The sequence below is a fragment of the Acinonyx jubatus genome, chromosome B2 (genome assembly GCF_027475565.1).
Source record: "Acinonyx jubatus isolate Ajub_Pintada_27869175 chromosome B2, VMU_Ajub_asm_v1.0, whole genome shotgun sequence".
Taxonomy (NCBI): Eukaryota; Metazoa; Chordata; class Mammalia; order Carnivora; family Felidae; genus Acinonyx; species Acinonyx jubatus.
In genome coordinates this window covers 95,442,611-95,930,212 of record NC_069385.1, presented here as the reverse complement: position 1 = coordinate 95,930,212, position 487,602 = coordinate 95,442,611, and the positions used below count along the sequence as shown (strand labels likewise).

The following is a 487,602-nucleotide window of genomic DNA, read 5'->3' as shown; positions in this document are numbered from 1 at the left end:
GATTTACCAAATATGGCTACTGAAATGTATGACACTATTGTCCATTATTGGTGCTGTGATAGGTAGATGCATATTACAGTTGCCTCTGGATACAGAAAACACTCTTTACAGTGAGGTAGTGACCAAAGGAGTGTACTTTGAGGAGTGTGTTCATCAAATCATACGGTAGTTCACATTCTGAAAAGATTAAGAACTTCTGTGGTATAGGGATATAACTAGAGAAAGAACTATACTGTATGGAATTTCAAAGAGCATGGCGGTTTACATGAGGAGCAACCCAGGTGGCAGAAGCAAAGGCTCAATAGGATGGAGGAGGGCAGCATTTGACTCCTTGAAGGAGAATTTTTTTACATAGAATTTTTTTTTAAATTTTTTTACATTTATTCATTTTTGACAGAGAGAGACAGAGCACATAGAGAGAGGGAGACACAGAATCTGAAGCAGGTTCCAGGCTCCCAGCTATCAGCACAGAGCCCAACACGGGGCTCAAACTCACAAACCGGGAGATCATGACCTGAGCTGAAGTTGGATGCACAACTGACTGAGCCACCAAGGTGTCCCCAAGATGTGTTTGAATAATTAAAATAGAACTTTAAAAATACCAGAAAAATACTACTGCACTGCCAGTGGCTTAGTTGCTATCAATGTAAAGCATTGTTATTTTTGCAGTAGACCAATTTTTTTAGACTGGACTGAAGATAAAGCTAAGAAAAGTTAAATAAAAACTATGTATAGCTCAGAGTGGCTGTCTTGCACCTAAAATTCTATTTGCGACGGATACCATCTGCCCAGATCGTAAGAGGAGGGGAGGTTGTGGATTGGTGTACATTTGGAGGGAGAAGGAGTTGCAGAGGGCAGCCTCCTTCTGGAAGTCAGAAGCATTGCAGAAAAATATACTGGTATGGTACCACTATCTTTTGTTCATTCTCACCAACCATGAAATTTTATTGCTTGAAACAAAATGTTAACAGTGCCTGTCCCTGGGTGATGGCATAAGTAGATAGCAACATCATAGGTGGGTTTTCTTTTTGACAGTTCCCAAAATTTCTACAGTTTTATTTACTAGGAAAAGTAACTTAAAAATGACTGTTGTCAGTTTTTTTTTGTTTTGTTTTTTTGTGTTTGTTTTTACAAAATTGGGCTCATATGACATACGTGGTTTTATGTATTCTGCTGTGAGTAGTATCTTGAGCATTTTCCCGAGTCAATATTCTTCAAAAACATATATTTTGAATGGTTGTGTAATGTCCCATGACACAACTATATCATTGCTCATTTATTCTTTTTTCTGGGTTTTCACTCTTATAATGATGTAATGAAGTTACTTGGACACAAATTTTTGTGTCCATTTCTGCATAGATTCATATAATTGAAATTATTTGGTCAAACTGTATGAATTCTTTTAGGGCTCATAATACACATTACTATATTGTACTCCAGAATTTTAGCACCAAGATCAATTCCTATGTGAGCTCATTGTACTGGACTTTGTTCAGCACTGGGTATTTCCATTGTAAAATCCTTGCCAATTTGGGGAAAATTTCTTTGCTCTCAATAACAAACATTTTTTCACATTTTATTGGCTATGAGTTATTTGCTGCTGTTCTTTTTCCAGTTTTCAATTTGTGTCAGGATTTTTTCTAATTAATTTACACAAGCTCTTTGCATCTTGATGGTATTAGTTACGGTAAACTTTCCCTCTAGTTTTGATTTTTTTTAGATGCCCAATTTTACATTTTTACAGTGAAATCTTTAGATTTCTTTGTAATTTATTTACCTTCCTTTCCTATCCAGAGATCAGATGAACATTCAAATAAATGTTCTTATCGTCTGTGCTCCAGATTTTTTCAGGCAGCTCTCATGCTTTCAGATACCTTCTTTGTACCAGGTGATGTTAATTATGTTGTCTGATACAGACAGGAAAGCAATAAAGTGAGGCACTGTTGTCATAACACGTAATTAGTGCAGTATGCTGGTTAGCACTGTGGTGTTTGGGGACATTCTCCCTCACTTTGAACGTGGCTCTGTCATCTTTGAGATAACTTCTTTCCCTGTTCTACGGTTTCCTGTAAAATGGGTTAATAATAAGCCTATGTCACAGGGTTATGAGAATAAAATGAATTGATATGGAAATCACTTAGAATGTGTCCTGATACAAAGTCAGTGCTAGCCACATTTTGGTCCATGATAGGTATGTTCTTTGAAATCTGATACCGTTTCAATATATTTTGCATTTCTAGAAACTTGAACATTTCGTTTCAAAGCGCTCTTCACCTGCAATAATTACCTTTACTAGATCTTTCCTCAGCTGCTTTAGTGAGACACGCCTCCTACAGGCCACAGGTGAAGCTTATTTCCAGTTCTTGAAAACCATAGACCTCAGTCGGAGAGCTGTTGTGGCTGACTCACCGCTTCTGTTCGACCCCTACTTCTTCCCTCTGAGTCGAATCTCTTCTAATTTCTGTAGGCTCGGAGCTATTTCTGCGTGTGTGCATTCATTCTAATTCCAGTTTTTTTCGGGGCGCTTACTATGCGCGAGGCGTGGAAGGGGAAGAAATGAAGGTACAATCCGTTTTTACTCGGCTTGACGTCCCATAGAAAAATCAAAATAGGTACTATATATAGGCTAACTAACGTTCATCTTTTAGCTTCTATTTTCTCATCTGTAAAATGGGGGTAATATCTCAAGGTCGCTGAAAGATTAAGGAAGAAAAGAACAGAACCTCTAATACTGAGCAGTTCCGTAAACGCCTATTCCTCCCTTCCACCGCTAGCTCCACAGTCCAGCCTGTGGATTAAAGCGCCACACTCTTGGGAGTCTGGAAATTCTGCCGATAGCCTTCCAGTTCCCCAATTGCAATCGTCAAAAAGCTACCGACTGCACATACAGGCCATGCAGCTTTTAATTTGGAGACACAAACAGTCCTACTTAAAAAACTTTAAGCGGGCAACGTGGATTACACACCCTCAGGAACCGAGGGGCGCCACATTGAGCATGCGCAGGGCGCGCGCTGGGTGGGCGGGAGGTTCGAAGGGCGGGCTTTGTGGTCCAGTCACTTCCGTTTCCGGCCCTATATGAACTCTCCCGCCATCTGACAAAAGCGCCTATCGGCGTTTCTGCATATTGTGTTTGGTGTGGTTGCAGGTAAGAGGATCTTCTGTGGTTTTACCACGGACATTAGTCTTGGTGTTAAGGCTTGCAGGTCGAGAAAGAAGGGAGAGCACTTTGCGAGCCGTGGGAACAGAAGAATGACATCCTGGGGTGGGTGTATTGAGTATTGGTTGGTTGAGGCAGAGACGCAGGTGTCAGCGAGCTGAGGAGAGAACAGCTTCGTCGGAGGAGTGCTCAGGTAGGATTGAGGGGCTTAATTTTTATAGGAGTTTGAGGATGTTTCCTAAAAGGGGTTCGGAAGGACTGGATTAGAAAGACGTGTTCTATTTTCCGGGGTCATAATATAGGAAGTGATGAATTGGACCCGGACCATTAAGTCTCTTCTCCGGAAAGCCAGAATCTACCGCGCTTTCCTCCAAATTTACGATTGCAACGGGTTTAAAATCTCATCTTAACTCTTGGGACTGTAGAGATCTAAGGACGGTGGTACACAGACCTATAGTGAACTGGCAATATCGCTTGACTTTGACTTTGATGTTGCTGGAAGTTATGACTACCACCTGCGTTTCACCGTGCACACCCCCCTCCCTTCCCTACAGAATTGTTACACGTGTGTTGTAGAAAATCTGGAAAATCCAGAAAGACGTATTGCCTCGGGATGACCACTTTAACATTTTATGCATGCCCTTCAGTTTTTTGCTGTGTATGTGGAGTTGTTTTTTGCACTTGTTGTTTGTTGTTTTCAACTCCATTTGCCATCCTTTTAACCCTTTTATGTTTCTTTCCAAGATAATGAGATGCAGTTTTCTGGAGGAAATCGGAGAAGACTGAGGTTGGGAGGTGACCAAAGGAATGCTTGCTATCCTCATAGCCTTCAGTTTTACTTGGAGCCACCTTCTGAAAACATATCTTTGATTGAGTTTGAAAGCTTGGCTATTGATAGAGTTAAATGTGAGTGATATTTGAATTAGAATTTATATATTCTTGAGAACTTCACTTATACTTTGTGGAAATGAATGAGGGTAATTTCCTTCATTCAGTTCATTCTCGAAATACTTATTGAGGATTTGCTATTTACTGTTCAGTGTATATTTATTGAGTGCCACTATATTCTGGGGTGGGGATTTCCAGATGAATAATGTAATTCTCATATTTGTTGAAGCTGTATTCTAGTACGCACATAAAGGCATCCAAAATAATAATCATAATTTAGTATTGTAAGTGCCTTACTAGAGGTAAATAGTAATGCTCTTATTTTTTTTTATTAAAAAAGTTTTTTTTATACATTTATTTATTTTTGATAGACACAGAGCACAAGTGGGGGAGGGGCAGAGAGAAGGAGACCCAGAAACCGAAGCAGGCTCCAGGCTCCGAGCTGTCAGCACAGAGCTGGACGAGGGGCTTGAACTCACAAACCATGAAATCATGACCTGAGCCAAAGGTGGATGCTTAACCGACTGAGCCACCCAGGCACCCCAAATAGTAATGCTCTTAAAACAGAAGTAGGGGTGACTTAGTTTGATTAAGTAAGACTTCTTAGAGAAGTTGAAGTGTAATCTGGACCTTGAAGGATGAGTAGAAATTTCTGAAAAGAGAAGTAGTTAAAGATTTTTTTCAGTCCAAGATAACGAACTGTACTAAGGCTGGGAGGCAAAAGAGAGAATGTTATATCTGAGGGAACAGTGACAAGTTCAGAGCAAATGGAGAAGAATGGATAACCAAGGGCATTTTTTTGCCAAGCTAACAGTGTAATATCAGGGTGTAGGCAGGATGTGGCCTACTTATCCTCTGTGTGCTAGTGGAAGAAAGAAATAAGCTAGGCATGAATTGAAACATAAAAGCAGTGTTTTCTGAGTTTATGTTCCACGATATCCCTGTGGGAAAATCAGAAGGTAAGGTGAGAAACTGTTCATCATTTTTAGAAGAGCAGAGTGACAACTGCTAATACACAGAGGGGGCACTTAGTGCCTGTTGACTGAAAGAGTGAAGACAAGGGAGAAAAGGGTTTTAGGAACCTTAACAGTGTCAGATGCTTCATGGAGATTAAGAGGATGAATGAAGAGTGTCCCTTGGATTTGGCACTTAAGGGGTGAGCTAGTAAGTGCCTGATCTAAGGCAGTGGCAAGTGGCAGTGTGTAGGCAGGGAGAGATTTAAGGGATACTGAGGAGGTATTCCTGACAGAATTTGGGAGTTGTTTGGATGTGAGGAGTGAGGGGGCCAGTGGGGGTGGCTGAAATTCCAGTCTGGACGGTCTGGTTAGAAACTGTGCTAGTGGCTCAGTTGGTTAAGCATCCAGCTTTGGCTCGGGTCATGATGTCATGGTTCATGGGTTCAAGCTCCACGTTAGGCTTTGTGCTGACAGCTCAGAGCCTGGAGCCTGCTTCAGATTCTGTGTCTCCCTCTCTCTCTGCCCCTTCCCTGCTTATGTTCTGTCTCTCCCTCTCTCAAACATAAATAAAAAAAAAACAACAAAAACCTATGCTAGTTGAGATGGGGATAATAGGAAGAGGGGCAGGACTGAGGGGAAGATGATGAGTTTAGTTTGAGATACTGTAATAAGGAGGTACCTGTGGGACATGGATTTATGTTCAGGATTCATTTTTAGTTTTTCATCCTTGAATTACAAAAATGCTTTTTATATCGATGGAAGTAGAATTAATCTGAGAAAGAATTGACAAGGAACCTTTGAACAATATGCATCTAGTCAGGACAATTCACTTGCATCATTGGAGGGCTATGCTTCTTCACTGTTGTGTCTTCTCCTCTACTTCATCAGGAAAGGAAGGGCTGTTTTTTCTGATGATTCTATGCTGAGTAAATGAAACAAACTAACAGTTCCACAGAAGGGATGCAAACAAGGGTACTTAATTTTTTTTTTCATACCGGCACACTTGCATTCCTCGACAATGGTGGCTCAGTACAACGATGATTATTCCCCACCCTTCACTCTCTGAGAATCCTGGTATTAACTTGTGTTATGGGACGTGGATATTTTCTGCACATGGATGGAAATTATCTTCTTATAAATTTATATGATTTATATAATGTACTTGCAGAAAATAAAACTATTACAACTTGTTATCTTTTATTTATTTTTTCAAGTTTGTTTACTTTGAGAGAGAGAGAACACAAGCAGGGGAGGAACAGAGAGAGAAGGAGAGAGAAAATCCCAAGCAAGCTCCTCCCTGTCAGTGCAGAGCCCTGATGCAGGGCTAGAGCTCCTGAACCGTGAGATCATGACCTGAGCTGGAATTAAGAGTTGGATGCTTAACTGACTGAGCCACCCAGGTGCCCCTATAACTTATCTTTTAAAAACAAGTAATTATGGAATTATTCACAGGCTTTGTCTTGGGATTTAGTTTTTAAAAACTATCTTGGGGCTCCTGGATAGCTCAGTCACTTGAGCATCCGACTCTTGATTTCACCTCAAGTCATGATCCCAGGATCGTGGGATTAAGCCCTGCGTTGGGCTCTGTGCTGAGCGCAGAGCCTGTTTAAGATTCTCTCTCCCTGTCCCTCTCCTTGTCCCTCCCCCCTTCCCTTTCCCTCTCTGTCCCTCTTCTCTGCTTGTGTGCGTGCTGTCTTCTAAAAAAAAATTATCTTGCATTCATACATTTTTCTTTCTTCTGTTTTTAAAAAATTTCTAGTGCTAAAAACAGTCGAAAATCTTGGTGTGAGCCATGTGAAAGGAACCGAGCAATACCAGAGTAAGTTGGAGGCTGAGATAAGAAGGCTCAAGTTTTCCTTCAGAGTAAGTAAAAGTGGGAAAGAAATGTTTTTCAGTTTGTATATATTTATATACTTGAGTCTTGGTTGTGGAAAATATCTTGTATTAGGCACAGGGCTTTTAAAAAGACTAAAATAGCATGGACTGTGCCTGAAGGTATATCTGCAGTCCACTAGGAATGATTGCCATATATAGTCAGACGATTATAATACAGCAGGGTTTCTCAGCCTCGGAACTACTGACGTTTGGGCCTGATAATTTCTTGGTGTAGGGACTGTCCTGTGCATTGTAGGGTGCTCAGTAACATCTCTGGCTTCTACCTGGTATATATCTCCAGACATTGCCAGATGTACCCTGTGCACCACAGGATGAGTACTGTTACTAGATATGTGTTCCAGGAACTCCAAGAGCACATAGGATTACCCAGCCCAGCTTGGGGAGGTTTGGGAAGGTGTTAAAGTTCCACGTAGTGCTGGAACTGAAACTTGATAGATGTGATCAGATTTTTATTTTGGGAAGATAGCAGATTGAGAGGGCCATGTCTGTGGGAGGGAAACCAAGTAGCTTGGACATAATGAGAGTGATTCGAATTGGAGAAAAGGATGAGAGTGATTTGAATTGGAGAAGAGGACTAGTATAATGATATTATGAAGGTAGAATCAAAAGATTTTAGTGACATTACAGGGAGAAGGGAAAAAAGAGTTATGAATGACACCTTAGGTTTCTGGTTAGGACAACTATGGATGGTGGTAGTATTTTGAGAGTTAATGTATAGGAGGAGAAGCAAGTCTTAGAAGGAACATGTTGAGTTCTAGACAAGAATTTGAGGTTCTAGTGGAACTGTGTAGTAGATGATTGGATATGCATATAGCTTGGACTTAAGGCTGGAGTTGGGAGTATGGATTTAAGAAGAAGGTTGGAATCATCAGGAGGAGGGAAATATTTGAGTGAGAAGACGATGGAGGACAAGATGTGAAGAATACCAGTACTGAAGGTGAAGTAGAATTGGGGGAGTCTGGGAAGGAGATTGAGAAGAAGCTGCCTGAGAGGTGGGAGATCAGCAGGGATAATAGTGGCATGGTAGCCAAGGAAATTTGGAGTTTCCATAATGATGATTATTATGTAAATACTGATCCCATAGGAATAATAACAGCAAGCATTCATATTATGCTTAGTGTATCCCAGAGTTTGCCCTAAGCACATTACATATATTAATCCATGTAATATAGTTAATAGTCTTATGAAGCAGGTACAGTTGTCATCCCTATTTTATAGATAAAGGTACAGAGTTATTGATAGGCTGAGTAACTGGCCCAGGCTTATGAGATGGTAAATGGTGGGGCCAAGATTAGAACTGGGCATTTTGTCTCAGGTGATACTCTTAACCACATAATTTCAGAAGCTTAGGCTCATGTAAGATGAGTTGTATGGATAGATGAGTTGTAGATAGAGGCAGAAGCCAAAATGAGGACGGTGTTTGGAGGAGAGAGGTGGGTATAGAATATGTACTCTTTTAAGATGGCTAGCTGAAAAGACAGGGGAGAAATAGGTCTGAATATAGAAGAATTTGTAGGGAGAAAGAGAGGACACATAACAGGAGATACTTGAACATGCTTATAAGCTGAGTGAAAAAAATCTAGAAGAGAAAGAAGAGGAGGGGAGCTTAAAGATACTTGGAGAGAGCATTTGATAAATCAAGATCCTTAGGAGCCAAGAGCAGATGGATTCATGGTTCAGTTTTAGGGATGAGCTTATTCAGGAGGAGGGGGAGATCCTTTGTCCATAGAGATGGAAGGGAAAGTAATACAGTGGATGCACAGGCTTGGAGCTGAAGAAGTTGGCCTGGTGGCCTTTATTTTCTGTAAAGTAAGTGAAGTTCTCTGTTGAGAGAGAAGATGGTGTGGTAGGGAGCTTGGGTCAAGTAGTGAAGACTGAAGCAGCTTTTCTAACAGTGAGGGAAGAGATGATTATGTGTCAAATCTCTGTTCTATTGTTTAATAAGCTTTATGACTCTGGAAAAATTTCAGAACATCCCTGTGCCTCAGTTTCCTCCTTAAAAAAATTTTTTTTTTATTTTATATATTTTTGAGAAAGAGACAGTGTGAGCAGGGAGGGGCAGAAAGAGAGAGGGAGACACAGAATCCAAAGCAGGCTCCAGGCTCTGAGCTGTCAGAGCAGAGCCTGATGCATGGCTAAAACTCATGAACTGTGAGATCATGATCTGAGCTGAAGTTGGATGCTTAACTGACTGAGCCACCTAGGCGGTTTCCTCATATTTAAAATAGGGATATAATAGTGCTTACCTCATGAGAGTTTTTTTTTAAAGATTAAATGAGTTAATAGATTAAACATGCTTACAAAGTGCTGTAAGTGTACCTCATAAGTGCTCAAGACATGTTTGCTCTTACTGTGTTGGACTTGAATAAGAATTTCTTGGTGCTTGTAAAAGTCCAGTTCAGGTTAGAGGTTGTGAATTTTTAATATTCCAAATTCTCAATAATTGTGTATTTTTTCCCCCAGAGATTCTTAGTGTTTTGGGAATAGGACTGCAGATTTATTTAGAATCTAGGTTTGGCCAAATGGTTAAATGAAGGTTCATGCCAGAGGTGGTGGAAGAGGGGAGAACCCTGGATGTATGCTGGGTAAGAAAGAAAGTTAAGAGAGGAGTTGATAGGAAGAGAGTCCAAACCCAGGAGGTTTTGTTTGAGATCAGGTCAGATCTTAGTGTCACTTGTTTGCTAACGTAAGTAAAATGATAATTACATATTATGAAATTTGTTTTTGAAACTTTTATTTTAGCATTGGCTTATATTGACTCCATTTTTCTTTATACCTCTTAACATTCTAATGTGTTTATGTTATTCATGTGTCATTATTTTTAAGGAAAATGTAGAAAATGAATATGAACGCCGAAGAAGAGATCATATTTCTCACTTTATTTTACGCCTTGCTTATTGCCAGTCGTGAGTATACGTTTAGACTCTCATAGTCAAAGCTGCTATCTTGGGTTACAAATTGGTACGTGGGAAGCTGACATGTATTGTACTGCACATAGGAAAACTCAGAATAACATCAGAAGCTGGTGATTCATGGGTTGAACACTGTTGTTGCAAGTTGTTTGAAGCCAGTTGTTTACTAAAAATAATTGAAAAAAATTCTATTGTAAAACTTGCCTGTTGAAACACTTAATAGTTTTATGGGAGAGGCTCTTCATTTGGGATTTGCAATTGTGGGGGTGGGGGGATTTCGGTAAGAAAGGACTTTTTGATCCTGTTTTCTCAGAAAAAAAGTGGCACTATTTATAAGAAATAATACCTCAAACATATACTTGAATTTAGTACAGGTGTAAGCTATTTCCCTTTGCTAGTTGGTTTCTTGTAAGTCTACAGTGCCACCCAGAGGGAGAAGGAGTTAGTTGCCTTTTTCTTTTGTTTTTTTTTTTAAACTGTTTTTTTTTTTTTTCCTGTGCTAATTTTGGCTAAATAATATACTTATTGTACGTTTCTTTTCTGTTTCTTTCTGTTAAGAGTCTTATCAAATGAGAATCTTGAATTGTTTAGTATCCCACTTATCCCTGGACAGGTGATCCTATCCACGACCATCTTTGGTTCTGGAGGTTTTCTTTTGTAAAGATGAATGTGCAGTTTATGTAATTTATGCAGTCAATGAATTGCTGACAATCTGTGAAAGTCCCTTTGAGGGGGGGAACTACATCATATTTTATCTATAGTAGTATAATTATTTTGTGACAATAGTAATAACCATTATGTATTTTATGAATTTATATTTGTGTGTTGCTTTTTCAAAAATCAAGATGTAGTTGTGCATATTAAATTTTGTGAAATTATTAACTATAAAGCTGTAAACAGAGTTTACTTTAAGAGTTTATCTGATCATAATCTATTCAGAGATAAAGTGACCTTTAAAAATTTTGGTGTTGGGGCGCCTGGGTGGCTCAGTCAGTTGAGCGTCTGACTTCAGCTCAGGTCATGATCTCCCTGTTTGTGAGTTTGAGCCCCGCGTCGGGCTCTGTGGTGACAGCTCAGAGCCTGGAGCCTGTTTCGGATTCTGTGTCTCCTTCTCTCTCTGACCCTCCACTGCTCATGCTCTGTCTCTCCCTCTCTGTCAAAAATAAATGTTAAAAAAAAAATTTTTGGTGTTGATTTGGCACTGATGAAACCACCTTAGACTGAAGGAATACCCCATTTTCTGATGTAAATGACCGTTTTGCAGTTAAATGCAATGAACTGTTTTCTTTTATATTGTTGGATAATCAGCTAGGCTCAAGGTATTCTGTATTTAATTCTATATTCATAATACCTCTCCCAGTGTTCACATCCTTGAAGATTGTGGTATGTGCTCTGTATACTGTTTATCATAATAGATGACGTGTGCTTTTAACTTCTGTCTGTTGGCATCTTGCTCATATTTGAATTTTATTTCATAAAAATTTCTTGATTTAATAATCCGTGGACTTTTAAAATAATCAGTGGACTTTTCATTTATACTTATCATTTCTCTGTCTTGATTTCAGTGAGGATCTTAGACGCTGGTTCATTCAACAAGAAATGGATCTCCTTCGATTTCGATTCAGTATTTTACCCAAAGACAAGATTCAAAGTTTCTTAAAGGATAGCCATTTGCATTTTGAGGCCGTGAGTATGGTTTTGTAGCCATTTTCAGTTGTTTTCACCATTCATCCCTTCCCATTCACCTTAAGTGCGAGTATTAATGTGAGGTATTTTTTCTGTTTACATTTTCTTAAGTACTTGCCTGAAAGAATAGCTGTTGGCTTTGCACAGCAATGAAACTTTGCCTTTCCGTGACTAGAAGAAAAGGGACTCCTTAGTACTGAAGTTTCACATTTAGTTGCTTTATTAAATATGTGACTTGTGAAAGCACAAGAAGGTTTAATTTATAAGAGTTCATCTTTAATCTTCTAGGCTGAAAATTTAAAGCTAATAATATACATTAAAGAGAATAGAGAGGTGGTAGTATTTACTTCTAATGATGATGTTTAATTTAGACTTTATTTGAAAAGTCAGTTGTCAGTAGAATCTCTGAATAGTTATTCTGCAGATATATTTAATTTACGTATCATAACTATATATTAAAGAAGAAATGTCTGGGATATATTTAGCAGTTATAAGTATTGTGGGTGGAAATAGGATTTATGTCTTTTAGGTGGATCTGTGTTGTAGGGGGAAGGCTGAAAAATTCTGTTCTGGAAGACTTAGACTCAGATGGTAGTAGCATTGGGTGAGTCTTGATTTTGATGTTAGAGTGAGTAACTTAAAGCCAAATAAAGTAGAAGTTGGAGTGAAATACATGGTCCTGTCTGAGAAGTGGAAAATGTACCTACTGTATACAGGAACACTGTTGGTTATTGAAGTTGGTGGAAGGAAATAGCATGAAGGGAAGTAAACATTTGATAGACGTTTAGTGTTTAGCATGTGCTAGGGAAGCACTTTCAAGTTTCTCTGCCTTCTCATAAGAGGTCAGTGAGATTTCTAAATAACATCTATGTGGGCATAGAAGAGTGTCAAGCTCAGATCATCTGACCCAAGCCCCATGCTTTTTTCCCTTTGTTTTAACTTAGATCCTTAGTGAAGTCCATTATTGCTAATTCAATTACAGTTACTTTATCCTTTCATGATAAAAATAGTGTATATTTTCCTGTGGAAATGAATAGAGGAGTGTCTTTGAGAAGATCTATTTTTTATAGATGTGTCTACGGTGTCTCCATGTATTGTCACGTGTAATTTTTTAAAGCAAAAACCATGTTTCTTTTAAAAAACTTTAAAATTTGGGGTGCTTGGCTGACTCAGGCAGTTGAGCATCCGACTCTTGGTTTTGGGTCAGGTCATGATTTCACAGTTCATGAGATTGAGCTCTGCATTGGGCTCTGTGCTGACAGTGTGGAGCCTGTTTGGGAAACTCACTCTCCCTTTCTCTCTGTGCCTCCTTCACATGTGTGCACACGCTCTCTCTCTCCCCCCTCCCCCTCAAAATATTAAAAAAAAAACAACTTTAAAATTTAAGTGTAACACACACAGAAAAGTGCACAGATTGTAATTGTATAGCTCTGTGAAGTATCACAAAGTGAACATTAACAGAGTTAAGAAATAGAATGTTGCTCTCACCTGTGCACCTTATGCGTCCTCCCATTCACTATCTCCTATCTTCCACTGAAAATTAGCCACTCTCTGACTCTTAATATCATAAGTTAATTCTGACTATTTTTTGGACTTTATATAAATGGTATTATATAGTATGTTTTTCTTCGCCAGCTTTATTGAGACCTAATTGACATATAAACTTGTGTAAGTTTCAGGTGTCAGATGTGATGATTTGATACATGTATGCCTTGTGAAATGTTTTACCACAGTAAGGCTAGTTAACACATCCTTCACCTCACATAATTACCATTTTGTTGTGGTTATGGTGAGAACATGTAAAATTTACTCACATAGCAACTTTTCAGTTATATAATACAGTATTGTTAACTATATCCATCATTCTACTGTAAGTTTGTACTCTTTTTTTTATTTAACTTTATTTTTTATTTTTTAAAATTTACATCCAAATTAGTATATAGTGAAGCAATGATTTCAGTAGATTCCTTAATGCCCCTTACCCATTTAGCCCATCCCCCTCCCAGAACCCCTCCAGCAACCCTCAGTTCTCCATATTTATGAGTCTCTTCTGTTTTGTCTCCCTCCCTGTTTTTATATTATTTTTATTTCCCTTCCCTTATGTTCATCTGCTTTGTCTCTTAAAGTCCTCATATGAGTGAAGTCATATGATTTTTGTCGTTCTCTGACTAATTTCACTTAGCATAATACCCTCCAGTTCCATCCACATAGCTGCAGTTGGCAAGATTTCATTCTTTTTGATTGCCGAGTAATACTCCACTGTATGTATGTATGTATGTGTGTGTGTGTGTATATATATATACCACATCTTCTTTATCCATTCATCCATCGATGGACATTTGGGCTCTTTCCATACTTTGGCTATTGTTGATAGTGCTGCTATAAACATTGGGGTGCATGTGTCCCTTTCAAACAGCATATCTGTATCCCTTGGATAAATGCCTAGTAGTACAATTGCTGGGTTGTAGGGTAGTTCTATTTTTAGTTTTCTGAGGAACCTCCATACTGTTTTCCAGAGTGGCTGCACCAGCTTGCAATCCTACCAACAATGCAAAAGAGATCCTCTTTCTCCTCATCCTCACCAACATCTGTTGTTGCCCGAGTTGTTAATGTTAGCCATTCTGACAGGTGTAAGGTGATATCTCATTGTGGTTTTGATTTGTATTTCCCTGATGATGAGTGATGTTGAGCATTTTTTCATGTGTCAGTTGACCATCTGGATGTCTTCTTTGGAGAAGTGTCTCTTCATGTCTTTTGCCCATTTCTTCACTGGATTATTTGTTTTTTGGGTGTTGAGTTTGATCAGTTCTTTATAGATGTTGGATAGTAACCCTTTATCTGATATGTCATTTGTAAATATCTTCTCCCATTCTCACGGTTGCCTTTTAGTTTTACTGATTGTTTCCTTTGCTGTGCAGAAGATTTTTATTTTGATGAGGTCCCAGTAGTTCATTTTTGCTTTTGTTTCCCTTGCCTCCGGAGATGTGTTGAGTAAGAAGTTGCCGTGGCCAAGATCAAAGAGGTTTTGCCTGCTTTCTCCTCGAGGATTTTGATGGCTTCCTGTCTTACATTGAGGTCTTTCATCCATTTTGAGTTTATTTTTGTGTATGGTGTAAGAAAGTGGTCCAGGTTCATTCTTCTGCATGTCGCTGTCCAGTGTTCCAGCACCACTTGCTGAAGAGACTGTCTTTATTCCATTGGATATTCTTTCCTGCTTTGTCAAAGATTAGTTGGCCATACATTTGTGGGTCCATTTCTGGGTTCTCTGTTCCATTGATCTGAGTGTTCATGTGCCAGTACCATACTGTCTTGATGATTACAGCTTTGTAGTATAGCTTGAAGTCTGAGACTGTGATGCCTCCTGCTTTGGTTTTCTTTTTCAAGATTGCTTTGGCTATTTGGGGTCTTTTCTGGTTCCATACAAATTTTAGGATTATTTGTTCTAGCTCTCTGAAGAATGCTGGTAGGGATTGATTGGGATTGCATTGAATATGTAGATTGCCTTGGGTAGTATCGACATTTTAACAATATTTGTTCCTCCTATCCAGGAGCATGGAATCTTTTTCCATTTTTTTGTGTGTTCTTCAGTTTCTTTCATAAGCTTTCTATAGTGTTCAGCGTATCGGTTTTTCACCTCTTCGGTTAGATTTATTCCTAGGTATTTTATGGTTTTTTGTGTAACCATAAATGGGATTGATTCCTTGATTTCTCTTTCTGTTGCTTCATTGTTGGTGTATAGGAATGCATTTTTTTTTTTTTAATGACCGAATAGTTCATTGTATAATATACCACATCTTTTTACCTATTCATCTATGGGTGAACACTGGCATTGCTTTCATATCTTGGGTATTGTGAATAATGGTTTGTTTAGCACAATATTTTAAAGTTTCATCTGTGTTGTAGCCTATATCAGTATTTCATTCCTTTTTATTGTCAAATGATACTTCTCTGTTCAGCAGTTGATGGACATTTGGGTTTCTACATTTTGGCTAATAGGAATGATGCTGTAGTGAGTATTTGTGTACAAGTTTTTTTTTTGTGGATGTCTTTTTTATTTTATGTATATATCTGGGAGTAGAATTACTAGATTGTAGGGTAATTAATTCTGTGCTTAGGCTTTTGAGGAACTGACGGACTTTTTCAAAGTGGCTGCACTATTTTATATCTTAGCGGTATATGATGGTTTCACTTTCTCCACCATTGTCATCCACAGTTGTTTTTAATGTAGCCATCCTAGTGGATGTGAAATGATAACATAACACTGGTTTTGATTTGCATTTCTCTAATGACACATGATGTTGAGCATCTTTTCATGTGCTTATTGGTTATTTGTATATCCTTGGAATGTCTTTTCAGATCCTTTGTACATTTGTTTTTTTTTCCTTTGTACATTTTTTAATTGAGTCCTCTTTTTATTGTTGAGTGTTAATTCTTTACATATTCTGGATACAAGTCCATTATAAGATCTATGATTTACAAATATTTTCTCCTATTCTTAGGATTGTCATTTCATTTTGATGGTTATCTTTTACAACACAAGAGTTATTAATTTATGTGAAGTCTCGTCTGTTTTTTTCTTTTGTACTTTTGATGTCAGATCTAAGAAGGCTTTGTCTAAAGGAAGGTTATGAAGATTTACTCCTCTGGCTTTCTCTATGAGTTTTATAATTTTAGTTTTTATATTTGGGTCTGTGGTCCATTTTGAGTTAATTTTTGTATATGATATGAAGTAGGAGTCCCAACTTCATTTTTTTTGCATGTGGATATCCAGTTGTTCTAGCATCATTTGTTGAAACAGCTGTTCTTTCCTCACCAAATTGTTACTCTTGACTATAAGTTGGTTTATTTCTGGACTCTTAATTTTATTTCTTGGAGCTGTATGCTTATCATTGTGGCAGTACTATTGTGGTCTTGAATGTTGACTACTGTAGCTTTGTAGTAAGATTGGAAATTGAGAAGTAGGAGAATAAAATTAATTTTATTCTTTTTTCAAGATTATTTTAGTTATTCTGGTTCCTTGTATTTTCTTAAGAATTTTAGGATTTACTTACCACTTGCTACAGATAAGTCAGCTAGGATTCAGACTAGGATTGCAGAGAATATGTAGATCAATTTGAGGAGTATTGCCATCTTAATATTAAGTGTTATTCATGAACATGGGATGTTTTTTATTTTATTTTTAAATTATTTTTTAAAATTTTATTATAGAGAGATAGAGTGCAAGTGGGAGAGAGGGGCAGAAGGAGAGAGAGGGAGAATCCCAAGCAGGCACCATGCTCATCACGGAGCCCAATGTGGGGCTCGATTCCATGTCTCTGGGATCATGACCTGAGCTGAAATCAAGTTGGATGCTCAACTAACCGAACCCACCTAGGCACCCCCCGTCCTTTATTTCTTAAGGTTTTCTTTAATTTTTCTCAACAAGATTGAGTACTATATTTGTTAAATTTATACCTAAGTATTTTATTCTTTAATGTGATTGTAAGTGGAGTTATTTTCTTTATTTCATTTTTGGAATGTTTCTTGCTAGTGTATAGAAGTCCAGTTGATTTTTGCATGTTGATCTTATATCCTGCAACCTATGGAACTCTGTTAGTACTAATCGGTTTTAGTGGATTCCTTAGGAGGTTATGTCTCACAAATAGAGATAATCTTACTCCTTACTTTCCAATCTGAAGGCTTTTTATTTCTCCATTTTTGATTAATTTCCCTAGCTAGAATCTCCAATGTAATGTTGAATAGAAGTGGCAGTAGTGGACACCCATCTTGTTCCTCATTTTAGAGGGAAAGCATTCAGTCTTTTAGCATGACCTATGATATTAGATACATGATTTCTGTAGATGCCCTTTATTAGATTGAGAAAATTTCCTTCTAATTGTAATTTGAGTATTCTCATCATGAAAGGGTATTGGATTTTGTCATGTGCTTTTTCTCCACCTGTTGAGATTATCTTAGGGATTTGTCCTTTATTAATATCGTGTGTTGCATTAATTGGTTTTTGGATGTTAAACCAATCTTGCTGGGATATTCGTGGGATAAATCCCCCTTGATTATCCTGTATGATTCTTTTTATATGTTGCTGGATTTGATTTGCTAGTATTTTGTGGAGGATTTTTGTGTTTATCGATAAAGGATGTGGGTTTGTAGTTTTCTTGTGATGTCATTGTCTTATTTTGGTATTACGGTAATATTGGTCTTATATAATGAGTTTGTAAAAGTATTTCCTGCTCTTGTGGTTTTTTTGGACAAGGTTGTCAAGGATTGGTGTTAATTTTTCTTTAAACATTTGGTAGAATTTAACCAGTGAATCTTTCTGGGCTTATGCTTCTCTTTGTGGGGTGCTTTAAAATTACTAATTCACTCTTATTATAAATCTATTCAAATTTTCTATTTCTTCTTGAGTCAGTTTTGGTAATTCGTGTTTTCTAGGAATTTGTCCATTTAAGTTATCTAACGTGTACACTTGTTCATAGTATTTTCTTACAATCCTTTTTTTAAAAAAAATAGAGATATAATTAACATCTGATGTTATATTAGTTTCAGGGATCCTTTTTATTTCTATACGGTTGGTAATGATCTCATTTTTTTATTTAAGTCATTTTTTGTTTTTTTTGTCATTGAATTTGAGGTTTGTCAATTTTGTGGATCTTTTCAAATTACTATCTTTAGGTTTTGTTAATTTTTCTCTACTGTGTTTCTATTCTTGTGTGTTTAATTTTTGTTATTATCACTTATTAATCTTTATTATTTCCTTCCTTCTGTTTGCTTTGGGTTTAGTTTGCTCTTCTAGTTTTGTAAGGTCAAAGTTTAGGTTACTGATTTGAGTTTTTTTTTTTTTTTTCTCATTTTTAATGTAGGCATTTATAGCTAAAACTTCCCTCTGAACACGGCCTTAGATGCATTCCATGAGTTTTGGCTATGTCATGTTTTGTTTTCATTCATTTGAAAGTATTTCCTTGTTTGTTCTTTGACTTACTGGTTATTTTGAGTGTTAATTACTATGTATTTTTGAAGTTTCTAAACTTGCTGCTGTTACTGATTTTTAACTTAATTTCATTTTAGTCTGAGAACATATTTTGTATGACTTCAGTCCTTTTAAAATTATTGAGACTTTTTTTTTTCTTTTGTTGTGGAGGTAATGGAAATAAATATGTTGTGTTTAGCCATAGGCCTTAATGACCTCAATAATTATAGTTTTAAATTTAGGGAACAAAGTTGAAGTTTTTGAATGTTTTATTAATAGTGGTCAATAGTCCAGACTCTGGTGTTGTATTTGTTTAGTTTGAGTTTTCTCTCTGGCACACATCAGTGTTGGGAAAACACCTCCAAGGGTCTCTTCTGATCCTACATATCTTGCTTGGTATGTCATGAAAACATGGTCATGATCACTCTTTACCAGGCCATTTCTCACAGCTGTGATTTTAGTAAGCAGCCTTGAGGTATGAAGAAATATCTTCCTGGTATATAGAGGAGGCTTGCTTACTGCCTGCTACAAAGTTGATTGTTTCTCCGTGTTCCCTCGTAGTGCAAACCTACTCTACTTGACCATTCATCTGGACTATGTCATGTTGCCCCCCAGGAACTTAGGGTTAAGGAGAATGACACATGTTGGCTCTCTTGCTGCTTCTTGTGATAGGAGTAATAAAGTTCTTTGTCTCTAATGCAGGAGTCTGTGTCTTCTGTCAGCATCCATTAAACAGTAGTAGGCTAACTTTTGACTTACAGGTAGCATAAAATTCAATCCCAGACTTGACAATCAGCTATGTGATTTAGAGTAAATTTTCTTTTCTTTTCTTTTCTTTTTTTTTTTTAAATGTTTTATATATTTTTGAGAGAGAGACAGAGACAGAGCATGAGCAGGGGAGGGGCAGAGAGAGAGGAAGACACAGAAACTGAAGCAGGTTCCAGGCTCTGAGCTGTCATGGAGCCTGATGTGGGGCTCAAACCCATGAACCATGAGATCATGACCTGAGCTGAAGTCAGATGCTTAACCAACTGAGCCACCCAGGGGCCCCTTAGAGTAAATTTTCTAATCTGTATTTGTTTCCTCATTAAAAAAATTTTTTTTACGTTTGAGAGACAGACAGAGCATGAGGGGGGAGGGACAGGGAGAGAGGAAGACACAGAATTTGAAGCAGTCTCCAGGCTCTGAGCTGTAAGCACAGAGCCCAACACAGGGCTCGAACTCATGAACCGCAAGATCATAACCTGAGCTGAATTAGACACTTAACCGACTGAGCCACACAGGCGCCCAGGAAAAAAAAAGTTTCCTCTTTTTTAAAATGAAGATAATCTGGAGCGCTTGGGTAGCTCAGTCATTTGAATGTTTGTTGATTTCAGTTTAGGTCATGATCCCAGGGTTCTGGGGTTGAGCCCCTCATGAGGCTCCATGCTGAATGTGGAGCCTACTTAAGATTCTCTCTCTCTTTCCCTCTCCCCCTCTCCCCTACTTTCTCAAAAATAAAAAATAAAATGAAGATAATCCTAATCCTCACCTCACAGATTGGTGAGTTTTAAATGGATTAGAATATGTAGAGTTCTTAGTACTGTGGCTGGCATATATGTTAACTAGTAATACTATGGCAGATACAGAGGCAGCAAATACCTATATGTTGGAGAAGTTTGGGGTTAATTAGATTTAATATACTTTTGCTGCAATTTAAAACAAAATCTATTTTGGAGACTTGAAACCATAAAAATCCTAGCAGAGAATACAGGCAGTGAGTTCTTTGACTTTGATCATAGCAACTTTTTTCTAGATATGTCTTCTGAGGCAAGGGAAACAAAAACAAAACTAAACTCCTGGGACTACATCAAAATAAAAAGCTAATGTACAGCAAAGAAGACAGTCAACAAAGCTAAAAGGCAACCTGTGGAATGGGAGAAGATATTGCAAATGACATGCCTGATAAAGGGTTAGTATCCAAAGTATATAAAGAACTTATAAAACTGAATACCCCCCAAAAATAATTCAGTTAAAAATGGGCAGAAGACATTCTTCTTCTCCAAAGAAGACCTACAAATGGCCAACAGATAGACAAAAAGACGTTCTTCATCACTTATCAGGGAAATGCAAATCAAAACTACAATGAGATATCACCTCCCACCTGTCAGAATGGCTAAAATCAATAACAATAAGTGTTGGCGAGGATGTGGAGATAAAGGAATCCTTGTGCACTGTTGGTGGGAATGCAAATTGGTATAGCCACTGTGGAAAACAATATGGAGGTTCTTCACAGAGTTGAAAATAGAACTACTGTATGACCCGGCAATCCAACTACTGGGTGTTTACCAAAAGAATACAAAAATACACTAATTCATGCACTCTTAGTTTATTACAGCGTTATTTACAACAGCCAAATTATAGAAGCAGTCCAGCTGTCTGTCAGTTGATGAATGGATAAAGAAGATGTGGTATTATTTACAATGGAATGTTATTCAGTTATAAAAAATGAAATCTTGCCATTTGCAATGACGTGAATGGAGCTAGAGTACAATGCTAAGCAAAATGTCAGAGAAAGACAAATACCATATAATTTCACTCATCTGTGGAATTTAAGAAGCAAAACAAGTGAGCAAAGGAAAAAAGACAAATCAATAAACAGACTCTTCACTATAGAGGACAAACTGATGGTTACCAGAAGGGAGGTGGGTGGGGGGATGGATTGAAAAAGGTGTTTGGGATTAAGGAGTGCACTTGTGGTTATGAGCAGTGGGTGATGTGTGGAATTTTGAAATCACTCTATTGTATCCCTGAAACTAATGTGTGTTGGTCATGATTGGTTTTTAATATTGTGGTTGCTTCCAGTGTGTTTGCTATAACTATATTTTATTTCATTCTGCAAGTCATTTGAGGTGCATTATAATAAACCTTCATTAAAGTAAGATGTAGAAATATGGATGATTGGGAAATTGATTGTAGGGAAAATTAATGTTTACATTTGTATGTCACAGGGGGTCCTGTGCAATTTCTAAAAGGAATAGTAACTTTTGGCTTACTAGTGTGACTTTTTTTAGTTCAGTGATTCTCACTTGGGGGATGGGATGTAGGTAGTCCTCCTGGGGGTTTATTAGAATGTTGGTTGAAGGTGTGCAGAGTGTGAAAAACACGTTTTTTGTTTCTGAAATAAACTGTGGAATGTAAAACTTGATCAAGTGTTTGTAGCTGGTGTTTGTAGCTCACTTTCATGGAAAAAGTGAGAACGCATTGCAGGAGCTTGGCAGAAAACCCATTCCTGTGATACATTGTATCACTTTCCTGGCTGAGACTTTTTCCTTCTGGTATACTCTCATGGCAACTGGTACTGGTAATTAAGGCGCTTGAATTCAGGTGCTTTTGATTAGCTCACCCCTAGTTTCCTGTGGCTCTTCCCATTTACCAACTTTTACCATTTCGTTAATAGAAACATGCACAGTTTTCTTCACTTTGATTGGAATATTTGGTTTGCATTTGAAACTGTTGGGCTTAAACAGGTGCTTTTAGACTTAAGGCAAAGCAAGAGTTAGGGAAACGTTATTGGCATTTATTGCATAAGCTGGTCTCTGATGTATAATAGACCCTGCTGCCCAAGTTGAGGCAGAAGGAAACATCGGGGAGTGGAGAGCCACAAGGCTATCTTTGTTTCCATGCTACAGAAGCTGGGTTCCTGGCACACACATCTTAGAGTCTACCTGGACTCTGTGTTTGTGTGTCTTTGTTTATCTTTACAGTTTCATTAAAGCTGCAATGACTTTTTTAAAAAATATTTTATTTTTAAATTTTATTCATTATTTTTTGAGAGAGAGAGGGTGCAAGTGAGGGTGGGGGAAGGGAGAGCGAGAGAGAGAGAGAGAGAGAGAATGCCATGAGGGGCAGGTAGAGAGAGAGAAGCGGGGCTCACCTGAAGTGGGGCTCATGCTTACCCGATACTGGGCTTGAACTAATGAACGATGAGATCATGACCTGGGCAGAAGTCTGATGCTTAACCTGCTGAGCCACCCAGTTGTCCCTAAGGCTGCAGTGACTTCTATGTGGATCTGTTTATGTAAAATAAATATATTTTTATGTTAGGAGATGCAGTGTTCTAACTAAATCGCATTATGTTTGCATAATGGAGAAATATTTACAGAAAAAAGAACACTTTTTTGCATAGTTTTTTTCTTAAATTTTTTTGTTCAGTTTGCCATAGCTGATGTAATTTTATTGGGTAAAAATTTGGGGGAGAGGAATGGGGCCAGTTATCAGATTCAGATTCTTGTGTTTCTCATTCTGGCTGTGTTTTGATAATTTGGCTTTTGTAGTCTGTGTTTGGGTTTCTAGTGCATAGTAGATTCTGATATATAACACAAAATGTTAATGTGAAGTATTCAGAAAGGAAAAACTTTTTTTTCATTCTTGGACTTACATGTAAATAATTTGGATTTTAAATCTGTAATTTCTAGGAAGGATTAGAAATGAGTAAATATTGTCTTTGGAGGCTATTTTGGATCTCATTGATGAGTTGATTGACTTAACCTTGTGTCACAGTAAAGGTGAGTGGGTAAGGTCAAATATGCTCTTAGTGATTTTTTCACTTGGCCAGTTAGGGAAAGGTCAGGTTTTGACACCTGTCAGCCTCGCAGACAAAGGTTCTCTGTGCTGTTGAAGTTCAGAGTCAGATACCTGTTTATAATTTGCCTTGATGTTTAAAAAAAAAAAAAAAAAAAAACCTTCTTGGAACAGTCAGAAAATATTTTTTACCTGATTTGAAATACTAGTGGATTTAATGGTAGGAGGCATTTCATTTATATAGCCCAGAATGGCAGTGAAGATGAGCATCTTAAAAGATGGAGAGTATTCTGTGTGTCACAAATGAGAAGTCCACTGCATATTAAATAGAGTTAGTGTTATTCACTTGGCAAATCTTTTCAGGAAGTGAGGGTTTTTGAGTGAAGGCGATTGTGGATGGTAACATTATGCGTGGCTCACTGAAAACAAGTACATGTAAAACTTTGTATTGCTTATTTTTACCCACTTTAAAATAATTTTCCTTATCCTGAATCTGATATTTGAAATTTGTTTCTTATCCCTTATAGTATGAAAACTTAATTTCTTCTGTCTTAGAAATTATTTCATGTCATTTTTGGCTGATAACTTTTCACTGCACATGAATTAATGTTTAATTTGTCACTTGTTATTGGAAATGTCAGTTGTGTGAATTTATTAGGAACTTGGGGATGCATTTCTCCAGTTAACATTGGAACATTGATTTTACATTTATTTGATAGTTTTATGTGTTGAGTTTTAAAACAGTTTTTGGTGTTCACTTGTGTATTATATTATTTCTTAGGTATTTGCAAGTTGGCCTTCAGGTAGTCAGGGTTTTCTGATCATTTTGGTCCTTATATTGTTTTCATTGTTAGTTGATCTAGTTTGGATTGTTGTAGCTCTTTCGGACTGTGCATTCATCATTGTGGTCAGCTCTTTCTGTTACATAAGGTAGGAAAATGCCATTCATCTGATGTATATGCCTCTGTTTGTAGCTACCCTCTGGGATGTGTTTACAAATTATAATAAGCCTCTTAGTAACTTGTGAACTGATTTTAATATGCCTGCAAAATGGAGAAACGTGTACCTTTAATTCCCTTTGATGCAGACTAAATTTCAGGCAACAACTAAATTTCAGAATCTGATGTTATATAGCTGAGACAGGACATGCAGATGTGAGAATGGAATACACTAGACAACAAATGTGTTTGAGTATGGAAGCTTTTCATAGGGCTTCTGACAAGCCATTGACTATGATATGAGTGGAAAGGGGACCTGGAGAAGAGTGAAATGGGGTGGTAAGACTCATACTGTTAACTTTTGCTGGAAATTCCAGACTTAAAACGAACTAAGGGAAAAAGGATTAATAATCAGATGAAAGGTCAAGTTGGTTTTTATAATGGAGAAGTAAGTTGTTTTATGTTTTATGCCTACTTCTAAGAATTGGAAGTAGGCAAGTTTTTTTTTTTTTTAAATTCTTTTAATCTTTATTTTTGAGAGAGAGAGAGAGAGAGACAGAGATAGAGTGCGAACGGGGGAGGAACAGAGAGAGAGGGAGACACAGAATTTGAAACAGGCTCTAGGCTCCGAGCTGTCAGCACAGAGCCCGACACAGGGCTTGAACTCCTGAACCGTGAGATTATGACCTGAGCTGAAGTCAGACACTTAACCAACTGAGCCACCCAAGCGCCCCTGAAGTAGGCAAGTTTAAGTTGCACTGCTTAACGGATTCAAGCATGATGCTGAGTGTTGAGTAAATGAGTTAACTTTCAGAGAAAATATTAGTTCAATTTGTGTTTCATAAACTCGAGGTAATCTTTAAGATGAGTACAGTAACATGAGATACTTTTCGTTTTTCAGGGTTAAATATCAGGTGATATATGTTATAAATGAAATGACCTTTTTCTGTTGAACTGAATTTGAGGAATTATGCTGGTTAGCAGATTTCAATTTGTTTTGTATTCTGTACAGAACAATTTATGTTTTATGCAGAGCCCTTTATGTGTTTCTGTTACAACTGCATACCCTTAACTTCTTTCCAAATGATTTAAGTGAAGGCATTACCAGGGCTTCCCCTCTGTAAGCACACTACACAAATACAATACTTACATCCTGACAGTGTTTTTTGTTTTTTGTTTTTTTTTTTGATGCCAGATAATTATGGAAGCTAACCTTGTATTAGTTTATATATATATTTTTGGCAGCTCTAGTATTATATTTGGAGAGTGAGGAAAAGATTCATTGAATTTTTTAGTTAATTGAGGCCTCACCATTTATGTATATGATTGTAAAAATACACCATAGCAGATGGTCTTTAGTGGCAATATTTTAGAAGTTCACAGAATTTGGATTTTTCTGATCAAGCTACAAAATTAGATTTTGCTCATTATAAGATAGTTTAAACCTAGAGATGCTATGACTAAATGTGAGACTTCAAGCTGAATTACCCTTCAAGGCTAAAATTAACATATGTAAAAATTTTCAAATTACTTATGAAAGTCATTTTTCTTTTTTAAAGTTTTTGTATAGCTTTTGAATACACAATTCATTGTGTTCTTATTGGTATTGACTTCATGCCTCTAACTTTGCCCTTGAAAAAGTATGACTGTGACCTAGCTGAAGTTTCTCACCTAATCGTTGTATAATGTTATATATATATTTTACTATATAGAACTCAAAAGAATGAAATTAATTTACTTAATAACATCTTTAGTGTTCTCATATTCTCTGAGATGAAGCATTTTTATTTATTTATTTATTTATTTATTCATTCATTCATTCATTTATTTATTTATTGAGAGTGCGCTCATGCTTGTGAGTGTGTGCAGTAGAGGGGCAGAGGGAGAGGGAGAGGGAGAATAGCAAGCAGGCTCTAGGACTTGATCTCATGACTGTGAGTTCATGATCTGAGCTGAAGTCAAGAGTTGCTTAACTGACTGAACCATCCAGGTGCCTCAGTGGTTAAACATTCACATTGTAAAGTGTTACTCATGTTTTCTGAAAGTGTTCCAAAAAAAGATACTGGAGTTTTAAACATATACTTTATTTTTTCATTCTATAATCTTCCTCACTTTTTGTTTCCCTCCACTCCCAACTTCTACCAACTCCCTGAAAATTTAATCCTTTTTTAGTTGAAGTTGTATTGTGGATTAGTTCTGAGCCTAGCTCAGAGTGCCTATCCTAGGTCTTTGGGATGAGAATAGGAACAAGGCTGATGGAGTTGCAGAAAGAAAATCATTTTGTGTTCTCAGTCATATTGAATGGCTAAATCTCAGTTATAAAGGCAGGAGGAAGTAGTTGCATAACTACGGTTAGCCTAGGCTCAATCACTAGATCTGTCCTGCTACTCCCCACCCTTCTGAAGGCATAGAGATAAAGCAGTTAAAATTTTTATTCTGTACTTCCTTTTCTCTGTTTACTTCCTAACAGATTGCTGTTTGATTGCCACTGATTGCTAATCTCCTTGGCTTTCAGATTCCTGGTGCCATATTCTCACTATTGATACCTGTCAGCTGTCTGGCTTTTTCACCTGTTCATATCTGGTCAAAGTGTTCTTCCAAATCCAGTGTCTCATGAAGGTTTTGGGCAAGAGAATCCTTCTGTTGACTATATTGGAGTCTAATAGCCAAATATATTTTAGTTTCTTTTAGTTGGTCCAGGGAGTTGACATCCCTGTATGAATGCTAGAAAATGCAGAGGACTGTTTTGGAGCTTGTATGGGGTTCTTGTTCCCCAAGGAAGGAATACTTGTTGGTGAATAAATGAGCAGTGGACTTAATGAAGTTTTGGGTCTTTACAGTGCTCTAAGGAGACAGAAGTTAGTCACTAAATAGCTAACATTTGTGATGTGCTTACTAACTGCCAGGCACTAAGCTAAATGCTTTCTATGGATTGTATAATTTACTCCTTGTAGTAGTGCTTTGGGGAAAGCTTAGAGAGGTGAAGTAACCTCCCCAGAGTTAAATGATAGAACTGGAACTCAAAAGTCCAACCTCTAGATTTTTTGAAATGCGTAAATCACAAAGTATGCTACTAAAATTATGAGCACATTTCTTCCCAGCTAGTTCTTGTCTAGCACTGAAATCAAGTGGAATAGATGCTGACATTTAAGGTGACAGTGCCCATCAAAAGGGATATGCAAACACAGGTGTGAGATTAGAGATTTACATTAATGTAGGAAATTAAAGCATTAACTGTAATTTTACTAAGGTGTTTTATTTTAGCTGACAGTTCTTGGCAGAAATGGAAACAAAGTATATTAAATATGCCATAAGTTTTCCCAGTGTACTATGTGTGCTACCTCTAGGGAAAACATTATATATTTTCACATCTTAGTTGTTGAAGGTCTCATTATCTAGCCCATGGCTTTTCTATACCCTATGTTGCTGTTCTTCTTTGGTGCCTTTTTTTTTTTTTTTTGAAATTTTCTTTGGTCACATTGTATGTTTTAGTTCATGTTCAGTAATAGACTCGTGTAACATAGAAGGGTCATTGGAGACAAATTGAAGAGATTTTATGCTTGAGATAAGAAGAATTTAACAGGCCACTAATAAAAGATTATGGGCTCAATTTGGTTTTGTTCTTGCCTTCCAAGGAAGGAGGAGGACCTTTTTAGAGGGAGGTCCACTGGTTGTTACAGACTGGGCCTTCTATGGGTTCTGGACTCCAGGAGCTACTCCCCTACTGGATACTTTGGACATCTTTATGGTGTTTCTGGTGGCTGTTACAGTGACTGGTGGGTGCTACAAGCATTTCATAGAAGGGAGATGGGGGATGCTGGAGTGTCTACAATGCGCTGGATAATTCTCTACAGTGAATCTTCCCATGTCCTTGATTTTTTTTTTTTTTTTTTTGAGAGAGAGCAGGGGAGAGGGGCAGAGGGAGGGAGGGAGGGAGGGAGAGAGAGAGAGAGAGAGAGAGAGAGAATCCCAAGCCAACTCCACGCTCAGTGTGGATCTCAACATGGGGCTTGATCTCACAACCCTGGGATCATGATCCAAGCTGAAATAGTCAGATGCTCAACCCACTGAGCTACCCAGGTGTTCCCCTTCTTGATTTTTAAGGTTCCTTTAAAAAACTTATGTGCAGGGACACCTGGGTGGCTCAGTTGGTTAAGCGTCTGACTTCGGCTCATGTCATGATCTCCCAGTTCATGGGTTCGAGCCCTGCGTTGGGCTCTGTGCTAACAGCTCAGAGCCTGGAGCCTGCTTCAGATTCTGTCTCTCTCTCTCTCTCTCTCTCTCTCTCTCTCTCTGCCCCTCCCCCTCTCACTCTTCTCTCTCTCTCTCTCTTTCTCTCTCTCTCTCTCTCTCAAAAAGAAACATTAAAAATAATTAAAAAAATAAAAAACTTATGTGGAGTAAAAGAAAAAAACCTGTTCCTAATGATCTGAATCTAGAACCAAACACTGTTCTATAAATATAAAATATTTCCCCTTGGTTTTTGTGTATCCTGATAATTCCTGGAATGCAACTACTTTGTGAATTGATGGGAGATTATACTTTGTTTGGTTCCATATGTTTCTGTAAGTTCACCTTCTTGGAAAAGCACTTCACTGATATGGCGTTTGAGGCACCACACACTCACTATACCAGTCTGCGTTGGTGGGTGTTGCATTCGCAGTGTTTCTAGGAGTGGGTACAGTACCTAACTACTTGATTATGGCATTTAATGCACTGTATGTGATTATTTATGTATGTCAAAATTATTTTATTCTGGATTGCTTTTATGTTTCTTTATATTTTAGTTATGGAGTTACCCCTATTTAAAAAACAGATTATGTCACTAACACTAAAGTAGCTGTCACCTCAGACACATTGTTTCCATAACTAAGGTTAGATCTGGATGTCTTCTGATTATTTGTGAAAAACAATCTTCTTGGGGTTCCTGGGTGGCTCAGTCAGTTGAGCATCTCATGGTTGTTTTTGGCTTAGGTCATGATCCAAGGGTCATGGGATATAGCCCTGCAATGGGCTTTGCACTGAGCATGGAGCCTGCTTAAGATTCCTTCTCTTGGGCACCTGGGTGGCTCAGTGGGTTAAGCATCCGATTTCAGCTCAGGTCATGATCTCATGGTTTGTGAGTTCCAGTCCCACATGGGGTGAGCTTGAGCTGCGCTTCAGGTGAGCGTGAGTCCCACTTGGGGTGAGCTTGTGCCCCACTTAGGGTTAGCACGAGCCCTGCTTCGGGTCATCCCCGCTTCTCTCTCTCTCTCTCTCTCTCTCTCTCTCTCTCTCTCTCCCCCCCCCTCCCTCCCTCCCTCTCTCTCCCTGTCCCTGTCCCTGTCCCTCTCCCCCTCCCCTTCTCTCTCTCTCTCTGCCCCTCCTTGGATTCTCTCTCTCTCTGTCCCTTGCTCACTTGTGCCTGCTCTCTCTCACCAAAAAAAAAAAAAAAAAAAAAAAATCTCTTTCTCCCTCTGTCCCCTCCCGTGCTCGTGTTCTCTCTAAAAACAAAACAAAACTTCTTAAACCCTCAATATTGCCTACTTCTAGTATGCACAATAACCGTGAACATAGCAGATGAAGGAAACAGCTAAAAGTAGCATCAAAATAATACTTCTTTGTAGTCCCATTCATAAACAGTTCAAAAGTCTTCATGCATTGTGAATACAGAACTTCCCAGTATCCTAGTGGAATAGGGCAAGCAGACTTTACAGATGGGGAGAATTAAGACTGGTTGTTTGGGGTGCCTGATTGGCTCAGTTGGTTAAGCCTCCAACTTTGGCTCAGGTCATGATCTTGCAATTCGTGAGTTAGAGCCCTGCATCGGGTTCTGTGCTGACAGCTCAGATTCTGTCTCCTTCTCTTTCTGCTCTTCCCCCACTCAAGCTTGCTCACTTGCTCTCTCTCTCAAAAATTAAATAAGCATTAAAAAATTAAAAAACAAAACAAAAAAACCTGGTTGCTCACAGATCACCTGGTGGGCCTGGGGTGGGACATTGAGTTCTTTCTGTTCTCCTTGGACATGTCTTTGTAGAACATAGACTCAAGGTGCTTTTTTATTTAGATTGTGGTGTTCATATAGTGAGGTGTCTGGTCTTTGGGTCACTTTTGTATAGAAGTAATTCCTAAAAATTATATGTTTATGACAATGACTTAAAATAGTCTTGAGTATTAATCACAAAAACTCTAAATTTCAAAAAAATTATTTATATTTTAATGCATGATGATGATGTGTATAAACAATTGAGGAATTTAAAGCATCAAACTATTGAGATAACTTTGCCCTTGGACCTAGGGACCTCTGAAATTTCTTTAACTTGTAACATGTAACGGCTTACAGGTCCTGAACATAAACTTGAGGGATGGAATTGGATGGGTTAAGGTGATCTCTTTCTTGTGCTTCTTTGTGGGGGCTTAGTGGCTGATGGAGCTCTGTTCCGAGGACTGGTTGGTGATAGAGGGCCTTGGACCCTTCTTTTCTCTTTTTCCTAGCAACAGCAGCCTGTTCTTCCTTAATGTAGTGTGTTACTCTTTCTTCTTTCCAGCTTGAACATGTATAGTTCCATAATCGTATTTTTCCTAACCACAGCATCACCCCTACTGTGAGATCTCCTAGATATCATATACTCTGTTCATTTAGTGTTATTTTAATGATTTCTTCCCCTTTTTTATTTCAAGGAAGTACATTCATGTATTGCCCACATTAATCTTGGTTTTGGTTGTACGTTTTTATGACGACGAAGTTTGTTGTTAGATTATGGGGGCGAGTGGAAGATGAGGCTAGTGAGATAGAATAAAGACAGGAGGGAATTGTTGAAACTTTTTGAGGAGTGGACTGACATGTTTGAATCTAGTATGATAAAAGATAATGGCAGTAGCTGAATGAATAAGGAAGTGCAGAGTTGAGACCCAAATCGAGATTCAGGATTGTCAGGTAATATTAGACATCATTTCATGTATCTTTTAGTGGACCTGTCTACTAGCTGAATGTGAGAATGAGTCTACTAAAGCCTCAATGAGATTAATTAGCCCTAAGAACCTCAGAGTAAAAATAATTCCTTTCAATTGTAGTTGTTGCATCTATCTACAGATGTGAGGAAATGGCATGGAACTGTCCACATGCACTGTACCAACGTCATTCGTCCTGATTTGGATATTGTACTGTAGTTTTATGTAAGATGTAACCATGGAGGGACCCTTGGTGAAGGGTACACAGGAACTCTCTAGTATTTTTGCAGTGTAACTTCTTGTGAGTCTATAATTATTTTAAACTTAAAAGCTCAAAGAAAAAAGATCTCAAGTGAAAGAATGTTGAGACTTAGGGCAGATTTCTGTTAGGATGTTTCCAATTTCTGTGTTAACAAGGAGAAATTTGTTGAGTAAATGTCCAAATGAAGGACTGAATGAGGGTCTGAATTATAGCAATGGCTGTGGCAGTGGAAAGAAGGAGGCAGATATGGTCGACATGGAAGTAGCCTGAAGATTTGATGACTAATGGAATGTGAAATGAAGATGACTCCAAGCTATTTGGTATATAGGGTACAAAATAGTGTGTTAGTGATGGTAGGGAATATAAAAATAGGAGTATGGTTTTGGGATAAGATGGTACATTTGCTTGTGAACATCCTGCTTGTGAGTGCTGGTGGGCCAATGGAGATAGGCAGTGGGTAATTCAGAGTATTAGGCTGTGTTCAAGAAGTTATGTTTGAAAATGTGTAATAAAAATGCTATGTAACATTAGTGTTTGAAACTGTGGGATAGATCATTGCTAGGGAGAGTGTATGAGTGAGAACTGGGAAAATTAATCTCATAATGGATTATTTATGACCCTGGGTAAGTTACCTAACCTTTTGATGCCTCATTTTCTTCTACAATAAGATAGAGAACATCATAGTATATTCCTCATAGAATTATTGTGAAATTGAATGAAATTATCTATGTATATTGCATAGTACTTGGCATATTATAAACTTACAAAGGTTGGCTATTTTATTATTTAGTAATAAGCACTTTGATAATGCATACGAAAACAACTGACTAACTCTAGAAGTTGTAATGTATGTTTAAAATTAAACAAGTGACCTTATTAGCAGTGGTATTTTTTTATTTTTCAAATTAGAACTTTTTGGTTTTTGAAAGTCTGGTCAGTTGTGATCTCGGAACTAATCTTTGTGGTTAATTACTTTAAGGAATTTTTATAGAAAGCTGTCACTTTTCTTGACTATTAATACTTCAGTGATGCAAACTTTGGCACAGTACCTTTTCTCTTCTCTTCTCTTCTCTTCTCTTCTCTTCTCTTCTCTTCTCTTCTCTTCTAAGTAATCTCTACACCTAGTGTGGGGCTCTATCTCACAACCTGAGATCAGGAGTCTCAGGTTTTTCTGACTGAGCCAGCCAGGAGCTCTTGGTACAATACTTTGACTTTCACTTTTCTCCTCTTTTCTTAATTATATAATCCATTCTCCTTTTGGCACTTGGAGACAAACTCTTGATTGAATATATAATATTTTTCTTTGATTAGGTTGAGAGTGGAGTAAACCAGTGATGATATTAAAACTGAATTTAGTACTGGCCAGGTTTCTTCTGATGAAAATGATACAAGGAACCCAGCTGTATTTGGCTTGTTTCATTTCTCTGTGACAGGGTTATTATGCTCTAGACGTGTCATTTGGGGGAGCCAAAGCACTGTACTTAAACTTCCAATCGTCCATTCTGTGTGGAAGGGAAGAGTAGTGAAATGAATTGAAGTTCATGGTTTGCAGGTGTTTTTATGTTTCTTCCTTCTGCTTTAATAGTAAATGGCTGCTGGGGTTTGTTAAATAGCAAATGAATAAGGCTAAATGTTGGGCATTTGTATTCCTAAAGTTTAACTTTTCACTTTTGCATGTTAGGTGTCCTGTTGATATTTCAGTGGTTAAGAGAAATAAGTATTTTCAGCTGGATATGTGTCCTATCACTTCAGAGCTGTAGTTGTTCCAAATTAGGCTGCCGATTCTTCCTTTGAGACCTACTATGAAATACCAGAATACTGCGTTTGGAATGTAGACTTGATTTTTCCAGTCATTGAACCGACTAATTTTCTGAGTGTCTGTAGATGCAAAACACTGAATTATATTACAAATATTGCCACTTGATTAAGTCTTTAAAGAAAAAATTTGGTACTGTTGATTAGTGTCTATCAGAGCTATTGTTTGTTGATTAGTGTATATCAGAGGTGTTGTTTGTACTGTCTCTAGATCCAGGTTGTTCGGGGATGCAGTAGAATCTGCATACAGATAGATTGAAATTTGGATTTGGGAAAGATAGCTTCTTGCTTATTCTGTGTCAGTTTTCATTTGGTTTGTTGTATATCCTTTCAAATGAATTAGAATTCATTTCAGTTCCCTTTTTATTTTATTTTTTAATAAAAAAAATTTTTTAATGTTTATTTATTTTTGAGAGAGAGTGAGTGAGCGTGCACACACACACACAGGCTCGCACAAGTGGGGGAGGGGCAGAGAGAGAGGGAGACACAGAATCTGAAGCTCCCAGGTGTCAACACAGAGCCCACAAAGGGGCTCAAACTCACCAGCTGTGGTATCATGACCTGAGCCGAAGTTGGACACTTAATCGACTGAGCCACCCAGGAGCCCCTTAGTGTCCCTTTTTAACATAAGCTTAATATGATTATTTTTCTTATTATTTACCACTCCCTTTGACACACAGGCACATAGGCACATGCACACACCATGAAGAGTTACATTTTGGGTAGTATTTATAGAAGGATAAAGATAATTTGAAAGTTTTTAGTAGGTTGATGTCTGTAGTCATGAGAAAAGTCTACTTTTGAATTTCACGGCCTCTTTTTGGTAAGAGGATTAATTCTAGAACAGAGGGGCTATTTCCAAGACCACATCTTTATCAGAAGCTGGGGTTTAATATATGTTAGAAATGATATATGCTTCCTCTACCATCTCTTAAGCTTTTGTTATTTATTACTTGTTTATCAAATCCTGGAAATTGGTACTTTTGTTAGCTAATAGGGTGTTTTGGTCCTTTAAGAGAGGAGATAATTGAAAAAAAAAAACATCACTCTGTGTGTGAGAGAATGTAGTGCCTGTGGATAAAAGTAATGGCTTATCTTAGTTTCTTGTGATGAGCTTTGCTACTTTATATTGTCCTATGGTCTCTTGTCTAACAAAGAAAATTGACAGGTTACTTACCTTTTTATGAGTGCATTTCTTTAAAACTGTATGATTGAATGCTTAGTGAAATTAGCCTTGGCTCCTGTGGTACTGAATGACAGAAGTGGAGAGAAGCGTGCTCCTTCCTTCCTTTTTTCCTTAAAAAATGCTGTTTGAATCAAGTTTGAATAAAGTTGACCTCCTGGGTAGTTGATGGAGGATAATTGAAATGAAATATTTTTCTTTTCTTCTGAGTATTATGTTACTTTGCTCTGAATGACATAATTAGCTTAAATGTTGTGAAGTGTTAGATTTTAGCAAACTGAGTTTAATTTGGGTTTCTTTATTTTTACTGTATATATGTAAAATTTGATAATTAATAAAGATTTAAAGGAATATCTAACTGATAAATTCGCCCTGTTTCACCTTCTTAAACCTAAGAAGCATAATTTGGCTAAATTATGCAAAATGCTAATTAAAGGGTTTAATTTGCTAATCATCTCAGTTTGATTAGAGGCAGATGCTGATTATCTGCACAAGTCTAAATGGACCTTTCAGAGATGGCTTTCATTATTTAAAATCAACTTGTCAAACTAATTAAGATATAAATTTAAGGAATAACAAATACCAGTAGTTATCTATAGACTTTCAGTGTAATGCAAGGCGAGATAATTCACAAATGCTTTACACCAAAGACTTGGTGTATGCAGTGTCATTATGAATTTCAGTACTCTCAAAGTTTAAGAGCTGAACTTGGGCTTTTTTACTGAGCTCATTAGATTGTCTAGTCGTACCTTTGTTGGTCGTTTGGGTCTCTGACATTTTTTTCTGCCTCTTTTTTCCCTTTCCTATAAAGGAAAACAACGTTGCGGGGGAGCCAAGACAATCCTGTGCGTGTACATTTAAACCATACATAGGTATATAGGCAGGTGTATCTCAAATAGGTATACTAAATTCCTCAGAGGAAAGACAGAAAACTGTTTACAGTTCAGTCAAGTGTCTGTGGCTGATTTAGGGTTAAGAGTAGAGAAACCAAGGCAGAGACTGCATAATTCCTAATCTGAGTTAGATACAAACAGCCCAGTAACAGAAAATGTTTGGGGTTTTTCATTGCAGACTTAGGGTGTTGGGATACAAGATTTGAGGTATATAAATATGGTCCTACTTTGATCTGCACCAAGGTCGAGGGTAGTAGGATGAGGCAGCATGATGTCTAAGTGGGGATAATCTGTATGTCATATGGCCTAGGGGTGGAGAGCACAGGTTCTGGTGCCTTACTACCCGGGGTTGAATACTGGAGCTGCCTCTTAATGGTGGTTATATTTTTTTCTCCAATTTGGTTTTCTCGTCTGAAAAATAGAAAATATAATAATACTGTCTCATAAGGTTAGGAAGCTTTAATAAAGTTAATACATGTAAAGTGCTTAGAGCAGTGTTTGGCAGATAGTAAGCACATAATAAAAGGTAACTATAACTTATTTGTTACTTTCTAGTTTCTTTGTGAGATTTGCAAAAGATGGTGTACATAGAGAACATTGGGTTCTTTCCCCAAATATCCCTTTGAGTGATTTAAAAATGATTGCTACAAATATGTGTATAATAACAAAAAAATATGTAAGAACTCGAGTTGTATGAGATAAGCTAATAGAATTTGGAATACTAGAATTTTATTACAATGAGTAAGTGCAGATTTTAATTTTAGTCCAGTTCTTTTTATGTCAGTTTAGCAGTATGTATAGATAGTTGCTAGACTGACAACTGGATGGTTCCTGATCATGAGTAGTTTTTACATCTGGATTCAAAGGGTGGAATGGGAGGTGCTTTTGAAATTCAGTTATTTTCTAGCTCTCAGAAGACTAAAAGGTTACTATGTAATAGGATAAAAAGTGTAAAGGGTAAAGAATGCCATGGGTTTTGTAAATACTTAGACCAGTAGAATTTGGTGGAAGTGACACTGTACCAGTTTTTGAGTGCAGACCTTAAGAAACTGGCAGCTTCTACTTCCTGTATCTGGCATACTTTCTTTGGGAATCCTGAGATGTCATGAAGAAGTCTAGCTAGACTTGCTCAGATCTGCTTGGTGGAGAGGTCTTTTCTGAAGCCTGGCATAAACTAGCAACTGCCATACTGGAGAGGCCATGTCTTGGCATTTCTCGACAGTCCCAGCGGAGCTCAGCCTTTTAGCCATCTCTGCCAAGGTGCCAGACGTGAGTGAAGCCATCTTGGGCTCTTCAGTCTATTTATTCATCATTTCAAGACCTCAGGTGACCTCATTTGATGCCATATGGAACAGATGAATTGCTGACTGTATCCTTTCTGAATTTCTGACCAACAAAATTGGGAGAAAATAAAACTGTTGTTGCTTTAAGCTGCTAAGTTTTAGGGGTAATTTATTATGCGGTAACATGTAACTGGAATCCATAGGTAAGCTAGAGCTTCTGGCTTCTTAAATTTAAGCAGAAACCCAAGCAGTGTAAACTAGATACCCTCAACTCTACCATGATTTGGAAAGACTTTGAAACATAGTGAAAATTTTATAACTCAGAACTATAGTTAATAGTATGGAAAATGAAATTCTGGTAATTAGATGAGTAGAGAAGATAATCTGAGCTCCCTCAGATTACTCAGAAGGGACAGAAATAGGAACATTCTTGATGAATGCTTTCCACTTTTCACAAGTTTGATTGGTGAGGCTGCTTAAAAAGAGTTAGCTGAGAAGTTGATGCCTTTTTAATTTTGAAGAACAGAAGCTTGCTACATTTCTGAGATCTGCCAGGAGTTTGAAAATCTTTTGAGGTCTTCTTTATTTTCAGAGATACCTTTTTATGTTTCAGGACCTGAGGAAGAGAGGTAATAAGGTATAAGGTAGTTGATGTTTTCAGTGTTCTTACCCTCTCAGAGTTTGCCAAAATTTAGAGTAGACCAAAAATCAGCTAAGAGATGGTGAACTAAGAGATATGGTTAGGGCCTTATGTAGGTGCTGTGGGGGATTTAAAGCACTTAAAAAAACATTTTTTTTAAACTTTATTTTAGAGAGAAAGAGACTGTAAGCTGGGGAGAGGGGCAGAGTGAGAGAGAAAGAGAGAGAGAGGGGCTCTCAAGCAGGCTCCAAGCTCAGCATAGAGACTGACGCAGGGCTTGATCCCACGACTGCCAAGATCATGACCGGAACAGAAATCAAGAGTCAGACACTTAACCAAGTGAGCTACCCAGGCGCCCCCTAAAGCACTTTATTACATAGAAAGGTTATAAATAAGTGAGTAAAAGCACTCATAAGTTACTATAGACACCATTACTGTATAGGCTCCTTGATTTTTGTGTGCTGTTTTGAAATGGTTGCAGATTTTTCTTTTTAAATTAACATGTTTTTCTTTTATTCTTTTAAATATTTATTTTGAGAGAGAGAGTGAGAGGTACCTAGATTAACACACAGTTTATAAAAAGTGTGCTTGCTGGGGTGCCTGGGTGGCTCAGTTGGTTAAACATCTGACTTCTGCTCAGGTCATAATCTCATAGTTTGTGAGTTTGAACCCCACATCAGGCTGTATGATGTCAGCATAGAGCTTACTTTGGATCATCTGTCCCTTCTCACACTTCTCCTCTCCCATTTACATGTGTGTTCTCTTTCTCTCTCAAAAATAAATGAACATTAAAAAAATAAAAAGTGTGCTTGCTCTTCTGATATATCTTTAATCTAAGTCCCTAACTGCCAAAATTCTCTGAAGCACATGCTACATAGAAAATCTCGAGCTACTGGGGTCCTTCATAGTACTTCATAGCTAATACTTAATAAATGCTGTATGTATATCCAGCATTATGTTTGGTGTCACAGAGGATTTATATTTTTTTAGTTTGAGAGAGTAGAGACTGTTTTCATGAAACAAAGTGCAAAATAATAACCTGCCAGAATGTTTGATACAGTCTCTAAGAGTTATGAAAAAGTAAGGGGGATATTGCTACAGACTGTATTCAACTAGGAAGGCATCATTGAGCTGACAGTGTTTGAACTGAATTTCAAAAGATAAGAGATAAAGGAGGTACAGGTATTCTGATGGGTGGGATATTGTGCCAACTGCACCCTCAAATATTTGAATAATTTTCTGAGGAACTAAAAATATTGAATTGGGTCAACAAAATGGGAAACCTTTGTCAAAGCCATAAAACTGCTTTCTAATATTTTCATTTGCAAATATATTTGAGCATCTCTTGGAATAAGTACCTACTTTCCCTTTACCCCAGACACAAAAAAATAGCTAGTGTTCTATCCGCTTGAATTTCAGATAATAATGATGAAAATGTAAATTTAATAATAAATAAGATTTGATTTCCCATGGCTTATACGAAAAAATTGTAACAAGTCAGTTTCTTTTTCGTACCTTATTTTTCCCTGCTTTTATTTCATTCTCCATGTGTTTGAATAAACATAGCTGCACCATTGGTCCATATTGACTCTTGAGTTTCAACCTTTCCTCCCCAGCTAAGTAAAGCCATATTTTGATAATCTGCTGTAGGCTCCTTAACTTCAAAAGCTTCAGTCCTTAACCATATCTTTCATGAATCAGTTTGGCTCCCCTTCTTCCATTCATCTTGAAAATGTCCACAATGCTATATAGTTTAAAAACTTAGAACCGAGTAAAGTTGAACGATTTTCTACTGGGCTACATTGTAAAAATGGGAAAGGAAAATTACTTTTTTTTGTTTTGTTTTGTTTTTTATTTGGAGGACATTTGCCAGTTGGAACCTCAACAAAGATTGAGTTTGGGAGGCCTTTAATTGTGCACCAAAAGGTTATTGCAGAAGAAAACATAAGGGAGATGTCATAAAGAAGAAAATTTGAAGTTCAGTAATAGAAAGCTGTGTGAAGAAATAGGCATTCTGCCAATTAGCTGGGTGCTTGAAATAAATAGTTTGGAATTAAAGAAACAGATGCAAATTTCAAAGACTGGGTTAACTTAGTTCATAAAGAAACTTGGGGAGTGGAGAACAAACTTCAGGTTATGGGAGTTGTAAAGCATATTTACTATTCTTTATAGTTTTGCTCCAAAATACTCGGTTTTTATAATGTTAAATGTAAAATCAGAATTGTTAATTTAGTATTTTATGTTAAACCATTGAAATAAAATTCTAGGTATATTTAGGTGAAATGAATTATGATCATAGGAGTTCAGTCTTGAACTGTTGACTGTCCTAGCAGTCAGTAAATAATTCCCATACTGGGCATAGTGTGGTTATGAGTTTGTAGGAAGGCTATCCAACAAAGCATATAAATGGTGTCTAACCCTTGGTCTCCTTATCTGTTGAATAGTCGTGACACAATTGTATAAGTAACCAATTAATAAAAGAAAACATTTGTATGTATTAAGGAGATGTGCAGGAAAACATTAAATGTTCTTCTTTCTATAAATGTCTGGCTATTCTTATGTTGCATTAGTTTGAAGTGAAGTAGGGTTCTTTAAGGTTTATTACTATACTTCTTTTATCTTTTAGACATTGTCACCCAAACCAAAAAAAGCAAGAAAGGAGATTGCGTTCTTTATTGAAAGATATTTTTGCTGGATGTAGAATTTTAGGTTGGCAGATACTTTTTTTTTAAGATTTTATTTTTAAATAATCTCTACACCCAATATGGGGCTCAAACTTAAAACTCCAAAATCAAGAGTCTAATGCTCTACTGACAGCCAGCCAGACCTCCCCTGTGTTTTTTTATTTATTTTATTTATTTTTAAAGAGATTTTTAGACAGGTACTTTCTTTTAACACATTTAAGATACATAATTCTCCTGTGTTTTGGCTCCCATTTTTGCTATTGAGAAGTCAACTGATAGTCTAACTGTAGCTCCTTTGAGGGTAAGATAGCCACTGTGCTATTGTGATGGCCCCCATGTCAGGATATAGATCGATATGGGGGTCAGGATTGCTATGAGGACTGAAGCAGTAGAGACTATGATAACAGGATAGGCAGTAGTAGGAGAGCATTTGGTAGTGGGTACTGTAGGGATGATGACTATAGAGGAGGCTGGGACTGCTATGAAGACAGGTATGACACATGAGATGATGGGTCATGGAGCTCCAGAGATGTTTACTCTTGGGATAATCATAAGCATGATGGTAGAGTTTCCCTACCCCACCCCCAAGACCCAAAGTGAATCTAAATCCTCGAAGTACTCCTAACGAAGAAGATTCCTCTGCTAGCAGAGGTTCTGGTTCATTGAGCAGCCTCTGTCTTTGGAGGGTCAAAGCTTGTTAACACAGCGGCTAGAGACCAAGAAGTAGAATAGCAGCTACGGAAGGAATGGGAGAAACTGTGACACCAGCTACATGAGCCAAAACTAGAACAACAGCCTCAGGAGACAACACGCAAGCTGGCGAAGCGAAGAAACTCACGAACAGAACAGTCCAGGACAGGAATTGAGTCATCACAGACTGGGACCTCAGCCCCATCTGGCAGAAATGCACGAAGGAGAGTGAAAGTTTCTAGAAAGTGAAACACTCAATAAAGAGGAAGACTGTTACTCTCCCAACTTCTAAGCCTCCCAAACCTGAACAGCCTTTAAAAGTAATGCCAGCCCCTCCACCAAAGGAGAATGCTCAAATGAAGCCAAGTTCTAACCCTCCTGCTCCATCTTAGACCTCAGATACAGAGCAGCAATCCCCTACCAGTGGGGGGAAAATAGTTCAGGCTTAACCATCTGGGGAAGGACCAGCAAGGAAAGATGAAAATAAAGTAAATGAGGTGAGTGTCCCAAAGGGCCAAAGTGGGAACTCCAGCCGTGGTCCGGAAGATGGAGGGAACAAAGACCACCTAAAGGAGACAGATAGGAAAGATGGCAAAAAGGATCAAGACTCCCAATCTGCACCTGAGTCAAAGAAACCTAAAGAAAATCCAACTTCCAAGTTGGGTTCGGCAAGCAAGTATTCTGCTTGCTCTGTTGGTGAAGATGGGAATGAGGGAGAAGATTATACTGAATGGACCTCTGCATCTTGTGCTTTCTTCTAGTCTCACTAGGAACATTCGAGAGCAAATCAAACCTCTATCCAGACAGGACTGTAAAACCCACCATCTCCTGGAGACCTTTCTTTAAAAACAGAAATAAAAAATTCTTTTGCATGCTGCTGCAGCCTTTACAGTATTGAATTAACTGGAGAATCACCAGTGTAGTCCGAGAAAGAGATGTACAACTTTGAAGGGAAAAGTTGTACAGTTTTACGACATATGCAGTTGGCCTGTGTGATTAGTGCCTGGGGGTCTCCACTTAGCAAAATGGCAAGTGATAGTGATGCTGTGTTTGGATCTGGTTGGGCAGTTGGGCAGGTATAAGGAAGAGTGTGGGATTTCTACCTTTTCATTCTTATCCTATTGTGGCATGTATGAATTCTCAAACATCTGAATAAATTTTCTGTCCTTGGAAAAGTAGGTTTAGTCTCTGAAGTTGTTTTAGTCTCTAGGAGGCTGCTAGCCCCTCCTCTTATTTAATTCTGAGTTACTGGGGCCAGCCTAAGGGGAATTTCTTCATTTTTATACCTCTTCACCTCCAGGGGAGTAGTTAAGGAGTGAATCTATTGGCCACTAAAGAATAAGAATAGGATTGCCTGGTGACCAAAATAAGTGAGAAAATTGTGGTTTGAAAGGAAGCTGTGGTGAGGCAACGAATTACTTTGCACAATTAATGGGGGGAAATGGTATGACCTCCAGTAAACACTGGAGCAGGAAGCACTTAGGGGTTGTGGGAATTCCCAACTCTTATATATCCTGCTTTTGCCTTTTCTTAAACAGTGAGTGTCCTTTCTGAAAGTTCTGAAACCCTGAACTGTTGAAATCTTGAAGCTTTAAAAATTTAGGCTATTGTCCTGGTCTTAGTTCCTCATGCTACTTTTTTTTTTCATTCATCTAAATTTTATTTTTTATTTTATTTTTAACGAAATTTATTGTCAAATTGGTTTCCATATAACACCCAGTGCTCATCCCAACAGGTGTCCTCCTTAGTGCCCATCACCCACTATCCCCTCCCCTCACCCCCCCATCAACCCTCAGTTTGTTCTCAGTATTTAAGAGTCTCTTATGGTTTGCCTCCTTCCCTGTCTGTAACATTTTTCCCCCAATTCCCCTCCCTGCCCCGGTCTTCTGTTGAATTTCTCAGGATCCACATATGAGTGAAAACATATGGTGTCTGTCTGTCTCTACCCGACTTATTTCACTTAGCATAACACTCTCCACTTCCATCCACGTTGCTACAAATGGCCAGATTTCATTCTTAACCATTGCCAAGTAGTATTCCATTGTTATAAACCACATCTTCTTTACCTGTTTGTCTGTTGATGGACATTTAGCCTCTTTCCATAATTTGGCTGTGTTGAAAGTGCTGCTATAAACCTTGGGGTACAAGTGCCCCTATGCATCAGCACTCCTGTATCCCTTGAGGAAATTCCTAGCAGTGCTATTTTGCTGGGTCATAGGGTAGATCTATTTTTAGTTTTTTGAGGAACTTCCACACTGTTTTCCAGAGTGGCTGTACCAGTTTGCATTCCCACCAACAGTGCAAGAGGGTTCCTGTTTCTCCATATCCTCGCCAGCATCTATAGTCTCCTCATTTGTTCATTTTAGCCACTCTGACTGCCATGAGGTGGTATCGGTGTGGTTTTGATTTGTATTTCCCCGATGAGGAGTGACGTTAAGCATCTTTTCATGTGCCTGTTGGCCACGTGGATGTCTTTAGAAAAGTGTCTATTCATGTCTTCTGCCCATTTCGTCACTGGATTATTTGTTTTTCGGGTGTGGAGTTTGGTGAGTTCTTTATGGATTTTGGATACTAGCCCTTATCTGATAGGTCATTTGCAAATATCTTTTCCTATTCATTTGGTTGCCATTTAGTTTTGTTGATTGTTTCCTTTTTTATCTCTGAGGTCAGAGAGGTTTTTTCCTATTTTCTCCTCTAGAGTTTGATGGTTTCCTGTCTCACATTCAGGTCCTTCATCCATTTTGAGTTTATTTTTGTGAATGATGTAAGAAAGTGGTCTAGTTTCGTTCTTCTGCGTGTTGCTGTCCAGTTCTCCCAGCACCATTTGTTAAAGAGACTGTCTTTTTTTAATTGGATATTCTTTCCTGCTTTGTCAAAGATTAGTTGGCCATACTTTTGTGGGTCCAATTCTGGAGTCTCTATTCCATTGGTCTATGTGCCTGTTTTTGTGCCAATACCATGCTGTCTTGATGATTACAGTTTTGTTGTAGAGGCTAAAGTCTGAGATTGTGATTCCTCCCGCTTTGGTTTTCTTCTTCACTATTACTTTGGCTATTCGTGGTCTTTTGTGGGTCCACACATATTTTAGGATTGCTTATTCTAGCTTCGAGAAGAATGCTGGTGCAATTTTGATTGGGATTGCATTGAATGTGTAGATAGCTTTGGGTAGTATTGACATTTTAACAATATTTATTATTCTAATCCATGAGCACGGAATGTTTTTTTCCATTTCTTTGTATCTTCTTCAATTTCCTTCATAAGCTTTCTGTGGTTTTCAGCATACAGATCTTTTACATCTTTGGTTAGGTTTATTCCTAGGTATTTTATGCTTCTTGGTGCAATTGTGAATGGGATCAGTTTCTTTATTTGTCTTTCTGTTGCTTCATTATTAGTGTATAAGAATGCAACTGATTTCTGTACATTTATTTTGTATCCTGCGACTTTGCTGAATTCATGTATCAGTTCTAGCAAACTTGTGGTGGAGTCTGTCAGGTTTTCCATGTATAGTATCATGTCGTCTGCATAAAGTGAAAGCTTGACTTCATCTTTGCCAATTTTGATGCCTTTGATTTCCTTTTGTTGTTTGATTGCTGATGCTGGCACTTCCAACACTATGTTAAACAACAGCGGTGAGAGTGGACATCCCTGTTGTATTCCCGATCTCAGGGGGAAGCTCTCAGTTTTTCCCCACTGAGGATATTAGCTGTGGGCTTTTCATAAATGGCTTTTATGATGTTTAAGTATGTTCCTTCCATCCCGACTTTCTCAAGAGTTTTTATTAAGGATGCTGAATTTTGTCAAATGCTTTTTCTGCATCGACTGACAGGATCATATGGTTCTTATCTTTTCTTTTATTAATGTGATGTATCATGTTGATTGATTTGCGAATATTGAACCAGCCCTGCAGCCCAGGAATGAATCCCACTTGATCGTGCTGTTGATTGATTTGCTAGTTATCTTGTTGAGAATTTTTGCATCCATATTCATCAGGTATCTTGGCCTGTAGTTCTCTTTTTTTTTGGGTCTCTGTCTGGTTTGGGAATCAAAGTAATTCTGGCTTCATAGAATGAGTCTGGAAGTTTTCCTTCCCTTTCTATTTTTTAGAACAGCTTGGGAAGGATAGGTATTATCTCTGCTTTAAATGTCTGGTAGAATTCCCCAGGGAAGCCATCTGGTCCTGGACTCTTCTTTGTTGGGAGATTTTTGATAACTGATTCAATTTTTTCACTGGTTATGGGTCGGTTCAAATTTTCTGTTTCTTCCTGTTTGAGTTTTGTAAGTGTGTGGGTGCTTAGGAATTTTTCCATTTCTTCCTGGTTGTCCATTTTGTTGGCATATAATTTTTCACAGTATTCCCTGATAATTGCTTGTATCTCTGAGGGATTGGTTGTATTAATTCCATTTTCATTCATGATTTTATCTATTTGGGTCATCTCCCTTTTCTTTTTGAGAAGCCTGGCTAGAGGTTTGTCAATTTTGTTTATTTTTTCAAAAAACCAACTCTTGGTTTCATTGATCTGCTCTACTGTTTGTTTATATTCTATATTGTTTATTTCTGCTCTGATCTTTATTATTTCTCTTCTTCTGCTGGGTTTGGGGTGTCTTTGCTGTTCTGCTTCTATTTCCTTTAGGCGTGCTGTTAGATTTTGTATTTGGGATTTTTCTTGTTTCTTGAGATAGGCCTGGATGGCAATGTATTTTCCTCTCAGGACTGCCTTCACTGCATCCCAAAGCGTTTGGATTGTTGTATTTTCATTTTCGTTTGTTTCCATATATTTTTAAATTTTTTCTCTAATTGCCTGGTTGACCCATTCATTCTTTAGTAGGGTGTTCTTTAACCTCCATGCTTTTGGAGCGTTTCCAGACTTTTTCCTGTGGTTGATTTCAAGTTTCCTAGCATTGTGGTCTGAGAGTGTGCATGGTATGATTTCAATTCTTGTATACTTATGAAGGGCTGTTTTGTGACCCAGTATGTGATCTATCTTGGAGAATGTTCCATGTGCACTCGAGAAGAAAGTATATTCTGTTGCTTTGGGATGCAGTGTTCTAAATATATCTGTCAGGTCCATCTGATCCAATGTATCATTCAGGGCCCTTGTTTCTTTATTGACCATGTGTCTAGATGATCTATCCATTGTTGTGAGTGGGGTGTTAAAGTCCCTTGCAGTTACCACGTTCTTATCAATAAGGTTGCTTATATTTGTGATTAATTGTTTTATATATTTGGGGGCGTCTGTATTCAGTGCGTAGACATTTGTAATTGTTAGCTCTTCCTGATAGATAGACCCTGTAATCATTATATAACACCCTTCTTCATTTCTTGTTATAGCCTTTAATTTAAAGTCTAGTTTGTCTGATATAAATATCACTACTCCAGCTTTCTTTTGACTTCCAGTAGCATGATAGATAGTTCTCCATCCCCTCACTTTCAATCTGAAGATATCATCAGGTCTAAAATGAGTCTCTTGTAGACAGCAAATAGATGGGTTTTGTTTTTTTTTATCCATTCTGATACCCTATGTCTTTGGGTTGGAGCATTTAGTCCATTTACATTCAGTATTATTATTGAGAGATATGGGTTTAGAGTCACTGTGATGTCTGTTACAGTTTCATGCTTGTAGTGGTGTCTCTGGTACTTTGTGGTCCTTGCAACATTTCACTCACAGAGTCCCCCTTAGGATCTGTTGTAGGGCTGTTTTAGTGGTGATGAATTCCTTCAGTTTTTGTTTGTTTGGGAAAACCTTTATCTCTTCTTCTATTCTGAATGACAGACTTGCTGGGTAAAGGATTCTTGGCTGCATAATTTTTCTGTTCATTACATTGAAGAGAAATGACAGGAGTGGGGTGGGGGGGAGAAAAAGTAAGCATTGATTAGGCAGAGAAACTAAAAGGCTTAATCCAGAGAGAGAGAGAGAGAAAGGAAAATAAAGAAGGAGGTGGGGAAAACGAAACGAAGATAATGTTACCGAGACAGAGAAACTATATGGCTTGATTATTCCAGAGAGAGAAAGGAGTGTAAAGACGGAGGTGTAGAACATGTATCAAGAGAATGGATTCAATATGCCTGTTTAGACAGACCAATAACCAGAGTAACCAGCCTAGGGGAGGGAAGAGATAAGAAGGAGAAAAGGGGGGAGGGAGAATATATCTATTTATGCAGAATTGACCTAGAGTTAATCCAGGCAATGCTGCATCGCTTGTCTGCAGGAGCTGTCTGCCGGGTCTGTGCCACTCTGGTGGATATGCAGTTACCCAGTGCAAAAGTGTGTGGTTTGGGATTTTCTGGACCGTCCTCCACTATGGGCCCCGGGAGTGATCCCTGAGGCCCTGCCTTGATGGTTGGGTGGTGGGGGTGCGGTGGGAATGGTGATTTCCCAGTCTCTTCTCCATGGAGCTGGACCCAGTGGACTCAGTTGGAGTCGTCCTCACTATGCCACGGGTGCAGACAGGGCGGACCCTTCTCTCTCCGCCAATTCCCCTGACCCTGCGCTTGGCTGGGATTCAAAGTCCTGCTCCCTGTGCTCTGGCACTGGGGAAGCGCCTCTCCATGCCATGGGATATGTGGTCCCGGCTGGCTTTGTGCTGCCGCATTTCAGGGAGGACAGCCTTCTACTGTGGACTGAGAGCTGCTGCCCTAGCCACCTCGAGCCCCCGGGGTGGCGGATGCAGGCAGGCTTTGTCTTTTCCCACAGTACTTCAGGGAAAGGGCAGGCTTTTCCTCTTGCAGACTGAGCCCACAGCCCAGCCACTGTCCCCGGTGGCAAACCAGACGCAGGCAGGTTCCGTGCTATCACGCAGCCCTCCAGGGAGGGAATCACTTTCTCCAGCTGCGGAATGAGCCCCTGACCTACCACTGCACCCAAGGCTGGCTCCTCTCCTCCCCAAATGCGCGAACAGGGAGCCGGGTCCAGTCCGAAGAAAGCCCCACAGTTAGAGATCAGATCCCTCTCAGTCTCAGTCTGAGGTCTTTCTCCTGTCCAGCTATGGGCCTGCATCTCCCTAGCCGTTCTTTCTCTTCCCTTTGCCTCTCTGCAGAAGGGGGTTCCTCCCCTCCATGCCCGCGAGGCCTTTTTTTTTTTTTTTAATCTCCCCCAGTTCGCAGTTACCCACTCATCTTTTTTCCAACTTTCCCATTTTCTTCGTAGTAGATTCAGTCTCTTTTCCTCCCAGGCTTTGGTGTTCAAAGTCCTTTGGCTTCTACAGTTAAGTGAGGATTCCCCCTACTTCTCAGCCATGTTGGCTGAAATATCTCCCTCATGCTACTCTTTACTGTTACCTACCACAAAGCAGCCTCTGTCTGTCTGTCTTTCTTTCTTTCTTTCTTTCTTTCTTTCTTTCTTTCTTTCTTTCTTTCTTTCTTTCTTTCTATCTATCTATCTATCTATCTATCTATCTATCTATCTATCTATATATGAGAGAGCATGAGAGGGGAAGAGGCTGAGAGAGAGGGAAAGAGAATCCCAAGCAGGCTCCACACTGTCAGCACCGAGCCTGATGGGGGGCTTGATTTCACAAACTGTGAGATAATGACCTGAGCTGAAATGAAGAGTTGGACTCTTAACTGATTGAGCCATCCAGGCACCTTGAGGAGCTTCTATTTAAATCACATATTTGATCTGGGCATTCTCTATCAGCCCCGGGGAGCAGAAGCAAATGAGGAATCACTGTTTCTCTCAAGCACATCTTGGTGTTTTTCATGTCTTTTGACTCTGATTCCTTCCCTCTGTTTCGACCCCTTTTATACCTTGAGAACTCTAGAATTAATGGTCTTAGGTGGTGAGTGAGGGTGGATAAAGAGGGACAGTTACAATGCGAGCCATTCTTGGGATGCCTGGGTAGCTGAGTCGGTTGAGCGTCCTATTCCTGATTTCAGCTCAGGTCATGATCCCAGGGTCACGGGATTGGAACTGGCTCTGCACTGAGCATGGGAGCCTGTTTGAAATTCTCTGTCTCTCTCCCTCTGCCCCTCACCCCTGCTTGTTCTCTCTCTCTCTCTGTCTCTCTCTCAAAATTAAAAAAAAATAAGTAAATAAAAAATTTTGTGAGCCAATTTTACGACCACGACTGGGTCTTTTGTTTATGTTTTTACAAGATTTCTTCTTGCTACTGAAATCCTACACCAATGTTTGGATTTATAATGGGGCCTCAACCAGTGTGTGTGTGTGTGTGTGTGTGTGTGTGTGTGTGTGTGTGTTTTAGCTTTTTTTTAATTCTTATTTTAAGCTTTTTAAAGCTTTTTTTTTTTAACTTTAGAGAATAAATGATAATGGAGAGAGCAGTTTAACAAGGTGTTGGTTTCTCCTGCAACACAGTAGCTTAGGTTGCCTGCTTTTATGTGCACCTTTGTATTGTCAGCCCAGTAGATGTATCCTTATGGGTGATAGTGGTACCAGCAGAGAAGTGACACCTTGGTCTCCTTATTTGCAAGCCCTTTCATCAGTCCTAGGTTAGACCCTGTGTGGCCATGTAGACATGTTGGTTTATGAATGCTGCAGTGGTGGGAATAATGAATCGTGTACTAGTGAATTACCTTTAAATAATTGGCTTGGATTGGCCAGTAGCCAGGAAGTGAGTTTTAGACAGAGATACCCAAGGCTGAAAGGGATTAAAACAGTTTTTCTTTCTTTATTTTTTAAAGTTAAAAAATGCTTTTTATTTATTTTTGAGAGAGAGAAAGGGACAGAAAGTGGGGAAGGGGCAGGAGAGAGGGGGACAGAGGATCTGAAGCGGGCTCTGCACTGACAGCAACAATCCCGATTTGGGGCTTGAACTCATGAACCATGAGATCATAACCTAAGCCTAAGTAGACGCTCAACTGACTGAGCCATCCAGGTGCCTCTGAAAGGCTTTTTTTTTTTTTTTCCTTAAAAAAAACTTTTGCTGTAGATGATAAAAAGGTAGGGCCCTCTTTAGGTCTATTCCTTCCAAATAGTTACATCCAATAAAAGCTGTTTTTTTTTCCTACTCACCTCTCCTATTCCCCTGTTAAAACAGAAACAAGGATTATGTCCTTTCTGCTCCTTAATAGTTATAAAATCTATACTAATTATCTTCTATGAAAATGATTTATAATCTGTAGATTTAATACCTGTGAGATTGTCTTGAAATGTAAAATCCTATGCTTTGAGTTGTGGGTTTTTTTGGTTCGTTTTCTCCAAATCCAATCTTTGAAGTTAAAAAAAAAAAAAAAAAGCCATACTGCTAGTTGTCTCCTTTTAAAATACATTGGTTCCCAGGGAGCCTGAAGTGGCTCAGTTGGTTAGGTGTCCGATTCTTGGTTTCTGCTCAGGTCATGATTTCACAGTTTCATGAGTTTGAGCCCCTCATTGGGCACTGTGCTGGTAACTCGGAGCCTGCTGTGGATTCTCTTTCCCTGTCTCTCTGCCCCTCCCCATTGACACTGTCTCTGTCTCTCCCAAAAATAAAAAAGATACTTTGGATCACTTCTCTTTTATTTTTAATGTTTATTTTTGAGAGAGAGTAGGGGAGGGGCAGCGAGTAGGGGAGGGGACAGAGGATCTGAAGTGGACTCTGTGCTGACAGTAGAGACTCGCTAACTGTGAGATCATGACCTGAGCCAAAGTTGGATGCTTAGCCTACTGAGCCACCCAGGAGCCCCACCTTCTGCTTGATTTAAACATTCTGTTTGTCTCGTAGTGGGATTATTTAAAAAAATTTTTTTAAGTTTATTTTGAGAGAGAGAGAAAAAGAGAGAGAGAGAGAGAGATTGAGAGATTGAGAAGACGAACAAGCCGGGGAGGGGCAGAGAGAAGGAGAGACAGAATCCCAAGCAGGTTCCACACTATCAGCACAGAGCTGGATGCACACTCACGAACTGTGAGGTGACGACCTGAGCTGAGATCAAGAGTCTGATGCTTAACTGCACCAGTTGGGTACCCCACAGTGGGATTCTTTTTATATGTTGTCTTGAGTTTCATTAGGCTTCTTGAATCTGTACATTGGTTGTCTTGTCCTAATTCTTTCTCCTCTCCTGGAATTCCAAAAGTATTTTAGATCTTTTTAGTCCTTCACATCTTATTCTCAAATCTGTGTTTTCCTTTTTTATTCTTTATCTGTTGATTTGTGGTTTGTTCCTCTTGAACCATTTCCCAGTTTTTTTTTCCTGTCTTCTGTTTTGTCAGTTCTGCTACCATTGGGTTTTAAATTTTGTCTACTATAATTTCTAGAAGTTCTGTTTGGTTCTGTTAGAGATCTGCAATGTTATGGATTTTTGTTCTTTGCACTCAATTTATCTACAGTTGTTTGAGCAAATAGTCTTGGAGGTGGGTTCTGAAATTAGGTTCCTGGGATGGATCATGTTGTCGCATCTTTTCCACTTTAATGAGTGTGCTTGCTTTCACTCTGACCATTTCTAACTCCTGTAGTAAGCAAGGGTAAGTATCAGACCTTGTGGACATTCAGGCCCTCACAGACCTTTTGCTCTTCTTCTGTTGCATCCTGGAAGCCAGGCTTTTTTCCTCTTGTGAGTGGCTGCTGCTTTCAGATTTAATTGTTAGCAGAGTCAACTTCTTTTATAAGGTTATGCTATGGTTAAATAATACAGTTAATATATAAGGTAGCATCTTTTATTTGTGTTATCTCTTGGCACTGTGCCTGGCTCACAGAAGAGGCTGAAGAAATGTTTGTGGGATAGGATAGAATGTGTATCTGATGCATCCTGGCAGGTTGTAAGGTTCTGGTCCTGTCATGCCCAGCTTAGAAATTACTGCTGTTTTGATTTACTTAGGAGACTTTTAAGAACTCTTGTATAAATTACCCAGTTTTTTTGGAGAAAAAAAAAAAAGATTTGTTTTCTTGTAGAAGAGAAGAAATGGGCTTAAGTATAATTAATCTTTTCTCTCTAGTATAAATTTTAGTATATTCAAATGTGCCTATGCCATCCAAAAAAAAAAAAAACAAAACAGTAATAAAGTAACCAGACGATTGATTTTTCCATTGATCAGCTTGGCAGAATTACTGAGACATCAACATACTAATTAGAATCTCAGGATATTAAACTATTGTTTGTTTTCTAACTGAATGTTTTGAATGATTATAAATGGCAAACAATTTGTAAGTGATATACTATGCTATCAATTTTAGTTAATTAACACAGCAGCACAGTGATAATTATTTCCTTTTTTATTTGCTGTTTTTCCTCTTTCCTAAAAACTTACTAATTATTAGCAATTTATTTTTTATTTTTTCCTATTATATGGCTCTCTTCTGTACATTTAAATGTAGAAAATATATTTTAAGAATTGGATTATAGGGTCTCCTGGCTGGCTCAGTCGGAAGAGTGTGTGACTCTTGATTTTGGGGTCTTGAGTTTGAGCCTCACATTGGCTGTAGAGATTCCTAAAAAATAATGTATTAAAAAAAGAATTTGATTGTAAATAGAAAAAAGTGTTTTAAACTATTATTTTAGGTTGAAAATGTTCTGGTTATTTATTACTATGTAACAACTTAAGTCCAAATCTAAGTAACAATTCTAAAATCTGATATCAAAACTGAAAACTAAAACCAAATCTTAAAACTTAAACCATATCTCACAATTCTGATCGTTAGGGATTCATACTGGGCTCTCAACAGGGTGATTTTCCTGCTCCCCATGGTCTCGTTTGAGGTTACTTGGTTGGCAACTAGTCTGGTGTAGGATGTCCAAGATGGCTTCACTTACATGCCCAGTACTGAGGTGAGAATTGCTAGTATGCTGAACTCTGCTGGGATCCTCTCCATGTGATCCTGAAAGCGAGGCAGTTAGACTGCTTTGGTGACCTAGGGCAGAAGCTGTCAGTATTCTCAAGATCAGGCGTGAGAGACTGGCATCACTTGTGCCGTACTGTGTTGGTCAAAGCAGTCACAGTCCAGTCCAGATTAAAAGGAAGACAAATACATCTCAGCTCTTAATGGGTGAAGTGTCAAAAAATTTGCAGCCATTAATCCCCACAGTAATATTAATTAATAGGTCACAGTGCATTTGAGAAACAAAGTGCCCTTTATAGATCACAATACTTAGTACCAATATAGAACTGCATTTATTAGAAACAGTGATAGCAGTATTAAAAATCAGGATATTTGCCTTTGGTATTTGTTTCATCCACAGATTTTTTATTTCCTTGTATAAGAAATGATTTGTAATTGTTTCATTAAGCATTGTATATTTTAAACAGTCTTTTCATTAATAATTGTAGTTTTTAATTTTAGATGTTTTAAAAATTTTTTAATGTTTTCTTTATTTTTGAGAGACAGAGTGCAAGCAAGGGAGGGGCAGAGAGACAGGGAGACACAGAATCTGAAGCAGGCTCCAGGCTCTGAGCTATCAGCATGGAGCCTGATGTGGGGCTGAAGTTCATAAACTGTGAGATCATGACCTGAGCCGAAGTCGGACGCTTAACCAACTGAACCACCCAGGCACCCCTAATTGTAGTTTTAATATTGGAATTTTTGACATGGCTTTTTACCTGCTAGTACACGTATGTTTCATTTTAAGAAAAACTAATACTTTAAATCATTTATTTACATTTATTGATGTCCTGCTCCTTTCCACAAAGGATTTGAGGTGACCTGCAACAAGACATATGACACATCTGTATTGGAGTAAAATATAAGTAACAGTGGATAATGAGGGTCAAGAAAAACCATCAGTAAATGGCATCACCGTCTGCCCAATGGCTAAAGCTCCAAACCTAGGAGGCTTTTTCTTCATCCCCTTCTCTTACAATCCATCCATCTGTGCTACTCCAAAATATATTCCAAATCTATTTGTTTTTTTCTACCTTTCTTCCAGTTCAGTCCCTCTTACCTTACCTTCTCTTTTCAGCACAATAATGGCCTTTTCAAAACCACAGTGTAAACAATCAGATCTTAACTTTCCTCTCCCTAAAACCTCAGTTTAATTTACCATTCATAGTATAAAACTCTATCTCAACCAGGTCTGAGGGTTAGCTGTCTGCCTCTCAACACCCCTGCCTGCCACTGCTCTCCATCAGCCTCTTTCTCTTGCTTCAACCTGCTAGCCCTTTCCCCCCCCTGAAAAAAAGGACCTTTTAGGACCTTTGCACCAGCTCTTTTCTTTGGTTGAGATGCTCTTGCCATAGGTTTTGCGTGACTGCTTTACGTTCAGATTTCCCTTTAAATGTCACTTCTTTAGAGAGACCACACAACACAGAGTATAAATCCATTCCTAGCACTTTTCTTTTGTTTTATTTTCATCCTAGATTGCTGCCTGATAGTTTGTTTATTGTGTATTGTCTGTCTCATTAAAATATAAGCTTCATGAGTGCAGTTCTGTTTTGTTTTGCTGTTTACAGCTGGATCTCATCTTCTGTAAATAGTGCTTGGTACATAGTAGGTCCTCAATGTTTTTAGAAAGAATTATATGTAAAAAATCAAATTTAGAATTGATGGTGATATTTCCAGAATGTGATAAATTTATTTTAGAAAAGAGGATTCTTGGGGTGCCTGGCTGGCTCAGTCTGTGGAGCATGTAATTCTTGATCTTGGGGTTGAAAATTTGATCCCCACATTGGTTGTAGAGATGACTTAAAAATAAAATCTTAGGGGCACCTGGGTGGCTCAGTCAGTTGAGCATCTGACTTTGGCTGGTGTCATGATCTCATGGCTTGTGAGTTTGAGTCCCGCTTTGGGCTCTGTGCTGACAGCTCAGAGTCTGGAGCCTCCTTTGGATTCTGTGTCTTCCTCTCTCTCTGACCCTTCCCCAGCTCACACTATGTCTCTCAAAAATAAAAAAAAATAAAAAAAAAAAGTAAAGTAAAATCTTAAAAAAGAGAATTCTTTCGCTGGGATTTACTCTTTAGACTGGTGATATGTATCAAAATCACTAATGGACCTCTAAAAAAATATATACTTCCGTAGGTCTGGGAGCCACCAGGAATCTGTAATTTTGAAAAGCTCCGCTGCAGATCTAATATACAGCCTTATTTAAGGACCAGGGTCTGAGAGAGAGAAAGCTGTGTGGATTCAAGTAGAAGTCTTCTGACCAAAATTATTTATAAACAGAATTGAATATTGTTGATGTGAAGTTTATAGATGAAATCTCTGGGAAGCCTTATTTATATCTTTACTTAAGAGGCCTTTGTAATAGACTAGTGATTCCAAAGTGATGTGCTAAAGTTGATCATTTGGGAGTGTGGGAAGGAAATAAATAATATGCCTTATATAGTTTGAATTTCCCTTTACAGTTTTGAGGGGATGGAGGCATGTTTTAAGTACATAATACATAGTAATACCTGTATGTAATTTGTAAAAATACACGTAGTGGAAGAAAGTGTGTGCTCAAGATATTTTGTTTGTGAAAATGTGGGATCCAAAGAGCATGGAGATCACTCTGCCAGTCTGGATAGGTTATGCAGTGTTAACAAATGAGCCCTAAATTTCAGTTGACTATCAAAAAGGTTTGTTTCTCATTCATGTTGTATATATTGCGTGGTCCATCTTTAGCCCTGCTCTGTGTCATATAGATGCTGGCACTCAAACTGGTTGAGCAGGCGTTATCTGAAATTTCACCAGTTGCTGTGACAGAGGGAGGAGAGAATTGGGTAAACAATGTGCTTATGAAGTTTCTGCTGGAGTGTGACACATGTCACTTAGATTTCACTGGCCAAAGCAAGTCACATGGCATTGTAGGAGTCCAGCAGGTAGGGGACATACAACCCTCTCTTAGTGCGGGACTCTGCACAGGGTGAATAGCAATACAGTCTACACAGATAGCTTCTAACTTGTTACTCTGTGGAACGTTTGCCTCACCAGAGCTCACTTTTAATCTCTTTTTAGGAGAGCTGGCAGAGTGAAGCTGCTCTCCCAGTTCCTGGTTTGATGGAGAACATCAAAAAGAAAAAGAACATAAAGCCCAAGTACTTAATATTGTTAGTAAAGCAGCATGTAAAGCAATGTAATTGTAACAGTTTAATTATAAAATGTAGAAATACAGCTTTATCAAAACTGTTAAAGCCCAGTAATTTCTGTTTGACAAAAAGATTTATACCATTATACCATATGCCATTTGAAACATTGAGGTGCTATCTGGTGGGTGTGTCTGGATAACAGGGATTGAGATGTGGGGAATTGTGAGTCGTGGTGGAAACAAAAGAACTTCAGAGCTCAAATGTTTAGGGTCTTTGCTAATTGAAAATTAATCAGAGTAAAGGTTGAGCATCTGTAGAATAGTAATGTCAGTTACTATGGAAATGTGATTTCATTTAGAGCAATTTGTTTATATACTTCTTTTCAGGAAGATGTTTATTTTGTGAAGTGTGATACACCTTGATTGTAAGATGTTGCAGTGATCTTTATTAGTTATTTTGAGTACCCCCCAGAGATCAGTCCTATGTTTAATAAAATGACAAGTGTATAGAAACTAGGTTAGTTGCCCCAAACATTTCAATTGATGCCTGGAAAACAGAAACTAATCAAAATGTAATCTGTAAACATTAGTGATATTAATAATAAATATTTACCATGTATTAAGGTCATGCTATTGGCGATGCCTATTTGAGGCACTTTCCATACTTTATTTTACTTAAAAGCTATGTAAAATACGTAGTACTTTCTTAATTTTACTGATGAAGAAACTGAGGTGCAAAGAGGTTAATTAACTTAAGATGTGAACTCAGGGTTCTGCATTTAAAAACTATATACTTTTCACTCTGTTACTCTGCTTTTAATAATTGTTCCACTGTGTCTGTTTTTATTTTGTTACGTGAGATTCTTTGTAGAAGCAGGAAGCCATTTAATCTTGTCTTGATGTTTTAGAGGGTATTTTCTAGGCATGTAGTAGGTAACTTCATTGAGGGAGTCTGAGAATATGAAATATGCTCATATTTTACCTGTAGTTTTTAGACAGAAAACAGAAGAGAATACTCAAAGTTATATTAGATATTTGAAATAATCAAGTCTGTAGCAGTTTATTACTAATTAATGAAGTTTTGTAAAAGCATCCTGTGTTTTCCGATGAGAATTTTCTTACTTTGGCCGTTTATATTTTGGTTATAACTAAATTGATAAATGAAAATATAGAATGTGTGTGACAAATGGATTTAAAAAATGGAACTTTTTAATTCACCAAGGAAAAACAGTATTTACCGAAAGGCTATAACACAAGCAATGACATGAATTTTAGATAGAACATGTGTTATTTAGAATGCACCTGGTTTCTTTGGGTGAATGATTTAGAAACATATTGAATTCCTTAGAATTTTTTCATTATTTCTAAATTTTTTTTTTCAACGTTTATTTATTTTTGGGACAGAGAGAGACAGAGCATGAATGGGGGAGGGGCAGAGAGAGAGGGAGACACAGAATCGGAAACAGGCTCCAGGCTCCGAGCCATCAGCCCAGAGCCTGATGTGGGGCTCGAACTCACGGACCGCGAGATCGTGACCTGGCTGAAGTCGGACGCTTAACCGACTGCGCCACCCAGGCGCCCCTCATTATTTCTAATCTAAGCAAGAGTAGGCATTTTTTCCCCTATCTTTTGGGGAAGGGTAACATTTCAATGAAAGAAAATCTTACTACATTCTTTTTTTTTTTTTTTTTTTTTTTTGATAAGCTTCATACCCAGTGTGGGGCTTGAACTCATGACCCCCGGATCAAAAGTAGCATGTTCTACTGACAGAGCCAGCCAGGCGTCCCTTTAATTACATTCTTTAATACTCTAGTTTTTATTCAGAAATTTTTGAATTAAAAGAATAATTTAGTCTTGACTCTGTTTCTAAGGCAAAAGACTATAGGGGCACCTGGGTGGCTCAGTCAGTTAAGCATCCGACTTTAGCTCAGGTCATGATCTCACAGTCTGTGAGTTCGAGCCCCGCGTCGGGCTCTGTGCTGACAGCTCAGAACCTGGAGCCTGCTTCAGATTCTGTGTCTCCCTCTCTCTCTGCCCCTCCCCTACTCATGCTCTGTCTCTGTCTCTGTCTCAAAAATAAATAAAAACATTAAAAATAATAAAAAAAAAGACTATTTGCACAAGTAAAGTCTTGTAACTTATTATGTTGCATAAGTGATGTGTGCTTTCACTGCTTCCCTGATATTTACTAGGTAAGTAATTAATTGCTTACAAACACCTGTGGTATTGTTAATGAAAATATTTGAGCTGAGTTTAGGGGAAAGGGAGATACTGTATTACCCTGGAGAAGTATTAGCATTATATATTGCTGTCGGATTTGTTTAGTTAGAACCCAAAATATTAGGAGAAACATCTATACGTTCAAAGATACCTATTTCTTTGTAAGTGATCATAAAAGAGCCATTGTGGACTAACTAACATACTTGAACTTCAGTTTTTTAGGCTGATTCATCACACTTTTTGGGGCAAAAAACAGTATACACAGTCAGTTATGATTATCTTCATCAGTAGTGGGGAGAACAGACATGTATATTAGAATTTTATTTAAATTCAAGTAAGTGTTCATTGAGCAAATTCAAAATACATTTTTATTTTATCTTTTTATATTTCCAGTTGGAAATTCACTTAAAAATAATGAAAACTTTCATAAAGACATTAAGATTTCTTCTCCTTTCATTTTATCTCCCTAATCAGTTTCTTACTTTATTAGTTGCTGTGTGAGAATTACAGTTTGACTCTAAAATTGGTCTAAAATATACCTCCCTTTGTCCAAGTGCTCTCTGTAGTTTGTATCTGGTTGCACATTTGAGTTTTGAAGGATTTCCTGTATGGAATGCAAAGGAAAGGTAAATAGTCCATTAAGTTGAGAAGATACTGTCAACAGAGACATAAATAAAACAAATGCTGAAGCAGAATAATTTGGTGTTAGCTCTTAGGAAAATACTTGCTATTGCTAAACCTCAACTTAAAACACTGTAGAATGAGTACTGATTATATACAATTTGTGCTATTAACACCCTTTAAAATTTTTACCTGTAACACTTACCATGACATCTAGTTATATTACATTTTTAGTTTCTGTATTTAAAAAAATTTTTTTTAATGTTTGTTTATATTTGAGAGAGCATGAATGGGGGAGAGGGAGAGGGAAACAGAGAATCTGAAGTGGGCTCCATGTTAACAGCAGAGAGCCCAATGCGGTGCTCGAACCCACGAACTGTGAAATCATGACCCGGTCCGAAGTCGGACGCTTAACCAATTTAACTTAACACTTAACTGAGCCACTCAGGCGCCCCTAGTGTTGGTATTTTTATCCTGTTCATTACGAAAAAGGAATTAAGGTGAAGATTTTAATCAACGACTTTTTCTTGATGTTACATGTTTGTTCAACTCTCTTGCAGAGCATCATCTTGTTTATTTGGAGACTGCTTGCGTGGCCTTGTGAACTTCAGTGTCAGGTTTTAGTTGAAGATCCAATTTGATTTCTATTTCTATTAATTAAATTAAGATAATATCAACCTTGTAGGGTTGTTGATATGATTAAATGAAATAGTGTAAATTAGTGTAACTAGCAGATGGTATGCATGGGCCTCACCCTCCATTGGCTTTTTAATCATCTATGGGTGGACACACCTAAACTGCCTCCTCTGTACTTTATTTCAGCTTTCATATAACAGCTGGTGAGCAGACATTTTAAGCCATTACACGGTGGTGAGATAGTTGTCTAACAGCCAATGATTCTGTTTCAGTTGTAGTGCCAGCATTCTCTTCATGGTATGGTTTGTGCTATTACTTAACTATTTTGTAGAGCTTTTTCTGCCTGTGCTCTATAGAAATGGGCAACGGAAGGGCAGGAATGGAGTGATGGTGGGTTGAATGGGTATGGTTTGGGCCCAGCCTCACTTCAGCTAGAGTGTGTTCTTTTCCTAATTTCTGTAACATAACATTGTTCCAGGTTAAGATTTCCTTTTAAGGTAGCTTTCAGAATATGCTTGATTTTTACCTTTCAGGGAATACAGAGAAAGAAAAGCTTAACTAATATTAGTAGTTAAGCAACATTAGTCTTAGACTCAACAGATTTGGATAAATATGGAAATCATTAGTCATGGCAAAGTGGTGATTCTGTAGTGTCACTCTCATACTTATAGGACTTAAGCTAGTCAACAATTTCTTCCAAAGTAAAAGGATATGTAAGAAAGCATTCAACATTTAGAAATTGAATTAAAAAACACCATTATAATAACATTCATGAAATGGGTAAGGAATAAATTTACTAAAATATGTGCAAGCTTAAGGAGGAAAATAAAAATAATATGTAATCCCTTTATCTAGAGTTAGACAGTTTTACTTTGGTCTAAACTTTCTCCCAACACATAAACTTAGGCACAAATACTGGCATGGAATCTCTTAAAGGTTTGTTTTAATTTGTCCTCACCTAACTGTATTAATTTACTTTCAGCTAACAGTATTTCATGGATATTTTTCTATAACAATAATCATAAATTGTCATAATTTTAAGAAGAATTTTACCAAGTGTAGAATATTTCATTATGGTATAGTTCTGTTTTCCTTTTTAGTATTTTAAAGAGTAGGAAGTTTAACACATATCCAGAAAAATATATATAAAACAAAAAGATACAGTTCAGTAGATTATTATTAAGTTAACACTAGTCTGTCATCCAGGTGAGGAATAAAGCGTTACTCTTACTCTTCATACTTATCCTTGTGTTCCCTCCTGTGTTTTCCTTCAACTAGTTGTCTTCTCTCTCTTAGAGGAAACCACTGAAGTCTGACTTTATGGTAATCATTTCCTTACCTTTTTTTCTCTTGAGTTGACCACCTGAGTGTTCATCCCTAAACAGTATAATTTTTCTTACTAAAACAAAACTTTATGTAAATGGAGCAATGGGCTATGTTTTATATTGTATCTGGGTTATTTTGCTTAATATGTTTTTAAGATTTATGCATAGTGTGTGAAGTTTATTTTTGCTATTGCATAGTCTATACTACAAATATATTACATTTATTTATTCTGCTTTTGATGCATTTTGGGGTTTTAATTTTTGGCTGTTGTAAATAATGTTGCTTTATGATTATATGATAAGTGCTTGTTCATGGGCTGTGGTCTGAGAACTGGAACATTCTCATCACTTGGGAACTTGTTAGATAATTTTTGGGACCTGCCCTAGAGATTATGAATCAAACTGTAGGAGCGGGGTGCAGCAGTTTCTATTTTAACAAACCTTTTAGGTGTTTCTCATTAATAGTACTGCTTGAAATCCATTGCTCTAGGGTGGGGATCAGCAAAATGTGGCCTGTGGGCCAAATCCTGTCTGCTCTTTCTGCGTGGCCTGTGAGTGAAGGTTGGTTTTTACATGTTTAATTAGTTGAAAAAATTAAAAGAGGATTTCTTATTAAAGAAAAATTATTGTATGAAATATAAGTTTCAGAGTACATAAATAGTGTTATTGTAACACAACTGTATCCATTTATTTATACATGGCTGTTTCCTTTCCATAAGGACAAACAGTGTACTTGTGAAAGAGACCTTGTGGCTTACAAAGCCTAAAATTTTAACTATTGGGCCTTTTCTAGAAAAAGTTTGCTTATCTCTGCTCTAGTATATATAGTTAGGAGAAAAATTGCTAGGTTATGGGATATGTTTACCTTCAACTTATGAGATAATGCCAGATTTTCTAAAATGTTTATACAAATTTGTACTGCTGTCACTGGGTTTTGAAGAATTTCATTGCTGTACACATTCATCTGTATTGTCCAACCTAATTTTAGTTCTGGTGAGTAGTAATACCTTCATTGTGTTATTTTGCCCCCCAAATTGTAATGTGAGAAGATTCAAAAATACAGAAAAGTTGAAAGAGTCTTATAGTGAATAGCCATATATACTCACCATCTAGATTCTACAGTTTACATTTTACTGTACTTGTTTATCACTTATTTTCCATTCCTGTATCTATCCATTTCAGAGTAAGTCCATTTCTAAGTTACAGAAATGGTTACAATTCCCACCTGCATATCCTGAAATTCAGTGTTTGTTAACAGTTCTCTTTTTATTTAAGGCAAAGCTTACGTACAATGAAATGCACAAATTTTAAGTGCACCATTCATGAATTCTGACAGATGCATAAACGTGTGCAACTCAAACTTCCCAAGATAACAGAACATAACTGTCAGCCCTAAAAGTTTCTGCATGCAGCCTCCCAGAAAATCCCTGTTCCTGCCCTCCAAAAGGCAAACCACTGTTCACATCTTTTTCTACCACATGAAGTTTTGCCTGTTCTAGAACTTTATATAAGTGGGATTAAATAAGTCTTTTTGTGGTCATATGTTTTCACTTTTCCTGGGTAGATACCTGGGAGTCAGATTTTTGAGTCACAGTGGCAGCTGTCATTAGTTTTATAACCAAGTCGTGGATCTTTTTCCAAGGTGGCTGCACCATTTGTATTTCCACCAACAATCTATGAGAGTTCCAATTCCTCCACACCTTCACCAACATTTTTTTTTTTTTATGTTAACTATTCTAATGGTTGTATAGTGTTAGGTCATGGAGTTTTTCACTGTAGTTTTAATATGTGCTTACCTGATGACCAAGGAGATCGGGCAACTTTTCATAGAACTATTGACCCTTTAAATTTTCTCATTTGTTAAATGCCTATTCATGTTTTTTGCTTATTTTTCCATTGGAGTGGTTATCTTTTTTCGTTTTTTCTGTCTTGGCTATTTTTGGGCCTTTGTGTGTCCATATACATTTCATAATTTTTTTTAATGTTTATTTATTTATTTATTAGAGAAAGGGAGCATGGTGTGCACATGTGCTGGGGAGGGACAGAGAGAGAGGGAGGGAGAGAGGGAATCCTAAACAGGCTTGACACTTAGCATGGAGCCCTGTGTGGGTTTTGATCTCACGACTGTGTGGTCATGACCTAAGCTGGTATCAAGAGTTGGATGCTCAACTAGCTGAGCCACCCAGGGTGCCCCTCCATATACACTTTAGAACCAACTTGTAAATGTTCACACATAGAGATGCAGAAACTGTTCTAATTTTGAGAGTGTTTTGAATTTATAGGTCAATTTGAGGAGAAGTGGTACATTTGCAATATTTGGTCTTCTGGCACAAATGGGATATCTCTCTGTTATTTTTAGTTTTCTCCAATTTCCCTAAGTAAGATCACAGTTTTTTTGTTTTTGTTTTTTTTGTGGGGGCCTTTTACGTCTTTTGTTAGATTTATTCCTAGGTACTTGATAGTTTTAATCCTTTTGTAAATAGTAAGCTTAAAAAGTTCCATTATTGAATTTGGCTGCTGACATATAGAAATACAACTGGTTTTTCTGTATTTGACCTTGTCTCCAGAAATCTTGTTTAATTAGTTCAGTAGGTCTAATTATTTGTGGCTTTTTCTGCGTTTTCTAAGGATACTAATCATACAATCTGTGAATAATGACTATTTTATTCTTTTTCAGTCCTTACCCTCTTTTGGTCTTACCTATCTGGTTCCTGTTCATGGAGTCTTACTTCCTTGTGTACTTTGTTATTTTTGTGTGCTAGAGACTATTTGGGAAGTTATTTGGAGGACCATATTTATTGAGGCCGAGGAGGATTGTCTTTCTTCCAAAGGATTTTCATTTGTTTCTTTCATGGGCTTGTAGGAAGTGCTAGTTCAGGATGATTTTAATTTAAATCCAAAATCTGAAGTCCCTGTCCCACTAGATAATTGGATACTTGGCTGCAACTCCATATGAAGGCTGATAAACTTCTGGTTCATACCCACTTAAGTCCTTCAGTGTGCTAGAGAGTAGGGCATAGTTACCACTTTTGGCAGGGTCTCCATGAAGCTGCTTTCCCAGAATTTAGCAAATATTAAAGCGGGCTTTACATGACAAGGCGTACCTGTTAGTCTGACAGTTCCCAAGTAACCTGTGAGAACTTTGATGCAGATGGATTGGTCTGAATCACCTACCTAGTCCACAATCACTACAACTTGAAGAGGTTTTTTTTATGATTCCACTGAATTTGTATTTCTGTTCCTGAGTTTTTTTTTTTTTCTGTTTCTAGAATCTCTCTCTTTTGCAAATCACTTTTTATAGTTTCCCATTCATAGAGCTATCGTCATATTTGTCTTTTCTTTACACATATTAACATAGTTATTATCTATATACTTTGAGTCTTTTTCTCTTTGCTCATGAAGAGATGTTTTATTGTCAACCTTGTTATAAAAGACAATATGATTGACATTGTATTTGAAGCTGTATTTGCAGGAATCGTTTCAGGCATGCTGGAATGTGTTTCCCTTCAGAGAGGATTTGAGTCTGTTTCTGCCAGGTGTCTGGAGTATTTGAACCAAGGACCACCTTAAAACATATTCAAGGCTTGGGATTTCATTAATGGCATTTAAGTAGGGGGATCTTTTGTTAGATACTCCACTTTCATTTGAATCTGACTTTATATTTGAATATTAACCTGTGCTTTAAAGAAGATGCTGTTAAAAATTTTTATCAGTATTCTTTCTTTGATTTTTGTGAGAGATTGACCTGAATTATAAAGCCTGCTTTACTGAAACATCATGTTCTACTTCTTTAACTAAATACCTGTTGTTGGACATTGAGATTTTTTTTTCTTACTTTATAAATAATATTGTGATGAAAAGAAATTATTCCTTTATTTGTATTTGTCCTGTTAATTTACTTCATACTAATTCTGGAAGTAAAATTGTTAGGGTCTGCTTGTTTTAAGGCTTTTTGATACGTATTGTCAAAGTGCGCTACACAAAGATTGTCCTGACATTGTGTTTTCTAAGTCTTTTTAATTTTTGCCTTTTTAATAGGTATAAATTAATATGACATTATTATTTTAATTGACTCCCCTCCCCATTCTTCCCTGTCCTAAATAGGAATGTTTACCATGGTTTTTCTCTCCCTGTTCTAGTACTGTTTATTAAGTGTGTGTGTGTGTGTGTGTGTGTGTGTGTGCGCACACGCACGTGCAGAGGATAGATACCTTATCTTTGAAATGAGAAGCTTTATCGTTTTCTAATACAGAGACCACCAAGCATCATCCACAGATGCTGAACTTTGAGACTAATGCCATTACTGAACAGAACTTTTAGATTATTTCACTTGTGATAGGATTGAATGTATTTTGTAGCATAAGTTGTGTAAACTGTAAATTAGTGACTGGACGAATGGATTGCAATAATCATTGGTGCTGTTCACCAGTAAATTTGGTTTCCTTCTTTCTGGGCAAGTAGTAGAATTATACTTCCTGCTCCTTTGGACATTGCACACCTGTAAGATTTGCTGTTGTCAATGAAATGTGAGTGGAGTTGACCTGTATAACTTTTAGAAAGAACCAGTTTGCCATTATGCAGGAGATTGGAGCATCCAAAAGCTATCTGATTGCGTGGTGAGAACCACTGGTAGTGAAGTGTTCCTGCTTCCCACTGCCGCCTTCCCACCATCCCTTCACGAACATGCAGAAAAGCAGGAAATACCATTTTTTGTTAATCCATTAAAAATTTCAAATTCTTTAACTGTAGTATAACCTAACCAATCTTAACCAATGTAGATCACTGTAAAAGTGATCAGGAAAGGTACAAAGGCTGATCATCTGGACAATTATAAATGAATGGAATTTTAACTTACTTTTATTTTTGTCACTTATATGATTATTGTTTGTGTTTTGCTTTTAGATTACTGTACTTATGTCCTTACAACCTAGGGGTTTATTGAGAGTAACTTGGATGTTAAATGGTATAAATATTCCCTTCAGTTTGTTGTTTATATTTTATCTCATTTTCAGATCTTTTCTTTTTCTCGAAGTTTGAAATTCTTATCCAGTCAGATCAGTGTTTTCCTTTTTGAAGACATAATGATCTGAGCTAGTAGATCTATAGTTGTTCCTAGGAAAGCTGGTAGTTTAAGTTTGAAGTTGTTGTGTATGGCTAGAAAATTGAGAAATAGGGGCACCTGGCTGACTCCGTCCATAGAGCACCTGGTTCTTTTTTTTTTTTTTTGAAGTTTATTTATTTTGAGAGAAAGAGATAACGAGTAGGGGAGGGGCAGAGAGAGGGGGACAGAGGTTCTGAAGTGGGCTCTGTCCTGACAGCAGAGAGCCTGACATGGGGCTCCAACCTGTGAATGGTGATATCATGACCTGAGCCGAAGTTGGATGCTTAGCTGACTGAGCCACCCAGGCATCCTGAGCACATGATTCTTGATCTTGGGATTGTGAGTTTGAGCCCCATGTTGGGTGTGGAGATTACTTAAGAATAAAATCTTTAGGGGGTGCCTGGGTGGCTTAGTTGGGTAAGCATCCTCTTGATTTCAGCTCAGGTCATGAGATCCCCAGCATTGGGCTCTACACTGACAGCGTGGAGCCTGCTTGGGATTCTCTATCTCTGTCTTTGCCGCTCCGCTGCTTGCATGCATGCTCTGTCTCTCTCAAAATAAATAAACATTAAAAAAACTTAAATTGGTAAAAAAGAAAATTGAGAAATAGTTAAACTGGTGCACCTGGGTGTGTCAGTTGGTTAAGTGTCCAACTTTGGCTCAGGTCATGATCTCATGGTTTATGAGTTTGAGCCTCACATCAGGCTCTGTGTGCACAGCTCTGAGCCTGGAGCTTAGTTCGGATTCTTTGTCTCCCTCTCTCTCTGCCCTTCCTCCCTGGCACTCTGTCTGTCTGTCTCTCTCTCAAAAATAAACATTAAAAAAAACAAAAAAAGAAATAGTTAAACCCCTCTTAAATGCAAATACGCATTTTTTTTTAAATGTATGTTTATTTTGAGAGAGAGCATGTACATGAACGCGAACAGGGGGGAAGCAGAGAGAGAGAGAAGAGAGAGAGAATCCCAAGCAGGTTCTGCACTGTTAACACAGAGCCCTACCCAGGGCTCTATCTTCTCATGAACTGTGAGATCATGACCTGAGCCAAAATTAAGAATCTGATGCTTAATCAGCTGAGTGACCCAGGCACCCCTGCAAATACATAGTTTAAGAAATTAATATAACTCTTGAATTAAGATTATGGTTCTTTTTGGTCTGTATTAGCCTGTGTTTTTATTATAATTTCTTTCCTAGTATAATACTTTTTCTTTTTGCTGTTGTTCCTTTGTGGTATATGTCCTCAGAAGTTGGCACAGTAGAGGTGCCTGGGTGGCTCAGTTGGTTAAGATCTGACTCTTGGTTTTGGCTCAGGTCATGATCTCACTGGTCATGGATTCAAGCCACATGTCAGGCTCCTCCCTGGCAGGGTGGAGCCTGCTTGGGATTCTTTTTCTCTGCCCCTCCCCCTCTCGCATGTACTCTTGGTCTTTCAAAATAAACTTAAAAAAAAAAAAAGAAATTGGCAGAGTAGGAATTTGAAAGTATGTTGAATTTAAAATTTCTTTCATATTTTGACTTCTTAATGATTTAGTACTCATATTAGGAATTATTTGAGATATCAGGATTTTTAAAAAATATTTTGTGAAAGTACAGTATCTTTACTAGAATAGGAAAGTGTTTTATTGAATGAAGGCTTAATTTCTTTTAAAAATTTTAATTTCTTAAACCACATAAAATGTATTTCCTTTTAGATAAGTGATGAAGAGAGGAGTCTCCGAGAACATGAGATTATTGCTTCATCAACCTCTTCGAGTGCGTCTAAGTCGGAGTTGGAGTTGGAGTCAGTTTATAAGGTACATAAACTTTTAAAATACTTCCTGGGTTTTGTTAAATATATCACATTGAGCTTTATGTACGTATTTAATTAATACAGTTGTATAGTCTCTGGTCACTGTAGCTTCTCTCTCTCCTGTGCAGAATTCATTTTCACCCCACTGAGGGTGTGCCAACCCTTCTGTGCTGGGCTGTCCTCCTACATAGCCTACACACCCTTGTAACCTTGTTTGAACTCTGACCCTGCCAAGGCAGACCATTCTCTTCAAGAAATACTCTGCTCACAATGCTTAGGCTTTTACACTTCATGCTGAGCTGCACTGGCAGGAGTACTCTCCCCTCCTTGAAGTCTACTTGACTTCAACACTTCGTTCTGGATCACTGCTATGTGATAGCCTTTTACATCACTCTTGGGCTCTGATGCCATGCTTGGACTGTCTTCCCCACCTGGACTCTTTCTTATTCTGTTTGGGCTATGATGCCATCTGCCTACTTGCTCTCTCATGGCAAGACCTTCTTTAACCTACTCAGATTCTGACATCTTGAACGAGGCCACTTCTGCTGCCTTCTATTCCTCAGCACAGGTACCTACTTTGCTTGCACCCACTGAACAGCTTTTGGACTGAATAATTCAGAAGGGGAAGGGGGAGAGCTGAAAGTGATTTTAAAATCTGACAGTTGTAACACTACAATTTCCTTTGAAAAGGATGTACTGATTATTGTTGGTGAGTGCCAGTAGTTTAAAATCCTGCTTCCATATTAGCTCCCTATTTAGGCTTCCGCCTTCTACTCATTAGGCCACCATTCAGTAAGCTTCCCAAACTTAGAGTATGGGAATCAACATTTATTCCTCCCATACCACACATTTCCCATAACTCTGCCTTCACATCATTTTCTGCTTCTCCTTGGGCATTTTTATTTCCACTGTGACTACCTTAATCTAGAATCATGGAATATTAGAGCTAAAGATCCCCTAAGGGTCATTTATACCATCCCTTTCTCCCCTTCCCCTGTTTTGTAGATTTGGCCACCATGGTTTAGAAGCATTCATTAAATGTGTAGAAATCATAAGTCTGGTCAGTCACAGAACTTGGACTAGAACTCATGTTTCCAAACTATCCCCATCTCTTCCCTGCATCATTGAAATAAACCCTCTAACCTCTTCCTCTAATATGTTCTGTGTAAGTTGTTTGATGCTGTGTCAGACACATACCACCCTGTAGAACTGTTTGACTTCCCATATGTGTCTGTCTTGTTTGCTCAACTATGTGATGAACTTTAGTAACAGATCTGTTAAAAAATAAAAATGTGATTTGCTTATTGGGTGGTGGTATTGGATATATGGAAAAATATTAGGCATATTGATTTAATTGCTCTAAAACTTGGGTGACTAGGCAATTTGGGGATTATTTCTTTCACCTGATTTTTTAACCTCATTTTTAAAAAGAAAAACTATATTGGAGAGAGAGGATGATTTTCAGTTTACTAATACCATATTCTGCTCATATCATAAAATTTTAGGGTAGGTCTTAGGATTTTAAAAAATCCAAGTGGAGTGGTATGTTTTTTTTTAAATGGTATTTACTGGCAAATACTTCAGTAGCAGAAATGAACACTTACTATTTCCATTTCTTGGTATTGAGATTAGCTTTTCCAATATGTTTTTCTGGAGAAAGAATGGAAACAGATGAAGAAATTTGGAATTACTTTAGTAATTTTCAGCACTGAACATATTGTATATAGATAATAGATGCAGAATAAAGTTGTGGAAAATGTCATATGAGGGGAATGCAATGTACTTAGAGGGCTTGAGTTGAGAGTTTAAAATTCTGAGGATTTTAATTTGTAAACTTAGGAGTTAAGAGTAAAATAATGCATACTAAGTTACTTTTCAAATCATCTACTCTGAAATGAGCACATTTTTGACTGTCATCTTTTCCTAATGTTTGTTTTTTAGCTTTAAAGAATATAAATAGATTTTTTTTTTTAATCTGCTGGGACAAATGAATTTCTCGCAGGAAGTATTTTGTTTAGACTTAGTATGTATGAAGACTTAGGAGGATTTCATGACAGGTACCGACTTACTTTCCCTGTTTCACATGAATTCAGATCCCTTTTGCTGATGCTCTGGATTTGTTCCGAGGAAGGAAGGTCTATTTGGAAGATGGCTTTGCTTATGTACCACTTAAAGATATTGTGGCAATTGTCCTGAATGAATTTAGAGCCAAACTGTCCAAGGCTTTGGCAGTAAGTATTTCACTTTATTTCTGTTTTTACTTTATGGCCACATACACATGTTTTAATTATATACCCTTGGTAGTTTTGTTCTGTTCTACACTTCTTGAGAAATAAGTTAATTTAATTTTTATAACAACATTCAAATTGCTTATGATGTACTGGTAATTCTGGAAGCACTAAGTTTTTATTTGTTACTGCCCATAATTAGTTTTCTTATCTTTCTCATAGTAATACTAATAGTGAGCTGATTAATTTTGTGAGAAGCTTCTATGGGTCATGTCTGCAAGGTCATGCCTTTTTTCCTTGGAGATGCATTTCATATAAGGCCCTTCACATTTGTTGTGGCCTGTGGTGTATATAACCTAGATTTCTGTCCTAAATTGGTATTTTGTGTCAGTAGAGGGTAATGTAGAAGAAAGTCTTTATATTAAGTAATAAAAACAGCGATATGCTAGTGCTGCAGTATACAACCTGCTGAATGCAATTGGTGGTAGCTGTTTGAATAAATAACACGATCAGCGCTTTTCAATGGATTTGTTGCAAGTGTTACAATTAAGTGATAACATCTTAAAAAATATACATGTTTTGGTAGGGGCTCTGAACACCCCACTTAAATCACTGAGTTGCTCATCCAGACAGAAAATCAGTAAGAAACAGTGGCTTTGAGTGACACATTGAACCAGATGGATATAACAGATTTGTTCAGAATATTCTATCCCCAAATAGCAGAATGCACATTCTTTTCAAGTGCACATGGAACAGTCTTCAGAATAGATCACATTAGGCCACAAAACAAGTTTCAACAAATTCCAGAAGATTGAAATCATGTCATACATTTTTTGGAGTCACAGTAATATAGAACTAGAAATCATCACAGAAAAACCTCGGAAAGAACACAAATACTTGGAGGTTACATACATGCTACTAAATAATGAATGGGTCGACAAAGAAATAGGAAATCAAAAGATAACATGGAAACAAATGAAAATACAGTGCCCAAACTTAGGGGATGTAGCAAAAGCAGGTATAAGAGGGAGGATAATAACAGTAGTGGTCAAGTCAAGAAGAACAAACAAAGCTGAAAGCCAGTAGAAGAAAGGAAATAATAAAGATTAGAGTGGAAAGAAGTGAAATAGAGACTAAAGAAACAATAGAACAGAACCAGAGCTGGTTCTTTGAAAAGATCAACAAAATTGATAAACTTTTAGCAAGACTCAAGAAAAAAAGAGCAAGGACTCCTATAAAATCAGAAAGGAAAGAAGAAGTAACAACCAACACCACAGAAATATAAAGGATTGTAAGAGAATATTATGAAAAATTATATGCCACCAAATTGAACAACCTAGAAGGAACAGATGAATTCCTAGAAGCATTTAACCTTGCAAAACTGAAACGTGAAGAAATAGAAAATTTGAGCAGACTCATTACTAGCAATTACATTGAGTTGGTAATCAAAAAACTTGCAAAAAACAAAAGTCCAGGGACAGATGGTTTCACAGGCAAATTCTACCAAACATTTAAAGAAGAGTTAATACATATTCTTCTCAAACTATTTCAAAACATAGAGGAGGAAGGAAAGCTTCGTTCATTCTATGAGGTCAGCATTACCCTCATACCAAAAGATACTACAAAAAAGTACTATAGGCCAATATCTCTGATGAACATAGATACAAAAATCTTCAACAAAATATTAGCAAACTGAATCCAACAATCCATTAAAAAAAATCATTCACCAGGATCAAGTTGGATTTCTTCCAGGTATACAAGGGTGGTTTGATATTCACAAATCAATGTGATAAATCACATCAGAAAGAGGTAAAAACCATATGATTGTTTCAGTAGATGTAGAAAAAGCATTTGAGAAGTACAACATCCATTCATCATTAAAACTCAGTAATACAGGTTTAGAGGGAACTTACCTCAACATAATAAAAGCCATATAACAACATCATACTCCGTGGTGAAAAACTGAGAACTTTTCCCTTAAGATCAGGAATGAGACCAGGATGTCCACTGTCCCTCTTTTATTCAGCGTAGTTTTAGAAGTCCTAGCCAGAGCAGTCAGACAAGAAAAAGAAATAAAAGATTTCCAAAGTGGTAAGGAAGAAGTAAAAATTTTACTGTTTGCAGATGACGTGATACTGTTTGTAGAAAATCGGAAAGATTCCGCTAAAAAAACTACTAGAGCTGATAAATGAAATCAGTAAAGTCATAGGATACACAACTCATATACAGAAATAATGCCTTTCTATACACTAATAATAAGTAGCTAAAAGAAAAATTAAGAAAACATTTTGTTTTAATTTTTTTTTTTAATGTTTATTCATTTTTGAGAGACAGAGACAGAGCGTGAGTGGGGAAGGGGCAGAGAGAGAGGAAGACACAGAATCCGAAGCAGGCTCCAGGCTCTGAGCTGTCAGCACAGAGTCTGATGCAGGGCTCGAACTCATGAACTGCAAGATCCTGACCTAAGCTGAAGTTGGATGCTCAACCGTATGAGCCACCCAGGTGCCCCAAGGAAGCATTTCTGTTTATAATCACACCCACATGTTGATATAGCTGAATTATATACATTTAGGTAATCTCAGTCAGTGATAAAAATGATTTATACCAGAAAATATACTTTTTAACTCCAAAGGAAAGGTTGGCCTATACTTCTAACTGTAATTAGTATAGCTTAAAAAGAGCCACATCACGTAACCTTGAAGTTCTGAATCAAGTACCAAAAAAGGTATTTGAAAAAACAAATCAGATAAAGTGTTTAGGAATAAACTGAACAACAGAAGTGAAAGACCTGTACTCTGAAAACTGTAAAACACTGATGAAAGAAACTGAAGATGACATCTACAAAGGGAAAGATATTCCATGTTCATGGATTGGGAGAACTAATACTGTTTAAATGTCCATTCTACCCAAAGAAATCTACAGAACTAATGCAGTCGCTATCAAAATGCCAATAGCATTTTCCGTAGAACTAGAACAAATAACCCTAAAATTTGTTTGGAACTATAAAAGTCCCCGAATAGCCAATCTGAAGAAAGAGCAAAAAAAGAGGTGTCATAATCTCAGATTTCAAGGTAGACTACAAAGCTATAGTAAGCAAAACAGTAATATCCTGGCATAAAAATATAAATACTGATCAATGGAACAGAATAGAGAGTCAGAAATAAACTCATGCTTTGATGATCAATAATCTATGACAAAGGAGGCAAGAATATACAAGAGGAAAGTCTTTTCAGCAAATGTGAAAACTGGATAGCTACATGCAACAGAATGAAACTGGACCATTTTCTTACATGATATATAAAAATCAATTCAAAATGGATGAAGGACCTAAATGTGAGACCTGAAACCATAAAAGTCCTGGAAGAAAACGGGCAGTAATGTCTTGGACATCAGCTGTAGGAACATTTCTCTAGGTAGTTTCCTTTGGCAAAGGAAAGAAAAGCAAAATTAAACTATTGGGACTACACCAAAATAAAAAGCTTTTGCAAAGCAAAGGAAATATTAACAAAACTAAAAGCCTTCCAAATGAGAGAGATTTGCAAATTATGTGTCTGATAAGGAGTTAATGTCCAGATGTATTAAGAACTTAATACAACTCAACACCAAAAAAATAATCTGATAAAAAATGGGCAAAGAATCTCAATAGACATTTTTCCAAAGAAGACATATAGATGGCCAAGAGATACATGAAAAGATGCCCACCATCACTCATCATCAGGAAAATGCAAATTAAAACCACAATGAGATATCACCTCATGCCTGAGAGAATGGCTAAAACCCAAAACACAAGAAACAAGTATTGGCAAGGATGCAGAATAAAAGGAACCCTTGTGCACTGTTGGTAAGAATTCAAAGTTGTGCAGTCACTGTGGAAAACACTATAGAGTTTCCTCAAAAAATTAAAAATAGGATTACCATATGATCCAGCAATTCCACTACTATTTGCCCAAAGAATATGAAAACACTAATTCAAAAAGATATATGCACCGTTACATTTTGCTACATTATTTATAATAGCCAAAACATGGAAGTAACCTAACTGTCCATTGATATATGAATGGGTAAAGAAGATGTACACATACACGAATATTATTCAGCCATGAAGAATGAAATCTTGCCTTTTGCAACAACATGGATGGATATAAAGGGTATAATGCTAAGTGAAATAAGTCAGAGAAAGACAAATACCATATGATTCCACTTAATGTGGACTTGAAGAAATCAAAGGAAAATAGAGACAAGAAGCAGGCTCTGAAATACAGAGAACTAATTGATGGTTACCAGAGGGAGGGTGGGTGGGGGTTATGTGAGATAGGCGAAGGGGATTAAGAGTATACACTAATCAAGATGAACATTGAGCAATATATAGAATTGTTATATCATTATATTGTACACCTGAAATAATATAACACTGTATGTTTATTCAAGTATAATAAACATACAGTGTTATATTATACTTGAATAAAAATACACATTTTGCAGTATTGTTGCCTTTTAAAGGAATCTAGTTTTTAAAAATACTATTTTTGGTACTTGGTGCAGAAGAGAACTTTAAAGTTGTGATGTTACTCTTTTTACCTATACACACAGTAGAATGATAGGCCAACCTTTTCTTTTGAATTAAAAATTGTTATATTTTCTGGCATAAATAATTTTTATTACTGACCGGGGTTACCTAAACATGTATAATTCAGCTATTTCAGCATTTGCGAAGACTAAAATATTACCTCTGGTTTGACTGATAAGGCAGTTAATGAAACCACCTAGTATGATAGGTGTTTACTAACTTAAATCTTCTTTCTCTCTCCCTAATTCTGTATTTTTCATATTTAAAAAATCCTCAGTATAGTTGATGTTTTTAAGTAGTTTCTTTAGTTGTCTGTGACTTATGTTGGACCATCATCTATTTACAGATGAAAATAGTGTCTTTCACTGCTATGAATCTCTGTGGCAAACACTGATGTTTGCCTCCTGGTTGCCCATTCCCCTTGTGTTATTATTACTGGTTTTGTTCACCCATTTTTCTCTCTGCTGACATTTTGGACAGCACTTCTTTGTGTGAAACAGCTGTATACTTTTCAGGATGTTGGGCATCTCTAGCTCTAATTTACTAAATGCTAATAGTGGCCCTCCCCAGTTCCCATGACAACCAAAAATATCATCGTACATTTGCAGAAAGCTTCTAGAGTATTGGTAACATCCCTGTGCTGATTTTGAAAAGTTTTGAAAAGATTTTGAAAAGGAAAGTTTTCTTTTTTTTTTTTTCTTCCAAATTGTTAGTCTGTGTACATAGTATAATGTAATTTGGCTGAAAATTTGAATTGTTTGGGTGCTTCTGAAAGAAAGTTTTTCTTACTAATAAAAAATGGGCACATGCATATTTGCTATTCAGTTTTTTTTTCAGTTTATCTTTCTAATAATTTAATGTAGAAAGGATATGTGCAGGTTTTTGCAAAGTTTATTTTTTTGTTTTGTGCAGAGGATGCAACCTCTAAATATACTGAGGTTAAGGACAAACTTTTTTTTTAGAGTTTGTTTATTTTGAGAGAGAGAGGGAGAGGGGCAGAGAGATAGGGAGAAAGAAATCCTAAGCAGGCTCCACACTGACAGCACAGAGCCTGCTATGGGGCTTTGAACCCAAGAACCATTAGATCGTGACCTGAGCCAAAACCAAGAGTGGGATGCTTAATTCACTTTGCCACCCATGTGTCCCAAGGGCAAACTCTTTAAGTTCTTAAGTTAGTAATATCTTTATTTTTTTCAGCAAATTGCATTTAAGTTTTGTATCTTGTTGGTAAAAAATACAGCATATGGGGGTACCTGTGTGGCTCAGTTGGTTAAGCTTCTGACTCTCGATCTCACGGTTCATGAGTTTGAGCCCTGCATCAGACTTTGCAATGACAGCTCAGAGATTCTCTCTGCTTGGGATTGTTTCTATCTCCCTGTCACTCTGCCCCTCCCTTGATTGCACTCTCTCTTTTTCTCTCTCTCAAAATAAATAAATACACTATACATAACATATGAACTTTGAATTCCTTTCTGTTGCTTCCCTCCCGCTTATTCTTTTATCCCCCCAAAATAACTTTTAAACAAAATCGATAATCTTTTACAATTTTGAAATTGCAATTCAAAAACAGTTGCAAGTAAAAAACTAGCTTTTTGCCACAACCATTTGAGAATAAGTTCCCAACCTGATGTCTCATTACCCCCCAGTACTTTAGGGTGTAATTCTTATAAACAAAGATGTTCTCCTATATAACCACAGTTCACCTTTCAAAATAAGCACATTAGCACCAATACATGACTACCAGCTAATCCTCAGACCCCATTCAAGTTTCACAGTTGTCTCTATCATGTCCTTTATTTCAGAAGGATCCAATCTTCTATTACATGTATTATTTAGTTATGTCTCTTTAGTCTGTCTGGAACAGGTTCTTAGTTTCGACTTTTATGACTTTGTTGCTTTTGAAGAAAATAGGCTAGTTATTTTGTAGAATATTTCTGTTGGGATTTGTTTGATGTTTCTGCATGTTAAGATTCAAGTTATACATCTTGAGCAGGAATATCATAAAACTGGTGATATGCTGTTTTTATTGGATCCTGTTAGGTAATCCACGATTTTGATTCATCTCAATTCTGATTGACTTAGTGTATTTTCTCCTTCTGTTGTTGAGAGACATTTGGTTTCGTTTTCTTTCTTTTCGTTATTACTAATACTGCTGCTCCGAACATTCTAGGACATTTTTGGAAAACACATTTCTGTTGCTATATGCCTAGGATTGGAAATATAGGGTAAATAGGGTATGTCCATGTTCCACTTTAGTGGATTCTGACTTAATTTTAATGAATTTGTCCTATAGATAGTTACTGTAGTCCCATCTTGTACCACCTTCTTGCTCATGACACTCCAGCCATACTGGCCTTTTTTATTCTGCAAAAGTGCCATGATTGTCTCCTGCCTAAAACACATTTTCCTCTGTATTTGTTCAGCTGGCTCCTTCATGTTAGATACAATATTGTTATTGTTTATTTCTTTGGTAATTGTCTATCTCCACTACAAAATAAGCTTTATAAAAAAAAATTTCATCTATCTATCTTGTTAAGTACTGTGTCCCTAGTACCCAAAACAATATGTGGGTAAACAGAAAGTTATTAAAAAAAATAAACTATTAACTGAAAGAACTGGCCAAAGCTTCTAAAATTGTTATGTGAGGCAAAGAAATATATCTTTCCTTCATTCTTTTTCCCCTAACTAGTTATCAATTCATTGTATCTCAGCTCCTAATTCAACCTTTATGCCTCCTCTGTAACCAGACCCTAATATAATTTTTAATATTTGCTCAGTTTAAAAAAATATATAAATCCCTTGATAATACAACTCCTTAAAAAGATACAGTTAGGGACGCCTGGGTGGCTCAGTCCGTTAAGCATCCAACTCTTAATTCAGCTCAGGTCATGATCTCATGGTTGTGAGATTGAGCCCTGTGTCAGGCTCCACACTAAGCTCTCTCCCTCTCTCTCTGCCCTTCTCCCCCACTTGTGCTCTCTCTCTCAAATTAAAAAAAAAATGGTATTAATTTATTATATACTGTTATTAAGCGTTATATAATGTCCAGCTTACAATTTTGTCCATTCAACAAGCATTTTTTAAACATATGTCAGGTTTACTATATAAGTGCCTTGGTAGTAAGGGAGATGGGAAATTTATGAGACAGGGCTTTGACCCTTAAGAACTATCTTATCTAATAGGGGGAGCTAAAGTGTGTAAAGACTCAGTGACTAGGTTGATTGATAATGGGGATTGTCCTGATAGTTTTGTCACCTCAACTCAGGGAATTTTGAGAAAGGATGGAATTGACGTTGGCTTTAGGTGATTTGCTATAGGGAGATGAACAGATTGCAGAGAGCAGTAAAGCTAAATGATTGGGTTGCTGGAATGTCTGGGCTGTGTTTGGGGACTGGTTAGTGGTTTGTTTGCTTAGATTTAATGCCTGTGATGAATAGTAGAAGATACACTGTAGCAGTGCATATCACTAGGCTAAGGAGTTTGAGTTTTAGTCTGTATGCTAATGGTTTCCAGACATTTTTGGTATACTCCTTGTTAAAATATCACACATCTTTAATGTACAGATGTAGATATTAGAAAAGGGTGCTTTTAAAAAAGAATTAGAAGAAAATAGGAATAGATATTTAATAATTTCTTTCCCTATCTCAGTAGGTCATCTTTCATTATCCATTTTGGAAACAATACTGATAAATTGCTGGTGTTACCATTGGAGATGTGTTTTAGCAATAGGAATATAAGAGCTGTTTGAGAGAAAATGATTTTCGTATTGGGTGTGTTGAATTTCTTGGACTAATAGGACATTGTAGTAAATCTGGGTTGAAACTTAGAAGAGTGCTTGGAGACGAAGACATTGATTTGGGAGTCACAACCACACACACATTGGTTGTGAAGTTTTTGAACACGAAATAGTGGGTTCAATTTCTAAAGAGTAAAGAATAAAGAGAGAAGAGGATCAAATACCAAACGATTTCAAGGTTGGGTGTGGGGATCATTCAGGTGCTATGAGTTGGATACCACAAATGAACAAATCAGTCTTGGCTTTTTTCACCAATTGTATTTTACTTTACAAAATGAGACTTTTGGCACCATTCACAGAATAAGATTCAGTAACAGTTATTTTCTTGTCTTAGTGAAATATTCTAGATTTTTGATAGAAAGGTTTTACTTATTGAGGAAAATCAGTAATGTAAATGAAAGTGCTTTTTTTAAAAGTTGCAGAGTGCTGTATATTTTTTAGATATTCATTCGAAGGGTTTAGTTCTTGGGAAGAATAATATTTTAAGAGGTTTTGATTTTTCTTTTTATTTCCCCCAATAGTGCTTAGTGCAGTTTTGCATTTTGTGTTTATGGAAATTATTGGTGGCAAGAATTTTAATGAACCACTTATTTCACGTTTTCTTTGCTTTTTGCCAGGAAATGTTAGTGGTACATATACACAGATTTCTTTAGAGCAGGAAAGGATTTTAGAGCTGTGTGGTAATAATTTGTGCTTTCTTGCCCCGATTCTTGGTGACTAGAAGGCAAACTCTAAGTTTATAGATATCAGTGGGCATGCTTTCTTGTCCTATTATGTATGGTAGTACTTTAGTGCAATGCTTTCTTATTATGAGAGGCTCTCAGTAAATACCAGCAATGTCTCTTCATTTTGCCCGTGAAAGGTTAGCCTCACAAAGGTTGAATGGTTTATCAGAATTCATTCAGCTAATTAGTAAAGGACCCAGGTCTCCCCAAGCTTGTTAAGTCCAGTAGCCTTCCTTTTTGCTACACTTTTTTGCCTCTCCCCGGCCCAGTCAAATACCTCTGCCCTTCTACTGCTTTCTCTCATTTGCCCTCAATAAATATTTTCATTACATGTTTTAAATGTAGAATTCACCAGGGTAGAGATCGAGCCATACTCTACTTCTCCATTGTAGGCATTGTGCTGTATTCAGCTTAATTATCTCTGAAGCCTGTCACAGTGCCTTGTGCAGAAAGGGTCCTCAGGATCTGATGAAGTACCTTGTGAGAACTGCCTGTTTATATTTTCTCTGGCTGTATCGAGGAAGCTAAAGTTAAATGGAGGTTGCACTTTAGTGTACGGTTTATAAAAGAGTGAAATCTTGATAATGTGTTAAGTGCAACTGTTTATAACCTCAAAACACTTCTGAAGAACTCCTTCAGTTGGCTGCAGTAGTTAACTCTTTTGACAGTTTTCCTCTGGAGTATGTAAGATATGAATTTTATATTTTGTTTAGAAACTCTATGATGCAGCATAAACCAGGCTTAAACTCTAGCCACCTTGAGAATAGCAGCTTCATTCTTCATAGTTGGACTAACTCTCTAGAGTAATTCTTAGGTTACTATTTTTGTGGTCACCTCTTGTCCCCTGTGCACCCTACCTACCCCCAGTCACAGAAAAGATCCCTCCTACACTCTTTAATAAATACTCCTGTTTCTCAGGTCATTTATCATATTTAAGAATTATAGTTACCCATTTTAAGGCTGTAGCCTAGATTGGTTAGAAAATGCCATAAATTTATGCCATTATTTATGGTTTACTTATTATTTTTTTGCTCAGCTGCATTGCTTTAACTGATATCTGAGTATACTGAAATACAGATTTTTATCCCTATTACTTACTTGTGATGAGAAAATATCAGCAGATTCAGTTGCTAGGAAACAGCTGAATACTGAAATAGATTTTTTTTGGGGGGGGTACTTGTAAATTCAAATCTTTGACAGTTTTACTCTCTTAGAGCAAAAATTTATTCAGTCACTGCAAGGAAAGACGCATCACCTATTAGTTTTCCAATTTTTAAAAATATGAAGTATTTTTATATTTTATTTATTTTTTAATTTTAATTCCAGTTAGCTGACATATAGCATACAGTGTTATATTTAGTTTTCCAGTTTAAAAAATTTGCACAAGGGAGCTCGGAATATGAAAAATGTTTGAGGATTGATTAGATGTTTAGAGTGTAATTTGTAACAGTGACTGGGCATTGAAAAGTACTGATTAGACAATTTTGAATTTTAGTGTTTTTTTTTAAATGCTTTATTATTTATTTATTTATTTATTATTTTTGTTTATTTATTTTTGAGAGACAGAGAGAGATAGAGGACAAGCAGAGGAGGGGCAGAGAGAGAAGGAGACACAGAATCTGACACAGGTTCCAGGCTCTGTGCTGACAGCCCCGATGTGGGGCTCGAACTCACGGGCCGTGAGATTATCACCTGAGCCGAAGTCAGATTTTTAACCAACTGAGCCAGCCAGGCGCCCCAATGTTTTATTTATTTTTGAGAGAGAGAGAGCATAAACAGGGGAGGTGCAGAGAGAGAGGACAACAGAGGATCTGAAGCGGGCTCTGTGCTGACAGCAGAGAGCCTGATGTGGGGCTTGAACTCAGGAACCATGAGATCATGACCTGAGCCGAAGTCGGATGCTCGATGGACTGAACCACCAAGTTGCTCCTGAATTTTAGTTTTCTTAAAGGTTTGAGTCATCATTAATGAAAGAATGATAATGGGAGGGAAATATATATAAAACATACACAGGACACAGGATTTAACCAAAGTAAAATATTATATTAATTAAGCCAACTTTGGTAGAAGTAGGATTGGCTGCATCCTGTATTTGCTCTTTTACCTATAATACTTAACATATGTGCCAGAGAAAGTAAATATTAAAAAGAAGTATTTATTTATAATCAGGTTGGCTTTCTTTTATAACTAGGTGGCATTTAATTTTGTGATAGTTATGTAATGTTTACAAAAAGATTTTTATTCACATTCAGTATGTTTTCTTGAGTGTTCACCTTTGGCCAGGCAAAAACACAGGTATGATTAAGCTTTAGGGTGCTCAGAAAGTGTGAGAGGGAGCAGCGGTGGGAGAGGGATATAAATGGCCATGCCACACTGTGGTCAGTAAAAGCAGAAGTACAGAGGTTGCATAGAAAAGAGAGGGATGAATTAGTGTGGAGATCTCAGAGAGAGTTTCAAAGAAAATGTCAACTCTGGTCTGGATTTTGCAGAGCTCTTTCTTAGATATGAACAATTCCTTGACCTTGTCTTTTTTGGGGAGTAGAAGTAGGGGATGGTAAATGAGGCTGCTGTTACTTTTCTTCATTTTTTAAGTTCCCTCTTTGTCCATACCCATGGCTGACAACAAACGCTGGCATTTCTCATCCTGCCCACTCCATTCAGGCAGACGAGTACTGTCCATATACAGTTTCTAATTCTGTACCTTCAAATTTCACTGCTTGTCTATTTAGTTGCACACATATATTTGAGGAACTTGTCAGAGTGCAGAATCCATCTTCTGATTTACATGCATTGTGAATCTTCTGCCTCAGAAATAAAAATCTTATTAAGGCTTTACATCTTTAGCTAAGTGACACAGAACCCTGTGAACTCAGGCAGCATATACACTAAAATTGGGGTGGTGTGGAGAATGTTATCTAGAATGTTCTAGGAAGCATCGTGTAAGTTCAGAGCACTTCAGATAAAACATCGTTTTCATATTTGATGTTCAAATAAAAACATCAAATGAAAATTGTTCTAGACTCGTTGATACTAGAAATAATCAAGGAATGATAGAATTGAGAACAACTAAATGCACAGGTTTGGTTTCCCCTACATTTTTAAGGAGGCATTAACAGTAGGAATAAATGTTTTATGAGCCTCTTGCTATTTGTATAAAATCCTTTTTGTTTTTATCATTTTATACTTTTAGGGTACATTTTAAACCATGATTATTACGTGGCTTTGTGTCTTTATACCTACATTTTAAATTATAAACTTAGAATTATGAAACTTGAGTAATATGGAAAGCATTGAAGCTGTGGTTTAAGAGCAGTTATGGCTCTTCTTTATGAAACTATGATTTTGTCCACATACAGTATTTGTTGAGTTGCAAAACAGGTGAGCAGTGTCAGTGAGCTTACTAAATTGAGCTATGAATGAGGTAATGATCTAGAAAATAGAGAACTGAAACTGGAAGAAGGTACAGAAGATGGATTTCTTTGTCATAAATTTGAAAACAGAAGAATAGCAAGCAAGATTGCTAACCAGAATGTTATCTTCTATAGCCATTCCATAAAAAATCTAACAGTTATCACATTGACTATGAAAGGCTAAAATAATGAAAGAAGATGAAATAGTATTCAATCTTTGAGGAAAAAAACAAACTAATACAGTTTTGGATTTTGGCAGGACAAAATCCCCTGTAATCTCAAAGAAAGAGAATAGCAATTTGCATTTATAGTCTATTCTTCCAAGTAGCTTAAAGCTTTGTAAGTACATTTTCATTAGTCCTTCAGACTACTTTTGAGTTTTGTTTAAAATATTAAAAAGGAAATCATCTCTACTTCTTGAGGATGGCTCAAAAAATTGTGTACTGAAGGTCCTAGAAATTACTTCTTTATCTTGATAATTTCAGTGTTTTATGTGTTTCCAATTTGATTTCTTAACACTTTGACTAAGGGATTTATTCTTCAGCAAATATTTATCAATTGCACGCTGTAGGTTGGGCCTACGGCAGGGTACAATATTTTCAAACTGTATTTTCTCCTTGTATGATGTAGTGTGGAATCATTTTTCTTTTCAGAGGTCAAGAGCCTCTGAACTTTACTTACTTCAGCTGGAGAACTGGCTTGCTGGGTTATGTGATTGTCATAGTGGTGATGGAGCCAGGTTTCTAAGTTTTTTAAGCACTTACTCTATACCAGACACTGTTTAATTTGTTATATGTACTACGATTTAATCCTGTCAGTAACATTATGAGGTGGTTATTAATAGCATGGTTTTTGCATATGAGGAGACTGAGGCTTTAAAAGGTTGAATAACCTCTCCAGGACCCCAGTGCTGGTTAGTTGCTGAGCCAGAATTACAGGCCAGTCCACCTGAATCCATAATTTCTCTGCTCGTGATCTTTAATGATATCTTTCTCTGTGGGAAGTGACACTAGTAGGATTCTTTTTTTCCTTTTCCTTCTGGATGAGTGTAGATGAGTATAAAGGTGTCAGTCAGCCCATGACTACAGAGTAATGGCAGAATTGGGAATTTACCAGTTAGAAATACCTTAAGCCAGTTAAATATCTTAAACTCCTCACGTAGGAGTTATTTTTCTTACTCACCTTGAGATAGGTGTTTGCTCACTATACTGCAATGGCTTAACAGTGTCAGGGTGTGCTTTTTAAATCCTCTTAATACTTTTCCTCACGATTATTGTCTTTCAGTTGCAGGATTCATGGCTGCTTAGCTTCGGTTTTCTTGTGTTTGTTAGGAAGATCGGCTACTTCTGCTCCTCTTCATCAGAGGAGCAAGAGGAGCAAATGTTTTCTTAGAATTGTTATCCTTTGCTATTCTTCTCTAGCAAATTCTATTTATTTCTCTAGCCAGAGCTGTGTTTCATGGCCTCTTTTGTTTTGGAGGGCACATGCTTTATTTCTTCAGCCCCTTTTGGTAGAAGCAGGCCAGGGAGTAAGGGATTGATTGAATTAGCCTGCCTACGTGTTTGCCACAAGATCGATCAGTTCTGCTGAATTTAGGCGAGATGAAACAAATTAATATTGGTATAATGGCGAAATGATCATCACAATAAGTCTAGTTACTATATATAGTTACAAGGTTTTTTTCTCTTAGGATGAGAACTTGAAGCTCTCTAGTCTCTTAGGGAAGAGGACCTCATAAATGTGTACCTGGTGGGCATGAACTGTATTCTGCACTGCATGGTGGGTAGTACCAGGAGTTGGTACTGTTGCTGATGAGTAACTGGAACATACTTTTAGGTTTGGGTGAAAGGGCTGGTCATCTTCAGCAAGTTGTGAATAAAGGACAAGGCTTTGGAGGAAGAGGAACTTGGACTTTATTTTTGAGAAAAACTGGATTGAGAGAGAGAAACTAAAATCAAGAATGTGTTGAATTCTTGGGGCGCCTGGGTGGCTCTGTTGGTTAAGTGTTGGACTTCCGCTCATGTCATGATCTCACGGTTGGTGAGTTCAAGCCCCGCATCCGGCTCTGTGCTGACAGCTCAGACCCTGGAGCCTGCTTCAGATTCTGTGCCTCTCTCTCTGCCCCTCACCCATTCATGTGCTGTCTCTCTGTCTCTCTCAAAAATAAATAAACATTAAAAAATAATCTTTTTTTTTAAAAAAGAATGTGTTGAATTCTTGGGTAGTTTGTGTGTTTCTGGGGCTCACTAATAAATTACTAGCCAGTCCTCCCCCCCCCCCCCCGTTTTTAGCAGGTGTTTTTGAAATGAACATGTAGGCCTTATTCGTATCGTTTGAATCACTAAATTCAGACTGATTAGTCTCTTGAGTGATGGAGTGAGGGTAAGTCACACTATCCATTTACTCTTGGGAATGGATAGGTGCTGATCATTTCTGCTGTCATGTCCCCAGTTAACAAGTATGGCTGTAGAAGGTGGACTGGGAAGGAAGAAAAGCGCCCTCTTCGCTCACCAGTGCAAAGGGAAAGTCTGCGGACAGTGAAGGATGTTGCAGCAAATGCAAGATTATTGTCATTCACTTTGTTGGGTCTCGGTGCCTGGCAGGTGACAAGGTAGCCCTTACCTGTATAAGTTTCCCCTCACTTTAAAAAATAAGTTCCTTTCTTTATGGTTCTTTTATGGTAGATTGTTCTTTTGAATGAGGTCCCTTAATTCATTGTTGTTTTAGATTTTAGAACAGGCATTTTGTAGTGTCTTTGTTGTGTGTGTGAGAGAGAAAGAGATGGAGGGAGGGCGAGAGGGGAAGGAGAAGGAGAGAGAAAATACGTATTTTTTATCAGCTTAATCTTGGATACAAAAACTTAAGTAGACATTCCTAATTGTTCAAACCTTCTATCTGAGTTACACTGAGATTCTGACTCCCACTTTCCCTACTCATCCTACAGCGTATCCATCCCATGTCTTACATGCCCTATACTCATTTTTTTATTATCACTTACATACTCCATGAACTTTGAACCTGATGTCTTGTGTCTCTCATTTATATTTTTCCTAGTTTTTTTATTGTAAAATACACATGACATAAAATTTACTGTCTTAACCATTTTTAAGCATACAGTGTAGTGGTATTAAGTGCATACATACTGTTGTACAGCCATCACCACGATCCATCTCTAGAACTTTCTTTATCTTGCAAAACTGAAACTGTACCCATTAAACAGTAACTTCCCATTGCCCCTAGTTCCCAATGCCTGGCAACCACCATTCTACTTTCTCCCCCCCCCCCCGCCCCCCACCTTTTCTCCCCATCCTCAGCCTCTGGTACGCATTATTCTACTCACTGTCACTTGAATTTCGCTTAATTTTTTTTTTTAAAAAGGTTTCACATATAAGTGAGATTATTCAATATTTGCCTCTCTTTTCCTGGCTTATTCATTTAGCATAATGCCTCAGGAGTCATTCATATTGTTACCAATGGCAGGATTCACTTCTTTCTTTAAGGCAGAAAAATATTCCATTGTGTGTGTGTGTGTGTGTGTGTGTGTGTGTGTGTGTGTGTGTACATATATACATACATACACAGAACATTTTCTCTTTCCATTCATTCCATTCATCTGTTAACAGACTTTTACATTGTTTCCATAATTTTGCTATTGTGAATAATGCTGCAGTGAACATGGGAGTGCAGATGTATTTTCAAGATAGTGAGTTTATTTCCTTTTTTGGTTTGAATGTGGTGTTTTTTTTTTTTGTTTTACCTCCAAGTTATTTAAATTCCAGTTAGTTAAGATATAATGTAATATTGGTTTCAGTATAGAGTTTAGTGATTCATTACTTACATATGACACTTGGAGCTTACCACAAGGGTCTTCCTTAATGCCCATCACCTATTTAATCCATCTGCCTGCTCCCCTCCCCTCCAAGTAACCATCAGTTTGTTCTCTATAGTTAAGAGTCTGTGTGTTGGTTTGCCTCTCTTCCCCCCCTCCCACCCCTACGTTCATCTGTTTTGTTTATTGAATTCCACATATGAGTGAAATCATATGGTATTTGTCTTTCTCTGACTGACTTATTTTGCTTAGCATAATACTCTCTAGCTCCATCCATGCCATTGCAAATGGCAAGATTTCAGTCTTCTTGTTGGCGGAGTAATATTCCATATCTATACACACCATATCTTCTTTATCCATTCATTAGTTGACGGACATTTGAGTTCTTTCCATAATTTGGATATTGTTGACCATGCTCCTGTAAACATTGGGGTGCATGTATCCCTTTGAATTAGTACTTTTGTATCCTTTGGGTCAATACTTAGTGCAATTGCTGGATCATAGGGCAGTTCTGTTTTTTGAGGAACTTCTATACTGTTTTCCAGAATGGCTGCACCAATTTTTATTCCAACCAACAGTGTAAGAGGGTTCCCCTTTTGGAATGTGTCTTTGACAGTAGACTACCTGTCATCTTTATAAGATTTTGTAAGAAAACTTATTCTTTTCCCATAATGTGAGTTTAATATATTCTTTGAAAATGCACTTTTCTTTTTTGGTCCCTCTTAACTCTTGAGTCATATTTCTAGTTGTGTGTTTCTTTCCTTTTTCTTGTATCTTAATTATTTTACTTTCTCTCAGTGATAAATAAAGCAAGGCAAGGTGGAAAGTGAGGTGGGGAAGAATTTATTAGTAAATAACACTTAGTCTTTAGTTGAGTAAAATGAAGTATTTATGTTAATATTATTTAATGAAAATGTGAGAAATACAGGAAAAAGTTGTTTAGTGTATTTACTGGAGGGCTTTGTATCTACCATATTTTATTTTGGGATTCTGTTGCATTAATTTGTTTAAATGTTTCCCCTGTATCACACTTTTCCATACTTTATGTCCTTATTGTTTCCTAGTTAGTATTTGGGGTATAGGTTGTACTTGAAACATGTTGACCTGAATATTGCCAATGTTTTCCTCAACTGTTTCTTAAATTTGCCTTGAAAGAAGTATTAATGTATATAGTATATTATATATATTAACTATCAGTAAGGGTTATCTTAATATATAATTATAGAACAATTTATCTCAATAAATATATTGTTAATATTTCTTAAAAGAAATATCAGGGGCACCTGGCTGGCCTGATCACTAGAGCATGCAACTCTTGATCTTGAGGTTGTGACTTTGAGCCCCAAGTTGGATGTAGAGATTATTACTTAAAATCTTAAAAAAAAAGAAATATCAATATAATAAGACCTGCACTGGCAGGAGGAAAGTTATCAGTATGGCACAGTAAAGTATGCTGTTCAGGTAAGATGGTAAATAAGATGCAACTTTGCAGACGAAATTGCATAATAAGTTATATGAGAGAATAAATTAAGGATATGGAGTCAGCTGAGAAGTAGATTTTATTGCACTTTGTAAAGTATAAAGGAAGAAGAAAGTCATAGTTTATAATCTACGATATATTTTAAATTATTGAAGCTGTAATTGACTTTTGAAGATACTGCAGTTTCATCAATGGGGAAATTGTACCTGGTTCTGATTTGTATGGCAGGTAAATGTCCAGTGAGGAAAGCACTTATGTACTCATCTTGCAACTGTGGAAACCCGTGTGGGTTCTTTTTCTGTTTTCCAGTGGTGAACCGTAGTTGTGTTTCTTATTGCTTGGTCACAACTTTTCTTTTTTTATTGTGATTTTGTGGCCCAATATAATTTATGATTCTCCACTTCATGTTGTAATTTCTGCATGTACATTGCTAAAAGTACATAATGCATGAGTGCTGTTTAAAAAAAAAAATAACAACTTATGAATCGTGCTTGTTATTGGACTAGCCAACAATTTGACATTTATTTTGGCGCCAGTACGTTCTCAGCTTCTGAGAATACCATATATTTGAACTCATCATTTTATTTAGAAAGAAGAAATCAGTATTAAATAGAATATTTTTAGTGTCTTTAAAAAAATATGATTATGGGACTTTTAAGGTTTCATATAGTGTCAGACAATTCAGCTACACTCTTGGCTGGTTGTTTATTATGTTATTAGAATACTTCAGCACATTTTAGATTTAATTCATAATTCAGTGTTGGACATTAATATATGGTTCAGTGTGTAAACACGCATGCATTTACATACACTCTCCAATTTTACTTTTTAAACTTTTTCACTCATGACTCTGCTATTATTGTCATAATATTATGGTGAGCAAGATTAACAACTTCTGGGAAAATTCAACCAAGAAGGCAGTAATAGGTAGTTTGCTTTAAAGTACCTTAGGTCTATTGGGCAGAACACCTTCAGTTAAGATATAATAATGTCTTTTGGGGCATCTGGGTGACTCAGTAGGTTAAGTGTCCTACTTCGGCTCAGGTCATGATCTCGCAGTTTGTGGGTTTGAACCCTGCCTCAGCCTTTGTGCTGACAGCTCAGAGCCTGGAGCATGCTTTGGATTCTGTCTCCCTTGCTCTCTGCTCCTCCGCCATTCTCTCTCTCTCTCTCTCTCTCTGTCTCTTTCTCTCTCTCAAAAATAAATAAATAAATAAATAAAACATTAAAAAAAGAGATAACGTCTATTATGTAACTATGTAATTCTTTATTAAAGAAACATCCAAATGTTGATTATATTTTACTTTTGGTAGAGAAGACTTAATTTAAGAATTAGGAGAAAATAGGGAAGCCTGGGTGACTCAGTGTTAAGCATTTGACCCTTGATTTAGGCTCAGGTCATGATCTCGGTTTGTGGGTTTGGGCCCCGCTTCAGGCTCTGTGCTGCCAGTATGGGGCCTACTTGGGATTCTCTCTCTGTCTCTCTCTCTCTGCCCCTCACTTGCTCTCTTTCTCTTTCTCTCAAAATGGGTAAATGAACTTAAAAAAAATTAGGAGAAAGTTGAGTATCATAGTTTAAGTTCTACACCTTTTTTCCTTCTACTGTGAGCTTTGTTAATAGAAAAGTCTTCTGTCCTTTATATGTATTGCAGGCTATTTTCTCTTTCTGGGTCATCCTCTGGAAATTGTTAAAACTCCTATTCCCAGGTGTGTGTGTGTCCCTAAGGGAACAATGTCAGTTATCCTCTTTGCTCTTATTAGTCTGTTTGCTTTAACTGTGCTTAGTAGTTCTCTTTAAGGCCATCCTTGGCCTCTGAGGCATTGAAACTGACATTTTGTTAAGAAATGTCTCACAATGGGGCCTCCTTTTCAGCAGCTGGGCCCCAATTCACTTAAGAATCCCTCACTCTTGGTTTTGTAATCTTGTTCTTTAAGGATCAGATCTACTTTTCCCATGACTATCAAACAGAATGAAGCTATTTGAAATGAGAGTATAGGTTTTTTGACTTGTTAAAGATTTGTAGTGTACTATAGCAAAGACTAGAATTACATATGACCACATTATACCTTAGGTTAGTAATATATGCAGGTTATTTTTTAAATGTTTATGACCCTATTTTTTCTTTTTTAATAATTGTTTCTCGTTTTCTTATGATTGGGACTGTGCTTTTTGTTTGTATTATGTTTGCATTTTTAAACCAACTTTATCGAGGTATACATTATATACATGAAATTTAACTTTAAGTGTACTGTTGGATGACATATTTATGTGGTTGTGTAACCATCATCACAATCAAGATATATAGCATTTTCATCACCCCCCTAAAATTCCTTATTCCCTTTAGCAGTGAATCCCCTTCTTGTACCACTGGCCCTGGGCAAACATTCATCTGTTTTCTATAATGATAATTTTGTCTGGTTAGAATTTCATATAAATTGAATCATACAGAATGTATTTTTTTGTGTTTGGCTTTTGTTTGATCTTGATTATGTTTTTAATAATCATCTGTGTCATTTCATGTATTAGCAATTTATTTTTTTATTGTTGCATAATCCAATTTATGAATGCTCCACAGTTTATCTCATTCCCACTTGATGGACACTTAGATTATTTCTAGTTTTTGGTTATTATGAATAAAACTGCTGTGAACATTTGGATAAATACCTATGAGTGGTATTGCTGGGATGGATGGTAAGTAAGTTTAAGGTTTGTTCAAATTTATGAGAAACTTCTAAACTATTTCCAAAGTTCCTAGACTCTTTTTCATTCCCACCAGTAGTATATGAGTTCCAGTTACTTTAAAACCTTGCCAAAAGTTGGTATTGTAAGAGTTGTAAATTTCAAACATTCTAGAGGGTACATGATGATATCTTACTGTTGTTTTAATTTATCTAGTGATGAATGATGTTGAATATATTTTCAGTCCTTATTTGTGATTCATCAATTTCCTTTGGTAAAATGTCTTGTTCATATTTTTTCCCATTTTATTTATTTAGTTATATATATATATATATATATATATATATATATATATTTTTTTTTTTTTTTTTTTTTTTTTTTTTTTTTTTTTTTTTTTTGAGAGAGAGACAGAGAACGAGTTGGGGAAGGGCAGAGAGAGAGGGAGACAGAATTTGAAGCAGGCTCCAGGCTCTGAGCTGTCAGCACAGAGCCCGACATGGGGCTCGAACTCATGAAGCATGAGATCATGACCTGAGCTGAAGTCAGATGCTCAGCTGACTGAGCCACCCAGGCACCCCTGTTTTCCCATTTTAGAGATTGGGTTGTTTGTTTTGTTATTGGGTTTTTATGAGTTCTTTATATATTCTTTAGATGTTATATGTATATGTGTGTATATATACAATTCTATGTATATAGAATTGTGTGTGTATACATAATTATATGTATATATACATACACATCTATGTATAAATGTATGCATATATATGTGTGTGTGTTTTGGAAATATTTCCTCCTTGTGTGGACTTACCTTTTTATTGCTTTAACAATATCTTCTGAAGAGCAAGTTACAAGTTTTGATAAAGTCCCACTTTTTCAGTTTGTTCTTTTATGGTTCATTTTCCATCCAAGAAATATTTGCCTAACCCAAGGACACAGAATTTGTCCTATATTTTAGGACTTTTATAGTTTTAGCTTTTATTTAGCTCTTTGATCCATTTTGAGTTAATTTTAAAGTATGGTGTAAGGTAAAGGTTAGCATTCACCTTTTTCCATATTGATTTCCAGTTGTTTCAACAGCATTTGTAATCTTTTCTAGATTTAATTACCTAATCTGGTTAGATGACCTTGACACCTTGTTGAAAATCATTAGATCATGTAAGCATGAGTGTATTTCTGTTCTTTATTCTACTCCATTGGTGCATATGTCTGTCTTTATAACAGTACCACTCTGTGTCGATTACCATATCTTTATAACAGTTTTGAAATCAGGTGGTGCATTTCAACTTTGGTCTTTTTTTCAAAATTAATCTATGATGAAGGAGGCAAGAATATAGTGGGGAAAAGATAGTCTCTTCAATAAATTGTGTTGGGAAAACAGGACAGCTAGATGCAAAATAATGAAACTGGACCACTTTCTAACACCACACACAAAGATAAAATCAAAATGGATTAAAGACCTAAACATGAGACTTTGAAACCACAAAAATTCCTAGAAGAGAACACAGGCGGTAATTTCTCTGACATCAACCATAGCAAACGTTTTGGTAGATATGTCTCCTGAGGCAAGGGAAACAAAATTACAAATAAACTATTGGGACTACACCAAAATAAAAAGCTTTTGCACAGCAAAGGAAGCTGTCAACAGAACAAAAAGGCAATTTACTGAATGGGAGGAAATATTTGTAAATGATATATCCAATAAAGGGTTAATATCCAAAATACATCAAGAATTTACACAACTCAACACCATAAAACAATCCGATTAAAAAATGGGCAGAGGACCTGAACAGACATGTTTTCCAAGGAAGACATGCAGATGGCCAAGAGACACATGAAAAGATGCTCAGCATACTCATCATCAGGGAAATGCAAATCGGAATCACAGTAAGATATCACCTTACATCCATCAGAATGGATAGTAACAAAAAGACAAAATAAATGTTGGTGAAATGTGGAGAAAAGAGAACCCTCATGCACTGTTGGGAATGTAAATTGGTGCAGTCACTGTAGAAAACACTATGGAGGTTCCTCAAAAAATTAGAAATAGAAGTACCATATGATCCAGCAATTCCACTATTGGATATTTATTCAAAGAAAACAAAACTGCTAATTCGAAAGGATACATGCACCCATGTGTTCATTACAGCATTATTTACAGAAGCCCAAATTATGGAAGCAAGTGAAGTGTCCATTGTTAGGTGAATAGGTAAAGAAGGTGTGTGTGTGTGTGTGTGTGTGTGTGTGTACACGCACACACAATGGAATATTATTCCGTTTTAAGAAAGAATGAGATTTTGTCATTTGGAACTATGTGGGTGGACCTAGAAGGTATTATTCTAAGTGAAATAAATCCGAGGACAAATACCATATAATTTCATGTCCATGTGGAATCTAAAAAACAAATGATTCTTTTTTTTTTTTTTAAGTTTATTTATTTATTTGAAAGAGCGAGTGTGAGTGAGGAAGGGGCAGAGAGAGGGAGGGAGAGAGAATTCCAAGCAGGCTCCATACTGTCAGCACAGGGCCCAATGTGGGGATTGAACCCACAAGCCATGAGATCGTGACCTGAGCTGAAACCAAGAGGTGGATGCTTGACCGACTGAGCCACCTAGGCACCCCAAAACAAACTAGATTCTTAAATACAGAGAACAAACTTAGTGGTTGTCAGAGGAAAAGGAGAGTGGGTAAAATAAGGGGATCAAGAGGCAGAAACTTTCTGTTAAAAATAAGTCACAGAGATGAGAAGCCCAGCATAGGGAATTTAGTCAGTATCATTGTAGTAATGTTGTATAGTGACTGATGGTGACTGTACTTACTGTGGTGAGGAAAAAAAAAAAACTGTCTTGGCTCATGTAGGGTTTTGAATTTTCCATATACATTTTAGAATTGCTTGTTGATCTCTACAAAGAAGTCTGCCAGAATTTTGATTGGGATTGCATCAAATCTGAGATCAATTTAGAGAGAATTGATATCTTAATGGTATTGAGTCTTTTAATCCACAAACATGGTATGTATCTAATTTGCTAAGGTCTTTGAAATTTTCTCTCAGCAATATTTTATAGTTTTTAGTGTAGAAGTTTTTACATAAATTATTTCTAAGTATTTTGTTTTTGATGCTTTAATAAATAGTATTTTCATTTTCATATTTTGTTGCTAGTATAGAAATAGAATTGATTTTTATTTTTATATATTTTATTTTATTTAAAACATTTTTTTTAATGTTTATTTTTGAGAGAGAGAGTGAGACAGCGCACATGCAGGGGAATGGCAGAGACAGAGGTTGACACAGAATCTGAAGCAGGCTCTAGGCTCTGAACTGTCAGCACATAGCCCGATGCAGGGCTTGAATCCATTAACCATGAGATCATGACCTGAGCTGGAGTTGGACACTGCACCGACCGAGCCACCCAGGTGTCCCCAGAATTGTTTTTTAAATATTTGCTTTGCATCTTAGAATTTTGCTAAACTCACCTATTAATTTTAGTAGCTTCTTGGTAGGTTCTTTAGTATTTGCTATATGGACACCCATATAGTCTGTGCATAAGGACAGTTTCATTTCTTTGCTTCCAATTTGTATGCCTTGTATTTATTTTTCTTGCCTATTATACTGGTTAGGACTTCTAGTACAGTGTTAAATAGAAGTGGTGAGAGTGGGCATCCTTGTCTTGTTCCGGATCTTAGGGGGAACACATTTGGTCTTACAGTATTAAGTATGAGTTTAGCTGTAGGTTTTTCATAGATGTCCTTTTATCAGGTTAAGAAACCTTCCTTCTCTTCCCGCTTTGCTGATTTTGGGGGATAGGGATGGTTATGAATGGTTGTTGAACTTTGTCTTATGGTGTGAGCATTTATTCATTTATTGAGATGATCATGTGGTTTTAAAATGTGTCTAGTCTCTTAATGTGGTTGATTCTTTTTTAAAATATTAAATCAGTCTTGCATTCCTGGACTAAACCTTCTGTGTCCAGGTGTCTTATCTTTTTTATGTATTGCTGAATTTTGCATCATTGCTCCTAAGAGATACTAGTCTAGCTTTTTTTTTTTTTTTTTCCTAATTTAATATCTGTCTGACTTTGGTATCAGGTTAGTGGTGGCCTTATAAAATGAGTTGGGAAATGTTTCCTTAAGTTTATGTAACAGTTTATGTAACAGTATAGTATAAAACATACAATTTAATTATTTTATATGTGGAATTATATAAATTATCTTTAACTTCTCTCTTCTTTTCCCTTAAAATAGACCTTAACTAAGTTTGTGTTATAAGCTGGTTTAATGTTTTATAATTAAAAATTAATATTTTCATAAGTTTCTTAAGAGCATACGGAAAAAGCTCTGTGATTTAAAAAGTAGGTATGCTAATAATCTTAGGACAGTAGGCCTTTTCATAGGAAATTTGGAAAAATTTGGGAAATATAGGAATGTATGACCACAAAAGATTTATATAGTTATATTCTGGGTAATATGGTATTTAACATTTAGAATCCATTGTCTTAACATTATTTCATAAGCATTTTCTAAAAATACTATGTTTATTAACAGCATTTTTAATGACTAGATTATCATGTGAACTTAAGATAATTCTGTTGATAATTGGAATTTTATCCTGTTTCTAATATTTTATGTAGTTTTAATTTTTGATGTTAGCCTTTGTTTATCTTGTATCCTCTTTATTTTTTTTCTTGTATCTTTTTAAAGATTGACTTAGAAAATAAACTATTGGGTCAAAAAATCTATTTTAAAGTTCTTGATACATGTTATGGAACTGTTTTTCTATATGTTACTTCAGTTTGTTCTTCCCCAAGCAATATATAAGGATGTCTGGTTTCAGTCTTCAGTGATACGGGATTTTACAGTTAGAAGTCTTAGCTAATATGATAGGTAAAATGAGAATCTTTTTAATGTTTAATTTTTTTAAATTTTTAATTTTTTTTGAGAGAGAGAACGAGCACGTGAGCACAAATTGGGGAGGGGCAGAGAGAGAGGGAGACAGAGAATCCCAAGCATGCTCCACGATGTCAGTGGAGAGCCTGACATGGGGTTCAATCTCACAAATCATGAGATCATGACCTGAGTTGGATGCCTAACTGACTGAGTGACACAGGTGCCCCATATATCTTAAATTGTGCTTAATTCCATTTCTTTAATTACTTGGGAAATATTTTTAAAAATTTCTTGAAGACTTTTAGACTAGTTCAGAAGAGTTATGCAACAGAAGAATGAAGGGGATATGAATAAATGGGAAGTAAGTTCTTGAAGTAAAAGAAACAAATAGAAAAACAAATGCATAAGGTTATAGACTTTCTTTAACGTAAAGAAAGGGAAAGAGAATTTAGTTTTTATTAAATGACGTTACTAGTTTACTGGGAAATGGGTAGAATATGACATAAGATCCATGAATCTCCTATTCTGATTTCTTTATATTATTCCAACACTTCGTAAACTTAAAGAATCTCAATACTTAGAAAGTTGACTTTTATAGCTTGTGTCACTGATGAAAGTTTTTGCAGAATAGCTACCCATTATCTAAAAATAGGTGTCAAAAGCACAGAGAAGGTGACCACATTCAGCCTTGCAACTATGCTATTGATCCACTCAAAAGTAGTAATTTGAAAAAAGTGAAAGAAAATAGCAGTGAAACTAAAACTGTGTGAAGATATAAGCAGAAAATTTGGTCTTTATAGTAAATTTGATAGACGATACAATTTAAGAACATGGATGACTAACAAAAACTTAGAGGAGAAAGAAAAATGGAGAGGAATAAGTTTGAATTAAAATATGCTTTGGTGGATAAAAGAAAATAGGGACTTTTAAATAAAAATCTGTGTATCTTTTTCATGGTAGGTAAATTAAGTTATAACTTGTTTCAAACATCTGGAGTAGTTAAAAAAAGAAGAAATTAAGAGTTATGATCTGTTCATAAATACTGAGTGTCAATGTGGATGCTGTGGTTGGGTTTCATTTTTAGTTATACTTCTTGAGAATAAAGGCAAAAAAGAAAACTATCATTTACATAAAAAGGGAGGGGCTTTTTATGTAACTTAAGGACTGTGCTGTGCCAGTTAAAAAAATTTTTACTGGAGCATATATGTTTTGTTAGAAAAAAGAATCATCAAAATGGTAAAATCCTTTAGTATATTTCAGACTCTGGTTAAACACTATAGTAGACATATTTGATTTGAACTTTCACGTATCTAACTTGATATTTAGGTATTTATCCCATCTCTCTAGTGTTCATTGAGAAGCTCCTATACACTGAGCATTGTTCCCAGGACTTTGAAAGGAAACAGATACACTCTGGATGGTCCCTGTGTCATGAAAGCTTAAGTTCTAGACAGGAAGGCAAATGAACAACAGGTAACATTTTCGAAAATAATTAAATACAAGCTTAAAGGTACCAGCTATCAATATATTGCTTGTACTATGCGAATTACTTGATTTGGATCTAGAAATATTTGGTTAAGTGGGAAATAAGTTGGGGATAGGAAGAAGTTCTTTTGGAGATGGTGAAGGGCAGCTTGGTTTCATCCTTCTGAATTCAGTTCAGAGCCCACCTAACATTGAAGTGGAGAAGAAGAGACCACTTTTCAGATCTTCTGCAAAGGATGGTCACAAATGGTACCCATTTGAAGGACATGAATTTTTATGACAATTGAGATTGGAAAGAATATGGGGCGCCTGGCTGGCTCAGTCCAACTCTTGATCTCAGGATTGTGCATTCAAGCCCCATGTTGGGTATGGATCCTACTTAAAAAAAAAAAAAAGAAAAGAAAAGAATAGATAGTTCTTTTTCATCTTTGAATCCTCAGTGCTCACCACACTGCTTTGGATATTATAAAGGTTTATTTTATTTTTTAAGTTTATTTTGAGACAGACGAGAGCAAGTGGGGGAGGGGCAGAGAGAGAATGAATGAATGAATGAATGAATGAATGAATGAATTCCAAGCAGGCTCCATGCTGTTAGCTCGGAGGCTGATGCGGGGTTCGATCTCACAAACCCTGACATCGGTGACCTGAGCTGAAACCAAGAGTTGGATGCTTAACCGACTGAGCTGCCCAGGCTCCCCTATAAAGGTTTAATAAATGTTTATTGAATGAATGAAAGGAAGAATGGAAGAGATGTGCTCTATAACAGTTTGTAAGAGAAATAAAGTATTTATCAAGCAAAATTAGAAACTTTTTAAAGAAAGGATTAGGTAATGAGAGCTGTTTATTTTTCTAATTACAGTCACGGGGCAATTTGTCATTTTTTTAAGCATCTAGTTTGTCTTCAGTATTTAAATGAAATAGTACTACTTTATAGGAAGTTGTATGTATGTACTTACAAGATAATCCCATGTATGAAATCATTGGTCACTCAGCTGGTAAAGAAATGACAGATTTTAATAGCTGAATGTAGTAGGTTAGGAAAAATTGCTTTTTAATTATCAAAGTTCTTTGATTGCTAGACTTTATATTTTATATTTCTGACACCTATTTTAGTATTTAACACAGTATTTATGGAATGTGTGAACAAATGTTTCTAAGTGCTTTCTGCATATGAAATGTGGAATACAAGTGGTTTAAGACAGAGTAGTTTATGTGCTCTTTTTACTTGACACAAACAAATAAACATAACAATACAGCAAAATAAAAACATTATTCAACCAGCTTGCCAATTTGGAAAAGGAAAGGAGTCTCAAATTTGTTAAAGACTGTGAAAGCAACACTGATTAATCTTTATTTTTTGATCACTTTTTTTTTACATTTATTTATTTTTGAAAGACAGAGAGAGACAGAGCACAAGTAGGGGAGGGGCAGAGAGAGAAGGAGACAGAATCCAAAGCAGGCTCCAGGCTCTAGGCTCTGAGCTGTTAGCACAGAGGCCGATGCAGGGCTCGAACCCACAAACTGTGAGATCATGACCTGAGCTGAAGTCGGACACTTAAACAACTGAGCCACTCAGGCGCCCCTACACTGATTAATCTTTAAAAGGAAGATAGAAGTTCATTAATTTATTCAACCACTTTTTACTGGCTAAAGAAAGAAAGAAAAGGAACTAGGTCTTCTTTTTCAAGTATGTGTGCAGCCATCTAGATTTTGCTAATCTGTTAGAACACAAAGATTGTAAATCATTATTTTAACAGGAACTTAGCCTCATTGCAAATATGTGAGTATTTATGGCCGGAAGGTTTCTACAATGTAGCTCTGAGGAAAATTGTAGTGTAAAATAAGTGCAAAAAAATGCTTCACCACAGAGGAGAGAGTAGGAGGTATTTACAAATAAGAAGTCTTAAAAATGGCCATATACAAATGCTGTAATAACAAGATTGGAGAAAAGAGCTAGGCAGAAGACTACATTTACATTAGACAAAATGTAGTGGAAATTTTAGGGAGGAAACTCAAGTAGGAAAAGTTTCTATTTGTTGGGAGGGGTTTTTAGAAAAGTTTAAGCCTAAATTAAAAAAGGTAACAGATGAATTTAGAGTGTGGCTAAGAACTAAACTTGAAGGTAGTAATGGGATAAGGTTGTGTTGCCTTACTGTTCGTTTTATTCTTATTCATTAAATATTGCATGGTTGCTCCCAACTCCACAGTCTGCAAAGAGGAACTTAGGAAGTGTTTTTCATATTTTACTTTTGCCTGAGCAGTCAGAAAAGACTGGGGTTATTTGCTTGTTGAATGGGATTTTCTTTCATATCTCTACTCATACTCATGTGTGAAAGTGACAAGGGTGATGACATAGTTGTAGATCTCTTGGTTTCTAGGAATGTACTTTAGGACATTGAGATTCAATTGTTTTGGAGCACATTTTCCACAGTGCTTTCTGTGTTTATACACAGTTTGCTTTTCTAAGATGTTCATTTTCCCAAAGAATTAAATACTTGGCATGAATTTTATATGCATGTGTAATAGTAAAGGTGGTGCAAAGGGAACTTTGGCATAGCAGGATTTGTTAGGACACTGTTGCAGTATTTAGATAAGAAGTTATGACAACCTGGAGTGAAATGGTGACTGTGGGGATAGAAGGGGAGGGGTGAATGGGAGATGTGCCCTGGGATCTTGGTGGTCAGTTGATGGGGAAGGGCTAACCCAGGAGGATGGTTTATTTTAAGTGAAACAGAGTGTGCACACTTGCAAGCAGGGTGGGGCAGAGAGAGAGGGAGGGACGGAATCCCAAGCAGGCTCTGTGCTCTGAGCATAGCGCCTCATGCTGGGCTTGATCTCATGAACCATGAGATCATGACCTGAGCTGAAATCAAGATGTTCAACCAGCTGAGCCACGCAGGTGCCCTGGAAATGCATTGTTAACATTCAGAAAAGGGATTGGAGGTAGAAGTGAGTTACTCAGCTGACTGTTATTTCAAGGCTTTGCTGAACTTGGATGAGAGTGCTAAGGGTAGCAACATGGAATGAAGAGGGAAGAAGGTTGAGGACAGACCCTTGGGGACAGTTAGTAATTGTAGGGAAGCTAGGGGAAGGAGAGAGTGAAGATGCCTGAAAAAGAGTGTTCTGGAAGGATGGAAGAGAGCTGAGGGGTATGCTATTTGGGAAGCTCAAAGAAGGTAGAGTTCCAAGGAGCAGATAAGCAGGAGTATCAAATCATACAGAGGAGACAAAAGCCTGAGAAGAGGCCATTTATATTTTAACTTTGAAGAAAGTCATGGAAAATAGAACTAAACCGTAGCAGAGCAAAGGGCTGAGGTTATATTTGGAGCAAAAGAGGTTAAGTAGACATTCTGGTCAAATTTTGTTAGATTTGGAATCTAAATCATAAAATAAATTCTGAAACCAGAAAACAACCCATATCTTTTTCTTTAACGGATTTTTATCAGTCTAGTTGTTTAGTTTGTCTTTTTGAGTATCTGCCCTGATGTGTCAAATTCTGTTTTAATGAAGCAGCAACTCTAGTGTGGAAAACTTGGGGAAATATTTTGCTTTACAATTACAGTGTTCATTAAGCATTATTATGTAAGCTGTAAATAAATGTTAGAGAATTTAAGTGTTTGTGACATCTGTGTTTTTATGTGAATGTAAGAAGTTCTCTCTTGTATTACAATGATTATTGTTAACAGTTTGACCTTGCTTTACATTTTTGCCAGACTACAAAGTGATACCTACTGCATTCTTTTATTCCAGCTCCCCCCCCCACCCCGCCCCCGTCTTCATAAACAGTGACTTTGTTATTGCTGAATGAGAAAAGCTTGACTACTGTTGTTGGTTAGAGCTGTGCCACACAAGATTTTAATTTTTTTTTTTTATTTGGAAGTGCCGTCTTTTCACATTTTCCTTTTCTATATTGTAAAGAATTCTCTCTTTATGTTTGATATTCTGGTAGAATTATCTGCTCAAAATGAAAGTCTAATGCTCCTTGAATTCTGGCTTCGAAATAATTATCTAGAATAGACAGAAGATACTAGAGTAAGATGAAAGATGCAAAGATGCCATTCTTAATTTGCAAAGGTTTATTATCAACGAGGCTGGATCTTGTGCCAGTTTTAAAAATGTATCTTGCATTATAATTTGAGTTATGGTATTTCATCAAGTATAAAGTTTAAATTCTAGAATCCTGTTTTTTTAACCTTAATTTATATAGTCAAGCAGAAAACATAAAATTCAAAACGTTTCTTAAAATAAATATTTATATCTTTTGTCATTATTTTTATTTTTTGTTAGCATGTGAGCAGGGGAAAGGGGCAGAGGGAGAGAGAGAGAGAGAGAGAGAGAGAGAGAGAGAGGGAGGGAGAGAATCGTAAGCAGGTTCTACGTTCAGCGCAGAGCTTGATGCGGGGCTCTATCCCAGGACCCTGGGATCATGACCTGAGCTGTTAGGATGCTCAACCAACTGAACCACCCAGGTGCCCCTCTTCTGTCATTATTTTTTTGCACAGTGTTTTAAAATTAATTTCAGTTCACTTTCAATTTATAGAAGATGATATGGATGTTATGACATATCATAGAACTTTAAGGGTATTTCAGTGGTCATCTAGTTTAGAATCTATAAATTACTCCTTTATGCATATGAAAGCTTAAAGTATCATTTAGATATTAAGTTTATGACCTAATCCCCAACAGCATACACAGTAAATTAAATCTTATTTAATCCTAGTGGTAGAGAGTTACTTCTGTCCCCATTCCCAAAATGAAGAAAATGAGGTTCAGTGGAGTTGACTTCTACCTGGTGGAGGTCTGTTGAAGAATGGATATTTACTAGAGACTTTGAATTCCTTACTTGATATTTATTTATTAATAAGCTGTTTTGATGGAAGTATTTTTAAGATATTCAGGTAGTCCAAAAAATAAATCTTTTTTCTTTTGGTTTTTTTTTTTTTGCCTGTGGCTATGTTGATTATGTTGATTACTGAAATTTAGAATTTAGAGACCGAATTGCTATAGAAAAAAAACTTTACTTTATTTGAACTCCTGTCAGAATTTCAATGGCAGTGATACCATTTACATTTTTTTCTTGATGGAATTTTTTTTCCCTATGGTGTATTAATAGTATACAAATAACTGTTTTACACTAAACAGGTTTTCTTCCTAGATATAGCAGAACTCTGTTTACACTGTGACCTTTCAGAATAAATTGTCAAGCATGTCAGATGCTGAGAGCTAAGAGTGGTTGAAAAACATAGTATTTTGCAGGTGAATCTTTGGGATGCTCCATTTACTTGAAATTTTAAACAATGAGCTTAAAAGACCATGTTGAAGCATGAATGTTTCAAAATGATGATTAATGAGGAGCTTGTCACTTAGAATTCACTTCAGGTACTGTGTTGGCAGTGTTAGCCCAAAGTAATTCCTTGTAGCACAAATGGATGATTTTTATAATATGCACACGCCAGGTTAGTAAAGTAAGCTAATAATTTAGCAGCACAATAAAAGCCTGGTGTCATTTGCCTTCTTTCACTTTGAAGTTGACTTGTTAGCCTATTAGAAAGGTTGTTTTCCTTTATTCATTAGTATTATACCATGGTATTTTTCTGACAATTTATGGTCTTTTTTTTTTGTTTGGTCTGAGAAGGTCTAGTTTTTAGGAACATATTTAATATACTTTTATGTGCTTTCACATAGTTTAGTTTTCTGTTATTATTCAAGTAACCATGTATGTAACCTTCATTATGGGCCTGTGAGCTGAGAAGTCAACAATATATAGAATTAATAAGGTTCAGTTGATTGTTAATACAAAAGAAATCTGAGGGGGGGGGCAGTGCAAAATATGAGAGAACACAGACTTTACCTTAGATCCTGTTCCCCTGAATGGGTTTGAGGGATGGGAACCTTGATAGCTGGGGTGACATAAGTGCAGTGGATGAGGCTGGGGCAAAGCCAAGAAGCTTGGGGGCAGCAAAATTAGGGTCTAGTAAGATGTCAGTAGTTACTAGGCAGTAGGATTTAAAGGTTTAGGGCCTAAGCTGTAGTCACTCTCAAGTCCTCTGGAGATGATTATGGCAAAGTAGCAAATTAAGAATGGTATGTGCAAAACAAGGGAAAACTTCATGCTGTCCTAATAAATATCTCTGACCAATGTAATTCTGAAGGACCCAACATTTTCTGCTGAGTACAGCCCCTGGAGTAATACTCACTATGGTTATGGATATATATATTAATTCAGTAACTCACCCCCATGAGCCAGTGATTTATCCAGTTAGCGCAGAAGCTGAAGGACTCATATTTGAAGATGGAGTTACACCTTTCAGCTGTATTTGGAACTCCTTCTTCTCTGCCTGCATGTATGGTAGTATGCATGCCTGTGGGTGCACTATGTGTGTATGTGTGTGTGTGTGTGCGCGCGCATGTCCACGCATCTTACACAATTTCAGCTTGATGGAAGCTTTGTCAATATCTGTTCAAGTTATGTTCTGAACATTTTGTTTTTAACACTTTATTTCTTAGGAGTGGCATTCTTGCTCTTTGACTCTGGGCTGACCAGAAATCTTTGTTTGCGAGGCTAGTGGTGGTCGGATTGGTACAGAGGTAGAGATGGAGTGCATTTTAAACAACATGGATTGTGAAAAAATGCATTTATTTCAGTAAATTATAAGAAAAACACAACAAAAAAACTATGGATTTAAGTATCAGGTAACTTCCAGAAAGTAGAGAAATTTTCTCCGTTTATTTCTTCTTTGTTAACTCTCTGGGGTTTAACTAAAAGACCAAGATGAATTAAATTCTTGTTTGTCATCAGCACATCATACAGTGCTTGAAGTAGTGTTAATGTAAAAGTAGTAAAAGTTTAGCCAAAGTGAAGAAAAAGTTCTTAAAGTTGCATTGAGACTAAACGAAAGTGAAGGTCTGGGCAAAGAGAAACAGCCACATTTAAAATATTTAGTTAATTGTGTGAGAACAGATGCCAAAGATAAGAGCAAGTGCCTGACTTCTGAAGATAAGGTAAGAGCTACAAGAAAATAAAATATTTCAACTTGCTGGGTAGTTGGTAAACAGCATATCAAGGATACTGATCTTTGCAATAGCCTTATTAAGAGTCTGTCAAATTTGGGAAATTCTTATATTCAGGAGATTAAATTATCATTAAATCCAAGAAACACTTAAACAATAATACTGGTCTGTAATTTAAGGGTATTGTATTTATATAGAATAATACATTTAAAAACATCAAGTTGGATATTACAAATGGAAGAGATTGGAATGCACATTTCTGATTTCAGTTATTGCACCTGATGCTGGAAATACCTTTTTTGATCAGCAAAGTGTTTACTAAAAAGTAATTATTATTCTTGATGCAATCAGCATAATTTGAGACACCTAAAATTTATTACTAATTATTAAATGAACTAACAAGAATTGCTTTAGATTTTTTAAACATATGCAAATGTATATGTATTAAATGCTATTCAAATAAAATAACTAACCCCCCTGCCCCCTTGATAGGATTCCCTCACATATAAAGTAGAATATTGAATGAAAGAACAGATACACATCAAACATTTTTTTTTTCTTGGTTAAGTATGTGATTATAGAATTATACTTAGGAATGGCTTTGACTTTTCTAACTTTTCTCACTGTGTGCTACGTGTGTCTAGTTTCTTTGATTGTGTATTTAATTCTTTTTATTTCCTCTCCTTTTGGAGTTAATATTTGATTTGGATTCTAAACACTCTTTTATGGAATTTTATATTATTCATAATGTGGTCTAATTTATAATAACATTAGATATTTGAAATCTTGAAGATTAGAAATCTCCTTCATGCATGTGCAACATTTGGTCAGCGTAAGTTTAATGGTCTTTTTATTTTTTTAAACTATTTTCAGTGTTCTTTATTACTTCTCATAGATCTGCATTTCCATTTCGTATCATTTTTTAGCCTGAACACCTCCTTTAGCATTTCTTGTGGTGTGGGTCCTAATGGTCTTTTTAAAGACCAGGTAAGTAATTCTCAGAAGCTGGAAGTCATTAATAGTTTGAGTAACGATGACAGCATTTAGGAATACAACTCCAAGCTACTCTCAGGAGGCCGGGGTTCTGAGGGACAGAGAGTGGCAGACACAGTAGTAAATCATGTTTCTCAAAAATAGTGTACCTTTTTTTAACTCATTTTCTTCCCAATGTTAGTTGAAGTGTTGTAAAGTAGATGGAAATTCAGAATGACAGGGTCTTTTAGTCAGCTAAAACCTGCCTGTGTTCAGAAGGGACCTGAACATAGACCTCAGAGTCAGATGTCAGTTTCCTGTTATGAAGGAGTTTTAAAACTAAAATGTATATGGATAGTTAATGAGTCAGCATTTCTTTTCGCACAAGAAACATTGTAATTCAGATATGATGTTTGAAGATATGTAAAGTAGTTCATGTGGTGTTTACTCAGATATAATTTACATATAATGAACTTCATAGATTTTAAATACATTTCTCTAAATTTTCACATAAGTATACATTCATGTAACCACTATCCCATATATATTTATATTTATATTTATATTTATATTTATATTTATATTTATATTTATATTTATATTTATATTTATATTTATATTTATATTTATATTTGAACTTTTCCATCTTCCCAGAAAGTATCCTTGTATATTCTTATGCCCTTATATTCTTCTCCAACTTTCTGCTCCAGCAACCACTGAATGCTTTTGCATATTATATATTTTGCCTATTTTAGAATTTTATATAAGTGGGATTATGCAGTATCCACCCTTGTATCTGGCTTTTTTTGCTCAGCAAGATGCTTCTGTGGTTCATCATTTGTTGTACTTCTTTTTATTGTTGAGTAATATTTCATTGTGTGACTATCTCAGATTACATATATATAAATGACCTGTAAGTCTGTGAAAATGATGCTCAGCATCATTTGTTATCCAAGGAAATGCATATTAAAGCCAAAGTGAGATATATATCTCCCAGAATGACTAAATTCAAAAAACTGGTAAAACCAAGTGTTGGTGACTAAATTGTATTCTCATGCACTGCTGTTGGAGTTATAAAATAGTACAACCACTTTGTAAAATAACTTGGCAGGTTCTTAAAAACATACACTTACCATATGATGCAACAGTCCTATTCCTAGGTATTTACCCAAAAGAAAGCAAACATACTTGTACATAGACTTGTTCATGAATATTCATAGCAGCTCTATACAGAATAGTTCTAAATTAGAAACAACCCAAATGTCAACCAACAAGAGAATAAACACATTGTAATACAGGTTTTATTTTATTTATTTATTTTTTTTAAAGAGAGAGTGCGAGTGGGGGTAGGGAGAAAGAGAATCTTAAGCAAGCTTCACACTCATGTGGAGCCTGATACATGGCTTGATCCCAGGGCTCTGGGATCATGACCTCAGCTGACATCAAGAGTCAGATGGACACTCAACTGACTGAGCCACCCAGGTGTTGTGATAACAGGTATTACTAACCGATTGAAAGGCATTGGATTTCTGCGTTGTTTATGTGACCTAGAATAAGCCTGTAGAATCTGATTAATTATGTGGCATAGCCATGTTCCTGCCTGACTGAAAATAGCTGCCCACTGAAAACTCTCTTCTCCTGGGTTAGAACTGAATTATCTAGAAAATGAGATGGACTTCTGTATTACCCTGGTACAAATTGACTAAAATAATTGTTTGTTTTGACTCCTTTCAGATTCTTTCAGACTTAGTTTTTGTGTTGTAAGTCTTCTTAATTTCCAAATTTCATAGGTATTTAAGATTTTGAGAATGGGTATGTCAAGAACTGTTAGATTGTCCTTTAAACCAAAAACTTGCAGAATTGTATTTTAACTGTAACATTCAATTCTCAGCCTCATTGAATAGTGAATTTATATCAATGTTGTCTGTGTTGTAGTCATAGTCTCTTTTGGGTATGTGGTTTATTTATAAATGAAATTAAGCTGTACTGTATGAATTCATTAAGGATAAAGAATTAAGGGCCTTATCAGGAATACTTACTGAGAAGGTAGAAAAATCGTAAGATCAGAAGTCAGAAATTCTGAATCCTTAACATATGGTTTGTGCATTGTAATGCTGCTTTCTTTTGAAGTAAGAATACTATAAATTTAAACCTTATTCTTACAAGTAAAATGTTGCAGATTAACTGCAAATATCAAGCTGTTACAAATTAATTTAAATTTGTATGGAATACTCAGTTAGTGATTGTTTCCCTAGGGTACTGTGTGAATCCTGTGGCTACATCTAGACAGGAGAGAAGCTAGATTAAAAATTAACTTGAAAAGGAATGTATTAGGCCTGTGACTTAATTTTAGATAATTAGAATTGATAAATATATTTTATTTTTAAAGTTTATTTTTGGGGGGGAGGGAGGAAGGGGCAGGCAGGCAGAGAGAGGGGGAGAGAAAGAATCCCCAGCAGACTCTGCACTGTCAGCATAGAGCCTGATGTGGGGGTTCATCTCACAAACCTGTGAGATTACTACCTGACCCAACTGACTGAGCCACACAGGCACCCCAGAATTGATATATATCTTAAAGTCAGGGTTGATTTATACCCTGGAAAGTGGTTTTCTTAAAAAAAAATTATATACACAAGAAATGTATGCAACCTATCATTGTCTTATTGCTGAAATGTAATCATTTTTGAGGCAACTCTTTAGTAATTGAATATGACTCAATACTAAGACATAAAGTTGTTTACTTTTCCTTTCTATCTTACTTCATTGTTTCCAAAATTGAATCTGGGGGGAAAATCAATGAACAGAAATTGGTATGAAATTGTTCTTGAAATTCTATAATATGTTTTAAGGTAAATTATTCAAATCCTTACATAAAGATACTTTGAAGAAAGAAATAATACAACCATTGATAATCTCTGCCTAAAACATTGATTCTCAAATATTTTCCACTAGGGCTTTTTATTGAGGTTTTCTTAGCCTTTTGAAAACATACCCATAGTATTGTGGTGGAACTTGGGTGTTTGGGATAAGGGAGTAGCCTGATACCATAATTGTTTCTCTTGGGGTTGGGTGGAGGAAAGACTTTTGTGCCTGGCATTATAGCCATTAGGTATGATTCTCCAGCCTTCCGCAGAGATTCTATGAACTATAAATATATAGTTTTAACTTTTTATTTGGAAATTATTTGACTCACATAGAAATTGCAAAAATAGTGGAGAGTTTCTACTACACTCCTCACTCACCGTTCCCCAAATATAACATCTTACATACCACCGTAGTACTGTCAACTAAACTATAGACCTTTTCCACATTTCACCAGTTTTTATATGTATTCTCCATGTGAGTGTTTTATGAAATTTTACCACACGCATTAACACTTGTAACACCACTACAAACAGGATACAGAACTTCTTCATTATGCCCAAGAGATTTTCTCATGCTGCCCCCAACACTTTCCCTTCAGCTCTGGCAAATACTGACCTATTCTTCACCACTATACTTTTGTCATACTGAGCATGTTATATAAATGGAACCATACTGTTATGGGTTTTATTGAGTTGTATTCATATGTTGAAACGCCAGCACCCAGTATTGGAGTGACTGTGTTTGGAGATACTTCAGATGTAGAGTGTTGCAAGCCTAGAGCAAGGACAGGAAATTGGAATCGAGGATGGCAATAAAGCTCTTTTGGCAGTAGGGGAAGTGGGATACTTTTAAGGGACTGGTGTATTGTTAGCTCAGCCACAGTGAAATAGCTCTTTGAAGTCTGCTGTTCTGGGTTGTGTTGTATTAAGGAAAATCAGTGCTTGAATGAGAAATCCATTTTGCTGGAGACTATTAAAATACATGAATGTTACTCATGAAGGGTAATAGGTGAACTAATTACTACCCCTCTATACATTTGCTCATAGTGTTCTATGGCGTTAGTTACTAACTAGTAAAAACTATGATACTGAGGGTATTGGATTCAAGGCTGAGTCTATAAATAAGTAATGGAAAACAGAAAGCAATTTTATATGAAATGTCCTCTTCTAACACAAATTTCCCAAACCCTGGAAAGCTACTATTGAAAGAAGCAAGCTAGACTAATGGAGTAAGTAATACATATAATTAAATCCCTTAATGTAGGTTTTGAAGATTATTTGTATAATGAATAATTTTTAAACGTATCCTCGATGACTCCAGTCATTTCCTTCAGATAGCTTTTCCTAGTTTTAATGGCAGTAGTTCTCCCAAAACAGAAAAGCTTTTACATGTTTTTGAAGTTACATTATTATTTCAAATCAGACCACTTTCTCACATAGCATTCATAACTGTTGTGGATTTATAGATGTCAATTTTAGGGACGGTTGTAAGAGTGAATGCTCCTACACACACACGTGTGTGTGTGTGTGTGTGTGTGTGTGTGTGTGTGTGTGTTTTAATTATATATTTTGGACCTGAAGAGAGTTTTCTGACCAGTTGTGGCTGAAATGCAGTAAGGCTTAAGCAGTGTTTTTAAATTTGAGTTTTCTGTAGCACTTGGTTTTACCACAGGAATTGTAAGATAATTGTAACACTTATTTTATTCTGTAATATAGTCTATTCTGAGTAATATATTATCACCAACTTAGCTTTTATAGAAGCAAGATGAATGGAGTACTGGTATTTAAGATTTCTTTTTGTGTGTGTGTGAAAAGGAGAGGAAATAAGATTTTTAAATTTGCCAGCTCTTGAACTGACTGAACTTGTAAGTATGAGAAATGAGAAAAGCTTCCATTTTTTTAGGGGGTACGGTCGTTTTCATAAAAGAAATTTGTTTAGGTTCTAGCGAAAGAGACAAAGTTTGAGAATATTTTAAAACGTAGGATTGGCGTGTTAAGATACCAAAAATTGTATTCATGTTTTTTTGTGAATCAGGAAGACTGAAAGGTATTGAATGAGGAATCTGGGAGGCCAGAATTCTGTTCCATGTGTTCTGTGATGGGGACTGTTAAAGCTGAAGAGAGCAGACACTTAATAGCTTTTAGAGAATGAACAAAAGAAAACCTCTTTGCCTTGATTATAGGCAATTCTCAAGTAAAATATTTGCATTAAGAAAACCTCCATAAATAGATTTCTAATGGTACTAAAGTAAAAATTTCATTTTTTGCATTTTACTTTTAAGAGTATGACAGTTAAAAAATAAACTACTGGAAAAAATTAGAATTTATATAAGTCACAGACCTATAACCATATTTTCAGTCTTTTTTTTTTTTCTTTTAAGAACCTTATATTGTATGGCTCACATGACGTTAAGCTTTTATAAAATTGCTGTAGAACTTTGAGGAACTGACTAGTTTTTGGTCATCTATGTAGTAGGCAATCGAATATTTGTTATCTGATTAAAAAAAACTAAATTTCGCTGTGGCTTAGCAGTGTTAGCAGAATGCCAAAGGATAGTCCACACCATAACTTAAACTGGAACATTTACTGAAAGGAGTTAGGAATTTTTTTCTTTTTTAGGAGTTAGGAATTTTAATTGACAAAACAAGCAATCCAGCTTTTCCTAAATTCTTTTGCCAATAGTAGTGTCTCCCAAATCAGATGGTGACACACTAAGACCCCTCAGCTATGAAATAGAATTATGAAATGAGCTTTACCTTTAACCTAGCAGTTACAGAAACCTTAAACAGCCAGAAGTTTTAGCAACAAACCAGTGTCTTTTGAGAAGTTAACAGTTAAGTTATAGAAGACACTTTAAGCAGATGTTTAGATCTATTTTCATATTTTACTTTTATTTTTTTAATGTTTATTTATTTTGACAGAGAGAGAGAGAGAGAGATGGTGAGTGAGCAGGGGAGGGGCAAAAAGAGAGGGAGGCAGAGAATTCCAAGCAAGCTCTGTGCTGTCAGTGCACAGCCCGACGTGGTGCTTGAACTCACAAACTGTGAGATTATGACCTGAGCCAAAATCAGGAGTTGGACGCTTAACCAACTGAGCCACCCAGGTGCCCCATATCTTATTTTGTTGCACCACATTTGTTCTCGAGTTATTTATATTTTGATGTGAAAAATCAATTTTTAATTTTTTCCCTACAGCCTGAATTGAGTCTTTTATGTGGCATATCTAGAGAGACTTGGGTTTGGATTCTGTTTTCTCTATTTACTAGCTGTGGAAGCAAGTAACTTCTCTGTGCCCTAATTTTCATATCTGTAAATGGGGATAACAATAAGGCCTATCTCATAGGGTTGTTGGGCTAATACATGTAAAGCACTTAGTACAGTGCCTTGCATACTGTAAATGCTTAATATAATTAGTATGGCTTGCTTTTATAATACTTTATTGAAGCTCCTCCAGTCACAAGGTAGTAGCCTCTGTTATTGAAAGCAACTGTGCTCAGATGAAGGTTGAAAAAATTTCATGAGAATTTGCCCTGAAACCCCACCTCTTTCTGTAATTAGCAATAGCTTTCAAGTGATGCTGTTCATATGAGATACGAAGGTTGAACCCCAGCCAAGGAGGTACATTTTTCAAGTAACATGCAGGTTTCCCATATAGTACAATTAATTTTAGTTATTGAGTAATAAGTTAATTGAGGCAAATATTCTTTTATTTATTTATTTATCTATTTATTTATTTGTTTGTTTGTTTTAATATATGAAATTTATTGTCAAATTGGTTTCCATACATCACCCAGTGATCATCCCAACAGGTGCCCTCCTCAGTGCCCATCACCCACCCTCCCCTCCCTCCCACCCCCCATCAGCCCTCAGTTTGTTCTCAGTTTTTAAGAGTGTCTTATGCTTTGGCTGTCTCCCACTCTAACCTCTTTAAGGCAAATATTCTTTTAATCCTTTGATTTAATTTTTCTTTTTATTGCTTACCTTCAGGCATTTAAATACTTTTCTCCATCAGCTTGAATTTCTGCAAGTGTGGTGTACTTTTTAAAATACTAGATTCCTGAGTCTCTGCTCTGAACTCACAGAATCAAAACCTCAATGGACAGACCCTTGGTGATTCATAAGCACACTGAAATCTGAGAACCAGATATGGAGAACAAAATAATTTGAAAACCATTGAGTTCTCTGACTTTTTCAATATTTTTGGTAAGAGGCTGGACTGTGGAGGAGATGAAAACTGTTGACAGAGACTGGGTTTCTGTCAGTGTCACAGAATTTGCTGAGGCTTGAATAGGGACTGTGGAGGAAGGACATGATTTCAAAGGTGTGACCATTTGTGCCCTTTTCTTGCTGTCCTTGTTCTGGGACTCCCTTCTGTCACTCGAATTACTCTCTCCCCTTTTAACCTCCAGCCTAAACTGTGCTTACACTGAACTAGCCCTGTTGAGACAGCCTGATAGTTCCAACAGAACTTTGGAAAGTAAGGAGAAAACAAATACTTAAGGGACAAACATTGTAAAAATACACTTCTGAAGTATGGGCTTCTGCTTCCAAGAATCCTATTGAAGAGACTGAAGAACTTTATTGAGCTTCATATCGTTTTTTTTCTAGCACTTAATGAGCTGGTCTGACTTGCTTGGCTGAACTTTTCCTCCAGTTGTTGTCTTTGTCCACCTTCTTATTTATTGCTACATTGAGGCCATCTACCTGCTCATTTTTCTTCACTTCAAGACAGTGCCTACTCCCAGCTTCCTTTTAAAATTTCCAGACTCCATCTATCCTCCCAAGTTCAGTATTTTTTGTAAATAAGGGTGATTAATGCTTAACGAATCTTAATGCTAGATATACTACTCCTTTACTTTGCATCCCATTGACACAACTCCTACAAAATGAGTTTGCCTTTTCCTTTCCTTTATTAAGTCCTCTGTGTAGGAGAGTATAACAATATAACAGTACTTTATCTCCATGTTAATTTGTTGTGTTATTGTCTTCAGAATTAGATACAACAGAGGAAGGGCAAAGTTCTTTTGACGTGAAACTTCCGGTCCCCATTGTTGTGGGGTTGATGTAACATCATTGAGAGTTACTCAGTGACTATCACTGTAAACTGTGTGTCTTTAGTAAATGATGTTATAGGGGTTACGGGGGAATCTGAATGCCAACAGGGGCCCTTTTTTATGTCTTCTGACTATGGAGAGGCCTGCATTTAAACTGTTCTGTTCTTATTTTCAAAAGTGTTTAAGAAAGACAGTTTCACAACCTGTCATGGTAATCTGTTCCAATATTTAGTGAACATCATGGATTGTAATGCATTTCTTCTGTACCACTATCAAGCTGTATTTCACATAAAGTTTCTTTTAAACATTCTTTTAATGCTGATTGATTAAACTTGTGGTCCATTCTGACTCTGAGATCTTTAATTGCTTCCACCTTTGTGTGACTAGACATTGCTTCTATTGTTTCTTGGGTTTTTTTCTTTTAATTCGTCAGCAGGCTTTATTTTTCTTGAGTGTAGTGACTGATCATTTTTAATTTAGAATTCTCTGGAGCTGCTGATTGATTCTTCTTGTCAGCAGTTGGCAATTACATTCAGAGTCTAGGAAAACTATGCCATCCTCTTTTTATTAATAAAATTAGTTCTAAGTTCAGCTTGTTAGTTTTCAGTACTTCTCCCATCTCATTCTTTTGTTCTGTCCCTATCTTCTCTCTACATGTCTTTTCCTTGGATTCACCCCCTCCATTTTCATGTATTACAATGAAGAGGCTAATATTTGATCTCAGAGCCTTTGCTGTGTTTGCCAACAGTGGTATTGACTGGGTTGTAATTTTTAAGAGCTGTGGGGACAGCTTTATTTTGGACAAAGAGGATTTGAATGAGTAAAGGTATGAAAAAACTACATCATATCTTATAAATCCTTATAAGGTCCCTAGGTCTCTTCCAGAGCATAATGTGATTTGTCAGTTGTCGCCCTTTGTGAGCTGCAGATGTCGTTAATCATGAGAGAAAAACTCCTATTTAAATGTTTGATCATTTGTCTTGAGAAAATGTGATTTTCAACTTTTTTAGAATCACAAAACTTATAAGCAATAATGAGTTGGATTCCCGTTGGCAGTGCTGACCGCTGGGGAGTGTTCATGAGTGAAATACAGACTGACTTGTCTTAGATTGGATGCTGCTTACCCAGCCCTTAGGGCCTTTGAGTTGTGCATTAGGCCTGAATGTTGATGTGCAAAGGACCTGTAATGAAATATATTTCTGTGCAGTACATTTCATGTAAAGGTTTAGCCCTTATTTTTTGTTATGATGAACAGATTTACTTTACTATTGGCCAAGAATTTGAGTGAAAGAATAAAATTAGGATATTTTCCCCAGAGATTTTTTTCTTATATTTAATTGAATTTCACAAGTCCTGGGAATCTTGTGGCTCTGTACATTCCTAACAAAAGTTATGGTGTGCACTGGTTTTGAAATTGAAAGTGCTACCAGTTGTTTGCTTTGCTTTTTTCTTTTTTCTTCTTCTCTTCTCGTCAAATTTTGGGATGCTATCATTATATCCCCCCACCTTTATTCACACTTTGTCTTCAGTTACTCTCTTTTCATCTGGTTGACTCTAATGTACTGTTGCTCAAGCTTTCTTTCATACCCTTTGCCTAGCAGAGGTAGAGTGGCATAGGTGATAAAATTTTACGGAGGGGAGGATTAAGACCCAGATTCTGTTTTTATTATAGAATTCTATGAGATATAGTGATTGAAAGAGAGACGATCTATACATTAGCAACTAACAGATCTTGGGAAGAATTTTTAAATATACTCCCTATTTAAGTGGTATTTGTCACTAGAAGAATTCGTTAAATATTTTCCTAATAGCATTTTTAAAATTGATTTTTAAAAGTCTATTTTCAGTTTTAGAATTTTTTAAATGTAGTCTTTTGCCTAAATTGATAAAAGTCCATTAGTTATTTTTCTCAAATATATGATTTACTCTTTAAGATTTTTTCTAAAACCTCAAAAAATGCAAGATTCCCCTTTTAGTAGTGTATCAGTAACTAAAGTTTTTCCCTTTGAAAAGTTAAACTTTACAAGCTTACTGCTTTGAAACAAAATACCCTTCAAGGAAGGGTTATTGTTTGGGCCTGGGTTGCAATACTCTTGAATTATAGGGACTGTTTGAAGGGAAACCAAGAGAAGGAAAATTGTAGTTAAAAATAATATGGGAAGTGTTTTACTGGCTCTTACAACTCCAGTGAAGAGGTGGTGGCCTCTAGAATTACCAAGCAAGACTTGCCTGCTGTTGTAGCTCTCTTTGAGCTTGATGTGTGTGAGCATGTTAAAATTAAGATATTCAGAAATCATACTAATTCTGGGTGTTGGTGCATAGAAGTTGTATTACCTCAAGCATGAAGGAATATGAAATACATTTAAAAGTTCCTTGAGAGATTAGTTTAGAATGATCATTTCTGAAACTTGGAGAATTTTATGGGGTCTGTTTAAAGGCAGTGCTTGTTTATATGAGCAGAAAGCTATACTATTTCCAAGGTAGGGTGGTCCCTGGCTCTTTTAGGTGTATTCCCCATGTTAATGAACTCTGTATCTTGCTTTAGAGCTTTTTAAGGAGATGTTGCATCTTAGGATAGCAATCACTTAGTTGGGGCTCCTGGCTGGCTCAGTCATTGGAACATGAGACTCTTGATCTTGGGGTTGTGAGTTCGAGTCTTATGTTGGATGTGGAGATTAGTTAAAAGCATAAAAAAAGAATCACTTAGGTTGTATTTTTTTTTTTTAAGGGAGTTCAGCAGCCATAACTCAAATTTGTGATATGGTTTACATCAAAGTCTTTTTGTTTTTTTTTTAAAAAAATTAGCTGTGATTACTTTGACTTTAGAGAGATAGGTGTTGAAGGCTTTAGGTACTTTGTCTTTTTTTTTAATATTTAGTATTTTGTCTTTTTAAAAAATATTTATTTATTTTTGAGAGAGAGAGAGTGAGCAAGAGAGCATGTGCAGGAGTGACGGAGGGGCAAAGAGAGAGGGAGACAGAGAGTCCAAAACAGGCTCTGCACTAACAGTGCAGAGCCCATTGCGGGCTCGAACTCGCGAACTGTGAGATCATGACCTGAGCAGAAACCAAGAGTCACACGCTTAACCGACTGAGCTACCCAGGCGCCCCTAGTATTTTTCCTTCTGAGCACAGTTGACAGTATTGTATGGAAAAAATTACATTTTTGTTTTAACTTTTTTTTTTTTTTTTTGTATCTAAACTGGGCAGACTTTTTTTCAGAGAGTCTCCCTATCCTGGTCAGTAGTCTGAACTATTTTATTGCCTTTCTCTTATGTTGACAGGGTTAGTTAGACTGCCATGAAAGTTGAGGACAGAGGCTTTGTTATTTTTGTGAAAATATATAAATTATGTTAATTCATTTGCTTTATTTAGGATTATGTAAAATATGTTTTAAAATAAAAATTTTTAATGCTTTTCTTTTGAGAGAGAGAGAGAGAGAGAGAGAGAGAGAGAGAATGAACATGTAAGCAGAGGAGGGGAAGAGAGAGAGGGAGGGAGACACAAAATCCGAAGCTGGCTCCAGGCTCTGAGCTGTCAGCATAGAGCCTGACATGTGGGGCTCAAGATCATGATATGAGCCAAAGCCAGTCGTTCAACCTACTGTGCCACCCAAGCGCCCTGGATTATGTAAAATATGTTTAATGCAGATGTCAACAATTTAGTTTTCATGTATCAGACAGGGTAGTTGAAATTTTTTGAAGTGTTGTTTTGAAACTAATAATTTGATTATTATTTTAAAATTCAAGATTATTTTCTAAATTAATTTAAAGCAGAAGACTTTTGAATGATCATGGTTCATTTAAAAATATTTGAAATTACATATATATATGCATATGTTTATGTATTTGCCTGTATGCTTTTTCTTATGGCTCGAGTAATACATGTTCCCTTTGGAAATTTAAGAAAATACAGAACAGTGCCAGTAAGAAAATTAAGTAACTTAGAAGTCATCACATAGAAGTAGCCACAATTTACATTCTGGTAAATAGCTTTCCATTACTTTTTCTTGTTTAAATTGTGTTTTATCTTTAGGAGAACCTTCTAAGTCAGACTCCTACAAGGATTGTGTAAAGAGTATTGATTATTTTTTGACAGGAAGAGAGAAATGTAAGAAAAGGAGTTAGAGATTAGTACTTGGTTGGGATCATATTCCCCTTTAATTTTCTCTTTTGAAAAAGCAATTGTAGTTGTTTGTAGACAGCTGATTTACTTTGAAGCATATGCATACAATCCTGCTTGCCCTTGACTCAAGAGCTTTCTCTGGTTGCAGGAAATCCAGTATTCTGACTAATCCACTCTTCATGAAGTCACCTGTCATTCAGAGAATAACTTTGACTTTCGACAGGCAGCACCTTGAATGATTCCATCAACTAACAAGGTTTTACAGTAACTGTATTTCTTGACCAAATTAAATTGCTTCCCAGTAGCTTTATTTGTTCATTCTCTATAAAGCTCCCTCTGTCTAAATCTTTTCCTTCTAGAAATTCCCACAGAAAAATCTTCAAGTAAGACCTTTGTACTTGCCGTTTAACAGCAAAATTCAAATAATACCCTTGTGCAAAATAAATGTAGCAGAACAGAAATCGTGGTGGTTTGGCATAAACAGCATCACAGCCTCTCATTGAGCCTAACTCCAAGAAATGTCTACATCCCAGACTTAGCATCTCTGTGAAAGTGACTGAAATTATAGGCTGCTGTTTATATTGTTTGCTGACGTCAAATGTGTTTTGTCATTTAATAAGAGTCAGTGATATTGTACTGATTGTAGCTGCATACGTCCCACTGCTCATTAACCCATGTGCTTGTAAGGAGTTTTCACATTTCTATGTGCTCTTTCATTCCCAAGCATAATTTGAAGAGAAGCCCAATCCAGAAGAGAACCCCTTGCCAGCTGCCAGAGCTCTGAGGTTTTGATTTTGCCAAACTTAATGGTCAACGTCTTTTTTTTCCCCTTAGCTTTTCTGAGCTTACCAGAGAAATTGTAATGAACCCAACAGGAGAAAATCAACCAGTATATTAATTCTTTTTTTCATACTGAAAATAGTGATTCTTATAAGGGACACAATAATATCTGATAATATGTAAATCATTTTGATTTTCATCAGTATTTTGTTTAATTTAAGCAGTCACTAACAAATGGTGGTTGCGTAAACAGACCCATCATAATTCTGTACAGACTTGGTTTCTGTTTTTATTTGTGTTGAAGGATAATTTTCAAAAAGGTAAAATCATCACTCAGGTAAATATGAAATGAACCTGTGACAAAAATTTAATGTTATTTAACTCCTGAAATGAATAAGGAAATCACTACAATGTTATGTCTGGTTCAAAGAGCATTTGATAAGTTAGGCACATATGAGCAGTTTAACAAAGAAGTGTTTCTGGGTTAGATAGAAAATTGGTTAATGCCTAACCGAGCCATCAATCCAGAGATTTTGCATCTCAGTTGAATAAAAATCTACAAGTTAACAAGTGACATCACTCAGTCTGGGACTTTAATCAAGAGTACACAGTGAGTTGCATTAGGTACCTTTGCCCTCCCCATTTAATGTTAAAAAGATGGGTCTAGATGTTTTCCATGTTTTAGATACTTTTTATGACACGAGGAAAAGGAAAAAACAGAAGGGACATGATGATTGCTTTTACAAAGAGGAAAACGAAGGGAAACAGATTAGGAAAAAAAGAATTGATTAGTAAAAGAACTTTGATAGTGGTTGATGTAAAAAACCAAATACATTTCATGTTATAGGGAACATCTTCTTGTCTCCTCCTGGGCTGTAATGTAGGTGCTTCTCTACAAACTGGTGGAAAAGCTTAGGTATTGTTGAATCATTCATGTTCTAGGGCTTTACATTTGTTTCACAGTTGAGTAGAATGAATCTCTTAGTAGAGCCATGATTCAATTAACATTTGAACAGTTGACTTATTGAGTCATTTTATATTTTGATTCATTTGTGAGATGCAGCTCTGTCATGAGAAATAAAAATTGTTTAGGGGTGCCTGGGTGGCTCAGTTGGTTAAGTGTCTGACTCTTGATTTCGATTTAGGTCATGATCTCTTGATTTGTGAGATTGAGCCCCATGTTAGGCTCTGCGCTGACAGCATGGAGCCTTCTTGGGATTCTCTCTCTCTCTTTCTCTCTCTCTCTGCCCCTCCCCTGCTCACTCGCTCACACTCTCCCTCAAAATACATAAATATTTTTAAAAAATTGTTTTAAAAAGTCTTAAAAATGTAGATTACAGCCATGTAATTCCACTGATAATACTAAGTAAACTTGGTTTTAACTGTGAATAGAGTCTTAGATGCTTGTACCTGAGGACTTTAGAGGTCATCTCTTTATATGGATGAGGAACCTGAGTCCCAGTGAGGTTAAGTGACTCATTGGCTATTGTGGACAGAATGAGAACTAAAATCCATGTTTACTTTTTTTTGATACAGTGCTGTCATCTATGCATAATTGTGAAACATTAGCACTTAGAAAACTAAAATTCTTGTTTAATATTTATTGTATGACCATTATTTTGCTAACTCTGTGCAGGATATTCAAACTACAAAAATTATGGTCCTTACTCTTGAAGGGCTTAAGCTCTAGCTGAAAAGACTGAATATTATTTTTAATTTTTAAAATTAATTTTTAAATTTATAGTTGACACACAGTTTTACATTAGTTTCAGGTGTACAACTTAGTAATTTGACAAGTTTATACATTACTCTGTGTTCACCACAAATATATCTACCCTATCCCATTTCATCACTGTCATAATATTACTGTATTCCTTATGCTCTTTTTATTCCCATGATGTGTTTATTCCATAACTAGAGGCCTGTATCCCCCTCTTCCCTCTTCCTCCCTCCCATTTTGCCCAATTCCCCACTCCTCTTTCCTCTGGCAGCCATCAGTTTTCTGTATTTATAGGTCTGATTCTGCTTTTTGTATATTCATCTTTTTAGATTTCTTTTATGAGCAGGAACCTATAGTATTTGTCTTTCTCCATCTGACTTATTTCACTTAGGAAAATACCCTCTAGGTCCATCCACATTGTCTCAAATGGTGTGAATTTATCCTCTTTTATGGCTGTGTAATATTCCATTGTATAAATATACCACATCTTCTTTATCCATTCGTCTTTTGATGGACACTTAGGTTGCTTCCATGTCTTGACTATTGTAAATAATGCTGCAATAAACATAGAGGTGCCTGTATTTTTTTGAGTTCGTGTTTTCATTTTCCCTAGTAAATACCCAGTAATGGGATTATTAGATTCTGTGTTTTTTTTATTTTTAATTTTTTAAGGAACCCCCATACTGTTTTCTACAGTGGCTGTGCTGAGTATTATTTTTTAAAGAACTCATAACACAGAGAATGTTATACAGAGTATTAAATGAGTGTTTAATAGAGTAAATGCTGTAGGAGTTTAGATGAGAATATGGTCAGAATTGAAGACATTAAGAAGGTAAAAAACTACGAAAAGTAGCACATGTAAATTCCCAGAGAGCCAGAGAATTATGATCAGGAAGCATTGTTTTTCTCTAGGGAGGCAAACTTGGTGTAGTACTTTGCTGATTTTTGTTACCTCTTTTAATTTAAGTGGTGTCGTATTGATTCTGCCATCAGTGTAATGATTTCACTTGCTGGTACTGTTAAAGGTTAATTTAAATTGAATTTGGGTTAATTCATTCATGTATTTAAAAAGTTATTGATATTGTTTGGGAGTAGTGACTATATATAATCCCATCTAATTATATGGTAGGCAAGGACTTAAATGTGTATTTCCTAGAATAATCTAATCACTAAGCAGACTAAGAATTCTGGTGTTATGGGTGTTGAATGTTAAACTTCTTTCTATTACTTGTGGGAGTGGCAACGTTGTAAAAAAAGAGTAGAAGACTCAATAGATGCATGCTCATTTTGCAAGGGCATTTTGCACTTTAGTTTTAACAGAAAAGTTAACAATTTGATTGATGCATTTATCAAGGTTATAAGAAGCAAAAGCTAAAATGAGTATTTCACAGTTCTAATTGCTTTTGCTTGCCTCCTCTCTGCATGCTACGCAGTTTGGTTTTTAAATATTTAAAATTTCATCTCTAGTGTAAAGTGGAAGTGAAATAGAGTGGTAGCCTCTTGTCAGTGATAGTCCTCCCTGCCCCCTTTTTAAAGCAGGGTAATGTTTGTGTTGTGTGTCTTTCTAGCAATGAGAGAAATCATTTGCTGAGGTGACAGTTTCTGTGAGTGCTAACTAACAGCATCTAGAGAGTGATCATTTATGATGTGTGACTTCTTATTGTGTTGTGTGGTAGATGTAATTGAGAATTCTGCTTTCTCCTGTTAGATATATAATTTCTAACTGTCATGATGCATGTCTTTTTGAAGTGGTATTTTTGTTTTGCAGATTGCAGAAAAGTGGGTGTCTTTGTGTTTGCCAACATTTAATGCTGGAAGGGATTCAGGATGACTCTAGGGTATTCCTTTATTTTCGTAACTGAAGAAAATGAGATGTTATCTGGGGACAGAATTAGAAGATACATGCATATATACACACTCCCCTCAGATGTACATATACACACATTATAAATATTTTTATCTCTATCTGTGTGGGTGTGTATAATAAAATCATGGCTATGTAATGATACCTTTAATTCACACCCAGCGTCTTGGAGTTCTTTTTAAAAACTTTCTCTGGCAGTGAGAAACACAGCACCTATTATTCTTGATATATTTTTTTATGTGCTCAATCAAAAATTATTTGCTGTACGTAGATCTCCCAATTGCCTTGCTGTGTTTGTGGCTTACCACCTCTCGGCCACTTCTGCCAGTGCCCTGACTGGTCTGGGCTTCTGCATAGACTCCAACCCCTTCCTCACTGCTGCGTCCTTACTCACCTCAGCCACTGTGCTGACTCTTCCATGCTGGAAACAAAAAGGAGAGCAAGATGGAAAGGAAAGGGCAGGCTGGTCTTGGTTACTATTTTCATAGAACGGAAGCATGAAGAAGATTACCAAGAGGCTTGTGTTCCCTGCAGCCGGGTGCAATCTTCCTTCAGTAGAGAGAACGTGGTTCTGGCAGCAGCCTAATCCCCAACAGTATTGGGTATATGTACTGTCACTGATGGTCTAGAATTTATTTCTAAGGGTGGAGGGTGGCTCAGTCAGTGTCTTTCCAGCTTTTTAGTTCCAGCTTCTTCAGCACGTGCTGACACACAAAGCCATTTCTTGGCATTCACCACCTTAGACCCAGGCACTGGGTCAGAAATTGTAGCTCTAGCCAGCATTGTATCTGAAAATGCCTCTCATAAAACTTCAGCATCCTAATGAGAATAGAAGCCTCCTTTCTGTTCCTAAACCTGTGGTCTTACTCTTTTTCGTGCCTCAGAATGATGAGTGACATTTCTTTTTAGCTTCAGGTGAATGTGTCTGTTCATACAACTAACAAAATTCAGAATCAGGGTGGACTTTAGGCCTGGCAGGTTCTGGCTCCATTTCTTTGTGATTCTCTTGGCTCTGTTCTCTCTGTATCAGCTTTGACTTTGGGTAGCTTCCTTTGTGGCAACAAAATGGCTGCAGTTGTTTCAGGCTTTGCATCCGTATATACCACATGGGCCAGAGGGAAAGAGTATTAACATTTTGGTTTTTTGCTGATTGGAGCAATTCAGGTCATGTATTTATCCCCGAATCAAAGATTGTAGCAAGGGAATGAAATTATGCTGATTGGCTGAGGTTAATTCAGACATACCCTTACAGATGGGGCTGAGATGAATTTCATCTAGAACAGCACAGGCACGACAAGGTAAAGTAATTCTCATGGAATAGTGATTGTAACTTTGGCTTTCATAACATTTAGGGTAATGTGTTTATTCATTAAAAATATCTTTAAGAAAAGAATTTTGTGAGCAGGGAGGGGCAGTGGTGGGGGTATTTAAAAAAGATTTTTCATTCTATTTTTTTAAATGTTTATTATTTATTTTTGAGAGAGAGAGAGAGAGAGACAGACAGACAGACAGACAGAGACATTGCAGGAGGGGCAGAAAGAGAGGGAGACAGGGAATCCCAAGCAGGCTCTGCAGCTGTCAAGGCAGAGCCTGACACGGGGCTCGAACTCAGGAACCGTGAGATCATGACCTGAGCCCAAACCAAGAGTTGGATGCTTAACCGACTGAGCCACCCAGGTGCCCCCAGAGTTTTGTTTTTTAAATGCAAGTATTAAAAAATGTTGAATTATTTATATCGTCTTTCTTTGCCAGTGCTCTTAAGTTTTAAGTTGCAGTGCCAATCTTAATTTTGTAGAGTAGCTCTAACTCATATAAAATGGATAGCAACTATTTAAGCTAGAGGAGAGACGAAATGGAGTTTAAGATAGAGGAAATTTCACTCTTTCACTTATAATACTTTCATGAAAATATGTTTGAAAGTACAATGTCTGAAAGGTAAGTAATAGAACATTGTTAAGTGAATGGTGAAATGTCTCAGTTCCTAGAAACAGAAGAAATAGAATACAGTCTTTTGTTTGGGTTTATAAGGAGGCTGCTTTGTTAGGCACAGGCAATGAAGTGGGCAGGTGAGAACCATCAAGAGTATCTATTCAGGATTAATTAATATCCAGTCCATTATCCTGGAATGGGTCCAGGGTTGTTGATTAAGCAGCCCTTGAACTTTAAATTTCTGCATAGGACTTTGCTAGTTTCCTGGAGTAGATATTGGGAATGGGATCTGTTTACCTTCCTCTTAAGAGGAGTCCAGACTCAGCTGGCCATCTCCATTTCTGTATGTTATCCTGGTTTACCCACCAGTCTACCAATTGCTTGTTCACTAGGCTGCACCTGCTACTGGCTTTACCTACTACAGGTACAGAATGGTTGTTAAGTGTATTGGTTGTTCATTCTCTTGATCATGTGGCTGACTGGAAGCTGCAGTTCGTTGCCACTGCCCAGCATATGAAAGTATCATATCACATATCACTAGCCCAGGAAAAGATAAAATTTCAAAATTCTAAGTATGGTTTCTACTGAATGCTTATCCCTTTTCACAATAAAGTAAAAAAAAATTTAAGTCAAGCCATCATAAGTTTGGGACCATCTATATTAATCACTGAAGAAAAATATTTGGAATGTATAAGCTTTTGTTTTTGACGTTATCCTAATTGACAACAAAAATATTCCCAGGCTTCCAAGGCTAACTTTGGAGATAGTTCATCTTGAAGTGTTTATTTACTATTTGTTTCATTTACTTCTGGAAGGTGCAATAACCAAATCATCATTCAGTTTTCTGAAAGAAATTTGAAAGAATGAAAAAATTCTGTCTTTGTATAGCAACCACTTTTTTTTTTAATGTTTGTTTTTCTGAGAGAGAGGACAGAGGGTAAGCGGGGGAGGGACAGAGAGAGAGAGACAGAGAGAGAGAGAGGGAGAATCTGAAGCAAGCTCCAGGCTCTGAGCTGTCAGCACAGAGCCTGATGCGGGGCTCGAACCCCTGAACCGCAAGATCATGACCTGAGCTGAAGTCGGGTGACTGAGCCACCCAGGCATCCCCCCTTTTTTAAATGTATTTTTTTTAATGTGTAGCAAGCACTTTCTAAGGTGCATACTTCCAAAACTATTTTATTAAGATAATGCTATATAGAAATTTCTATAGAAAAATTTAACACTAACTAAAATGTGTTTGAATCAAAAAATATATTTGAATCAAAATAGATTAACTGGAAATCCGATCACTTTTAAGAGATACCTATATTTTCATATCAACAAGAGTTTCATAATACCATGTAATGATAATAGAATGTTCATTTATAATTTATGGTTTCTTTGAGGCATTAGCATAGTTTTTGAGAGTAAATTCTGATATAGGCTGGGAATTGGATGGGAAGAGGAAGAGTTCAAAGGAATACATTTTTGTCTGACAGTTAACACTTTTGAGGATGTGTTTTATACTTGGGATGATATGAAAAAAATTTAAACCATCTTTAAATCAAATTGAGGTTTATGTTTTCATTTTGATCAACAGGGATTAATTTGGAAAGTAAAAAATAATCGGCTGATATACATGTAAATTTCTATCCAGAGTTGACATTTTAATTTTAGGTGCTGAGTTTGTATCGAAAAACTATGATCAAGAAGCACCTGGGTGGCTCAGTTGTTTGGGTGTCCAACTCTTGATTTCGGCTCAGATCATGATCCCAGGGTCATGGGATCAAGCCCTGAGTGGGGCTCTGCACTGAGCGTAGAGCCTGCTTGATTCATTCTCTCTCTCTCTCTCTCTCTCTCTCTCTCTCTCTCTCTCTCTCTCCCCCTCTCTCCCCCTTCACTCCCTCCCCCCCCCATTCAAGCATGTGTGCTCTCTAAAATTAAAAAAAAAAGAAAATAATTATGATCAAATAATTTCTCATTAAATTGTCAAGCGTTCACATTAAAAAGTCCTCTTGAACAATTAAAGTTACCTTGTTGTTGTTCTTGTGTTTGACTTTAAACTTCAGAAACTAAATCTTCTAATTGAAAGAATAAAATGACAAAATGTGTCAGTTAGGATTATTCAATTATTTTATGTAAATACAAACCCATTTACTTAGGAGAACCATCACACCTTTTAAAATGTGATCAATCAACACCTTTCTTAGAATTGCTTTCATTGAGCTAATGAATAGATATTTTTATTCTTGAAATACTGCATTTTTTATTCTCCTTATTAATGGTCCTCCCTACAAAGGAGTAAATAAATCATGGGGCTGCTAGTGGTTCTAAGTGCTTTTCAGAGAGCATTTAAGTGCTTGTAATCGCTAAGCAAAGGAGTACTATAGATTAAATGTGTTGTAAACCACACATGAAAGCAATGTCTTTTTTTATTATCTGTAACTTTAATGAAAAGAAAATGTTAATTTAGGGTAATGAAATAGACCTCCAAGTATGATCGGTGAATAGACCATTAGGTTAATTAAAATGAGGATATGTATCACTGCTGTGCTGGAACTATCATTGTGAAAGAGACAGATTCATTTAGTGCTTGAATAGTAAAATTCAGAATGTGTCACTCCCAAACTAGATTTACTACACAAAGGAACAAGATTGATGACAAGGGTAATTCGGTTTTGTTTCATTTACTTTTACCTGCCACATTACTTGTCATTTTAGAGAGCCTGTCACTTAAAGGTGAAAATTTATCCAATCTTTTAAAAACCAATTAAGTATAAATTTTGTTGCTTTCCTATCTGTCCATCATCCTAGCTGAATTAAACACAAAAACAAGATTTAAGTAATAGGCAAGCGTACAGATTATAATAGCACTTTCAAAAACTTAGCAACTTGAAATTTATTGATTTGCAAAATGCAGCTGAAACTACCACTACAACTTTTTGGTTATTAGCTCTTTTCATTGTCTAGTTCCCAAACCTGTTGGAAACTTATTTCATGTACTTTGTTGTCCACTTGGCCAATTAACTGTTTGAACTTACTAATAACTTTAGTGCTTCAGTAGATACTATATCATAGTTTATAAAAGATTTTTGAATGATTTTTACTTCTTCCCTTTGAAAAATCTTAGCATTGTGCCACCTGTAAAGTAGGTTTTTAGTAAGTACTTCCTATTTCGATTTAAGAGGCTTGGCTTGTGTTTAAACAAAAATAAAGTTCTGTATACTCTTGAGCTATTCCATTTCACCCATCATATGCCTAATTTAATATATTAATTTCTATTTGGAGTTTAGATCTAAATTACAGCATCTGGCCTGATAGTCAGTCAGTGTGATTATCACCAATAGCTTTTTGTCTGGGATCTGAAGTATGAATGCATGTATTAAATGATTTATAAAGCAATTGCTTTCCCTAATGATTTATGTGATAGTCAACCAAGTGTTTATTGAATTCTAGTTCTGAGCCCAGTATTATAGTAGGTACTTTCATGTGCTTTAAGGCTTTCCTTGGGAAACCTCCTTGGGAGGTTGTACATGATCAACGTGTGTATAAAACAATCTGTTTCTCTTCTTAGCCTGACACATAAAAACAGTTTTTAGGAAGATGAGATCTTCTTTCTGTTTTGTTTTTTAGCCTCTTGATTCTGGGAAAATATTTTCTTATTTTTGCCTTAATTATCTGTTTTTCTGAAATTTATCTGGATGATATTTAGTAGGAGATATTTGATGAGTTTATATAAGTGTTATATATTTAATATCTTTGATTATATGTGAACATTACCTTAAGTAAAATTGATACAGGAAGAAAAAATGTTTATATTAGAAAGTGAATCTTTATTCTGTAATTGGACTTACAATAATTGCATTAGAGCACCTAATAGGTCTTATTTTGTCCCACCCTCTTTTTTTCCCCCACTGAAGACTCCCTTGGGCTCTTTAAGAAAACAGGGGATTGTAATGATTCCTTCATCCTGAATAGGGTCAGAAAGCTATAGTGTTTAAGTCAGCTCTAGAGTTTGGAAACTCTCATCAATATACTAATGAGCCACATGATCTCTTTTTTGTATGACTCTTTCTTTCTTTCTTTGTGTCTGCTCCATTTTTAGAATTCTAAGTGCATACTACCTTCATCATTTATTTGGTTTCTCTTTTTTTGTCTCCCAGCTTCTGCTTACTCATAATTAGTTCTGGCTTGTCATAAAGTATATTAGATTCAACCTTGGCATTTGTTTATTGCTCATCACCTAGGTCTTTCTCTTTGTTATTTTACATTCCTGGAAGAAATAATCTACTTGTATTCCAGCCAAAATAGGCTAATTTATGTTGAGGTAACAGAAATGATTCACATAATTCCTTATTCATGCTATGTGTTCATCATGGATTGGTTGGCAGCTCCCATATTGTCTTCATTCCAGGACCCAAGCCACAGCCGTTTTTTGAAGCACTGTCAGAAAAAAGAGAGGCCAATCATGCACCAGCTTATACCGCTTTCACCCAGAAGTGACATATCACTTTGGCTCATACTTCATTGACCAAGTTACCTCGCCACCCATGACATTAATGGGATGAGAAAGTATAACCCTTCAATGCGCCCTGGAAGAGAACTGCAGTTATCTCAGTGGACGACAACAGTAATGACTATTGCAGTTGGCCCCTCTAGCTACGAGCTATTCACTTTACTTTTCTTCCTACGTGAAATACATTCTCTCTTTTCTTAGGATACAGTTTAAAAATCTTACAGGCATTCATATCCATATCCTTAGCCCTGTGACTTCCAATAACTCTGGTAGCCAAAGTGTACTCTCCCATGTAACTTTTTGGTCAATGGAACATGGGTAGGTATGATGTATCCAACTCTGAGTAGAAGCTTTAAATGTGGTTTGTGTGGTCTGACTTGAATTTTTTCCAGATAGGAAATAGCTCCTTCTGCTGGAATCCCTGTATGAGAAGACATGTAGAGTAGACCTGCAACATGGAGCAGAGCTTGACCCAGTCTTTATCTTTCATTTAACAGGAACAGAAAAATGAATGTTTGATGTGGTAGGTCACTGAGATTTTGGATTTGTTGCTACCACAAAAGCTTACTTTACATAATGTAATTTGGAGTTAAGACAAACTGGGCTTGAGTGTTAACTCTTCTGGTTGTGTGATTTGGGGTAGGTTATTTAAGTTCCCTGAGACTGGGTTTCTTCTCTGTATGATGGAGGTAAATAATAAGGCCTACCTTACAGTTCTGATGTGAGGATTAAATTGGATAACTTGTAAAATATTTAATATAGCACTCAACATATGAGAGAAGGGTTCAGTAAGTGTCATTTCTTTTCCTTTTACCTTCCACCTTGCTTTCCCAGTTAGCAGAGTTGTTTGAATACAGGATTATCTAAAAGAAATAAAGTAATTGGAGTTAATTGTGAGATTAGGGATTGAATACAATGCTTGCCTTCAGTGGACCTTTTTAGCCCAAATTTAAGAGTTTCCTTCTGAGGAGAGTCCAGGGTGCTCTTAGAACTAATCTTTTTTGGGGTGCCTGGGTGGCTCAGTTGCTTAGGTGTCTGACTTCGGCTCAGGTCATGATCTCACGATCTGTGGGTTTGAGCCCCACGTCGGGCTCAGTGCTGACAACTCAGAGTCTGGAGTCTGCTCCTAATTCTCTGTCTCTCTCTGCTCCTCGCTGCTTGTGCTCTCTATCTCTCAAGGATAAATAAACATTAAAAAAATTAAAAAATAAAAAGAACTAATCTTTTTTGCAAATGATGGGTTTCTACGCAGTGATAAGTCAACTAGGTTTTTAACTGAGCTCAATCAGCCCCGCTATAGCATGCCTCCCAAACCTCCAACCCTTCAAAGAAAAACTCTTCTGCCTGTTGAATAGTCAGGTTGCATAAAGGAGCCCCACTATTACCACCACCAGCCTTGTCCATGGAGGTTTACCTGTTACACAGGCACTAAGAAGAGTTAATTTAATAGCTTTTCAGTGACCCATGATTTGCCATAGCTCAAGAAGAAGAGACATCTGTGAATATATATACAATGAACTTGTACCCATGGGGGAAGAGATAAGATGATGCTAATAGTGTGTGTGTTGGCTGCTATTAAAAATGAGATGAAGCATCCAGGTCACAAGTAGTAATGAAAAAGTATGTAGTCTACACATTTAGAGACATGTAGGATAAAAACAGACAAACTAATTCTCAATCTTGACAATAAGGATAAAACTGAGAGAAGAGACTAAGACCAGTTAAAGCTCAGCCTTGTGGCAAGGATCAAATCAAGAATATGGTTTCATGCCTTATGGTGGTTCTAAAATAGGGCTAAAAACTCTTTGATATTGTTCCCTTCAAAAGGTGGAAAGTGGCTATTTACTGGATGGAATGTGGCAGAAGTGATGCATGTGACTTACAAGACTAGTTCGTAATAGGAATTGTGGTATCCTTCATATTCTTGCTCTTGGATTGCTCATGTGACCATGAGAGAAATAAGCTGCCATGTTAGGAGGACACTCACACAGCCCTGTGGAAAGGTACATATATGAAAGAATGCACGCTTTCTGTGACTAGCTAGGAGGAATTGGGGCCACTAGTCAATGTGAATGAACCATCTTGGACACAGATCTCTAGCCCCTTCAGCTCTAGTCAAGTCTTCAGGTGATTGCAGCCCTTGCTACCAACTTGACCATCTAGCTAGGGCACATCTGAATTTCTAACTCTCAGAAACTATGTGAGACAATATATTTTAGAATTATTTATTACACAGCAATGGGTAATTAATGCTTAGTGAAATCTCTGAGTAAAGTATCTTTTCAGTGACATCCAATATATTCTTTCAATATACAGTATGTCCTTTCAGTTGGACAGAATGACTCAAAAAAAGATTTGTGACATTTATAATTTACATTTCGTTTTTTCTCCATTAGAAATGCTTTTTTTTTTTTTTTTAGTTTATTTATTTTGAATGAGAGAGACAGCGTGAGTGGGGGAGGGGCAGAGAATCCCAAGCAGGCTCCACGCTCCCAGTGTAGAGCCCGCCGTGGGACTTCAACTCATGAAATCGTGAGATCACGACCTGAGCCAAAACCAAGAGTCCAGCACTTAACTGAGCCACCCAGGCGCCCCTCAGTTAAAAATGTTTTTAAGGGGCACCTGGGTGGCTTAGTTGGTTAAGCGTCTGACTTTGGCTCAGGTCATGATCTCGCGGCTCTTGGGTTCAAGCCCTGCATCGGGCTTTGGGCTGACAGCACAGAGCCTGCTTTGGATTCTGTGTCTCCCTCTTTCTGCCCCTCCCTGCTCATGTTCTGCCTCAAAAACAAACAATCACTTAAAAAAAGCTTTAAAAAATGTTTTTAATAACACACTTAAAAGGGGTACAGAGATGGAAAAAGCTTAGCCTGTTTTGGAAAAGTATAAAGTATTCTCTTTTATTTTTATCTGACTTTTTTTTTTTTTAAGTTTATTTGAGAAAGAGTGTGTGTGTGAGCACTCAAGTAAGGAAGGGGTAGCAGAGAGAGAGGGGGAGAGAGAGAATCCCAAGCATATTCTGTATTGTCAGCATGGAGCCTGATGAGGGGCTTGAATTCATGAACTGTGAGATCATGACCTGAGCTGAAACCAAGAGTTGGAGCTTAGCTGACTGATCTGCCCAGGCACCCCTCTGAAGACTTTTTCATTGGTGTTTATTTTTTGTTTGATTTTCTACCCCAGTGATTTTCCAAATATTTCCTGAGCCTAATACTTCAAACAGTTTGTACCAGTCTGGGTTCTCTAGAGAAACAGACCCAATAGGAGAGAATATGGAGAGAGACAGAGATTCTCCAGGAAACTTATTTTTGGTCTTAAGGCCTTCAACTGATTGAATGAGGCTCACCCACATTTTCAAGGGTAATCTCCTTTTCATAAAGTCTGCTGATAGTAAATATTAATTTCATCTACAACATACCTTCATTACAATACCTAGATTAGTGTTTGACCATACTGGGCACCATAGCCTAGCCAGGGTGACATGTGAAATTAATCATCCCGCAGATGAAAAGGGCAGAAGATGAGCGTTCCAGACACTCAGAAACCCTCCTTTCTCACCTACTTGTATTGAAGGTTGTTGCAGCCTTGTTCTCCATGCTTTTCTTAGTACCTTTGATGCCATGTGGTGAGGACAGTAATATATAAACCAGTTTGAACAGCTTTGTTTTGGTCTCCAAACTGGGAGCTCTGTTCCTCAAACTTATTTTTAAAGAAAAAGTATATTTTGTTTATTATTAGATCTAAAAGTAGCTTGTTAGATATCAGAGAGAGGATGGGTCTAGAAAAATTGTTTTTGCTGCTGGTCACTTGCTACCAATAGAAAAGTTAGGAGCATGTTAAATGTGTTGGAATGTTGAATTTAGTGATAGTTTTTGATGGGCTTTTGTGGTGCTTTCTAAGGTATTCAGGAATACACCCAAGTCTCAGTAAGCTTCTCCTTTGAGAATTGAACAGTCTGTGCAATTTCACAAATGACAATATACTTCTGAAAACCATCAGGAGGATATTATTCTGTAATGCTTGTCAAGTTCTGTCTTCTTTAGCAGGTTAAATATATCTACTGGATTTTAAACTTCTGTCATTTTAAAGAGTACCTTTTAAGAGTTTACTGATTTAAGTCTTTTGATAGGCCTTGGTTATAGGTGTCAGCTTGATTTTACTTTTTAAAAATGCCTTTAAATTGAACTTTAAGGTTGACTTCTAGGTATAACTTCTGAATCTATAGGTTTGATTTACTGCAAAAGTAATATTATTAATTTTATATTACTGCTTCTAAGCTGTGTTTTCCTTGCTTTTGGATTTTCCCTATGAAGAATGAAGAAGGACTCCTTAACCAAGTTTTATTGGGGTAAGATCAATTTTATGAAGCCTGATGACTTCTTATTCTGAATTTTACCTGAGCAATGTTCCAGCTCAACTGAATGGCTCATAATGTTGAGTGACTCTTTCGTCAGCTACTTTATTGATTAGTGACACAGATAAGAAAAATGTACCTTGTTGCAGTGGGATTAGAATCAAGGAAACTAGAAATCTCTCATTTCATTGTGAGACCATTGAAAGTCTGTATTTAAGGATGATATGATCCATGAAAGAGAAGGAAAAGTCAGGTTTTAGTTAAGCCATGTGGATCAGAGAGAGGAGGAACAGAGAAGGCTCATGCAGCAGTATAGTTTTGAAAATTACTTGTGGGAAGGGGAGGGGGGGTCATCTGGGAAGCCAGCAAAACATTACACAAAACCTTGGTAAGTAAGTGGCTTTGCTGACATAGTAGAAAGATGAGCACTGTTACTGATTGTCTTGTTGTTTAGCTGTCAGAGAAGATTGTGCTGCTTCCTACATCTGCCCTCACATGCTACCTCACCTGCTCCATCTTACTGAGACGGATAAACCTTGTAGTTCAAGACTGTCAAGGGCACTGCAATTAGTACTAAATCATTCTCGCTCTGACAACTTCTGGCAACAGAAGCTTCTGGCAGATGTGCAAGTGCATTTTCAGTGTGTCTGAACGTCTGAGTGGTATAGAAGAGCTTTTAGCATGCTTGGTATCTTAATCCGATGGTGAATTCAGTGTAAGTCAACTTTTAGAAGAGGAGAAATATTAGAAATCATGGTGTGCTGTTGAGTTTTCTCTTTCTTTTCTTCTTTCTTTTCTTTTCTTTCTTTCTTTCTTTCTTTCTTTCTTTCTTTCTTTCTTTCTTTCTTTCTTTCTTTCTTTCTTTCTTTCTCTCTCTCTCTCTCTCTCTCTCTCTCTTTCTTCGTTCCTTCCTTCCTTGCTTCCTTCCTTGCTTCCTCCCTCCCTCCCTTTCTCTCTCTCTCTCTCTCTCTCTCTCTCTCTCTCTTTCAGGTTTATTTTGAGATGGGCAGAGAGAGGGAGAGAGAATCCCAAGCAGGCTCTGTACTGACAGTGTGTGCGGAGTCCTATGCGGGGCTGAAACCCACAAACCGTGAGATCATGACCTGAGCTGAAATTGAGATGCTTAACTGACTGAGCCATTGAGGGGGCCCCTTAAAATTTAAAGAAAAAAAAAAAAAAAAGAAAAAAAATGAGATTAACTAGTGTCTTAGTTACCAGTCTTCAAAACTATAAATTATCTTTTCATATGTCTGGCCCAACACTTGTGTAGGATTTTGTCAGGCAGTGGGCAGGAGTTTACTCTCCTAGTTTTTCATCTGTGACCTGCTGTGGCCCAGACTTTGGCCTCTGCCGGATGCTGTACCTGAAGAGCTCAGTGTTGGAAGGAGTGTGTCCTTTTTCACTTAAAAGAGCCCTACATCCCTGGAGCTGTTATTGTGACCATGACTTTTTCCCTATGATTGAGTTAATGTCAGAGTGTCACCCAGCATGCTGTAGAAGTTTGTATTCCCTTTCATAATTATTTTTAACAACAAAAAAATCTCTGATGTTCTTTGCTTATAATTTGATTTCTCTTGAAAGTGGAGTCTTTAACAAAAAAAGGGGGAAGTTTCCAGTTAATCAGGATTTAACTGCTTTGGAGGAAAAGCTGACAGCTGTTAAACCAATACAGCCTGACATCCCCAGCTATTTGCTACTCTTCAGTTTCTGGTTCGTTATGTTGCGTGTTAGTATTGTTTCTATCAGGGCAAACTTGTGCTCAGTAGTGAGAAATGAGCCAGCTTTTGCAGCATGTTGAGACCGTTCTGGCTTTTGTACAGATTAAAGAGATGGGATTTTCTGAGTGGCAGTCGACTAGCAGGAAGAGCATTGGATTGTAAATCTAGGACTGCGTTTTGGACCTAGTTTTCTTACGACCAGCATGATTTCTTCAACTTAGCAAATGAGGGAGATTAGGTCAGACGATGTCCTTCATGTCGTTAACTTATTCCTTCTTTGAGTCTGTGATTCAAAACACTTTGTGGTTTGTTTGTTTTTTTTGGAGATGGAGGGCAGAAGTGCTAACAAATATCTTTCAAAGCATCTTCATAGATTTCAAACTCTTCACAATGTACATGAAGCATTGGATGTTAACAGTATCTTAAACCCATGTACACCATCTTCCTCACACAGAGGTTCCCACCTTCAGGTGGTGGTGATATTCCAGCAGTCACAGGGTGGGTTAGTTGGCTGATTAAAGAAGAGAAATGTGATGGCTGTTGTCTTAACTCATTGGCCTTGTGATTGGATCAGCATTCGTTATGTGATTTGTACGTCTCTTGTAATGTGGTTCCTGCTTCTTCCTGTCTAGTCACAGTAGCCTTCTTTTAGTTCCTGAAATGCCACGTGCTTCCACCTGACACTGGGTCCACTTTATATTTGCTCTTCTCTCTGCCAGGAATGCTGTAGGACAGCTGACAATACTGACTCCATCTTTAGCCTTCTATCTTGTTCAGGTCACTCACTGAGCCCCTGGGGCTGTGTGTTCCAGGTCCCCTGGAGATTAACAGACAGATGTCCACCAAGGCTGGGATGGGGGGAGCTTGCTTTGGCTCTCTGTAGACTGGTAAAGATAACATAGTCTCTCCCCTTCCCGAAGCATAGCTGGTGCCACAAAATCTAATTAAATGTTAGATGTCAGTCAGGTGCATGCAGATCCTTTGATCTTACTGAAGTGCCCTCCCATGTATCTTCTTGTTCTATAAAATCTGTAGGCTAAGGTCTGACTTCTGCGGAGAATGGCCGTGCAGCATCGATCGTTACCTGATCGATCCCCGCTGTCAGTAAGTTACTCTCAATAAAACTGTAAACTGGATGGAGCTGCCTGCTTCACTTTTTGGTTTCAAAGTACCTTCTCATTTTGGAGGATACTTTACTGTCCCTCCTCCACCTTCTAACAAATGCTCTTTGCTGTTCCGCCTTCCTCAGGGGAATGTTCCTAGCCTTCTCAACCTCTTTTCAGTTAGCCAGCTGCTACTCACTTCTAGGTCTTCCCCTCAAGCATCGCTTAAAAAGAACCATTCTTCTGACCCAGCTGACAAGGTCACTTCTGCTTATACACAGTTACAGTACCATATACCTTTCTTTTGTAGCATTTGCCATTATTATAATGTCATTTATTTGTGTGGTTGATTAGTTCGTTCCTTCTCCTATGTATTGTAAGCTCCACGAGAATGCAGATCATGCCCATTTTTGCTCTCTTTATATTTATTGCTTTCTTTCCTCCAAGTTTTCATTTAAATTCCAGTTCGTTAAGATACTGCAATATTAGTTTCAGGTTTAGAATTTCGTGATTCATCACTTATGTATATCACCCAGTGCTCATCACAAGTGTCCTCCTTAATGCCCATCACCCATCACCCTTAGCCCATCCCCCCAACCACCTCCCCTCCAGTAATCCTCAGTGTGTTCTCTGTAGTTTAAAGAGTCTGTTTTCTGGTTTGCCTCTGTTTTTTTCTCCCTATATTCATCTGTTTTGCTTTTTAAATTCACATATGAGTGAAATCATGGTATTTGTCTTGCTCTGAGGCAGCCTAGAGAGTGGACTCTGGTACGAGATTGGCTGTGTTCACATCTCAGCTCTGCCACTAACTATAACTTTGCTTGGGGAAGTTAATCTCTTGTGGCTCAGTTTCCTCAAATGTAAAGAGGAGAAATAATAGATACATGTCACAGGGTTGTTGTGACGATTAGGTGAGTTGAACTCTTAGAACAGTATCTGGTATATTTATTGTAATGTTTATTAGTATTTTCTATCATTATTTTCTGACCCTCTGGGTATTCTCTGGAAGTATATATCATATATATATATATATACACACACACACACACACACACACACATATATATGTATATATATATATTTCTTTATTTTTATTTTTATTTTTTATTTTTTTGCTTAAATTATCCTTTGGACTATATTGCTTACAACTTAGTGCCCTGACTGATATTTACAACACACACTTGTTGAATGATAACTGTGGGTAGGGTATAGCCATAGTCACAGGTTTCTTTTTCAGAAGGGGTTTATAGAACCATTTCTACATGCATGTCGGGGCCAAAGCTTGTATTATTTTTATTAAAATACTTTCTCTCTAATTTGTTTTGGATTGACTTAGTTCATTCAATATCTCATACTTTGACTTCAGGCTTATTGCAATATTTGTTTGAGCAAAATCTGAAACAGAAATTCTCCCTGAGGGTGAAATGCATCACATGTTAGGATATCTGGCTGGTGTCAGGTAGTGATTTCATTATCTTTACCACTTCAGTTATCTTGGCATACATTTATTGCTGATAATCTGTGAAAAGCCTATTTAACTCACTTCTCATCCTGAGTGAAGGGCCATCCAGAGCCCGAGTTTCCCTCTGGAACCCTTTTTATGTTGCTGAGGAGTACAGTGTCTCCTGGCAGATTAGCTTTCAGCCTGTGAAAGCAGATACTTTCAAATGGGAAAATGTCATACAAGGTGAACTATTGGTATTTTCACAGCAGGCAAATTCTCACCACCCTCAGTATAAAAACACTACTGAATCACATTTATGGTTTTGTCATCATTACAATGAGAACAGATAGTGGCATTTAAACCTAGGAAAATTCAACCCCTGATATTGACTGTTAATGTGAAAAACTTGAAAAAGCAGGTAGAACACTGTGACCTTAGTGATGTGAATTCTCTAATCAGAGCATACAGAGCAGTCAAATATTTGACTTATTGATTTTTTAGAGAACCAAGCTGTTTTGTATGCAAGGTATGAAAATCGTATGAGTTTTGTCCTTGGTTCAGAATAAGCAATGAGAGCCAGGGTTCTATGCAGTAGATTTGAATTTATGTTGAGTAGTATACACTTTTAATATTTTACCATATATTACCAGAAGAGATATTCAATTTTCTCATGTATTTATATTTGTGTGTTTAAAACACAGTAATTAGTATTTACATATTAATTTCTGGTTTGAAAATGGTATTAAGGGGCACTTGGGTGGCTCAGTCAGTTAAGTGTCCAACTGTTGATTTCGGCTCAGGTCATGATCTCATAGTTATGAGAGCGAGCTCTGTGTTGGGCTGTGCACGAAGCATGGAGCCTGCTTAAGATATGCTCGTGCGTGCTTGCCTGCTCTCTCTGTCCCCTCCCCTGTTTGTGCTTTCTCTCTAAAATTAAAATGGTATTAATTTATTAATATATACTGTTTTTAAGAACCTAGTGTAAAAAAAAAAAAAAAAAGGAACCTAGTGTAGTATCTTCAGTTTTAAAAAGACCCAGCCATACAGGGTTATAAACTTCCTCTGCCCACATTTGAACATACTCCTTTTCTACATTCTCAGCCTTCTAAAATTTGTTTTTCTGTAAAACTACCCATCTAGACGTTTATCTTTCAATTTCTAGTCCATTGAAAGCAAAAAATACAGTAAGTTGAGTTACCCTGACTTCTTAAAGAAGCCTTTCCATTTTAATTTAAGTTCACCTTAAGAAACACAGGTTATCTTTTGGACAAACAGTATTCAAAAAATTCTGCTCCCTAAAACAGTAATGCAGGTAGATTTTTATTTGAACAATGCGGCATTTTTATCAGAAATGTTTTTCATTTTCTCTTAATCTTTTCAATCACATCTTACAAATATTTGAAAACACTTTTATTTCTCTGGATAACTCTCTTGTCCATGCTGCCATCTTCTCTTCGTGATGCCCTGTTCTGCTACTGCCTTTTTATTTAAATTCCATCACAAATCAGTTGGCTTGGGTTTTTAGTGTGCTAGTTTCTTTAAGATGAGGGGGCAAAGTTCTCTTTGGGTAATATCTAGCAAAGCTTAAGACTGGAAGGAGCATTGCTGTTTGGTAGAAGAATGTGTAGAGAATAAATAGGAACTGTCATATCTCACAATGACTTTTAGAAACCTTAACTTCCAGAATTCTGCTTTAATTTTTAACTGCCGTTGAGAATTTATTCCAGAAAAGGTATTTATTAAATGATTACACATAACTTTGCTGTTAGCAGATATTAATTCTAGTTTGCTAGGATTAATATACGTTGTCTTCTAAAATCTTACCGGATTTCAGTTACAGCTAAGTTTAGTTATAGCCTATTATCTTGTGCTTTCATTTTAAAGGTACAAATAGTACATGGATTCTAGATTGTCATGAATACCGTGCATTCTTCTTAGAGTTTGGCACTGTGGTTGTTCCACCCCACTAACTATTCTTTCCTCTTAAGAACCTCAGAGATTGAGTGAGGGGAAGCTAGGATGAGTCCCTGTAGCAGCTTCTAGGGTACAGTTATGAAGATGAATAAAACCACCTGTTTAAATTCTGTGAGATCAGAATCTGATTCTCTCTGTTCAATTTTTGAAAAAGCATTTGTGGAAAATCACAATGATGGCAATTGAATTGGCCCCATATGACACAGATTTATAGAGATATTAGAGTTTTGTTTTATTTTTTTTTAATCCAGAGTCTACTTTTTCTTGTCCTTTGGCATTTTAGATCTTGCCTTTCTCTAGGGGGCATCTCATTAGGGAAAAGTACTTGGATAGTGAAATGAGATGTGAGCTTGTGGAAAGAAGACCAGGACAGGGCACTAAACAAATAGTAGAGATAGAGAAATGGCCAAGGCAGAAGTGAGAGCAGGAGAGGCAAGGGGAGGGAAGTAACAGAACAAGAAGATAGACTGTAAGAATGGTGTCTTTCAAATACTTTGTTGTTTTTTTAAGTAGGCTTCACCCCCAGCGCAGAGCCCAACATGGAGCTTGAACTCACAACTCGGAGATCAAGACCTGAGCTGAGATCAAGACACATAACTGACTGAGCCACCCAGGCGCCCCTTTAAAATTCTTCTTGAGTTGTGTTTTTATGTTGGGGCAGTTTTACTTAGTATATCATTCTGTTGATGGAATAGAGGAATTTAGTCAGGGCCAAATCTAGGAATGTTCAAGTCTCAGAATAACTTAATTAAATATATAATAGGCAAATGAGAAAATTTACTATTCTGTTAGATTGAATGTAAAAAGGGCTAGTTACAGAAAAATTATTTTGCTTAAAAGCATATTTTTTAAAGTTTGCTTTAGAGAGCAGAAAGCAGTTGTATTGTAAGAGTGTGTGTAATTATCTGCATTCCTTTCCAGCCTCTTTGGGATCAAATTGGTTTTCTCCCCAAGAAAGGCAATTATATGCAGGAGGCCACTTTTTGTTGAATTACTGTGTGTTGCACGCAGCGCATCCCGCAAACCTGAAATCACAGATGCACTGCTATGATTTATAATACCCATTAATTACAGCTTTGTATTAAAGGCTTTTAGTTTTCTGCTTCAGTAAACCTAAATTCTCCTTTTGAAGAAGAATTGCTTACATTAGGTGTTATGCTAAATAGTGAGTCCTGTCTTTTAGAATCTCATCAAAAGTACTTGGTGCAGTGAGATCTTCTCAGTTGACATTAAGTGCAGCCCAGTCAAGCTGTTTAACTTTGTAGGGTGATGAGCTAACTAGAAGAGCTACTGGTCTTATAATGAGGAGGCCTCCCACAACACGGTTCAAAGGGGAAGACTGCAAAGCATTAATCAGAAAGTATTCATCCACCAGCTGTTGATCATCTTTGTAGTACTGTGCCAGGCTCTGTACCCAGTACACGCTCTTCCTGGACAGCTCAGTGCTTCTCAGCCCCAGCTGTTCTTTAGATCCACCTGGGGGCTTGAATTCCCCCCCCCCCCCCCCCCCCCCCCCCCGCCTCCACTAAATACCAGGTGTGGATGTTTTTTAAAGGGCTCCTTATTGAATATAATGTGTAGCCAAGAATGAAAACACAAGTCTATTCAGTCCTATTTGGTGGCTTTTCACCTGAAAAGTTATATTTCGTCTTTGTTTTTCTGGCTTTGTATTTCCGTATTCCTTCTAGAAGTTGAAAATATGATCAAGCAAAACAAATGAACAAAACCAGATTGCATTGTTTTCTCTTGGGCTTCTGCCATGGTCTAATTCTATTCAGGGACAAACATTTCCCTGGCACCTCCCTTAAATTTTGTAACTTCACTTTCCCCCACCCCCCATGTGACGAGTGTCTAATCTGAGGTTTCTTTGCTAAACTTGGCCATTTTATAGTCTGATCAGGGACCTGCTTTTTAGTGATGTTTTGTCATTTTTTTCTCTGTGAATATTTAAAACTACATTTTAACTTAGAAACATTTTAAAATAAGGATTTACAGTGTTTTACATTACATCTTTCTTACATGTTGTTACTCATTAAACTTCACATACCTGAAGTATGTGTGTAATATGTAAGTAATAAATACCTGAAGTATTTATTATTTCTGGTTATATATATATATTTTATTTACTTATTTATATACATACCTGGAGAATTTTTTTTAATGAGAGGAGCCAAAGTATAAGTACAGATTTATTTTGTGAGGCACCAGGTTGTCCATTTGAAAATGGGGTTAGTGTTCATTGTCTACAAATGCTACTATGCTCTCTTTTGTTTGAATATATTTGGAAGTAGTAATTTAGTTGTGGCAGGTGGTCCTAAATGATGTAAGAAGTTCTGAAGGAAAAATATTAATAAATCTAATAATGGTAGTGGCACCTACAGTTTTTGTGAAAGCTTAGTTGATGTTAAACAGCACTAAGTGCTCCCCAGGCGTGGCCAGTTGAAGCCTCACCTCATCTTATGAGATGTACATACTGTTGTCGTTCCTATTTTATAGCGAAGAAAATGGAAGCCAGTGGGTGGAAGAGCCCAGATTTGCCTGAATCAGCGCCTGACTCTTAACCCATGGTGTTCTGCCTTTTTTCCTACCTATGTGTATCTCAGTGCTGACACATTCTAGCAGAGAGCTCTTGCTTGCATCCCCTTTCCTTCCAGAGGAACTCATTGACTTAATTTGCTTCAGCCTTTTGCTTTCTTCCCTACTTGAATATAGGCAACCATCTGCTTTTGGCATCCTTCTTGCACGTGTAGTAGACTAGGCCTTAATGAATGTAGGCATGCTTTGGGGCTTGGCAGAGTGAAGGGGGCACCAGAAAGCCCTGCGGAGAGTGTTGAATACGTTTCCCTTACAGAAGTCAATATAATTTGATTGGTAACTGTATTCTTTTTTTTCTTGTTAACAGCTTTATTGAGGTATAATTTACATAGCATACAATTCAGTCATTTAAAGTGTACAATTCAGTGGTTTGGGTTGTGTAACCAGCACTGCAGTCAATTTCAGAACATTTTTATCACCCACAAAAGAAACCCTATAATGTTTGGCTTCCTGCCTCAATCTACCCATCTCCTTACTCTATAGATTTGCCTATTTTATGTAAATGGAATCATATGATGTGTGGTCTTTGTGATTGGCTTCTTTCACTTAACATATTGGATTGGATGGATGGATATTTCCATCCATGTGGTAGCATGTATCAACTTAATTTCTCTTTATTATCTAATAATATGTCTTTATGTGGACGTAGTTGCTTGGTGTCTGTGTTCTGGCTTTTACGTCTTACACCCCTGGCTCCCAGCATTGTTTTGACTATTACAGCTTAATAACACACAAGAAAACAGACCCAGCTGCACAGCTTAAGTGGGAGTAAAATGGAACCATCCATTTTTTTTGTGTGTGTTTATTACCTTTTTATTGAGTACCTAGTATATGTACATTACTCTGCTAGATTTTATAGTATATAAAAGATCTGATGGGGTGCCTGAGTGGCTCAGTCAGTTAAGCATATGGTTTTGGCTCTGGTCATGATCTCACAGTTCATGAGTTCGAGCCCTGCATTGGGGCTCTCTGCTGTCAGCACAGAGCCTGCTTCAGATCCTCTGTCTCACTCTCTCTGCCCCTCCCCTGCACACGTGTATGCGCTCTCTCTCTGTCTCTCTGTCTGTCTCTCTCTCTCAAGAATAAATAAGTAAACTAACAACAACAACAACAAAAGATATGATGTAATATGTGACCTATGCTGTACGTGTGTTAGAAGCAAAGCCAGGTTCAGAGTAAGGAAAGAATTCTCTTTGAGATTTGTGGGTGCCAGTTCTTGTGCCCAGCTTGTTGTTTTATTATTGTTTGCTTGTTTATTGTTAAATCATTACCTTTCACTGAAGTGCTTTTAGGTCTCCTAGACACAAGCTAATATTCAGTGAGTTCATCCCTAACCCACCCTCCCATGAATTTAAATGTTAAAATGTGAGTCTGAATCATTCTGGAATTTTTCCACTTTAATAAATATTAAAATTTTATTAGAAACTTGAAGGTCGTGAGTTCTAATGAATCTAAAAACTTAGAGTATTAGTCCAACTTACAGAAATGTTCAGAAATGGTAAAGTATATTCAGCCACCAAAATTGCACAATGATAATATCATACTTAATTCAGTTGGAACTCAAGTTAAAGGCAGGTTTGATGGATGGAAAACCTTATAGCTTCTGCGCACCCTGATAAGCATTGCATCAGTACCAGTTTAGCCACTTGAGTAAACTACGGATCCACAAGAGAAATTCTCTTTAGGATATTTTGAAGTGTCATCCGTGTGCTTCAGTTAGATTTTGTAGACAGCATGTCGCCCTTCCCTGTTGCTTAATGTTACTTAATATTATACCACATGAAAATATTCAGTGTCACCGTCATTGTAATTTGGCACAGTTAGGAATGTTTCACTGTGTACTTATTTTGCTCTTTGCTAAAAACTCTGTAGACTGTCTTGATTCATTGATTTAAATATCCTATAGTGTAAGTAATATGATTATGTGATTTAAAAGTTTGTAATAAACTGAGAAAAGATTCCACTTCCTGATTTGTGAATTATTTAGATTTTAAGAATTTTGTAAAATTTAATTGCTGGTTTTTGAAGATGATATATTAGATATTACTTAAAAATAGTGTTGAATAGTTATAGTTTGAAGTGTATATGTTTAAAAGTAGAATAATGACATCTTGAAAATCAATACCATTTAGTATCAAAAATGTTTCTTTAAGACTTGATATCCAGGAGCACCTCGGTGGCTCAGTTGGTTAAGCATCTGACTTGGGCTCAGGTTGTGATCTCGTGGTTCGTGAGTTTGAGCCCTACATTGGGCCTTGTGCTAACAGCTCAGAGCCTGGACCCTGCTTTGGATTCTGTGTCTCCCTCTTTCTGTGCCCCTCCCCTGCTTGCACTGTGTCTCTATCTCACTCTCTCAAAAATAAACATTTAAAAAATTAAAAAACAAAACAAAAAAGGACTTGATATCCAGAGAAAATTGTTCCACTCTTCAAAGGAAACCAAAATGCCTTTTATTTGTATAAAAATTTTCTGATGAGTGTTTATTTTTATACTGTGTTCACAAGTAATTTTTTCATATTCATATGGCTCCAAGCTGTATATTGCTACTACTGCTACTAATCACAAAATAACAATAGGTATTTTAATTAAGTAGTAAATAGTAGAGACTAGATTTTTAAGGGTAGAATAATAGGAAATTATAGTAGTAAGAGAGACGGGTAATAGGGGATTGGAGACTTGAGTGAGGAAAGACATACTTGGAAGAAGTCAGCATAAAGCAAGTAGTATCTATGGGTGATTATAGAAGGTATTAAAGTAGTATAAACCCTACTTGTGTTGTAAGCTGTTCGTGTCTGAGGTAGCATATTATTCCTTGTTCACAGACATACTAGATATTCAGTGTGTCTGAGAATTCAGAATCATGCACTGTACTAAAACATAGATAATAAATACTAACAGTACTAGTGTCTAGAGTGTATTGTTTACTATAGGCCAGGTAATTGTGTATGTTTCACACTCGTAATCTTGTCAGGTGTAGTGATTTCTTACAGATAAGGAAACTGAGACTCAGAGGTAAAATTACTGGCTAAAGGTCACTTAATTTTGACTAATCCTGTTATCTGTGTTCTTTACCACTGTTCCACTACCTTGTTTTGTTATTTTCTGTTGGATTCTTTTTCTTAAGTGATAAATACTGTGTAATCTTTGTAACAGGTTGAACAAATAAGAGGTATATCATTTCTTGATGTATACAAAACACATATAAGATATATAGAGATTAACACACTCTAATATTGTTTAAGCTTTGCCTTTGTAAGAATGTATCTTCGATGGAAATTTGCAAGCGAACTTTTGTTGGTGAGAGTACTAGAATTTGTATCTACTTGGTGTTATACAGACCTGGGTTTGAAGTTGAGCAATGCCAGTCTCCTAACTGATCCCTTGGGCAAGTTATTTTTAACATCTCTAAGGCTGGGTTTCCTCTTCTGTGAAGTGATTATCATTATTTCTGTGGCTCTGTTAACTGATTGTCCTGGAGAGTGGGGATAATTGCTTAAACTATATTCTAGGTTAAAAACTTATTATAGTCATTGCATATAAATTTTAGAAGCTGGCCAAAAATATAAAGAAATCCTCTGAATTAAGAATAGATCATTGGGGGCGCCTGGGTGGCTCATTTGGTGAAGCATCCGACTCTTGATTTAGGTTCAGGTCATGATCTCACGGTTTGTGAGATCAAGCCCCCCGTGTGTCGGGCTCCATACTGGCAACGTGGCGCCTGTTTGGAATTTTCTTTCTCCCTCTCTCTCTGCCCCTCCCCTGCTGTTTCTCTGTCAAAATAAATAAAACAAACTTAAAAAAATGGATCATTGGAACAGATTTGAATGTTAGTTGATAATTCTGAGCATTAAGTGATGGTCTTTTTTATACAGTAAAATATTTGAAATTGCTTGATTGCCTATGGTTATTTGGTTGATGTGTTTGTGGGTTGCTCAAAAACAAAAGCATCAAAACTTTCCTCCGTTTGCTTAGTTTGCCCAGTGTTCATATCCTACAGACTATATTAATTATCAAAACCAGGAAATTGGCAGTGGTGTAATGTATGTGTATAGTTCTGTGCTATCTTATCACATGGTGGGTTTACGTAACCATCATGGAAGTCAAGACACAGAACTAATCAGTCATCATGAACCTTTCCCTCATTTTACCCTTTACAGTCACACCCATCCCTAATCCCTGATAGTCACTAATCTGCTTTCTGTATAATTATATCATTTCAAGACTATTATGTAAATGGACTCACACAGTATGTGACCTTTAAGATTGACTTTTTTTTTTTTTCCTCAGCATTATGCCCTTGAGATCCATCCAAGTTGTGTCATGTGTCAGTAGTTTGTTCTTTTTATCACTGCATGGTATTTGTTTAACCATTCATCTGTTGAAGGGCATTTGGATTGTTTCCACTTTTGAGCTATTATGAATAAAGCTGCCGTCAATATTTGTGTGCAGGTTTTTGTATGAACATAGATTCTGATTTTCTCTCTGGTAAACACCCAAGGGTGCAATTACTGAATCATATGGTAATTATTCGTTAGTATTTGGTGTTATTGCTATATTTTATTGTTTCTGTTCTTACAGATGTGTAGTGATAACTGTGGTTTTAATTTGCTTTTCCTTAATGGCTAGTGATGTTGAGGTGATTTTTTTTTCCATTAAAGAATTTGAATTAAAAACTGATATATTTAGCTGATACATTTTTCTGGTGTGGATAGGTGAGGAGTGAAATAAGAGAAAGATTAATTTAGAAGCTGTTGAACTAATTTAGGTGGGAAATTCAGAAAGCTTCTTGGGTGGCCAAGGTCAGTGGAGAAGGAATGGTGGGAATGTCTGGACAGGTATGGATGAGGGACAGAAAAAGTAAAATGAAAATTTGGGCATTGATGTTTAGAGTGCTTTTGACAATAAATAAATAATTCAGAATTTTATTTTTAGTTTTAGAAAAATGAAGATTTGGTTTCAGTTTGAGTGCAGATAGATTATTTGGGTGGAGATGTCCGGAAAGTTATACATTGGAGTCTGTAGCTTAGAAAGGTTAGGGCCAGAAGTATTGGAAAAAAATCAAATATGGAGAGATGATAGTTCACATTTTGCTTGCAAAGGGGCAATAGTAAGGAAAAGAAATTTATAAATCAGAGATTTAGAAGAAAACCTGAGGGAATCCATTTAATAGATAATGGTGGCCAATATCTATTGACACGAGTGCCAAATCTGAAGGCATTGTAGTGTGAATGTGAGCAGTAACTATGGAGATTTTTCTTTTTAAGTTTATTTATTTTTGAGAGAAAGAGAGCATAAGTGAGGGAGGGGCAGAGAGAGAGAGGGAGGCACAGAATCCGAAGCAGGCTCCAGGCTCTGAGCTGTCAAAACAGAGCCTGACACGGGGCTCGAACTCACGGAGCGTGAGATCATGACCTGAGCCACCCAGACGCCCCTGGAGATTTCTTTTTTTTTTTTTTTTTTTTTTTAAACACAGGAGAAAGAAGCATGTTTATATGAAGAGGAAAGAGGAACCAATAGGACCATGAAAGATTTAAGATGTATGTGAGGGCAAATCATCTCAAAGCTGCAGGGCAGATGTACTTGGTCAAAGCAAAATGTGATGATAATGTTAGGGAGAGCATCAAGAGACAGGAGCAAACATCATCTTTGTCAAGGAAATTAAATATATCTTGCATGGTACCCAAGGAGGAAGAAAGAGGTGGATGTGCCAAACAGAGATTTTTTTTTTTGAGGAGGTAGACTGAGGAACAGCATCACATTGCCTCCTTGACCCTTTTAGGAACATAGATGGTTTTTTAAATAAGCATTTTAGATGATAACAGATTATTTATTTTTAAAACTATGGCTTTGATTAAAGCCTTAGGATATGAGCACAATACAGTCTTTCATTAAACTGTTTAAACAGCAGCAGCAAAAAGAAATGCCAGCAGCATAAACAATATATCTTATTCTATCAGTGGGCTTGTGTTAAAAAGGATGCACTGCTGTCTTACTGATATATCTGACCAGAAAGAAATTGTCGGGGTTTTTTAATTATTATTTTAACATTTATTTATTTTTGAGAGACAGAGACAGAGTGTGAGTGGGGCAGAATCAGAGAGAGAGAGAGGGAGACACAGAATCCGAAGCAGGCTCCAGGCTCTGAGTTGTCAGCACAGGGCCCAAGTGGGGGCTCAAACCCATGAACTGCAAGCTCATGACATGAGCCAAAGTTGGATGCTTAACTGAGCCCCCCAGGTACCCCTAAGAAATTGTCTTTTCAAACATTTTATGGCTGGGGCATCTGACTTTGGCTCAGATCATGATCTCCTGGTTCGTGGGTTTGAGCCCCCCCCCCGCCCCTTGGGCTCCATGCTTGACAGCTCAGAGCCTAGAGCTGCTTCGGATTCTGCGTGTGCCTCTCCCCCATTCACACTCTGTCTCTCTGTTTCTCTCTCTCAAAAATAAATAAATGTTAAAAAAAATTAAAACAGTTTATGGCTAACTGAAAATACACTAATCACCTATGATTTATAGCTTAAAACATCCAAAGCAAAATTTATAACTCTCTGTCAGAAGCTAGGATTAAAAAAATTTTTTTTTAATCTTTATTTATTTTTGAGAGAGAGACAGAGTGCAAGCGGGGGAAGAACAGAGAGAGAGGGAGAGAGGTAGACAGACACAGAATCCAAAGTAGGCTCCAAGCTGTCAGCATAGAGCCCGACGCAGAGTTTGAACTCTGGGACCGCGAGATCATGACCTGAGCTGAAGTCAGACACTTAAATGACAGCCACCTAGGCACCCCATAAACTAAGGGTTTTTTTTAGTGATACAGGATAGATGAGAGGATTACTGGGCAAGGCATTGTTACTATTGACTCAATGTCGATGATGGCGTTCTGTAGGTCTAGGAAGCAAAAGCAGGAGAAGACTCATTCAGTAGGAGAGTGGGAATATTGAAGGCAAAGCCACTGTTGTGTCGCATCTAGGGTTTTTGATTGGGAGAGGTGGTGTTGGCATTACACCATCATTAATCACTGAGACTTGGTATTTCACCTAACAGAATTACCTTTGTTGTAAGGTGAAATATTTATTTTCTTTGAAATGCAGTTACATAACTTGGAGTGAAATGTGAGCCAGTATTGGTCTGAACTAAAGAAAGGCACCAGAAGATAAATTGTGATGCAGAAGTAGTAAACAAGTAAATGAAGTGGCCTGAGTTTGGTGCTAAAGTGAAAGGTATTTTAGTGGTTCTTTTTTTTTTTTTTTTTTAATGTTTATTTATTTTTGAGAGGGTGAGAGGGAGCCAAAATGACCTGAGCCAAAATCAAGAGTCAGATGCTTAACTGACTGAGCTACCCAGGTGCCCCAAAATATTAAGTAGTTATGATGTCATTAAAATAGTACTGGGCTTTGTATCATTTTATTTTATTTTATTTTATTTTATTTTATTTTATTTTATTTTATTTTATTTTTTTAATTTTATTTACAGTACTTTATGCTATCTCCAATATTTGATTCTATGATCGTTGTTAAAATTGTTAAAATCTACTTCATTTTGCTTGTTCACAAATATTATTTTGACTGCTTGAGCTTTATAGATTTAAAAGCTTTACAACATGGAAAATTAAAATCATGTTCTTCACTTGGATGATTGCACCAAATCTTTTTGTAGCAGATTCTAAAACCTGATGCATGATAGTATTTACACAGATGTTGAGAAAGTAAATAATAGAGGTAGGGATTGTTACCAGGTTATGCTGTCACTAGCTGTTGAACTTGCTGTCTGCTCACCGTCACCCCCCCACCCCCCACAAGAAAGTATAGACATTAGTGTCAACTGGAAACTATTTGGAATGAGAAAAAACTCACCTGGTTTCTTGTCACACTCAGAATAAAAAAAAATCCCAACTCATAACCTGTCTGTTCAGATCAATTTTGTAAAACTGCTATTGCCTTTCTTCCCTAGCTGTACCATTTTTTTTTTTTTTTTTTTTTTTGTTTCAGGGACTTTGTATTTGTTCTCCTTCACCATGGATCACTCTTTTTCCAGTTTTTGTTTGTTTGTTTTTGTTTTTGTTTTATTTTGTGGTCCCTTGAACACTTGAACTTTAGGCCCTTAGCATTTATTTTTCCCTTTTCCTAGAATGTTCCCCCCCCCCCCCCGATATTTATGTGGTTTGTGTTCTCACTTTATTCAGGTCTCTCTCCTCAAATGTCATCTTGTAAGACTTTCTAATAGAAAATTTTCCTTAGAAGAGTCTTACCCCCCAAGTCTTCCTCAGTACTCCCTCTCCCCTTAGATGTCATCTTCAGTCTAGCACTCGTACCTGACGTGGAATTTTGTGTTTGTTTATTGTTCCCATCACTACCGGGCAGGGATTTCCCCTTGCTCATTTTTCCATCTTTAGCATCTTGAGCAGTGACTGTCAGGGAGGAGGGACTAAAGTATTGATGAATAGATGAATACTTGCCTAATTAAGTTGAAAAGACCAGTTACTATGAAGCTGGTATTTTGGAGATAGTATTTGACTATTAGGTTAGCTATATGGGGTGATTAGTAGAGGGATAAATATCCACGGTGGAAGTTCAGATTCTGTGACCATGTGACATAAGCTGGGAGATCATAGTTTCACAGACTTCTGGACGCAGGGGTTAGTTCAGTGCATCTTACCCTAAACTGAGCTGGTGGGCAGAGTACTTGGCTCTATTCTCTGAGGCCCTGCCATTCCTCTGTTTACTGAAGCTCTTTCTTAGACTCTGTGAGCTACTTTACTTCAACCTGGGCTCCTTTTAACAATTGCTATTTTCCTCCTTGGGTGGTTAAAATTTTGTATCTGTTCTTTGCCCCTAAGAGTGCTGCCTAATAAGGGTGGACAGAGACATGTCATGTGAGTTAGTTCAGATGTTTGTAACTGTTACCATTAGATCTGAGTGGGTATTGGTCTGTGGAAAGGTCTGATGAGTGTAGTCCTGTGGTTTTTTTTTGTTTGTTTTGTCTCTACAAGACAGTAGAAGATACGAAAAGAATTAACATCTGTAGTTTGAAAACTCTTAGATTATAGGAAATGTGAGTGTTGGTAGTAGTCCACACCTTATGGCTAGAGAATTTTTCATTCATTCATTTATTCAGTGGGTATTTAATGAATATTTAAAGTGTTTGTAGGACATTTTCTTTTTTTTTTTCAATATATGAAATTTATTGTCAAATTGGTTTCCATACAATGCCCAGTGCTCATCCCAAAAGGTGCCCTCCCCAATACCCAACACGCACCCTCCCCTCCCTCCCACCCCCCATCAACCCTCAGTTTGTTCTCAGTTTTTAAGAGTCTCTTATACTTTGGCTCTCTCCCACTCTAACCTCTTTTTTTTTTTTTCCTTCCCCTCCCCCATGGGTTTCTGTTAAGTTTCTCAGGATCCACATAAGAGTGAAACCATATGGTATCTGTCTTTCTCTGTATGGCTTATTTCACTTAGCATCACACTCTCCAGTTCCATCCACGTTGCTACAAAGGGCCATATTTCATTCTTTGTCATTGCCACGTAGTACTCCATTGTGTATATAAACCACAATTTCTTTATCCATTCATCAGTTGATGGACATGTAGGCTCTTTCCATAATTTGGCTATTGTTGAGAGTGCTGCTATAAACATTGGGGTACAAGTGCCCCTATGCATCAGTACTCCTGTGTCCCTTGGGTAAATTCCTAGCAGTGCTATTGCTGGGTCATAGAGTAGGTCTATTTTTAATTTTTTGAGGAACCTCCACAGTTTTCCAGAGTGGGTGCACTAGTTTGCATTCCCATCAACAGTGCAAGAGGGTTCCCATTTCTCCACATCCTCTCCAGCATCTATAGTCTCCTGATTTGTTCATTTTGGCCACTCTGACTGGCGTGAGGTGATATCTGAGTGTGGTTTTGATTTGTATTTCCCTGATGAGGAGTGATGTTGAGCATCTTTTCATGTGCCTGTTGGCCATCCGGATGTCTTCTTTAGAGAAGTGTCTATTCATGTTTTCTGCCCATTTCTTCACTGGGTTATTTGTTTTTCGGGTGTGGAGTTTGGTGAGCTCTTTATAGATTTTGGATACTAGCCCTTTGTGTAGGACATTTTCCTTACATGCAGAGTTTAACTCATTTGACAGAGTCGTTTATTGAGTGAAAACTATACTGCCTATTTTGGGGGCAGAGATGAATAAACCCTGGCCTCTGCCCTAAAGGAGCTTGCAGTCCAGGAGAGGGAGGGCAGTAAGCAAACAGATGTGTGCATAGCAGTGTAGAGGTGCATGCTGTGGGGACACCAAAGAGGAAGTCGTTAGCTTTAAGGTTAAGGTATGAGACAGATAGCAGAAGTTTCCCAGAAGGTTCTTAAGGAGTGGAGAAGATGAATAGGTATTTGCCAGAGAGGGACATGGGTGTGTATAAGGAGAACTGGAATTCCAAAGAGGAGAGGTATGTAGCTACTGGACCAATGGGAAAAGCTGCATTCTAGAATAACTGGAGCACATAGCCCAAGTGGAAGGAGGGTTAGATGAGAGATGGGGCTGAAGAGGAGGCAGAAAGAGGTCGAACAGTCTAAGTGGATGGGACTGTATTTCGAGGGCAATGAGGAGTCACTTAAAAGATTTATTTCAGGGAATAATAGCAGAGCAGATTTGTGCTTTAGCAGGAACAAAGTAGAGTGAATACAGGCTGGAAGACAAGACAGGAAGACCACAGAAAGGAGAGATATGAATTCTCATGTTCTTAGACACAGAATCATCCTTAGCAAAAGAAGATAATCCAGAGAATTTACCTAGCAGAGGCTTTAGATTCAGCTTCAAGGGGGCACTGGAGGGGTGCCTAGGTGGCTCAGTTGGTTAAGCGTCCAACTCTTGACTTTGGCTTAAGTCATGATCTCACGGTTTGTGGGATCGAGCCCCATGTTGGGCTCTGGCTGAAGCTTGCTGAGTCTGCTTGGCATTCTCTCTCTCTCCCCCCCCCTCTATCTCTCTGCCCTTCCCTGCTTGCACATGCATGCGCTTTCTCTCTCTCTGTCTCTTTCAAAAGTAAATAAACATTAAAAAATACAAGAGGGCACTGGGCACATGGACAGATTCCTGATATGTTTAGTATACATGACATGCTCAACTTCCCTAACAGTTGCACTATCTTCATAACTCAGCCAGTCATATTTCACATTAAATGAGAAATGTAGGAGTCAGAAATGAGGTCTTGGAAAACTGCTAGATGACCAGCATTGACCAATATTTATTGTGAAGTAGCTTGGTCTTGTGACATGGATAGCTGGGGAAAGTGGAGCAAAATTGAGTAGACATTCAATAAATATTTATTTGGTTAATTATTATATAAAAGTTACTGGAGCCACAGTCTCCCCCCCACCCCCCACCATGTATATTCCATAGAATATACATTTGATTTCTTCTAGTGTGAAGCATAAGGATTTTATTCATATTATAAAAATAAAGCAGTTCAGAAAAACTTGTATGCTGCTTGGCAAATACATTTAATGTTTATTTTTGGTGCCTTTTATTTAGCCCTTGAATCTTTACAGTCACTGTTGCATCAGAAAAACAATTTAAAAGATGACAAGTCAAGTTCTGACAATTCCCCTAGAAAGTTACAGCAAAGAAATGTCTTCTAATAAGCTTGTTTAATATTAAATTTTAATTGAAACAAGCACTCAACTTGGTTTTGAATCAGTGTTTTCAAGTCTACCCTCTTCTATGAAATATTCATGTAGTGAAGATGGACAAGAAGGTGTAAGCTAGCATAAAAGAGACCTATATCTAATGTGTGTGTCGGGTGTCTGTATGTGTATTTGTATATATGAATGTATATATGTTGCTTTATAAAGAATTGTCCACTTTTGGGATAATATTGTGGTAAAAATGTAGCAATCTATATCATGTTGGGGGCTGAATTTATTTGATCTTTAAAAATATAAAGTCATTTTTTTCTTATGGTACTAATAATGTATTTAGAGATAATGAGAAACATGTTTACCGACTTGTGGAGGAAACATTTTACTAAAAACTATTTGGTAATAGGTTTTTGTCTTGTTTTGTTTTTTTTAAAGAAGCAGGTTTGGATCCGTTGGAAATTGAAATAATTTGAGAACTCAGTCAGTAAATGTACTCTTAGGGTAATTGCCTCAAGGGTTAACGTATTAATTCTGAGTGAAGCTCAGTCAATTTATGTAAAATCATGGAAGTAGTAGTAATGGTGATGGTGGTAATTTTAGTAGTGGTGAGTTAGCGGCAGCCAGGAGCTCTTAGTGGACAGCCGCATGTATTGCACAGTACATATTTGCTGAATAAATAATTGAAGGCATATTAGGTCTGTAAGTGTCTTTCATTTACTCTGTGTAGTTCTTACAGTAGCCATAAGAACCAGTCCCATCAGTTCACAGATGAAGAAATTGAGGCACTGAGGAACTGAATACTTCAAGGCCATATAACTTATATGGGCTAGGTATTTGAATCTGGACCTGACTTTAAGCTCCAGTTGACATCATTCATTACTGTGTTCTTTATACCAGATTTCTCACCCTGGCTACAGTCAGAGCATACACAGTATTGATTTTATATTTTAGGTGGTTGGAAAGGAGAATCCCAGTAAAATGAATGGCCAGTAATGATGTGATGTTCCTTGGTGGTGTTGGTTGGAATCCCAGTAGATCAGATTTTCCAGGATCATTGTTTCAGCAGCATTTCCTGTGCCCCTCATCATCTGCAGTATAACGTGGGCCAGGAGCAGTAGTCCCGGGAAAACTCCAGAGTTGATACAGTGAGGTTTCGAAGCTGTGCCTTTTTAACATTAGGAACTATGATTAGTTTCAAAGTAGAATGTAATTTAAGTCACTAGGAATTTCATTGAAAAATCTGAGATTCTGAGAATGTTTTTATACTTGTTAAGCAAGTGACACCTGTTACCATCTCCAGGGGAGGAGTCCCACTTTGTGGAGTCTAGCAAAGGGCAAGACCATGCCTGTCACCAGGGACAGCAATCCCAGGATGTCAACCCACTGTGTGGTTTGCGGGTATTGAGGTCACCAAAAAAGCCATGACTCACGCAAACATTGGATAGAGGAACGCTTTATTCACATAGAGAAGAGGCAGAACAAGATCAGCTTCTGTAGTGAACCTTGGCTCTCTCTGGCCAGGAGGTCTTGCTCCACAGCCTGTCTGATGTAGGGAGATGGTCTTTACTCACCTCTCTGTGCTGCACGTGAGGGCACGTGAAGGACACCATTCTCTTGCTGCTGGGAACAGAGATAGCAGTGGAGTTGGCCACGTGCCACATGATACACAGGTTTAAGCAGAACAAACCTGTGTCTGCACATCAGACCCAGAACAGGGAAAGATATTCCCAAACTGAGAAATGTGACCAGCACAGGCTGTGGGAGCTCTTTTTCTCTCTGTAAGGAAGTGTTCCGAGCCCAAGACATTTCTTCTGTAGCTACTCAAGGGCAGCAACCTGCAAGTGACTGCTTTCCTAACGATACTTAGATTGTATCACAAGCACTGTTTAAGAATTATTCTTAGTTGTTGGTGTTAGTCCGACATTTGGATTTGAGGTGTGTTGAGGTGTGTATTTTTACTTTAATTTTTATTTTTTTAAATTTAATTTTTTATTTTTTAAAATTTACATCCAAATTAGTTACCATATAGTGCAACAATGATTTCAGGAGTAGATTCCTTACTGCCCCTTACCCACTAAACCTATCCCCCCTCCCACAACCCCTCCAGTAGCCCTCAGTTTGTTCTCCATATTTATGAGTCTCTTCTGTTTTGTCCCCCTCCCTGTTTTTATATTATTTTTGTTTCCCTTCCCTTATGTTCATCTGTTTTGTCTCTTAACATCCTCATATGAGTGAAGTCATATGATTTTTGTCCTTCTCTGACTAATTTCACTTAGCCTAAAACCCTCCAGTTCCATCTATGTAGTTGCAAATGGCAAGATTTCATTCCTTTTGATTGCTGAGTATACTCCAGTGTGTGTGTGTGTGTGTGTGTGTGTGTGTGTGTGTGTACACCACATCTTTATCCATTCATCCATCGATGGACATTTGGGCTCTTTCCATACTTTGGCTATTGTTGATATTGCTGCTGTAAACATGGGGGTGCATGTGTCCCTTCGAAACAGCACACCTGTGTCCCTTGGAAAAATGCCTGGTAGTACAATTGTTCGGTCGTAGGGTAGTTGTATTTTTAGTTTTTTGAGGAACCTCCATACTGTTTTCCAGAGTGGCTGCACCAGCTTGCATTCCCATTTATTTTTGCTTTTATGTATGGTGCTTTAAAAGTGTTACATTATTCAGAAAACAAAAAAACCCATTGGACTGTTTATATTCATTTACCAATTCATTAATAATCAGTTACTTAAAGTAATCCTATTTTCTAATATTTTATCAGTTTACTGAATCGTAGCTTACTCCTTTGCTGAATTATTTGGGATTCTGTCATGATGGAGTGAATGTGGGCGTTTGTCTCCTTTCCCCAAAACTAACCATGGAGAGATGACAGAAGTAAGAGGAAACCATGGATCTGAGGAAATAACTAAAATCATCAAAAAAACCTAAATCTGTTAGCTTGGGATACAAGCTAGCTTGAGGAATTGAGAGAAAATACATTGTTTTAAGGTTTTTTCTTTTTAAAAAGTTTTGTTTTTGACTTGACTTCTTCCACATGCCTTAAGATGTTAATTGCTTACCCCTCTGCTACAGAAATCCTTATCAGTAGGATCCTGTCAGGGGAGGGCATAAGCCTTGCTGGGGTGAGAAGCTAATGAAAACAGGTATCAACTAACCAGCAAACCCAGAGACAGCACTAGTCCTCCTAGGACTTGCAGATTGTCCCTCCCGAGATTGCCTTCTCCCAGTGTTGCTGCTTTTAAGAGTTTAAAGGCTAATCCCTTCCAAAGGAATTGCCTTGTTGTAGGTAGCAGAAAGAAGTGGTCAAGAGTGATTATTTGGTGCCTATGGCTCATCTTCTTCATCTTTTTCAAATTTACCAAGAGGAATAATAGTAGGTATTGGTTTTTTGGCCATTTTTCACACATGTTTCTAGATCTTCTAACTCCTATCCTTTGGTGAATATGACCTTGTAGGCCAAAATGATTAGATATATGAAGAGCATAGCCACTGCTGGAAACACAAATATAATAATGAAAATGATAGCAATAAATAGAAATAAATATACTCAGCAATAAAAGAGGACAGTACTAGTATTAAGTATAAAAAGAATAAAGTAGAAGTATTAGATATGACAAATATAGTAGTTGAAGTAAAGAACTTAATGAATTAGATAAAGAGCATGAATACAAGTGAAAAATGCTCTGATGAACTTGAAGATCCTGTTGAGGAATTCCTCTGAAGGCAGAGGAAAGCAGAAATTGAAAATATTGAGAAAGCTAAGAAATATGGAGGACAGAAATAGTAATGCCAACATTAAGATCATAGTATTCTCCGAAGGGAGAAAAGATATTGGCGGAGAGAAAAATATTCAAAGAAATGATGATGGTAAATAACTCAGAATTAAGAAAGAACAGAGACTTTCAAGGGTTAATAGGATACCAAAGATGAAAGGTAAGAAAATCCTAAAGATAAAAAAAATCCAGCACATCCTGATAGACTCGTGAAATTTAGGAATATCATAGCCAAAGAAATCTAAACTTCTGGAGCAAAAGAATTGACTATCCACACATTAACATGAATCAGACTAAATTACCTGTTTAGCCCTGAGGTTCTCTGTTATTCTGCGTATTTGAGGTTAGGGAAAATATCTGTGTAATATATAATTGAAAACTTGAAAAGTAAATTCATTAATTCATATTGCATTTGATAAACTGTTTCCCAATGTAATAAGGGACATATTTTCTTTAGAACCTTACTTCTTGAAAACAGATTTAGGGTGGGTGATCAAAATATATAATTTTGTGATTTCGTATAAATATTTGAGAAAAGTTATTTTCATTAAAGAATTCTATCTCTCCTTTTTTTTGGGGGGGGGTATAGTTCTATTTGACCTCATAGTGGGGCAAGAAATGTGTTTTTGTAGCCATAGATGTAAAAGGGATGATTTTCTGTTTCTAGTAATTGAATATGACACAAGTAATTTTCAGTTGCTCTTCTTTGTGCTCTTAGATTTTAATTATTTACATTGTCTGTTATCACTGCTTGTATACCCAAAAGAAGTCATACTCATTTTTGGCTCAGAAATCCTCTGTCCGGTAGAAATATAATGTAAACCACATATGTAATTTAAAAATTTCTGGTATCCACATTAAAAAAGTTTTAAAAGGATGAAAGTAATTATACTGTATTACATACATACAAAATATTATGTCAATATGTAATCAATATACAAACTTTTTTTTTAAGCTTATTTATTTGTGGGGGAAGGGCAGAGAGGGTGGGGAGAGAGAATCCCAAGCAAGCTCCATGCTCAGTGTGGAGCCCAGTGTGGGGCTCGATCTCATGACCCTGGGATCATGACCTGAGCTGAAATCAAGAGTCAATCACTTAACCAACTGACACACCCAGGCTCCCCTTAATGAGATACTGTACCTTCTCTTCTCCATAGTAGGTCTTTGAAATTTGGTGTGTATTTTACAGCATATCTCAATTTAACCACATTTTAAGAACTCAATACCACATAGAGCTAGTAGCTACCATACTGTCAGTGCATCCCTGAAACAAATGATGGTTCAGTGTTCTAATTGTTGGGTGGCGTAAGAGCTTTTTGTAAGACTTCAGTTGCTGTAAGGGATCTTAGAACTGAATGCTCTTGGAGCAAGTGATATTTATATCCATTAATTGTAGCTAGTCATGAAAAGGAACACCAAGACTGCAAGACACTATTTGGTTGCTATAGTTTTCAGGGTAGAAATTATGTTAAAACACAGAAATGTGAAGAATGTTCTGAGTCTGACTGACTGGTTTTATAGTTTTACTTCTTAAGTCCAGATAATTCTGATTGTCCAACAGGCAGTTCAGGTTTAACATGGGCAAAACTGAACCTTGACCTTTCCTTCCAGATTCCTGCTCATATTAGTGAATGGTATTTCTGTTCTTTCCTGGCACAGGGGCCAAAAATTCTTTCTTTGACTTCCAGCTAGAACATTGATGAAAAGTCACAGTCTGCTGTTGCAAATGTCCACTTGGCTTAAATCCTTAGTTCTCCATACTTTTACTATGAAGTGTCTATAATAATAAAAAAAAAAGTCTGCTGAGCACTTTTATGTAATGTTAATGTCACTTAAAAAAAACTCAGTGGAGATTTAGGACAAATATATGTATTTTTCAGTAGTTGACTTTAAAATTCTGTCAGCTGTCTGATAGTTCACATGCCAACACTGTTGAAGCCTCTTGGTAGGACTGATTTAGTTCATGCTGGCATTCATTTACATTTGATTAAAATGAGCAAGCTGAGAGGGCAATATAAGTCAGGCACAGACAGCAGAACAGGAAAAACCAAGCTTTGCATTTGGTATACTGTGCTTTGTACAGGGGATCTTGCGGCCGTTTGTTTAAAGCACTTTATTAGAGAAAGTAAACTTGAAGAAGTGTAAGATGCAGATCTCTATTCCTCTCAATTTTAGAACTGTTGATGATTCTTTAGTTGCAACAAAATGGATTTTTATGTCAAGATTGGCTGCTTTAAAATCATACTGATTTGGGCCTTTTTGTGTGTAGTAAGATCTTTTGGAACTAGTGTTGCCTAGGGGTTTTTGTTCCCTTTCTCTTTCCCTAAGATATGTAATAAAACATGAAGATGTCAGATATAAAGGATGGCTATTGCTCAGACTTGTCCTTTGCTTGTCTGGTTATCCATCAAACACTATCAGCCTGATTGTGCCAGAAAGTATGAAATAATGTCATTTGAAAGCAATCAGTCAAATGATGTCAAGGTCTTTTAAAAGTCTCAACTAGCTGTTCTGATATCACAGGATGTTTTACAAATATGATATACTGAAATGATTACTCTTAGGAAATGTATCTTTAAACATGCTTTCTTTAGCCCTTTCTTGATTTCATACCTTGTGCTTTGATTCAGATGGGATAGGTGCACTTAATAGTATGTCATAGTGGTCTAGAATCCAAACCCTGTATACTATAACTTGCAAGAAATATTAGCTAGGGTCTATTCCATCACTAAAATGTCAGCTTATAGTTTGGGGCAGTCAGAACAATAGGCAATTTTTATAGCCACGTTATTAAAAAACAAAAAAAGAAAACCTTCTCTAGCTAAGCCAGCAGGTAAGGATTCTTTCAGTTTTGAGACCAGCATTTCTTCTTTACCATAGAATCGAGTAATTATCTCGAACCTTAAAAATAATAGAAAAGGTCATAACCTGAAAGGAAATAGGGAATAAGAAAAATACCTGTTTTTCTTAGGAAAATAGAATTTTGCATGCAGTTTAAATTTACTACGTGATTTAAATTAATAATGAAATGGTTCGTTTTTATATACTAAGTAAATTAAATTCAGGAGCTTGGGTCTGTGTTCTTAAAGGGATTGTATATTATTTGAAATGAGAAATGAGAAGACATCAGTGATTCAGGTTGTTACTTGTGATGATGCCTAATTTTGAAAAAAATAAAAGGAAGAAAGACAAGAATAGCATTTGGGGTACCCTGCTGTGTTTGTTGAAGCATTTCAAAATACATTTATTTCATATTCCTACTTACTTCCTTAATCATATTGATGAATTTTGTCTCTAAGTTTATGATAAACCCTTTTGAAAATGCATCTTATCTGATAGAAAACTGAGGTGAGAAGTCCAGTTCCATTGTTTAAATAAATGTCTTTACCACAGTAAAGAGATTATACTTTTCTATTTCCTTCTCATAATTAGAGTTTGTCACTGATTTTTATGTCCTAGCAATGGAAATTATTTTTCCTATTCTGATTTGTTTTCAATATAATCAGAAGTTCTATAATTAATCACAAGACTCTAATTTTGTGTAATTGGAAGCTAGTCAAATATGTCACGAAGCTCATGTCAGAAGGGCCTAAATATACAAATTCTTTATTAGAGGATAGAAATTATATAATAGTTTTATTTTTTTTTAAGTTTATTTGAGAGAGAGAGAGAGAGAAAGCATGAGTCAGAGAGGAGCAGAGACAGAAAGCGGGGGATGGGGGGAGAGAAAGAGAGAATCCCAAGAAGGGCCCATGCAGTCAGCACACAGCCCGATGGGGGCTCGGACCCCTGAACCATGTGATCATGACCTGAGCCAAAGTCGGACACCTAACTGACTGAAGCACCTTTTAGAGGAAAACTGTAGGACTACTTAATGAATCCAAAAATAGTGCAGTATCTCGCTTCAGGTTAGAGAAAGAAGCTATGAATGAGATGTGAAGGAGCACTGGGCTTTTTTACATTTAATTAAAAACACTTGCTATATCTACAAAGTCAGAGTCTCTATCAAGGAAGAAATCAAGGTGTTTTAAGACAGCAAGAAAATTAGGTCATAAAGGCAAGAAAAAGTAGCTGAAGTACTAAACAAATGAATACATTTTGCAGCATCTGTTAACATAAATGTTAGAAATATGTTGTTAGCCATCTGGGGCTACCATGCTTGAACTATACATTTGGATCAGTGATTTGAAGTTCAGCTGTGGAAGGAAATGGAACTCTTAAGTATCCTTGTTGATCAGTTGTTTTTAACAACCCAAGACCCTCCATTTCTTCAAGTGCCTTCCCAAGGACAGTGTTTTGTCACATAATACATCGCTGTTACTGATGCTTTAATAAAAATCCTATCCACTCCCTCTTTTCAAAATTTATTTTATTTTTATTTTTTTATCAATTTAATTTATTTTTTAAATTTACATTCAAGTTAGCATATAGTGGAACGAAGATTTCAGGAGTAGATTCCTTAATGCCCCCTACCCATTTAGGCCACCCCCCCCCCCCCCCCGCCCACAACTCCTCTAGTAATCCTCTGTTTGTTCTCCATATTTAAGAATCTCTTCTGTTTTGTCCCCCTCCCTGTTTTTATATTATTTTTGTTTCCCTTCCCTTATGTTCATCTGTTTTGTCTGTTAACGTCGTCATATGAGTGAAGTCATATATTTGTCTTTCTCTGATTGATTTCACATAGCATAATACCCTGTAGTTCCATCCATGTAGTTCTGAATGGCAAGATTTCATTCTTTTTGATTGCCGAGTATACTCCATTGTGTGTGTGTGTGTGTGTGTGTGTGTGTGTGTGTATATATATATGCTACATCTTCTTTATCCATTCATCCATTGATGGACATTTGAGCTCTTTCCATACTTTGGCTATTGTTGATAGTGCTGCTATAAACATGGGGGGGTGCATGTGTCCCTTCAAAACAGCATACCTGTATCCCTTGGATAAATACCTAATAGTGCAATTGCTGGGTTGTAAGGTAGTTCTATTTCTAGTTTTTTCAGGAACCTCCATACTGTTTTCCAGAGTGGCTGCACCAGTTTGCATTTCCACCAGCAGTGCAAAAGAGATCCTCTTTCTCTGCATCCTTGCCAACACCTGTTGTTGCCTGAGTTGTTAATGTTAGCCATTCGACAGGTGTGAGGCGGTATCTCATTGTCGTTTTGATTTGTATTTCCCTGATGATGAGAGATATTGAGCATTTTTTCATGTGTTAGTTGGCCATCTGATGTCTTCTTTGGAGAAGTGTCTATAAATTCTTCATAGATTTTAGATACTAACCCTTTAACTGATATGCCATTTGCAAATATCTTCTCCCATTCTGTAGGCTACCTGTGCTTTTTATTTTGATGAGGTCCCAGTAGTTCATTTTTACTTTTGTTTCCCTTGCCTCCGGAGACATGTTGAGTAAGAAGTTGCTGCGGCCAAGATCAAAGAGATTTTTGCCTGCTTTCTCCTTAAGGATTTTGATGGCTTCCTGTCTTACATTGGTGTCTTTCATCCATTTTGATTTTATTTTTGTGTATGGTGTAAGAAAGTGGTCCAGGTTCCTTTTCTGCATGTCGCTGTGCAGTTTTCCCAGCACCACTTGCTGAAGAGACTGTCTCTATTCCATTGGATAGTCTTTTCCTGCTTTGTTAAAGATTAGTTGGCCATATGTTTGTGGGTCCATTTCTGGGTTCTCTATTCTGTTTCATTGATCTGAGTGTCTGTTCTTGGGCCAGTACCATACTGTCTTGATGAATACAGCTTTGTAATACAGTTTGAAGTCCGGGATTGTGATGCCTCCTGCTTTGGTTTTCTTTTTCAAGATTAATTTGGCTATTCGGGGTCTTTTCTGGTTCCATACAAATTTTAGGATTGTTTGTTCTAGCTCTGTGAAGAATGCTGGTGCTGTTTTGATAGATACTATCCACCCCCTTTGCTACACTCCCTATTGCTCTATCTCTACTTCCAAGTGTTAGTGAAAGTCCATGTCAACGGAAAAAGAATTCTTGTAGAAAATTAAAATATGTACTTAGACATACATATCTTTTGTGTCTTCACTTTACTAATGAACATAATTGTAGACCCTTTGACATTAGTTTTAGATTATTTAATCAATTTAAGTATGTAAGTGTAGTGCAGAATAGATTATGTTTAATTAAAATTTCCAGTATCAGCAGTGGTACATTGTTTAGTAATATTTAGAATGGAGATAAGTTTGCCAATGTAATGTGTAGCTTATGTCTGCCATTTATACCAGGAAACAGACTCAGCAGGAAGTTAAAGAATTGTGGACTGTACTACTTAAAAAAGATAAATAGCATGCACTATGAAAGCCACTCTTCTGTCTGGGCAGTCTTTTAAACATTTACTAGAAGCCTATAGATGCAGTTGGCAATTTCAGTGCACATAGTACAATTTATGTGCATATTCAGGAAGCTTTATGAAAAACTTCCACATAATATTTTGCCCAAGATTCATGGTTACAAATAACAAACAGAAAAGGAACAGTTTGGTTGTGGAAAACCCAGATAAGTATATTTCTTACTTTAAATGGGAAATTGAGAGATGTAAATTTAACTAAATATGGTATAGATGTTTTGGGAGACAGAAATGATGAATGAAAATGTAATGAATAAGGAACTTTAGAACTTCTGTTACTGCCTCACAAATTTATTAAATGAATGAAAAACCTAGGAATTTAAGTGATTTTTAGAGTCTTTACATATAAAGATTTATGGCTGAACAAATGTCAGTTCTGTCTCTGTGTAATTGTGGTAGTTATACAAAATGAGAGAGAATGTGGCCAGTGAAATCCAGCAGGGGCCAGAATCCTCTCAGCTGACTTGCCTATCGCAAATGTAGCACTGGAGATTTCTTTCAGGGAAGCTGGAAAGAGTATAGATGTGGTATATTATGTTTTCTAAAGCTTTAGGATGGCCAAATATTTATGACTAGATATATTAGGGAATGTAAAAAGTATAGATAGGACAGTAATGGTACTGTTTTACTCAATGGTAAAGTAAACATCTCTATAGTAAAACCAAGAAGGACAGGTTCTAGAATCAAATGCAAATTTTGGATAAGTATGTAAGACAAATACATGAGGCTAAAAAAAATTTGGTGCTTAGGACACAGAGGTCACCTGTTGCCTTTATTTGGGTGTTCCAGGTGTCTTTGGCTGAACAGTTTATGAAGCCCTCATGTGCCTTGGGGATAATATCACTTTTAGGGATATTGTGAGGATAACAGTCTGTATAGAACTTCTAATAAAATGCCCTGCATGTAGTAAAAACATGAGGAGTGCTGGCTGTGTTGCTGTTACCTCCACAAGAGCAGTCCTTTAAGAAGACAAACAGAAGTTTGACAATGCATTATCTCTTGGGTGCCAACATGAAAAACAAAATGTGTCAAATTCCACTTGCCAGATCTTTGTTTGGCTTGTGAGAAGTCTAATTGTGAAACTGCTTGCTATAGTAGCTTGAGAATTTTGAAGCAAAATTATTGGAGTATTTTAGAAGTAAAATGATTTTATGGGTGTTTTACTTTATGGAAGAAAATCCAGTGATCCATGTACATTTATCACTGCATATCTCTTAATACCTTTTTTTCCTTGCTCAAGCAATTGTTTTACATTTCGAAGTGATGTAGAGCATCAGTAAGGTGCTTAGGTTAGCCTCTGAATAACAAGCTTCTTTTCACACCATAGGTTTCATGATCAAAAATCAGCACTGGGATGTCTGCTTGCGTTATTCCCAGGTTTACTCTCTCAGTTCTTCATATCATCCAGACCCCTGAACTGGAAATATCTTGTTAACTCTGCACTGTTTAATATTCTTTGGCAATTAAACTACTTGGGCATGTTTAGAGCTCAAATGAAATCTATGCGTTTTGCTTGACAAGGTTGTTGGTTGATTTTTAGAGCCTACATATTGAAAATCATGTTTGAGGCTACCTGATAGGGAAATTTTCATGTACTGAAGCATTGTACTGATGAAACCAAGTCTGTTTTGAAGATCAAGTAAGATAATGTGTGTGTGAGCCCAGTGAAAACCAGAAAGTACTGTGGGCATCTGAGCACTACAGTGTTAGGATTAGTGATGAACAGCATCTCAGGCAGCCAAAGGGGAACATGAAACTGGGCAACAAACTTGGTTCCAGGAGGAAGGGGGAATATAATGTGGGTTCTCACAGTTTGGGATTTGTAATTGGGATCCATTGCTATTATAAGAAAATGGAGTTCAAAAAGAACAGGATTTTCCATTGGTTAACATCAGTGAAGTTAAAAGAGCAGCTGCTTCTAAAAGTTAATTTTACTTGGCATCTGCCTTGGTCCCAGTAATAAAAGTGATAGTTCTGTTCAGCAACCTGTGCTCTCTAGAGCTATATCTTTTGTTGCTGTAAGGCCTCCATTTAAATAAATTGTTGCCTTTAGATTTCAAAAAAGTTTTTCAACCTATAAATTTTTATCTCTTAGAATTGAGGCATAAGCATAATATATGCATCTTCAATTTAGAAAAGTGTTAGTATTCTAGGTTTTGAGTTGGTATTCTTGGGTGAAGTAAGGTGCAGTGGAAGCCATCTCAAATCTTGTATGAAATGAGACTATGAAGGCATTTTGAAAAGCATTCCCACTTGTTCTTAATTTAAAAACACACCTGTTTAAAACTTGTGTCCACACAAAACCTGCACATGGATGTTTATAGCAGCTGTATTCATAATGGCCAAAAGTTGGAAGCAACCAGACATCCTTCAGGTGGTGAATAGATAAGTAAACCATGGTACATCCAGATGATGGAATGCTAAAAAGAAGTGAGCTATCAAACCATGAAAAGACATGGAAGAATCTTAAAATCATATTGCTAAGTGAAAGAATCCAATCTGAAAAGGCTACATACTCTCTGATTCCAACTATGTGATATTGTTGGGGAGGAAGGATTTCTTTCCCTCTGGGTCCTTCTGATATCAGACAGATTAATGGGGGAAATTCAAGTTAATAGCATATGTATGGGGAATCGATATGGACATGGAAATTCTGAAGACAGCGTGACAACGCACTGCTTGTATAACCTAAGGAGATGGATGTGGTCTGAGGACACATAGGGGAGAAAACCATTAGCAGGAAGGTGAGGAGATGTTTGCAAAACCAAGGTTGCCCTGTTAGGTAGGGAAGTTTCTTAGGTAAAGAGGAATGAATCACTGTTAATAGCTCTCTTTCTAGTATACGCAGGCAGTTGAAGGGGAAGTAAAGAGCTTTTCCTGAATCTGCTGGGTTTTGATTGTTTTGAACTCAACATAATGTTTATGTCCAAGTGGCCCATCTTGGGGTGGTCTGCCTGTGGTCCCTACAGTGTTCTATCAAAGGCAAAACTAAGGAGACAGCAGAGTAGAAAGATAAGTGATTGCCAGGCATTGGGGAGGAGAGGGGAGAGGAAAGGAAGGGATGAATGGGTGAAACACAGAGGATTTTTAGGGCATTGAAACTGTTCTGTTTGACACTAAAGTGGTGATACATGTATTATATATCTGTCCAAAACCATAGAATGTATAGCACGAAGAGTGAACTGTAATGTAAACTATGGACTTTGGGTTTTTCAACATAGATTCGTCAGTTGTAGTAACTGTGCCACTTTCATGGGGGATATTGGTAATGGGGGAGGTTATACAGATGAGTACATGGTAAATCTCTCTTTCTTCCTCTCAGTTTTGCTGTGAACCTAAAATTGCTGTGAAAATAAAGTCTATTTAAAGTAAAAAAGTAAAAAACCAAACCAGAACAGAAAACACTAAATTTGGTGTCTTTGTCATTTGTAGATATATATAAATGCCACTGCCCTAATATCACTGGAAGAGAGAGTAAGTACGATTCTGCCTTTTTGAGCAGAACAAGATTGTATGAAAGGAAAGGTCTAACTCGTGCTGATTACCTATCTTGGAGTTCTTTTAAGGTACAACTTTGATATTAGTGCATATTGTCATTCCTCTTGAGTTTTGTAAGGAAGGTGAAATCAGTGGTAGAGGGTAAAACCCCAGAGAACAAAATTGAGCAATATTTTCCAAGTGAGCATTGTTTTCTTGTCATTTTTATGTGTTTTAATTTAGCCAGTGTTGGGCGAGTCGTTCAGAAAGAAGGGATTTATTATTTTAAAATGAAGCCACCCTTTTGTTCTTCATTTTCAACTGATTGAGTCACCTTTGTTTTTGAAATGTCTATTGACTCTTGAAGAATCATGTACCGTATTTACCTATGTAGTTTAGCTCCTTGTGTATTTTTGCTCCTTCCCTTCATGCCCATCATTTGAAGAAGAAAATCATGATTTCTTTTTCCCCTTTCTACAGGGCCCTTTAAAAATTCTGCTTCAAAATAACAACTGGCTGATAGCACAGTCTCCTTTAACATGTTAAGAGCAGCAGCTTCACAGCTGGAGGCAGAATGCTTTCCTTAGCGAACATTTTCTTTTACAAACTGTAATTCATTTATTCCAGGTGTTTATTGAAAGAGTTAAAGGAGCTGTTAGTTGTATTGTCTTTCTTTCTCTCCCTCTCTCTAGTAAATCTGTAATTTCTTAGAATCAGTGTTATAAACTTTTAGGTCTATTGGCAAAATTCCTTATTTTTCTGATTACTCCCACTAGGGATAGCCCACACCAGGCAGATAACCTCTAATCTCCCATTCCATATCCAGAGCAGATATTGGCAATCAGACCTCTTTCCTGGATGTAGCTTGGAATGAACCCTCCACACTGGGCTCTATAACCTACTCGTGAATAACAGTTGGACATCACTGCTTTATGTGTAATCCCTGGCCTTTTTTTGCCAGCCCATGATTTTACCTGTGACTTACCTGCTGATAACACCTAAATTTATATCTTTAACACCATATCCTCTCCTGGGCTCTAGCTCCACATATTCAGTTGCCACTTGGGTATTCAGAAGCACCTCGAATTCAGCATGCCAAAACACTTGATTGCCTTTCTTCTTCCCAACCTCCTCTTCCTATAGTTACTATGTTGCAGTTAATAGAATAATCTACCTGCCTAGATGTCCTCTATAGCATATGCTTCTGTTTTAGGCATAAAATTATGCGGAGTATACCTCCTTCATACTTCTCACATTCATGTCTTCCTTTCCGCTTCCTTGCCACTGTTTCTATCATAGTTTGATTCTTTATCTTAGATACCTGGATCACTCACCTACAAACAGTTCCTCATACTGCTAGAAAATAACTCAGCCTTACTTTCCTCTCTTGAACTGTTTCAAACACAAATGTATGCAGAATAAATGTATGCATGTACTTACCTCCAGGATCATAATTCTAAAAATTACTCTTTCCATGCTGATCTGATTTGAGTGGAAAGTCTCAGAAGAAAATATTTGTGTGTTTGCCTTACTCTTGAAAAGATAGGAGAGCCAAGCATGCTTTATATCTATGGTTTCCATCCTTGAGTAGATTAATCTTCTAATTGCTATTTGAATTTAAATTTTCTTGCAACTTTGTGTCCTTTTGAGCTGGAAGTGTTGTAAGACTCCTTTCAAAATAACTTCTCTACCAGGAAGTGCATCCCATTTAGTTAACAATAGTATCTTGAAAATTGTTTAACATAGCTCCTTCATTATGTAACAATTTACATAAATGACAAAGGACTTTTTTCTTTTTTTTACATCTAAGTGAGCTGTATTTGAATAGAATCACTTGTACACTGTTCCTGACTCATTTTCTGTAAATTTTTGAAGCGGATGTGTCTTGCCAGGTTATGGTTTTTTAATGGGTGTTCACTGTAGAAGACTTTTAACTTTGATGTATGTTTTAAACTTTCAGTATTGTTGGGAAAATTATATTTTAGTAGACATTTTTGTTTTATTTGTAGCTATTATTGAATGACCAAAACAAAACAAAACAAAAAAACCCACATCAAAAGACATAGATTAGAAGGAAGGAACTATGTCGTGATTACTTTTTAGTATTTAGATTTAGATTACTGTTATAGTAATCCATAATTTGAGTTTTGGACTGTTTTTTTTTTTTTTAATTTTTTAATGTTATTTTTGAGAGAGAAAGAGACACAGAGTGCAAGCAGGGGAGGAGCAGGGAGAGGGAGACACAGAATCTGAAGCAGACTCCAGGCTCTGAGCTGTCAGCACAGAGTCCGATGCGGGGCTGGAACTCACTGACCGCGAAAATATGACCTGAGCGAAGTCGAATGCTTAACCAACTGAGCCACCCAGGTGCCCCTGGACTAGTGTTTTTGGACTACTTGTTTCCTTTGAACTAGGGAGCTATAGTTTCAACTGCATTGAGTGCTTCCCCTCATTGTAAAAGGAGGACTTAAGATACTCCAGTCAGCTAGAAATGAAAAGAGAAATGTGTGTGGTCCCTCTAGTTGATAGGTCATATTTACTTACGAAAACTTGAGAAATGCAACACCAAAAAGGCCAGTGTCTAGGGGAGACTTTTCTAAGCTCATGGTTCCATTGGAAATGTTTGAGCGAGGTGAATCTTTCATCTTCTCTACAGTATTTATTGAGTGCCTACTGTATGCCACACCATATGCCGTTTTAAGCAGTGGGGGAAAAGTGGGGGGCAAGACAGAATAGACAGAGTTTATATTCTTTTGGGAAGAGAAAGACACAAATAAGCAGAGTAATAAGGTGATTTCAGATAGTGATGAATGTTGTGAGATGACTGAATAACAATACCTGCAGAGAGGGTGCTGCTTTACCAGGAGTGATTAGGGAAGGCCTGTAGGCAGAAGTTACATTTGAGCCAAGTTGCAAATAATGCTAAGGAAACTTCAGTGCAAAATTTGGGAATCTTCAAGACTGAAAGTTTATGGGTTGGTGGTTCTTGAAGAGCACTGCCCTGTTCTGAAAAGTGAAGGAAATAAGAGGAGACAGAATCACACTGGGATCAGGCAAGGGCCTTTGACTGCTTTACAGGTGTAGTGTGATTTGCTGGGAATCGTGGAGAGTGCTGTCTACCGTGGGGATGCTGATTTCAGGAGCTAGCACAGGTTCTACGCGAGTGCGGTAGCTAGCTGCTTATGGTCTGAAGAACCCAGTTTCTGGGTCACCTGGGTGGCTCAGTTGGTTAAGCATCCGACTTTGGCTCAGGTCATGATCTCACAGTGTGTGGGTTCGAGCCCCATGCTGGGCTTTGTGCTGATAGCTCAGAACCTGCGGCCTGCTTCGGATTCTGTGCGTTCCTCTCTCTCTGCTCCTCCCCCACTAGTGCTCTGTCTCTGTCTCTCTCTCTCTGTCTCTCTCTCTGTCAAAAATAAATAAACATTAAAAAAACAAAAAAAAGATCCTGGTTTCCTCAGAAGTATAGTGACAAAGTTGGACCACATGCCTGCAGACTTTCTCTTGTGTTTTGTACCTTTGAATCTATGTGGTATTTATTGGCATTAAAAGGAGAATTGTTAGGGGCACCTGAATGGCTCTGTTGTTTAAAAATCTGACTCTGGATTTTGGTTCAAGTCATGATCTCACAGTTTGTTGTATCAAGCCCTGCATTGGGCTCTGTGCTGACAGCACTGAGCCTGCTTGGGATTCTCTCTCTCCCTGTCTCTCACCCCTCCCCCTCCCCCCACTTGCGTGCATGCATGCACACATGCTGTCACTCTCTCTTAAAATAAATAAAACATTTAAAAAAAATTTTAAAAGGAGAGTTATCAGATGGCAGAATCCCTTATTTTTTGTACTTACATATAGTGCAAAATGCTAGATATACTCAGTGATACTGACCGTTAAAATGACATTTTTTAAAGAATCCGTAATCTTGGGGCACCTGGATGGCTCAGTCAGTTAAGCATCTGACTTTGGCTCAGGTCATGAACTCATGGTTTGTGGGTTCGGCCAGCGTTGGGGTCTGCCCTGGCCGTGAAGAGCTTTCTTGGGATTCTCTCTCTGCCCCTCCCCTGCTCCAGCGCTCTCCCTCTTTCAAAATAAATAAATGTTAAAAAAAAAAAAAAAGAATCAGTAATCTGTTATACTTGTCTAAAAACCACACAAGCCTTGCATTAGTTAATTCAGTTTACTAGATGCATTCTTAATAATGAAAGGACATTCTGACAGCTCACCCCAACCTCTCAATAGTAATAAGAAATAAAGTATATGTTATGCCAACTTTTTTTTATGGTTCCCATGAAACATCCCCACCTCAAACAGCCCATTTAGCCATCACAGATATAAACTGTGATAGATCTTCCTTCTCTTTCATTGTTACATGTCAAGGACATTGCTGTATCTTTTAATTAAAAACAAACAAAATGTGCAAACCAAAGCCTATTTAAACTAGACAATTATTCATTTCATGTTATAGAGAAAAGTTTTTAATGTTGAAAATCTTATGATAGTGTATTGCTTTTTTGTAAGGCTGACAGTTGTGATTCATTTTTGATTTAGTTTTGCTCAAAGCATGAATTTGAAAAGCTTTAACCATGAGATGTAGATATGGATATATTTGCATGGAGTTATACACTTGGAAGTTTTTTGATTTGTGACACATTAAAATTTTTTAAATATCTGTTATGCCAGTGCTGGGGATGCAGTGCCCCTCATAGTCCAGGTAATGAACTCATAGCTACTTGGGCTCAGAAAGAAATTTCAGAAGAAATGATGGAGCCAGCAGTCCCTAAAATGAGGTTTATGTTCTGTCAGCAAAAGGTCAGCAGATGGCTTTAAAGAGCTTTGGAAAGAGCTTTATAACCTCATCTGCTTACCATGAAGAGATACATGCTCTTTTTGAAAATGCTAATTGTTTTAAAAGTTGAAAGCAAAAACCTTTGGAAGATTCAAAATCTTCCTTGAAATAATTTTACTCAGAGCATTGACCAGTGATTGAGGAATTATTCTTGTCAGTGATTAAGACGTTTGAAAATAAGTTGTAGGGAATGGGAAGCGGTGAGATGGGAGTCAAATCATTAAGTATATGTGTTCCAGAAACTGGAGCTATGGCAGATTTCTACCTGATATGCTCCCGTTGTGTCTTGTGCAATTGGCAGAAACTGTATACAGGCATATCTTGTTTTATTGTGCTTTGCAGATACTGCGTTGTTGTTTTTTTTTTTATAAATTGAAGGTTTGTGGCAACCTTGCATTGAGCCAGTCTATCGGTGCCATTTTTCAAATTACATTAGCTCACTTTGTCTCTAGGTTACTTTTTGGTAATTCTGCCAATATTTCAAACATTTTCGTTATCATTATATTTGTTATGATGATCTATGATTGGTGATATTTGATGGTACCATTGTAATTGTTTTGGGGCACCACAAGTTGTGCCCACAGAAGATAGTAAACTTAATTGATAAACGTTTTCTGTGTTGTGTTTGACCAACCACCCATTCCCCTGTCTCTCTCTCCCCTTGGACCTTCCTGTTCCCTGAGATGTGTAACAATTTGAAGTTAGGCCAGTTAATAATTCTAAAATGGTCTCTAAGTGTTCGGATGAGACAAGTGTTCACTTGTCTCTCACTTTAAAGAAATAAGCTTTGTGAGGAGGGCATGTTAAAAACTGAGATGGGCCTAAAGCTAGGCCTCTTGTACCAGTCAAGTTGTGAATACAAAGGAAAAGTTCTCAAAGGAAGTTAAAGGTGCTACTCCAGTGAACACATGAATGATAAAAGCAAAACAGCCTTATTGCTGTATGGAGAAAGTTTTTATGATCTGGATAGAAGACTGAATCAGCCATAACATTCCCTTAAGCCAAAGCTAATCCAGAGCAAAGCTCTAACTCTGTTTAATTCTGTGAAGGCTGACAGAGGTGAGGAAGCTGCAGAAGATAAGTTTGAAGCTCCCAGAGGTTGTTTCATAGGGTTCAAGGAACTATGCTGTCTCTATAGCATCAAAGTGCAAAATGAAACAGCAGGTGCTGATGTAGAAGCTGCAGCAAGTTATCCAGAAGATCTAGCCAAGATAACTAATGAAGGTGGCTCCACTAAACAACAGATTTCCGACGTAGATGAAACAGCCTTCTATTGGAAAAAGATGCCATCTAGGACTTTCATAGCTAGAGAGGAGAAGTCAGTGTCAGGCTTCAAAGCTTCCAAGGACAGGCTAACTCTTTTATTAGGCCTTAAGGCGACTGGTGGCTTTAAGGTGAAGCCAATGCTCTTTCTTTATCATTTCGAAAATTCTAGGACTCTTTAGAATTATGCTACATCTACTCTCCTTGTGGTCTGTAAATGGAACAACAAAGCCTGAGTGATGGCTCATTTGTATACAGCATGGTTTACTGAATATTTTAAGTCCACTGTTGAGACCTCCTGCTCAGAAAAAAAGATTCCTTTCAAAATATTGCTGCTCATTGACAATGCTCACCCAAGAGCTCTGACGGAGATATAGAACAAGATTAATGTTTTCATGCCTGCCAATACAATATATAAGGAGTAACTTCAACATTCAAGTCTAAGAAATGTATTTTGTGACATTGTAGCTGCCATATATAGTGATTCCTCTGATGGTTCTGGGAAAGTAAATTGAAAACCCAGACAGGATTCAACATTCTAGATGCCATTAAGAACATTTGTGATTCATGGGAAGAGGTCAGAATATCAACATTAATAGGAATTTGGGAGGAGTTGATTCCAACCCTCATGGATGACTTCAGGGGTTCAAGACTTCAGTGGAGGAAGTAGCTGCAGATGTGTTGGAAATAGCAGGAGAACTAGACTTAGAAGTGGAGCCTGAAGATGCGCTTGAATTGCTGCAAGCTCATGATCAAACTTGAACAAACGAGGAGCTACTTCTTATGGATGAGCACAGAAAGTGGTTTCTTGAAATGGAATGTACTGGTAAAGATGCTGTGAAGATGGTTGAAATGACAGCATAGGATTTAGAACATGACATAAACTTAGTTGAGGAAGCAGCGGCAGGGTTTTAGATGATTGACCCTAGAACTTCTGTGGGTATAATGCTATCAAACAGCATTGTGTGCTACAGAGAAATCATTCCTGAAAGGATGAGTTAATGGTTGTGGCAGACTTCTCTTTTATTTTAAGAAATTGCCACAGCCACCTCATCCTTCAGCAGACACTACCCTGGATCAGGCAGCTGCCATCTACATTAAGGCGAGACCCTCTACCAGCAAAAAGATTATGACTTGCTGAAAGCTCAGAGGACGGTTAGTATTCTTTAGCAGGAAAGTACTTCTAAAGTAAGTACATTTTTTTTAGACGTAATGCCATGCATACTTAATAGGCTACAATATAGTGTAAATATAACTTTTATGTGCACTGGGAAACCAGACAATCTACTTGATTCACTTTTTTTGCAATATTTGCTTTATTATGTTGGTCTGGAATGGAACCTGCAGTATCTCTGATGTGTGCTTGTCGTCAGTCACACTCATCCTGTGCCCAGTGTTTCAGCAGTGTGGCTCAACAGGACCTTGTAGAATGTCTAATGAAAGAGCAGGTGTAATAACTTCAGACTAATGAGGGGAATGGTTAACTTTCATTTTGAAAATTTCAATTTGCCCTTTGGAGAATAAATTAGGGAAGAGGCAAGAGTGGAAGCAGAAACAACAGTGAGTGGAGATGTATTAATAGTTTAGGAAAAAGTAAATGAAGGCTAAGATTATGATAGCATTGAGTTGAGAAATATTCTCTGTATGGAATGAACAATATATTTAAAATATATTGCAGTTACTGGAGTGTTTTTGTTTGCTTTCATTTAGAAAAGACAGTTTGATTAGAAAGCATGCTATGTAGATTGACAGAAGTAACTGAAAAAGCCCAGTCTGTCTTCTCCATCTGTTTTCAGAAAATTCACTTTTGAAATATCTAGATAAATTTTCTTTTTTGAGCATAACTCTGGTTCTGAGCCATGCAATCTCTTAGATGACATTTTATTAAGGGATTTGACACTAGCAGATATTGTGTGTATTAAAGTGTTATGTTTATAAAATTTTGGCTCTTTTTAAGTTAATTTATTTTGAGAGAGAGCGAGTACACACTTGGAGAGGAGCAGAAAAAGAGAATCTCAAGCAGGCTCCACACTCTCAGTGCAGAGCCCAATGTAGGGCTTGAACTCACAAACCGTGAGATCATGACCTGAGCTGAAGTCAAGAATGGGATGCGGGGTGCCTGGGTGGCTTAGTTGGTTAAGCGTTTGATTTCGGCTCTGGTCATAATCTCATGGTTCATGAGTTTGAGCCTTGCCATCAGGCTCTCTACTGTGTTGTTTTAAATGAAAAAACAAAAACAAAAAAAGAGTTGGATACTTAGCTGACTGAGCCATTCAGGTGCCCCAAAAGTGTTTTGTTTATAAAACCTTATAAAACATACAACATTTTATGTCATGAAGTATAGATTTAACATTTCTTAGAGATACTGAGAGTCTTTTGGCTATGCTAAATTTGCAGCAGACTGTCTCACTTTATTTTAAATTAGTTGATGACTGTTGACTTGTGTTAACTCTTGTCCCAAAGTGGGAATGTCTCTCCATTTTATTAATTAGATGATTTACTTAGAATGACTTCACATGTGGCATTTTGGTCAACATTTTTCCTCCACAAGCATAGTATATATTAAATGTTTTAAAAGTGATTTTATTTTACTTGTATAATACTAAAAATTAGGTGTTATGAGTTAAATGTGTTTTGTTTTTAGAACATTTTAATTAATGTATGAAATAATTAGAAAGGATACCCTGTATAAAAGCAAAGGCTATCTTTCAGTTTGTCATTTGCCTTAAGGAAGGTTCTGTTTTGTGAACTGTCAAATAATTCACTGGTACATTTCAAGATCTATTTTGACATAATAGGATCTAGAAGAAATCTTTTACATTTGTTTTGGTGTTTTAGTAAGGTTACTTCAGGCTCTCTGGTTGCTTTGGATGAATGTTTTTACTTTGGGGGAGTTAAATTCTTATAGTATAAGAAGGCTTTCTTTTAAGAACAGAAAAGAATGAGAGATACATAGAGATATAATTAATATTGCAATAAAGTATAGCAGAGGCTCACATTTTCATGATAAACTTTCAACCTGAGGTATAATATTTAACAATAAGGCTTTGAATCTTACATTTTCTTTTCTAGATAAGTTTGGTGTCAGTTGTCAATATTAAATACTTTTGAGTTGCTTTTGTGTGTTTAAAAGATATTCTTGGTTTCTTATAGTAATGTGGTTCTCAGAATGAAGGAGTACATGGTAGAGAGAGAGAAAGAGAGAGAGAGAGAGAGAGAGAGAGAGAGAGTGTGTGTGTGTGTGTGTGTAACCAATTCTGCATGTAACCAATTTCACAGTGGCTTAGCTATAAATGAAAGTTCCTCTCCCCAGTTTCTTCATCATCCCACGATTCAGTGCTACAAAGTTGGTTGCTACAAATTTAGAAGTTTTTCCATTTTTATTTACAAAGATAATGTATGTATATTTTTTAATTTTTTAATGTTTGTTTATTTTTGAGAGAGAGATAGAGCGCAAGTGGGGCAGGGGCAGAGAGAGAGGGAGACACAGAGTCCGAAGCAGGCTGCAGGCTCTGAGCTGTCAGTGCAGAGCCCAATGCAGGGCTCACACTCATGAACCACAAGATCACAACCCGAGCCAAAGTCAGACGCTTAACTGACTGAGTCACCCAGGTGCACCTACAAAGATAATATTTTTATAACTAGAAGTTTTCTCATGAACTCATGAAAAGATGTTCTCAAGATATTCTTCTCTTATTCTTTGCTTTACCTCCTTTTTCTTTACTTCTAAACTCAGTGACCTACCCTGCAAAACTTAGGGCCATGTAGTTAGCTTTACTCACATGTGTCAGCTTTCTGTGCAATTCTTTAATTTAAAAAAGAAAAAAATTGTACTTACATTTTAAGTACTCCCCTCCCCGTTTTGCATTTAGTGTTCAGATGTGTTCCGTAATTGATCTTTGCCGTTTTTACTAACCCTGTTCTCTGCTTTTAGTTAACAGCCAGGTCCTTGCCTGCTGTGCAGTCAGATGAGAGACTTCAGCCTCTGCTTAACCATCTCAGGTAATAAGATGACATAACCCTTCTTATGCTTATGATTGCAAGTGCATCAAAGTGGGCAAAGTGTATTAAAGTGATTAAAACCCCTTCAGTTACTAAAAACTTAACAGTTTTTGTTCCTAGCTTTAATTCTGTGATGCAAGTTGAAGTTCTTAATATATTACACTTGCTACCCTTGACTTTGGGGTCTGTTTGAAGCTTTTTAATTCCATGAAAGTATGTAGAACTAGTTGATAAGTTGAAGTTAAAACAAGCAGAGGTGACTAACTACAGAAAGATCTCAAAGTAATGAGCTATTTACTTGCAAAGTGGAAGCATACTTCTGGGACCCGCACAATTTTATTGGGGATAGATGAAATAGGTAGGATTTGTTTTCTAAATACAAGAATAATATATTCTCATTATTTTTTAAAAAATTAGAAAGTATAGGAAAGGGAAAGGAAAAACCCATCATTACCACTCAGAAGTAATACTTCCTTCTGTGCTGTTTTGGAACCTAGTGTTGAAATTATACTTTACATTTGCTGGGTTTTTTTCATTTTAAAATAAATGCAAGACTTTTCTGTTATTAGCCTCTCTTCAAAAACATTATTTTTAGTGATTGCATGGTATTTTATTGTATGACTGTACTGTAGTCTATTCATCCTTTTGGGGGCATTTAGATCATTTCCAGTTCTTTTCACTAGTGTAAAAAATGCCATATGTTAATCTTTGTATTTTTTATCATTTTCTTAGCATAGGTTCTCAGAAGTGCAATTACTTTGTCAAGGCATAGGAACCATTTTCAAGATTTAAGTATATGTATTTTTCAAAAACCTTATCCTGCTTATATTTTTATATTATACAAGATCGCCCATTTTACTGTACCCTGAAGAAGAGAGGACAACTAAAACCATTGCTAATTTAATAGTTAATCACAGAGGATACTATTGTGACCAAGTACATTTCATTGATTCTTAGTAAGAATGATCCTAAAACATTTTATTATCCATTTTCATTTTGGAGTGGAATTAACTATTTGTATATTTGTTCATGTGTTGTTAGAATCTCCTCATTTTATTTGATCTTACGTATTTTAGATGTAAAGGATAGTAATTCTGAGGTGTATTTGTTACTACATTTTTTTCTTGCAAGTTTTCGAAAATGGTGCATTATCCATCATACCTATGTTTTCAAGTTTTATGTAGGCAAACATCTTATAGTTTCTTTTTATTCTTTTTTTTTTTCTTTTTGAGTGTGTCCAAGGGACCTAAATATAGAGGGACAAAGTTTTTATTAAATGGCTATATATCACTGTGCTATCTTAGATTGTGTGGAATTCACATGTTGACAGCACATGCTTCCCCTTCCCTTCCAACCATAGAAACAAAACATGTCATGAATTACAAAGTAAGTTTGAGGGCCAATTTCCTGTTGCTTTCACTGGTTACCAGAATTGCCAGTTCTCTTCAATTAACCTGTTTTGAGAGAGTTTGGTTCTTGAATTTAATGCCAATAACATATCAACTATGGCTCAGCCCGCTTCTGTTCTAAACAACCTGTTTGTATGTGACTTCTTTCCTCCCTGCCTCCCACACTTCCCAAGTTCATTCAACAACCCTGAATCACCCTAATTTATTCCATTTTGATCTCTGTTTGTCTCTTCACAACCTATTTCTCTTTCAAGATTTTACTCCTCTTTCTGTTGCTTCTAACAGACAAAAGGCAAAATGTTCAAATCAGAAGTAAAGCTTAAGAAGTAAAAGAAAAATAGGAAATGCTTTCAGTAAATCCAAGTAGTACATATTGGTGAATTAAACGCTTGTCCTAATTGACATATTTGTCTTATGTATAAATGTGTATATTAATGTCTTTGGGATTTACCTTTGCACAGAGCTCAGTTAGACAGAATTCATTGAGAATGAAAGGAGATCAGGATCCTGCTGTTGTATCAAACAGCACAAAGTATGGCTTCACAAGATTTCTTTCTCAGTTTTTATGTGTTTTGAATCTCAGTTGCTTATTTGTCAGGGTTTGAAAACTGATATGGTATCCATTAATCACACAACATTCTGGAAAATATGTTTCAAGAAGTCTGTCTGATTGTTGTTTTAAAAAAATACAATTCTATAATTATTTAGTTAGAATTACATTGTTTTCTGCCAAAGGCCAGGGCAAGGGTAGATAAAATGTCATCATAAAAGTAGATGAGAAATGTCAAAAACAGTGGATTTCTGAGCTAAAGAATGAGTAACAATTTGAAAATGATACTGATCCAAGCATTTGCTAATTGTGCCTTTGAATTGTAACATGTAAAGTAGATTTGGCTTTAATATTTTAAGGAGTCAGATCAAACAGAGATATTAATAGTGACCAGAGCAATGTTAATCTGGGCCCCACTTCATATTTTGACTTACCTGATCCTAGGATGGATGTTATTGAGAGTGGGCAACTCAGTAGATAGGATGTAAATAAACTTTGGGCACATGCTTGAAGTTGAGAATGGATAAAAAGGTAGTTATAGAAAATTGGCCCTACCTCCCATCTAATCCCCCCTCCCCACCTTTTTAATCGAAGTATAGTTGAAGCATAATGTTGCCTTAGTTTTAGGTGTACAACATTATGCTTCAACAAGTTTATCTGTTACGCTGTGCTCACCACAAGTGTAGCTACCAACTTTTTATTCTTTTAAAACTTAGAATGTTACTTCTCATTCAGAAACTTAGATGGATATTAATTTCTAGTATCTGTTAGTGCTCTTTATTTTTCTTCACTCCTTTTCACTTCTTTCTCTTTCCCACCTCTCTTACTCTTCTCTCTGGTAACTTTTCCTTCCCAGAGACACGTTTTTTAACCTCTGTATAATTGTTTTGTTGTTGAGGATGGTTCAGACTAACATTTCATTGGATTGACTAGCATGAATATTGTACACAGTTTTTGCATTTCCTAGAGCACTGTTACTGAATCATGTTTGAGTTGCTTCCCCAACCTCCCTCTCCTGCCCATCCAAATCTCTTGATTTTGTCTCCTGAGTATATCTATTGTTGTAGTAACTTCTTCTATATTTTCCTTGTTGCCCTGTTTGCCCTCTAAAATATTTCACACGATTGCCAGAATTATATTATTCCTTGGCTTAAAATCATTCTCTTGTCTCCCCAATTTCACTGCAAAGGAAGTCTGAACTTCTTGAGTAGCAGGTGAGGTCCTTCTAGAAGGGCCTGCTGTGTCTCTTTGGATGCTTTTAGTACTGGTCCCCTAACTTCTAGTGCCACCAAATGCCTGAAGTTCCTCTAATACAGCTTGCTGTTGTCGACCTCTCTGTCCTTGAGAATATCTTTCCATCTGCCTGGAATGTTCTCCCCTTCCTTCCTTTCAGTAACTTAACTAATTTTTGCTTGTCCTTTAAGACTTAGCCCATGTTACCTCATCTGATAAGTTTTCCCTGACTATTTAGTTCCCAGGCCACTCCCCCCAGTTTGAATCTGATGTTTTTTATATGTGTTTTCATAATATCCCCATGGCTACCTGTGTATTACAGAACTTACAATGTGGTAATCATTTGTTTACTTTCTGATGACTCCATTATAGTATGGGCTGCTTGAGAGCTTGTAAGGTGACTTTCAAATTTGTATTTCCAGTGCTGGGACAGTATATGACACCTGATAGGTGTTCATTATGTGTTTCATTGAATGAATGAATGCATATTATAACAGCAATATTCTGTTTGTTTCCTGCATGATGTTTTTGTAATTTGTAAGTCATATTGCCACATTTTTTCGGGTATAAAACCTGGTTCAGAAGATATAAACCTAAATGTCTGAATCTCACCTTTAGTTAATGCTTGATTCTATGCAATAATGATGGGTTCTTCTTCCTCCACCTCAGTATGGTAATTGTCAACTAGAATTTAGATTAACTACTGACACATCTCTTCAAGTCCTTGAAACTTGCACAAACTGTACATTCGTTTAGGCCTTTCATTCTCAGCAGAGTTCATTCAGGACTGGTTGCTAGGCAACGAGGGCTAGATGCTACATGTTATATGCACCAACTGATGTTTCTTTTTTATCATTATTAAATGAAATGGCTTCTCATTTTATTACCATGTCAGAGACGTCTGTATGTAGGGTGGCAGCTGATGTGCATAGTTTGACACTTTCTCTTGTACAAAGAAAGTAACCTTGTGATATGCATTTCAAGCATATTGTCTTTTTTGGGTGTCTAAATGTAATGTTTTTCTTTTTACCTTTCTTTTGCTTAGTTCAAAATAGGAAATAATGCTATTTGATTTGAAAGGTTCTAATGATAATCTTGTTACAAAATAGTAATCATCATTGATTTGCATGAACTGTATAGTTTAGATGTTACCTAGGGGGGATAGACGTTAGGAGGTTGAGATTGAGATCATTATTAGGTCTAATTTTGTTTAGTGCCTCTAATGATCAAAGAAGAATGATGAATTGCATTTTAATTAAATTTGTCAATAAAACTAATTTGGGAGATGATACAAATACCTGTAAAAATTAAAGTAGCACTACAGAGAAATTCTCAAATCCTTTTTACAGGACTTAGACACTCAAAAGAGAATTAGTTTAACACTTTGCCAACCTACTAATCTAGGATATTGCTTAACAATATATATTATTCTGAGGATGTTGAAGTGATGTGTCAATTTTTTTTAGTTTAACCTAGTTCTCTAGTTAAAAGTTAAATTAAGCATAGAGAAACATTTTGCTTCAATGTCTTATGGAAATACAAGCTTATTTTTATTCATTTGTAGTGTCCATCCATTCATCAGCAACTGAGTGCCTGTTATAAGCTTGGAATAAAAACATAAGACCCATTTTCTGTTCGCAAGGAGTTTAAAGTTTTGACTTCATTTGAGAGGCACTTAAACATGGCACAAAATTTGTAAACATCTCTAATAGAATTAAACACAAAATACATAATTTTATTATTTTAACTATGTTTCTCATGGAATTATTTCCTTAAATAGTAGAGTCGTGACTTGTTTTGGATTCTGTACTTCCTGCACAGTAGTGGCTCCCAGTGGGTACTCACATTGGACTGAACTTTACTCTCACTTGAGAGCTGATGTTGTCACTAATGAAGAAGGAGCATAGAGGAAGACAAGGGGATTAGGGAATGAATATGGTTGCTGAGATTATAGGTTTGGTAGTTTAAGACATTTTAAACTTCAGGTGCCTGTGGAGCTCTGGGGCAAATGTTTAGTAAGTGGCTAAATACAGACCACAGTTTAAGAGTGAGGTTTACACCACAGAGAGACTCATTTGCTAATCATCACTGTTTAGGTGGTGGGTAAAATCAGGGCAATGGTTGATATTACTCAGGGAGAGAGTATAAAGTGACAAGGGGACATGGCCCTGGATAAAACTGATATGTAGAACATCAGTGTTTAGGTGACTTGCAATGGGCAGTGATGAAGGTAGGAGGTGAATTAAAAAAGAAACCAGTGAAAAGTAATGAGGAATCTTGAATGAAACAGGAACACAAGGGATAACGGGATCAAAGATGCTAAGGGAAAGATTTCAAAAAGGAATGGTAAACATTGTCAGATGCCATAGAAAAGTCAGTTGAGAATTATATAATGTCAGTTGGATTAGGCATGTGGGAATCACTGGTGGCTTAGCTACAACATTGTAGTGGTGCAGATGTCATTCTGATTCCTGTGAAGAGTCCAGAAGTAAATGAGAAATTATGCTGTGGAAGTACAAGGGAGTGTAGCCTACTCTTGGCAGAGCAAGGAAAAAAGTAGACAATATCCATGAGTTTCATAGTTGGAGAAAGTTGTATTTTTCCTTAAGATTGGAAAGGTGAATATGTACAGGTTAAGGGGGAAATGAAGTCTGTGGAACTAAGAGAAAATAATTGAAGGGGCGAGTTTTTAGAAGAGGTAGGAGGAGATGGGACCAAGAAATCACACTGGCTGTAGTTCACAAAGTACTTTTTATAGTTCTTATTCAGGCCATCTCATCCCATAAGACCAATTCATGACAGATGGTCCTTTATCATTATCCTTTTTTTTTAATTTTTAAGATTTTATTTTTAAGTAATCTCTACACCCAATATAGGGCTCAAACTCACAACCCTGAGATCAAGAGTTGTACACTCCACCAACTGATTCAGCCAGGCGTCCCTCATTATTCCTGTTTGAAAGTTTGGTTGGTGATAGAACCTCAAGATGTTCACTATTAAGGAAACCTGATTTTTCTAATGAAAAGTACTACATTTCCCTTCTCAAAAGAAATGAATGAATGAATGATTTCATAAGACTTTACTATTTTTTCAAAAGTGATACTAAGAACTCCTCAATTGGAAGAAATAAAATTGCTTAGACTTAAAAAAAAGTTAAATTTCCAAATGCCAGAGAGAATTTGCGTAAATTCTCTATCTGTAAAGAACCTATCATTAGATGTGTCATCTAATGGGTCTCATCTCATCGTGACTTTGCTGTCATCCTCACATCGCTGCATTTTCTAGGGTGAATTGTATAATGTACTGATTTTTAAATTTGGAGATATATAAAGGTCTTGGACTATGTTCTTGTGAATGTAGAAGTTTATCGTAAATAAATATCTTTGCTAACCTAATTATATTACCCATGGGATTATACTTATAAAATGGTATTAGATTATCAAGAGCATATATTAAAGATGATTTTTATTATGTCACTTAAAAACAAGTAAGTATGAACAGGTGAGACTAAAGAGGGAAACTTTCAGCTCACGTGAGAACTTTAGTTGTTTGAATTTTTTTTCCTTAGAAATAATGCCTTTCCCCACAGTGTATGTATCCTCTTTTACCCTTCCACCTCAAGACTTGAAATGAATGGGGGCAGATTATAATTATTTTTTTTAACATTTTATTTATTTAAAATTTTTTAATGTTTATTTTTGAGACAGAGACAGAGCATGAGCAGGGAAGGGGCAGAGAGAGAGGGAGTCACAGAATCTGAAGCAGGCTCCAGGCTCTGAGCTGTCAGCACAGAGCCAGATGTGGGGCTCAAACTCACAAGCAGTGATATCATGACCTGAGCTGAAGTCGGACACTTAACTGACTGAGCCCCCCAGGTGCCCCAATAATCTAGGTGCCCTAGATTATTAATTAGTAATCTAATTAATAGATTAATAGCTGCTCTTTAGTAATGCTTTGCCTTTCATTAAAGAACAACTAATTAAAAAACATGTATTTATTATACTGTTTCTCCTAAATTTGTTAGCATATTTGAGCTCAACAATGAAATAGAAATCAAATAAAGGTAAAATAAACCAGCAAAGTAGCATATAGCCTATAGTAAATACTTGGACTGTATCACATGGATTAACTTGTAATGCATCCTGAATTTGTAAACACATGCTTATATTAACCCTTTATTTTAAAATCATTTAAAATAATGAGCATCTTCCTTCAGTTGGTATTATTACAGACTGCTCTTGTAAATTTTTTTTCTAATGCAGTACATTTGGTTAATATGTACACTTTTGTTTTTTTGAGAGAGTGCATGTGTGTGCTCATGGGGGGGAGGGGCAGAGAGGGATAGAGAGAGAATCCCAAGCAGGCTCCACACCCAGCGCAGAACCTGACCTGGGGCTCATCTGTCGACCTTGAGATCATGACTTGAGCGGAAATCAAGAGTCAGACACTTAACTCACTGAGCCACCCAGGTGCCCCAGTATGTACACATTTTTATTTATTTCTCTAAAGCTCTTGCTGTCATAGATTTTATATCAGAAATGCAATCTCTGTAAGAGACTTTTCCCAGTGTACATCATGGTGCAGTTCTTGGTGTTTTCTTTTTGAGTTCATTCTCATTTTGAAATCAGAAAATTGTGTGGGCATTCATGTGCTAGAAAAAGGTTTAGTGGATAGGGACTTCCACCAATTGAGGACTGAAATGAAAGCCTCATTAATGTGGTCCGCATGCTTCAGTTGTTTGTCAACCCTCTCTTATCCCCAGTTCTAGCCTCTAGCAGTGCTTTGAACTATGTATTTCCTTTCCTGCATGCAACAACAACAAGCTTTTACAGCTCAGTGACTATTGTGAGGGTGTTCTAGGTGCCTTGTAAGATACTAATAAATTAAAAACAATGTATTCTTTTCTATTATTTATTGTCCTTGGAATATTTTCATTTCTGTATGGAACATGTTCATGCCTTCTTAGAAATGCACAAAAAGTATTTAAAATCAGCTTGTTGTGTTAAAGGCACTATAAAGGATATTCTGACTATATACAAAGGAACTAATAGATGTGATCCCTTAAAAATCTATATTCTAACAAGGAAAGAAGACCATTTTATGCACACACACACGCCCCTATACAGTGCCTCTCCCCCACACCCCCCCCCCCACCAAAGCTGTACTAGAATAATTGCTACAGCTTAATCAAGTAGAGTAAATAGACATAGGAAATCTTATTTGTGAGAGGTGATATCTTATGTGGATTATGTTACAAGTTTAATGCCGTTTAAATTGTTTCTGATAAAATATAGGGGCCACTGAGGGGCTCAGTCAGTTAAGCATCTGGCTCTTGATTTCGGCTCGCATCATGATCTCTGGGTTCGTGAGATCAAGCCCCACATTGGGCTCTGCGCTGACAGTGTGGAGCCTGCTTGGGATTTTCTCTCTCCCTCTCTCACTGCTCCTCTCCAGTACACACCTGTGTGCTTTCTCTCTCTTTGTCAAAACAAATAAACATTCAAAAAAATTTGTAGGCACAATATATAAAATTTGGCCAAATACAAGAAATGAACCCAGTGTTACTAATAAAACCACTGCCAAGCCTTTGTTGTAATCTCTATGTATAATTTTATGTAATTATAATTAAAGTGGTTAAAGTTAAACATTCTTTCTTATAATATGTCATAACTAAGTATAAAATTTATTTCCATGAGTCTAATTTTAAGTGAGTCTGTAATGCTCAATTGAAGATAGATCTATTTTTACTTAATTGTTCCCATTTTATTGGGTATTTTCTTTTTTTGTTTTGGTTGAATAAATCTGTGAAAAAAAATTTTTTAATGTTAGCAGTTTGGGAGCACTTGGGTCGCTCAGTCACTTAAGTGTCTGACTTCAGCTCAGGTCAAGATCTCATGGTTTGATTTTGAACCCCGTATCAGGCTCTATGTTGACAGTGCGGAGCCTGCTTGGGATTCTCTTTCTCTCCCTCTCCCTCTCTTTACCCCTCCCCTACTCACGTACTCTCTAAAAATAAATAAACTTAAAAAAAATGTTAGCAGTTTTTTTATGGCCAGGTGAAGTAAACTGGGGAGAAGAAATGCCACGATGATTTTATGACGAATGAATTGTAATGTAGATGTTTTCTAGCAGAGGGAGCTAAGAACAAAGAGCAGCAGCAAACTAGGTGGTGTATAGGTTTGAAGATACAAGGAATTCATTATTCTAAAAGTGTCGTGTTGTCCAGGTGAGAAAGTGGCAGAGTTCTTAAGTTAACCACTGACTTGAAAAAGTTCACGAAGCTGAATTTTAAACCTTATGCATCTAGATTGGAACCTTCTGTTGTAGCCATGTCAAATTACCACAAGTTTAGTAGATTAAAACAATACTCATTTACTGTCATACAGTTGTATAGATTGGAAATCCTACATGTGTCTCATTGAACTAAAATCAAGATGTCAGCAAGGCTCCGGTCCTTACTGGAGGCTCTGGGGAAGAATATGCTTCCTTCCGAGGTTCCCGTTTCTTTGTGGGCTGTCACCCAGGGTCCTGTCTTTGCCCGTAGAGGCTGCCCACATTCCTTAGGCTGTGTAGGAGCTCCTGGAGGTCTCTTTCTGGTGCTTGCATGTGGATTTTAACGCAGAGCCAGCAACCACTCATCAAGCCCTTCTTATGCCTTCAGACCTCTCTAATGTCTTCTGCATCTTTCTGCTTCTATCCTGAGAAAGTTTTCTGCTTTTACCACCTCATGTGATTAGATTGGCCTACATAAATACGCAGGATAGTCTCCCCATCTCAAGGTCCTTAACCTAAATTTCATCTGTACGGTCTCTTTTGCCATGTAACCTAACATATTCATGGGTTCCCAGGATTAGAGTGTGAACATCTTTGGAAGGGCATTGATTTGCCTGTTACAATGAGGAAGTTGTTTAGGGGGTTGAAAACAGCTTTTGCATCACCTTTCATCAGTTGTACAAGTAAGCCACCACTCTTAATATATATAGAATACTAAATTTCCCTGGGGTTTTTTAGATAGGTTAATTCACTTTGCTAGCTTAACATGTTTTAAAGTTAACAAATGATTTACAGAAACATGAATATACGTAAAATAAAAATATATTTATGGAAACATAAATTAATTACTGATTTTCTTTTTAAGGATATAGAAAGAAAATAGGAAAATCTTTCCTGTCTTTGACTGGCTATGTAGTCATGCCAAATATGTACCTTTGTAAATATTAGACTTTGTAATCAGGTTGTGCATAGTGGCTGTGACTTGCAGAGGAACTTTGGTGTGAGAGCTGTTTGGTAATAAATGGTTATAAACCTTTTAGCATTCTAGGAGTTTTATTATCATTTATTTAACATATTTTAAGGGAAATATTTTAAGGGAAAGTCTACTCAGCGCAAGACATGGTGCTCAGTTCTAGGGATACATAATTGCATCTGCTCTTATAGGGCTTAATCTTGATCAGAAAATAAAGAATTTTAACTAAAGTAATTACACTAAATCATAATGACTGTTAGCATTGTAGAGGTACATGATTCCATGGGAGTACACAGTGTCATGGAAACACTGAAGCCTTGCGTAGTATTCTTGTAGCTTATCTGTAACTAGAGGTTTAGGTTTCTGTTAGCCTTCTTACTCCAAAGTTTTCTTAGGGATTTCTGGATTGTGGAAGCTGGTAGTCTTCCTGAGAAGCAAAATTTATGATTGCTTATGCTTTTCAAGTAGTTTTATTATCTACATTTATTAAGTTTCCTATTCACTTAGTGGGTGATTATTTAAATTTAAAGATTATTTATTTTTGTTTTCAGAGAGAGAGCTCACCTGTGCAAGTGGGGAGGGGCAGAGAGAGAGAGGGAGAGAGAATCCCAAGCAGTCTCCATGCTGTCAATGTGAAGCCTGACATGGGGCTCGACAGGAACCATGAGATCAGGACCTGAGCCCAAATCAAGAGTTGGACACTTAAGCTACTGAGCCACCCAGGCACCCCTTGCTTAGTGGGTTTCTTTAAAACATTGATTGTCCTCTAGTTAAGTAATAAAGAAAATTAGTTATTTTATACTGTGTTAGGCATAAAGTGCTAACAAAGTATAAAATAATGATGATGCTATATGAAATAGCTTTCTTAAAAAGTCTGAAAAAGCATTGTGGTCGTACCTGTAATACATTAGCAGCTAACAACTAATTTGTTAGGTGCTGATGGAAGTGTTCTGTGCTGTTCCATCCAGTTTTGTTTATAAAACAAAATTTGATAAACTGAGCTGAGGGCAGACAGACTACTGATACTGAGACTCACCAAAGGTTTAATACCCTTTCAGTTGTTTACAACTACTACTGAGAAAGTAATTATATAAAAGATAATACAAAGTGAATTTAAAAAGCCTATTTTTAATTGAGCTACCTTGGTCCTTGACATATTGCTCACAGACAGTCTAAAGGAGGCTACTAAGGACATCCACCAAAGGAGTCTAACAGTGTGTCTTCTCAGATCTTGAGAGGTCTGCCCCTAACCACCCGAATTAAAGCACACCCCTCCATTGCTTTATGATATACCTTATTCCTTTTTCTTCACAGAAATATCACTAGCTGGTGTTTTGTTTGTTTGTTTGTTCATTTGTTTGTTCATTTTGTTTTGTTCATTTGTCTGCAGCATAAGCTCCATGAGAACAAGAAATAATGTTCACCTTGTTTACTGCTATCCTTCTGTTACTTTCAACAGTGGCTGGCAAAATAAGACCTCAGTAAACCCTTGAATGAGTGAATGAATGGGAAAAAACACTTTCAGGTTTTAAAATTTTACTCTCATTTAGTTTTTTAAAGCTACTGTTAAAGAATTCAATGAAATAAATTTTAAAGAACTTACTGGCTTTGTTCAGTGATTCGTGGTTCATGAATCAGGCAGCATCCAATGTAACAGATACAAATGAGCTCCTAGGAACTGTACAGAATGAAAGACCTTTATAGGCAGAAGGGAGTAGGAACAAGGAAATTATACTAGATAAATGAGGCTTGGTTGTTGCAAAGTCACTTTTCTTTAGGGCTTGGCAGGGGTCTGTTGGGTAGATTACCTAACTGGTGCTGATTAGGTGATTCCTGATTGACTGGTTTAAGATTCCATTTCTGGGAGAACTGAAACTGTACTTAAGTCTTAGTGTAAGTGACTCCATTTTGGGCCTCTTGTCTTGTTTTTAACACTACTAAGTGTTGAGACTGAATGAGATAGTAGTTTGGATAGAAAGCTGGTGGCTTTTCTCTCATTTCTAAGTAAAAATTCTGATACTCTACCTTTGCAGAAATTCAGTCCTGGTTTTGTTGTTTGGGAATTTGGGATTCTTTCATAAATCAGGAACTAATCATGGAGGACTGAGAGTGCTTTCTGTTCCTCAATGTGACCTCAGAAGAGAGATCCCTTTTTTCTCCCCATTGAATTCGGATTTTGAAAATGCTCATTTAAAAAGTGAAACAAAAAAGCCTGTTATGTTCCTTGCTGTTTTTATCTATGAAATGACAGCTTTAAACATTATGACCATCATTAATGGCTGTTCAAAACCAAAGGAGTCTATAGGGAAAGTGTGTGACTTCTGGACTGTCACTTTAAGTCCTCATTAGCTGTTGCCTTTATCTTGTCTTTGTCCACTTTCCCCCAGAAACCCCAAAACATTGTGTCCCTGATTCTCTGCTGTTATTAGGGAAAGATGTGAGAGGTAATCCTAGAGTTACATAAATTTGTGATAGCCAATCTCAGAAGCATTCTACACTCTAACTATTTGTGGGGGAATGGAAAGATGTCCATCAATTTAATGTATTAATTCTGCTGGATGTTTGATCTTTACTCCATGGTCCCCCCATCCCTCTGTATTTCATTATCACTCTCTCAGGCAGCTTTTCTTTATTGTAATCATTTGACTACTCTAAGTCAGATCCAATTCAGAACAGCCTCTCTTTATGGGATTATTATACTACCAGAATATACACTAAGAATGTAAAGGAATATGAAAAATTTACTTAGGAAAATAGAGATATTTGTTTGGGGCTTTATTTTTTTTTAACATTTTTATTTATTTTTGAGAGAAAGAGCACATGAGCCAGGTAGGGCCAGAGAGAGAGAGAGAGAGAGAGAGAGAGAGAGAGACAGAGGACCCAAAGCAGGCTCCCCACTGACAGCAGTGAGCCCCATGCAGGGCTTGAATTCATGATTGTGAGATCATGACCTGAGCTGAAGTTGGACACTCAACCGACTGAGCCACCCAGGTGCCCCTGTTGGGGGCTTTAAGTGTGTATATTGAAAATACCTATGTAAGGCTATAGTTTGTATCTTATAAGGATGTATGTGTTTTGCTTTTTAAATCAGTTTTATTGAGGTATAATTTATACACAATGAAATGCACTCATTTTAATGGAATAGTTTAATGACTTTTGACTTTTGTAAAGTAGAGGTGTTTTTGATACAGAAATGAGATGCAGCTTTCATCTCTCTTACAGTTCATTGGATTATTGCAGATTAGAAATTGGAATAAATAGGAAAATATGGAAAGATGCGGCCAACCTAATTAAAGTAGAAGTTGTGCCATTTATGGTTCTTACCCGATGTGACAACCCATATGGTCCTGATATTTATTGGATATGTGAGTCTCCTAGAATCATACAATTTCTCTCAGTTGTAGAGAAATATAGATCATTCCACTGTGTATTGTCTGCTGGTAGTTTTTTGGGGAGTTTTTTAAGTGCAAAATTTGAGTAAACCTCATGCTTGTGGAAAAATCATTTACATTCAATTTATAACAGAATGTTATTGATTGTGTTCTCATTTGGAATAACTGCAGGGAAAATCACCTGGGCTAACAGGAGTTGGATACCATTTACTAGGGACCTAGCTTGTAAAAAGAAACTCATTTCAATTTCTATGGTGACAGCTGTTGAGTGAATTTTCCTGTGATACCCTTCACAGCAGGAAATGATATATTGTAACTTCATCTTCCTTGATATCTTACCCACCCAACAAATCCAAACCGCAGGGACTGTGCTCTCTAAATGTCTGAATAGCCTGGCTTATGTGGGTAGACTATTTTTTTTCAACGTCCAAAGTGGGTAAAATTGTGATTGCAAAAGTGGATATATGGGTGATACACAAAACCTTTGTTTCCTCTTCCTGAAATTGTTTTTCCATTTGTGCCATGATCGCACCTGGCTTTATGTGAAAAGGTTGTATTGGAACTTGGTATATTTTTATAGAATGATGTAGAAGAATATAGTTCATTTTGAAAGATGTATTAGATTACTTTTTAATGGTTCAAATAAATATGTTTCCTTGATAGAGACATCAGTTTTGATTACTTGTGGTGCATTCTTCACTGCTTTTTTATTTTATACCAGTTTTTAAGATATGATAAACTGTAGGCTGCCGGATAGAAGTAAATAGTGTTAACCTCTTCAGGTTCAAGAGGACTGGGAAATGCTTAACAAAGAAAGGAAATATTTTTTATATGCTGCTATTTTATGACCCTCAGAATCTGTTGACAGGGAGGGAGGGCAGAGAGACATTTCCGAGGATGGGAGAGGAATTCTCTCCAGTCTGGCCCAGGGTTTTCCTGTCATCCTATTCATATCCCACCTAGCATGCATGTCTTCTTACAAATGAGAGAATGGACAGTTGTCATTAGGTGTTGAAGTGAGCCAGGCAGCCCCCCAAACTCCCAGATAGAAATGTGTCACAGCTTTGTTTTTTCCCAAGGAAACCTTTCATGCTCCTTCCAAGCTAATCAGGATTCAAGATTGCTTTCCTAATACTATAGGTGGCAACCTGTGGCTAAAATTTAAAAACTTGATTCCCAAGTAAAATGTGAAAGCAAGCATATTTGCAGTAGACTTGAGGCACTTCCTTTAGTGGACCCAATTGCAGTTTATATTTTGCTAATGACCTGCAGAGATGAGTCTTAACTTTGAAGTCAAGGTGAGTCAGTTGGCTATTATATAGGTGTGCCTAGTCCTCAAGAGAATCATTTGATTGCCTAATGTCATTATATCCTCCTCACTCTGTAACAGTCCTGTCCAGTGAAAACATGATTGCCCCAGGAAACAAATGTGAGCTTCATAGATAATTTTAAATTACTTAAGTGAAATTAACTTTAATAATACCTTGTTTAACTCATACCCAAAATATCATTTCAACATGTAATTATATGAAAAAAAGTTGAGTGAAATGTTTTACAGTAATTTTTTCATACTAAGTCTTTGAAACCCAGTGTATACTTTACATGTATTGAACATCTTAATTTAGACTAAGCTGCATTTCAAGTGCTCAGTAGTCACATTTGGTAAATGGCTACTATACTGGACAGTGTTGTAGCTCTACAAGACTGGATTCCATTGAAATGTCCAGTGTTTGACGTTGAATTTTTACACTTTGTAAACTTCCTAAGAGTGTTAGCTTAGACAAAACTTTCCAGATCATGAGATTATTCAGAGACATCTAAATTATTCCACTTGCAAACTAAATATTTTATGTGATAGTATAAAGAAGGTAGGAAAGAAACATTTACTAATATTTAAGAGATGAAGCTGGTGAATTTTAGGAATAGAGAAAATCAATAACCAAAATGTTTAAATGCAATAAATTTAAGCCTGGATGTTCGTGATGATAATGATAACAATTTGAGTGAAAAATGCGATAAACTCTTTGACAGATATCTCATTTGATCCTCACAATAGCCCTTTGAGGAAGGTACTTTTGTCATCCCTTTTATGATGTCTGTTTCCCAGTGAGGAAGCAAAGAATAAATAAAAGGTGTTTACAAAGTCGCACAGATAGTGAGTGTATGCAAACCCATGACTAGTGGATTCTGAAATCTGTCATCTTCATCACTCTACTTTGCTTACTCCCTTATTATTCTGTTCTGCCCACGTGTTTGCCTTGGGCAAACTGGACTTGGAAAATGTATGCAAATGCAGGGAGGGGGGCTGCAGAGAATTCCTGAAGTGTTATAACTATTCCATGACTCCTTGTTTATTCCATCACATTTTCATATAGTCAGAAAGGGAGAAAATGACTGGAGAAGTGATCACCTGTGAAAAGCTGACTTTTGACCTCTCATTTTGTCCATTTTGCCCTGTGGCATTTATGTCACAGTAGCAGAGCTCTTGAATCCACTCTTGGAGCCAAAGGTGCAATGATCCCTCTTCTGCTAACGATAAGCACCACAGCATGAAAAGACCATTTTTTTTTTTGCTTAACCAGCTAATCTTGCAGTGGAGACTCACAGATTCACTTTCATATAATTTCTTCATTTTGTTTCCAGTGCTCAGTTTCAACACTCAAAAACAGTTCCCTGTTGAGTACCTAAGTGCTCATATTGATATTTGTGGTATATTGAACAGGACTTAAATTTCTCATTTTTACAAAGACTAGGAGTAGATCTGCCTTTCACCTATGATTCACAGATCCAATGTGTGCAGATTTATCTTTATGTATATCCACTGTATTTTTTATTCTGTAAAGTAGATGTTGTGTGGTAGTGTTTGGGGGAAAACTCCAGTTCTGTGTTGATATAATTAAATATACCTTCCTGTCTCATTTGTCCCTCCACCACCCCACCCTTGAATGGTTCATTTTGAGTTCAGTTAGGATCATTTTAAGTTTGGTTACATAGATATGTATTCTGGATATTTTGAAAGTCTTTTCAACCTTTCAGGTTTTAATTCATTTGAAACTGTTAGCTTTATAATTTTCTATTTACTGTGATTTTTAGCTATATTGGAAAACTGTGCTTACCTCTTACTGTTTAATGAGCAAGGAAATAGGGGAGGAGAAAGTTCCTCAAATGTGACTGAGTTTTAATTAAGTTGCGTGTAAGTTTATTGAACAAATGATACAGTAATAAAATGCTTTTTTATTTTGTATGCTATTCTCTTATTGTAGAGTTTAGATAATTTAGCACCATCGCCTCAAAACAAAACAAAAAAATACGGACAGTCACTGAATTACTTCAGTGTAATCAAAGGATTTCTTGTATACAATCATAAAATTCTCTTTTCTTAGAAAATACTTAATTTGCATATATTTAGTTCTTTTTCTTTTTTTAAGCTGATTAATTTATTTTGAGAGAGAGCGAGCGCGCACAGGACAGGGACAGAGAGAGAGAAGAGAGTGAGAGAATCCCAAGCAGGCCCCCTGCTGACATTGTGGAGCCTGACTTGAGGGCTTGACTTCATAAACCAGGAGGTCATGACCTGAACTGAAATCAAGAGTCAGACACTTAACCTACTGAGCCACTCAGGCATCTTGACTCTTTAAGTATGTTTAGGTGTTTAAAGGTTTAAACTTGACAAAACCTCAAATTTTCATTAAGATGGTGACTTAGCACTATGTAATTGGAAAAGGAGATAGGATTTAAAGTTTGCTTTTAATTTTAATGGTTTTTGTTTAGAGACGCACTATAGGACCTATCTACCCAATTTCAGTTTGTTTTACCCCCCCCCTCCTTTGCCTCTCCTTGTCTTTTCCACTACATAACCCAACTTCTTCATCTGTAAAGAAATTGATTTAGAAATTTCCATGGTGGGGCGGGCACCTGGGTGGCTCAGTCGGTTAGGCATCCGACTTTGGCTCAGGTCATGGTCTCCTGGTTGGTGAGTTCGAGCCCCTCATCGGGCTCTATGCTGACAGCTCAGAACCTGGAGCCTGCTTCAGATTCGTGTCTCCACCTCTCTCCGCCCCTCCCATGCTCATGCTCTGTCTCTTTCTGTCTTTCAATAATAAATAAATGCTTAAAAAAAAATTTTTTTTTAAAGAAATTTCAATGGCTTGGGGCCCCTGGGTGGCTCAGTTGGTTGAATGACCAACTTCGGCTCAGGTCATGATCTCACAGTTTGAGAGTTCGAGCCCAGAGTCAGGTTCTGTGCTAACAGCTCAGTGCCTGGAGCCTGCTTCAGATTCAGTGTCTCCCTCACTCCCTGCCCCTCCCCCGCTTGCACTTCTCTCTCTCTCTCTCTCTCTCTCTCTCTCTCTCAAAAATAAACATTAAAAAAAAGATTTCCGTGGCTTTGCTTATCTCTTTGTGCTTGTCCCTCTGATAATGTGCCCACCCTCCAGATCCTGAGAAAGACTTTCTTATTAGCCCAGAATCCCACCTCCTTATCACATAGTTACTTTTAAACCCCTCCAGTAACCTTGTTAAATTCCTATGACATCACTTACTTTTATGAACCTGGTTAAAATTTAAGAATATTTTAATGCATATGCATGCAGTTGGTAAACTGCATGCAAATGATGAGTACTAAAATAACCAGGACTTTGCCTTTTCTGTGGTCATGACATCCTAGTTCTAAACCTCTGAGCTCAGATTATTTTCTGACTATAATCTCCTGCTCTTCTGCTTACTCTGCAGTTCCTGATTCTTGCTGAGTGTCCTCCTCTTATCTCATCCTTCTGTACTAGGCTTCAGGTCTGTGTTTCCAACACATATCACTCTGTTCAGTGCCATTTCTTTGCTCAAGAAGCTTTAATGCTGCACATTGGTTATTTCTCCTCACACCCTTCTTTTAAAGAGACCTGTTTTCTGTGGACTCCAGGAGCGTTTGTTTTGAGCATTGTTGTGGCACTCCCCACACTGTGTTTTCTGAATTGTTTCTGGATCCTTCATTACTTTTTGACTCTTCCATGGTCACAGAGATGCTTAAGGAGTGATTGAGTGGCTAAAGGGACTCTTGAAAGTTTTGGGGGATTTTGTTTGCTTTGTGTTTTTGTTTTGTTTTGTTTTCAGTAATTAGAATCTGTTATATCCTGATGAGGACAACAGCTGGGATGTGGGAGAAGTTTGTTAGAGAGTCTGACAGTCTAATGACATTAAAAAAATTAAGCTTTGTCCTTGGGCTTTATGCATTTACATGGTTCTGCTGGGGAGTGAAATTATTTATGATTCAGGTACATTGTACTTAACTGTTATATTTTCGCAACTGTGCTATATCCTTATACAACTGGATGTGTTCAGATACGATTCTAATGTAATTGAATACTCACTGAATCACATCTTTATATTTTCACTACTTTTCTGGCTCTTTGGCAAGTTGAGAAAACTGTAACATTTCACCCTTTGTGTCTTTCATTTGCTACTATAGCAAGTAAGAGATAACGTATGCATGGAAGATGCACCTAAATAAATCACTGTAATTCCTAATCCCTTACCACCAAACATTAAGTCAAACCTTGATTTTTCAAGATTCTGTGATCAAAAGTTCCTCTTCATATTTCACAAAATAGTTATTAGTGACATAATTTGAATTTTGTGGCCCATTAACATGCTTTGGTTTGCTGTATTGAAAAAAGGGTATTTGTGGTACATCTTAATTTATTCTCTAATGAAAGCTTAGAGGCCGGAAAGCTTAGAAGCTTAGAAGTTACCTACTTAATCTCCTTTGTTGAAAATTGTACATAAGTGACAGTGTTTCTCAAAATAAAACTGATTATTTAAAATAGAAAACAGTATTTTCTGGTGAGTTTGCGTGCACACATGTGTGAATGTGTGTGTGTATCTTGAACCAATTTTTTGTTGTTAAAATTTACTATTTCTGTGTTTCCCCAATACAGCGATTTAAAAAATGTTCATAAAATTGATCTGTTTTTTTAAATCGTGAAAATAAGAATGTATCTTGACAGTCCATTTTTTATATTTTTGTTTGTTAGTGTAGCAGCTGCTTTCACTTGGAAGCAGGATGATACAAAGCTGACATGGGCTTTGAATGTGGTACAGAGTGCCTCACCTTTCCTGGGTCCCTGCTATGAATCTCAGTTAGTTACATCCCTTGGCACTTCCAAGTAAAAGCCAAAGAGCCAGTTTCATGTGAATTGTTTCTTAAGGATTTTTATCCATTTATGGTGGCATTATTTGTTTCTTTTTCTTCTTTCATTGCCTTCCTTTTTCCATCGAGTGCCACCACTTTTCTTCAGCCTCTCACCTTTTCTGCCTGTAATATTTCAGTGTTCTTCCAACTGATTTTCTGTTGCCCGGGCACTGCCCTTTTTAGTTCTTTCTCCACATTGCTTTCTTTCTCAAGTATAAACATTTATGTGAATTCTAGCCTAAAATCTTTTCATAGTTTTTTATTGCCTACATAGCGTTGGGTGCAGCACTTCTTGTGATTTGCCTTTTTTGTACTGTATCTGAAAATTCCTGCCACCTCCGTTTCATCCATCCATTACTGGTTCAAACATGTATTAAATAGCCATATGTACCGACTCCCTAACCAAGATATAAGTTACCCCTTCTGATCATGAATGAGTAGAGGAGAAATCTCATTCCTAATTCTGGTGCTTAACATCTTCATTTGTGTCATTTTCCTCCCATGGGTTTCATGCTTGCCCTTATGGGGTTGGCTGGTGGCCACCTTTCTGTCTATTGATAATATTTTTAGAAGTAGGATGTCTCTATACAGTTTCCTTATATTCTGCCTGTGGTTATTTATACTCATTAGTCTTTACATTAATCATTGCTACCAGTCTCTTTTGTTTCCCCCTTGAAATTTAGCTCTTTTGCATAGCCCATTAAACTGTGGAGGATCAAGTATTTTATAGTGCCATTCAGGCAAGAGTGTCCTCTTAAATATCTTCTCTTTGTATTTAGTGTACTGCAATAATCTGGGCTGAGAAAAACTTCTTTGTGGGGTAGTATATCATTTGGTTCTGGATACTCACTAAGTAGTCATGTTTGTGCATCATTTTACCATTTATAGAGGACATTTGTATTTGTTAATCTTTTAAATCTAAATAGTCCTTTTTAAAAAATGTTTATTTTGAGAGAAAGAGAGTGCAAGCAAGGGAGGGGCAGAGAGGGAGAGAGAATCCTAAGCAAGCTCTATGCTCAGCATGGAGCCCAACATAGGGCTCGATCTCACAACGGTGAAATCATGACCTGAGCCGAAATCAAGAGTCAGACACTTAATCAATTACGCCACCCAGGAACCCTAAACAGTATTTGTAGACTGAAAAGCTGAAGCTTGTAAAGGTCAACAGTGTCCCAGTACCTCCTAGCGGGTTGATGGCTCCTCTGTAGGATCATGCTGCCTCCTTTCCCATCCTGTCTTTTTGTGCTTAGTGGTCAAGACTGCAGTTTCTTTGTGTACTAAAATACAATTTACCGATTTTAATTAGCACTTTGAATATATCATTTCATTTCTCCAGTATTTCTGTTAGACAAGCCTGGCATTATTAATTCCGTTTACAAATGAGGATAGTGCAAATCAGGGCAGTTAAATGACTTGCCCCAGTTTGCCAAACTAATGATTAAAAAACAAGAACATATCTCTAGATTCTAGCCTACTGCTATTTCCGTTGCCTCATGCTGCCTCTTTGCTCTACTGTAATATAAGTTGGAAAGTGAAATAGGTTTTTATTTGGGGGATTTCACTGAAACAACTCTCCGTTATACTGTATATTAAAATGTGAAATATTAAAATTAAATGACTACTATTGGCTTAATTTAGCATGAGTTTTGTATGCCATGCTACTACTATGATAAACAGAATGGTTAGAATCCAATGATACATTAATTGTCCAAAATATGTTACTGAAAGGAGAAATAATACCACAGGCAAGAAAATGTGTTTTAGAGATTGGGATCATCCTGTACTACTCATTGGCATTCTGCTCCTGCTCTCAGATTAATTCTGAAATCATTCTTAGCTTATGGAGGCAGAACTCTCGGGATGGGAAATCTACATTTGGAACAGTCTCCTAGGCAGTGGCTGCAGCATCCCAAGATATACTCTGGTTTTGCTTCATAATTCATACCCATTGTTTAATCAGCAGATGGATTGATTGCAAGGATAATAGCCTTTCTACAGAGCATCTCGAGTGTGTGTGTTGTTTAGCAGCAAGAGTCTATACTGAGCAGGTATTAGGTAGAGAGTCTGGAATTCTTTAGGATTGTAGTGCTACTTTACTCCAGAATTTTTCTTTAGTTGTGGAGTCTGCATAAACCTTGGTTTGACTGTGGGTTTCTGTGTAATCTCGCAGCTGTTGTTTGTTGTGTCATTTCTGAATGTCTGCATCTGAATCAGTGTTGGAGTTAGGCATTGTGTCAAGAAGCTGAAAATTTACGAAGTTAGATGGCTTTAGATGATATATACCATGTTGTTTCTTAATTTGTAAATAATGCAACAGGAAAATGAGAATACAGCAACGAAGAGGATGGTGTGGTATAGTCAAGAAACAGGGAATTGAGAAATAAAAGGTTGAATTCCCACTGCACTGTAAACTTGCCTTCTGATCTTACAAGTCTCTAGCTCCTCTGGCCCCCCATTTGTTAAATGTAAAGTTAAAACACTCTCAGGGTTGTGAGGATGTAATTAGAGGATATTGGGGTCCCTGGGTGGCTCAGTCGGTTGAGCGTTGGACTCTTGATTTCTGCTCACATCATGATCTCACAAAATAAATAAATAAAGTTAAAAAGAAAGTAAGGATGAAGGCACCTGGGTGCCTCAGTTGGTTGAGGTCTGACTTTGGTTCAGGTCATGATCTTAGGGTTTGTGAGGTCAAGCCCCATATTGGGCTCTCTGCTGTGAGCTGAGAGCCTGCTTCAGATCCTCTGTCCTCCTCTCTCTGCCCCTCCCCTGCTTGTGCTCACTCAAAAATAAATAAAACATTAAAAAAAACCAAGGGTGTAATTAGAAGATATAGATAAAGACTCTTTGCACATGTGCAAAGTGCTGTTCAGATGTTACTTGTTTTAATAAACAGTGGTTACCATATGTCAGGTCCTTAAAGAGAAGTGACTTCAGTTCAGACCTTCTATCAACCCTGCAAAGCAGGCATTACTATCTCCATTTGACAGATAAGGAACCTGGGGTATAGAGAGTCTGAGTAACTTGCTGAAGGACCCACACTAGTAAGTGATGGTTCCTTATTTAAGCTCCAGTTATCCCTTGCTCTGCTGCCCTGCTGTTAATAAGGGATCAATAGTAGAGACTTGAACTTTAACAATAAATTGCATTATGCTTCTAAGAAATGGAAATGACACTTTAGAAGTCAGGAGATCCAGATGGTCACTATATTTTTGTATTATTTTTGAGTAAGTTACTTAAATGTATTCTGTTAAATACTTTTAAAATACTTGGCTATGTTTCTGCCAACGTTTATATGTAAAATGTCTTATTGTGATTTTAATCTGTATCAGAATAAATTTCCTTTGAAATGATTAAAATATGTTGTAAAAATCCTATTTTAATATTTTCTTCTTTTTAATTTTAGTCATTCTTACACTGGTCAAGATTACAGTACACAGGGAAATGCTGGGAAGATTTCTTTGGATCAGATTGATTCGGTAAGCATCGCATCCTTCTAAACTTGGACCTTTGTCAATGAGGAAGCACAGATTTTCTTCAAAGATTATTCTGGGGTGAGGAGATGGGAGAGAATTTCATTTTATTGCTTGCCAACCATTTTTAAAGGGAGTCCCATGTGCTATACAGGTGAGTTTTTGTAATCATAGGAAAATCAAACTTAATCAGGAAATTATTTGCATTCTGATGAACAGAATTTAATCAGTTTTTCCAAAGGGGTATTCTTTTAGGTGATTATAGCCAAATGGTATTTGTATATTTATATTTAAATACCTTATACCTGCTGGCTTAGTCAGAACATGTGACTCTTGATCTTGGAATCATGAGTTCAAGCCCCATGTGGGGTATAGAGATTACTTAAATATATAAACTTTAAAATAGGGGCATCTTGGTGGCTCAGTCAGTTGAGCACTTCTTGATTTCGGCTCAGGTCATGGTATCCTGGTTCGTGAATTAGAGCCTGTGTGAGACTCTGCACTGACAGTGCGGAACCTGCTCGGATTCTCGCTCTCTGCCCCTCCCCAGCTCTCACTCTCTAAATAAATAAATAAATAAACAAATAAACATTAAAAAAACAAGGATGTAATTAGAGGATATAGGTAAGGACTCTTTGCACATGCAAAGTGCTATTCAGACATTCAGATGTTACTTGTTTTAAATAGTGATTACTTCCCATATGTCAGATTTTGGAACAGAAGTTACTTTAGTTCAAATCTCCTATCAACCCTGAAAAGCAAGCATTATTATCTCCATTTGAAAGATCGGAAACCTGGGGGATAGAGAGTCTGAGTAACTTGCTAAAGCACACACTATCTCTCTCTCTCTCTCTCTCTCTTCTCTCTCTCTCAATAAAGAAATAAACAAACTTAAAAAAGTTTAAAATACATTGAGTGAATTAATGAGTGAGTAAATGAATGCCCCACCCACCCACCTACCTACACACCAACCTTATACATTGAGAAAAAGAGAAATGGAAAATGCTAAGTTTGCTAGGGCTGCCATAACAAAATACTACAGACTGATGATGCCTTAAACAACAGAAATTTATCTTCTCACAGTTCTGGAGGCTAAAATTCTGAGATGAAGGTGTTGGCAAATTTGAGGCCTCTTTCCATGACTGTTAAGTGGCCACTTTCTCCCTGTGTTCTCACGTGGTCTTTCCAGTGTGCTTGTGCATCCCTGGTGTCTCTTCCTCTTCTTAGGACACCAGTCACATTGGATCAGGGTCCCACACGCATGACTTCATTTATATTAATTCCCTCTTTAAAGACCCCAGCTCCAAATACAATCACATTCTGAGGTCTTGGTGGTTAGGACTTCAACATATGAATTTTGGTAGGTTACAGTTGATTTCATTAACACTAAGTATAGGCTCCCATGCTTGTGTTGCTACTAGATTAATGGACAGCTCATTTCAACTTCACTTTGTGGTTCTGTTGTAGAATGAAAGAGTAGTATGCTTTACTATAATTTATAGAGTTTTTCTTTTTAATGCATTGTAGAATTTCTGCTCTACCCCAAAAAGGGAAACTAAACCAGCCATAAATAATCTTTATTTAGACAGTTACCAAATTATTTACAATAAATTAAAAATACATTGACATTTTAATGCTTGGAAATAAGAATAAGGTGAGTAGGGAGAGACCAGGAGTTTTTAGAGACCAGAATGAATAGGTTGTCTTCCTGTTTGGAAAAATTATAATCAAGTACTTGCAGTTAATATGTCTAGAAATAACATAAGGATTGCTCACTTTGTATAGTTGAATTGAAATTTGTTCTCAAGGATGCCCCATCCTTTACTTTCCTCAAACAGTTATTATCTCTAACACTTCCTCTGTGCCATATGATTTGTGTTTATACTATGTGAATGGTTAGAAGTTAATTCTATTCCTGATTCAATCAAGATGTTCTGCCGTTCACAAGCAACTGTGAACTTCACTGGATACTGTGGGAAGACATAGAAATATAATCATTAATTTACTGAATATATATTGAACCCATCAATTATGTACCAGCCACTGTGCTGTGGATACAGAGGTGAATAAAACAGAAAATTCCTCTACCTTCATGGACCTTACATGAGGGAGGTAGACAACATGTAAATAATAAATAATCAATATACTGATAAATTATCTTAAGTGCTATGATGATCATATCTGTGGGTCTATGCTTGAGACCCTGTGCTAAATTGATTAAGTGTATCTTTATCTGTACTTCTTCCTAACTATCTGTACTGCCTCGTCCTTATAACAGCATGTCATTATCACATCCCTTGATATTCTCAGTTTCTTCTTCAAATGTTTTCTTTAGATTTTTCTTCTCATTGAAATCTGGCTCTCTCAATGATGTTGTTTCTCCTGTGCCTCTTGGTCGGTTGGTCGGTCTGTCTGTGTCTCTCTCTCTCTCTCTCTCTCTCTCTCTCTCTGTCACACACACACACACACACACACACACACACACACACACCTTAATTTGGTATGAGATGTATCTTCCTTGGTCCATTTTACCATTTCCAAACCATTTCTCTGCCTTCCTGCCTTCCATTAGCAGAGCTATAGCTCCTTTAAAGCCCTGTAATCCCATTACAGTTCTCCTTGTTGCCTGCGTCCCTGTCTCCTGCTCTTGTTCACGGGTGACTGTAGCATGCTGTCATGGTCTCTTGCACTAGCATTACTCTTGTTACTCTTCTTGGCCTCTGCAACATCCATGTTGATAATTCATCCATGCTCTGGTCTTACAATTCCTTTGTCTGCTCATTATCCATAAGCATTTTTCTGTTCCATTGCTGCCAACCTAGACCGTATGTTTTTCATTTCCATTATTTGGATTACTTCCAGAGTATCTTCCTTGCTTCCGTATATAATCTGTTCACTACACAACAACCAGAGTTCTCTTTGCTTATCACATCATGTCAGTCTTCTGATCTGAACCCTCTATTGAGTTTCTATCACATCTAGACTAAAATCCAAACTTATAACTATGGCCTATAATGAATGCCATGTGTACTCATGATTCCAATTTCATCTTCTCCATTCTGTCCCATTCACACGTTTAGCCACTTGGACCTTATTGCTATCTCTGGAGCACACCATGTTCATTCCTTCTCAAGATCTTTGCTTTTGTTTCCTTTACTTAGAGCAGTATTCCTGGATCTTATTTGACTGGAATCCTGCTTAAAATAGGATCATAGCTGCAATGCCAACTCCTCAGAGAGGCTTTACTGGCCACCTAAAGTACTCCTTTCCTGTTCACACTTGATCCCATTAATCTCTTTTATTTTCAAGGCTTTTGGAATTAGATGTTACCTTTATGTCTGCATTCATTGTCTGTTCTCCCATTTGAATGTAAGTTCTTTGAGGACAGGGTATTTGACTTCTTTGTTCACTGCTAGTTCCCCAAGGCTGCACACAGAGTTGTGTTCAGTAGATATTTAGTGATCGAATGAGTAAACAGTGTTCAAGGAATTGTGCCAAAGGAAGCTGAAGTTGAACTGGGTCTTGACCAATGGCTTGGCTTTGGCTAGATGGCATGGGAAGTAGGAAGGGTTTTACCCCAGGCAGGGCCAGTGGAGTGACAAAAGTGAGAAGGAACATACAAAACATGACCATGTGATCATGGAATAACCCAACTGACTGGAGCAAAGGATTCATATTGGTATGGTAACACACTGGGCTTTTTTACCCTAGTTCCATGGCACTTGATTTATGCCCTTGTTAGAGCACCCATTATATGACTGATTTATGTGAGTTTTAGTTGTATAATAGTGACTGTTTCTTTTTATTTTGTGTAAGTGATTTAAAGGGGAAAATTACATTGTATTCATTTTCTTGTTTCCCAAGCCACCTAATACCTATTTGTTCTGTTGCACGTAATTGAAAAGTAGCTGGTTACAGACATTGACAGAACCTTGAATGTTCATACTAAGGAGGTTAAATACTCATTGGTGTTTTTGGATTAGAAAAATGTTTAAGAAAAATAATTTGGTTAATAGTATGAAGATACAAGAAGGAACACATGAAAACAGTATACCTGACAAGGGAGGATAGAGGCCTGGCTGGACTAGGTTGGGGATGGAAGAATTTCAAAGTTGTTAAGATGAGAGGATAAAGAAACTGGATGGTCGCTAGAGGGAGCAGCAAAGGCAAACACAGTGATACCTGCTTCTGCTTTGGGAGAGTTGAACTTCCGAAAAAATATGTGAGGGCGTGAGAATTAAGTCTTGGGAGAAGGATATTGAGGAAGTCAAAGAGAATGCAATTGAAACCATAAATGAAAAAGGTTTTCTTTTTGTTAAAGTTTATTTATTAGAGAGAGAGAGAGAGAGAGAGGGCAGAAGAGGCAGAGACAGAGGGAGAGAGAGAGAATCCCAAGCAGGCTCCTCACTGTCAGCACAGAGCCTGATAAGGGGCTCAAACCTATGAACCCTGAGATCATGACCCGAGCTGAAACCAGGAGTCAGGTGGGTAACTGACTGAGCTACCCAGGTGCCTCCGTATTATTTTCTTGCAACTGCATGTGAATCTATAATTACCTCAAAAGAAAAATTTAATGAAAAATGAAAAATAAATAAGTGAAATAAATTTTAATAATGTATTTTATTCAATCCAGTATATCCAAAATTTTATCATCTCAACATGTAATCAATCAGTATAAAAATGTTAAGAAAACAGTTCATCTGTAATTGCATTAAAAATGCTTTCTTATAGTTTTTGTTTTTATTCTAATTAGACTAAATTTACAGTTTGCAAACTAGATTGAGTTTGCAACAGCTATTGTGAGGAACCTGGTAAACCTTCCACATAACAAAAACTCTTTTTCTCGTAGCTTTCTACCAAATCCTTCCCACCTTGCATGCGGCAGTTACATAAAGCTTTGCGGGAAAATCACCATCTTCGTCATGGGGGCCGAATGCAGTATGGCCTCTTCCTAAAGGGCATTGGTTTAACACTGGAACAGGCATTGCAATTCTGGAAGCAGGAATTTATCAGAGGAAAGATGGATCCAGACAAGGTAATTTTGAAAACTCACAACAGTAGCTGAAATTTTAATTTGGTTTGAAAACTTAAGGTCTGTTGGTCTATTTTTTAAATATACCTCTGAAATATAGTTGAACATTCTAAAAGATAAATGTGTCTACAATATCATTTTGGTAAAAAACTCCCATATTAATCTAATAGATTCTAAACAAAAGATTGGGAAAGTTTAATTTAATTCAAAGGATGAGATTGAAACAGCAATGTAAGTGGTAAAGTCATGCTTAAGAGTCATTGTCTTTGAAGGTATATTGCCAATAGTCATTATAAGACTGAACTAGGAGATACTGAGGACAAATAAAAACAATTTTAGATGTTTTTAAATTTTTTTCTGCAGAATCTTTCATTGAGCATTTTTAGTTAGACATTAATCACTAGAAACCTGAGAACTGCTTTTCAATCTATTCATAGTACTCAGATCCCCACTCCTATTCCTTATTTCTCTTTAGTAGTACTAGCTAATAACATTTTATTTTGGAAATACAGTTTTTGTCCCTTGTGTGCCATGAATGAAGTTCTTTAATGCTTATTTATTGGTTTGCTTTTTCTTGGAAAAGATAAATTATATAGAACAAAGAATATTTACCAAGTAAATTTCATAATGACACTTTATTAAGTCTTCTGTTAGTTGGCTAGAGCTTCCATAATAAAATCCCACAGCCTGGGTGCCTTAAACAACAAAAAAAATATTTTTTCACAGTTCTGGAAGCTGGAAGTCTAAGATCAAGGTGTTGGCAGATTTGGTTTCTCCTGAAGCCTCTTTTCTTGGCTTCCAGATAGCTCCCTTGTTGCTCTGTCCTCACATGACCCTTTCTCTCTCTCGGTTCACTTCTCTGATGTTTATTCCTCCTCTCATAAGGACATCAATCATACTGGGGTAGAGTCCCACCATTATGACCTTATTTAACTTTAATTAACTTCTTATTTTTATTTTTTTAAGTTTTTATTTAAATTCCAGCTAACATACAGTGTGACTTTAATTTCAGGTATGCAATATAGTGATTCAGCACTTCCATACAGTACCTGGTGCTCATCACAAGTGCACTCCTTAATCCCCATCACCTGTTTAACCCATTCCCCTACCCACCTCCCCTATGGTAACCATCAGTTTGTTCTACATAGTTAAGAGTCTGCTTTTTTAGTTTGCCTGTGTCTCATAATTATCTTTTTAAATGCCATATCTCCAAATATAGTCACATTGGGAGTTAAGACTTCGACACATGAATCTTAGGAAGATACACCTCAGCTTATAACACATCTCTAGCTTTATCTTTTTTAAAAAGTTCAGGTCATTTTATAATATTACAGATTTGTTTTTAAAACTGGCTTTATTGTAAATTTTTCAAAGAATCTTAAACTTATCATTTAATAGCTTTCTTTAAACACAGTTTTGGATAATGTTTCTTAGACCTTTATTATATATTTTTTTATTTTAAAGGTAACATGTTTTGATTATAGGAAATGTGAAAAATACAGAAAAATTTACCTGCCGTTTCTCCATTCAGAAATAACTATTATTACCTTTAGCCTTTCTCTCTAGGGTGTAGATAACTAGCTAGAATATTGTGTTTTAAAAGTTGACATTTTTTTAACGTAATTACCACAGGTTGTTGAATGATTTTTGAAAATATCATTTGGATGAGTTGCATGACAGTTCATCCTTTGAACGTGTTAGAATTTGTTTAATCATTCCCCTATTACTGGGCATTTCGTTGTGTCTTTTTGACTCTGTCATAAATGTTATTGCAACCAATATCCTCAGCACATAAATCTTTGATTATAGCTCTGATTATGTCCTCTGTATATATTCACCAGGGAATAAATTTACCTGGTAAAAAAACTATACACAGCTTTAAAGTTTTGATGCATGTTACACAAAATGACTATTTAAAAGGTTTTAAATTAGACTCTCATCAAGCTTTATGAGAATCTTGCTCTGTCACTGGCATCATTATATATTATTACTTTAAAATATTTTTTGATCTTTTTATTAGGAATTTGATGTATTAAGTGGGCAAGGGTATTAGGGTTCTCCAGAGAAACAGAATCAAAAGAGAAACAGAGGGAGGGAGGGAAGGAGAAAAGATACTTATTATATTGAATGGCTTAGGCAATTTTGGATCCTGACAAGTCCCAAGATCTGCAGTTGGCATCCTGGAGACCCAGGAGAGCTGATAGTATAGTTCCAGTTGGAAGACTGGCAGGTTTGAGACCCAGGCAGAGCCAGTGTTTTAGTTTGAGTCTGAAGGCAGTAAAAACCCATGTCCTAGCTCAAAGCAGTCAGGCAGGAGGAAATTCTGTCTTACTCACTGGAGGGTCGGTCAGCTTTTTTGTTTTATTCAGGACTTCAGAGGATTGGAGGAGACCCACTGACACTGGGGAGGGCAGTCTGCTTTACTCAGCGTACCAGTTCAAAGGTTAATCTAATCCAGAAACACCCTCACAGACACATCCAGGATAATGTCTGACCAAATGTCTGGGCACCCTGTGGTCCAGTTAAATTGATACATAAAATTAACTGTCATAGTAGATAAGTGTTTATGAGCCTTGATTTTGAAAAGAGAGAGAAGTTGAGCTAGCATTTTAGCTTGGTTTGTGCTGTAAACTGAGAGGGGAAAGAAGAAAGGGAGAGAAAGGGAAACTTGCTGCAAGTGCTAGGCCTTTGTCTTGTGCACCTGTTCACTGACCACCTTCTTTTATGTGTGTCTGGGATGGTCTATGTATCCATGTCGTCAGTATTTAATTATTTTAAATCAGTGTTTTTGAAAAACAATTTTAAATGCGACTTTTATTTTGCAGTGTAAAAGTAGTTTCCTCAAAAATTATTGTAAAAGACAATCAAATAATTTTTACCTTTCTAGATAATATATTGCAGTCTGTATTTTCATTTGCTTATTATTGATTACAGAAAATAAATTATTTTGACTGAAGATTTTAAGTTACACTTATAATTTACTGTGTCTGTCTAGTGTTCTGTTGTTAGTCTGTACCTGTAAATAAATGTTCATGCTTTTCTCAATTATATCTTCTCACATATTTTTGCAACGGAATGTCATTTAGTATCCCTGAATTTATTAAAATATTCTCTTCAGTTTGATTACCTATTTATTGTCACATAAAATTAAAAATATTCCTTTTAAGAAGTATAGAAAATTGATGGCTTAAAATACTGTTTACAGAGAATGATTTTGAATGAAGTATATTAGGCTTTTTTTTTTTTTTTTTTTTTTGGTAGTGCTCCAATTAAAGGACCTTGGTGTTAAAGCTAGGAATGATTTGGAACATTCAGTCCTTCTGTTGTATGTTGTGGTGATAGAGTCAGTTTCAACTGAAATTCTTCTATGCTATTGCTTCCCAAAATACCACATATCTGATTTCTTTCTCTTTATGCATATGTCCTCATTGTACATTATTTGAGATACATTGCTTTGGACATTGAGCAGAAATTATGGGGACTTAGCCATTGCTTCTGAGGCAACAGAGAAGTCATTTGTACCTCCAGCACTTTTGAGCCACAGTGCTGTTACCACTGCTTCCTTCCCTCATTGCACTGCCTAGTTCTAAATATTGCTTCTCCCTAATTCCTTTCTAAAAATGAAGTTCTCTTAGTGAATTGACTGCCCAATTCGTATCTGTTTCTTTCTCTCATCTTCCCTTGCTTGTGTTTGTTGCAGACATATATTTAGTTGTTGTTTAATACTTTGAATACTTTTCAATCTAAAGTTATAGTTCATGTTGGAGGGGAATTTGCTGACTGTAAAATAACCTAAAGCTGCATGTATTAGTTTTTGTAACTGTCATCTAGAGTATAAATACTAAAGTAGCAAATCCCGAGATATCTTTTATTAAGGTTTAGCAGTTTTTGTATTACAGTCTACAGTTTCTTGTTTTATCTTATAAACATTTTTAAATAGTACTGATGCAGTTGTGGAAGCAAGTTAAGGTTCTGATGCTCACTGTTATTTTTTATTGGGAATTCAGTGTATCAAGTCAGTGCTTCTATGTATGCAAAACGTAGCCATCTGTTTATAAAATGTTTATTCAGAGTTGTTAGTTTGGATTGGTTATTTCCTGTTTCTTTAAAAATTTTTTCAGACTAGCATACACTCTCCAGCAGATGGTGTTAGTAATGTAGAGGTACCACCTTATATAGCTACCAGTTACTTGCTGATTATACTCTTTAGTTTTGGGCACCTATCACTACTTTATATTTATTGTTTCTTAATTTATTATCTATATCCTACAGTTAGAAGAAAAACTATATAAAAGCAGGTATCTTGTCAGTCTTATTCACTGTTGCATGTCCAAGCACCTAGAACAGTGCCTGACTTACAATAGGCACTCAATAAATGTTTATTGAATGAACTGAAGAATAAGTCTCCATACAAGTAAATCCATGGAAAACTAGAAAATTGCATGTTTTCCCCAAATTCCTTCATATAACTCAGGACACAGTACTTACACAATTGTTTGTTAATGTGCTTTTATTCCATTTATAGTGAACTTGAAGCTGAATTAAACCAAGAATTTTAATAGAACCTGAAATTTGCTATATAAGCTATTTATTTTATAAACTAGAAGAGATATCTCATCATGGGCTTGCCAAAAGTGGTCCATGGTATAAAAAAGGTTAAGAACTTTTAAAGGTTATCATAGCAGAGGATAGGGCTTTTAGTTTATTGTCCTATACTTATTTATTTAGTAATTGCAGTTTTTATTTTTCTCCTGCTATATAGAATATTAGTATTGATCTGTCTTCATTGAACTTTGCACATACCATCTTTAGAACTCTTAACAAATTGTAATATCTTTGTTTGCATGTATGTCTTATGACTAGGTTTTGAGCTACTTGAATAGAGGGACTATGACTTTTCCACTTTTGGTCTCAAGGGCTTAGCACAAGACCTGGAAGCTGTTAGATGTTAGATGTTAGCTGTTGAGCCACAGTGCTGTTATCACTGCACTGTGAATACATGGTAGATTCTGCCTAAGCTTTAAAAAGTGGCTTTGTGTATGAGAAAATACTTTTTTTGTTTCTTTTTTAGGTAGCAGTATATTTCTAACAAGTTATGAAATATTAACAGTTATTTTAGTAGCTAACCAAATTTGTTGTCTTACATGTATTTTTCTAAATCAAAATTATAGGTTGGAAGAATATATAACTACAAAGGAAGTGGTAACCAGTTATCATCACTATTATTTAATGTCCAGAAATATAGTTTCAGTTACAGTTATATACAAAATATAGTAGTCAAATTCTGATTCTCATTAAAAGTACAAAGAAATATGCATATGTGTGTGTGTGTATACACAAACATACTTAATCCATTTACTTTGCATTGATTACTCAACAGATTTTATTTCATCATGGGTAAGTGTTCTGGAGATACTGCAAATAAAGACACAGCCCTTGTTTATGAGGACTTTGTAGCCTCCTGGAAAAAACATAAGTGCAAATATACAAATTCAGTATGATAATTGCCATGGTTGAGATGGTCACAGGATTCTGTAGTAAAACATAGGAAGGGGCTGACAGGAAGGAGAATAGTAACTCAATGTGTTATGCAGTGGAGATGTCATATTTGCCAGGTCAAGTTGCAAGGGAATTCCATGTTGAGTGGATTGTGTTTCAAGAGAAATGTTAGGTAAGAGAGTGTAGCCTCTGCTCTAGGTGGTAGAAATCTGAACTGTAAAAGTAGAATTGTGGCTAGAGATGAAGTCTGTAGATACAGGCTTTTATTTTAACATAATTACTAAAGATGGATGGATTAGTAGGCCAGTAAGAGGTGGTATTGCTAGATAGGTAATTTCTGACTGGGGTTAGGTCATCTTTGTATAGTCAGTTGATAACTGTAGTTTAGTTAGATATACATAATTTCATAAGCTTGAATATTTACTAAAATTGCATAATGAATCTGGGATGTTATGAAGGTTTACTGACAAAGAGAAATAGTTTGAACGAAATTTCCACCTGCATTTCCACTTGGTTCAAATGAATTTGGCTTCTTTAAATAAGGATTTCTGATTATGGGCCAACATTAATTTTTTAAAAATGTTTTTGCTTTAGGATTTCCATTTGCTTGGTAATAAGGTGAGTTGAAAGATAGAAGTAACAAGAAAGCAATTACAAAACATGATTGGTGAAAGGAAAGTATTACTAGAGGAAGTTATTAAAGTGGATCGTGTTAGTGTTTCTTGAACATCAGTCTTGAATTAGGATTTGAAAGAAGTGAATGACATGGATGAATACAGAGGTAGGGAAGGAAAATAATGTACACTGAACAGGAAATGAGGGAAAGGTAGTCAAAGCATTGTTCATGCTTCTATTATTTGTTTTTATTATTTGATAATTATTTCATTATTTACTATTTATTCACTGAGGGCTTTTTTTCTCTGGCCAGCTAATTTGGGAATTGTTGAGATTTGGGGATGTTGTCATTTTTAAATTGCTGTTTTCAGGCTTCTTTTTGGATTTTACCTTGTCAGTATATTTGAATACCATTTTTATTTGGGTGCATATTGTACTACAGGATAAGGGGTTTTTGTATTAAAATATCAACCATTTCCAAGAGGAATATTCTGGTGTTATGAATGACCTTGCAGAGTAATTATTTTAGGGCATACCTGACTCCCAAAATACTAGTTTCATAAGGTAGGGTTTTTATTCTTGGACTTAATTGTATTGAGTATGAATATTTATGATATATTAAAAATTTAAAAATAAAGCCTTTTTTTGAGTATAGTTGACACGTGATGTTACCTTAATTTCAGGTATACAACATAGCAATTCAGCAAACTTAAGCTTATGCCATGCTCACCACAAGTATACTTATAATCTATTATGATATTACTGGCTATATTCCTTGTGCTCTACCTTTTGTTCCCATGATGTACTTCTTCCATAGCTGGAAACCTGTATCTCCCACTCCCATTCACTCATTTTGCTCATTCCAACTCCCCTCTCTTCTGGCAAGAAGCAAATTGTTTTCTCTATTTATAGGTTTGAGTCTGCTTTTCATTTGTTTGTTTATTTGTTTTGATTTTAGATTACACACATAAGTTAAATCATGTGGTATTTGTCTCTGTTTTATTTCACTTAGCATAGTAACCTCTAGGTCCATCCATGCTGTCACAAATGGCAGGATCTCATCCTTTTATGGCTGAGTAATTTTCTATAATGCATGTATACGCACGCGCGCGCACACACACACACACACACACACACACACCACTTTATCTGTTCATCTATCGATGGACACTTGGGCTGCTTCTGTATCTTGGCTATTGTAAATAATATTGCAATAAACATAGGGATATATATATTTAAAAAAATTATTGTTGGCATTTCTTTGGATAAATACCAGAAGTGAAGTAACTGGGTCATAGGGTAATTCTGTTTTTGTTTTTTTTAGGAAACTCCATACTCTTTACCACACTGGCTGTACCAGTTTACATTTCCACCAGCAGTGCACGAGGGATTATTTTTCTTCACATTTTTGTTAACATTTGTTATTTCTCATCATTTTGATACTAGCCATTATTACAGGTGTGAGGTGATATCTTATTGTTTTTGATTTGTATCTTTCTGATGATTAGTGATGTTGAACATCTTTTCATGTGTCTGTTGGCCATCAGTATGTCATCTTTGGAAAAATGTTGATAAGGTTCTCTGCCCTATTTTTAATCGAATTACTTGTTTTGGGGGATGTGGGGTTGTAGAAGTTCTTTCTATATTTTGGATATTAACCCCTTGTTGGATACAACATTTGCAATAGGTTCGATGGGTTGACTTTTTGTTTCGTTGGTGGTTTCCTTTGCTGTGCAAAGCTTTTTATTTTAATGTAGTCCCAGTAGTTTATTTTTGCTTTTGTTCCCTTGCCTTAGGAGATGTTCTAGAAAAATGTTGCCAAGGCCAATGTCAAATTCCTGCTTGTGTTCTCTTCTAGGATTTTTATGGTTTCAGGTTTCACACTTAAGATCTTTACTCCTTTATGAATTTATTTTTGTGCACGGTGTAAGAAAGTGATCCAGTTTCATTCTTTTGCACGTAGATCTCCAATTTTCCCCACACCATTTATTGCAGAGACTATCTTTTCCCCATTGTATATTCTTGCCTCCTTTGTCATAGATTAATTGATCATATAAATGTGGGTGTATTTGTGGGCTCTATTCTGTTCCACTCATCTATATATCTGTTTTTGTGCCAGGGCCATAGTGTTTTGATTACTACAGCTTTGTAGTATATCTTAAAATCTGGGATTGTGATACCTCTAGCTTTGTTGTTTTTCTAAAGATTGCTTTGGTGGTGCAGGGTCTTTTGTGGTTCCATACAAATATTAGGAAAATTTGTTCCACTTCTGTGAAAAATGTTATTGGTATTTTGATAGGGATTTCACTGAATCTGTAGATTGCTTTGGGTAGAATGGGTATTTTAACAATATTAATTCTTCCAGTCCATGAGCATGAAATATCTTTCCATTTGTTGTGTTGGTTTTCATTTCTTTCATCAGTGTTTTACAATTTTCAGAGTATAAGTCTTTCACCTTGTTGGCTATATTTATTCCTAGGTATTTTATTCTGTTTGGTGCATTTGTAAATGCAATTGTTTTCTTAATTTCTCTTTTTGCCACTTGGCTGTTAGTGAATAGAAATGCAGCTGGTTTCTGTGTATTAATTTTGTGTCTTGCAATTTTACTGAATTCATTTATTTTTAAAAAATTTTACTTATTTTTGAGAGAGAGGAAGACAAGAGAATCCCAAGCAGCTCTAAACCGTCAACAGGGAGCCCGATGCAGGGCTCGAACTCATGAACTCTGAGATCATGACCTGAGCTGAAACCGAGAGTTAGACACTCAACCGACAGGACCACACGGGTGCCCCTACTGAATTCGTATATTACCTCCAGTGGTTCTTTGGTGGTGTGTTTAGGGTTTTCTATGTCTAGTATCATGTCATCTGCCAATAGTGATAGTTTAATTTCTTCCTTACATATACGGATGTCTTTTATTTCTTTTTTCTTGTCTGTTTTCTGTGGGTACAACTTCCAGTACTTTGCTGAATAAGAGTCATGAGGGTAGACATCCTTGTCTTGTTTCTGATCCTAGAGGAAAAGCTTTTTTTCACCGTTGAGTATGATGTTAGCTGTGGGTTTTTCACATATAGCCTTTATTATGTTGCGGTACCCCCTCCAAACTTATTTTGTTGAGAAAGTTTTTATCATGATTGGATATTGAATTTAGTCAAATGCATTTTCTGCATGTATTGAATTGGTCATAGCATTTTTATTCTTCATTAATAAGATGTATCACATTGATTTGTAAATGTTGAGACATTTTTGCATCACTGCAATAAATCCCACTTGATCATGGTGAATGATTGCTCTAATGTATTGTTAAGTGCAGCTTGGTAATATTTTGAGGATATTTGCATCTGTGTTTGTCAGAGATATTAGCCTGTAGGTTTATTTTTTTCTAATGGTGTGTTTGGTTTTGGTATCAGGGTAATCCTGGCCTCCTAGACTGCATTTGAAAGCTTTCCTTCCTCTTCTATTTTTTTGGATTAGTTTGAGACTAGGTATTAACTCTAATTTAAATGTTTGATAGAATTCATCTGTGAATCCATCTAGTCCTGGACTTTTACTTACTTATTTTTTTTTGTAGTTTTTTGAGTATTGATTAAGTTTAATTACTAGTAATTGGTCTGTTCATATTTTTTATTTCCTCCGGATTCATTTTTGGGAGAATGTATGTTTGTAGGAATTTTTCTACTTCTTCTAGGTTGTCCAGTTTCTTGGCATATAATTTTTTATAGTAGTCTCTTATAATCCTTTGTATTTCTGTGCTGTTGGTTAGTTGGTTATTATTTCTCCTCTTTTGTTTCTGATTATTTGGGTCCTTTCTCTCTCTCTCTCTCTCTCTCTGTCTCTCTCTCTCTCTCTCTTTCCCTTTTTTGGTAAGACTAGGTCAAGGTTTATTAATTTTGTATTTCTTTTCAAAGAATCAGTTCTTGGTTTCATTGATCTTTTGTATGTTTTTTTTCCTTTTTTTAAGTCTCTGTGACTTTAATTTGTGCTCATATCTTTATGATTTCCTTCTTTCTACCTTAGACTTTGTTCTTTTTTTAGATCCTTTAGGTGTAAGTTTAGATTGTTTGAGCTTTTTCTTATTTCTTGAGGTAGGCTTGTATAGTTATATATTTTCCTCTTAGAACTGCGTTAGCTGCATCCCAAAGATTTTGGATCCTTGTGATTTTACGTTCATCTGTCTCCATGTATTTTATTATTTCTACTTTCATTTCTTTGTTAACCCATTGGTTACTTAGTGTCATGTTTAGTTCCATGTATTTGTGTTTCTTCCAGTTTTTTTCTTGTGATTTCCATTGTCATGTTGTGGTTGTGGTTGGAAAAGATGCATGTTATGCTTTCAGTCTTCTTAGATTTATTGAGATTTGTTATGTGGCCTAACATATCCTGGAGAATGTTCCATGTGCCCTTGAAAAGAATGTGTATTCTGTTGTTTTTGGATCTGTATATGTTATATCCATCTGGTCTAATATGTCATTCAAAGACCCTATTTCCGTATTGATTTTCTGCCTGAAAGATTTACACGGTGATATAAATGAGGTTTTAAAGTTCTTTACTATTATTGCATTACTGTCAATTACTCCCTTTATTTCTGTTAATATTTGTTTTGTATATTTAGGTGCCTAATGTTGAGTGCATAGATATGTACAATTGTTATGTCCTCTTGTTGGATTGATCCCTTTATCATTATGTAATGCCCCTGCTTATATCCTGTTACAGTCTTTGTTTTAATACCTATTTTGTCTGATGTAAGTAGCTACCCTGGTTTTATTTTCTCTTTCATTTTCATGAACTGTCTCTTTCAATCCCATCGCTTTCAGTCTGTATGTGTCTTTAGCTCTGAAGTGAATCTCTTGTAGGTACATTATAGATGGGTCTTGTGGGGTTTTTTGGTTTTGTTTTGTTTTTTAATACTGCCACCTGTATCTTTTGATTGGACTGTTCAGTCCATTTACATTTAAAGTTTTTACTGATACGTATGTATTTATAGTCATTTTGTTCATTTTTTTCTAGTTGTTTCTGTAGTTCTTCTCTTTGCTTTTTTCTTCTCTTGTTCCCTTTCATTGTGGTTGCTGACCACAAGCTACATTTGGCTTTCTCTTTATTTATTAATGTTTATTTGTAATTGTGAGAGGGAGAAAGCACACAAGTGGGGGAGGGACAGAGAGCTGGATATGGAGCATCTTATGCAGACTCTACGCTGACAGCAGAGATCCCAGTGCTGGACTCAGTCTCATGAACCACGAGATCATGACCAGAGCCAAAGTCAGATGCTTACCTGACTGAGCCACCCGGGCGCCCCATGGCTTTCTCTTTATTTTTTGTGTATCTGTTGTAGGTTTTGGTTTTGTGGTTACCATGAAGTTCTGTATAACATCCTAAGTGTATAGCAGTCTATATTAAGTTGATGGTCACTTAAGTTTGAACACATTCAAAAAATTTTTTTTTAAACTCCCTTTTCTTTTCTTTTTTTTTTTAATGAAGTTTATTGTCAAATTGGTTTTCATACAACACCCAGTGCTCATCCCGAAAGGTGCCCTCCTGAATACCCATCACCCACCCTCCCCTCCCTCCCACCCCTCATCAACCCTCAGTTTGTTCTCAGTTTTTAAGTCTCTTATGCTTTGGCTCTCTTCCACTCTAACCTCTTTTTTTTTTTTTCCTTCCCCTCCCCCATAGGTTTCTGTTAAGTTTCTCAGGATCCACATAAGAGTGAAACCATATGGTATCTGTCTTTCTCTGCATGGCTTATTTCACTTAGCATCACACTCTCCAGTTCCATCCACGTTGCTACAAAGGGCCATATTTCGTTCTTTCTCATTGCCACGTAGTACTCCATTGTGTATATAAACCACAATTTTTTTTATCCATTCATCAGTTGATGGACATTTAGGCTCTTTCCATAATTTGGCTATTGTTAGGAGTGCTGCTATAAACATTGGGGTACAAGTGCCCCTATGCATCAGTACTTCTTTATCCCTTGGATAAATTCCTAGCAGTGCTATTGCTGGGTCATAGGGTAGGTCTATTTTTAACATTTTGAGGAACCTCCACACTGTTTTCCAGAGTGGCTGCACCAGTTTGCATTCCCACCAACAGTGCAAGAGGGTTCCCGTTTCTCCACATCGTCTCCAGCATCTATAGTCTCCTGATTTGTTCATTTTGGCCACTCTGACTGGCGTGAGGTGATATCTGAGTGTGGTTTTGATTTGTATTTCCCTGATGAGGAGTGACGTTGAGCATCTTTTCATGTGCCTGTTGGCCATCCGGATGTCTTCTTTAGAGAAGTGTCTATTCATGTTTTCTGCCCATTTCTTCACTGGATTATTTGTTTTTCGGGTGTGGAGTTTGGTGAGCTCTTTATAGATTTTGGATGCTAGCCCTTTGTCCCATATGTCGTTTGCAAATATCTTTTCCCATTTCATTGGTTGCCTTTTAGTTTTGTTGGTTGTTTCCTTTGCTGTGCAGAAGCTTTTTATCTTCATAAGGTCCTAGTGGTTCATTTTTGCTTTTAATTCCCTTGCCTTTGGGGATGTGTCAAGGCAGAAATTGCTATGTCTGAGGTCAGAGGTCTTTTCCTGCTTTCTCCTCTAAGGTTTTGATGGTTTCCTATCTCACATTCAGGTCCTTTATCCATTTAGAGTTTATTTTTGTGAAGGGCGTGAGAAAGTGGTCTAGTTTTATTCTTCTGCATGTTGCTGTCCAGTTCTCCCAGCACCATTTGTGAAAGAGACTGTCTTTTTTCCATTGGATGTTCTTTCCTGCTTTGTCAAAGATTAGTTGGCCATATGTTTGTGGGTCTGGTTCTGGGGTTTCTATTCTATTCCATTGGTCTATGTGTCTGTTTTTTGTGCCAATACCATGCTGTCTTGATGATTACAGCTTTGCAGTAGAGGCTAAAGTCTGGGATTGTGATGCCTCCTGCTTTGGTCTTCTTCTTCAAAATTACTTTGGCTAATCGGGGCCTTTTGTGGTTCCATATGAATTTTAGGATTGCTTGTTCTAGTTTCAAGAAGAATGCTGGTGCAATTTTGATTGGGATTGCATTGAATGTGTAGATAGCTTTGGGTAGTATTGACATTTTGACAGTATTCTTCCAACCCATGAGCACGGAATGTTTTTCAATTTCTTTATATCTTCTTCAATTTCCTTCATAAGCTTTCTACAGTTTTCAGCATACAGATCTTTTACATCTTTGGTTAGATTTATCCCTAGGTATTTTATGCTTCTTGGGGCAATTGTGAATGGGATCAGTTTCTTTATTTGTCTTTCTGTTGCTTCATTATTAGTGTATAAGAATGCAACTGATTTCTGCATATTGATTTTGTATCCTGCAACTTTGTTAAATTCATGTATCAATTCTAGCAGACTTCTGGTGGAGTCTATCGGATTTTCCATGTATAATATCATGTCATCTGCAAAAAGTGAAAACTTAACTTCATCTTTGCCAATTTTGATGCCTTTGATTTCCTTTTGTTGTCTGATTGCTGATGCTAGAACTTCCAACACTATGTTAAACAACAGCGGTGAGAGTGGACATCCCTGTCTTGTTCCTGATCTCAGGGGGAAAGCTCTCAGTTTTTCCCCATTGAGGATGATGTTAGCTGTGGGCTTTTCATCAATGGCTTTTATGATGTTTAAGTATGTTCCTTCTATCCCGACTTTCTCGAGGGTTTTTATTAAGAAAGGATGCTGAATTTTGTCAAAGGCCTTTTCTGCATCAATTGACAGGATCATATGGTTCTTATCTTTTCTTTTATTAATGTGATGTATCACGTTGATTGATTTGCGAATGTTGAACCAGCCCTGCATCCCAGGAATGAATCCCACTTGATCATGGTGAATAATTCTTTTTATATGCTGTTGAATTCGATTTGCTAGTATCTTATTGAGAATTTTTGCATCCATATTCATCAGGGATATTGGCCTGTAGTTCTCTTTTTTTACTGGGTCTCTGTCTGGTTTAGGAATCAAAGTAATACTGGCTTCATAGAATGAGTCTGGAAGTTTTCCTTCCCTTTCTATTTTTTGGAATAGCTTGAGAAGAATAGGTATTATCTCTGCTTTAAACGTCTGGTAGAATTCCCCTGGGAAGCCATCTGGTCCTGGACTCTTATTTGTTGGGAGATTTTTGATGACTGATTCAATTTCTTCACTGGTTATGGGTCTGTTCAAGCTTTCTATTTCCTCCTGATTGAGTTTTGGAAGAGTGTGGGTGTTCAGGAATTTGTCCATTTCTTCCAGGTTGTCCAATTTGTTGGCATATAATTTTTCATAGTATTCCCTGATAATTGCTTGTATCTGAGGGATTGGTTGTAATAATTCCATTTTCATTCATGATTTTATCTGTTTGGGTCATCTCCCTTTTCTTTTTGAGAAGCCTGGCTAGAGGTGTATCAATTTTGTTAATTTTTTCAAAAAACCAACTCTTGGTTTCATTGATCTGCTCTACAGTTTTTTTAGATTCTATATTATTTCTGCTCTGATCTTTATTACTTCTCTTCTTCCGCTGGATTTAGGCTGTCTTTGCTGTTCTGCTTCTATTTCCTTTAGGTGTGCTGTTAGATTTTGTATTTGGGATTTTTCTTGTTTCTTGAGATAGGCCTGGATTGCAATGTATTTTCCTCTCAGGACTGCCTTCGCTGCATCCCAAAGCGTTTGGATTGTTGTATTTTCATTTTCGTTTGTTTCCATATATTTTTTAATTTCTTCTCTAATTGCCTTCTTTAGTAGGGTGTTCTTTAACCTCCATGCTTTTGGAGGTTTTCCAGACTTTTTCCTGTGGTTGATTTCAAGCTTCATAGCATTGTGGTCCGAAAGTATGCATAGTATGATCTCAATTCTTGTATACTTATGAAGGGCTGTTTTGTGACCCAGTATGTGATCTGTCTTGGAGAATGTTCCATGTGCACTCAAGAAGAAAGTATATTCTGTTGCTTTGGGATACAGAGTTCTAAATATATCTGTCAAGTCCATGTGATCCAATGTATCATTAGGGCCCTTGTTTCTTTATTGACCGTGTGTCTAGATGATCTATCCATTGTTGTAAGTGGAGTGTTAAAGTCCCCTGCAATTACCACATTGTTATCAATAAGGTTGCTTATGTGTGTGAGTAATTGTTTTATGTATTTGGGGGCTCCCGTATTCGGCGCATAGACATTTATAATTGTTAGCTCTTCCTGATGGATAGACCCTGTGATTATTATATAATGCCCTTCTTCATCTCTTGTTACAACCTTTAATTTAAAGTCTAGTTTGTCTGATATAAGTATGGCTACTCCAGCTTTCTTTTGGCTTCCAGTAGCATGATAAATAGTTCTCCATCCCCTCACTCTCAATCTGAAGGTGTCCTCAGGTCTAAAATGAGTCTCTTGTAGACAGCAAATAGATGGGTCTTGTTTTTTTATCCATTCTGATACCCTATGTCTTTTGGTTGGCGCATTTAATCCATTTACATTCAGTGTTATTATAGAAAGATATGGGTTTAGAGGCATTTTGATGTCCGTAGGTTTCATGCTTGTAGCGATGTCTCTGGTACTTTATCTCACAGGATCCCCCTTAGGATCTCTGTAGGGCTGGTTTAGTGGTGACGAATTCCTTCAGTTTTTGTTTGTTTGGGAAGACCTTTATCTGTCCTTCTCTTCTAAATGACAGACTTGCTGGATAAAGGATTCTCAGCTGCATATTTTTTCTGTTTAGCACACTGGAGATCTGGTGCCAATTCTTTCTGGCCTGCCAAGTTTCAGTAGAGAGATCGGTTGCGAGTCTTATAGGCCTCCTTTTGTATGTTAGAGCACATTTATCTCTAGCTGCTTTCAGAATTTTCTCTTTATCCTTGTATTTTGCCAGTTTCACTATGATATGTCGTGCAGAAGATTGATTCAAGTTACGTCTGAAGGGAGTTCTCAGTGCCTCTTGGATTTCATTGCCTTTTTCCTTCCCCAGTTCAGGGAGGTTCTCAGCTATTATTTCTTCAAGTACCCCTTCAGCACCTTTCCCTCTCTCTTCCTCCTCCGGAATCCCAATTATGCGTAGATTATTTCTCTTCAGTGCATCACTTAGTTCTCTAATTTTCCCCTCATACTCCTGGATTTTTTTATCTCTCTTTTTCTCAGCTTCCTCTTTTTCCATAACTTTATCTTCTAGTTCACCTATTCTCTCCTCTGCCTCTTCAATCCGAGCCGTGGTGTTTTCCATTTTGTTATGCATTTCGTTTAAAGCGTTTTTCAGCTCCTCGTGACTGTTCCTTAGTCCCTTGATCTCTGTAGCAAGAGATTCTCTGCTGTCCTCTATACTGTTTTCAAGCCCAGCGATTAATTTTATGACTATTATTCTAAATTCACTTTCTGTTATATTATTTAAATCCTTTTTGATCAGCTCATTAGCTGTTGTTATTTCCTGGCGATTCTTCTGAGGGGAATTCTTCTGCTTGGTCATTTTGGATAGTCCCTGGCATGGTGAGGACCTGCAGGGCACTTCCCCTGTGCTGTGGTGTATAACTGGACTTGGTGGGCGGAGCCGCAGTCAGACCTGATGTGTGCCCCCAACCCACCGCTGGGGCCACAGTCAGACTGGTGTGTGCCTTCTCTTCCCCTCTCCTAGGGCGGGATTCACTGTGGGGTGGCGTGGCGTGGCCCGTCTGGGCTACTTGCACACTGCCAGGCTTGTGGTGCTGGGGATCTGGCATATTAGCTGGGGTGGATCGGCGAGGTGCACAGGGGTGGGAGGGGTAGACTCAGCTCGCTTTGCCTTCAGTGGTCCTTTTCGTGAGTGGCCCTGTGGTACCCGGAGGGAGGGAGACCTGTCGGAAGGATGGATCCACAGAAGCACAGCCTTGGGTGTTTGCGCAGAACAAGCAAGTTCCCTGGCAGGAACTGGTTCCCTTTGGGATTTTGGCTGGGGGATGGGTGAGGGAGATGGCGGTGGCAAGCGCCTTTGTTCCCTGACAAGCTGAGCTCTGTCGTCTGGGGCTCAACAACTCTCCCTCCCGTTGTCCTCCAGCCCTCTGGTTCTCTGAGCAGACCTGTTACCTTATAACCTTCCAGATGTCCAGTCCCGCTTGCTGTCGGAACTCACTCCGTCAGCCCCTTCGGCTTTTGCAAGCCAGACTCGGGGGCTCTGCTTGGCCGGCGGGCTGCCCCTCTGCCCCCTCCCGCCAGTCCGTGGAGCGCGCACCACCTCCCCTCCCTTACTACCCTCTTCTGTGGGCCTCTCGTCTGCGCTTAGCTCCGGAGACTCCGTTCTGCTAGTCTTCTGGCAGTTTTCTGGGTTATTTAGGCAGGTGTAGGTGGAATCTAAGTGATCAGAAGGACGCGCGGTGAGCCTAACGTCCTCCTACGCCGCCATCTTCAAACTCCCTTTTCTACCATATATACATAGAGAGAGAGAGAGAGAGAGAGAGAGAGAATCATATTTTAAATGTTTTTATTCACCTATTTTCTATTTATTCATATGTCTAATTATGGCCTCTTCTAAAGTGGTCTCTATAACATTTCTTTCTTTTCTGTTTTTGTTTTTTTTTGTATTAGAGCAACCTTACATTTAGGACATTTTATTTTATTTTTTTTAATATGAAATTTATTGTCAAATTGGTTTCCATACAATACCCAGTGCTCATCCCAACAGGTGCCCTCCTCAGTGCCCATCATCCACTTGCCCCTCCTTTCCACTCCCTATCAACCCTAGTTTATTCTCAGTTTTTTAGAGTCTCTTAAGGTTTGCCTCCCTCCCTAACTTTTTTTTCCCTTCCCCTCCCCCATGGTCTTCTGTTAAAAAAAATATGGAACACTTCACAAATTTACGTGTCATCCTTGCATAGGGGCCATGCTAATCTTCTCCGTATCATTCCAGTTTTAGTATATGTGTTGCCAAAGCGAGCACTCTATAACATTTCTTGTAAGGCCAGTTTAGTGGTGATAAACTCCTTTAACTTTCATTTGGGAAACTTTTTTTTTTTTAACTATTTCTTTTTCATTGCTAATTGATAATCTTGCTGGATAGAGTATTCTTGATCACAGGTTTTTTTACTTTTAGCACTTTCAATAATACATCATGCCATTCCTTTCTGGCCTGCAAAATTTCTGCTGAAAAATCACCTGATTGCTTTATGTGATTTCTCTTGTATGTAACTTATTGTTTCTCTCGCTGCTTTTAAAATTCTCTCTTTATCTTTAACCTTTATATTTTAATTATTATATTTCATGGCATGGGCCTCCATGTGTTCAACTTGTTTGAAACTCTCTGTGGTTCTTGAACCTGGAGGTCTATTTTTTCTTATAGATTAGGGATGTTTTCAGCTATTATTTTTTCATATACGTTTTTTGCCCCCTTCTCTGTCTTCTCCATTGGGGCCCTCTATAATGTGAATGAGCGCTTAATTTTGTCCAAGATATCCCTTAACTTATCCTCATTTTATAAAACTCTTTTTTCTTTTTGCTTTTCAGCCTTGGTACTTTCCATTATCTTGTCTTTCAGATAACAGATCTATTCTTCTACATCCAGTAATCTACTCTGGCCTCCCTCTAGTATATTTTTTTGTTTCAGTTATTGTATTCTTCAAGTCTGATCGGTTCTTTCTTATATTTTCTCTCTTATTGTTGAAGGTCTTACTGAGTTATTCCATACTCCTCTCCATTCCAGTGAATATCATTATGATCATTACTTTAAACTATTTATCAGGAATATTCTTTTTCATTTATTTTTCTGAGGTTTTGTTTTGTGTTTTGGGGGAAGCATATTCCTTCGTCCCTCCAGTTTGCTTTACTCTCTGTGTTTGTTTCTATGAATTAGGTGGGACAGCTGCTTCTGAACTTGAAGAAATGATTTTGTGTATGGTCATTGTTTGTGTGGCCCATGTGTGCCTAGGCTGGGGTTCGTCCTAAGGCTCTCTATGCAAAGGATGCCCTGGCAGGACAGCTGCAGCTGAAGTGGGCACAGGCTGGGGTAGTCCTGGGGCGCTCTGCACAGAGGAAACCCTGCCATTATAGCTAAAGCTGAAGTAGTTATGGGTCACTGTGGTCCCTGGGCCCTCCATGCAAAGGGTACCCTGGCAGGACAGCCAATGCTGGGGTGGGTGCAACCCGGGGATTCTGGGTTTCTCCACACTGAGGGTACCCTGGGAGGATAGCTGAAACTGAAGTGGGTATAAGTCATGGTAACCCAGGCTGCTAAGTGCAGGGAGGGCCCTGCAGGGTAGCTGGAGCAGAGGATGGGTTGAGTGTCCTTTAAAAAAAAAATAATAATAGAAGTTTTTTTTTTTAAGATTTTTTTTTTTAAGTGATCTCTATACCCAGCATGGGGCTCAAGACCACAACCCTGAGATCAAGTCATGTGCTCCACTGACAGAGCCAGCCAGGTGCCCCTGGGTTGGGTGTCCTGGGTGTTCTGCACAGGGTGCACCCTGTCACATGGCTGGAACTGAGGCAGGTGTTGGCTGGGAGGCCCCAGAGTGCTCTGCACTGGATGTGTCCCGGCAAGCTGCCTGAATCTGATGTGGCATGAACCTGGAGTGTTTAGGGGTGTCCATGTGTGCACTGCCCTGGGGCCACCTTGGTGGAATGGCTAGGACTGGTGTAGGCCAGGGTACCAGGGCTCACTGAGGTGGCAGGTCAGTTAGGATGTGCGGACCCTGCCCCCTTTCACATCATCTGGATGAAGGGGGAATATAAACCAAGGCTCTTGCCAGCCACTCTAACCTGGAGAGAGTTCTTTCCCACCATTTGGCCAAGTTCTAGAGCTGGCTTTTTTGTACGCTAGGTGCCCTTTGAAACCACGGTTTCTTTTCTTTTCCCTGGTCCTTCAGGGGCTGATGTGGGCTAGGGACATGGTGCTGGATAAGGCAGCAAGCTGTCTGTTGGGACCAGACCCTGCCCCATTCTGCCCTCTCAAGGTAGAGGGAAAGTGTAAACCATGGTCTTCACCAGTCCCTCAGAGCCACAGAGAGTTCCAGCAGCACCCCTGCCCTTTGGCAGTGTTATAGGGATGGCTCTTTTATATGCTCATTGTTCTTTTAAATTAGGCCTTTTTTTTTTTTTTTTTTCTTTTTCTTGTGTTCCAGGGCAGGTGACCTGCTTCTGGTCCCTCAATGCTTTCCCTCCCCACCGCAGCATTCCAGTTGGGGATTCCCTTTGTTAGTTACCTTGTATCTGCCTCTCTTGCTGTTCTTGCCATTCTCTCCTTTGTTGTGCAGAAGCTGTTTAGTCAGCCCTCCATTCTTTAAGAAGAAGTGTTCTATGAAGAGCTGTGGATTTATGTGTCCATGGAAAAAGTGAGTGTTGGTTCACTTGAAAAACAAAAGCTTTTTCAGTTACCCTTGTCACTGGGGCGTGAGGACATTTTAAAATTGCATTTAGAGGGGTGCCTGGATGGCTCAGTTGGTTAAGCATTCGACTTCAGCTGAGGTCATAATCTTATAGTTCGTGGGTTTGAGCCCCGCATCGGGCTCTGTGCTGACAGCTCAGAGCCTGGAGCCTGCTTCATATTCTGTGTCTCCCTCTGTCTCTGCCCCTTCCCCACTTGGGTTCTGTCTCTCTCTGTCTCTCAAAAACTAAATAAACATTAAAAAAATTTTTAATTGCATTTAGGTTGCCAAATTGGATTCTTTGGATTTGTGAATGATTCTATAAGAGGTATTTGAAGTTTTAAATGTCTTATTCCATAAACAATTTCTTAAATTCATAAAGTAAATGCACCTATGCTTTATGGAAGTAAAATAGATATAATTAATTACAGGATAGTTTTATGCGAGTTGTTCTTACTTGTAATTTTAATTTACATGCCAGTCTACCTGAGAAAAAGCCTCACCCTGTGTGTAAGAGATAGAATTAATCAAACCTCTATTTAAAGCCTGAAAAGAACATACCCCTAAAATACTCTTTCACTTGGAACTTAAATATTAAATTGTATCAGCCACTAGCTTTAAGAATTAAATTGGACTAGACAATTCTTCTAATAAATTAAAAGCAATGTGTCCTCTTAATCAGATTGCTTATAGTATTGTTGTTCTGAATTGCTTTGACCGGGCTCTATTGGATATTAAGCACAATATGTATCTCATGAACATTTTATGTTGCTGAAATTCCTGTCCCTGTTGATTGCATATGTAAGGTCTACTACGTGTTGTTATAATTGGGTCAAGGAACATTTAGCACTGTTTAAAAACCTTACCTTTTGTTCTAGAATCCAGCTTGCATCATGACTTAAAACAGACTTATGTCATCAAAATTTGACTACCAAAGGATTAAATAGTTGGCTGAGGGTGGTGGTGTAAGTATGGGTCATATTTATTGCTTAGGTTTTTGTTTTTAAGACCAGTGGTTTTCCCAAGACCTATCCCAGCAGCATCAGCTTTTTCATCACCTGGGAATTAGTTAGAAATGCACGCTCTCTGAATCAGACTCTGGGGTGGGTCCCACCATTTGTGATTTAACAAGAATTCCGGGAGAAATTGATGCACACTAAAGATTATGAACCAGCGTTATATAAATTGGTTATAAAAATATAGACATTGAAAATCTTCAGCTCTCATTTTTCTCCTGTAGGCAGTTTGAACATAACAATGTTGTCCTTTATCAGTAAGCCACACACGTATATATATTTGAGTCCCTGTTATATGGCAGGTCCTAGTATATACCAAATGAATGAATGTGTACAGCAGAGTTTCTTATCTGGTGTACAGCTAGTGAATTTCCAGTATCCTCCAATGTTGATCCCTTGAACCCTTGATGAAGCTGGGCTAGACCTGGGTTACTCAAAGCTAATTGCCTTCAACTGTGAGCAGTTTCTGCCATTACTGTAGAGTGCTTTACAAATATCATTTTATGTGTGCTTAGTGACATGAAAAATGTTGGAAAGAACTAATATAGGGTACAGATATAGAGGCGGACTGAGTTCAGATTTGGTTCTATTATATACATACCTTTGGAAAATCATATGAATGTGGATGGTAATTTCATATATGTATGTAGATGTATAGTTACATCTCTGTACTTTATTGATTGAGGATTCAGTCAAGGTTTGGTATAGATTCTTACATATTGTAAGTGTGAATCATTCATAGGAAAGAGAGGTTAGATTGACATGGAGTACTCAGTAAAGTTTCTACAGGTAGAATAAAATTTGTGCTGGCTTATTAAAAGGTGTCATGGAGAGGGAATTTAAAGGGAAAGAAGGGAATTAGGGACCAAATTCCAGCAGAGATAATTTGTTTTAGGAAATTTTCAAGGGATATAGATTAATGGAATGTATTTCAGGCTGTGTTCGTGGGAGCTCTTGATTTTAATTAGCAAAAGGGGGCAAAAATTCCTAAGGAGGCTGAGTTCTCTGATTTGTGCCCTGCCCCCCACCTTTAACATATATTTGTATCTTCCTCTACTTTTATGTGTTAGAATTCTGTGTAAGATTTCACTTAAGTGGAGGATTTTGCTACTTAAAAATGTTTTCAAAATACTATTCTGGTTTAATTTAGGAAAATAGTAGGGTGTGAGGAGAGAGAAAAAGAGGAGAAAGAGATAAGTGCTAGAATGCACTTATCATTTAAAGCAATAAGTTGCTTTAAATGAACTTTGGTTTTAGTCAAGAGAAAGTCGTTAGTGAATAAAAAAATTTTTTTTAATGTTTATTTATTTTTGCGAGATAGAGCATGAGTGAGGGAGGGGCAGAGAGAAAGGGAGACACAGAATCCAAAGCAGGCTCTAGGCTCTGAGCTATCAGCACAGAGCCTGACTTGGGGCTCGAACTCATGAACCCTGAGATCATGACCTAAGCCGAAGTCAGATACTTAACAGACTGAGCCACCCAGGCACCCCAGTCGTTAGTGAATTTTAAATAGGGAGGGGAATTATTTTTTTCAGAAGATTAATCTGGAGAAAGTGTACACAGTTAATTAAGTGGGTAGAGAGTAGAAATGGGATAGTTGACCAGATTAGGTCTTATTGTGATAATGATAAGAACAAAGTGGAAAAAGTGAATTTAAGAAACATTTTGAGGAACAGTTTATAGAGAAACATGAGGAAAGAATTAAATTTAACATGGGTGATGGGCATGGAGCTGAATTGTCTGGAATTGGAGTGGATGAGAAATTGATCATGAGTTTCGTTTTAGGTGTAAATTTGAAATGATGTCCAAGTAGAAATTCTTATTGGTTGACTCGTTGGCTTGTTTGTTCCTGATTTCATTCTGTGATTATTTATTCAGTACTTGTATTGTGAAAGGCCTTGTTCTTTGAGAAGAAAAATGGATATGTGGATTTGAGAGTCATTGAAATAAAAATAAGAGAAAAATCCTTTGAGGGTAAATAAGCTATCCGATGGAGAGTATACAGAGAAGTTTAGAGAACAGGGGACTCAACTTTGAAGGAATAATCACTATTTGGAATGGAAATGGAGAAACCTAAAGTGAAAGCAGAATTATCAGTCTGGGATCCTAGGCACTAAGAAAGAGAAGAATCTCAAAAGTAGGGTGTACTTGATACTTTCAGCATGGATGATATTTTTAGGAAGTTACACAGGTTTCTTAGTCTTTATTGATCTTATGTGGAAAGGGAGGCAATGGAAATAGAGTATTTGTTCTAGAAGTTTGAGAAGTTAGGAAGAAGGGCAATAGAACATATTAGCTATAGAGGATGACTGGGCCAAACAAAGATTGTTTTCATGTTGGCGAGGGCAGAATCAGCGAAACTCTTGGAAGTGGAGGATGTGCTGGAATAATTGAGGAAACAAGGCTTGAGGAAAGAGAAAGGGAATTTGTAAGCATCTATCTATAGTGTCAATCTCCCCTCCCATATGATGCTCCCTGAGAGTAGGGACCGTTTCTGCCTTTTTTTTTTTTTTTAACCACCATACTCAGCACTTGGCACAACACCTGAAAAGTGTTCATAGATGTTCAGTAAAATTTGTTGAATGAATGAATGAATTGCATAAAGAGTTGAGTGAGGATCCCTATTTGTCTGAGACCTGAAGAATGTATGAGAGATTTTAAGTTGGTAAAGGAGTGTTTGAAGGAAGAAAAGAGCTGGGGAAGGTCATGCTGACTGGCCATATTTTCAATAAAGTAGGCAGGCAAATTATTTACCAGAAAGATCTGATGCATTTAGGGCTTAAGGAATGTTGAAGAGAGTGTAGAGTAACACTTCCTGGAAGTATGCTAAGGAGTTCACCTGAAATAAATAAAAAAGATTGCTAAGCTACAGAATGATTACAATTTGTCATTTACCAAGTGCCTAGCATATGCCAAGCACTATAATTAATATTTTACATGCACCATCTTATGGAATCCTTAAAACAGTCCTAGGACATAGGTATTTATTTATGTCTTAGTTTACTAATGAGAAAACTGTACTAGGCCATAAATTTGTGATTGGCTAAGTGAGCACTGTTATATTGCTTTCTCTAGCAATGTCTTGTGGCCTTAGAGCAGAAGCAGAAAGGGCAGAAGGTAAAATTTATTCAGGCTTACGAACTGGCAAAACAGGCATGCTGTTATTAAATCCTTCCTATGTTCCTTATTTCATTTAATCTCACAACAACACTGCAAAGTAAATATTACCCTCCTTTTATGGAGAATTTAATGATTTTTCCCCAGGTGGCAGAGGTAGTCAATGATCAGACCCCAGTTAGAACCCAGGTCTATTTTATTCTACAACCTGTGCTTTTACCCAGCACTCTCAAGAAAAACAGATATGTTGTTTACGTTGACATTGGTGTGATCAACCATATAGACATAAGAGGACACAATTAAGAACACAGGTTTTGGGGCACCTGGGTAGCTCAGTCAGTTAAGCGTCTGACTCTTGATTTTGGCTCAGGTCATGATCTCATGGTTTGTGAGTTCGAGCCTTGTGTCGGGCTCTTTGCTGACAGTGCAGGGCCTGTTTGGGATTCTTGATCTTCCTCTCTGCCCCTCCCCTGCTCATGTTCACACACTTTCTCAAAATGAGTAAACCTAAAAAAAATAATCTTGAAAAAAAAACAGAGGTTTTCAGTTTTGTTTAATCATCTGAGCTTCAATTATATTGTAAGTTAAAATGGGGACAGTAGTAATGCCTGCTAAAATGTTGCAAGGAAATATGTATATACATGCAATACTATGTAATTAGTAAAGCATTAAACCAATATTAGTTAATAGTAATTTAGAAATAATAAGTGTATTATTCTACGATCATTCACATGTTTTCTCAGTGTATTTATAAGTCTTTTAACTTGTAGTCTGAAACCTTAATTAGTCTACTAAGTGGTTATGTTAATTATGATAGTTGATTATGTTTTTGTTTTTTCTTTCAAAGCAAACTTTGTTTTGCTTGAATATTCACATTAGTGACATCCTGGGAAAGTAATTTGAATATAATAAAAAGTAGTTTCTTGCAGAAGTAGTCTAATCTTTGTCACTGTTGTTCTTGGGTACAAATTTTAGAGGTAACTTTAGCAGTTACCAAGTCATCTGGAATACATTTTTTAAAGTTTTATGGTGTAAGATTTGTTACATTCTCTCTTCTAAACATTTTAATATATGATAAAGATATGTGCATGTTAAGGGTTTATGTCTTATCTCCATGCCCTTCATTGCATTTGGAATACAAATTTTAGATAACACAGTTATTTAAACATTGACTTGAGCAGTTTAGACTTGATTTCATGAATTGTCATAGCTAGTTAGATCTCAAATTATGTATTGTGTTAAGTCTATCTTTGGAATAAAACAGGTGTTATTATCCCTCCCTCCCAAAACTATTCTGGAAAAATTAGCATTAGTAAATCTAAATGCTTTTGGTGTTCTACTCCAAATGCTTTTTAATTCTTAATTATGAAAATGAGATAAAAAGTAGAAGACTTAAACTTTAATCATTTATTTATAACTGTCTTATCAGTGATACCTTATGGTTTAGGTTGTATTAAAATGATATTTAACATTTTAAAAGGTAGGTTAAAATTTTATTGCTAATATATACGTTGCTTTTAGGAGAGAATGACAATAAGAAGGTACCAGTTTAAGGTTTCACCGACCACGTCTTGGTGGCACATTGTCTCTAGATAAATTGGGGATGAAGAAGTTCTAAAAATGGGTCAGACTTTGGGGTGCCTGGGTGGCTCTGTCAGTTAGGCATCTGACTTTGGCTCAGGTCATGATCTCACAGTCCATGAGTTCCAGCCCCTCGCCAGGCTCTGTGCTGACACCTCAGATCCTGGAGCCTGCTTCAGATTCTGTGTCTCCTCCCTGTCTCTCTGCCCCTCCCTCGCTCATTCTCTCTCGCTCTCTCTCAAAAATAAACATTAAAAATTTTAAGAAAATAATAAAATGGGTCACACTTTGATACTAAAGGATTTTCCCCCTCTTTGGAAGATTTGGAGCCGTTAGGAACTCTTAAGGGCTTGGTGTGTGGAGAGGGTACTGTCTTGGTTTTTTAACCCTTTATGTCTTTATCATTCGTCATGTTCCTATAAATCTTCCTTGATTTACGTTTTTTCTTGTTTTGCTTTAAAAAATGAAATACGGGGCGCCTAGGTGGCTCAGTCAGTTGGCTTTGGCTCAGGTCATGATCTCATGGTGAGTTTGAGCCCCGCATTGGGCTCTGTGCTGACAGCTCAGAGCCCAGAGCCTGCTTCGAATTCTGTGTCTCCCTCTCTTTCTGAACCTCCCCTGCTCGCCCTCTGTCTCTCTCTCTCAAAAATAAAAAAGCATTAAAAAAAAATTAAAAAAAAAAACACTTGGCATCATCTTTCCAATTAGTTTACTTCTATGTAAAGTAGGATTTCATTTTATTTAAAAAATAACCAAATATCTATTTTGTATCTGTCAACCTGCATTTCCTTTTATAGTAAGAGATTATAAGTTTGCGTGGCTCTGGGGACTCTGAGAATGATTGTGCCTTAATGGTGTGATTATGGTGGTATGTGACTTAGTCAGAAAAGTAGGAACCCTAACTAGGTAAGGCATTAGAGGGGTGTTTGCTCAAGAGGAGGTCTAGATGATTCATGTTTTGGACTGGCAAGAATGCCAGCTTTTAAGTGAGAATATAGGTCCACAAAGGATGGGTCCACAAAGGATGGGGCATAGATACTCGGGTTAAAAAATTTGAATGGTTGGGATGATATTGATGAGGCAGCCTAACAAGTAGATTGCTTTTTGACCGAGGGTCTTCAGAATAAGCTTGTTGTTTTCTTTTGTATTATCTCAAGTGTGTCCAGGCTAACCTGTCTTTTCCTAGGTGGCTATGTTAAGACTGGATTTTAGTCATCTATCTAACAAATATTTATTGAGTGTCTCTTAGTTCCAGACACTCTCCTAGATACTAGAGATATACTAGTAAACAGAATAGACAAAAATTTCAGCCCTCTGGAGTTGATACTCTGATGTGAGAGATACAGTAAAGAAAAAAGTAAATTACATATTTTTGGAGAAAAATTTGCAGAGAAGATAGGGAATGTACTTTGAATAGGATAGTCAGGGAAAACTTAAAAGATGCCATTTTAACCACAACTTCAGTTTTGCATAAGATCTCCGGGCCTGGCATTGTCATTTATCATATCTAGCAGAACTGGAATGAGCAAATGTCAGTGTTCACCATTTTACAATGAAGAAAACTTGTGGTGAGAAAACTGTCCAAATGTGCCGAGAAATACCAGACACTGGATTTTAGAACTCTTGGATATTGTGATTTGGGTTTCTGGAAGTTGACCTGCAATGAAGCCAGATTTAGCCAAAAAGTTAGGGATTTGGGAAAGGCCAGCAGGAGACAGTGGAGCACCTTTATAGGTTGAGGCTAACTCCCGATCCTATATAAGACTTCGTAGAAATCAGGTGGGAAGCCATGCCTTGATGGACCTGTGCATATACTGAGACCTGTACTGAGCTCACTGCATCTCAGCTTTCAGACCCTTCATTTTGGAAAGGTTATGGTTTAAATGTACCAGGCTTTGTGATCACTCTAGGACTGATTGGGGCTTTCTCAGGTCTTTGCTCCCTATAGCTTAGTAGGGTGATTAAAGTAACACTCTGTTAATTATACCTGGACCTGAGGATGCTGTGAATTAGTCAAGATCCTAAAGTTTGAGAAAGGGAAATCTCAATTAAAATCTCAAAAGAGCTCCTGGCTTTTTATCCCCACTGGAAAGATACCCCAAAGAGAGATGATTGATGTCTACAATATTGTCCATGAATTTTGAGCTCAATTAGTCCTCTTTAAGCTACTATGTCCTTTAATTTTCCTCCACATCTTGTACCTAAAAACTTTTTATTTCCACCTTTCTTTCTCTTTTTCCTTTGCATTGGTTCAGTCTGTCTCACACTTCCTCAACTGTCCAAATAGATTCTATATCTCATCCTCATTCTCTAAATTTTCACATGGATCTCAAAAAAGTATTCCTTATACACTGAAGTCCTAGCCTTGCCTCTGGCAGATCAGCTTTGTCATCACCATGCAAAAACTCCAGCTTTCTCTCATCTAGCTGTCTTTTCTTCCCCTTCCTTGGACAGTTTTTAGTGAGAACTTCTTTTTATAAATAAACACTTATTTCCCAAATCCTTTTAAAATAAACTTCATGATGAAAATTCATTTCAGATATGCTGCATAGTAATATTAAAAACACTGGAAATAAATTATATCTTATCCTATTAGATTTATTCAGACAGTGCAGTGGAAAACAAAGCATTTGTCAGAATGAGTAAATATTTATGAAACAATACATCACTGTCATTAGCTTAGGTAGTGACTACGTAATATTGTTGAGTTAATGCATATGTAATAGTAAAAACTGACATTTCACTGGAACTGTTCATTAAAGACATTTTTTTTTTTTGGTATAACTATGGTAATTTAGATCTAATGATATATTTTAAACCTACTTAAAGGTGATGTGTACATTTCCCTTTGATGGTTTTAAATTTTATCATAGATGTGATGTTTCTTTACCCACATAGGAAAAAAATGTATATTGATAAATTCTCTTGGATATGAATTTATCATTTTCATTTTTATTTCTACCTTCAGTTTTTAAAGCCATTTGAAAATTCTCTTTGATAATATTTAGGAAAACAAAAATTTAAGACAGTCATTTTTTATCAGTTTATTTGACTGTCATATTCACTAACTAACAAAAATGATTTCACTCAAGATAATTCAGAAAAAGATTAAAGGGGCACCTGGGTGGCTCAGTCAGTTGAGCACCTGAATCTTCATTTCACCTCAGGTCATGGTCCCAGGTTATTGAGATTGAGCCCCACACCAGACTTTGCACTGAGAGCCTGGAGTCTGCTTAAGATTCTCTCTCTCTTCCCCTCTTCCCCTTTTCTCCTGCTCATGCTCACTCGCTCTCTCTCTCTCTCAAATTAAAAAAAAAGAGAGATTATAAAGTATTTTTCCTCATTTTCCAGGAAATGTCCCATTCTTTCTGTCTTTAGTTAGACGTGTTACTTCTTTTTTGCCAATGTTATATGCACTTTGATTGCCCTTTCTTCTTGCTTCCTCATACATCTGTATTAACTTACCATGAAAGTCTTGAGTCTCCTACTTCTTTGATGTTGGTATACTTATTCTTTAGTGATATTGTGACTACAGAAACACTCTAGCCTAATCCTTGGAGTTGCAAGGATGTCATAACACTTAAGCCTACTTTCTGTCCCCTTTATTGTTTCCTTATCCCTTGCAAAGCATTGCCTTGGCCACACATGAATTCATCCAGTATGTTTCTGCAGTTTCTAAATTCTTACTGAAAAGAACTAGAGTCAGGATGATTTCCAAAATGTACCTTATGTAAGACATTCTTCATCTGTTACCATTGTTTTTCAATGTATGAACCTTCTAAGAATAGTGAAAAAAAAATCTGTCTTTAGTAATGGGCTCTTTCTCATAACTCAACACTTAAAGATTATTTTAACATAGTTTTATGTATTTTAATTATTAATTTTGTTGGTTGCACCTTGAGGCCTTTTACATAAAGGACTTAATTTCAATAATACTGTGGCAATCCCATTTAGTCTTTGTTTACAGTTGTATTATGTTTCATTTCAGCCAATAATAATTCCTTTCTTTAAAAAAATTTTTTTAATGTTTATTTATTCTTGAGAGAGAGAGACAGAGACAGAGCATTAGTGGGGGAAGGGTAGAGCGAGAAAGGGTCTCAGAATCTGAAGCAGGCTCCAGGCTCCGAGCTGTCAGCACAGAGCCTGACACAGGGCTGGAACTCATGGACTGTGAGATCATCACCTGAGCCAAAGTCAGATGCTTAACTGCCTGAGCCACCCAGGTGCCCCAATAATATAATAATTCCTTTCTTAGGGACTCCATAGCATGTATGGTTTATATGGTTTACATGTAATATTATTTTATAAGCTATATTTTGTTAGATTTAGATGTTGACACTCAGGGTTACTCAAAATTTTATGTGATTTTTTTAAAAGATAATTTTAGTCTTCCCATCACATGAATATATTTATTATCTAGAAAAAAAGGAGAGCTTGTACTTTCTGATGGAGGAGGGAATTCTGAATAACCAAGCGTTAGCTAGATGAATTAATTTCTGTACTACTGGGAATGACAGATTTAAATAAGATCCAGAGAACCTTCCCGTTTATCATCTAAGGCCCATCCCCTGTGTTGATCTTTTCCTGAATATCTGCACCAGCATGGACTACTCCCTGAATATCCCTTTTAATCTCAACTGCATATTAAGTGTCTAAGTAGCAGAGACTCCATCTATCTCATTGCACTGCATAGAATGCTGTGCACCTAGCCTTTCTGTAACATGTATTTGGTTAAAAATGGTCTTCAGTATGTCAGGCTATTAGTTTTCGTCATTAAAAGTTCCAGAGTGTGTGGGGCACCTGGGTAGCTCAGTTGGTTAAGCATCTGACTTTGGCTCAGGTCATGATTTCACAGTTCGTGGGCTTGAGCCTCATGTCGGGCTCTTTGATGACAGCTCAGAGCCTGGAGCCTGCTTCAGATTCTGTGTCTCCCTCTCTCTTTGCCCCACCCCTGCTTATGCACGTGCATGCTCTCTCTCTCTCTCTCTCTCTCTCTCAAAATTAAATAAACATTTAAAAAAATTTTTTTAAGTTCCAGGTGTGCCACTTTCTTTTTCTTTTCCCTTCACATTTGAATTTAACTGTAGTAATAAAGACATACTTCTCAATTTAAAAGTATAAGGAACATGAAAGATAAAAGATCAGGAACGTGTTGTCATTCTTTCAGGGAACCCCTCCAGCAAGATAATTTACTCTTCTGACTGTTGCTTATAAGGTGGCTCATCCTTAAAGCATGTGGACCCTGAGTGCCAGGGTGAAATGGCTTGTGGTGTTTTCTTTTTATAAAAAATAAGCCAAAATCCAAAAAGAGAATATTTTTAAAATGTTTGTAGGGTTTATCTACAGTGAGGGAAAGAACAGCCATTAATAGGAGATATAATATTTAAGGTTGTTTATAGAGGCAAATGAAGTAAGAAAATGTCATTCTTGGAAACATTTACTATTTTATTTTTTAAGTTTTTATTTTATTTATTTTTTTTGGGGGGGGAGGGCGGGGGGGGCGGGAAGAGAGAGAATCCAGGCAGGCTCTGCAATGTTAGCTCAGAACCTGATGCAGAACTTGAACTGAACAAACCTTGAGATCATGACCTGAACCAAAATCAAGAATCAGATGCTTAACTGGCTGAACCACCCAGCATTCCCATTATTTAAGTGACTCTTAGAAAGATGACTGATTTAGGGTAAGCTTGCTATTCTCTGGCATAGTTAAGCCATTTGGAGTAATTTGTTAGAATGGGCTAGCAATTACTGAGTCCTGTAGTGTGACTGACACTTTATGTAAGTAATTATTTAATCTTCAGGAATTCATCATATGAGAGTAGGTAGTATCATTATTTGAGTTTTACAAAGATACACCTTGAAGCTCAGTGAATTTCCTAGTAAGTGGAAGCTCCAAGGTTCACATAATCTTTCTATTTAGAGTAGGAGAAGTTATATATTCATATTAATTAAACTCTCTATATAAATACTAATGTTTTAAGAGGTGAATGAAAAAATATGCATAAGACATGACTCATAGCCTCTAGGAATATAGTCTATACTAGACTGATATCTTAGTATAATCCAACTACTGAATTACCCAACTATTGAATCCAACTATTGAATTACCCTTTTTGAGGAGTGAAGACTGTTTTTTTTCAGGTTTAAATTCAGGTAACATTTATTGGATACTTGGAAATCTTTCTCATAACATAATAAATAAAACACTAGCCACCTGAGCTAGTTCAGTAGTTCTGGAAGTCAATGTGGTCTGAAGGGAGAATGTATACTTTGGAATGAGATTGGAGCTCAGACCTCATCTGTTAACTTTTAACTGTGTGACTGATATTTCTCAACTTCAATTTTCTCATCCCTCAGATAAAGATACTGATGGCATTGGTATAGGGATTGCATATAATACTCTTAGTATACTGCTTACTAACACACTGTCTAATGTATAGTAGATAATTAATAAAATTTTCCCTTGGTTCTCATTTAATTTGAGATAGAAAGTGATAAGTACACTATGAAGGCAGCTCAAGAGTGAGATATTACATCCACCCAGGGTACTCAGAGAGGGCTTCATGAGGAAATTGATGCTTGAATTGAACCTTGAAAGATGACAGGATTTGGATATACAGAATTGAGACAAATGAGTATTTCGTGATCTATGAAGTATTTATAGGAAGGCTATTGGTAACATAATGGAGGACTTTTTTTAAAAAAAATTTTTTTATCTGGGGCGCCTGGGTGGCTCAGTCGGTTAAGCGTCCGACTTCAGCTCAGGTCACTATCTCGCGGTCCGTGAGTTCGAGCCCCACTTTGGGCTCTGGGCTGATGGCTCGGAGCCTGGAGCCTGTTTCCGATTCTGTGTCTCCCTCTCTCTCTGCCCCTCCCCCGTTCATGCTCTGTCTCTCTCTGTCTCAAAAATAAATAAACGTTAAAAAAAATTAAAAAAATTTTTTTTACCTTACATTTATTTATTTTTGAGAGACAGAGACAGAGCACAAGATCTTTTTTTTTTTTTAATTTTTTTTTCAACGTTTATTTATTTTTGGGACAGAGAGAGACAGAGCATGAACGGGGGAGGGGCAGAGAGAGAGGGAGACACAGAATCGGAAACAGGCTCCAGGCTCTGAGCCATCAGCCCAGAGCCTGACGCGGGGCTCGAACTCACAGACTGCGAGATCGTGACCTGGCTGAAGTCGGACGCTTAACCGACTGCGCCAGCCAGGCGCCCCCACAAGATCTTTTTAAAATGTATACTGATTCCATAGATGAACTCCCCTCCTTTTAAGGCTTCTGAGGTATATCTTCAGCTGAGCCTTCTCCCTGAGCTCTGGGCCTTGATTCCTAAGTGCACTAGATCATACACACGCAGTAATGTTTGAAGCATCTGAAACTTTGAAGTTTCCAAAACTGAGCTCCTGGTCTACCAACCTGCCCCATCCAAGTCCACCTGCAGCCTTTTCTGTCTCAGGTAATGGCAGTTCCATTCTCTCCGTTGCTCAGTGCAAAAACCTTCATGTACACAATCTTTGACTCCTTTCTTTTTCTCATACCTCTGCTGTCATCAAATCCTTTAGGCTCAACCTTGAAAGTTTATCATCTCTGACTATCCCTACTGTCACAACACTGGGCCACACCATCACCATCTCTCATTGGATTATTAACAGTAGCTTTCTAATTGCTTCTTAGCTTCTTTCTCAGAAGATTTAATCAGTGTCAATAGAAGCAAGTGGGTCGGGGGCGGGGGGGAGGATCACTGTTTAGGCCCGTATTTTCCCTAAAAGGAATTTAAAATTCTTTGAAGCCCTTGGACAAAATTTCTGTTAATACCTCCTGTAGTTTCATGCCCTAGATTTGGAGAGAAGTGATTTTTTTCCTCCCTGTGTATTGTTGCCTGTAATGTAAGAGCTTCTCAGTAGGGCCCCTGTGAATGTCTGACTTGAACAGTCTCTTGATGGACAGTTACCTTATGTATCTTAAATATATTACCAGTCTTAAAATAATGAGAATATTATGAAGTGCACTCACTGCTGAAAGTATCTGAACATAATTTCATCTTCTTTTTAATGATTTAGAATGAACTTCAGAATTTGGAACTGCTGCAGGCTGATCATTAGAAACATCAGTTATCATTGCATAGTAAAGGAAGTGGTGGTTAGTAGACATTTCCAGAAAAAGCAGCTTTCTCTCTCCTAAAATTAAAAATAGTTATTAAACATTTCTGGTTATTTCCCCTCTGAAATTTGGGGCATAAGGTAATCTATGGATATTATGGTAGTAGATTTTGTTGTGGACTCACTAGCAGTGATTGTTGACTGGTGGATTTTATAATTATTTAAGAAAGGAAAGGTCAGTAATTGAATTTTGCAGGTATTTTATTTGACTTGAATATTCCTTAACTTTTTATTTTATATTTATTTCCCAACCCTATAGACCTGAGGCTGTTTCTGGTTTAGTGGCAAAGTAAAAGATACTAATGAGAATGTCTTTGGGACATAATTATGTAGATTTAAAGGACTGATGTAGTTTTAATTATGCCCTTTAGCTAGTGTACTTGCATATTAAACTCATTCGTGTCTGAGTGTATTTCCCTCTGAAACTTTGCTTTTCTCAGGCCTTAAATTACTAATCAGCTCATGGGTGTACCCGAAGGTTATGTAAGCTAAGTTGAACACTGCCAAAGAAATGTGTTTAAACTATTAATCCAAAATATACAGAAGTTTATAGTTAGAAACAATGGCCCATGGGTTTATAGTGTTCTTTGCTGGATTCTTAAGAAAGAAATTCCCAGCACTGTGTGTGTATGTGTTTCCTCCCTGTCTCCCTGCCTTCTTCCCTAAACAAAAACACCCTTTGGTTGTAATGTGTTGAAACATGTAATATATTGTTTCCCTCAGGCTCTTTTAGTAAACTGAGGGAACTTGAGGTAAAATAATAATAGATTTTTTTATTTGTATTTTTTTTTTACCTCTGCTTTTTGACTTGTTTACTTTCATTATAAGTTTCTAGATTTAGCAGACTACTCAATCTAATAAGGGTAGCAACTACCCTAAAGCTATGGAATGATTTTATTCACTTATAGGAAAAAGGCATGGGGCTACTTAAACCCTGCTTTGTGGGTGGTTTTGTTTTTATTTGTAAGAAGCTAGAATAGGAAATCCTTGGTAAATTCTAAGGAGAAAGGCTCAGAAAATCTTTGGAGGCCAACTTTACTCCCAAAGAGACAATGAAAATACAGAATTTAGAATGGGAGTAAGTGACCTGTCTTTGAAGGGGGACAAAGTAAATATTTTTGGCTTTGTGGACTATATGGTTTCAGTTGCACTTACTCCGTTGCTGTAGCATGAAAGCAAACATAAGTAATATCTAACTGAATGGATGAGACTGTGTTGTTATTGACAAAAACAGGCAGCTTTCTGAATTTTTCCTATAGGCTGGACCTAGTTTACAGACTCCTAATTTAGAACTTGGATTCCTTAATTTTTTTCTTTGTTTTCCAGACTGACATTCATCACATGCCTGATGTATATTTAGGTCTTTTTATATACTTTTGATCAATGATCATCACAATGACTTATGAGACAGATGGGGAAAATACTTCTTAAAATGTTTACAGTATGAAAAATTTCAAACATATACAAAAACAAATCCCCATATATCCATCATCATATCAAATAGTAGGTAGTATTTTCCCTATTTCATTTGTTTATCCCTTTTTATTCATTTTCTTTCTTTATTATTTTTTTATTCTTTGTATTTTAGCTGAAGTATTTTAAAATAAGTTTTTAAACTTTAAATGTCCTGTGATGCCTATATACCTTACTATGTGTCTCTAGAAAATGTGAGCATTTTCTTATGTAATTGTAATACCACTGTATCTTACCACTTGGCAGAATCAACAATACTTTTTTTTTTAATTTTTAATGTTTATTTATTTTTGAGACGGGGGAGGGGAGGGTGCAGAGAGGGAGACACAGAATCCAAAGAAGGCTCCATGCTCTGAACTGTAAGCACAGAGCCCGATTCGTGGCTTGAACTCACTCACGAACTGCGAGATCATGACCTGAGCCGAAGTCAGGCACTTAACCGACTGAGCCACCCAGGTGCCCCAACAGTACTTTTTTGATAACATCTGTTATCCAGGCCAGGTTCACATTTACCCAATTGCCTTAAAACATATATATTTTTTTAACATCTAATTTGTTTGAACCAGGACCTACATCAAGTCATATATTACATTTGGCTGTTGCCTCATAAGTCTTTTCTAATAATCTTAATCTCCCCTTTTCTTACTTTTCCTTTTTTGTTTGTTTTCAGTCTTTAGCTCCTTGAAGGAATTAGCCAGTTGTTCCTGTTCTGTAGAATGTTTCACATTCTAGATTTGTTTGCTTCCTCTGTTGTATGTTACCATATTTCCCATTTTTTCCTATAAATGAAGTTAGCTGTAAAGACTTATATAAATTTAAGTTCAGCCTTTTTGGCAATAGTCCTTCCTAAGTGGTACTTTGTTTTTCATATTTTGTCATATCAGGAGTCGTATCAGTAGCCTGAACCTTCCCTTGTAAAGTTCCCCTTCAACTTTTCATCTAATGTTTTTATTCATTGAATCATCCTTCCCAAATCAATGATCTTATTTTCATTTCTACATTTACTGGCTGGAATTCTTCTGAAAGAATGTTCCCTAATCATCTTGAGTATTTCGTTATCCCGAAATGCAGTTCATAAGGAAGGCAATATTTTTGAATTTCATGTTATGGATTGGGATTGATTCTCAAAGGTTAAATGAATTGCCTGAAGTTACAAACTTAGTAACCTAACTAGCTCAGAATCAAAACCAACGTTTTTGATACCAATTCTGGTTATCCCAGATAACAGTGGGAGCCAATGGACTAGCATAACAAATTCTTCTTGGTTCAGAAGTTAAAGTCGGAGAAGTAGCATGATTTAGGATGATTCCTCTTTCCTTTCTGTCTCTTCCCGGGTAAGTTAAGGAGAGTAGGTAGTTTTATCTGATAGTTTTCTAGAGCAATTGAATGCTTAGAAGTCAAATTGCTTGGATTCACATTCCTGTTCTTACCACTTAGCAGCTATAATCTGACTTTTGGCACGTTGCTTAACCTTTCCATGATCTAGTTTCCTTGTCTGTAAAATGAGGATCCTAATAGAATCTGTCTCAAAGGGTTGTTGTAACAATTAAATGAAGTCGATACAAGTAAAGGGCTTAGAATAGTGCCTTGCATATAGGAAGCACTCAGTATCATTTAGCTTTTCAGAAATAAAACTGTTCCATAGGTATACTTTTAATTCTACCAGCCATCCAAACACTCAAAATAATACAGTAATTTTTAGGAAAACAGTATTATGTTGTTTGTTGATGCTAAAAGTGGTAAGTCAATATTTGGGTTCTCTTACTTGGCAGCCTAAGAAATGGCATGAATCTAAAGAATGAAAGCTGTAGATGCTACATTTCTGTAATAGTTGTAACTGCAGAGAAACTTGTTTTAAATTTTTAGTTATATACATAGGATTAGTTATCTAGTGAATTGGTGAAATGATACATGTAACCTGAATGTTCTGCATTTTAGATTTTTTGTTTGATATCTTAAAGTGAACAATACTTCTTTTTGGAGTCTTAAAGCTTTTCTCTGAGCACAGTAGGAAAAGCTGTCAAATGTATTGTCATATTTTCAACAGAACATAAAATACTTTATTGTGTAGTATGTGGGAAAAGCAAAATGCACTCTGCCTTTTCCCCCCTTTTCCATTACCTACTTGTTAGTGTGATAGATGGTATCACTATATTTAAGTTGTGTTTATAATCATATCTTTGTCCTATTGGCAGGACTTTTAAAGACTGTAAAGGACCATTTCAGCAGAGTATTTTTCATCATTTTATAAAGTAGTGGAATTCATAATTGTAATTTTCCAGATGTGAAATCTGCTTATAACCTTATCATTTTGCATTATTTTCTTATGGTTGGCATTTTAAGACTGGGTGAAAGTATGTATATATATTTGGTTTGATCATAGACTGTTCCTATTTGTTCCTAGCCATTTCTTCTCCAGTTTGTTACACAGTGTTATGAAAGGTTTTTCACTATTTATTGCCTGAGTTGTCAAGTATCTTTCGAGCTATATTCAAAAGGACAGTTTGCTCTAGGTATGTGTTATACTTCATTTAAGATTTTTCTATTTGAAAATGCTTTGTATTTGGCCATGTGAATCAGAATGGATGCAGCTAGACCAGTCTTTTAGGTGTATATATATAGGTGGACGTGTGTGTCCATGACCGATAATAATGTGATTCGTTATATGACCCAAATGCAGTGAGTAACTTGGCTTTATTACTGTAAGGATTTAACTGTTTTTGTCAGTCTTCTCCCTCATTATTTATGTGAGATTGCATCACCTAGCCAGAAGTAGGAAGCAATACCATGTGCACAACTGCAGGTTTGGAGGCCTGTATTAATATTTTATGAATGAAAACACTGTTTATCCACTGAACCACCTTTTCAGTATTACTTGTTTACTGCCTGCTGTAGAAAATCTGTATTTGCAAATGAAACACTATTGTAGAAAGTTCTGATTGAATAGAATAAAATTAGTAGTAATTGTAGCTTTCTAATTATAGCAGTTTTGATTTTCAAATAAAGAAAAGTGTGTATACATTTCTATTCTTACAAAGACATTAAGGGAATAATAAAAATGGTGAACAACTATGTGGTTAAATTGTGAAGATCAGGGAGCTATCAAAGTCTTCAAGGGGTGTGCCAATCCATGTACTTTGATGCAGATACATGTCTTTTTTTTTTTAATTTTTAACGTTTATTTTATTTATTTATTTATTTATTTATTTATTTATTTATTTATTTATTTTGAGAGACAGAGCGTGAGTGGGGGAGGGGCAGAGAGAGAGGGAGACACAGAATCCGAAGCACGCTCCAGGCTCTGAGCTGTCAGCACAGAGCCCTGCGTGGGGCTTGAACTCATGAACTGTGAGATCATGACCTGAGCTGAAGTCAGACACTTAACCGACTGAGCCACCCAGGCGCCCCTAACGTTTTTTTAGTATTGAGAAACAGACACAGAGCGTGAGCAACGTAGGGGTAGAGAGAGGCGAGACACAGAATCTGAAGTAGGCTCCAGGCTCTGAGCTGTCAGCACAGAGCCCAAAGCGGGGCTTGAAGTCATGAACCGTGAGATCATGACCTGAGCCGAAGTCGGTTGCCTAACCAACTGAGCCACCCAAGCACCCCCCCCCCCACTTTTATTAATGTTTGTTTATTTTTGAGAGAAAGAGACAGAGCATGAGTGGGAGGAGGGGCAGAGAGAGAGAGGGAGACACAGAACCCGAAGCAGTCTCCAGGCTCTGAGCTTCAGCACAGAGCCCAAGGCGGGGCTTGAACTCACGAATCGTGAGATCATGACCTAGGCCAAAGTCAGACACTTAACCAACTGAGCCACCCAGGCACCCCGCAGATATATGTCTTTTTAACTTCTGGTAAGGCCTGAGTGTTGAAAAGAATACTGGACCTGAAGGTTAACAGTCACAGACAAGGCCCTTGTCTCTGCCTTGGGAGCTCTGTAAAACTATTTACCATTTTTGGGCTTCTGAATTATACCTGCTTTTTCTGTGAGGATCAAAGGTTAAGTAAGTTTTCTGGGTGTGAAAATTCTTTCTCAGGTACAGATTACTAGTGCATCAGAGTTAGGATAAGCCATATTGGTTATGAGAGAGAGTACAGTAATAGTTGTTTGGGCCTGTTAAGATTTGCCTAGGTTCATTTTATGATCTTGGTCAAGATCCTACCTTCCCTCAGGTATGTCTATGCCTTCATCTGTATGTGGGGATAATAATCACTGTTTTGCATTAGTTCCTAAAAATGTCTGTCAAGTGCCCAGCACACTGCCAGGCACATGTAGGTGCTCTGTGCCTGGTAGCTGCTGTTGTCACTTGGCTTTTAAAAAATTATTGATGATTAATGAATACTCATTTCAGGCATATTAACATGTAAGAAAGGAACACCCCTTTTGGTAGAAGGAGCAAGTTTTGAATATTAATACTATATGCCATTTGTGGAGAGTGTCAATTTCTAATAATTTTCTTTTTTAACGTACTAGGATTAATTAAAAACCAATGTTGCAAAATTATGCAAACAATATCGATTTTTCTTGAAACCAAAACATTGATAATTAAAATAAGTAAGGAAATTTCTAAGCTTGGATTTAATTTATACTTAAGAGCTTTCCTTTCCCTGAATGCTATCATCTATGTTCATTACTCAGCCTTTTTTTTTTTTTAAAGAATTTGAACATAAAGTTGAAAAAGCAAAAGTATAATTAAATGAGAAATTTATATATTGAAGTTCAGTATCTGCCTATGAATTCTAAGGTGAATTCAAAAGCCTTCAGCTTTCATTTCAGTTCTCAGTCTTTGGTTAACTCTATCAGTTATTCTTGCCCATTATTTCCTTGTGGATGTGGAAATGAATCGTGTGTGCATGAGAAACCATCTTTTAGTTCGTTAACTCATCATGGCAGCTGCTGAGCCATGGCGACATCTTTAAGAAAGGTAATAGAAACACTTGTCTGGGAAAATGTTAGGAATCAAAGCTAACTGATGTGAAAGAGCTGTGTATAAGACTTTTTTTTTTTAATTCTGTTTTATATGGGTTTATAGTAAAGCCAGATGCCTTTGTTTCACCTTTTTGGTTTGATCCCTTGTTTGTATCATAGGGTGGAAAACAGTTCCTTGCCATTTCTTTTGTTGTCATCTAATTAACAAATGTCTTTAATTTCCTTTTAGAATTGATGAACTGGATTGAGTTTTCCCACTCACTATCTGTAATCTTGGTCATCACAGTTCTCTATCCTTTGCGGCTTTTTCTTGGTGCCTATAAACAGCATTGTTATTCTAACATTAAGATAATTTTTCTGATTGTTAAGTACCCAAATAAGTAATGAAAGAGTTATTCTTTTCTAGCAATTCTAGTGAAAAGGTTTTGAGTGGCTTTCTGGCATGTCCTAGATAAACTGTAGAGCTTCTTACCAGCCTTCTGCCTATCAAAATTGCAGTTAATTTAGGGGAAAAATAAACGATGCACTCATGATATTTTCTGTAATTGAATTAATTGCATGATTGGAATTAAAACATTGAGATTTTTGTTTGAAAAATTAAGTATCTTCTCCTATGAGATAATTAAGAGCTAAGGTGTACCACTATGACTGTAGTTTCATATTCTGTAATTCACAGTAGCCACTTCTTGTTCTCAGAATGTCACATTTCATGACGGTTTTTGAAGACTGTTGTAAAAATGTTGTAGATGTTTTCATTAGCAAAAGTGATTCAACCTTTAACTCACATAAAGTAGATCTAATCTTTAAACATAACTTTTGGTATAGTTATTTGTTTTATAGACAGTATATATTTCAAATTGAATAGTATGTTGTAGAAAAAAAATAAGTGACTGTGATGTCTACTTTTCAGTGTGGGGAAAATAGCAATAACTGTACTTTAAAAATATTACTATTCCCTTGTTAAATTTTATATTTCAGATTTATAGCACATTAATCTGATTAAAAAAAACCATTTTCATAGGAGGTGCTTCAAAGTTACCCAGACCTGAGTTCTGATCTCAGTTCCACCACTGACTAGACAACAGCCTTCTTTAAGCAGGTGACTTCATTTCTCTGAGCTTCTATTCTCTTATCTGTAAAATGACACTGAAGCCATTTTGTTGGGCCTTAAGGAAAATAAAAAATATGAAGCTATATTAATGTATGTAAAACAGTACCTAGAACAGGGTAAGTTCTCAATAAAAGATAACTGTTATTGTGGTTAGAAAATCACTTTTCTTTGCCAGAAAGCAGACCACAAATATTAGGATATGAATTCAGGATATTGCTTGAGTTTTGGAATCACTGTTGCATGAGCCATGAGAAGATATAGTTCATTCATATCGGCCATTAGATTTTAGTGAGAGACTTCAGGAAAATGTGTAAGTTTCTTGATCTCTAGGTTATAAAGCTGAGGAGCTTTTTTTTGTTTTTTAATTGAGGTTACTCTCAAACTGGCATCATTCCTATAATTTTTTTGCCCCCAAAATACTCACACTGGCAGTTTACACAATAGAATTTTATTGGAAAAGAAAATCTATTTGATTTACATAATGATAAAATAATAAAGAATGTCATTGTTCCTCTAGTTCTCTTGTATTATGGTATCAAAAACCCAATAAGAAATACAGGAAAAGCATTTTCTCTTTTTTTTTTTTTTTTTTTTTACTTTTCAATCATCTTTTTTTAGAACCTGTCATTTCTGTCAAAAGATTTTTCATAAGCTTAGTTATTATATTATTACTCTGACTTTTAAGATGGCAAAACCAGAAATGACCTATCTTCTTTAAATTATTATGAAAGCTAAAGTTCCTATGTATAAATAAGGCCATGAATATAAATTGTAGGTTATTTTTCCTCTATGATCTCCCTATGCTGACTATTATTATTAAAGCAAATTGCAGTGAATACATTCTCTTCTTAAACACAATGAAAGTCAGGTTCACAAAACCAAAAATTGTTTTTGGAGATTCTAGCAAATTTGGCAAATTACAGTTACTATTAGCTGGGTTGATAGTTTCTAAAGACTTAAGTTTATGGCCCCCATCTCTTGAGGGGATGAGCAGAAATGAGCAATGCACATGAATGAAAGAATGGAGCCATCTTGATTTATGTGTAATCTGTAAAAGGAACCCACAGCCACCCCGGTCCTGCCTCTGTGTCACTCCTGTATGTGTTAAATTCTTAACATCTTTCTTTGTATTTGTTGAAATGTTTCTTTGTATTGATCTTATCATTTATGAATATTTTACATCTGTAACTAGAGTCTTTAAAACCTAGATTTTCTTTAAACCATGCCTTTTATTTTTTGCCTTCTTGCTCCATTGTCCAGTATACTACTCTAAAGTCTCTTTTTTTAAGGCGAAAAAGTTTAGTTAATGAACAAGATGCTGTCAGTGTAGTATAGCAAAAAGAAGAAAAGGCAGATTAAAGCTCCTTTTTATTTTCTTTTGTTCAATCCCCTGTTGAATGGAATAGTGTTGAGCAGCAGCCAAAACCATGGAATTTGAGATTACTTGTTTCAATATTGAATGAAGGCTCAGCTGAGAGTGATGGGTTTTAGTACATTTTTTTTTCCCTTAGTGGAATTAAGGTGACTTTCCTCTTTGCACATTGTGTCACCTCAATTTTAGGAGCTAAACAGCTTGTGCTTGTTGGTCGGGTAGCTTAATTTTGCAGGTTTATGGACATGATGTTTTCATAACAGAAGGGAAGAGTAGATAATAATCCTCTGAACCTTTAAGGAATGGAGATTTCACAGTTCATTATACATTTATATGCAATTTTTGTGTATACCTATAGAATTTAATTTATAAATTTTGAGGATCCTCACTATCAGGGATAGTGGGCAAAAAGCAGAGAGCTTTAAGGAAATAGAAGTCCCTGCTATGACAATTCACTGTCTGGATTGGATTTAATACAGCTAAGAAAGAGAAATCTAAACCACATGATGGGGTGCTCTCATTCATGGCTTAACACAAGTCAGAGCAGCCTGTTCTGTGAAATTTTAGTGTTCTAAAATAAAGCACATTCTTTAGCATTTATATAAATCATCTAATGTAGCTGTTTGGTGAAAGGGTTCTCATTATCTGCTACTACTTAAGTTTCAAAAGTGATATTGTGCTTTGCTTTCTTTAAAAACAAATTAGGTGTATCAACTTGATTTGGGGACTATTAGTATTCAACAAATTACTCTTTAAAACTGCATATCAAAATATTATTATTCCTGTAATTTTATGTGTGTTATGTTTCTCATTATTGTTCTCCTCATTTGTATGCTATATGGGGCTCCAGAGGCAGCTTTTGAATTTTAAAGAAAATTAATCTACATATTAAGTGGCTAGTAGACTTGTGATCCTAGAAGTTGTCATATCAGAGCACCGTGCCTGGATTTTCACAGCAATCCCAGTTTTAGTTTTTGTTGTTACCTTGTCACTTAAGTCATTAATTTTGAATTAATGTACACTGAGACTTACTTCAGAAACAGCTTTTCTTTGTAAAACAGAATGGACAATGATAGTTTCTAGTAAATGCGTAATTTATGACATGATGAAATGAAAAAGAGAGCTACTTAAATTTTTTGTAGCAGTATGATAATTTTTGAAGCATTATTCATACATCTTTTGAATATTATATATGGGTATGTGTGGGTGTTTCACATGATAATTTATCTAGGTAACTACCCAGGTAAATTATCAGCAATGGATTTTTCTTGAAAAGTTTTTAAATGTGACACAGCACAGAAAAAAGTTAAGGGGTGCCTGAGTGGCTCAGTCAGTTGAGCATCCAACTCTTGATTTCGGCTCAGGTCCTGATGATCCCAGTGTCATGGGATCGAGCCCCATGCTGAGCATGGAGCCTGCTTGAGATTCTCTCTCCTTCCCTGTGCCCCTCTCCCCAGCTCCCTCTCTTTCTCTCTCTCTCAAAGACGACAACAACAACAACAACAACAACAGCAACAACAACAAAATTTGAAAAAAGTTAAATGAAGGGGGAAAATCCCTTAATATAATTAAATACCATAGGAACATACCTACATATACACATGTATATTTCTGGGTAGTTGGTAATAGGAATAGGTTATAATGATTTTAGTAGGAAAGTGAACTTGGGGACTTTGAGTTTATTTCTCTATCCTGCTATGACATTAGAGAAATAATGCTCATTACTTGGTTATTTTAGCTATAAAATGGTGATTGTAGTACTGAAAAGGATATTGCAAATATATTCAGTCAACTGCTTATATAATTTACAAGTGGCTATCTTTAATTTTCTAACAATTACTTATAGGAAATAGTAGTTACGGATATCATCACCACCAACAGTAAAGGTTTATTCAGTGCCTGTAATGCACTAGACTGGAAGCAGAAACCTGAGAACCTAGATGACTCAAAATGAGCAAGCACCAACCTTGGTTTCCTCCAGTTATTATACTCTTTCTAAACGACAGTAATTTTTCTAGTCCAGGTCCAGAGGAGAGATTGTGAAATGAAAAATTAAGGTGTATCATTCATTAAGTGTTAGGTGGAACCATATGAAATTACCATTTATGTAGATTAGCAATATGTAGTCATGGCAGTTGCATTTGGTCCCACTTAATATTTACAGAGCCACTGGCAGGTGTCAGGCATTGTTGTAGGAGCTAAAGGCATAGAAGTAAACAAAATAGACATAATCCCTGTCTGCGTGGGGTTTGTGTTCTCATGGGTTCTCCAGCCAGACCTCTCTTGATCCACTAGTATATCCACTGCCTACTCTACACCTCCACCTGGCTGCCATAAAGGCATCCAGACATATTCCAAACCAAGTTCCTAGTGAATGAACAATTCCCCCAGATTTTGCTTGCTTTGTAGATAGAAATCACAGCCAGTAGGATCATGAATGTATGGCCTACCCCTACATCTCTCTTTTTCTGTCTCTATCAAGGGAATAGAGCCAATAAATAAGGCAGTAATTTTTGTAGCACCAAATGGTGATTTTTATCTATTGAATTTTAAAATGTACTCAGACATGAAAATGGAGCCTGGTAGACTGCTAAACACAACTATGATGTATTTGCTCTTCCTAATACATTGCGACAAGCTATTCTGTATCCTTCACTACACATGGTAAATAGCTGAGACGTGTTATGACTCAGTGAATGTGCTCTGGATAGGGAATCTATGGAGCTAGATTGGAGTTTCAGATTTGCTATTGAGGAGCTCCGTTACCCAAGTGTCCATCAGGAAATATAAGTTAACTTTTTACATACTTCAGTGATATGAAAATAAATGAGGATAAAATTACCAAGTGGCTTGAAAATTCACTTTTGAGGGATGAGAATTGTTATAAAAATACAGATAGTCATAGTTTCATATTCATAGTTTAATCTGTGAGGCTTTTGTTTTTGTTGTTTTGTTTTTCTTGATTAAGGTACTACAAAAATCCAAAAAAAACCTTGTTTTGAAATGTATCAAACTATGTGATTTAGTCTTTGCTCAACAGGCAGCTCGAGTCCCAGCAGGGAAGCCAGCTGTTCTTTTGACCGTGCTCATCATAATATAGCATTGATATATTTTTAAATTAAATTCCCATGAATGAATATAAAAGAGGTTTGTTAGGCTATTGAAAGCATCTTTTAACATTTAAAAATATATGCTTTAAATTTTTGTAAGGTGATAAAATTGGGAAAAAAAGCATTTTCCTGGTTTGTTTTATCATCCTTTTTTGTTAACACACCCCTGATGTTTAGTTCATCCAGAAGACTAGCATGGCAAAATAAATTCGTTTCTTAATGAGATACCACATCAAAGTTGAGAAGTAGACCGATAACCTGAAGCTATACAATAAGTTTACATAGCCTTCCCTTGGTAGAGCCATCTTCCTGCATTGCTCAGAACCTAATCCATCAATAATTCAGTTTAGTTACATTAGGTTATAAGAAAGTAGCTGCTTTGCTTTGAGACTTTAATTCTGATTCTTTATCATAATTCACGAGGTAAAGTAACCTATCCTTACAGTGGTGCCTGTGAGTAACATATCAATAAAAGGGGAAAGGGAAAAGTGTTTCTCCTCTGTCATGAATATATTATTATTTCTCAAGTATTTCCCTGGAGTTTGGTATGTTGCTCCTTTGTATTAAATAATATTTATATGTTGATTATGTTTAGGTAAGTGGTATAAATGTTGCAAGGGGAAAAACCTAAGATAAATTCACTTAAGTTTTCTAGATATCTTTGGAAGTTCTTTTTTAAGATTTTATTTTTAAGTAATCTTTACACCCAACACGGGGCTCAAACCTACAACCCTGAGATCAAGAGTTGCATGTCCTACCGACTGAGCCAGCAGAAGCTGCTATAGTATAATCTTTGAATTATATAGGAAAAAGCTATGCCTGTTGATGTCAAATGATCCTTGTAACAAATCAATCTTTTTTATACTTCATGTTGGGAAGCCTAGAAGTGTGCTGTTATTTGTAGAGTTTGACATGACTTGCTAAATGCTACAGTAAATTTAAATGGCTTCACTTAAACAGAGAGTAATTTGCCTTTTGTTATTATGATAAAAAACCTTTTTTGTTTCCCTGATACCTCATATTTTAAGTGAATTGAAAATTACCACTAAGTTCTGAAAATAGCCTTTGCTATTTTTACATGTGTTTATCATAACATGGTAGAGAAAACATGGACTCTGAGCAAGTCATAAAAAAGTTTTCAGTCCTAACACCCTTCACTGTGTACATTTGAACATTTCACTTAATCATTCCAAGTCTCAGTTTTCCAGGCTGTAAAATAGGGATAACCATACTAATTTTTTAGGGTCATTAGGACAATCAAAATCCGTGGTAGGGCTTCCAGGTGGCTCAGTTGGTGAAGTGTCCAACTCTTGATACTGGCTCAGGTCATGATCTTGTGTCTTGAGATCGAGCATTGTGTTGGGCTCGCACTGAGCGCGGAGCCTGCTTGGGATTTGCTTGCTCTGTCTTTCTCAAATAACTAAATAAACCTTTAAAAAAATCAGATTGTTTGTGTTATGCCTAGTGCATTGCCTGGTATATAAATACTTCATTTTGAAAAAATTTCAGAGTTACAGAAAATTGCAAAAATCATACCCAGAGTTTCATAAACATTTCACCCATCTTCCCCTAATCTTCAGGTCTTAACTAACTGTTACATAGTTACCACCATTAATAAGTTAATATTGGTACAATATGAACTAGAGTCTTTATTCAGATTTTACCAGTTTTCTCACAAATGTCCTTTTGCTGCTCCAAGACTCAATCCAGGATTGCACATTGCGTTTACTTGTCATGTCTGTTTAGTATCTTCCAGTGGCTTTTCCCGGCTGTCTTGGTCTTTTATGAATTTGATATTTTTGAAGGATAGTGGTCAATTTTTGGTAGACGGTCTCTCACTTTGGGTTTATTTATTGTTTTCTTAGGATTAGATTGAGGTTATGCATTTTTGGCAAGGATACCATAGGAGATACCTGGGGCATATGATGTCAGCATATCTCCTTACTGGTGATATTAACCTTGATCATTTGGTTAAGTTAGTATCTGCTGGTTTCTCCACTATAAAGTTAAGTGTTTTCTCCTCAAAATGTCTTGGTGGAAATACTTTTAGACTGTGTAAATAACCTGTTTCCCCGCTGAATTTAGCATCCCTCAGTACATCTTGCCTGCAACTCTTATTAGTATGGTGTTCTAATGGTTATTTTCTCTTTCCCTCTCCTTCTACATTTATTAATTGCAATTCTTCTGTAAGGAAAAGCTGTCTCTTCTCCCCCATCTATTTATTTTTTTGGTTATTTTTATCAGTATGTACTCATGCATATCCTTTGAATTATAAATTTCATTTTAGGGGTTATAACTTCATGCTATTATTGCTTACTTTGTTGCTCAGATTGTTCCAGCTTTGGCCACCTTTCAGGTTGGTTCCGGTGCCTGTTGCACATGCCCCTATCCTCTTTCTGAGCACATCTCAGGTACACAAGATGCCCTAGGCTCATGTTGTAATTTCCCTGCCCCAGTCCTAGAATCAACCAGTTCTCCAGAAAGCCTTGTAAATCACTTAAAGAATAATTTTGCCGTTGTCACCCAACATACATTTTTCTAATTCTTGATATATTTTGTATATTTCTCTTTGTCATCTCCTTAAGATGCAGCCTTAGAGAATTTAGTGGGAACTATTGGTTCCTAATCTTTAGAAGAGAGACAAAACACTTCCTACAACAGGAGACAAGAGATTTTCTCTCCTCCCTGAAGTTGTAGAGGAGCAATCTGGCTTGTCACTACTATGCATTAAAACTTTATCTCATGCGGGGCGCCTGGGTGGCGCAGTCGGTTAAGCGTCCGACTTCAGCCAAGTCACGATCTCACGGTCCGTGAGTTCGAGCCCCGCGTCAGGCTCTGGGCTGATGGCTCAGAGCCTGGAGCCTGTTTCCGATTCTGTGTCTCCCTCTCTCTCTGACCCTACCTCCTTCATGCTCTGTCTCTCTCTGTCTCAAAAATAAATAAACGTTGAAAAAAAAAATTAAAAAAAAAAAAAAACTTTATCTCCTGCCATTTGTCATTTCTATCAGTTATTGCTGGCTTTTTAAATCTAATACATTTTGGGGCACCTGGGTGGCTCACTTGGTTAAGCATCTGATTTCAGCCCAGGTCATGATCTCACCATCTGTGAGTTCGAGCCCCACGTTGGGCTCTGTGCTGACAGCTTAGAGCCTGGAGTCTGCTTCAGAGTCTGTGTCTCCCTCTCTCTCAGTCCCTCCCCCACAAAAATAAATAAATGTCTCTGTCTCACAAAAATAAATAAATGTTAAAAAAGTTTTTTTTAATCTGATAAATTTTTTGTTTTGAGCGGGGGAGGGAGGGGGGAGGGGCAGAGAGAGAAGGAGAGGGGGAGGGAGAGAAGGGAGAGGGAGAGGAAGAGGAGGGAGAGGGAGAGGAGGGAGAGGAAGAGGGAGAGGGAGAGGAGGGAGAGGGAGAGGAAGGAGAGGGGAGAGGGAGAGGGGGGAGAGGAGGGGAGAGGGAATCCCAAGCAGGCTCTTTACTGTCAGCATGGAGTCCGACACCGGGTACAGTCTCACAAACCATGATATCATGACTTCAGCTGAAATCAAGAGTTGGATGCTCAACCAATTGAGCCACCCAGGAACCCCTAAAATTTTTTATTTTGGTCACTGGTTATGTAGCCAAACTTAGATGACTAGAAGATGACATGTAATCTAATCAGTGAAATATCTCCTGTATTGTTGTGAATTTGAGAAAATCATTTAATCCTTTTAGCAGTTCATTTTTAAAGTTATTTTGGAGCTGATTTTGTAATTAATGATGTCAGTAAAAGTGTGCTAAAGTCTATTTTGTAGAGAGTGATTCATTTTTGACGTTGATAGAATACATATTTTAATATGCTATGAGTAACCACTAGAGGGTGGTCATAGGTAACCAGTTACCCATTTGCTCTTTATTTGCAACGTTCTGATACTGAAAGATTGACAATAAAGAGGGGGAAGGGAATACCAGCAAGCAGAATCAAAAAACTGAGTGACGGTATTAAAATGTAGTCCAAGGAGAAAAGTATGAAACAGGACACATACATGTTGACAAGAGGCATACACCATCAAGACTATGTGACAATTCTGAACCTTTATCCAGATATATTGAAATATGTCAATATATATAAATATTTAAATGTTTATATAAAATACATATTTCTAAACATTTGTAGCATTTGGGAACTGTATTTTAGTGATTATCTTGGTAGCTCTTTAAAACCTTAGACTTGCTGGGGACCTGGGTGGGTCAGTCAGTTAAGTGCATGACTCCAGTCATGATCCTCACCATTTGGTTCGTGAGTTTGAGCGCCACATCAGGCTCTGTGCTGACAGCATGGAGCCTCCTTGGGATTCTGTTTCTCTCTCTCTCTCTGCCCCTCCCCTGCTTGTGCAAGCTCTCTCTCTCTCAAAAATAAATAAAAATTAAAAAAAAAACAACAACACTCTTAGACTTGTTATATATAACATATATACTAGGCTATGAATAATACTTAAAATGTCTTTTTTAAATTTTATTTATTATTTTAATTTTTTTAATGCTTATTCATTTTTGACAGAGGGAGACAGAGCACGAGTCGGGGAGGGCAGAGAGAGAGAGGGAGACACAGAATCTGAAGCAGGCTGCAGGCTCTGAGCTGTCAGCACAGAGCCCGATGCGGGGCTTGAACTCACAAGCTGTGAGATCATGACCTAGGCCGAAGTTGAACCCTTAACCGACTGAGCTACCCAGGCACCCCTAAATTTTTTTTAATGTTCATTCTTGAGAGAGAGAGACAGAGAAACAGCATGAGTGGGGGAGGGGCAGAGTGAGAGGGAGACACAGAATCTGAATCAGGCTCCAGGTTCCAACTGTCAGCACAGAGCCCAGTACAGGGCTCCAACCCACAAACTGAGATAATGACCTGAGCGGAAGTCGGACACTTAACCAACTGAGCCACCAGCACCCCATAAAATGTCTTTTTAATGATCAGACTAGATCTTTAAAATTCTCTCATAATAGAAATTTAGTTCCAGAAATTACTTGCTTTGGTTTGAAGTTGCCAGATTAAAAAATCTAGAAAAGCAGACTATTCAAAAAAAAATTGACAGAACATCTGAGAAATGAGTAAATAGGATGAAACTAATCTGGTAGAAGTTAAGTAAATTTACATTTAATTTTTACTTCAAAATGTTTGTAAAAATAAATTCCTGCATCTGCGAAGAAGAGGGAGCCTTTCCCTTGGAGATTAGAAGCTCTCATCTGCTAACTTTTGTGTAGTCTTTGATTGCAGGCTTGGATGATGTTTTCAGTTTGCTTCTCTTGTTTTCAGCGAACGAAAAGACCAATTTATTCAAGCTGAGCCAACTCATCTTGGACTAGAGCATTCTACATCAGTCAGCCTGCTCCTGTGGTTTTCTGGTGATAATTTGTTTTATGTTAGCTCTTCCCTACCAGTGAGATAGAAACTAAATTGATCACCTCTTAACGGTTACTAAATTTAGTTTTTTTAGGCTGTAAGAATGTGATTCAGTAAATGCTTTTACTTCAGTGAATGAAGGATTGTCAATGGTTTCTGTCTTCAAATTTTGGAAAATTATATTTGGAATCTTAATAATTTTCGTTCACTTATGTTAGTGGTATTCATACCAGTGAATAAAGTAGACTTTTCTAAAGTAAGCATTCCAAGTGAAATGCTGAAACTTCCATCATTAATCTGCCCCTTTGTTAATATCAGCACACTTGGCTGAACAAATAGCCAGGTGAAATTACTACACAACTTCCCCAGACCATCTCCTCCACGTGGAATTGTTCAGGCCTCTATTGAAATAACATGTTAAGTTACAATGTTTACTGATAGGAATTTGCTAAATCTCTTTTGTCACTGAAAGTTAACATGGTAATAAGTACAAAATTAGCTTTAAGTCCTCTGGTACCCAGGGCCCAGAGAACATTCAGTGCAGGAAAGAATCTTAACTCCAGAGCAGTAAACATTTAGTGAGCAACTGCAATTTGCTGGGCCTTGTGCTAGGCATGAGGCTGACAGGAGTGAATGAGAGGTGCCTGGGATGGGGAATGCAGGGACTAAGGTGCTTTCCCTAACTCCCCTGCAAGTTAAACTGTCATTACTTGCTTCTCTATGTCTAGTAATGCCTGCACTAGATGATGGTTAAAGCCTGTTACTAGCTCTTCCATTTTGATTCTGGTAAGGAAGCTAAATTTGCCAAAGCTCCAAATGAAGTTAAATAAGTTGCCAGTTAAATAAGCAGTGGTGTTGTTCTGCATGCTTTTATGTCCGTTTTCATGCTTTCTTCTCATGGATTTTGTGTTCCAGTTCGTTATTACATCCCCACTTAGATTATAGAAGGAGGAATATCAAGTGTGCCTGGTATTTGAAAGCATGTGGAATATTACCTAGTGTTCTTTCATTTTGTTAATGTTTAACTCTCAGTTTACCATTTTTTTTAAAATTCTAAAATCATGGTAGATTAGAAACCAAGTAAATGATATGTGAGTGGCTCATTGGAGTTAGTATTTCTTTTGAGAGTAGGTACTTTGCTCTGGTTTTCAGTAGAATCAGAAGCATTTTGTTTAACTCTGGTTCAGTGTGACTTTCAGATGGTTCCGAAACAGTTGAGAGCAGGGAAGCAGCCTGCAGCTGAATGTTTGCCGTAGATAACTGAAGTTATACATAATACACATAAATTAATATTTATTTATTAATTGTCTCTGTTTATAATTTTGTCATATTTTCTAGAAAGTAGAAGACTAGGATTTTAATTCCAACTTGTCCACTAAGTAATTGAAATAACTATTCACGTGACCTCTTAAAACCTTAGTTGACTCATGTATAGAGCTACCTAACTTCCATACCTTACAGGTAGTAAAAGGTCTAAGAAGTATCATTGTGTCACTGCTAAAGATTTATAGAAATGTAAACTATTATTATTGAGATATCACTAAGTATTACTTTATTTTTCTGTTGCTGATAACAGCAGTGCATATGTACTGAATTGCACATTAGAAATTTAGAAGTGATGTTCTTTCTTTCTGTCTGAATGAACAGTTAGAGTGATGTAGATTACACAGTCACAGTTGACCCTCAGATCTTGTTTTCTGAGTCACTTGGGTACAGTGAATATGAAGAAGACAAACCCCCTAGCCCACACACCATCCGCATTCCTGAACAGATAGCTTTCCATTTTCGTCTGATGATTATGGCAGGTTTTTTTTTTTTTTAATAGACACAGGTAATCTTTTGATATACTGGCTTTACTGAAAGTGATCTGCTTAATCAATTACTTTATCAGATTATATAGATGTGAAAAGTGAGAGGATTCATTTTCAGAAATACCAAATAAAAGCTGTGCTGTCTATTTAACAGTAGGTTTACAACCTATTGGAAATATGTACGAACCCCTCCCCTGCCCCCACAATGGGCTCCCAAAACCTTAGACACTTCACTTCCTGGTTCTTCTAACCCCTCGCGGTTTCTCAGGCTTGTTTTTCATGGGCTTTGCAATGAGTATGCACTAAAGAACTGCAGTCTCTGCGTCACCTCAAGGAATGTACATTTGTTGTCTTGCATGGGCTTTGGTGACTTCAGGGTAAGGCTGTAGCCTCTCTACTACTCAGCCAATGAGGAATCAGGGGTGGACTTCCTGCTAGGAGATAAATTGCCTGCTGTAACGCCCAGAGTGTGCCTATCCACCACACTCTTGCAAGAATGTTGATTAAAACCTCACATCACTGTGCTCAGAGTCTCCGCGCCCCTTCATTGATGGGGTTAGTGGGCTTATTTCTCACAATAGGATCATTCCATTTCATACTTTTTCTGTGGGTTTGGCATTTCACTTTTTTAAAAAAAATTTTTCTAATAAAATAGCCCATCAAAATTTTAAGATTTTAGCTTGATCTTGCCTCAGGGAAATTTGAAGGAAAGACAATCAGCATGCCCTGGGGTCTAGAACTGCAAGTGTTCTCCATAAATTCAGGGAAGGGGATTAGGGTGTTAAGATGGAAAATGTGGCCCACTTTTTCAGATGAAACTGTAGAGGAGGAAAAAAATCTTTTCTCTTTACCTTTCTTAAGTTCCCCAGCTGGGGCTCATAAATCAGATTGGCATAGAACAGATTTACAAGAAAAAAACAAGTTTATTAACGTATACATAGCGCATACACATGGGAACACCCAGAAATGAGTAACTCAAAGGGGCGTTTTCAACTTGGGCTTTTATGCTGTTTTAGGCTAAACAAAAGAAAGAGGATTGGGGCTTCTGGGCTTTGTGAGATGGGGGGCAAGTTCTGGGGAGTTGATTGGGAAAATAATGCTAAACGAGGGTTATTCAGTAAGCTTTGTTATGTGGTTTTAAGTCAGTGTGTTCTCTAATGTGATTTTCTAACTGGTAGGGAGTGGGAGACCTATTTACTCTTGGTAATTTCCTTTACAAAAAGAAAACTTAGTACCTGTTTTTAGAGCTTGTCCTTCATCTGCTGATTCTCACTGGCTGTTCAAAATAATCCATATGCCAAGGTGGCATATTTTGAGTGGCATATTCTGGCACCCTTCAAAATATAGTATAATGTATGTTCACACTTTTTCATGTGAACTCCCAGGAGTATTCAATGATATACTTGCATATAAAATGGAACTGATTTTTAACATTTCACTTTTCAAACACGGTAAAACAAGTTTATACAATTTTATGCAAATAATTGTAGCGAATAATTATAGTATATACTTGGCATTTTACAGTTTACAGATTTCTTTTACATAGAGTGAAGTATAGGTCTCATTACTACAATATTAAAAATGAAAAAACAGACTGAGGTAATTTATAATTGCCTAACATTATTCAGCTAGGAGTGGCAGAGTTAGAACCAAAATCTGTTATCTCTCTAACACCTTGCTGCCTCATAAGCTTGTGAAAAGTTCTCACCCATGAGAAATGAATTAACTGTTGCAGAGCAGCAGACGAAATATTTAGTACACCATAGGAGGTATTTTACTGAATTATATTAATAGTAGCAATGCCTTCCAGCTGTAGTACAGATTTGAAATTGCTTAACTGATTTTTTTTTAAAGGTTCTATAAAGAGTTAGAGGGAGGAACTAGATTCCAGGTTTTTCTGATGAGGAAGCTGGAGGCAAAACATGTAAGTAATTTAAGTAATATTAAATCACACACCAGATCTGACCCACTTAAGATAGCCTTTTCTGGTTAATAATAAAACTGATTACCTTGGTAATGATAACAGCTCTAAAGTATTGACTCTGTGCTAGATACTATACCAATTGCTTTATGAAAATGAGCTAATTAATCCCCACATCACCCTATCTGTTAAATACTACTCCTTCTGATGAGGGAGCATAAGGCAAGCTGAGGGCAAAGCACAAACTAACAGTCCCTCCCCCAGCCCCAAGTGGGATATGTGTAACATTCCTCAGGCACTCCTGCTGCCCAGGAACAAAGGAAAGAAAACAAATGGTTAACTGATAGAGATCACAGTCTTGCAAGACATGAGTCTCCATTAGTTTACAAATATCCTAGTAAATTACAAGAAAAAGGCAATCTTATCAATAGTTTAATCTCCAGAAACCTATAACCCCAACATCACCCTCCCGTCCATAGTGATGTGGGGAACAAAGGCAAGAATGAAATGGCAGGTAAAATTAAACTTCCTTATACCCTGCAGCCCATTGACAAATTCTTGAGGCAAATACGGAGTATAACATTTCTCCAGGAACTCCCTACTGTCTTAATGTTAATGCTTTGCTAGAGGGAAAAACAACCTTAGCTTGATAATAACTAGGCCTCCAATATCCTGTGAGTCTTCCCTAGCATATGAAAATCCCTTTGGAAACTTCCCCTTGACTTTACCTTCCCCACCTCCCAAGTTTTTTACACCAAAAAACGTCTCAAGAATTCTTTCTTGGCCATCAGCTCCAAACCCCCATCACTTCACAACCCTATCACTTCATGTGAGTGTGTGTGTGTGTGTGTGTGTGTATGTGTGTATACGAACAGTATATATGGGATCTTTACAGATTGGTTAGTAACAGCATGTGGTAAGACAGGATTTAAACTTGGGTATTTGACTTAAAGTCCTGCCTTAGTAGCCTTTTCTTCTTCCCATACTCTGTGGGGCCTCCTAGTCTCCTTCAGTGTGTTTTTGGTTAGGGTATGTGTGATTTTTCAGTGACCTTGAGAGTGAAACTGTGGTTGAAGTTAAGGGTTAAAGAGAAGTATTTAGAATCTGCAGGTAACTGATGACAAAATTAGTTTTATAGGTAATAATTGAGTAGTTTAGTAAGTAGGCATTTAAAAGGGGGTCACAATACATTAAATGCCTGTAGTGTGCATTCTGGTTATTAACATTATAAGTGAAGCTTTAGGGAAATGACACAAGAAGAAGTTATCAACAGGTTAGAAATTGTAGAAGATCGAACAAGAACATGCTGAGAAAAGGCATTGGGATGATTTCATGTTCTTTCCTAGTTGTAGGTCCACTTGTATAACCCTGCTGCTAAGCTGTGAATTCCTGTTGTTGCTTATAGCTAAACTTCCTGGGACCAAAGTAATGATCCTTGATATGCTGAATTGTGGGTATTGAATTAATTCTCTTTGTTGTTTAGCAGACCCTCCCTTAGTGTTTTTTAAATATGTAAATTAGAGCTCCAAATTCTTGTGGGTTGGAAACAAATGTCACTAAGGAAGGATCGAAAATATCCTGTTAAGAAATACTATATCATTACCCTCTTCTCTGCCTTCATACGTGTGGCTGTTTTGCCTCACTTAGGTCAAGAAGATTTTCCTTTTCAAATATAAATGTGTCTCTGAGGGTACTTGCTGTTTACCCAGTCTCACTTCATTGTGCAAGCTGAGCTTGACCATAATGAATGGCAGTTGTTGCTTTGCCAATGGGAATAATAATTGGGCTTGGGGCTTTTCTTGGTAGGAAAGACATTCTTCCAGGGAAACCACACATTGTTCTTCTAGGCAATTGAATGTTTACGCCATGGCCTCTGAATATATATACTCATAGCTTCTGAGTAGATTCTGGTGTAAATACTTTTTAAACCATAATAAGATAAGGTCACTAGATCAGGTGCCTGGTTAGCTCAGTTGGTTAAGTGTCTGACTCTTGATTTTCGCTCAGGTCATAATCTCACAGAGAGTTCAGGCCACACATAGGGCTCCGTGCTGACAATGTGAAGCCTGCTTGGGATTCTCTCTCTCTCTCCCTCTCTGTTTATCCTTTTTCTGCTCATGCGTGCAAGTGCACACTCTCTCAAAATAAATAAATAAACATTTAAAAAAAGGGAAACGCAACTTTGAGAGAGACTTTGAAAGAGACAGGGTAGGAGCAGGATAAAGAAGTGCCTATTGTATAATTTTTCTTGTGTTCCATTGGTAACATAGTGCCCCTGAAAATAGTTTACTGTTGTTTTTGGCAGAAATTGGTGTGTTGCCAAGTGCCATGGCTTGCATGTCAGGACTAATTTGGAAGGTTGAAAACTGCCACTTACCGCCAAAAGACCAGTGTTGATTTTTTGGCATTTCCCATCACTGGACAGAATTGTCTGTCTCCCTATTTCTGTGCCCCTTGCCTGCTCATGTTCACACACCTTCTCTTTCTGTCTCTCAAAATAAATAAATAAAATTAAAAAAAAAAAGGGAGGGGCGCCTGGGTGGCTCAGTCGGTTGGGCGTCCGACTTCGGCTCAGGTCATGATCTCGTAGTTTGTGAGTTTGAGCACCGCGTCAGGCTCTGTGCTGACAGCTAAAAGCCTGGAGCCTGCTTTGGATTCTGTGTCTCCTCCTGTCTCTGCCTCTCCCCCTCCCATGTTCATGCTCTGTCTCTCTCTCTGTCTCTGAATAATAAATAAACATTAAAAAAGTTTAAAAAAAGAAATATTTCTTTGACTTGTAGAGGTGGATACCTAGAAAGTGTTCTCTAAGAAAATGTCAGCAAGCCTTCTTGCTCAACTATAGACCCCAACAGTTATTTCTTACTGCATTTTCTTGAGGCGTTGGCAGTGTTGGAACATTCTAAGTACCAGACCAGAAATAGGAGCAGAATGCCTAGAAGACCACACCTTACTTGTCCCCTTCCCTGCCCGTGATCCCATACTGAACACATACCGCCCCCACCTGTGGTCATGTGCTCTCTCTTTCTGCTCTTTTGCCTATACCTTCCTGACCCTCCCTTTAGAAAACACTAGGTCTCCTTCTTATCAGTGGAGAGGTTGGTTGTTAAAGCTTGAGCTTGCCACCTCCCCCAGCTGCCGGCATCCGAAATAAATCTCTCCCTTTCTCTTTTCCAAACCCACGTCTCCAGTTATTGGCTTCTCTTGCGACAAGTTTTTCTGGAGTTTGTTCGGCTACGGTATTGGCAAACAGAGCCAAGCAGCTATGCTTTTGATTTGCCTAGCCCCCTGGAGATTCCCTAGGATGGAGCAGTTGGCTGCTGTGGTACACCAGGGGTTACCCATTTATTTCCTGAGTTAGCAGCTGTGATAGATCATTTGGTAACGAAAACATCTCCCAATCAGCGTACCTTCTGTACAATATTTCAAGAGTTTGCTAGTCTGAAAACTAGAGAAGACAGTTTGTGTGATAAATACATGAATGGTCTGAAAACTTAATTATAAGGTCCAAATTTTAGACATACATACATACATGGAGGCAGTAAATAAGTTGGAAAGAAAAGGGAGGTGAAAGATACTAGTTTTAGCTTTTCTTCCTTTAGAGAGAGTACCTTGCCATTGTGAGAAGGGAGATGTTTCATTTTCAGAAATACCAAATGAAAGCTGTGCTGTCTAATTAACAATAGGTTTACAACCTATTGGAAATATGTGGGGCTGCCCCCTCAATGGAGCCCCAAACCCTTAGATACTTCACTTCCCGGTTCTTCCCCTCTCCGTTTCATGGGCTTATTTTGGGGGGCTTTGCAATGAGCATGGACCAAAGAAGAAAGGGAGGAGGGGCTCAAAGTCTCTCGTAATCTCAGGGAATGTACATTTGTTCCAGTCAGACTACCTTTTGCCTTACCTGGGCATAGGCGACTTCAGGGAAAGGTTGTAACCTCTGTAGTACTCAGCCAGTGAGGAATCAGGGGAGGGACTTGAATGCTCGGAGATAAGTTGTCTGCTGTAACCGCCCTGAGTGTGCCTGTCCAACAGTCACCTGCTCTTGGAAGAATATTGATTAAAGCCTTATTTCACTGTGCTCCATGTTTCCTGGTCCCTCCTTCGATTGGGTCGATGGGCTTATTTCTAACACTATTACTTGCATAGAATAGCTGACCCAAAGTTTTCTGAAGAACATACAGAAATCTTGTATCTAATTAAATTCACTCCATACCTAAAAGTTTTCACAGAGATTGATTATAGTTAATGTTTATGACTGATGAAACAAACAGAAGGTATTCATTAAAGATGTTAGCTGGAAATTTTTTTTTGCTGGAACTTTCAACATTCTGGTTTTCACCAATGAAATATACTGATTTGAAAGTTTTTCTTCTTTTTTGAAAGTTTTCTTTTAGTTGAAATGCCATTTGTTCTCCTGGTTGTAGTTTTCTAGTGGGCAGATAGGTAGTTATGAAGCCATAAGCTACCAGTTGTTGAAAACTCCAGCAGGCATTTTTTAAATAAAACTTGGTAAGCTGATTCTAAAACTTATATGGAAATTCAAGAACATAGAATAGCCAAGATAATATTGAAAAAGAACACAGCAGTAGGACTTACGTTATCTGAATTTGAGACTTGCTCTAAAGATTACGTAATTAAAACAATGTGGCATTGACAAAAGGACAAACATACAGATTAGTGGAATACTAGACCCACACATTTATGGTCAAATTTGACCAGGGTACCAAAGCAATTTTTATTTTTATTTTTAATTGAGGTATAGGTGACATACAATGTTATATTAGATTCAGGTATACAACGTAGTTATTCAACAATTCTATACATTACAAAACGCTCACCATAGTAAGTGTAGTCTGTCACCTTACAATGTTATTACAATATTATTGACTGTATTCCCTATGCTGTACTTTCTATCCTCGTAACTTGTTTATTTATTTGTAAATTTTTATTTGAGGGAGGGGGAGAGAGAGAAAAAGAGGGAGCGAGCCAGAGAGAATGAGAGTCCCAAGCAGGCTGCACAGAGCTCGACACGGGGTTCCATCCCATAAACTCTGATATTATGACCTGAGCCTAAATCAAAAGCTGGACACTTAACCAACTGAGGCACTCAGGTGCCACCCCTCCCCCATGACTTATTTATTTTATAAGTGGAAGTTTGTACCTCTTAATCTCCTTCATTTATTTCACCTATACCATCACTTCCCTTCCCTCTGGCATCCACTAGTTTTTTCTTTGTATTTATGAGTCTCTTTCTATTCAAAGAAATTTAGTAAGGAAAGAAAAATATTTTCAGCAAATAGTATTGAAGGGTACTAGAATATGCCACCCCAAAATATGTCACTTTGACATAAAAATTATTTTGAGCTAAAGGCAACTGAAAACCAGCAGAAGCCAGAAGAACTTTTTACCTCCTCCTAACTGCCTGAAAATAAAATATAAATTTCCCCTTTTAAAGGAAATTTACATTTGTTAAGATGTCTCTGTATGGGGAAGAGAGCTACTCCAGACAACTCTTATCACCCAAGAGACTCATCTGCAAAACAGTACAACCTTTATTTGCCGTATATTTCCTCCGCTCACCTTCTCAGAACTTGCCTCTCCCACCAAGAATCCCTTTTTCTTGGTTTAGCCTAAAATGGTATATAAGCCTCACTCATCTGGCTACCTCCTTGAGTCCTGTTTCTTTGTTAAGACTGCCATCAGCACACTTTATGTACATATGTAATTAAATGGGTTTTTTTTCTTGTGAATGTCTTTGATCAGTTTGATTCATGAGCCCCAGCCATGAACCATGAACCAGCCATGAAGATCCTTCCTCCCCTAGAGGGGTAGAAAACAACCTGGACTTGTACTTTACCTTACACACAAAAGTTGAGACGAAAAGGACCTGACTTTAGAGATTAAACATCATGGCTTCTAAAGGACAGCATGGGAGAATATCTTTGTAAGCTGACTGGGGACACAGGGAGCATTACCATAAAAAAAAAATTGATAACTTGGGGTTCATGAAAAATAAACACATTTACTTACCAGAAGACAACAACGTTAAGAAAATATATAGACAAGCCACAGATTGTAAGAAAGTATTTCTAACACCTATATCTGACACCAGGGCTATATCCAGAGCTTATCAAGAAGTCCTACAAGAAAACAATCTGTTTTTTTAAATGGGAGAAAGATTTGAACAGACACTTCACAAAATAAGGCATGATGAATGGATAAAGAAGAGTTGGGGTGTGTGTGTGTGTGTGTGTGTGCGCGCGTGCGCGCGTGTATACACACACCCACACACATACATACACATACATACAATGGAATATTACTCAGCCATCATGGGCACCTGGGTGGCTCAGTTGGTTAAGTGTCCAACTTAGGCTCAGGTCATGTATGATCCTGCAGTTCATGAGTTCGAGCCCTGAATCATGCTCTGTGCTGACAGTGCAGAGCCTGCTTCAGATCCTGTCTCCTTCTGTCCCTGCCCTGCTCATGCTCTTATTTCAAAAATAAATAACAAAAACAAAAAAAACACCAAAAACCCACAGAATGAAATCTTGCTATTTGCAATGATGTGGATGGAGCTAGAGGGTATTATGCGAAGCAAAATAAGTCAGTCAGAGTAAGGCAAATACTATATGATAAGAGGGAACCAAACCAAAACAGAGTCTTAACTGGAGAAAAAATTGAAGGTAGATGGAGGGGGGTGAGCAGCAGGATAGGCTAAATGGGATGAGTATTAAGGAGGACACTTGTTGGGATGAGCACTGGGTGTTGTATGTTAAGTGATGAATCACTAAATTCTACTCCTGAAACCAGTACTACACTATATGTTAAGTAACTTGAATTTAAATAAAATCTTGGGAAAAAATATATATGCATATGCACATATACATATATGTGTCTATATATGGTCAGTGATGCAGGAAGTCAATATTGCAAACATGAACATGTTTGAATAAAGGTAAAGATTCAAAGAAACAGACAAAAAACCCAAAGTAAGGCATATGAAAAGAAAGGATATGAAAAAGTGCTCACAAGAATTACTCATCAGGGAAATGCAAAGTGAGATATCACTGCCTACCCTTTAGACTGGCTAAAATGAACAAAATTGAGTCAGCACCAAACTTTGGGGACAGTGTGGAACTCTCATGCATTGTTGGTAGGCTATAAAATAGTATGGTCGGTCACCTTGGAAAACTGTTGGCAGCAATTCTGGCAGCATTTGAGAGAAATGAAAACATAGGCCCACAAAAGTCATCTACAAGAATGTTCATGGTAGCTTTATTGGTAATAGCCCCAAACTGGAAAAATGGCCCAGGTGTCCATCACCAGAGAACTAGATAAACTATCTGGTATATTCATACAATGAAACACTCCTTAGCAATAAAAGGAACAAACTGCTGATAGTGTTAGCAATCAGTCTATCACAGCTGCTAACTCAGGAAGTGAACGGGTAAGCCCCGGCATGCTGCTATGGCCAACTGCCCCATCCTGGGGAATACTGAGAGGGATGGACAAATCGAAAGCATAGTTCCTGGCTGGGTTTGCCTACACTGTTGCCGAACAAACTTGGATAAACTCATCGTGAGAGAAGCTCACGATGAAGGTTTAGAAAAGAGGGAGAAGGTTTAGAGGTTTAGAAGGTTTAGAAAAGAGGGAGAAGGTTTAGAAAAGAGGGAGAAATTTATTTTGGGTGCCAGCAGCCAGGGTGGTGGCAGGCTCAAGTCTTAATATCCAACCTCTTTCATGGCAAGTTGGATTCCTAGAGTTTTATAGACATTCAGGGAGGTACGGGCAAGAAAGCATGCAGAGAACATGTGATCGTGGTTGGGCGTTGGTATGTGTTCAGCACAGGATCATGGGCACAAAATGGGACAGGTGAGGTATGGTCTTCTAGGCATTCTTTGTTATCAAGGCCTTTCTGTCTGGGTGGTTGGAACATTCCAGTCATTGCCAAAACATCTTTGTCAGTGCCTCAAGGAAGTGTGATAAGAAATAAGTGCAGCAGGTTTCAGTTAGAGCATGAATTAGCAATCTTGTCTTTTTTTGGTTTTAACTGTTGGGGTCTATAGTTGAGTAAAAGGGCTTGTTGACAGTATGTGTAATGAATGGCATAAATCTCAAAACATAAAGTCATGAAACAAGTGAGTTATAAAACACTTTATACTGTGTGATTCCATTTATATAAAGTTGTAGAATAGTTAAAACTATGGTGATGAAAATCACATCGGTAGTTTCTTGTACGTATGGAGGGGAGGGAAGAATGTTGACTGGGAAGGGGCACCAGAGAACTCTGGGTGATGGAAACGTTCTGTCTCTTGATAGGAGTATGGATTACATAGGTACAGTGATTTGTCAAAACCAATAAAACAGTAGACTTGAGATCTGTGTATTTCAGGTTGTAACTTGAAATTTAAAAATCTCACCCCCCAAAATAATACAGTATATTACTCTCTTAATCTAGTTCTTTCTTACTTTCCTTGAAGTATTAGCTAAGTCCTACTATTCTGAGCTTTTCAATCAATGTTAGTTCCTGTTTTCTTTCTTTCCCACCCACTTCAAACTCCTTTTTATACTGTTAGCTTGCTTTGTAAACATGGAGTCAGGAATTCCAGATGGGAGGCAATTGCAGTAGTTCATTAATCAAGCATTGGCTTGCATTTCTTCTTGCTTTGCTTCTCTTTTACACATTGCTTCTCTCCTGTAGTGAGAATAGAGAAGAAGGGATTAATTGTGTTATGCATTTCAGAAGTAGCATAGGTAGGATATAGGAATTCAGGGAGTACTAAGATAAGGGGGTTGAGACTAAACTGATATACATTCATTATAAGCTCTGGAATCAAACCAAGAAATGGGTGATTTGATTACTCTCAGGAAAGGATTATCCTCATTGTTAAACATATATACATGTAAACGTTTGCTGTCTTTACCTGAATAATTTGTTTCCTGTAAGTTTTGCACTTTTAAAAAAATGTATTTGTACATGAAGGGCTCGAATGATGTATAGGATATGTACATCTACCTATGAATGCTGAATTTATTTTAGAAAATACCATTTTGTACTGTGATTATAGCTGTCTGTCACTGCTGACACCACTAGATGATATTGACTTACTTTGCCTCTTCTTTTTCCTCCAGTTTGACAAAGGCTACTCTTACAATATCCGTCATAGCTTTGGAAAGGAAGGCAAGAGAACTGACTATACACCTTTCAGTTGCATGAAGATTATTCTAACCAATCCACCAGGCCAAGGGGATTATCATGGTAAGTGCTTCCACTGGATACATGTCTGTGAAGTGTAGAAACCCCACTAGCTCTATAGGAAACAGTGAAGCAGTGTGATTGATGGCTTTTTGTATCACCATATCCCTTGTAGCTTGTGTCAGTCACCACTGTGCTCCTGCACTGTTCTAGAGATCTGTCGTATTACTGAACTAGGTCAGCAAGAGAGTTTATTCAGCTATGCTAAAGATTGTGCTGGACCAGGCTCTTTAGTTCTCAGTGTCCCCCTTTACCTGCCATTTTCTGATTCTCTCATGATTAGGAGACTAATACAGGTTCTTCAAAGGTTTTTGAAATTGAGTACCTTGAATTATAGAATAGTTGATCCATTAATTTTCAAAAGACTACTGAGGAAAGGTGTGTTTTAGTATCATTAATGAATGAGATTGAGTGAGGAATTTAGCGGGTCATGGTATCAAACATCTGTCAATTCACCTGAGTTACTGTAGGTTGAAAAAAAAAAAAGCTAAACTTTTTATTGTAGATTTCTTAGTTCAATTTTTTTCTAAAATAGTTCTCTGCACATACCTTGAAAAGTTCCTCATTTGTCTGGTATGTCAGAGAATGATTTTAATAATCCACATTAGTAAATACTTTAGATAACTAAAGCTTACTGCAGTATGTGTCAGAACTTTTTTCTTTTAGCACTTTTTTTTTTTTAACGTTTACTTATTTATTTTGAGAGACAAAGAGAGCATGCACATGAGCAGGGGAGGGGCAGAGACAGAGGGAGAAGCAGAATCCTAAGCAAGGTCTGTGCTGTCAGCAGAGAGCCTAATGTGTGCTTGATCCCATGACTTGTGAGATCATGACCTGAGCTGAAATCAAGAGTAAAACACTCAATGAGCTGAGCCACCCATGCGCCCTTGGCATTTCTTTTAATGTGTAGAAGGATGTTTGTTAATTACTGTTTCAGCATCTTGAATGTAATTCTTTATTAAAAGATTATGCATTTATAGGCTGTTATGGATCAAGATACAAATAATCACAAACAGAATTTTGAGGAAGATGCTTGACATGTCCAGAGCATTAAAAAAATGCCTTTACTTTCATATTTAATAGATAAAAGGTGGCCGGTACTGGTATTCACAGTGAGTGGTTCTCATCACTTGTGTCAGTTACTTTAAGGTACCTTTTAGAAATGCATATTATCAGGCTCCACCCTCAGACTTATAAAATCAGATTTATTTGCACGTGCCCTGAATAATTGCTTATGTCTTCTACACTTTGATTGACCACATACTTCTATTGAGAAAATACATTACTTTTCTTAGATCATTTAGTTTGGCCTAGTAAAACTCCCAGGGATTCTTTTATCACTTACCAGATCCTAGAACTCCCACTTATGTAGTTGATTTTTATTAGCTCAAATGCAGGATTTTATATTGCTTATTCCTGTTAAACTGAATCTTATTCCAGTCCATTGTTTATTTTATTTTTAATTTAAACTCTATCAGTTAAAAAATAATCTACTTAGCAGACACTCAGTAAGTTCGTATTATTTGTTAGAAACATTGATCTGTCCTTATTTTAATGAGTAAACTTAATTTTTTTAGAGCACTTAGGTTCACAGCAAAATTGAGCAGAAAATACAAAGAGTTCTCACATACTCTCTGCCGCACACTTGCACAACCTGCCACTATCAGCAGCATCCTTCACTAGAGTGGTTTGTTACTTGTGAACTGAGAATGTGTGATCTGCTATTATTGGATATAGCCATTTTATAGATATCAATTATATTAATTGATGGTGCTTTTGAATTCTGATTATTGTTGCTGATTTACTGCCCGCTGGATCTGTCCATTTCCTTTCTTTTTTTTTTTTTTAATGTTTATTTATTTTTGAGAGACAGAGCACAAGCAGGGGAGGGGCAGAGAGAGAGGGAGACAGAATTCGAAGCAGGCTCCAGTCTTTGAGCTGTCAGCACAGAGCCCAACCTGGGGCTCAAACTCACAAACCAGGAGATCATGACCTGAGCCAAAGTCAGACTCTAAACCGACTGAGCCACCTAGGCGCCCCAGGATCAGTCCATTTCTGATGGAGAAGTATTAGAGTCTGTAATAGGGGATACATCAATTTGTCCTTGCAGTTCTACCAGTTTTGCCTCTTGTATTTTGATGATCTATTGCTAGATGGATACACATTAAGGATTGTTATGTCTTCCTGGAGTATGCACTGCTTTATCATTATGTAATATCCTCGATATATTTTCCCACTCTGAAGTTTTTATATTACCTTTACTTACTCTCTGATGTTCTTTTCTTTAGGTAGACCCAAGTTCTGGCCTTTATCATTTTCCTTCTCTTTGAAGAGCTTTTTTAACATTTCTTGCCTTGCTGGTCTACCGGTAACAGATTATGTCAGTTTTTGTTTGTCCAAGAAAGTATTTCTTCTTGTCTTTTGAAGGATAATTTCACAGGGTACAGAATTCTAGGTGTGTGGAGGTTTTTTTCCCCCTCTAAATGCTTTACATATTTCAGTCCAAAAAATAAATAAGTAAATAAATAAATATTTCACTTCACTCTTTTGCTTGCATGGTTTCTGAGGATAAGTTAGATATAATTGTTATATTTGCTTCTCTGTAGGTAAGGTGTCCCCCCGCCAGCTTCTTTCAAGATTTTTTCTTTATTTTTTATTTTCTCAAGTATGAATGTGATATATCTAAGCTATATTTTGGGGGGCATTAATACTGTTTGGTGTTTTTTGGACTTCTTATATCTGTAGTTTGGTGTCTGACATTTATTTGGGGAATATTCTCCATTGCCTCAAATACTGCTTCCATTCCTTCCTTTCTCGCTTCTGGTATTCTCATTACTATCCTTCATAATGCCCCACAGGTGTTACATATTCTGTTCTTATTGTCTTTCTTTAGTCGTTTTGTCTTTGTTTTTCAGTTTTGGAAGTTTCAATTGGCATAACCTCAAACTTGGAGATTCCTCCCTTAGCCGTGTCTATAATAAGCCCATAAAAGACGTTCATTTCCATTAGAGTGTTTAGTTCTCTAGCATTTCTTTTTGATTCTTTCTTAGGATTTCCATCTCTCTGCCTCCATTATCTGTTTTTGCACATTGTCTACTTTTTCCATTAGTGCTCTTAGCATTAACCATAGTTATTTTAAATTCTTGGTCTGATAATTCCACTATCCCTGCCATATCTGACTCTAGTTCTGATGTTTGTTCAGTCTCTTCAAAGCTGTATTGTTTGCCTTTTGATAAGCCTTGTACTTTTTTGTTAAAAAGTAGACATGACATACTGGATGAAAAGAATTCCAATAAATAGACCTTTAGTAATATGGTGGTAAGCAGGGAGGTGGAGAGGTTGGTGTTCTGTAGTCCTCTGCTTAGTCTTTTAGTGAGTCTGTGGCCTTCGGCTATTAACTTCAACAGTGACTCAGTTTTTCTCCCTTAGGTGGGACAGGATGCCTAGAGGAGGCTGGAGTTGGGTATTTCCCTACCCCTGATAGGTTACCTCTGATAAAACCCCATAAGTTTAGGCTCCAGTAAAACAGTTTGTTCTGAGGGCAGGCCTTATTAAGAGTAGATTGTTCTATAGTATTAAAATGGTTACTTTTCCCCTCCCCATGCCAGAAGCTTGAGAAAATTTCTCTCTATTATTCACCGTGAGCACCTGGTAGAGCTCCTGGAAGTTAGGCTTACGAAGTATGGGGCCTCCCTATGACTGGGTCTCCTTGGAGTTTTTGATGCTCAGACTTGTCTAGACTTCAAAAATTTCTCAGTTATAGGTAAGGTTTTTCCTACCCCAGCAATGGTTCCTGCAGAGATTTCTGCTCTGGTATGTTGTGATTTTCTGTATCTGCCACTCTTTCCAATTTTAGGGGACAGTGGTGTGCCCTGTGATCTGATTTCTTTGATGAGTCTAAGCAGAGTTGTTGATTTTTCAGTTCAACTTTTTCCTGGTTAGGATGGAGCAGCGTATAAGCTCTTCACAGGCCAGACTAGAAATCCCTGTCCTTTTAGTTTTACGTTGTTCATAAAAGTGTTTAGTCCCCTGTGTTGGTATCATTTCGTTAACCAGCACTGTTATGAATCTATACATAACTACATTCCAGACTAAGTTTATCTGTCTCTTCTGCAAATGGATGTTGGAAAGTTTTGTCAGATACTTAAGTGGGTGTGCATTCACTTCATTTTTGGTTACCTGGTTCAACCCTGTCCAGTTTTGAAGATAATTTTCTTTGAGGTGGAAGAAGGAAAAAAAATAAACAGGAGTTACTGAGCTTTATTTTCTGTCTGTTATCTGTTAAAATAACACCAGCTTCTCTAAGTAGTAATCGTTTTTTCTGGTTTTTTGCTTATTGTCAGCATAGCTTAATAACACTTTTTTGTGACCTTTAGTACCTTGGCAATCTTCATTTTCTTCTTGGCTTTGCCCTTTATAACTTTTTCCATACAGATACAGTCATTATTTCAAATGTAATTTGGATAATTCAATTAATCTCCTTTTTTTGTGCCCTTTAATAATTCTGGGCTTACCCAAGAATTCCTTGTGCAGCCTCATTTCTTTCTTATTGGTATCTTTTGCAATTTCATTATCAGATTTTTATTTATTTTTATTTTTGAGAATAATAACGACAGCGTATACATGTTGAGTGTTTACTATATGCCAGGAGCATATAAAAGGTTTATATTGTGTTTTCACAAGAGTTCTGTGAGTGAGTATTTCTTTCACTGGACAGAAAGTGAAGCTCAGTCAGCGACAAGATAAGAATTTGCCTGTGGTCTCCCACCTGCTAGGCGGGAAACTGAGATTCAGACCTAGGTGTTACAGCTCCAGACTCTTAGCCACATGTTACACAGCTGCTCATTATGTTTCCTTGTACTACAGGTTTATAGTTTTAATCTGAATGAAGTATAAACTATGAATTTTGTGAATTTTCATTATTTGTAGGAGTCCATAGGGTTAGTGGATGTTTATTATAGTTAAGATTTTTGGTAAACGTGTTTGTTTGGCATCTAGGCCCTTTCCTGTTTTTGCTATAACCCATTTCCCATTGCTCTCGTTAAAAATGCATAATTGTTTCTAATTAACTTATAGATCCATCATCTGTCTACTTAAAAAAAAAAGTAACCTGCCTTCCAAAATTAAATTTTAAAATAAGTATTTTCATTTATATCGCTGTTTCTTATTAAAATATATGAAATTTTCTAGATTTTGTCCTTATAATACAGTTTTTACATTTCATTTCTTCTGCGTTCTTATGCAAATACTTTAGTAGTTCATCATTATTATTGCGTTACTCGTGAAATAATACAGAGATGACGTGTATCTACAAAGGTTATTTTTCTTTGAAACACTTTCTCATTTGTCCATCTCATTCCCATCTGTGGTTCCTATTAAATTTGTATGGATTTTACTTTGTGGGAAATAGACATAAAATTTACACCTGAAAATGATGTGAGATTTTTATATTTTTTGGAGCTTGTTCATTTTTCTTTTTGTTTACATTATCTTCTCATAGTCTTTTAATGTAATTTTTAAAAATAAGAATAAAATGTGAGATTGTATAAAGTTTCTAGATAAACTGTTTTATAGCTACCTTGTGGTTATCTCTACTTGTTAGCAAGTAGCATAATTAAAACTGTTTCCTCTTCCTAGCGAATGGGCAACTTTGCCTGAGAATGCCGTAATGTTTTATGTAACTCTTGAGCCTGTAGTGTCCTGATAACCATACAACTAAATCATCATTTAGATAAAGAGAGGAAAGCAGTTGCACCCATGGGCAATTAACTTTTTTATTAATAAGCTGTTAGACAATTAAGGGGAGCTTAGACAGTCTCTCGAGTGTGGTATTGTACTAAGTCCCGGGTAAATAACCTTGTTGGTGTGCTGGCTTGTTTTTCGTTGTCAGGGTGCCCATTCCGTCACAGTGATCCAGAGCTGCTGAAGCAGAAGTTGCAGTCATACAAGATCTCTCCCGACGGGATAAGCCAGGTAGGTCAGACGCTGCCGCACATCCTCAGTAATGAGGAGTCAGACAGTCGCTGAGTTTCACTTACTGTTCTTGCAGTGGCGCTTTGTACTGCTTGTCAGGGCTCACACCACACATCCTGTCTTCTGCATGAAGTAAGCTAAAGCTTTGACTTGCCTGGCTTAGATTCCTTGGAAATTCTAGTTCTCCTGTCTGCCAGGCTGCAGTCTTATTTTTCTTGGTAAGAAAGGAAGCTGGAAACCTTTTTTCTCTCAATTTGTTTTATTATCTCAATTAGGAGTATTTAAAAAAAAATAAATTTTTAGAGGAATACGTTGAAGGTTATTAACGAAGCTGAAAAGTAATGGCATCATATTTCATTTTGGGAAATTTTCTGTGCTGCTTATAGGTTAAAGCAGATATAATATAGTGGCTAATGTTCTGATTGGCATCAACTCTTACCATGTTAAAGCTATACTTCTAAGGGCGTCTGGGTGACTAAGTCAGTTAAGCTTGACTTCAGCTCAGGTCATGATCTCCTGGTTCGTGAGTTCGAGCCCCACTTTGGGCTCTCTGCTTTCAGCACAGAGCCTGCTTCGGATCCTCTGTTCCCTTCTCTCTCCCTGCCCCTTCCCTGCTCATGTTCTCTGTCTCTCAAAATTAAGTAAACATTAAAAAAAAATCTACACTTCTAATGGTAGTTCATAGGGTTGAATAATCTGTCAAATATACTTTGGTAAATAATTGAAATAAAAAAAGAAATGTTCAAGTGTAAAACCAAATATTTAAGAGTAATTTAGTAAATGTGCTTTAAAAAATATTGTCACATTGCAAAGGCTGCTGTCTCTATGTGCTTTTGAATTGACTTGGGATTTGAAGTTAAAGAGGAGTATCTGCTTCCTTAGTTTAAGAAGAACAATACATGTTTTAGAGCTGTGACATTCAAATCATTATATGTCCTTAATTATTTTTTCTTAAAGTAATTAGTGTACAAAACTCTACTTTTTTTACTATGTCCAAACTTTGAATTTAACTTATTTCAGATCTTGAGAGTTTTGTGGTTCTCTGGCTAAGGCAGTGGTCAAAGTGCTGTTTTGAAATGCAAAGAATCGTATAAATCCTGCTCCTACAGAACCAGAGTCTGAAAGAAAACATGCCAAGTGTTATGAGAGATGTACACATAGAATGTCTTAGATCTTCTGAAGAGGGTGGCCTATATATAACCAAATAGGGGAGGCCAAGGAACACTATCTGGAAGAGATAATCCATTGTTTTTTTCTTTTATTTTTTCCAGTTTTTATTTTAATTCTAGTTAACATAGAGTGTAGTACTAGCTTCAGGTGTACAATATAGTGATTCAGCACTTCCGTACATCACCCTGTGCTCATCAGAACAAGTACACCCCTTAATCCTCATCACTTATTTAATAAACCATTCATCCACCCCTCCCCTCTGGTAACCATGAATTTTTTCTTTGTAATTAAGAGTCTGTTTCTTGCTTTGTCTCTCTTTTTTCTTTGTCCATTTGTTTTGTTTCTTAAATTCCACATATGAGTGAAATCATATGGGATTTGTCTTTCTCTGACTGGCTTATTTCATGTAGCATACTCTCTAGCTCCATCCATGTTGTTGCAAATGGCAAGATTTCATTTTTTTTTATGGTTGAGTAATATTCCATTGTATATGTGTATATACCACATCTTCTTTATCCATTCATCCATCCATTGATGGACACTTTGGCTGCTTCCATATCTTGGCTCTTGTAAATAATGCTTCTATAAACATGGGGGTCCAATTATGCTTTTGACTTCATAGTTTGTATTCTTTGGGTAAATACCCGGTAGTGTGATTGCTGGATCATAAGGTAGATCTTTTTTTTTTCAACATTTTGAGGAACCTCCATACTATTTTCCACAGAGGCTGCACCAGCTTGCATTCCCAACAGCAGTGCACAAGAGTTCCTTTTTCTCCATATCCTTACCAACACATTGTTTCTTTTGTTGTTGATTTTTGCCATTCTGTTGGGTGTGAGGTGATATTGTAGTTTTGATTTGCATTTCCGTGATGGTTAAGTGATGAGGTAAACATCTTTTCATGTGTCTGTTGGCCATCTGTATGTCTTTTTTGGAGCTGTGTCTCTTCAAGTCTTCTGCCCTTTTTTTTTTTTCCATTGTTTAATTTATTTTTGAGAGAGACAGGGCATGAGCAGGGGAGGGGCAGAGAGAGAGGGAGACACAGAATCTGAAACAGGCTCTGAGCTGTCCACACAGAGCCCGACACAGGGCTCAAACTCAGGAATGGTGAGATCATGACCTAGGCCAAAATCAGATGCTTAACCGAGTCACCCAGGCACCCCTGCCCATTTTTAATTGGATTATATGTTCTTTGGGTGTTGAGTTTTATAAGTTCTTCATATATTTTAGATACTAACCCTTTATTGGGTATGTTATTGCAAATATCTATTCCCATTCCATAGTTTGCCTTTAAATTTTATTATTTCCTTCATCATATAGAAAATTTTCATTTTGTTATTATTTATTTTGAGAGAGTGCACGTGTGAGTGTGCATGCAAGTGGGGGAAGGGCAGAGAGAGGGGGAAAGAGAATCCTCAACAGGCTTCATGCCCAGCGCTGAGCCTGATGTAGGGCTTGGTCTCACAACCCTGAGATCATGACTTGAACCAAAATCAAGAGTTGGATGCTTAATTGAGAAACTTTTCATTTTGATTTGGTCCTAGTAGTTATTTTTACTTTTGTTCCCCTTGCCTCAGGAGACATCTAGAAAGAAGTTGCTACAACTGATGTCAAAGAGGTTATTGCCTATGTTCTCTTCTAGGATTTTTATGGTTTCAGGTCTTACATTTAGGTTTTTACTCCACTTTGATTTTTTGTGTGTGTGTGTGTTTGGTGTAAGGAAATGGTCTAGTTTCATTTTTTGCATGTTGCTGTCCGATTTTCCCCAGCACCATTTGTTGAAGAGATTTTCTTTTTCCCTTTGGATATTCTTTCCTGCCTTATCAAAAATTAACTGACCATGTAATTGTAGGTTTTTTGTTTTTTTTTTTCCTGGGCTTCCTATTCTGTTCCATTGATCTATGTGTCTATTTTTATGTGAGTACCATACTGTTTTGATTATTACAGCTCTGTAATATAACTTAAAGTGTGAAAATGTAATGCTGTCAGCTTTGCTTTGCTTTTTCAAGATTGCTTTGGCTATTCAGGGACTTTCGTGGTTCCATACAAATTTTAGGATTGTTCTAGTTCTATGAGAAATGCTGATGGTATTTAGGTAGGGATTGTATTAAATGTGTAGATTGCAGTAAAGATATTTTAACAGTATTTGCTATTCCAGTCCATGAGCATGGCTTGTCTTTCCATGTTTTTGTGTCATTTTCACTTTCTTTCATCAGTGTCTTAGAGCTTTCAGAGTACAGATCTTTCACTTCTTTGGTTTGGTTTATTCCCAAATATCTCATTACTTTTGGTACAATTGTAAAAGATAATTGTTTTCTTAATTTCTGTTTCTGCTGCTTCGTTATTGGTGTGTAGAAATGCAGTAGATTTCTGTACATTGATTTTTTTATCCTGTGATTTTACTTAATTCTTTTATCAATTCTAGGGGTTTTTTGGTGGAGTCTCAAAATTTCTATATTCAGTATCATGTAATCTGCCAATAGTGAAAGTTTTACTCTTTACTCTTCTCCTCCCCATTGTTATATTTTATATTCTATTATTTTGCGAGTTCCTTGACTGATTTTTTATAGAAATACTCATTTGTACTGCTTTTGGGTTTCCTACCTTTATATTGTCACTTCTGGTCTCTCCTTTCCAAAATGTCCCCTTAATATTTCTTGAAGGACTGGTTTAGTGGCCATGAACTACTTTAGGTTTTATTTGTCGGGGAAACTCTTTATCTCTCTTTCTGTTCTGAATGATAGCTTTGCTGGATAGAGTATTTTGGCTGCAGTTTTTCCCATTCATCACTTTGAATATATCATGCCACTCCCCTCTGGCTTGGAAAGGTTCTGTTAAAAATAATCTGCTAGCCTTATGGATTTTCCCTTGGAAGTTATTATCTTCTTTTGTCTTACTGCTTTTAATTTTTTTTTCTTTATCAGTACATTTTGCTATTTCATTACAATATATCTTGGTGTCAGTCTGCTTTTGTTGATTTTGATGAGAGTACTCTTTGACTCTTAGATCTGGATATCTGTTTCCTTCCCCACTTTAGGAAAGTTTTCAGCTATTATCTCTTGAAATAAAGTTTCTGCCCCCTTTCTCTTTCTTCTTCTGGGACTCCTATAATACAAATGTTACTATGTTTGATGGAGTCACTGACTTCCCTACGTCTATTCTTGTTTTGCAGAATTCTTTTTTTTTCCTCTTGTTCATTTTGATTACTTTCCATTACTGTCTTCTAGGTCATTAGTTCATTTCTCTGCTTCTGGCCTGCTGTTCATTAAGCATGTTTCTCATTTTGTGTATCATACCCTTTTTCTCTGCTATGTTATTTCTTATCTTTGTGTGAAGGGTCTCATTCATGTCTTCCACTGAGTATCCTTATTACCATTATTTTAAATTCTCTATGAGTTATGTTACTTATATCTGTTTCACTTAGGTATTTGGGTGTGGCTTTGTCCTTTTACTTCATTTGGGATACATTTCTTTGTCTCCTCATTTTGACTAAGTCTCTGTACCTCTTTCTCTGTGTTTGGAAAGTCAGCTATATCTCCTATTCTTGAGGGTAATGCCCTTATGAAAAAGTGGTCCTGTACTTCCTTGCCTTGTAGTGATCCCTGTTCCCCCCAGCCTGACGCTTCTGGGAGTGTCTCCAGTGTGTACTGCGTGCAATCTGCTGTTTTGTCCTGGCCTAATCTTTCTGGCAAGTTATCTGCAAAGGCTCTCTTTGCCTTTTGTGAGTAGCATTTCATCCCTTTCCTGAAGGTGACATATTTTAGCTAGATGTGTTGTGGTCTGTGTATGAAATGAGACCTACTTCCAATGTCACCAGAACCAAGGCTCTGCAAAACTCCCAAGTGAGGAGACGTGGTGTGAGCAGGTGTTTGGGCTAGTCTTCTGGGAAAGGGGATCTGAGCTCTGAGACTGAGGCAAGGTGAGTGGGAAGGGTGATTCCACCATTGTGTGTGTGGGGGGGGGGGTGGGCAGGGCTTGATATAAGCAAGTTAGGTAGCAAATGTTGGTGCTGCACAGCTTCCCGTAGGTGGCTCTGTGCTTATGCTGAGGGACAGGGGAGGGAAATGGCACCCGCATTTTCTTTTGTTCCCAGAGGGATCTCTCTGTGAACACTGTCTCTCTGGGCTATGCTCTGAAATAAGTAAATAACCTCCCCACTATGTGCTTAGGCACCCTTCAGATCGTTGTTTCCAGGCTGTATGTTCCTAAGCTGTTTTCCCTGCCTTTTTTCCGAGAGCAGTGCCAGTGCCCTCCAAGTTCTCCCAGAGCCAAGCCTGCTGACCTTTAAAACTCTAGGCTTTAAGCCCTACTGGTTGCAAGAATTTATGAAATTCATTCCCTCTCACTTTCCAAGCCAACTGCTTTGGTGATTCCTTTTCCCCTGAGCTGCCTTGTGAAGTAGTCTGTCTCTTGCCCTTCTACGGCAACTGCAGCTCCCTCTCCACTGAAGTGGCCGCTGTTTCTCTACGTTTAGTTGTAGAGTTTGTTCTTTCCATCTTCAGGTCAATTTCTGGGGTATTTAAGATGATTTGATAGTTATCTAGTTATAGTCATGGGACAAGGTGAGCCTAAGGTCCTCCTACTCCGCTGCCACCTTCCAACCTCTGGAAGATCTACTCTTTGAATTATGCCTGGGTCAGGAGTGGAGGATGGGGAGTGGGAATTAAAAGAAGAGAATGCAAGGGCGCTTGGGTGGCTCATTTGGTTAAGAGTCTGACTTCAGCGCAGGTCATGATCTCACGGTATGTGGGTTCAAGCCCCACATTGGGCTCTGTGCTGACAGCTCAGAGCCTGGATCCTGCTTCAGATTCTGTGTCTCCCTCTCTTTGCCCCTCCCCCACTCGTGCTCTGTCTCTCTCTCAAAAATAAATAAACGTTAAAAAATTTTTAAAAAAAGAATGCAAGAATAAAAAGCAGTAAGTATACAGATTATTAGGATTTGACGCTTAAGATAATGGAAGTGCTATTACATAAACATTAATAGACGAGAGAAGTAAATTGGTTTGTGAGATTAGGTTTAGAGGTGGGATATTTAAATGGCAGACAGAATGTAGATTTGTGCTTCATTAGAGAAGTTAAAAGTGGAAATTTGAGGTTCTTCCCAGTTAGAAATGTAGAACTGTAGGGTTTGAGGAGACAATAGGAAGCTATTCACTTTTATAGAGCCACATAGGATGTGACATGCCATGGGTATGCAGCTAATAGGTCAGTGATAGAACCAGATTTAAAGCCAGGCCTTCTGAATCCACGGGTTTTGATTTGTTTTGTTTTTTCCCCTCTCTCAGCGCCAGTTTACTTGAGGGTGATTATCATGAGTTTTGTGTGTTGTGTGTGTGTGTGTGTGTGTGTGGTGGGGGGGAGGTGGGTTGGAGGAGAAAGGGAGAACAAAGTAATGGAGAGAGGGGGTAGAGAGTCAAAAACCATGTCTTAAAATGGAGGCTTGGCTAACACTTCCCTTTTGCAAGCAGAGGGAAGCAGAATCGGAAAGGCTGAACAAAAAAGGGAGAGGAGGGGGAATACATTAGGGAAACGAAGTATCATACAAGTCTCAGAGAATTTTGAGGAGAGGGTCCACAGGTGTCCTTCATAGCAGAGAGAGGGGGACTGAGAAAAGGTGGTGACTGGGTGCGTTGAGTGGGTTACCCAATTTCGATTTGGTGAAAGGTATCATTGTAGTGGTAGAAATCAAAAGCCAGAACACATTTGCTTAGAAGATGAGTGAATGAAAGACAGCACATTGGATTTGTAGATAGTGATATAAGTAGCCTTTTCAAGAAATGTGCTGGAGAAAGGGATGACAGGGTGATACTAGTTTAAACATCTTGTGATGGCTTAGAGGAGATCTGAACCTGTTTGTATCTTGAGGGTAATCTTAATAAAAATACTTTTAAAAAGATAGTCCCTCTTGAATTAAGCAAAATTAACTTTTCTTTCCTTTATGACTATATTGTACATGCCTTCGCTCTTAAACTTATTACACAAGATTATAATTATTTAACCGTTCATCTTCCCCTCTAACTTGTAAGTGTCCTGAAACGAGGATTAGGTTTTTTTTTAACTTTATCTCTCATAGTAATTCAGTGAGTTTGCCCTTGGTAGCTGCTTTAAAAAAAATGTTGGAGAAGTAAGTGGGCGTAGCTTTTGTATGAGTTGGATGCTAGGTTGTGCTTGGAGGGGTGCAGAAAGAGCCACATGGGAATTCAGTGACACAAGTGAAAATCTTATTGAAGAAAGGAGTCTGTATACTTGCACAAAAGGATAGTGACAGAAAAAGGCATATCTTTCTGCCCATTTGGGAATATAGAGAAAAATGTAGAGGTGTGGAACAAAGGGAAATTGGTGGAGTAGATTAAGAGGACTTAACTCTAACTTGCAAAGGAAAAGGTCTGGTTATTAGCTTAGAGTAGAGGTTAAGAATGGTGTTCTGGATGTAGGAAAGGTTGGGAACTGTTGACAGTAAATTTGATAGGGAATCTAGAAAAAGAATTAACTAAAGGCTTTTTTAGCCATCATAAAGAATCGCTTTTTTAAAAATACAGGCAATTACTGTGTCTATTGAGGATATCACTATTTTTATTTAATAGTAATAACTACGTGTTGGAAGGAGGAGGAAGGACAGTAAAATATCCCCCAAACTGAGAAGGCAGTTTGAGACCGAGAAACTAAAGAGGCAACTCCATTCAGTCTACACAGCGTTTTATTCAGGGTAACTTACTGACAGGATTGAACAGGCAGTGACCTGGATAGCTGAACAGCTATTTTCCTTAGAGTCCAGACTTCAGTCCATGATTTTATAGAGTAAGGGGACACTGGAGGGCTCTGTCTTGCAGTCAGAGGATCTACGAACACTTACCTAATTGATAGCTAACATTTAACAGAACTCGTGTGGCCATCTGTGAGTCAGGAAGGGGGAGAAACTATGTTATTTCTAATTGTTACCTAATCAGATTTAGGAAAGACCAGAACAATCCTTCCTGTGTTCTGGTCAGGGAATACTTTAACCTCCAAGGGGCCTGGAATATGTAGCACTTAGTGAGGTCATCATGTGGACATGGACAAGGTGGTGGGCCAAAGATGGAGTCACTATGGTCTGCTCTCCTACACTTGTACATGTTTTGCTTTTGACTCCATTGCATTCCTCCATTTACCCTCAGTCTCTAAGCAGATCCTTTGCTGAGTTGAAGCTGACTAGTAATTTCCACATCAGCCTTTGGACTTGCATGGTAACCTTTTATCTGAGATGAACACAGATGTATAGTGCATGTGGGCAAGCTGTAAATAATATTTTGCTTTCAATTGATGTCTTTTTTGAGTGGATCTCAGTAGAATGAAGCAGCTGGGAGACTGTGTTCTAAAGGGCAAAAAGTTGATGAATGAAAAATCCATGTAAAACATTTTGATAAATGCTCAGTTGCAGGTTGGCATGAGTGCAAATTAGATCTTAAAAACTCCAAGTGCACTTTAAAATAGTGGAAAAAAAGTAAAGATAAACATTAAAATGCATGTAAGGTAAAACTCAATGTAGCTACTTTTATTTCAGAGGACTACTTGAGAAAGATACCTTCCACTATAAAAAATACTTAGATGCTAATAATCAGAATCTTGATGATCAGAAAAGAGATCATTGTGAGTTACATGGCATCACCTACTTTTTTTTTTTTTTAATACAATTTATTGCCAAGTTAGCTAACATACAATGTATACAGTGTGCTCTTAGCTTCGGGAGTAGATTCCCATGATTCATCGTTTACATATGACACCCACTGCTCATCCCAACAAGTGCCTTCCTCAATGCCCATCATGCATTTCCCCCCTCCCCTACCCCCCTCATCAACCCTCAGTTTGTTCTCTGGTTTTAAGAGTCTCTTATGGTTTGCCTCCCTCTCTGTCTGAAACTATTTTTTCCCCTTTCCTTCCCCCATGGTCCTTAGGTTTCTCAAATTCCACATATGAGTGAAAACATATGATATCTGTCTTTCTGTGCCTGACTTATTTCACTTAGCATAATACCCTCCAGTTTCGTCCACATTGTTGCAAATGGCAAGATTTCATTCTTTCTCATTGCCAAGTAGTATTCCATTGTATATATAAACCACATCTTCTTTATTCATTCATCAGTTCATGGACATTTGGACTATTTGCATAAATTTGGCTGTTGTTGATAGTGCTGCTGTAAACATTGGGGTATGTGTGCCCCTATGAATCAGCACTCCTGTCTCCTTTGGGTAAATTCCTATTAGTGCTATTTATTGGTGGGGCATCACCTACTTTTTAAAAAAAGTACATTCATAGGATCACATTTCTCCCTTTTTGAATGAGCTTGATACTCAAGCTTCAGAAAACAACAGTTGAACAACAGAATAAAGCCAAAGAGAATGGGCAGCCTGCATTTATCTCTCAACTGTCCCCCTACTACATGATTTCAAGATTTATTTGAAAACTGCTATAATCAAAACAGTGTGATATTAGAGAAATGATAAACATAGAGATAAACTGGGAAAAATTAAAATCCAGAAATAGACCCACATATTTAAAAATGGGCAACTGACTTTTTTAAAGTTTGTTTATTATTTGAGAGAGAGAGAGAGAGAGAGAGAGCGTGCATGCAACTGGGAGAGAGAGAATTCCAAGCAGGCTCTGCGCTTTGAGCGTGGAGCCTGATACAGCACTCAAACTCATGAACACTGAGATAATGACCTGAGCCAAGGTCGGAAGCTTAACAGGCTGAGCCACCCAGCTGCCCTGTAAATGGCAACCAGATTTTTTTTAAGTTCAGTTTTATTTATTTTGAGAAAGAGAGTGAGTGGGGGAGGGACAGAAAGAGGGAGAGAGAGAATCTTAAGCAGGCTCCATAGTGTCAGTGCAGAGCCTGACGTGGAACTCAAACCCATGAACTGTGAGATCATGACCTGAGCCGAAATCAAGAGTCAGCAGCTTAACACACTGAGCCAATGGGCAACCAATTCAATAGGAAAAGGGTAGTCTTTTCAATAAGTTGTTGTAGAATAATTGAATGTCCATATGCAAAAAAATAGAAAGAACCTAGACACATACCTCAAATCTTACATAAAAATTAAATTGAAGTGGATTATAGTCCTAAATGTAAAATGTAAACTCTCAACCTTGGGTTTGGTATGTTCAATGAAAGAAAAATATTGATAAATCATACTTTGTCAAAGTTAAAACTTTTATTCTGTAAAGACATTGAGAAGAAAATAAGCCATAGACTGGAAGAAAATATTTGTAAGTCACACATTTCAAAAAATAATTTGTATCCAGAACATATAAAGATATAAAGAACTCTTGGGGCACCTGGGTGGTTTAGTCAGTTGAGGATCCAACTCTTGATTTCGACTTGGGTCATGATCTGAGGGTCATGGGATTGGGTCCCACATTGGGCTCCACACTGAGCTCCCTCTCTTTCCCTTGCCCATCTCCCCTGCTCATGCTCTCTGTCTCTAAATTAAAATTTGAAAAAAGATATAAAGAACTCTCAAAACTCAGTGATCAGAAACTCAATTTTTATTTTTATTTTTTTAACATTTATTCATTTTTGAGAGGCAGAAACAGAGCATGAGCGGGGGAGGGGCAGAGAGAGAGGGAGAACAGAATCTGAAGCAGGCTCCAGGCTCCGAGCTGTCAGCACAGAGCCCGACACAGGGCTTGAACCCACGAACCATGAGATCATGACCTGAGCTGAAGTTGGATGCCTAACTGACTGAGCCACCCAGGTGCCCCCAGAAAATCATTTTTAATGAATAAAAAGTTTGAACAGATATTGTATCAAATCCGTGGAAGATGAGCACATGAAAAAAAACCTCACTATCGGGTATTAGGGAAATGCAGTTTAAAATTACAGTGAACACTATATGTCAAGTAAATTTAAAAAATTGATAATTCCAAATGCTAGTGAGGATATAGAGTGACTGAAAGTTTGATACACTGCTGGAGGAAATCCAGTGGTAGAGCCATTGTGAAAAGCAGCTTGATAGTTTCTTATACTGTATGACCTAGTTATTACCACTGCTGTTTATACCTTTGAGATAAAAGTGTAAGTCCACACAAAAACTTGTATATAAATGTTTGAAGTTGCTTATTCTACTTGCCAAAACTAGTAACCCAATTGTTCTTCAGTGTGTGGCTGAATAAACAGATTGTGGTATAGTCATACAATGGAATATTACTCAGCAGTAAAAAGAGAACAAACTACTGGTAGACCCAATAGCACGTATCATGCTAAGTGAAAGAAGCCATACTATGTGATTCCTTTTATGTTATATTCTGAAAAAGACATCTATAGGTACAGAAAACAGAGATTGCTGGGAGCAGGGCCCAGGTATTAGTTAGAAACAGATAAGGAAATACTTTTGGGTGATGGAAATGTTTTGTCTTGATTATAGTGGGATAGCATGACTGAGTTTGTCCAGTTTTACAAAACTATGCACTGAAAGGGGTATATTTAATTGCATGAAAATTATACATTAAATTTTTTGATTGAAAAAGACGGAAATAGCATAAGTAAGCCAAATATTCATCTTTTAAATAAAGAACTCAAAGTGTCAGCATGTAATTTAGAATTATGTAGGTAACATCTTCTCCAAAGATGTTACTATAGCTCCAAATGGAAATGGTTAGAAATTGCCTCTTGGGGGCAGACCAGGCAGGAAAGAAATGTGATGTGGAAGCTGTTGACATTAATTATTAGCCATACTATGTACTTAATTTTTTTTCTTCAGTTCCACATGTGTTACTTGATTCAAGGTTAAAAAAAAAAGTTTCATGTTAAATATGAAGTTTAAGTTAAGTGATAATGTGCCTCCTGGATAGATGACAAAAGAAGTGGTAATAGATGACTGTGACATCTTTGGGTGTGAGATTTTAACATTTATCCCTCTGTCCTTACAGACCTCCCACAGTATCTCGTCCATGGTTAAAAACTGTGAAACGTCTAGGGGTGCCTGGGTGGCTCAGTCGGTTAACCGTCTAACTTCAGCTCAAGTCATGATCTCACGGTTTGTGGGTTCAAGCCCCGTGTTGGGCTCTGTGCTGACAGCTCAGAGGCTCATGCTCTGTGTCTCTCTGTCTCTCAAAAATAAATAAACGTTGGGGGAAAAAAAAAAGAATTGTGAAAGGTCTAAGATTTTGCCCCACTTAGTTACTTAGTTCATGGGTGATGGCAGAAGGCATGAAAGTTGTAGCAGTCGTTGTAGTATATCAGCATTTTCTTGCACCATTCCCAGAGAGCGACATGAAGAAGGCCAGGTACCACTGGCATTTACCATGGGTTATGTTGGAAGAGAAAAATCCTGAGTGCAGGGAATCTGAATCTTTTATAGTGGACAGTAGTAGCATGTCTCCTCTTTCATTCAGTGGAAGGCACTGTATCTTCTAAAGCTGTTCATTATATGCACATCCTTGAAAAGTGATCTGGAGCAAAACCCATTGTTTTCTCTGCTTGCAAAATGTCCAGAAATTTGAGACCCCTGGAAAATTATCTCTCAGTAGTACATAGCAGGTGATCCAGTGAATAAGTAATATGTAAGTCTACAAGCTGTGCCGGCCATTTTTCTATTGGCACTTTCCTTTTTCTCCTTAAAGTATCGGTATGCATTTAATTGTCAATTTCCTTTCATAATGTTTCTTTTCAAAATTTCCAGCAAGGTAATAATCCTTTCAATTCTTCGTTAGTTTGTTCAGTTAACCATATCTATCCATAGTTATTGCCTAATTTAGATAACTTACTGAGTTTTTGGAATTTTAGTTTTCATTTTGCTTAAAAAGAAACTACAGTTTCATGATGAAACACTAATATTTCGAAATATAGAAATTTTAAGAATATGCATTCAAACTATTGAGAATAAAGTCTTTGATCTTAAATGCTTTTATTTTCCTGAAAATATTCTCTTTCTATTGTGATAAGGTACACCTGAAATGTTCATATTTTTTTACTGGTGTCCATAATAGTGTGCTATATCCTATTTTAATGGGGAAAGTGTCTTTTTACTATACTAAAACACATATGGCATATCTTTAATTCTCACAGAGCTGAATCAATAAACAATAATTGCTGCCTACAGGCTAACCTAAAGGTGATAGTTTATTGTAATACATGCCACAATTGAGTTAACATCTTTTGTTATAATCTAGGAGTTCTTTTACTACTTAGTGGTTTTTTTCTTATTATATAGTAATGACTTCTGTGCCTGATTTGTCACTGGCCACAGTACAATTTGTAGCTACAGTACTTTATTTTTATATTTTGGCCTTCTTTGTGTCTAACACTATGATAGGGGCTTTACACAAGTAAACTGTATCTTGTTTGATTTTGCCAGAGTAGTAGCCTTTCCTAGAAAAGAAAGCTGAGGTTTGGAAAAGATAAAAGGCTGCTCAAAACCGTAGAGCTAATATACAAGAAGAGCAGGATTTATACCTCACCTGGCCCTGAAGCTCAGCCTGCCTCCACTGCATTGTTCTGTTTCTGTATAGTATTTTTCTTTTCTTATTTATTTATTCTTTTTTTTTTTTTTTTTTTTTTTTTTTTTTTTTTTTTACTTTAAATTCAGTTGAGATTCTCTTTGGTTTCTTTCAGGGAAGGTCATTAATGTGAAGTGAATTTTTATGTCCCTAAATTTGTGTATGTGGTTAACGCATTATTTAAACACTGGCAAACAATAAGAAACAAAGATGAGAATAAAGAATAACTCTTGAAGTATAAATTGTAGAAAGTAACAGCGTTTCCAAAGTCCTGGTTACTTTTTTTATTGAGGTGAAATCCACATAATATAAACATGTTAATAATTTTAAAGTATACAATTCAGTGCACTTAGTATATTCACAATGTTGTGCAACTACCACCTCTGTCACGTTCCAAACATTTTATCGTCCCCAAAGTACACTCTATTCATTAATCATTCCCCAGCACCTGGCAACCAGTGGTCTCTATGGATTTGCCTATTCTGGATTTTTCATGTAAATGGAATCACATAATATGTGACTTTTGTATCTGGCTTCTTTCATATAGTGTATTTTTGAGGTTCATGTTGTGGCATGTATCAATACTTTCCTCCTTTTATGGCTAAATAATATTCCAGTGCATGTCTATACCATATTTATCCATTCATCCATTGATAGACATTTAAGTTGTTTCTGCCTTTTGGTTGTATAGTATAATAAAGCTGCTATGAACGTTTATATATGTTCATAGGTATTTGAGTACCTACTTTGAGTTCTTTGGGAGATAAACCTAAAAGTAGAACTGCTGGGTCATAAGGTAATTCTGTGTAACTTGAAGAGATATTGTTAAGAGGTTTTCCACGGAGACTGGATCGTTTTACATTCCCACCAGCAATGTTAGGAAGGTTCTGATTTCTCTACTTCCTTGCCAACAGTTACTTTCCCTTTTAAAAAATAATTATAGCTATGTTAGTTTTCTAGGACTGCTTAATAAAGTACCATAAATTGGGTGGTAAATTGGGTGGATTAAAAAAAAAAAATCATTGTCTCACAGTCCTAGAGGCCAGAAGGCCAACATCCAGGCGTTGGCAGGTTTGGTTCCTTCTGAGAGCCTTGAGGGAGTGAGTATCTATTCCAGGCCTCTCTGCTCGTCTCTGGTGGTTTGTTGGCAGTCTCTGGCTTAAAGACACATCTCTCCAGTCACTGCCTGCATTTTCACATGATGTTCTTACTATATGTTTTCACATCATCTTCCCTCTGTGAGTTCTTTGTTTCCTCTTTTTATAGGGATACCAGTCATAATGGATTAGGACTCACCCTCATGACTTCATTTTAATCTGATTACATCTGTAAAGACCCTTTCTCTGTCGGTCACATTCTGAGGTGGTGGGGATTGGGATTTCAGCATATCTTTTGTGGAGGAGACACACAGTTCAGTCCATAACCCAGTCCTAATAGGTGAGAAGTGGTTTTTTTTTTAACCACATAAAAAAACATAGTGTTTTTATTTAACATTTTCCCGATGACTAATAAATTAGAGTATTTTTCATGTGCTTGTTGGCCATTTGTATATGTTTTTTAGAGAAATGTCTATTCAAGTCTTTTGCCTATTTTAAAATTCAGTTATCTTTTTATTATTGAGTTTAAGAGTTCTTTATATATCTTGGATTCTAGACCCTTATCAGATATATGATTCCTGCCTTAGTCCATTTGGGCTGCTGTTAAATCACTGTAGGCTAGATGGCTTATAAACCTCAGAAATTGATTTCTCACTGTTCTGGAGCCTGGGAATTCCAAGATCAAGGTGCCAACAGAATCAGTGTCTGGTGAGGCCCTGCTTTCCTGGTTCATAGATGGTTGTCTTCTCATGGTGTCCTCACACAGCAGAAGTGGGAAGGAGCTCTCTGGGGTATCTTTTATAAGGGCAGTAATCACCTACCAAACGCCCCATCTCCTAATACCATCACATTGGAGGTTAAGATTTAAACATATGCATTTGGGAGGGGGGCACAAACATTCACTCTATAACAGTGTTCAAATATTTACTCCCATCTTTTAGGTTGTTTGATCAACACTTTTTTAATAATGTCTTTTGATGGACAAGACTTTATGATTTTAATGAAAATCCGGTATGGTTTTGTTGCTTCTGTTGTTGTTGCATGTAGTTTGGTGGTTTTGGTTTTGTTTTTTTGTTTTTTTTATGTTTATTTGTTTATTTTGAGAGAGAATGTGGGGGAGAATCCCAAGCTGACAGCACAGAGCCTGATGAGGGGCTCAATCCCATAAACTGTGAGATGATGACCTGAGCCGAAATCAAGAGTCAGATGCTTAGCTGACAAGCCACCAAGACACCCCCGTTACTTGTAGATTTGATGTCATGTCTGAAAGTCCATTGCCAAATTCAGTGTTACATTGACACCTATATTTTCTGGTTACAAATCTTACAGTTTTAGCTCTTACATCTAGGCCATTAATCCATTTGATTTAATTTTTGCATATGATAATAGCCTAAGGGTCCAACTTTATTTTTCATGTGGATAGCCAGTTGTCCCTGCACTATTTATGGAAAAGACTATTCGCCCATTATAATGGTCTTACACCCTTGTCAGAACTCAATTGGACATGGGTTGGGTTTATATGGATTTATTTCTGGGCTCTCAATTTTGTAGCATTGGTCTATATGTCTGTCTCTTTGCCAGTATGACACGTTTTTGATTAATGTAGCTTTGTAGTAAGTTTTGAAATCAGAAACTTTGAATCCTCTGGCGTTTTTGTTCTTACTCAATATTATTTTGGCTATTTAGAGTCCCTTGCAATTCCATATGAATTTGAAGATTGTCTTCTCCATTTGTGCCTTTGGAACTTTCATAGAGATTGCTTTCAGTCTATAGATAGCTTTGGATAGTATTGATATGTTAACAATATTATTTTTCAATCCATGAATGAGGGATTTCTTTCCATTTATTTAGGTCTTTAATGACTTTCAGCAGTGTTTTGTAGTTTTCAGTACACGTCTTTCACTTCCTTGGCTAAGTTTATTGCTAGATATTTCATTCTTGTGAATGCTGTTGTTAGTGGAATTTCCATTTTCTGATTGTTCATTGCTTGTACTAAAAATACAACTGATTTCTTTATGTTGTATCCTGCAGCTCTGCTGAATTCACTTATTAGTTCTAGTAGGTTTTTTTTCAATTTTAATTTGATTCTTTAAGGATTTTTCTGCATATAGAATCATGGCATCTGTGAAGAGGTTATAGTTTTACCATTTTGTTTCCATTTGGATGCCATTTATTTCTTGCCTAATTACTCTGACTAGAACTTCCAGTACCATGTTGAATAGCAGCAGTGAAAGTGGGCATCCTTGTCTTTTCTTGATCTGGGGAAGAATTTCAAAATTTCACCATGATTATGAGGTTACCTATAGGTTTTTCATAAGTGTCCTTTGATGTTAAGGAAGTTTTCTTCTATTCCTAGTTGATACGTGTATATATGTCTATTTAATCATGAAAAGGTGTTGGATGTTGTTAGAAGCTTTTTCAGTATCAATTGAAATGATCATGGGGTTTTGGTCCTTCATTTTGTTAATGTGATTTATTACATTGATGGGTATTCATATGTTGAACCACCTTGGCATTACTGGGATAAATCCGATTTGGACATGGTTTATAATACTTTCAATGTGCTGCTGGATTTAGTTTGCTGGTATTCTGTTGAAATTTTTGCATCTGTATTCATTAGGGATATTGTTTGCAATTTTCTTATGATGTCTTTGGCCTCGCTATTAGGGTAAAGCTGATCTCAGAGAATGAGTTAGAAAATGTTGACTCCTCTTCTATTTTTGGAAGAGTTTGAAAAGGATTGGTGTAAATTCTTTTCTAAATGTTTAGTGGAATTGACCAGTGAAGCCCTCTGGTACTGGGCTTTTCTTTGTTGAGAGGTTTTTTTAAATACTGATTCAATCTCTTTGTCATAGGTTTCTTCAGATTTCCTACATGTTCTTGACTCAGTTTTGGACATTTATGTGTTTCTAGGAATTTATCCTTTTCATCTAGGTTATTTAATTGGTTGATGTACAGTTGTACCTAGAATTCCTTTATAATCCTTTTCATTTTAGGGAAGTCGGTAGTAATGTCCCTACTTTCTTTTCTGATTTTAGTAATTTTAGTCTTTGCTTTTCTTTTCTTTTTTTTTTTTTTCGAGAGAGAGAGAGAGAGAGAGAGAGAGAGAATATCTTAAGCAGGCTCCACACCCAGCACGGAGCCTAACAGAGGCTTGATCGCATAAACCATGAATTCATGAACTGAGCCAAAATCAAGAGTTGGACATTTAACCGACTAAGGAGCCACCCAGGCATCCCTGATTTTTTTTTACTTAATCTAGCTAAAGCGTTACCGATTTTATTGATCCTTCCAAAGAACCAACTTTTTTTAAAAATTTTCTCTTTTGTGTTTCTGTTCTCTATTGTTTATCTTCACTCATTTTTTTTTAAAGATTTTTTTTTCAATGTTTATTTTTGAGAAAGAGACAGAGTGTGAGCGGGGAAGGGGCAGAGAGCGAGGGAGACACAGAATCCAAAGCAGGCTCCAGACTCTGAGCTGTCATGACCTGAGCCAAAGTTGGACAGTTAACCAACTGAGCCACCTAGGCACCCTCAATCTGATCTTTATTTCCTTCCTTCTCTTGGTTTTGGGTTTAGTTTGCCCTTCTTTTTCCAGTTACTAAACATAAAATTAGGTTATTGATTGAGATCTTTCTTCTTTTTTAAGTGTTCACACCTAGAAATTTTTCTTTGAGAACTGCTTTTCTGATATTCTACATGGCTTGGTGGAGGTGTATTTTTGTTTTCATTCATCTCAAAGTATTTTACAGTTTTCCTTGTGATTTTTTTTCTGCCTTGGTCCATTGATTGTTTACAAATGGGTTGTTTAATTTCCTTTCCTTGATTTCCTGTTCCAGTTTTCCTTTGGTTATAAGTTTCTCATTTCATCTCATTGTGGTAGAGAAGGTATTTTATATAATTCCAGTATTGTAAAATTTATTATTAGTACTTGTTTTGTAACATAACATATGGTCTGTTCTGGAGAGTGTTCCTTCCATATGCATTTGAGAAGAAATGTATTCTGTTTTGGATAGAGTGTTCTGTATGTACTTATTATGTCCACTTGGTTATAGAATTAAATTTCATTTCCTTGCAGATCTTCTGTGTAGTTATTCTACCCATCACTGAGGGTGGGATAATAATGTTTACAACTATTATTTTAGAACTATTTCTACCTTCAAGTCTTTTAGTTTTTGCTTCATGTATGTTTTGTGTCTCTTTTTTGATGTGTATATGTTTGTAATTATTACATCTTTTTAATGGCTTGACCCTTTTATCAGTATATAATATGCTCTTTTTGGCCTCTTGTAAAAATTTTTGACCTACAATCTATTTGGCCTGAAGTTGGTAAAACCATTCCAGGTCTTTTTTGGTTACTATTTACATGGATTATCTTTTCCTATCCTTTCACTTTCAATCTATCTTTGTCTTCAGATGTAAACTGAGTCTCTCCAAGAGAGCATCTAGTTTTATTTATTTTTTCCAATTTCTGAGATTGGAGAGCTTAATTTACATTTAAAATAATTACTGAGGGGGGCTTACAGCTTGAAGATGGCGGTGTAGGAGGACGCTGGGCTCACCGTCCTGCTGATCACTTAGATTCCACCCACACCTGCCTGAATAACCCAGAAAACCGCCAGAAGACTAGCAGAACGGAGTCTCCAGAGCCAAGTGCAGACGAGAGGCCCACAGAAGAGGGTAGGAAGGGCAGAGAGGTGGTGCGCGCTCTACGGACTGGCGGGAGGGAGCCGGGAGGGAGCCGGGGCGGAGGGGCGGCCCGCCGGCCAAGTAGAGCCCCGGAGTCTCGCTTGCAAAAGCGGAGGGGCCGGACGGAAGGTGTTCCGACAGCAAGCGGGACTTGACATCTGGAAGGTTATAAGCTAACAGCTCTGCTCGGAGAACGGGAGGGCTGGGGGACAATGGGAGGGAGAGTTGTTGAGCCCCGGACGACAGAGCTCAGCTTGGTGGGGAACAAAGGTGCTCACCAGCGCCATCTCCCTCACCCATCCCCCAGCCAAAATCCCAAAGGGGACCAGTTCCTGCCAGGGAACTTGCTTGCACCACGCAAACACCCAATGCTGTGCTTCTGTGGATCCATCCTTCCGACAGGTCTGCCTCCCTCCTGGTGCCACAGGGCCCCTCCCGAAAAGGACCACTGAAGGCAAAGCGAGCTGAGTCTGCCCCTCCCGCCCCTATGCACCTTGCCAATCCACCCCAGCTAATACGCCATTTCCTCAGCACCACAAGCCTGGCAGTGTGCAAGTAGCCCAGATGGGCCACGCCACCCCACAGTGAATCCCGCCCCTAGGAGAGGGGAAGAGAAGGTACACACCAGTCTGACTGTGGCCCCAGCAGTGGGCTGGGGGCAGACATCAGGTCTGACTGAGGCCCCTCCCACCAACGCAAGTTATTCAACAAAGCAAAGGGGAAGTGCCCTGCAGTTCCGCACCACTCCAGGGACTATCCAAAATGATTAAATGGAAGAATTCCCCTCAAAAAAAACCTCCAGGAAATAACGAACTGATCAAAACTGGCAGCTAACAAACTGATCAAAAACGATTTAAACAATATAACAGAAAGTGAATTTAGAATAAAAGTCATAAAATTAATCTCTGGGCTTGAAAACAGTATAAAGGACAGCAGAGAATCTCTTGCTACAGAGATCAAGGGACTAAGAAATGGCCAGGAGGAGCTAAAAAATACTATCAATGAGCTGCAAAATAAAATGGAGACGACCACAGCTCAGATTGAAGAGGCAGAGGAGAGAATAGGTGAACTAGAAGATAAAATTATGGGAAAAGAAGAAGCTGAGAAAAAGAGAGGTAAAAAATATCCAGGAGTATGAGGGGAAAATTAGAGAACCGAGTGACGCACTAAAGAGAAATAATCTACACATAATTGGTATCCCAGAGGAGGAAGAGAGAGGGAAAGGTGCTAAAGGGGTACTTGAAGAAATAATAGCTGAGAACTTCCCTGATTTGGGGAAGGAAAAAGGCATTGAAATCCAAGAGGCACAGAGAACTCATTCAGACGTAACTTGAATCGATCTTCTGCACGACTTATCATAGTAAAACTGGCAAAATACAAGGATAAAGAGAAAATTCTGAAAGCAGCTAGAGATAAATGTGCTCTAACATACAAAGGGAGACCTATAAGACTCGTGACCGATCTCTCTACTGAAACTTGGCAGGCCAGAAAGGAATGGCAGGAAATCTTCAATGTGATGAACACAAAATATGCAGCCAAGAATCCTTTATCCAGCAAGTCTGTCATTTAGAATAGAAGGAGAGATAAAGGTCTTCCCAAACAAAAACTGAAGGAATTCGTCACCACTAAACCAGCCCTACGAGAGATCCTAAGGGGGATCCTGGGAGACAAAGTACCAGAGACCTCGCTACAAGCATGAAACCTACGGACATCACAATGACTCTAAACCCATATCTTTCTATAATAACACTGAATGTAAACGGGCTAAATGCGCCAACCAAAAGACATAGGGTATCAGAATGGATAAAAAACCAAGACACATCTATTTGCTGTCTACAAGAGACTCATTTTAGACCTGAGGACACTTTCAGATTGAGAATGAGGGGATGGAGAACTATTTATCATGCCACTGGAAGTCAAAAGAAAGCTGGAGTAGCCATACTTATATCAGACAAACTAGACTTTAAATTAAAGGCTGTAACAAGAGATGAAGAAGGGCATTATATCGTAATTACAGGGTCTATCCATCAAGAAGAACTAACAATTATAAATGTCTATGCACCAAATACAGGAGCCCCCAAATATATAAAACAATTACTCACAAACATAAGCAACCTTATACAAGAATGTGGTAATTGCAGAGGACTTTAGTACCCCACTTACAACAATGGATAGATCATCCAGACACACGGTCAATAAAGAAACAAGGGCCCTGAATGATACATTGGATCTCATGGACTTGACAGATATATTTAGAACTCTGCATCCCAAAGCAACAGAATATACTTTCTTCTCGAGTGCACATGGAACATTCTCCAAGACAGATCACATACTGGGTCACAAAACAGCCCTTCATAAGTATACAAGAATTGAAATCATACCATGCATACTTTAGACCACAATGCTATGAAGCTTGAAATCAACCACAGGAAAAAGTCTGGAAAACCTCCAAAAGCATGGAGGTTAAAGAACACCCTACTAAAGAATGAGTGGGTCAACCAGTCAATTAGAGAAGAAATTAAAAAATATATGGAAACAAACGAAAATGAAAATACAACAATCCAAACGCTTTGGGATGCAGCGAAGGCAGTCCTGAGAGGAAAATACATTGCAATCCAGGCCTATCTCAAGAAACAAGAAAAATCCCAAATACAAAAGCTAACAGCACACCTGAAGGAAATAGAAGCAGAACAGCAAAGACACCCCAAACCCAGCAGAAGAAGAGAAATAATAAAGATCAGAGTAGAAATAAACAATATAAAATCTAAAAAAACTGTAGAGCGGATCAACGAAACCAAGAGTTGGTTTTTTGAAAAAATAAACAAAATTGCTAAACCTCTAGCCAGGCTTCTCAAAAAGAAAAGGGAGATGACCCAAATAGATAAAATCATGAATGAAAATGGAATTATTACAACCAATCCCTCAGAGATACAAGCAATTATCAGGGAATACTATGAAAAATTATATGCCAACAAACTGGACAACCTGGAAGACATGGACAAATTCCTAAACAACCACACGCTTCCAAAACTCAATCAGGAGGAAATAGAAAGCTTGAACAGACCCATAAGCAGCGAAGAAATTGAATCAGTCATCAAAAATCTCCCAACAAATAAGAGTCCAGGACCAGATGGCTTCCCAGGGGAATTCTACCAGACGTTTAAAGCAGAGATAATACCTATTCTCAAGCTATTCCAAAAAATAGAAAGGGAAGGAAAACTTCCAGACTCATTCTATGAAGCCAGTATTACTTTGATTCCTAAACCAGACAGAGACCCAGTAAAAAAAGAGAACTACAGGCCAATATCCCTGATGAATATGGATGCAAAAATTCTCAATAAGATACTAGCAAATCGAATTCAACAGCATATAAAAAGAATTATTCACCATGATCAAGTGGGATTCATTCCTGGGATGCAGGGCTGGTTCAACATTCGCAAATCAATCAACATGATACATCACATTAATAAAAGAAAAGATAAGAACCATATGATCCTGTCAATTGATGCAGAAAAGGCCTTTGACAAAATTCAGCATCCTTTCTTAATAAAAACCCTCGAGAAAGTCGGGATAGAAGGAACATACTTAAACATCATAAAAGCCATTGATGAAAAGCCCACAGCTAACATCATCCTCAATGGGGAAAAACTGAGAGCTTTCCCCCTGAGATCAGGAACACGACAGGGATGTCCACTCTCACCGCGCTGTTGTTTAACATAGTGTTGGAAGTTCTAGCATCAGCCATCAGACAACAAAAGGAAATCAAAGGCATCAAAATTGGCAAAGATGAAGTCAAGCTTTCACTTTTTGCAGATGACATGATATTATACATGGAGAACCCGATAGACTCTGCCAGAAGTCTGCTAGAACTGATACATGAATTTAACAAAGTTGCAGGATACAAAATCAATGTACAGAAATCAGTTGCAGTCTTATACACTAATAATGAAGCAACAGAAAGACAAATAAAGAAACTGATCCCATTCACAATTGCACCAAGAAGCATAAAATACCTAGGGATAAATCTAACCAAAGATGTAAAAGATCTGTATGCTGAAAACTGTAGAAAGCTTATGAAGGAAATTGAAGAAGATATAAAGAAATTGAAAAACATTCCGTGCTCATGGGTTGGAAGAATAAATATTGTCAAAATGTCAATACTACCCAAAGCTATGTACACATTCATTGCAGTCCCAATCAAAATTGCACCAGCATTCTTCTCGAAGCTAGAACAAGCAATCCTAAAATTCATATGGAACCACAAAAGGCCCCAAATATCCAAAGTAATTTTGAAGAAGAAGACCAAAGCAGGATGCATCACAATCCCAGACTTTAGCCTCTACTGCAAAGCTGTAATCATCAAGAGCGCCACCCAGGCACTCCTGTTTTTGTCTTTCACTAATTTGTTTATAATGTGTTTCTGTGTGGATTTTGTGTTTATTCTTCTTAGAGTTTGTTGAGCTACTTGGACATGTACCTGTGTGTCTTGGGAGATTTTTGTCTATTATTCTTCAAACATCCTTTCTATCTCTTACCTATACACTTGGTGATGTTTCACATGTCTTTTAAGTTTTGTTTGTGTTTCTCCCATTGTTACTCCATTCTTTATTCTCTTTGCTCTTTAGACCAGATAATCCCAACTGACTTCTCTTCAAGTTTAGTGATTCTTTTTTCTGTCTGCTGAAATCAGCTGTTTTATTTTTCATTTTTCATTTTAGTTACAGTCTTTATCTCCACAGTTACCATCTGCTTCCATTTATAGTTTCATTCTTATTATTACTATTTTTGATATGTTAAGACAGCATTCTTATGGTTTCCTTTAGCTTTTTGTCTATAGTTTCTTTCCGCTCTTTCAGCATATTTGATTTAAGACCGTTAATTTTAGAAAGTCTTTGTCTAGTAAGTCCAAGGTCTCTGCTCCCTTGGGGATACTTTGTATTAATTTTTCCTGAGGATGGGTCCTACTTTCTGGGTGGTTTCTATGCTTTATTTAGAAAACTGGAGGTGCCTGGGTCGCTCAGTAGGCTAAGCGTCTGACTTCAGCTCAGGTCATGATCTTGCGGTCCGTGATTTCAAGCCCCACATCAGGTTCTGTGCTGCCAGCTGAGAGCCCGGAGCCTGCTTCGGATTCTGTGTCTCCGTCTCTCTGCCCCTCCCTTGTTCTCACTCTGTCTCTGTCTCTGTCTTTTTCCCTCTCTCTCTAAAAAATAAATGTTAAAAAAAATTTTTTTTAGAAACCTGAACATTTTGAATATTACACACTGCTCATTCTGGAAGTCTAATTATTTTTGTATGTCTGGTCTGTGCTGTCCAGTGTATTACTAGGAACATGTGATGACTATTAATTTTTTTCTACCACCAGAATTTTTTTAATTGAATTATACTTTTACATACAATATTATATTAGTTTCAGGTATACAACATAGTGATTCATCATTTATATGCATTATGAAATGGTCGCCATGATAAGTCTAGTGACCATCTGTCACCATACAAAGTTATTACAATATTATTGACAATATTCCCTATACTGTACTTTATGTCCTCATAATTTATTTATTTTATGAATGGAAATATGTATCTCTTAATTCCTTCCCCTATTCCTCCTGGTCCCACAACCTCCTTCTCTCTGGCAACTACTAGTTTGTGCTCTGTATTTATGAGTATGTTTTTGTTTTTGTTTTTTATTTTACTTATGGTATTTGTCTTTCTCCCAACTTATTTTACATAGCATAATACCCTCTAGGACTGTCCATATTGTCACAAAGGGCAGGATTTCATTTTATTTATGACAGAGTAATATTCCATTGTGCGTATATACCAAATCTTCCTTACCCATTCTGTTGAGGGACACTTGGGTTGCTTCTGTGTCTTGGCTACTGTAAATAATGCTGTAATAAACAGGGGTGCATATATCTTTTTGAATTAGTGTTTTCATTTTCTTTGGGTAAATACTCAGTAGTGGAGTTACTGGATCATATGATATTTCTATATTTAATTTTTTTTGATGAACTTTCATACTCCTTTACACAGTGACTATGCCAATTTACATTTCCACTAAGAGCATACAAGGGTTTTCTTCACATCTTTACCAACACTTATATCTTGGCCTTTTTTTTTTTTAAGGCATTCTGACAGGTATAAGGTGATGTTGTGGTTTTGATTTGCATTTCCCTAATGATAAGTGATGCATCTTTTCATGTGTCTATTGGCCATCTCTGTGTCTTCCTTGGAAAAATACCTATTCATGTCCTCTGCCCATTTTTTAATCAGATTATTTAGGTGGGTTTTTGATGTTGAGTTGTATAAATTCTGTATATATTTTTCATATTAAGTCCTTATTGAAATGTCATTAACAAATATCTTTCCCCTCTCAGTAGGATGCCTTTTCATTTTGTTGATGGTTTCCTTTGCTATGCAAGACTTTTCTTTTGATGTAATCCCAATAGTTTATTTTTGTTTTGTTTTCGTTGTGTGAGGAGACAAATTCAGAAAAAATATTGCTGAGATCGATGTCCATGGAATTATGGCATGTTCTTTAGAACTTTTATGGTTTCAGGTCCTACATTTAGGTCTTAATTTACTGTGGGAAGCAAGAATTCTATAACTGAACCACCAGTGCTTAAGGCATTTTGAATTTTAATGTTTTCCTGATTTTTCTGATAGTTTGTTATTAGTGTGTAAAAATGCATCCAATTTCTGTATATTAATTTTGTATCCTACAACTTAACTAAAATCATTTATTACCTCTAACAGCCTTGTGGTGGTTTTTAGTGTTTCTACCTTAAGATCATGTCGTCTGCGAATAATGACAGTTTTACTATTTCCTTTTAATATGGATGCCTTATACTGCCTTTTCTTGTCTGATTGCTGTGGCTAAAATTTCAGTACCATGTTGAGTAAAAGTAGCAAGAGTGGGCATCATTTTCTTGTTCTTAATCTTAAAGGAAAAAGTTTTTACCTTTTTACTGTTCAGTAAAATGTTAGCTGGGCATTGTTATACATGGCCAGCATTATATTGAGGTATGTTCCTTGGTACTCAGTTTGTTAAGAGTTTTTATCATGAACAGATGTTTAATTTTATCCAGTGCTTTTTGCATCTATTGAGATGATCATACGATTTTTTCCTTCATTTTGTTAATGTATTTTATCAAGTTAATTGATTTGCAAATGTTGAACCATCCTTGGGTCCCTGGAATAAATCACACTTGATCACACTTGGTCACAATAAATCACACTTGACCTTTTCGATGTATTGTTGAATGTAATATTTGGATTTTTGCAACATCTATGTTCATCACAGATAATTGGCTTGTAATTTTTTTTTTAATGTCTTCATATACGTTTGGTTTCAGGGTGATGCTTAATTCATAGAGTGAATTTGAGGCATTCTTTCTCTTAATTTTTTGGAACAGTTTGAAAAGGAAAGGTATTAACTCTTCTTAAAATTGTTGATAGAGGAAGATAGTGGTGTGGGAAGACTCTAATATGATCACCTTGTCCCATGGATACAATGAGATAACACCCCTGTCAGTGTAAATGACCTGAAGATTGGTAAAACAAACTCTCCCTGATAAACATAGAGAAGAGGCCACATTGAAGAGGAGAGGAAGGGCAGAGACACATTAGGGAGGGACCCACTTGGGAAAGAAAAATCTTTATAAAATTTGGCTTTGAAAAACCAGAGGGACCTAATTTTTCAAGTTCTTGTAATCATCAGGAATTAACACCTGGAACTTTAAAAAATCAGGCTCAGCTCTGGGAGACCCGAAAGGACAGAGTCCCCACCCTTAGAGACTGCACAACAGCCCCATAGATATACTGCATAGAAGCAACAGTTTGAAAAATGCCAGGGGTATACAGAAGGGATATTTCTTTACTAATCTCAGAATGTGTGCTGGCGGGGCAGAGATCATTGGGAGACTTCTAAAAGAGTGGGTGCCCTTTCCTTTTCCACCCTCCAACCTAAACACAGGGACACCTGTGGGAACCAGCACAGCATCACACACACTACCTACCTTGCTAACAGCATGCTTCACCCTTCATTCTCCTGTGGACACCAATACGCCCTTGGCCAGAACCCATTCAAAACAGTGCCACAAGCCTGGCAGTGAGCAAGCAGCCCCAAAAGGAATACCACTCCAAACTGACTCCTACCCCAGGGCGAGGGGAAGATAACACATACCAGTCCAGTTGCAGCCCCACCAGTGAGCTAGAGGAATACATCTAGTCTGACTGTAGCCTCCGCCCACCAACAAAAGCCATCTCAGAGGACAACACAGAGAAACCCACCAGCTGTGGTGCTACCTCATCTCTGGCAAATGCCTTGTCTGCCTCAATTCAAGCCCAAGGCAGTCCCAGACTGGCCCACCAATAATACAGGGGCCAAACCCTGCCCACAACACGCAGAGAGCCATTGCAGATGACTGGACAGATAGTAAATGCAGCTCAGCCACACAACACCTGTGAAGTGACAAGGTCTGGTGCACAAGGAACATTTCACTGCAGAGCACTCAAAAAATCTTCTTCATAAGACCACTACTTTCAAGAGCAAAAGATGTGGCTGACTTTTCTCACACACGGAAATAGGGTGTTAGACAAAATGAGGAGACAGAAGAATATGTCCCAAGTGAAAGAACAGAACAAAATCACAGCAAGTGACCAAAATCCAACAGGTAAGGAATATGCCTGAGAGAGAATTTAAAGTAATGGTCATAACAATACTCACTGGATATGAGAAAAGGGTGAAGGACCTCAGTGAGACCCTTAACAAAGAGATATAAAACATCAAAAAGAACCAATCAGAGATAAAGAACTCAATAACTGAAATTAAAAATGCACTAGAGGGAATAAATAGTATGCTAGGGGAAGAAGAAAAGCAGATGAGCTACCTTTGGGGCAGAGTAATGGAGAGCAATCAAGCTGAGCAGGAGATAGAGAAAATAATAAAAAATGAAAATAAACTTAAGGGAGTTCACAAAAGCAAAAATGAACTATTGGGATTTCATCAAGATGAAAAGTTTCTGCACAGTGAAGGAAACAATCGACAAAATTTAAAGGCAGCCTGCAGAATGGGAAAAGATATTTACAAATGACATATCTAGGAGTTTTATTTATTGGGAATTTTTGATTCCTGATTCAATTTTATTGTCAGTAATTGTGTGCTCACATTTTCTATTTCTTTTTATTCAGTGTTTGTAAACTTGTATGTTTCTAGGAATTTATCCATTTCTTCCAGTTTGTCCCAATTTTTTGGCATGTAATTTTTCATAGTAGTCTCATAATCTTTTGTAATTCTGTAGTGTTGGTTATAACTTTTCCATCATTACTGGTTTTATTTATGAGTCCTCTCTTTGTGTTGATGAATCTTGCTAAAAGTTTATTGATTTTATCTTTTAAAAGAATCTGCTCTTAGTTTCATTGATCTTTGCTATTGTTTTCTAGTCCCTATTTCCGTTATCATTGCTCTTACCTTTATTATTTTCCTTCCATCTACCAATGTTAGGCATTTCCCCCACCCTCATTCCCTTAGGTGTAAAGTTAATTTGAAATTTTGTTTGTTTTCTGAGGTAGACTTTTATCATTAAAAACTTCCCTTTTTGGGGCGCCTCGGTGGCTCAGTCAGTTGAGCGACCGACTTCAGCTCAGGTCATGATCTCATGGTTTGTGAGTTCAAGCCCCATGTCTGGCTCTGTGCTGACAGCTCAGAGCCTGGAGTCTGCTTCGGATTCTGGGTCTCCCTCTCTCTCTGCTCCTCCCCCGCTCGTGCTCTGTCTCTCTCTGTCTCAGCAATAAATAAACATTAAAAAAAAAAACTTCCCTTTTGAACAGCTTTGTTTGCATCCTATATTTTTTGGAAATTTGTGTTAGCATTTTCCCTTGTCTCCAGGTATTTTTAGATTTCTCATTTGTTTTTCTTATTGGCTCATTAGTTGTTTAGTATCATGTTGTTTAGCCTCTACTAGTTTTTTTTTTTTCCCATTTTTTTCTTGTAAATGATTTCTAGTTTCAAAGCATTAGGAATAAAGGTGCTTGATATGATTTCAGTCTTTGTGATTTTACTGAGACTTGTTTTTTATGGCCTTTCATGTGATCTGTCCTGGAGAATGTTTATGTATACCTGAAAACAATATGTGTTTTGCTATTTTTTAAAAAAACTTTCACATGTCAGGTCCCTCTGATCTCATGTGTTATAGCCATTGTTTATTGATTTTCTGTCTGGATGATTGATCCAGTGACATAAGTGGGGTGTTAAGGTTCCCTACTATTATTATGCTGCTGTCTATTTTTCTCTTTGTATCTGTTAATATTTTGCTTTATGGATTTAGGTACACCTATGTTGGGTGCATAGGTATTTAGAATTGTTATATCCTCTTGTTGGATTGATCCCTTTATCATTATGTAATTCCCTTCCTTGTCTCTTGTTACATTCCTTGTTTTAAAGTCTATTTTGTCTGAGAGATATTTCTGTCTAGGTTTCTTTTTGTTTCCATATGCATGGAATACCTTTTTCCATCCTTTCATTTTCAGACTGTATGGGTCTTTAGGTCTGAATTGAATCTCTTGTAGTTTGCAAATAGATGTGTTTGGTTTTTTATCCCTTCAGTCACCCTATGCCTTTTGGTTGAACATTTTTTCCATTTATATTTAAATTATTTATAGGTATGTACTTATTGCCATTTTCTTGATTGTTTCCTGGTACTTTTTGTAGTTCTTTTTTGTTCCTTTTCTCACTCTGTTTTTTGTGATTTGTTGAATTTCTTTACAGTTTTATTTGGACTTTTTCTTTGTTTTTCATGTATCATAATTTGTGGTTACCGTGAAGCTCATATATAATACTCTTTGTTATATACCAGTCTGTTTTAAATTGATGGTCACTTAAGTTTGAATACATTCTAAAATCACTACATTTTTACTAACCCCCACCACATTTTTATATAGATATGTATAAAGATATTTTACATATTTTTATTTTGTGTATTAACTAATCGTTGAAGGTATAGTTGATTTTACTACTTTGGCCTTTTATCCTTCATACTAGCTTTATATATGGCTTCAACTACTGCAATAATGCAGGTGGTCAGGGCTGGACCCTAATTTGCTGGGCTCTGAGGTCTGGCCACAGCTATTTCAGGTGTGCTGGTGGGTGGTGCTGAACACTCTCTCCCCTTTGCAGAAACCACTTTCTAGGGATGGCAGTTCTAGTTGAGGCTGCCTACTGGATGGTTTCAGTCAGCAACCACTTCAGGGGACACCCCAAGTGCTTTATGATAGCACCTTATTCTGTTTTCTTCACATCAACATCATTTGGTGAATGTTCATTTTTATTTGTTTTTTGTCTGAAGCATAAACTCCCAAGAGAGCAGTATTATGTTCATCTTGTTTATCTCTCCATTACTTATAACGATGACTAGTAAAATAGTACTTCAGTAAAACTTGAATGAGTGAATGTATGGGAGAAGACACTTTTCAGGTTTTAAAGCTTTACATCTCACTTAGCTTTTTGAGCTATTGTTATAAAAAATGCATCTGAATATATTTTACAGTTAATTTTTTTTAATGTTTATTTTTGAGAGTGAGAGAGGGAGAGAGCACAAATGGGGGAGGGGCAGAAAGAGAGGGAGATACCGAATCTGAAGTAGGCTCCAGGCTCTGAGCTATCAGCACAGAGTCAGACGCGGGGCTTGTACTCACAAACCATGAGATCATGACCTGACCTGAAGTCAGACGCTTAAACAACTGAACCACCCAGGCGCCCCTTAATGTCCTTATTCAGTGATTCACAAATTACTCAGCATGCAGTCTAGGAAATAGAAATGAGTTCCTCGGCACTGTACAAATTAAAGACATTTATAGCCAGAAAGGAGTGGAACAGGGAAGTTACAGTTGGCCAAAAAAGTGGATATCTTATTGTAAGGTCACTTTCCTTTAGAGGATGGCAGGTGTCTTTCAGGCAGATTAGGTGCCAACTAGGTGATTCCTGATTAGCTAGTTTAAGATTCTATTTCTGCGAGAGCTGAAACTATAATTAAGTCAAGTTTCAATTTGGTTAGATGGGGCTTAGCAAAAGTGACTTCCTTATGGTCCTAGTGTCTTGTTTATAATTCACTCTTTTGATCAGACTCTGAGCCTGAGAGATGTGATAAAAATTGAAGGTACTACCACTACTCTCAGCTCCCACTCTGGAGTTCTGAGGGCTTTTTTGCTGAATCTCTGTGTTATTCATCAATCATGTTGTCTTTTTGCTGAATCTCTTAGTGGAACTCTTGGGTCATGATGTTGCATTTATGTTTTTTAAGTTGGTCACTCTCTTCATTCCTTTTCTGACATGCTTATCTAAAGAGGATCGTTTGCTTGCTGGTTAGCTGCTGTAAACATGCGTTTAAAGCTTTTGAGAGAACAGTGTGCACCAGGGAGAGTACTAGATTATTAAAAGCAACATAATTCCCAGTGTTTGGGGTTCATATCAGAACCATGGTCCCCAGAACCCAAAGCAATTCGAATCAAGTAAGTCAAAGAAAAACTGCATTGAAGGAGTTACTTTCTGAAGCCATCTGGCTTTTTCATTGAACTACTGTGGCAGAATCCCAACTGTCCCAGAAGTGTCAATCCAAGTAAAGTGAGGGGTGTAGGCCATAGCACAAACATCTCCTTGCTGTGCTAAAAGATAATCAAGAGGAACTTTGGCCAGGGAGTCTAGGTATTTTTGTTAGGTTTTATTGCTATATATATTGCTTTAGCAGTAGATTCTTCAATATCTTTAAGAGTAAAAAAGATGTTCCTAATTAAGATACTAATTTGATCTTACTTATAGCCAGAGAATTCAGGAAAAGGATGGCCAGAGGAAAGAAGGAATGCAAAGAAACATCCTTTTTTTTTTTTTTAATTTTTTAAAATGTTTGTTCATTTTTGAGAAGGAAAGTATGCACACACGCACTGGGGAGGGACAGAGAGAGAGGGGGACAGAGGATTCGAAGCAGGCTCTGCACTAACTGCAGAGAGCCCAGTGCAGTGCTCAAACTCACTAACCATAAGATCATGACTAGAGCCAAAGTCAGACACTCAACCAACTGAGCCACCCAGGTGTCCCTGCAAAGAAACATTCTTGATCTGATGTCTTAGGTGGAAGCAGTCTACCTCAATCTAGGCTACTTCTTTCCCTAGTCAATTTGATTTAGAGGGCCATTATTTTCAAAGAACAGGATGTCATGTGAGGACTTTTTGAGCTGTGAAATAAGCAGCCAAGATTCAATACTTTGTAAAAGTACCTTTGTAGGGTCCTTTTTCTGGAATCTCACTTTTGCAAAAGCATCAGAGTAAAAGAATAATTGTCTACATATGACAAAAGACTTAAAAAGCCTGTGGCTAAAGATGTGATGAGACTTTATTTTAATGTAATTTACCAGGAAATTTGCTTATTTCTGTGATACACAACATTTTAAGAAAATGACTGGAATTATGACTGATAACATTATACCAGGACGTATCAGATTTCTAGGAATTTCATACAGTTTCTAGAATACATAATGAATAACTCATATCCATACAAATATTGCCTAATAACTTTTAACATCACTTCTTATTTGATAATGCTTTCCACTTAATTGAACATATCAAATAAACCAAATTAGTTTAACATTTTACCAGGTGAAAGACAAATCCTCTGATATTTTTCAGGGGCCTTCTGGTAAATCTCAAAGCTTCTTTCATGTAAAAAAAGACTGTTTAGAATTTGATTTGGGGATGTCATCAAACCTTCAAAAGGTTTGCACATTTGACCAAATATGATCACAGATCATTATGGAATAATACCTAATTACCAATTTAAGCAAAGTAGATGTTAAAGACATATACAGAAGGTTACATAGTTGTGCACAAAACTTAGCTCTCTTAATATTGAGAATATTGGGTTTTCTTAAGCAATCACAGAGCTAGTAAAGACAACAGGTAACACAGTAAATTGTTTTCATAAGACACAAAATCTTTGCCGACCATTCAGATTACTTAAAAGGTAAAGAAACTTTCATAGTTGCTTAAAGCAGACCAAAAGTCCAAGAAACTACTCTAATTGTGCAACAGTGTACTTTTGAATTTAAAATTCATTTTAAAAATTAAATCCATTCTAATTATAGCCAGCTGGATCACACGTAAAATTTATTTCCCCAGTTTTTTAATACAAACTTTCTATTACTTTTCTATCCTGATTTTATATATGATTTTGTCATATACTTGTAGTTACTTTACAACAACTATTTTACTTTCCTTGCCTGTTAGACATAATCATTGCTAAAAAGTTTATCTGTAAACTCTCATCCAACTTATCTCTCTTTAAATCATTTTTTATGTATTTAGATTACTCTTAAAAATTTCACAATATGTTAATCAAAATTAGACATCCTGCTAAGTTTTTTTTGTTGTTGGCAGTACCATCCAGAGGTAGAAAAATGTGACATAACTACAACATTTATACATAAACACACATGAACATATAGAAAGATGCAAACAAATACCTTATTGTTCTAAAATTTTAGCCATAGGAATGTTCTCAGCAGAGGTGAGAGCTGGTGGAGGCTAGGCATGAGCTCCCCCCACACCTACTTGGTGCTAAGGCTCCCAGCCACAAAAACCCCATCTTAAATGGAACATGCCATGGAAACCATGATGTTCATGTTTCATAAAGTTTGCTGAGGATAAAGGCTGCTTAACAAAGGAGGACCTGAGAGTACTCATGGAAAAGGAGTTCCCTGGATTTTTGGAAAATCAAAAAGATCCTCTGGCTGTGGACAAAATAATGAAGGACCCAAACCAGTCCCAAGATGGCAAAGTGGGCGTCCAGAACTTCTTTTTGCTAATGGCTGGGCTCACCATTGCATAAAATGACCATTTTGTAGTACACATGAAGCACAAGGGAAAGAAGTAGGCAACATTGAGCAATACTCCCACCCAATGAGAGTTCTCCCACGGGGTCTCTTAAGGAATCTGCCCCACAGCTCCCTCCCCTGTGTAAAGGATTCCATGAGCAAATTGAGACTCTCAGAAAATGTACAAATAAAATCTAACCCCCATTTGAGAAACAGAAAGAAAAGTCGGTGAAAACCAGATAAACTTTTGATTATTATATTGCTTGCATCCTCTTGCCCTCAATAAACAAATTCCTTTTCTATTTCCTCAGAAAAGTAATAATAATAAAATAAAAATAAAATTTTAGCCATGAGTCAGGTGTGATGATGCAAAACTTACTAGTTTATAAAAAAGCAGTTGAATCCAAACCATATTTCTGACAGATGGTATAAGTTAAGGTTACCTGCTCAGATGCCTAAGCTTTTATTCATTTGTAAAGAAGACTTTTAAGATTTTCATAGACTTTGTTTTCAAATAGTCCTCCCCCACCCTTTTTTATCTTCTGATAAAAATTCCTCCCTGAAGTTTGCATTTTGAAGAGATAGCCTACATAGGAGTTACTGAGAAGATAGTAGTAGAACATCTGCATTTCAATGACCCAGGGAAAGAATGAATGTCCTTCTAAGCAGAGCTTTTGTTTCCTGAATTCAGAATTTTACTGTACTTAACCAGCCTTCTGAGATGACTAAGGGTTTTGGTATTGACAGAAAGAATAAGTGGCTTTGAATTGCTTCTAGAGCTGCATTTTCTGTCCTGGTAAAGACCCAGTTCATATGAAAAGAACAGTTCTTAATTCTTCAGTGAGTCAGTAGCAACCTGAATTCAAAGGCTTTACACACTCATGCAACTACATTATCTTCAATTTGCTTGTTTTTATCAAGGAGAATATCTTCAATGAAGATGGAAATCAGAAGAATTCTATATTCTAGATTTAGAGCTCTGTTTTTGGGATATTTGTCTTTACCTCTGGGTAGCTTAGGTGACAAGGCCTAGAAGTTCCTGTCAGGCTTTAAATATCAGCTTTCAGTTTGCCTATCTCTGTCAGTAGAGCTACTTTAAAAAGTCCTTTCAAAATCTTGTCAGCTTTTAGCCAGACAGACAGGAAATATTTCTGGCAAAATCAAACAACTCTATGGATACAAGACATGTCCCCAAAGAGGGTACAAAGGATACAACCCTCCCAAGATCCAGAGCCATTCCCAAAGATAGTTGAAAGAAAAGAAAGACTTTCACAATTCCCCTCAGGGTCTGCATGTGGTGAAGCCCAAACTGCAAATGGAGTGGTACCATCATTTCTGTCTTACCATATTTGGGGGATCCCTAACCTGACATGCCAAGCCAAGTCATCAGAACACAAAATGAGACATACGAGAAAGAAATAGTTGTCTGTGAGAGAGAAAGGATCAATAACCAGTGGGTCTGGATTTGGAAAGGAAGGGACAATGTGAAATTTTACCTTCTCTCAGCTGAGTACTACAGATAGAGATCCAGGAGAGCTGACTTTGTTAAGATTTTTCACCTTTCATTGGCTTTTGCCAGTTTTCCCAGGATCCCATCTGTAGGTTCCAGAGTTGAGTGGGTTTCAGAGTGTAGGTCCAATATTGGCATGATTTTCCCTTAATTTTCATTTATTCTTGGCTATTTAATGGAATAACTTGAAGCAATTTGCAAGAGAATTCGTAGAGTCCTATCAACTCTGAGAGGGGCCTATATGAGGACCCTCCAAGAGTAAATATGGTGGCATCTGTAAAGTCACTAACTTGGTGGACTTTCTCTTATGGTTGTATGACAGTCTTTTCAGAATGGAAAGGCAGTTCAGATAGAAGATTAGTAGTAGACTCTGAGTACTCAGGTAAAGGAGGATGGAGGGGAGTAGTAGAAGTCACATCAGCCTTAGTCTTGTAAGTGCCTCTTAAGTCTTTTCATTAGCCTTTTATAATGAATCATTCAGTGAAGCTGTTTTTGAATCTTATAGCCTTTTGGAGGCTTCTGCATACCAGTTCAAATAGGTATCCTATTTGTTTGATTTGGGAACTCTTGCTTTCAAGTGCACTTCTTGTTCCCTGTAAAGGCGTTTTAATTCTAGTTTGTCTTAATAAGATTTTGCCATTTTTATAGATATGTGCAGCTTTTAGGACCACAGTTTTTAGATATAAAATAAGCAGTTGTGCCAGATGGTAGTATACTCATTTTTTTTTAAATATGAGGATTCCATTTCTTTAATTAGGCCTTCGGTTCTTGGAGCCAAGTTAATGCCTGAAAAGGGGTATGCCGCTAGGTTGGGGATTTGGGGTGTTTTACAGTGTACCTCGTTGCATAGAATTTTTTTGAGGTTGGCAGGTGACCTAGTGTCAATCTAACCCATTCCATGATCAGTTTATCCTAGTATGGGAGTCTTAGAGTTAGGTGGCGAGGACTCTAATACAGCTTTTAAGCGCTTGATCCATGCCTACAAATTTTGCAACTTTGGCTTCTGTGACTTCCATTAACAGCAGATCTGTTAATCATTTTACCTCATGTGCACATTAACAGAAACCAGTAGTAACCAAGGAAATGGACTGTGCATATCAGCAGTAACCAAAGAGAGAGTACTGTGGACTGGCCAAGAAAAGGCCTTAGGTATGTACCACTAGCAGTTTCCAAAGTGGAACTAGAGACTGAACCATCATACTGCAGCAAATGGGGACCATGGACTGAACCAAGGGCAAGGAACTCCGATTTTAGATGTAATTGTCTGCCAGCTCAAGCCTACCTGCTAAATAAACCCTTGACTGGGACTGTGGACTAACCATGGACTAAGGACTGGCTCTCTGTTAGAGCCTCCTGTCAGTCTAGATTGACCCATTAATCCTGGACTGGAAAGCCATTTAGATCAGGAGCGTACAACACAAAGAGAGTGGAGCTCAGAACCAAGAGGAACTTACCCATGTCCCTCAGAAACAGTGAGAAAGACCTAGAACCCAAAGGTTCATGGGCCTCAACTCTCGTGTTTCTTATTCCCGAAGCCATCAGAAGTTTCTGGATTCCACTCCTGCCATCAGCCTGTTGAACAAATATCAACTAAGTACATTTTTAAAGATCTTACTGGCTTTATTCAATGATTGATGAATTGGGCAGCACCCAATCTAGTAGATAGAAGATCCAAGGAACTGTTCTATTATAGGTTTTTTGTTTGTGGTTGCCATGAGTTTCATATATAACAATCAGCAGTTTTAAGTTGATGGTTACTTATGTTCAAATGCATTTTAAAAACATTACAGCCCCCCCCCCCATGTTGTATGTTTTTTGAAGTCGTACTTTACAACTTTTTATTTTGTGTTTTCCTTAAGTAATAGTTATAGATATAGTTTATTTGCTATTTTTGGTTTTTAACTTTCATCCTAGCTTTATAAAGTGGTTAATCAACTACCTTTTCTATACGTTAGCTTTTACCAATGAAATTCTTTCTTTCTGTCTTTCTCTTTCTTTCTTTAAAAGGTGAAAGATTTATTCGATCTGAAGAGAAACCAGAGTATTGGGATTTTTGTTTTTCTTTCATAAGTTTCTTCTAGTTACAGCCTTTTGTTTTCTGTCTAAAGGAGTCTTTTTAACATTGTAAGGCTGGTTTTGTGATGATGAACTACTTTAACTTTTGTTTGTCTGGGAAACTATCTCTCCTTCAATTATGAAACATAACCTTGCCAAATAGAGTATTCTTTGTTGTAGGTTTTTTCCTTTTAGTCCTTTGAATATATCATGCCACCTCCTTCTGGCTTGCTCATTTTTTGCTGAAAAATTAGTGGATAGTCATATGGGGGTTTTCCGGTATAAAACTAGTTGCTTTCCTCTTGCTGCTTTCAAGATTCTCTCTTTATCTTTAATTTTTGACACTTTAACAATTATGTGTCTTGATGCAGACCTCTGGGTTCTTCGTCTTGTTTGGGGCTCTCCATGATTCCTGAACCTGGATGTCTTTCCTTCTCCAGATTAGGGAAGTTTTCAGCTATTATTTCTTCAAATAAATATTCTGCTCCTTTCTTTCTTTTCCTTTTTGTACATAAGTGAATTAGTACACTTGATGTTCCAGAGGTCCCTGAAATTATCCTCATTTTTTTTTAATGTTTTTTCTCTTTGCTATTGAGTTGAGATAATTTCCTCTACTCTCTTTAAGGTTGCTGATCTACTCTGCATCCTGTAATCTTCTTTTGATTCCCTCTACTTTTCATTTGTTATTATATTCTTTAGCTCTGATTTTTTTTTTCTTTCTTTGTTGAAATTGTCACTTTGTTCATCCATTCTTGGGTTCACTGAGCATCCTTACGACCATTACTTTGCACTCTATCAGGTAGATTGCTTATCTCCCCATCGTTGTCAGTGTTGTTCTTTTTTAAGGTTTTATCTTGTTTTTTTTATTTGGAACATATTCTTCTGTCTCTTCATTTTGCCTGATTCTCTGTTTTGTTACTGTGTATAATGTAGAACAGCTGAGTCTCCCATTCTTAAAGGAGTAGCCTTATGTAGAAAGTGTCTTTTGGGACCCATAAGCACAGTCCCCTCAATCAGCAGAAGCATGAACACCAGGGGTATACCCTGTGTGGGCTGCATGTACCCTCTTGTTGTAGGGTGGGTCATGGCTGCCGCAGGCACACTGATGGGTAGGGCTGCCACTAGGGGCAGGAGTTGCTTCCAGGCTGACACCACCCACTGGGAGGTGTGATGGGAATGGGGGCCACTTTGGCGGTGCATCTGTTGGGGTGGGCAGGTTTGTAGGGGAATGCTGGGGCAAGGTGAGCAGTGCTATGTGGATCAGAGTACCAAAAGTGGTGCCTGTCAGCACTTCCAATCCAGATAAAATTCCTATAGATTCCTTCACCTCTGGCACATGCCTAAAATTAGCCAGTTCATGTATGGCCAAAGTGCTTGCTTTTCAGATTGCTGCCTCTGTGCGGGTTTCTGGAGCAAGCGATTTTGTGTGCACACTTTTATTTTCCTGTAACCCCCTGACTCTCCCAAAGTTAAGCCCCACTGATTTTCAGAGCCCTAAGTTATGTGGATGTGTCTTTTCAGTGCAGGTCCCCAGATCCGGAGTAGCCAAAGTGGGGCTTGAACCCCTCACTCCTCAGAGACCTTTGCATTGGTGATACCCCTCCCACGTGTGGGCCCTGACCAAACTGTGCCTCTGCCTCCCCTAACCATCTCGATGTGACTTTTTCTTATATCATTAGTTGTGGAAAGCTGTTCTGCTATTCATTAGGTTGTTTTCAGAGAGAGCTGTTCTATATGTAGTTGCAGTTTTGGTGTGTTTGTGGGATGAGGTGAGACAGTATCCTCCTGCTCCACCATCTTGATCAAGAATCTCTGTGATTGGGGCACCTGGGTGGCTCGGTCGGTTAAACGTCCAACTTCAGCCCAGGTCACAATCTCATAGCTTGTGAGTTCAAGCCCTACGTTGGGCTCTGTGTTAACAGCTCAGAGGTTGGAGCCTGCTTCAGATTCTGTCTCCATCTCTCTCTGCCCCTCCCACTCTCATGCTGTTGTCTCTGTCTCTCAAAAATAAATAAATATTTTTTAAAATTAAAAACAAGAATCTCTGTGATTGATTTTTTTAGCACTTGAAATGTGGCTGGTCCAAATCAAGATGTACCACTGAAGGCAGTGGTGTATTGGTAAACCAGCTAGTGGAGGGGTCGGGTAGGAGAGCCTTGATTTATGTCATTTGCTGATTTCTGTTAATGTAAGTACTTCTGTTGTGGCCAATTTTAAACTACCAAAGTGATGTCAAAACCCTGACTTGGAAAGTCATAATGCACAATTGATTCTCAGAAGCCAATGTGAGTCAGCTCTAGTATAACACTTAAAGGATAAAATATATACCAGGTTTCAAAAATTTAAGTGAAAAAGCATTATAAAATATCTCAGAAATATTTTATATTAATTGCATGTCAAAATGACAATAAACTATTAATTCAAATAAGTTAAAATTAATTTCATTTGTTTCTACCTTTATTTTTATTTTTTTAATGTTTATTTGTGAGAGAGAAAGAAAGAGAAAGAATCTGAAGCAGGATCCAGGCTCTGAGCTGTCAGTACAGAGCCTCATGTGGGGCTCGAACGCACGGACCATGAAATCATGACCTGAGCTGAAGTCAGATGCTCAACCAACTGAGCCACCCAGGCAATGCTTATTTTTATTTTTTTAATGTTTATTTATTTGGGGGGGACAGAGAGACAGAGTGCATGCCGGGGAGGGGCAGAGAGAGAGGGAGACACAGAATCTGAAGCAGGCTCCAGGCTCTGAGCTGTCAGCACAGAGTCCAATGTGGGGCTTAAATCCATGAAGCTCGGGATCATGACCTGGGCCAAAGTGGGATGCCTAAGCAACTGAGCGGCCCAGGCACCCCTGTTGCTACCTTTTTAATTATAGTTAGAAAGTTTAAAATTATAGATGTCATTCATTATATTTCTGTTGGAGAACAATGCTCTAAATAGTTACATGGGACTACTGAGCCTTTGGGACTAAGTATTAGAGTGATTAGTTTCTATTTCCCTATCATATTTTAATATTTGCTTCTAGCATACAATTGTATTTGACCAATTAAAACTGATGTTTACTTTTACATGTTGACTCATAAATTAGTATAAATATTTTTCAAGTTTTTTAGTTGAAATGATGCATTATTTACAAATATACTTATGTATTAATATTTTTGAAACTTTTTTCTCATTTTAGTTTTTAGGTTTTTTTAAGAGAAGAAGGAAATGTGTTTTAGGAGTTTTACTGGGCATAACCATTAATAATATATTTTTAAGTTTATTTATCTGTTTTGAGAGAGAGCACACATGTGTAAGTGGAAGAGGAGCAGAGAGAGAGGGAGAGAGAGAAAATCCCAAGCAGGTTCTGTACCACCAGTACAGAGCCCAATGCGGGGCTCAAACTCACGAACTATGAAATCGATTAGTTCATGTGTTCAAATAGATCGAAGTCAAATGCTCAACCCAGGTGTTCCAATAATTATTTTAAAAGCAAATCTAATTGGTGCTTTCAAGAAACTTAATAGTGATACTAAAATTATGAAATATGTAAAGATGTATGCTCTTTTTACTTTTTGAGAGGTAGGTTAACCTTTCGTTTTCCTAGTACAAGAGTTCTCAAGAAGTTAGTGACCATCTTAAATCTAAAACTGACAAATGCCTTTTAATGAAGAAATCTTTCAAAATGGACAGCTTAAGAAACAGAAATAACACTATGTCAAGAAGATTTTATGGCAAAGATAAACTTCAGTGACTCCTTACTCAATGTTCATATAAATCTGAACTACCTAAAACTCCTATGAGTTTCTTAGGTAAAGAGTATTTGTCAATAGATAGTATTCAGTCTGTCCATTACTTTATGAACAGTAACTGCTTCAAAGAGCAGCTTTTCTGTCTATTTCATCTCTAGGAGCATCTCTTGATTTATGAGAACAGTACTTAGATTGCTGCACTTAGCTTTGCTTTTCTTATAGTTGTAGTTTAAGATGTGTACATTGTTCTTGGTATATCTTAGAACTACATTAAGGAAAAGTTTGGAAGTTGAGCATTAGAATTGGGATGAGGAGGATGTGATTGCATTTTTGGCTTTATCACAAAAATCATTGAATATCTAAAATATATTTCTGTATATATCCTTCCTTTTTTTATAGATTGAAAATAAATGGTCATTTGTGCGATTTTTTTTTAATGTTTATATGTTTTGAGAGAGTGTGTGAGCTGGGGAGGGACAGAGAGAGAGGGAGAGAGAGAGTTACAAGGGGGGATTGGAACACTGGACTTGAGCTCACAAACGGTGAGGTCATGCTGAGCTGAAATCAAGAGTCAGATGCTTAACTGATTGAGCCACCCAGGCACCCTGAAAATAAATGGTCATTTGAAGATTATTTAATATTGTTCAATATGTTTCAAAGGAAAAATCACTTCAAAAGTCAAATAACATTTGCCACTGTTAGCCAAACCTATTGAAGTTTACTTTTATTAAAATTGCATTGAAATAGAAGACATAGTTTTTCTTTAAAGGAAATTTAGTACCCTGTTTATAATTATTTCTATTTCTAGAATCATTTTATTTGTTCATTACATGAAAATTATATCTATAGAGGAATTTCAGTAGCATATGATGCTGTCACTTATGATACTTATAATAAAATCTAGTCTGTCTACCTGTAGACATAACTGTTCACCTAGCTTAATTCTATTTCATGATCCATTTTATAGAGTATTCTCCCAGAGCCTTCCTCCCCTTTTTTAAGAGAAGCAAACTTAAAGAATACAAAAAATTAAATAACTAACCTTACTTTATATAGCAAGTGTTAGAAAGTCTTAGTGTGCTTAGCTTTAAGCCATTTCAGACTTCTTGGTATTGTTTCCCATCAGCTTACAGTGTATTTCATGTTGTTTTCTGTTTCTGATCTTTATTTATATATATGCATATGCATATGTATGTATGTAAACCTCTATGCATATGTGTATGTAAAATATTATATATATGCAAATTTACATATATTTTTCTCTTAATCCTGTAGTCCTTGGACAGACCTTTAAGTGACAGATTTTACTTTCTGTTTCAATATCATGTCTGATATGATACATTTCTTTTTATAAGTAAGATATTTGAAAATAACTACTAAATTAGTATAAATATTTTCATCATTTCCATAAAGATCATAGGACATAGGGATTCTGGACTGACTTGCATTTATATTAGGCACAAAAATAGAATACTTAAGCACAGTTTTAATTGGTGAGTCGTGGGATTGATTTTGGCAGTACTTTTGTCCATATTGCTGAGTAGACTTTACATATATGTTCTCATTTGTCCTCCCTTCTCCCCTTTTCTCTTTCTTCTCATTCCCTTCCTTCCCTTATTCCAAGTTCACTTAGTCGTTGATGTTCCCTTAAAGCTTAAATCCTTTAACCCAAATGTTAGTATTAAACTGCACTAAGGAATTCAGTATTTTGGGTGGCAGTTTAATAGCTTCTCAAGAATGCTTTTTGGGTACCTATTATTAATGATTCAAATCTTTATTCAAATATAGTAAGTTAAAAGACAATGAGAAATTTTCAATATTAGCATTTTTATATTGTACAAAAAAACATAATAGGGAGTAATGTGATTACCAAATTTGAGTGTCATACACCTTCCAGAAAGCCTCACTTCTATTTAGTAGTTGGCTGATTTGTGAGAATATTTCAGGATTTATGAATTGTGGCATAGTACATTTTCCAATTGAGGAGGTTCACACTTTTAATAAGATTCTCATGGCTTCTCAAAGATCTAAGAAATAGCTATCATCATTCTTTTTCTAATGTGTTTGCATATATATGCACACATGAAGAGATTTAGAGAGCAGATAAGTACAATAACTAGAACAGTATACATAGTAGCTTATTATCATTATTATTATTATTCACATTTTTCCATCCCTCTTCCTGCAAAAACTAACAAGCAAAAAATAATTGGACTGTGTTACAGATTGGTTTACTGTGCTGATTGGTGTGCAGGAGGTTCATTGGGGAGTTCTCTCAGGATCCGTATCTGTCAGGGAGTGAAGACAGGATTGAGCAGAAGGAGAAGGTGGTCTTTAGTTGATCCTTCAGGGAACTCTGATGCTGGGATGACCCTGCAGAGGTGTCCCTAGTTGGAGCAAGGGCTGTTGGCCTTTCTGTCACTGCACCAACCAGTCACTGGATCTGGCTGCTCTCTGGAAGGGAACAGCACCTTGAGCAAAATGGCTTTCCTCAGCCTCAGCTGAGAGGGACTTCTGCCACAGGCTGGCAGTCATCAACACTCTCTGACCCTGGAGAAATGTGTGTCCTTGTTCTGAGGAGAGGGGATGTAGACAGCATACCACAGAGTCCACTACATAATCTCCACGGAATGTGAATGAAACACTGGATGTTCAAGCCAGAAATCAGGAAAATATTCAAGGCTCCTTTCTGTTAAGTGTTATTGAATCTGTTCGCTCTTTCGTCTCTCTGTCTTCCGTAACCTAGGATGTCATGTCACTTTAATTCCTAATTTTCAGTCTCTTTCCCCCAAAAGCCCTTCACACGATGCCAGAGTAATCTTTCTAATATACTTTAATTTCTGCCCATCCTTAAACACTTTGCTGTCCAGTTTCTCTGCCTCCTTTGCATGTTATTCCCTGTGTCTGGGTTGTCCTTACCCTTTTCTTTATCTTGGTAACTATTACTCATTTATTATAATTTCACTCAGTAGGGCCCTCCTCTGGAAGTTTCAATCACTTTTCCTCCCTTTCCTCCTCTGTAACATCCTGCTTATTGTTTGCCCTCCCCTCTAGACTCATCGTGACTTCATCCTCCCTGGGAGCAGAAATGGTGTCTGTCTTCTGAATAAAACCAGTCTCTAACTACAGTGCCTGGAATTCATTATAGGAGCTTAATGAATGTGGGCTGAATGAATGGAGTAAGCAAATGAATGACTCACTCAATCAGTTCATAGTCTGAAAGCTTATTTGAGAGGCGTTGGCAGAGGCCTGTCTGTGTTTGCATATATTAGCGTTTGCCTGCATGTGTAAAACTATATATAGCAATGGCAGATTTCTACATTTGGATTCAAGTTAATGTGATAGATTATTTTCATTCTCTTCTCCAGAGTGTGTTCAGATGTGGCTAGAGAAACCTCTCAAGCTCTGTTAACACCTTGTGGAAGAACTAAATTAGTAATTTTTTTGCTGTGGTCTACACGCACCGCCCCTCCCCCCTCCCGCCCCAGACAAAGTTAGAAAGATGTAAAGCAACTAACTGAAACAGTTCTAGTAACAGTGCTCTAAGACTGATTTAAATAGAAGTAAGTTGCCTTGGTGAGGAAAGACATTTTATTACTCAATAAACATTTACTGAGCACTTGACATGTCACTGAGTTTTCGGTGTGTTCAAATCTGGAAATAGAATGATTAAGAAACTATTTTAGAGCTCTTAGTCTAATGGTGCCAAAAGGCATAATTCACTATAATAAAGTGTGATAAGTGCTTTAATAAAAATACATTTAAAGTGCCAGCTGGAGAACCAGAGGGCAGGATCTGCTGAGCGAGAGGTGTGAACTCAGGGAATGCTTCCTGTAGGAAGTGATCATTGCATTGCTTTTGAAAATTGAGTAGGAGTTTCCCCAGTGGAGGGAAGTGAGGCTTATGAGGCAAAAGGAACAGCATTCATTCAACATGAATAAATAATAACAAGGTGATGACTATATTCCAGTTACTGTTCAAGGCACAAGACCTCTGCCTTTATGGAGCTGCTGTTCTAGTAGGGGAGACAGTGAACAAATTAAGTGTGGTAAGAGGAACCTAGCCAACACCAGGAAATAGCATAAGACTTGGGGAGGTGAGCCTGTGTAGACAAGGTTGTCAAGGTGTGTTTTGAGGAGCCCTAGTCCTGGGAGAGCTATGGAACAAGTTCTGGAGACAAATTACTCTGAAGAACACTATCCTGTTAAGTCCTGCTATAAAGAAACTTAGATAATTCTCATTGGAACCAAACCAAAAAAGGCATTAGGTGAAAAAACCCTCTGAGTCATTAGGATTTTGTGAGCTAAAATTCCAAAGAATACACTGTGGGAGGACGTGGACTAGAGCGTAAAGACCCCAGTGACCAGGCAGAGCAGGAGAGGGGCCCAAAGAAGGAGACTTGGGGCCTGATGAACAAGGCCTTTTGGACCATAATGAATTTGTGACCCGTTTTCGGCTGGAAGCCAGCAATGCCAGGGTTAGATTTGATTTTAGAAAAGTTACTATGGTGGCAGTTTGGAAGCTGTCTTGAGTGAGGAAAGAATAAGTCAAGAAGCTTTTCAATAAAAAAGAGAATGATTACAGCCTGAACAATGGGGAGGAAAGGGTATGTTTTTAGAGACATTTGGAGGTGGAATCGATTCAGTCGGATAACTATGTTTATAGAAAATGAAGAGTGAGTCAGAAAAATTCTTGGCATGTAATGTTTTAAATGAGTGAAAGTACATCTTCAAGAGAGGGAAACTTGCCCCTGATCTGCCAATAAATGAAGGTCACAGCAGAGATGTAAGGTGGTGGCTGCCTAAGCTATGCTGAGTGTGTAAGAAATAGGAGCAAAGTAATATGTTCAAAAGTGTTCCAGACTCTGCGTCTGTACCACATTTTCTTTCACCTTTGAAATAAAGGATGGTTAGAGATGAAGTGGAAAAATATCAGCAGGTCTGCTTTCAAAAGGTTGAGCTTTTTACAAAGAAACAAGCTTGTTATCACTTTTAAATAAGACAGAATATGACCTTGAATTAGAGACAGATTAACTGCATGTCTAATTGGTGAGCTCAGTACACCTAGCTGTGCAGCACCTGACTCACCAAAGCCAAGGACAGGCAGGTGGCTATGTTCTGCTGCCAGGAAATCATCTGGACCTCACTGGCAGGCTCTGAAGTAAAGGGCATAGAGGAAGCTACAGATGGCAGGGAATAGTAGAGAGCATTAGGAAGAAAGAAGGAAGTGTGGCTCAAAGTGATAAAATGTTATGTACATTTCTGTTTTAAATTTTTTTCTATATTTCTAGTGTGTGTGTGCGTATGTAAATAGAAAGGTTTCCCATCAGTATTTTGTATATCCTATGTTTGTCAACTAGCTGTGATATATTACCAATGAAATAAGAAAAACATCACCTAATATGCTCCTTCCTCCTCTACTGGAAGGGTATCTTGGGTAGCCACTGTATTAGAATTCAAAAGAAATAAACAAAAAATTCAAAACCAAAATAGTTATTTGCCCTGAGGATGAAGAGGTAGATGAAGTGTTATTCTTCATGGTGGGCTTCGGTCAGCTGTTAAAAAATAATTAAAAATAAAAAGCAAAGTTAAAGAATATTAATTACCAAAATCTAGTTTGATGTCACTACTCTTATTTTTTTCTGAGCCTTTTGGTCACTGATGAATTAGAACAATAAATGGATTGTTATGCTTGACATTTTGTACTTTATTCTGGAAATATTGGCATTAAAAACCAAAAGTAAAATTTCCATTTGATCAATAGTCTTAAATCCTCACAGAAATTTTTCTTTAAACAATTTTGTATTTTCGGGATACCTGGGTGGCTCAGTGGGTTAAGTGTCTGATTCTCGATATCTGCTTAGGTTGTGATCTTGCAGTCATGAGATTGAGCCCCGTGTTGGGCTCCACATTGAGCATGGAGCCTACTTGGGATTCTCTCCTCCCCTCTCCCCCTCTCCCTTCTGCCCCCTCTCCCCCTCCTGCTCACTTGCATGCACACTCACATGTGCACACACACTTTCTATCTCTCAAATAAATAACTTAAAATAAGTTTGTATTTTCAGAGGAGCCTTATTTGATATGATTATTCAAATTCTTTGGTTACATTTTTCTAAAGCAGAGTTAGGAAAACTTCTAGCCAGGGTGCCTGGATGGCTCAGTTGGTTGAGCTTCTGACTTTGGCTCAGGTCATCTCACAGTTCATGAGTTCAAGCCCCATGTCGGGCTCTGTGCTGAGAGCTGAGACCCTGGCTGGAGCCTTCTTTGAATTCTGTGTGTGTGTCTCTCTCTCTGCCACCCTCTGCTTGCACTCTGTCTCTCAAGAATGAATAAACGTTAAAAAAAGAAAAACTTCTAGCTTCGTCATCAGAATTGACACTTATTTTGGTATATACAAGAGGAAATCATGCTCTTCCAAAATGGAATTTGAAACACCTTTTATGAGCTATGGGTTATACTTTGGTGTTTACAGGCCACGTAAATAGTAAGCTGTGATCTCCATTTCATTTACCCCATTCCTCTGGCTTTCTACATTTTTCTTCTACCTGGTTCTTTCATTTTCCTGTTTGTTTCTTTTTGTTTCCTCCTCACATTTCTTCATCTCATTTAGTTTCCCTCACCTGTTTTATTTCTGACCCTCTTCTCTGGCCAGTCCCTGCCTGCTGAACTGGAACCTTATGGAGCTATCCCTCTAAGAAGAGCAAAGGCCAATTTAGGAGGATGGAGGTTTGACCCTTCAGAAGTTATCTGGCTGAATGAACATTGCCAAAAAAGTACTGTTGCCTAACTACATCTTCATTCTGGCTTCTTTACAGAATTTCATTTTCCTTTTTATTTTTTATTTTTTTAAGTTTGTTTATTTTTGAGAGAGAGCAAGCCCGCGTGTACAAGTGGGGGAGGGGCAGAGAGAGAGGGAGGCACAGAATCCAAAGCAGGCCCCAGGCTGTCTGCACAGAGCCCAACGCAGGTCTTGAACTCAACAAACCATGAGATCATGACCTGAGCCAAAGTCAATTGCTTAACCAAGCCAGCCTCCCACAGAATTTCATTTTCTTTAAAAAAATTTAATGTCATATTATATATGATTCCAACACACAAAATATGTATAAACAAGCACAATATGAAATAACTCCCCATATGCCTCCCCTACCCCCAAAACATATTAAAAAAAAAAAAAGGACAAGATTAGGTAGGTAAGTTCAAAATTAACACTATAAAAATATTACCACAGCCAATATTTCTTCATTCTTGAAAGCATCAAAGAAAAATTTTTAGTTTCAAAGAAGAGCACACCACTTTTGGTTAAACCCTAGGTCTTTTTCAGGTTCACAGTAGTCTGGCTATCAATCAAGCATATATGTCCATTGGCTTGGGACATGGGCTCTTCTGTTAGAACTCAGCATTTTTTAAAAAGTGATTACTTGAATTATACACACAAAATTTAAACTCTAAATGAGCTCAACCATTGCTGAGACCCTGAATTTTAAAGAATAAAGAAGGGTCAGTAACCACTGTCATCGTGCATGCCAACCATCACTGCTTAACCATCCCTGTCCAGCCTTTGTGACTTAGCAGTGAGCATTTTCAGCATCTGTAAATTAACATATAAGTGGCCCACCTTCAGAAAAGCAAAGAGTCTTTCCAAGGACATGTAAAACATATTGTGAGAACTTAGCTTCTGACCTATAATTCTTTTCTACAGTCTGTCTCAGGCATCTGTCCTTAGTTTTTGGTGTTTTTTTGGTCAAGTATCTGTCTTTGCTTCTATTTCACAAACTGATTTTAGTATATTGCTGATACCTCAGTTTTCTTTTCTTTTGATTTTTAGCTTTGTATTTCCTGCCTTGGAGTCATCCAACCCATTGACAAATTATACCGGTACCATCCTCAACATACCTGTAGACTATCTTAGTATAGCATTTGCTAGTGAGGTTTGTATCAGAAAAATTAAAGAAAATTAGGTGCAGAAAAAGCCCCAAGATGCATTCCGTATAGAAATGTTAGAACACTCTTAAATATAGAGAACAAACTGAGAGTTGCTGGAGGGGGTTGGGGGGGCGGGAATGGGCTAAATGGGCAAGGGGCATTAAGGAGGACACTTGTTGGGATGACCACTGAGTGTTATATGTAGGGGATGAATCACTGGATTCTACTCCTGAAATCACTATTGCACTATATGTTAACTAACTTGAATGTAAGTTAAAAAAAATAATAAATATATTATTTTTAAAAAATGGTAGAACATCATAATCACTTGTGAATATTTTGAAGTCCACAGAGTAGGTATGCATCTAAGATGTTGCCTGACATAGAGATTTCAGGTGTCCTACTCACTGGCTATTGTATGAGAAGTATCTATTTGTTAACTCATATTGTTTAGTGACTAGTAAGTGGCATTTTTGGTATTCTACATTTATTTTACATGATATTTTGTTACTTACATATTGCATTTTACTGAGTTTTAATTTTTTAATTTTTTTTAATGTTTATTTTTGAGAGAAAGAGAGAGTGTGAGCACGTGAGGGGCAGAGAGAGAGAGAAAGAGACAGACAGAGACAGAACCCTAAACAGGTTCTAGGCTTTAAGCTGTCGGCACAGAGCCTGATGCAGGGCTCAAACCCAACGGACCACAAGATCATGACCTGAGCCAATGTCAGCCACTCAACTGACTGAGCCACCCAGGTATCCCTGCATTTTACTGAGTTTTTAGACTACTTAGTTTTATTTAGGAAATCAGTCAGAGTGGGAAAGTGTTGAGTGATAGGTAATGAATTACTCTAAAACATCAGGGAATAGGTTCCTATTGAGCATTTTTGTGCAGAACAGTTGTTTTTCAAAAATGGTTATGGCCAGTAAGTGGGAAATGTGACCACTTGTAACCACTACTCTTACCAGCCTGGCCAAAGCCTGTATCATCTGTTCCCTGGATTCTTGTAATGAGCTCCCTATTTCTGTTCCTACTCCCTCTAGTTTGTTTCCATCATATCATGCAGAATAATCCTGTTAACAGTATCAGGTCATGCCACTCCTGTGCCAAGAAAATTGCAGTAGCTCCCCATTTTACTCAGAGAAAAAAACCAAACTTCATTCATTGGTCCATAACATCCTTCTCTTTCTTTTTTCTCCTCCTGTATATCTATAATCTAGATCGTAATGTGAAATTAAAGTATATATGTTTATTAGTTACTGGGTTTTTTGAGTTAATGTTTCACTTATTCCCCTTAAAGAAAAGAAAATCATAAATTGCATAGGATTTTTTAATTCTTCCCACAGTAAACGGCACTCACTAGATAGACACCCCTATTTTAAGGGGATATATTTCTTCATCTCTGAAATGAAGGTAATACCTATAAATAATATCTAATGGTCTCAAAGCAGTCTTTCTCTTGGTTTTCTTCTAGTAGTTCATATATTGTCCTCACATCTCCATTACTGTGGAGGGTTTTCTTTCTCCTTCTCTAGAACCTCTCTTTAGGTCTTTCTTTGAATAGCTTTTTTGGGCAATGAAAAGCACTCTATTGTCTTTTTTTCCTCCTATTACACCTTTACATATGTGTTGAAACCTTCATTCACCCTAAATAGGCTGTGACATGAACAGTAAAGTTACTTAGGGATTGATGATGGTTGCATGATTTATTTCTGGATTTGCAAGAAATTTTCAAGTAATAATTCATTCTAGAAAAATAAAGCAAAAAGTGAAAGGAAAACTAAATGATTTTTGTTAAGAGCCTTCTCTCAGAGTGGAGCAGGGTGGAGGGGAAGGGTTGATCTGTGATTAATCCAAATTTAATTTTAATGGAACCTAAAACTTCAAAATACATAAGCTTTTCTCCTTCTGTAGCTTATGTGTCCATTTTCTTTAACATATATCACCCAACTATTTTTTATTTTTAATTTTTTATATTTATTTATTTTTTAAAGTAGGCTCCCTGCCCATCATGGGGCTTGAACTCACAACCCTGAACTTACAATCAAGAGTCACATGCCCTACTGACTGAGCCAGCTAGGCTTCCCCAACTAGATATTTTTTAAATCTTGGGGCACCTGATTGGTTCAGTCGGTAAAGTGTCCGACTCTTGGTTTTGGCTCAGGTCATAATCTCACGGTTCATGGGTTCAAGCCCCATGTCAGGCTTTGCACTGACAGTGCAGAGCCTGCTTGAGATTGTCTCCCTCTCTCTGTGCCACTCCCTCTAAATAAATAAACTTAATTTAAAAAAAATTTTTTAATTAAAAAAATGTTTCCCAAATATATATATTAGAATGTTTGTATATAATGTTACATATTTACTTTCCAAGGGAGATATTTAAATATATGTATATAAGCTCATATATATTTAAATATATATATCTTAAGAATATGTATATACATAGAATATGATGTTGGATTTATTGTTGTGTTTTTACATAAAAGAGCTTTGTTATATACCACACAATTGAGCTTTTTGTTTATTTCTGTGAATTCATTTCTCTTCAGGTAATTTACGGTATCATTTAAACTTAACTAAAGTTTGAAGGCTTTGCTTCTCCAAAATTGCAGTTCACAGATATTACTTCATGGTATCATTGATGTTTGCAAATAATCAGTTATAAGTTCATCTCAATACAATTTGAATATCTGTATGTAAAAACATTGGAGAATACGAACTCAGAGTGTTAAAATTACTTTGAAAACTTTGTTGCTTGCTTCAGTTTTAAACCTTTATAGCCATTGATTTTAAATTGATTTATTTTTCATTTCTGCTCTAATGAATTGGAGAAAAATGGACAGGTCAAATAGGATCCTGGGTGCTGTGGTTGGTTGGCATTTATATAGTTCTTTCATAAAGGATTTAATAAAAGGTGACCTGAAATGCAGAAATGTAATCTATAAGACAATCAAAGAAAAACAGTTCTTTTAAGCACACTGTCAGTATTGTATGATTCCTGCTCTGTAACTGTAATAATTTTGTATGTTTGTCGAAAGATGTAAGCTATATTCAATAATGAGGATAGCAGGAATTTGAGACTTCATGTACATTTCTGTTGTCACAGGAAGGTCAGCCTTTTGAAAAGGGATAGAAATGAACATTTCTCCAGAATTACATTTCCCTTCATTTTAGGCTATCTCTTAATTCCAGCATTTTTACTGTGTTTGATAAATAGGCCAAATATATATTTTATTTATTTGGCAGGGGAGGTGGTGAAACTTTACAAATTTCAACTGGCATTGCACTTGGCTGATAAGAATGGGAGTTTGTACCGCTCTGAAGAGATTACATGAAGTAGAATTGGAAAGCAAATTGTATTTACAAAAGATAGGATGATGTTCCTAATAGGTGTTCAGAATAGACTATTCACTCTCATATTCTGCTGAGCTTTACTAGAAATAACTTCATTTCAAAAAAAGAACAAATCTGATTGAAGGTAAAAGCATTCCCTCTCCACAGACACTCTTCCAAAGGACTTACATTAAATTTTCCTGATGGGCACACAGCTGTATTTTGAGCTGTATCTGTATAAACTGTAATGTGGAAAATAAAAATCTAAATAGGACACCTGATTGCTTCATGCACCAATCATTTAGATTACTAGATTTATATCTATAATTTTGGAAGAGAAGTTGCAAGGTGATGTTCTCACAATAACTGTCAAAGTCATAATACTAGGATCTGTTTTCATCTTGTTGTCAAGGTAAAGTTATTGAAATTCACAGTTGGTAGGTCACAAAGATCAGTTCCTATCTCTTGTCATCTGTAGCTTAATGCTGACCTAAGCGGCTGGTGTATAATGTCAAAATTATCACGGTGCCCAGGCTGCAGAAGTACAACATGCTACATGATTTAATGCATTTCCTGTCTGGAATAAAGATTATGAAAAGGCCAACAACCATGAGCTACAGTGGTTTAGAGAGACTTAGTTTCTAATTTTGCTTTCTCCTTTTCCCATTCATTTTAGATTTTGGATTTAGTAAAAGGGACACATTACCAAGTAGCCTGTCAGAAGTACTTCGAGATGACACATAATGTAAGTACATTTTTAAACTTTATGGCCTAATCCTTTGTTTTGTTGTTATTCTGTTTCATTCAGGGTTTTTAGTTGCAGCTCCAGCTATTTTCACCAGAAAGGGATTTATCACACGGTATTAGGTAACTTATAAAATTGATAGAGGGGCCAGAGAATTAATCTAGGAATCTACAGACCCAGAAATACTGTAACAAGGAGAAGCTACACAATGAGAAAACCTTATTCTACTACAGCTGCCACCCACCATTTCACGTCTAGGGATGAGACCGAGGGCCAGTAAACTTTTTTAGGAAAGTGCCAGATTGTAAAAATTTTAGGCCGTATTGTCCATATGGTCTCTGTCAAACTGCTCATCTCTGCTTTTGTAGTCCAGAGCAGCCATAGATCATATATAAAGGAACGAGCATGACTGTGTTCTCGTAGAACTTTATTTACCAAAACAGATAGTGGGCTGGATTTGACCAACGGCCTTAGGTAGCCAAATCTTGGAGTAGCTGTAGAACAGTTGCCCTAGGTGCCTAGGAAAACCAGAGGCTTTTGCCATCTTCCCTATAGAAAATCTGTTTTACTTCTGGCTGCCACCTCATGTTACTCTTATTTCCCATATCTCATATTTACCTGCATGGCTGAACTTTAGTTACATGTAAGACCCCTGACTGCAAGGGACTCAAGGAAATGTGTTTGGTTTTTATCTTGTTAGCCTCTTTTGCCATGCTTCTATAGTACAGGCATACGTTGGAGATATTACGGGTTCAGTTCCAGACCATTATGATAAAGTGAGCTGAATGCATTTTTTGGTTTCCCAGTATAGATACCAGTTATGTTTCCATTATACTGTAGTCTATTAAGTGTGTAGTAGCATTATTACAGGTATTAATAGGTATTTTTGCATACCTTAATTAAAAAATACTTTATGGCTAAAAAATACTAACCACGATCTGAGCTTTCAACAAGTTATAACTTTTTACTGGTGGAGGTTCCTCCCTCCATGTCGATGGCTGCTGACTGTTCAGGGTGGTAGTTGCTGAAGGTTGGGGTGGCTGTGGTTGGTTTTAAACATAAGACAACAGAGAAGTTTGCCGTATCAACTTAACTTCCTTTCATGGATGATTTCTCTATAGCATGTGATGCTGTTTGGTAGCATTTTGCCCACAGTAGAACGTCTTTCAAAATTGGAGTTTGTCCTCTCAAACCCTGCTGCTGCTTCCTCAACTAAATTTATGTCATGTTCTAACTCTTTTGTTGTCATTTCAACAATCTTCCCAACATCTTCACCAGGAGTACATTCCATATCATGAAACCACTTTCTGTGCTCATCCATAAGAAGACTCTTTTGTCTACGTTGAAAATCTGTTGGTTTAGTGTAGCTCCTTCATTTGTTACCTTATCTAGATCTTCTGGATAACCTGCAGCAGGTTCTGTGTTAACACTTGGCTGCTTCACCTTGCATTTTGAGGTTACAGAGACTGCTGCTTTCCTTAAACTTCATGAACCAACCGACCTCTGCTAGCTTCACATTTTTCCTCTATAGCTTCCTCACTTCTCTCAGCCTTCATGAAATTGAAGAGAGTTAGGGCCTGGCTCTGGATTAGCTTTGGCTTAAGGGAATCTTGTGGCTGGTGTGTCTTCTGTCCAAACCACGAAAACTTCCTCCATATCAGCAATAGGGCTGTTTTGCTGTCTTATCATTTGTGTGATCACTGGGGTAGTACTTTTAATTTCCTACAAGAACTTTTCCTTTGCATTCACAACTTGGCTAACTGGCACAAGAAGCCTAGCTTTTGGCCTGTCTCAGCTTTCAACATGCCTTCCTCAATAAGCTTAATCATTTCTGGCTTTTGATTTAAAGTAAGAGATTTGTGGCTCTTCCTTTCACTTGAATACTGAGAGGCCATTGTAGGGTTCTTAATTGGCTTAATTTCAGTATTGCTGTGTCTCAGGGAATAGGCAGGCTGGAGGAAAGAGAGACAGGAGAATGGCCAGGGCCAGTCAGTGGAGGAGTCAGAACACATACAACATTTATCAGTTTAAGTTTGGCATCTTATATGGGCATGGTTTCTGATGCCACAACACGATTACAGTAGTAACATCAAAGATCACCATAACAAAAATAACGAAGTTTGAAATACTGTGAGAATTACCAAAATGTGACAGAGACATACAGTGAGCAAGTACTGCTGGAAAAATGCCAATAGACTCCCTCAACTGCAGGGTTGCCACAAACCTTCAATTTGTAGAAAACACAATATCTGGGAAATGCAATAAAACAAAATATGCCTATATAAGAAGACCAACTAGTAGGTTCTGAAACGTGTAAAGCAAGGGTCACAACTCAGAGGCCTACAGAGGTTAGGCAAATAACCCAAAAAAGTGAAGGTAGAGGTATCGGGGTGACTCAGTCATTTAAGTGTCTGACTCTTGATTTCAGCTCAGGTCATGACCTCAGAGTTGTAAGATCAGGCCCTTCATCAGGCTCTGTGCTGGGTATAGAGTCTGCTTAAGATGCTCTCTCTCTCTCTCTCTCTCTCTCTCTCTCTCACTTTAAAAAAGAAAACTGTGAAGGTGGCTGAGATTAACACCAGAGAGTATGGGAGGCACCATGGTGTGCTGATGAATTCACATCCTGTTAGGGGCATTCACATTGACAAGTTTGAAGACTGTATACAAGTCAGTAGAACACATCTGCAGGTGAAATTCAGCTCACTGACCCCCTGTTTGCAACTGCTGGTCTTGATCATGGCTCCCTAACCTAGGATAGACATCCAACTTCCTGAGACATTTTTTTCTGTGAGTGTATATGTGCATTTTTTCGGAGTCTGTTGTTTATCAGGTTTCAAAGGGATTCATCCGTGACCCTCCCCCAAAAGATGTTGCATTCATTGAATTCATCATCAGCTACCATGCTACGTTGTTTTATAATCATTTTTATTTTTCCTATTTAGTTTTTATGGAATATTTTTTATATTTTGGTTACATAATAACAGAATCTCTTATAGTATAAAATATTTCATAGGAAAAGTATATCCTATAATATTACCAATAATGAATACAGTACTGTAACCGACATCTGTAGAACCCTTAACACATGCCCAATACAGCACTAAGTACTTTGACCACATTAGCTCTTTTGATGCACACTACAGTACTACAGTGAGGTACTAGTTTTATTCCCGTTTATGAATAAAGTTTAGAGAAGGTGAGCAACCTGTGTAAGGTCCTACTGCTTATAAGAGATGGACTAAGTAAGTCATTAAAGCTTATGAGCCTGACCATGACTGTGTACTTCTATAGAATCTGATACTGTACCTGTAATAATGACTGTGGAGGTCACTAGCATTTTCTTGTCTACATTTATGATCCAACTATCATAGTTTATGTTAAAAAAAAAAAAACCTGGAAACCAACAATTCTACATGACTTGCCTAAGGTACCATAATTTGTAAATAGGAGATCCGGAGCCAGAACCATCCCTACCACTGTCTGCTGTGGGTCTTCCCCTTCTTTCTATTACACCTAACTGTTGAAAATATTCCTGTTATTTACCACCATAAAGACTTTGTTTTCACAAAATTTAAAAGACAAAATAAACCTCACTTAAATAGAAACAAGCACGAATTCTCATTAGTTTTAGCAGTCTAGGAATCTCACCCGATAAGCCACATTTGTTTGATATTTTCCGCACCAGTTTTGAATTAACCTTTTTCTTAGAGACCATATTCCTTAATTTGCCTACTCAGCTTGAGAGTTCTTAATTATTTGTGGATTCTCTTTAATAAGACGCCTCAGAACTTCCACAAATTAAGGTCTGTCATTCAACTTCTTTCCTTTTTTAAAAATAAGATGTGAAAATTAGATTTAAACATTGAGTTTGTGACATAATCACAAAAAATAAGAAGAAAATTTCTAGTTCCCAGATCTGCTTTTGTAGTATCTACTGAGTATTCTTTTCTTACAGGAATATTACTGCTATGGGCAATTTAAAAACTTGCCTTAGATTAGTGAAGATATTGAAAAGATGTATGTCTAAATCCTCCCACATATAACTTAAGCCACATAAAAATCAATGGAATAAAAAGGCTGTTTGAATTCGCTAGATGTCTCATTATAGATTTTTAGTTGTGAATATCTATTATTTTTTCTCATTAAATTAAAACTAGAATCCATTTTTATTGTCAGTTTTCTGCCATCCTGCCTGCCTCCCCGCTTAACAAAAATTTTTAAAGCTACATTTATTTTCCTGAGGATTTTGCGATCAAGCTCATTTTAACGAAAGTTTTGAAAATGAACCAGTTGATTGATACCATTTACAGCCGCACTATGATAGTTCCATATGGCTTTTTTGGTAATACCAGCTGCCTCATTATAAGCTGTCATTGCAAAATCTCTTGATTAAAACCCAAACATCCCACAGGTAAAACAATATTGCTTCCATTCCTTCAAAATCTACATTTGCTGTGGCAGAAATATGAGACCTATGTTTGTGTGAAGGTCATCGTGTGCAGAACATGTTGATTCCAAGCAAATGTTTGAGAGAGATTCTGTAAGTAGATGTCAAAATCTGGGCTGCTTGAAATCTGTTTTCCTCAGTGTTTTTTAGGGAGCAATGTTTTATACTGTGGTCTGTTTTTTGCTTTTGGTATGCTCCATGTGTAAATGAAAACACTTGGCCTTGTGTGGATTAATCTCTGAATTGTAATTGAAAATCATTTCTTTAGCAAACTGAGTCATTCTTGATACTTATTTTCCAAATAGCTGAGCATTTTTTTCCCACCATATAAATCTTTGCAGAAATCTTATTAAATTCTATCACATTTGCCTGCAATCTTGAACAGGATATACCAAATAAAATTAAGCTCTTTTATAATAATTCAGGGTCATTATTATGGATATCAATTAGAGTACTGGGCTAGAAGCCATCATCTTGTCTCTTGCTTGGATCACTGTAGTAGCTTCCTAACTCATTTCCCACTATCTACAACACATGCACCATTCCAGGTCTTTACCCTCCACACAGCTGTTGGGATGATCTTTAAAATAGAGGAACATGATTATTTTAGTAAACTGCTTTAAAAAAAAAAAAAACGTAAAGGGCTTCCAAATTGCTCTGAAGATGAAATCCAAAATTTATAATGTAGCCTATAAAGGCGTCCAACCCATTTCCTTCTTTCTGGATGCCAACTACACTGATCTTATTTCATATCCCTTACAGTACTTTGAGACTACTAAGCTAATATGGCAGAATGAAAATGCATCACAGAATTTCCCTTTCTCACTAGTGAACACAATGTACAAAACATAAAAAAATGACCCACCAAAAAGAAAACATCACCAATAGCAGCCAATTAAGAAAAACGGCAAGGAAAGAAACAAATTCTGTTTCCAAATCTAGAATGTTCCTACTTTTTTAAAAATAAGGAGTAAAGGAAATAGCTGCTGACCTTTAAGCAGAAATAAATTAAAATTGAGGGTTTCTATGGGGATAATTTGCTTTCTCTATTCTAAATTCATTTTGAAGGAAAATCTGTTTTCATTGCGGGGGGGGGCATAAACCAAAGTTAATTTTTCTGGACAAGCTGAAAGGAAACTGAATGGCAGCCATTACACTTCCTTTAGCCAGAAATAAAACTGAAAGAAAGAAAACATTTAAAAGACAACCTATTTTAGACAAAAGTACAATCCACCATACAGAAGGAACTTCATAATTTCATCATGCTATTAAGCAACTGAATTAGACCGTAAGTTCAGTAAAATGAACTTATTAGCAAAATGAGTTACAAAAATGCAATCCCAAACCTAAGAGAGACAATTGAAAACCCAAATGTCACATAGTAACATGGTACATGCCCTTGATTCAAGACGCTTGTCACTGTTTTAGTTGGTTAATAAGAAAATTAAAGTGGAATAAAAAAATGTGCATTTTTCAAACAATATATTTTAAAGTTAAAAACATTTAAAGGTCTTTTATTCATCTTTCGATGTACGGGCAAGGTCTTTTGATGTACGGGCAAGGTCTCATTTGAGTATAGTTTTGAGATTGGAGTTCAGTTTTTTTTTTAAGTTTATTTTGAGAGAGAGAGAGAGTAAGGGAGAGGCAGAGAGAAGTGGGGAGAGAGAATCCCAGGCAGGCTCCACGCTGTCAGTGCAGAACTCCACACTGGACTTGATCTCATAAACTGTAAGATCATGATCTGAGCTGAAATCAAGAGAGTCAGATGCTTAACCAACTGAGCCACCCAGGTACCCTGGAATTCAACTTTTTTTTTTTTAATTAACTACACCTATAATATGCCATCAATAATTTCCAGTTCAGGTTTCTTTCAAGTAGAAGAGGGAGCTAAGGACACATTTAAAGCAATATGATCTTTTTCCCTTAACTTTTGGGAATTCAACTTTTTTTTTTAATGTTTGTTTATTTTTGAGAGAGAGAGAGGGAGATACAGAATCCGAAGTAGGCTCCATCCAGCTTTTGAGCTGTCAGCACAGAGCCTGATGCAGCACTCAAGCTTATGAACCATGAGATCATGACCTGAGCCGAAGTCTGAGTCTCCACTGACTGAGCCACCCAGGATCCCCTCAACTTGTTTCTTTTTTAAGTGACTTGCTTTTCTTGAGTCTTTGCAAAGCTAGTAGATAGCATAGAACCAACAACTTTCTTTCTACACTCCTGTTTTCTTGGTTTTCCCCATAGCAACCATATTAATATCTTTACCTCATTGATGAGGAAACCGAGGCTTATAAAGATTTCATTTTGTCCAAATTGCAATTTAATTTATTTTGATCCAAAGAGTCCTCTCCATGATGATAGATGTATTGAGAATTTTAACACGTTGAAACTTTAGGTGTAGAAAATCTCCAATGTAATTATAGCCAAAGCAGTAGATTCTTTTTTTTACATGAAATAATACCACTATGTTTTTTATAATCTTTATAAACTTGGGGTGCCTGGGTGGCTCAGTTGAGCATCCAACTCTGGCTCAGGTTATGATCTCACAGTTCATGAGCTCAAGCCCCGTGTCAGGCTCTGTGCTGACAGCTTGGAGCTTGCTTCAGATTCTGTGTCTCCCTCTCTCTCTGCCCCTCTCCTGCTCACACCATCTCTCTCTCTCAAAAATAAATAAACATTTTTAAAAATTTTAAAAATATTGTGTTATGATTGTAAGTTTATTTGACTTTGCATAAAACCTCTTAAAACAGATTTCAGAGCAACTAAGTGATCTGGTCAAAGGCCTTAATTATAATTCAGACAAAACCAGTTACTTGTTCAATGATTTTGCATAAACTAGGTAATCTCTTTAGGCTTCATGTTCCTAGTTTTACATGTAGAAGGTTCAATTGAAAGGATCTTCAAGGTCTTTCCAATCTCTAATGTTCTCTATAAAACGTAAAGCCTTCTGATTGATATGTTACATAATAAACTTTTCATGAAACACTTGGTAAAATGCAAACTTTATATTGGATCTCCTACTTTTTAATGAATTGGGTGAAAAACGAATATAATGAAGTTCACAAATGACTCCATTGTTAATAAAAATTATAGATTTATCATAAAACATTCAGGAAACATTTTAAAATTAAGCAGCAAGGTAGCAGATAAAAATTTGTTCTAGTGACCTGAGTAATAATTCTTAAAATGAATTAGTCTAAATGCTATCAATCTACTATACACTGACTTTACTATAAAATTATTGGCCCAACATATATCAACAGCTGACTAAAGAGAATCAGAGAATCCTGGGGTATTCAAGTATTACCAAAAAACACCTTGTTTCTGTTTATTGGTTCACCTGTTAAAAGGGTTAATTCTGAACCATCTGAACCATGACAGCAATTCTTTTAACCCCCTGCTAATCCATTTGAATCCACCATACGATTATGCATTGCTTTAATCACATCACCTCCCCTCTCAAGGATTTTCAGTGACTCCCTGATGCCTGCAAAATTAGGTCTAGACTACTTACCCTGGGTTTCAAGGCTCTCTGAGGTCGGGCCCCAGTCTGTCTTCCCAACTTCATTTCCTATTATTCCCTTTTATATGCCTTTTACACTAGGCCATCTGATCTACTTGCTTTCCAGGGACATTGCTTCTTACCTTGTTCATGTGGCTCTGCTGTTTGTATTAACCTTGACCTCATTATCCCAGCTTTTCACTTTCTCCATCTTCCCAAATTCAACTCATATAGCACTTCTCTCACAAAGCCTTCCTTGATCTCCCCAGCCAGAATGTGTCTTAATATGGAGATAATAAGCCTTTATCTGTGACCCTTAAAAACCTCTATCAAGAATAAAAGAGTGTTAAGTATATGACTGACTTCACTAGGCTTGAAATTTCTTTAGACTTAGTCAAATGCATTCTTGTGTGCTGAAAAACTACCAGCTCATAATGTGGCACATATGACTGGTATACACTGTTGGTTCTGGGCTCAACTCACCAAATATTTAGATACCTACTATATATATACAAGTCACTTCAGTACAAAGAGAGACATAAAAAGGTTAATATAAGACAAATGAACAAAAAAGTGTAATGGCTTCTCAGTTTGTAAAAAAAAAAAAAATTGAAATGAAAATACCCCCTAACAAAAAACAACAACAAATAACTGCAGTAAAATGGTATCCTTTGGTTGTCAGCTTCCACTGCAGAAGGCAGGGAGGGCAGAGATTCGACATGTGATCAATTCAATCTGACCTACTGGTTGAGTGTGTAGAAAGTGACTCATGTAGAAGGTTTACACTTTAGGAGCTATCTTGCTCTTAGGTCACAACCCAAGAGTTAGTAAAGGTTTATACAACTTAAGAAATGAATACATTATAAAATCATTGACCTTGGCACAAGGACATGACAGCAGAACATACTGGTTATGAGCATGGACTGTGCTAATTCATATCCCATCTCCAGCCCTGCCAATGCGTGATCTTGGGTAATTTATTTAACCTCTCTCTAAAGTGGGAAATACTGATAATTTACCTTCACAGGGCTCTTAATGGAAGTTAACTAAATATATGCATGTTTGTGAATGAGTATATATGTGTGTTTTATGCCACTTAGAATAATGTCTGGCACACAGTAGTCATTAAATAAGTGCTTGCTAATATTAAGGAATATATTTTTCTTTATTAATAAATTTTAGAATCAAAGTTTCTAGAATCAAAGTTAAAAAAAGTAGTATTTGCTAAATGTTCAAATATCATCTGAACACCTTGTAAAGCATCATTGAATAGTAAAGGCACAGGGTAATGGGTAATTGGAAATGATATTCAAGATTTAACTTAAAGTTTAGTGACAGTATTTGTGAAAAGAAATAATGCAAACATGAGCAGGTTCATAGTTTTATGTTAAGTCCCACTGAAAATTACCAAAAGAAAAAAATTTTATATAAAAAGTAAGAGTAGGGAAAACTCAAGATTGGAATGAAGAAATTACATTAGGTTGCTTTTTCAGTGTTTATGATACTAAGTGGGATTACATAGGCCAGATTTATAAATATACTCTAAAACATGAGTGGTATCAGGGACCAATATCAAAACAGTGTCTGTTTATGTCCACTCCCTATAGTCCTGGAATGTTTATTTTTTAATGTTTTGTTTATTTTTTGAGAAACAGAGTGCAAGCAGGGGAGGGGCAGAGAGAGAGAGGGAGACACAGAATCAGAAGCAGAATCCAAGCTCTGAGCTGTCAGCACAGAGCCTGATGTGGGGCTCAAACCCACAAACCACGAGATCATGACCTGAGCCGAAGGCAGATGCTTAACCAACTGAGCCATCCAGGTGCCCCAATTCTGGAATGTTTATACCTTTCTTCTTTTTTTTTTTTTTTAAACAAAATATTTATTGACAGACAATATGGCAGCTACTTTGCTTAGCCATCTGAGATGATAAGAGGTAGATCTGGAAGTAGAGTTGGATAGGGAACGGGAACTAAGAGCAGAGGTTTGGGTTGGAAATACAAATGCAAGAAGCCATTAATGTTTAGGTAGTAGTTGAAGCACCCTCTGAATGAAATCATGTAAGTACTGGATTGAGTATTATGACCGAGAACTACTAAGATCCATGTTCTGGGCATTAAATAGTTTTTGAACAAGGTCTAGACTGGTTTATGAAGTCCCTCTATTTATACCTTTGCTTTGTGTTAATATATACATTTGCTTTCTTACACAGGTGGATGATTGTGGCTTTTCTTTGAGCCATCCTAACCAGTTCTTTTTTGAGAGCCAACGGATTCTAACTGGTAGTAAAGACATCAGAAAGGAGTCCATCCAACCAGAAGCTCCTCAACCCAAACCAAGTGTCCAGAAAAACAAGGATGCATCATCTGCTCTGGCCTCTCTGAATTCCTCTCTGGAAGTGGATATGGAAGGACTAGAGGATTATTTCAATGAATGATTCTTAAGCGTTTAGGAACCCTTTTTCCTCTCTAGCTTTCATTTCTTTCAAGATTTTGCCTGTTTCTTTTTTAACCTCTTTGTCTACTCCCTCCACCCCACCCCAGTTCATCCTCTGGAAAGCAGGCTTACGGGTAAAAACAAAGACCTCCATTCTATTTTGCTTTGACAAAAGGGAAAAAAAGAAGAATTTCTCTTGAAATGTAACACTTGAGTGGTGTGATCTAAGTCCTGTTTTAGGAGACATAACAGCTTTCTAGACTGCTTACAGTTTCCTAGAGACAGTAGAACTAAAAACAACTATTAACCCTTACCACTGTAATTTTTACTTAATCCTTTTCTGGACCATTTTTGTCAATAAATACAAAATTGTGTATTAATGTGTGTGTAGTTGAAGGAGTCATATTATGAGGAGGGATCCAAGACAGTGCCATGGGAAAATCCTGAATTCTACGCGGGACACACCCAGCCTACACCTACAGCAGTAGCTTCTGCACAACAAAGGATAGAGAGGGGCCACACAAAGAAGGGTAGGAGAGCTGGATACACAGTAATGGGAATCCTACTCCCCGTGCTACAAGCTACAGTAGGGAGGGATAGTACTGAAGGGCTTGGATGCAGATTCGCCTAACCTAGGGCACAGCAGTAAAACAGTAACATAAAGAGCAACTGGACTGTATGTAAGTGAAGGCAATGCACTATTAAACCTAGAGCATCTGCCAAGCAGTAGAGAACTGCTGGAAATTTTCTCCAGGATGAAGGCACTGGTGACCAGCATTATTTATGTTCCCCCTCCACCTTGGCAGTATAGACAGGAGCAGCATCCTGACACTCTAGTCAATCTGCTGCCTCAGTGAGCCTTGGGCCTTTAGCACACACCAGCTCCAGCTGTCTTACCAAACTGCCCCAGTGTGGTACACACCAGGACATCCCTGGGCTGTGCCCATTATATGTCAACCATCTTGCCAAGGTGGCCCAGGTGCTAAGCATGGCAGGACACCCCTAGCCAGCACTGGCTTCCACTCCAGCTAGCTCACCATGGCCGCCCTGGTGTAGAGAAAGCCCCAGCCCATGCCTGCCCTATTCTAGCTGTTCTGCTAGTGTGGCATCAAGGCAGGCACCCCAGGATCCATTCCAGCTCCAGCTGTCCAGGCCAGTGCAGCCCTGGCACCAAGTGTGTCAGGACCTCCAGCCCACAAGCCCTCCAGCTCTAGCCAGCCAACCAGAGCCACCGAACGAACACGCAGCCCATGCCACCACCCAGGGCCACTCCTTCAACACTCAGGTAGTTATTTCACCTAATTCATAGCAACAGAGAAAGTCAAACAGAGGGATACTGTCCAAAAGAAAGAACATGACAAAATCAGGGAAAGAACTAAACAAAATGGAGATAAGCAATTTACCTTTTGGTAAAAGAGTACCAAAGTGAGTTCTGGCCTAAGATAGTGAGGTAGGAAGACCCTGAAGTCATATCCTCTGTGGACACACCAAATCAACACCTATTTATAGAGCAATTCCTCCTGAAGAACTAAGGGCCAATTGGACAGCTTATGTACAACAAAAGACCACATAGAGAATGACAAGAGAGACACAGTAACAAGGGAACCCCATCCCTGATGCAAAGTGCAGTAGGGAGAGAGAGTACTGAAGGAATAGAACACAAGAAAAAGCCAGTTTAAAAGAGCAACTAGTATATAAAAGATCCAGCCCTAGAACTCCACCAAACAGGGAGTTGGTGGGACTCTATCCAGGCCAGATGGGATGTTAAGCAGCATGGTTTATGCTCCCTACCCCTTGATAACTGAAGATGGTAGCAGAGTTCTGGATGCCACAGCCAGCTTGCTGTCTCAGTGAGCCCCTAGACTCTTAGCCTATGCCAACCCAGCCCATTCTACCCAGGAGGCCACAGCATGGTGCACACGGATGCCCCTGGTTGGCACTTACTACAGCTCCAGTCATTGCACCCAAGTGACACAGGTGCAAAGCATACCAGAATACTCCAGGGCCACAGCACTTTGGTTACAGACAGCTTGCTAGAGCACCCCTAGAGCAGAGCACTGTGGGACCTCCTGGCTCATGCCTGCTCATCTCCAACCACCCAGCCAGATAACCCCCTGCATAGAGCATCCTGGAAACCCCTAGTCCATAGCCTGCCTCTCAGCTCTAGCCTCCACACCAGAGCATCCCCTGTGTAGACTGCCCTGGAACCCCCAGTCCCCCACCTGCCTCTCTACTGGTCACCCTACCAGGGCATCTACTGTGTGAAGTGTCTCAGAACACCCCAGGGTACACCGGCCTTGGCTTTAGTTACCCCAACAGGGCACCCCCTGTGCTGAGTACACCCAATACACTGGCTTGCACTCACTTCAGCTCCCAGAGTGCTCCCAGCACAGAGTGGCCCAGGACCCATCCTGTTGTTCACCCACTTCAGCTTCAGCCACCATACCAGGGTGCCCTATGAGCAGAGTCTAGAACTGCCCATGCCCATCTCAGTTTCAGCCATCCCACCAAGATAGGCCAGCACAAAGTGCTTCAGACCCCCAGCCCATGCCAGCCGCAGCTCCAGCCAGCCAGCCAATGCCACCAGGCACACAGCAAAGACATGGGATAACCACACACAAGATCACTCCTTCAAGTTTTGGAGAAGTAGCTGTTCCAACTAATTCACAGAAACACAAAAAGCCAAACTCCCCCCTAAAAAGAATAAGACAAACCCTCAAAAAAAAAGAGCTAAATGAAACAGAGGTAAACAATATGCCTGATAAAGAGTTTAAAGTAATGATCACAAATATGCTCACTAGACTGGAGAGAAGAGTGGAAAAACTGAGGGGGCACCTGGGTGGCTCGGCAACTTAAGCACCCTACTCGGCTTGGGTTATGATCTCACAGTTCATGGGTTCGAACCCTGCATTGGGCTCTCTGCTGTCAGTGCAGAATCTGCTTTGGATCCTCTGTCTCCCTCTCTGCCCCTTCCCCATTCGTGCTCTCTCTCTTAAAAATAAATGAACATATTAAAAAAAAAAAACAGAACAAAGATATGGAAAATATAAAAAAGAGCCAATTGGAGTTGAAGAATACAATAAATGAAATGAAAAATACACTAGAAGGAATCAACAGAATAGCAGATGCAGAAGGGCTTCATGATCTGGAAGACAGTGTACTGGAAAGTGCTTAACTGACAGTAAAAAGAAAAAAGAATTTATTAAAAAACGAGGATAGGTTAAGGAATCTCTTCAATACCAAGTGAATAGATATTCACAGTATAGTGGTCCCATAAGGAGAAGAGATGAAGAAGAGTGAAAACTTACTTGAAAAAAAAAATTGCTGAAAACTTTACTAACCTGAGGAAGGAAACAAACTTCCAGGAATGAACAAAAAGTTCCAAATAAGATGAATCCCAGGAGGTCTTCACCACAACACATAATAATTAAAATGTCAAAGTTTAAACATACAGAGAACATTTTAAAAGCAACAAGAGAGAAGAAACTAGTTATATACAAGGGAAACCCCATAAGTATATCAGCTGATGTTTCAGCAGAATCTTTGTAGGCCAGAGAGGAATGGCAAGATATATTAAATCAGCTAAGAGGAAAAAAAATTACCTATAAGAAAGAATACTGTACTTGACAAGGTTATTATTCAGACTTAAAGGAGAGATAAAGTGTTTCCCAAACAAAAATTAAGGAGTTTCATCTCCACTAAACTGACCTTATAAGAAACATTAATGGGTAGCAGGTTAGAGGAAGCAGAGGAACAAATTAATGACCTGGGAGACAGAGTAATGGAAAGTGATCAAGCTGAGCAAATGAAAGAAAAAAGAATTATGCAAGATGAGAATAGACTTAGGGAACTCAGTAACTTCATTAAGCGTATTAATATTTTCATTAAAGGGATCCCATGAGAAGGAGAGATATAAGGGCAGAAAATTTATTTGAAGAAATAATAGCTGAAAACTTCCCAAATCTGTTGAAAGAAACAGATATCAACATCCAGGAGAGACAGAGATTCTCCCTGCCAAAATCAACCCAAAGGGTCCGTGCCAAGACATATAATATTCAAAATGGCAAAAGAAGTGATAAAAAATTTTTAAATCAGCAAGAGAAAAGAAGACAGTTACATACAAGGGAAATCCCATAGGCTATCAGATTTTCAGCAGAAACTGCAGGCTGGAAGGGAGTGATATGATATATTCAAAGTGTTGAAAAGGAAAAGCCTGCAGCCAAGAATACTCTATCCAACAAAGCTATCAATCTGAACAGAAGGAGAGATAGCCTCTACTACAAAGCTGTAATCATGAAGACAGCATGGTATTGGCACAAAAACAGACACAGAGACCAATGGAATAGAATAGAGACTCCAGGATTGGATCCACAAAAGTATGGCCAACTAATCTTTGACAAAGCAAGAAAGAATATCCAATGGAAAAAAAGACAGTCTCTTTAACAAATGGTGCTGGGAGAACTGGACAGCAACATGCAGAAGAATGAAACTAGACCACTTTCTTACACCATTCACAAAAATAAATTCAACATGGATGAAGGACCTGAATGTGAGACAGGCAACCATCAAAACCCTAGAGGAGAAAGCAGGAAAAAACCTCTCTGACCTCAGCCTCAGCAATTTCTTAGTTGATACATCCCCAAAGGCAAGGGAATTAAAAGCAAAAATGAACTATTGGGACCTCATGAGATAAAAAGCTTCTGTGCTGCAAAGGGAACAATCAACAAAACTAAAAGGCAACGACGGAATGGGAAAAGATATTTGCAAATGACATATCAGACAAAGGGCTAGTATCCAAAATCTATAAAGAACTCACCCAACTCCACACCCAAAAAACAAATAATCCAGTGAAGAAATGGGCAGAAAACATGAATAGACACGTCTCTAAAGAAGACATCCAGATGGCCAACAAGCAAATGAAAAGATGCTCAACGTCGCTCCTCATCAGGGAAATACAAATCAAAACCACGCTCAGTTATCACCTCACACCAGAGTAGCTAAAATGAACAAATCAGGAGACTATAGATCTATAGACTATAGATGTGGGGAAATGGGAACCCTCTTGCACTGTTGATGGGAATGCAAACTGGTGCAGCCACTCTGGAAAAAAGTGTGGAGGTTCCTCAAAAAATTAAAAATAGATCTACCCTATGACCCAGCAATAGCACTGCTAAGAATCTACCCAAGGGATACAGGAGTACTGATGCATAGGGGCACTTGTACCCCAATGTTTATAGCAGCACTTTCAACAATAGCCAAATTATGGAAAGAGCCTAAATGTCCATCAACTGATGAATGGATAAAGAAGTTGTGGTTTATATATACAATGGAATACTACTTGTCAATGAGAAAAAAGGAAATATGGCCTTTTGTAGCAACGTGGATGGAACTGGAGAGTGTGATGCTAAGTGAAATAAGTCAGGCAGAGAAAGACATACCATATGTTTTCACTCTTGTGTGGATCCTGAGAAACTTAACAGAAGACCATGGGGTAGGGGAAGGGGAAAAAAGTTACAGAGAGGGGAGGAGGCAAACCATAAGAGACTCTTAAAAACTGAGAATAAACTGAGGGTTGATGGGGGGGGGTGGGAGGGAGGGGAAAGTGGGTGATGGGCACTAAGGAGGACACCTGTTGGGATGAGCACTGGGTGTTGTATGGAAACCAATTTGACAGTAAATTTCATATTAAAAAGAAGAATAGGTTCAAACTTAAGCAATCATTAACTTAATATAGACTGCTATAAGCAGAAGATGCAAATTAAAAAAATAGCAATAGATCTGGAAAGAATAAAGTAAAAGGAATTCAAGTGTATCACTAAAGAAAGCCAACAAACCATGAAAGAGAGGAAAAGGATTTAAAAAAAACCTACAAAACAACCACTAAACAAGTAACAAAATGACCATACACACCTATCAATAATTACTTTGAATGTAAATGGACTAAATGCTCCTATCAAAACACATAGGGTGATAGAGTGGATTAAAAAAACAAGACCCATGTAAATGCTGCCTACAAGAGACTTATTTCATACTGAAAGACACTTGCAGATTGAAAGTGAAAGGGTTGAGAAACACTCATTATGCAAATGGATGTCAAGAGAAACCCAGAGTAGCAATGCTTATATCAGAAAAAAATTGACTTTAAAACAAAGAATGTAACAAAAGAAAATGAAGGACATTATATAATCATTCAGGGGACAATCCAACAAGAAGATAGAGCAACTGTAAATATTTATGCACCTAACATGGGAATACCCATATATAACAGTTAATAACAAACATAAAGGAACTAATTGATAGTAATACAATAAAAGTAGAAGACTTTAACACCCTACACATCAATGAACATATCATCCAAAATGAATGAACTATTTCCATCCAAAAAAGGAAACAGTGGCTCTGAATGACACACTGGACAAGATGAACTTAACAGATACAGTGGGAACATTCCTTCCTAACACAGCAAATACACATTCTTTTCAAGTGCAGATGAAACATTATCCAGAATAGACCAACTATTAGTCCATAAAACAAGTGTCAACAAATTCAAAAATATCAAAGCCATACCATACATCTTTTCTGACCACAAGGCTGTGAAACTGGAAATCAGCCACAAGAAAAAATCTGAAAAGTCCACAAATACATGGAAGGTAAATAACATGTTACTAAATAATGAATGTGTCAACCAAGAAATCAAAGAAGAAATAAAACATTAATTAGAAACAAATGACAATGGAAACATAATGATCCAAAATTTGGGGGACGCAGAAAGAGTGATTCTAAGAGGGAAGTTTATAGCAATACAGGCCTACCTGAAGAAGTAAAAATAATCTCAAATAAGCAATGTAACTGTACACTGAAAATAGCTAGAAAAACAAGAACTGACAAAATCCAAAACCAGCAGAAGGAAGGAAATAATAAAGATTAGAGATGAAAAAAATAATAAAAACTAAAATTAAAAAACCCCCAAAAAACCAAAACAAACAAACAATAGAATACATCAATGAAACCAGGAGCTGGTTCTTTGAAAAGATCAAAAAAATTTATGAGCCTCTAGCCAGACCCATAAAAGAGAGAATGAGAGATAGGACTCAAATAAATGAAATTGTAAAGAAAGAGAAGAAATAACAACCAACACCACAGATTTACACACAACTTTACAGAATATTGTAAAATCCTATATGCCAACAAATTGGACAACCTAGAAAAAATGGATAAATTCCTAGAAACATATAACCTACCAAAATGAAAGCAGGAAGAAATAGAAAATATGAACAGGCTTATTACCAGCAATGAAATTGAATCAGTAAAAAACAAAAACAAAAACAAAAACAAACAAACAAACTCTGGAGGTGGCTGTGAGGCAGTATGGGCAGCTCTTCCCCAGAACTGGGGCACATAGAGCAGGACTCTTTAAGACATCGGGGTTTAAATCCCAGCCAAGTGCCAGGGAGGCACAGGAGTCGGTGGAGTGGGACAAACCACCTTGTTTGCGCCCACGGCACAGTGAGGACGGCTTGAACAGAGTGGTTTGGGACACCCGGTCTGTGGAGGAGAGACTGGTGTCACCACTTTTCTCCCCATCCCCTTCAGGGAACCGACAGTGGGCCCACAATGGGACCTGCTTACACCAAACTACGCCCCTCTGTGCCTGGCAACTGTGTATCTACAGGAATGGGATTGACGCTGACCAACCAGATAGCCCTCCTTCAGAGCCCCAGAATGAATGAATGAATGAATGAATGAATGAATGAATAAATAAGTAAACAAATAAATTGTTCCTTCCTTTTCTCCTTCTTATCTCTTCCTTCCTCTAGTTTGGTTACCCTGGCTGTTGGTTTGTTTAAGCAAACATATGTAATCTATTCTCTTTATACATGTTCTATACCTCCTTCTTTATTTTCCTTTCTCTCTTCCTGGATTAAGTGGTATAGTTTCTATATCTGGTCAATTTTATTTTATTTTATTTTTCCCCGCCTCCTTCTTTATTTTCCTTTCTTTCTCTCTGGATTAAGCCATATAGTTTCTCTGTCTGGTCAATTTTATTTTACTTTATTTTTCCTCACCCCTGTCATTTCACTCTTTGTAAGGGATAAGACCTGTTCCATCAGCACTGCTTCTACCCTGTTGTTTACTTGTAGCTGGTGTTTGGTTTTTTGTTTTGATTTTGTGTGTGTGTGTGTGTGTGTTTGTTTTTTGTTTGTTTGTTTTCCTTTTCAGGGCTACTTCAATCAACCACACCTGGTGGAGGGTCTAAAACATCACTATAAGTAGGGAGATATAGTAACCAAAGTCACAACAACAGAGAGCAAGTAACACACTCCAAAAAACACCTCCTGAAGGGCCAGGCCCATGACAGTGTATGACCCCTCGTTAATAGTAGTACTCACAGGTGCAGGGCACATAACAAGCTTTTAAAACACATAAGAGACAGAAAACTAGCCAAAATGATGAAACAAAAGAATCCTCCTCAAAAGAAATTCCAGGAAGAAGTGACAGCTAAAGAATTGATCAAAACACATATAAACAGTATAACTGAACAAGAATTTAGAATAATAGTCATAAGATTTATCGCTGGGCTTGAAAAAAGCATAGAGAACAGCAGAGAATACATTGCTACAGAGATCAAGGAACTAAAAAATAGCCATGATGAATTAAAAAATGTTGTAAAGGAGGTGCAAAATAAACTAGAGATGGTGACAGCGAGGATTGAAAGGACAGAGGGGAGAATAAGTGAAATAGGAGATAAAATTATAGAAAAAGATGAAACTGAAAAAAAAAAGGTTAAAAAAAAATTCTGGACCACAAGGAGAGAGAACTAATCATTCAATGAAATGGAATACTAGAGGACTACGTGATTCAGTGAAATGGAATAATATTATCATAGGAGTTCCTGAAGAAGAAGAGAGAGAAAGAGGTGGAAGGTGTACTTGAATAAATCATAGCTGAGAACTTCCCCAATCTGGGGAAGGAAACAGACATTGAAATCCAGGTGGCACAGAGAACTCCCTTCAGATGTAATTTGAGTCCATCTTCTGCATGACATATCATAGTGAAACTGATAAAATACAAAGATAAAGAGAGAATTCTGAAAGCAACTAGGGGTAAACGGGCCTTAACCTACAACGGTAGACACATAAGGGCAGTAGCAGAGCTATCTACGGAAACTAGGCAGGCCAGAAAGGAGCGGCAGGCAATTTTTAATGTGCTGAATAGGAAAAATATGTAGCCAAAAATCCTTTATCCAGCACACCTGTCTGTCATTCAGAATGGGAAAGATAAAGGTTTTCCCAGACGAACAAAAACTGAAGGAATTCATCATCACTAAATCAGCCCTACAAGAAATCCTAAGGGGGACCATGTGAGTGGAATGTTGCAAAGACCACAAAGGACCAGATACATCACTACAAGCATGAAACCTACAGATAACACGACGAACCTAAATCCATATCTTTCAATAATAACAATGAATGTAAATGGACTAAATGTTCCAATCAAAAGACATAGGGTATCAGAATAGATACAAAAACAAGATCCAATTATTTTCTGTCTACAAAAGATCCATTTTAGACCTGAGGACACCTTCAGATTGAAAGTGAGGGGATGGAGAACTATCTATCATGCTATTGGAAATCAAAAGAAATCTGGAGTAGCCATACTTATATCAGAAAAACTTGATTTTAAACTAAAGGCTGTAACAAGAGATGAAGAAGGACATTGTATCATAGTTATGAGTCTACCCATCAAGAAGAGCTAACAATTATAAATGTTTATGTACCAAATTCTAAAGCACCCAAATATATAAAACAATCACAAACATAAGCAATCTTATTGGTAAGAATGTGGTAATTTCAGGGGACCTTAATACTCCACTTAAAGCAATGGACAGATCATCTAGACAGAAAATCAATAAAGAAACAATGGGCCTGAATGATATACTGGACCAAATGAACTTGACAGATATATTCAGAACTATTTATCCTAAAGCAGCAGAATACACATTCTTCTCAAGTGCACATGAAATATTCTCCAAGATAAATCACATACTGGGTCACAAAACAGCCCTCAATAAATAAAAAGAATTGAGATCATACCATGCACACTTTGAGATCACAATGCTATGAAACTTGAAATCAACCACAGGAAAAAGTTTGGAAAACCTCCAAATGTATGGAGGTTAAAGAACATCCTACTAAAGAATGAATGGGTCAAGCATGCAACTAAAGAAGAAATTTAAAAATATATGCAAACAAGTGAAAATGAAAACACAACAGTCCAAACCCTTTGGGATGCAGCAAAGGCAGTCTTAAGAGGAAAATACATTGCAATCCAGGCCCATCTCAAGAAACAAGAAAATCCCAAGTACAAAATCTAACAGCACACCTAAAGGAAATAGAAGCAGAACAACAAAGAAACTCCAAGGCTGGCAGAAGAAGAGAAATAATAAATATCTGAGCAGAAATAAACAATATAGACTCAAAAAAACCCCAGTAGAACAGATCAATGAAACTAAGAGTTGGTTGTTTGAAAAAATAAACAAAATTGATAAGCCCCTAGCCAGACTTCTCAAAAAGAAAAGAGAATCCAAATAGATAAAATTACGAATGAAAATGGATATATCACAACCAATCCCTCAGAAATACAAGCAGTTATCAGAGAATACTATGAAAAATTATATACTAACAAACTAGACAACGTAGAAGAAATGGACAAATTCCTAGACATCCACGCACTACCAAAACTCAAATGGTAAGAAACAGAAAATTTGAATGGACCCATAAATAGTGAAGAAATTGACTCAGTTAACAAAAATCTCCCAACAAATAAGAGTCTTGGGCCAGATCACTTCCCAGGGGAATTATACCAGACATTTAAAGAATAGTTAATACCCATCCTTCTCAAGCTATTCCAAAAATAGAAATGGAAGGAAAACTTCTGGACTAATTCTATGAAGCCAGCATTACCTTGATTCCCAAACCAGACAGAGACCCCACAAAAAAGGAGAATTACAGGCCAATATTTCTAATGAACATGGATACAGACATTCTCAACAAGATACTAGCAAATTGAATTCAATAGCATATAAAAAGAATTATTCACCATGATCAAGTGGGCTGCAGGTGTGGTTCAATATCCAAAAATCAATCAATGTGATACATCACATTAATAAAAGAAAGGATGAGAACCATATGATCCTGTCAATAAATGCAGAAAAAGCATTTGGCAAAATACGGCATCCTTTCTTAGTAAAGACCCTCAAGAAAGTCAGGATTGAAGGAACATACTTAAACATCATAAAAGCCATATATGAAAAGCCCATAGATAATATCATCCTCAGTGGGGAAAACCAACAGCTTTCCCCCTAAGATCAGGAACATGACAGGGATGTCCACTCTAACCACTGTTGTTTAACATATGTTGCAAGTCTTAGCATCAGCAATCAGACAACAAAATGAAATAAAATGCATCAATATTGGCAAAGAAGTAGTCAAACTTTCACTTTTCGCAGACGACATGATGGAAAACCCAAAAGACTCCACCAAAAGACTGCTAGAAATGATACATGAATTCAGCAAAGTCACAGGGTACAAAATCAATGTACAGAAATCGGTTGCATTTTTATATACCAATAATGAAGCAGCAGAAAGAGAAATCAAGAAACGAATCCCATTTACAATTGCACCAAGAACTATAAAATACCTAGGAATAAACGTAACCAAAGATGTAAAAGGTCTGTATGCTATGTAAATTTATGAAGGAAACTGAAGAAGACACAAAGAAATGGAAAAACATTCCATGCTCATGGATTAGAAGAATAAATATTGTTAAAATGTCAATACTACCCAAAGCAATCTACACATTCAATGCAATCCCTTTCAAAATTGCACCAGCATTCTTCCCAAAGCTAGAACAAACAATCCTAAAATTTGTATGGAACCACAAAAGACCCTGAATAGCCAAAGTAATGTTGACAAAGAAAATCAAATAGGAGGTATCACAATCCCAGACTTTAACCTCTACTACAAAGCTGTAATCATCAAGAGAGTATGGTATTGGCACAAAAATAGACATATAGACCAATGGAACAGAATAGAGAACTCAGAACTGGACCCACAAATGTATGGCCAATTAATCTTTGACAAAGCAGGAAAGAGTATCCAATGGAAAAAAGATAGTTTCTTTAGCAAATGGTGCTGGGAAAACTGGACAGAAACATGCAGAGGAATAAAACTATACCACTTTCTTACAATAAACTCAAAATGGATGAAATAACTAAATGTGAGACAGGAAACCATAAAAACCCTAGAGGAGAAAGCAGGCAACAACCTCTTTGACCTCAGCTTCAGGAATTTCTTGCTTGACAGGTCTCCAAAGACAAGGGAATTAAGAGCAAAAATAAACTATTGGGACCTCATCAAGATAAAAAAAACTTCTGCACTGCAATGGAAACAATCAACAAAACTAAAAGGCAACCTTTGGAATGAGAGAAGATATTTGCAAATGACATATCGGATAAAGGGTAAATATCCAAAATCTGTAGAGAACTTACCAAAGTCACATCCAAAAAACAAATAATCCAATGAAGAAATGGACAGAAGACATGAAGACATGAAGAAAGAAAGACTTTCTTTCTTCTCTAAAGAAAACATCTATATGGCCAACAGACACATGAAAAGATGCTCAACGTCACTCCTCATCAGGGAAATACAAATCAAAACCACAATGAGATACCACTTCACACTGGTCAGTTTGGCTAAAATGAACAACTTGGGAAACAAAGGATGCTGGCGAAGATGTGGAGAAATGGGAACCCTCTCGCACTGTTGGTGGGAATGCAAGCTGGTGCAGCCACTCTGGAAAACAGTGTGGAGGTTCCTCAAAAAATTAAAAATAGAACTACCCTATGACCCAGCAATAGCCCTACTAGGAATTTATTCAAAGGATACAGGAGTGCTAATTCATAGGGGCATGTGTACCCCAATGTCTATAGCAGTGGTTTCAACAATAGCCAAATTATGGAAAGAGCCTAAATGTCCATCAACTGATGAATGGATGAAGAAGATGTGGTTTACATACACAATGGAATTCTACTTGGCAATAAGAAAGAATGAAATCATGCCATTTGCAGCAACGTGGATGGAACTGGAAGGTATTATGCTGAGTGAAATAAGTCAGGCAGAGAAAGACAGATGTCATATGTTTTCACTCATATGTGGAACTTGAGAAACTTAACAGAAGACCATGGGGGAAGGAAAGGGGAAAATAATAGTTACAAACAGAGAGGGAGGGAGGCAAACCATAAGAGACTCTTAAATACAGAGAACAAACTGAGAGTGTATGGGGGCTGGGGGAGAGAGGAAAATGGGAGGCATTGAGGAGGGCACTTGCTTGAATGAGCACTGGGTGTTGTATGTAAGCGATGAACCATGTGAATCTATCCCAAAAATCAAGAGCACACTTTACACACTGTATGTTAGCCAACTTGACAATAAATTATGTTAAAACAAACAAACAAACCTCTCAACAAACAAAATCTAGGACCAGATGGCTTTACTGGCAAATTCTACCAAACATTTAAAGAAGACTTAATACCTAGTCTGTTCAAGTATTCTAAAAAAAAAAGGAAAACTTCCAAACTCATTCTATGAGCTTAGTATTATGCTGATACCAAATCCAGATAAAGACACGACAAAATCAAAACAAACAAACAAACAAACAAAACCCCCAGAACTATCGGCCAGTATCTCTGATGAACATAGATGCAAAAATCCTTAACAAAATATTATCACGCCAAATTCAACGATACATTAAAAAATCTTTCACTCGGATCAAGTGGGATGTATTCATGAGTTGCAAGGTGGTTCAATACTTGCAAATCAACCAGTGTGTTTCATCACATTAATAAAAGAAAGGATAAATACCATACGATCATTTCAATAATGCAGAAAATGCATTTGACAAAGTAAAACTTTCATTCCTGATTTAAAAAAAACCCTCAGCAATGTAGTTCTAGAGGAACGTAACTCAAACAAAGGCTTTATATGAAAATCCCACAGAGAACATCATACTCAATAGTGAAAAATGAGAGCTTTTCCCTATGGTGGGTGCAGGACAAGGATATCCACTCTCAACACTTTTATTCACCATAGTAATGGAAGTCCTAGCCACAGCAATCAGACAACAACAACAACAACAATAGCAACACCAACAACAAAAAGGCATCCAAATTGGTAAGGAAAAAGTAAAACTCCCTACTTGTATATGACATGATATTTTATATAGAAAACCCTAAAGACCCTATATTTTATATAAAAACCCTAAGCACCAAAAAACATTAGAACTAATAAACAAGTTCAGTAGAGTCACAGGATACAAAATCAATGTATAGAAATCTATTGCATTTCTATACACTAATGAAGAAACAGAAGGAGAAATTAAGAAAGCAATCCCTTTTATAATTGCTCAAAAAATAATAAGGTTTATAGGAATAACCAAAGAGGTGAAAAACCTGCACTCTGAAAAGTATAAAATACTAATGAAAGAAGTTGAAGATGACACAAATAAATGGAAAGACATTCCATGCTCATGGATTGGAAGAACAAATACTGTGAAAATATCCATACTACCCAAAGCAATCCACAGACAAAATGTAATCCCTATCAAAATACCAAGAGCATTATTCACAGAACTAGAACAAACATCCCTAAAATTTGTATGGAACCATAAAGCCCCTGGTAGCCAAAGCAATCTTGAAAAAGGAAAACAAAACTGGAGATATCACAATTTCAGACTTCAAGGTATATACAAAGCTGTAGTAATCAAAATAGTATGGTACTGACAAAAAAATAGACACATAGATCAATGGAACAGAATAGAAAACCCAGAAATGAAGCCACACTTTGACAAAGGAGGAACGAATATACAATGGGAAAAAGACTGACTCTTCAATAAATGGTATTGGAAAATTGGACAGTTACATGCAAAAGCATGAAACTAGACCATTTTTTAAACATACACAAAAATAAACCCAAAATGGCTTAAAAACCTAAATGTGGAGACCTGGGGAAGATGGCGGCATAGGAGGATGCTGGGCTCACCGTGTCCTGCTGATCACTTAGATTCCACCTACACCTGCCTAAATAACCCAGAAAACTAGGAGAAGACTACCAGAACGGAGTCTCCGGAGCCAAGCGCAGACGAGAGGCCCACGAAAGAGGGTAGGAAGGGCAGCGAGGCGGTGCGTGGTACACGGACTGGCGGGAGGGAGCCGGGGCGGAGGGGCGGTCCGCCGGCCAAACAGAGCCCCAGAGTCTGGCTGGCAAAAGCGGAGGGGCTGGACAGAGTATGTTCTGACAGCAAGAGGGACTTAACATCTGGAACGTTATAAGCTAACAGCTCTGCTCGGAGAACGGGAGGGCTGGAAGACAACGGGAGGGAGAGTTGTTGAGCCCCGGACGACAGGGCTCAGCTTGACGGGGAACAAAGGCGCTCGCCAGGCCATCTCCCTCGCCCATCCCCCAGCCAAAATCCCAAAGGAAACCAGTTCCTGCCAGGGAACTTGCTTGCACCGAGCAAACACCCAATGCTGTGCTTCTGCGGATCCATCCCTCCAGCGGGTCTGACTCCCTCCCGGTGCTGCAGGGTCCCTCCTGAAGTGGATCTCTGAAGGAAAAGCAAGCTGAGCCTGCCCGTCCCACCTCTGTGCACCTTGCCGATCCACCCCAGCTAATATGTCAGATCCCCAGCACCACAAGCCTGGCAGTGTGCAAGTAGCCCAGATGGGCCACGCCACCCCACAGTGAATCCCGCCCCTAGGAGAGGAAAAGAGAAGGCACACACCAGTCTGACTGTGGCCCCAGCAGTGGGCTGGGGGCAGACATCAGGTCTGACTGCAGCCCCGCCCACCAACGCAAGTTATTCAAGACAGCACAGGGGAAGTGCCCCGCAGTTCCACAACACTCCAGGGACTATCCAAAATGACAAAACTGAAGAATTCCCCTCAAAAAAAGTCCAGGAAATAACGACAGCTAACGAACTGATCAAAAACAATTTAAACAATATAACAGAAAGTGAATTTAGAATAATAGCCATAAAATTAATTGCTGGACTTGAAAACAGTATAAAGGACAGCAGAGAATCTATTGCTAGAGATCAAAGGACTAAGGAACAGCCAGGAGGAGCTAAAAAATGCTATCAATGAGCTGCAAAATAAAATGGAGATGACCACGGCTCAGATTGAAGAGACAGAGGAGAGAATAGGTGAACTAGAAGACAAAATTATGGAAAAAGAAGAAGCTGAGAAAAAGAGAGATAAAAAAATCCAGGAGTATTAGGGGAAAATTAGAGAACCAAGTGACGCACTAAAGAGAAATAATCTACACATAAGTGGTATTCCAGAGGAGGAAGAGAGAGGGAAAGGTGCTGAAGGTGTACTTGAAGAAATAATAGCTGAGAACTTCCCTGATCTGGGGAAGGAAAAAGGCATTGAAATCCAAGAGGCACAGAGAACTCATTCAGACGTAACTTGAATCAATCTTCTGCATGACATATCATAGTGAAACTGGCAAAATACAAGGATAAAGAGAAAATTCTGAAAGCAGCTAGGAATAAACGTGCTCTAACATATAAAGGGAGACCTATAAGACTCGTGACCGATCTCTCTACTGAAACTTGGCAGGCCAGAAAGGAATGGCAGGAAATCTTCAATGTAATGAACACAAAATATGCAGCCAAGAATCCTTTATCCAGCAAGTCTGTCATTTAGAATAGAAGGAGAGATAAAGGTCTTCCCAAACAAAAACTGAAGGAATTCATCTCCACTAAACCAGCCCTACAAGAGATCCTAAGGGGGATCCTGTGAGACAAAGTACCAGAGACATCACTACAAGCATGAAACCTATGGACATCACAATGACTCTAAGCCCATATCTTTCTATATTAACACTGAATGTAAATGGACTAAATGTGCCAACCAAAAGACATAGGGTATCAGAATGGATAAAAAAACAAGACCCATCTATTTGCTGTCTACAAGAGACTCATTTTAGACCTGAGGACACCTTCAGATTGAGAGTGAGGGGATGGAGAACTAGTTATCATGCCACTGGAAGTCAAAAGAAAGCTGGAGTAGCCATACTTATATCAGACAAACTAGACTTTAAATTAAAGGCTGTAACAAGAGATGAAGAAGGGCATTATATCATAATCACAGGGTCTATCCATCAGGAAGAGCTAACAATTATAAATGTCTATGCGCCAAATACAGGAGCCCCCAAATATATAAAACAATTACTCACACACATAAGCAACCTTATTGATAAGAATGTGGTAGTTGCAGGGGACTTTGACACTCAACTTACAGAAATAGATCATCCAGACACACGGTCAATAAAGAAACAAGGGCCCTGAATGATACATTGGATCAGATGGACTTGACAGATGTATTTAGAATTCTGCATCCCAAAGCAACAGAATATACTTTCTTCTCGAGTGCACATGGAACATTCTCCAAAATAGATCACATACTGGGTCACAAAACAGCCCTTCATAAGTATACAAGAATTGAAATCATACCATGCATACTTTCAGACCACAATGCTATGAAGCTTGAAATCAACCACAGGAAAAAGTCTGGAAAACTTCCAAAAGCATGGAGGTTAAAGAACACCCTACTAAAGAATGAATGGGTCAACCAGGCAATTAGAGAAGAAATTAAAAAATATATGGAAACAAACGAAAATGAAAATACAACAATCCAAACGCTTTGGGATGCAGCGAAGGCAGTCCTGAGAGGAAAATACATTGCAATCCAGGCCTATCTCAAGAAACAAGAAAAATCCCAAATACAAAAGCTAACAGCACACCTAAAGGAAATACAAGCAGAGCAGCAAAGACACCCCAAACCCAGCAGAAGAAGAGAAATAATAAAGATCAGAGTAGAAATAAACAATATAAAATCTAAAAAAACTGTAGAGCGGATCAACGAAACCAAGAGTTGGTTTTTTGAAAAAATAAACAAAATTGCTAAACCTCTAGCCAGGCTTCTCAAAAAGAAAAGGGAGATGACCCAAATAGATAAAATCAAGAATGAAAATGGAATTATTACAACCAATCCCTCAGAGATACAAGCAATTATCAGGGAATACTATGAAAAATTATATGCCAACAACAACCTGGACAACCTGGAAGAAATGGACAAATTCCTAAACACCCACACGCTTCCAAAACTCAATCAGGAGGAAATAGAAAGCTTGAACAGACCCATAACCAGTGAAGAAATTGAATCAGTCATCAAAAATCTCCCAACAAATAAGAGTCCAGGACCAGATGGCTTCCCAGGGGAATTCTACCAGACGTTTAAAGCAGAGATAATACCTATTCTTCTCAAGCTATTCCAAAAAATAGAAAGGGAAGGAAAACTTCCAGACTCATTCTATGAAGCCAGTATTACTTTGATTCCTAAACCAGACAGAGACCCAGTAAAAAAAGAGAACTACAGGCCAATATCCCTGATGAATATGGATGCAAAAATTCTCAATAAGATACTAGCAAATCGAATTCAACAGCATATAAAAAGAATTATTCACCATGATCAAGTGGGATTCATTCCTGGGATGCAGGGCTGGTTCAACATTCGCAAATCAATCAACGTGATACATCACATTAATAAAAGAAAAGATAAGAACCATATGATCCTGTCAATTGATGCAGAAAAGGCCTTTGACAAAATTCAGCATCCTTTCTTAATAAAAACCCTCGAGAAAGTCGGGATAGAAGGAACATACTTAAACATCATAAAAGCCATTTATGAAAAGCCCACAGCTAACATCATCCTCAACGGGGAAAAACTGAGAGCTTTCCCCCTGAGATCAGGAACACGACAGGGATGTCCACTCTCACCGCTGTTGTTTAACATAGTGTTGGAAGTGCTAGCATCAGCCATCAGACAACAAAAGGAAATCAAAGACATCAAAATTGGCAAAGATGAAGTCAAGCTTTCACTTTTTGCAGATGACATGACATTATACATGGAAAATCCGATAGACTCCACCAAAAGTCTGCTAGAACTGATACATGAATTCAGCAAAGTTGCAGGATACAAAATCAATGTACAGAAATCAGTTGCAGTCTTATACACTAATAATGAAGCAACAGAAAGACAAATAAAGAAACTGATCCCATTCACAATTGCACCAAGAAGCATAAAATACCTAGGGATAAATCTAACCAAAGATGTAAAAGATCTGTATGCTGAAAACTATAGAAAGCTTATGCAGGAAATTGAAGAAGATACAAAGAAATGGAAAAACATTCTGTGCTCATGGGTTGGAAAAATCAATATTGTCAAAATGTCAATACTACCCAAAACTATCTACGCATTCAATGCAATCCCAATCAAAATTGCACCAGCATTCTTCTTGAAGCTAGAACAAGCAATCCTAAAATCCATATGGAACCACAAAAGGCCCCGAATAGCCAAAGTAATTTTGAAGAAGACCAAAGCAGGAGCATCACAATCCCAGACTTTAGCCTCTACTGCAAAGCTGTAATCATCAAGACAGCATGGTATTGGCACAAAAACAGACACATAGACCAATGGAATAGGATAGAAACCCCAGAACCAGACCCACAAACATATGGCCAAGTAATCTTTGACAAAGCAGGGAAGAACGTCCAATGGAAAAAAGACAGTTTCTTTAACAAATGGTGCTGGGAGAACTGGACAGCATCCTACAGAAGATTGAAACTAGACCACTTTCTCACACCATTCACAAAAATAAACTCAAAATGGATAAAGGACCTGAATGTGAGACAGGAAACCATCAAAACCCTAGAGGAGAAAAGCAGGAAAAGACCTCTCTGACCTCAGCTGCAGCAATTTCATACTTGACACAGCCCCAAAGGCAAGGGAATTAAAAGCAAAAATGAACTACTGGGACCTTATGAAGATAAAAAGCTTCTGCACTGCAAAGGAAACAATCAACAAAACTAAAAGGCAACCAACGGAAAGGGAAAAGATATTTGCAAATGACATATGAGACAAAGGGCTAGTATTCAAAATCTATAAAGAGCTCACCAATCTCCACACCCGAAAAACAAATAATCCAGTGAAGAAATGGGCAGAAAACATGAATAGACACTTCTCTCAAGAAGACATCCAGATGGCGAACAAGCACATGAAAAGATGCTCAATGTCACTCCTTATCAGGGAAATACAAATCAAAACCACACTCACGCCAGTCAGAGTGGCCAAAATGAACAAATCAGGAGACTATAGATGCTGGAGAGGATGTGGAGAAACGGGAACCCTCTTGCACTGTTGGTGGGAATGCAAATTGGTGCAGCCACTCTGGAAAACAGTGTGGAGATCCTCAAATAATTAAAAATAGACCTACCCTATGACCCAGCAATAGCACTGCTAGGAATTTACCAAGGGATACAGGAGTACTGATGCATAGGGGCACTTGTACCCCAATGTTTATAGCAGCACTCTCAACAATAGCCAAATCATAGAAAGAGCTTAAATGTCCATCAACTGATGAATGGATAAAGAAATTGTGGTTTATATACACAATGGAGTACTACGTGGCAATGAGAAAGAATGAAATATGGCCTTTTGTAGCAATGTGGATGGAACTGGAGAGTGTGATGATAAGTGAAATAAGCCATACAGAGAAAGACAGATACCATATGTTTTCACTCTTATGTGGATCTTGAGAAACTCAACAGAAACCCATGGGGGAGGGGAAGGAAAAAAAAAGAGGTTAGAGTGGGAGAGAGCCAAAGCATAAGAGACTCTTAAAAACTGAGAACAAACTGAGGATTGATGGGGGGTGGGAGGGGGGGAGGGTGGGTGATAGGTATTGAGGAGGGCACCTTTTGGGATGAGCACTGGGTGTTGTATGGAAACCAATCTGACAATAAATTTCATATATTGAAAAAAAAACAAAAAAACAAAAAAAACCTAAATGTGAGACCTGAAAGCATAAAAGTCCTAAAAGAGAGTATAGGCCATAATTTCTCTGATATCATTCATAGCAACATTTTTTTAGATAATTCTCCTGGGGGAAGGGAAGTAAAAGGAAAAATGAACTATTGGAACTTCATCAAAATGAAAAGCTTCTGCACAGCAAAGGAAACAATCAATAGAACTAAAAGGCAATGTACTGAATGCGAGGTGATATTTGCAAATAATATATACAATAAAGGGTTAGTGTCTCAAATATATAAAAAACTGATACAACTCAACACCCCCAAATAAGTAATCTTATTAAAAATGGGCATGAATAGACATTTCTCCAAAGAAGACATACAGGTGACCAACAGACACATGATAAGACGCTCAAATCACTTATCATCAGGAAATGCAAACAAAAAACTACATGAGATATCACCTCACACCTGCCAGAATGGCTAAAATCAAAAACACAAGAAATAACATGTGTTGGTGAGGATGTGGAAAAAAAAATGAACTCTTGTGCACTGTTGGTGGGAATGCAAACTGGTGCAGCCAGTGTGGAAAACAGTATGGAAGTTCCTCAAAAATTAAAAATAAGGCTATTTTATTATCCACAAATCACACAACTAGATATATACCCACAAAACAAAAAGCACTAATTCAAAGGGATACATACACCCCTATGTTTATTGCAGCATTGTTTATAATAGTCAAATTATGGAAGCAGCCCAAGTGTCCATCAATAGATGAATGGATAAAGATGTGGTAGATATATACAATGGAGTATTATTCAGCAATTAAAAGGAATGAAGTCTTGCCATTTGCAATGACATGGATAGAACTGGGGAGTATAATCTAAGTCAGAGAAAGACAAATACAATATAGTGTCACTCGTATGTGGTATTTAAGAAACAAAACAAATGAACAAAGAAAAAAAAGAGAAGGAGAGAGAGACAAACCAAAAAACAGACTCCTAACTCTAGGGAACAAACTGATGGTTGTCAGAGGAGAGGTGGGTGGGCAGATGGGTGAAATAGGTGATGTTGGTGATGAAGTTTAAAGAGTACAGTTACTATGATGAGCACTGAATAATGTATAGAATTGTAGAATCACTGTATGGTACACCTGAATCTAATATAACACTGAATATTAACTATACTGGAATTAAAATTTAAAACTTAATTTAAAACATTCATGAAACAGAAATATAAATAAATATGCATGAGTTAAACTTTTAAAATAAATCTAAAGATAATTTTAAAAAATACCTGTCTGTACAAAACTTATGGGTGAAGAAGGTAAAAGGTACAAACTTCCAGTTATAGAATGAATAAGTCACAAGGCAGTAATGTATGGTATGGTGACTATAGTTAATATAATAACAGTGTACTGCATATTTAAAAGTTGATAAGAGAGTAGAACTTGAAAGTTCTCACCACAAGAAAAAAACATAACAATATATGGTGAAGGATGTTAGTGGGACACATTGTGGTGATTGTTTTGCAATATATACAAATATCAACTTATAGGATTGAAAACCAAAAACTAAATGATTGTACTTGGCTTGGTCATCTTTCTCAGGGTAACTCACAAGTCTGAAATTAAGGTATCAGCTGGGGAAGTGGGTCACCAGGTCCAGAATACACGCAAGGGGAGGGGATTATCCAAAAGCCAGAATCGCAGGAGGGGAGTCCCTGGAGGCCATGCTAGAGACTTTGTTCTACAGCAAAATATTTAGAAATATGGCCCATCATAATATGACATAAAATTAGGAGCAAAGTTTAGTTTAACATATCCTGCATGGCAGAGTAAGAAAGTAAATTAGCAAAATTTTCAGAATGTCAATCTTAATATAAATGTATGAAACGTTTTATTTTAATCTGACCTAACACTTCTACTATCTAAAAGAAAAACAGAATGCATTTGTACAAATATGTAATTATAATAATGACCATTACCTTGGTGAAATTCATAGCACAATATACTAGGTGAATTTGATTTTGTGTATTTTTTATGTGTACACTTCAATAAAGGCAGTGACTTGGATGTATTCACTACCATACTCTCATTTTCTATTACTGAGACAGCAAAAAAAAAAAAAAAAGTTTAAAGGAATTCCTTTAAGTGACAAAGAAAAGACCATATAGAAGAAAATTATGAATAAAAAGATGAAAAATATGACAACATGTACATAAAGCATAAGACTGGGGAGTAAAAAGTTTCTTTTAGAATGTATTTAAATTTAAGTGAACATCAATCAATCAACACTTAGGATATTACATATGAACCTCATGTTAATCACAAACTGAAAATCTAAAACAGAGACACAAAAATTTAAAATTAAAAAAACTCAAGCATATCATTACAGAAATTCATCAATTATAAGGAAAGGGAGCAAATGGTGAAAGGGACAGAAAACTACAAAAACAACCAGAAAACAATGAACAAAATGAAAATATCTATCAGTAACATCTATCATACCTATCAATAATACTTTATGTAAAATATCTAAATGCTTCTTTTGAAATACATAGGGTGACAGAATGGATTAAAAAAAATCTAAAGATTGTAAGTAAAATGATAGAAAAAGATATTCCATGAAAATGGAAGCAAACAAACAAACAACTTAGGGTAGTAATACTTATATTAGACAAAATAGACTTTAAAACAAAGACTGTAACTAGAGACAAAGAAGGGCATTACATAATGACACAGGGATCAATCCAACAAGAGGACATAACAATTATATATATATATATATATATATATATATAACAATTATATATAAATATAAAATATATATAACAATTATATACAAATATATATAACATATATACAAATAAAATATATATAACAATTATAAATATCCATGCACCCAGCATTAGAGCACCTAAAGTAAATATTAACAGACATAAAAGGAGAAATTAACAGTAATGTAATAAAAGTAGAGGACTTTACAACCCACTTACATCAATGGATAGATCATCTAGGCAGAATATCAATCATCAAAGTCTTTACATGGCACATTAAACCAGAGGGATTTAACAGCTCTATACAGACTATCCATCCAAAACCGGCAGAACACGTATTCTTTTCAAGTACACATGAAACATTCTCCAGGATAGATCACATGTTAGACCACAAAACAAGTCTCAAGAAGTCTAAGAAGACTGAAATCACATCATGTATCTTTTCTCAAATGGTATGAAGCTAGAAATCAATCACAAGAAAAATTTGGGGTGGGAGGGGGAAGAACCCAAACACGTGGAGGCTAAACAACATGCTACTATACAACCTCTGGGTCAGGGAAGAAATCAAAGAGGAAGTAAAAAAAAATACATTGAGACACATGAAAATGAAAACACAATAGTCCAAAATAATTGGGAGACAGCAAAAGCAGTTCTATGAGGGAAATTTATAGTGATATAGGCCTACCTCAAGAAACAAGAAAAATCTCAAATAAATAATCTAAACTTACCCTTAAAGAACTAGTAAAAGAAGGATAAACAAAGCCCAAGTTTATCTTGGGGTTATTAGTTTGAGCCCCACATTGGGTAAAGAGATTACTTAAAAATAATATCTTTAGTGGTGCCTGGCTAGCTTAGTCAGAGAAACATGAGACTCTTGATCTCAGGGTTGTGGATTCAAGGCCCACAATGGGTACAGAAATTACTTAAATAAACTTTTTTAAAAAGCCCCTGTTTATTAGAAGGAAGGAAATAATAAAGATCAGAACATAAATAAATGACATAAGAACTAAAAATTTCCAGATTCATTCTATGAGACCAGCAGTAAATGACACCAAAACCAGACATGGAAAAGATCAATAAAACCAAGAGCTAGATTTTTGAAAAGAAAAACTAAATTGAAATACATTTAGCCAGACTCATCAAGAAAAAAGGAGAAAGGATTCAAATGAAAGAGAAGAAGTAAAATTAAGCAATGGACACCATGGAAATACAAAGGATAATAAGAGAATACTTCAAACATATTACAAAAAAAAGAAAAAACTATATGCCAACAAATTGGACAACCTAGAAGAAATGGATAGATTCCCAGAAACCATACAACCTTCTAAAGCTGAATCAGGAAGAAGTAGAAAATACGAACAAACGGATTACCAGTAATGAAACTGAATCAGTATCATAAAACTCCCAATAAATAAAAATCCACGACCAGATGGTTTCACAAGTGAATTTTATCAAACATTTAAAGAGGAGTTAAAAGCTATTTTTCTTAAGCTATGCCAAAAAATCAGAAGAGGAAGGAAAACTTCTATGTTGATTCTACTAGGCCAGTATTACTGTCACTAAAAACAGAAAAAGACACTCCCCCCCAAAACCAAAACAAAACAAAGCAAAAAACAAAACAAAACAAAAACCAAACCAAACCAAAACAAACAAACAAAAAACCAAAACACTGTAAGCCAATATCCTTGATGAACACAGATGCAAAACTTTTCAAAAAAATATTAGCAAACTGCATTCAACAATATATTAAAAGGATTATTCACCACAATTAAGTGAAATTTATTCGAGGGATAAAAGAATGCTTCAATATTTACAAATCAATTAATGTGGTACATCACGTTGACAAAAGAAGGATAAAAATCATATGATCATCTAAATAGATGCAGAAAAATCATTTGACTAAATTCAACATCTATTTATAATAAAAATTCTTAGCAAAGTGGGTTTAGAAGGAGTATATCTTGAAATAATAAAGGCCATATGAAAAACCCACAGCTAACATCATATTCAATGGGGAAAAGCTGAGAGCTTTTCCTCTAAGATCACAAACAAGACAAGGAAGTCTGTTTTCACCACTTTTATTCAATATGGTATTTGAAGTTCTACCCAAGGCAATCAGACAAGAAAAAGAAAAAAAAAAGCATCCAAATTGGTAAGGAAAAAGTTAAATGGTCACAATTTGCAGATGACATGATTGTATACATAGAAAACCCTAAAACTCCACCAAAAAAACTATCAGAAGTAATAAATAAATTCAGTAAGTTTGCAGGATACAAATTAATACACCTAAATTAGTTACATTACTATACACTAATAACAAAAAGTAGAAGAAAAAGTAAGACAATCCCATTTATAATTGAATCAAAAAGAATAAAATGTTTGAAAATAAATTTAATCAAGAAGGTGAAAGGCCTGTACTCTAAAAATTTTAAGACACTGATGAAAAACACTGAAGACCACACAAATGGAAAAAATATTCCATGCTTACGGTTTGGAAGAATTAATATTCTTGAAATGACCATACTACTCAAAGCAATCTGTGGATTCAATGTAATCCCTACCAAAATACCAACATCATTTTTCACAGAACTAGAGCAAATAATGCTAAAATTTGTATGGAACTACAAAAGACTCCAAATAGCCAAAGCAATCTTGAGGGAACAAAACAAAACAAAACAAAAACAAAGCTGGAAATATCACAATTTCAGTTTTTAAGATATACTACAAAGCTATGATTATCAAAACTGTATGGTAGTGGCACAAAAATAGACACACAGATCAATGGAACAGAATAGAGAGCTCAGAAATAAACACATAAAAATATAAAATGAATTATAAAATTAATAAATCTATGACAAAGGCAAGAATATACAATGAAGCAAAGACACTTCAATAAATGGTGCTGGGACAACTGTACAGCTACATACAAAATAATGAAACAGGGCTGGTTTCTTACACCATACTCAAAAAAATCTTAAGATGGATTAAAGACCTAAATATGAGACATGAAACCATGTGAGCCCTAGAAAAACACAAAGACAGTAATTTTTAAGACATTGACCTTAGCAACGTTTTTTTAGTTATGTCTCCTTAGGCAAAGGAATCAAAAGCAGAAATAAACTATTGGGACTACATCAAAATAAAAGGCTTTGCATGGCAAAGAAAACATCAATAAAACAAAAGGTCAATCTACTGAATAAGGGATTCATATCCAAAATATATAAAGCACTTAATATAACTCAACACCCAAATCCCCCGCCCCAAATAATCCAATTTAAAAATCAGCAGAGGACCTGAATAAACATTGTCCCAAAGAAGGTATACTGAGAGGCAATAGACACATGAAAAGATGTTCAATATCAGTAATCATCAAGGAAATGCAAATCAAAACCACAATGAGATATCACTTTACACCTGTCAGAATGGCTGGAATCAAAAACACAAAAAATAAATATGGGCAAGGATGTGGAGAAAAAAGAACCCATGTATATACTCTTGGTGAGAATGTAAATTGGTGCATCTACTGTGGAAAACAGAATGAAGTTTCCTCAAAAAAAAGGAGGGGGGAAAGAAAAGAAAAGAAACAGAAATACCATATGATCCAGTAATTCCACTGGTGGGTATTTACCAAAAGAATACAAAACACTAATTTGAAAAGTGATAGGCAACCCTATGTTTATTGTAGCATCATTTATAATAGCCACAGTATGGAAGAAACCAAAGTATCCACTGATGGATGAATGGATAAAGAAGAGGTGGTGTACACACACACACACACACACACACACACACACACACACAACACACACAATGGTATCTCACTCAGTCATAAAAAAAAGAATAGGATCTTGCCATTTGAAACAACATGGATGGGCCTAGAGAGTATTATACTAAGTAGAATAAGTCAGACAGAGAAATACAACAAATGAATTCATTCATATGTGGAATCTAAAAAACAAAACAAATAAACAAACAACAGAAACACATCCATAAAGACAGAGAACAAACCAATGGTTGCCAGAGAAGAGTGTGCTGGTGCGAAGGGAAAATGAATGAAAGGGAGTGGGAGATAATAGGCTTCCAGAATGGAATGAATAAATCAGGGGGATAAAATGTACATCATAGAGAATAGTCAATGATATTGTAATAGCATTGTCTAGAGACAGAGGGTGGTTATGTTTGTGGTGAACATAGCATAACATTTAGAGATATTGAATCACTATGTTACACAACTGAAACTAATGTTGTTACATTAGTAACATTGCATGTCAAGTATACTTCAATTAAAAAAAGATTTTGAAAGAATGGTCATATAGATATTCCCCAGACATGACAGAAGGTGAACTCAGTGAGAACATCAACAAAGAGATAGAAAATATAAAAGAGAACCAATCAGAGTGGAAGAATACAATAACTGAAATGAAAAGTACTAGAAGAAATCAACAACAGATTAGAGGATTCAGAATGGGTTAGTGATCTGAATTACAGGGTATTGGAAAGCACTCAAGCTCAACAGGAAATAGAGAAAAGAAAAAAGATTGAGGTTACAGCAAAGGACCTCTGGGACAACATCAAGTATACTAAAAATTGCATGTTGTAGAGTTACCAGGAAAAGAGAGAGAGAGAGAAAGGGCCAGAAAACTTGAAGAAATAATAGCTGAAGAAGAACTCATAGTTGAAAACTTCCTTAATCTAGGGAAGGACACAGTAACCAGGTCCAGGGATCACAAAGGCCCCTAACAACATGAACCTAAGGAGGTCCACACTAAGTTTCATAATAATTAAATGTTGAAATTAAAGAGAGAATTTTAAAAGAAGCAAGAGAGAAACAACTAGTTATGTTCAAAGGAAACCATAAGGCTATTAGCTGATTTTTTTTAGCAGAAACTTTGCAGGCCGGAAGGGAGTGGAATGATATATTCAAAGTGCTAAGAGGAAAAAAAAAGACCCCTGCAACCAAGAATACTCTACCCAGCAAGTATATCATTTATACTTGAAGGAAAAATAAAGAATCTCCCAGACAGAAGTTAAAGGAATTCATCATCACTAAATCAGCCTTACAAATAATGTTAAAGGGACTTCTTTTTTAAAAAAAATTTTTTAATGTTTATTTTTGAGAGAGAGACAGAGATACAGAGTGTGAATGGAGGAGAGGCAGAGAGAGAGAGAGGGAGACACAGAATCTGAAGCAGGCTCCAGCCTCTGAGCTGTCAGCACAGAGCCCGACACAGGGCTCAAACCCACAAACTGAGAGATCATGACCTGAGCTGAAGGTGGATGCCTAACTGACTGAGCCATCCAGTCATCCCTCTTTTTTTTTAATGTTTATTTTTGAGAGATAGAGTGCGAGGTGGGGAGAGGCAGAGAGAGAGGGAGACACAGAGTCTGATGCAGGCTCCAGGTTCTGAACTATCAACACAGAGCCTGATGTGGGGCTCAAACTCACCAACTACAAGATCATGATCTGAGACAAAGTCAGATGCTTAAGCGACTGAGACACCCAGATGCCCCAAAAGGACTTCTTTAGGCAAAAAGAAAAGAGCATAACTAAAAGAAAATTATGAAAGCATTAAATTTTACTGATAAAATCAAACATGCAGTAAAGGTAGTAGATCAATCACTTATAAAGCTAATAAGAAGGTTAAAAGACAAAATACTAAAATCAATCATATCAAAAAATAGTTGAGGTATTAACAAAATGGAAGATGTAAATATGGTATCATATACTTAAAGCATGAAGGTGGGGAGTAAAAATGTGCTTTTTAAATGTGTTCAAACTTAAGTGACCATCAACTTAATGTAGACTGCTATCTACTTAAAATGCTATATATGAACCTCATGGTAGCCACAAATCAAACCCTATAATAGATACACAATAAAGAGAAAAGAATCCAAGCATAACCCCAATAAAGTCATTAATCACAAAGGGGAAGCTAAGAAAAGTAGAAAGGAATAAAAGAAGACTATAAAAACAAGCAGAAAGTACTTAAAAATGGCAATAAGTACATATCTATTAATATTTACTTTAGTGTAAATTATCTAAATGTTTCAATCCAAAGATTAAGGGCAACTGTATGGACAAAAAAAAAAAAAAAGAAGAAGAAAAACAAGACCCATCTATATACTGCCTACAGAAGACTTACTTCAGACTTAAAGACAAATAAAGACTGCAAGTAAAGCGATAGAAAAAGATATTTCATGCAAATGAAAAAAGAAAAATAGCTGGAGTAACTATATATATATATATATATGTAGCAATACTTATATATATAATATTTATGGCTTATACACTTATATCAGACAAAATAGACTTTAAAACAAAGACTATAACCAGAGACAGAGAGAAATATTACATAATGATACAGGTATCAATCCAACAAGAGGATGTAACAATTTTAAATATCTATGCACCCAACATTGGAGCACCTAAACACATAAAGCACATATTAACAGACATAAAGGGAGGAACTGGACAGTAATACAATAATAGTAAGGGACTTTAACATGTACTTCCATCAATGGATGGATCCTCCAGATGGAAAATCAAGATGGAAATAGTGTCTCTGAATAACCAGATAAAATAACATTAGACCAGATAACAGATATGTACAGAACATTCTATCCCTAAACAGTAAACCACACATTTTTGTTCACATACACACAGAATGTTCTTTAGGATAGATCACATATTAGGCCATGAAACCAGTCTCAATAAATTTAAGAAGATCAAAATCATATCATTTTTGACCACAATAGTTTGAAAGTAGAAATAAATTATAAGGAAAAATAAAATTGCAAGGAAAAATCAATTACAAGGGAAAAAAACTGGAAAAATGACAACACTGGAAGGGTAAGCAACATGCTTATGCTACTGAACACCCAATGGGTCAACAAAGAAATCAAAGAGGAAATTTAAAAATACCTGGAGACAAATGAAAATGAAAACACAATGGTACAAAATCTTTGGGACACAGGAAAAGCAGCTCTAAGAGGGAAGTTTATAACAATATAGGCCTCTTCAAGAAACAAGAAAAATCTCAAACAATCTAATCTTACACCTAAAAAAACTGGAAAAAGAACAAAGCCCAAAGTTAGTAGAAGGAAGGTAATAATAAAGGTCAATGTGGAAATAAATGAAATAGAGACTAAAAACCAATAGAAAAGATCAATGAAACTAAGACAGAGTTCTTTAAGAGAAAAACAAAACTGATAAATCTTGATCCAGACTCAGCAAGAAAAAAAAAGAAGACTCAAAAGAATAAAATCTGAAATGAATGAGAAGATACAACAGACACCATAGAAATACAAAGGATTATAAAACACTACTACAAAAAGTTACATGCCAAGAAGTTGAACAACCTAGAAGAAATGGATAAATTCCTGGAAACATACAATCTTCCAATACTGAATTACAAAAATAAAAAATATGAACAGACCAAATATTAGTAAAGAAATTAAATTAGTAATTTAAAAAGTCCCAACAGAGTCCAGGGCCAGATAGCTTCACACGTAAACCCCACCAAACATTTAAAGAAGAGTTAATATCTATTCTTCTCAAACTATTCCAAATAACAGAAGAGGAAAAGGAAGGAAGGCTTCCAAATTCATTCTATGAGGCCAGCATTACTCTGATCCCCAAACCAGATGAAGACACAACAAAATAAGAAAACTACAGGTCAGGGGCGCCTGGGTGGCTCAGTTGGTTGAGCATCCAACTTCAGCTCAGGTCATGATGTCACAGTTCGTGAGTTCGAGCCCTGCGTCAGGTCCTGTGCTGACAGCTCAAAGCCTGGAGCCTGCCTCAGATTCTGTGTCTCCCTCTCTCTCTGCCCTCCCCTGCTTGTGTGCGCATGCTGTCTCTCAAAAATAAATACATGTTAAAAAAAAAAAAGAAAAAGAGAAAACAAGAAAACTATAGGTCAATACCTTTGATGAATGTAAATACAAAAATCTTCAACAAAATATTAGCATGCTAAATTCAACAATACATTAAGGATCATTTACCACAATCAAGTGGGATTTTCTCCAAGAATACAAGGATGGTTTAGTATTTGGAACTCAACCAATGTGATACATCACATTAACAAAATGAAGAATAATTATCATATGATCATCTCAATAGAAGCAGAAAAGCACCTGACAAAATTCAACATCCATTCACGATAAAGACTCTCAACTAAGTGGGTTTAGAGGGAACACACTTCAACATAATAAAGGCCATGTATGAAAAAGCCACAAGTAAGATTATACTCAATGTTGCAAGTCTTAAAGTCTTACCTCTAAAAGTAGGAAAAAGACATGGATGTCCACTCTCACCACTTTCATTCAACATAATACTGGGAAGTTCTACCCACAGCCACCAGACAAGGAAAAGAAATAAAAGCATCCAAATTAGTAAGGGAGAATTAAAGCTGTCACTATTTGTAGATGACATGATACCAATATAGAAAGCCCTAGGGGCGCCTGGGTGGCTCAGTCGGTTAAGCGGCCGCTTCGGCTCAGGTCATGATCTCGCGGTCCATGAGTTCAGGCCCCGCGTCGGGCTCTGTGCTGACGGCTCAGAGCCTGGAGCCTGTTTCGGATTCTGTGTCTCCCTCTCTCTGACCCTCCCCCGTTCATGCCCTGTCTCTCTCTCAAAAATAAATAAAACGTTAAAAAAAATTAAAAAAAAAAAAGAAAGCCCTAAAGATTCAACGAAAACGATTAGAAGTAATAAATAAATTCAGTAAAGATGGACACAAAATCAATACACAGAAATTGGTTCCATTTTTATACACTAATAATGAAGTAGCAGAAAGAAAATCTTTTTTTAAAGTTGATTTTTATTTATTTTGAGTAAAAGAAAGAGAGCAAGCAGGGGAGTGGCAGAGAGAGAGGGAGACAGAATCCCAAGCAGGGTCTGCACTGTCAGCACAGAGCCCAATGAGGGGTTCAAACTCACCAACTGTGAGATCATGACCTGAGCCAAAGTGAAGAGTCGTACACTTAACCAACCCTAGCACCCCCAGAAAGAAAACTTAAGAAAATAATTCCATTTGCAATTGTATCAAGCTGTACAAAATACCTACACATCAATTTAACCAAGAAGGTGGAAAACCTATACTCTGAAAACTATAAGACAATGGTGAATTAAATTGAAAATGGCACAGATAAATGGACAGATATCCCTTGTTCATGGATGGGAAGAATTCATATTGTTAAAATGTCCATAGTACCCAAAGCAATCTACGAATCTGATGCAGATACCAATTGTATTTTCCTACAGAACTAGAATAATCCCAAAATTTGTATGGAAGCACAAAAGACCCCGAATAGCCAAAGTAATCTTAAGAAAGAAAAACAAAGCTGCATGTGTATCATATCCCAGATTTCAAACTATACAATAAAGCTATAGTAATCAAAACTGCATGGTACTGGCACAAAAACAGACCCTATAACTGGACCCTATAGATCAATAGGACAGAGAGCCCAGAAATAAACCCACATTTATATCATTAATTAATTGATGACAAAGGAGGCAAGAATATACAATGGCGAAGATAGTGTCTTCACTAAATGGTGTTGGGAAAACTGGACAGCTACATGAAAAAGAATGAAACTGGACCACTTCTTTTATACCTTACACAAAAATAAACTCAAAATAGTTTAAAGAACTAAATGTGAGATATGATACCATAAAAATATGCTGTAATCTCTTGGACATTGGCCTCAGCAATATTTTTCTGGACCTGTCTCCTCAGGCAGGGTAAACAAAAGCAAAAATAAATAATTGGGACTACACCAAACTAAAAAGGTTTTGCATGATAAAGGAAACCATTAACAAGATAAAAAAGTAACCTACTAAATGGGAGAAGATATTTGCTGATGACATATCCAATAAGAGGTTAATATACAAACTATAAAGAAGCCAGACAAACACCAACAAAAATAATGTTAATACTAGTATCTGATTTAAAAATTGGCAGAGGACCACAATAGGTATTTTTCCAAAGAAGACATAGAGAAGGCCAAGAGACATATGACAGGATGCTCAACATCAGTACTCACTGGAGAAATGCAGATCAAAACCACAATGAGATATGACCTCACACCAGTCAGAATGGCTAGTATTTTAAAAAGACAAGAACACGTGTTGTTGAGGATGTGGAGAAAAAAGAACCCTCATGTACTGTTGGTGGAAATGCAAATTGGTGTAGCCACTATAGCAAGCAGTATGGAGTTTCCTCAAAAAATTAAAAATAGAAATATCCTATGACCCAGTAATTTCATTCTGGGTATTTGCCCAAAGAATACAAAAACATGAATTCAAAAGGATATATACACACTTATGTTCATTGCAGAATTATTTACAACAGCCAAGATATGGAGGCAGCCTAAGTGTCCGATAGTTAAATAAAGAGGATGTAGTGTTTAGCCATAAAAAATAATGAAATCTTGCCATTTGCAACAACAAGGGTGGTCCTAGAGGGTATTATGCTAAGTGAAATAACTGAAACAGAAACAAATACCATATATCACTTATATGTGGAGTCTAAAAACAAAATAAACAAACAACAAACAGAAATAGACTTATAAACACAAAAAACAAACTGGTTGTTCCTGGAGGGGAGGAGGGTGGTGGGTGGTGGGTGGAGGGATGCGTGAAGTAGATGAAGGGGTTTATGAGGTATAAACTTACAGTTATAGGAATAAAAGTCATAGGAATAAAAAGTACAGCATAGGAAATATAGTCAATAATATTGTAATAAATTGTATGGTGACAGGTGGCAATCACACTTCTTGTGGTGAGCTTTGAGTAATACACAGAATTTTTGAATTGCTATGTTGTACACCTGAAAATAATATTTTATATCAACTATACTTCAATTAAAAGGTAAATAAATAAAAAGTGTCATCCTATCACAAGAAATTAGACATTACTGCAGGGTTTTTAAAAATTATTTATTTCTGTTTATTTTTGAGAGACAGAGAGAAACAGAGCATGAGCAGGAGAGGGGCAGAGAGGAAGACACAGAATCCGAAGCAGGCTCCAGGCTCTGAGCTGTCAGCACAGAGTCTGACATGGGACTCGGACTCACGGACTGCGAGATCATGACCTGAGCCAAAGTTAGCGCTCAACCGACTGAGCCACCCAGGAGCCCCAGATACTACCTAAATTAAAAAGAGGATACTGTATTCAGAAGACGGGACTGTTAGAAGCACCACGTTTTAAATTCTGTAAAAAGCTATGGCAATATGAAAAGGTTTTAAACAGCATCAGATCACCAGAACCTAAAAATGTTGGCTGAGTTTTTATTTTAAGCCGCTGAGAGATTTCTTGGAATATTAGTAACATATCATTAGATGAGATACTATCTGAATCTTTACTTGTCTTTGTGAATTATGATTACCTAGTTCAGAAAATAGTATTATTCCACTGCAAATTACCGCTATAAATCTTTCCCTTCTGAAACCATCTGCTATTCCTTTTACCATTTATAGTTCTCAACAGGAATCTGATGACTGACTACCACTTTATCCATGAAATGCAAAACCGCAAGTCTTTTTTTTTTTTTTTTTTTTTTTTTAGTGTTAAGAACAAATGCTACATGGGGCTGTTTTAACCACAGAATTAGGTTACTTTTAGAAAGCCAAGCGTAGAATGTAGGCCTCTGTTGTATTTTTTTTAATGAAAATATTAGAAGCAGTCTCACTGCTGTAGTTCAATGAGAAATATTATGACAAGATATTTCATATCTGGCAACATTTTGCAAGAATCTTTTTCTACAGCTGCAAGTTCTCTTTCTTTTATGAAGCCTGTGCTCCCACCAGCTAAAAGGATAGAGCCATTAACAGCACAGTAGATGTATCTTAGTTTACTATTTATTTTATACTGGCAGCCTCAAGAATTTGTCATCCTACTTGAATGTTTTATATATGTCTAGTCAAACCCCAAAATAACACTAGTTTAAATATTAGTTGTATTACAAGTTCAATTTCTTTGTAATAAGGTTTGATCTCCTGTCATGTATTATACAGAAGAATATATAAATATTTTGTGAAGTCTATAGATTAGAGGATAGAGGTTAGAGGTTTATATAAGAAGATAGAAATTAATGTCTTTCTGGTGCTTTTTGGAGTTGGAAAAAGCAATTTATTTTTCATGCTTCACAGGTCTTGACAATTTTGATTTGTTTTCTTTGAAAGTAGACCTGTTTGAATTGGATGATGCAGGAAGAACCCAAAAGAAAAATCAAAGCCAGCAGGCTCTTTTCAAAACAGTAGCCAATGAAAAAGAATATGAGTCTTCCAGATCTTTTAACTTCTAGTCTTTTTTTTATTACCTCTTCAAGGAGGAAAGAGAAGAGGCTGTATGATTATCAGAGAGGAAAAAAGAAACAGAAGAATGACACAGGCTGGAGATTTGTAGCTGGTTGAAACAATGACATTGTTAGTGGAGATTCTATCATATTTCTTTCATGTTGTTTCTCCATAATGTTTCTCACTGTGCCCATGCAGTAATAAAGCTCTTAATTGCAATGTGCATAAAAGAACACTAGGAAGATTTTAAATAAACTTTTTAGGACTGCTTTATAATATTATAGAGTCATAAAAGTGAATAGTTATAGATTTTGAATGAGAGGGAGCAAAATGAAGCAATGGGAAAAATCTTTAATTCATATAGAATTTTAATAAGCCAAGGGATTTTTTTCTCTCTCTAAAAGCATTCGGAGTTGTTTTGTTTGTTACACTTTGCTGTCTTACTGATACTCAATGTCTTTGCAAGCAAACTTCTGTAATTCTTTGCAAAGAAAAGAAAACTTCTGGGATTTAAGCTTGAAAGGCAAAATGAGACAGCTCTAAAGTTCTGGCTTGGTTAGAGTCTACTGTTTGCAAATTTAATCAAGGTCTTCCACAGGCATCAGCTTGACATTAAATTTAAGTGCCCATTAAAGTGAGAGTTTGACAGCAGTTCTGAATGTGAAGTTCAGTCTGAGGACATCTTTACAGCTGGAAGGGAAAAAAAAGTTGAGAAGCCTCAAACCACTGTGGTAATTAGATCCATTTGTTAACTTCTTTTCCACTGTTGGCAAAGGGAGGGAGAGAGAAGGTTGATGGAGAGGCAGGAGGGGCTGAAACTGGAAAGGCAGTGCTCCCTCTAGAAATCGGGCAATCAGGGTCCTGTGTTCCAAAGAAAAATAGCAAATATCTCCTCTAACAAGCGAGTAAGATGGGGAAGTGATTTCAAGAACTTCATTTGGTTTGTCTCCCTTTCAACACACAGAACTGCAGTGTGTCCAAGTTTCATTTTGAACAGGTGTGCCAGTTTGGTCATCAGGCCCTCAGGAAGACGCACATTACTTGGGAGCGGGTCTCCCTAACACACCGTTGGCTCAAAGAGTTAGTGTTTTTCACAGGGGTATCTAAACTCACATTCAGGTAACCACTTGTTTACCCAAAGCATCTGGCCTTTTTTCAACATTGAGTTCCTGACAAGTAGCTATTGCCCCAGACTAAGGCTTTTCACCATAATTGGCATTGTAGGCAATTAGCTTTGTGACTCTATGGAAATCTTGTCACCTGCAGGAAATTATCTTCCCACTTCATCTGACCTTCCTGCCAAAAGTGATGCTATTTCCTGTTACTGGATTTGCTTTCTATCCCATAAGCTCTTTTTGTCCATAGCTCCATGACATTTTATTTTCTCCAAGAATTATCACTGTAGAACCTTATCAAAAGCTAAAGAATATGTCTGTATATAAAGCTTCTGTATTTCCCCTGAGCCTTCAGTAGCAGTGCTGTTTTTGAACACTGATGACAAGGTAGTGAAACAACCCCGCTAATAAATGCATGATGGATTTTTCAATTCAGTCCCGCATTTCTAAGTATTCATTTACTGTAATAGAACTATGAGGCTCTTTAAGGGTCTTTGGGTTTTGTCTTAGTTTTTCACTGCAAGCACAGAGACAAAATAAATTCAGCAAATGATGCATTTAAGACTGTGTAGCAGGAAAACTAACCATCTCATGCAAATCATGAAAATTTTCCTGATTCCCCCTCCACTTTTTTTTTTTAAATTTTAACTTCCACTTTGGTCATAGAGGATACCAAGATCTTGGTTACTGATTAAAAAGGACATAGTGCTATATGCTTCTCTTTTATCTTCCCTTTCACTGAAGGGAATTGGAATGGCAATTTAATAATCCTCTACCGCCGTTAACTCTTCTTGGTTCTCTCCAAAGTTCCTGCCTCATGCTTTTCTCACTCCATAAGTCTCCGTGGGTGATCTCATCTGCTCCTATCTCCATGCAAATAATTCTCAAATCTGCATCTTAGACCAAGATCTCTCCTCTGAGCACAGACCCACCCATCCAATTACCTCTTGGGCCTCTCCATTAGGAGTCCCACAAGTATCTCGATGTGTCCAAACCAAACCTATTCTTTTCCTAAGTTTGTCATTGTGGGTACCCTGAAGTTAACCTTGACTATCCTTTCCCTCACTTTGTCCATACATCCAAGTCCAGTTGATTTTGTTTTAATACCAGCATATCTAAACCAGTGGATCTCAACTGGGGGATAGTTTTGACCACAGGAGACATCTGGTAATGTCTGGAGACATTTTTGATTGTCACAGCTAGAGAGGATGCTGCTACCTGGCATTTAGCGGGTAGAGGCCAAGATGCTGCTACACAGCCTATAATGCACAGGACAGCCCCTCAAAACAAACAAATATCGGACTCAACATGGTTGTAGTGTCAAGGTTGAGAAATCCAAAACAATTTCTTCTCCTCCCATTCATTCTCCTCCCAGTGCACTTGTACTGCACTGGATTTCTCTCTCATCACTTCTAACTTGTATTGCCACAGTGATCTTTGAACTTACTATCTAGTCTCCATTTGCCTACCCTGCATCTATTCCCACAACCCTCCTTAAACATGGCACTTCCTTACCTACATGATGATGTCCAGCTGCCCATGATTCCATGTATGAGGCCCTCCACGACCTGACCTCTGCCTACCTCTCTAGTTCATTGACTGCCATTCACCCTCTATTCTCTGATCCAACCCTGCGATTTGCCATTCCAAATACTCTTGCCCTGCACACTCACTATGCTCTCTCATCTCTTGCTTCCTGTTACTCTTCTTGCTGGGAACACCCATCCATTCCTTGCCCTGCCAATTACTCTTTCTCCTCTAAGGCTCAGATTAGGTACACATTCTTTCAGCGTTCTCTGATGACCCAATATATGTTCATTGTCCCTTTTAAGCCATCTGGTATTTCTACCACAGTACTTACAGTATTTATAATCATCCATTTACTTATGTTCCCCTTCAATGGACTGTAAAGTCCTTGAGGGAAGGAACTATATTACTTTCATATTTGAACCCTTAATATTTAGCATTATCTCTAGTTCTGAGAATGCTGCATGACAATGTTGGGTACTCAGTAAATGTGTGTGGAGGGAATGAATGGTTATTTATTTATCTCATGCAATATCAACCTCAGTGTTTCTAAAACCTACAAATAAAGGGGTAGAATGGACACAGGGCCTCAGACTAACCTTGGGCAACTTCTTTAATTCTCACATGCTTAATTTGCTTCACGTATGAAATGGGGATAATAATTACATCCACTTGAAGGGTTGTTCTATCAGAATAGAAAATTCTGTTAGAATAGTGTTATTTTATCTACAGCACTTAGAATACTGCTTGGCTCATGGTAACACTTAGTAAATGTTAGAAGTTGCTATTTAATAATCAACCCTTCCAACAAATGTTACATATGGGTCCTCCCTCTTTGAGGGGCATCCACTCTGGAAAACCATGCTTACCTAGAGTGATCCTGTTAAATGCACTATACTGTGGTAGGTAGGGGAAAAAATCACGAGTCAAGCAAGGTTTTAGTAAAAGGAATTAATGTCAGTGGATTCGCCCTTTGCCTCACCTTTGACACTGTTGTGTCCAGGCAGGGTAAACGGAGATTTAAAAACCCTGAAACTGTGGTATCTCTATATATGGCATATACTGTAGTGTAAAGAGTTGCTGAAATGATGCACAGAGTACTGCTTGTGCTTTTAAAGGGAAGAACTGAGGTAACCTGAACTTTAACATATAGAAAGCATCATATAATGTCCTTGCTTAGGGTTGTAGTGTTTTGATGGCCCACATATGATTCCCAATGACAACAATGCCTGTATGCTATAGTCTCCATGCACTTCAAAAATACTTTCTGGCATATCAGATCAGGTGCTACCATGGCACCTCCAGAAGTAGATAAGAACAGAAATCATCTGCATTTTCCCTAAAAAGGAAAATGGCACATGGAGAGGTTAAATCCCTTGAGCTGGGTCACAAACTCCCTGATGAAATCAGGCACCGTGATTCTCTGGATGGACTTTCTTCTTCATCATTGGTTTTCACCCAAGGGCCTTAGGTGCACCCTCTATAGCTGAGCAGCCCAAATTGCAGGCCCCAGGTAAACCAGAACTTTTCTATTGTCTTTGGCAAGTTAATTAGCCTTCACGCTTCAATTTCCTCATCTATAAAATTGGGACAATAATATTAACCACATCCTAGGATTGGTGTGAGATTAAATGAGATGCCTTGTTGTCAAATGCTTTGTACATTTGCTGTAAATAATTGCTAGCTATTATACAGTGGTTCTATTAAAATTTTTTGGAAACTACAATAGAATATTTATTTTATTAAAGAATAAGAGTTATATTTTAATTGTACTCTACAAAATGAAAATTCCAGAATCCTTAGCTCTTCAGATAAAAGCAAACTACAGACTCAAAATCATGAGGAGTTTCAACTACTAGAATTTCTCCTAACTGTGGTTTCTTTGGTATCATGGGACAATATAGAAAAAGTAGAGCCAGAACTGCCATAAAAAAATCATGTGAAAATTTATATGCCTTGTGTTGTCCATCAGCTTCTCAAGAATAGTTAACATATCATGTCAGGTCTTGGTCGGAGGACTACGATTTTATTCCCTTTTCTACACCATGGCATTTTGCCTATATCTTAATTCAATTCACCTCCCTAAATCACAACAATGTATCTTCCATAGGAAGTAATCTGAGTTGTTAGTCACAGAAATCAAAGGGAGAAGCTCTGGATTTTTCTCTTAATGACCCATCCAGGCCACTGTGCTATATGGCAGATGTCCCCTGTCAGTAGGTTCCAAGAGAAGCTAGAAGCCTTGGGGCACACCCAACCTCTTAAAGCATAACACTTAAATCCATATGCAACTGGATCTCTACATTAAACTAAGACAAGCACCAGAGTTACGTACAACTTCTATCCATACTCAAATTGAAGGCTATAAAAAGCACCAAGGCAGAATGGGATACTGCCTCTGGGTGACTTTATCCTCACATTAGGAAAAACAGCCTATTTGTGATGGTGTTATTCATTGTATAGGACAAAATTAATGAGAAAGGATATCTGTAATTCCTGCCATTTAAACTGGGAAAATACAATCCACCACTAATCCACTTGTGTATTTCTTCCTTTGGAGCCTATCTAACAGCAGGACACTTTAGAAGTGCCCTAGTTAAATCTCTAACCCAGTATAATACATATTTTCTGCTTTTGGCCCTATAATCTCTATTGTAATTATGCAACCCTGTTATTACAAAAACAAACATAGATAACACATGAATAAATGGGTATGGCTAGATTGGCCCTAAATGGGCCAGATTTGATACATGAACCATAGTTTAGCAAAATTTCATGTAGATGAAAGAGGCAAAATTTTGCCCCTTTGAAGAATAAAAATTATGAAAACTGACTCAAAAAGAAATAGATCACCTGAATAGTCCTTTATAAATAAAAAATAGGGGCACATAGGTGGCTTAGTTGGTTGAGTGTCTGACTGTTGATTTCAGCTCAGGTCATAATCTCAAGGTTCATGAGATCAAGCCTAGCATTGGGCTCTGTGCTGACAGTGTGGAGCTTGCTTGGGATCCTCTCTCTCTCTCTCTCTCTCTCTCTCTCTCTCTGTACCTCCCCTATTCTATCTCTCTCTTTCTCTCTCAAAATAAATAAATAAATAAACATTTAAAAAATAAATAGCGGTGGCTGGGTGGCTCAGTTGGTTAAGTGTCTGACTTTGGCTCAGGTCATAATCTTGAGGTTCATGGGTTTGAGCCCCACATCAGGCTCTATGCTGACAGCTCAGAGCCTGGAGCCTGCTTCAGATTCTCCCTCTCTCTCTCTGTCCCTCCCCTGCTTGTGCTCTGTCTCTGTCTCTCAACAATAAATAAACGTCAAAAAAAAATTTAAATAAATAAACAAATAATAGAATTTATAACTTAAAAATTTCCCACAAAAACTAGACTTGATGGCTTCACTGATACATTCTATTCAATACTGAAAAAAATTACAATCCTTTGGAAAAATTTTCAAAATCAAATGGAGGACAGAGCATTTCCCAATGCATGTTATAAGATTAGCACTGCCCTAATTCCAAAACCAATCACATTACAAGAAAATAAAATCACAGGCCAATGTCCCTCATATATAGAAGAAGCAAAAATCTGTAACAAAATGCTTGCAACTAAAATCAAGCAATATATCAAAAGGACAATATATCATGACCAAATGAGGTTTATCCCCAAATTACAAAGTTAGGTTTTCAATAATTAATTAATGTAATTCAACATGTTAGCAAAACACAAGAGAACCCTCCCCCATAATCATTTCAATAGATCTAGACAAAATTCAACGTCTATCTGTTCATGATAAAAACAAAACAAAACCTCTCAGTAAACAAGCACCAGAAGGGAACTTCCTTAACCTGATAAAAGACAACTAAGAAAATCTTAGAGGTAACATCATAGTTAATTGAAAAAGACTGAATGCTTTCCTTTTAACATCTGGAAAAAGACAAGGACATCCCTTTTCATCATTTCTCTTTCAGAATTATACTGGGGGGCCTAGCTAATGCAATAAGGCAAGAAAAAGAAATGGAAGCCACATAATTTGGAAAAGTAGGAAGAAAACTGTCTTTATTCACTGGGATGGTTGTGTATAAAGAAAATTCTATGGAAGCTTCAGAAATGTTACTGGAATGGATAAATGACTTTAGTAAGGCCAGGGGATACAAAGTCAATATACTAAAATTACTTATAGTTCTACATACTAGCAGCAAACAATTAGAAAAGGAAAATTTAGGGGCTCTAGTTCAATATGACAATGTAGGAAGATACTGAACCTACCTCTTCCCATGGACACACAAAATCTAGAGCTACATATGGAACAATTTTCTCTGAAACCACCTCCCCCCCACCAAACTAGCTGAGCAACTCCTACACATCAGACAAATGAGAAAAAAAAGAAAACCTATTGAAGCAGGTGGAAGAGGCTGAGACACAATCTTGCCATAAACCATTATCCCCAAATAGCAACCCACAAAAGGGGGAACTCAAAACCCCAAACTTCATCCTGAAGAGCAAAAATATTTGAAGCCCATATCACACACCCTTACACTTAAGACCTGTACCCTTAAAATAAGGATCCCTAAAGATAATATAATTAAATTAAATTAAACCAGTTAAAATACTAGTTTATAACTAATATTAAAAGGTCAAAAAGAATCAACCCATCTTATCAATTAAATGTATATTTGCGTAATTTAAAATGAAATCATGGTGCCAAAATTATAATTGACACTTTTAATCTGTCTGGATTCCATTCAAAAGACATTGGGAAAGTTCACTCAAAACTTTTTATAGGAACAGGGCTTCCCAACAGAGCTTTTTACATCTTGAATTATTTTATTTCTGTAAAGGAGCAGCTCCAGTAAGAATGAGTGAGATAAACAGATTTACATGTGGGTGACTATCTGGGAACCAATGACCCAACATTATGAGATGAAAGGCTTTAATCATGAGGGAAGATATTTGGGAGAAATGAGACTCCAAAACATCTATCTTTGAAAGCCAACAGAACTACACTGACCTGAGAAACAGTTTTTTAAAAGTTCACACATGAAGATTCACCTATTCCAGGGCTTAGTGCACGGGCAGCTATCTGGAAAGCATCCAGACTTTCTGTGAAGGAGTCTTATTTGCTTATCTTAAAGGATCAACCTGAATGGCAAGCATCTAATTTAACACATATCTAGGGACCTGCTGAAATACTCTCTGTAGTCAAATGCTGGCAGATACCATCTTTGCACTCTCCTTAAGCCTCCTTAAGCCATGCTTAAGCTTACCAGTATCTCCCAGAAGGAAGCTTGTACACACATCTGGTACCTGATGTTTGTGGCTCCACTCAGAGGACCCTCTAGATTGCCTGGGTCTAGTGCCCAGCAGGGCTTATGCTCAATGATCCACAGGATTGTAACAAATGAAGAAAAAGTTCTTAACTAGCTACCCCGTCCCCCCAACCAAGGGCATGCCTAGAAGCAACTGACTGGGTCACCCAGTCATTCTGTGAAAAAATCTCAAAGTTCGTCTTCATGCTGTGGTCTGAGGGGTAGAACTTTAGAAGGCATTGAAAGGTAAGTTCTTATCAACTTAAAATAGACTTATGAAATAAGTTGTTTTATATAAGCCTCATTGTAACCACAGAGCAAAAAAACAAATAAAAAACCCCCCAAAACCAAAAACACTCCAAAAACCTATATACAAAAGAGAAAGAGAAAGGAATCTAAGTATATAACTACATAAAATTATCAAATCACTAAGGAATCAGTAGCAAGAGAAGAAGAAAGGAATAGAGAAAAAAATTAACAAAATGGCAAGAAATAGGGGCACCTGGGTGGCTCAGTTGGTTAACCATCTCACTCTTGATTTTGGCTCAAATCATGATCTCATAGTTCATGAGACTGAGCCCCATATTGGGCTCTGCACTGACAGTGTGGAGCTTGCTTGGGATTCTCTCTCTCCCTCTCTTTCTGCCCCTCCTCATTCATGTGTGCACCCTCTCTCTCTCTTTCTCTCTCTCTCTCAAAAGAAATAAATAAACTTAAAAAATGACAATAAATACATACCTACCAATAATTATTTAAATATAAATGGGCTAAATTCTATAATCAAAAGATGTAGGGCAGCTGAATGGATTAAAAAATCAAGATACATCTATATGCTGCCTCTAAGAGACTCACCTCAGATGTAAGGACAAACACAGACAAAAAAATAAAGAGATGGAAAAAGATATTCCATGCATTTTAAACCAAACGAAAGCTGGAGTAGTTATATTTATATCAGAAAAATTAGATTTTAAGCCAAAGACTGTAATAAGAAACAAAGTTCTGTTTGTTAATATTTGCATACCTAAGAGGAGAAACAGATAACAATACAATAATAATAGAGGACTTTAATACTCACATCCACAGACAGAAAACGAATAAGGAAACATTGGACTTAAATGACACATTAAGAAGGACTTAACAGATGTTTACAGAACATTTGAACCACAACAGTAAAAATTAGAATTCAAGTATAAGAACAAAAATGAAAATTCACAAATAGGTGGAGATTAAACAACATGCTACTGAACAATGAATGGGTCAAAGAAGAAGCCAAAAGAGAAATCAATAAATACTTTGACACAAGTGAAAATGGAAATAAAATGTACAAAAGCTTACAGGATGCAACAAGAGCAGTTCTAAGAAGAAATTGCATAGCAGTAAAAAGCCTACATTATAGGGGCGCCTGATTGGCTCAGTTGGTTAGGTGTTCAACTTCGGCTCAGGTCATGATCTCATGGCTCATGAATTCAAGCCACACATCAGGCTCTGTGCTGACAGCTCAGAGCTTGGAGTCTGCTTCAGATTCTCTGTCCCTTCCCCACTCATGCTCTCTCTCTGTCTCTGTCTCTTTTTCTCTCTCAAAAATAAATAAATATTACAAAAAGTTTAAAGCCTATATTATAAAACAAGAAAAATGTCCAACAACCTAACTTTGCACCTCAAGGAGCTAGAAAAAGAACTAAGCACACAGTTGGTAGAAAGAAGGAAATTATAAAAGAGCAGAAATAAATAAAACAAAGACTAGAAAGACAATAGAAAAGATTAATGAAACTAAGAGGTGGTTCTTTGAAAAGATAAATATTCTCAAAACTTCAGCTAGACTCACAAAGAAAAAAGAGAAAAGACTCAAATGAATAAAGCCAGAAATGAAAGAAATAAAGCCAGAAATTCCAAGTGAAATCACATAAATGGAAAGAAGTATAAACAACTATACACCAACAAATTTCACAACATAAAAAAATAAATAAATTTCTAGAAATTTACAACCTCACAAGAATGAATCAGGAACAAGTAGAAAATCTGAATAGACTGATTATTTGTAAGGAGATTGAATTGGTATCAAAAACCTCCCCAACAAACAAAAGTCCAGGACCAGATGGTTTCGCTGGTACATTTTACCAAACATTTAAAGAAGAATACTACCTCCTCTCAAACTGGTCCAAAAAGTAGAAGAGATGAATACACTTCCAAATTCATTTTATAAAGCCAGCATTATCCTGATACCAAGACCAGACAAGGACACTATAAGAAAATAAAATTATAGACCAATATCCCTGATGAACACAGATGCAATTATCCTCAATAAATTATTAGCTGACAAACTTTCACAATATATTAAAAGGATCATGTACCATGATCAAATGGGATTTATTTCAGGGAACAAGTGCCATGCCACCCCCATGCAGGATACATCTGCAAGTCAATAAATGTGATGCACCATATTAACAAAATGAAGATAAGAAAAATCATATGGGCATTTCAATAAGTGCAGAAAAATCATCATCTGACAAAATTCAACATTCATTTATGATAAAGATTTTCAACAAAGTGCATCTAGAGGGAACATACTTCAACATAATAAAGGCCATGATGGCAGGCCCATTGTTAACATCATGCTCAATGGTGAAAAGCTAAAAGCTTTTCCTCTAGGATCAGGGATAAGACAAGGATGCTGACGCTCACCACTTTTATTCCCCACAGTTTTAGAAGTCCTAGCCAGAGCAATTAGTCAAGAAAAAGATATAAAAGATATCCAAATCAGAAGGGAAGATATAAAACTGCCATTATTTGTGCATGATATGATATTTTATATACAACTCCTTAAAGATCTCACCAAAAAACTATTAGAACTAATAAACAAATTCAGAAAAGTTGCAGGATACAAAATCAATATATAAAAATATGTTGTGCCTCTATACAGTAATAATGAAGCGGTCCAAAGAAATTAAGATAACAATTCCATTTATAATTGCATCAAAAAGGATAAAATATGTAGGAATCAACTTAACCAAGGAAGTGAACGACCCATACTTGAAAAATTATGACACTGGTGAAATAAATGAAGCAGACACAAATAAATGCAAAGATATTCAATACTCATGGATTGGAAGAATCCATATTTTAAAATTGTCCATGACTACTCAAATGGATTTATAGATTCAATGGAATCTCTATCAAAATTCCAATGGCATTTTTAAAGAAATAAACAACCATAAAATTTTTATGGAATGACAAAAGACTCCAATTAGCTAAAGTAATCTTGAGAAAGAACAAAGCTGGATGCATCATGCTTTTTTGTTTTAAACTATATCACAAAGCTATGGTAATCAAAACAGTATGGTTCTGACATAAAAACAGGCACACAGATCAAAAGAAGATAATAGGGAGCCCAGAAGTAAACCTATGCTTATATGGTCAATTAACTTATAACCAAAAGAAGCCAAATATATAATGGGTAATAACAGTCTTTTCAATAGATGGAGTTGGGAAAACTGGACAGTCACACACAAAAGAACGAAACTGGACCACTATATAACACCATACATAAAACTCAAAATAGATTAAAGACTTGAATATAAGACTGGAAACCATAAAACTCATAGAAGAAAACATAGGTGATAAGGACATTGGTCCTGGTGATAATTTTTGGATTTGACACCAAAAACCAAGACAACAAAAGCAAAAGTAAACAAATGGAATTCTATCAAACTAAAAAGCTTTTGCAAAAAAAAAAAAATCAACAAAATGAAAAGGCAACCTACCAAATGGGAGAAAATATTTGCAAATCATTTAACTGATATGTGGTTATATATACATTCTATCAGTATTCAAGACATTATGGTATTGGTATAAGGATAGACATTATACACACACACAAACACACACACACACACATATATATATATTAATTTTATAAAGCCAGCATTATCACCATAGCTTTGTGATATTTTATATATATATATATATATATATATATATATATATATATATATATATAAAACGAGCTCATAAAACTAAGTAACAATCCAATTAAAAAATGGGCAGAAGATCTGAATGGACATTTTCCAAAGACACACAGATGACCAACAGGTATATGAAAAGGTGTTCAACATCACTAATCATGGAAATGCAAATTACAAACACAATGAGATATCACTTTATGCCTGTTATAATGCTAATATCAAAAAGAAAAGAAATAAGTGTTGGCAAGGATGTGGGGAAAAGGGAAAATTTGTGTATTGTTGGGAATGTAAATTGTTGCAGCTGCAATGGAAAACATCATGTTGGTTCCTTAAACAATTTAAAATGGGGGTGCCTGGGTGGCTCAGGTGGTTAAGTGTTCAACTTTGGCTCAGGTCATGATCTCGCAGTTAGTTGGGTCAAGCCCTATGTTGGGCTCTGTGCTGACAGCTCAGAGCCTGGAGCCTGCTTCGTATTCTTTCTCCCTCTCTCTCTGCCCCTCCCTCACTCAAGCTCTGTTTCTCTCTCTCTCAAAAATAAATAGTAAAAAAAATTAAAGAAATTAAAAATAGAACTACAATTATGATTCAGCAATTTCACTTCTATTTATCTAAAGAAAATAACACAAGTCAAAAAGATATATGTTCCATCATGTTCCTTGCAACATTATTATAATAGCCAAGATATGGAAACAATTTAAGCGTCCACTGACAGATGAATGGGAAAAAAATGGGATATTTTTCATCCCTAAAAAAGAATAAAACCTTGCCATTTGTAACATTGACGAATATTGGGGGAATTATGCTAAGTTAAATAAGTCAGACACAGAGAGACAAATACTATATGATCTTACTCATATGTAGAATCTAAACAAAAACAAAAACAACTAACCAAAGAATCAATCATAGATACAGAAAACAGATGAGTGATAGAAGTGGGGGAAAAGGAGTGGACAAAAAGGATGAAAGAGATCAAAAGGCACAAACTTGACATAAAATAAATGTCATGAGGATATAATGTACATGGTGACTGTAGTTAATCATACTGTATTATATATTTGAAAATTGTTGAAAAGGTAGATCTTAAAAGTTCTCATCACAAGAAAAAATTTATAACTATATATGGTGATGGATTTAACTATACTTGTGGTGATTATTTCACATTATATATAAATATTGAATCATTATGTTGTGTTCCTGAAACTAATATAATGTTACATGTCAGTTATATCTCAATAAAAAAAAGAAAAATTGAAAATTTAAAAAATATCATTTACCCTAAGTGCTCAAAATATGAAATACCTAGAAATAAATTTAATATGTGTGAGAATTATACACTGATACAAAACATAGCTGAAAGCAATCTTAAAAAAACCTAATAAATGGAGAGATATACTATTTTCATGAATTGGACGTCTTAAGATTGTTTAGATTTCAATTCTCCCCAAATCAATCTATGGTTTCCATGTAATCCCAATCTAAATACTTGCAAGTGTTTTGTTTTGTTTTTGTATAAATTAACAAGGTGATACTAAATCTATATGAAAAAACAAAAGACCCAGAAGAGCCAAAATAATTTTGAATGAATTTGGAAGGCTTCCTTAACTGATTTCAAGACTCACTATAAAAACTACAGTAACCAAGACACTGTGGTGTTGGTGTAAGGACAAACATATAGATAAAAGAAACAGAGAGTTTAGAAATAGACCTGCATATTTATAATCAAATAATTCTGGACAAAGAAGACAATGTTATTTAATGGTGGAAGGAAATAATAGTTTTCTAATCTATTGCTGCTGGAACAACTGGATTATTTCATAATGAAAACAGCAGAAAGTGTATTCATATATATGAATTTAAATATGTTATTTTAATATAAGAATTACTTAAACAAACAAAACATAAGAACAAATATTTTGCAATGACTCTTATCTTTTCTTTTTCAGAAGGAGGTATTTCTATTCTTTAAGTTTTGAAGGAAGTTTACTAGTTCTTCCCATGTGTTCTCTAATATCTCCACCAGCTCTCTCTTAAACAAGTTTGTTAGAAATAAATAAGAGTACTTGGACAAGACCTCATGGTATGGTTGTTCACCTTCAAAGTCTTTCATTTAGAGAAGAAAGATGTAATGGAGAAAATATCCCAAAATAAAACACATAAGAGAACAGACATCATTTTACAGATCATACTTAAATCTACAATCTAGCTGGAATTGATTTTTGAATATGATATGAAGTAGAGGTCAACATTTATATTTTTTCCATTTGGATATACATTTGGCCCAATTCCTTTCCTTCAAATCTTCAGTGTCACTTTTGTCCTAAGTGTTCATTTACATGTAGGTATGATTACAGACACTCTATTCTAACCCATTGGTCTATTTATTTGTTTAGCTATTTGTCAGTATCAAGCTCTCTTAATTTCTATAATTTTATAGTAAGTCATGGCAACAAGTTAATTTCCAGCAGCATAATTTCTAATCACTTGTTTTTTTCAAGACTATCTTAGCTATTTTTGTCTCTTTGAATTTTTATTTCAATTTAAAAGTTAATTTGTTAATTTTGTACACACACACACACATGCAAAACCTAGGAAATTTATTGAATTGTATTGAATCTATAGATCAGTTTTAGAAGAATTGATATCTTTATACTATTGAGTCTTCATTTATCTATGTCATTTTAAATTTCTCTTAATATTTTGTGGCTTTTCGTGTAGAAGTCTCGTTCATCTTTAGTTAGATTTCTATCTGGGAATTTAATATTTTCCTTGATGTTATTATAAATGCTATAATTTTTAAAATTAATTTTCTTTTTTAAATTTTTAATTTATTATTTTTTTAGTGTCCCACTCTTAAACTTAATTTTCAAAATATTGCTAGTATATGGAAATATAAGGTATTTTTTGATATATTAGTTTTGTATTCAACACTGATTTATTTCATGTTAAATTAACCTTTTATTAGGTTCATGATGTTTTTAGGTTCATGTTGTTTTATTTATATACTGCTGGTTCAGTTACCTAATATTTGCCTTATGGGGTTTCCCTTGTATGTAATTGTATTTTTTTTTCTCTTGTGCCTTTTAAAATTCTCTTTATCACTATTTTTTGCCTTTTTAATTACTATGTGTCTTGCTGTAGATTCCATGAGTTGATTTTGTTAGGGGTTCATTGTGCCTCCTGGATCTGGATTTCCCAAGTTTAGGGAAGTTTTCAGCTATTATTTCTTCTAATAAATTTTCTGCCTTCTTTATTCTCTCTTCTCCTTCTTGGATCCCTATAATGTGAATATTATGCTTGATGATGTCTCTGATTTTCCTTAACCTATTCTTATTTTTTATTCTTTTGTTTTTGGTCTTTTTGCTGTTAAGCTTGGTTGCTTTCTATTTCTCTGTCTTCCAGCTCACTGATCTGTTTTTTTGCTTTCTCTTTTCTGCTATTTATTCCTTATAATGTATTTTTAATTGCCGTTGTTGAGGTTAGCTGAAATGAACCATCCATGATTGGTTCTTTTTTACAGTTTTCTCTTTGTTGAAGTTCTCACTGAGGTCCTCCACTGTTTTCTCAAATCCAGCAAGTATCTTTGTGACAATTACTTTGAATCCTCTATCAGGCATTTGTTTTTCTCCATTCCATTTAGCCTTTTTGCTGTGATTTCATCATGTTCTTTCATTTGGGAAATATTCCTCTGCCTCTTAATTCTGTCTCTGTTTGTTTCTATGTATTAGGAAAGCCACTTATATACTTCTGATCTTGAAAGTAGTGGTCTTATGAAGAAGTCCTGTAAAGACCTGCAATGTAATGTCCCCTGTTCAACAGGACCATGCACTTCAGAGGTGTACCTGTTTGTGTGCACTGTACTACTGTGGTTGTGTGCATTTGCCTTCAGTTCATTTGGCTGCAATGGCTCCCTTTGCCTTTTGTGGGTAAGTTTGGTCCCCATGCTGTTACATGTCCATTCTGGGGTTGCCAGTTGGGTCAGACCAGATGTCTGCCCTCAGCTCATTTGCCAGGGATGAAGTTACACCAAACTCCAGGGTACTGTCCTTGCCTTGTCCCCTGAGAGCTTTTAGTTGATGGACAGAGCCTGAAGTCAGAGCAGGTATTATTTTCCTAGTTTGTCTGTTGGGATTGCAGTGATCGTGAAATGCAGGGCTGTCTCCTTGTGCTGCCCCTGTGAGTTTTTGTTGGTGGGCAAGGCCAGCAGTCAGATCAGATTTCAGTTCCCAGACCACTGTTGGGGCTGCAGTTGAACTGGTATGTGTGGTTATGTTTCCCTCTCCCTAGGACAAGACTCACTTTGGAGTGGTGCTGGTCACTTTCAGGGCTGCTTGTAAAATGAGATGCATCATGCACCAATATGAAGGGACTCTTGCTGGGTGGAGCCAGTTGGATGAGGCAAGTCCACAGGAGAACATGGGGGCAGGGCATATAATGTTAGCAAGCTATGTGGTAAGTGTTTGCACTGGTTCCTGCAGTTGTCCAGATATTTAGGCTGTATTGGGGTGGGGGTGGGAGATAAATGGTACCCAGCAGTTCCTTTTCCTTGGAGAATTCTCCTAAACATTCCTGCCCCTCCAGCACCATTCTGAGATTAGTAAATAAATCTTCATATATATACTGCAGGGCTTTTCAGACTGCTGCTTCTATGCTGTATGTAGGCAGGTTGTTTGTTAGGCTATCACTTTAAGAGTGGAACTCTTAAAGTTTTCTATCACTCTCTGGCTCTCCCAGAGCTGAGTCCTCTGATTTTTTAGTTAAGCACTACTGGTTGTAAAAACTTGTGAACTAAAGCCCTGCTGAATTCAAAGCCAAGTGCCGTGGAGAATCATCTTCTGAGTGCAGGTCCCCTGTGTCTGGGATGCCTGGAGTGGGGTCTGTTCCTCTCTTCTCTGTGTGCTGGTGGTGTTCCTCCTATTTGTGGTTAATCTCATTGGGAGTTTGGTCCCAACTGGGTCTCCAACCTTCCTACCATTTTTTTTTATGTTTATTTTTCAGAGAAAGAGTGCAAATGGGGGAGGGGGAAGAGAGAGAGGGAGACACAGAATCCCAAGCAGGCCCCAGGCTCTGAGCTATCAGCACAGAGCCCTATGTGGGGCCCAAACCCACAAACCATGAGATCATCACCTGAGCTGAAGTCAGATGCTTAACTGACTGAGCCACCCGGGTGCCCCCCATTTTTGATGTGGCTTTCTCTGTGTGATTGAAGAGTCTGGTCTGCCAGGCTTCAGGTCATTTTCTGGGTTTGTTGCAGTGATGTGATTATTATCTAGGTTCATGGATTGAAGTGAGCTTGAGATATGCTTACTTTGCCATCTTCCGAGGGAGGTATCTTTTGTTTCCTCCTGCATTTAAGCTTTTATCTTTTTCTTTAATTTCCAACAGTTTGATCATTTTATACATAGAGTAGTTTTCTTTTGTAATTCTGTTGCAGGTGTGTGGAGCTTCTGGAATATGAAACACTGTCTTCAGTTATAGAAATATCTTCAGCCATTGTCTTTCAAATATTGCTTCATCATCTTTTCTCTCTTCTACTTCTGAGATTATCTTTTTTACTCTCCGTTTTTTAGTGTGGATATTTTTGTCAGGGAACGATTCTCAATGACATTTCTACAAATTTATAAGATCTATATTTTCAAGGATGTTCGTATAGGAAATAGTCTTGGAAGACATAAACATGAATTCGAGTTCTCTATTAAGATTTTCCATCTAATTACCAATTTAAAAACTTAACTTTCAAAAAAAAACCCTTTCGTAGTTATTTTAAAGCCTCTGTTTAATTCCAATATCTGTCATTGCCTGTGGTCTATAGCTATTGTTTGATTTTTCCTTGGTTTTTGATGGTCTTCAAGTTTGTGTCATACTTTTTATTCAATGTCAGAATAGTACAGGAAAAATTGCAGAGATAATTGATCTTCCTTCAGAAATGATTTACATTTGGTTCTGTCAGGTAACTCAGTAGGGGTGTATCCAGTATATCCCAATCCAGGAATTGAGGTGATTGAAGGCATGATTTTGGTCTTTGTAACAGCTTTTCTATTTTTTACTTTACACATCCTCCTATAGCCTTTCAGGATTCCCAGCTGAAATCCTTGGGTATTTACAGCTATTAAGACTTCCACTTGAGGGACCGGCCCTCCAAACACCCAGTCCTAAAAGTCAATGGGACTAGGTCCACAATGATATGAAATGTTAGGGTTCAGTAGCAAACAGTCAAGATAGAATTCTTGAGATGATTTGGGTGCAAAAGGGTGGTTTTATTAAAGCACAAGGACAGGACCCATGGGCAGAAAGAGCTTCACTGGGATTGTGAGAAGCAGCTGATTATGTACTTTCAAGGAGGGGGTTAGGGACAGCGAAAGTCTCTAAGGAATTTGGAAGCAAGGTTTCCAGGACCTTGAGGCACTAGCTGTTGTTAGGAAAATGTCATTTAACACTGTCTTAGTAAAACCTTAGTCATGAGACCCTTCAGATGTGTATCAGTGGGCCATATGTTTGGAGGATGATTACAAACATACATCTTGGAGGCTGGTAGAGATAAAGAAGTTTCCAAAGGGATTTTCATACATTCAAGGAGACTTACAGGATTCTGGAGGTTGGACTAATGTCAAGCTAGGGTTGCCTTTTGCCTTTAGCAAAGTATTAACATTGAGGCAGTTGAGTTCCTGGAGGAAGGTCACTCTGCCTGTCACAAGTGCTTGTCATTGGGCTGTAAGTTATAAGGAAGTTTAATTTTTTTTCTTTTGCCTTTATTCATCATTTCTTTCCCCCCAAACAATTTTGACCCTTAAATCTTTAAGGCTGATGATGGTGGAAGGTCCTGACTTCTGTAACTTCTTCCTGCTGAATCAGGGCATAGAGATATCCCAAACTATGGGTCAATATTGTTCAGTTGAGGACTTATGTATATAGGAGTTATGAAAGTCAGAGACAGCTGAATCCAAGGAAAACCAAATGTATGGATCTCCCTGAGTAGAAAGGATTATCTGTTGGCTTGAAGTTATGGTAGTGAAGGAGTCTCAGCACCAGGTGAAGAGATATGGGAGAAAATAGCAAAACAAAATCAAAATAACAACAAAAAAAGAAGCCCGAATAAGGGTCCTTTGATAGTTGACAAAAATCCTCCTCTAGTCCAGAAGTTTAACCAATCATTAAAGGAAATAGAGGGATCAGTTAAAGCACCAATTTGAGTGTTTATGTCCATTAGAAATCCAGAAATATGGTAATCTGGAAAGTATACACAACATTCTGCTTTTTAAAAAAAATGTTTTTGTTTATTTTTGAGAGAGAGAGAGAGAACGAGCACAAGTGGGGACAGGGCAGAGACAGGGGACAGAAGATCCAAAGCAGGCTATGTGCTGAAAGCAGAAAGCCTGGTGTGGGGCTTGAACTCAAGAACTGCAAGATCATGACCTGAGCCGAAGTCAGATACTCAACCAATTGAGCCACCCAGGTGCCCTCACAGCATTCTGCATTTATGAAAGCACAAGGGCTACCTTGTGCAGCAGCTAAAACATCTAATGCTATTCTATTTTGTAAAACTGAAGTAAAACACATTTGTGTTACTTCAGTATTTGATAGTGAAATGCTATTTTCAGTGTCACTTAGGGCTTTGACTGTGTACTTATTAAGAGTTTCATGTGCCAAACCAAATCCTCCAGTCCTAAAGAGGGAATAAAGATAGATGCGAGGTGGTCATACCAATGAAAAACAGAATGTGTCCACTATTGTTTTAAATTTGGAAGGTTGGCTGTGTTAGTAATGGTTTTAATGATGTGTCCATGCATCCAGGCAGAATCCAGAGTACAGAGGAGTATACAGCCTGGAGAAAACCATGGCCACAAGTTAGAGCCACATAGCCATTGGGTCCCATTAGGAACCAGCCATCTAAGTGTAGGCCTTCTTGTTCAGTCAGTAGCAAATCAATCAGTGGCCTGGAGAGCAATGATTTGTAAGCATACTTCTAATGATAGCTATCCTAACTGCCATGTGCGGTTTGTCCGTGTATTGTAAGTATGGTTTTTTTGTTTCTAGCATAGAATTGCTTTCTGACTTAACTGTCCAGTTGTGGGGGTAAGCCATAAATATCTATCCCAGATTTGATATATTCCATCCAGTATATACTGAGAAGTTGGGTTTACTTAAAAAGGCTGCTGTATGCTTGGCTAAAGCTTCTATTTGCAATTTGATAGCAATTGAAGCAGCTCCTAGGAAAAATATGGCTAAGTGATAAAACTATCAAGAAGCCCTCTTTTTTTTTTTGATGGTTAGCCTTACCAACATCTTAATTATGAGGAATCACTGGCAAATGGGAGAAGACTTGTCTGGGAATATGGGCATCCCTAAGTTCATTATCTGGTCCAATCACAAGAAAATTGGGGTTATCCATCATTCTACAAGTTCATAGTTAATCCCATGGAGTGGGGTGCACTCTAGCTTTTAAGGAGTGATTTTGTCATTCCAGCCACACAGAACTGGTCAAGGTGATAGTTGAATTATACAACTGTTGGGGAATCAATCTCATTTTTCCAGCTGTTCAAATAAAAAATATATATCTATGGGATCCTGTTATCCTCCCAGAATAACAAACATGAAGATTGTCTATACATGAGCTATTGTGGCAATTTCTCTGAAGTTTGGCTCAAGTTGCCTAGCTTAGGCAAATAACATTCAAAGACAATCAGAACTAGAAATTAATATTCACAAAGGTGTGTTATTGAAACATAAGTTTCTCTCTATAATTAGTCTCATTTCTGGAGATAACCAAATCAAGGCTAATTCATTTGCAAAACAAGTCCAATTTTAAAAAACTTGGCCTAGTTATTTACATAAACTCAGCAAGAATAGTGATTGACCATATAGATTTTTTAATGTCTGCTTTGCTGCAACTTTTCAATAGGAACCTGGATTGAACTTTTAGTAGCCTTTCTAGGCCAGAAGCCAGCCCAAGTACTTGCCATCAGACATGCCTGCAACACCTGTAGATTTGGGCAAATTCCTCTTCTCGAGGTACCCAAAATATCCTGACGTACCTGCACCTGCCAGGTAGTGACATTCTTTACTGGTAAGGCTTATAGGAACTCTGTAAGCAAGGTATCAGGTTAACATTTCCAAGGGGCTTTATTGACTCTCTGTTTCTAAAGTCAATCTCAGTTCCGCAAAGCTGCCTAATCATATGTGACTCTATCCGTGTCTCTCAAATATGATATTCCAGTCAAAGTCTTGGTAAAATAACCGATATTTCCAATGGTGTCCTGTTACAAGGAGAACAGATTCTTATTGAACCTATGTAAATAACTATGATTACCATGAATGAAAGAATACTCACTGAGACTTTTCTGAATTTTAGAGGGTCAGGTAGAGAGAAAAATTAAATGCTTCAATTTGTTCACAAATGAATACTTGATCATATTTTTATAAATCATGGGATGTCTTTTTTATTGTCTTAATTAAAAAAATTGTTTACGTATACAGAGAGAGCATGCACACAGGGGAGGAGCAGAAAGAGAGAGGAAGAAAGAGAATTTTAAGCAGGCTCCGCTCAGCATGGATCCCAACACGGGGCTCAATTTCACTACCCTGAGATCATGACCTGAGCTGAAATCAAGATTTGGATGCTCAGCTGACTGAGCCACCCAGGGGCCCCAGTCATAGATATCTTAAGAGAAAGTTTTCTTAATATGGAAGAGCAAACATTAGAGAACCAGCAATGTTTTAAACAAGAGTCCCAAAAACTATAATCATCTTTTTCAGTTCATTTAGTCCCGTGTTACTAATTCTTACTTAGTTTGAATGTAGATTTTTCAGTTCTGGAAATTCTTTCCCATTTCAGTTCTATGATCTTAAAGATATTGAATACCTATATTAGTCAAAAGCCCTTTTTGAATCTCCTTGAAAAAAGGGGCGCCTGGGTGGCGCAGTCGGTTAAGCGTCCAGCTTCAGCCAGGTCACGATCTCGCGGTCCGTGAGTTCGAGCCCCGTGTCGGGCTCTGGGCTGATGGCTCAGAGCCTGGAGCCTGTTTCCGATTCTGTGTCTCCCTCTCTCTCTGCCCCTCCCCCGTTCATGCTCTGTCTCTCTCTGTCCCAAAAATAAATAAAACGTTGAAAAAAAAAAAGAAAATGAAACATGTTTCATAAAAGAATAAGAACAATTACAAATGACAAAAAACTCAGAAATGGACATTGTTAATGACCTGAGAATCTGACAAGGAGATCCAGTTATTTCTGTGACACAGAAAATGTCAATAATCAGAATATGGAGTGATGACCTTGTACCAGAACATAACATACCAAATTAACAAGTCTAATTAGTTGGAGACTTCAGTCATAATTTTAAATCTTAGAGAAGTTTGTTGAAACTTTAGAAAGTTTTAAAGCACATGCCTAGATAGTATTACAGCTCATCAAAGACCTGATAAAGACAAAACATAGAAACTGGTTTTTCTGCAGAGGCAAAGGAAAGAGAAAACAACTTTGTTTACATTTTCTTATCAAGAGCAGACCAATAAGCCAAGAAAACTTTGTCTTTTTAACAGAGAGAAAGAAGAATTTCAATTTTATACCAGTGTACTTTTAAAATCCACTTATTTCAACCTAAGTTTATCCTGACCATGCATAAAATTCCTTTTTCAAAGATTCCTCTTCACAAACTTTCTACAACGTTCCTTTGCATTTACATTTTATCCTAAGCATTTTCTTTTGAAATAACCAGTCTAATTCTAGGACAAATTACTTTCTTTTTCCTTCAACAAAAATGTATTCCCATTCCTTACGTCTTTCTTACACATCTCCTGCTTTCCTACATACAGAGTTGCTTCCCTAATTTCCATTAATCTTAATTACATTTAACAGAATTTTAACTCTCAGAAATCTTAGCCTCCAGTGAAAACTAAGTAGTAACTAATTGTAATCTGTTGCACCAGAATTATTTAGATGGCAAATTTATGAATACATTTAAGCACAAAACACATTTTCCAACAAACTCAAATATTCTTAGTTTCTCTGCAATGAGAAGTCAAAAGAACAAACCTATGTTTAGTAATCAGTGCTTCAGCACTGATTTAAAATTTCAGGTTACTGAAGAAAGACTATCTTAACAATTATCCATGAAAACTTTGAGACAGACAAAGTTAACTATCATTTTAAGCCATCTTTTTGCTAACAAATTGCAACACAAATAACACGAGCTTATTTGACCTGCAGTACACTTCGCTAGAATAAAATTTCATATTTAATGTAGATAACTCTAGATATGTCAATATTAATTAAACCAAAAAACTTGAATTAGTTTAAATACTGAATTTTGTTCCATCTGGGTCTGCTTAAAAGTCAGTCAATTTGTTTCCCATTGTCAGTTTCTACCTGTGGGCACTGGTGGGGAAATCTGAAGTGGGTGATATAAGTCCAAGAGGGTGCTCTTTGCTCCTTGACAGCAAGGGTAGAAGGAGGAACCAATGGTGCTGGAGGTACTGAGGGTGGAATAGGAGCCAGTTATGCAGGCCACACCCAAGGTGGTACAGAAATAGAAGTGGGGGGGGGGGGAAGGAAAAATAAGGGAAAGTGCTGTTAGAGGGCAGAGAAAGAGGACTCCTGGTTCTAAAATTCATCAGTTTGGACAGATGAACAGATGCCATGTTTTTCTCCTGCCAACAAGTGAAAATATAGGCAGTCCATGTCAGATACAGAAGTCAGGGAATATCCCTGAAACAAAGGAAGTTTTGGCAATTGCATGGGAATTTTCCTTAAAGTCCTCATCCCAAGATAAACTAACCAGAGACAGTTGGCTCCAATTATCAGAGCCATTAACCTGGGAAATGAATGGGGGAGAAGCCCCTACATCTATTAGGAGGAATAACAGTGAGAGATGGTCAATGCTCCCTTCATTAGGGATGGCTTGTGTTTCCTCCAGCAACCTGGATTTAGGAAGCCTATTTAGACAATTATCATCCAAAATATCAGGAGGGAGTTTATCAGTCTGGTTACTGACCAAACTCATTCTGTAAGAGGACTTTAGGTTTGGGTCCTGATTTAGAGCCATGAAGGTCTGGACCTAGGTACCTCTGTCAATTTGCCATGTTTCCTACAAAAGAGATCAAACTGATAGATCAAATTGAGGTCATGCACTGTTACAGAAGAGATCAGTCTTTTCTTAAACGTTGTAATCCATATTGTTTCCAGTGGGTTAAAAGGAATCCCAAGGGAGAGTCCTTGGAAACTGAAGAAGATGGCTAGAGAAGGTCCTTTACCAAGAAAATCCACCCTCCCCACCTCTGGGTGGCTTCCCACATTCAGGATATATCAGAGGTTCCTGGTGTCAAAGTGACCCAAGGTGTCCCTTCAAAGAAATCGCTATTGGTCATCACTCTGCTTGCTGTCAAGGTCCTGTAGGAGGGAGTGCCAGCATCCCCCAACTTCTGCAATGCATCCTAGGCTACAAATGGGTGTCAGTGAATGGACCAAAATACTATGCTGTGCCATGAAGAATCTGCCATTTTTAATCCATAGAAAATACTAGAAAAGTTTTACAAGGGAAAATTACCTGATTTTGTAATTTAAGTAGTTAGCAGGGGAAATTGATGGAAAACAGTAAAGATAAAAATCCATCACAATCTAAGTAACGTTCCAGACATGTAGTCTTTAAAGCAAACTTCCCTAGGAAATGGTGCCTGGTTGGGTTTTAATTCAATCAGGTGCTGGTTTTGGCTGACTCTGAGTGGAGATCTCATGACCAGAAATGGCTGGACCAGAGATGTGGAGGGGGTCACATTAGACCAATGAGGAGGAAACCTCACAAGAGAGTCTTAAGATTGATAGCCATCCCGGGGTGCCTGGGTGGCTCAGTCGGTTGAGCGTATGACTTCAGCTCAGGTCCTGATCTCACAGCTTGTGAGTCTAAGCCCTGTGTCGGGCTCTGTGCTGACAGCTCAGAGCCTGGAGCCTGCTTTGGATTCTGTGTCTCCCTCTCTCTCTGCTCCTGATCCACTCGAATTCTGTCTCTGTCTCTCTCAAAAATAAATAGACATTAAAAAAATGAAAAAAAAAAAGATTAGTAGCCATCCTAGTGACTTAGGTGACTGTCCCATGCTCAAGACAAACATCTTTGTATAAGGACAGGAATAAAGAGAAGACATCACGTTTCTAGATCTTATTACCATTCCAGCCATGGTACTAACTTTCAGCCAAAAAGCAGGCATTTTCCATCCTGTAGAGTAGCCATGGGCAGAGTGTGGCCTGAACAATTGACATGAAAGTGTTCCAATAAGACCATAGTCCTTAAAAAGCCCCTGAAATAATAGTAGAGAAGACAAAGTACTCACCAAGTTTGAATGAGTCTCGGTGTCCAGATGAAAAGACTCAGGTCCCACATTGGGCATCAAAATGATGTGAAATGTTGGGGTTCAGAAGCAAACAGTCAAGAAAGAATTCTTGAGATGTCTTAGGTGCAAAAAGGGTGATTTTATTTAAACACAGGGACAGGATCCATGGGCAGAAAGAGCTGCATGGGGATTGTGAGGAGTGGCTGATTACATATTTTCAAGTTGGGGGAGGGGGTCAGGGATATCAAAAGTCTCTAAGGAACTTGGAAGGAAGGTTTCCAGGACCTTGAGGCGCTAGTTGTTGTTAGGAAAAAGTCATTTAACACTGTCTTAGTAAAACCTTAGTCATGAGACCCTTCAGATGTTTATCAGTGGGCCATATGCTTGAAGGATGATTGAAAACATATATCTTGGGGTGGGTAGAGATCAAGGAAGTTTCCAAAGGGATTTTCATACGTTCAAGGGAGACGTACAGGATTCTGGAGGTTGGACTAATGTCAAGCTAATATTGCCTTTTGCCTTTAGCAAAATATATGGAAGCAAATGAAAATTTGTCAAGGAATATACAATATAAAAAGATGTGGATCTAGAGGGAACATACTTCAATATAATAAAGGCTGTGATGGCAGGCCTATAGTTACCATCATACTCAATGGTGAAAAGTTAAAAGCTTTTCCTCTAGGATCAGGGACAAGACAAGGATGCTGACTTTCACCATTTTTATTCCCCACATAAGAAGTTTGTGACACGAGAAACAAAACTTAGGGGAGGAGTAAGATGTAAAGCTTTAGAATACATTCAAACTTAAGTTGTTATCAACTTAAAACAGACTGGGATAAATATAAATTGCTTGATTGAAGGCTCATGATAGACACAAAATGAAACCCTATCAAGATACACGAAAGGTATCCAAAATCTATAAAGAACTTACCAAACTCAACACCCAAAAAAACAAATAATCCAGTGAAGAAATGGGTAGAAGACACGAATAGATACTTTTCCAAAGAAGACATCCAGATGGCCAACAGGCACATGAAAAGATGCTCAACGTCACTCATCATCAGGGAAATACAAATCAAAATCACAATGAGATACCACCTCACACCAGTCAGAGTTGCTAAAATTAACAATTCAGGAACAACAGATGTTGGCAAGGATGTGGAAAAACAGGAACCCTCCTGCACTGTTAGTGGGAATGCAAACTCGTGCAGCTGCTCTGGAAAACAGTGTGGAGGTTCCTCAAAAAATTAAAAATAGAACTACCCTACAACCCAGCAATAGCACTACTAGGAATTTACCCAAAGGATACAGAAGTGCTGATTCATAGGGGCACATGTACCCAAATGTTTATAGCCATGCTTTCAACAATAGCCAAATTATGGAAAGAGCCCAAATGTCCATCAACTGATGAATGGATAAAGAAGATGTGGTTCATATCTACAATGGAATACTACTTGGCGATGAGAAAGAATGAAATCTGGCCATTTGTAGCAACGTGGATAGAACTGGAGAGTATTATGCTAAGTGAAATAAGTCAGTCAGAGAAAGACAGATATATGTTTTCACTCATATGTGGAACTTGAGAAACTTAACAGAAGACCATGGGGGAAAGGGAAGGGGAAAAAATAGTTTCAAATAGAGGGGGAGGTAAACCATAAGAGACTCTTAAATACAGAGAACAAACCGAGGGTTGATGGGGGTGGGGGTCGGCAAGGGGAGAAATGGGTGATGGACACTGAGAAGGGCACTTGTTGGGATGAGCATTGGGTGTTGTATGTAAGTGATGAATCATGGGAATCAACCTCCCAAACCAAGAGCACACTATATACACTGTATGTTATGTAACTTGACAATAAATTATATACAAAAAAATAAAAATAAAAAAGATACACAAAAGGTAAAAGAAAGGATCTAGGCATACCACTATAGAAAATCATCAAATCACAAAGGAAGAAATCAAGAGAATAAAGGAACAGAAGAACTACAAAACAGCCAGAAAAAAATTAACAAAATGGTGATAATTCCATATTTCTCAATAGTGTCTTAAAATTTTTTTTTAAATGTTTATTTATTTTTGAGAGAGAGCAAGTGCATGAGTGGGGGAGGGGTAGAGAGAGGGAGACACAGGATCTGAAGCAGGCTCCACACTGACAGCAGAGAGCCCAATGTGGGGCTTGAACTCATGAACCAGGAGATCATGACCTGAGCTGAATTCTGGCGCTTCACAAACAGAGTAACCCAGGCTCTCCTGTCAAAAATTTCTGTAAATGTAAATGCAAATGTAAACAAAGACTGTAGAAAGAGACAAAGAAAATAAATATATGAAGGGGTCAATCCAAAAAGAGTTTCACAGTTTTAAATATTTTTGCAGCCAAAATAGAATCTAAATGTATAAAGCAAATATTAACAGACCTAAAAGGAGCAATAGAGAGCAACACAAAAACAATAGATGACTTTAATACCCACTTTCATCAATGGATAGTCCAGATAGAAAATAAATAAGAAAACATTGGCCTTACATGATATTAGAGCAGATGGACTTAACAGATATTTATAGAACATTCTATTGTAAACAACAGAATACAGTTCTTATCAAGCACGCATGAAACATTTTCCAGGATAGATCATATGTTAGGCCACAAAACAAGTCTAAATACATTTAGAAAACTCAAATCATATTAACCATCTTTTCTGATCACAATGGCATGGAACTAGAGATCAATTACAATACATTAACTGGAAAATTCACAAATATATGGAGATTAAATGTGTTATTGAACAACCAGTGAGTCAAAGAAGAAATCATGAGAGAAATTAAAAAAAATCTTGAGACTAATGGAACAGAAATACAACATACCAGCACTTATGAGATGTAATGAAAGCAGTTCTAAGAGGGAAGATCACAGAGATACATGCCACAGTAAGAAACAGGAAAAACTCAAAAAAATACCTACATTTATACCTCAATGATCTAGAAGAAACCAAAGTAAGTAGAAGGAAGGAAATAACAAATATCAGAGCAAAAATAAATGAAATAGAGACTAAAATGGCAATATAAATGATGTAATAAACTAAGAGTTAGCTTCTGAAAAAACAAAACAAAATTGACAAACCTTAAAGTAGACTTACAAAAAAAAAAAAACAAGAGAAGTCTCAAATAAATAAAATCAGAAAAAAGGGAGATGTTACAAATGGTATCAGAGAAATAACAAGGATCATAAGAGACTACTGTGAACAGTTATTCACCAAAAAGTTGAACAACTTAAAAGAAATAGATAAATCCATTGAAATTTACAACCTATCTAGACTGGATCAGGAAGAAATAGAAAATCTGAACAGAGCAATTAATAGTAAGGAAATCGAATCAGTAACCAAAACCTCCCAATGAACAGAAGTCCAGCATCAGATGGCTTCACTGGGAATTTCACCAAATATTTAAAGATGAATTACTACCATTTTTTTCAAATATTCTAAAAATAAGACAGAACACTTCCAAACTCATTTTATAAAGTGAGCATTACCCTGATACCAAGCCAGACAAGGATGCCACAAGAAAAGAAAATTATAGGCCAATATCTATGATGAACATAGATGCAAAAATCCTCAAGAAAAGATTAGCAAACCGAATTCAACATTATATTAAAAGGATCATGCATGATGATCAAGGGATTTATTCCAGGGATGGAAGGATGGTTCAACATCTGCTAATCAATCATTTGATATACCACCACAATAAAATCATGGATAAAAAATCTTATGATCACCTCAATAGATTCAGAAAAAGCAGATGACAAAATTCAACACTCATTTGTGATAAAGACTCCCAACAAAGTGGGAAAAGAAGGAACATATTTCAACACAATAAAGGCCATATATTACAAGCCCATATCTAATATCACATTTAATGGTGAAAAGCTGAAAGCTTTTTTCCTAAAAATCAGGAAGTAGACAAAGATGCTCACTCTCACCACTTTTATTCAACATAGTTCTAGAAGTTCTAGCCAAAAAAATTAGGCAAGAAAAACAATAAGACATTCAAACCAGAAAAAAGTAATAAAACTGCCACTGTTTTCAGACAATATGATATTATATATAGAAAACCCTAAAGACTCCATCAAAAACTGATAGAACTAAAACATTCAGTAAAGTTGCAGAACACAAAATCAATACACAGAACCTTCTGTGCTTCCATACACTAATAATGAACTATCAGAAAGAAATATTAAAAAACAATTCCAGTTACAATTGCATCAAAAAGAATAAAATACATGGGAATCAATTTAACTAAGGAGGTACAAGTCCTATATACTGAAAGCTGTAAGACATTGATGAGAGAAACTGAAGATGACTCAAATAAATGGAAAGATAATCTGTGCTCATGGATTAGAAAAATCAATATTGTTAAAGTGTCAAAGTGATCTACATATTCGGCGCAATCTCTATTAAAATTGCAAAGACATTTTCATAGAACTAGAACAAATAATCTCCAAACTTATATGGAACCACAAAGGACCCCAAAGAACAAAGATGATGGTATGACTTTCCTGGATTGGCTTTTATGGGTCTTTGGAACTGGCTCTAATGTTGCCCACAGTGGCTGAGATATGCCAGTTGACCAATTTGGCCTAAGACTCAAAATTTATAGTTTGTTAAAAACTCCAAGATACTGATGGCCCATTTTATTAGGTTCCTGAGAGGAGCCCCTGAACTTATTGCTACAGTGAGGGTGCTCCTGAATGCATGGAGCCACCAGAACAGGAGATACAGACAAAATAAAAAAGGAAATGGACTCTGAGAAAGAGATCCCTACAAACCTCCAAAGCCAACAGGAATAAGGAGGAAGAAGGTCTGGCTTTCCTGACCTGAGCTTTTTTTTTTTTTTAATTTTTAATGTTTATTTGTTTTTGAGAGAGAGAGAGAGAACACAAGCAGGAGAGGGGCAGAGAAAGAAGGAAACACAGAATCTGAAGCAGGCTCCAGGCTCCGAGGTGCCAGTACAGAGCCTGATGCGGGGCTTGAACCCACGAACCATAGGATCATGACCTGAGCTGAAGTCAGCTGTTTGACTGAGCCATCCAGGCGCCCCTGACCTGGGCTTTTATGGCTTGCCACCAAACCCATCCATCCATTATGGTGATTAGAGCTAAGGCTCACGGCGAGTTCAAAATCCTAGATGAAGCATATCTACTCTTATATTAAAAAGAGATGGTTCAGTGGCTATATATTTTTGTTGAGCATCATGCTCTCACAGACCCCCTGACCTTTTTAACTCAGAATAGGTGCCCTTGGGGCCAGAATCTAAGGAGTTCCTTTTAATGGGCATTCTCCATAATTATAAGGCCATTATAATTCATTGGAATGTCAGATATATACAAGAGGCATTAGATTACATCAATGCTGTAGTTAGACATGAAAAAGAGAATTTTCCTACAGCCCAATCTTGTTTGCTGATGAAGGCAAATGAGCCATGCTGTCCCTCAGCCAAGAATCAATGGAGAGACTCTAGGACATATGAGAGCTCATCAATGGAGGGACTCTAGGACATATGAGAGCTCATCAATGGAGGGACTCTAGGACATATGGGAGCTCATCAATGGAGGGACTCTAGGACATATAGGAGCTCTCAGGCCCCTTATTGGTCCTCACCAAGGGATGGCACCTTGAACAAGCCCTTTATCTCATGAGATGATCAATAGGCTTCCCTGTACTGGCAGCTCTGGAGAACAGGGGTTTCTAGTGACTTAATTTCTGAAAGCCCAAACATAAGTTAGAAACCTTTGCTTGGGCACCTCAGGCTCTTTAAAAGACCTCCTGTCCCACTCTGCATGCATATGCCATCACCTTTCAAATGACCCAGTCCCAAGCCCCTGCAGTGGGATCCAGGATTCAATACCCTGATCTTTCAGAGTAGCAGCCACCAAGGCCCCTGCTTTTGGGACCAGCAGTTCCCCAGAGCATGTCCCTCCTGTAGGGGATAACTGCTCATATGCTTCTTTAATTATCTATTCAGACACACATAACAAAGATTTTACAGCTCTCATTGACATGGAAGCCCAAATTACAGTGCTTCCCAGGACCTCCTCCAAACATAAGTGAGTGGTGCCCTTTAAATTACAAGGCATAACAGGTAAGGTAATAAAAGGCACTCAACTTTCATTGGATGTCACTATTTGGACAATCTTTTCTTTTTTCTTTAATTTTTATTAGAGATAGAGAGAGAGAGAGAGAGAGAGAGAGGGAGGGAGGGAGAGAGAACCTCAGGCAGGCTCCATGCTCAATGCAGAGCCTAACTCGAGGCTTGATCTCACAACCCTGGGATCATGATCTGAGCCAAAATCAAGAGTCGGCTACTCAATCAACTAAGCCACCCATGTATGTGCCCCTGAACGATTTTTTATTTAAAATATTTTAGTGATGGTAGCCTTTTTGACCCTACCCTTTCCTTTTTTTTAATGTATTGATACTTTGACTCAAAGCCATGCCATTTAGAACAAATCCAAATTCCTGAACTTTCTGGTGGGAGCTGCACATTAGGAGCCCATTAGACTGTTGCCTTCAATTAGGATGGTAAATACCATCCCATAGCACTTACATTGGGGACTGAAAGATTGCCACTCAAAATTCAAGATTTATTAAATGGAGTCATTAAACACATCATTTCTTTCATCTTCCCCATATGTCTAGTATTAAAGTCCACTACTCATGAGTGGTGCCTTAGAGTTCACTATGGAAATGTAAATGCTCTGGTGCCCCCTATTAAGAATCCCAGTCCCAATACTGTCCAGTTAATTGAGGACATCCAAAGGGCTCCATGGGACTATTTTGCTGTGATTACTCTAGCTAAAACATTCTATTCAGTTTCAGTCACCTGACAGGTCCCAGCCACAGTTTGCTTTCACTTTTGAAGGCATCCCATATACCCTTACCTAGCTGGTTCTGGGTTAACTCAACGGCTGGACTCTTGCACACAATCTTTTCTGGCAAGGCCTGGATGCCCTTACAGTGTCCCCTTGTGCTCTTTGACACTATATTGATGACATTCTAATCCAGGGCCCCTTGGAGGATATGGTGTGTGAGGCCCTAATATAGCTGGTGACCCATCTGCAATATAGAGGTTGGGCTACTGCCCCCATAAAATTTAAGGATCATCCACAACTGTTAAATTTTTGGGTATTAATTAGTCCTCTAAAGGCTGAGAAATTCTGATTGCTTTTACATCAATTGTTAACCATTCAGTCTCCTACCATGCTATTGCAAGTTCAACATGTCTTAAAGCCTCTTCACATTTTGGCAGGGACACATACCATACTGATCCATCATTCCTAAACCTATTTATGTAGTCATGCACAAACTCTCCACATTTTGTGTGTGTGTGTGTGTTGGGGGGGGGTGCAGAATTTCAACAACAAGCTTTGCAGTTGACACAAAGATCAATTCGTCAAGTCCTCCTCCTGGTTTTCCTGGCTCCTTCTTCTGGGATGAGGCACTGACCACCACGGACAATTTGGGAGCCTATGGACTAAACATGGCTTCCTTTGGTTGTTTATGGGCATCTGGCCAGACGGCTTCTCTCTGTAACCCCTCTTACACCCCCTTAGAATGTCAAATTCTAGCCATTTATTGGGCTTGGTTAGAAACAGAAATCCCCATGGGAATGGAGCTTGTTCTCCTGTGTACACATATTCCTATTATGTCATGGATAAGGAATGCCTCTTAACAGTGACTTGGCACAGCCATGACCTTGTTAAAATGGAAATGGTATCTTCAGGAATGGGCTAAACCTGATGTGGTAGGTTTTTCCAAATTACAGGAAGATGTGGTTTCCATACTCCTCCAGTCTCTGCCCAGAGGCCTCAAGGAATTGCCTAAGTGTCTAGCAATCTGGGGTAGCCCCTGGGATGAGTTGATGGAGTGAGGAAAGGAGTCTGTGTACTTTACGGATAGTAGTGCCACCATCTGGTGGAGGGGTAGTGTACCATCCTGCCAGCAGCAGTGCCAGGCTTATCAAAGACGGCAAGTCAGGGTAAGCCCAGTTTGCTGAGCTTATGGTGGTACAAATGATTGTGCACACCACTGTCCATGGCAAGCCTCTTGTCCATATTTTTACAATTCAGGAGTGGTTGCTAATAGGTTAGAAGTTTGGTTGGGACAACGGGAGCAGGACAACTTTCACATTCAAGGCCATCTCATTTGAGGTGCCTCAATTTGGACACACATTGCCCAGGCACCAGTCACAATTAAGGTTATCCCTCCTGTCAAAAGTATGCAATATTCATCTCCATTATGTTGGGAGTAGGTCTGCAACTATTTATCATGGGAACTGTGTGAGGTGCACCCACCATACACATGTAACAACAGTGTAAGGTCTATACTTACTGTGGTAAGCACGGAGTAATGTATAGAATTGTCCAATTGCTATGTTGTACACCTGAAACTAATATGATATTGTATTTGTATACTTTAATTAAAAAGAAAAACACTAGGGCCACCTGGTTGTTTCAGTTGGTAGAACATATGACTCTTGATCTTGGGGTCATAAGTTCAAGTCCCACATTGGGCATAGAGCCTACTTTGAAAAAAAAAGATAAAACCAAATTAAGGCAAATGCCAACTTGTCAGCCATCCTGACTGAACACATTGGGCTGTTATACCCAATGTGTTACATTATCTATAGTTACAGACAATAGTTCAGACTACCATGCTATTATTGATTGGCATTTTTATTTTGCTCAAATGTTTCATGTGCTGGGTGCCTAAAGCCCTGCCAGTGGCTTTTAATATCTCTACCATCCAGACAGTACTTGTGATTTTCCCTAAAGACTAATGCCTATGTATTATGAGGTCAATTGTGATGAGGAAACAGAGTTATTTTGAGTGGCTATTGAAAGCCCTATTCATACCCAGTGTCTAGACATTTAGATAAGAACTCAAGCTTAGGATTCCCACCACAAATCCCTACTTTGCTTTTCCTAGGGCACATTTAAAAATAACCACTTAAAGCTGAACCTGCAAAAATTTAGTGACTACCACCCCACCATGTTATAAGTAGTAGCTACTTGCTATTCTGCCCCCTAGCTCTTGCTTGCTCGTGGCCTGGGATGGAGGCCTTCTCCCAGCTCATCATACCCCTGTTCCACTTCTGGGATTTGTAAATAATAAGTATCGTGAATTTACTTCCTTTGTGAGAGTGTATTGAAACTATGCCTTCAATCAAAACAGTCCTGGGGTTTTCAGTTCTTTAAAGTGGGAGCTAAGAGAATTTTTAGAATATGGTGGCAGAGTAGGAGGACCCTAGGTTTGTCTCCTCCCATGAACAAAACTAGATAACTATCAAGTCACCCTAATTACCCCAGAAATTGGCTTGAGGACTGACAGAACAAACTCCACAACTAGAGGGAGAGAAAAGGCTATAGGTAGGAAGCATGAAGATATGGTTTAGGGGAGAAACGAATTGTGGGTGCTGCAGAGGGGAAGGAGTCATAGTTGAGGAGAAGGTCAAGAAAGTGAGAGGAGCACACAGGGAAATACAAAGGAGAATGTTTTCCCAAAGCCATTGGCTTGGAAAATGAGAGGGGCTGAATACTGTGAGTTCTTGCAACCAGTGGAGCTTAAAGCCTTGAGGTTTAAAGGTCAGTAGACTTGGCTGGGATAAAGTCCGGAGGGCACTTCCCTGCTCCTGGAGACAAGGCAGGCAAAAAATCCAGGGACAGACAATGTGGAAACAGCAATCTGAAAAATGCCTGGGGCACACAGAAAGGAGATTATTCACTATTATAGGAGTGCTTTCCTGAGAGGCAGCATTCACAGAGATATCTCTCTGGGAATAAAGAAGCTGGCTGGTGCCATTTCCTTCTTCCACCCCTTAGCATAAACAGCATAAACCTGTGGGAAACAGTGCAGTACCTACAATGGCTGCCCAACTTGCTTACACCAAGTCCCACACCCCACCCAGTGCTCTGGTGGCACTGCCCTTCTCAGTCAAGCTTGCCTCAGTACCAGCACGGTCAGCCCCTCCACCAGAATATCAGCACAACCCCCTGCTCACACCATATCTCATCATCAGAGAGTTCTGCAGGATCTCAGTTCTGGTAGAGTTGGTGTCAAGTCTCATTTCACAATCAGACCAAAGCATACCTAGTTAAAACACCACATTCAGGCCAGGGACCAACATGGCCCACAACAGGGAAGGAGAGCCTCTTCAGACAACTGGCCTGAAGGATAGAGCAGCCAAAACACAATAGTAGAGAGCAGGCAGCACACAACAGAGACACTCACTGAAGCAGGAGGCTTTGGGCAACACAAGACTTCTTTATAAGGCTATTGTTTTCAGGAACAGGGAACATGACTGGCTTTTAGAACACAGAGAAGTAGGCATAGACTTAGACAAAATGCCAAGATGGAGGAACTTATCTCCAATGAAAGAACAAGATAAGGCCATGGCCAGAGATCTAGTGAAACAGATATAAGTAACATGGCTGGTGGAGTATTTAAAGCAGCAATAATAAGGAAACTCACTGGGCTTGAGAAAAGAAGACATCAGTGAGACCCTTACCAGAGCAGTAGTTTTTCTTTTAAAAAGAATCAATCAGAGATGAAGAATGTAATAAATAAGATTGGAAACAGGCTTGATGCAATGAACAATAGGCTGGAAAAAGCAGAAGAAGGAATTAGTAACATAGAAGACAAAATAATGGAAAATAATGAAGCTGAACAAAAGAGAAAAAGAATTATGCAACATGACAATAGACTTAGGGAACTCAGTGACTCCAACAATTGTAATAACATTTGTAATTATAGGAGTCCCAGAAGAAGAAGAAGACAGAAAAGGGGGCAGAAAATTTATTTCAAGAAATTGTAGCAGAAAACTTCCCTAATCTGGGGAAGGAAACATATCCAGATCCAGGAGGCACAGAGAACTCCCATAAAAATAAACAAAAACAAGACAACACCAAGACATATTGTCATTAATTTTGCAAAATATAGTAATAAAGAAACAGCCTTAAAAGCCTCAAGACAAAAGAAGTTCTTAAATTATAAGGAAACACCCATAGGCCTAGATGGAAATTTCTCAACAGAAACTTGGCAAGCCAGTAGGGAGTAGCATGATATATTAAAAATGCTGAATGGGAAAGATCTGCAGCCAAGAACACTCTATCCAGCAAGGTTATCATTCAGAATAGGAGAGGTAAAGAGTTTCCCAGACAAACAAAAACTAAATGAGTTTGTGAACATTAAACCATCCCTGTAAGAAATATTAAAGATTTTTTGAATGCAAAGGAAAGAGTGAAAGTGACAAAGACAAGAAAGGAGTAGAGAAAATCTCCAGAAACAATGACAAAACATAATAAAATGGCAATAAATACATATCTATCAATAATTACATTGAATATAAATGGACTAAACATTCCAATCAAAATACATAGCATATCAGAATGGATAAAAAAAATAAGACTCATCTATATGCTGCCTGCATAAGACTCGTTTTGACCTAAAGATACCTGTATATCGAAAATGAAGGGGTGGAGAAACATCTATTATTTAAATTGATGTCAAAACAAAGTCGGTATAGCAATACTTATATCAGACTAACTAGACTTTAAAAGAAAGACTGTAAAGAGACAAAGAAGGGCATTATATAATCATTCAGGGGACAATCCAACAAGGAGATATAACAATTGTAAATATTTATTCATTCAACATAGGAGCATCCAAATATATAAAACAATGAATAGCAATCATAAAGTAACTAATCAATAATAATACAATAACAGTAGGGGACTTTAATGTCCCACATATAAGTGGGCAGATCATTTAAATAGAAAATCAACAGAGATGATGGCTTTGAATGACACAATGGACCAGATGGACTCAAAAGATATATTCAGAACATTTCATCCTAAAACAGCAGAACACACATTTTAAAAAAATGTTTATTTACTTTTGAGAGAGAGGGAGAGAGTGAGGGAGGAGCAGACAGAAAGGGGGACAGAGGATATGAAGCAGGCTCGGGGCTGACATCAGAGAACCTGATGTGGGGCTCAAACTCAGGAACCGTGAGATCATGACCTGAACCCAAGTTGGGTACTTAACTGACTGAGCCACCCAGGTACCCCAAGAATACATATTCTTTTCAAGTGCACATGGGACATTCTTTAAAATAGATCACATAGTAGGTCACAAAACAGCCCTCAACAAATACAAAATGATTGAAATCATACCATGCAACTTTTCTGGTCACAATGCCATGAAAGTGGAAATCAACCAGAAGAAAAATTTGGAAAGACCATAAATACGTGGAAGTTAAACAACACGCTACTAAACAATGAATGGTTCTACCAGGAAATCAAAGAAGAAATTAAAAAAATACACGGAATCAAAGGAAAATGAAAATACAATGGTCTAAACTTTTGGGATACAGCAAAAGCAGTCCTAAGAGGGAAGTATATAGCAATATAGACCTACATCAAGAAGCAAGAAAAATCTCAACTAAACAACAACATAACCTTATATCTAATAGAAAAAGAAAAACAAAGCCTAAAGCCAGCAGAAGGAAGGAATAATAAAGACTAGAGCAGAAATAAGTGATACAGAAACTAAAACAAAACAAAACAAAAACCAAAAACCAAAAACAATAGAACAGATCAATGAAACCAGGAGCTGGTTCTTTGAAAGAATTTGAAAAATTAATAAAATTAATAAGCCTCCAGCCAGTCTTATCAAAAATAAAAGAGAAAGGACCCAAATAAATGAACCAAGAATGAGAGGAGAAATAAAAACAACACCACAGAAACACAAACAATTATGAGAATTATGAGAAACTATATGCCAATAAGTTGGACAACCTGGAAGAAATGGATAAATGTCTAGAAGCATATAAACTACCAAAACTGATCAACACCCGCAAAGAAACTGAGTCAATAATCAAAAAACTGAACAAACAAAAGTCCAAGACCAGATGGCTTCAGAGGTGATTTCTACCAAGTGTTTAAAGAAGAGTTAATACTTATTCTTCTCAAACTATTCCAAAAAACAGAAAAAGAAGGAAAACTTTCAAACTCATTCTTTGAGGAGAATTACCCTGATCCCAAAACCAGATAAAGTCTCCACTAAAAACGGGAACTATAGCCCGATATCTCTGATTAACATGGATGCAAAAATTTTCAATAAAATACTAGCAAACTGAATTCATTAATACATTAAAAAATCACTCGCTGCAATCAAGTGGGATTTATTCTTGGGTTGCAAGTGTTGTTCAATATTCACAAATCAATCAGTGAATTATTATCAATTATACCACATTAATAAAAGAAATAATAAGAACCATATGATCATTTCAACATATGCAGAAAAAGCATTTGAGAAAGTACAACACTCATGATATAAAACAACAAAGTAGGGTTAGGGTGAACATACCTCAACATAACAAAGGCCATATATGAAAAACCCACAGCTAATATTATACTCAATGGGGAAAAACTGAGAACTTTTCCTCTACAGTCAAGAACAAGACAAGGATGTTCACTCTCACCCCTGTTATTTAACAAAGTACTTAGAGTCCTAGCCACAGCAATCAGACAACAAAAAGAAAGAAAAAGCATCCAAATCAGCAAGGAAGAAGTCAAACTTTCACTATTTGCAGATGACATGATACTCTATATAGAAAACCCAAAAGACTCCACCAAAAACCTGCTGAAACTGATAAACAAATTCGGTACAGTTGTAAGATACAAAACCAATGTACACAAATCTGTTGCATTTCTATATACCAATAATGAAGCAGCAGAAAGAGAAATCATGGAAACAATCACATTTACAATTGCATCAAAAACCATAAGATACCTAGGAATAAACCTAACCAAAGAGGTGAAAGATCTTTACTATGAAAACTATAAAATCCCGAGGAAAGAAATTGAAGATGACACAAAGAAATGGAAAGACATTCCATGCTCAAGGATGGAAGAACAAATATTGTTAAAATGTCTATACTACCCAAAGCAATCTACACGTTTAATGCAATCCCTATCAAAATACTGCCAGCATTTTTCATAGAGCTAGAAGAATCCTAAAATTTGCACAGAACAACAAAATATCCCAAATAGGCAAAGCAATCTTGAAAAAGAAAAGCAAAGCTGGAGGCATCACAATTCCAGACTTCAAGTTATGTTAGAAGCTGTAGTGATTGAACCAATATGGTACTGGCACAAAAATAGTCAATGGAACAGAATAGAAAACCCAGAAATGAAGCCACAACTATATGGTTGCTTAATCTTCAACAGAGCAGGAAAGAATATGCAATGGGAAAAAGACAGTCTTTTCAATAAGTGGTGTTGCAAAAACTGGACAGCAACATGCAAAAGAATGAAACTGGACCACTTTTTTACACCAAACACAAAAATAAATTCAGAATGGATTAAAGACCTAAATGTGAGGCAGGAAACCATAAAAATCCTAGAAAAGAACACAGGCAGTAACTTCTTTGATATCAACTGTAGCAATTTCTTTCTAGATAGCCTCCTTAGGCAAGGAAACAAAAGCAAAAATGAACTATTGGTACTACATCAAAAGAAAAAGCTTCTGCGTAGCAAAGGAAACAATGAATAAAACTAAAAGGTAACCTATGGAATGGGGGTAGATGTTTGCAAATGATATATCTGGTAAGGGTTAGTATCCAAAATACATAAAGAATTTATAAAACCCAACATCCCAAAAATGAATAATTCAATTAAAAAATGGGCAAAAGACATTAATAGACATTTTCTAAAAGAAGACAGATGACCAACAGATGCATGAAAACATGCTCAACATCACTGATCATTAAGGAAATACAAATCAAAACTACAGTGAGATACCACTTCATACCTGACAAAATGGCTAAAATCAACAACACAAGAAACAACAAGTATTGACAAGGATGTGGAGAAAGGGGAACTCTCTTGCACTGTGGGTGGGAATACAAACTGGTGTGGAAAACAGTATGGAGGTTCCTCAAAAAGTTAAAAATAGAACTATCCTATTATCTAGCAATGGCACTACTAGTTGTTTACCCAAAGAATAAAAAATACTAATTCAAAGGGATATATGCACCCCCAATGTTTATAGTAGCATTATCAACAATAGCCAAATTAGGGAAACAGTCCAAATGTCCAATGACTGATGAATGGATAAAGAAAAGGTGGTATATGTATACAGTGGAATACTACTCAGCCATAAAAAAGAATGGAATCTTGCCATTTGCAACAATATGGATGGAACAAGAGAGTATAATGCTAAGGGAAATAAGTCAGTCAGAGAAAGACAAATACCATATGATTTCACTCATTTGTGGAATTTAAGAAATAAAACAAATGAGCAAACAGAAAAAAAAAGAGGAAAACCAAGAAACAAACTTTTAACTATAGAGAGCAAACTGATAGTTACCAGAGAGGAGGTAGGTGGGAAGATGGGTTAAATAGGTGTTGGGGATTAACACCAACACATTGTAAGGATCATACATCATGATCAAGTGGAATTTATCCTTGGTTTGCAAGGATGGTTCAATATACACAAATCAGTAAATGAGATACACCACATTAATAGAGTGAACCAAAAATCATATAATAATCTAAATAGATGCAGCAGAAAAGACACTTGACAAAATTCAGTATCCTTTCATGATTAAAAACCCTCAACAAATTGTGTATAGAAAGAACATACCTCAACCAATAAAGGCCATATATGACAAGCCACAACCATTATCATACTCAGTGGTGAAAAATTATAAACGTTTCCTCTAAGATCAGGTAGAGACAGGGATGCCCTCTGCCATCACTTTTATTAAACATAGTACTGAAAGTGCTGGCTAGAGCAATCAGGGAAAATAAACAAATGAAAGGCATCCAAATCAGAAAGAAGTAAAATTGTCACTATGTACAGATGATATGATCTTATAGAATATTCTATTTACTCAACCAAAACACTGTTCAACGAATTCAGTAAAGTTGCAGGATATAAAATCAACATAATAAATCAGTGGTGTTTTTATACACAAACAAAACATCAGAAAATTAAATAGAAAACTATCCCATTCACAATAGCATAAAAAATAATAAAATACTTAGGAATAAATTTGTCCAAGTGAAATATCTGCACAATGAAACCACAAGACTTTGATAAACTCCTGCATGGTATGTTTGGAAAATGATTATCAAAAAAATCCAGTTGCAAACTACAATGGGTATCTTTATTATTATGTATTGTTGTTTTATTTTTTTCTTTTATGGAGCTTTGATGTTATATTTCCTTAATTATTATGATTTTATGTTATTATTATTTTAAAGCTTATTTATTTATTTTGAGAGGGGAGACAGAGAGAGAGAGAGAGAGAGAGAGAGAGAGAGAGAGAGAGAGAGAGAATCCCAAGCAGGCTCCTCACCACCAGTGCAGAGACCTATGCCGGGCTTGAACCAATGAACCACAAGATCGTAACCTGAACTGAGGTCAGAGCCACTTAGGAGCCCCTGATTTTATTTTTAACTGAAGTATACTTGACATATACTATTATATTAGTTTTAGATGTACAACATGGTGATTCAAAATTTATATAATTTATGAAATGATCACCATGAAAAATTTAGTTGCCATTTGTTACCAAAGTTATTACATTATTGACTATATTCCCTATGCTGTACTTTACATGCCAGGACTTATTTTATACTAGAAGATTGTACCTTTTAATTCCCTTCACTTATTTTGTCCATTCCCCTCAGTCCCTCTCCTCTGGCAACCAGCAGTTTGCTCTCTATTGTTGTGAATCTGTTTCTGTTTTATATTGTTTGCATATATATATTTTTAGATTATACATATAATCATATGTATGTATCATGCAAAATCATGTGGTATTTGTCTTTCTCTGATTTATTTCACTTAGCATAATACCCTCTAGGTCCATCCATGTTGTCATGATGGCAAAATTTCATTCTTTTTTATGGTTGAGTAATATTCCATTGTACATATACACCACATCTTTATCCAACTATCAATGCAAAGCAAACTAAGCAAAATAAGTTTGCTTCTATATCTTGGCTATTATAAATAATACTACAATGAACACAGGGGTGCATATAGCTTCATATTTATGTTTTTGTATTCTTTGGGTAATTACCCAGAAGCGAGATTGCTGGACCATATGGTAGCTTTATTTTTGCTTAAAAATTTTTTTTTAAGTTTATTTATTTTTGAGAGAGAGACAGAGAGAGTGAGTGGGGGAGGGGCAGAGAGGGAGGGAGAGAGAGAATCCTAAGCAGGCTTTGCACTGTCGGCATAGAGCTTAATATGGGGCTTGAGATCATTACCTGAGATCATGAAACCAAGTGTCAGACCCTTAACCAACTGAGCCACCCAGGCGCCCCTATTTTTAATTTTTTGAAGAAACTCCATACTCTTTTTCCATGGTGGTTACACCAATTTACATTCCCACCAGTAGAGCACAATGGTTCCTTTTTCTTCACATCTTTGCCAATACTTGTTATTTCTTGTCTTTTTGACAATAGCCATTTGACTTGTGTGAAGTGATATCTGTGTTTTTTAAAATTTGCATTTCCCTGATAATTAGTGATATTGCCCATCTGCTCTCTTTGGAAAAAATATTCATTCAGGTCTCCTGCTCATTTTTAACTGGATTACTTGTTTTTTGGTGTTGACTTGTATGAATGCTTTATATATTTTGGATATTAACACCTTACAGATATATCATTTGTAAATTTCTTTTCTCATTCAGTAGGTTGACTTTTTGTTTTGTTGATGGTTTCCTTTACTGTACAAAAACTTCTTAGTTTGATGTAATCCCATTTGTTATTTTTACTTTTGTTTCCCTTCCGTGAGGAGAGAGAGCCAAACAAATGCTGCTAAGACTAATGTCTAAGAGTTTAATGCCTATGTTTTCTTGCAGGTGTTTTATGGTTTCAGGTCTTACATTTAGGTCTTCAATGCATTTTGAGTTTATTTTTGTATATGGTGTAAGAAACTGGTTCAGTTTTATTCTTTTTCCTCTAGCTGTCCAGTTTCCCCAGCACCATTTTTTGAAGACTGTCCTTTTCCCATTGTATATCTTGCCTCCTTTGTCTTAGATTAATTGACCACATAAATGTGGGTTTATTTCTGAACTCTCTGTTTTGTTCCATTGGTCTATGTATCTGTTTTTCTTCTCTACCCTACTGTTTTGATTACTATAGCTTTATAGTATAGCTTGAGGTCATGGAGAATGATATGTTCAGCTTTATTTGTTCTAATTCTGTAAAAAATGCCTTTGGTATTTTGATAGGGATTGTATTGAATTTATAGATTGCTTTGGGTACTAATTACATTTTAGCAATATGAATTTTTTCAACTTATGAGCACAAAATATCTTTCCATTTATTTGTGTCATCTTCAATTTCTTTCATCAATGTCTTACAGTTTTCAGAGTACTGGTCTTTCACCTCCTTGGTTAAATTGATTCCTAGGTATTTTATTCTTTATGATGCAATTTTAAGTAGGGATGTTTTCTTAATTTCTTTTTCTGGTAGTTTGTTATTACTGCGTAGAAATTTATCTGATTTCTGTATATTAATTTTTATCCTGCAACTTTCTTAAATTCGTTTATTACTTCTAGTCTTGTGGTGGTTTTTAGGTTTTTTTTTAATCTACAGTATCATGTCATCTGCATACAGTGACAGTTTTACTTGTTGCCAATGGATGCCTTTATTTCTATTTCTTGTCTCATTGTTGTGGCTACAATTTCAATATTATGTTGAATAAATGCGATGAGAGCCAACATTCTTGTTTTGTTTTAGATCTTAGATGAAAAGCCAAAAGCTTTTGAGAAAAGCTTTTCATTGAGTATTCTGTTAGCTGTTGCTTTACCACACTGTTTAATATGTTGAGGTATGTTGTCTCCAAACCCACTTTGTTGAGAGTTTTTAATGTTTGTCACTTTTTAGAGAAAGAGAGTGTGAACAGGGAGGGGCAGAGTGGGAGGGGGATGGGGATCCGAAGTGGGCTCTGTGCTGAAAACAGAGAGCCCAATGCAGGGCTCAAACTCACAAACTGTGAGATCATGACCTGAGCTGAAGTCAGACCCTTAACCGACTGAACCACCCAGGTGCCCCGAGAATTTTTATCATAAATGTATGTTGAATTTTATCAAATGTTTTTACTATGTCTATTGAGATTATTATATAATTTTTATCCCTCATTTTGTTAATGTGGTGTATCACTTTGATTTGTGTAAAGCAAACCATTATTCCATCCCTGGGATAAATTACATTTGATCAGAGTGTATGATCATTTTAATGTATTGTTGACTTTAGTTTGCTACAATATTTTAAGGATCTTTGCATTTATGTTCATCACGGATATTGGCCTATAGTTCTGTTTTTTGGTAGTAACTTTGGTTTTGTTACCAGGGTAATGTTGGCCTCAGAATGAATTTGGAAATGTTCTTTTCTCATCAATTTTTGGGAACAGTTTGAAAAGGACAGGTATTAACTACTCATTAAATGGTGGAATTTACATGTGAAGCTGTGTGAACTGGACTTTTGTTTATTGGCAGTTTTTTGATTACCAATACAATTTCATTACTAGATATCAGTCTATTCAGATTTTGCTTTCTAATTCAAGACTTGAAAGATTATGTTTCTAGGAATTTACCCATTGCTTCTAGGTCATTCAAATTGTTGGCCTATAAATGTTTGTAGCAATCTCTTCTAATCTCTGTATTTCTGTGGTTTTGGTGTAACTTCTGTTTCATTTTTTATTTTATATATTTGGGCCTAGTATTCTTGTTTCTTGATGAGTCTGGCTGAAGGCTTATTAATTTTATTTATCGTTTCAAGGAACCAGCCCTTAGTGTCATTGAACTGTTCTATTATTTTGTTTTTTCTTATTTATTTCTACTGTGATTTTTATTACTTCCTTCCTTCTACTAATGTTTGGATTTGTTTGTTCTTTTTTTCCAGTTCCTTTAGCTGTAAGTTTAGATTGTTTATTTGAGATATTGTTTCTTGAAGTAAAGTTTTATCACTATAAACTTCCTTCTTAGAACTGCTTTTGCTGCATCCCATAGATTTTTGAATGTTGTATTTCTATTTTCAATTTTCTCCAGGTATTTTTTGATTGCCTCTTTGATTTTCGTGTTGACCCATTAGCATTCTATTTAGCCTCTATGTGTTTGTTTTTCCCAGTTTTTTCTTGAAATTGATTTCTAGTTTCATACTTTGTGGTTGGAAAAGATACTTGATATGATTCAACCTTTTTAAATTTATTGAGACTTTCTTTGTGATGTAACATGTGATCTATCCTGGAGTTGATCCATGTGCAATTGACACAAAAAAGTGTATTCTGTTGCTTTTGGCTGCAAAGTTTTCTACCATCTATGAAGTCAATCTGGTATAATGTATCATTTAAGGCCACTGTTTCTTTACTGATTTTCTGCCTGAGAAATATATTCATTGATGTAAGTGGAGGGCTAACGATCCCTACTATTATTGCCTTACTGTCAATTTTTTCTCTACATATCTGTTACTATTTGCTTTATATATTTAAGCATACCTATTTCGGAAGCATATTTATTTATTTATTTATTTATTTATTTATTTATTTATTTATTAACAAGCTCTAGCCAATTTTATTAATGAAAAATTTTACGTGATTTACTTTTCACCAGTCTGTTCTGGCTTACTTCGAATGATATCAGAATCACCTGGATCAATAATAGCCAGTGTGCACACTCTGTAGTATTTCCCACACGCTGTGCCCAATTCAATATTACTGCCGCTGTAGTGATGGACACCAGTTTTGGCCAACATGGCATAGTATTCTATTTCAGATTTCTTCAAGGCTGGGCAGTTGTTGGGGAGGATGACCCGTTTCGCTTTGCCATGTCTGATCATTTTCAGAGTCCGCTTGTACCCCAACACATACTTCCCACTTTTCATAACGAGTTGGAGCCTAGAGTTGATGGGCTCCATCGACTTTTTCATCTTCTTTGCGGCCACCGTCTTCCTGCCTTAGGTGCGGGGCGGACCCAACCAGAAGCAACCGCCAAAATGGCCGGGAGAGAGAAAGGGAAGCATAGATATTTATAGGTGGTACCACTATTTAATGCCCTTCTCTGTCTCTTGATAAAATCTCTGAAGTGTAACCCTGCTTTCTTTTTGTTTTCATTTTCTGGAATATCTTTTTTCATGTCTTCTCTCCATCTGTATGTATCTTTAAGTCAGAAATGAGTCTCTTTAGGTAGCATATAGTTAAGTCTTTTTATTTTTTTATTTTTTTATCCATTCACAACCTTGTGTCCTTTGATTGGGGTATTTAGTCCATTTATATTTAAAGTAATCACTGGTACTTTATGTAATTTTCCCACTGTTAATTGTTTTCTGGTTGCTTTTGTTGTTCTTCTCTGTTCTTTCTTATTCTCTTGCTTTCTTCTTGTATGATTTGATGGATTTCTTTAGTTTCATGTTTGGATTCCTTTCTTTTGATTTTTTGTGTATCTATTATAGGTTTTGCTTTGTGGTTACCATGAGTCTCATATATAACATCCTATATACCTAGAAGCCCATTTCAACTTCTGGTTGCTTATATTTGAACACATGCTAAAATCTCTATATTTTTAGTCTCCCCTCTCCCATATTTTAGGTTTTTATTGTCATATTTTTGTTTCTTTTTATGTTGTGTATGCCTTAACTAATTATTGTAGATATAGTTTATTTTGCTAATTTTGTCATTCAACCTTCATACTAGCTGTATCAGTGATTGATCCACTACATTTACTGTATGTTTGCTTTTGCCACCTTTCTTCTTTCATACTTTTCTTAGTTCTAGTTATGACCTTTTCTTTTTTGCTTAAAGAAGTCCCTGCAATATTTCCTGTAAGCCCACTTCAGTGGCAATAAAGCCTTTTAACTTTTGTTAAAACTTTTTGTCTAGAAAATTCTTAATCTCTTTTTGAATTCTTAATATTAACCTTGCCAGATGTAATATTCTTGGTTGTAGGGTTTTTCCTTTTAGCATCTTAAGTATATCATACCACTTCATTGTGGCCTGCAAAAATTCATCTAAATAGTCATTCATCAGCTATTCATCAGCTAATAGTCTTATGGGTATTACCTTGTACATCGCTATTTTCATTTATCTTGCTGCTTTTTAAAAATTTTTTTAAAAAAAATTAAAAAATTTTAATGTTTATTTATTTTTGAGAGAGATAGAGCACCAGCAGGGGATGGACAGAGAGAGGGAGAGGGAGGGAGACAGAATCTGAAGCAGGCTCCAGGCTCTGAACTGTCAGCACAGAGCCCAACATGAGTGGGCTCTGTTACATCATAGAGTTAGATCTCTCTAACTCACAGACTGAGAGATCATGACCTGGAACAAAGTCAGACACTCAACTGACTGAGCCACACCATATCTTGATGCTTTTAAGAGTCTCTATCTTTAATTTTGGGCATTTAAATTATTATGTGTCTTGGCATAGATCTGTTTGGATTCATCCCATTTGGGGCTGTCTGTGCTTTCTAGACCTAGGTATCTGTTTCCTTCTTCAGGTTAGGGAAGTTTTCAGCTGTTATTCAGAGAAGTTTTCTGTCTGTCTTGCTTTTCCTGGGCCCCCTAAAATGCAAATGTTAATATGCTCAATATTGTTCCTGAAGTCCCCTATTGTATTCTTTAACTCTGATTATTTATTTTTTATGTCTTCTATCTCTTTGTTCAAGTTCTGTTTTTCTTCATTCTTCCCTTGATTTGGGTGAACATCTTTATGACATTACTTTGAACTCCTTTTTTTTTTAATGCTTACTTATTTTTGAGAGAGAGAGAGAGAGAGAGAGAGAGAGAGAGAGAAAGCAGGGGAGTGGCAGAAAGAGAGAGACAGAATCTGAAGAAGGCTCCAGACTCTGAGCTGTCATCACAGAGCCTGAGGTGGGGCTCAAACTCATGAACTGTGAGATCATGATCTGAGCTGAAATAGGTCGCTTAACTGACTGAGCCACCCAGGCACCCTCATTACTTTGAATTCCTTACAGGTAGATTACTTATCTCCATTTTTAAAAAGAACTTTTTTATGATTTTTTAAACATATTTCTCTGTTTTCTCATTTTGCCCGACTCTCTGTTTTCATATATTAAACTGATAGCTTTGTCTCCCAGGCTTGAAAGAGTGGCCATATGTAGAAAGTGTCCTGTGTGTTCCACAAGTGTACTCCTACCTAGTCACCAGAGCCAGGGACTCCAGGGATGTCCTTTGTATGTATTGTGTGAACCATTCTATTATGACTGTGATTTAAGTGTTGCTCATGGGTGGGGCTGGAGCAGGCTAAGCTGGTGGCAATTGCTGGCCACAACTGGCCACTGGTGGTCAGGTCTGGTCCCACTAGGGCAAAAGATTCCAGGGAGACACTGGTGACATTCAAGGCCACCTGTTGGGTATTGTGGAACAGGAGTTGCTTTGGTGGGGCATTGATCCCAGCTGAGTCTATCTGCTGAGTGTGACAGTATGGAAGTCACTTTGGGGAAGAGCTGGTTCTAGCCAAGCGATTCACTATAAGAGCCACTTTGGAGAGGCTCCTGCTGGGGCAGGTCCATAGGGGAAAACCAAGTCTAGGTAAGCAGTACTAGAAAGATGGATGGAGAGTTTCAGAAATGGCACTTGCTGGCACTGGGCCAGCAAGGTAGAGGAGGGTAAGAATAATGATGCCTGCAAGTGCTCCATTCCTGGAGAAAGTTTCTCCAGATCCATGCCCCTATGTTGCATACTCTAAAATTCGTCAATAAATCTTTACATAAGGCCCAAGAACTTCTAAACTGCTTTCCCTCTGCTGGGTCTTGGAGCAAGTGAGTTTGTGCATGGGCCCTTTAAGAGTGGAGTCCTTGGTTTCCTTGGTTTCCTGCTGATTTTCAAAGGCAGATAGTATATAGGCTTGTTTCCCCAGTACTAGTTCCCTGGGTGTGTATTCCCAGTGTGGGGCTTGAACTCTCTCACTTCTCAGGAAGGACCTCTGTGTTTGTGATATTGCTCCCACTGTTGGTCTCTGTGCTGGGACTGTGTATCCTGAGGTCATATCTTTACCCCTTCTGCATACTTGAGGTGGCTTTTTCTTATATTTTTAGTTAATGGAAGAGGTGTTCTGCTGGTCTTTAGGTCATTCTCAGAGTTGCTCTATATGCAGTTGTAGTTTTGGTGTGTTGTGGGAGGAGGTGAGCTCAGGGCTTTCCTACTCTGTCATCTTGGTCCTGAGTTATGGTTGATTTTTATTCCTTCAGTTTGTATCAGCAATAGATATCAATTGGCATTCAAGCTAAGCTATAGTTTTAACTAGCTCTAGATTGGTTGATTGCATCAGTGTAGTCCCCTCCCCGCCCCCCCCCTCCCACTGGCTTTTCCTCTAAATCTAATTACTGATTTTATGGTTTTCAACATTGCTGCTGATGAAAGCTTTTTTTTAATTTTCTTTTTTCCCACATATTGTGCCTTGCTTTACCAAAACCATCATAATATGTTGGTGACTTTTGCAAACCAATAATGTTATTTTTTTTAACAAAACCTTTAGGAACTTCATTTAAAATTTTTTATTTATTTCTGAGAGAGAAAGACAGAGTGCAAGTAGGTGAGAGACAGAGAGAGATAGGGAGACACAGAATCCGAAACAGGGTTCAGGTTCTGAGCTGTCAGCACAGAGCCTGATGTGGGGCTCAAGCCCTACAAACTGTGAGATCATGACCTGAACTGAAGTTGGATGCCCAATCAACTGAGACACCCAAGTGCCCCACCAATAATGCTATTTTTAGTGTTTACCAACAATTTTCCTGAGACAACTTATTCAGATCTCAGTACCAGAGTTCTCATTTGAAACAGATATTGAATTCTTTAAATATAAAGGCTCCCAATATTTAAAAATAACCAGTATTGGAAAAAGTAAAAGAAAATGGACTGAGGAACTAAATAAACATTTTTCCAAGGAAGACATTCATATGGCCAAAAGGTACATGAGAAGGTGCTCAACATCACTAATAACCAGAAAAATATTAATAAAACCACAATGGGATATCACTTCCCACATATTAGAATGGCTACCATCAAAAATAAAGATGATCCAAGGATGTGGAGAATAGGGAATCCTTGTGCAATGTTGGTGGAAATGTAAATTGGTGCAGTGACTATGAAAAACGTATGGAGGTTCCTCAGAAATATAAATGGAACTACCATATGATCCAGCAATACCGCTTTTGTGTATATATAGAAGGAAATAAGAACAAGATATTGAAGAGATCTGTACTCCCATGCTCATTCCAACATTACTCACAATAGCCAAAATATAGAAGCAACCCAAGTGTCCATCAACAGATGAATGGATAAAGAAGATATATACATATACAATGACATATTAGGACATTAGAATTATAAAGAAAAAAAAGTCATTGAAACAGAGTAGAAAAGTGGTTGCCTGGGGCTGGGGGAAATGAGACGAGGTTGGTAAAAGCCTATACTTTCAGTTATAAGATGAATAAGGTTTGGGGATGTAATGTAAAACATGGTGACTGTAGTTGATAACATTGTATTATATAAATGAAATCTACTAAGAGAGTGGAACTTATAAGTTTTCACATTACACAGACGTGTGTGTTGTATAGTAATGGATGTTAATTAACTAGATTGGGGGGATATAAACATATATCAAATTACCACAATGTACATTTAAATATATCACACTTTTATTTGTCAATTATACCTCAATCAATTTGAAAAAATATGTAGTAACACATAAGAGAAACTAGGGTGAAAAAAAAGTCTAGGTTTTAGGCTTTGTGAGGAATGGCCTTATCCTGGCTTATTTTACTCAAAGGTATAGCTTTTAAGGAGTCTTTCAAAATGAAAGTACGGGGTGTTTAATAGGGCCCTTTTATCTTGCTGGGCCTTGAAAGGTTGACTAACTTCTAGTCTGGGACAATTGTCTGGGACTTTCCCAGTTTTATTATTAGATGCCTTGCTTGCATCCTGGGAAACCCCTCAGTCCCAGGAAAACTGGGCAAGTAGTCACTTTAGCTTTGAGCTCAAATTTCTGTATCATGAGATAGCCAAAAAATATACCCAATCTCTCTTTTGACTGGTTCTTTTGAATCACCAAATGCCTAAGGGTTAAAAGGATGCTTAATGTCCTCACATACGTGAAGATCAATTCCACAGTCAGAATTTTGAATTTGCTCTTCTTTTGCCTGCCATACTCTTCCACTCAATCTTCCTGCAACTAGCATGATTTAGGACTCATCTCAAGTATCATTTCCCAAAAAATGACTTATGTACAATGCCCTTGTTCTTAGGGCATTCTCTCTCCCACTGCTCTATGTTATGTTCTTCATAGCACTTATCTAGATCTCAAATTATTTGATTACATGCTTATTGTCTGGTTACCCTCACCTAAGATATTCATGGATATGACTTTTTTAATGGCAGGAATTTAGTCCACCTTGTTTATTTCCATGTGCACAGCATTTAGAATATTTCCTGCAATTGGTAGGTCCTAAAGGAATACTTGCTGAATGAATAAGTAAATGAATGAATGACTCCTATTCAGTTGCATTTTCAAAGTTTCCCAAGACCTTAAGGATGCCTTACTGCAAGTTACACCACAGTAAATAACTCCCTATCTGACTCTTTGGGCCCCCTTCTCCAGTAGACTGAAATGGAGCTCTTTAAAGGGGCTCACTTGTCCAGTTGTTTTTCATAGTTAAACCAAGAAGCACAAGACCCCAAAGTTTAACTTTTAATAATTTAAATTCTTTATGAAATTTACAGCTCAACTATCCATGAACATCTTCATATGTCCTTAGGAAAGTCATGCAAGAGTAGGCTTATGTTAATGATCAGTATGTCAAAGCAAAATGCAAATGATTATGAGTCACTTTGCCGAGTGAATGTACTAGTGCTGTGGACTGTTGATGAACTCACAGGAAGTGGTTGTACACAAGGGAACTCATACTGTGGCAAAGATTCTCATCAGGGCTGTATCTCTGACAGCCAGTGAGCCTCTATAGGATAAATAAAGAAAATCTGAACTGGAAGCTGGCTTTGGGATAATGATTATGCTGCTATTGTATGATCCTTATGAAGTATATCCTTGATAAATAATATAATAAGATTCCTAAAATACAATTTTCTTGGAATATTCTTTTTTCAGTAAGATGGCAAGTATCTCATATACATAGAACACATTTTTAATTTTGTGCTTACAGAAGCCAGGATAAGGAAGTAAGATATAGACTATAATTATATAAACATAATAATAATAGCTGCCATATTGGGTGGACCAAAATCCATGAAGCCATATTCAACTCCTTTCTTCCTCTCACATTCTACATCCAATCATTCTGCACATCCTGTTGCTTCTATCATCAAATATATTCAGAATGTGACCATTTTCTGTCACCTCTACTGTTCCTACCCAGTTCCAAGGTCTTATGAAGTATCGTCTGAATTGTTGCAAAAATATTTAACTGGTATAACTTATTTCTAAATTTGTTAAACATTTAATGACAGCTTGAGAAAAGACAATATATTTTTATTTGTTTATGAACGGGAAGCTGAGCAAAATTTATATAGCTGTTTTTCCAAGCTTTTGCAGGGTGTGGGGATGGGGAGAAGCAGACTATGGCCACCTGGCCAAGTTCTTACTGCATATTTTTATAAATAAAGTTTTATTGGAACACAACCATGCTCCTTCATTTGCGTATTGTGTATGGCTGCTTGCACTAGAACTGCAGGGTTGAGTAGTGTAAACAGAGACCATTTGATCTGCAAGGCTTAAAATATTTACTCTTTGAAAAACACTCCCCCAAACTCATAGAAAAAGAGATCGTATTTGTGGTTACCAGAGGCACGGAGTGTAGGGAGGGGGAACTGGAGGAAAGCAGTCAAAATGTACAAACTTCCAGTTACAAGTACAGTATTAGGAATGTAATATATAACATTAGGTATAGGTAATACTGCTGTGTGATATACAGGATGGTTGTTAAGAAAGTAGATCCTAAGAGTTCTCATCACAAAGACCCAATTTTAAAAAACAAGAAAAAAAGTATCTACATGATGGATGTTAATTAAACCTATTGTAGTAACCGCTTCACAATATATGTAAATTAAAGTATCATCTTGTACACCTTAAACATATACAGTGATGTATGTCTATTACTTGTCAATAAAACTGGAAAAAAAATTTACTATTTGGCCTTTAATGAAAAAGCTTGCTTGTCTCTGAGCTATAAGATAATATTTCAAGTTCTTGTAAAATCATTGTAAAACAGCATGTTATGTTTGCTTTCCTTAAGTCTAGCCAGTAAATTTCTAGAGGCATTATTATTAAACTTTCAGAATACTTATGTAAAGAAATTTTGTCAAAAGTCTAACCCAGAAAAGTTGCCTTCCCTAACACAACCCTGGTGTTTTTAAGATACATAAACTCAGTTCCAGTGATCTGGAAACCAATATCCTATCAATTGAAGTAATTAAAGTCCTCAGGCCACCACAATTTAAAATTAATGCTCTGGCCAAATTTCAACAAATGTTTTATGTGGCTCCATTTTCTGTTGCATTTACAAGTTGAATTAGATTCGTTCTTTCACAAAAGGGACCAAGAACATCATTCTACTCTGGAAACTTCCTGTAAGGCATATGTTTATTTATTGCATGACACTAGGTGCTCTTATTAATGGACTATCTGTATCATTAAAGTGGTTGTATCATCTAGTTCCAAAGCTCTAACTATCATATATAAACTATATATTCTTGTGGGACTCAACTTATACTACTCATTTCAGCTCTCTTAACACCTCTCCACATCTTATGTTTGCCTAAAACTGAGCTCTCAATTGTAACCACTACCCTCCAAATCTGCTTCACTTCAACAGTCCCCAGCTAGTTATGGCAACTGGCTCCTTCTAGTCACTCAGGCTAAATGACTTAGACTCATTCTTATGCTTCTTTTTCTCATATTCTGTATCCGAACTAACAATCTCAACAGCTTCAAAATATATCCAGAATCTTGTCACTTCTCACCATCTCCATGGCTACTGCCCTAGTACCATCATTTCTTATGTAGATCATTGCAATAGCCTTTCAGCTGGTATCCCAGTTTCTGCTCTTCCCTTCTTCAGTCTATTCTGAACAGAACAGCCAGAGCAATGCCGTCTGATCATGTCTGTCTGCTCAGAACCCATAAATGGCTGCTTGACTTGCACAGAGTCAACTTGAAAGTCCCTACAGTAGTCTATCAGGTCTAGTCTCTGTCACCTCTCTGGTCTCATCTCTGTACTCCCCTCTTTGCTCAGTTTGCTGTGGTTGCAATGTTTCTTCAGTATTTCTGGACTATAATAAGCACATCCCCTCTTTGCATTTGCTCTTCTCTCTGCCTCAAATAGGCTTTCCTCAGATATCCCATAGTTTATTCCTTCAGATCAGTTATCTGCTCAAATTTATCAAAATGGCCTGACCACCCTGTAAAATATCTCTGCTCTACCATCATTCCCTATCTAGAATATCTTCATCCTTTATTCTAACACCTACTACCACCTGATATATATAATTTTTTAATTTTTAGGATCTAAGAATAGGGAATGTTCACTGCTGTAAACCCAGCATCTAGTTTGCTACTTAGTACATGAAAGTTTAAAAAAATTTTAATTCCAGTACAGTTCACATACAGTGTTAGTTTCACACTAGTAAAATATAGTGATTCAACAATTTTATGTATTACTCAGTATTCATCAAGATAAGTGTACTCTTAACCCCTTCACCTATTTCATCCATTCATCCACCCAACCATCTCCATTCTGGTAACCATCTTTTCTCTATAGTTTAGAGTCTGTTTCTTGGTTTGTCTCTCTTTCCCCCACCCTTTGTTTGTCTTGTTTATTAAGTTGCACATATGAGTGAAATCATATGATATTCATCTTATTTCATTTAGCGCTACATTCTCTAGATCCATCCATGTTGTTGCAAATGGCAAGATTTCACTCTTTTTTATGGCTGAGTAATATTCCATTGTATATATTTACCACCTCTTCTTTATCCATTCATCTATCGATGGACACTTGGGCTGCTTCCATAATTTGGCTATTGTAAATAATGCTGCAATAAACATAAGGGTGCATATATCTTTTTCACTTAGTGTTTTCACTTTCTTTGGGTAAATGCCCAGTAATGGAATTACCGGATTATATGGTAGTTCTATTTTTAACTTTGGAGGAAATTCCATACTCTTTTGGCCACTCTGATGGGTGTGAGGTGATATCTCATGTGGTTTTGATTTGCATTTCCCTGATGAGTGATGTTGAGCATCTTTTCATGTGTTTGTTAACAATCTATATGTCTTCTTTGGAGAAATGTCTGTTTATGTTTTCTGACCATTTATAAATTGGATTATTTGTGTTTTTGGTGTATTGAGCTGTATAAGTACATGGAAGATTTTTAATATGTATTTTTTGAATGACTGAATAGGCACTTAACCATGTTCCAGATTATGTGTGAATTCCTTTACGTACATCATCGTACTGAATTCTCACAGCAAAAAATGAATCCACGTTTTTTGGGGGAACATCATCAAAAAGTTGACCTGTGAGCTGGACCCAGGCACTCAGAAGCTCCTCATGTTCTCCCCTGTTCTTGGAATCTGAGTCCCACTTGCCTTTTCCCCTCCCAGAGGCTGTTTCAAGGACATAGCCTCGAGATAATAATGTGGCGTTGAGAACACCTGCATGTTATACATGACTAAACCCAGTTAAGGGCTCTTTATAAACTTTTAAGTTTTGGTGGGTAGGTGCAAAGATCCATTTGTCTTGCTGCTGCCCAAGACATGCCTTGTATATAAATTCTCTTTGTTTTTATTAAAATTGCCACCTATTGGGGCACCTGGGTGGCTTAGTCAGTTGGGGGACCAACTTTGGCTCAGGTCACGATCTCACAGCTCGTGAGTTTGAGCCCCACCTAGGGCTCTGTGTTGACAGCTCGGAGCCTGGAGCCTGCTTCAGATTCTGTGTCTCCCTCTCTCTGTCCCTCCCCTGCTCATATACTGTCTCTGTTGCCCTCAAAAATAAACATTAAAAATTTAAAAAAAAATTGCCACCTACCAACCTAATAAATGCAATATTTATTAGTTTCAGGTTTACAACATTATTATAAAATGATCACAACCATATGACTAGTTATCATATAAAGTTATTACAATATTACTGACTATATTCCCTGTATTGTACACCTCTTGCCAACCATCAGTTTCTTCTCTGTATTTATGAGACTGTTTCTGTTTTGTTTATTAGATTACACATGTGAATAAAATCATGTATTTGTTTTTCTTTGATTTATTTAACTTAGCATTATATTCTCTGAGTCCATTCATGTTGTTACAAATGGCAAGATCTCATTCCTTTTTTGGGACTGAGTAATATTCCATTGTGTATATATAGCACTTCCTCTTTCTCCATTCACTGTCAATGGACAATTAGGTTGTTTCCATATCTTGGCTATTGCAAACAATGCTGCACTAAACATAAGGGTGTATGTGTCTTCTCAAATTAGCATTTCATTTACCACTGATAAATATTCAGAAGTGCAATTGCTAAATTGTATGGTAGTTCCAATTTTTAAGTTTTTAATTCCAGTATAGTAACATTTAGTGTTATATTAGTTTCAGATGTATAATATAGTGATTCAGCAATTCTATTTATCATCTGGTGCTCATCAAGACAAGTGTACTTTTTAATCGCCATCATCTATTTAACCCATCCGCCCATCCACCTCCCCTCTGGTAACCATTAGCTTGTCCTCTCTAGTTAAGAGTTTGTTCCTTGGTTTGCCTTTTTTCCTTTGCTCATTTGTTTCATTTCTAAGTATCATATGACTTAATTTGCTTAGCATTATACTCTCTAGTTCCAACCATGTTGTTGCATATGGCAAGATTTTATTTTTAATGGCTAAATATTATTGTATATATATTTCATATCTTTATCCATTCATCTATTGATGGGAACTTGAGCTGCTTCCATATCTTGGCTATTGTAAATAATGCTGCTATAAACATTGGGGTATATATGTTCCTTTGGATTAGTGTTTTTGTATTTGTAGTGTCATTCCTAGATTGTAGGGTAGTTCTATTTGTAACTTTTTGAGGAACCTCCATACTGTTTTCCACAGTGGGTGCACCAGTTTGCATTTCCACCAGTGCAAGAGGGTTTCTTTGTCTCTACATCCTCACCAAGTGTTGTTTCTTGTGTTGTTAATTTTAGCCATTCTGACAGATGTGAGGTGATATCTTATTGTGGTTTTGATTTGTGATGAGTGATGATAAACATCTTTTCATGTGTCTGTTGGCCATCTGGATGTCTTCTTTGGAGAAATGTCTATTCATATCTTCTGTCCACTTTTTAATTGGAATATTTGGTTTTTGGATATTGAGTTTTTATGTGTTCTTTATGTATTTTGGATACCAAATATAGGAAAACCTAAATATATAAAGTAAATATTAATAGACATAAAGGGAATGGAAGATATCCATCACAGAAAAGGATGGACCTGGGTTTTGTAAATAACCGGATAGATTCAAATTGCAATGCTGTGTAAGACCTTGTGTTAGATAGTCTTGCAACAAGCACCTGTGACTCTCTCAAGGCACTTCTCTGGCCTCAGGAGGAAGCTTGGACACTTATAAAGCAGGCTGAATGTGCCAGCAGAATGAACATCCCGGCAATCATCGCAGCCAATGATGGACATGAGTTGGAAGATAGCTTTCCTAACTTCCTTCCTGAGTAGGGGACAACTCTGTAGCCTGTGTAGCCTATTCTCAGCCATATTTTAGAAGTCTTTAGCAGGACTAAGTCCTAATTGCCTCCAGTAGTAACTAGCTTATCAACAAATCTTCTAGTGGCATCTTTCCCTTTCCTGTCTCACTCTCCTACTGGTATTTCTCGCGATCATCTCCAATATAAACTGCCTAGCTTCAAATCCTTTCGGGATCTACTTCTGGGAAACCTTGACTAAAATATATGATCTATGATACACTAGAGTTTAGGAATAGTTAACATTTGTGTCCAAACAGATTTGCACAATTAAGTCACTGACATAATTATGAAAGCTATGATGATAGGGGAAATTTTCCTGCTGACCTGCTCATCTGCCTTCTATACTGTGAGAAAGAATCTGCAAAGAGCAATGTGGTATGAAATGAATTGCAAACTGAAGGCTGTGTGTCCCTATATTCTTTGAGTAGCTTTGTGGAGTAGGTGGGTAGAAAAGGAATGATTACTAAACCCAGGTTTACCAAGTGTCAGTATCAGCTGGGCAGCTTACTTACAGATGGTTGGGCCTCACTGTTGTCTGAGAGAAGTTAACAGACAGTATCCCCCTAGGCTCCTGTGTTCTCATTTATTGGGCTGACAGTGGGACATGAGAAGTAAAAAGCTCCAACTATGTTTAGGAAGAGTTTATCCCTTCAATGAATACTGATTGACCATGATGAAATGCCAGGTACAGTGTTAATTAAGATGCATGTTGCACTCAGGACACCTGGGTGGCTCAGTCAGTTAAGAGTCTGACTCTTGATCTCAGATCAGGTCATGATCTCACAGTTTGGGAGATTGAGCCCTGTGTTGGGCTCTGTGCTGACAGCTCAGAGCCTACTTGGGATGCTCTCCCTTCTCTCCCCCGTCCCCCATCAAAATCAATCAATCAATCAATCAATCAATATTTTTTTAAATATATAATTTATTGTCAAATTAGTTTCCACACAACACCCAGTGCTCATCCCAACAGGTGCCTTCCTCAATGCCCATCACCCACTTTCCCCTCTTTCCCACCTCCCATCAACCCTCAGTTTGTTCTCAGTATTTAAGAGTCTCTTATGGTTTTCCTCCTCTCCTCTCTGTAACTTTTTTTTACCCCCTTCCCCTACCCCTGGTCTTCTGTTGAGTTTCTCAGGATCCACATATGAGTGAAAACATATGGTATCTGTCTTTCTCTGCCTGACTTATTTCACTTAGCATAATACTCTCCAGTTCCATCCATGTTGCTACACATGGCCAGATTTCATTCTTTCTCATTGCCAAGTAGTATTCCATTGTATATATAAATCACATCTTCTTTATCCATTCATCAGTTGATGATTTAGGCTCTTTCCATAATTTGGCTATTGTTGAAAGTGCTGCTATAAACATTAGGGTACAGGTGCCCCTATGCATCAGCACTCCTTTATCCCTTGGGTAGATTTCTAGCAGTGTTATTTCTGGGCCATAGGGTAGATCTATTTTTAATTTTTTGAGGAACGTCCAAACTGTTTTCCAGAGTGGCTGCACCAGTTTGCATTCCCGCCAAGAGTGCAAGAGGGTTTCTGTTTCTCCACATCCTCTCCAGCATCTATAGCCACTCTGACATTCATGAGGTGGTGTCTCAGTGTGGTTTTGATTTGTATTTCCCTGATGAGGAGTGATGTTGAGCATCTTTTCATGTGCCTGTTGGCCATCTGCATGTCTTCTTTAGAGAAGTGTCTATTCATGTTTGCTGCCCATTTCTTCACTGAGTTATCTGTTTTTTGGATGTGACTTAGGTAAGTTCTTTACAAATTTTGGATACTTACCCTTCATCCGATATGTCATTTGCAAATATCCTCTCCCATTCCAAAGGTTGCCTTTTAGTTTTGTTGATTGTCTCCTTTGCAGTGCAGAAGCTTTTTATCTTCATGAGGTCCCAATAGTTCATTTTTGCTTTTAATTTCCCTTGCCTTTGGAGATGTGTCAAGTAAGAAATTGCTGTGGCTGAGGTCAGAGAGGTTTTTTCCTGCTTTCTCCTTTAGGGTTTTGATGGTTTCCTGTCTCACATTCAGGTCCTTTATCCATTCTAAGTTTATTTTTGTGAATGGTGTAAGAAAGTGGTCTAGTTTCATTCTTCTGCATGTTGCTGTCCAGTTCTCCCAGCACCATTTGTTAAAGAAATTGTCTTTTTTCCATTGGATATTCTTTCTTGCTTTGTCAAAGATTAGTTGGCCATACATTTGTGGGTCCAATTCTGAAGTCTCTATTATATTCCATTGGTCTATGTGCCTGTTTTTGTGCCAATACCATGCTATCTTGATTACAGCTTTGTAGTAGAAGCCAAAGTCTGGGATTGTGATGCCTCCTGCTTTTTTTTTTTTTTTTAATGTTACTCTGGCTATTCGGGGTCTTTTGTGGTTCCACACAAATTTTAGGATTGCTTGTTCTAGCTTCGAGAATAATGTGGGTGCAATTTTGATTGGGATTGCATTGAATGTGTAGATAGCTTTGGGTAGTATTGACATTTTAACAATATTCTTTCTTCCAATCCATGAGCATGGAATGTTTTTCCATTTCTTTGTATCTTCAATTTCCTTCATAAGCTTTCTATAGTTTTCAACATGTAGATCTTTTATATCTTTGGTTAGGTTTATTCCTGGGTATTTTATGATTCTTGGTGCAATTGTGAATGGGATCAATTTCACTATTTGTCTTTCTGTTGCTTCATTATTGGTGTATAAAAATGCAACTGATTTCTGTATATAAATTTTGTATCCTGCGACTTGCTAAATTCACGTATAAATTCTAGCAGACTTTTGGTGGAGTCTATCTGGTTTTCCATGTATAGTATCATGTCATCTGTAAAAAGTGAAAGCTTGACTTCATCTTTGCTAATTTTGATGCCTTTGATTTCCTTTTGTTGTCTGATGGCTGATGCTAGAACTTCCAACACTATGTTAAACAACAGCGGTGAGAGTGGACATCCCTGTCGTGTTCCTGATCTCAGGGGGAAAGTTCTCAGTTTTCCCTCATTGAGGATGATATTAGCTGTGGGCTTTTCATAAATGGTTTTTACGAAGTTTAAGTATGTTCCTTTTATCCCAACTTTCTCGAGGGTTTTATCAAGAAAGGATGCTGAATTTTGTCAAATGCTTTTTCTGCATCGATGCAGACTGGGTGACTCAGTCGATTAAACATCTGACTTCAGCTCAGGTCATGATCTCATGGTTTGTGAGTTTGAGCCCCACATCAGGCTCCCTGCTGTCAGCACTGAGCTGGCTTTGGATCCTCTGTCTCCTTCTCTCTCTGCACCCCACTCTCCTGTTGTGCTTTCTCTCTCTCAGAAATAAATATTAAAAAAAAAAAAGATGCATGTTGCACTAACACCACTTTAGAAAATAAACTCATGAGAAGAATTAAGTTCAAATATGAGAAGAGTAGAAAATTTCCAAACTCAACCACTTATTTTCTAGCATCCTTTTGTAGGACATTATTCAGAAGAACTTTAGATGGCTAAGGTCATTCTACACATAGTAATGAAGACAATTTTATTGTTACTAATAAATGGTATAAATGTATATATTCAAGAAGTTAGATATTCTTTTTATTCAAAACCTATTAGTCCATGAAACTATTTTGTAAAGACCAGATATATATATATGACAATTAAACTTTATTTGTCAAATCTCTATTGGTCCCTATAATAATTTGTCATTATTTATCTTCCTACTTAATTCTCTAGTATAAAAAACTTGTGGCTAAGTAACTAAAATTCTAAACCATGTTTTTTTTCAACTATGGCATATATGGTTTAGTAATATTGTATCTATCATAGTACATCAATTTTATGTACAGACTATTGCTTCTTAAGTGTATTTTATCATCTTAGATTTCTTAAAAAAATTTTTTTAATGTTTACTTTTGAGAGAGAGAGAGAGAGAGGAAGAGAAAGAGAGAGAGAGAGAAGGAGATAGAGTGTGAACAGCAGAGGAGCAGAGAGAGAGAGAGGGAGACACAGAATCTGAAGCAGTCTCCAAGCTCTGAGCTGTCAGCACAGAGTCTGAAACGGGGCTCGAACTCATGAACCATGAGATCATGACCTGAGGTGAAGTCGGTCACTTAACCGACTGAGCCACCCAGGCTCCCCTTAGATTTCTTATTGTAAGAAGATGTTTGCTTAATTTGAAGAAATTAGCTTTTCTCTCCAAAATGTACTTCTTTATTACCTGAAAATGTATGTTTTTAACATGACATTTCTTTTATTATAGAAATATAAATTAAAGCACAGATTTCATAAGTATATAATTAAAATCATCTTTAAAAATATATATAGTTTTTCTAATAGAAACTCAGTCCACTACCAAGGCATTAAATCTTTTCCATATTAAATATCATGAGGTGCATTATTGAATTCCATGCTAGATTTTCAATGGGCTGATACACAGCCATCATATTTTGTGTCTTGTATCTCATATATATATATATATATATATATATATACACACACACACACATACATATACATATATACATATGTATACATATATATGTATGTATGTATATACATACATACACATATATACATATGTATACATATATGTATATATACATAATACATATATACATACAAACATAAAATATGTATTTATATAAATATAACATGGACATATATATAACAGTATATAATATATAAAACATGTAAATATATAATATATATGTTATATACAATATGTATATAAAATACATGTTACACATTTCACATTTATTGTATATAATATGTATCATGTTTATATATCATGTCATACATTTATATGTTGTATTCACATACATATATTTATAACTTTATTTTAGTTCTTTTACTTTCTCTTTCTAGTGTTCATTCTTTAAAAGTCCTCTCCCTCCTCATCTCACCTGTGTCTCCAGGGTAGGCATGGTTTATTTATGGGTTTGACTCTTTTAGTCACCATTTGTAGGGCTGATGTGATCTGGAATGTGTTGTATCAGTCTATTTAGGTAGTAATCAGATTGCATCCTTCTGGGGAAGGTCAGTTGGTGCTCAGTGGAGAAGATACAGGTAATGTGTAAGAGCTAGCAGTAGCCCACGTTCTTATTTCTATTCTGAAATGCAATTTACTCTAGTTATAGGTAAGTTACTTCAGCTTTACTTGAAAGTGCACAGCTGCTTGATCATACTTGATGGGCGGTAACTGAGTTGTTTCTAGTTTTGCCACTAGATTTGACTTTGGGCAGGAAACTGAAAGACATCTCTCTATTTTGTCTTGTCAGTGTGAGAAATGAGAATAATAATGCTGCCCACTTTACAAGGGAAGCCTTAATGAATTTTACTTTTGTAAAGCATTGTGAGATCCTGAGGCAAGGGGTGCTGGGAGAGTTTGGGCAGCTGTAGAAACAGAAAAGTACCCTTTATTTTTGGTATTTCAAATGTATTCTCTCAGCACGACAGCAATAACACTATCAGCTTTTAAATTATTGTTAATAATAAGAAGTAGATGGGGCACCTGGGTGGCTCAGTAGGTTGAGCATCTGGCTCTTGATTTTGACTCAGGTCATGATCTCAGGGTTGTGGGATCAAGCCCCACCTTGGGTTCCATACTGAGTGTGGAACCTGCTTAAGATTTTCTCTCCCTCTCCCACTGCCACTGCCTCTCCCCAGCTAGTTCACTCTATATAAAAAAATAAATAAATAAGAAGTGGAATTTAGTAGGAAGAAACTGGAAGCAGTCTTGAAATATTTTTCATATTTACCCAAGACCTGAGTTTTCTGTATACCTATGTGATTCTATAAAATTAGTTATCTTGGTTATTGCTTATAAAATAAAAACAAAATAAAGCTTGGAAATATCTGTTTTATTTCTAACAAGGCAAGTATCAATACACAAAATTCTACAGTTCAGACAAGGCCAGCATTAGAGGAAAGAGAATGATGATGGTGAAATGGACATTCATTCTGGAAGACCTCCTTAAGGATGTGGATTATAACACAGATAGTAGCATACTATTAATTTCTGTAATAAATTATGTATTAAGAATTATGGAATGAATTTGTGTAACAAATTATATAATAAGAGATATGATGGTTTTATTCATGTAGTAAGACTGTCAAGCTAAACTCACCTTATGCCATGGAAACACAGAGAGAACAACCATCTTAGTGTAAATAACTCAGAAAATGACCCAAAGATTCAAGGGCACCGGGGTAGCTCAGTTGGTTAAGTGTCTGGCTCTTAATTTTGGCTCAGGACATGATCTCATGGTTTTTGAGTTTGAGGCCCGCATTGGGCTCTGTGCTGACAGCACTGAGCCTGCTTGGGATTCTCTCTCTGTCTCTCCCATGCTCATTCTCTCTCTTTCAAGTAAATAAACCTAAAAAATTTTTAAAAAAGAAAGAAAATGGCTTAAAGACTAGCAGAACAGACTAAGATTAACATAGAGAAGAGGTCATATTGAAGATAGGAAGAGGGGCAGAGATGCAGTCAGGAACCAAGCTGACCTATGAGATTGTCCACAGGAGGGAGGGTTACTGCAAAATGGGAGAAAGGAGAGGAGCAGACCTCATGCTGGGAACCCCAGGCATGGGGGCCTGCACTGGCAAGACAAATCCCCAAAATATTTGGCTTTGAAAACCAGAGGGGCTTAATTTTGCAAGTTTTTGCAGTCAGTGGGGCTTAACACTTGGAACTTTAAAAAACAGCAGCTTGGCTGTGGGAGAGCCAGAGGGTGATATAGGAAACTGAGTTCCTCCCTTAAAGAGACAGTACAACAGCCCCACTGAGATGTAGCATAGAAGCAGCAGTTTGAAAAATGCCTGAGGTAAATAGGAAGATTTATTTTACTAATCTCAGAATGTGTGCTGAAGGGGTAGGGATCTTTAGGAGATTTCTACAAGAACAAAAGATCTGGTGGGTGCCATGTCTCTTCCCTGCCCCACCCCCCCCAGATACACTGACATCTGTGGGAACCAGTGTAGTGTGAAGACTCTCCTTTTAGCTTGCTAACAGCATGCCCCACACCTATGCTTTTCTGTGATCCACCCCTCTCCAACCTGTCCTAAATTGAAGTCCATCCAAAGCAGTGCCAGAAGCATGACATTGTGTAAGCAGGACCAACAGAGGCTAGCCCCACTCTAAAGTGACTCCTGTCCCTTTAGAGAGGAGATGAGAGGAGAATATAAGCACACACAGCAGGGCTGGGTGCAGACAGCTGGTCTGACTACAAGCCCCACCCACCAATGAAAGCCTCTTAGGGACAACACAGGAAAGGGCCTTCATTTTGGTGTGACAGCAGCTCTAGAAAACATCTAGTCTGACCCAGCTTAAGACCAAGGTGGCCCTAGACTGGCCCATTAACAACATGTGGACCAAACCCTACCCACAAGACGCAAAGTGTAGACAGCTGAACTGAAGGCAAACATAGCTCAGTGACAGCAGTGGGGTTGTAACACCTGGAGGACAGAGTAATGGAAAGCAATCAAGCTGAACAGCAGAAAGAAAAAAATCATAATAAAAAATGAGGGGCACCTGGGTGGCTCAGTTCGTTACCATCCAACTCAGATCTCAGCTCAGGTATTGATCTCAGGGTTGTGAGTTTGAGTCCTACTCTGGGCTCCATGTTGTGCATGGAGCCTACTTAAAAAATCTAAGAAAAAGAAAATAGACATAGGGAACCAGTGACACTACCAGGTATAGTAACATTCACATTATAGGGATCCCAGAAGGCAAAGAGAGACCAAAGGGGGCAGAAAATTTATTTGAAGAAATAATAGCTGAAAACTTCTTGACTCTGGGGAAGGAAACATATCCAGATCTAGGAGGCACAGAGTCCTCCCAACAAAATCAACCCAAGGAGGTCTACACCAAGGCACATAGTAATTAAATTAGCAAAAAGTAGTGACAAAGAATTTCAAAAGCAGCAACAGAAAGGAATAACAGTTACGTACAAGGGAAACCCCATAAGGTTACCAGCTGATTTTTTGGCAGAAATATTACAGGCTGGAAAGGAGTGGCATGATTCATTCAGAGTGCTGAAAGAAAAAAAAAAACAACAACCCTGCAACCAAGGGTACTCTATACAGCAAGGCTATCTCTTCAGAAAGAGAGATAGAGTTACCCAGACAAAAGTTAAAGGATCTCATCACCACTAAACCAGACCTATAGGAAATGTTACAGGGGATTCTTTGCATAGAAAGAAAACACCATAAGCAGGAGTAAGAAAAGTAGGAAGTGCAAAAGCAGTGAAATTAAGTATATCTATAAAAATCAAAAGATTTACAAAATAAAAAGATGTACACTATGCTGTTATATACTGAAAACCTTAGGAGGGTGGGATAGGAGTACAATTTTAGTGCTTTTAGAATAGGCTCAAACTTAAGCAACTGTCAACTTAATATAGACTATTATATGTATAAGATGTTATATATAAAAACAATGGTAACCACAAATAAAAACCCAGTAATAAATTTTATTCTTTCTCATTTTCAAGTAGTATTCCATTGTATATATAAACCACATCTTCTTTATCCATTCATCAGTTGATGGACATTTGGCTCTCTCCATAATTTGGCTATTGTTGATAACACTGCTATAAAGATTGGGGTGCATGTGCCCCTTCAAATCTGCATTTTTGTATCCTTTGGATAAATGCCTAGTATTGAGTTGCTGGGTCATAGGGCAATTTTTTGAGAAACCTCCATAACTATTGTTTTTTCCCCCCATTCTCACCATTTTTATTCAACATAGTACTGGAAGTCCTAGTGACAGACATCAGACAACAAAAAGAAATAATAGGCATCCAAATTGGTCAGGCAGAAGTAAAACTCTCACTATTTGCAGATGACATGATACTATATATAGAAAACCCTAAAGACTCCACCAAAAGACTACTAGAAGTAGTAAATTCAGTAAAATCTCAGAATACCCAATCAATATAAAGAAATCCATTGCATTTCTATACCCTAATAAGGTGGCAGAAAGAGAAATTAAGGAAACAATCTCATTTACAGTTGTACCCAAAATATTAAAATACCTAGGAATAAACTTATCTAAGGAGGTGAAATACCTGTACTCTGAAAAGCATTGATGAAAGGAATCAAAGGTGACATAAACAAATGGGAAGATATTCCATGCTGATGGACTGGGAGAACAAATATTGTTACAATGTCCATACTACACAAAGCAATCTACAGATATAGTTCAATCCCTATCAAAATACCAACTTTCTTTTTAATTTTTTTTTAACAGAACTAGAAAAAATAATCCTACAATTTGTATGGAGCCACAAAAGATCCCAAATAGGCAAAGCAACCTTAAAAAAGAAGAACAAAACAGGAAGTATCACAATCCCAGATTTCACGATGTACTACAAAGCTGTAGTAAACAAAACAGTATGGAACTGGCATACTGGCACAAAAATAGACACACAGATCAATGGAACAGAATACAGAGACTTAAACCAGAATTAAACCCACACCTATATGGTCAACTAATCTATAACAAAGCAAGAACATGCAATGGGAAAAAAAGTCTCTTCAATGAACCGTGTTGGGAAAACTGGACAGCTACATGCAAAAGAATGAAACTGAACCACTTTCTTACACCATTCACAAAAATAAACTCAAAATGGATTAAAGTCATAAATGTGAGACCTGAAACTGTAACAATGCTACAAGAGAGCACAGGCAGCAATTTCTTTGACACTGGCTGAAGGAATATTTTTCTAGATATGTTTCCTAAGGCAAGGGAAACAAAAGTCAAAATAAACTTTTAGGACTACATCAAAATAAAAAGCTTCTGCACAGCAAAGGAAAAAAAAAATCAACAAAACAAAAAGACAACTACTGAATGGGACAAGATATTTGTAAATGATACATCCAATAAGGGGTTAGTATCCAAAATATATGACGAACTTCTACAACTCAAACCAAACGCCACCCCCAAAATAATCCAATTAACAAATGGTCAGAAAATATGAACAGACATTTCTCCAAAGTAGACATATAGATTGTTAACAGATACATGAAAAGATACTTAACGTCACTTATCATCAGAGAAAAGCAAATCAAAATCGCAATGAGATATCACCTTACACCTGTCAGAATGACTAAAGTTAAAAACTCAAGAAATAACAAGGGTTGGAAAAGATGTAGAGAAAAGGGAACCTTCATGCACTATTGGTGGATATGCAAACTGGTGCAGCCCCTCTGAAAAACAGTATGGAGGTTTCTCAAGAAATTAAAAATAGAACTACCATATGATCCAGTAATTTCACTACTGAGTATTCACCCAAAGAAAATAAAAACACTACATGAAAAAGATATATGCACCCCTATGATTATTGCATAATTATTTATGATAGTGAAAATATTGAAGCTTTGTCCATAAATAGATTAATGGATACAGAAGATGTGGTGTATATATAAACAATGGAATATTACTTAGCCATAAAAAGGAATGAAATCTTGGTATTTGCAACAACATGGATAAACCTAGAGTCTATAATGTTGAGTGAAATCAGTCACAGAAAGATAAATACCAACCATATAATTTCATCCACATGTAGAATTTAAGAAATAAGACAAAGAAAGAAATAAAAGCGAGACAAAAAACCAGATCTGGGGCACCTGGGTGGTCCAGTCAGTTGGGTGTCCAACTCTTGATTTCAGTTCAAGCCATGATCCTAGGGTCGTGGAATTCTCCCTCTCTCTCCCTCTGCCCTACTCTCTCTCTCTCTCTCCAAACAAACAAACAAAAAACCCAAACCACAGACTCTTATATATAGAGAACAAACTGGTGATTACCAGAAGAGAGATGGGTGGCTGGAAGGGTGAAATTGGTGAAGATTAAGAGTGCACCTACCATGATAAGCACTGAATTTTGTATAGAATTGTTAAATCGCCATATTTTACACCTGAAACTAATAGAACACTATACATTAATTACATTGGAATTAAAAAAAAATTATAAAAGACTGCCACTATTTGTCTAGCGACATGTGTTATTCCCATTATGATTCTTGGTAAATCTTTCTATATCTCTGTTTATACTCCTGATCAGACCAGAATGGATATGCTAATATAATTCAGACTCCGCCCTACAAATGGCAAGTGGTGCAAGCCAGGATGAGCTAGATATCTTCTCTGCAGTAGCCCCCTCTCTGGTTTCCCTTCCACTAGTCTTTTCTTAGTCTCTTTGATCCTCCTTGCTGCTATCAGCACATTTTCCTCCTAGACACAAATGTGTGTCTAGCTCATGCTTGCAAACATCTCAACCCCCAGCTGTTGCCCACGCGAGTAATTCCAAATTCCTTTGTCAGGAATATCAGAACATTTACAATTTGGTCTCAGCCTTGTTCACACCTTTTCTTCCTGGCCACTATTATCCTATGCCCCTACATTTTAGCTTCAGTTCATTTTTAAGCATTTCTTGAAACAGCAATGGCCTTCACTCTGGCTTTATCCAAATTGTTCCTTCAGCCTGAAAATGTTCTTTGCCCATTACCGTCTTACAAATGCTCGTGCTTCTCTAACCCTCGCAAAGGCTGTGGAGCCTTCTGATATCCCTCACAAATGCTTACAATGCTCATGTAGGCTTCTCTGGATCATCTCTCCCTCCTTGCAAATGGTTCATGATTCCATCTGGCATTCTTAGCCCTCTGTGCACATTGTCTCTCCAGTACTCACAGAATAAAAGTTATATGTGGTTTCCTGAGGGTAATCTTGGCATTTGTACTTAATGAGTGAATGAATTGTATTTCAGGTTTGCAGTTTATAGGCATGCCGTTAAGCCTTGTGGGAGATGAAACTTCTAAAACTGAGTTTGTGTGAACTTTGTTTTAGGTGATGGCTTAATAAAAGATACAGGGTTCTCATAAGGTCCTTCTACCACACTCAGAGGCTCATTGGGATCAAGTTTCACAGACCCCATGCAAGGCATTTTATGTTAAGGCAAGTCTCTGGTCAAGAGATGATCAACACCTGTAATCATGGGATATTAGAGCTGGAAGGGATCTTATAGAAATCACCAGTTGAATGTCAACTAATCAAATGGGGAAATTGAGGTTAGAAAAGTTTGAGCAAAGCTCCAGGTAACACAACAAGCTAGTATCAGAACTAAAATTGGAACCTGAAATACCTTCCCACTTCCCAATACCAGGTTATTCACTGCTCTTTATATCCAGCCCTATACTTTCTTTGCTGCTCAATAAGCATAGGGGTGGCAAGAAAAGGGGATGGACACATTACATTTCTCTTACTTCAAATGCAAATAATTGGACATGGAAGGAAAATTGACTAAGATATATTTTTCCAAACTGAGGGTCTTAATTACTGTAGCCTGACTCATTTCCTACCTCTACTTGGTGAGCCACTCTGATCACCTACTTAGTTCAAGTGAGTGCTTGGGGAGAACCAGAGTCTTTGTCCTACACCTCTTTTGGCCCTCAGATTCTCACATGTGTCTGCTATGGTTTTGCCTTTTCTGCATTCCAAACTACTCCTTGTTCCCCTAACATTTAGGCATCACAAAATCAAGTATTTAATGTGCTTTTTCTAATGTTTACTCAGGAAAGGTCATTGCATTATAGCTTTAAGGAGGAAAGATGCAAAGGAAATCACATAATCTATAATAAGCACAACCTGTGTAACTTTCACACTGGGTATTCATGCACAAATATTTATATGTACAGATATTTTTAAAAAGAAGCATTTTCCATGCCAGCAAATGGGTAAATGGAGTATGAAATAAAACCCAGGAGGAGGTATTGGTGATCTAGATGAGCTCTAAAGACATTTCCAGGGAAAAATTCTGTGATTATTTCAAGTGATGGAATCTAGTGAAAAAAATCCTAAGTTTTCACCACAGCTGTTTGATTGTTTCTCCTTGTAGGTAAATAGGAAATAAAAACTAAGCAAACCTCATTTAACTGTTATTTTGAGTGCATGGGATTTTGGTGCCCATCAATTTGTGCATGACAGCACCAGTCATGCTCTCTCACATTTCTTGTAAATATACCCAGTGGTTATTTGTTAGCATTTTATAAAAGCCTTCAGTGAGAAGCTTGCCCTTTGGTCTCTGCCATAGGGAAATCCCCACAGCACACCTCATGCGGTGAAAACATGTATAACACCTGCTGTGATCCTAGCTTCTCTGCCTTGGGAATGTATTTTCTGGTGTCCAAAGAGTTTCATAGCTTAATTTATTTTAATGATAAGATAAATGGTGCAAAATATATAATAGTTATGATTAAACATAGCTACTATGTACAAACTGGCTAATAGGTATTTGAAGGGTTCAAAAGAAAAATAGAAAAAGAGTCAACTATAAAGATATAAAATAGTCCCATAATTTACACAAAATTACAAATTCGATAAATATTTATAGAAATTGGAAATGTCATATTGAAATGCTCTTTAAAGGTTTAATAATAGCCCTATAAAAGAACACACATGGGAATGGTAAAAAAAAAATTTAAATTCCAGAGATTAGGAGAGACTGGTTCAAGATGGTGACATCCTAAACTTACTTCCTTATAGAAACATACCAAATCTATAGAAACATATGGAATAATTTCCTATGAAATAAATCCAGAAACTAGCTGAGTAATTCCTACACATGAGGCAGATAGGTAAAAAAAAAATCCACATTGAAATAGGTAAGAGGGGCTGAGACACAATCTCACTATAAACCCATCCCGTGGTGTGACAACATACAATTGGTAGGGAATGCATGGCTCTCAGCTTGTCCCTGAGAAGGGAAGTGTTTGGACCTACATCTGGGGTCCAAACTTTTAAGACTTCTACCTGAGAGGTGGGCCCCTGAAGCATTTATCTCTGAAAGTCAGTAGGGCTTATATATTCACAAGACCCACAAGATCATCACAAACCAAAATACACTTCTTAACAGCCTTGTGAGGAGTTGCTGTGGCTATTGACTCAGGCTTAGTGAAGAGGCAACAGACTGAAATACAGTCTGAAAGACAGCAGACGGAAAATCTTTCCACAAAAGAGGCCTATTTGCTTATCTTAAAAGTTCTGGTCTGAGTGGCAGTCTCCTAATTTAACATACATCTAGGAGTTGATTGCAATACTCTCCAGAGACTGGGGGTCCAGTGGGTGCCATCTTTGTACTCTCCTTTTGCCTTGCCCGAGACTTCTGGTATCTCTTGGAAAGGCACTTGTGTACATGTCTGACTCCCCAGCTTTTGTGGCTGCCACCCAGGGAACACATTCCTTGATCACCTGGCTCTGGTGGCCAAGGGCTTATATTCATGAGTTCCATAGGACTGTAACAGAGAAACAGTTCTCAAACAGTTATCCCACCAGAGCACAACACAAAGACAACAAACTCTCAGTCTTTCCATAAAAGAGGCTTATTTGTAGATCTTAAAACTTGTGGCCTGAGGGATACACTTCTTTTTAAAAAAATTTTTTTAACGTTTATTTACTTTTGCGAGACAGAGAGAGATAGATCGTGAGCAGGAGAGGGGCAGAGAGAGAGGGAGACACAGAATCGAAGCAGGCTTCAGGGTCCGTGCTGTCAGCACAGAGCCCCATGCGGGGCTCAAACTCACAAACCGCAAGTTCATGACCTGAGCTGAAGTTGGACGCTTAACTGCCTGAGTCACCCAGGTGCCCCCTGAGGGATATACTTCTAATTTAACACACATTTAGGGGCTGACTGAAATCCTCCCCAGAGATCAGGCAGGTCAGTGGGCACTATGTTTATAATCTCCTTCTGCCTAGTCCCCCATCCCCCCACCAGATCACCAATGTCTCTGCGAAAGGAGTTTTGTACATATCTGATATCCAGGCTTTTATGGCTGCTGCCCAGAGGATACATCCCTTGATAGCTTGACTTTCGTGGCCAGAGGGCTGGGGATACTAGGTTCAATGAGATAATAGCAAACAAGTAAGTCATTCTTAACTTCTTTGAAGCCAGGGATAAATGAAGAAGGAACAGGCACAAACACCCATCTTCAAGTCATCCCTGAAAGAAGCATACCAACCTTGAAAAGCTCCTGCCTGAGAATCCAGACTCCAATCAGCCTGGATCTAGGTGCTAAATGAGAGCCTCCCTTTTGGGACACTGACAGGTTTTAACACTTCCTCAACTACTGGGAACCATTAACAATAAAGAAGCAGCTTGTATAATCACAAAGTTTTGAGACATGACCAGGAACTAGGGCAGAGTTGAACGTTAAGATTCATTCTTTACATAATGTTACTCTGTCAAGACTGGGAGAGGTGGATGTTTTATGTAATGCATAGAAACCAACATAGAGAATCAAATGAAGAAACAGAGGGATATGTTTCAAAATAAAAACAAGATAAAACCTCAGAAAAAGACCTTCATAAAAAGGAGATGTGTTTTATCTGATAAAAAGTTTAAAATAATGGTCACAAAGATATTTACTGAGGTCTGGAGAACAGTGAATGAATAAAGTGAGAATTTTAACATAGATAAAAAATATAAGTACCAAACAGAAATCACAGAGTCGAAGAATGCAATAACTGAACTGAGAAGTTTAATAGTTTCAACAACAGACTAGATAAAGCAAAAGAAAAAAATCAGCAAACACAAAGACACAGCAGAGGAGTTCATTCAATAAAAGGAGCAAAAGAAAAAGAAATGAAAAGAGTGAAGACATATTAAGGGTCTTATGGGAAAACATTAGGTATTTCAACATTTATTTTATACGTGTCTCAGAAGAAGAGGAGAGAGAGAAAGGGGAAGAAAAGTTAATTGAATAAATACTGGCTGAAAACTTCCCTAACCTGGGAAAAGAACAGACATCTAGATCTGGGAAGTCCAAAGTGTTCTAAACAAAATGAATTCAAAAAGCCCCACACAGAGTACATAATTTAATTGTCAAATGTTAAAGGAGAGAATCTGAAAAGCAACAAGAGAAACACAGATTTTTATATACAAGGCAACCCCCATAAAACTATAAGCATATTTTTATCAGAAATTTTGCAGGCCAAGAGGGAGTGGTATGATATTTTCAAAGTGCTGAAAGAAAAAACTGCCAATCAGGAATTTTATACCCAGCAAAACTGTCCTTTAGAATAAGGACAATAGTTTTCCAGACAGGCAAAAGCTAAAGGAGTTCATCACCACTACATCAGCCTTCCAAATGATGTAAAAGGAACTTTTAAAAACTGACACGAAAGTGTGCTAATTAGTAATAGAAAAATGTATGAAAGTATAAATCTCACAGGCAAATGTAAATATCTAGTAAAATTCAGAATAATCTTGTAAAGGTGGTGAGTTAATCACTTATAAAGCTGGTATGAATTGTAAAAAACAAAAGTAGTAAAGATAACCAATAATTTGTGAAGAGATATACAAGAAAGATGTTTAATTGTTATGTCAAAAACATGAAATTTGGGGGTAATAAAATGCAGAGCTTTATAACGTGTTCAAATTTAGGTCATTAGCAACTTAAATAGAGTGTTTAAGTTGTTTTATATAAACCTCATGGTAAACAAAAACTTATTGAGATATATAAAAGATAAAAAGAGGGCTCTAAGCATTTGACTACAGAAAATCATCAAATCATAAAGGAACAGAACAAGAGAAAAGGAACTACTAAGTAGCTAGAAAACAATGAACAACATGGCAATAAGCCCATCCCTATCAATAAATACTTTAAATGCAAATGGAATAAATTATTCAATCAAAAGACTGAGTTTATGGGAAAAAAATCCCCATCTATAAGCTGTCTGCAAAAGACCGACTTCAGATATTAGAAAACACACAGGTTTAAAGTGAAGAGAGGGAAAAGATATTTCATGTATATAGAAACCAAATGAAAGCTGGAGTACCTATATTTATATCAGACAAATTAGACTTTAAGCTAAAGACCAAAACAAAACAGGGGCAACTGGGTGGCTCAGTTGGTTAAGGGTTTGACTTTGGCTCAGGACATGATCTCATGGTTTGTGGGTTCAAACCCTGCGTCAGGCTCTGTGCTGACAACTCAGAGCCTGGAGCCTGCTTCAGATACTGTCTCCCTCTCTCCCTCTCTTTCTGCCCCTCCCCACTTGCACCCTGTCTCTCTTTCAAAAATAAAATAAAACATTAAAAACTTAAAAAAAGACTAATACAAAGAAGAACACTACATAATAACAAGGTCAATTCAGCAAGACAAATAATTGTAAATATTTATGCACCCCAAAATAGAAGCTCCTAAATATATAAATACTAACAGACCAGATTAATATTAATAGACAGCAATACAATAATAGTAGGGGGCTTACAGACCCCACTTTCAAAAATGGATGGATCTTTTTGTCTACATATAGACAGAAAATCTATAAGAAAACATTGGCCTTAAATGATACATTAGACAAGATGGACTTAACAAACATAAGCAGAACATTTTATCCAACAGCAGAATACACATTCTTCTCAAGCACACATGAAACATAATCCAGGATAGGGCATATGCTAGATCACACAATAAGACTTAATAAATTTAAAAATATTGAAATCAGATGAAACATCTTTTCCAACCACAATGATATAAAACTAGAAGTCAATTACAAAAAGAAACCTGGAAAAATATGGAGATTAAACAACTTGCTACTGAAACACAAATGGGTCAGAGAAGAGATCAAAAGAGAAATAAAAAAAACCTGAAGACAAATGAAAATAAAAACACATGCTAGGACATATGACAAAAGCAGTTTTAAGAGGGAAGTTCATGGAAATAAATGCCTACATCAAAAATAAGATGAATCTCAAATAAACAATCCAACTTTAAACCTCAAACAACTCCAAAAATATAACAAGTCCCAGTTTGGTAGAAGCAATAACGTAAAGAAAAAAGTAGAAATAAATGAAATAGAGACTAAAAAGACAAAATAAAAGATCGATGAAAATAAGAACTTGTTTCTCAAAAAGATAAAACTGACAAACTTTTAGCTAGACTCACCTTATAAAAAAGAGAGAGGACTCAAAATTAGAAATGAAAGAGATATTAAGATTAACACAACAGAAATACAATGGACCAAGAGAAACCTCTATGAACAATGATAGGCCAACAAATTGGATAATTTAGAAGAAATGGATAAATTCTAAGATACACACAACCTACTAAGACTGAATAATTAAGAAATAGAAATTTTGAGCAGAACAGTAACCAGTAAGGGTCAAAAATCTCCCAAGAAACTAAGTCCAGGACTAGACAACTTCATTGATAAATTCTACCAAACATTCAAATAAGAATTAACAAAAATTCTTCTCAAACTCTTCCAAAAAATATGAGGAGGTTGGGGCGCCTGGGTGGCGCAGTCGGTTAAGCGTCCGACTTCAGCCAGGTCGCGATCTCGCGGTCCGTGAGTTCGAGCCCCGCGTCGGGCTCTGGGCTGATGGCTCAGAGCCTGGAGCCTGTTTCCGATTCTGTGTCTCCCTCTCTCTCTGCCCCTCCCCTGTTCATGCTCTGTCTCTCTCTGTCCCAAAAATAAATAAACGTTGAAAAAAAAATTAAAAAAAAATACGAGGAGGAAACACTTCCAAATTCATTTTACAAGGCTGGAATTATCTGGATACCCAAAGTAAGGATGCCACGGAAAAGAAAATTATAGTCCAATATCCCTGATAAACGTAGATGTAAATAAAAATCCTCAATCAAAATGTTAACAAACTGAGTTCAGCAATACATTAAAAAGATACTCAACCTGATCAAGAGGAATTCATTCCAGGGACATGAGGATGGTTCAACATCCGCACAACAATATGATATACTGATATAACACATTAACAAAATGAAGGATAAAAATCATATGAACATCTCAATAGATGGAGAAAAAGCATTTGACAAAATTCAACATCATTTATGATAAACACTCTCAATGAAATGGGTATAGAGGGAATGTAACTCAACATAATAAAGGCCATTTTATGACGAGTCCATTTTTAACATAATACTCAATGGTGAAAATCTTAAATTGTTTTCTCTTAAAATAAGGAATAAGACACAAGGTTTCACATCTCAGCAGTTCTGGATTAGATATGGGAGTTAGGGTATACCTTCCAATGGGTATACCTAGATAACACCCATGTCAGTGTAAAAAACCCAGAAAACAATAAAACAAACCCTGGCATACCAGACTCTTCACAGCAAATGGTAGAGAAGAGACCATATAAAAAATTGTAGGAAGGATAGAGACACAGTTGAGAACCATTGACCTGTAGGAGGGAAGGACATTGCAACAATGGAAAAGGGAGATAAATAGTCCCTACACCAGGCACCCCAAACACATGGGACTCACACTGAGAAGATGAATCCCCATAATGTTTGGCTTTGAAAACCAGAGGGCTTAACTTCATGAGTTTTAAAAATCAAAGACTCAGCTCTGAGAGAGCTGGAGGGTGAGAGGACACTGATTCACTACCCTTAAAGAGACAGCAAAACAAGCAACCCTGCTGAGATACACTATAGAAGCAGTTGTTTGAAAAAGGTATACAGCGAAGAGACTTATTTACTAATCTCAGCCATATTAGCCAAATTATGGATAGAGCCTAAATGTCCATCAACTGATGAGTGGATAAAGAAGATGTGGTTTATATACACAATGGAATACTATTTGGCAATGAGAAAGGATGAAATCTGGCCACGTATAGCAACGTGGATGGAACTGGAGAGTATTATGCTAAGTGATATAAGTCAGGCAAAGAAAGACAGATGCCATATGTTTTCACTCATATGTGGATCCTGAGAAACTCAACAGAAGACCATGGGGGAGGGGAAGGAGGAAAAAAAAGTTACAGAAAGGGAAGGAGGCAAACCATAAGAGACTCTTAAATACTGAGAACAAACTGAGGGTTGATGTGAGGTGGGAGAGAGGGGAAAGTCGGTGATGGGCATTGAGGAGGGCACCTGTTTGGATGAGCACTGGGTGTTGTATGGAAACCAATTTGACAATAAATTACATGTAAAAAAAAAAGAGCAAAACAAGAAAAAAATAAAAACATTGATTTGAAAATAAATAAATAAATAAATAAGCTTAAAAGAAAAACAAAAAAGAGAGAGGACTCAAATAAATTGGAACCGAAAGAGGAGAAATAACAACCAATACTACAGAAATAGAAAGGATTATAAGAGAATATTATGGAAAAATTATATGCCAACAAATTGCCCAACCTAGAAGAAATGGATAAAATCCTAGAAACATATAGCCTCACAAAATTGAATAATAGAGAATTTGAACAGATCAATTACCAGCAATGAAATTGAACTAATAATAATAGTAATAATAATAATATTGATAATAATAATAGTAAAAACCTCCCAATAAAAATGAATCTAAGACCAGATAGATTCACAGGCAAATTCTACCAAGGATTTAAAGAGTTAATACTTACTGTTTTCAAAATTTTCCAGAAAACAGAAGAGGAATGAAGGCTTCCAAGTTCATTCCCTGAGACCAGCACTACTCTGATACCAACAGCAGATAATGAGAATACAACTAAGAGGACTACAGTCCAATATCTCTGATGAGCATAAGTGCAAAAATAATCAACAAAATATTAGCAAACCAAATCCAACAATACATTAAAAAAATCATCCACCATGATCAAGTAGGATTTATTCCTGGAATGCAAGGGTGGTTCAATATTTGCAAATGAATCAACGTGATACATCACATAAATAAAAGATAGACTAAAAAACATATAATCATTTCAATAGGTGTAGTAAAAGCATTTGACAAAGTACACCATCCATTCATGCTAAAAACCCTCAACAAAGTAGGTTTAGAGGGAACATATCTCAACATAGCAAAGGCCCTATCTGAAAAACTCACAGCCTACATTAGACTCAATGGTGAAAATATGAGAGTTTTTCCTTTAAGATCAGGAATAAGACAAGGGTGTCCACTCTCACCACTTTTATTTAACATAGTACTTAGAAACCTAGTAACAGCAATCAGACAAGAAAATAAATAAAAGGCATCCAAACTGGTAATTAAGAAGTAAAACTTTTACTGTTGCAGATGACATAATACCATATGTAGAAAATCTATAGAATCTACCAAAAAACTACCGGAACTGATAAATGAATTCAGTAAGGTTGCAGGATACAAAATTAATACACAGAAGTCCTTTGTAATTCTATACACTAATAATGAAGTAATATAAATAGAAATTAAGAAAATAATTCTATTTACAATTGTACTAAAAATAATAAAATACCTATAAATAAACTTAATTAGGTGGAATACCTGACACAAACAAGTGGCAAGATATGCCATCATGTTGATGGAATGGGAAAAAAATATTGTTAAAATGTCCATACTATCCAAAACAATCTACTGATTTAATGCAATCCTTCTCAAAATACCAACAGCATTTTTCACAGAACTAGAATACATAATTCCACTGTTTGTATCGAACCCCCAAATACTCTGACTAACCTAAGCAATCTTGAAAAGGAAGAACAAAACTGGAATTATCACAATCTCAAGATCTACTCCAATGAAATCAAACAGTATGTAATCAAACAATACTATAGTAATCAAAACAGTATGGTACTGGCACAAAAATGAACATATAGATCAATGGACCAGAATACAGATCCCAGAAATAAAACCATGTGTATATGGTCAATTAATGTATGACAAATGAGACAAGAATATATAATTGAGAAAAGGCAGTTTCCGAAATAAATGGTGCTCGAAAAACTGAACAGCCATATGCAAAAAGAATGAAACTAGACCACTATCATACATCATACACAAAAATAAATTCAAACCTAAAACCTAAAACCATAAAAATTCTATAAAAGAGCACAGGCACGAATTTCTCTGACATTGGTCATAGCAAAATTTTCTAGTTTTGTCTCCTAAGGCAAGGGAGACACAAGCAAAAATAAACTATTGAGACTACACCAAAATAAAAACTTTTGCACAGCTAAGGGAACAATCAACACAACAAAAGACAGCCTACTGAATGAGAGAAGATATTTGCAAATATGTTCAATTAATTCAATAAAGGTTAGTATCCAAAATATATAAAGAGCTCATACAATACCAATAAACAAGTAATCCAATTAACCATGGGCAGAAGATATGAAGAGATATTTCTCCAAAGAAGACATACAGATAGCCAATAGACATATGAAAAGATGCTCAAGATCACTCACTCATCAGGGAAATGCAAATCAAAACCACAATGAAATATCACCTCACACCTGGGTTAAAAAACACAAAAAACAGTAAAATAAAAAACACAAAAAATAGTGGTGAGGATATGAAGAAAAAGGAATTCTTGTGCACAATTAGTGGGAATGCAAACTGGTGCAGCCTTTGTGGAAAATAGTATAGTGGTACCTCAAAAAATTAAAAATATAATTACCAAATGATCCAGTGTTTTCACTACTGGGCATTTACCCAAGGAATGCAGAAACAGTAATTGGAAAAGATATATACCCCCTATGTTTATTTCAGCATTATTTACAGTGGCCAAAATATAGAAGAACCCACTGATAGATGTGTCCATTGATAGACAAATGGATAAAGAAGATGTGGTATATATACACAATGGAATATTATTAAGCCATGAAAAGAATGAAATCTTGCCATTTGCAACAACATGAATGGATCTAGAAGATATAATGCTGAGTGAAGTGTAGAGAAAGACAAATACCATATGATATCACCCATATGTGGAATTTAAGAAACAAAACATACAGAAAAAAAAAGAAAAAACATAAAACAAAAAGAGATGGACAAAAGTAGACTGTTAAATACAGAAAAAAATTGGTGATTGCCAGGGGCGAGATGGTAGGTGGATGGGTAAAATAGGTGAAGTGGATTAAGAGTGCAGTTATAATAAGCACTGAATTTTGTATAGAATTGTTGAATCACTATATTGTACACTGAAACTAATACAACAAATGTTAATCACTCTGTAATTAAAGAATAATTTTAAAAAATAATTTAAAAAAGTATACCCATTTTACCACTTTTACTCAACATATTACAAAATGTTCTAGCTGGATCAATTTGGCAAGAAAACTAAAAGACATTCAAACTGGAACAGAAAAAGTAAAACTATTTCAGATGCATTGATATTACATATAGAAAACCTTAAAGACTATCAAAAAATTGTGAGAACGAAGAGACAAATGCATTATAGTTGTAGGATATGAAATCAGTATACAAAAATCATTTGTGTTTCTTTAAATTTTTTTAGTATTTATTGTTAAGGGAGAGAGATAGAGCACGAGTGGTAAAGAGCCAGAGAGAAAAGGAGACACAGAATCTGAAGCAGGCTCCAGGCTGTGAGCTGTCAGCATACAGTCCGATGTGGAGCTTGGACTCACGAACTGCGAGATCATGACCTGAGCCAAAGTCAAACACTTAACCAACTGAGACGCCCCAATGAGTTGTGTTTCTATATGCTAAAAATGGGATAGCAGAAAGAAAAATTAAGAAAACAATTCCTTTTATAACTGAATCAAAAAGAACAAAATACCTAGGAACAAATTTAATGAAGGAGGTCAAAGACCTGTACACTGAAAACTATTGGACATTGATGAAAAACTTAAAGAACACACACATAAATGGAAAGATATACCTTGCTCATGGATTGGAAGAATTCATATTGTTAAATGTCCATAGCACAAAAAGCAATGTACAGGTTCAATGCATTCCCTATCAAAATTTCAATGGCATTATCAAAATTTCAATGGCATTTTTCACAGAAAAAAATCCAAAAATTTGTATGGAACCACACCATAGCCAAAGTAATCTTGAGAAAGAAAAAATCTGTAGGTGTCATACTTCCTGATTTCCAATTATGTTATAAAGCTATAATAATCAAAACGGTATGGTTGTTTTTGGAAAAAATATCCAGTCTTTCTCTCCTATGTGTCTCTTTACTTCTCACACTACTACCATACTCAGAACACTTTTGGTTACCAAATGTGTGTGGGGGTTTCCTATATGAAGTGTTTCTGTGACACCAGCTGGGTGCCCTACAATTGAACTCAATTCTGACAGTATTCACTTTGTGATAGCATCAAATCCCATAGGTTATAGGCTCAGTTCCACAATACAACCCCCCTGCCCCCTGACTTCAGATGCCAATTTTAAGTCCAGATTCTCACTTACGCTTGACTAATTGGGTATGAATTGGATTTGACACCAAAAACAAGGGCAACAACTGTAAAAATAAACAAGCGGGACTACATCAAACTAAAAAGCTTCTGATATCTGATAAGGGGTTAATATCCAAAATGTATCAACAATGCATACAAGTCAATAGAATAAAACAAATAAGGGTTTGAGGAAGATGGCAGAGTAGGACGATCCTGAGCTCACCTTGTCCCATGGATACGCATCTATGTAGTGAACTCTGACAATGATCCAGGGACTGGCAGAATCCATTTTTGATCATGTAGAGAAAGTCACACCAACAAGGGTAGGAGGAGTGGATACCTGGTTGGGAACCAAATCCCAGGCTATCACAAACACAGGGAAGCCAGATCAGCCCCCACACCAGTTGCTACAGGCACTGGGGAACTGCACTGGGAAACTGAGTCCCCAAAATATCTGGCTTTGAAAACCAGATGGACTTAATGCCAGGAGCTTTAAAAATCAGTGGGGTTTAACTCTGGGAGATTTAAAAAATCAATGGGATTAACTCTGGGAAAGCTGGAAGGCAGTAAGAAACTAAGTCCCCACCCTAAAGAGCCAGCAAACTAAATAACTTGGCCCAAGACACAGCATTGAAATAACAGCCTAAAAAGTGCCTGGGGTATACATGAAGGAGATATATTTAAAACACTTTTTAATGTTTATTTTCATTTTTGACAGAGAGAGACAGAGCACACGTGGGGGAGGGGCAGAGAGAGAGGGAGACACAGAATCCAAAGCAGGCTCCAGTCTTTGAGCTGTCAGCACAGAGCCCGATGTGGGGCTCAAACCCACCAAGGTGAGATCATGACCTGAGCCGAAGTCAGACTGAGCCACCGAGGTGCCCCTACATGAAGGAGGTATATTGACTAATCTTACAGCATGTGCTGGAGTGGCGGGGAATTGCAGATTTCCCCGGGAATAAGAGTGCTGGTGGATGCCATTTGTCTTCCCCTCTTCCACCTTAGCTGGGTGCTTGTGAGAGTGAGCACTAACATTCTCCATCTTTCTTGCTAGCACCATGTGCCCTGTCCTGGCATTCCCCTGTGAACCTCCCACATCCAACCTGACTGCCTCAGTAGATGCCACTCCAAAATAGCTTCTGCCCCACCAAACCTGGGTGGCAACCCCTGCTGGAGATGATGCCATTCCTAAGTAGCTCCTGCCCTGTGGGAGGCGGAGGAGGGAAAAGCACACACATCAGCATGCCTAAAGTTCCTGTAGGCATGCGTCTTAGCTGGCTACACAGGGAGAAAACCCTGTACTTTGGTATCACTGTGGCAGAGAGGCTGATTGCAGACAGCAAGGCTGACTGCTGGCCTCAACCACTAATAAGTCCATGACTGCCACAGACCAGCCTCTCAATAGTGACAGGAGCAAACCCTCACTAGATGCCCACAGGAGGCCAAGCAGGTCACTGCAGCTGGTTGGACTAAAAGCAGTCTAGCTCACCCATAGCAGGAGGATGCTTGCAGCCCATATAGGGGACACCCCCTAAAGTGCTTGTTTCTGGTGACCAGGGGGGACTGCACCATAGAGCACCACAGTACTTCTAATCAATGCCACTACTTTCAAGACCAGGAGATATAGCTGACCTATGAATACATAGAAACACAGAGAGTTAGGCAGAATGAGGAGACAGAAGAGTGTGTCCCAAATTAAAGAACAAGACAAATAATAGTAAAAGAACTAAATGAAACAAAGATAATACTGATTTGAGAATTCAAAGTAATGGTCATAAAGATACTCAGTGAACTTGAGAAAAGAGTAGATCAACTCAGTGAGAACTTCAATAGAAAGATAAAAGATATAAAAAAGAACCAAAGCTGAAGAATTCAATAATAGAAATAATAAATATACTAGAGAATATAAACAGGAGGTTAGAGGACGGAGAAGACTGAATCAGCAATCTGGAAGAAAGGGTAATGGAAAGCATCCAAGCTGAACAGTGAAAAGAAAAAGAATGAAAAGGAAAATAGGCTAAGGGAACTCTGATATCATTAAGCACAATAACATTCACATTGTAGGGATCCCAATAAAAGAAGAGAGAGGGGGCACAAAATTTATTTAAGAAATGATAACTGAAATCCTTCCTAATCCAGGGGAAGAAAACAGACATCCAGGCCCAGGAATCAGAGAGAGCCTCTAATAAGATAAAACCAAGGAGACTCACACCAAGACACATGTTAATTAAAATGTCCAAAAGTAATGAGAAGAAAATAATTTTAACAGAGGTAAGAAAAAACAGTTACAGACAAGGGGAACTACATAAGTTGATCAGGTGATTTTTCAGCGGAAACTTTCCATGCCAAAAGGCAGTGGCATGACAAATTCAAAGCAATTGAAGGAAAAGAAACCTACAACCAAGAATACTTTACCCAGAAATGTTACGATTCAGAAAAAAAGAGATAAAGAGTTTCTCAACAAAGTTTAAAAGAGTTTAGTACCACTAAACCACTCTTACAAGAATGTTAAAGAGAATTCTTTCAGTGGAAAAAGAAAAAGGCCATACCATAGAAGAAAATTATGAAAAAAATTTCACAGGTAAAAGCAAACATATAATAAAGGCAGTAGTGGATTAATTACTTATAAAGCCAGTATGGAGGTTAAAACACAAAAGTAGTAAAATAACTACCCATAAAAATTAGCCAAAGGATACACAGTATAAAAGTGTAAAATATGACCTTATACACATAAAAATTGGAGAGGGAAGTAAAAATTTAGTACTTCTAGAGTGCGTTTGAACTGAAATCATCATCAACTCAATATAGACTGCTATACATATAAGAAGTTATATATGAACCCAAGCATAATGACAAATCAAAAACCTATAATAGATATATAAAAAACAAAGAGGAAGGAATTCAAGCGTACCCTTGAATAAAGCCATCCCCAAAAGGAAGAGAGGAAAAGAAGGAACAGAGAAGAACTACAAAACGAACCAGAAAACAATGAGCAAAATAGCAGTAAGTACATACCTATTACTTACTTTAAATGTAAATGGACTAAATGCTCCAATCAGAATACATAGAGTGACTAAATGGATTAAAAAAACTAGACCCATCATCTATATGCTGTCTAAACACACTCATTTCAGATTTAAAGACACATAGAGACAAAGTGAAGGGATGGATGAACATATTCGAAGGTCACTACATAATGACGCAGTAATCAATTTGACAAGAGGATATAACAATTGTAAATATCTATGGACCCAACATAGAGGCACCTAAATATACAAAGCAAATATTAATGGATATAAGTGAAAAAATGTACAGCAAAACAATAATAGTAGGGGACTTTTAAACCCCACTTACTGCAATGGATAGATCATTGGGACAGAAAATCAATAAAGAAACAGTGGTTTTGAACAACACATCAGACCAGATGGACCTAAGAGATATACAGAGAACCTTCCATTCAAAACAATATACATTTTTCCAAGAGCACATGGAATGTTCTCCAGGATAGACCATATGTTAGACCATAGAAAAAGTCTCAAATTTAAGAAGACTGGAATCAGGGGCACCTGACTGGCTCAGTTGGTAGTGTGCGTGACTCTTGATCTCTGGGTTGTAAGTTGAAGCCCCACATTGGGCATGGAGCCTACTTAAAGTAAAACAACAACAACAATAACGAAAAAAAAGGTATCCACACTGGTAACGAAGAAGTAAAATGGTCACTATTTGAAGATGGGGTGATACTATATATAGAAAACCCTAAAACCAAAATACCAAAAAACAACTAGAAATGAAAAATCAATTCAGTAAAGTCACAGGATAGAAGAGTAATATGGAGAAACCTGCTGCATTTCTATATACTAATAAAATAAAAAGTATTGGAGAGAGAAATTAATAAAAATCCTATTTACAATTTTACCTAAAAGGATAAAATACATAGGAATAAATTTAACCAAGAAGGTAATAGACCTATCCTCTAAAAACAGTAAGATATTGATTGATGACACAAAGGAAAGATATACCATACTCATGGATTAGAGCAATTAATATTCTTAAATTTCCATACTACAGATTCAATCTACAGATTCAATGAAAGCCCTATCAAAATGCCAACAGCATTCTCCCCGCCCCATAGAACTAGAATAGTCCTACAACTTGTATGGAACCGCAAAAGACCTCAAATAACCAAAGCAGTCTTAAGAAAGAAGAAAAATACTCGAGGTATCACAAACTGAGATTTCAAGATATACTACAAAGCTATAGTAATCAAACTATATATATGGTTTGGTGCATAAAGTACCAGTATGGTACTGGCACAAAAACAGATACATAGACCAACAGAACAGAATACAGAGCCCAGAAATAAACCCACACCTATGTGGTCAATTACTCTACAACAAAGGAGGCAAGAATATACAATGGGGAAAGACAGTATTTTGAACAGATGGTTCTGGGAATACTGGACAGCCAGATACAAAAGAATGAAACTGGATCATTTTTTTACACCATGCATAAAAATAAATTAAAAATGGATTACAGACCTAAATATAAGACCTAAAGCTGTGAAGATCCTAAAATAAAGCAGACCGTAATCTCTTGGACTTCATTTTAGCAACAAATTTATGGATAATTTTCCTGAGGCAAGGTAAACAAACGTAAAAATAAAATAATGGGATAGTTTTTAGATAATAAAAACCTTTTGCACAGCAAAGGAAACCATCAACAAAATGAAAAGGTAGCCTAGTTAATGGGAGAAGATACTTGTAAATGATGTATCTGATAAAGGTTTAATATCCAAAATATATGAAAAACTTACATGACTCAACACCAGAAAGACAGATAATCCAATTAAAAATGGGCATAGGACCTGAACACACATTTCTGCAAAGAATACATATAGGTGGCCAAGAGACATATGAAAAGATGCTCAGCATCATCAGGGAAATGCAAATCAAAACTACAATGGGATATCACCTCACATCTGTCAGAATAGCTAATATTGAAAAGACAAGAAATAACAAGTGTTGGAATGATGTGGAGAAAAAAGAACCCTTGTGCACTGTTGATGGGAATGTAAATGGGTGCAATCACTGTGAAAATAGTATGGAGATTCCTCAAAAAAGTAAAAATGGAAATGCCATATGATCCAGAAACTCTATTACTGGATATTTACTCCCCCAAAACAAAATACTAACTGGAAAAGATATATTTACCCCTATGTTTATTACAACATTATTTACAACAGCCAAACTATGGAAGCAACTCAACTGTCTGTTGATAGATGAATGGAAAAAGAAGATGTGATTATCTATCCATCTATCCATCTATCATGGAATATTATTCGGCCACATAAAAAAATGAGATTTTGCCATTTGGAACCACATGGATGGAATAGAGGTTATTATGCTAATTCAAACAAGTCAGAAAGAAAGATAACTAACCTATGATTTTACTTATATGTGGAAAATAAAAAGTAAAACAAGCAAAAAAAAAAAAAAAAACAGAAGTCAAATACAGAGAACAAATTGGTGATTTCCAGAGCGCGGTGGGTGGGAGGATAGGCAAAATAGATAAAGAGAATAAAGAGGTACAAACTTCCAGTTATAAAATAAATAAGTTGGAGATGAAAAGTACAGCATAGGGAATACGGTCAATAATATTGTAATAATGTATGGTGACAGAAAATGGCTACATTTATCATGGTGAGCATTGAATAATGTATAGAATTGTTGAATAAATATGTTGTAAACCTGAAACTAATATAACCTTGTGTGTCAAGCATATTTCAATACAAAAACAAACAAACAATGGGCAGAGGATCTGAGTTGACCTTCTTCCAGAGAAGACATAAAAATGGACAACAGGTACATTAAAAACGTGATCAACAATATCAGGGAAATGCAAATCAAAACTGCAATAAAATGCTAAGTGAAATAAGACAGAGAAAGACAAATACCACATGATCTCACTTATATGTGGAATCTAACCCCCAACCTCCTCCCAAACTCATAGATATGGAGAACAGATTGGTTATTGCCAGATGGGGGTGGGGAATGGGCAAAATGGTGAAGATGGTCAAAGTTAGAAACTTCTAGTTATGAAATAAATAAGTCATGGGAATGCAATGTACAGCATGGTGACTATAGTTAATAATCCTGCAATGTATATTTAAAAGTTGCCGAGACAGAACATCTCAAAAGTTCTTATCACAAGAAGCAAAAATTTGTAATTGTGTGTGGTAATAGACGTTAACTAGATTTGTTGTGGTGATCGTTTTGCAAATTATACAAATATTGAATCATTATGTTGTATGCCTGAAAATATAATGTCGTATGTCAATTATATCTCAATAAAAAAACGCAATGAATTTTGCCTCAGATGTATTAGAATGTAGCTATTATAAAAAAGACAAGAAATAATAATTGTTGGGACACGTGGGTGGTCCAGCTGGTTGAAGGTCGAACTCTTGATTTCAGCTCAGGTCATGATCCCAGAGTCATGGAGTTGAGCCTCGCATCAAGCTCTGCATGGAGCCTGCTTAAGATTCTGTCTCTCTCCCTCTGCCCCACTTGCACCCCGCCACACTCTCTCTCTCAAATAAAAAAAAATAATAATAATTGTTGGTGAGGATATGGAGAAAAAGGAAACCCCCTGCACTGATGGTGGGAATGTAAATTGGTATGGCCACTGTGGAAGACAGTATGGAGGTTTCTCAAACTGAAGTAAAAATTAAAAATAGAAATACCATAACAGCAATTCCACTTCTGGGCGATTTATCTGAAGGAAAGAAATCACTATCTTGAAAACATATCTGCACCCCCATATTCATTGCAGCATTATTCAGAATAGCCAAGACATGAAAACAATCTACATGTCTATCAACAGATGAATGGAGAAAGATGTGGGGTATATCTACAATGGAATATTATTTGGACATAAAGAAAGAAAATTTGACATTTGCAACAACACTGATGGAACTCGAGGGTGTTACAGTAAATAAAATAAGTCATACAGAGAAAGATAAATACTGTATGACCTTACTTATATTTGGAATCAAAAAGCACTGAAGTAAAAGATATGGAGAACAGATGGGTTTTTGCCAGAGGGAGGGTGTAGGAAGTGAGCAAAATCGGTGAAGGTTGTGAGAAGGGACAAGCCCCCAGTCACAAGACAAATAAGCCCTAGGGATATGAAGTAAAGCATGGTGACTATAGTGAACAATACTGGAGCAAATCTTAAAAGTTGTCAGTCCCCACCAGAAAAAGATTTTAACTATGTGAGGTACTGGATGGTAACTAAATTTACTGTGGTAATTTTTTCACAGTATATACATATATTAAAACATGTTTTGATTATAATGATCAAATTATTATTTTCAGCAAAAATGAAAACAGAACATGTGAAGAATTGTAAAGATATTAAAAAGAGGTCTGAATTGTCAACAATCTGGTTATTTGATTTGAACATCAGGTAGATGGACTTTAGAAGGACAGGCTTGATTTAGCATTGCTGGAAAAATCCATTCAAGCAAACAGACTGAAAGCTACAGATGGATCATTACTGGGTTCCATTTGACAATCCTTTTACTTGTCTTTGGCTCATCCTCTTTCCTATTTCCCATAAAGGATGACATCAGGAAAACTTCACCTGCCTCTGTATTCTCTACCTACTTTTACTTATTGCACTCCAAGGAAATGCCTTTACCACTTCACTAAGCAGTGCATCAGGTATGCATTCCAATTCCTTACTTCCAAACTACAAGATAATTTATTCTCCTACCCATCCATTCCTTTCCCTCTCCAATTTCAGAAAATGAAATGCTTTCCTGATCAAGATTAAGTAAGAGTTAAACAGGGAGGCAAGGAGTGTGGGAAGCTCATGTCTGGCAGGGGTAACAGCATGTAAGATGGTCTGGATAAGAGAAGCAAGATGACAAGTTCAAGGAACTGAAAAAAGTTTAGCATATTTGGAGTAAGAGATCAGGCTAGGGTCTTGATCCTAATGGCAGTAGGGAGCCATTGAAGTGATTTAATTGGGAAATTATATGATGCTATTTGTCTTCTAGAAAAATCATTTTGGCTACTGTGGGTGTCCGGTATGGAGAAAACAAAGGGGGTGTCAAAGTTGGAAGCAGGAAGACCAGTAATCCAAGCAAGAAATAATGGTGAAATCTGAGCAAGAAATAAACTTGAGAAGTGGCTGTATGGAGGATTCAAGATATATTTAGGAGGTAGAACCGACAGAACTTGATGATTCATGAGGGTGGAGATTATGACACTTAGGGTTCTGTCTTGTTCAACCAGGGAATTGGTGTGGCATTTATTGAGATAGAGAATATAAGAGTTAAAGTAGGCTGACATGTAGTAGCAAATGACAAATTCAGATTTCAGTATGTTAAAATTGAAGTACCTGTTGAACATCATATGGAGACATTTAATAAACAGTAGAATATGTATTTCTGAAGCTCAGGAGACAGGTCTGACTGGAGATAAGAATTTGGGAGCAATTTACCTGTAGTTGGCTTATCAAGCTATGTGACTGCCTAGAGAGTGTGCAGAATTATGATACGGGTTAGGACAGGACCCTAATGAACAGCAAAATGTATGGACTAGGCATGAGGAGAGGATTCCACAAAGGAGACTGGCAGTACCTAACACAGACATAGGAAGAAAGCCAGGACTGTGGGGCCAAAAAACCAAGCGAATCAGGAGTTTCAGGATGGAGAAACTCATCAAAATTGTGTCACATGACCTTTGGATGTAATGACATACTCCATTATTTGCCACTGTGGGAGGATCGTTTTCATAGATGAAAGCCAGGTTGTGATTTGAGGGTCACAAGTAGAGAAACTGAATGAGAAAGCAATAGCTATTTCAAGATATTTGGCTGTGAAGGGGAGAGAGAAAAGGGTGGCATCTGGGGCATTCGACGTGGGGAGTTTAAACTGGAGAGAAGTCTTTGTTAAATTATTTTTATTAATTCATTTATGTGCAACCACTGGGGCACAAGGTGAATAACCAGAAAATGAAGAAAGAGATGGTTGTGGTAGGTAGAATAATGGCCCCACAAGGATGTCCATGTCCTAATCTTTGACCTGAAGAACATGTTAGGTTATGTTATGGCAGGAGCAAATGTGGGTTGCAGTTGAGATTAGAGTTTGCGAATCTACTGACCTTGAGATGGAAAGACTATGTTTGATTAGGTGGGCCCAATGTAATCACAAGCATCCTTGTACATGGAAGAGGGAGGCAGAAGAGACAGACGGCGGTGTGAGAAGGACTCGGTCTAACATTGCAGGCTTTTCAGATGGAGAAACAGGGTCAGGAGTTAAGGAATTGGGGCTAGAAAAACTAGGAAATGGGTTTTCTCCTAGATTCCCCACTGAAGGAATACAGCTCTGCCAACATCTTGCTTTAAACCCAGACAGACTCATATCAGACTTCTGATCTACAGAACTGTGTAGAATAAATGTGTATTGTTTTAAGTCACCAAGTTTGTGATTGTCACAGAAGCAAAAGGAAACTAATACAGTGGTTTTCAAATATTTTTGCCCACATAACTTCTAAATAACTTTTTAAAAACTATGTACCCCCTTACGTATTTTCATGCAAATATCTAAAATTCTTCATCCTAAGTTTAAATAGTTGAAAAGGATGTAATTTCTGCTGCATGTAATGTCTCATTTAAAAGACAAAACTGTGACATCACTCTCTCAAATGTAAACAAGGAAATCTAAATTTCACAGTGATTTGATATTCACCATCATCTATTTTTTAAAAATATGTATATGAACTCTTCTTTAACCAATGAAAAATTTCCATCATTACCTTTTCTCCTTGAAGTATTTTCATTCCTTTTACCCCACAGAATTGTATCCTAATGTAATATAATTTTATGCTTAATAATCTTATGTATCATTCTATCAAAATTCTGTGTAAGAAAACATGTATATAAATGGAAATTTTCATGTTTTTCTCAAAGATAAGGCAGTATGTCTTAATGTAAGTTATACTTATTTTTAATACATGATTATAAAATGAATTTGTTATATATAATGATAATTATTAAATCTAGAAAGTAAATTTTTTTGGGAACTGCATTGCTTTTTGTGAAAGTTTTTTTCTAATTAGGTCATGTATCCATAGGTAAATATGACATTGCTAGAATGAGACAGGATTCAGCATCAACTATATCCCCATTTTTATGTATGTTAAAGGAGAATTATTTACACAGTAAATGGAAGGAAATTGAATAATTTTTATAATATCACTCAATTCTTAGCAATTCTTCCAAGTTATATACTCAAATTCACAATAATATGTCAAGACTTATATTTAAAAGTTTAGCTACAGACTGCTGTTATAATTTTGTTGAAGGCAAACATAAAAAAGTGCTGACTTCCCAAGTATTTTTTTTTACTTAGGTCTTAGAAGTATTAACTTTTTCATTTTCTGGGAAATACAATTAGAAGGCTTTATCAAGCCTTATCAAATACCTCTTAATTATACCTGCCATCCTTTCATTTAGAGACTCATTGTGAAGATTACATGACAGTTGAGCAAAAACCAATCCCAAAAAATTGGAAACTGTGCATTTTAGAATTTTTCCTATTGGATATTAATGGAGATCTTTATATTTATCTAAGTTTTAATTTTCCATGTTATCTTAAACTGTCTTAAAAAATATGCGGAGGTCAGGGGTGCCTGGGTGGCTAGGTCAGTTAAGTGTCTGACTCTTGATTTCAGATCAGGTCATGATCTCAAGGTTTGTGAGATTGAGCCCCATGTGGGGCTCTGTGATGATAGTGTAGAGCCTGCTTGGGATTCTTTCCCTCTTTCTCTGCCCCTCCCCTGCTCACACTCTCTCTTTCAAAATAAATGAACATTTAAAAAAAATGTGGAGGTCAGACAGAGTCACACACTTGAATATTATATATAGATTAGCAATTTCATTTTATCATTGAAGAAATTTATCATTGTACATTTGAGGCAATTAAACAGCATTTCTGCCTCTGAGAGAGATAAATTAATATTAATTTCCTAGATCAATTTGTGAAAATTGTGTTCTATTTCTCGACACAAGAAAATGTTCTGCTTTAAAGGTACAGATTAACCTGCTTTATGGAAATTCATAAAAAGGAACATATCAGCCCATTAGTAAATGTGGGACTTACAAGCAGTAAATTAACAATTTTTAGCATTATTTACAGTAAGATCAATAAATGTTTCTATTATGTTAATCTAACATTAATACACACATAATAGGAATGAAAAATTGAACAGAGAAGTGATTGCCCAGGGGCAGCAAACAGGAGACTTGCTTCTAAAAATAAAGTGGATTCAATAACATTTTATTTTATTTTATTTATTTTTGGGGGGGTGCAGAGAGAGAGGGGGTAAAGCAAGTGCGCATGTGTGCATGTTGGAGGAGCGAGAGAGATGGTGAGAAAGAATCCAGGGCTTGAACTCACTAACCGTGAGATCATGACCTGAGCCGAAATCAAGAGTCTGGCGTTTAACTGACTGAGACATCCAGGTGCCCATCAATAACATTTTTAGTACAAGTTAACAAAATTGTTTCTCCTACACGTCTGAATAAATGTTCAAGATATAAAATGCTAACTTACCTTCACGTATGTTCTTTTTATATGAAGCTGTAACACTGACTTGTGGAGGCACTTTTCATGATCCTCCTTGAGATCATGAAAACTTGTATATGAGCCCTAGGTCAAGACAAAGCTGAAATGAGTTCTCATCAAATGCTTTTTATTTAAAAAAATGCAGAGAAGGTGTGCCTCATGGTCAGCTGGATTTCCTGGCATACCTCCCACATATCTCAAGTATTCTAATTCTAGGACAGATAGATAATCCACAGAGCCTTGCCTTGAGTTTGTCACCTGGGTAAAATAAGACACTGCTGCCTTTGGTATTTTTCCTGTTCTGTCTTATCTCTTAGCATTCTCCTAAGGTGATGTATCTTTTGGCAGTAGTCCAAGGAATGGAAGAAGGGAAGTTGTTAAATGCAATTGTCATCGCTCCTTCTGTCCCATATTACAAAATATCTGAATTCAGGGCATCCCAACTCCCTTAGCATGGAATTCCCCAAAAAGAGGAGCCTGAGACTTACCATACAGGGAGCAGTGAGACAGGCAAGTAAAGGAAGAAGAGGAGAGCCAATAAAGGAAGCTTTATCTGATTGGCCATTGGTATGGAAGATTGGCTTCTGGATACCACAGGTTCACCTGAGGAGCCTAATAAATGAGGCTCCTCTCTCTGAATAAAAGGGGAAACCTTTACCTACCTGCATCATAACTCCAGGATTACCCCGCAGAGAGTTAACTTCCTCAAGATGTGGGATTGCACCTGTGTGAGATTCCACCCTCCCACAGCACCAGAGAAGTTGAGGCCAGGAACTTGTAGGTTATATCTGCAAGAAGCTGGTCAAAGTCAGTTTGGAAGTGGACATGAGAATAAGAGGGAAGATGGAGAGGATGGAAGAAGTCACAAAAGGTGGTTAAAAAAGGATTCTATAGCCATGCTGAACTCCTAACAGAAATATATAAGATAGGGAAAGACACAAGGCCCACAATGTGTTTCAGGTGCTTAATTGATTCAAGAAGGCTTTCCTGAGACTAAAATTTGGTATCATTTCTTTGGCCCTTTGGAAGTTTTTATACCTCAGTGAAATGTATCCAAGTATAATTAAGACTGGGTGAAAAGAGAAAATACAGCATCCTTTCTTGATAAAAACACTCAAGGAAGTAGGGATAGAAGGAACATATCTCAATATCTTAAAGGCCATATATGAAAGACCCACAGCTAGTATCATCCTCAATGGGAAGAAACTGAAAGCTTTCCATGTAAGGTGAGAAACACGACAGGATGTCCATTCTTACCACTGTTATTCAATATAGTGTTGGAAGTCCTAGCCTCAGCAATCAGACAACAAAAAGAAATAAAAGGCATCCAAATCAGCAAGGAGGAAGTCAAATTTTCACTCTTCGCAGATGACATGATACTCTATGTGGAAACCCCCAAGACTCCACCAAAAAAATGCTAAAAATGATACATAAATTGAGCAAAGTTGCAGGATATAAAATCAATGTACAGAAATCAGTTGCATTTCTATACATCAATAATGAAGCAGCAGAAACAGAAATCAAGGAATTGATCCCAACTTACAATTGCACTGAAGACCATAAAATACCTAGGAATAAATCTAATCAAATAGGTAAAAGATCTATACACTGAAAACTATAAAAAGCTTATGAAAGAAAATGAAGAAGACACAAAGAAATGGAAAAACATGCCATGCTCATGAATTGGAAGAACAAATACTGTTAAGATGTCTATACTACACAAAGCGATCTACACATTCAACATAATCCCTATCAAAACAACACCAGCATTCTTCACAGAGCTAGAACAAACAATTCTAAAATTTGTATGGAACCAGAAAAGACCAAATAGCCAAAGTAAAGTTGAAAAAGAAAACCAGAGGTGGAGACATCACAAGTCCGGACTCCAACCTGTATTACAATGCTGTAATCATCAAGACAGTATGGTACCGGCACAAAAAAACATGATGCATAGATCAATGGAACAGATTAGAGAATCCAGAAATGGACTCACAAATGTATGGCCACCTAATCTTTACAAAGCAGGAAGGAATATCCAATGAAAAAAAGATAGTCATTTCAGCAAATGGTGTTGGGAAAACTGGACTGTGAAATGCAGAAGAATAAACCTGGGCTACTTTCTTACACCACACACACACACACACACACACACACACACACACACACCACTTTCTTACACCATACACACCATAAACTCAAAATGGATGAAAGACCTAAATGTAATACAGGAAACCACCAAAATCCTAGAGAAAACAGGCAACAACCTCTTTGATCTCAGCTGCAGCAACTTCTTACTTGACATGTCTCAGGAGGCAAGGGAAAAAAAAGCAAAAATGAACTACTGGGACCTCATCAAGATAAAAAGCTTCTGCATGGGGAAGGAAACAATCAGCCAAACTAAAAGGCAACTGACATATTGGGAGGAGATATTTGCAAATGACATATCAGATAAAGGGTTAGTATCCAAAATCTATAAAGAACTTATCAAAGTCAACACCCAAAAAACAAATAATCCAGTGAAGAAATGGGCAGAAGACATGAATAGATACTATTCCAAAGAAGATATCCAGATGTCTAACAGACATAGGAAAAGATGCCCAACATCTCTAATCATTAGGGAAATACATGAAAACCACAATGAGATACCACCTCAAACCTGTCAGAATGGCTAAAATTAACAACTCAGGCAAAAGTAGACATTGGCAAGGATGCAGAGAAAGAGGAACCCTCTTGCACTGCTGGTGGGAGTGCAAACTAGTGCAGCCACCCTGGAAAACAGTATGGAGGTCTCTCAAAAAATTAAAAATAGATCTACCCTATGACCCAGCAATTGTACTACTAGGTATTTTTCCAAAGGATACAAAAATGCTGATTCAATAGGACACATGCACCCCAATGTTTATAGCTGCACTATCAACAATAGCCAAGTTATGGAAAGAGCCCAAATCTCCATCAACTGACAAATGGAAAAAGAAGATGTGGTATATATACAACGGAATACTATTCAGCAATCAACATAATGACATTTTGCCGCTTGCAACAACGTGGATTGAACTAGAGGGTATTATGCTAAGCGAAATAAGTCAGAGAAAGATATCATATGATTTCACACATAGGTGGAATTTAAGAAAAAAAAACAGATGAACATAGGGGAAAGGAAGGAAAAATAAGATAAAAACAGAGATGGAGGCAAACCATAAGAGACTCTTAAATACAGAGAACAAACTGAGGGTTGTTGGAGGGGTGTTGCATTATGGGATGGGCTAAATGGGTGATAGGCATTAAGAAAGACACTTGTTGGGATGAGCTCTGGGTGTTATATGTAAGTGATGAATCACTAAATTCTACTCCAGAAAACATTATTACACTATATGTTAACTATCTTGGAATTAAATTTAAAAAAATATGTAGAAAAAAAAGAATGGATGAGGAGAATGCCTTTCTTTTGTGAAGGGAAAAGAAAGCAATTGTTAAATGGAAGGCGATTGTTGAAGGGAAGGTGAGAGAGCATTTTTCTAATGTCTAGACCCAATATTCTATGGTAGGTCAGTTTTAGGAGGGGTCATATGAAATTTGAGGATCTGACATTGGTCCCTTAAGATTTTTCCAAACAACATACCTAATGTCCTTCAAGGGTTTACATATCCATTTTTGAAGTCATCCGAAGCCCAGGGGGAGAAATTAATCTTTAGGAGGAGGAAGAGGCAGTTCTTAATCATTTCAATGCAGGGGAGAGTGGAGGGTTTGTTCTGACCAACCTCAGGCTTAATGGTCTGAAGTTGCCTTACATGATCTCTGGATTCTTCCTCAGTATCTCCACCTACTTCTGTTCAGCCTTTTTCATGGGTACCTCTCTTGTGTCTCCCCCAGTCAATGTGGTGATCCTAGAGTTCTAACCCTTGGTTCTCTTCTCTCTTAATCTCCTGTCTCCATACTCTTCAGGCAGATCTCACTCACTTCCATGATTTTAATTGCCAACTATATGTGGATAAACACTAAAGATTTATCTTTAGCTCCAAATTTTTTCTCAGAGTGCTACAGACCTATTAATTCATCTGCTTCCTGGATACCCTCTCACAGATGGCTGGAATCAACATATGTTAGCTCTTTGTCTCCCCTGTCACTCCCAAATCTGCACTTCCCCCTAATTTCCTATCCTAGTGGTTGCAATCATTATGCACTCATTCCAACAAGCTAGAAAATTGAAAGGCACCCTGGATTTCCTTTTGCACTTCGCACATAAGAGTCTTGTTGATTTTATGTCCCAAATACTTTTACTTTCCTCTGCTTTTCTCCACCCCCATGTCACTAACTTAGTCCAGGACATCATTATCTTTTGCCTGGATCATTATAAAAGCCTCCAAACTGGTCTTACTACTTCCATTCACTTTAGTCCTCCATTGTACTTCCCAAATTGCTCCCCAAGAGTGATCTCTCTAAAATATAAATCATATCAAGTTACTCCCTTGCTTAAAATGCAATGACCTTCCATTGCCAACAGGATGAAATTCCAACAGCTCACCTTGACTTTTAAAGTCCTTCATGATTTAACTGACCACTAGTGTTACCAAAATAAGCAATTATGCAAATACAGTTTTCTCCACCTGGCATGCCCTTATAAATATAATCAAGCTTCATTAATATTGCACTGTGTTAAGAGCACTATTTTTCTGGTTTTCCCCACACTGGGGAACAGAATATTTTCTTTTATGAGATATTTCAAACACATAGGAAAGCAGAGAGAAATACCAAAAACATCAACAGTTTTTGTCAAATCTTAAAACCCTAACACATTTCCTTCAGCTATATATTTTTTGTTAAAAAAAATAAGTCATGGCTGATACAGTTAAGACCCTTTTCATCCCCATCTCTTGATCCCTCACAAAGGCAGTCATCCTGCTGAATTTGGCATTTATTATTTTATGTCTCCATAAATTCTCTATAGTATTGTGCTGTACACTTGTAAGCTTTATGTAAGTGGTATTATTTGGTATATATCATGCAACTTGTTTATTTGCTCGACAATGCTTTTGAAATTTATCCAAGTTATTAGGTGAGGCTCTAATTCTGAAGGGCTACTTTGTATTCTGCTCTATGAACATACCACAGTTTATTTATCCATTCTTTGATTGGTGGATATTTAGGTTGTTTCTAATTTCCCCCTATTACAACTAATACTGCAATAAACATTTTGCATGCATATCTCCTTGTTTACATACAGAGGGTTTCCCTAGGTGCAGAATTCCCAGTAGAAGGATATGTACATCTAAACTTTAGTAACAATTTTTCTTTAAAAATTCTTCAAAAAAGTTAGTATAAAATTTTTACCAAAGGCAATGCACCCTTGGCCCTACTAGTCAGGTAAAGTCCAAGTATGAATCTGGTTCAAGTACAAAATATAACAAAGTATACTTAAGATGATGTTTTTAAGTGTTTATTTTTGAGAAAGAGAGGGAGAGAGTGTGAGCACGTGCATGTGGGGTAGGGGCAGAGAGGGAGAAAGAGAATCCCAAACAGGCTTGGCTCTGTCAGCACAGAGCCCAACCTGGGACTCCATCCCACAAACCTTGAGATCATGACCTGAGCCAAAATCAAGAGCCAGACGCTTAACCAACTAAGCCACCCAGGAGCCCCAAGATGATGTTTTTAAACTAGCAACTTTATAAAGTTTATAAGAGGACCCTATAAATGATTACATCTGTATTTAATTCTGAGAATTTCAGTATCTACTGTTTGTATGTGTGTGTGTGTGTTTTGTTTAAGCAAGATGGGAATTTAGGAATTATGTGGTTCTGATGTCAGTCTCTAGTTCCTTCTTTCTGGAGGAACTGACACTGATGGTATTCTAAAGAGGAAGCTCTCATATGAGTTCTCAGGTATTAGGAACCATTTCTGTTCATTCACATAGTATGCCAATAAGTTTATCTTTTATGTATATATAAATTTATTATTTTTTAAAGTTTATTCATTTTGAGAGAGAGCAGAGAGAGAGAGAGAGAGCGAGCGAGCACGTGCACGCATGCGCCCTCGTGCATGTGTGCATGCACAGGAAGGGGCAGAGAGAGGGAGAGAGAGAATTCCAAGCAGGTTCCATACTGCAGCACAGAGCCCAATGAGGGGCTTGATCCCATGAACCATGAGCCTGAGCCAAGATCAAGAACCAGATGCATAACCACCCAGGTGCCCCTAAGTCAATAAGTTTTTATTAGGTGCCTACTACACAGCTGGCACCATTCTGGGAGCTGGAGGATACACCAGTAAACATAAGAGACAAAGCCTTGGCCCTCAAAGAACTTATATTTTGGCGGGGATTAGATAGAGAAAGAAAGAAATACATTTAAAAACATAGACTACATCAGGTAGTAATAAATACAACCTAGAAAAAGCAGGGGGAGGGAAATAGAGAATGCTGGAGTAACGGAGAAGAGTTACTCTTTTATAGAAAGTGGTCATGGTAGACCTTGCTGCAAAGGGGATATTTAAACAGATACTAAAGAGAGAAAGTGAACCATGTGATAACATGAGGGTAAAGCTTTAGAAGCAGAGGGAAGAGTAAGTACAAAACTCTGGAGTGGGACACTGCTCTGCATGTTTGAGGACTAGAAAGCAGGCCAGTGTGACTGAGACTAAACAAGCAGAGAGTGGGCAAAAATGTGGTCAGGTAGCAGTGTTGGGAGGGAACTGTTGGTTTTACTCTGACTTTGGTAGGAGTTATTGGATGGATTTGAGCCAAGAAATGCCATGATCTGATTTAAGTTTTTGAACAATCATTCTTATTATGAGAACAGAAACAGGGGGACCCACTGTGGAGGCTATTACAATATTCCTAGTGAAGGGTGATTGGCCTGGACCAGGACTTTGGCAGTAGAAGTGCCGAGAAGGGATGAGATTCTGGATATATTCTGAAATTGATTTGGTGTTGGATTGAATGTGGGATGTAAGAGAAAGAGAAAAGTCATGGGCAACACCAAGATTTCCACCACAAACAATGGAAAAATGGAGATACTATTAAGTGAGATGGAGAAGATTATAGCAGGAATAAGTTGGGGGAAGGAGTAAGAAGTTTCTTCTGAGATGTTGTAATGCCGAGATTCCTATGAGAACTTCTATGTAAATATTTAGTAGGCAGTGAGATCTATATACTTGGAGTTCACAATTGTGAACTGTCTAAGACAGAGGTATAAATGTGGAAGTCACCAGCATATAGATGCTTTTTAAAAGTGTGGGACCGGGTGGAAGATATCTTAGGAAGTTAGTATGAATAGAGAAAGAAGAGGTCTGAGGGCTGAACCCTAAGACTGTTCAATATTTAGAATGCAAGGGCATGAGGGGGAATCTGCAAAGGAGATAAAGCTGGGGGTGGTGGGAGTCAAGAGACTGGTGTCCAAGAAGCCAGAGGAAGATAGTATGTCCAGAAGGAGGATGTGGTACAGTCTGTTAAATGTTGGTATACCAAATTTCTAAGGATTGAAAACTGACTTTGGATTCAGCAGCATAAAGATTATTGGTGACCTTGGCAAAAGCTATTTTAGCAAAGTGATGGAGTCAAATGCTTGTTTGGAGTAGTTCAAGGGAAAACGTGAAGAGAGGAATTGGAGAAAAAGAAAACCGACAACTCTTTCACGGGAAGATTTTACTGGCAAGTCTCTGTTAATGCTAAGGGTCTACACTTAGAAGGGCACCCACAGGCGGACAGCAACTTGGCTCTTGTTGTGTCATGCATTTCTGTGTTTTTTGGCAATAGCAGTTCTGGATACACCCTCCAGGTACTTCATTCTTCAATGCCCTATCTGGATGGTGAACTCATATTCACCTTTAGCATCACACTTAGGCATCTCCCTATGTGTGAATTCCTCAGATGGAGCAAATCATTCTGGACTATATATGTTTTTCACATAATCACATTATACTATTATAATTCATTCCCCACTAGGCAGTGACTCATGTAAACAAGTGTTGTGGCTTGCAGGGTCCCCCATGTAAGTACTGAGTCTATTTAGTACTTAGTGACGTTCAGTTAATATTGGTTGAATGAGACGGAAATACTTTAAAGAAATGCAGGATTCAGACTTTGCCTTCTGTATCCAAGGGGATATCGGTGTGCTTTACATTTCTGTAGGGAAAGGAGCAACACTATTTATCCTTGGGAGAGCCTGAAACAGAATTCTTGTGGAGAGTTTGGCAAAACTCTGCTTTGTATTTACTTTTTTGTTCTTATCATAAATACTTCTATTTGGGGTTAGAGGGTTCTCACTGACATACATGATCAAGATGTTTGCCTAGTGTCTTTAGTGGGTTCCAACATATTGATTTGTGGTGGCACTGAAGGGAGTGACCTTGGGAGGTAACTTTTCCCATGCACCATTAGGCCAAACTGAGGGCTCCGTTAGTTTTTCACTCAAGCAACTATATTTTCGTAATGTGCCTTCAGTGAGCGCTGATGTCATTTCATTCCCAGAATCATTTCAATTAGATTCCAAACAGTCTTTTATTGCACTTTGGAAGTCTTTTGAGATGACAAATTATTTCTATATTCAATCTGCTGTTCTTTTCTTTTCTCTGCCTCTTCATGGCTGACAGCCCCTGTGTGCTTTGTTTTGTGTGTTATTTGGCCAAGGGGGAGCTGTCCGAAATACAGTTTGACAGCATTCCTAAGGAATATTATCCTTTTGCATTTACTCTTTCTGTTTGTTCTTTGGTTTCTGCTATTAGTTAGGAAATTCATTTCCTGATAGCCACAATGAGGTTAGAATAGATGTACCCAGCTAGGTATCCAGCAAAGCCCAATGTATTCAGAGTGGTAACAAGAGACCAATTCTATTCTGATCAACACCATTAAAAGGAAAAGATAAATCAAATATTATGGCCTTAGTCAGCAAGTTTCATTAAAAAAAAAAAATCCAAGCTGAACCACAGCTGTAATTTGGAGTCTTAGCTCAAAGTGACTGCTTTGTATTTTTCTCAGGGGTCGGAGAATCAAATCTGTATTCTGCTGGTCAGGCACCCTGTAAAGAGTGCCACCTTCACCTGGGTTGTTTGGAAAGCCCATAAGTCTTGGTAACTTGGTGGATTTCGATGCACAGCCATGAGTTCCACAGGGCATTAATTCTGCTCCATTGCTTGTCCATTTGAAATAAAAGTGTCGATGAATACATTATACTTAGGGACCTCTAAATCCCACTTTAGTTCGTTGTCATTCTCGAGGTCACTGATCTCCTTTGCTATCATTATTTCAGTATCCAGAGCACATTTGAAGTTTGCTGCTTTTGTGTCCTTTTTGCTTTATCTTTGACAACTGCATCAGCTTTTACTCTCGAGGAAATCAACATTTCCTTTTGTTCACAAAGCAAGATTATTTGGAAAGGTCAGTGGATGTATCACACCACTCTGGTATATTTCCACAAAGAAACATGCCTGCTATATTTCAGTGAGGCCATGAGATAAAGGTCTAGCTTGTTTATGGTGAATGGCCATGTAGAAATAATCATTGTAAATTCATTGGTTATTTGAAAGAAACGAATTTCATTTAGGAGATTTTATTAGTAGATCTATTAGAAGAAATATGACCAAACCATTGCCACAAAGTTGGCTCTGCAGGGACTGTGGGAGCTATGCCTGCTTGTATTTAGTTTCCTTCAAGAAGTCCTTTTTGAGTGAGAAAGTCACTATTACCTATTCTCAGCACACATAGGGAGTTAGCTAAATATACTTTTCACTTTTTTTATTAATAATTTTAAAGTTTATTTATTTATTTTGAGAAAGAGAGAGAGAAGGGGGGAGGGGCAGGGAGAAAGGGAGAGAGGGAATCCCAAGATTCTGACACTGGGCTCAATCTCATGAACTGTGAGATCATCACCTGAGCGAAAATCAAGAGTCCCACACTTAACCTACTGAGCCACCCAGGTGCCCCTCTTTTTCACTTTTATTAGGTGTTTCCATTTCAGTGATTTGGGCTAAACCATTGTAAATCTATTGTGTTTTCTCCCACTTTTTCTTTCTTTCTTTCTTTCTTTCTTTCTTTCTTTCTTTCTTTCTTTCTTTCTTTCTTTCTTTCTTTCTTTCTTTCTTTCTTTCTTTCTTTCTTTTTTAATGTTTATTTATTTTTGAGAGAGAGAGAGAGAGAGAGAGAGAGCGAGCAGGGGAGGGACCAAGAGAGAGGCAGAATCAGAAGCAGGCTCCAGGCTCCAAGCTGTAGCACAGATCCTGACTCAGGGCTCATCCAACAAATGAGATAATGACCTGAGCTAAAGTCAGAGGCTTAACAAACTGAGCCACCCAGGGACCTGTCTCCTACTTTTTCTAACAGTGGGTGTTATCTTATGCTATTGATACTCTCAGTGTTTAGGCCAGAATGCAAATTGTGAAGGATGGGGTTTTTAACCAGGAAAAGTGAAAAACATATGTCAGTAACTACTGAGGGTAGGCAGAGGTAGATAGAAGTGAAGCTGGAGGTTGTAAGAAATCATATTTTCAGCAAGAAGCATCCGGATTGCATCGGTGGGAGACTACCTGATCAGAAATTCGTACGTGTAAGAGGTCCATGAGTGCTTATTGAGAAAAATGGTAGGTCAGGAGGAGCCCAGGCTTGGGATATGAATAACAAGTATGAAGGAAGTTTACTGGCATGGTTAATACCTACTCTTATTTTCATTTTGTCAGCAAGCCTTCCTAATACTCCTGTTATATGATATAATTTTAAGAGAGTCAAACATAACAGCTCAAACTTAGAGAATTAATTGCATTTAGCCTTAGTTCTAATTACTAGAACTGGAACAGTTCATGGTACAACAGCACAGGGGAGATGGTTAGGTCCATATGAATCTGCTAGTTGATGAATGCCAGCTAATGTGGATGAAATTCCTTCTGTGACACTCTGATGAAAACTGGTCGTCATTTGGTCTACAGACAAGGTAAACATAATTTATCATTCAAAGTAGGAGAATTTTGAAAGCAAGCAAGGGTGCTATTAATGATGAAATTAGAATATAGACAACACCATATTGTTTGAGATTTTATTAGAAATGAAATGACTGAAATATTCCTGTTCTTAGGACAACTCTTTCTTCTTATATAGTTTGTAATAGAGAATTGAATTTACCTAACATAGGCTTGATCAAAAAGAAGTACTTTTATTGTAGAAAAGACAGGAAAAGTTTTATCTAGAACAAATAAATATTGGGCCATGGAAAGAAACTTTGCTTTGGTTTTATCTTAATAGGCTGAAGTCTAAGCCTATTAGGCAAGATTGAATTTTTAAAAACTCTTTATATATGAGAGGTCAGATCTGCTATGATATAAATTGAGATTTTTTTTCCTGGTTTATCATTGTCATTTATCTTTTGATTTTCCACATACTGTTTTTGCTTACAAATTCTGTTTATTTTTAATTTTTAAAAATTTCCATTTTATTTTATTGCTTCTGGACATTGAATCATGGTTAGGAACTTCTTCCCCTATCCCAGGTAATAGAGGAATTGGCTCACATCTTTCGTCTGTCATTTTCTTCTCCCTCCCTTCCTCTCTCCCTTCCTTACTTCCTTCCTTCTTTCCTTTCTTCCTTCATTCCCTCCCTCCCTTCTCTCCATCTTTTCTTTCTTTCTTTCCTTCTTTTGCTTTCTTTCTTTCTTTCTTTCTTCCTTTTTTCTTTTCTTTTCTTTTCTTTCTCTCTTTCTTCTATGTATCTATGTATGTATCTATTTATATCATCCAACTGTCTACATTTAAATATCTAATTCATTTGGGGTTTATACTGGTGTATGTTGTGAAGTATAAATCTAATGACATATTCTTCTAAATGACTATTCAGTTTTCTCAATACCACTTATTAATATTTTTGTATCTGCCGCCATTTCGCTTTGAGATAACCATCTTTATCACACAATAAACTTACAAATGCACTTGGGTCTATTTCTGGACAGTCTGTTTTGTTTCTTTTTTTTTTTTTTCCTGATACTATATGTTGTTTTTCTGGATGCCACACAATTTTAAATATAAGTCTTATAACAATATTTTAGTATCTATTTGAATTAGCCTCCCTCATTTTTTCTTCTTTTTTACACTTAGTGATTTTTCCTTGTTCATATTTTTTGGAAATGCACATAGATTTATTGATAACTCAATATATTTACAGAGAAAGTTGTAGTTTACTTATGATCTATATGCCTGGCATTAGACTAAGCACAGGAGTATCACACTTGAGGGAATATACTGAAGCTCAGTGGAATCAGTATTTCTGGTTCCCCAGGTAGATATTCTTTAAGAATAGAGGGATTATCTATAATGTTATATAAGAATGCTTGAGAGGTGATCAGTATGGAGAAGTTGTTTTATATTCCTGTTTTGTTTTGTTTTTTTAACTGTGATAAAAGATGTATAAAATGTACGGTCTTAATCATTTTTAAGTGTACACTATAGTAGTGGTAAGTATATTCACATTGTAGAGCAACGGATCTCCAGAACTTTGCCATCCTGCTGGTTTATTTTTCGGTCTCAATTTTATAACAAATTTATCTGTATCCGGGGAAAAACTTCTTGGCATTTTGGGGGATTGAAACAAATTTATAAATTAATTTAGGGGGAATTGATATCTTTAGGATGTTCAGTCTTCCTATCCTAAAATGTCTGTCTTTTCATTTGTTCAAAGTATACTGTTTTATATTTCGCAAATAATAGGAAATTTTCCTCCTATAAGTTTACATATCTCCTGTTAACCTTATAACCAAGTATTTTCTTTACTGTTGTCTCTGTAAATTGATTCTTCTCTCTCATTGTATCTTCTAACTGGTTATTGTTTGTATATAGAAAGCTATTAATTTCTGCATGTTAATATTTGAGTTTCATTGCTAAAATCTCTTATTGTTTGTAACGGTTTTTCTATTGATTCTCTTGGGTTTTTCAGATATACAATTATGTCATCTACAAATAGAAATAGTTTTATCTCTTTCTTTGAGTTTTATGCTTTTAATTACTTCCTCTTGCCTATTGCATCTTGTTTTTAATTTCTGTCCAATATTGTAGGTCTATCTTATTTTAAAACTCTACAAATTAGATATTATTATTATTATTATTATTATTATTATTTTATATCATACCCTTAGTACAATGCAACGTATGATGTATTATTTTATTTAAAAAAATATTTAGGAATGAATTCTTATTTCAGTGTGTTTTAAACATTCTTTTTAAAATATAAGCACTTAAGTTTAGAAATTCCCCTCTAAGAACTATTTGAGCAGCACTTTTCAAGTTTGGATATGTAACATTTTCCATATGATTTAGTTCTACTATTATTTAATTTCCATTATACCTTGTTTAACTATCAAATTACATAAAAGTGGGTTTTAAAATTACTAAATATATGGTTTAAAAATATTTTTGTTCTATACTTCCAATTTAATTTTATTTTGATGAGGATATCTATATGGTAGCAAGTTTTTATCTGTTTTGTTGAGACTTGAATGAAGGCTATTACATAATAAAATGTTGTAAATATTCCATGTATACATTCTTTGTGTAGTTGCTAATTATTGAGTATCAGCATCTAGGTATATCTGTGCTTCAAATTTGCTAAGAATGTTACTTATCCCTACTTTTTTCTTTGCTTTACTTGACTTCTCTTTTATTAAAAAAAGTATCAAAAAATTACACTATGAATATTCTTCCAAATCCGTCAGTTTTTGCTTTACTGATATGTTGAAGTTATATCAGTATATGCATACTGATTTAGGATTTTTATTTCTTCCTGGTTAAAGATGTTTATTAACATGGTGTATTTCTTCATTCCTAAACATGGTTTTGCTTTAAAAGTGAAGTTATTAATCTGATTTTGCATCATAACCACCTAGGAAAAAATTAAAACATACATGCGCAAGACAAACCTCTAGAAATTCTGAGTTAATTGGTGTAGGTGAGTCATTGATAATTTGAAAAAATTCCCCAAATTATTTTAATGTGAACTAGGTTTAAAAGAGCTACCAATTTAAAGTTTTTTTTCTTATATTAATAGAGTTACACTGGTTTTCATTTGTTTAGTGTTACCTGGATAATTTTGTGTGGTTTAACACTCTAACTTTCTCTGTCATCTGCATTTTAACATTGTCTTTTGTAAGTTGCATAGAACTGAACTTTTTTTGTAAAACATCAATTTGAAAATGACTATGTTATTTTCACTGTTTTAAGTTTAGTCCATTTATTTTCTTGTCATTTCAAATATTTTGGATTTATTTCTACTATCTTATTTAGTTATCTCATGGGACACTGCTTTTTCTGTGTCATCTTTTCTTCCATTCAGATTTTCTACCTTATAAATTTATTACAATTTTAAAATTAAAATTAATTAATTAATTAATATATTTTTCCAGATTTTAAGGTATAATTGATAAATGAAATTGCATATGTTTATGTTGTACAATGTGATGTTTTTATCTATTTATCAAATATAATCACAGTATGGTTATGAAATGATCACTACAATTAAGCTAATTGTCACATCCATCACCTCACATATTTATTTTGTAGTGAGGATATTTAAGATCTATCCCACTTCTCTCAAATTTCAATTATACAATAGTGTATAATTACTATAGTCATCATGCTGTACAGTAAGCCTCCAGAACTTATTCATCATGCATAGCTGAAATTTGTAAATTTGACAAATATCTCTCTATTTCCTTCTCCCTTTAGCCCCTGGAAAACACCATTGCATTCTCTGCTTCTATGAGTCCCTTTTTTAGATTCCACATATTAGTGAGATCATACAATTTTTGTCTTTCTCTGTCAGACTTATTTCACTTAACATAATGCTGTCCAGGTTCATCCATACTGTTGTAAATAGCAAGATGTCCTTTTTTTGAGGCTAAATAATACTCCATTGTGTGTGTGTGTGTGTGTGTGTGTGTGTGTGTGTGTGTATGTGTGTGTATATATACACATATATGTGAATATACATTTTCTTTGTCTATTTTTCTGTCAATGGACACAGGTTGGTTCCATATCTTGACTATTATGAATAATGCTACAATGAACATGGGAGTGCTGATATCTCTTTGATATCTTGATTTTATTTCCTTTGTTTATATACCCAGAAGGGGTATTACTGGATCCTACAGTAGTTTTTTTTTTTAAATTTTTGAGGAAGCTCCATACTATTTTCCATAGTGGCTGTACCAATTTACATTCCCACCAAGTGTATGAGGGTTCCCTTTTTTCCATATTCTTGCCAACATTTGTTATCTTTCGTCTTTTAGATAATAGTCATTCTAGCAGATACGAAGTGATATCGCGTTGTGGTTTTGATTTACATTTCCCTGATTAGCTGTGTTGAGCATTTTACATATACCTGTTGGCTATTGTATGTCTTCCTTTGGGAAATAACTAATCCTTGTTCACTTTTTGATCATGTTATTTGTTTTCTTGCTATTGAGTTGTATGAATTTCCTGTATACTTTGGATATTAACTCCTTATCAGAAAATGGTTGGAAATACTTTTGGTAGGCTGTCTTTTTACTTTGTTGATTGTTTCCTTTACTGTGCATAAGTTTTTAGTTTGATATCACAGTTTTAAAAAAAAATTCCATTTTTCTTCTTCCATTGGCTTTGGAAGTCACACATAATTTCCATTCTCTAGTAATTATGTTTGAAGTTACTACATATATACTTAAGTTAATTGATATCTTCACCTCTCCCTGAATGATAGAAGGGCCTTAGAGAGCTTTAATTCCAATCATAGTCTTGCATCTTACATCTAATTTTTGCCCGATATTTTAGGCCAGTCTTGTTTAGAGATTGTTAAACACTAAAAATTAGGTATTGTTACTATTTTATACAGATATATTTTAGATTTATTATTGTATCACCAATATCTTTGCTCATTTTTGCTCAAAAAATGTTTTTGCATCTTAAGCTTTTTTTCCCCTTTTATTTTATGAATTACTTCCTACAGAAGTTTGTTAAGAAAGTCTTTTGGTGGTCACTTTTTTCAGTTTTTATATGAAAAAAATTTTGCTTCATATTTTTTAAAGGAATTGTTGCTCTGTATAGAATTCTAGATGATACTTATTTTTCCCCAGTATTTTGGAAATATTTTAATGTCTAATGGCTTCCACATTGATTATTTAAAAGTCTATTGTCAGCTTAGTTATTAATCCTTTAAAGGCCAACTGTCTTTTCTTTATGGAGCTTTAAGATCTCTTTATGCTTTTTGTTTACTATTGTTGTTTTCTAATTTTTATAGATAGCATTACAGATGTTGCTCTGTCTGTATGTTTGGGTTTGTATTTTTCAACAATTCTGAAAAATTTTTAACTATTATTTCTACATATATTACCTCTCCTCCTTTATTTTCTCCTTTTGGAAGAACTGTTAAATGTAATTTAAATTTCCCATTTTATACACCACTTTTCTTTTTGCTGGACTCTTCAGACCTATCTTCTAGTTCATTAATTCTTGATTCAGTTGTATCCAATTTTCTTTTTATGTTATCTCTTTAGTTTATTATTTTAATAATTATAGTTATAATTTCTTCATTAGCTAAAATTCTAGGGTCTAATTCACTATTTGTCACTTCCTTTGACTCTTTTTGTTTCTATAATATTTCCTTTTAGAATATAAGCCCATTTTACCAAAACTTTATCTGTAGAAATCCTGGATGGCCTAGATTTAGGATTTGCTTGTTCTTCCAGACAATCCCCAAATATTGTAGGCCTAAGGAAACTTCACTTTCTTATCTTGGCTTTTCCTAGACCATGAAGCATTATTTTAACTCCCAAACCAATGTAGGGGCTGGCTATGGATATGAATTCTTAGTTTCTAATTGTCTTTGAGTTGGTGCCTGAGAATTTTCTTTTTTTTCTTTCTTATAATACCAGATAGGTAATTATAAGAATATTTGTTATATGTTATGCAGCATTTATGTGTGCTTTCTATCAAGAATTTTTTAAATATTTAATCTACCATGTTGCCAGAAACAGAAATCTTACAGATAAGCTCTTTCACATTTTTAAAGTTATGTTTTTTGAGTGAATGCTGAGAATTAATGAGTAAGACAAAGGCTTTAGCATGTTTTTACTTTCTTCATTTTCATCTTTAGCTTCTGTCAAAATCTTAGGATTCTTATGCATTCTGAAGTTTGAGAATCAATGATCTAAATGATGAAGAGGAAAACATAGGTTGTGAAACATCTAAGAGCGATATTATCTCCCAAGACTTAATTCTGTGACACCAAGAAGATAGGGAGAGACAGGAATAAAGATTTATGCATCAGTATGGATAAGCAGAGAAGTGCAAATTAATGTGAATACCAAAAGCAGAATTATAAAATAGTTATATACCTTCTCTGTGTATTAAAAAAAGTTTGTGGTTATTACTCAAATGCAAAGAATTGTTATAGAATGTTTCCTGATGCCATCAGATCAATGTATGGCTAAATATTAAAGTACTTAAAATAATATTTATAAAGGAAATTAGACACTAAACAGAAAATATTCTATTACCCTCTCATATTATTTTCAGCTGGAATCTTAAAGACCATGGTCAATTCTTATGTATGTCAAGAAAGACTGTAGATTAAGATGCAATGATCAAAGATAACATTTTTTGCTCTTGGTGATAATAACTGCCATATAAAGAATGATTAGGAACTTAAATTGAGGAATTTAAAACTGAAATAAGACATGACTAAAATTTATAAATTAAACAGTGGATAAGATAACACATAATCTTCATAATTGTGAAGGAACACCACGGCATCCTTTAAAACTTGAATGAGGAAATTTAGGCAAATAAAAGTAGTATTCGTGAAATAAATGTGGAACTTGCAGTGGCAGTTGTGAATGAATTCAAGAATTATTTGAATGAATTTATGAATGGCAGGGATACAGACTAGAAAAAGGAGCTGGAATATGATTACAAATATATGAATTTCCCCCCCCCCCATTCTTACAACATGTAGCTTAGAGCCATGCTTTGTACCAGAATACTAGACTTGAATGTCTAGTTTGATGATTTCCGTATTTTAATGTTGAAGTGAAAGAATGAAAAATATTTTGGAATAAATAACTAGAAAAGCCATTCTTTAATGGTGGGACTTGAGTTAATTCTTAAAGAATAATTGAGAGGAGGCTAGAGAGTGAAGGGGATAAGATATCCCAAGACAAATGGCTTATAGTAGAGGGAAATGGCAGGGACACTCAAACAGCAAATCGGAGGGGGAGAGACAGGAACAGCAGCCAATTTGATTAATGGGTCTTTGTTACCACATAAGCATGGAATTAAAACCTTCCTGAGAGGGGCCCCACCTGCATGGCTCAGTAAGTTGAGTGTTAGACTTCGGCTCAGATCTGATCTTGTGTTTCGTGAGTTTGAGACCCCACACTGGGCTGGCTGCTGTCAAGCACTGTCAGTGCAGGGCCACTTTGGACCTTCAGTTCCCTTCTCTCTGCCCCTCCCCCACTTGCACTTTCCCCCAAATAAATAGATATTTAAAACAAACAAACAAACAAACAAACAAACAAAGAAAAACTTTCCTGACAGCTGAGATAGTGTAGTGGTTAGGAGAATAGGCTATAGACCAGTGCTGTGCAATAGAAATATAATGCGAGCCAATTAAAAAATCTGTAATAGTCACATTGAAAAAGTGAATAGAAACAGGTAAAATTAATCATAATAATATTTTTTTTGGTGAACCCAATGCTGTAGACCTCCCTTATCCATGATTTCACTTTCTGTGGTTTCAGTTCCCTGCAGTCAACCATAGTTTGGAAGCAGATGATCTTCCTTTTTTTGAATCCTCAGAAAGTCAATAGCAGCCTAATGCTATCACAATGCCTATGTTGTTCACCTTACTTCATCTCATCACATAAGAGTTTTATCATCTCACATCAACAGAGAAGAAGGTGAGTACAGTACAATATGATAGTTTGATAGACCACATTCATTTAACTTTTATTATAGTATATTGTTACAATTGTTCTACTATTAGTTATTATTGTTAATATATTACTGTGCCTAATTTGTAAATTAAACTTTATCATAATTATGTATATACAGGAAAAAACAATATATATAAGACTTGGGACTATTTGTGGTTTTAGGGATCCATTAGGAGTCTTGGAAAATAGTCCCCGTGGACAAGGGGGGACCTGCTGTATATCCAAAATATCATTACAACATGTAGTCAATATAAAACAGCATCAATGAAATATTTTACATCTTTTCATACTAGGTCTTCAGAAGCTGATGTATATTTTATACTGATATACTCCAAATTAGTAAATTTGGAAGCTAAATTTTAATTAGAAATACTTGACCTATAGGGGTGCCTGGCTGGCTCAGTTGGTGGAGCATGAGACTCTTGATCTCAGGGCTGTAAGTTTAAGCCCGACATTGG

At 37.0% G+C, this 487,602-nt stretch overlaps 2 protein-coding genes, 1 non-coding gene and 2 pseudogenes across 5 annotated transcripts; 3 read left to right on the top strand and 2 right to left on the bottom strand.

Moving 5' to 3' along the window:
• Positions 1-2,416: 2,416 nt before the first annotated feature.
• On the top strand, positions 2,417-338,821 carry PRIM2 (DNA primase subunit 2). 3 transcript variants are annotated; one of them, XM_053222625.1, is made up of 14 exons: positions 2,417-2,562; positions 3,902-4,063; positions 6,761-6,864; positions 9,724-9,803; positions 11,375-11,495; positions 66,798-66,899; positions 68,989-69,126; positions 175,262-175,329; positions 198,747-198,819; positions 203,663-203,848; positions 268,372-268,498; positions 274,386-274,468; positions 327,996-328,064; positions 338,220-338,821. In XM_053222625.1, exons 2-14 carry the CDS (start codon positions 3,910-3,912, stop codon positions 338,442-338,444), a joined length of 1,530 nt encoding a protein of 509 aa, XP_053078600.1. In that variant the 5' UTR covers positions 2,417-2,562; positions 3,902-3,909; the 3' UTR covers positions 338,445-338,821. The 3 variants fall into 3 exon arrangements, with proteins under 3 accessions (XP_053078600.1, XP_014925640.1, XP_053078601.1); XM_015070154.3 differs by lacking the exon at positions 2,417-2,562 and adding an exon at positions 3,019-3,145; XM_053222626.1 differs by lacking the exon at positions 2,417-2,562 and adding an exon at positions 3,208-3,350.
• Positions 39,987-56,799, top strand: LOC106973042 (eukaryotic translation initiation factor 4B-like; annotated as a pseudogene).
• LOC113599025 (U6 spliceosomal RNA) lies at positions 221,727-221,833 on the bottom strand. The gene has a single exon (XR_003419765.1). It is a non-coding gene; the product is annotated as a U6 spliceosomal RNA (small nuclear RNA).
• Positions 308,475-310,671, top strand: LOC106973044 (protein S100-A10-like; annotated as a pseudogene).
• An 81,432-nt stretch (positions 338,822-420,253) lies between the features above and the next one.
• Positions 420,254-420,642, bottom strand: LOC113598557 (60S ribosomal protein L30-like). Its single transcript, XM_027056384.2, has one exon. It carries the CDS (start codon positions 420,620-420,622, stop codon positions 420,338-420,340), a length of 285 nt encoding a protein of 94 aa, XP_026912185.2. The 5' UTR covers positions 420,623-420,642; the 3' UTR covers positions 420,254-420,337.
• Positions 420,643-487,602: the final 66,960 nt, after the last annotated feature.

What these genes read in the sequence shown, in the direction of transcription:
- PRIM2 (XM_053222625.1), top strand. Translation starts at nt 3,910, where the DNA reads ATGCAGTTTTCTGGAGGAAATCGGAGAAGACTGAGGTTGGGAGGTGAC. An exon ending in AACTGTCCAAGGCTTTGGCA is followed by an intron (nt 69,127 to 175,261) that starts GTAAGTATTTCA and finishes CTCTGCTTTTAG; the next exon opens with TTAACAGCCAGGTCCTTGCC. An exon ending in CCTCTGCTTAACCATCTCAG is followed by an intron (nt 175,330 to 198,746) that starts GTAATAAGATGA and finishes TTTTAATTTTAG; the next exon opens with TCATTCTTACACTGGTCAAG.
- LOC113598557 (XM_027056384.2), bottom strand. Translation starts at nt 420,622, where the DNA reads ATGAAAAGTGGGAAGTATGTGTTGGGGTACAAGCGGACTCTGAAAATG.